A 576,035-nucleotide genomic window follows, 5' to 3' on the forward strand; every position below is an offset into this window, starting at 1 on the left:
TGTCCTTGTATAAAAAGGGAAAATTTGGACACATAGACAGACACACCCAGGAAGTGCACCCATATGAATTTGAAGGCAGAGACTGGGTGATGCATCTACAAGCCAAGGAAAGCCAAGTATTGTCAGCAAACTACACAAGCTAGGAGACATGCATGGAAAAAGTCCTCCCTCAGAGTCTTTAGAAGAAACCTATCTTGTCAACACCTAGATCTTGGACTTCTAGCCTCCAGAACTGTGAGGCAATGCATGTCTGTTATTTAAGCCTTCCGGATTATGAAATTTTGGAATGGCAGCCCTAACAAAATAATAATCTCTAGGAAGTGGATCTCTGTGATCCATCTCCAGCATAGTCAACGTTTAATGGAAATAGTTACTGAATTTCCCCAGGGCAAACAGAATGTAGGGAGGAAGGAAGAGGATATAAGAACAAAGAACTATGGATATGAGCCAGCATCATGGTGGGAACTCCCCGTTCCCAGGCGCCCACCTCAACTAATCAGGGAGAGGTGGAGACAACTAGAAAAGCTTTTTTTTTTTTTTTTTTTTTTTAGAAACCAATAAGACTTAGGCGACGTATGAGGAAACTATTAACCCCATATACTCAGGAAGGACTCGCGCACCTTAGGGGATAAATAGGCTGTGATCGCCACTCCATGTGTGCCTGTACAACTGGACACCGGCTCTCAAGAACGTATTAAAAGTCTCGTTTTCGCCATCTTTCTGTCTCTGATTCTGTTATTTGCATTTGAACAAGTGAGCATTTCTCACATAAACCAACTAGCACAGTGTAAAGACTGCATTTCTAATGTTTTTTTTTCTGAAGTTCCTAAATAATTAGTAAAAGACAGTGGGAATTAATAGGGAAGTAACAGGGTTGCACTCATACTAGTTCCCTTTCTGACATTCAGGCCTGATATGCCTCATCCCAAATTGATGAAAAGCACTACAGGTCTTACTGCTATTAAAAAATATTCCTCGTGCCAATACCGGCTTGGCTCAGTGGATAGAGCGTCAGCCTGCGGACTGAAGGGTCCCGGGTTCGATTCCGGTCAAGGGCACATAACTTGGTTGCGGGCACATCCCCAGTAGGAGGTGTGCAAGAGGCAGCTGATCGATGTTTCTCTCTCATCGATGTTTCTAGCTCTCTATCCCTCTTCCTTCCTCTCTGTAAAAAATCAATAAAATATTAAAAAAAAAAATGTAAGGACTGCGTGAAGGAAAGTCTTTTAAAAAAAAATATTCCTCGTGCTCTTGCATTCTTGTCTTTATCTTTAACCATTTCTTTCATCTAAGATGTATTTTCTATGTAATTGTGACTCATATTTCTACTCATTCTCAAATACGCAGATGAAGTTCCATCATCCATAGAGCATTTCTCTGAGCCTGGCTCTTAAATTATATTTTTCTTTATGGTGCTTTAAATATTCATATATTCTGTCTTGTTCCAGACATATAGCAAACATTCTACTTGCCTTCTGCCACTGAGGAGAATGTGAAATCTTTAGAACAGGGGTAGTAGTTACTTTACTCCTTATTTATTTATTACGTGAGTTATTATATTTGACATGTGGTAAGTGGTCATTATTTGTATATTCATGGCTCTTGAAACTATACTCAACATAATTAGTAATTAATAAAATAGTTTTAGTTCTTCGTAATTGCAATTGGACTCCAATTACACTTATGCTATTCCACTTGACATTGTTCCTCATTCTATTCCACTTAACATTGTTCCTCATTCATTGATACTTTGTTTCTTTAATTTTTTAACAACTGTTTTTACATTCTTATGTACTAACGCTATCATCTCTCATTGCTGGGTCTGTTTTTATTGATTGGTTTTTGTCTCATTATGGGTTGTGTTATTTTGCTCCTTTGACTGCTTGGTAAATTTTGATTCAATGCCAGACATTGTGAATTTTATGTTTTTCAGAGGTAGGTATCTGGTGGTCTGTGTGTGTGTGTGTGTGTGTGTGTGTATGTGTTGTATTAAATTTAACTTTTAAATAATTTTAGTCTTTGTTCTACCATACAAATAAATTTTTGGAATCCATTTTAACATTTGCTATTAAGCTTTGTTAGGGTGAATCCAGAATGGCTTTCTGTCTAGGGCTAATTTATCTTCACTACTGATGCAATATTTTCTAAGGATTCTATGTCCCATATGTGAAGTCTTTGAACTCTTGCTGAGAATACAACCTATTCCCAATCCTGTATAAGTTTTGGGGAGATTTTTCTAGATATTGCTTTCCAGTGGTTCTTCCTCTGGATTCAAGTATTTTCTTCTCATATTTCTATACTATTCAGCCAGAGATTTAAGGGAGTTCCTCTGTAAATCTCTGGCATTCTCTTTCTGTGCAGAGATATTTTCCCTGACTCTACCACTAAAATTATAGCCACCTTAGCCTCAAACACCCAACTCTGACTCTTCAACTCAACAAGATCACTGAGCTCTGTTTGGGTTCACTCTTCCTACATTGTGTCCTGGTACCCCTCTTTTAGCAGATACCTGGAGCTCACTTTATTTGTTTCCCTTATCTTGGGAATCACTGACCTGGGCTAGCTGCTGTCTAGTGCCTGAAAAAAAACATAGTTTTAGAGATTCAGTCTTATTTTCTAGCTGTTTAAGGTAGAGGAGTAAATTTAATCTTGGTTACTCTACAAAAGCCAGTAAATTACATATGTTGTTGTACTTGTGAACATTGATTAGAAAGTTCTATAGAGTATAGTGACCGAGTTAAATATATTTGCTTTGTAAATAAATATCTGACATTTTTTATTGCCTCTGAATCTTTCACTTTATGTGTGTGTGTGTTTTGTTTTTGTTTTTGTTTTTCCTCATGGAGGGACCATTTAAAATAAAGTATGGGTGAAATATCTATAAGAACTGGATAAACCCAGAGCTTTGGAGTCATGCAAATCTATGTTCCAATCCTGATTTCACCACCACAAGTGACATAACCTAAGGCTACTGACTTAAGGCTTTTGAGCCTCCATTTCTTTTTTTAATTGTAAAACCGAAGTTAACACAATAATCCCACGTGATTATTGTGGGGGTTAAATGTCCATGATTCACTGCAGCTTTTATAATGTAGCTTTATTCTGAGATCCATGCAACAGGATGGATCAAGAATTACATCTGAAGTTAATAGTGAAGTCTACCCCAAACAGGCATCCAATAAGTTTTCTTCCATATTATCTTCCCCTCCAAATAACAGGAAACATTGTAATGGGAAGGCAAGAGAAATGACGATCTAATCTCTGCTGTTCTAAAATTTGCAGTATTTTCCCAGGCATTACTTTGCTCAAATGAATAAGCAAATGAACCTGGTTCAACTATTTACCACTCTACATCTTCAATATGGGAGTCCAAAGTGTAATGATGAATTAGTTCATTTTTCATTTGGATAGACTTTCTTTATATTTTCCTAAACTCTTCTTCCAGGAACCTAGCATATGATTTTGCTTATAGTCAAGCCAATATTTCTCATACCTTTTATTCCCTGTTTCACTATTTCCTCTTGTTCTCATATCCTTCACTGGGTTTTCCCCAAGATTAATTTATTATCCTTTTGCAATATGCTAATAACTCCTAAATATTCTGCCTTTGAAATATCCACTAATATCATTTACTCTTTTAAAAAAGTTTATCTTTATTGTTGAAAGTATTACAGATGTCCTCTCTTTTCCCCATTGACCTCTTCTAGCCCGCACCTGCCCCCTGCCCCAGGCCTTCACCACACTATTGTCTGTGTCCATGGGTTATGCATATAAATTCTTTGGTTAATCTCCTCCCATCCCCATCTTTGCTCTGAGATTCATCACTCTGTTCCATGTTTCTATGTCTCTGCATCTATTTTGTTCATCAGTTTGTTTTTTTAGATTCCACATATGAGTGATATCATGTGATACTTGGTTTTCTCTGACTGGCTTATTTAGCTTAGCATAATACTCTAGTTACTCTTTATCACGGTTTTATTCCGGATGCCTCATTGCTTCCACTATTACTACACTATTATTCCAGTCACAAGGACTCATGCATCTTCCTCTATTGTTCTCTGATTTATACTCTCACACTGTCAAGTCCTGATGATTATTCTTCTATGAGATCTCAATTATAGAAAATGCTTTCTCATAAGAAGTAGTTTGTGGTGAAGTGGAAAGAGGATAGAATATGCTGACCAAAAATCCGAGTTTGAATTCATGTTTGTGGCACATTATAACGTATGGTGACCTCCTGAAGCTCTCTGAGCTTCAGTTTGCTCATCTGTAAAATAAGGATAGTAATAAACTCAGAGACTTGTTATAAAAATTAAATTAAAATGAGATAACCTATGAAGTGCTTCACAGAGTCATCAGCATATAGAAGGTACTCATGGACTGTTAGCTTGCTTCCATACTGTATATTTCTAAATCCTTAAGCTTCGTGCTTGGACTTGGGTAAAAACTTTCTGATATTTTTCTTACATTTAAGTTTTTTTATTTCTATTTTTATGAGCAGGGAATATTCATCCTGACTGAGGATAAAATAAGCTATGTAAAAATTGTTATTCATGTATATCAGTTAAGGTGTACTTTGCTGTAAGTAAAACTTAAAAAAAAAACCACAGAGATAGTACATACTTTTGGGATGGTGGAGTCAGCAGGCTCTTTTCATATCTCTTTATCTCTAACAACAATGTTCGTTTCATCCAAAGATAAAGCCTCTCATGTGAAAAAAATTGAGGTCATATGCTTTTTCTTTCTTCTTGTCCAATAGGAAAGAAAAATTGGTTCCCTGTACCTTTATTAGCCTCCAGCAAATATTTCTTATTATCTCATTATCCAGAATTAGCTACTAAGCCCCTTCCCTCAAGCGGCCATTGGCAGAGATAATAAGGTTACCTTTAATGAGATTGGCCTATCCCATGAGTGAAGGAAAATACCTCTCACTGTATTGCTGCCACTCAGTGAAGGAAGGGTGGAAAGGATGCCAGTAGTCATTCTCAATGTTTACTGTCTATCTTCTTGAGGATAAGACCTTGTTTTGTCTCTTTCCTTGACTGCTGACTTCCTGGTGCCAAAAATAATTGTTGCGTGAACATCAGTAATTGTCACTGGACAACTTCATATTTCTTGGAACTATATTGCTGCTCATTTCATATCTCATAAATTGCTGAATGGTTTACCTATCAAAATAATCTTTTTGTATGCTTCTAATCTTTGTACCAATTAAGGCTCACTTTCTTCTCCATGTTCACTGTCTCTTTTCCCATAACAGACTAAGATGGACTTTTCAGTTAATCAGGGTTCATGAATCTTCCACATACTTGGATTTTGCAAATTTCCAAAAGTTGGAATGATTTCCCTCTCCTGAAAACAAACTATCTCCATGAATGCTTCTAAGATCAAACATTTCTGGCTCTAGTCACTGAATCCCAGCAAAACTTCAGCATTTTGGCACATTTCTTTTGTCTTCTGAAATATTTATAGGTATGTTTCAGCCTTTCTTGCTTGCTCAATAACAAGCCCTGGAGAAGTATGTCTACTCTGGACAATATATGCCCTATGCAGGATACAGAATACAGTAGACACTGGCAAGATATTAATGTTTGTGTGGCATAGAGATGGTTGAGATAAAAGGTAATATTATTAATAAGAAGAATGCTGCTGCTTTTAATATCAAAGACATGGAAATTTAAACTCTAGAGTTTGCTAAATAGACATGAATACCTTGCTTACCATTCAGATTCTTATATTTTATTTCCAAAGATTCTGATTCAGGTATAAGATGGTGCTAAAAATAATCTGCTTTTTATCAAATGTTCCAAATGAGAATTAGATAAACAACATTGGGGTGTGTAGATATTATACAACCAATATCTTTTCTTTACATCCATACAAAACTAAAAAAGTAAGGCTTAATGTCTAATATTAAATAAACTAGTAATGCTGATCCCATGAGTAAGAATTACTGGCACATTTAAAAATATGCTTAAAGACACAACTAGGGAGAAAAAAAAATGGTGGAGGAATAGAGAGATGTGTCCCGAGCCTTGTCCCAGAACAGATAGAAAGAACAGCTGAGGGTTGCACGGGGAGTGTCTGTTGGTGAGTTAAGGGACAGCTATACGCCAGGAGAAGGTGGGGGACTGCTGAACGTGGCTCCTCTGACCGGGTAGGCCCCACTGCTGCTGGGTTCCCTTCCGGAGCCACCGGCTCGGAGGCGAGACCACACTATCCTGAAGGGGAAAGTGGATGTTATCAGAAGCCTGAAAATCTACAACTCTGGCACCCACCGAACAGCTGCGAACCCAGAGCACCGGTCCAATTGGCACAAACACGTGGATTCAGAGGAGCTCTACACTCCACCACGGAAAGGTCAGTTTTCGCCTGGGATAAGGAGAGAGAGAACTAAATAACCAGACACCCAGAGAAGAGAGACCATGGGGAGACAAAGAAACAGCTCGCATATGAAAGAAAAGCAGGCATCACCAGAAAAGGAAGTAAAGGAAATGGAGGCAAGCAACCTGTCAGAGAAAAAATTCAGAGAGATGGTCATAAGGTGGCTGAAAAGAATGGAAGACAAATTTGACAATATGAGTAAGAACCAAGAGGAAATGAAGAAGAACCAAGAAGAAATGAAAAATGACATCGCTGCTGTAAAGAACTCAATAGAAAGCATCAAGAGTAGACTAGAAGAAGCAGAGGGCCGCATCAGTGAGCTAGAAGACAAGGTAGGAAAAAATATCCAAGTACAGCAGCTTCTAGAAAAAAAAATTTTAAAGCAGGAGGAGAGCCAAAGGGAACTTTGGGACAACACTAAACAAAACAACATCTGCATAATGGCGGTTCCAGAAGGAGAGGAAACTGAGCAAGGAATAGAAAACATGTTTGAAGAAATAATGACAGAGAACTTCCCTGATATAGGGAAAAAAAACCTCACACAAATCCAAGAAGCTCAGAGTCCCAAGCAAAATGAACCCCAAAAGACCAATGCCAAGGCACATTATAATTAAATTGGCAAACACCAACGACAAAATAAGAATCTTAAAAGTGGCCAGAGAGAGACAGAAAGTTACCTACAAAGGAACTCCCATCAGACTAGCAACTGATTTCTCAACAGAAACTCATCAGGCCAGAAGGAAATGGAATGAAATATACAAAGTCAAGCAAAGGAAGGGTCTGAATCCAAGAATACTGTACCCAGCAAGGCTATCAATCAAAATTGAAGGTGAAATCAGGAGATTCACAGACAAAAGAGGACTAAGGGAATTTATTACCACCAAACCAGCAATGCAAGAAATGCTAAAGGGTCTGCTATAAAAAAAAAAAAAAAAAAAAAGAAATAGGAAGTGAAGAAGGAACACAGGGGTAAAGAATAAAAATGGCAACAAATAAGTACCAATCAATAATAACTTTAAAGTAAATGGATTAAATGCCCCAATCAAAAGACTTAGGGTAACGGATTGGATAAGAAAACAAGATCCATATATCTGCTGTCTACAAGAAACCCACCTCAGAAAAAAAGATGCACACAGACTGAGGGTGAAGGGATGGAAAAAGGTTTTCCAGGAGAATGAAAATGAAAAAAAAAGCTAGGGTAGCAAAACTTATATCTGACAAATTAGATCTCAAAGTGAAAGACATAACAAGAGATAAGGAAGGCCACTTCATAATACTAAAGGGAGCAATCCAACAAGAAGAAATAACTCTGGTAAACATATATGCACCCAATACAGGAACACCCAAATACATAAAAAAACTCCTGGAGGATATCAAGGGAGAGATTGACAGCAATACAATCATAGTAGGAGACTTTAATACTCTACTATCACCATTGGACAAATCCTCTAAACAAAAAATCAGCAAAGAAACATCAATCTTAAATGACTCACTAGACCAGATGGAATTAATTGACATCTTCAGAACATTTCACCCCAAAGCCACAGAATATACATTCTTCTCAAGTGCACATGGGTCATTTTCAAAGATAGACCCTATGTTGGGTCATAGGCAAAATCTCTTCAAATTCAAGAAGATAGAAATTATATCAAGCATCTTCTCAGATCACAGTGGCATAAAACTGGAAATCAACTATAATAAAAACAATCCAAAAAAATCAAACACATGGAGACTAAACAGCATGCTATTAAACAATGACTGGGTTACCAGAGAGATCAAGGAAGAAATAAAAAACATCATGGCAACAAATGACAATGAAAACACAACCATCCAAAATCTATGGGACACAGCGAAAGCAGTCTTGAGAGGGAAGTTCATAGCTCTACAAGCTTACTGCAAAAAAAAAAAAAAAACAAGAAACAATGGTAATAAATTACCTAACGCTACAATTCAAAGAGTTAGAAACAGAGCAACAAGAAAAGCCCAGTGTAAGCAGAAGGAAGGAAATAATAAAGATCAGAGTGGAGATAAACAACAGTGAGACCAAAAAAACAATACAAAAGATCAACAACACCAAGAGCTGGTTCTTTGAAAGGATAAACAAGATTGATGAACCTCTAGCCAGGCTCACCAAGAAGCAAAGAGAGAGGACCCAAATAAACAAAATCAGAAATGAAAGAGGTGAAATAACAACAGACCCCACCGAAATACAAAGGATTGTTAAAAAATACTATGAACAACTCTATTCTAACAAACTGGACAACCTGGAGGAAATGGACATATTCCTAGAAAAATATAACCTTCCAAAACTCAATCAGGAAGAATTTAAACATCTCAATAGGCCAATAACTATGGAAGAAATTGAAGCAGTCATAAAAAAGCTTCCAGCAAACAAAAGCCCAGGGCCAGACGGCTTCACAGGGGAGTTTTACCAAACATTCAAGGAAGAACTAAAACCTATCCTCCTCAGACTATTCCAAAAAATTCAAGAGGAAGGAACACTTGCAAGTTCCTTCTATGAAGTCAGCATCACCCTAATACCAAAACCAGATAAAGACAACACAATGAAAGAGAATTACAGGCCAATATCCCTCATGAACATAGATGCCAAAATCCTCAACAAAATGCTAGCAAAATTTAGCACTACATAAGAAAGATCATACACCATGACCAAGTATGATTTATCCCAGGAATGCAAGGATGGTACAATATTCGCAAATCAATAAACGTGATACATCTCATAAACAAACTGAGAGATAAAAATCACATAGTCATATCAATTGATGCAGAGAAAACATTTGACAAAATCCAACACCCTTTCTTGATAAAAACTCTCAACAAGGTGGAATAGAAGGTCACACCTCAACATAATAAAAGCTATATATGATAAACCCACAGCTAACATCATACTCAATGGGCAAATACTAAAACCATTTCCCCTAAGAACAGGAACAAGACAGCGATGCCCACTCTCACCACTCCTGTTTGACATAGTACTGGAAGTATTACCCATTGCAATTAGACAAGAAGAAGAAATAAAATGCATCCAAAGAGGAAAAGAAGAAGTAAAGCTGTCCTTATATGCAGATGACATGATATTGTACAAACCCCGAAAGACTCCATCAAAAAACGAATAGACTTAATAAATGAATTTGGCAATGTAGCAGGATACAAAATTAATGCCAAGAAATCTATGTCATTTCTACAAAACAATAATGAACTTACAGAAAGAGAGACTAAAAAAGTAATCCCATTTACCATCGCACGAAAAACATTAAGATACCTAGGTATAAACTTAACCAAGGAGGTAAAAGACCTATACAGGGAAAACTACAGGACACTGAAAAAAGAGATAGAGGAAGACATAAACAGATGGAAGAACATACCATGTTCATGGATTGGGAGAATCAACATCATTAAATTGTCCATACTACCCAAAGCAATCTATAGATTCAATGCACTCCCCATTAAAATACCAGTGGCATATTTCACAGACCTAGAAAGAACTCTCCAAAAATTCATCTGGAATAAAAAAAGACCCCAAATAGCCACAGCAATCCTCAGAAAGAAGAACAAAGTAGGTGGGATCTCAATACCATATTTCAAGCTGTATTACAAAGCCACTGTTCTCAAAACTGCCTGGTACTGGCACAAGAACAGACATATACATCAATGGAATAGAATAGAGAACACAGAAATTGACCCAAACCACTATGCTCAATTAATATTTGACAAAGGAGGCATGAACATACAATGGAGTCAAGACAGTCTCTTCAATAAATGGTGTTGGGAAAATTGGACAGATACATGCAAAAAATGAAACTAGACCACCAACTTACACCATACACAAAAATAAACTCAAAATGGATCAAGGACTTAAACATATGACGAGAAACCATAAAAGTACTAGAGGAATCCACAGGCAGAAAAATCTCTGACATATGCCGAAGCAATTTCTTCACCGATACCGCTCCTAGGGCAATGCAAACTAAAGAGAAAATAAACAAATGGGACTACATTAAAATAAAAAGCTTTTGCAAAGCAAAGGAGACCATCAATAAAACAACAAGAAAGCCCACTGTATGGGTGAACATATCTGCCAATGATATCAATGATAAGGGTTTAATCTCTAACATTTACAGGGAACTCATGCAGCTTAACAAAAAGAAGATAAACAACCCAATCAAAAAATGGGCAACTGATCTAAACAGACACTTTTCGAAAGAAGACAGAAAGAAGGCCAAGAGACATATGAAAACCTGCTCAAAGTCACTAATCATCAGAGAGATGCAAATCAAAACAACAATGTGGTACCATCTCACACCTGTCAGAATGGCTATTATCAACAAATCAACAAATGACAAGTGCTGGCTGGCGAGGATGCGCATAAAAAGGAACCCTCGTGCACTGCTGGTGGGAATGCAGACTGGTGCAGCTACTGTGGAGAACAGTATGGAGTTTCCTCAAAAAACTAAAAATGGAACTCCCATTTGACCCAGTGATCCCACTTTTAGGAATATATCCCAAGAAACTGGAAACATGAATCAGAAAGGATATATGCACCCCTATGTTCATAGCAGCACAATTCACCATAGCTAAGATTTGGAAATAGCCTAAGTGCCCATCAGTAGATGGGTGGATTAAAAAACTGTGGTACATCTACACAATGGAATACTACGCTGCGGTAAAAAAGAAGGAATTCTTACCATTTGCAACAACATGGATGGAGATGGAGAGCATTATGCTAAGTGAAATAAGCCAGGCAGAGAAAGATAAATATCACATGATCTCACTCATTTGTGGAATATAATGAACAACATAAACTGATGAACAAAAATAGTTCCAGAGACAGAGAAACATCAATCAGAACGTCAAACCTCAGGGAAGGTAGGGGAGGGTGGGGGTAAGGGGGAGAGATCAACCAAAGGACTTATATGCATGCATATAAGCCTAATCAATGGACACAGACAACAGGGGGGTGGGGTCATGAATGGGAGGTGGGGGGTAATGGGGGAATAAGGACACATATGTAATACCTTAATCAATAAAGAAATTAAAAAAATATGTTTAAAGAAGGGGCAGGAATGGACAGACAAAAGGAGGGGCAGGGAGATGGTATCAGATAGGAAGACTGAGTTCTGATTGTGAAGTGCCTTGCCTGCTATGCTATGGAGTGTGGATTCTTCTGAGACCAGTGGGGAGTCTTGGAAGGCTTCTGAGCAGGGAATAACACAATATAATATGTGTTGTAGAAAGTTGACTTTGTCTGTATGTGATGGATTGACCAGAAAGGGGAAGCTGGAGGCAAAGGAAAATCACATGTGATCAAAACCACAAATGGTTTCTTCAGGCCACAGGGACAGGTAAGGCCCCACTGTACCATGAATCAACAGAAGGCAGATATTGTGTCTATAATCTACATTTGGAGTCAAAGTGATTCATCTCCTTGAGGCATGTGACCAACCACTATTGGCTGCTCAGTCCAGAAAATAAGGTTCAAACATTCTATGCTGGGGTTCAAAACACAGGCAGCCCAAAAAAACCTCTTATTTTTCACTTATTAATAATGATGGAAAGTACAGCTTAAAGCTGGCAACTTACAAGGAGCAGCAAACATTTTTCATCAGCAATATATCATTAGCATAATTTTTTAAAGAAAAAAAAAAGTCAATTTATTGAAAGAATGCCTGAGACATATTGTTTTACATGTAGAGCTTAAAATGGAGTAGAGACTTAATCTCCCAGAGCTGGCAGTATCGGGGTCAGGTGTGAGGAAAGCCCTGATGTTCTATACTTAGAGTGGAGGAAATAGGCCATCCAGGGTGGCCAGGGAAACAGGCTTTCCCCTTATTATGGAAATGTTCTCTGCCTTTGCCACTATCTCTATTGACATTTCTCTTTTATCATCTTTCCAAGGAGTCCACTTGCTGGACAAAATGATAGATGGTAAAATTGGAGACACTGGGGTTATTTGTTTCCTTTGGAGAGGGACCAAGGAATAAGGGAAATTGAATCTGTGCCCAGAAAGAAGTCAACTTGCAGAGCCAAATGTTATCAGGAAGACAGAGAATATTAAGTGAGAAATTAGCTAATTTTTCTATCTCCTTAAATGCTAAAGACAATCTTTTAAAATCTACTAGTATATAACTCAAACTGATATCAACTATTCCCTAATCCTTTTCTTGGAGTTTCCTTCCAACCCTCCCTCCCCCATTTCAATATATGCTTGCCTCCAACCTTAGTCTTCTTCACATATGCAAATCAACTTCCATGAAAACTTTAGTAAGAAACTGGAGATTTCATCGTTAAATGAAGCAAGGAGAGGATTTTATCATAAAAACAGTTGAAATGTCCCCTTTCGGCATTTCTACAATGTCTATCTACTGAACTGCCTGGGAAGTCTCTCCTTTTCTCCTTCCTATTGAAATAGGAATTTTTAGGGGTGAAAAAGGCAGGTTTAGGGAATTTTTAAAATTAAGGGGGTCTATGGAAAAAACACAGGGCTACACAGTTGCAAAAGGTTACATTTCCATAAGACAAGGGAACTGGGAGTAGCAAAGGTCTATATTTACAAAGTAACGAGGGAGGGCCTCACTTGTTCCAAGTGAGGTTTGACCTTTGAGCTCAGGAGTTGCTATAGTGACCAAATCAAAGGGGGAATAATGGCCAATCAGAGGGGATATCGAGGCCTAAAAACTGCAGCCTTTATAAACTGGGAGAAATGAACTTGGTGAGACTCTTGCCCCCTCCCCACGTGGGAGTCTGTACTTGTTCTTCAATAAATTTCCACCTTTGCTCTACCACCTTCTGTCAGTGGTTTCATTCTTCGACTCTGACAGACAAAAAATCCGGGGAAGCCAGCCTGCCTAGGGAAACACCGCGTGTTTCACTCCAAAAATCCCATATCATTATTGCCACAGCTCAATTCTCCCTTTCCTTCTCCACCCCTCCCTCTTCTTTCCCTCTGCCATCCTCTCCCCTGCTGCCTTCACTTCAGGCAGAGCAATTCTGCTCTAGCCCCAATTTGCCAATCACTGCTGGTTCTTAGCAAGTCAAAAAATCCCAATTTAGGAACTCATTATTATATCTGCATAACTTTTTAACCTACTTTTTAACTTATTTTTACTATCAGTGAAAAAATTAGAAGATAGCTAAGTAAAGAGGGCAGTGTTTACATAGTTATACTAGCGGCCCGGTGCATGAAATTCATGCATGGGGGGGGGGTGTCCCCTCAGCTCAGTCTGCACCCTCTCCAATCCAGGACCCCTCAGGGGATGTCCGACTGCCGGTTTAGGCCCAATCCCAGGGATCGGGCCTAAACTGGCAGTCAGACATCCCTCTCACAATCCGGGACTGCTGGCTCCTAACTGCTCACCTGCCTGCCTGCCTGATCACCCCTAACCACCTCTGCCCGCTGGCCTGGTCTCCCCTCACTGCCCCCCTTCCTGGCTTGGTCACCCCCAACTGCCCCCCAGTGCCGACCTGGTCACCCCCAATAGCCCACCCTGCTGGCCTGGTCACCCCCAACTGCACCCCCGCCCCCCGCTGGCCTGGTTGCACCTCCTTGCGCCCCCCCCGCCCTGCTGGACTGGTTGCACCTCACTGCCCCCCTCTGCTGGCCTGGTCGCCCCTCACTGCCCCTCAGCTGGCCTGGTCACCCAATGCAGCCTGCTGTTCAGTCGTTTGGTTGTCCCTCACTAATGCCCCTGCCAGCCTGGTCACCCCACCCAGCCTGCTGTTCAGTCATTTGATTGTCCCTCAGTAACCCCCTGCCAGCCTTGTCGCCCCATGAAGGCTGCTGTTTGGTCATTACTGTGAGAGCGTCCTGATCAATTTGCCTATTACCCTTTTATTAGTATAGATCTGCCACAAATTGTGTGATGAATGGAAGCCTCAGGATTTCTTTCTCAAGTCTTCAAAGAGGTTACTCCATTGATGGCCATTGTGTGCTGCATTCTGGCATCTCTACACTTACGAAAATGCCTGGATGGAAATGAAGCCCAGCTCTGTATCCATACATCTCATATTCTGAACATTGATATTTCAATTGAGTATTTCATAGGCGGTCCTTAGGCAACTTTTCCCCATGGTCCTAAAAACTGTCATGCAAATATATTACCTTTACAATTGTTGAAAAGATGATAAATTAGGAGAATTATTCTCAGAGTTGGAACCACTCCTTTGGGTCCCCCAGACACGATTCTGACTACATCCAATCATGGCAGAAAGGAGCATTTAATCCACACCTCAACGGGCCAGAACTAATTTGTCAAGTCATAGGTAGAGAAAAATCTATCAAGTAGTCCTTTCCTTGAGGTTTGCAATAATAAACTCAAAATTGGAGGCAATGAAGTGGCAGGGCCAGGTGCATAATTTCTGGGGCACAGTACATAATGAAAATGCAGGGCCCCTTGCTCAAAAAGCAAGAAAAAAAAACGTTGTTAAAGGTCCTAAAGGTTCCCTTTTTCTGTGGTCTCCCTCTCTACTTACCATGATTTTTAAATTTGCTTTTCATGTTCTAAATAAAGCAAAGTTAAAATTTTAAATTAGCATGCATTTTGCCATTTCATCTTTATGTGGTACAGCTAGTTTTAAATGAAAATATAAGAGCATTTACCTCATAAGTGAAATCACCAAAATTACACAATTCACATTTTCATAGCTCATACATGCATATGTATTTCATTTTTACTAGAGCAGCAGAGGGGCTGCACAAAACACAACTATTTTTATTTCATTTGTCGATATTCACACATTTTTTACCAACAGTCTCTACCTTTGGCTTAATCATGGATAAGGGAAGACTCAAAGGAAAAGGACCTATAGTTTGCTTTATTTTTCCCTTTCCTTCTAAGACATCATTTTTAGCCTAAGTGGTTAGCTAATCCAGGAAAGTAATGTAAAAAAAAGGAAGGAAGGAAGGAAGAGAGAGAGAGAGAGAGAGAGAGAGAGAGAGAGAGAGAGAGAGAGAGAGAGAGAGAGAGAGGAAAGAAAGAGAAAGAAAGAAAGAAAGAAATAAAGAAAAAGAAAGAAAGAAAGAAAGAAAGAAAGAAAGAAAGAAAGAGAAAGAAAGAAAGAAAGAAAGAAAGAAAGAAAGAAAGAAAGAAAGAAAGAAAGAAAGAAAGAAAGAAAGAAAGAAAGAAAAGGAAAGGAAAGGAAAGGAAAGGAAAGGAAGGAAGGAAGGAAGGAAGGAAGGAAGGAAGGAAGGAAGGAAGGAAGGATATGAGAGGGTTCCTTGGGCTTAGTGTTTCTTAGAACATCATTGTGGTTTTTCTGATTTCAAAGCATGTTCTGGTTCTCAAGGAAAGCATAGCCTCTTGGAGCTGTCAGCACCCCCACACACTCAGTTGTAGACATAACAAGCTCAGCTTGTGCTCAGAGTCTCAATGAGCCCCCACACATTGCGTCCACGGGAGTTTGTGCTACTGGCAGGCAAGGAACAGTGGACACACATACTGAGCATATCTCCACTCTCAAATGCTCAGTTGTCCCACTAGACTTCAGTTGTAAATCTCAAATTCAAAAATAAAATTATGACTTTAAAGAAAGTGACAGCAGGACATTACCGTGGGGCCCTGTTCAACTGCACAGATTAGTACCCAGGAAGCAGGCCCTGTGAAGTGGCCAATCTGCTTTATCCCTCCCATCCCTGCCCCCACCTCCCCCGTATTCTACCTGATAGAATTGGTAGAAGTCTCAGAATTGGCAGAGAAACCTTGCCTTCTCTTTTCTTCTCCATTTCCATAGTTCTTCCCTTCTTAATGATTTTTGCTCTTCACCCCAGAATCAGGCTCTTCTCATATTGGTTGGCAATCTTTTAGCTCTATATCTACCTGCAGGAAAGGGGTGGGGTGGTTTGAAAGTAAGATCCTCATTCTAGCAAACCTTCTTCTGGAGGTGTTTTAGAAATAGCAAGTCTAGTATGTTGAAGGTGAAGGTATTTTATGATGTTTTTTGGACTGGATGCCGTGTTTAGAATTATTCTTACCAATATGGGTAATGAAGAGCCATAGAAGATTTAAAGTAGGAAAGAAAATTGAAACAAATAGAAAATATTTTATTTTAGGAAAATCTTTCTGTCATATAGCATGGATTTAAATTGGGGAAATATGGAATAAATCATGGAAGCTACTTAAAAGGAAACTATTCTCACAGCCCTTTGTAAAATGATAGTTGCCCAAGACTGTAGTGCTGAATGACACTATGATCTCCTGATTTTACGTATGTGGCATGGGTCAAGGAGTCAAGAATTATTTAGTGGACAGCTTCAGAACTGGGGGACAATACCTTCCCACTAGAAGTGGCTGTTGGCAGAAAGGAGACAGAAGGCAGGTGACAAGATGCAGGTAACTCTTCCAGGAGCTGCAGAGAAGACCAAGCCTGCTGGCCAAGACATCCTCTTCTCTGCCCCTCATGAGGTTGGCATTGGAGCCTGTTGTATTGAAAAACATAGGGATCCCTCAGGATATGCGTTTTGCAAGCCCAGCTCCTCTCTGCCCCACTTCAGGACTGAGCTCTTCCTATAGAGCTTTCATACTTCTCCAGAGTGGCTCACTCTGAAGATGCAGGAAAGTAGGAAGAGGAAGTCATTACCACTCCCTACAAAAGCTGCACATACTCATTGGTGCATGAGAACCTACATTTTGGCCCAGACAACTGAATTAACTGAATTCTTTGTTCCATCCTATTAGAATGGGAGGAATCCTATATGTTAGCAGAAGCTGTTCTATGTGAGCTCTGATTTTACCTGGCCCATTTGGTTTTGGTTTTGGATGTTCTGTTTTTTTTGTTTTTGTCCTATCTTCTTTCGATTATGCAGACAATTCAGTGGAATTTCTTAGGATAGTTACCTTTATTTATCATGTAAATCTGCTTCTTATTTGAAATAAAGCCACATGAGGAAAATTGAGGGCACCATTGGGTTTTGTACAAAAATTTGGATTTTAAGGAAGTTTAGGCAGTTTGTCTCAAATAATAGTGTTAGGATGAACAGAAACAAAACTGAATTCTTAATGTTTTCTTTTGTCAATCTTAGTTGTTGTTAGCATCGTGTAAAAACTGCTAGAGAAATATCATATGCTTGCTACCTCATCTGGAATTTCCCATGTGCAAATTCCAAGTTAACATTTTTAAATGAATAAATAAATCAAGCTCTGAAAGGAGGCATGGTTTTTAATTCTACTTTTAAATGTATATGAATCCAGTATCTCCTTATAGTTTGATGACCTAAAAACACTTTTAAAAATTACATTAAAGAGGTAATGCAGTTAGAAAGACCCAGAACATGCTTTCCTCCAGAGGTTGATATTCTCAAATCTAGCAATAAAATTAGTTTCAGGAAAAAAAAAAATTTATTGTATTAAGTTTGTCAATCCCATGGACTAAAACTGAAATGTTTGTAGCTTTGTGAAAGTTTTCCCAAACACTGCCCCAACTCCAGGTTTGTATTAGAGATTGGATAGAATTTACAGTTATTCCAGAGCCAATTCTATTCAAATGTTTCAAAAATCCTTTAAAATTGCTTTATAACTGTAACTTAAAGATGTTATCTTCACTATCATATATTTAAATTAATATAGTTTGAAAAGTCCTATGTATAATTATTTGACAAGAAACAGAACATTCAAAGTAGAGTAGACAATCTCACTTGTACCGCTTAGGAATTAGCTTGGGACACCAGACCCTGATATTTTTATACTTTGTTTGCCAGGCACTTCTGAAAATGTCTTATTGTTTTACAACATCAGCACAGCCCCTAGTTCCTTACAAATCTTTAAAGACCACTATGCTGATAGGCATTTACTCACCCCATTTCTTTGAGAATCACGGGGTCTGATAGAGAAGAAAAACTACCAGTCTCTCTCTCTCTCTCCCACTCTTGCTCTCGCTCTCAGTCTCATTTTCTCTCTCTCTTTCTTTAATGAAGCAGCTGGCCTCTAAACTTGATCCCATATGGTCATGTTTGAGAAAAGCAAGGGGAAAAGTTAAAATCAGTTCTCACTAATTAGAGGAAAGTTACATGTAAATGACTGAAAGGTCTTTTCATACTGATGGCTGACATGACTAGCCTTAACTGACTGTTGGGTCTAAAGGGTTATGTGCTTTTTTTAAGAGACGGTGCTCCAGTCCAAGTACTCGCTGGGACATGCTGAGAGTAGTCTTAGATCACCAGCAGCTCTTTCTATTTTAGTCTGTGTCACTACTTGAAGTTGTAATTAATTTGGATGATCCTAAAAATCATAATTGTGACAGTTCTGATATTTGATAAGAATAACTTACATTCAGTCTTGCCAAGAAAGTCATGGAGCATTTAGCATTTAGAAGAGCAAAAACATCTATACAGTGACAAGGAATATCTCACATAGAAGCAGACCGCAGAAGCCTTGTTAGGGCTTAACTTGTCCTAGTAAGTAATTTGTGGAATATTCTATGCTTGCTAATGAACTGTTCTGCATTTTAATTGTATTTTATATCAGTAATGTGTGTTGGATTTGTTTTTAATCTAAAAGTTTATTTATGGGCAGCATTTATACCCAATGCCAATTTTAAGTCATTTTTGTATTTATAAATGCTTTGTGCACCCACAGAGCACAATATTTCATTTTGTTCTCACCTTAAATCATCATGATTTAAAAAAACAAACAAACCTTAGTTTCATGTTTAGATTCATTTCTTTCTCTTTTTCTCTCATGCTCCTGATTTCTTTTCTTCTTATAATTCAGTTATACTTATAACAGCTAAATTTTCTAATAGGTTTTCTCATTCTTGAAACTATAAAAAGAAAATGTATAAAGGAAAAGGTTTAGGAATTAATAGTGAATATCTAAATTGTTGAAGCATGATATTCTTTTTCTGATTTATTGGGTCATTCAAATTATGAACATTGAAAAAATGTATTTTCATGTGCAACCAATGATCTTTAGAGCACGGATACATTTTTATAATATCTCTCTGAAAATTACTCAAAATTATACATTTATAATATGTCCCTAATGAAGTGATAACAGGTTTGTAATAAATTATTTTTTAGAAAAATATTTCTGTAAATGCTTAGAGTTATAGGTACATAATTAAAGAAAATGAAATCTAATTTAGAGTCAGAAGTTCTGTACCTAAATATTGGCTCTAGTCTGTATCAGCAGTTGATTTTTTGATAAATTATTTTTTTGAATCTGCATTCATCTATAACATGAGGCCAATATACTATACCTGTAATGAGGACTAACACAAGTGCAAAAATATTAAAGTGTACATTTACAGTTCATGTAAACAATTAGTCAAGAATTAGTACTATTCTAGTCTATAAAAATTGTTTCTTGCTTAATAGTGTTAAGTAGGAAGTGTCTAAATAAAAGGGGAGAAAGTATAAACTAATTTGTTTTTGTTTCCTTGTTTTTCACTGTGAATTATTTTCATACTAGAGGCCCGGTGCACGAAATTTGTGCACAGGGGGTGGGTGTCCCTCAGCCCAGCCTGCACCCTCTCCAATCTGGGACCCCTCGAGGGATGTCCGACTGCCCATTTAGGCCTGATCCTACTGGTAGAGATCGGGCCTAAACAGGCACTCAAACATCCCACTCACAATCCAGGACTGCTGGCTCCCAACTGCTTGCCTGCCTGCTTTCCTGATTGCCCCTAACCACTTCTGCCTGCCAGCCTGATCACCCCCTAACCACTCCCCAGCCAGCCTGATTGATGCCTAAATGCTCCTATGCCATCTTTTTTTTTTTTTTTAAATATATTTTATTGATTTTTTACAGAGAGGAAGGGAGAGGGATAGAGAGCCAGAAACATCGATGAGAGAGAAACATTGATCAGCTGCCTCCTGCACACCCCCTACTGGGGACATGCCCGCAACCAAGGTACATGCCCTTGCCCGGAATCAAACCTGGGACCTTTCAGTCCGCAGGCTGACGCTCTACCACTGAGCCAAACCGGTTTCGGCACTCCTATGCCATCTTGATTGCCCCTAACTGCCCTCCCCTGCAGGCCTGGTCACCCCTAACTGCCCTCCCCTGCAGGCCTGGTCCCTCCCAACTGCCCTCCCCTGCTGGCCATCTTGTGGTGGCCATCTTGTGTCCACATGGGGGCAGTCATCTTGTGTGTTGTAGTGATGGTCAATTTGCATATTACTCTTTTATTAGATAGGATTAGGTAGGATAGAGGCCTGGTGCATGGGTGGGGGCCAGCTGGTTTGCCCTGAAGGGTGTCCTGGATAAGGTTGGGGGTTCCCTTGGGGTGTGGGGCGGCCTGGGCGAGGGGCCTGTGGTGGTTTGCAGGCCAACCACGCCCCCCGGCGACCCAAGCAGAGGCCCTGGTATCTGGGATTTATTTATCTTCTATAATTGAAACTTTGTAGCCTTGAGCAGAGGCCTGGCTGTGGGAGCTTGGCTTCCTCCATCGCCAGAGGCAACTTAAGCCTCCTGCTTTCTCCAGCTCTGTGGGTGCAGCCATCTTGGTTGGGGTAATTTGCATACTCGCTCCTGATTGGCTGGTGGGCGTGGCTTGTGGGTATAGCAGAAGTATGGTTAATTTGCATATTACTCTTTTATTAGATAGGATTTCTTTTAGAAAAATTGATAAGCAGCAATACCACTTTATTATGCCTTTAGTCAGTTGTCGGCAAACTGCGGCTCGGGAGCCACATGCGGCTCTTTGGCCCCTTGAGTGTGGCTCTTCCACAAAATACCACGGCCTGGGCGAGTCTATTTTGAGGAAGTGGCATTAGAAGAAGTTTAAGTTTAAAAAATTTGGCTCTCAAAAGAAATTTCAATTGTTGTACTGTTGATATTTGGCTCTGTTGACTAATGAGTTTGCCCCACCACTGCCTTTAGTAATTAAGTAGCAGTTGTGAGGAGGTAATAGTGCTGATGGGAAGGACTGTGTTCCGTTTTCACCTGTTGCTCATTGGTAGAGTCAGGTGGAAGCCCTTGTGCTGCCTCAGGTAACGCTGGTCGCCATCTATAAACTGAGAGCAGTAAGCGTGGAAATTCCCATCACCCGCATAGGCTGCTCCTGGCTCTCCTGAACCACGGGTAGGCACCTCCTCTGAGGGGTCAGAACTCCTCAGGGGAATGCTGGCAGAGGTGTGAGCGACCTGCTCCCTTCCCTGATGCGCCCAGAGGAAGCTGGAGTGGGCTCTGCGGGCTCAGGGCCTAGTCTCAGGGCCTAGTCTCAGGGCCTAGTCTCAGGGCCAAGTCTCAGGCTGGGTCCTGGACACCCAGAGAGCTAGTCTCGGGGGGAGCACGATTCACTTCCTCAAGGCCGGGAGGAGAGGAAAGTTACTCCCTGGCAGTACTCCTCTCTGGCTGGAAGATCCACTCTCCTATAAGCCTTTCAAGGCGCATGGAGACCAGTACCTGTTCTTTAGACCTGGCTGGATGTCCTGAGGCTGTTTGACCCGATGGTCCCAGGGAAGTGTTTGCAGCTCCTCTTTGGAGAGAAGTCGTCATAGTGTAAGCGTTTTGTTGGGTATCTTTTCTTTTCTCTTTCTCTTTTCTTGGTCCTCTGGGAGAATTTGTTCACTTTATTCTTGTTCTATGGTGGTTGTTTTTTGCTTGTTTTTTCCCCCCAGTAATGAGTGGCTTTGTGCTTTTAGGAAGAAAGAAAGAGAGAGGGGAGTGAGGGGGGGGGGGAAGAGAGAGAGAGAGAAAGAAAGAAAGTTGCAGTAATATAATATGTACATAGTAGGCTCCAAATGAGAAGGAATTTTTGTGTTTGTTCTATGGATTCTACATGAAGCATATTTTAGAATCTGATGTTTCTTTCTCGAGTCTAAAGTAAATTTCTATGTAGTACTAATTTCAGTTTCTAAAAGCACTTTACATACCTGAAAATACATAATTTTATTTAGATGGTTCCATCACCTTTTGTTTCTCCTTTAGAAATCAATAAACCCTTTTAAATTAAAATTTGATATATACGCATCCCATAGCTATAATTAAAAAAAGAAGCTAAAATTCTATGGATTTAGGTTTTTAGTTGACATTTTGGTTCTTACTTCTCAAGCCCTGTTATTTTTTTTTCTAAATACTTAATTTAGATTTGTAATATGAGTTAGTATGAGTTGGCTAGATAGTAACCAGATATTAGTTATGGTCTATTTTGTTTTTGTGGTATGTCCCACATAAATGAATGTCTTGAATATTCTTAAGTAAAATAAAAAAAAACCCTATCATTAAAAATATATCAGCTAAATTTTTCAATAATTTCCTTTTCTTAAGAGTACAATCCATCTCCTAAGTTCAATTTTACTTTCTCTACATGTTCCATTTTTATTTCCTTTAAATCACTTTACTTTGTATGCTTTCTCTCAGGCATACCCACAATAAAGCCATCTGTTGTCCAAGGGGTCGTTCTTACATGAATCATGCTCTGTCAAAATTTTGAGGTTATAAATGTTCAGCTAATTGAGCAGTCTGACTAGCTGAATACTTGTAAGTGCTTTATAATATCTTTCAACACTTCAAAACTCTGGCCCACTTAAAACTCCAGAATCCCAGAGCAAATGGGACAAGTCATTCACATGGATTCTTGCTGATAAAACTAAAAACATGTTTGAATTTCTCAGAATTTGGAGTAAAGTGAATGTGGTTCTACTCTTATTTATTTTTGAGCTATGTCTATATTATGCCAAAGCAAGTGGTTGGAAAGTGAAAAACTTACCCAATCAGCCAATTATTTGACTACTCTGCATTGAACAACTAACTTGACTTTTTCTTTTACTTGCCAATTGGATGTTTGGGCATCATGGATGCTTATAGTTTCTAGAAAGAAATCAGTCTCAGTCTCAGTCTCTCTCTCTCTCTCTCTCCCTCTCTCTCTCTTCCCTCCTTCCCTCCCTTCCTTCCTTCCTCCAATTACTTTATTTTCCTTTAAGAGACTTTATAGTGATGAGATACTGAAAATGATTGCACAAATATGCCAACTCAAAGGTCACCCATGCCATGTTCTTTCTAAGATATCTATGCATTCCTGCCGGACACAAATTTTCATGGTCACTTCCGGCTCCAAGTTCCAGATGTCACAGGATTCTGAGGCTCACTACTATATTTGTTCAATCATTTCTGCTTTGCTCCAAACTTGGAACATAACTCTTTTCCTTGATTCCCTCTAGAAAAGGAAATCTCACAAATAAAATACTTTTCAGTGTAGATGACTTTACTGAAAGTTTGTTGAAACCAAAGCATTTTACATAGCAATTAGGTAACATTTTGAATATTTGTCATTTCTCTACATAAAAGTATGTTGGCCCTCAGCTATATATCCCCTGTTCTAAACAAACACCCTCTTCTCCTTTACAGGATAATTCTACTTTCTCTAACCAGACCTAAATTCAACTCTGAGTTTCTAAGGCACATTCAAGGACTCACTAAACATCTATTCAGCTACTACCCATTATCTGTTCTTTGCTCATGTCTACAAGGGGAAGTGAGGAGTACAGAGAAGTTTTACTCAATTTTTAAGAAATATTCATAGCCAAACCACATACTTACACTCACACCCACACACAGTCACACATACTAGTGCATATCACTCTCCCCACACTCCCACCCCATAGAAGGCAGAAGTATCTACAGTCAGTTTGAGTTTTAAGCAAAAAGTCCCCTTGAATAAATACATTTATATTAATGTTTAAAGGTTCTTAGTTGTTATAAATGTATAATATTTCACTGGAAACTCTTAACTTATTATCCAAGCTGGCCCTTGCCTATCCCTCAGACCTCTTCCCATATCATGGCACACTGGCCTTCTTTCTATTCCTTGAAGGGCAAACTCATTCCAACTATATGACTTTTGTACCTGCTTATCTCTATGCCTTTCAGCATAACTGATTTATTCTCATGATGTGTGCCTCAGCCAAGTTTCTCCCTTTTAGAAAAGACTATTCAGTCTGTAGCAACATCTTCAATATCCTATCTAATAAAAGAGTAATATGCAAATTAGCCATCACTCCAATACACCCACAAGCCACACCCATTAGCCAATCAGGAGCGAGTATGCAAATTAACCCCAACCAAGATGGCTGCGGCCATGGAGAGAGCAGGAGGAAGGCTTGGGTTTCCCCGGCGATGGAGGAAGCCAAGCTTTCTGCACCCTGGCTGGCCCAGGCCTCCACTGAAGCCTACAAAGTTTTAATGATAGAAGATAAATAAATTCCAACAAAAATTAGAGCAGCCACGGAGCTGGAAAGAGCAGGAGGCTAGGGTTGCCCCTGGTGATGGAGGAAGCCAAGCTTTCCACACACCCTGGCTGGCCCAGGCCTTCACTTAAGGCTACAAAGTTTCAATTATAGAAGATACATAAATCCCAACAGAAATGGCTGCGGCCATGGAGCGAGCAGAAGGCTTGGCTCCACTCCAGGCTACAAAGTTTCAATTGTAGAAGATAAATAAATCCCAGATCCCAGGGCCTCTGCTTGGGTTGCTGGAGGGCGTGGCCGGTCTGCAAACGACCACAGGCCTCTCGCCCAGGCCACCCCATGCCCCAAGGGAACCCCCACCCTGATCCAGGACACCCTTCAGGGAAAACCAGCTGGTCCCCACCCATGCACCAGGCCTCTATCCTATCTAATAAAAGAGTAATATGCAGATTGACCATCACTCCAACATACAAGATGGCTGCCCCCATGTGGTCAAAGATCCTGCCCCCATGTGGACACAAGATGGCCACCACAAGATGGCCAGCAAAGGAGGGCAGTTGGGAGGGACCAGGCCTGCAAGGGAGGGCAGTTGTGGGCAATCAGGCCAGCAGGGGAGGGCAGTTGGGAGGGACCGGGCCTGCAAGGGAGGGCAGTTGGGGGCAATCAAGCCTGCAGGGGAGGGCAGTTAGGGGTGACCAGGCCAGCAGAGGAGGGGAGTTGGGGGCAAACAGGCTGGCAGGGGAGCAGTTAGACATCAATCAGGCTGGCAGGAAAGTGGTTAGGGGGTGATCAGGCTGGCAGGCAGAAGCGGTTAGGGGCAATCAGGAAGGCAGGCAGGTGAGCTGTTGGGAGCCAGCAGTCCTGGATTGTGAGAGGGCCTAAATGGGCAATCGGACATCCCTTGAGGGGTCCCGGATTGGAGAGGGTGCAGGCTGGGCTGAGGGACACCCAGCCCTGTGCACGAATTTCATGCACCGGGCCTCTAGTTTTCTATAAAAATCAGTTTCATTTCTTTAAAAAAATGATCACACTCTGAATTTATTATTTTTTTAAATTTAAATCTTGTAAGCTCTTTATCCTTGAGGACAGGGTTCTTTTCTATACAACTTACTGCTGTATTTCTAGAACCCAGAAATGTGGGTGAAGTGCTTAATATATTTTTAAAATGAACAACTGTGTATATTGTTAAAAGAATGGAAAATAAAATTGTATTAATAACTTGTAAAAGTATAATTTAAACCTAATGTATTTTAAAGAGCAGACCATCTTATTAGTCCTATTGGAATTAATATTAATTGAATAATAATAATTATTATTATAACTAGGACTTCTTAATATTAACTTGGTGATAAAGATTACCATTTATTATGCTCATATTTTAGAATGTAAATTTTCAGAAAAAGTAGTATTAGCCTGGGAATTAAACCAGCCTAGTTTAAGATTAACATCATGGAATTCTAACCCACCCTTTCATTTAATATTTGTGGCAACTGAGACACAGAAAAACTATCTTGCCCAATATTAATGGCATGGTTAAGTCTGGAATTCAAGTTTCTCAAATCTCAAATGACTGATTTTCCCTCCTAAATCCTGCCCTCCTCCTAATCTAAGAGTAATCAGTTACTGCATGTTTTCATTTATAGAATAAGCAGGTGAAATTAGATGATCTCTCAGCATTTGCAGCTAAGTCACTCTTTTTCTTTCTTCCCCTGTCCATCAGTTATTTCACAACCAGACTGGAAGCAATCTCCTTAAATTCTCATTCATATTGTCAAGCTCCTATTCAATGATATCTTGAGTCTCTAACAGTTCTAAAGGTCTATTCCTCAGGGGGGTTGGTGTCATCTGACTGGTTGCTGATGATACACAGAACAGCAGGACTTAACTACTAAATCTACTAAAGCTATGACAAGTAGATAAACAGGGAAGGTTGATCATTTGCATGCCCTTCTTTGGAGGACCTCCTGAGTATTGGAAAATAAGACAGAGCCAATCAGATATAGGGTAACAAGGTCAATTATGATCAAACTAAACTTCAAGTTGCATTTCGTATAGACCAAAGTTCAAATTAAACACCTCAGGATGACATTGTTAAGACTTTTTTGGCAATCAACGTATTTGATTTAGAATTAAATTGCCTTGTTCATCACGGGGTGAGAGTTTGTCTTGTGTTTTTCCTCTGTTCTCAATGGTATTAGTTTTTGCTTTCAAATGAAATGGACTACCCTTAAACATCTGTATAAAAATATTACAGACTAGAAAGCAATCTCATTCACTTGTAAAATGAGATTGTAAAAGCCCTTGGATGAATCAAATTTCATCTACCTGAGTTAGATTGTTATCCAATTTGTCTTAATATCTCACAAAAAAATTACAAAGTCTACTAGGTTTGTTCAAAGTTTTCTGTAATTTTGTGAAAACATTTTTAAAAGGAAACTGAACTGAGGCACATTTTCTAAGCTATGACATGAATTCATAACCTTTACTTTTTCTGTTTTAGAATTTTAAAATATGCTAAGGAATTTAACATTTTCTTGAGTCTGTGTTATCTTTGTGCCTGAAGAGGAGTTTCCTAACCCTGGCTATACAAGTGCTAGGAAAGAGAGATAATGGTTTATACTATACACAGACATAATCCACTGCTGTGCTCCCTCGGTTGCTCTCTGCAGTGTATAGAGCATTTGGCTAAGTCAGTCTTGGTCTAACCACTGGAAAACAATAAGGAGTTGTAGACAGGAAAGTAGTAGAATGGGATAAAATAATGGGGCAAAAAATCTGAGATATATGTCAGAGGAAAATGGAACAATTGAGATTTATCATGTTTATATTATACAATACTCTGTTAACCTGGGATATATGGACTCGCCTGAAACATTCAGGAGAGGTCCATGCATCCCCAGAATTTTAATGTAAAATAGTGAATGTACATGTTTTGGGAGAAAAGAGACAATCCATACTTTTCATTATATTTGCAAATGGGTATGTGACCCCAAAATGGCTAAGAACATAGTACTATATCAATAAGTTATCAGAGAACAAGCATCATAAAATGGAAAACATTTCATTAATATTAAATTAGCATCTCTTCTCTTCCCATCTCTACTTGTATTTGACATTTCTCATTCTCAGACTTGGAAATCATGTCTAGTTTTGGGCTGTACAACTGAAATAGATTAGGATAATTTAGTAAAGATTTAGGGAAGAGCACTTAGAAAAAGTAAAAGAAGAAAGTAAGATGTATTAGTAAAAAAAACAAAACTTCATCTAAATGATAAAATAATAATGATTTTACATGAAGTAAACTTTAATATAAAAATATAAAGCAACTGTCTTCATTCCCTATTAAATTTTGGTTTCATTGGTAACAACAACTAATATTTATTGAGAACTTACTATGTGCTTTAGATAGTGTTAAGCAAATCTTTCTACATTGAGTTCCCACAGCAAACCAATGGAGGGAGGAAATTTTCCCTCCATTTTTTAGACAAGGGAACTGTAATCATTCTAGCATGTCAGGAAGAACTTCTAAAAAGAGATGACAACGCTAAATTTCCAAAGATCAATGTGCACGTTTTAGGAATGATGTAGAGCTCAGAATGGAAAGGAGTGGAGAGCAGGGCTGCCACAGGAGCAGAGTAGAAAGAGCAACAGCAAAGTTAGATTTCTTTTGATATAAAGAATCTTCTCTTGAGAGACACTTGTACATAGAAAGAGATTGATGAGTAAGGCTTGGAAATTTTGTCTTCTAGAGATCTGCAATAGAAGAGTGTTCAGTTGAATTATAATGAGTCTCTACATGAAGGTTAGGGAATAGGCAACATGTTTTAGATTTTATTCCAAGTTTCTTCTAGCTTTGATTCTTCAAAAGCTAAAATCTAGCCCTGGCCATGTGGTTCAGTGGATAAAGCATTGGCCTGTGCACAGAAGTGTGGTGGGTTTGGTTCTGGTCAAGGGCACATATCGGATTGCAGGATCGATCCATCCCTGACCCCAGTCGGGGCACATGCAGGAGGCAATCAATCAATGTGTTTCTCTCACATTGATGTTCCTCCCTCCCTCCCTCCCTCCCTCTCTCCCTCCCTCCCTCCCTCCCTCCCTTCCTCCCTTCCTCCCTCCCTCCTTCTCTTCCTTTCCTATCCCTCTCTCTCCTCATTCCCTTTCATCTTGCTAATAAAATCAATGGAAAAAATATCCTAGGGTGAGGATAACAAAAATAAAAAATAAAACAAAACAATAAAACGAAAGCTAAAATTTAAGTCTCCTTAAGCAAAATGAGTATTCAGAATTAATAAATAGGTCAAGAATGGTAGACCACCTTAAGAAATCTCTTTTATTGTTTTGTAAGAAATCTTTTGTTTTTAAAATATACTTTATTGATTTTTTTACAGAGAGGAAGGGAGAGGGATAGAGAGTTAGAAACATCGATGAGAGAGAAACATCCATCAGCTGCCTCCTGCACACCCCCTACTGGGGATGTGCCCGCAACCAAGGTACATGCCCTTGACTGGAATCAAACCTGGAACCCTTCAGTCGGCAGGCCGACACTCTATCCACTGAGCCGAACCGGTTAGGGCTCTAAGAAATCTTATCAATCCTTCCAGGGCAAGGAGTTATGAAAAGAAAATGTGTTGATCATAAAGATTCCAGGGGAGGATATGATAACGGTGTCCCTCAAAACATCAACAACTGACTTTAAAATATAAAATGAACCCATGGGTAAATCACTAATTTATTTAAATTACATTGCAAAGAACTCAGAAACTTCACTTATGGGTATATAGCCAAAATAATTAAATGGGACTTGAATGGATATTTGTATACCCATGTTCATAGTGGCATTATTCACAAGAGCCAAAGGATGTCCATTGATGAATAAATGAATAAACAAAATGTGGTTATAGTCATTACCCAACCTTAAAAAGAAAGAAAAGTATGGCATGCTACAAATGGATGAATCTTTAAAGTGTTATGCTAAGTGAAATAAGCCAGTCACAAAAGGAAAGGCATTGTATAATTCCACTTATATGAAGTATCTAGATTAGTCAAATTCATAGAGACAGAAAGTAGAATATACTTTCTGGTACTGTCAGGAGTAGGTAATGAGGAGTTACTGTTTAAGAGGTACAGAGTTTCAGTTTAGGAAGATAAAAAGGTTTTGGAGATGGATGGATGGTGATAATTCACAACTAAGTGTATGTACTTAATGGCACTGAACTGTACACCTAAAATTATTATAATGGTAATTTTTATATTGTGTATATTTTATCTATTTATCAAAGAGAACACAGCATGTTAATTTATTTGATATTTTTAGCATATTTCTGCTCCAAGTCTTTAAATACATATTTGCCATTGAATTCCATTCTGAATAAGACTGAGTTAAAAATTATATATTTGAGTTGATAGAGTGGCCTTGTATAGTAGGTGTCCTATAGGGCCCAGTGGCTCAGCCTCCCCAATCACCTGAGGTGGACACGCTTGGTGCACCCCTTTGTGGGCTATGTGCACAGTCTTGTTGTTGCTGAAGGATATTCTAGAAGAAGAAGAGGAAGAAGAGGAAGAAGAAGGTAAAGATAAAAAATTATGAACAACAAAGTGACAACAAATACATATCTATCAACAAGTGAATCTAAAAATCAAATGAATAAAAAATCTGATGAACAGAATAAACTGGTGAATTTAATAGAATCAGGGGCATGGAAATGGAGCGAACTGACAATTCTCGGGGGGAAGGGGATGTGGGGAGGGTGCAGGAAGAGATAGGATAAAGATCTTATATGCATGTGTGCGGTACCTATGGACGCGGACAGTGGGGTGGCGAGGGCCTGGGCTGGGGTGGGAACCAGGTGGAGGGGAGCTATGGGGGGGGTGGGGAGGAGGGACATCTGTAATAATTTGAACAATAAAGATTAAAAAATATTTATAAAACATAGTTAATACATTTATGTATGTGAGATCAGTATAAATGTTTTGTTTTAAATTCCTGTATGTAATATAACTTGATTTAAATATGCTTAAAATATTATATAGCTAAGATTATATGTCTCTTGGTTATTTATTAAGTAGAGTCAAAGTAGAATTTCATTATCCAAATTGAAAATATTGTTTGACATGGTTGATGACTAGTGGCTTATGTGATAGGAAAATATTTTACCAGGAACTCTTGGCTAGTGGGAAGGTCAATAAGATATATTATCAACATTTTAAAATGGTGGTATATTCACAGAGTTCACAGTCTAATAGATGGCTAACAATTTGACAAATATCATTTTTAAAAAATTAAATACATTGGAATGTCTCTATAATGTTTTCCAGGGATCTGGGATTTTTTTTCAGTGTTACATGATCCTCTTTGGGCCCTTAGCCAGCCCTTTAAAAAATGAACATTAACTGCAGGAAAATGTGAAATGGAGGCATATTGTGATTAATTTCACTGTCTAGTATTTATTTTAAAGGGTTTAACCTAATATACAACACAGTGAAACTTTGCTTTCTCATACATAATGTATTAAAAAATTTAGTTCTTTAGAAAACATTACAAATGAGTTACAGTGAATAACAAATCCATATATACTTAGAGCTAGAATTTTTTCAGTACAGTTTATTTTTTCATAGCTGTCTTGAATGGATATTTTAAACATATATGGGTTCCATTTCTCCTAAAATAAAGCATCTTTAGAGGAGAAATTTTAAGGGAACAGATGAAATTTCATTACCATGCATGTGGTCACACCTTGTCAGAATTTAGGTCCTGAATTTCACTGTAATATTGATATTTGCACACATTTAAAGTGACATTATTTGGCAAAAGAACAAGTATCTAGTTTGAGTTAGTGGCGCACATGGTGATGACTAACCACGTACTACAAGGCTAAAACAATTTTTAAAATCACTTGTTAATGTGATAAGACCAGGCTCATGTTTTTCCTGACCTCATTTTCAATTGACCTTTTTGTTCAGCCAATAGGTGAATAAATGTTTGGAATTGACAGATGTATTCTTTACTCAAATGGAAAGGACATGAGGGTGAGATATTAACTGCTTGATTCACACCTTCGTGGATATGAGTCCCTTATTCTAAAATTGAGTAGTGCTTTTAGCGTAACTGTGTGTAGTTTGACTCTAAACCAGATTTCACCTAGGTGAATGGATTAATAAGCTCTTGTTGGAAAAATATATTTCTGGAAGAATTCTGTTCTAGAGAATAATTTATTGAGTATTAATTATCTTAGAATTTCCTTTTCTTTCTCCATTACTCATCTTCTTTCAGCCTATCACTCCACAAAACAATAATTTGCCAAAAGAAATAAATTTCATCAAACACTTAGACTTAACCTTCCTTATTATTCTCATTCTACAGCAGTTTTCCTCACAGTTAGTGAGTCTTTGGGATATGGAATTTACTCGGTATTTAACAACTTCCATTATTATTTAATTTTTTTATGGATTGACATTGTCAATAACCCTTAATAATTATTTAAGACATTTTTGGTTTTGTTTGATCACTGGAGAAGTTAAAACTTCTCATGATGATGACCACTATTGCTAGGCAATATATCCAATTGTATATCTGTAATTCAACTCATTTTTTCTCCCTCTCTTCCTCCCACCCTCCCAACACAGAGCAAACTCTGGAATCTTCATTTACTGCTCTGCTTCTGAGCCTCATGGATTCTGACCCTGTGTGAGCAGAGTTCAGACCATGGCCAAGGAAGCAATGCAACCCCCATCCTCTGAGTAGCTTCCTCAAAACTGGGAACCTGTTTCTCAAATTTCACCTTCTGTACTTCTTCTGAAATCAAATAATTGCCTCATCAGCTAAATAAACTCACTATATTCTATTTGGCTCCATCTTTATATGCTCAAGTACAGGAAAGATGAGGCTCATCTCATACCTCTCCATTCTTTCAACAATGACAGTTCGTTACACCTGTTGCCCAGTGCTTCAAAGCCTCTATCACAACTTTTATCCATGTTTATAGTGATTAACAGTGAGAAGACAATTCTCTCAGCAATTATTGGGTCATGATCAGAATTAGAAGTCTTATAGATTCTTTAAAATGTTTTAAAGATTTAATTCACACATCATAAAATTCAGTCTTTAAAGTGTACAATTCACTGGTTTTCAGTACATTCACAAAGTTATGAAACTATCCCCACTATCTAACTCCAAAATTTTTCAGCACCTAAAAAAGAAACCCCATACACATTAGCATACATTGCCCCAAACCCTGTCCCATTAGCCCCTGAAAACCACTAATGTACTTTCTGTCTCTATCGATTTGCCTATTATAGACATTTTATATATATGGAAACATACAATCTGCAGACCTTTGTGATTGGCTTCTTTGACTTAGCAGTATGTTGTCAAGGTTCATCTATTTCACAGTTCTTCATTACTTTTTATTGGTAAATAATATTTCATTGTGTGGATATGTCACATTATCTATTCATCAGTTGACAGTCATTAGGCTGTTTCTACTTTTTGACTATTGTGAATAATGCTGCTATCAATATTCATGTAGAAGTATTGTGTGGACATATGTTTTCATTTTTCTTAAGTATCTACCTAGGAGTGAAATTGTTTGGTCTCATAGTAATGCTATGTTTAACTTTTTGAGAAAATACCATATTGTTTTCCAAAGAAACTATACCATTTTATATTCCCACCAGTGTGAAGGTTCCAATTTCTCCACAACCTTGCCAACATTTGTTATTATCTGCCTTTTTGATTATAGCTATTTCAGTGAGAATGAAGTAGAATCTCATTATGGTTTTGATTGGCATTTTTCTGATGGCATCTTTTTGTGTGCTATTGTATACATTCTTTGGAGAACTGTCCACTCAGATCCTTTGTCTGTTTTCAATTGGGTTAATTATCTCTTTTTTTTATTATTGAGTTGTAATAATTACTTACATATTCTAGATACAAGTCCTTTATCAGATATACAATTTGAAAATTTTTTGTGTAGTCTTTTCACTTTCTTTATGGTGTTCTTTGAAGCACAAAAGTTCTTAATTTTGGTGATGTCCAGTTTATCTTTTATTGTTGTTATTGCTCAGGCTTTGGGTATTATATGCAAGAAACCATTGGCAAATTCATGACTACAAAGAATTATACCTCTGTTTTCTTCTAAGAGTTCATAGTTTTATATCTTACATTTAGATCTTTCACCAATTTTGAGTTAATTTTTGTAGATGGTGTGAGTTAAGGGTACAACTTCTTTAGCATGATATATCTAGTTATCTCAGTACCACTTGTTGAAAGGTTTTTCTTCCCCCATTAAAATGTCTTGGCACCCTTTTTGAAAATCAACTGACCACAAATGTGAGGATCTATTTCTGGACTCTCAATTCCATTCCATTGGTCTTTATGTCTATATTTATGTCAACATTAAACTGTCGTAGCTCCATAGTATGTTTCAAACCATAGCAGGTTTTCAAAACTACAGCTTCATAGTAAGTCCTCCAACTTTGTTCTTATTCAAGATTGTTTTGGCTATTCTGGGTCAGATGCTTTTCATATGAACTTTAGCATCAGCTTGTCAATTTCTACAACAACAGCTTCAACAAAAACAGCTGCAATTTTCATAGGGATTATGTCAAATTGTAGATCAATGTGAGAACTATTGTATCAACATTATTATGTCTTTCAGTCTATGAATAAGAATGTCTTTTCATTTATTTAAATCTTTAATTTCTTTCAACACTGTTTTATAGCATTCAGAGTATAACTTGTGCTTTTTTTGTTAAATTTATATTTTATTTTTGCATTCTATTATAAATATAATTGTTTTATTAATTTTATTTCTGGTGTGCTTATTGCTACTGTGTAGAAATACAATTAGTTTTTATTTATTGCTCTTGTATCCTGAAGCCTTGATGAAATTGATTATTATCTTTAATAGCTTTTAGTGGAATATTTAGGAATTTCTATGTCATTTTTAAATAGAGATGGTTTTACTTCTTTTTTTTTTCTGAATGCAATTTTTGTCTTGCCTAATTGTCCTATCAAGAACCTCTGGTACAATGTTAAATAGAGGTAGTATCTTTCTTTTTTAATTTAAATTATTTATTGTTGAAAGTATTACCTAAGTCTCCTTTTTCCCCCATTGACCTCTCCCCAGCCACCCCTGCCCCCATCTGTCTCCATTGGTTATGCTCATATGCATGCATACAAGTCCTTTGGTTGATCTCTTACCCCCTCACCCTCTGCCTTCCCTAATAAATTGGACAGTCTGTTTGATGCTTCTATGTCTCTGGTTCTATTTTTGTTCATCAGTTTATGTTGTTCATTATAATCCACATATGAGTGAGATCACGTGATATTTATATTTCTCTGACTGGTTTAATTTGCTTATCATAATGCTCTCCAGTTCCATCCATGCTGTTGCAAATGGTAAGAATTCCTTCTCTTTTACAGCAGCATAGCATTCCATTGTGTAAATGTACCACAGTTTTTTAATCCCCTCATCTGCTGATGGGCACTTAGGCTGTTTCCAAATCTTGATGTCTCCCTACCTCCAGCTCTGCCTCTGGCTCCAACAAAACTAATCTCTATTCTGCACTTGATCATTCAGTAAATACAGAATTTATTCAGTAAATATTGAGTGTACACGAAATACAAGGCACCATTTTAGGGGGTGATTCTATTCTAGGTGTCAATGCTTTTTCTAAAACAGTTATCTAAACATGATATTCTAAATCTGACATTTTTTTTTCATTTAAAACTCTTTAGTGATAGTGTCTCAGAATTAGCAAAAGGACTAATTTCTTAATAGAACATATATCAGATCTTTTCCTGGCATGAGTGTAAATCTCTCTTTTATTTTCCTGTTGCTTCCCTCTTAAACACTTTTATCTAGGTAAACTGAATGTATTCTCAGTTCAGTACAGTTAATCCTCATTATTTATAGATTCCGTATTTGTGAATTCTAGATAACCTAACATTTCTTTGTAATCTCAAAAGCAATGCTCACAGGACTTTTGCAGTCATTCATAGATTGCAAAAAATTTGAGTCACCTGAAGTGCACATGCCCAGTTGAGATTGAACAAGTATCCTTTACATGGTCTGTTTAGTGTGATTTTTTCACATTTTTTGCTTTTTGTAGGTGATTTTGCTGTTTAAAATGGACTCTGAGTTTTGGGCTGCAGTAGTCTAGTGTTCCTAAGTACAGGAGGGCTATGATGTTCCCTATGGAGCAGTTATAAGCTTTATAAGTTTTATTTAGGCACAAATTGTATTGCTTTTGGTTGACTTCAATGTTAATGGTTCAACAATATATATTAAATAAGGTGTGTTTATAAAAGCAAGGTTATGTATTAAAATATAATAGATTAAAATATAGGCTTGAATGAGCCTAATCCTGTATTTCTCTTAGGGACAATGATTCAGTATTTGTTATTCAATATTTGAAGGGACTTTTCAGAACCTAACTACAGTGAATAACCAGAATATTCTGTATGTAAAATGATAATAATGACAATAAAAAATAGCTAAAATTTACTGAGTACCAATTATGTACCAGTCACTGTGCTAAATAATTTACAGGCATTAACTTATTTCATTTCCATTATCTTATTTAAATAATGAGGTAGGTATCATTATTAACCCACTTTTTAAATGCCGTAACTGAGGCTTTAAGGATATTAATAGGCCTCCCCAGGAGACTGGAATATTTTTCCCCCAGTAGACTGAATTCAGAGCTTGAGTTGTTAATAATATTTCTTAAATGATGGATTAGTTTTATTATGTTGCATTCCATTCTATTTGAATTTATGTGTTCAATCATTTTTTTAAATAAATCTTTATTGTTCTGATTATTATAGTTGTTCCTCTTCTCCCCCCCCCCCCCAATGGCTCCCCTCTACCTGGTCCCCACCCCACCCTCTGCCCTTAGGCGCCCCCCCCACTGTCCTCATCCATAGGTGTATGATTTTTGTCCAGTCTCTTCCCACACCCCTACACCCCTTTCTCCCCGAGAAATGTCAGTCCACTCCCTTTCTATGCCCCTGATTCTATTATATTCACCAGTTTATTCTGTTCATCAGATTTTTTATTCACTTGATTTTTAGATTCACTTGTTGATAGATATGTATTTGTTGTTCATAATTTTTATCTTTACCTTTTTCTTCTTCTTCTTCTTCTTAAAGAATACCTTTCAGCATTTCATATAATACTGGTTTGGCGGTGATGAACTCCTTTAGCTTTTTCTTATTTGACCTTCAATTCTAAATGATAGCTTTGCTGGGTAAAGTAATCTTGGTTGTAGGTTCTTGCTGTTCATCACTTTGAATATTCAATTCTAAATGATAGCTTTGCTGGGTAAAGTAATCTTGGTTGTAGGTTCTTGCTATTCATCACTTTGAATATTTCTTGCCACTCCCTTCTGGCCTGCATAGTTTCTGTTGAGAAATCAGCTGACAATCGTATGGGTGCTCCCTTGTAGGTAACTAACTGTTTTTCTCTTGCTGCTTTTAATATTCTCTCTTTGTCTTTTGCTCTTGGCATTTTAATTATGATGTGTCTTAGTGTGGTCCTCTCTGGATTCCTTTTGTTTGGAATTCTGTGCACTTCCTGGACTTGTAAGTCTATTTCTTTCACCAGATGGGGGAAGTTTTTGGTCATTATTTCTTCAAATAGGTTTTCAGTATCTTGCTCTCTCTCTTCTTCTGGCACCCCAATAATTCGGATGTTGGTATGCTTGAGGTTGTCCCAGAGGCTCCTTACACTATCTTCATATTTTTGGGTTCTTTTTACTTTTTGCTTTTCCGGTTGGGTGTTTTTTGCTTCTTCGTAGTTCAAATCTTTGACTTGATTCTTGGGGTCCTCTAGTCTGCTGTTGGGTTTCTATATATTATTTTTTATTTCATTCAGTGTATGCTTAATTTATAGTTGGTCCTTTTCTAGTTGGTCCTCAAGGGTCTCACTAAATTTATCGGTGGTTTCTAGAAGATTCTTGAAAAACCTTATAACCGTGGTTTTGAACTCTATATCCAGTAGTTTGCTTTCCTCCATTTCTGTCATTTGTGACCTGTTTCTTTGTCTCTGCATTTTGGCTGCTTCCCTGTGTTGATAGAGTGGCTTTGTGTGCTAGGTGTCCTATAGGGCCCAGTGGCTCAGCCTCCCCAGTTACCTGAGGTGGACACCCTTGGCGCACCCCCTTGTGGGATGTGTGCACAGTCTTGTTGTAGTTAAGCCTTGATTGTTGTTGGTATCACTGAGAGGACTTGGCCTCCAGGCCAATTGGCTTTGAGGATCAGTTGTGTCTATGATGGGAGAACTTCTGTGTTGGAGACACCCTTATGGGGCAAGACTTGCTTCAGTGGGGCTTTGGTGCTCACTGAGTCTGCCCCCTGAGTGTGTCCCTTATGGATCTGAGGAGTTGTAATATGGATGGTCCCACTCTGACCCCTGGGTACACTCGCTCTTGGATCTCTAAAGAGGTGCTAATTTAGCCTCTGCCTGAGGCCACCCAGCAGGAGCTATGGAGAGATCTGCAGATTCCTCTTCTTTGTTTGGGGTTTGGAGGTGCCCAGATGAGGCCCAGCTGTGAAGCAATGCAAGCTGCTGTGGGGCCTCGGGCCTTCTTTTGGATGTTCTGGGTCTCTGACCCAGCTGCAGTTTGTTAGGTAATTTTAGATTGCAAAGGGCCAGGCCATTCATATGCAAAAGCCTCTGAGCACAGCTTGGGTCAGGCAGGGTGTCAGGGAATTAACAGGGCGGAGCAAACAGCTATGGCTGATCCTCAGCTGCCTTAAGAGGCCCTCAGGTCTCAGTGCCCCTCGGTAATCGCTGCAAGCACCTGTGAGAGAAAGCCAACCTCGAGTTCCGCCCAATTCCAGACAGTCCAGTTTCTCCCTGTATGAGTCTGGGTCCCCAGAGTCTTGCCCGGAACTGGAGTTCAGAGCAGTCAGGAGCTTGTGTCTCCCTCCCAATTGAGAAAGACAACCGAATCCTCAGTTGCCAGCCCTTTCCGCACACTTGCCTCCATACCTCTGCACTTTACTTCCGCAGCTCCTCTGAGTCTCAGTGTGCTTTTCTCTTTCGTTCTAGTTGTAGAATTTACACTCAGCCAGCCTTCCTGTGGTTCTGGATGATGTCTGTTTTGTCTTTTAGTTGTAGTTTTTGAAGTGGTTGTATGAGGCAGCAATTTCAGGTGTTTACCTATGCTGCCATCTTGGTTTCTCCCTGTGTTCAATCTTTAACAAAGGTTATTTTCATTTTGTTCTTTAATAATAATAAGTTGTAATTTGTTATAGATCTACTTTTATTAATGTCATGTTTCACAATTTCTGTGTTTAATTTGTGCCATTTTAGAAATCTTGAATTGTTTTTCATTTCATTGTTGGTAAAGAAAAAGTTTTTGGGGGAACAATGATTATTAACTATCTGAATTCTTGGTTACATTGAAAGTGGCAGATTGACCAAAAAATGGTTCTTTCTGTAAATTAGAAGAATTTTAAAATCCTTAATGTCATGAAGAATTATTTTAATTTAGTTGATGAGGAAAACATGAAGTTTAAGTAACCTTCTCAAGGCATTGGCTATAGACATAAATGAAACTTAGTTCTCTTCATGGCTCTAGATTTAATGTAACATATCACACAAGGTATCATTAGAGATAATTACAATATTTGATTGACATTGGAATTAGTAATTATCTATAAGTCCTTTTTGATTTGTTATGAGGAAGAGGAGGGTTAGATAAGGAGGAGAATTATGACAAGCAATAAACAAAAAATACCCTGATGGCCCATGGAAAATAGAACCAAAATAATGTACAACTTTCAAAGCATGATTTTATATCTCACTTAGAATTCTGTTCCAGAGCTCTGTTTATTGCCATTGCAGATAGTTATATAAAGTTTCCTATACCAGTAGAGAGAGTGGAGTGTCTCGGAAGTATGCTTCTAAGACTCAGGGCCAGGTTAGCCCAGGAAAGGTTGGCCAGACCTTTTCTAAGAAATATGAATTCCTCAGACAAACATCAGTTGATGGGGCTCCACTTCCTAAGTTCAAAACAGCTTGTTTATTTTAAGAATATATGTTTGTATTTCAAAGAATATATGTTTCTATTTTTCCCAGGTATCTTTGTTACAAATGGGGAAATTGGCTGTAGGAAAAAGAAAGGAATCACAGGATTAAACCCTATGGAGATTAAGCAACGTTGTTAAAAGACAAAAGCAGACTTGCCAAGAGGACCTGATCACTCAGAGAGGAAAAAAGTGGAATGTTTCTAGTTAACTCAACTTTGCAGACCTTGATGTGAGGCCATCGTTGCTCTCCCTGAACAAAAGAAGGAGAGGAATTCCCTGAGATTAAAATCCATTGTGGGAACCGTGGTCTTCGTTGCAACCCAAAAGAGTAACACGTCCCATAAAAATGAAATGAAAAGCAGTGACCACTCCACTGCATGTTCTGCCAGTAGAAATAGTGCCGTTTCATCACACTGACAAAAATAAACGCCGTATGAGTTTCTTACAAGGACTCTATTCGTGTGGTAATACCAATTAAACATACAGAAAAAAGGAAACATTTTTAACTGGTATTAGAAACATATTCAACAAAACTTAGAGTTCAGGATATTTTATACTATTTTATTTCTTTCTCAATTATCTGCCATATTTTTTTTAACTCATCAGAAGGATTCTAAAGAACACATTCTATTTCAGATGCATTCCACTCTTTTATTTAAAAATTTTGTAATTTATATTGTAGTCATAATTTCAAATTCTTTGAGGCATTTTGGGACTGCTCATGATTCTTATAGTTTTGGAAAGCAGTATCTAATAGCAGCCTATGATAAGATTTCATAAAGTATTTATGAAATAAATGCATAAGTATGTAAAATTTTTCTTCTGAATAACTAATTTCTAAAAATTAACTTCTGAATAACATTATTAGTTTAAGCCCTTGTATTTAGTATTGAAACTATTTTGAACTGCATTACATTCATGTATAAAAATCACATAGTTCTGCTGGTCAACCTTCACTGTCCATACTCCTTACAGAATGAGTGTTCTATATGGATTTAATTCCACTTTCTTCCCCCCATTCTCAGCTCCTCTCCTAGTGAATTATTAATAAAGAACTAAGAAAAAGCACCATGTAAGACCACCAAGGCTTGAAGGGAGAAAGGTATACTGTTCTGAATTATTAGGGAAAGCTTAATTAAACTCTATGTCACTTGAAATTACATTAGCCTTATTTTTGAGTATGTCTAGTCCTGGGTAAATTGTGAAATAAGAGAAGTTTGTTTTGAAGTCCTATTCTCTAGCTTTCTATTTTATATCCCAGCACCTGTTTCTCTCTTCCATTGCCTGCTTACACCTGCCCTGATCAAGGCCCTTTAAGGTATCTGCCTTCCAGATGCATCCGCACACACAATAGGTCTCCATCTGGGCCTAATGTGAGCTGTCTTATACTCAGAAACTGTCAGATTCTCTGCCTTCCTCCCATCCATATCAAATCTTTCTTGTCCTATTAGGACTCCACTGTCTGCTTTTTAAGGAGCTTGCTAGCTAATCTGATAAATGCAACCTCACTGATGTGATACACAGATTAATATACACCCTCACCTTTTAAACAATGATTTTATTGAAGAAATAACATAGATTCAGAAGTGTGCTTTAGTCAGAAGTGTGCAACTCAGTAGGAGTGAACACACACATATAACCAGCACCCAGATCAAGAAAGAGAACATGGCCAACAGCCTGAAAAATCTTTCCAAGCACTACATCTCCAAGAGTCTGAACTATTCTAACTTCCAATGGCATAAATATTATCTATTTTGTACTTTATTTGAATTGAACCATTCCATATGCACTCTTTTGTGTCTAGAAACTTTCACTCAACATTCTGCCTATAAAATTCCTCTATATGGTGGCATGTCTTTGTGAATTGTTCTCATTGTATATACAATATTCCATTGTATAAATATACCACATTACTTACTCGTTTTATTGTTGATCGGCATTTGGGTAGTTTCTAGTTTAGGGTACTATGAAGAGTGTTATGAATATTCTTCACATGATTTTTGTTTATATTTTTTGTGTCAACATAACTTTGCGTTTCTGGTGGATATATATCTTAGAGTGAACTTGCTAGGTCATGGTATACACATATGTTTTCAGCTTTAGTAGAGACTCACAGAAAGTTTTCCAAGTGAGTAACCAATACAGAGTGTAAGAGTGTTTTTTTCCAATTCCTCCCAGCACTTGGCTTTGTTTGCCTGTTTGTTTTAAATATTTTTTGTGTATATAATAATGCCTCACCATAATTTAAAGTTGTATTATGTTGATGACAATGAAATTGAGCATCTTTTCATGTGTTTATTAGTTTTCTATATACTCTCTTCGACAAATTACATATTAAAGACTTTTGTCTGGTTTTCTATGTCTTTTTCTTGCTAATTTATAGACATAGTTATATTTGAAAAAGGAACTCTCATCATTGGAGCATGGTGGTAAGCAAGGTGTAGAAAGCCTGGAAAAGATGTCTAGATATATTGTTGTTTTTATTTATCTCAGCCCTCAAGTGTATTCCTAGGTAACAGAGGAACACAACACCTGTTCTTAGCCACATAGATCATTTAAACCAATAGCCTACCTTGGAAAATAGATGACATTGACTCTCCAAGTTACTCGTTTATGTTATTTTTTATCTTAAATTGGGGCTGAGAGAAATTTGGTATAAAGTCCAGATTCTGCTGAGTTGACATCAAATAATAAAACCCCAATGGAAAAAAGTGCAGAGAACAAGTGAGGGCTAAATGGAATAAACCTCCTAGCCTTAGCTGTGTGTCTCGGCCATGGATGCCACGATGGCAATGTTATCCTACACGTGTGGTCACAGTAACCAAAAGCACAGTTTCACTGAAAGGCACCAGGAATGAATTAGGCCACAGTATTTGAACCAGCCAGAGGAATTTTCCCATCATGCTCCTCCTAAAAGAACACAAGCAGAGACGCAGAGAATAACAACAATGCTGAATTAGTAATACTGTCAGCTGTAATTTCCATTTTTTCCTGAAATTTCTTACTTAGTGACAAGTGTACTCTAAGTTCCTACGTTTGGCAATGACCTCTTACTTCAATTTGTATAATGGTGAGCCCCTCAGTCAGTCTGAAAAGCTCTGCAGGAGTGCTGGTTTAGTGACAATTTTAGTTCAGCTTGATTCAATTTAACCTCAGACCCCAAGTCTATAAACCTATATATGTTTACATGACTCCATAAGTGCTGTAGCAAATAATTATCTTTAGTTTTGGTTTTTGTCTGTTTGTTTTCTTTTTCTCAATTGTATGAGCCAACCAACACCCGAAAACCATACTGAGCCATCTCCCAGAGTTGTTTAACACTTCACCTCCAAGGTCTGGGGCCTGGATTGGAATCTCTGCTGTTTCCTACATAGCAGAGTGAGCTTGACTAAGTGACTTTGCATCTCTAAGCCTTTCTTTTCTTATCTGTAAAATGGGCTACAAATAGTATCTACTTTCCAGAGTTGGCAGGGTCAAAGGAGATTATTCATGTAGTATTTTAGCATGCAATAAAGTGGGCTGATATTACTATAGACTCTATAAAGACTACTACATAGATCTTTAACATATAGCATTTATCTGTACTAGTTAAAACTTTGCTAGTATTTTGGGAATGAGTCTTCTTTACCTACTTGCCCTTTAACCATTGAGCTTTCTAGAATCAGAAATTAGGAAAAGTGGTGTTTTATCTCCACATTAGATTTAGATAAATTAATCAACCAACATATAGTTATCTTTATAAGTGAGCAGAATTAGTAAGAAAACTTTGCCTCACCTAAGTTCTCAAGTGGTAAAAATGTAAATAAAATGCTTTAAGTACTCAGATAGAAGAATTAGAATCAAAGTTTTATCAAAAAATACCCAAGATGTAAACATAAGCCAGCAACAGGCTCCAAATAGGCAGGAATTTGACTAAGTATATATTTTGTTAATTTCCTGTCTTCTCTTTTTGTTCACTTTTTACTCCTGGGGTCTGAGGCTTCCCTTCTGAACCTTTCTGATTCCCATTTATCTCCACAGTGACATTTCTCCCAGACCTATGCTTCCCCAGCCACTCAAATTCTGTATCTCCCTATCCCATGTCAAAATATATTGTGCTATACATGCTTAAAGTGTGTCTCACTTTGCTATCACACTGAAAACAGAAAAGTCCTACTGAGAGAGCTTAAAAGCATTAGGGGACTACCTCTCCAAAGATATGTCCATGTGGGATGGACCTTGAGGGTACTATGCTAAGGGAAATAAGTCAGACCGAGAAAGACAAGTAACATATGATTTCACTAACATGTGAATCTAAAAAACAAAATAAATGAATGAACAAAACAGAAACAAACTCATAAATACAGAGAACAAACTGATGGTTGCTAGACAGGAGGGGAGTTGGGAGGCTTGGTGAAAAAGGATTAAGAAGTACAAATTAGCAGTTACAAAATAGGCACAGGAATGTAAGTTAAAGCATAAGGAATATAGTCAATAATATTGTAATAACTATGTATGGTGTTAGTGGAGTACTAGACGTACAAGGGGGATCACTTTGTAAGTTATATAAATGTCTAACCACTATATTGTATGCCTAAAACTATTATAATATTGAATGTCAACTATAATTGAAAATTAAAAAAATTAAAAAGAATGCACACATAATACATATTAACATACATGTAGTTCAGAAAATAGGATCCATTGCGTTTCATAACCTGCTTTTATTAACAACAAAAAATATCTTTCACATGGGGAAAAATACACATCTGTAAAAAACAAAACAAAAAAAAACAACACAAAAAACAAAGATATGTCCATGTGAGGAAGCAGAGCTTGGTTTAACTAAAATGACTCAATTCTTGATGGTGGAATGTTGGGAATCCTTTACTGAGCTGTGGGTGAGACATGTGGGGAGAAAACACATTTTTTTAAATAGATCAAATCAGTCAACCTATTAATGACTCTCTACAGCCCTGTGGGCAATTCCAGTCCTGGTTAAACACATCTACTGTGTGTATATTTGTGGCTTTAATTGAACTTTCCCAATACTTTTTTTTTTTTACTACATGTAATTATGTCTACTCATATGACTCATATCTTCTCCTCCTCCATCACTTGAAAGTTGTTATAGGACATAATCTGAATAATGGCCATATTCGAACACCCAGGGTAAACTGGACCTGAAAAGCAATTATCCCGGATTAGCACAGCTCCTCTGATGCCAAATTAGCAGCCAGACCCATGCATACAGTTGCTCCCTGACCCTCAGTTACTCTTCACAGAAAACCTGAAGAAATCTGAGTAGAGCAATCCTCATGCTATTGGTTTAATTTACTTACCATTTATAGACCTGGCCTCAGTTAGGAAAGAGATTTATTTAGCCACTAAGAAATTCATCCCTCCTAGATACATATTAAGCAACAATTAAATGCTTATTCATTGACTGGCAAATAAGCACCTTAAAGGGGTGGGAAAGAACCGATGTTAATGCTGGTGCAGGCTTTAAGGATCATCAGCGAGCTGGATCCTCTTTTTCTGCAGATTAGGAGACATCACAGAGAGGCTAATGACAACATATTATGGCAGAAATGGACCGGTACCCAAGAATTTAGATCCCTCATATAGTGCTTCTCCCACTATGACCTCTGGTCTGTGTATCAAAGGGAAGAAACTGGTGGCCTAAAGCAGTATGATGCTGAAGCTGTAAAGTTTTATCACTGTTAGGAAAAGCTGCATATTCCATGGTAGATATACACATAAATACAGTTCACTCTTCTAACTTTGTGACTATGTAATGCTAATGATAGTTTCCACACTTACAGTTTTCATTTATATATTTATTCACTATATCTCTGTTTCTAAAAAGAAATGCAAATTCACTTGTTTGCTGCTGGTTTAATAATTGGATGGTGAGATAAACCTAAATGTTCCTGGTGGCAGCTATAACAGTCACCACCCCCAGAGCCACTCTGCTCTTTATGTCTACCAGTAACAGTACAACCCATGAAGTGTCCAGAACAAAAGTTTCTCCAGAGATTCAAGTAAAGAATAGAAGCTCTTAAGGTATTATAGGGAATGCCAAGAGTGAGAAAATTGAGGAAGTAAAGCGATTTGTCTGGTATTAAAACTAGGTTATTCATACTGAAGTTGGAATTAAACAAGAGCTAGGAAACCTGAGAGCATGGTGGAAATAACTCTGGATAAAACACTGAAGTCAACCCATTTATATACTACATATCATTTCTTTTATTTTCTGTATTTAGTTTGTTGTTTTTTTGTAAAGAGCAATTGACTCTCTAATGCAAGTACAAAGCACTTAGTTTAACACTTGTTCATTTCTGTTTGCTCACTAATTTGGAATACAGGAATACACAGATTTTAATATTTTGTTACTTTTCATTGTGACTCAAGGGTGTTAAAAATTCTGCTATAACTTGTGAATCAATTAAAAACTGATTAATGTAAACCTTCTAGCAGGAAATAGAACTGAAGCATTCTAATCCTTAAAAGAAAATATGCTTGTTGTCCTCTTGTACCCATTAAGGAGAGTAAATAGTCACTCCTAAGCCCTTCTCTGTATAAACGATACAACTCCAAGGACCAGGAGGCATTGGTCTTGCATCCTCTAGGGAGGCTCACATTTTCTAATGAAACATGAGGGATCAGTGTCAGCCAGGCACAGATGAAATTCCTCCAGTGCACCCCACTGTACCTAACCATCACGTCATTTTTCCCTTGACCTGTGTGTGTTACCATTTCTATGACAACTATTTTCAAACAACTATTTCAAAATGAAAGAGGCTCAGAGATGAAATGGAAAGAGTTAAAATGGGCTGCATGTAAATAAGAACAACCCAAAGCATGGAAATTATGGGTTTGGGAAAAAGGTTTTCTTGGTTTATCTGATTAACACTTTGCCACTGAGGCGAATTTTCCTTTGAGGTTTCTTATTCTGGATAGTTTTTAATGTAATTGGTTTAAGGGATACTTCACTTAAATATATCTTAAAAAGAAATCTGCCACTAACTATAAAATTTTCATGTTCAGTCCAATTGACTTCAAAGTAATCCAAAATGCTTTTTCCCAAGTGACACCTATCAGTCTCCAGCTGTGTTCCTGATGGAGACTGACATCTGAAACCAACAATTAAAGTTACCTAATGCCAGGACTCTTTAAAGACTAAAGGGCTTTACAGTACCCTATCAAAGCAGCTCATAACCAACTCATACTATTATTGTTTCTATAAGTGTGCTGGGAGGATTAATTTCTTGACACTCATTTAACATTACAGGGAAAATAATTTTCAGAGCCAAAAGGTCATTCTTTGCCAAATCAGCACTTTCAAAATGGTATAGTTTCATGAAAAACCAAAAATATCATTAAGGCTCTGACTATTTTGTGTGTGTCCTATAATCATTCCAGCCTTTCTCTCATTATGTATGTGACATCAATTAAGGGATATTATTTAAATTTAAAACTTGCCTTCAAGTAAGAAAAGCAAAGAGAGAAGACCCCCAAATACATCACCATTCAGACAGATATAACAGAGAACATTTCTTTCTTTTTTTAATATTAAAAATGAATTTATTTTATTATCTCACAGACATTTTCATTGACCTTAAGAGGGTGTTGTTCAAGGAAAGACTGAGCTGAACTTAAAGGGTAAAGATACAGAACAATTTTCTTGTTCTGTGATGTAGAAACCTCAAAATTCATGTAGGCATCATGACTGCCCCATATCTCAGGAAAGGTAGTTTTGGGGAAATACAATTAATATTAAATCTACTATGTGCCAGGTCCTGAGATGGTGCTAAAAGACCATGGGTTGTGAATGATATCAAAGGAATTCTTGCTGAGAGGGGGAAGTAGACATTCTTAGCTATGACTGCAACTAGGATCAACATGTAACTACTTTATCTAACCCTACTCCTTTCCCCTTCTACTTCTTACCAGTTAGGCAGCCTCTTCTCCAACTCCTTCTTCCCTGATGTTCACCCATTACCACAAATTATCAGGACCACATATAATTGATTAGAGACATTTAAAGAAACCTAATAATGAAATTGTCTAATTATTGAGAACAATTCATGATCTATCAATATAAACAATTAAGACACTGGATATCTCTGGTTGATTTTCAATAAGATATTCAATTTTTCAAGTTTCCAGAGAGAATGGTCTAATCTGTAATAAACTAATGAATCTCAATTTCATAAGCAAAATAACATATAATTAACATACAAAATTACTGATAAGATTAATAAATGTTGAAAAACAAACTATTTTTATTTGTTTTAGGAACTAAATTTTTTCTGATAAAAGATTATATCTTAAATAATAGATTTTGTTTTGGCATAGATAATAGCTGACTTTCAGCAGTAAAACAGAATAGGATAAATGGCACTTTTAAGGTTTTTATATCAAAATGGGTACTAAATAGAGAATAGACATATTTATGAAGGTGATCTAAAGGTAGAAATGTTCAGTTAAATATCTAGTCTTTTAGGTGATATTAAGCTATTTCAGTTTGTAAAATGTCAAGTAAACATGCAGAAGGATGTTTTAAGGCTATGTGTATGAAAGCTGGAGGTGAGTTTCAGGATAAGAATTGCAAGGCAATTGACTTAGCAAAAGTAGCACAAACAATACTTTGGGATGATGACTTCTAAATTATAAATAAATTAAAATCCTAAAGAGATGATTATTATAATTAGATTATTTTCTGAAGAAATTGGCCTAAGCACTGGTGAGATTATCACCAAATATTTTGTTTCATTCTTGCTATTCTTTAGAAATATATTAGAAACATAAGAGAAATAGTTGTTCTACCTTTGCCCAGAATTATGGTTCATCTGCACCTGGATTGTAGTTTTGGTGACTATATTCCATTCATAAAAATAACAGAGTTCCTGTTCAATGATTACATGGATCTAAGTGAAATTCAGATTGAAAAAAATGAAGAGACAAAACATTGTCTCTTATGTTTGATCAAGAATTGACACTCAGGTACAATTTCTAGACTCCATAACAAGCAGTGAAGTTAAACTTGGCGTCAATCTAGTTAGTTACTCATGATATACAGACCAGTGAGGCCCATACAAAGCTGTTTCATATAAGCACAAACTTCAAAGGCACAATAAAATACAAAGGAACTAAAGCAAGGTTATTTTGTTGTTGTTTTGAAATACAACCCCCCAGGAGGTATTGTTTGCATATTGAACTAAATGTATAAACAATGCCATTGTGGGTTTAGTTTGTGAAATGAGCGTAAGCCTTAATGAGCTGTGATGTTTGCTCTTTGGAAATAGAAAACTACTCTTAATTTTACATATTCATCTGAGGATTGCCACAAACATAAAATATGTAGACTCCCCAAATTAGCTTAAAGCTTGAAATTTTTCTCAGCAAGAATTTAAATGATGGCATGAAAGTGATTGTTTTAAAAGTTATGTCATAGGTTATGAAGTTTTATGATAAAATGCCCAATAAAAATATTTTAAAATTCTGTGATAGTACAAGTGCAAAGGAAATACTCTCAGTTGTTGGCAATGGGTACTTAAATCCAGGCACAATTGTGTCCTCAGCCTAAGTGGCCAGTCCTTGTGTGTTGCGTGTGCATCACACGTTGTTTTTAGTTTGACAGTCCTTTTAAGTATTACAGTAATGTGCTCAAATGTACTAGCATTGTTTTGAGAAAAGTAATCTAATATTAATATTGATAAAGCACTTACCTTATCAACACAAATATATTTAAATTATGTTTTGATTCTAAAATAAACCTAAATTCAATTGTGGCTGTACTCTAGAAATAGTTCATATACATTTTAAATTAAAAAATAATGCCTACACACACATAATACTTCTGGCTTATTCTTATTTGTCAGTTATAACTTGCCGCTGAGTTGATATCCAACTTCTAGATGTAATATTAGTAAAGGGGGTAGGTAACGTTCTCCTGATTCCTGAAATTTGATAACCATGGTAAATGGATTTAATTCATTCCATCTTTGTAATAATATTCTGAATTATAAACAACAGGAAACCTACACTAAAGAATTGTTTTATGAGTTTCCGATTTTAACCAGAAAATACAAGGTGCTGCAAAGAATAAACCTGAAAAACAGAAAAAAAGGGTAACATAAAATAAGAGTGAGTTTTGCCAATTATTTTACTGCTCAATTAGTTGCATATTTTTATAAAAATCATATTATATTTAAGAGAGTAACTGTTAAAAATTTGTCATTCACAGTAACAATATATGCTCAGTAACTTCAACCAGCATGGGAAGAGTTGAGAGACCCATATTCTACTTCCATTTCTCCAACAACTAATAAACAAATCACTAAAATTCCCTGCAGCTAGAGTATTGTAGCTACAGAATGAGAATTTTGTGCTGGATTAGAACCCAACCTATTTATCCTATATGATAAAAGGGTAATATGCAAATTGACCCTAATGGCGGACCTACCGATCGCTATGAAGTGCACTGACCACCAGGGTGCAGACACTCAATGCAGGAGCTGCCCCCTGGTGGTCAGTGTGCTGCCACAGGGGGAGCTCCACTCAGCCAGAAGCCTGCTGACACAGCGGTGGTGGCGGAGCCTCTCCTGCCTCCTCAGCAGCACTAAGGATGTCCAACTGCAGCTTAGGCTCCATCCCCTGGGGAGCGGCCTATGCTGGCAGGTGGACATCCCCCGAGGCCTCCTAAGCTGGCAGTCAGAGGGATGTCTGACTGCCAGTTTAGGCCTGACCCCCCCAGGAAGCAGGCCTAAGCCATCAGGTGGACATCCCCCAGGGGGTCCCGGACTATGAGAGGGTGCAGGCCGGGCTGAGGGACCCCCCTGAGCGGAGGCCTCTAGTAGATTTATAAAATCAATTATTTTATGACAATTATTATCTTGTTATTAAAAAAGGAAAAAAAGAAATTATCTGAAAGTTATTGGTGAATTACTGACAAGGGTGGAATAAACAAGTAAGAGAAACAGTGGAAGGAATCACTTCATAAAAACAAATGATATATTTTTTAAAATGCAAGATTCCTAAAATTCTAGCCCTGGATATACTTAGATGACCTTTGCCCTATTTTTTGTTACATAATCATTCATAAACTGTGTGAACACTTTTAAAAGCTATTTATTTATAGGCAGCTTATATGGATAAAATATGATTAGAAAACAAATTAAAAGCATATGAGAAAGAAGCAAGCTAGGATGAGACCCTAAGTGGTATAGGGTTAAGGCTAATACAAGAAGACAAACCACAGTAGCCTTGCTGTGGATGAGTCCATAATGTGGTTCTAAACTTTTGAGCAGCAAGAAAAAAAAGAAACTTGATGAGTTACACAATTCTCAGTGCCATCAAGATATAAACAACCTATTCTGATGACATTAAGCTTCTTTGTAATACCATGAATTAATTCTCAGCAACAGCCTATGAAGTAGATGCAATAACTCTTTCTACTGGCTTATTATCATTATTAGGATTTGCTGTGTCTTTTTTAAAAAAAAATTATAGTTACATCAATTAATTCAAAGGTATATTTCAATGAGGCACAGGCAATGCAAGGGGGCTCAGATAGTATGTACTAGTATATAGAGTTATTGGTTTATTCAACATGTTTATACAGAGTGCCTACTCTGTATAAAAGATTCTACATTAAGCACCAAAGAGGATTAAAAGATGAATAAAATGTGCTATCAGTGATCATCATACTAAGTAGATTTTTATCCACACCTAAAACACATACAACTGTGGAGGATGTTCATAAGAAAAACCAAAGATCCTCCAGGTGGCTGACAGTGAAGGACATAGTGTTGAAAAGAGAGGATGGGACCAGAGATCAGAGGCTCTGCAAGATTCCTTGCAACCGCCTTGCCCCCCAAATAAAGAAGTGACATGAACAGAGATGTGTTGTAAGGTGAATAATCTAATGGGAGAAGTGGGGCAAGGCATTAGACATAGGAAAACCAATTATGCAGCCACTTACATAGTCTGTGTGAGAGTAAATGAGACCCAGATTAAATTAGTGTGCTCGCGCGCACACACACCCACACCCACACCCAAAAAATACAAAGGAGGGAGAAAGCAAAGCTTACAGCAAAGTGGGAACTATAGGACTCCACAATTGATTGGATGGATAGGACTAAGGCAGTGGTCGGCAAACTCGTTAGTCAACAGAGCCAAATATCAACAGTACAAGGATTGAAATTTCTTTTGAGAGCCAAATTTTTTAAACTTAAACTTCTTCTAATGCCACTTCTTCAAAATAGACTCGCCCAGGCCGTGGTATTTTGTGGAAGAGCCACACTCAAGGGGCCAAAGAGCTGCATGTGGCTCGCGAGCCGCTGTTTGCCGACCACTGGACTAAGGAATGGAAGGACTCATTTCCACGTCCTGGGAGGGCATTGGTGCCATCCATAGGTAAGGGAACACAGGGAGAGGAGTATATACTAGTGTAAGGAAGGAGACTGAAAAAAAAAAACAATGGCTCCTGTTTTTGTTGTCTTGAATTATACCTATTCCTAGGTATAAACACTCTTCATGCTCTAAGACCATGTCCAAATGCTACTCCTTCATTCTCTTAGCTGGGAGCAAACTCTCTCTGCTCTGATCTAAAATAGCCTGTTTGTCAATGTTTCTTTTAAGGAGCTTGACACTTTCTCTCTCATGTGATAACTATTTTTAAATGCCCTATTTTCTACTCTAGACTGAAATTTTCTGGAGGAAGGGCCTGTGCCTGGTTCATCTCTGCACCTCCTTATACTGAATAAGCATGTTTGAATGAGAAGAGCATATGCTAAGGAATGTCTGCATTTAAGTGGCCAGAGGGGATTCAAGGAAAGGATAATGCAGGAGCCTTTATGGAGGTTGAGGTGACGGAGGCTGCATAGACCCACAGAAGCCAAGGGAGAAGAAAGTTCCAGTAAGGAGTTTGTCTGTGGGGCCATTCACCAAAGAACAGGTCTGCAAAGCAAGGACTAGGCAAGGGTTTGACATTGAGAGAAGAGGGTTTTAAGAATTTGATGTGAAACCCAGGATGAAAACTAGGCAATGCCACCAGGTTCTTGAGTCGCTCTGGATTGATGTCCTAGGTGGCATCAGTCCTGGCAGTTAACAAGTTTTGGCAACAGGGCCAATTTGGAGGAAAATTAAGTGTTTATAGGTTTCTATTTTTTTTTTTTCATTCAAATGAAAATAGCTTCTTTATTGGCTCCCCTGAGGACAAAGGGTCATTTCTTACAACTGAGACTTGCCTTTGATTTGAAGGGTAATGAAAAGAATGCTACAGTGTGTTTTAACCACTCAAATATTCAAATGAGGCAGAATTGGGGAGCAAAGGCCTCCCTAAGGTGTCTCACAGGTGCACTAACTCATTTCATCTTGAAATAAAGGTTTGTGGGCTCATCGCTTTGCTTCAGATGGGGTATCTATGCTCACTTTAAGTTAAAATTAAGTGAGTAGGGGTGCAACCAGATCAGTTCATTTAGCTCAGTGCAATAACAGTGCTTATTATCTCCCAGCACTATGTGAGGCAGTTCCAATAGAGAGAAGACTAAGAGCAGCCATCCCCATCATGCATTTTTCTAACCCAGCCCTTTCTCTCTTGTGGATGTAGTTTCTTGTCTCAATGGATTGCCCTCAGCCTCCCCTCCTGAGCCACATGCCTCAATCTCTGTCTGTTTGTGTGTTTTTAAACTCAAAGACCACTTTGGAAATTGTCATGAAGCTGAAATAGTTCAGCATAGATCCCAATCTAGTAGAATTCAAAGGATGGAAGCTGTTTTGGACTTAGAGGGTAAATCAAATTGTCCAAAAGTGAACCTCTGTGAGTTGGCATTCCCAACTTTAAGCAAATTAAAATCACAGGAGGAGGGTCCCCATCAGACTACTAGAGTATTTGTTAATCCTTCATTTAAGCTCCCTCACCTTTTGTAAATGTTTATGAAGTGTTGGATACAAAGTACTGTGCATGGGAGAGAAAGGAAGATGCCAGGTTTTGGTTTGTCACATCTGCTCTGGGCAGTTATCACTGCTGGGTTAAGGAATTTACACTTGATTAAATAGACATTTGGAACCTACTGGAGATTTTTAACTGAGAGAAGAATGGTACTTTAGAGAAAAAAGACCTCATATCTCTGTCTAATGGACTGGCAGAAAGAGCCTAGGGGAGGGGATGCCAGTTAAGATGTGCCTCCTGGGAGGTAGCAATGATTAAAAAAAAAAAAAAAGGAAAGATAGATGAGGTGATACTGCCAACTCAAGACAAACTTGTCCTGTTGACTTATTCTAAGTCAGGGAGAGGAAGGAGCTGGTGGGAGGGCTGAGAGAATGGGATGATGCATTCAGTTTTGAGTATGTTTAGATGCAACAGGACCAGCAGTTGAGGATGCCCAGCCCTCTGGGAAGGAGATGTATGTCCTTAAATTACCCATTTAGAGGTAACAGAAAAGATTATGGAAATGAATAAAACTGTAAAAGGAGAGCATATAGTGAAGAAAGAGAAGAGAGCCAATGTCTAATGCTCTGTTTGAGGGTAATTAAGAGAAAAGAGGAAGCTCTGTAGGAACTAGAGAAGTCCCAATCAGAAGATAAAGACCGAATCATGGAAATCCAAATCGGAGTTAGTAGAAGGCTGCTGTCAGTAACACCAAATGCTTCCTGGAAGTCAAGAATGAAGAAGACTAAGAAATGATCATTAGGAGACCATTGATGGTCTTAAAGAGAGCAGTCTCAGCCAAAGAATGAGAGCAGAAGTCAGATTTCTAGGATTTAGTAGAGTCTGGTAATAGATGCATTGAACACTGACAACTGTTTGAGAGGATTGGTAGTAGAATAAATAAATCAGGTGAACAGGAAAGCCATTATAATGCATCTTAAAGGGGGTGTTGAGAATACATCTATATATACAAAAGCTTAAGCGACCATTACTACCAGAGGACCAGAGAACTGGACGGTAGCTATGATGCACACTGACCACCAGGGGGCAGACGCTCTGGTGGTGCAGACGCTCAACGTAGGAACTGCTGAGCATAGCAACTTTGCAGAGTGCCCTCTTGCACTCCGGGACCCCTCAGGGCGATGTCGGACTGCTGGTTTTGGCCCAATCCCCTCAGGCCAGGCTGAGGGACCCCACCTACCTGAGGGACCCCACTCAATCCGCAGACGCCCTTTGAGCCCTGGCGCCACCGCAGGTGCAGCCGGCGGGGGAGGACTGGCTGGGGAGGGACTGCGGGAGGTTGGATCCAGGGTCTGTCCAGCCCATTTTGCCCAGTTCCGCCCCACCGGCCACCTTCTAATTAATTTCCTTTCAATGTGCACGAATCTGTGCACCCGGTCTCTAGTACTTTATAATTGAAAAACAATGTATAAAGAAATTGTTTCTAAATGTGCTCTAAAATACAATGGAAGAAATGGCCCAAACAAAGCTTTTGTTACAGTTTTCCATATTATAATATTTTATCTCAAAAATATTCAACCTAAATGGATTGTTGAAATTTAGCAATCTTCAAAACTTTGCAATTTTATAAAATAAATGAATACTGGAGTAAATCATGTCAAATACACTGCTTTAAAGTTGTCAGATCAATTTACTTTCCTTCCATAAAGTACAATTCCTCCTTCTACCAATCATGGAATTGTGTATTTGGGGACTTTTGAATTATAATCAGTGGACATTTTTTCATAAGCAGATAAACATCACAAGGATATACAATAAAGAGTTGTATAAAAAAGAGATTAATTGGATATTTCCTATGTTGAAATGATTTCTTTGATAAGCTAAAGAAATCAAAAGAACAACAAAGTGACATTGTGCATATTTTGACTACAATTATCATTTGAAACTGTGCATTTGAAGTACTTGAGAAATCAGGATTGTTATAGTATGCCAGAAGAAACACTACGTGAACTGAAAATAGAGAAAAAATTACATGTGTGTTTGTTAAAATATGAAAGTAATGTGAGCTAGTGGGAATTTGCAGTGAAGCCAAAACCTAATGCCACAACAGGGAAAAAGGGACTCATTCTAGCATGCTAATGAGACCACACCTGGAACAATGCATTCAATGTGGGATACCTCTAAACAAAAATGAACATCTAGGAAACTGGAAATAGTTCAGAAACAAGCAATAAGAATGATTAAGGGCTTGGAGAGACTGATCTGAAACAAGATTAAAAAGCCTTACATTTGTTTAACGTGGCTAACAGATGACTAAAAGTGAGCATGATATCTGTTTATAAACATCTGAATGTTGGGTGTAAACATGAAAGCTAGAGTAGAATTGAATAATATGGTAGGAAAAGGATTTAACTTGGGGGGGAAATTGAAGAGAGAATTTGAAAGTAAATACAATGAAGTTATCTCCCAGAGAATGTGCATTTCCTTTTCTTTAGAGACTCTGCCAAGAATGAGGAAGTGGAGCAGAGAGCCCAGCAGAAGAGAACCACCCAACAGGTCCCCTGCAGGTCTGATTTCTTCCCTTTCAGTAGAACCATTTTAAGCTTGATCTGTTTGCACAAAATTACTCAGAAAGTGTGTCTATAGATTTTAGAAAGCAAGAAGCACAGCATTTTAGATTCCTGGGCAATCATGTACCCTCATTGTTCTGTCATTGGTAGAGAAGACCAATAAAACAGTCTTAAATCTAGTTCATATTAATGCTGGCCTCTAAACGTCCATTTTCTCAAAGCTCAAAGGGTTTGGCTTAGAATTTACTAAGAAACAATTGATTGATTTTATTTTTTAAGAACTGTGTATACTTTCAACTGGAGGTCAAAGGTACAGCAACTGGGAGCAACTCAAGAGATCTATTTTTGGAAAATTTCTACAAGCATTCAGTCCTCTATTTTCTTTTCTTTTTTTTTTTTTTTTTTTTTTTGTGAATGTAGTGTCTCATTCCCTTTTCTTAAGCCTAAAGTTTTTTTCTTATTAAAGTGATGGAATTGTTTTCTGTTAAGGTTACTTTAAAATGAAATTAATATGAAAATTACGTTTTGGCTTATGAGCTCCTAGAGGGCTTTGTGTAATTTGACTTATATAAAGCCCAATGCCAAAATGGTGCCATGCACACTTGAAAAAAAAAAGTAGATGATAACTGCTCTAGAAGGGTTGGTTAAGGAAATTGCTAATAACTGGATCTTATATTTCTACTGATTTTCACTATAAAATTATATTTTCTCTCTTCCCATAACAAATGTGTTTTCTCAGATGAAGTTGAACATTTACAGATATTCTGATGGACTGATTCATGTCATGTAGGACCTGCTAATGTTTCTAAATCACTTGCAGATTTCAGACTTTGGAATTTCCCTACATGTCCTTTCAGGCTTTGAGCTTCTCCCATTGCTCTCCTCTTTTTGCCTCTCCTCTTCATTGCCTTGTAGAACTTTGTTGCAGTACCAGACTGGGCCAATAGATGCTGCCACTTCATGACGTTAACAGTTGGGTGGTTTCTTTTTCAGTGGTTAAGGCCTAAGATAAAGCATATGTTGGGAGAAAGTGGAGGGAGAGGAAAGGTGATGGGTAACTGATATAGTCTCTCAGGAGAGTAATTTGGTTTTTAATTAGGTGCTTATGAATTATTTGAATTTTACTACAGGTAAGATAGTAAGCAAAACCATAAAATATAAAAAGACACTTCAATGTCACGTGCAGGAAAATTTTAGGCAGGAAAATCAATAATTGAATAATAGAATGTAAAAAGTAGTACCTAAAAGTATCTTGGACTCAACATTTCTCTACAGTAATGGAAAGGGAAAGCTTAAAAATATGTTTGGAGAGTGTAAGGGACATAAGAAATGTAATTCTTTAAGCTAGTGTTTCTCAAACTGGTGTGTAAGATAATTTTAAGTGGTACAGGATAAATGATATTTATTTCCATAATATAGATTCATTTGCAAGGTCATCATGAACTCACGGTTAATTACATTGGTTTTCCATTGATGGTGATGATAAAAAGTTTCCTTTATCAGACAATATATTTAATAGCTTATTTAAAGAAAAATATTATTTAAAGTCAATAACATTATAGGTGATACGGCAATAATTATGAAACTGGCACTCAGTAGAAATATTGTAAATAATGCATTATTTAAATAAGCAATAACCTTACAATTCTTTGTTTACTACATTCAACTTATCTCAATGTGGACTGAAAATGTGACATTTTATATCCCTCCTAGTGGTATCCATGTAATATCCTTTATAATAAAAGGATAATATGCAAATTGTCCCCTCGACCAGGCGTTTGACCACTGGGAATTTGACCAGGGGGTGGGGTCGGCCCACAAACCTCCCGCATCCCTCCCCACAGCCAGCCTGGCCAGACCCCACCTGTGCACAAATTCGTGCACCGAGCCTCTAGTGTGTGTGTGTGTGTGTGTGTGTGTGTGTGTGTGTATATATATATATATATATATATATATATACATATACTAGAAGCCTGATGCACCGATGCACCAAGATTCATGCAAGAATGGGCCTTCCTTCCCCTGGCTGCCAGCACTGCCTTTGCTCCAGCCCGGAGCCACCTTTCTGCCTTCCCATGCTGTACAGAGGCCCAGAGCAGCTGGGGCGGTGCGGAATGCCTGCGTTGTCACCATGGCGATGACGCAAGCGTCCCAACCCCGGCTGCTTGGCGCCTGTGTATGCAAATTAACCTTCCATCTTTGTTGGGTTAATTTGCATACTCATTCCTGATTGGCTTGTGGGCATTGCTTAAGTACGGTCAATTTGCATCTTTCTCTTTTATTAGTATAGATAAGACTAGATAGATTAGAAGGTAGTAATAAGAAGTTGAATGACTAATATTGTGCTATAGTTCTGTGTTTTTTTGGATAACTTCTATAAACATATTCTTATGTAGATACAGAAAAAAACTATGTGGGAGCAAAGTAACTTGAAAATAAAGTCAATATTGCTGAGAATTTGATTGTAGTAGGGAGTAAAGAAACATGCTAAACAATTATATTTATGTGAACAATATGCTGTACCAAAGTTTGAATTTTTATTTTATCCAAATTATGCATCTCTGCACCTTTATTGAGAGGTCATTTAAGATTCTATAACAAAATGAAATTCAAAATTTTGTGGCCTTCTGAGAATATTAAATTCAGCTTTGTACTTCATTTTCACAGGATATTTGCTATAGCTACCGAGAATTTCTAGACACTGAATAAGTCACAAAACATTTAAATGGAATATTTTGCCTGTAACACATACGTATGCTGTTCTGAAAATAATTACTAATTTTCTGACTACTATTACATCACAATGGCTAAGAGTGGTCTTTGGGGTTATACACAGAGTAGTTTGGATCTTAGGTCTGTCATTTATTAGAAAGTTGCAAAAAATTATGAGCCCTTACTTTACTCTCCTGTAAAATGGGGGGAAATAATCTGCAAAGTTATTTAAATCTGCCCATTGATATTGCTGTGTTAAGTGTATATTAACCAATCTTGTTTAGGCCAGAATGTTCTCTAGTCTAGACCATGCTCCAAATCCTTTTTGCACCAAATCCACCACCAGAACCCTTTCTTCCTTGAGAACCAGGAAAGGGAACATTATACTTGGCAAGTGACTAATCCCACCCCCCCACCCCCCAATTAATCTGCAGGGAAGGACCCCCAGTGAGTGGTGAGATAAGCAATAAATACCTTTATCAGTTTAAATTTACAACCTTACCTTTGACATCACCTGTTAATAATTTTAGATAACACCCTACTAATTAAAAAATAAATTGTAACTACAAATACTCAATATTGTTTTTGCTTTTGAATTTGACAGTATCCGTTGCATAAAACCAAACTGAAGTGGAGGGGAAATCTTTTCCTGAACTTTTTACAGAATATAATTTAGTTGACCATGTATTACAACTAAATATTTTTTGAATGGGAGTAATGTATACCAATTAACTTGTAATTTTTCAGGCCACATCTAAGACAGTGTGTGTGTGTGGTGGGGGAGGCTGCTAGTTGAATTATAGCTATGTGGTTAGAGACCACTGGGTTTGTCCCTGGGAAAGTTATTTAGGTTTCTTTGGGCCTCAGTTTACTTAGCTCTTATACTGGTTTAAATAATCATTGTAGAGTAATGAAGTCACAGTACAAGTAATTAAATGAACTCACAGTACAAGTGGCCAGTATAAAGACTGATGGCCATGGCCGCTCAGTAAGTTCTCAATACCCGAAAACACATAATTGATGTGACAAAGAAGATGCTCCGGAGATAGACAATAGGTTTTAGGAAGAGGTGATTAAATGGATGCAAAATGTATGTATTGTTTATTGTCCACTTTGCTTCAGGCTCTGGCTGTGATAAACACGTGTGCAATCCTATGTGGGTGCATAATACATGCGCAGAGAAGGCTTAGGCATGAAATGTCACTTCAGCAATGTGCCTGGGGAAGCTCTGACGCTGCCTTGGAAGTCAGTCGTCGCTGCCTGACCTTTGGGCGTCTGGGAGGGATGCCTATACCTGGGCCCAGCGCTGGAAAGGGCCCAGGCCCTTCCCAGCACAGCCTATCCCCAGACTGCTCACTCGTTCCTAGCATACACCTTCACGAAAAAGGGCATTTCTTCCCTTCAGTAAAAGCTCCCCAGGCAGGCGTGGGTTCGTTTTTTATTTTACGTGGTTGCGAGTAGGCGAAGTCCCTCTGTCTCCACCCCTGGGTAAGTGGAAAGGAGTCCATCAGGACGTCCGCAGTGGCCTACACCAGGGGACAGGGCATTGGCAAAATTAGAGGCGATTCGGTGACTGCCCCGCAGAAGCAGGTGGGGACAGACAGCAGTTCCCTGGTCCGGGTAGGGGAGTGCGGTCGTGGGTCCCTCCCCTCCACCTGGAGGTCGCAGAGGCCGGCGGTGCCTGGACAGTTGGGGGCGGGGTGGGGACGGCGCTGGGAGCGTGGAGATTACCGCGGCGCCACCGGGGACGCCCAGGGTCCCGAGCGGTTCCCCACGCAGGACCGCAAACGATGACAACAGGCACTCGTCATCCGAGATCGAATAAAAAAGAGGCAGTTCTCCTCGCACCGCGGGCCCTCGCTGCCTGCCTCCAGGCCTCCTGCAGCCTCCAGTGGCCGCGGGCGCGGGCGGCGGAGTCCCCCGCCCCCAACCCCGCGCGCAAGTGCGAGGCTGCCCGCGGCACGGCGCACGCTCCGCCGCTCTCGGCTTCCGCGCAAAACTTCGAGTCTGTCCACGTGAAGTTGTCGCTCCCCTTTCAGAGGGGGACAGAGCTTTGGGAAACGCTGGGGAGTGACGACTGTGGTGGCTGGGCGCGCCTGGTCTTTTTCTTTTCTTCCACTTTTTTCCCCCCTTGTCGTCAGTCCAGAGTTTTGGCTCCTCTCCTTTCCTCCTCCCCCTCAGAGCCGGCGGGTCCCCCGCCCCGTTTCTCCCCTACTTGTGTACGCTATTTGTTGGAGGGGGGTGACCGAAGGGGATGTCCTGTTTTCACCAGAGGCACAGCGCGAAGGGGAAACTTCGACACTGGAAAGAACGACAATAAATACCTAAATACGGACCCACGGATCCGCTGCTGGGACAGACACTTGAACTTCAGGATCCCGAGGCGATCAGGGCGGCAGGAGGTGAGTGCCCCTTCTTTCGACCCCCGTCCTGGGCCTCGCCCGCTGGGGGTTCAGGTTTAAGGGGCCCGTCAACTCTACGGGGGGGAAGTGCGCGGGCCCTGGGGACAGAGGGCGCGGAGCGGGACAGTGCGGGCGCCAGGGTCCCCGCAGGCATCAGGGTCCCCGCGGGCGCTCAGAGGCTGAGTGCCGCACCCCGGAGGGCCCTGGCCGCTCGGACTTCAGCGTTGCATTCTGTGCTGGAGTCAGCCCCCGCGCCCCGAAAGGCCGGGCTGAGCCTTCCTGCCGCTTGCGGGCGCGTTGGAGCCCGTGCAGCACCCAGCGCGCCGCGCCCTACCTGCACTTCGCCCTGCCTCGCAGAGACGCGCTTCTCTGGGTCTCCCCTCCACCCTGAGACATTTATGACTTCGGGATGACCCCCTAGATCCGTGTGGCGCAAGGATGCTGACCCAGGTCCGGGGAAGGCCCCGGACGCCTGGGGTTTTCACGCTGCTGGGCGCCTCCTGTGTACGTTCAGTGCTTGTGGCTCTACTCTCCAGGCACGAACCGGGCTTGGGAAGCGCGGCCATCCCCCGTGAACAGTTTTTGTGCGGCGTGGTCACAACATCCCCCGCAGTTCGCCAGGGTCCGGGAAATTACAGGCGCCTTGTCTTGTCAGAGGAGTCGCGTTCATTGGCTCGGGACGCGGATGCCACGGAGGGATTATAACTTCTCCAAACCAAGGGACCTGGCTGGGGGAGCAGGTTTCCTCTCGTTTCCAAGCCTTGTGGTTCGGGGGGTGATTGTGAGACTGGAACCGGCTCCCGGTTTTCACATCGTTGAGCGGGATTTGGAAGTAGACCATGTGCGTGATTGTTTTATTTCATGCCCCACCGCAGCCGGAACTTTCGTTTGGTAGCACTTTAAAGATGTTTCTTTCTTTGCACACGTTATTCGCAACAGCTTGGAGCTATTAGGGAATTTTCCGACCCAGTCCCTTGGCAGAGAGAGCGGTGGCGAAATTTTTGTCATCTCTTCCCTAGTTGGGGTGGCGGTGTCTCCCCTCTCTGCCCCCTTCCCTTGAAGACTAGGGGGGCTTGTGCTTTGGGTGAGTGTGTGTGTGTGTGTGTGGGGGGGTGAGGGGGTTGTTTGGAGACGGTCTTGCCTGCCCTCTCCCCGGCACTGCGGAGCGGGCAGTCGTTCCTGAATCGTAGCCGGAGGCAGTGGAGGAAGGTGCGGGTCCTTAGGCCCTTTCTGCCCAGGTGCGGAAGAGGGAAGGGGCGTGTGTTTTGGTTTCAGAGCAGTTCCACGTGGAGCACCTCCGTGTGCGTGTGTCTTGTGTACTTGATCTGTGAGGAGGTAATAGGAGTCTCGTGTTCAAACCCAGTGGGCTGTTGGCCATTAATTTGCTTTCCTGGCTGTCATTACAGACACTTCCAAAATCTGATACCTAAGAGAACCAACAGGTTAGGTTTCACATTAAGAGCTCATACTTAACAGTTTTCTTTCTCCCTTACCCCTTTTGGCTTGGCACCCTGGGATCAACGTAACTGACGAAGCGAAATGTATCTTCTCGAATATGGCATTTTGTTCCTCTCCCCATCAGCAGCCACTTCTTGCACCCTCGGGCGCTTGTCAGCTTCAGCGCGGGCTCCTGCGGGATTTAGGTGGGGAGTCTTAGGAGCGTTTTAGCAACCACGGGCTCCCCTTCAACAGCTTCTGAAGTTTCCTTTGGGCGTAGGTGACTGACAGTACTGCAAGTTGACGACGGTTTTTTCTTTGTTGGGTTGTCTTTGTTGCGTTTTTAAAACCTCCTCAGGACAAGGATTGGACCTTTTTTTTTTTTTTTTTCCGGGTGGAGCTTCCCAAGCAGAAACATTGTTTTATTTTATTTTATTTTAAAATATTTCTGGACAGTTTATAATAAGCCGGACAACCAAAAAGTAGGAAAGGGTGTGGAGGGGAAGAATACTAAAACAAAATACTGGATACGTGGTATGGTGCATTTTAGGACTGCATTTTAGGACTGCATTTGTGTATTTAAAAAAAATCACTATCTCAAGAAATAGGTAGCAGTAGTAACAAGAGACAAACTGTTCTGTGTGGGGCTAGACTGCCAGAGTCTAATTTTTATGGCAACAATACCAAACGCAGATATAACTGCATCCAATTTTATTGTTATTATAAACCATAAAATAGCTTGTTCCACCTGATTAAAAGTTGTAAGTCATTCAAAGTTAAACCAACCTTTAGAAATGACTGCACAAGATAGTAAAAACCTTTGACAGTTACAGCTTTCAAAATAACATAATTAGATTATCTAGAAACTGTTCCCTTTTTTTTAAATTATTATTAAGGGTTGTAGCCTTGTCTTTCATAACAAGTGAGGGTCTAAAATCAATGTGCTTTTCAAAAGCCTGTTTTCCTTTGTCAAATTCCTGAAAATGATATGCTTCAACATTTTAAGGCCATCATAATTAGAGGTTATTTCTTAAACAACTGAAATAAAAAAAACCTTGATTATCTTTATTAGTAAATATTTATTTTATTGGATATTAGAAACTTAATTTCTCCTGTACAAAATGAAAAGTTTTATGTATTTGTATATATTAATAGTTAATATGTATTTTAAATAATATGTTCAATTTTAAAAATTAAAAAACTCAAGGTTTGTATAAAAATTGGTTCAAGAACAATTATTATTCTTATTAAAAATACAGATACTGAATTCTAGAGGATTTGTAGAAGCTAGTTGAAAAATTTGTCTGCATAAAAGTTTCTTTTTTGAGGGAGTCTGCAAGGTGAGTTTTCCATTTTGCTATAATTTTTTTTCTTTAAAAAAACCTCTTTGAGTTAAAGTAAAAAGAAAAACAAGTTCTCCATATCTAAGAGTTTCTTTTTTTTTATTTATATTGTGATTTGGGGTGTAAATAAATTTTATATAGCCACGAGAAATAGAGTGTCCAGTTTCATGTTTTCAATCTCTGTTGCAAGCTCTAAATGGCTGATGCCATATCTAAAAATATATTTGTGTGGCTTGGTATTTCATTTTTAAAAAATTTATGCATTGGAATTGAATTATTCAGAAGTTTTAGAAAGTTAGAATGGTAAAAAAAAAAAAAAAAACAACCCCACACACAACCACATAACTATTGTTATGAAAAGTTAGGAGGTTGGAAAGTTCACTAACCCTCAAATAATAAAATTAAACTTACTTCACCCAATAGAACTTTTTATGCAGAATTCAAGAAGAGGGGAGATAATCCTTTTTAAGACTTAGTGAAGTGTTAAGTAATTCAAGAGTGCAAGTAGTTATTATGTTTTCTCATTATCATTTTTCCCCCTTCTCGGAGGTAAATGCAGGAACACTGAACAGTCAGTAAAAACAGGCCCCCCTTTCTGAGGAGTTTATTCACCATAGTTCTGTATTGCAGCTGCTGATCATATTTCATGGAGCTGTTAAAGCACTTAAAACCTAAAATTAGGTACTGTCTGGTTGTAAATATTTCAGATCACTCATTTAAGAAACAAACAGAAAAGCGTGCTATCAAAAGTAGAAGACGTTTTGAATCCTCTCATTGAAGAGCTAAACAAACTACCAAACGCCTTATTTTTTCACTGAGAACATAATCATGACAGTTTCTTTTACAAATTGATATTATTCTTACATATTCTAAACTCTTATAATACGTCTCCCTGTAGAGTATCTTAAACTAACTGTATTCAGAAGTACAGTTGGGGATTTTATTACAATGGTTACTAGGTGAATGAAATCAACACCAAGGAGGAATGGGATGAAGTTGCAGCGTACCTGCTTCTCTCGTGAATTTTTCCCAGTGAACTAAGAAATAACACGCTCTTTCAGGCATTTGTTCTAGAAATGGGTGAGATGCGATGTGTATTTAATTACAGTATCTGCAATACTGCATTTTGCAGTTAGATGTGTTTTAATGTGGAGGGCACTGAATATTCATTAAATGGTATGTGGAGCCAAACTTGGTGTCATTGAGCTTGAACTCAAGTGGAAGAATCACATATTCAAAAGCAGAACAAGCACGTTCGTTTGCTTTTGAGTTTGAAGACTTTGTAAACATTACTGTCACCTAGCTTTACATGGGGCCCTGCACATTAATATAATAAGCCTTCATGATACACCATTTTGCTCTTGAAAGTTTGGCGGTTCTTATCATGTCCCCATCCCTGTTTTCACTAGGAGAGAAGTACTGAAAATGAATAGCACTTTTCTTATTTCCCCAACTCTTTTCCCTCTTTCAGGAAAAGAGATGAAACAGATTAATTTAAAAATAGAAACCATTTTAAGTTATCAAAACCACATTTATATGGTGTTTAAAACAGTTTCAGAGAGCGAACCTCTGAGTCTCAGGGTAACCTTTTCTGTCATTGAAAGGTGCTAATTGATCTTAGGGCACTGACATAATAGTACAGTTTGATATTTGAAACCTTTCAGCATTGGTCTGGCCCTTTCCTCACCCTGAGATTTCAGTGCATGGCTGATGAAGAATAACACCATATTAAAATGCCAGAAATTCTAAATTTTCCCCATATGAAACATTTTAATACAAAATAGTCACATTTTAAAGCTTATATTTATGTACAGTGGTGAATATATTTTAATGTATGAACAAAGGATGTATTTTCATGTTAGGATTTTTTAATATTATTTCATCACAGGTACATTTTTTTAGATTGAAATTTTTAGGTAAACTTAAACTTGAAATTGCTATGATCACATTGGAATACTAGTACTTTCAAAGTGAAGTTTTATTAAGCCAATATAAAATAGCCATCTTGAAATTTCATATCTGAAGTATATTTTCTTACATATATTTATATCTTAAAATATATTTTAAAATAAAAATTTCCAGTTTGGTTTTTGTATAGTTGCAGTTTTTCTGCTTAATCATCATTCTCATCATCAAATCATAGCTGACTTTTACTTAGGATTTACTTCATGCAAAATACTTCAGAGTGTTTATGTGGATTAGCTAATCTACTCAACTATGTAATAAATTAGGTACTTTAATTATTCCCATTTTACAGATGAGGAAACTGAGACCAAGGCATGCAGTGGAATGGAACCAGGATCCCAACTCTGTAGTCTGACCCCAGATCCCTTATCCTGAAGCAGTGTGCTAGGCAGTTGCTCCCACCAATCATATATGAGTTCATTTTAGGTGGTACTCAAACAAACATTTTATTTTTATATTATTAGTTATGTATTTATTTCTAAGCACATTAGAAAAATGTGTTAAATTTCATTTTAAGCATATACTTTCCTGGAAAATATTGTTTAAGACAAGGCCAAAAAAGTATTGAAGTAAAAATAATTTTAAAAAGCACCTATTTAAAGAAACATATTAAATAACAGTGAACAAGTGCTTGGCTGAAATAGCCAAAATCATGAAGATTGGTGGCAAATGACTTTAATTTGGGGAAACTTACTCTGGAATGCTTCCCAAACATCAAGAACTTATTACTAGAGCTTTTTAATATTTAACTCACATGTAGAATTTCCCTTTTCAAGCCTTATCTATTGGTTAGATGTAATTAGTCTTACAGGGTAGTTTTTTTTTTTTTGTTTTGTTTGTTTTTAAGCCTGAATGCTGATTACGATTCTCAAATCTACACATTTATATTGAACCAATTAATAAAGACTGCATCATGAGTTACTAGAGGCAAATTTAAATTATAATAGGGTCATTCATATTTTGGAAATATTTTCAACTTACACAGATAGCAGACTTTGCAGTTTTAAAGTTTTCTCTAGGTAAACACTTTTGTATTGTCATTATTAATCTTGTTTTAAAACGTTAATGTCTTTTTTTTTTCACTGAAGCAGTGGTTTTCATTTTTCACTTATTTATTCAACCACATACGCTTTTATTCAAGTGAAAACTGACTTGCTGCCCACTAGAGAAATACTGGTATCCACTGTTCTAGATATATTCACCGGAAATATCCATTGCTCAGGACGTGGTGGCCTTCAGATCACTCACCAACTCTGCCTTCTGATCATTGCAGCCTCCCAAAGTCTCTGTGAGGGTCTTCGGTGTGTGAACTATCACCGGAAACGTGAACAAGTCTTCTGACGCAAGTGGCCAGATCAGAGAACCTGCTCTAGTATGTTAGTGTGCCATCCACTAAAACAAAACAAAACTAAAACAAAACAAAAACAGAAATAAAACAGAACAAAAGACATCTCTCAAATACCACAAAATATCTTCAATGTAATGACATAGGCAAAAGATATGTCTGTCCATGCTAGTATAACTTGGATATTCTTATTAACCGGTCTGTAACTTTATTTCAGTTTAGTACTGAAAAATAAATAATAGTTAAAAGGTTTCCCACCTAGAGTAATAGGTCTGATGGAGGTACATAGAATTTGTACGCACAAAGATTTGTATTATTAGAGCACCTTTTTTTCCTTTAAAGAAAAACATCAGCAGTAGCATAAATTGAACTGACCTTAAATTTTAATGTGAATTATTGATCCTTTTTTCTGTTTTTCTTTCCTCATTTCTTTTTAAACTGAAAGTGATGTTTCTTGTGAAAGACCACAATGAAATGATAAAAATTTACATTTGAATGCCATTAAGTTTAATGCTACTCACAAAATCAATAGCATTAAATTTGCAATTCTATCCCTAATCAAGTAGGTGTACCACATACTAGGAGAGCTTATTCTATGCAAGGTCATATACACAATTTACAGACCTCTGCATATACCCAGAGGGACTATCTGTTCATTACATTTCACCTCTGATTCTGAACTCCCTACTGTTAAAGGATTTGAAAACACCTGAATGTTCTAAGAGACTGAATATTTCTACCTTAGTGTTGCCAGTATGTTGAAAGTGATGATGACTAGGGGAGTCAACAGGTCTCTGAATTAGCTAATTCTTTTTATTTAAAATTTTATATTTTAATGCAAATGTCTATTCATGAATATGACTCTAGTGATTCTAGCCAAATTTAATGCAAATGGGTGATAATGACTAGTAATTCTAGCTAAATTTAATCACAAGATTGGTGAGCCATGTTCAAATGTCCTTTTGGAGGTTTTCAGTAATCTCAAACTTACACAGATATCAGACTTTGCTTCTAGTAGGTCACTTAAAGAATGCAAATCTCAATAAGTCTGTGAAGAACAGCAGTACTTCCAAAATGTTTCACATGAACTTTCAGGTGTTAAGATGATGCTCCTGTTTTATTTTGCTTAGTTGACCCAAGAAGATTTTAAAATTTAGGTCTGTTTTATTTCCTGAATTGTTGCCTTTAGTTTTTGGGCTTCATTCAAGAAAATACTTAGAAAAGTTCTGGGTACACATAAATGATTTTTAAATGCCTTTTCATTATCAGTGTTGCTGAAGACATACAACAATTAAAGTGAGTTGAATAGTTTTTTCCCCCCCACTCTGCATAATTTTGAAGACATTAGGGCTTTTAGTTTCTTATTATAATAAGGTTTAGTTTTTCTTGGCATATACCGTTTGCAAGGAATGGTTAACATAGTGAATTTCTAAGACTCTCCCCTTCCTATCCCCAGGATGTTCAACCACATTTGTTCACAATTTTTACCTTGGTTTAAAATTCTTTTAAAACTTTCCTCTTGGCCCTAGCCGGTTTGGCTCGGTGGATAGAGCGTCGGCCTTCAGACTGAAGGGTCCCGGGTTCGATTCCGGTCAAGGGCATGTACCTTGGTTGCAGGCACATCCCCAGTAGGGGGTGTGCAGGAGGCGGCTGATTGATGTTTCTCTCTCATCGATGTTTCTAACTTTCTATCTCTCTCCCTTCCTCTCTGTAAAAAATCAATAAAATATATTTAAAAAAAAAAAAAAACTTTCCTCTTGTCTGTAGGACAAATTCCAAAATTCTTGTCAAAGAAAGTAAAGGGATCTTCATGCAGAGAACCTTGCTCAGGTGGCCATTCTCATCTCTCACCACCCCCTCACAGGAAATCGATTCTCTAGCTGTATGGAATATGCATTTCTCAAACACAGCCTGGCCATGTCCATTTCATTTCTTTGTGCATGTGATTCTTTCTGTCTGGAAGACATCTCTTCTCTGCCCCTGAAACTTCCTTTCCTAATTCCTTTTCATGACTCAAGATACCAAATGTTAACTTCTCTGGTAAGTTCTTCTGAACTCCAGAGGCTGAATTGGATGTTTCTGTTCTGTTTACTGCAAAGCTCACAATTTCTACCTTTAGCATAGCACTTGCCACATTGAAATGTAACAGGTTACATGAGATCAAATCTTGCTCTAGACTGAGAATTTACTGAAGTGATTACCAATATTTGTCATTTCAATATCTCCAGTAAGCAGGGGTAAGTAAATTCCTGTTGAGTGAAAGCCGTTGACCCTGGGAAAAAAAGATACCTACTAAGGAGGGCTCCTGTGGCTAACTGGGATCAGATTTAAGTGCAGAGCCTAGCAGCCCTTTCTAAATCGTTCTGCAGGGAGAAGCCTGCACTAAGCTGCCTGACTCCTCCACTGAACTGCCTGCCTGCACTGTCTTCTTGCCTTCTCGAGCCCCACAACCCTTACAAAGGCATTAGTTCTTAGAATTGCAACACAACTGAGACTTTCCCTGTCCAATCAGAGCTGTACAATTATATCTTCATTAGCTTCTTTGCCAACCAATCACAGTGCCTCATTCTAACCAATCAGGGCAGTGTTTTTTGGACAAATCAGTGAGGATTTGGAGTCCTCATTTGTATGAGGATGGGCCAATCAGGGTCCAGGGGCAGGGACTTCTATATACCTCAGTTCTGCTCTGGCTCTGAGAGCACAGTTTTCCTTCCCACCAAGTACTGAAGACTGACTTCCTATCTTCCACCCCCTTCCCAGAAACTGAAACACACCGAAGATGTCTCACTGGAGTAGAGGGAAGCTGTATACTTTAGAGAGGGGCCTTGCCCCAGAGCTGCCTCTCAGCAGTGCTGTTCCCCAGCCATGCAGTTTTATAACTGAGTGTTAGCACAACAGTTGAACTACTCCACAGCTGTACTGTATCACAATTGAGTCGTTTGCACCGAACAGAGTTTCCTTCTTCACTACACCCCAAATTGGGGATTCCTGTTGGCATTGAATTGGCACCAATGACCTTGTTTAATGATGCCTAAAGTAAATGGGGATGAGAGCAGAGATGGTGACACTGGCTATTCTTTGCCATGAGATTGGGAATAGTGGTAATAACTGTGATCATTGGAAGGCAAGACAACCTTAAGAACAACCTCAGGAATTTCTGGTATTAATTCAGTAGAACTGCAGCTCCAAATTCAGGCTCAACTTATACATACGTGTGCACTGATGTAGAAATGTATTTATATCCCACATGACCATTGGGAAGTCACTGATGTAGTAGGTAAGCCAAGGATCCTGGAAATGTCTGGAGAGATGGGTATTTTATAGCACTTGAAATCTGAATATCCCATTTATTTTTATAGCATAATGACTAAGTGCTAAGAATATGGAGCCGTGCTGCTTGGGTTGGAGCCCCCTATCTGACACTAACCACTCTGTAATGATAAGCACGTTACTTACACTGGTTTTGCTTCAGTTTTCTCATGTGTAATAGAAAATACACATGGGGTTCTTATGAGAATTCAAAATATAAATATATTTAAGCATTTAGAATTGTGTCTGATATAAGTTTTAGCTATTATGATTGTATATCCTCCACTAGATTAACCAAAATATTCTAGAGATTTTTAGAGCTGAAAGTCCTTTTGGGGACTTAGACTGGGGACCATAAGTTTAGTCCCCAGTGTTCCAAGTACAAATTTGGTATTGCAGGGGTGATCCTGGCAAATCTGAGACTGTATTTGAAGCCCTAAGAGAAGACATTAGACGTGTGTAAAACTTAGCTTTGGCCACTTACATTGCACAGTATTTCTTATACCAAATACTTCAGCACACAGTAATCTAGACTTTTTAAGATTTTGATCTATGTGGTTACTTAACTATCTAAACAATTGTAAGAACATTCTATAACGGTGCTGTTATTTTATAACCAATATTTGTTTTCTCAATTGCTTTTTTTTTTTTTTAGCCTGAAGGTACCAGTTATAGGAATTTGTATAATTTTCAGTTGACTTGGGATTGATGAACTCAGTATAAACTTTTAAAAAGATAACTTTAAATATTGCTATGATTTTTATGTTTCCAGAGGTTTTTAGCACCTCTGTTTCTAGAACTTGTCACTGGTCCTTGGATTCAGATGTAATGACTATACAGTAGAGTGGGGCTGAGGGAGGAAGGGAAGTTAAAATATCAATTATTAAGGTCCCACTTTCACTCCTTACCTGGAATTGCTGCCAGCTGCATCTGTGAAAAAAACAGGATAATAATATTGATGTTGTGCCTGGATCCTCAATATATTTTGACCAGGATTTCTCAAACTCTGATGATTAACATTTTGAGCGGGATAAGTCTTTCTTGGGTGTATATGACTGTCCTGTGATTTGTAGGATGTTTAGTAGCATTCTTAGTCTCTGCCCACTAGATGCCAGTAGCACCCTCCCCCGAGAAATGACAGTGTCTCCAGACATTGCCAGATATCCTGTGGAAACAAAATTGCCCCCAGTTCGGAACCCATAACCAAAGTAGAACTTAAAAGCACTTGATATTGTCAAAAGATTCCCAGAGATCTGCATGAGAGGATTGTTCTATTTTCAGTCAAGTGTAGATAATCATACCTTCATCCCAAGGTCAAACAACTCTCATTGTTCTGTGTTTATAGATTAACTTTATGCAAAGGGAATTTACAGATAAACTTTACACAGATGATGATCTTCAGCATACTTTTCTTTTCAGGAAATAATATATAAATGGGCAGAGCAAAGTATCTGGGAGAGTATGTAGGAAGTAGATATTTAATGAATCAATTATATGTCTATTCTTTCTATTATTTTTACTGTTACTTGTTAGTAGATACTTTTGTATCATTTTTAATAATGATAATTACTTGTCCTTTTCAGTAGACAAATATTCAATTGTAAGAAACTTGTACTTTATTCAGTCTGTAGTGTCAGAAGCAGTAAAGTTACCTATAATCACAACTGCCTAAGAGTAAAATACTTATGAATGAAGTCATTTTTTCATTTAATATAGTGATGAATTTTCAAACTGAGTATTGTTTAGCTTTCAATTAGTACCATAATTTCAGGATCTTGAGTTTAATAACATTGGTACAATCTGGAGAAAGAAAAATGAAAATATTGCATGTAAAAGCTTCTTTAGTGAATTACCACATCCAAATGTATGTTTGAAATCTATAGGTTTAATCTTGATATATACATTTATCTATGAATTGATGTGCAGTTAGTTGACTGTAAGTAAATGTGACTCTAGTCTGAGTACTACCTCTGACGTCTTCCTGGTTTAGGTATAAATGAAAGATGTTTCAAAATTACTAAAGGAGCAAAATGGGAACATATAATGTTAACATAAAATGAGAGGATAACTTTTCCTACAAGAATTTTGGGTTGAATGTGCAAACTACTTTGAAATATGAAACAATATTATAAATATATGATTAGACTAATATCCATACGAGTTCTAAACAGTAGAGCATTTCTTTTTAAATCCCACTAGTAATTGCAAAGATACTTGAAATTCCACACATATGTATTGTGTAATTTAGTGGTTTTTCTTTAATTGTATTAAGCAGGTAATCATGTTACCGTGAAGCAGTCAGATTGACTTGGGGATTTCATATCATTTACTAATTGATGCTGAAGCAAGCAGGGAAGAGGTACCTCATAACAAACTCTCTCTCTCTCTCTCTCTCTCTCTCTCTCTCTCTCTCTCTCTCTCTCTCTCTCTTTCTCTCTCTCTCTCACCCTCACCTCACCTCACCTTTGATTTATGCTTTAATTTTTGAAATGTACTCTTAAGGGGGCAAAGTGGCTACAAATACAGCATACTGTATGTGACCAAAATGTCTTTCTGTTTTCTAAGAATAGAAGAGAGAAGGACCTGACACAGCTACTTGTTAGCAGAAAGATGAAGTGGGTGCTGGGCAACCCAGTAACAGATAGGGGCCATTCCAGGAGACTTGGGAGGGGATTGTAAGTCAGGAGCTTAAATCATGAGTTTTCAGACAACGAAGGAGAGTTCTGCTCTGTGCACTGACAGGAAGTACAAGAAGGGCTAGCAAACCTCAGTTCCATCCAGGCACTTTATGCCTGACATTGATCGGGAAGCCTGGTAGCCCTTTAGCCATTGGAGAATAGGCAGCAAACCAGAGGTTCTGTTTTTCCAAAGGAACACTTCTTGGTTTCATAAATCAGAGATCTCCTCTTGCCCCCGGAGAATTCAAGTCACATATCTGCTTTCTCAGGTTGATTCTTTCTACAGTGGATCCTAATGTAAGACTTACCTATTTTTTATGAATGCTCTATGGCATAAAACTCAATTAGATACTTCCTTTCCTCTCCCTGGGAGAGTCTCATGAAGTTTTCACTGCCCCTGCCTTAACCTACTTGCCTCATATTCTTTTGCTATCTACCTGGACAGAAAAATCTACTCATCTTTCAAGGCTTAGCTCAAATGTCACCTCTTCTGGGAAGCCTTCCTGAAGGCTCAGGCAGAATTCATTCTTCCCTCTCTGTAATACCATAGCACCTTCTTCGGGCTATTAATATAACAACACATTGTTCTGGGGTTAATTATATGTGAGTCTGGCTTCTAGAGAGAGTCTGAACTCACTGAGGGGAGAGCTCATGTCTTTCTGCTCTGTAGCCCCAATGCGTGCAGATATTGAGGGAAATTCTGTAACTGCAGTGTTCTGTGCATGTCTTCAAAGGACATGCATCCACAGACAGATAACTACAAAGAAGGAATCCTGTTTACATTTGGAAACTGATTCTGTTTGCTTATGGTCATGGAAGCAGATTTATTAGTTCCTATTCTAACTTACTTAAGGCTTCATTTGGATCAATGTTACTGATTTTCTAACAGAAGTAAAGATGTGTCCAGCATAAATGGGTATTTTGAATACACCGAAATTAAGACATTCTAATTGAGGTTCCTGCTTCCAGTTTTCTCCAGAAACAAATTTTGACCCCTTTGGTCGCTTTCTGCTGAGATAAAGTTCATATTATTTTAAAGAATTTTTAACCCTCAGAATGAAAGACGTCATCTGAGAGGAAGCATATTCTGTATTTTTTTTTTATCAGTGTTTCAAAATATGGGCACCCAAAATCCCAGATGTGTATGGTAAAATTATATGTGGCCTTTTGGTGAGAGAAGTTAGGTCTTTTTTCAGGCACAACAGAGGAAGGAAAAAGTTTAGTTTCTAGTGGTTTGTTTTTAGGCATTTTCCACAAAAAAGATGAGCAAGACCCTTCAAAACCACAAACTTGCTTATTTAAGGGGGAAAGAAATCCCTCCCATGTCCAAAAATAACATTAAATTAAAATTATTGTTTCCAATAGTTTCAAAAATTGTGGTTTTATTTCCTTGTATGAGTCATTTCTGAATGCAGTACATGATTTCATACACCATGATGAAGCATATTTGCTCTGTATTGTAGTAGGTCACATTATTTATCAGAGATTCAGACCAGAAGAGGAATTGAGCCTAACTCTCCATTTTGCAGGTAAATACTGATGTAGAGACATTAAGTAATTTATTCGAAAGGAAGCCAAAAAGAGAACCGCTGCTGGAGGCAACCTAAGCTCTCTCAACTCTACATCCTGCCCTTATTTTCCTTTGTTCATGCCTGGCAGGGAGTTGCAAATTCTGGGATCAGACTACCTTTGTGGGTATCCAGGCCCTGCCGCCACTCATCACATCAGAGTGTACCCTTGGGGAAGTTATTTACTGACCTGCTTGAAAGCCATGGTTCCAGAGTGAAGTAATGGGAGTACCTGCCTTGCGGAGTTGTTATAAGGAATCCCTGCCTTCCCACAGGAAAGACATTGAAAATGCTCGGTATATATTTTGAATTGATTTCTTTGAATCAACTGCTTACTGTATTTGATATTCAAAAGAGGGATGCTTATGGTGCCGAAGCACAGTTTTTAAAAAAATCATTTTTCCAAACAAAAATAATCCAGAAATTTCATAAAATTCTAAAACAGGTGTGATAGGGATTACCAGGGGTAGAGATGGAACCAGGAAGAAAGAGGCTTCTGGGATGCTGATAATGCCCTTAATCTTGTCACCCTGATTGTGGTGACATTTAGGGGTTCATTTAATAAAAATTCATCAGATGTCTACTTGCGATTTGCATATTTTACTGTGAACATGATATACTTTACTAAAAAGTAAAAAAAAAGACACCAAATATGTGAAGTGAAAAGTGGATGTCCCCACTTTATTAATCTCTTCCACATTCCACAAATCAGGATAAATTGTTGTTTTTCAGTACGTTTCCTCTCAGACATTTATTTATTTATTTATTTATTTATTTATTTATTTACTTACTTACTTACTATCCAGGTGTAAATGAAAGCACTATAAGAGGATGTAATTTATTTTTATTTTACATTTTTAACTCCAAATGTTTCATCAGCTGTCTTGAACCTTGCTATAGTTTGCTGTATTTTGAACACTTTTCCATATTAGTACATACAGTTTTGGGTATTTCTATTTAATATGCTTATGTTTTATAATTTAACTGTCCTCTTCTTGTTATTTATTGAGGTTGCTTCCACATTTTTACTATTACAAAGAGTGTTGCAGAGATAATTTTTATATACCTCTCTGTACATCTGCCCAATATTTCTATAGATAAAACTATAGGTGTAGAATCAATAGGGGAAACAGTACGCGCATATTGCATAGATGGTACCAAAATACTTTCATAAAGGTTATAACACCTTACATCTCTATGATGATACGTGCATCTTTCTCATAAAAGCTAAGGGCAACATTTTCTGCTTAATTGAACATTGTATTTGTGCTCTGGTTCATAAGACGGTGCTATAGTGGTAAATTCCTTGAGATGCATACACTAATTGGACTAGTTCACTGATAAGCACAAATAATTCTGTTTACCATATTGATAGCAATTCTGTTATATATAGTTAATATCTTACTTAAGAATTATTACTACTCAGTTATATGAGTAATTATTATATATATTTATAATTTTTAAACTAATTGGTAGGTAGAAAAATCAGTGTATATCATATTTAAGATGTTTTCACCTAGCGCCATTAAATATTTATAAGAATTATTACGAGACATGCCTCTAACTCTGATGTTGTAGATGAGAATTTATAAGGATTGTTTATTATTATTCTATTAAGAGCTAAATGTGTTCCTGGCACAGTTCCAGCTAAGCACCTCACATATATTACCATCACTTTTAAACATATAGATGAAAGGTATAAACTTTATATTATAAATGAGATTATTCCATTCTGAATGTGTTGATAAGCATTATTATATATCAAAATATCAAATTTGGCTTATGAATGTAATAATTTGTAAATCTGTTAAGTGTTATAGTCTGTTTAATGTGAAAATTAAAGTTAACATATCAAAATTCAGAAAATTACTACTCAAGTCCTGGCTAAAGTAACGTGATGCATAAAGTTTACAATGAAGTATATTAATCAGTTGGCTTTATTATTAGAGTCTTATATGTAGAAAATTCTGTCTTCAGAATATTCAGTTTTTAAAGCTTTTAGTTAATTGAGATTCTGGTTAACTTGAATGGTTATCTAGTGCTTTAAAAGAGTAATCCAACTCAAAATAGCTAACTTATTTCTTCAACATTGGATAAATATGGCTATCAATTTTTGTGGGCTTTTTTTCCCCTGCAGAATTTCCTGTTATTCTAAGGGATTCAATAGGACTTATGCACATAAAACTGAAAATTATATTACTATGGGGAAACGGCTCTGTGCCTTTGAGAAGGAATTCTCTCGCTAACTTAAGTACTGTATGTGTGTAGAATAGCTAACATATTCCTCCCAAGAAATTTCATGTATGCAGTTAAAACACTCTTAAATTGATTAAGGATTTGTTATATATTTCCAGAAGCACTCAAGAGTACTTTTATGGTTATAAGACTAGAGTGCATTAGAATGCCAGAAACCAATGAATACGCTAGAGGCCCTCAAAACCATGCCCAACATTCCTGACCTCACCATATAAACATGTGGGGCAGCCTGGAAAAACAAAACAAGTCTCCTCCCCCAAACGTAGGTAAGCCTCTGATGATAACACTTCAGCTGGCATGAATATTAATTTACTACTTTTTCTGTTACAAGTAATTTTTATTACTTAGCGAATGGAATGGAGAAGTAATAAATATGACTGGTATTTGTTTTCTCAAGTAAAGTATTATTTTACATCAGATTTGAACAGTTACCTTTATACTTTTTGGAAAGTGTATTATTCTACAACTACCACAATATTTTGCCTATTAATCGGGGAAGCTAAAAAGCGTTTTATAAATGTTGAATCAAAACTCTTATTGCTGTGAGGGAATTAAGTTTCAAGCCATATACTCCTTTTATAGAGTGAGAAACTGAAGTATGGAGAAATTACAAGGTTTTCCCAAAGCCATACATTAAGCCGTGGCAGACATGGAAACCTACAGTTCTGTTTGCCTGATTCAGTCTGAAAGTTCATGAAATTAAAGTTATCCTGACATGTGTCTTCATAGTGTTTCCTTATTTACTTATTCCTTCCTTCCTTCATTTATTCATGCATGTAAAGGAATCAATGTTTTCGTAAGATACAGTCTTCTTGTAGGGACTGGGAATAAATTTTGAATGTATATGTGTTAGTTATTTTCCTTAAAGAAGCTCATTGTATTTTTTTTTTATGACCATGAAAAAGAAATTAAAGCATTATAAAGCAAGTTGGATTGGCCAGGTGTGGGGCAAGGCGCAGTTTATGAGAAGGATCTGAAGCTTCTTTGGGAGCTGATAAAAAGTTTGTTCAAGTTCTTGAACAAGAACTTGGCTGAAGCCATTGATAGGCCTGGAGGAGAGACTGGTGACCAGGAGAAAACACAGCACTTATCAAGAGTGTGGAGAGCACTGGTGTCCACATCTCTACAACCAATCTTTGTATTCGGTTTAATCAAGAAAGAACACATTATTCTGTTTCTCTGTCACCTTCCTGAGTTTCAATTCTCACGTTTTTAACTCCTATTCACTGTGGTCTTTTTCATACTAGTGTAACCTTTCTTTACCTTCTTCGCCTTTTCCTCCAAGATTTAAGAGTCATATTTAAAGCAAATAGTATTTTTCGAGGTCAGACCTCACTTCTTGAGTGAACAGCTGGTGCCACAAGAACTTCAAATGAGGAAAATACCTGCTGCCTTCCCCCAGCACAGCATCCTATAATAGAGAATCCAAAGACTATAGGGATGCCATCTGCCCTCAATCTCTCCTCTGGAGAATTTAGCAAGTAATTGTTGTTTGTTTGTTTGTCTTGATCTTTTCTTGCAGCCCCGAGACTTCGGACTCAGACTTAGCTCCAGCTCAACTCCCCACTAGCTCTTCCCTTGGAAGGGTTCTTCCCCAGGAAACTCCTCAGGCCCAAGAGCCCTGGGAGCCCAACCCTTAGATCCTATAAACAAACCCAGACACGCCCAAGGCCTAGCCAAACCAAACCTTCCTGTAGCTTAAACATTGGCCTTTTCTTCTTCTTTAATTTTCTTAAAGAATAATTCAGTCTTCAACAAACCAGGAAGCAAACTAAACCCTAGGGTCTTTCTCAAAGGAGCATTCTTACTGCTTTGAAAATTTATTGTCATTACTTTCCATTTCAGCTAATTGGGTTCCTTTCTTTTTTTTTTTTTTTTGGTCTGGGTAGGAATGTGATATTTGCTACATATTAATTCTGAACTATTATAATTTAATGCCCACTTATAACTGAGTGGCTTAAAAATAATGATGCACTATGACCTAGTTCATATCTACCTTCCATTTAATGCATTTCCTAGCAATTATGCTTTTGTGGCTGACTGAATTTTCCCATAATCATTGTTGGGAAACAAAGACTTTAGTTTATTAAAGATGTGGTATTATTAATCAGGGTTATTTAACTGAAGAAAAAAAGATTTAGGGATGACATGAAAGATAGCACTCTCTTAATATCTAATAGCCTGCCTTATATACAAAAACAGGGTTCAGTTTATGTTTTGTGGCTCTTGGGGGAGGCAGATCAGAGTGGAAGTTCTGAATAGTAAATGTTAAAACTAATATGTAAGGAAGAATTGAAAGAAGGAAAGGAGAGGGAGGTGGTTCTATTCACTGGAGCTAAAAGCTTCAAGTATTATATTTACAGACTCTTATGATCGGTCTGTAAATAAACCCCACTTATTTCTGTACACCTCATGATCCCAAGACAAATAAGACTTTATGGATCCCATTCATACTCTCTCTGTCTCTTTCTGTTTCTCTCAAGTTTGTCCTTAAAGTGAAAACATACAGCATGAAAGCACAATATGGAATTGAACCACACCACCAAATTCATTTGAGATATTTTCTGAATTCTTACAACTTTAGCACTTAGAAAGTTCTTTGGATTTTAGAAGTTATAATGGTAGGGTGTTTTTGTTTTTTTTTTTTGTAAATGTAACATTATTTTGAATGTAGTTACAAAATCAGTGGATTCCTTATACTCTAGTGCTACAGGGAAATTTTTAGGGAGGAAAAAATGTATTCAAACTTTACTGCATGCCTCAATTAAAATCTGGATGAATAAAATTCTCAAGTGTTCCCAAATTTTAGGAAGACAAATAGCATTATATTTAATTATATTTCAGGGCATATATTTAAAAATATTTTTATGGTTCTTTTCCAAATGTGTATCTATTTTTCAGGGTGTATGCTTTATTTCAATTTTGTTTTTATTTCTTTTGTCTCTTTAGTTGTTTTATGTTACTTATTATTTGATATTTTTCAGACTGTCCTGTAATCTCAAATTTTTGGATTTCAGTCCTGTTGTTGAAGCTGCTGTCTCTACAGTGTTTTATTTTCTTATGTGGCTCATCATTGTTGATGAATTTCTCTCTCGGAATCCTTTGGATCCTGTGGAACAATTTTGCATTTGTTTCCCCTTGAGTCTGGGGATTTCAAGCTGGATCAGTCTTGCTTTTAATTTTTTCGCTGGAGGTTTTTATTGCCACAGATACAGTAATAATTTAGAATTTACATTTGTGCAAGGCTGAGACTTTGATTTATCTCAAGTAATTATTATCTTTTTAAAAAATTCTTTTTCCCAAAGGCTCCATCAAATGACCAGCTGCTTGTTGAGTCAGATGGTGGGCTGAGTTTTTCTAGCCTTCCTTTGGTTAATGGGATAGATTTTTTAGATTCCCTTCTTTATGCTTTACCTATTCTCTTTGTTTCTTGCCCATCTTCATAAATAAAGATAATGACAGCAAAAACAACACAAACATATGTTTTCCTCTCAAGTTTTTTATATCATCAGTTTCTCAAGAATGAAGGTGTGACACCTGATATTCATATTTACCTTAGCAGTTATATTTATTTATTTTATGGCCTATTGATTTTTCTTTTACATTATCACGCTTACCTACCCCTTTTCCATGTTATTTTTAGCCACCACATCAGCCCAGGTTCTCTTGACTTCTTAACTAGATCATCACAACAGACTTTAAGTTGCTCCTTAGCTACAGCTACTATTCATCTTAAAAAATCTGTAGTATATGTGTTATGGCAGTTACATCACATGTGCCATTTTTATTTGCATTTTAAGGCTACCAAAATATTAGTAATAACCAATTCATAACTCCTCACTTCTTGATTGAACAGCTGGTGCCACAAGTAACTTCAAATGAGGAAAAGTTGCTAGTGCTTTCCCCCAGCACAGCATCCTCTATAGAGAATCCAAAGACTATAGGGATGCCATCTGTCCTCAACCTCTTCTCTGGAGAGTTTAGCGAGTAATTGTTGCCCCATGAACTCTGAATATTCATCCTCTCTCATGTTTTATTTTTTCAAAACATGTCCCTTCTCTTTCACATGCCTATCTATAATTGTGTTATTGGCAGCTTCAATCTCACAACATTGAGAAACCAGTCACAACTTTGATATTATGTAGAATGGCAAACTAAAAAGGGGTAAATGCTAATGACTTGAGATTTTGCTCATTGTTACAAACGTATGTGAGTTCAGAGAATTGGTAAAAGACTGATGAATTTTAGCTACTATCTAAATATAGTCAGTCAGTGTAGCTCCTGGAAATCACAGATGAGTGTAATATTCTTAGGTGAGCAGAGTTAAAAATCACCACAGTTTTACAAGAAATTGCATAGGTACTGCTTTACTATACAGTGAAAAATATTTTAATTCAGATATGAAAAGCCAAATATAAAAGCAGAGAGTTTCTACCTGCTTAAGCAAAAACAAACAAATAAACAAAAAACAAACAAACAAAATTCATAGACTAGACACAGACAACAGTATATTGATTACCAAATGGTAAAGGGTGTGGTGGATAAATGGTGATGGAAGGAGACTTGACTTGACTTGAGGTGGTGAACATATAATATAACATACAGATGATGTATTATAGAATTGTACACCTGAAACCTATATCATTTTATTAACCAACTAGAGGCCTGGTGCACGAAATTCATGCATGGGGAGGGGTGCATGATCCCTTTGGGATCAGGCCTAAACCGGCAGTTGGACATCCCTCTCACAATCCGGGACTGCTGGCTCCTAACCACTTGCCTGCCTGCCTGCCTAATTGCCCCTAACTGCTTCTGCCTGCCAGCCTGATCGCCCCCAACTGCCCTCCCTGCCAGCCTGGTCACCCCCAACTGCCCTCCCCTGCTGGCCTGTTCACACCCAGCTGTCCTCCCCTGCCGGCCTGGTCGCTCCCAACTGCCCTCCCCTGCAGGCCTGGTCGCCCCCAACTGCCCTTCCCTGCTGGCCTGTTCACCCCCAACTGTCCTCCCCTGCCGGCTATCTTGTGATGACATGAAAGCAGCCATCTTTGGCAGCCATCTTGTGACAACATCACGTGGGGGCATTGTGTGAGGGCATGACACCACCTAGGCTTTTATTATATAGGATGTCATCCCAATAAATTCAACAAAAAATTTTAAATAAGTCTAGCATAATGCTGATATACAACTTGAATACTTGAACAGAGATTTGGATACAAAGATGACCACCATAATGGAATATAATTAAAATACTGTATTCAAGCCAAAACTGGTTTGGCTCAGTGGATAGAGCGTCGGCCTGCAGACTGAAGGGTCCCGGGTTCGATTCCGGTCAAGGGCATGTACATTAGTTGCGGGCACATCTCCAGTTGGAGGTGTGCAGGAGGCAGCTGATCGATGTTTCTCTCTCATCGATGTTTCTAGCTCTCTATCCCTCTTCCTTCCTCTCTGTAAAATATCAATAAAATGTATTAAAAAAAATACTGTATTCAAAAGACATGTATTGTCATAACAAAATGTATAATGTTTCGTATAAAGGGAGGGCACATGACCTTATATAGGATCCATTCTTTGTGGGAAAAATATAAAAGGTAATAATGTAAATTTTAAGAATATAAAAAGAAAAAATGCTCAGCAGAGTAATTGTGAAATAGGCTGGAAGGAGTGATAGGGGCAGCAGATGTGAAGGGAAGTTGGTCTGCAGGGTAGGCCTGAGTACCTGGAGGAATAAGAAAAGTTGCAAAGCTCAGTATCGTCTCAGATGTTTCTGAGGGATCATCTGGTTATAACTGTGTTTATGTTTTCTAGGATAACTAGCCAACCATCAACAATTAGCAAACGAACACAATAGGAAACATTGGCTTGCCCTTCTTGTCAAAAACCGAGAAACATAATTTATAACTCTAGGAAGTTTGTTGCCATCAAATGAAACTATGATTAATGACCAAAATGATTATCATGAAATTGAGCTTGTTATAATTATTTAACATGAGAAATTAACCCCATTACTACTAAACATTTTGTATTAAATGCACCATTTTGCAATAGAACATGCTCTGTCTTTATAAGCAGATCAAAAATAGTTCAGCATCTAGTTTGTAGCTTGGCTCCATTTAAGGGAATTGAAGTAAAGCAAAATGCTCATTACTGTTCACCCAGATCTGTTTCTTGGACACCTTTGCTATTTTCCTTTTGTACAAGCAGGGAAGAGAGTCACATGCGTGGTCAAAGAATGCCCATGTCCACCTTTCCGAACAGTTGGCCACAGAATTGGAGCTAGGTGTTCTTTGTGCTTTTGGCTTCCCTCTCTGGCATGCTGCCTGAGCTGTTGGAAGCAGCCAGTGCCTGACCCAGCTTCTCAGACTCATTAATGAAATTTGGAGGGTGGTGTAGATAAGTTGGTGCACCGGACATGAAAGCAATGCCCTTCTTGACAGCTGATCCCAGATATAAAAAGTACTCAATAATGTAAGGAGAATATAAGTTAGACTTCCTATACAGTTACAGTTTTATGTTAGGCAATATGTCCAATAAAGGAGAGAATTAATTGAAGACTATGAGGATAGGGCATTGAATCCAAGGAAGAATGAAACAACCAACATAAGGAAGAGCATAGAAACAGTAGAGACTTCAGGAGTAACACGATCCAGGTCCTTAAATTCTGCCAGAAGTTTCTTGCCATCCTTGCTTTTGCTCTTCTTTCTGGGTCAGCTCCCTTCTGTCATCTCTCCCTAGTACACCAGCTATTTCCACGTGGCTGAAAAGAGCTCCCAAGTTTTATATCCTAGGCATTTTGCCACTGAAGGAGGACTAGCCTGATACTTTCCCAGGCCCATATCTTAAGCAATAGAAAGGGATTGTGATGAGTCATGTGATATAATTAATTTGATATAATTGGAAAAGATCTGGAGAATCTCACGGGTTGCACACTGGATATGATGTCTATTATATGTGTATAATCTACTTCCACGTGAGCAGACCTTAATTTTGTACACAATATGTTTCTGAAAATTTACTTGGCAGTTTTTAAACATGAAAGCCATACAATAGATTGATTATTCTTAATTATAGAACCCAGGAAACTTTGCATGTGTATGTAGATTGCTGAAAGCCCTCACCTAAATTAAAAGGGGGCTGTGCCAGAGGTTAAGTTAGGGTGATCCATTCACCCCTCTCCATCCCAGGGTCTGTAGAGGGGCTGGAACAGAAGTTTGGGCAGCCTGCAATCTTTACATCATTCCCTAGGTGGACACTAGACATTTGGAACATGGGTGGGGGAGTGTATTCTCCCCCCCTTTTTTTCTTTGCACTGCAGCAAGAAGTAAACATATCCTCTACTATGCATGCACCCTCACAGGAGACTCTTGTGCTGTTCCCAGGCTTTAGCTACAAGGCTCTCGGATGGTGGTGAAGGGTGGGGAATGGCAAGGACAGTGGAACAGGGACAGGGGGAGGAGGAAGGTGGAGCTCTCCTTCAGAACTCCCACTGCAGATAGTGGCTCCAGGGAGCAAAACACCCGACTGCTGGCTGCCCTTGGCAGGACATTTTGCCAGAGGGGTACCCTGCTAGACACTGCCTCAATTGCTAGTAAGACTGATTAAAAATTACTGGATGAGCCTGCTGGTGTGGTTCAGTGATTGAGCGTTGTCCAGGAGGTCATGGTTCAATTCCCAGTCAAGGACATGCCTGGGTTGTGGGCTTGATCCCCAGTGTGGAGTGTGCAGGAGGCAACCAATCAATGATTCTCTCTCATTATTGATGTTTCTCTCTCTCTCTCTCTCTCTCTCTCTCTCCTTTCCTCTCTGAATCAATAAAAATATATTTAAAAAAATTACTATTTTATCCTAAGGATGGGCTGAAGTTCTGAACTCTTTTGAGAGAATACAGTCAATCTTTATTTTTAAATTATCGCTCTGACTTCACTTTGAAAAATGAGGTCCAGGGAACAGGACTAAAGGAAAGGTGACCCTTACGAGGCTGTTGCTCCAATCCAGGCAGGGGCGATGATGGCTTGAACTACCGCAGTAGCAGTGAGGAGAGGAACATGGAATGATCTGAAGGATCTCTATGAGGTATTGATACAACTTGGTAATTCATTGAATGTGGAAAGGAGTGGGCAAGGAGTCAGTGACAAAGCCCAGATGCCTGGCTTTAATGACCAGCAGAAGGCTGTGTTGTTTGTCTACATAAGCCAGAGACAGGTGTAGTATTCCACGTGTAGCTTCTGTCCTTGTCCCTCGCCAGCCCTGGCACAGAGAGCTCCCCCTTCACATTCACATTTCTTCAGCAGAGGAAAGCATCCTGGGCATTCTTTTCATTGAAGGTTTGATGAGAATCACAGAGGATTGGGCTATATCACACAAACTCTACAAATGTTCCTTTCTTCAAGGCACAGGGGCCCTTGCTGTCTCCACCAACTGAACCAAGCCCAAGTGCCGCATTCCATTTCTGAGAATTCTTTTTGAATTTTGAAGTGTAAATCTCATTATATATTTGAATTAGAACAATTCTAATTTCCTAAGAGACAGGAGTTTACCGTTCACTTTAAAGTAGGGTTAAAAGAAAGGATTCAGTCAGTTTCTTGTATATTGAAAACCTAACTGTGGAAGAAATAATCAAACATGGAATGGGTGAAATTACTATTATTCCAGCTTTAAATTCACCTTTTCCGAAGGAATGGTCTTGAAATAGAGCTGGGAACTAGATTATTGGCCTATAAAACAGCATGAGGTTACTATTATTCCTTAATTTTATATCTTTATTATTAAGTAATACTTCTCTTACTTGATTCTGAGAGTGTTCTTGTATTTTTCTCATATATTTGTGAAAACTTAACGTTAAAGGATTTAGCATAACAACCATTGCTAAATTATGATGTAAAATAATACCGTGTCTGCAATTAGCCTAGGTAGTTTTACTTGGTTCAATCATATAAAATCACTGGGCTCATAATATTTTAGTACCTTAGTGTGTTTGGCAAAGAAAGAAATTCATGTTACCATAAAAATGTTAAACTAAGTAACAATTAATCTCAATTTTAAGGAAATATAAAGCAAAGTATTATGTTGTAACATGGAACATTGATGCAAATAGCTCCCCAACTGGAACATTAAATAGATTCTCAGCTGGTGGTTAACTAGGCTAGTGTTTTCTTAATGCTCTTATGCTCCAATATCTTTCCTAAAGTCTTAATTTCACTTGAGTGATTACCAGTGCCCTGATGGCCTTTTTAGAAAATGACTTCTTCCCTGCTCAATATTCTTATTTTAATTCTTGTTCATCCTTTCTGGTTATTACATTGAAATCTTGATCCCATCCTAAAATGATTTCAGTGTGATAATTGCATGTGTTGTGGGTTGAATTCTGTTCCCTAAACAATATGCTCCACTTTTAACCCTCTCATCTGTGAATGTGACCTTATTTTGAAATAGGGTCTTTGCAGCTATAACCAAGTTGAGATGAGTTGTTACTGGATTAGGTTGGGCCTAAACCAATGGCTGGTATACTTCTAAAAGAAGCATTCTTTTCTAGAGCCCCTGTTGTAGGCAGTGGGAATGGCACCAAGTGTCAGACCAGTGGGGTCAGACTAAACCTGTGTTCAGCAACCTTGGTACTTGGGTTCTGGCTGGGAAAGAATTCAGAACCAAGAACCAAATTGTAAGAGAACATTTATTTGTTAAATTACAGAGGTAGAAGTAATTCCTAGAAGAAATGGGCTTACCAAATGAGTTATGGAGGTAAAGGAAGGACCCTTGGAGCTTGGGAGTGAGGAAGCTAATGGTAATGTGCCTGGGCCAGGGAGGGCAAGGAGGGGGAGAAGGAAAGGAAAGGGAAAGGCTTGGGGGAAGAGCGTACTGGGTCCTTCATCCTAGGGGTTTTAAGGATGGAGATTTTAGGGGCAGTCCCAGGGGAAGATCTTAAAAGAATATTCAGCAGCTTTCCAGGTGTGTCCTTTTAGGGTTATGGTCTCCACTGATTGATTGGCTTGAGGACAAGGAGTCATTCAATGAAGCTGGTCCTGATATCAGCAATGGCTGGTTTTATTGCTTATCTGGGCCTGGAGCTGAAATACAGAGGCATAAATGTTATCTCTAGGATGGAAAGGTCAGGGGGTCCAAATCGCTTGACCATCGATATGCTAGGGGAAGAAAAATCACCCTGGGGGTGAGGCCACACCCTACAATTGATTGTCCATTGCTAGGCACCTGGGGCTTTCCACCCTGGTGACCTTCTGTACCTGACACATTGTCCTTGATCTACTTGTGTCTGTCTAACTGCCTACAACACCTCCAGAGGAAACATGGACCTGCCAACACTTTAATTTAGGACTTGCTTTCAGAACTGAGAGAATACCTTCTATTGTTCTAAGCCACCAATTTATTTCTTTTACAGCAGCCCTAGGAAACTAAATCAGCATGCTATGTTGTAAGTTAACAATTGGTTAGAATGGTTTCATTAACAATTTTATTATAAGTATTTTATTATTAGATCATTTGAGTAGGAAAATATCTGGTGGACTAACTCTCAATATTGAATTTTCTGAAAATTTAAAGTATTCTCATTTAGCAAATAAAATGTCTTCCAATTTGTTATTCTTACTGCCCTTATACAAAGTGAAAAGTAAAATGAAGTCAGTTATGTACCTGAAAAATGTAGGACGAAACAGAATTTTTCTTAAAATAAGTACATATTTAAGACAGAATTTTCAAAAGTTAAATTATCTGACTGTTAACTTTTTTTCCTTCACATCATCAGATACATTATGCATGATTTTATCCACCATTAATTGTGTAATTCATTCAATTGATATTTATTTAACTCCTAATGCTTGCTAGGCACTGAGCTAGGCACTACAGATAACACTAGTAAACACAATCAAGAGTGCCCTTTGGGGGTGGGTGGGTGATGGGAAGGGATTAATCATAGAACTTGTATGCATATATCCATAACCCTTGGACATAGTCAATAGTTTGGTCAAGGCGTAGCGCGGGGGCAGGCTGGAGGGGGTTGATGGGGAAAATAAGGGGACATCTGTAATATTTTCAACAATAAAGATTAAAAAAAAAAAAAGAGTTCCCACCCTTAGAGAAAGTACTCTGGCTGTGAGATTTAATCCACGTAGAAGAAGCCACAGAGACCACTTGGAGGTTCATCTAACTAGAAAATTCATCTTCACTATACTATTTATAGTTTTAACTGAGCTTGTTAAACCATGTTAGCATCATTTGGTTTTACTTACTATATGCCTGCTGTATTTTAATGAGAAAAAATTTATTTATTGTATAGACAACATAAAGTCAACAATAATCAAAGGACATAAAATCACACGTAGTATTCTTAATCATTTTATTTTAAAAAAATTGCCTTGTAAGAAATATTCAAATTCATGTACATTAGTGTTAGCATAGCTAACATTTTGTTCTTATTTTTCACTTTATACACAATAATTTTCACCCTTCCATTTTTAATAATTATTCTTTCGAATCATTAAATAACATTATATTAAAATGCTTGGCCATAATTTGTTTAATCAATCTAATGTAAAGACGAGGCTGTTTTCAGTTTTTATTACCATGAATAAAACTAGTGAATACCTGGTGACTTTTTGTGGGGGAATTTTACTTCTTAGGACAGTTAATTTTGGATAAAAGAGTTTAAACATATTTATAGCATTTAAAATGCAGTGACAGATTGCTTTCTAAAAGTATTAGGCAACTTGACATTATTGAAATGTGGGGTTTGGGGTGCAGACCTCTCTTCTCAGGGGTTCTTGTCCAATGAAATGAAGAATAAATTTGTGGACTAACAGATATCTTTTTGTTTGTTTGTTGCTTTTCTTTTTGCCAATAACATATTTTTTTAAAAAAAATAAATCTTTATTGTTCACATTATTACAATTGTTCCTCTTTTTTCCCCCCATAGCGGTTCCCACCCCACCCTCTGCCCTTACCCACCCCCACTGTCCTCATCCATAGGTGTACGATTTTTGTGCAGTCTCTTCCCACACCCCCCACACCCCATTCCCCCCCGAGAATTGTCAGTCCACTCCCTTTCTATGCCCCTGATTCTATTATATTCACCAGTTTATTCTGCTCATCAGATTTTTTATTCGCTTGATTTTTAGATTCACTTGTTGATAAATATGTATTTGTTGTTCATAATTTTTATCTTTACCTTTTTCTTCTTCTTCCTCTTCTTAAAGAATACCTTTCAGCATTTCATATAATACAGGTTTGGTGGTGATGAACTCCTTTAGCTTTTTCTTATCTGTGAAGTTCTTTATCTGCCCTTCAATTCTGAATGATAGCTTTGCTGGGTAGAGTAATCTTGGTTGTAGGTTCTTGCTATTCATCACTTTGAATATTTCTTGCCACTCCCTTCTGGCCTGCATAGTTTCTGTTGAGAGATCAGCTGACAATCGTATGGGTGCTCCCTTGTAGGTAACTAACTGTTTTTCTCTTGCTGCTTTTAATATTCTCTCTTTGTCTTTTGGTCTTGGCATTTTAATTATGATGTGTCTTGGTGTGGTCCTCTTTGGATTCCTTTTGTTTGGGGTTCTGTGCGCTTCCTGGACTTGTAAGTCTATTTCTTTCACCAGGTGGGGGAAGTTTCAGTCATTATTTCTTCAAATAGGTTTTCAGTATCTTGCTCTCTCTCTTCTTCTGGTACCCCCATAATTCGGATGTTGGTACACTTGAAGTTGTCCCAGAGGCTCCTTACACTATCTTCATATTTTTGGATTCTTGTTTCTTTTTGCTTTTCCAGTTGGGTGTTCTTTGCTTCTTTGTATTTCAAATCTTTGACTTGATTCTTGGGGTCCTCTAGTCTGCTGTTGGATCTCTGTATATTATTATTTTTTTTTATTTTAGTCAGTGTATGCTTAATTTCTAGTTGGTCCTTTTTCATATCCTCGAGGGTCTCACTAAATTTATTGGCTTTTTCTAGAAAATTCTTGAAAAACCTTATAACCGTGGTTTTGAACTCTATATCCAGTAGTTTGCTTTCCTCCATTTCTTTCATTTGTGACCTGTTTCTTTGTCTCTGCATTTTGGTTGTTTCCCTGAGTTGATAGAGTGGCTTTGTGTGCTAGGTGTCCTATAGGGCCCAGTGGCTCAGCCTCCCCAGTTACCTGAGGTGGACACTCTTGGTGCACCCCTTTGTGGACTGTGTGCACAGCCTTGTTGTAGTTAAGCCTTGATTGTTGTTGGTATCACTGGGAGGAATTGACCTCCAGGCCAATTGGCTGTAAGGATCAGCTGTGTCTATGCTGGGAGAACTTCTGTGCTGGAGACACCCTTATGAGATAAGACTTGCAAAAGCCTTTGTGCTCAGCTTGGATGGGGCAGAGTCTCAGGGCGGAGCAAACAGCAATGGCTTCCCGTCAGCCCTGCCCTAAGAAGCCCCTGGGTCTCAGTGTCCCATGGTAATTGCTGCAAGCACCGCTGAGAGAAAGCCGCCCTCGAGTTCCGCCTGATGCCAGACAGTCCATTTTTTCCCCGAATGAGTCTGGGTCCCCAGAGTCTTGCCCGGAACTGGAGTTCAGAGCAGTCGGGAGCTTTTGTCCCCCTCCTGATTGAGAAAGCCAGCTGTGTACTCAGTTGCCAGCCCTCTCCGCATGCGCACCTCCATACCTCTGCCTTCTGCAGCTCCTGTAAGTCTCAGTGTGCTTTTCTCTTTCCTTCTAGTTGTAGAATTTCCACTCAGCCAGCCTTCTTGTGGTTCTAGATGATGTCCATTTTGTCTTTTATTGTAGTTTTGAAATTGTTGTGCAAGGCAGCAGTTTAGGTGTTTACCTATGCCACCATCTTGGTTTCTCCTCTGCCAATAACAGATATCTTTAATAAAAATGTGGAAGTTTATTGGAAGCATATACAAACTCCATCTGGGTAGGGGTGTCCCCAAAGGGAACCCCAGGAGAAGGAACCCCAAATGGGAAAAGCCTACTCTCTCTCTCTTTCTCTAATTGGGCAAAAATCTAAATAATCTGAATTTGTAAAATCTAAAATCTGCTGAGTCTCTTTGTCTCTGTGTTTATAAAGGCTATAGCTCTTTGTCTGAACATGACCTTTTCTAATTGGACCCTTTCTAAATTTAGGACCCCCTTGCTTTCCTCACTCTTCACTCTGCAAGGCCAAAGCCTATGTGGTGCTCCCCTCTTTCTTTCCCCTTACTTTGCAACATTCCTCTATCCTCTGAAAATATGTTTCCCTTTTCCCAACCCATATCATTATCAGCAGCAATTGAGGACACCATTTTTTGTACTGTATCCTTTCTGACAATGGGTATTAATGTTTAAATGCTTTGGTATTGAATATGTATACAGTAATCCAAAATTGACATTTGTTGCTTAAGTTTACATATTTTGGAAACTGTGAAGACTTTTCCATATTTTTGTTTATTTTTTATATTTTCTTATAATGATTTGTGTTGTCATATTCTTGCTTAATTATTTAATAGGCCCTTAAACTTTTTTCTTACCAATTTCTTTGTTTCCAGCATCCATTTATAATATATATTGAAGATATTTTCTGTTATCTATTGTGTCCATTTACTTTTTAGGTTGTTTTTATGTATTCAGAAATGCAAAGTTTTTGTGTTGTTTTTATGTAGCTGAATCTATTGTCCCTTCCCTTTGTGTTTAACTATCCATCTTACCCATTTACCTGTTAGAATAAAAAGAAACATCAGAGTCTCCACTTCAAGAGAGTACTTAGCTAATTTGCTATCCAGGAAGTGAGGAGAAAATTATTTTAAAGATGATCAGCCACAATTCCATCTAGGAGGACAGGGGAAGGGCATGAGAGTCAGCCCGGTGTGGTCTTAGCAGGTCAGCAACAGTTAGACTAGTGACCTGCATCACCACCATGTGCTCCATGTCCAAGGTGAGCCTGAGCTGGAGTGGTCCTGGTCACCAGGGATATTTTCATGTACCTTAATCTTGATTATTATTTTTTGTGTGTGTTTATTCAAGGATATAGTTGTTTTTTCTTGTTTGTGTTCTATCCATTGCTTCTATTGTAAAACCCTTTTCTATCTGAGAATTAAAAAAAAAATAGATATGCCTATTTTTTAGAGTTTTTTTAAATTTTATTTTGCTGGGAAAAATTTCATTGTATGGTATAGAGCAAAGATGAACTTTTTTTGAATAGTAAATTGATTGTATTACCATAGTTAACTGACCAATTATCCTTCTCATATACAGCGTGGGACAAATGTAGGTTTACAGTTGTGAGTACATAAAACAGAGTTTTTCTTGTATTATTATTTATTATTGTATTATTTTCCATATGAAAAACTATAAACCAACTTTTGCCAAACCTGTATTTTTATGATACTGTCTTTATCATAATAATCTTATTTTATTCTCTTTTTAAAATTGAGAATGTATTTTATAACATTATATTCTTTAGAACTGAATAATGATCATCTGTTAATTCAGATACATTTTCCTCAATTAGAAAGCTGTCATATTAAAATATATACTTATTTTCTCAATTTTATATACTTTACAAATGAATGGCTAATGCAGACTTAATTTTTAATCCATCAGTTGTTCAATGACAGACTTCTCAGCAAACTAGTGGACTTAGTGTTTATTCAGACTGTGTCTCCAAAGTTGTCCTCAGATATTTTTGATTATATGTAGAATTCCTGAGTAGCTGTTTACATATCCCAATTAACCATGATGTGATTTCTAAGATCATTATTTCTTTCAAAATGAGGACAATATTAATGAATTTTGGTCTTTAAAAATAATTCTACAGATTACCAGCTATCAAGTAAATAAATTATAGTGTGTTTTGATAATTTTACAAATAAATGAAAAAGATAACTATTTCATTTTTCTCCTTTGTTTCCATCTTTTTGCTTTAGGTAGTCCATTTTTAATCGAAGGAGGCTGCTTCTACTTGGGGTGGCAGGAGACGTGAGAAAACCCCATGGAAGACTCCCAGGACTTAAATGAACAATCAGTAAGTCTTAATTCAGTCTCAAGTTTGCTGAAGAAAGTTGAAGTATGACTACTCAAAATCATACTGAAAGGAATATATTGTAAAAAGCTAGTTTTTAAAACATATTTTTAGTTGATTTTAGAATCCTCTTTTAATATTGTAAAACAGACCTTTGGAAATGTATGGTGTTCCTGCTTATGATTGTGGTCTCCCTTGACTATCTACTTACCTGTTAAACCACTGCCAGAAAGACTAGGGAACTGAAATAATGCTAAATGTTTTAGACAGTATAAACAATTTCATACATCTCTGTTATTAGTTTTATTCCAAATATGCTCAAAGAGTGCATCTGTTGTTGAATGTTAGAAGTATAAAAAAGAGAAAGTATTTGACTAGCATTCATTTCAAGGATGGCAACCACAGTCCTCAAGGGCTTTCCTATTTTGCTAAGCTCTTTGCAGAGTCAAGAATGCACAAGATTACTGGCAATCATTCTAAGATTCTGATTTTTTAGAAAAGATATATATGGCATTTTCTCCTAACTCATTAGTAGTGGCTCTATGAGACTAGTTCTTTACTGTGTGGAACTGGAGTCAATGGGAGGTCTTTCCTCATACTCTCACACTATTGCCAACCCTGGTCATTACTGTTCTGTTCACAGACAGCTAGTGATGTCACAAGTAAGGAGACGTGTATCTACCAAGTGTGTGTTATGCTGATTGATGCCTTTTTTATTGTTTATGTGATCATGGTTTGATCTGAGAGTCTAATGTTTCTATCAGGCAACAGAGGGCAGTGTGTTTGTGTATAATAATGTGGTTTTAGAAAATATTTCTTTGGTGAGTTCAGTTTTAAAATACAGAGGTATATGTGTTCTGGAGTATACATGCCATTCCAAGATAAGTTAATTTTTCCATTATTGTATTTAAAAAAATGATAATCAAGTCCTCACATACACACATGAGCATTGTTTAATTTCATCATATATTATTATTAAATTTCACATAGAATCAAAATGTAAGAAAAATTTTAAAACCATAAAACTATAAACAATCTGTCAAGTGGCAGAGATATTATTCTTCCAAATTGCCTGACCTTTTACAAATGGCAATTGGGAGGCTGGGGTTTCAAAGTAGTTATTTTTTTTTAATGCTGATTATTCATAGCATGGATGATAGCAGGATGGTATGTCATCCATGCTATCGCATGTTTATGGATCCTGTGGTGTCAGAGTCTATGTCCATGTATGTATCTGAGTGAATAATGATGTCCTCTTAATGCTGATGCTTCATGAGAGGGCTGCTGTTGATTTGTACTTTGTTCTGACTCACTGAGGATTACATAAAAGTGTGTGTGTGTGTGTGTGTGTGTGTGTATATGTGTGTGTTGTTAGATTGACCAACTGTCCCAGTTTTCCAGAGACCCAAGGGTTTCCCAGGACATGGAGCTTTCAGAGCTAAAGCAGGTGGACTCTGGGATGGTTGATCCAGCTAATTACCCTAGGATGTGTGTATACTCAAGAACGAATTTTTGTTTTTAATACAGTGAAGGTTAAAGATAATATGTTTTTATGTTTAACATTGGAGTGAGGTTATTACCCAAGGTTCTTCATACTGCCTTTTGCAAAATGAAACCCAGTACTTTAGACCAAATACTGGTTTCCTCTTAGTGATATTTTAGAGTTTTGAGCTCAGTATTTAAAAAAAAATAAATAAATGCCTGGTCGGCCATGGCTCAGTGGTTGAGCATTGACCTATGAACCAGGAGGTCATGGTTACATTACCGGTCAGGGGTCAGGGCATATGCCCAGGTTGCAGGCTCGATCCCGTGTGTGGGGCATGCAGGAAGTTGCTGATCGATGATTCTCTCTCATCATTAATGTTTCTAGCTCTCTCTCCCTCTCCCTTTCTCTTTGAAAGTAATAAAAATATATATATATATACATATATATATATATAAAATAAGTTTCTGCTATTGCTAATGTGCAGCCAGGTTTGAGAACCAGAAATTTAGGGTGACCTTATGGTCTCTCTGCATGAACCCAGCTGCTGAATTTGTGGTGAGAATGGAAGAGATATTAAGAGAAGAAAAAATGATCCTCACTGTCTGTTTCTCTTCCCCTTTCCGACAGTGAACTCTTCAGCTGAGGGTTATTGAAGCTGCTGATCTCTGCAGTGGTTTGTTAGGCCATCAAGCATTGGTGCTTCTGGTTTAAACCACAGGGAGCTTGAAGTTTTTGTCAAGTGTTAATGGATTAATGATTCAAATTTATAAACATTAAAAAATCCTTCCTCCTTCTTCAACATCGTTAGACATAGACCATATAGGCCAATGTCTTGATCTTGTACATGAGCAAAGGGATACTTGGGTCTGTTAAGTGACCTGCCCATGTTGGCATGGCTGGTGAACATCAGAGTTGGGACTTCACACAGGTCTTCTGACTCCAAGTCCAAAGCTCTCTTTATGACATCAGCACATCAGCATGACTTACCGCTTTTGAGTTTTCTTTTCTTGACTTTAATTACCCTAGAAATGTCAAAGAAGTCAGAATTAATCTCCTTTACATTCAAATGATTTCTATTTGAATGAAACATTTAAATTACTTTAAATCTTGCATTGTATATTAATGTCTCAAAACTTTTTGAAAAAAGATACTTAGCATTTATTAAGATGCAAAACAAATAGGGTAGAATTGAAAGAAAGTACATAATAAGATGAAAGGGAATTCACTTAGATCAGTGGTCGGCAAACTCATTAGTCAACAGAGCCAAATATCAACAGTCCAACCATTGAAATTTCTTTTGAGAGCCAAATTTTTTAAAGTTAAACTTCTTCTAACGCCACTTCTTCAAAATAGACTCGCCCAGGCCATGGTATTTTGTGGAAGAGCCACACTCAAGGGGCCAAAGAGCCGCATGTGGCTCGCGAGCCGCAGTTTGCCGACCACTGACTTAGATCATAGTTATTTTACTTAAAGAAGAATTCTTTCTCTAGGCATTGGCCTAATAATTGGTGTCATTTATTGTGCAAGTACACTCCATCTAGCATTTTCCATATATTCTCTCCTGTCCTTACTATGTACTTGCTATAGTCACCATTTTACAGTAAAAGAAACTGTGTGTAGAGAGTAGCCCAGGTCAAACAATAGTTAAGTGGCAGAGATTAGAAGTGAACCCACTTTTATCTGGTCCTAAAACCTATAATGGATATTTTATGATACAACATAGTGTAGTGGGTTAGAGATTTGAACTCTGAAATCAAACATCCCTGACACTTGGCAATCTTTGGGAATTAATTAAACTTTTCTTCATCTGTGGAGTGGGGAGGTTAACAAAAAGAAGTTATATGGAAAATTTAGCACATGCTTCGCTTAGAGTAGCAACTCAATAAATGTTAGCTATTATTACAATTAACCTGACAAATTCAAGCAATCTTTAATAAGTACACATTAATTCTTACATATCCAGCTACCTTCTGGCACATCCCTGCCTGCAAGTACATAAGTCTATAAGCTCAGTAGATGAAAACTGAACTCACTAGCTCTCTTCTCTTTCAATTTTTCTCCCTTTCTCCTCTGTTTTATTACTTCTGTGGATGGCATCATTAGCCACTGACTAGGTTAAGACAGAAAACAAGTAGTCATCCTTTTCTCCTTCATCCCCATCTCAAAGTCCAGCCCATTCTTATTAATAATGTTTTAATCTTTCAGAGCTATTGTTTTTGCTTCAGCTCCTTATTTTGGATCTTTATTTTACCTCCTGAATATCTTTAAGTTAGTTCTAGAGTGGTCTTTCTAAAATACATACCTGCTCATATCACTGTTCTAGTTAATATTCTACCCAGGCCCGTTCTCACCATCAAGAGAAGGTCCCGAGTGTAGTAAAGCACACAGACTTAATTGCTTACCTGAAATTCACCAGTGTTATTTCTGGCTTCTTTTGGTTCCCTGAATCTCTCAGGGTCTCTGAGGTTTTTATGCCTTTGCTCATGCCTCTTTCCAGATGGGCCTCTTCCCCACCAGGATAATTTGTAAATCTTGAAGACTCAATATGGGTTTCACTCCCACAGAGCAAGCCTCTCAGACAGCCTCCTTCTTCCCCATGCTCTTAGCCACATTGGATCGGTGCCTCTGCAATATGCTCCCATATCTTTGGGCATTTATGTCTATCCCAGGACTTACTCACAGAATTGAAGTCTTACCTGTTTATTTGCTTCTGTACTAAATTAGAAACTAAGTAAGAGTAATAGCAGGTCTTGTTCACCTTGTATACTTCTTAGCACAATTCTGGCTGATATTCAATAAATCTTTTCTTCAAAAGCTTTTATATACTGTTAGTAAGGCATGCTAATGAATAGCCTGACAAGTTTTAGAAAGCCAAAATGTTATTGTAAGTATGGATTTCTGAGTTATGAATTCCCATTTCACTTACATTTTTAAAAATTGCATAAAATCTGTAATATTAGTTTAACAGTATGTGATCAAAACAAAGTTGGGTCCTTAAACATTGTTTTCTGCATTTTATCTGTATTTTATTTTGGAGTCTAGATTAGAGATTCTAGGGAATTTTAAGAGGTGAGCAATTAACTAAGATTTAACTTTTATGTTTGCCTGAAATTCTGTATTAGGACTTCATAATTATGTAGAAGCAGTTTAAGTTATATCTGATTATAGCTTACTACAGTTTTTAACTACATGTTGCTCTTATTAATAGAAATAAATAAGAATCTAGATTATACATAGCAGTATCTATATTAATAATCAGAAGATCCTTTGATACTGTGAAATATGTATTAAAATAAGGACTGAGTAATATTTGTTGTTTTTATAGCTTCTATAAGAATACTTACACATCAAGGTATTTTAAAGTTCTATTTTGGTGGTGTTGAATATTCCTCCAAATTTTTTCAGGTCTGATTCATTCATATCTAAGTGAGAGAGGGAGTCTGGCCTCAATTTATCATCAAGGAGGAAGATTTGGAAAAAAAAGTATCTTTTGTTAATTTTAGGAACTATATATTATACCATAAAACATTAGTTGCTACTAAGTAAAATAAGGTAAAATGAATAAGTTGCAATTTACAGTAGGATTACTTTCCCTAATATTAAATACTAAAGAGCCTGATTATTCCTACATAGGTCAATATTGTTAGTGAATCAGTTAACTTATATTATTGATGACATATTTTAGTTAGTGAGGTCTAAATTCATTCACATCTATTAGATCCATGTTATATTTTTCAGAAGTACATTTAGAAATTCATGTGCATTTATAGATATTAATAGTATTTATGTTCTTGCATAAAACCTAATAACAGTAATGCATATTGAAATTCTCAAGTTAGTTTAATAAATTAATCTTTCTGCCTCTGTATTTCTCCCTTAGAATTCCAAATGGCTTCAAATTATTACTCTATACCAGTGGTCGGCAAACTCATTAGTCAACAGAGCTGCAGTTTGCCGACCACTGCTATATACCATATATAATACTATATATAGTATATATAGAGAAATTCTGTAGTATCATATTTGACTATAGCCATGAGCCCATTTTTTAAAAACCTGTGCTGCTGTCTGAGCCAGTTAGGCAGGTTTCTAGCCATTGTATGAATTGAGCACATCATCCAACTTATCATTGAGATGTAGAGCTTCAGAATCATCAGTTTCTATCAGTGTTTCAACACTACACTAGAAAACATTTTGAATAGTTTCAGTTTAAATAATTTTTTTTCATTTTTGATCAAAATCCTGAAATGCTATTCTTTATTGCTTTTTTCTTAGGTACTCTAAATAAATTTGAGCAGCATGCATACTTTTATTTTTAATTTTTTTTATTAAAATACTAGAGGCCCGTTGCACGAAGGCCTTCCTTCCCTTGGCTTCCAGCACCGGTTTTCCTCCAGCACCCGGGACCCAGGCCTTTGCTCCGGCCAGAGTCTGCCTTCTTCGTCTTTGCTGCAGGCTCTGGCCAGAGTCTGCTGCTTTCATCTTAGCTGCAGACTCTGGAGTCTGCAGTCTTTGTCTTCGCTGCAGCTGGAGTGCCGCTCCTGTAAATCCCTTCGTCCCCCGCCCTCCCTCTCATAGCAGGCATCCTGCCTCGCCAGGCCACTCCGTGCCTGGACTAGCTGGGTGGCCGCCATCTTTGCCATTCTAATTTGCATATTCCTTCCTGATTGGCTGGTGGGTGTAGCAGAGTGATGGTCAAATTGCATGTTTCTCTTTTATTAGTGTAGATAGTCAAAATCAGATTTTTTTGAGGCTAAAAATCTGTTGGAAGAACTTGTCCTTTAAACTAGTCAAAAGAATCATGTTTACAACTTGTAATTTTTACACCATGCAAATGGTCAACATACTTGAGAGTTCAATGGGATTCTGCTTAAAGCTAAAATTATTTTCAGAACTGTAACTCAATGGCCAATTACAGTTTTACTTTGCAGTTGTATAATGGAGTACCTACACTGTGAAATTACAAAGTAGATACATTAAATATATTTTAATTTTTATTGGTCATTAAGACTTATTCTTTCATTTTAAGTATTTTTTAACTCTGAATTTTTATATTTTTCATGATTTTGTAAGGATTCATAAAAAGATTCCATTAATCATTATCTCCTATGATTTTCTCAAATTACAATTCAATTTATTACAATGTTTTCAAAAAATTTGGAACACAAATATATAGAGAGGGAGAACCCCATATTGTACAGAATATGGCTTGTTATCACATACCATTTTTTAGAATGTAAATATTGGCCTTTCTTCTGCCAACTCTAATCAGTTGCTAGCAGCTGCCTATGTTGAGAAGGGACCTAAAGCTGCCTTGTAGCTTGCTGAAAAAGTAACATATCTATTTAGTGCAGTCTGCCATGGACTTGTTAAGAGGAGGGTGGCACCAGAGCCTCATACCTGCTGATCCTGGGCTTTGTTAGCAGCTTGGAGCACTTTGTTTGAATAGTATAGATGCAAATAAAAGCTGTGATATCTTTGGGTACCAAAAGTCTTTTATCTAAATTTACAACTTACATGTGGTATATTAATGTCCAATAACTCTCCCTTATACATTAAAATGAAAACAACTGTTTATGATATAAATGTAATCTATTTATTTCATGTTTTTATAATCTTTCTTGTATAATTCACTTTTTATTTCTTCACTTTTTATTTTATTTTTTCCAATTACAGTTTACATTCAATATTATTATTATTATTTTAATTAAATTTTATTAGGGTGACATAAGTCAACATGAACATATAGGTTTCATGTGTGGATTACTAACTCACAAAATCTGTATATAGGACCATGTACCCACCACCCAAAGTCAAATCTCCTCCTGTCCCCTCATATTAGGTGAGGGGAGAAAGGGGCCAATATTATTTTGTATTACTTTCAGGTGCACAGCATAGTGGTTAGGCATATACTTTACAAAGTATTCCCCTTGATATTTCCAGTACTCATCTGGCACCATACATAGTTATTACAATACAGTTGACTAAATTCCCTATGTTGTACTTAACATCCCCATGACTACTTTGTAACTACCAATCTGTATTTCTCAGTCCCTTCACATTTTTCATCCAGTCTTTCAACCCACCTTATAATCTTTGAGAAATGGGAAAAATGAAAGTAATATAATTTTTGCTATTAGCAGGGGTGTGAAATGCCTGGCCTGCAGATCATATACTAGTAAGGCTCGTGAAATCATTTGGTTTGGCCCTGCCAAGGCATTAGGGGTGAGTTAATTAAATGTTTGACCAAATATAGCAGGCTAATTTTTAAGTTGATTATTTCGTATGGCCCGCAAATGATGTTATAAATATTTGAATGGCTCTTAGCAGAAAAAAAGGTTCCCCACCCCTGCTATAAGGTATAGAGCAAGTAGAAATGTTCACTGATATAAAGAGTAACACTCATTTTACTTATTAGCAACCAATGTTTTATTATATAATGTATACTACCCGTGTTTCCCCGAAAATAAGACAGTGTCTTATATTAATTTTTGCTCCCAAAGACGCGCTAGGTCTTATTTTCAGGGGATGTCTTATTTTTCCATGAAGAAGAATACGGTACACATTTATTGTTAAATGAAAATAAAGGAAATTTATTACCTGTATATGGTACGGTAGTACGGTAGTTGTCAACACAAACCAGACAAACTGAATCCTACAGTATCAAGAATTTACTCTTTATTCAATGACAATCATGTCATCATCTTCTGGAACATCATCATAACAATCCAATTCCTGAATTTCCTGGTGAATTTCTTGTGACTCCATTTCTTTCAGAATCAGTGGACCAAAACTCTCATGTTTAGCAATAGCACTGTCTTTGAATGAGTACTTCTTGTCAAGGTAGCCTGCTCGCAGTGCATTTGCAATGCAACTGTCAGTGATTTTCTCCCATGAATTCTTCACCCAAGTCACAACTTCTTGCAGTTTAGGTTTCACAAAGTTTCCACGCTGATTTCTCTCCATTCTATTTTCAATATAGTCATTAATTTCCATGCGCAAATTGTCTTTGAATGGCTTGTTTATTGCAATATCAAGAGTCTGGAGATAGGCCGTCATTCCTGCGGGAATCATTATCTGATCTATTTTTCTTTCATGAAGAAATGTCTTCATGTCTTTAGCGTGGTGAGTGCTGGCTGCATCCCAGACTAGCAGACCTCTTTGGCTCCCTCGCATAACAAGCGGCAGCATTAAATCGACCCACTTCCTTATAACTGCTTGTGTGGCCCAGGCTTTTTCAGTTTCAAGAATAAAAAGGCCCAAAACACGTTCAATCTTTTCCTTCTTGCCCTTAGAAATGATTAAAGGTGGGATTTTAGTGCCATCCAGACGAATTGCCAAAATACAGGAAACACGTGCACTTTCGTAAGCAGTGGAGGGAATGTACGCTAAGGAGGCACCCCGCTGTTCAATTGTTGTTTGAGATGATTGGCCCATAAACACTGCAGTTTCATCCATAGCAATCATGTTGGAAAGATTGTATTTAGAGAAGTCAGCATCATCCATAAAGGACTTGAATGCAAGTGCTCCTTAATAACTTGAGTATCTTCCAACCTAAACAATGTTGTAGATCTTCTTAAAGACAGTTCACTTCGCTGAAGGAAATTATCCAGCCAGTGTTGTGATGCTTTGAAGTCTTCGGGGGCTATGTCAAACTGTGGTGCCATTGCAAGGGCAAATTCTTGAATCTGAGCCCTATTCACAACCAAAGCCTTTGCTCTCCTGTCAACAACCCATTCACAGATCAGGTCTTCCAGCTCGGAAAATAATGGTTGCCGACCTGATCCACACTTGTGCTTTTTAGCATTTCCCTTGTCCACTTGTTCAATGAGGTTACCATACTCTGCTCGCCATTTTCGGACCAATCGGATACTCAACATCTTCTCTTTGCAGAAAGCAGTAAGATTTTGGCCCCAAGAGTCTTCCACGATTCCTTTCTTGTACTCCACGGAGTAGCTTTTTCTTTTTGCGCTCATTTCTACCGTAGGGGTAAAAAAAAAGGAATTGGGGTATCAAGGTGGGGGGAGGGGGATCACTCAAAATGACACAGGGGGGATCAGAGGGGGGAATCAAAATGGCACAGGAGAATCAGAGGGGGGATTACCATTTTAGTAACCCCTTTTGATCCTCCTGTGTCATTTTGATTGCCCCCTCTGATCCTCCTGTGTCATTTTAAGTGATCCCCCCTCCCCCCACCCCTGTGCCACTGAACACCTTCACCAGACATCCCCCCTACCCCTTTATCAGACATTTACCCCCTGGGGCCTGCCTGGGGACTGTCACTGGGCTTGCTGGGGCCTGGATCTGGGCTGGAGCAGGGTCTGCCACTGACTGAGAACCTTCAGTCATCATGAAGGCGGCCGCGAGCATCAGGTAGTGTCACCAGAGACAGACCAGCACTCACCACCTTCCCCGCGTCCCATCCACTCTAATCCTCCTGTTCTTCTACACGCATCTGCAAAAGTCTCCTCCTTTCTCCCGCCCCACGCTCACTGCTCACTCCGACCTCCGCTCCGCCTCCACACAGCAGTGACGTCAGGACTCCGCGTAACGTCACTGGTTGCTAGACGCCAGTTGGGGCGGCCCTAGCGACCAGTTTCCGGTAAAGTAATTTTCATTCTGAAACAGAGCCTGGGGGCCTTATTTTCGGGGGATGCCTTATATTTCACTCAGAAGGAAACCTGTAGGTAGGTCTTTTTTTCGGGGAAACACGGTTCTTAAAGTTGCATTCATGGGTAGGCACCAATTGCCACCAACTGCCACTTTATTGGATTCATCTCATGGACCCTTACAGCAGCCCTGTGTGGCAGGCTCTGTCATAAGCCCAGTCCAAAGAGAGCATGCTGAAGTTGAGCTTAGAGATCGTATTCAAGGTTGTGATAGCTAGAAAGCTGGGCTGATGGAATGCAAGCTCATGTCATCTTATTCCAGAATCCATGCTGCTGAACACAGCATTTTACCTGCTTTGATCAACTTAAATGGTTTTCAGACCCTTCGGTACATTTGGTGTTTTAAAAGAATCCATTAAAACTGCACTTGATCTCAACTTATTTAAACAAAGAGCAAAGGTTTTAAATATCATGGGTAAGAAATGTAAGTTATTCCCCCATGAATACAAACCAACTGTACAATCATCATTAGTAAATATTTAAAACAGGCAGCTATAAGATAGCAGAATATGTGAAAGTTGAATGAAAATTCAACAAATTCAATTAAATATTTAAAGATTCCTCACTCTCTGTCAGGAACTTTGCTAAACTAACGATTAAAAGAGCAAGTACAATTCCTGTCCTCCCCAAATTTTAGTTTAGCATAAGATTGTAAGATATTATGTCAAGTTCTAAAGTTATTTTTAAATGAGATTTGGACAGTGGACATTCAGTAAATAAGGGTGGAGCACAGCTATATCTGAAGCATGGTTTTAGGTGTTGGAAATGCTTGATGGAAAAAATGGAGACATTGTTATTCTAATGGAGCTTATATGTAGTGGGGAGAGAAGAGCAGTAATAAATATAGTATGCCAGATAGTCCTAAGTGCAAGGAGAAAAATTAAATCAAGCAGGGAGCAGGATAAGAAGTTCTGGGGTCAAGCTGGGTGAGTGGGGAAAGCTACAGTTTTTGGAGAGTAATCAGGGGGATCTTACTGAGAAGATGGCACTTGTGCAAATATTTGAAGATGAAGGAGCGAGTCTGTGAATATGGAGATGGGGGGCATTTACTTTAGAATGAACAGCAAAAACTGAGGTGGCAGCATGCCAGTGGCATGTATGTTCAAGGAATAGAAAAGAGGCCAGCATTGGTGGTGGCGGTGGAGAAAACGAGACAGGGATAAGGAAGTTACCAGGATGTAGAGATGGAGCAGTATGGAGTGTGTAGGGTTTTCTAGGCGTTATAAAAGCTTAAGCTTTTCTTGGAGTGGCATGTGAAGCAATGGAAGGAGCTTAGGGATGGCATGATGTAACTTAAGTTTTTAAAAGAGCACCCATCTGCAATGAAAATAGTTGGTATGATGACCCAGGGGTAGAAACCAGGCTATTGTCAGTATCCAGATGTGCAAAGGACAAGATAGCAGTGGATGTGCTGAGGATTGTATGTGAATTGTGAAACAGGGGAGTTAAAGATGACTTCAAGGTTTGTGTCCTGAGCAATGGGAAGGAGGTGACTGACTTTGACTGAGATGGGATGACATAGAAGGAACAGATTGAGGGTGGAGATACGGAATTCAGTTTTAGACATGATGGCAGAGACATTCCTGTGTTTTCACCAATTCTGTCTCATACAACTTTTTTCTGCTGCACTAAGGAATACACTCCCTAGCCTCCTCCTTTTAGACAGGACCATTAATTAGTTCTGGCACATGAAATGCAAGGGAGAGGATGTGCACACCAGTTCCAGGCTGAGGCAGTAGGAAGAAGCCTCTCCACCATCCTTTGGGCTCTGTGTTCTCCTAGCTTGAAGAACGAGGAGGAAGCCTCAGGCTAAGATGGCAGAGACTCAAGACTGAAGAAGGCTGTATTCCTGAGGCACTGCATGGAGGACAGAGTCCCAAGAGAGTATTAAGCTACTGAGTTAACAGACACATATTAAATTTTACCTGATATGAGGCAAATGTGTGGAAATGTGGGCAGTCAGTTAGATGTAACCATTTGGAACTCAGGAGAGAAGGTTGGACTTGAAATATAAATTTGGGAGACTTCAGGGTATCAATGGTACTTAAATATTATTCGTTGAGATCACAAAGAGAGTAAGTCTAGATAGAGATCATAGTCTGTGACTTCCCCTTTGATGTGCTTTCTCCCAAATTTTCCAACAATCACATTGTTTATGGATTACTGGTTACTGGGTTCACCTCTCTCAGGGCAGCAAGAGCCAGCATACAGCTGATTAGGTATTGAGACGCCATTGATTTCTTTGCCTTTTTTGTCAAAAGTAACAAGAAGCCATGGATATTTTGAAGAAAATAGTCAACAAGTATTTATTATTTTCTCATTGTTGTGTTTGTAGAAATGATGTTCCTAGCATTCCAACTTAAGAATTGACCTACATCAGGGTTTCTCAACTTCAACATTATTGACTTTTGGGACCTGATAATTCTTTATAGTGGGGGGCTGTCCTGTGCATTATAAGATATTTAGAAGCATTTCTGGTATCTACCCACTAGATGTCAGTAGCACCTACTTACCTCCCTCACTGTCTTGTTACTGACAATCAAAAATGTCTTCTTGGGGGAGGTAAGAATCACTTATCTATATTATATCTGCTTTCAACGAGTTTTTTATTTATATATTTATTCTCAGCAAAATATCTGAGGAGGTTTACCTGAACATTTAATTAAATTATTGAGAAAATTTGGATGAATAGACAAACACATGGTAATACAGAATTTAAGCAAGAAAGCAACATAACACTGCCAAGTTAACCATATAGAATAATAAGCACTATGCTATTCATGTGGTAAGTCTGTTCAAGAAAGGTCAAGAAAGGAATTACTAGACAGGCTAGGTCATTCCTTAACTAGATCTTGAAAGAGGGGGTGACATTGTATGGACCTGACAGGACTCAACCTGGCCCGGTGAATAAATAGCAGGAATGGAGACTCATAAGTACAAAGTCAGGAAGGCCCACCCAGGAACTGTGGATGGATTAGAATTACTGAATCAGAAGCTCTGAGGGGATGAAGATGTAGAGTGAGAAATCTCGCTGGAAAGTTCTGAGATCAGACTGGAAAGAGCTTTGAAGTAGAAGGAGGAAGATGGATCAGGAGAGACAGAGAAGAGAGAGTAAGGGAAGCAAAGAGAATATCAGGATAATAACGTTCAGAGCCAATGGCCAAGATAACTTCCAGGAGGAATTAGTCATCACTGTCTGACATCTCAAGAGGACAAACAGAATGGGAACTGAGAAAAAGGCTGTTTCATTTGTTGATTAGAAGGTCATCAGTGGCACTTCAGTATATAGCCCCATTGGAGTTATGGCAAGAAGAGGCATCTCAGAGGCTCACTATAGAAAAGATGATGAGGAAGTAAGAGGCAGCTGGTGCGATTGAAGAAGATAAACAGAACAGTAATTGAAAGGAGCACCTTTTCAAACAAGAGGAGGCTTGAGTGTGGTGGATGACAGAGAAGAAGATTCATGTGGAGAATAGAGTCAAGTTGTTGCAGAAGGGATGTTGGGGCTCAGTGGAGGTCAGCATAAAGGAGATCACAAAGAGAGTAAGTCTAGATAGAGATCATAGCCTGTGACTTTCCCTTTGATGTGCTTTCTCCCAAATTTTCCAACAATCACATTGTTTATGGATTACTGGTTACTGGGTTCACCTCTCTCAGGGCAGCAAGAGTCAGCATACAGCTGATTAGGTATTGAGACGCCATTGATTTCTGACACTGAAAATGTTAGAGAATGCATGCATCCTTGCATAGTCCAGGGTGCCCTCCCCTGATGGCATTCATTTTCTTGGTAACATAGGAAGGAAAGGCATTTGTTCACACAAGGTCAGGAAGCAGGTTGACACATGGTAGGATTAAGGATCTAAGTAGTATAAAGATTAACAATGGCCATTATTTTTTCAAATGGCAGGTGAGCTCCTAGAACTCAATACAAAGATTATTAAGAGACATTTTCAGTTTTTTCTTTAGCAAAGCGGGTCGCATTGACTAGGACTTAAGACTCTCTGTTAGCATTGAAAGTTTATTTTTTTGCATTGAAACCATTAAGAAGAGACAAGAGAAAAAAAAAACACTTTGTGGTTAATGAAAATGCCTCTCATCTTTGGAAGAAATTGTTTGCTCTGTTTTCTTTAGATATCATTATATCCAACAAAAAGAACAACCTATTTATTTAGACGTGAATGGGTCAAATTTAACAACAGTGTCAGACTGAAAAAGTACTTCTCTGGAAGCATATGGGATTCTATCATTTCATATCTTCTTGGATTAAGAGTTGATTTCTCTGCTCAGATTCCTTTAGGATGCAAATACCCTTGTAAGGGTTAATATGTTAAGGAGTTCATATTAACTCTCGTGGCAGGAACCAGGATAGCAGGGTGAAGAAAGTTTGAAAAAAAACAAATGAAAGTTTAAAAAGAAAGGCAAATATTGACTGCTTACTTTGCTTAGCTTTCATTATTTTGCCCAAATTGCTGTGGATGACACATGTAAACGGAGAATTATAACTAGATTGTGAGCTCCATCTGCTCACAACTGACACTTACATAGTCCTCACTTGGGCTTTCTAAGTGCTTTATGCATGCTAACTCATTTAATTCTCACACAGTTTGATGAGGTGGGCACTATTATTATTATTCCTTAATTTATAGGCGAGGGGTCACTCAGCTAGTGGTGGGTAAACAGGATTTATATATGAATATATTGATTTTTAAAGAGAGAGGAAAGGAGAGAGTGAGAGAAACATCTATGTGAGAGCGAAACATCACGCCCCCTACCTAGGGTGGAGGCTCTAATCTGTGCATGGGCCAATGATTGGGACAATGCCCACCCAACTGAGCCACACAAATTAGGGCAGTGGGTGAGCAGGATTTTAATCCAGGTACTCTGGCTCCTGAGCCGACAATATTAATTGCCAGGGGAATCGTCTGGGAAAATACCCTATTTATTTTTTCATTCCTGACTCATGCCTGCAACCAAAATATCTTGAAATGTTTTGAATTTTCATACATATGAATAAAACAAATTGCATCTGTGTCTATTTTTTTCTAAGATCATTTTATTTAATTTGCAGATCTATCACATCAGAATGGTGTGAAAGGGGTGGACTGAGGACTATAACATAGATGGTTTTCAATTACTGATTGAAAAAGGGGCTTAGGTAGAAATCGGAGTTTGTGCTGGTTTTTCTATCCCAGGATTTTTAGGAAGAGAAGGGCACACTTACATTTCTTTGACAGTAAATGTCTTGCCAACTTTACCTCCTTTTCATGTTGTCATGCTTGATAGGAAGGCCTGGAGGACTTTTTCATAGGTGATTGGAACTTTTAGAGATGACATTATTCAAATTCTTTATTTTAGAGATGCAAAAAACCAAGGCTGAGACAGCTTATGATCCTTCTCAGGCTGAGAGAGCACAACCCAGGGTGTTTTGAAATAAGACTTTTTGCTTTGTTTCAACCTGCACACTAAAACTTGAATTTTTTTCTATGCAGGGTTTTAACATCTGAAAATTAAAATCAGCCCCTGGGAACCTGTGTTAAATTATTGCTTTATTTGAGGATTGATGAGACAAATTTATTTGAGCTTCTACTAAAGTTGTTGGTAGATCGGGGTCATTTAAGAAAAGCTAAAGCAAAGGTGTGAAACACTTTATTTTACATGTTTGTTTTTCTCTCAGTTATTATTTACTGCTCAATCAGCATTTACAGAAGAAAAATAATTTGGCTGCGAAGTTACTCTGATATAGGATTTCAAAGGGCCTTATTAGAGAGGGATGTAATTTCATCCTCTGGATCTTTTATATAACAGAGTGCATATTTGGGTTACCTTATTTTGACCCGGAATTAAACAATAGATTAGAGATGTGCACAGGAAGTTAAAGTATGCAACAAAGATTGAAAAGTATATTATGGTTGTTTTTTTTCAAACTGCTCAGGCTGTCTTTATACTTAATAACTTTATATTTTGCTAACTCTTATCTGAATAGCCCCTGCCTCAAAGTTTTCTGTTTATTTCACAAATTTTATAAAATTTAGATATTTGATAACTACTATGTATAATTAGTGGTTTTTAAATGCATAACTTTGACAAATTGATACACATTAATGGTTTTGTATACTGTTTAACGACATAGTTTAGTTATGAGGTTCAGTAATAAAAAACAGAGTAGATGTCACAGATCATAACAATACTTCACATATTAAATATTAAGGGAAGTAAGCTTGAAAGTCTGTAAGTTCAAAGTAAAAAGGCTTTACGACTTCAGCTTTGAGAGCATTTTCATAAGGTGAAAGAGACACATAATGTCAGAGTACTGCTAACTCTAGCTTCTAGCAGTGTATTGTATCCTTCATGAGACCCTTCACCCCAGGATTGACTGCTCCCCCTTCTTCAGTACCCTGTGATTTGCATGATCATATCCTCACTAATTCACATTTGGGGTGATTGTTTCCATCCTCACTCTGAGACTGTGGAATTCTTACTTTGTTTCCATGAAGTAAAGTTTGCATTGGCTGAAGTCCCAGCTAGACTGATGCTTTTTCCTCATTTTGTTTGTTTGTTTAATATCTTAGATTTGGAAAGTCATTCAAACTTAAAGGACTTGCATATTATCCTGGGAAGATAATTGTGATGGAAACCCTTTGTGAATAATCACAAGAGGCATTTAAATGATTGTTAAGTAACTTGTTATCAACTGTTGGATAAGAGGTTGTTCCGAGTGCTCTTCTGCTGAGCATTTATATGGCACTTACTGTAATGGTATCTGCTTACTTTTTGGATGATTCAGACACATTCCATTGCGCACAAGTTTCTCCACAGCAGTAAATCAGGAATCATTAATGATAATTTTAGCTTATGCATAATTATATTTTAGAATGTTGAATGAATGTGCTAATGTACAAGTGAGTAAATTTTACATTGAATGTTTCTGATTGAATAGTTTTAAGATTTTAATGCTAAAATAATTTCCCCTCTTAGTTTGTTACTATTTATTATACTATAATTGGAATTGTATGTATAGTATTTTAATATTTGAGCCTTTAATGTCAAGCTTGAGATTTGAGGGAATTAATTGAAGGCCTTCAGGATATTGGTGTTTGTTGCATGAATTGACTGTTGATGCTGAGATCTTAAGGCTCAAAGTTTCTTTGCTGTTAGATTCTATTAGGTTAAATACACAAGGAATTGGCGGGGGTTGGGGGGGGGGGAGGAGATGTACTCCCAGTGCCTGGCTTTCTCTGTCTTTGGGACAAATAACAGATTTTGGAATTGATAGAAAAGGACAAATTTTGTTTTATTATAATTTTTATCAGACTTTATTAAACAATATCCTTTGACATTTGGATGTATAGGAAAAAGCTCCCAGAAATTTATGTACGTTTATTTAAATGGTTTTGTTATTTTTCTAAATGTCCTTTTGGCAAAGTCTTTGCATGTTTAAGCTTGGAGACTGCAGATACCAGTCAGTCCATCTCTTTTTTTTTTTTTTTTTTTTTTTTAAATATATTTTATTGATATTTTACAGAGAGGAAGGAAGGAAGAGGGATAGAGAGCTAGAAACATCGATGAGAGAGAAACATCGATCAGCTGCCTCCTGCACACCTCCCACTGGGGATGTGCCCGCAACTAATGTACATGCCCTTGACCGGAATCGAACCCGGGACCCTTCAGTCCGCAGGCCGACGCTCTATCCACTGAGCCAAACCGGTTTTGGCAGTCCATCTCTTATCATTTCACAGATGTAATTAGAGTGAACTAAGGACCAGGGAGATTAAAGAGGCTGTTCAGGTGGGCAGTAGAGTCAGGATTCAAGCTTGGATTTTTAAGACCCAAACTGTATACTTTACAATCAAAGCATGCTTGGTTTTCTTCATGTCCCAGTGCTTTCAACAATGACATTTGTTGAAGTTTTGAGTCCAGGGGACCTGTCATTGTTGGATTTTTTGAAATCACACAGGGTATATACCATTACTGAAAATTTCAGAGAGATTTGAATCCCCACCATATCGAATTCCCAGTATTCCACAGCACAGTGAAAACCCTTAGCCAAGATTTCTCATCCTGGATGAAATAACCCGAGGCTTCTTACACCAAACCCAACCATAATGCCCCGGGGCACAGACATTGTCAACTAATTTTCAGTGATTGTGAGGAAAATGTCATTAGTAAAAATGATCTTAAGAAATTATATAAGCATTGCAAAGAAAGTTACTATTTCATATTCTGTATTGTCCACATCAAGAGCTGTTTTATTAGCCATGTTTTCCTTTCTGTTTTTGTTTCTTTGAGACTTGGAAGTCATCAGGAGCTCAGTGGCAGCAGTGACTTTCACACCGGTATTCTGGTACACTTCACAAATGCCCACACCTATGCCATTCTCTCTCTCTCTCTCTCTCTCTCTTTCTCTCTCTCTCTCTCTCTCTCCCGTGTCTTGACTATTTTACCCTTATTTTAAAGCAGATTGTATTATAAGCTACCAGAAATGCTTTTTAGAAATGAGGGAGACTCTATGAAAATTAAATATTAATATTCATGCTTCTTTTCTACAATATGGAAGATAGGAGATTGAGTCCATATAAAACACTGTTCAGGGTTTCTATTTAAATTACTAGCCAACAATTGTAGAAGACATTTTCAGTTGCCTGGTAGTCATCGCCCTCTTTTCTTCTTTGTTAATAGAATCCTGATTTTGTTGAGGGCCACCCAACTGTCCAAGATGTTGAATTGTTTGAAGCCAGATTTATGGTAATTTTAGTATTTTTTGAAAGTGATTGGTCTACTGTTGGGCAAATGACCCAAGGGGCTTCTGGGGAAGATCTTGTTTCATCTAAATATAGTGCTGCAGGAAGGAGGACTCCTTTCTCTCATCCCTTCATTGCTTGCTGCTGTGAAGGCTGTTGCAGGAGAATGTGATGCGTTAGCCATTCTCTGACAATGAGGTGATAAGCCTAAGAATGAAAAGCCAACATGCTAAGGATGGCCAAGCTGAAGGACAGAGAGAAGAACTTGCATCGTTGATGAAATTATTGAGATGCCAAGCCTGGCACGTCTTCCTTCCAGACTTCTTCATTGTGAGATAATTATGTTTCTGAATTGAGATATTCTGTTATATTTGTTAAGATTTTTGTGTGCATTTTCACTTCTTGATTTAAATGAAAGAAAACATAGAAGTTATTTTTCCTGTCCTTAGGATCACAAAACTGACTTTTAAAAATGAGATTATAATTCTTCCAAAACTAGGGATTGCCTTCTTTAATTTGTTTTAATTTTTAAATTTTTATTGTGGTATGATTTATATACAACAAACTGTAAGTGTGTATATGTGTGTATATTCTGGATACAAACCCTTTATCAAATATATATATTTTCTAGAATGTTTCTCACAATCTGTCTTTCTTTAGCATGGTCTTAGTAGTGTGTTAATTACAAAAAAATAGTAAAGAAAAACAAACCTACTGGGATGCTGACTGACATTGCATTGAATCTGTAGATTAAATGGGGAGAATTGACTTCTTGACAATGAACATTTATTTCATGACTCATGTCTTCTTTAACGGCTCTCAGTGGTTTTGTAATTTTCAGCACACAGGCCTTGCACAGCTTGTCGGATTCTTAGTCTTTCACATTCGTTATGCTGTTGCAAGGTTTTGTTTGTGATTATTCCTTGTATGTGGAAATAAGTTGATATTGGTGTAATGATCTTTAATTATGCAACCTTGCCAAATAATTATTAGCTCTTACTATATTAAGTTTTCTATATAGATAAACATATTGTCTGTAAATAAAGACAGTTTTAGTTTGACATTCTTCCATCTAATTGCCTTTTATTTCTCTTTATTGCTCTATCACAATGGCTAGAAATCCCAGTTCAGTGTTAAATAGAAGTTGAGAAAACATCCTCTATACCTCTTGACATCAAGTTTGGGGTAAAATCTGTAGAACTTCACAGAAAGTCTCAAATGAAACTTCTTTACATTATTTTTTTAGTTTATTTTTCCATCATCATTTATTCCCCCTATGCCCTCTTCCACCTCCACCCATCTCCCACCACCACCCCTCCTCTGCAATCACCACACTCTTGAAAAATCATGTAAAGAAAAAAAAAAAATAAGTACAAATTGTAGTTACAGAATAGTCATGGGGATGTAAAATATAGCATAGGGAATATAGTCAGTAATATTCTAATAACTACATATGGTGTTAGGTGGTTACAAAATTTATTGGGTGCTGGGACTGACCAGCAGCCCCTAAACACTGATGAACAGAGTACTCTGACACTGTTTGACTGTGGGGGCGAGGACTAAGGGACGGCCTGACCAACAGCAGGCAGGCAGCTTCCATTGCCTGCCTCGTTAGCCTTTTATTGAAATTTTTATCTTTAGATACAATCAATAGGGTGAGTAATCTTAAGAGGACACGTGTGTTTACATTGTCCTCTAGGCAAGGGCATCCAGGGATTAAGCATTAGGATTCCAGCAAACACCCGGGAGTCTGCATGTGCACAGACTTGTTTGGAAAGGTCAAGGAATAACGAGGGGCACCACGTTTGACACTCTCCTAAGTTTCCCCTAAGTCTGAATTCCGATAAACAGGGCAGGCGGCCTTCCCAACACTTCCCTTTTATCAGAATGTCCTCCTTACAAACTTTCCAACCAGGTCTCTTGTGCTCCCCAACAATTGGGGTGGTCACTTAGTAAGCTATATAATGTCTAATCAGTGTACTCCTGAAACTAATGTAATATTATATGTCAACTGTAATTGAAAAATAAAAACATAATCTAAAAAAGAGACTTCTTAGAAGGCTCATGATTGATATTGAAAACATACACATTATTCATTCTCCTCTATATCTTTATGTGTTGAAATATAAAATAAAATTTTAAAACTTAATAGTTAAATTACCTTACTCAAACCCCAAACATTGATAGAAGTGATGGTTCAGGAAGATGTGTTATATTTAATCCTGTGTTTTTTTATAGCATGTTTCTTAAAATCTAATTTGAGCCAACAAGATAAGCTAATGTATTTGATGTGGGGTAGGAGGAAAAGAGAGGTTCGATAATGACTGTAAGTTTTTGACTCTAAAATCTAAGTTAAATAATAAAATATGGGTCACATAAAATATATCTAAAAAATATAAGTCAATGTAAAACAAAAAGTGGATGGCGTAGAACACCACACTGAGTTATGTTGTAGGTCATATTATTAATTTATCTCAGGCTTCTACAACCAGATTCTAAGTAGTATATTTGCTATAGTTGTTGAATATATTGACATATCATTCTATATAATAAAAGGCTAATATGCAAATCGCCTGAACAGTGGAACGACCGGTTGCTATGACATACACTGACCACCAGGGGGCAGATGCTCAATGCAGGAACTGCCCCCTGGTGGTCAGTGAGTTTCCACAGGGGGAGCGCTGCTCAGCCAGACGCCTTGAGCTGGGCTCACGGATGGCGAGCACAGCAGCAGTGGTGGGAGCCTCTCCTGCCTCTGTGGCAGCGCTAAGGATGTCCAACTGCAGGCTTAGGCCCGCTCCCTAGGGCCAGCAGTTGGACATCCCCTGAGGGCTCCAGGACAGTGAGAGGGTGCAGGCCGGGCTGGGGGACCCCCCCTCCCCCTCCAGTGCATGAATCTCATGCTCCAGAACTCTAGTAATTATAGAAAGTCCATAGTTTTGGGTCATTATAACTCACCTTTACTGTTGGACATTCTATGAGTTTGGGTAAATGTGTAATGGCATGTATCCATCATTATAATATCAAACAGAGTATTTTTCCTGCTGTGGAAATTCTCTGTGCTCCACCAATTTGTCCATTTCCTTTCCTAACCCCTGGTAATCACTGATCTTTTTATTTATTTTATTTAAAAAAATAGTTTATTGATTTTTAGAGAGAGAGGAAGGGAAAGGGAGAGAGAGAGAGAGAGAGAAACATCAATATGAGAGCCATGCATTGATTGGCTGCCTCTTGCATGACCCCTACTCAGGATGGAGCCTGTGCAACCCAAGCATATGCCCGGGAATTGAACTGACAACCTCCTGGTTCATGGAAACGATGCCCAACCAACTGAGCCACACTGGCCAGGGCAACCACTGATCTTTTTATTGTTGCCATAGTTTTGCATTTTCCAGAATGTTATGTAGTTGGAATCATACAATTTGTAGCCTTTTCAGATTGGCTCCTTTCACTGAATAATATGTTTCTAAGGTCCCTCCATATGTTTTCATGGCTTGATAACTCTTTTTTTTTTTTTTTTAGCACTGACTAATATTTCATTGTTTGGAGATACATACTTCTATTCACCTACTGATGGACATTGTAGTTGCTTCCAAGATTTGGCTGTAAATATCTGTGTGCAGGTTTTTGTGTGGACATAATTTTCAAATCCTTTGGGAAAATACCAAGGGGTGTGATTGCTGGAATGTATGGTAAGAATATGTTTAGTTTTTTAAGAAACTGCCAAACTATTTTCCATAGTGGCTGTATCAGTGTGCATTCTTATCAACAATGAATGAAAGAGTTCCTGTTGCTCCACACCCTCCTCAGCATTTGGTGTTGTCAGTGTTTCTGATTTTGGCCATTCTAATAGACATGCAGTGGTATCTCCTTGTTTGACTTTCAGTTTCCCTGATGACATATGTATATCATCTCTGCACCTGTATATCTTTTGCCATTGGTGTATCAGATGGGATTGGACTTGATCATTATAGAGACACAGAAGGAAGGCTTCTCAAAAAATAATAACACCTGTTACTTATCAAGCTTGGCCTTCGGTAGTAGCTGTAGAAGTGATGAGATGTGAGATGTATTTCAAAGGCAGAGCCAACAAGATAAGCTAATGTATTTGATGTGGGGTGGGAGGAAAAGAGAGGGTCGATAATGACTGTAAATTTTTGACCCTAAGTCCTACAATGAGAAAATCTTTAGGAGGGAAGATTGGCAAGGAAATCAAGAGTTCAGTGTTTATATAATGTGGGGTGTTACAGAAAACCGGAGAAGAACCAAGCAATACTTAGAGAGATGGAGTTACATTTATTAGGTGTGAGTCCAGAGGAAAATGTCCCTCAAATTCTGGAGGAATTTTCCCTATTTACATGTGTTTACCTTCTTTGTATCCCAAATATGGGGTGTTTCCGGCCCCCTTTGCAAGTTCTTAAAGAGCCCCTATGTGCTGGGGCCTTGAGACCTCAACCAAAGGCCTGGCCTGTTTGCCAGCACTGATAATTTTGTCCGGGGAAGGTTTAATGGCCTCTCTGAAGTGGGAGTAGTCTTATTTTCCTTATTGTTTAAGCAAGCAAGCATTTACAGAAGCCAAATAGCAGGGTTAAAATTTCAAACAGCAGTTTTTATATAAGATGGATGCTTCAGGGTAGGTTTTTCCTCCCCTAAATGGCTTATCATTTCTAGCCATTTGTTGGTCTTTCTTCTTTTTCCTTTATCATCTATTGTTCATTGATCCATTTATGTCCATTAAGGTATACATAATTATGTTATTCAAAGCTTCAATTTTACCATTTTTTGTTACTTAGCACATCAAATTTTTGGAGGGACAGGAGTCACTGAATCTGTTAATTACTAACATAGGTGTGTTAAAATCTTTCATTGTGATGGTGGATTTATAATTTTATCTTACAATGCTATTTTGGCTTTATACATATTAAAGTGATGTTACTGGGTTTATGCACATTTAGAATTGTTAATTCTCCTGGTGAATTAACTTTTATTATGTGTTAATATTTTTGTCAAACGCCCTTTGCCTTAAGGTCGAAGTGGTTACAACCATTGTTCTTTTGGCTAGTTTTTGTGTTCCTATTTTTGAGCTCATGTTGTTTTGAACTTTAGCTGTGGGAATCCTTTGGGGTCTGGATTTAAAATATGTTCCTCCACAGAGAACTTGAATTTGCTCCTGCCAGATGCCTGGAAGCCCTATCATCTGGGGTTCATTTAAACTCAAGTTTGATTTAGGTTTTGTTGGCAACCCATATAGCATGAATGTTGAATACCAAATTGAGTGATTGTGGGCTTGTGGTTAGGAATTCTCAGGAAAGTGTTTTCTGATTTTTTTAATCCAAGCCAAGGTCAGGACAGGCATGTGGCCCCTCATCACCCTCTGCAAGATGGGGCTTTTTCTACTTTATCATTGAGGGTAAAGCCATTCAGTGATCCCACCTTGATGTGAATGTCCCACATCTAATACCATTCACTCAAAGGAGTTTGGATTCCTGATTTTGCCTCAGTAAAACCCAACTTTGTGTCCACTGGGGATTGACACCAGGCAAAACCCAGTCTGTGCTCACTAACCCTGAAGAATTTTCCAGTCTTTTAATTTTTGTCCTCTGAGGAATTTCCTTACTTTCCTACCATCTCAGATATGCTTTAAAAGGTATTTAATTTTTATACAGCATGTTTACATCTTCCTGACCAGGTAAGATCTCCCTGAACATCTAGTCCATAGCAGTTCCTAGTGACATGCAAGGTTGTAAACACATGAAGGGTTTGAAGCCAAGCCCAGCATTGTGGTTTTTGTTCATCAGTTTTATGGGTAAATACCTTCAGGCCACATGAAGATCTTCATCTCCAACAACCTTTCACTGAGTGGTTTTAACATCTATTAACAATTATTGAATGAATTGGCTGTTTCGCTGAGGGCTATGAAATGGTGACTTTCAATATCTAATATTTCAAGATGTATTATTTGCCATCTACACTAATAAAAGAGAAACATGCAAATTGACTGTACCTCCGCTATGCCCACAAGCCAATCAGGAGAGAGTATGCAAATTAACCCAACCGAGATGGTGGTTAATTTGCATATCCAGGTGCAGAGCGAAGACTGAAGACAGCATAGAAGGAAGCCAAGTGCTGCAGAAGGGAGCAAAGCTGCGGAGAAGCAAGTGGGGCTGTGGAGATGGGAGGGAAGCAGGCGGGGCGGCGGAGACGGCCACAGAAAGCCCTATTCTTGCAGGAATATTCCTGCAATGGCCTGTAGTCTATACTAATAAAAGGGTAATATGCTAATTAGACTGGGAGACCTTCCAGACATCCTTCTGGACAAAGTCATGGTGGCACAGCCGAGGCAGAGGCAGTGTGGGGCAATCAGCCCAGGAGGGGAGGGCAGTTGGGAGTGATCAGGCTGGCGGGGGGGGGGCAGTTGGGGGTGAGCAGGCTGGTAGGGAGGGCAGTTGGGGGTGGTCAGGCTGGCAGAGGGGGCAGTTGGGGGCAATCAGGCCAGCAAGGTAGCGCAGTTGGAGGTGAGAAGGTTGGTGGGGGGGCAGTTGGGGCAAGCAGGCCAGTAGGCAGAGTGGTTAAGGGTGATCATGCAGGCAGGCAGGTGAGCGGTTAGGAGCCAGCAGTCCTGGATTGTGAGACAGATGTCTGACCCTGTGGGATCAGGCCTAAACTGGCAGTCGGACATCCCCTGAGGGGTCCCATATTGGAGAGGGTGCAGGCCGGGCTGAGGGACACTCCCCCACCCCCACCCCCGTGCATGAATTTCATGCACCAGGCCACTAGTTTTTCTATAAAGAAGAGCATTCTTTTCTGACCTATAGACATTTTTTCTCTTATTATGGTCTCATGGATTATTTTTAATTAAATGACTAATCCTTTCTGTCATTATTTTTGGTACTTAAACTGTGCCGAATTTAAGTGGAAGGCGCTCAAACCAACTCCTGTGTTCTTTTGACTGCCCCACTTAAAACTGAGTTCATCTTTGCTTTTTGAAGCAAGAAGATGTTGTAGGCTTGCTTTGTACTGTCCCTTCACTAGATATGGAATTAGTCAGTTTTCCCAAGGAGCCCTGCTTCTGCTGGTGGAAAAGGACATTTGTAAGCCAAGCTCAAAGTTCTAGATGTGCTCATTGCAATTGTATTTAGGCCTTTTTAGTGGAAACAAATAGAAAGTCTAATTTTGAAATCATAAGTTTAGACTAATACTCTTAGCTTATAGAGTTTATTTTCTCTAAAACAAAATCAATGTCAGAAATGATCACACAGTGCTTAGTACCCTCCATTCTGAACTGTACTGGCTGTTTGACCTTGGACAGTTTACTTAACTGCACTGCATCTTTCTTAGTTCCCATATCTACAAAATCAGAATAATAAAGTTATCTGCATTAGCAGGTTGTTGTGAGAAGTGAGGGTGCTGATATATTTAAATTGGTTAGAACTATCTCTGGCTCAGAGTATGCACTTTAAAATCATTTGCTAAAAACATTAGGTTAGAACTTATATAACTGCTACTGTTTGACCATTTTGACATGCAAAAATGAGAATTTCATGTGGCTCAACCTAATAAATGTGTGAACTTCTTCCTTCACTGAGTGCCTGTTAGGGCCTGGGTACCATGCTTTGCAGTAGACACTTCAAGATAAGTACAGAAGTTCATGATCTGAAGGAATTGAAAGATAAGCGATAGGTCTGTTAGTAAAGTTTCCTAATAGTGCTCTTAAGTCATGGGAGAGTAAGGTAGGACTCTTGTTAGGCTATCAGAGTCAATTGGGGGAAGGGAACAAAGTCTGGAAGTCTAGAGAATGAGAAGGGTGGGATCATAGATTGGAGTCCCCTGATTTAAGGTGGGAACACCTATGGGATGTCCCCAGGGAGCAAATTAAATAAACAGACCACGTGTGTGCAGTACTGCGTATAATTTTACCAAAAAAGTTCTAATAATCATTAATCTATTTCTATAATGTGACAAAAATTAACCTATGCATATTAGAATCCTACTTATTCCTTTGTTGACTCTTCTAAAATGATTTTCTTTCTCTTTCATATGTGTCATAAACTCAATCCCATAGTTGTATTTATGCCATTGAAATGCTGCCATTAAACACTTAAAACCAAGCTAACATACTGTTATCCTTCCAACTGATCAGCATATAGAAATTTATGTGATGAATGTTAATAGTTTATTCTTTGATTCTCTCATCATATCATATTAAATGTTAATGAACGAGAATAACACAGGATTAGCACAAATATTTGGCTGAAGATAGCTGATTTTTCTTTAAATCTAGTGTCTTTTATTATCCAATGTTTAGTTAATCTCAATATTAATCACAAATATTTGTACAAAATGTATTGTAACTTTGGTTTCTTTTAAGAGTGATGCGTGCTTATACTGGCTCCTATCATTTTTAGAGGATCTTGACTTGCTGGAAGTGTCAGAATGGAGAAGTATTATGAACACCTTCTCACAAAGTTCCTTTTAAAACTTCTCATAAGACAATAGCTAGATCGTTACCACATTGCTCTACTGGCCTTCTAAGTGTTCTGTATGTCTGATTATTTTTATAGGGCTTATAAAATTAAAAGCAAAGTTTTTACAAAATTCTAAGAAACTTCATTTTGCTGAAGGCCAACTCTAGCTGGGACTTGAATTTTCATACCACATGTTTTATATTTTCTACACTTTTGACTATAATGAGACTGGCATATCCATGTGAGTCATGCTGGTGAATAGTGTGTGTGTGTGTGTGTGTGTGTGTGTGTGTGTGTGTGTGTGTGTGTGTGTTTATGCTCTGTAGCAGGGTCCTGGAACATGTGTAATTATTATAATCATAAAAATCTATTAAATGACCTCGATAAGAAACCTTAAATATGTAAGCTATTTATTAAAAACCTTTTAGAAGGAAATTCCTTAAAGAAAACATGATGAGTTAATGTTTATCTTTTAAACATTATACTATTGGATTCAAAACACATGATGAAAATGCTAACTAACCACCGTTGTCTTTGGCTGGTGAGTTTTTCCTTTGTGCACATTTTGAATTTTCACATTTTCCTTTGGTGCACCAATATGACTTTTATATTATCAAGATATTAGTGGATTCCTGGATGCATTTTGGGGTTCTTTTTTTATGGAAAAAAAAGGCACTATCCTAATACAGAGTGAATGAAAATAGTTGTGCATACTAGGAACTTTGCTAAATTCTATGTGCATTATTTTATTTAATCTTTATACAACCATATAAAGTAGATGCTATTTTTATCTCTGTGTTATATATGAGGAAAACTGAAACTTGCAGATGTTTATTAACTTGTATCATGTAAAAGCCAGTAAGTGATGGAGCTGGGATTTGGTCCTGCCTGCAAGATTGAAGTTCCTGTCTAGTATCTTATACTCTGTTTTTCGTGTGGTTATCATTGGTACATCCATTCATGCATCATCACTCTGCACTTTGCATGAGGCAATGTGCTGGACTTCAGGAGCAGAACTATGATTAGGTTAGGACATGCGCATTGCACTGAAGGAGCTCACATCTGCGGGGTCCCATAGTCATTGAGCTATGAGGACAAGGAACAGTGGAAGTACTGGGGAGCATGACTAAATCAGCCTGAGATGGAGACAGGAAAGAATCAGGTTAACTTCTTGGAGGAGTTAGGTTTAGGTTTAACTGAAATAGAAGGAGAGGAGGGGATTCCAGGAAGGGAGGACAGTGAAATGATGGTTTTTCAGGTGACTGTGACTGGGCTCTCTCCTTCCTTCCCCTTCTGCCTTTTCCCATTCCAATGTTCGTTGTAGAGATTTTAATACTTTACCAACATGCAGTAAAATTTTTGCTTAGAAACACTAAATTATTTGAATTCTTATGATTGGATGGAAATGAAGCTATTTTACTTTATTCCTTCTTTTAAGATTTGGCATAAGAGGAATATTCTTTCCCAATATAAAATATGAATGTTACAGTGCAACCAGTTCTCTTTGTTTGAACCAAATTTCACTTCCGTAATATTATCTTTTCTTATCAGCCACCATCCTGGAAGTGATATCTCATGCATCACAGTCTGACAGTACTTTGTTCATACCACTCATGTGAAATTTATGTGGCACTAAATTTAATATGAGGTTGTTCCCTCCTAGTCAGAGGTGATGATGGAGTGGGTGTAGGGCTCAGGTGGGGAACAACTTACCTCCTTCATCTTCATGGTGTTCATGGAGTCTAACACAGTAGGGTCATCCCTCGGTATCCACAGGGGTTTGGTTCCAGGATCTACTCAGATACCAAAATTCACAGATGCTCTAGTCCCTTATATAAAATAGCATGGCATTTGCATATAACTCATGCACATCCTCCCTTATACTTTAACTTATATGACATAAGTAGTCACATAAGATTGCTCATAATACCAATAGAGGGAAAGTGCTATGTAAATAGTTTTTATACTGTATTATTTAGGGTATGATTACAAGAAAAAAAAAATAGTCTGCACATGTTCAGTATAAATGCAACCATGCAGCCATCATAGCCCTCACTACAATATACCATGTTTAAGAGAAGGCTCAAATAAATGTGTTGGCTGAATGAATGAAGGTATAAGAATTGTATATATGATACAGTTTTTAACAGTCATTTTCACCCACGCCCTAAACACATAAACTTTCTAGTGGGTTTCTATAGCCATCATTCATTTCAAACTTCATTTGAGTATCAATCCTGTGCTACATCTTATTTTAGATTCTGGGATGCACATAATGTATTAGCTTATTTAGTGAATTATCTAGTGGATAGACAAGCATTAATATATTATTTTAATAAAATGTGAGATGTGCATCTCAGGGAGAATGTGCAGGATTCTCTGATAGTCCAGGGGAGGGTACCCCACTCAAATCTCCTTATAGAAGAGGGTCATTCTTTTCCTTCTCTTACATTCTCAGCCAGACCCTGAAATGTGAGTACAGAAAAACTAGGGAATAACAGGAGGAAGAAAAAGAACACTTGGACTGAAGAACTAGCTCAACGAAGGTGGAGGTGGGTGAGACGCTGTGGCATGCACTGGAAGCTACAAAAAGCTCTGTGTTGTTGGAGTGCTAGGAGATGGGTCTGGAGAAATAAGCCGGGCCAGATTATGGAGGGCTTTGTGCATCAAGGTAGGGGACCATGAACTTTACCTTGGGAGGTGGAGTAGCACGCTGATCAAGTATGCATTCTAGAGTGTGAGCTCTAATCCTGCCTCTGCATCTTACTGTGAGATCAGAGACCCTCTCCATTTTCCTTATCTGTAAAGTGGGGTTACAAATGATATTATCTTCTAGGGTATGTTCATTAATTCAAGAGTTGATTTATGAATACTTATTGTATTCCAGGACTTTCAAGGTACTTGGGAATACAGCACTAAACAAATTAAAACCAAACAAAAAAGCCAGAACAACCCTATCCTGAGGAACTTATATTCTTGATGAAGTGGAATGGGGAGATGTACAATGCACAATATAAGTAAAATGTATAATGTGCTCAATGGTGGAAGGAGGATAGGGAATCCTGGGAACAGGTTAGGAGTAGGGTAAGGGGCACGTTACATAAAGTTGTCAGGGAAGACCTCTCTGAGAACACGTTTGGGTAAAGACCTGAGGGAGGTAGCGGTCCAATCAATGAATGCATCTGGGGGAAGAGCATTTCTGTCAGAGGGAACAGCATATGAAATGTGCTTGACATGATTTCGGAACAGAAGGAGTCACTAAGGGCTGGAGAAGGGCCAGTGTGCAATAAGAAATGAAGTCAAAGTGGTAGGGGGGCAGAGTTTGCAGGTCTTTCTTTGTTGGTCATTGTTATGAAGCATTGCAGGGTTTGGGGCAAGCAGTAACATGATCTGACTGCTTTAACAAGAACACTTTGGCTGCTATTTTGAGAATAGACTAGGTAGGACAAGGTCGGAAAGGAAGACAGTTTAAGAGGCCAGTGTGATAGGAAAGGAGTGGTGAGAAGTGGTCTTTGTAAGGATTAAACAACTTGTAAATCACTTCCAATAGTGCCTGGCACTCGGTAAGCAAACAATACATGTTAGCTAGTAGTTGATTGTTAAAACTTCTAATGACATTCAGCAAAGAGAGTTCAACACAGGCTCTATTTGAACTTTTGATTGTGAGTTGATGAGCCTAATGAACATGTGTTGTTTTGAGGTTGAGTGAGAAAATGTATATCCCATTACCTGCTAAGACATGACAACCTTAACTGCAAACAGCTGCCATGAGGAGTTAAGTATAGGGATCTGGACGACCAAGAAGATCATTCCAACCACTCAGTGAGCACTCACAGTGAGCCTGGGTTGTGTGCACAGACTCCATAACATTTTTTTCCCCATAACTGGCTGAGTAATCAAACATGGTAGCTATTGTTATTCCAATATCTGGGCTTCAGATGAGTCCCCTGAGGAAGTTGAGCATCTTGTTCACGACCATAGAATTGGTCAATGGCAGACTTGTGTTTGAAAACCACATCTGTCTTTCTCAAGTAGGTTAGGTTGCCTTATGTCTATTCAAAATTTCAAGTAGACTACACATAAGAATAAAATGTGCAAATAAATATATGGAAGACATATCTATGCTATATTTTTGCCATTGTTCATAACACCTGAGTATAGTGATGACATATGTGCTTAACAAACGTTCTTTTGTGTGTGTGTGTGTATTTATTCAGATGGTATGTCCAATATAATCACAGTAAAACATTGGGTCAAATAGAGCCTCTTCCCTAGCAGTTTCGATGATGTTGCAGAATTCTGTGGTGCTTCTAGGTCCTTTGCTCTGCCAGGTAGACAGTGCATGTATATTGCATGATTACTACGAATTTCAAAAGCAGGGAGACTAGGGCAAGGAGAGGTTAAAAGCTGTGGTGAAGATCCTTGCCTAGGAAAGTGAAAGAATTTAGATTATATCTGAACAGATTGACTCTTGACCCTGTATTTTTTGTGGAATAGATATGAGAAGGCAGTCATAGGCATATGGCGTGAGAAAGGACCTCATAAGCAGATATTATTTTGCACTTAAAGAACGTGGGTTTTGGTAGTGGAATGACTTGCTGCAGCCAGTAGCTGGTAGAGCCAGTACTGGAATCTGCATCTCTCACTGCCATTACCCTGCACAGCTTGCATTGGATCAGCTGTTTTTTCAGGTGAAAAGTATATTCTCCAATGGGAAAAACAAATACTTCTTTTATTCTTTCAGCATTCCTGAACAACTTAGTTTTATTGTGGAGCTGTATTAAAAATGGGATTTATAATTTGAAAACCAGACTGGTATCCTTCAGTTATGTTGCATATTAAATAATATTGAAAAAATTATTATATCCAGAATCTCTCTTGTCTGTTGAATATTAGTTTATAATACTTAACATTTAAAAAATACTGATACTATAGCCCTGTTTCTAAGTAGTTATTTATGTAAATCAAATAGAAGGATAAAATATGTATCACTATACATCCTTAGGATCAATACAATGCAATATACAAATAGTGATAGTTACTAAGCTGTTACTATGTACCAAACATAATTCTAAGGATATATAATGATATCAAATATAAGTATAAAAAATAAGAATAACTGACATAAATTTAAATTGTAAAAGAACTGAGCTGTTCAGAGATCCTCAAGTAGGAACTTTAAAAAAAATATCACGTACTTAATCCACATCTCCAGTCACTGCAACAAAGCAGGGAATGATTTATGTACATGAAAAACATTTTTTATTATTTTTGTAGTGGGGCATTTATTGCACACACAGTAAGTGTTATAACCAAAACAGATATACAATTGGGACATTGTGTTTAAATTATCTTCTGTCATGTACGATATAAGCCAACAATAGTTTGAAATGTATTTGAACTACCATCTGGGACAAAGCAAAAGCAGTTCCAGGATCCAGCACGTGATAAATAGGAGCCGAGTTTCATCAGAGCCTTCCTAGCACGTCTCTGCATCCTGGATCATTGGTTCCATGGTTTGAAAGAATTCCAACATCCGTCTTAGCTCCCAGAGTTTTTGAGTGTTTTTAATAGATCATGACATTTTTTCTGGCTTCATAAAGAACTAAATCAATGAAGTTAAATGTTATTTGTCTAGATTTCCTTTCAGTCTTGTGAGATAAAGTTCAGGTTTGTGTCTTTTAAAAGCTTCAGCAGAAAGTCCCCTCTGATGAGACAAATTCTTTCTGGGATTTGACAGTTTGAAAGGAACAGTCTTCAGTTCAGTTAACTCACCTGAATTGAGGGCCTGCTGACATAATAACAGGTGGGTATTTAATCAAATATCCATTAAGTGCTATTCACTGGAGGCATTTTAGACCTTAATAATAATCTGGCATTCTAATCCAGCTCTGAGTGCTCTAAAGCTTGTCTGAGTGTTTTCCTTTTGGGAAACTGTCTGTTTCATTTTCCCTATGGAATGGCAACAATACAAGTAGTGATAGTTACCAAGCCCCTACTTCTTACCAAGTATGATTCTAAGCACTTTATACAAAATATCTCATTTATTCATAACAACTATCTTATGAGGTAGATACATTTATAATCACCATTATTTTACCTGTTAGGAAACTGAAGATCTGCTAAACTGTGTAACTTGCCGAAGGTTACATGGCCTTAAGTGCTAGTCTTCTAATTCAGCCCTCATTATCTCAGTTTTTATAGGTGATAAAACTTGGATCAGAGAAGTAGAACAAATCTCCTAAATCATATATCTAATAAATGGAGAAGGAAGGAGTTGAATCCAGGACTTCTGATTTTAAATTCAATAATTTTAAAGTAAAACATGTTGTCTTTTCAATAATTGTATATTTTTGTACATAAAAATGTTAATCTACCTATGTAAAATATTTAAAAATAAATTTAATATGTAGTTTTAAAATAATGTTTTATTCAGAGAGGTTTTTACATTTTTAAAAAATTTAAATTGAATTAGAGAAGACCTAAGATTGTAATTGTGGATATGATATTCTATAGCTAGTAAACTTCCCAGTTACACTGGGATATTATGATTGCCTTTTACAACGAAATATAGCAAAAAATGCCATGCACACAAAACCATTTTTAGTATTATGTTCAAAGGCACAAATGTAATATAATATACTAGAGGCCCAGTGCACGAATTCGTGCATGGGTGGGGTCCCTGGGCCTGGCTGGCAATCAGGGCCGATTGGGGCCGGCCAGGGGAAGGGACCACTGTTGGCCGAGGGAGGGACCGCGGGAGGTTGGCCAGCCATGGGAGGTTAACTGTGGGAGCACACTGACCACCAGGGGGCAGCTCGTGCATTGAACGTCTGCCTCCCAGTGGTCAGTGTGCATCATAGCTACCGGCCGGTCGTCTGGTCATAATGGTCACTTAGGATTTTATATATATAGACTAGAGGCCCGGTGCACAAAATTCGTGCACGGGGGGAGGGTCCCTCAGCCCGGCCTGCACCTTCTCCAATCTGGGACCCCTTGGGGGATGTCCAGCTGCTGGATGTCCACAGGGATGGGGCCTAAACTGGCAGTTGGACATCCTCTCGCAGTACAGGACCGCTGGCTCCTAACCACTTGCCTGCCTACCTGCTTGATCGCCACCTAACTGTTCCCCTGCTGGCCTGCTGGCCCCCAGCTGCCCTCCCCTACCAGCCTGATGGCCCCCAACTGCCCTCCCCTGCTGGCCTAATCGCCTGTAACCCGCCTCTGCCTTAGCCCTCACCACTGTTGCTTTGTCTGGAAGGAAGTCGGGATGGTAGGAAGATGTCCGGTCCCGGTATAATTAGCATATTACCCTTTTATTAGTATAGATAATATAGGTTCCTTTAGTAATTATGCCAAGTATTTTTCTTCATTAAGTATAATACTTAATATAATACTCTTTTATAAGCAATGAAAAAAATCACCAAACTGTGGAAATCAAAGACATTTAAATTAGTATTTAATAGAGATCCTACACTTAGTATCTGAGTAAAGCTATCAGTGGAGGTATATGTGGTTATGAGAAACATGACATTGTAAATATGGCCCAATCATTCATCTAATACCTATGAGTTGTACCTCTAAAATTCAAATATGAGTTGATTAAGTGTTATTCTGGGAGGAAAATATAGACGAGAACACAATAAGTAGCACAATATATGCCTGAGTGAGACTATGTTTGTTTATAGAAACTTGTATATTATACACAAAACTTGGTAACTTCTGCAAAATTTACATTACTTGACCATTTTCAGTTTCCATCATTAATTTGCATTTTCTCAATTTAGAAAGACTATTTAAATATGTACTTAAATGAAACCAAATGACAATTTAGTTTTCAGAAAAATAACCTATCATTTTTATTTTTATTATTCTATTTCATGAACTGGATTAATCTTCTCACATGATAATAAAGTAGTTTTTCTTCCAGGCACACTGATATAACGTGCCTTTTGCATGAATATATTTCTGCTTCTCAAACAAAATTTTCAAGTAGTATTTAGTTAAGAAAACAATATTACTATAATATTAATCAAAAGCTATTACACATGGTTAATTTTTATTTTGATATTACTTTCTTCATCATTCTTAACTGTGGAAATATTTTTAGCCCCATAAAACATTTTATATTGTAAAATAATCTATAGCACTCTCCTTATAGTAGTTGATTATGGGAACCCCAAATCCATTACAAACCAATGCCAGGTTTTCCCTACTCATTGAGTAGTAGGGGCTGTAATTTTTGGGGATGGCTGACATTCTAATAGAACTTTTTTTTTCTTTTTTCAGTTTTTTTTTTCTTTATTGATTAAGGTATTATATATTTGTCCTTATCCCCCCATTACTTTCCCAAACCCTCCCCCCGACTCATGCCCTCACCACCCTGGTGTCCGTATCCAGTGGTTAGGCTTATATGCATGCATACAAGTCCTTAGAACTTTGAAAGAGTATTCCATTAAAATGTAGCTTCTCCCCAGTTCCCCTCAGTGGAAAAGATGTGGGTAAGTTGAGGGGAGTCCACTGTGTGGAGATGAACCAGTCTCTTGGAACTCGGTTAGTGGAGTCCCTGGATAAGAAAGATCTGTGATTGCTTCCTTCAGGCTCAGAAATTCAGTATTTCGGCCACTAACTCACATGTGGCCTGTGCAGCTAGCTGTGTGGTCAGGGGACGCTGCAGATGTTACTCAGGACAGCAACCGCAAAGTCTGGTTCTTATAGAACATTTTCCAAGTGCTTTTGGAAAACCATCAAATGTTAAAATTTGGCGGGGGTGGGGGGGAGAAGTTGAAGATTTTTTTCTCCTTTTATGATGATTTCAACCTTAAGGTGAAATATTTCTTTAATTAGGTAAAATACAATTTTTTTAAAAAGAGAAAATTATATTAAAATATTTTTGTGGGACATGAATGAGCAAGAATGAAAAATCGATTTAAGATTTGGTTATCAAACACTCTTAAAGCTCAGAAAATTTGCTGAAAATTCCCCTCCCCCACAAAAGTAATGGTAAAAGATTTATAAAGGATAAGTACCATGGATAGAAGAGAGAAAAGATACTAAATAAATTTTAAGAACAGAAGTGACTAGCATGACTAAAGCGAATTCATAGAGCCTTTAAATAATAATAAAAATGTAAACTAGGTCAACACAAACAGAAAGCTTGTGGTATTGAATTACAGTAATGATCAGCAAATATATTGTTTCTTATATTAATTCATTTTAAAAGCATTTTCCACTGCTAAGATTTGTATTACTGAAAAGATGTTTGGCATCGTCTGATAAAAATTCATATTGGAATACAGTGGCAGCCACAGTGTGATAATTTCTGAAAAGGGGGAGATGCAAAATCAACCAAAACAAAGTATTTGAAGTGTCAGCGGGAAGATCTGGCTAATGAGCAAGACCTGAGACTATGCAGCACACACTGTGGAAAGCACTTCTGCGCTCCCAGTGGGCGTCTACAAGCCATGCAGGCTCCAGGAGGGCCTTTCCCTGGTCACTGTACAGGTGGGGGCTGGTCACTGTGCAGGTGGGGGCTGGTCACTGTGTAGGTGGGGGCTGGTCACTGTGCAGGTTAGGGCTGGTCACTGTGCAGGTTGGGGCTGGTCACTGTGCAGGTGGGGGCTGGTCACTGTGCAGGTGGGGGCTGGTCACTGCGCAGGTGAGGGCTGGTCACTGTGCAGGTGGGGGCTGGTCACTGTGCAGGTGGGGGCTGGTCACTGTGCAGGTGAGGGCTGGTCACTGTGCAGGTGGGGGCTGGTCACTGTGCAGGTGGGGACTGGTCACTGTGCAGGGGAGGGATGGTCACTGTGTAGGGGAGGGATGGTCACTGTGTAGCTGGGGGCTGATCACTGTGTAGGGAGTTACGTGATCAGTATTCCTGTTGAACAGGAATTCTCACTTGAAGAAACTGAAAACTCCTTAATTCTCTCAAAAGCCTGGCAGCTTGACTTTTTTTTCTCTCAGCAAACAGTTAACATCAATGAAGGCTTATACAGAGACTTTTTTCATTATGAAAAGATGTGTAGATGAACATATAAAAATAAATAAGCTGCATTTGTTTCTTCCCTTAAATTTTAGGTACAATGCTTTTACTGTGAATGATTACTATAGGTCTCAAGGTAAACATCATATAGCCTTAAGTACACAACCATAACCGATAGAGTTCTGTGATCAGCTACTTAAATAGGTGTTAGCCTGAGTATTAGTTAGGGTAAATGCATGCTGAAGAAGATTTTTCTGGAGAGTGAAGCTTTTTGGTAGGTTTTGGTAGATGCTCTTTTTTTTTGATAATTTGTTAATTTAGAGAATCTATACTAATAAAAGGGTAACATGCTAATTAGACTGGGTCAACAGGCCATCTTCTGGATGTCTGACTTCCTTCAGGATAAAGCCATGGTGGTGGGGGCCGAGGCAGAGGCAGTTAGGGGCGAGATCAGACTGGCAGGGGAGCGCAGTTGGGGGCATTAGGCAGGCAGGCAGGTGAGTGGTTAGGAGCCAGCGGTCCTGGGTTGCGGGAGGGATGTCCGACTGCCGGTTTAGGCCCACAGGGATTGGGCCTAAACTGGCAGTCAGACATCCCCTGAATCGTCCCAGATTGGAGAGGGTGCAGGCCAGACTGAGGGACACCACCCTCCCCATGCATGATTTCATGCACTGGGCCTCTAGTTAATATATAATTGAATATTAATTGAAATATGACTGTAGTGTACGAACTCCTCCACTGTCATCATGTGCTTTTTTTTTTTTTTTTTTTTTTTGGTATTTTCCATAGGTTTTTTTTTTATTCTACCCCTTTTTTGGTCCTTCCTTCCTTATGATATGGCTATTCATTGATACTGTGTTTTGTCTCACTCATCCCCTACCAACAGATATACAGAGTGTCTATCTCAGTATTTTCTCTCAGATCACTATTTTAATCTGGCTGGCACAACTTTTCTTTGCCGTGAACATATTAGGTACCTGCCAGCAGAGCTGGACTTTCTTACTGCCCATGATGACTTTGCTGTCCATGAACCATTCAGGCCCTCTGGTGCCTTCCCTGTGTCTGAGTAGCTCACAGCATTTCCCTCTTTTGGCCTGCCTAGAGGCCTAGACTTATTTTATTCATGTTGGATCACTGGGGCCTTGTCTATAAATTCTTTGTTAATTTTGGAACAAGACTGGATGACAAAGAGAGGCAGATTGAGGGGTTTGAAAGACTGAGTCTGCGCGAAGTGATGTTACCACTGTCAAGCATGTGCTCAAATCTGTACAGTTCAATTCATTCCTTCTGCATATCAAAAGGTCAAAAGGCTCTGGGACATTAAAAAGTAGTTACTTGCAGGCAGCTCATTTCTGTAACTCATAGTACACACCTGTAACTACCAAATAAATGACAAATGTTTGCAGATCTTCATGATGTGCCAAAGAAGCTAACTTCATTTGAGGAAGGCTGTTGTAATCTCCCACACAGGTAGAGGGCAGATTAATTTAGCTGCCAGGCAAGCAGTGTCCAAACTGAGTTTGCTGTAAACAATTCAGTCATCAGTTATCCTGGGAAAACATTAGGACTAAAGTAATTATGATTTTATTATTAACAGTTTATAGATGTTCTAGAAAGAATATATTTCTGGTCTTCCTCTGACTTTATGTTAAAATTATTCTAATTTAACAGCATTCTGAGTTTATATTTATTATTGTTATATCACTGCTTAGAATAAATGTGCTTATATTAATAAAAATAATCTATATATATAAAGAGGTAATATGCAAATTAGTCCAGGACGCCATAATGGGTCACGGCCGGACAGGAGGGGGTTGCGCGTGCAGGTGAGGTCTGGAGCCGAGATGGAGACAGAGACAGTGGCGGCTCCAGCGGCCCTGAGCGGACATAGGCAGGGGGGCCAGGGGGGCCAAGGGGGCCTGGCCTCAGGTATGAGTATTGGCCACCCTTGGCGACGGTCCTGCCTGACTCCTGCAGCAGCCTGCGGGGTGCCTCCTCACACGGCGGGAGGTGGGGTGCCTCCTTGCGTGATTTCAATCACGCGCTGGGCCTCTAGTTATAAATAATATATCTCTAATGTTCTGGAGTGAAACTGCTCTTAAGTATATGAAATGAACGCGAATAGTATCATTTCATCACATCACTCCTATTCCCTAGGTGATAACCATGTAATAGTTTGGTGTGTATCCATCTGAATATTTATATAACTATTATCAATTTTACTCTCATCTATCCATCCATCCATCCATCCATCCATCCATCCATCCATCCATCATCTATTTCTTATACCAGTGTGACCATACTATTTACCTTATAATGAAATTTGCTTTTTTCATGCAGTTTTGAAGATAAATATATGTACTTTGCAGAATGTACTTATATTTGTTTGTTGATCTACTGTTCAGAAGTTGATGTGCCAGTGCTTTAATTTTTTGAATGTGGTTATTAAATTAGAATTATTTTTCTGAAACATGACAATGTGTGAGCAATTTCAGTGTCTGATTTGTGGTAGATGTTTGTCTCTTCCATGGGTAACTGGTTATTGTTTGCTGGCTCCACTGAGGGTAGAACTGAAGGAAAACAATGTGAGAGGATTTATCACAAATTTAGATTTTTAGAGCTGAATGGACATTGGTGATTGTTTAGCATGTAATGTAAAGATTTTTCTGAGAGTGGATAAACTAAGGAAACCTGGTTTACCTGTGAAGATAAGCAAAAACTAATGGCTTCGCTTTGCTCATGGTGGTTATTTTTACACCCTAGTTGCTGTGAAGCTTATGTGTTCATCTTTATGTCTTCTCTTCTCACCTGCTGAGACTTGCACTTGGCTTATTCTGTTTCCATATGCTCTTTTTATTCTGCTGTCCATATGCTTCTTGTTCAAATAGTAAACATTTTTTTTATCACCACCCAGACTCTCTTGAACTAATTTGGTTACCTCAGCAGCTTTAACAGCTCTTTTAAACACACAGCACACCTGAACATCTTTCGTCCCGCTATAGGTACCACTTACAGATGTCCCTTGTGATTATTTTACCTAATGCTCTAATGTGTACTTGAGTGTTTCTAATTTTGGGTTTCCCTCTATGTCCTGGACTGTGCTTTCTATTTCTTTGTTCCCTTCCTTTGGCTCCATTCACTTTTTAAAATGTAATTGACATTGTATTAATGTGATAATTTGAACATAAAATACTAGATTATCTACAGCCCATATGAATCTATGGAATTGTGTCCAAGCAGTGAATCTACATATAGGAAGCCATCTTTACAGTATTTTCACTTATCACACTCGCAGCAGGCAGCTCAAAGGCTGTGCTTTCTAGTTACTCCTCCTGATGGGGTGCAATGCTAATAAAACCCTATCTCCTCTTGCCCTCTCCCACTTCCTCTACCAGATTTTAGACCCCAGGAAGCCTCTCTTCACAGATCCATGGGGGAAGAGGGGGAGGCTCTTTATCCTGGAATTGCTTAAACCTTCGTGGATAACCATGTGGTGATGTCTTTTAAGAAGTTGAAATTTCAGGACTAAACAGAAGCCTCTGTGCTTAGATTCAGCAGTCAGAATTTTGATATAATCAATTGCCATGAAACTAGATGAGAAAAAATCTCCTTGTACAATTGCTCATTTGTTATTTATTTTTACTTTGTATATTTTGCATGTTATGATTGTGTGTAAAGAAATTCATAATTTTTATATCTTCTTGGTGGATTTCTTTTTGATACTGGACAACATCTGTTTTTACTCTTATGAAAACTTTTTTGACTTAAACTAAACTATATTTGTTTTATATCAATGTTGCTGTATCAGCTTTTGTTTGATTAGTATGTGTAGAATATTCCTTTTTCTATCCCAATGATCTTATTTTAAAAGCAATTGTTTAGCATGGTTTTGTTTTAGGGGTATCTCATTCAAAGCAGAAAGAGTTTGATTTCTTTATTTTAAAAAATATCTGAAAACTCTGAATAAGGAGCTTATTGTTTACATTTATTGTGTTTACAGGTATGTTTATTTTATCCTTTTTTTTTTTAGTTTTCTTTTACCATCCTTTTGTTTTGCTACTTATTCTCTTATTGCTCTTTATTGGATTATTAAAGCTTTTTTCTTTTCTTTTCTTTTATTTATTTCAAAGATATAAATTGTAGTTCTGTTTATTTAAGGATCACTTTTACCTTTTTCTTTAATATTTTTTAAAATATATTTTTATTGATTTTAGAGAGGGAGAGAGAGATAGAAACATCAATGATGAGAGAGAATCATTGATCGGCTGCCTCTGCACACCCCCTACTGGGGATCGAGCCCGCAACCCAGGCATGTGTCCTTGACCAGAATCGAACCAGGCACCCTTCAGTCCGCAGGCCAATGCTCTATCCACTGAAACAAACCAGCTAGGGCTATTTAATATATTTTTATTGACTTCAGAAAGGAAGGAAGAGGGAGAGAGAGATAGAAACATCAATGATGAGAGAGAACCATTGATTGGCTGCCTCCTGCACGCCCCCCACTGGAGATGGAGCCGGCAACCCTGCATGTGCCCTTGACCGAAATGGAACCCAGGACCCTTCAGTCCACGGGCTGATGCTCTATCCACTGAGCTAAACTAGCTAGGGCAGGATCACTTTTACTTTTTAAATATATGTAAATTATTATATATTTTAAATTCTAAAGTTAATCTGTGTTTATATCCTCTTCCAGAACATACCTTAGCATGTTATTATACTCAGTGAATCATTCTCATTGTTAATACTGACTAAAGTTTTGGTTTTATCTATTCTTTACTGCAATATAGTTAGTTATTTTATAGTAAACAGTTTTCAATAATTTATTTTTTTATCCTGTTGCATTCATATGGAATTATTTGTCTATATACTGAAATAGATCCTTAAGTACAGGTGGGTTTAAAGTAGGTTTACAGGTGTTTTTATGGAAAATAATATAATAAATAATAATACAAGAATAAATTATGTGTTTTGCATACTACCTCCCACTTTGCTTAAATACACTCCCCTATTTTAAAAAATATCTCTTCTAGCTTTATGACTTTATATTTTGTTACTGTTTTTATCATTGCTATAGGTTTTGAGCCTGAGGAAGTATGTCAGTGATTGAATGTAAGGAAACATCTTAACTGGACGTTGAGACTTGACTTAGAAAATAATTACTGAGATAAAGTAAAAGAGCAGGCTTTGGTTATTTAAGTAGAGTGGCTATATCATTTATTATCCAAACTGAAACACTTTCGAAATTTAAAGAAGGCACTGTAAGTAGTTTTATGGGACAACTAGAGGCCTGGTGCACGAAATTCATGCACGGAGGAGTGGGGTGTCCCTCAGTCCAGCCTGCATGTTCTCCAATCTGGGACCCCTCAAGGGATGCCTGGTGGGATCGGGCCTAAACGGGCAGTCGGACATCCCTCTCACAATCCAGGACGGCTGGCTCCCAACCACTCGCCTGCCTGCCTGCCTGATTGCCCCTAACCGCTTCTGTCTGCCAGCCTGATCACCCCCTGACCACTCCCCTGCCAGCCTGATCAATGCCTAACTACTCCCCTGCCAGCCCGATTGCCCCTAAATGCCCTCTCCTGCCAGCCTGGTCACCCCTAACTGCCCTCCCCTGCTGGCCCAGTCACCCCTAACTTCCCTCCCTTGCCAGCCTGGTCACCCCTAATTGCCCTCTCCTGCCGGCCTGGTCACCCCCAACTTCCCTCCCCTGCAGGCCTGGTCACCCCCAGCTTCCTTCCCCTGCAGGCCTGGTCCCCCCCAACTTTCCTCCCTGCCGGCCTGGTTGCCCCTAACTTCCCTCCCCTGCCGACCTGGTCATCCCCAACTGCCCTCCCCTGTAGGCCTGGTCACCCCTAACTGCCCACCCCTACAGGCCTGATCGCCCACAACTGCCCCCCCCCTGCTGGCCATCTTGTGGTGGCCATATTGTGTCCACATGGGGCAGCCATCTTGTGTGTTGGAGTGACGGTCAATTTGCATATTACCTCTTTATTAGATAAGATGAGTAAACTAAGGCCACTACAGAAAAATTAAGTTGCATAATCATCATTGTACTATAAAAGACTGCTCTCTTTTAATTTATACACAGGAATATTTGTGACTCAGTATCACAATCTTTCCATTGATGTCTGTACTCCACCCAGCTATGTGATAGTTTTTCCTACGAGAAACACATGATTAGTATATAAATATAAGAGGCCAGTAGACTTTGAAAACTTGAAATACAAAGTTGTTGAGAAGAAAGTGTGGTACATGAGTAAATCTGAAGCTAATTTTATTCATTAATTTTTAAGAAACTATTTACAATTCCCTCATCAAAATATTTATAGTATTAAATGTCATGGTAGTTGAGTCTAATTTCCCTTGGAATAGACACAGGGATGTCAGTAGGAGGAGATGATGCTGAGGTAAAGTTGGTGTGCTCACTTTTGTACATGTATAAGAATATATCTTGACTATACTAACATTCTATAATTGTGATGAATCTTGTAAATAGACATATATAAGGTAAATTCAGGAGCAGTATGCTTTGGAAGTACTAAGTAGACCAATATACACAACTTTAATTAAAGTTAGTAGCATAAAGGATATTTTACAAACACATTTAGATTTTGTATGCATCACAGAATTTAAATGTGTGTACTGCACATGCCTGGTACTAGTGAGATATGACAAAATGATGTCTCATTACCCTATCTTTGAGGGCCTATGATTCTAGTCATTGTTTCTAAATATGTAAGCATTATCAGTTTCTCAGGAAAAATTTATTTTTATTCTATATATCTATATCTACACAATCAATACAAAATACAAAATAAGCGGTGTGTGTGTGTGCGCGCGCGCATGTGTACATGTGTGTAAAGATCAGAAACCTGTAATGAATACAGGCTTTACATTTTTATACTCATTTCCATATCTCCCCAGCCAACATAATTCTTGTTTTTCTCTTTTTCGGTTTAGCTCATACCATCATGTTGGTCAGATAGAAGGAGGGCCATCTCATCTTTTGTTCGTTAGAGAGTTTCAATTATTTAATAAGTGCAAGTAATTAAGACATTAAGAATTAAAGTGACTCCAAGAAGAGCTCTGAGACTCCGAACACAGAGTGTTGCCTAGGTTTCTGAGTTTGAATTTCAACAAAAGTGAAAAAGTCCTGCTACAGGTTCTTTCAGAAGTTGTCTAAGGTGCAGTGTATTGACATTTTAATATGATTTAGAGACTTTAAAATTATGTAAACTTTGGTTATAGGGACAGTTATAGAACACAAATACAATGCTTTCATCCCTTACTAATTTGGAATGATTGTATCAGCAAAAGGCTCTGTACAAATGTGTATTTTTTCTGCCTGTACATAATAACTTAACAGTTGATAATGTGGTTCTAGTGGAAGCAAGGATTATGATGTGCATGAGCACACGTGTGTGTGTGTGTGTGTGTGTGTGAGTACGTGTGTGTGTGTGTGTGTGTGTGTGTGTGTGTGTGGAGAGGAGAGCGAAAGGAATAGGAGTGAGCATATCAAGAGTCAGTACTTTCAAAGACTTGTTTTCCAGTGACTATGTTTTATGTTCTCATGTGGACAGAAATAATCAAGGCATTACCACAGTTGTTTCTGTAATCTTGCAAAGTCTGTATCGTCTCCCTGAGGTTATAAGGCGCACATCAGGAAGAGGTGGTACAGATGCAGCGTTCTCAGTACAGATCCAGCAGAAGCTGCATACAGTGGTATCTGGATATCTGGCGGCCACTTGGATTTCTCAGATAATAAAAGAACTCTTTGGGCTTAAAACTCATCCTCCTTTAATTTTTAAAAAAATTTCCACCTCCATCTGAACAAGTTCAAATATTATTGATTTCTTCTTTTTCTTTTGAAAATCAACCCCTCAAGTTTTCAAAGACAACTTGAATATTGGATACCAGTTCATATATAATGCATATAACCTCTCCACTGCTGTCAAAACAGTCTGCCTGTAGCTTCAGCTTAGAAACATAAAGTTCTTAAACTTGGAGGAGTGCCTTAATTATTTACAGTCCATCTCTTTGTATGACAGAGAATTTATAATGTATTCTGCCCCCCCAAAACAGTGTCTATAATGAGAAGATTTTTAATAATAACATTTTAGCTTCTGAAATGAAACATGTAAATTTGAAAGAAACAAAAAGTTTAAAATCTGTTTGTGTGTGTGTGTCTTTATGTGTGTGTAAGAGAGAGAGAAGTGTTATATAATACTTGATTCACCAATTTTTTCAAGTATTTAATTTTAAAAGTGTTACTATTTTATGGAATATATAATGGTAGTTTGATTTTATGAATTATTTTGTAAAATAAATGTATAAAATTATTTCACAGTGTGTCTGAAGTGTTGGAAAAATAGAGGATCCCTCTGAAAATTATAAAATAGAAAACTAATACCAGGTTATTTCTCTGGTCCAAACTGGTTCCCACCTCAGGACACATACTAGGTCCTCAGTTAATACTTCTTGAGGGAAAGGTGGCATGAACTTTCTTGACTATGGATATTAATCCTATATAATAAAAGCCTAATATGCTAAGTGTCTGGTCATTCATTCAACCAATCAAAGCATAATATGCTAATGATATGCTAAGGCCGATCAACCACTTACTATGACATGCACTGACCACCAGGGGGCAGACAGTCAACCAGTTGACCAGTTGCTATGATGTGCACTGACCACCAGCGGGCAGACACTCTGACCGGTAGGTTAGCTTGCTTAGGTTAGCTTGCTGCTGGGGTCCAGCTGATCAGGACTGAACAAGATGGGCCAGACACACCCTGGAGCCCTCCTGTAGTCCCTCCCAAGTCCCTCCCTGGCCCTGATAGTGCACTGGTGGGGTCCCTTGGCCTGGCCTGCGCCCTCTCTCAATCTGGGACCCCTCAGGAGGTGTTGGAAAGCTGGTTTCAGCCTGATCCCGCTCAATGCAGGAGCTGCCCCCTGGTGGTCAGTGCACTTCCACAAGGGGAGCGCTGCTCAGCCAGAAGCCGGACTCACAGCTGGTGAGTGCAGCAGTGGTGGCAGGAAGGATGTCCGACTGACAGCTTAGGCACAGGCACAGGCACAGGCTGGGCTGAGGGACGCCCCCCGCCCCCTCCCGTGTGCACAAATTTCATGCACCGAGCCTCTAGTAATAATAACAATAGTAATAATAATAAACTAAAGGAATGTTTTTCATTAGATAATAAGCCAATATTTCAAAATAAGCAAATTAATAAATCTAGTCCCTTCTTTCAACTTTTGTTAGTTTTTCCTAGAAACTTATAGAACTTACTTCAATAATTATTTTGACAGAGTCAGTCTTATATCTAAAAGCCAGCTAGCACATTTGAAGGATGCCAGATTAGCTCACAGGTAAACTATCCATGTGGCAACCAAGAATTCATTCATAAAACGAACAATGTGGCATGTGCATTAGGCAGGTGAGAGTGGGAGTTGTACAGGACTATGGCTGTGATTCCAAGAAGAAAGGACCCACATAATGTTATGGAAGGTAAACCTTTTAGTTAGAGTGGGGGAAAATGTGTGTGTGTGTGGGAGAGAGAGAGAGAGAGAGAGAGAGAGAGAGAGAGAGAGAGAGAGAGAGAGAGAGAGAGAGGAAAGAAAAGAAGAAAGAGCTGAAATATATCATATTGATGTGGACATTTTGTTATCATCAAAATTACTATTGTTTATACCCACATTTCTGTGATCCATCTGATTACTGTGGGTCAGCTGCAGATACTGACTTTATGCTATCTGCAGCTGAGTAGTTTCATCTAGAAAGACTGATACATCTCCAAGGCAGAGGTCAACAGACTTTATGTAGAAAGGTCAGATAGTAAATGTGTTAGGCTTTGTGGCCATATGGTCCTGCTTGCAACTACTCAGCTTTGCTATTGTCGCAGGAAAGCAGTCATAGACAATGGCTAAACAAATGGATGTGGCTGCTCACTGTTGTTAACTCAGCTGTAGGGAAAAAGGCTTTAGTTTGCTGTCCTTAACCCTGCCTCATGCCCCCACCTATTAACTTGTCACAGGTGATAAATTGAAGTTTATCATTACCCACCTGTCTTATGGTTCCTTCCTGTTTGATGGTCTGCCTCTTCATCTCTTATGCTTCATAGACCCTCTCCTAGGAAGACCCTGAGGGACAGCCATACCTCTTTGTAGGTTCTTATTTGGGAAGAGACTGCAGCCTGTGCCCTTCCTTCCTGTTCCCTCACATGTGGAGGCAGTGATGCCCAGAGCAGCCCAGTTCCAAAGACAGTCCTGACTAGAGCTTTATACGTGCTGGGGACCTCAGCTCCTTTAGCTAGCAGGTGTGGGGTGAGTACTGCTGTGGCTGGTGCCTGGTAGGGCTGGGTAAGCACTGGGCAGGGCTGTGTGGCTGTGGAACTGGACTTCTTCTCCCATGTCCACATGATTCGTTACCCTGCTGGGAAGGGGATCTACCCACTTGATTGGAGAGGCTGATTCACTCTTCTCCCAAACTCTGAATTATCTTCTTCATATCTTCCTTGTGGCTGAAGTGCTGCTGCTACAATGGGCAGCTGGCCCTCAGATGATTTCCTCTGTCCTGGTGGCATCCTGGTCTCCTGCCCAGTTCCATTACTTGACCTTTCTAGGCTCTCATTCCTGGCCTGAACCAAGCCTCTTGGGCTTGCTTGTTGGCACTCATCTTCCCTGTCCCTGCTGCTTGACCTCCTAGTGGCACCTGTTGCTGAAGACTCGTGCCTCACAGTTGGCCCAGCATGATGTATGTCAAAGCAGAGATTATCTTGCTTCTTTTCAATGTAATATATCCTATATAATAAAAGGCTAATATGCAAATTGACCTAACAGGGAGCAACTGGTCGCTATGACACTCACTGACCACCAGGGGGCAGATGCTGAATGCAGGAGCTGCCTCCTGGTGGTCAGTGCACTCCCACGGGAGGGAGGGGGGGGGGTGGGGGGGCGCCGCTCAGCCAGAAGCCAGGCTCACGGCTGGCAAGTGCAGCAGCGACAGTGGTGGGAGCCTCTCCAGCCTCCACGGCAGTCAGACATTCCCCCAAGGGCTCCAGGACGGGCTGAGGGACCTCCCCTCCAACCAAGTGCATGAATTTCATGCACTGGACCTCTAGTATATATATAATTTGATCTCTTGTTCAAATCTGAGCATTTTATAGTTATTATTAGTCAAATACAACTGAAACTTAACACTAATATTAATTTAAAGAGATATTTTTCAAGGAACGTTAAAATCAGTGCTCAAAGATATTAAACATGAATTAAAACTAGAGAAAGGATCTGTGAGATTTCATGTTGGTCATGCTACATAGGGAGCAGCATAGGGAGCAATTTAAGATTCACAGGAGATAAAAACAGGCTGAATGTATTGGTTGTCCTCAGTGATAAGAACCTACTAGAAGGTTTTCTGCTTCTAAATTATCTTTTACAATTCTAGAATCAAAATACTTGATATAATTCAGTAAGTGGATATAAGAGACTAGTGATACTTTAGCTTTCATATCAGAACATATCTTGAAATGATATTGAGTAGTAGTAATTGTTTTATTACAAAATCAGTCTATAGGAACAATTTCATATGTATATGGATTGTAGAGAGGGAAAATCAAGATGCTTCAAGTCCAGTTAGCCACTGCAATTGCCCAGATGGCAGGTTGGGTGGGGTGGGAAATGGGAAAAGGGAAAGTTTCTTAGAGACTGCAAACTGATTAGGTTACTTTCCATATAGGTCAAGATGGTAGACTTTTAAAAAGGTCAGAATTATTTATGTAACCAGCATAACCCTGTGGGATAAAGGGCCAGTAAGTTAGCAGCTTTGGGAAGGCGATATTAGAGCAGAGGTTAAGATCAATACTAAGGAGTTGCACTGCCTGATGTTATAGCCCAGTTCTACAATTTGGTAGTGGGAAGATTGTTTTACCTCTCTAAGCCTAGTTTTATTATCCTTAAAAAAAGTGATATTAAGAATAGCCAATTTCATAGGGTTGACTATGTAAGGATTTAATGGGATAATATGTGTAAGGCACTTAGAACATTAAAAATATGTTGTTATTGTATGGAGTAAGTAGACATGGATTTTAATACTTGCTCTATTATTTACTAGCAGTAAGACTGTGGGAAAGTTTATTAAATTACCTTGGTTCTTTGTTAAAGTGGAAGTAATTTACTTATTTTATAAATTGGTTGTAGGAATTTACCCATAAGTATAGGTAATTACCCATAAGTATAGGTAATTTTAAATATATAAGTGCTCAATAAATGATAGCTTCTCATTAGCTCTCTCTAAAGAGATAAAATACCTGGTTTAAATAATCTGATTGCTTTGGGGAGAAAATGATATATACATAAAAATAAAATCTACCTCCTCTTTGTCATTTGTTTAAAGTTAGTTTATAGTTTTCCTCCACTGATAAATATTTTCAAAATCTAGTCACAAATTAAATCCAGGTTAGTATTTTGTATGGACAGAAAAATATCTAAGAAATATCAGACAAGTAATATATAAGACCCAATATTGATGAATTTTAAGATCTTGAAGATGGATTGTTTTGATCAATTTGACGGTTTACAGGGGACACTGGACCATTCCAGGCAAACATTTGGCTTGTAAAAATGGAACTGGATGTTTATATAAACGACTCATATCAACTTTAAAAAGTTGGATATTTAATTCAGTTAAACAAATAGAGGACTGCTTAAATGCAAGGACATTTCTCAGTTTGCTTTTGAATTATCTTTCATTTACTTGTCTAAATCTTCTAAAAATACTTTCAGTTCTTGGAGTGTTGACAATTAATTTTAGTATCTTGTGACTTAATGATTAGGTCTGTGTTTATACCACCCAAACTTTTAAAGGTTTTAAAACTTTTTTGAATTTATTTTTCCCATGTCTATTTTACCAATATAAATAATATTTACCCTAAGTGTCTATGTGCTAGCAAGTCCATTCCCAGTCTACAGATGACACTTATTGGGTAACTACTACAAAATATTTACAGACACTAAAAAGAAATTTTTAAAAAATGGCTATTTAATCCCTCAGGAAAGAGCTAAAATTCTGGCTGGGGTATTTGAAGTCAAATAATTTTTTTCCAGATTCACAGGAGATTTTTTTTATAGTTTTGGGAAATTTTAGCCTGTCTACTGTGAAAGAACAAGTCACAAACTTCAATTAATAGAAAAATCTCAGAAATATCCAGTCATGGTTAAGTTGTTAATTACTTCTGTGAGAACTGCACATGCTCATGGCTGGATTTACATTGTATACACTGTCATAAGGTCTTTTTGTAATGTCTGTTTCTAGCTCATATTGATAGAACTGAATACTTGGTATTTCTCATAAGACCTGGAGTTTTCCCACAAATTGTGTGTCTTATTTGCTTGAGATCTGCCATTGTAATACAGACTATGCCTGCATATAAATCTGTATGGTACAAACCATGTAAGGGCTAATAACATTTCTTTGTGGAAGTGAATGGTGACATGATGTAAAAGAATTCTGAAGTGGTGTTTTGAAATCAACTCTAAAGGAGACATGATTTGGCAGAAAATGAGCCATGAATACAAAGGAATGAGCAAGTGGATCAACTTGGCCAGAGTTGGGAGCTTGCCCATTTAATAAAAAATGTACAATGGGCAAGGGGAAGAAAGAGAGAAAGAGAGTGGAACATCTCAAATGATTCATAAAAGGCCCCTAGAAGAACTTTCTAATCCTATCAGCTTACTGAAAATGAAACAAACTGTCTAGAAAAGTTATGTTTCCAACTGGTAGAGCTACTGAAATCAAGGGTCTCCTTGTTAGATGTTTAATGTTCATCAGCTAGAAGATAGACTAGATGTTGTCCAAGATACGTTCCACCTCTCAGTTACTGTGATTTTATGACTTATATTGCTGATTAGCCAATGAATATAGTATGTCAAAGATATGACAGTTTAGTTGATTTCTCTGTAATAATAAATTACCCCCTTAATTAACTACAATGAGGTAAAAAAAAATAAAACCCTACTGAAGCAATACATTTCTTTATGGAAAGATTATATTATATTTTCTAATTTGATTTACTAAATCCCATTTCAGAAAAATCTTCCCTCTTAGTCAAAAGTACACACTTACACTGAAATTGTAATACATAAATATCCTTTTTTGGATCAGAATCCTTAAAACAAACCAAGTAGAATAACTAAAACCTGTATGTTTGGCTGATAATTTTTTGATACACTGTGGCTTTCAGAAAGCTCATATTTTCCCAAGTAAATGAAGAAATGTCCCTTAAATTTTTTCACCCCTACAAGTCTGGTTTAGTGAGTTTCATTTTTTCTTATGTCAATTTATCAGTCTGTGTATCTTGTGCTAATTGCAGTGAGAGCAGTATGTTTATAGCAGTGAAGTAAGTGGTAACTGGAAGCACTTAAGAATTGTGATTTGTGTTGGTTCATGGCAAATTAAAAAAAACACACACATTGACTTTGTAAGATTATTTTTACTGGTTACTTTATATAAGGAAATCAAACAAAATTTTGAAGCTTCATTCCTAATGCTGTTATTAGTTGTACCCGAACTCTTTTTTTTGCACAAGAAGTGTAAAAATTAATGATTAATACATTTCTCTCCATTGTGAAAGTTGAAAATTCAGATGTTTAGTTGTGAGACTCTCTGTGTACTTATCCTATAAAATGAGTAGTTTCTGTGAATTAAAATTTTCACCAAATGGATACATTTTTTTATGACTGACAAAATGATGGTCCTGAATTCCCAATGGACCTTAACAACTTTGTGAACATATCAGAAATCTTGGGGAAATGTGACTTTGGACAAGGATAATGCATAGGTGTGATCAGTATCATTTATTGTCGGCAGAATGGCAGAACCCTATAAATAATTCACTTTTTTAAGGCCCGACTGATACCTCGTGAATCCCTGTGTCATCAGCAGCATTATTTAAAAGATGGCACAGAAGGTAACATCTGGGAGCCAATTCATCATTTAATTAAATTATCCTGTAATGAAATCTTCAGTAATGAGATTAATTTTAATTATTTATCAGGAGTTGACATGGGCACAAGGCCCCATAAATAATAAATGAAAGGCTTTGTCTGTTCCATTTCTAAGAAAGGACCTACTTTCCTGCAACAGTGCTTTTTTATAGAGCACTGCTGAGTCCTCGCAATGTGATCATCCAAGAGGCTGGCTTGATTTTTATTTCAGAACCTAAAGAGAGGATAATTGCTCAATACTCTCAGATTTGAATTCCAAATCTATGTATTTTTAGTGTACACATTGATTTTTTTAGTTGATGCAATTTTCGGTTTTTAAACTATTTTGCAGATGTGAAAGAAAATGCTTTTAAAAAATAACGTGAGTTAAATTTTTAACTCAGCTATGAAAACGTCACTTTTTTCAGTACTTTATTGAGATATAATTGACATGTTACTTTGTGTAAGGGTAATGTGTACAGTGTTATAATTTGCTACATATATATTGCGAAGTGATTACCATAGTAAGGTTAGTTAACTGCATGCATCACCTCACATAATTACAATTTTTTGTTGTTGTAGTGGTGAGAACATTTACGAGTTACTCTCTTAGAAACTTCCAAGTATATAATATCGTATGGTTAACTATAGTCATCATGCTGTATATCAGATTCCAGAACTTACTCATCTTATAACTGGAACTTTGTACCCTTTGGTAACGGTTACCTTTAATGGCTAAAAATAGTGATTACGGTCACACTATGGTATTAACTGTAGGTGTGCAGTTGTGCTCTCCTATGAATGGTCTGTCAGTTCTTGACAAATCTGTCCATGAGGGGTCACTGGCCCCCAACCAGGCTTACACCCATCCTTACAGGACAGTGGATAGATGAGGTGACTGAACCACCATTCAGTGGAGACTCAGCAGTGCCCAGGAGGGCATCCCCGTGGTCACCAAGCAGAAGCCTTCCCTGGCCATATTCGGTCAGGTTTTACAGCCTCACTTTCCTGTGGCTGTCTGAATGGAGGATAGTCATTAAAAAAACAAATGAGACCTATTTTTTGTAGCCATAGAAATCAGGGTGATGGTCAAATTAACAGGAAAGCAGACTGAAAGTCTTTAAAGAACGACTAATCATCCCATCTCCCTTGATTAAAGCTAATTTCATGTAGACTAAAATCTAATTTCCTTAAGGCCTACAAGGCTCCTACTACTTCTTTGGCTTTTTTTTTTCAGTCACCTATGCCCACCCCCACACTCCTTTTGCTGTAGTCTCAGTAATTTTATTTTAGGAACTGGATGGTGCCATACCTTTTTCTTCTTCAAGGCCTCATGCTGCAATTCCTGTGGCTTCTCTGGGATCTTTTCTAGATGTGCTCCTGGTCATCCTTCAGCTCTTAGCTTAAATGTTACTTCTGAAAATCCTTTTCGCATTCCTCAGTCTAAATCATTGCTCCCCATCTGTTATAGTCTGTCATCCCATCTCCATTGATTCATTCATATAGTGTTAAATTATTTTGGACTTGCCATGTGCCGGCCAGCTTTCTCAAAAGAGATAACATATCAAAATGCGTAATTATATAGTCATTTTATGTGATTATTTATATATCTCTCCTTCTAGACTGTAAGCCTCAAAAAGGCAGGGAACGTGCTGAAACCCTGACCCAGGACCTGGTACATAGTATCCCTTAATGAATACTTGATAAATGAGGACAAAAGAGATGAGAACTTAATTTAATATATCAGACACTAGAATGAGCTTCCTTAAGAGGCAATGCACTTTCCATTAATGGAAATCTTTAAAAAGAGGCTAGACAAACTCACAGTTTGCCTCCAGAAAGGAGATTTAGGCATTTGGAAGGAAATTAAAATAGATGACAATAAAATTTTACTCTAATTCTGTGTGAGGGTGGTATAGGAAATAATCAAATAGTTGCTTATTAATTGACTAAGACATTACTACTTCTTGGTGATAGTTTCAATATTTTCTTCATAGAAGAAAATTGAACACTTTTCTATTTATTCTTTAAGCATTTGTTGAGAAGACTGTGAAAATTGAGACTACGGGCTCAGTCAATATTTTACCCTTATCTGTTTCTAACACCAAATAATCCCCTGTGATTCCACTTTCCCTTTATTTTCTACCAGTTGTGCTAGAAATATCTTAATATTCTGTCTTAATATATTAGGACTAGAGGCCCGATGCACGGATTCATGCACCTGTGGGTCCCTTAGCCTGGCCTCTGCCCTCTCACAATCCGGGACACCACTAGTGCATGGTCGGGGAGGGGGAGGGACTGCGGGAGGGCTCCAGGGCGTGTCAGGCCTGTCTCACTCATCCTGATCAGCTGGACCCTAGCAGCAAGCTAACCTACCGGTCGGAGTGTCTGCCCCCTGGTGGTCAGTGCACCATCAAGCTACCGGTCATTTGGTCGGACCGGTAGCTTAGGCTTTTATATAGATAGTAATGAATGTATAGAAAGGGCAAATAGCATGATAAGTATAGTGAGAAATATCACAGTCTATAATCTGATTAGGTTGCACGTTACATTTTGACTATTACTGTGCAATGACAAAAGTTTTTCAGGTAACAAAATTATCTTGCCTTCTGAAAAGAATCCCTTCATGGTTAGGAACTTACTGGTGGGCTATATACACACTAAGGAAATCTTTCTTTTTTTTGGTAAAATTCCACTACTCTCAGCTATCTCTCAATCTGGGCCACTTAGTGTAATTAAAAAGAGCGGAGGAAGTGTCCCGCTTCCATGCAGTTCTTCAGCCCAGTTTGCTGTTTCACTCAGTAACAATGAATCAATCAGTCTTCAGGAAGGATATTCCTACCCACATCATAGCTTTCAACATGTAATACGACAGAAATTTGATTATCAGATGCATGTGCTAAAAACAAAGCATCTTTTTTAAAAAAAATTCTATCTTTACAAGCCTAAATTGTCCATGATATGCCTCAAACACACTTAGGCCAGAATTCATATAACTGGTGTCTCACACTCCTTGTGTAGAAGAGATTCAAGCCTTCAGTGTTTTGCCACCAAGGCTTTAAAATAGTCCAGTACAGAGTGGAATGTTTCTTTCAACATCATCTGTTTGTTTACAGGTTGGTAGTAATAGTAAGGCATTCAGAGCAGGTTTCTTAAAAGTGGTATCTGGAAATTGTATTAGTAATTGTGATTAGCAGGCTCTGCCTAAATATATTTTTTCTGCTACCATGTGTATAGTTGGCATGTGTCACCAGGGCTGAACATTTTAGCACCAACTAGAAGTTGTATTGTGTTTCAGTACTTTTCCTACAAGAGTGTGCACTTGCCAATCTATCTATTTGATCACTCTTAGCAAGGAAAAAACACACCCCAGTGACCTCCATCAAATTCTTTATAAAATAAAGTCTATTTTATTAAGCTCCATTTTATTAAGCCTCTGTCATGTACTTTGAAGGTTACAAGTATTAACATAAATATTAGAAATAGTACCTACAAAAGAATATTTTAGCATGTATTTATTTTTTTGTTGAGAATTTTTTTCATTGCTGAAATGTCAAAATCTATCCAGTTACTGAACTACATATATATCCAGCCAATTAATGATACTCTTCAGCTAATTTTAGGAGTAAGAATATAATCAAAGCTCTAATGGACTATTTTATGTCACTTTTTCCATGACACAATATGTGTTTTTTTTTATATAAGAAATAATTCTTCCACAAACGAAAAGGAAAGTTATTTTTAGACATGACTGATGACCTGGTAGAGGTCTTTCTGCATATCTGATTTTTACAAGGCAGCCCACTGATCCAGATCACTAAAAAAATAAGAATAAAAATAAATTTCAAAAGGAAGAACCATAGCAGTGGTTCAGCAATGTGCTTTTATATGCTTAGGGCTTCACTTTTTTGTTTGTTTTAGCTAATTTTAGATAGACTCAGTAATAAGTTCTGGAGACTTGTTTGTAAATTTTACAGGCACATCCATTCTGTCTCTAAATAGTTCTAAAGGTAAATAAAAATAATAACACCATGCACCAGGTTCATTAATTCATTTATTCAAAAGGCAGTTATTGAGTTTCTACTGTTTTAGGCACTGCACCTGCTAAAAAATAAATTTTATTTTAGTCTTCACATTGCTTGCAGTTAAGTTCGTAAAGAGAGATAAAGCAAATAAATATAAAAATCCAATTATCTTAAGTACTGCAAAGTTTGGTATATAGTTGAAAGTTTTCTCTGAGGAAAGGATTTATTGAAGACTGAAACTGATGAGTAGGAGTTAGGTAGGAAGAGGTGCTTGTGGAGAACATTCTTGGTGGGGGAATAGTAAGTACAGTCTTTAGGAGGATGGAGCATGATGCTTGGTACATGGAACTCTGGGAGCCAAGCAAGCTTTAAGTGCAGTAAAGCTGTCCAGGTGAATAGGGGCAGGACACAGGCACTTGTAGGCCAAGTTAAGGTTGTTCTTTTGTTTTTCTTTGTTTTTCTTTTTTTGTCTTTATAATAAGAATAATAGAAACCCTTAAAGTGTTAAAGTGTGTGTGTGTGTGTGTGTGTGTGTGTGTGTGTGTGTGTGTGAGAGAGAGAGAGAGAGAGAGAGAGAGAGAGAGAGAGAGAGAGAGAGAGCGCGAAATTGAGAAAAACATTTGCTTCTGGAAAAGGTGATTTAGGCTGCACTGTAGAGCATGGGTGAGATGCATTAAGAAAGGATACAAAGTAATGATTATGATTTATATAACACCAATAAATGAAGTTATAAACTATGAGTCCTTAGTTATGCTTGAAGGTAGGAGTGACTTGGGAAAAAAGCTCTTCTTTTCAGAAAATTGCGAGCTCATGTAAATAGAAGGAATGATATAAAGTCACCATTTTTGAGTTCCCAATATAGTAACTGATTGGAGTATCATAAACAGAAACTAAAATCATTAGATGAATGTCTGTGTGGGAATGGTATATTCAGATGGTATCAAAATATCACCTTAGAGAATGAGCACTAATTACAGAAGAAAACTTGTAACTTTCCAGTAGAGGATCACCACTTTAACCAGTGGTTAAACTTAGCTTCACTAATGGTGCAACAGCCTGATATTATAGGCTTTGTGATGTGATATGAAGTTCCCAGCCTCGCATATGAAGTATTTATGCAAAAGGAAAAAAAGGTTTAATCTGACTATAATCAAGCCTCTGGATCTAACTCTGAGTTTGTGGAGAATGTAAGAATGGAGGGTCAATTAATTGACACCATGTGGTAGGGTATTCTACAAGACTTCTGGCCTAGATTTTTTAGAAACTTGATATCATGAATTAAAAAATTGGTGAGGCTGTTTAATATTAAAAGAGATTAAAGAGATGTACAGCAAAACAACTTGCAAAGATCTTGACTTTATTTTGGTTTTAAAAGTTATAGAAAAAAGACTTTCTTGATACAGTTTGGGATATTAGAGTATTTTATGGTATTGATAGTTTTTATAGGTATGATAATGAACCTATTTTCAGAAAATGACATGTGTCTACCTACTTCCAAATGATTTAACAAAAATTATAAATATAATATAGATATAAATAAAGGTAAATAAATATGGAAAAATGTTAAGAATTACAGAATTCAGGAAGAGAATATCTGTGTTCATTGCACTATTTCAATTTTTTGTGTGTGAAAATTTTATAATAAAAATTTAGAGGGAGAGCATGGATGACTCAGCCTATGCTCCTGGTCACAGGCTTGTTGGTACATGAGGAGCTACAGCTGGTGGGCTGATCCTTTACTTAATTCGGAGTCAACCTGCAGTGGTCCTCAACCTTTTTAATGCTGTGACCCTTTAATACAGTTCCTCATGTTGTGGTGACCCCCAACCATAAAATTATTTTCCTTGCTACTTCATAACTGTAATTTTGCTACTGTTATGAATCGTAATGTAAGTATCTGTGTTTTCCGATGGTCTTAGGCAACCCTGCTAGCAGTTCTCAACCTGGGTCGCCTAAGACCATCGGAAAACACAGATACTTACATTACGATTCATAACAGTAGCAAAATTACAGTTATGAAGTAGCAAGGAAAATAATTTTATGGTTGGGGGTCACCACAACATGAGGAACTGTATTAAAGGGTCGCGGCATTAAAAAGGTTGAGAACCACTGAAATGTCTACAATCCAAAAGATGCTAGATCCTCCAAGTCTTGAACACCTGGAATGTAATCACATCAGCAATGTAAATATGTGTTTTGTGGTATGAATCTCAAACCCTACATACCTGCACTGAGGTCTGGGACATAGGGTTGATTATTAATGCCTGCGACAAATAGACAGTTTGTGCTTTACTTAACACAGAAGGAATGACTGTGGAATACCAATGAGGAAGCTCTTGCAGTATACCAGATAGATGGTGATATGATAGCTTTGAGCCAGGATGGTAGTGATGAGAGAGAGAAGCATAGATGTGAGAAATAAAGAAATTTTAGGAGGTAAAAAAATACCTACACTTATATTGTTAATGGGAGTAGGGTAAGACAGAGGGGAGTATAATTTATGTCTTCTAGGTGTCTGACTTGTTTAACTGGGAGAATGTTGGTGTCAGACATGGAGGGTCGGAACTCTGAAAGTGGACAGGTTTGGGAAGAAAGATCCAAGGTTTGTTTCCAGACATAATGGGTTTTAAATATTAAGAAATTAAAATGTAAATGTATCATTTGATTATATTGGGGTCATGAAGTATATAGTTTGGCTGGAAAAATACACCTTTAAAAAATGATAGTACACTTTTGGGCATAAAATAGCACTAATTTGGTATACTTCACTAATTGCTCTCATTTAAAATAGTTTGTGGACAAGTACATGATGAATTTTTTTCTAATGGGAAAATGTTTTAAAGCACTTCCCTGCACTATTTATTCTCTATGAAGTTATTTTATGGTGGTGCTTAATTTAACTATGGCATAATGATTATGGGAGAGGTAACAATTTTAGTTTTTGCTGAAACCATGCAGCATAAATAAATTTAGAAAATGATCAATTACTTCTTTTTTGTCATCTCAGAAATAGGCAGCTGTATTATGTAATAAAAATACACATTCTGAAGAATTATATTTATCCTGTGAAGAAGATGCTGTTTTCTGGGCATCCTTAGTCTGTTTTATAAAGTGATTGCCATCGTCATTTTTATCACCATCAGAAGACCTTATCAGGTGCTGAAATCAGTGATGGAAGTGCAAGATGTGCTAAGTAAGGCATTGTGCTGGGTATCAGGAGACCCGGCTTCTATGCAAACTGGTCCAGACTTGTCAAATGTCTTTGCACAAGTCATCGCTTATGAAATCATTTGGTGAATTTGGACAGTCTGTTTAGGGATCTAGCTAAATGGCCATAAAAAGGGACTGTTTTTGGACTTCTGCTGAAGCAGCACAAGGTAGTGAGGTCTATCAGGATAGACCCACTTCAATTTTCTTAGGTCTCTGCAGTAGATCTGTAGCTTCAGAGTATCTAAGCAGTTGTTCTGAACACCAGTGTGTTCAATGCCTGCAGGTGTATGATGGTTGTAGTTAGGTCAGATTGGTTCTAGTGGCCAGAGGTGGTACAGAGCCATCAGTGGAAGAATAGCAGATTTTTTTTTGTATTTTAGACTTGGGGAAATATTATTATGTGTGTCTGCAAAGCAGATGCCATCCCTGGAGAGGAAATGGAAATATGCAGGAGAAATGAAGGGGAAAAGTTATGGTTCTTAGCTGCTTAATGACACATGACAACCAGAAGCAGCCTATGGCCTGTGGTTAGGGCAGAATGTTCAGTGGACATGTGGTTTTTGAAGTAATAAGAGAAGAGCTCATATTTAGAGCAGGCCTACTAAGAGCTCGCACTTTGAAAGGTTTATTAATGTTATGACAAGGTCCAGGTAGGTGTTTATAGGTAGCTGAAGTAGAGAAGAACTGGGAAGTCACTGACTTTGAGGTAGTGAAGGACTGTGCATCCAGAGGCAGAAAAAGTTAGTAAGTGATGCTGAATCATCAGGAATGATGGCCAAGGGTGGATTACAGAGGTGTGTAAAATAATTGCTGAAAACAATAAGCAAGTTTAGAAGATTGATCATGGGATTGGAATCATTTAGCTGTAAGTTAGAGGTTAATATAAGGTGGGGGTAAAGACTTAAAAGAGAATGGGATGTTCATTCACAATATCAGAATTTGTCATACCCATTGAAGTGGGTTAAAAAATTGTCACCAACATTAAGAGTGTGCATAGACTTAATGTGTTAATGTGTGGCCTAAAGTTCATTCCACATCCCTTCTGTTTACTGGAGGGATTGTGGTTATAGATACCAACAGAATACAAAAGTAACACAGCAGTTTTTATAATCTCATGTCCCATTCTTTGCCCAATTGGTTTTGGACTACTCCTCTGGACACATGAATGGTTCTTCTTCTGCCTTTACCCCTTTGAACATATACATCTTTCTCCCAGGACTTGTGCCATTCACAAGGGCCTGGAAATATTTGACCTGGAATGTTTTCAAGGTCACTCTAATTCCTTTCTTCACGTTTCCATAATGTGGGTTCTTCAAGGCATCTAGTCATCTATTTACTGTGTTTATCCAGTGCTTCATTTAGCAAAATCTTCCTTGGAAAATGGGATAACCTTCTCTTAAAATATGTATTCAAGGTGCTAAGTCCAGAGTTCATGTCCAGGGTCTACACCACAGCAAGTATAAATGTAAGAGGAATTATATTTTTCCTATATTTTGGGCTCCATGATAAGAAGCATCCATTTAAAATCCAGTCTATTGTCAAATCATGTTGGTCAAATCTTCAGAATACATCCATACTTTGACCATTCCTCACCACTCCCTCTAATTTCATGCTGACCAGTGACACAGACTGAGAGTTATCTTCCTGTGTGTTCCCACATCGTTACTGGCATCCAGGGCTGGATACCTGTGTTTCGCCACTCCCTCTGACCTCAGCTTTGAGCCTCTCTCCTCTCTCTCACTCCTCTGCAGCCACTTGGACTCCTTGTTGTTTTCAGACCCTCAAAGCACAGTTCTGCCTTGGGACTCAGTACACATCCATTAGCTGAATATTTGTCTCCCTTTTACGCTTAGAGTTCCTTCTGTCCTGTCTATGAGGTCGCTGTACAAATCTCGCATTGGGGCTTGCTCCGCACCCTCTCCTCTCCAATCTCCTTTCTAGCTACATTTTCCATAGCCCTTATCATCTTCAGGCATGCCATATATTTCACTTGTTCATTTATTTATTGTCTGTCTGACTCCCCTAGAATGAAAGCACCCCAAAAGCAGAGATTTTTGTTTTGTTCATGCTTTGTCCCTGAGTGCCTACAAAGTGCTTGGAACATAGTAGATATTTGTTAAATGTTAGTTGAAGGAATAAGTGATTGGATGGTCACATGGATGAATTTAAATGTATGGTAATTTAAATTATAAAGGTAAGTGGTAAAGCTAAGATTGACACTCAGGCCACGTCTTGGTCAGAGCCACTTTTTCTTCTACTTTACCATGTGAACTCATCTAGATCCTTTCCTGAGATATGTAATGAAACGTTAGTAGTGGAGTCCTTTGTAGAGTCCACTGTAACATCGAAATTTATATTCAAACTGGATTTAGCTTTATGGACTTCCAAATAAAAACAATCTTAAATTCTAATTAGGAGTTTAGCATTGAACAGAATTTAGAAAATTCTTTTCTAGCCTTGAAACAAAGAACTTTTGCGATAGTTGAATTAAAAAAAAACAACACATTGACTCACAAATGACTAGCTAAGGGAGAGCAGGATTTCTAGATAAGCAGGACAAAAAATTTCCACTGTTTCTCACCAAGTATGTAGCTAATGGGGATGGTGGCTTTATGCCAACTACCACTTAAGGGAGAAAAAAAAAGCATATCATTCAACAAGTGAAATAGTTAGTGTGGAATGGATAGCGTCTATTGAAATTTGATTTCCAGCAGTCTCCCCAAGTGACTGAATAAATTTTTTAACCTGTTTACTTCTGTAACATTTCTTCTCCTAGTGAAATTGCAGATTAATTATATGACAGGATGTGGTCTAATGCTATTGAATTGTCTCCATAATATTTGGAGGGATCATTTGAAACATGCAGGACTCAAACGAGCTGACTGACACAGGATCATTAACTGACAATTATCAGGGTTTAGGGGAAGTTTACTATCATACTGAGCCCCCAAATCCAGATAATAAAATCTCAGTAAGTGAGTTGAAATTGAGACTGGTCTAGATTGGAACCAACACCTGTGGGTTTCTTCTGTGGCAGGGTGGAGTCAGGTGGGTGGTATCATAAAGCCATTTTGGATCTGGACTGATATAGATCTAAGGGTGAATTCTAGCCAGTAGGTAAATAGGGTACATAGGCAGGTAGAATCCCCAGAAGGGCTTGGAGCCTGGACACATTTTCAGGGTCCAGCCAAATGGGCTGAATTCCAAGTCTATTGTATGGGTCCGTCTGGGGAAAGGGAGACAGATACAGGTCAGAAGGCAAATCAGGGGGATGGGGAAGCTATTTTAAAGTAAACATCTAAATTTAGGTTCTATATTACCCAAGCTTACCTGATAACAAGGTATATTGCTCCTATCCAATTTAAGTCACCCACTGTAAAACATGTGGTTTGTAATATTTTTATGAACTTAACTGGATTTGGCTTAAGGCTTATGTTGAACTTATCCTGTATATTGTAAATCTTTAGCATTTTTATATCTGGCCCTGATTGACAAGAAATTTTGGGATTTCTGAAATGTTTATTCAGTATATCTATATCAAGTAGGCTTGATATAAACTAAACAGAACTGATGTGTTTTAATGGTGAAATCCCCTATATTGTGATGCTAATATTTCTTTAATATAGTACAGACTTGATTCCTAGTTTTACACTCTATTAATAGTTCTGTATTCTGAACACTGTTACTTATTTTAAGCATATTGATCTTTGTGATTTTGATAGAATGAATTTGTGTTTATTTTATAGGTTAAATATAATCACGAAAATATGCCATAAATATGAAAATTTAGAGTTTAATGACTATTCTGTGTTATTAGATTTATTAACTTTACAGGCTTTTGCTCAGGAGGTAGAGAGTAAATTGGTCTTCTTTAAACTATTTTATGGACTGTTGTAGAATATGTGTAGATATCCTAAGAAATGAAGAAGTAGACTTCTTTAAGAAGAGCTTTACCTTAGGCAAATGTAACAAAAGCTCAATTGTGAAGAGATTCATCAGAACAAAACTGTACCCATTAGCAGATATAGTTCCTACATGTGACTCCTCAGCTGAATTTCCCAGGATGGGTTTTAACCTGTTTTTTACTTTAGATCTACTATTGGTTTTCATTTCCTACTTACTTATATACTTGTTTACTCTCCCTCTATTGTGCCATCTATACTCTGTTACTCTGTCTCTACTGTGCCATCCTTGGTCTCAGCCCTCTTCTTCCCTTTTGTCTCTCTTGGCATAGACCTTGATCCTATACTTGGACTCAGTTTCAGCGGGTGTCCTAGGACAATAATGGTCTCATTCCCTAGCAACTAGCCTTACTCCCAGGGGCAGGGAACCTTTCTCTGCCACGGGCCATTTGTATATTTATAACATCATTCCCAGGCCATACAAAATTATCAACTTAAAAATTAGCCTGCTATATTTAGTCAAACACTTAGTTATTTCATCCCTAATGCCTTGACAGGACCAGACCAAATGATTTTGAGGGCCTTATAGGACCTGTGGGCTGGACGTTCCCCACCTCTACTAGCCCAAGAATCTCTCCACTTCCTCCACCATCAGCAGCACCACCCCCCACATCCACATATTCTGATGCCCTTACTTTAATAGACTTGACAAAGACTAATGATAACAAATAATATACTACTTTACCATGTACAAAGTGTTTACATATTCATTTATCTCATTTGAAATAGTGGTTGCTATTTCAAAATAAAAGATTATGAATTAAAGGAGAACTATATTTTTCATAAATATTTATATATTCACAATTAAGAATTAAATGGTTCACATATGTTATTTATAAATATTTTCTTGTTATAGGGTGAGAAATAAAATGTTATGGACTCATATGTTCAAGGTTTTATTTGCTCATTAGAAAATATTGCCATGGAAGTCTTACAATTTGCTATCCATTAATTATAAGTAAATTCTACTTATTACTTAAGAAATCATTACTTTGGCTTTGTTATACTCTTATATAAAAGTATCGTGTTGTTCTTAAAGTGAGAATAGAGAGCAGTAGATTCTTCACTCAGTATGTCTACAGATGAAAGTAGCAAAGCTTTGCATAGTTGATAGGCATAGTTATATGCCGAGGGTATTTGAGTGGAAGGAGACCCAGACCCTTGATAACCTGATGTATCTGACTTAGCTCAGGTCTTCAGTTTCCACAGATGAAATATACTGGAGTAGCTCAAGGCCCCTGTGATTTCAAGTATTTATAAAAAGTGATGTCCATGCCCCTTTTCCTTTTGAAATGATTTCTGGTGTTTTTTGATTTTTCAAAAATACAGTTTTGCAAACTGAATAGTTCAAAACTGTATTCTAGTTTTTTGAGAATTTTGCTTTTGCTTATGACTATAAGAATTTATTAAATTATTTCAATCTTATCTGATATGTTAGGTTAATAAGTTAGGTCAGTTTTACAGTCTGTTTGATTTGGTTCCATTTATACTTTGACCTTATCAATTTTAGGTCAATAAACCAATTAGGTAAGAAAACTGACTATAGACAAAGTTGGTATTTTTAAATGAAATGACATTCGAAGTGATCACTTTGATGTAAATATTATATATTTTTATATATTACACATGTATAGGTTATATAAATGAAACATATTTTAATATAATATTGCATACGATTGTGCATGTATACATAACCCAAATTGTGATTCTGATATTTCTTTAATCATATCAAAGTTGCATCTCTTTGTTTACTCAGTCCATTTTCAGTTATTTTATGACAACATGAATTATATAAAATTTTTATGGTGTCTTATAATATTACTTTATATATCAATATTATCAGAACTGAGAAACTTACTAGCTTATCTTCTAAAAATTCCATTCATGCCTTGAGTTTTTTCTCCTTTCTACTTAATCTGTAAATAGGTAGCTTTCAGTTTAGAAAGAAACAGTCTCGTTTCTGAAAAGACTGGATAATCCTTCATGTTTCTTTAATTAGGGAAAAATGTTAGCCCTTGACATGCTATTTTTATAACTGTGTGTATATGTATGAAAAAATGATCTTATCTAGTTTTTTTAAATGAATAATGGAATTAAACCATTTAAAAGAAAAAAATGTGTAAAGTTATTTTATGGAAGAAAGGAAATGACTAAGCATGCTCTTTCCATATAGTGTGCTGCTTAGATACTGCAGCTCTTACATGGGAGTGAAGTGGCCAAGGTGGTGAGATGTGGACTCTGCCATCTCTGTCTTATGAAGGGTGGTATTATGTGGCCCGGATTATTTGGCCAAACTCTCCTAACAAACTAAACTTTTCTATAATCTAGGAAGAATACAGATACTAAATATGATATATACATCTTTGCATAGACACACACACATATCTATAATTAAAGATTTATTAAAGTATTTAAAATTAAAAAGGTAAATTCAAAACCTTCATAATCAACTTTTAACTTCTAAAGATATGTTCCCAACTTTATTGATTATCACTTTTATTCTCCAATGATGTCATTTTTAGGAAATAAACTAGTTTCTTTGTTCTGATGATATTGATATAGAGAGAAATTTTGTATAAACACCATAAAAATTTTACACCATTCATCCTATCTAATAAAAGAGTAATATGCAAATTGACCGTACCTCTGCTATACCCAAAATCCACACCCACCAGCCAATCAGGAGCGAGTATGCAAATTAACCCAACCAAGATGGTTGCGGCCACTAAGTGAGCAGGAGTCTTGGGTTTCCCCGGCAATGGAGGAAGCCAAGCTTTCCGCCTCCCCTGGCCTGCCCTGCCACCTCTCAAGGCTACAAAGTTTCAATTATAGAAGATAAACAAATCCCAACAAAAATGGCTGTGGCCACAAAATGAGCAGGAGGCTTGGGTTTCCCTGGTGATGGAGGAAGACAAACTTTCTGGCATGCCCTGGCCTGCACTCAAGGCTACAAAGTTTTAATTATAGAAGATAAATAAATCCCAGATCCCAGGGCCTCCGCTTGGGTCGCCAGGGGGCGTGGCCGGCCTGCGAACCACCATAGGCCCCTCGCCCAGGCCACCTCACACCCCAAGGGAACCCCCACCCTGATCCAGGACACGCTTCAGGGCAAACCAGCTGGCCCCCACCCGTGCACCAGGCCTCTATCCTATCTAATAAAAGAGTAATATGCAAATTGACCATCACTCCAACGCACAAGATGGCTGCCCCCATGTGGTCAAAGATCCTGCCCCCAAGTGGACACAGGATGGCTGCCACAAGATGGCCAGCAGGGAAGGGCAGTTGGGAGGGACCAGGCCTACAAGGGAGGGCAGTTGTGGGCAATCAGGCCAGCAGGGGAGGGCAGTTGGGAGGGACCAGGCCTGCAAGGGAGGGCAGTTGGGGGCAATCAAGCCTGCAGGGGAGGGCAGTTAGGAGTGACTAGGCCAGCAGAGGAGGGAAGTTGGGGGCGACTAGGACTGCGGGGAAGGGCAGTTGGGGGGGGGACCCAGGCCTGCAGGGGAGAGTAGTTGGAGGGTGGGGACCAGGCCTGCAGGGGAGGGCAGTTAGGGGTGACCAAGCCTGCAGGGGAGGGCAGTTAGGGGCAATCAGGCTGGCAGGGGAGTGGTTAGAGGGTGATCAGGCTGGCAGGCAGAAGTGGTTAGGGGCAACCAGGAAGGCAGGCAGGTAAGCAGTTGGGAGCCAGCAGTCCTGGATTGTGAGAGGGATGTCTGACTGCTGGTTTATACCGGATCCTGGCAGTCGGACATCCCTCGAAAGGTCCCATATTGGAGAGGGTTCAGGCTGGGCTGAGGGACACACCACCCCGTGCATGAATTTCATTAAATTTATTATTGTTATAAAACAACTGAATATGGAATGAGAACAACATATTTAAAGAGATGGTTTGCCAAGCATTTCTCTTCATCATGTTTTAGTAATAAGTGACCATGTGTGGGCACATTTTAAAATATACTGTAGTTGTATATTAAAAAACTGAAATTGAGACTAATAGTAACTAAACTGTGAATTTGTCTGTGAACTCAGTTAACTATAAGAAAATTGATTCTGTGGAAAGGGCACAAGTAATACAAAGTCTAATCTTTGGATTCTCCCTCAATTTTCTAGACTCATGAAACGTATTTTACTATTTATTTCTGCACAATATATAAAGTGTAAGATAAGATAAGTGATTCTTTAGAGAAAGAGAGTGTTTCTAATTCAGAATTATTCCAACACTGGTTGCCTGGAATGGAAGACTAGCTATTTTAGTATACAGACATGCAATCAGAGAGCATGAAGATGTAGACTGCATGGGTGACATGCCTTGAGGCCCAGGTAGATAATGTAAACATGTGAAATGCTTTGGGATCAATCAATATAGAGGTGTGGAGGCTGTGGTCAAATCAGAGGGTTAAGTCCCCATCTGGGTCTATGCCTCATTGCTATTATGGGCAAATAGTGCATTACCATTTGACTTGGAAGAGCAGCTGGAAATCCAGGTTTTTATGTGAAATTTAACAACTTGTAACTGTTGACTTCAAATTCAAAATTTCATGCATGTGAAACAAACATCTTTTATCCAGATTCAAATTGCAGGCTGCCAATTTAGGAGCTCTGGTAAGAGAAGCATAATATCAGAGATCTACCTATTTTAGCAAATCATATCTGTATAAAAAGTTTGTAAAATAACTTGAATGGAAAATATGTAAGAATTAAATACCAATCAAATAAAAAATATTTGGTGAGCCTGGCCGGCTTGGCTCAGTGGTTGAGCGTCAACCTATGAACTAGTAGGTCATAGATGGTCAGGGTACATGCCTGGGTTGCGGGCTTGATCCCACGTGTGGGGCATGCAGGGGGCAGATGATCAGTGATTCTTTCTCAACATTGATGTTTCTATTTCTTTCTTCCTCTCCTTTCCTCTCTGAAATTTATAAAAATATATTTTATAAAAAGAATATTTGATGAAAATAATTTCTAGAATTTTTTGAAGTGTTTCTGATTCCCCTATTGATTGCTACCCAGGTAACAGGGGCCTGCTTGGTCTATGATGTTGACAGTGTATTTGAACAGAGAAACAAGCAAACAAAACTTTTTGAGAAGGTCCTGTATATGGCATATGTTTTTTTAAGTGCTATGTTACAGGGGTGAAGACAAAAAAGGTACACCTTTGGATAAAACTTCCCATCCATTTGTGGGGAAGAGTGTGGCAGACAGTCATAAGGCTATCTAATGAAAAAGCTAATTTTACAAAGATATATAACAAAATGTTCTGATAGACAGAGCTGGGGTTGGGGTGGTGGATAATTTACAGAGTAATTAAGGAAGGTTTTTTGACATGATGGCATTTGAGCAGAGACCAAACCCACAAGAAAAGCAGCCATTCAAAGATCTGGGGCAGAACTTCTGGACAATGGGAATATTAAGTGGAAAAAAAAAAAAAAAAAACACCAGAAAGAAGCTTAGTGTCTTTGGGGAAGAGCAAACAGGCCAGACAGAGGGAATGGAATACAGTGAGTGAAGGAAAGAGCTAAGCTAGGTGACAGAGAAGTAGGCAGGGACCATGTTATAACTTAATTGTAAAGATGACCTTAGAGCTCAGGAGGTCGAGCGTGGATTTTATATGAAGTACAATCAATGGGAAGGCATTGGATAGTGTTTGTTTTTATTTTTATTGATTCAGAGAGGAGGGAAGGAGGGAGGGAGGGAGGGGGGGAGAGAGAAAGAGAGAGAGAGAGAGAGAGAGAGAGAGAGAGAGAGAGAGAGAGAGAGAGAGAGGGAGAGAGAAACACCAATGATGAGAGAGAATAATCCATCGGCTGCCTCCTACATGCCCCCTACTGGGGATTGAGCCTGAAACCCAGGCATGTGCCCTTGACCAGAATTGAACCTGGGACCCTCCAGTCCACAGTGCATTGGATAGTTTTAAGGACAATCAAGTTTATGTTTGAAGCAGAGACCTTCATACTTTTTTAGTTTAGACTCAGAAATATTTTATGTAACTAACCAATATGCACTCTCTCTTTAAATTTTATGAATATATACTTAATTTTATTAGGCAGAAGATAGTCTGATATTGTTTTTATTATGTTGTGATAAAAATTCCTGGTTTCAATTTTATGACCCACTTAAGAGTCCTATTCTATAGTTTGAAAGCACTCACTGGTATATAGATGAATTGTGGTAGATTACAAATAGAAGCAGGGAGAATACCAAGAAGGCCTCTGCAACAGCAAAGGAGAGAAATAATGATGTCTTGGATAGGATTGTCTTTGTGCAGATAGATATAAGTGTAATGGAGAAGCAGGGCTAAATCTGAGGGAGATTTTGAAAAAAAAAACATATTTATTGAGATACAAGTTACCTACAATAAAATGTACCCATTTGAAATATAAGTTTGATGCATTTTCCTTAAATGTATGCATCCATGTAACTGTCACCATAATCAAGATATAGACATTTCTATTGCTCCAAAGCTTCCTCACTTCTCTTTGCAATAAATAAATCCTGTCCCTTGGTCTGGCCAACCATTGATATTTTTGTAACCATAGTTTAGTTGTGCCTTTTCTAGAATTCCATCTGAATGCATTCATATGGTGTGATATCTTTTTGTTTGACTTCCGTCTTTTAACATGATGCATTGGAGCTTCACTGAATCCCTGTGGGCCTCAGTGATAAGTACTTTTTATTGCTGCATGTTATGGCTGTGTATGCAGTATAGCTGTATTGTGACTATACCACAATTTGTTTATTCGTTCAGCAGTTGATGAACATTGGGTTGTTTGCAGGTACAGGAACTATATGGATAAGTTATGAACATTTAGATATAAGTCTCTGTATGGAATTTATGGTTTCATTTATTGGATAAATAGTAGAATTGCTGGGCTATCTGATAAATGTTTAAATTTATAAAAATGTGCCAAACTATTTTCCTAAATAGTTTTACCATTTTACATTCACATCAACAATGTCTAAGCATTCCAGATATTACACACTCTCACCAGTATTTGGCATTGTCTTTCAAATTTTAACTTTATGAGAAATGGATATTAAAACCATTATTATAAACATGTTTGATAACTTAAGTGAAAGTATTTTTTATTTGCAATTCTCTATTAATAATGATGTTGAGCATCATTTCATGTGCTATTAACCATTCTATAGCTCTTGTGTGTGTAAAATGTTTGGTTAGTTCTTTTGCTCATTTAATATTGGATTTATCTTATTATTTGGGGGTAGTAAGAGTTCCTTACACATTCTGGATGCAAGTCCTACATCAGATTTATATATTGTAGTTTTTCTCTCAGATTATGACTAAAGGCGCATTTAGACTGGTTGCTTCTAAAATTTTATTTTTACTAAATCTGGAAAAATTTTGCATATTATTATGCAAATACTTTTCTGTACCCATTATACATATGTTTGATTGCTTAATATTGTCTCACAAGTCCCTATGGATCTATCAGTTTCCTTTATCTTTTCTCTTTCTGTGCTTTAGTTCGCCATGCCCCCAAGTTTGCTGATATTTTCTATATCAATATTAAAACTTTTGTTAAATTTATTTTTGTTTCAAATATTCGATTTTTAGCTCAAGAAGTTTAATTTTATTTTTTTACACATCTCCTTATTATGTTCACATTTATATCTGTTATCAAACATGTTTATGATAATGGTTTTAATATTCATTTCTCCAAATTATCTCTGTTACTTCTGTATATATTGCTAATGACTGATATTTCTGGTTATATTTTCTTTGAATGGTTGCTGCATTTTATGGAATGCCTTGCATAAATGAATGTTGTGCTGTTGAGTGTCTGGATTTTATCACCTTCCCTTGTGGAGTGTTAAATCTTGCTTTAGCAAGCCATTAAGTAACTTTTGAATCATCTTGAATTTTAGAGGCTTGTGTTTAAGTGTAAGGGCAAGTCCAGTGTAGCCCTTAATCTAGTGTTAGTTTTGCTTTATCCTTAGTTGTGAAGTTCCAGAATGTTTCAGCTATTCAGTGAGGTCTTTCCACTCCAGCTGCATGGACACAACTGTCTTCTAGCTCTCGGTAAACTCTACACATTAAGATGGAAAGCTCATCACTTTTTGTTTTTGTTCTTTTTGACCAGCCATGTGGAATTTCAGCCTTTATGTGTACAGTTTTTTATCAGCTATGTAAAGGGACTGTAGGCAGATTTCTGGAGCTCTATGTCTGTAATGCTTTATTATCCCCGGTACCATGCCCCAGGTATTCTGGGCTTCTTAACCTTCTGGAACTCTTGACATCTGACTTCTAGTTTAAGGGTATCACAATCTTTGAAGCCTGCGTCACAATACAAAAAGTGACTCTAGACACAATCTGTTATGTTCGTAGTGCTCTCCTTTACTTACCTTCTTTCATGGAATACTCTGCTGATATAAGTTCTTAAATATGATCAGGAATGGATGTCCATGAGAGAGATTTTTTTCTATTATATTTGATTATGGAAAATCTCAAACATATACAAAAGGACCATAATGAGCTCGTGGTACATCTGTAATAGTTAACAACAAAATACCAAACTTGTTCACCTATACCTTCTTCCCACTGCCTTCAACCATTTTAGATTAGTTTTAAACATGTTTTGTGGAAGAATTTAAAGCAAGAAATGGGAAGACACTGATATGTTAAAGACAAAAATAACATAAGAGAAATAGTATTATTGAATTCTTACTTTTTAAATTTAGTACTTATTCTTTTTTTTTTAAATATATTTTATTGATTTTTTACAGAGAGGAAGGGAGAGGGATAGAGAGTTAGAAACATCGATGAGAGAGAAACATCGATCAGCTGCCTCCTGCACACCTCCTACTGGGGACGTGGCCGCAACCAAGGTACATGCCCTTGACTGGAATCGAACCTGGGACCCTTCAGTCCGCAGGTTGACGCTCTATCCACTGAGCCAAACCGGCCAGGGCAGTACTTATTCTTGAACTATAGATCTAAATTGGTGGGTTTTTTTAATCTCAGAAACCTGGAAGCTTAATTTAATCTTCTCGAAGGTTGCCAATTTTTTTTTTTTTAATTAGTGAATTTCATTTTTTCAGAGTAGTTTATTTTTTAGAGTATGTTTCCGGCAAAATTGAGTGAAAGGTACGGAGTTCCCATATTCTCCATGTCACCACACATACATAGCCTCGCGCATTGTCCACACCACAGTGGTACATTAGCTAAGCATTGATGAACCTGCATTGATTCATCATTATCACCCAAAGCCAGTTTCTATTAGATATATATTTGATTTGTGTCTATATTTTTGTTGCTAAAAATCATTACAGTTAGGCCAGTGGTTTCAGTCATGTATGTACCTTAAGCATTGTTTTGTGTACAAAGCGAAATCTAATCTGGTTAAAATTGATAAAATACAATAATCTCACAATTTAATGGCTGCCATAGAATGACTTATCTCTTGTTCAAAAGGAAGCTTGTGTTAAGATTTTTTATGATGGTAAATAGCCTGGAGTTTTAAAAGATAAAGAAACAGCATGGAAATATTTTAATATAATACTTAATATGTGAAGAAAACTATGCAACATGTACATGAACATTATAATTTGTAGTATTTATGCCACATCTTCTACATCAGTGGTTTAAAATGTCATACTAAGGTAACATGTATAACATGTTAGATATCTTAAAAGGAATATAGAAAAATAATGTGAAAAATTTTCTGACAGATTAGTGGGATTCTTTTTCTTGTAAAATTTCTTTTAGTATAGTTTCATCAATAAATACCAATTGAAATAAATGGAAAAAGGAAATATTGAAGGCTTTCATTAAGGAACATAACCAGCTGACTTAATTTACAAAACATGATGATAGTGAGTCCAGAACTATAGCTGCACTGAAAGGAGAAAGAAAGAAACACAGAGTTGAAGCCAAGTTTCATCAAAGGAAGAGTCTTGCAAGATAATGAAAGTTGGGAAATAACCACCCATAGCTAAATCAACACATTTAATACCACTAAAATATTGCGGTTGGTAATTGTGGAAAGTAATAATCTTCTTGTCCTGACACTAAAGATATTTTGGACAAGTATGTACAAGTTCAGATGATTATAAGTTCATAGCTTTTATCAATGAAAGTAAACTTATATTGAAATGAAAATTTCACTGTGGGTAGTATTTTCTCTATTGTGGTATAAATTTCACAGGCATTTTAAAAAACCGTGATTGTACATTGTGCTGAGAATGTTTATTTCTTTAATGATGTAGATAATTTTCCTGAATAATTGTTATTGAGTCATTCCTGTATTTCAAGTTCTATAAACTGTTCTCAATAACCTGTTCATCAGTATTCCATTTCTAACATCTTATCAATGAATGATGCTGATGTGTATGCCTCTTTCTCTGTGTGTGTGTATGTGTGTTATAAAATGACAGTTCTTTAATTCTGTTAGTTAACGTTGAGATGAGTGAAAGTTAGTCACCTTCACTTCTAAACCTTGCACTTAGGTAAAAATGAAACAAGTCTCATTCAAGTTCTGCCTTCTATATAAAAATTTATGAAGCATTTATTAGCAAGCAAACACACACACACAAATGCCCCTATAGTTTGTTCCATAGGCTCAAGGAAGTTCTAGCTCTATGTCCTTTTAGGTACTATGACCACCACTTTCTTAGTTAGTTAGTTAGTTAGTTTGTTTGTTTTAATATATTTTTATTGATTTTAGAGAGGAAGGGAGTGGGAGAGATAGAAATACCAATGATGAAAGAGAATCATTGATCAGTTGCCTCCTGCATGCTCCCCACTGGGGATGGAGCCCACAACCTGGGCATGTGCCCTTGACTAGAATTGAACTGGGGACCTCTCAGTCCACAGGATAACGCTCTATCCACTGAACAACTGGCTAGAGCGTGACCATCACTTTGTATAAAAGCTTCAGTTGATACAAATATCAAAACACCAAAGGTAGGATTCTCTCCTTAGAGTCTTCTATAGTTTACAACTCAGTTTAGGATTACTTAAAGAGTTAGGCAGACTTCTCAAAAGTAAAGGCTTCAGTCTCATCTGATTTTTATACTCAGTTTATGCAAAAGTGAGAAGTATTGCTAAAATAATTTAGCCACCTGCTTGTCTTGAATACTTTTAATTTTATCTGTGCGAGCTCATTTCTAACATTTATAGTGCTAGTCTAGAAGCCTGTTTTCATCAATTGAACCCCATTTTTTAAACATTAAATATTCTAATTTTCAGAACACTAGTTGCTGATGGAAATATAGACACCAGAACATTTGTATTACCCCAGGTAAAGTGAGTTTCCCGAAGAGAATGCCATTCCTCTGTTGTTGCATTTAAAAAAAAAAATAGAATGCCTACAACCCCTAAATTATAGCTTAATCTAAGTAACCCACACATAATAATACATTGTATGTGGTACAGTATTTTAAGAAAGATTGAAACAAACATTTAATAGCATTTATGTTTGTAATATTAGGGACAATGCTATATATGCTTTAAAAATCCTCGTTTACAGTTTCTGTGACAAAATGTCACCTGAGTTTGTGAATGAACCTTGTAAACTATAAATTCCAGAGAGGAATTGTAATCTTTAATTATCAGGTTGAAAACGCAGCCAGTAGTAATGATAGTTACTGTTATTGTAATGGGTAGTGGTAGTGATGGATTGAAAAGGGACTCAAACAGTTTTTGTTATTATATGTCTATTTCTAGTCTGCAGAGGCAAGATTTTTTAAAGGAAAGAAAAGGGGGAAAAATAGATACAGAAGCAAAGAAGCATTGAACAGACTGTCAAACTACAGTGGGAAGGCAGAGGAGGTTTTGGGGGGGAGGGGGGCTGTAAGAGATCAACCGAAGGACTTGTACGCATGCATATAAGCATAACCAATGGATAAAAGACACTGGGGGGGGGGGGGGCAGGTAAAGGCATGTACTGTGGGGAAGGGGAGGGTGGGGGGAGGTCAATGGGGGAAAAAAGAGACATATGTACTACTATTTTTAATACTTCAAACAATTAAAAAAATGTAAAAATAAAAAAAAAATAAAATATGAGTGCAATCAGCTTGCCTCCAACCAAGGAAAAAAAAAAAAAAGAAAAGAAAAGTCATAGCAATAATAATGGTCAATAGATTAAGAAGACAGAGGCTTGCTAATATTTCCTGAGTGTTTATTCTATGCTATCTGCTTTAGGTTCTTCAACTTATTTACTTATCACAATGACTCAGCTACTGCTATTTTACCTTATTTTTTCTGATGAAGAATTTCACATAATTGGAAAGCAGCAGAAATGGAACACAAATCCTCTACTTTCTGATTCTAAAACATGCACTCGTTTCCATGGCCTTATGCTGCTTCCTTTTCTGTCAAATATTTTATAAGGATTCCTATAAAATTTTGTAGATATATTTCTATTAAGACTTCTGGAACCAGAATAGCTTGTAGGGGAAAGAATAATTTATAGGGGGAAAATAGGATTGAGAGTTCTTCAGTTTATTAAAAGTTGTACCAATAGGAAAAAAGTGAAAAACTTCATTTTTATTTATGAAAACATTCAGTTTCTCTATAAAGATATGACTCAGATCCATTGAAAATAGGTTGAGATGTAGTTGTTTTTCTTCACATGCAGATTTATTGGAAATCACAGAAACAGGCCCTACTCATTAAAACTACTGCCAAAGCTTTTAGACAACAGAAGAACAAATCTACCGTTTGGGTCAATAGACACCATAATAAAAGTTCAAATAAATGGTTATGAAAAATAATTCTTTAATGATTGCAGCTACCTGTGGATGAACCCTAGTCCTAAGCATACTTTGGATGGCTTTTCCTCAGTGATTGTTATATATCTTTGATAATGTATCTTTATTTATGTTCAAAGATTAGGCTTCTTATATTGAAAACTTTTTAAAAAATTATCTACTTTAAGAATTCAGGATTTTGAATGTAAAAACTAAATAATAAAATTAGAAAAATAACTATCAATAGGATTACATTATACAGTTGCATATTGTCTTAAGTCAAGCTGCTATAACAAAATATCATAGACTGGGTTACTTAAACAACATACATTTATTTCTCATAATTCTAAGGGCTGGGAAGTCCAAGGTCAAGATGCCAGTATGGCTGGTTGCTGGTGAGAGCTGACTTTCCTGTGTCCTCACATGTGGAGCGGTGGAGAGACAGCAAGCCACCTGATTTTTTAAATATAAATTTTTTATTGTTTAAAGTATTACATAATTCTCCTTTTTCTCCCATTGACCTCTCCCTGGCCACCTCCAGCCCCCAGCACATGCCCTCCCCATCCCCCTCCCCATCTGTGTCCATTGGTTATGCTCATATGCACGCATACAAGTCCTTCGGTTGATCTCTTACCCCCTCACCCCCTGCCTTCCCTCATAGGTTGGACAGTCTGTTCGATGCTTCTATGACTCTATGACTCTGGTTCTATTTTTGTTCATTAGTTTATTCCACAAATGAGTGAGGTCATGTGATATTCATCTTTCTCTGATTAGCTTATTTTGCTTAGCATAATGCTCTCCAGTTCCATCCATGCTATTGTAAATGGTAAGAATTCCTTCCTTTTTTTTCAAAACAGCGTAGTATTCCATTGTGTAGATGTACCACAGTTTTCTAATCCACTCATCTGCTGATGGGCACTTTGGCTGTTTCCAAATATTAGATATTATAAATTGTGCTGCTATGAACATGGGAGGGGCATATATCCTTTCTGCTTGGTGTTTCTAGTTTCTTGGGATATATTCCTAGAAGTGGGATTACTGGGTCAAATGGAAGTTCCATTTTTAATTTTTGAGGAAACGCCATACTGTTTTCCACAGTGGCTGCACCAGTCTGCATTTCCACCAGCAGTGCATGAGGGTTCCTTTTTCTCCGCATCCTCTCCAGCACTTGTCATTAGTTGATTTGTTGATGATAGCCATTCTGACAGGTGTGAGGTGGTACCTCATTGTTGTTTTGATTTGCATCTCTTGGATGATTAGTGACTTTGAGCATGATTTCAAATGTCTCTCAGCCTTCTGTATGTCTTGTTTTGAAAAATGTCTATTTAGGTCCATTGCCCATTTTTTTGATTGTATTGTTTATCTTCCTTTTGTTAAGTTGTATGAGTTCCCTATAAATTTTGGAGATTAAACCCTTATTGGAGATAACATTGGCAAATATGTTCTCCACTATAGTGGGCTTTCTTGTTGTTTTGTTGATGGTTTCTTTCACTATGCAGAAGCTTTTTTATTGAATTGGATCCAGCATTACATTAGAGAGATCATACACGATGACCAAGTGGGATTTATTCTAGGGATGCAAGGCTGGTACAATATCCACAAATCAATAAATGTGATACACCATATAAACGAATTGAGAGACAAAAATCACATCATATCTTGATACAGAAAAAAAATTTGACAAAATCTAACACCCTTTCCTGATAAAAACTCTCAGCAAAGTGGGAATAGAGGGATCATACCTCAACATAATAAAAGCCATGTATGACAAACCTACAGTCAACATCATACTCAAGGGGCAAAAACTAAAACCATTTCCCATAAGAACGGGAATAAGACAGGGATGCCACTTTCACCAATCCTGTTCGACTTAGTACTGGAAGTGCTAGCCATAGCGATCAGACAAGAAGAAGAAATAAAAGGCATCCAAATTGGAAAAGAAGTAAAATTGTCATTATTCACAGATGATATGATATTGTACATAGAAAACCCTAAAGATTCTATCAAAAAACTACTAGAACTAATAAATGAAGTCAGCAATGTAGCAGGATACAAAATTAACACCGAGAAATCTATAGCTTTTTTATACACCAATAATGAACTCACAGAAAGAGAAACTAAAAAAAAAAAAAAACCCACAAAAAACAAGCCCATTTACCATTGCAACAACAACAAAAAAAATTAAGATACTTAGGAATAAATTTAACCAAGGAGGTAAAGGACCTGTACTCAGAAAATTACAGGACACTGAAAAAAAGATAGAGGAAGACACAAACAAATGGAAGTATATACCGTGTTCATGGATTGGTACAATCAACATTATTAAAATGTCCATACTACCCAAAGCAATCTATAGATTCAATGCAATCCCCATTAAAATACCAATGTCATACTTCAAAGACCTAGAACAAAAATTCATCTGGATTTAAAAAAGACCCAAATAGCTGCAGTAATCTTGAGAAAGAAAAAGTTGGAGGGATCACAATACCAGATATCAAGCTATACTACAAAGCCACTGTTCTCAAAACTGCCTAGCACAAGAACAGACATATAGACCAATGGAACAGAACAGAGAACCCAGAGATCGACCCAAGCCATTTTGCTCAATTAATATTTGACAAAGGAGGCAAGAGCATACAATGGAGTAAAGACAGTCTCTTTAATAAATTGTGTTGGGAAAACTGGACAAATACATGCAAAAAATTAAACTAGGCCACCAACTTACACCATACACAAAAATAAACTCAAAACTGATAAAAGACTTAAAATATAAGACAGGAAACCATAAAAATCTTAGAAGAAGCCATAGACAGCGAAATAGCAAGCAGGCATTTGTTGTAGCAATATCTTTACCGATACAGCTCCTCAGGCAATGGAAACTAAGGAGAAAATAAACAAATGAGACCACCTGATATTTTTTGTAAGGGTGTTAATCCCATCAGGAGGGCTCCACCCTCATGACCTCATCTAACCTTAATTACCTCACAAAGCCCCATCTCTAGATATCATCACACTGGAAGTTATGTCTTTAGCATATGAATTTTGGAGGGATACAAACATTCAGTCCATAACATATATCATCAACTTTAAGGGCAAGAGTTATACCACTTATTTACAGTTTTCACTCAAATGGAATAACACATGTGAATTATTTAAATTGGCATATTTTACTCACATTGATTTAATACCTATTTTGATGGTTGTGATGATGATGTTAGGGAAATCTGCTTGATCAGAACTCTCTGTGTGACTTATTCTGAAATTCTTTGATTTCTGAGGTTATTTTTTTTTTATTACTTATGGCTGTTACTATGAGAATTATGCAGAAGACAACAGAAGTTGACTGCTGTTGAGGTGATAGTGATGTCTACTCAGTTTCAGATTTGGAAATGATAGCTATTATGAAGCCAGCTACTTTGTTATTATCAGGATCAATGGTATTATGAATGTGAAAGAGTTTTAGGAATGAGCCTACTAAAAATTAGACTAGTGTCTGTTAGCATTCAGTGTCAAATTATTATTCAGTATGTTTTAAAAAGGGGGGTGAAGAAATTGGTTAATCCAGTGAGTTTTTTAAATGCAAAAGCATTTATCATATTGTGGTATTATAATAACTAATAGGAAAATATATAATAAGAATATAGTAAATACTTACATAGTAATGGCCTTAAATATCTATAGAACTAATGTGTAGTGGAGTAGTGTTTAAGAAAAATGAATTCCAAACTTTTCATTAGACTCAAGTAATTCTCCTGTCAGTCAAACTCAGTTGTTTATTTAAACCATGAGCTGAACTCAAATCCCTCTTTTCATTCATGATAAACTTGGTTAGAAATAGTTATATATTTAAAGTTAAATTGGTAATTTTTCCTCTATATTTACAATTGCAATATATTTCATAGTCTTTGTTTACTAGCTCTTAAGCTGTCTTTTATTCCTCTTTTATTTTTCTTCTTTCTTTTGGTTAAACTGAGCCTTTCTGAAATGAGGTTCATTTTCTAGCAAAGGAAAGGGAGGACCTTTGTATTCTCACAAAATCTGTCTTACAGAAATATCTGAATGTTGTTAAAAAATACCAAAATGAATTCTATAGGAGTCAGTTTTCAATCTAATTCAGTGCTGGAAGCAGATGTAGTTAGTTATAAGATGATGTTTGAACTGAAGAAATCATTTGGAAAAATTTCTAAAATATTTTCTACTCTTGCACCATACATTTCAGAATTGACATAAATCTAAACTCCCATTTCCAGGTCATGTCAAAAAATATAAACTGTTTTGCAGTAGTTTTCAAAGACATGAAGCCCATTATCCAGAGTAACTCTTTTCTTATTAACACTAAGGATGCTTTCACACAAAATGAGGCCCTTCATCAGTGGTTTGTTTGTTTTGTAATTAAGTGTGAGGATAAAGCTGTCTTTTTAATAGTGTTACCTGGGGAACAGATTTCATATTATGGTTATGCTTATTATCACTTTGGGGACAGTATTATATATATAATTATATAAATCTATTTATATGTTTGTTTATATATTTAGATATTGTATTTAGGAACATTGAATATATATATATATATATATATATATATATATATATATATATTACCTGAAGTATTAAGTCTTGTTACTGATATTTTCCTTTCAATATGGTTTGAATTAAAGCAAATATTAAAGATATTTGTGAACTCCACTGTTAAATTCATAGTTTTTGTTGACCTACTGTTAATTTTATTGAAGTTCTTGCTTTAACACAGTGAAACTCAATGGTCTGAAACTCATTTGAAAATAATAAACCAAAATGTTCTTAGTCAACCTTCTGATCAGAGCCTTCTCTTTAAAGCAGAGGTAGTATAGTATACTGGAAGCCACTGGACTTGTATCAAAAGCTGTGAATTTGAATCTTGACTATTGAGTATTATTTTTGTGACAAAAAAGTTGCTAAATATCTAAATCTTCAGTTATCTTTTGTGAAATTGAGATGACAAATCTCTCACAGGATCAAATGAGAAAATGAATAGGTGATTCAAACTATTTTTGTGCTTAAAATGCATCTATAAAGTGATCTTTCTATATGAAACTTACATATAAAAGGAGTTATGCATTTCCATTGGGTTTTTCAGGTATCATAAGTTTTACCCATTTAAAGTACCAAATATTTTCTAGTTGAACATTTTTGAGAATTTTTCAAAAAATTATTCCATATATATATAGTCACATATGTATAATAAAATGTATAGATAGTATTGATTATATTTACATATCCAACCATTAATAAAAATTTGTTGAGAGTAGTTGAGCAGTTCTGTGCCATGCTCTTTGCTAGAATCTGTATATAAACTCATAAAAAACAGATATTGGTCCAGTTTTCACAAAGTGTGCAAGAACTAGCAGGAAGACAGGCATTAGACAGGTAAAACAATCCAACAAATAAATGCATACAAGTTGTGATACGTGCTATAAGGAAAACAGAAGAGTACTACGAGAAAGAATAGGGGAGACCAAGAAAGGTCTCTCTGAGCAAGTGAAATTTAAGCTGAGATCTGAAGGATGAGAGATACCCAGTCTTACAGAACGTGAGGGAGAGCATTTCAGGCACTGGAAACATGGATGAGAGGCATTGTAGAGAAAGGGCTCTTTTTGTTTTTAAGGAAACTGACAAATGCATGGTGGCTGGAACACAGTGACACAGAGAATTGTCTGACATAGATTTAGAGTCCTATACAGATTATAAAGCACATTATCAAAAATAGCTTAAGCAACCAGTTGAAATACATAAGACACTGTATTTTTTTTTTTAAAAATATAGAAACTAAGGGCAAAGGAGGATGACTTGACCGAGGTTACCTTGTCAGTAGCTTACATTAGAGCTCCAGTGTCTGATACCTAGTCCTGAGCTCTTTCTCCTGTGAAAATCTGGCTTTTCTAATGCCCAAGGTCATTATTGTGCAATCAGTTAATGAATTAAAACCATAAGCGGGCAGTTGGAGTGTGGACATCTAGCCTTTTAGATTCTTTTATTTGAATCATAGTTTTCTATTTTCTCTGCTGTTGGGAAACTCTGTCACATGATGTCAACTATGTCCTTTTCTTTTGTTCTGAGGAGCAACAACATAGTAATTAGCATATTTAGTTTCGTAGGTATGAGTAATCATAAATAGCCTCTGAGTAAGAGTTCATTGGACTATTGTATTAATATAGTCAATGAGCTCAGGTGTGTAGGCTTTGATATGGTTTATGACTCTTCATAATAAAGTTCTTCTGGTTCTTACTTAGGTATTTTCCTGATAGATGAAGTTGTGAGGGTCCAGTAGTAGGCAGTTGAGGCGTTACTGGTGTTTGGGAGGGAAACTGTGTTTTACCCATTATTTTGTTGTCTCCATAGACCAGGCAATAATGTATAATTATTCCTACTTGTAAAATTGATTTTACATTGGAAATCTTTGCATATAAAATACAACACATTCCTCTGTAGCAAAGGGCAGCATGCTTGCTGCCCATTATGAAAGGTTTGTGTTTCCTAATCTCAGGATTGTTTTGCTGTAATGCAACCCATTACAAGTGCAGATGTCATGTCCCTGTGAGGAATGATGAAGATCTCATGGGTAATTAATGGAATATGAGAGAAATTTATGGACATCATTAATGAACATGTTGATGAACTTGTTTGGTCAATCAGGGAATAAATGGTCCATTTTTTTTTATTTTTTTTTTTGCCAGTTAATGACAATGAATTGTGGAGGTGTTCATAACCTAAGTATTCAGCAATCCATTCAAACTTCCTTCCGACTTCCTTGCCAATATCTGAGTCAACTTTAGATCTGCCCCATTGTGACAAGTAGTACATTGTGACAAGACTCATCTGGTCTGGAGGATGGTTCTGACCCTCTTCCGATAATAGTTATAATTCCATGTGCGAGGCATGAAAGGAGAGAATTTGAAACCATTTTAAGGAGTAGCCAATCAAATAACTAGAATTTTGACTGGTTCACTTGAAAGATGAAGGTTTGGGGTATATAATAAAGAAGAATGGCAATCATTGGTCCATTTTATAGTTCACTCCTGTAGTCTGGTATAGCAACCTAGATCCATTAGGAGACAGTAAAAGAGTTCTTGTGGTGAGTCTGAGCTGCTTTAAAGGAGCTTTGGCCTTCTTAGGAAAATTTCCCTGAAACAAAAAGCTCCTATGGAAACCATAGATGAGGTGTTGACTTGTATTAGTCTCTGACTGTGTTGGAATGCTGACGAAGATGATCTGTTAGAAAATGAGAAATTGACCCAGACAAATTCTAGGAGACAAATTCTAGAAGTCATCCAATTTGCCTTGGAAGATTCCAATAATTATGTTGAAATAAGGATAGAACTTTAGAGATGGTATCATAATAGTTGGGAAATAAATACTCTCAATTACAACAGACTCCTCAAAACAATTACTGCTGTGCAAATCAAGCTCGAGTCATTCAAAAGGAGTGAATACCATAGCCACAGACAGAGTGGCTAATGGTTCCTCAAGCTGAAATAGATGATGTCAGTGATGAAGATCTTGCCACCCAATAAAGAACATTCATTGCATGGGCTGAAACTTTTAGAAATTCATATGATTGATCCCTGAGCCGGCTGTCAATCAAAAGTTGAAAGTAGGTACACATTGTTTACTGACAAGGAGCTGTTCTCTCCCTCAGTGAACCTAGATTTTTCCCTTTCTCTCTACCACAACTTCAGTTTCTTTAAGGAAAACGATATAGGTTAGTAATGAGGCTGAGGTCTCCCTGTGCTGGTTGAGGGCCAAAATTCATATGGAATTTTTGTGCAATTTGGATGTGCTCATCCAAATGGTATTTAAGAAGTGTTATATACTGGGGAGATCTGGGAAGGGGAGGGACTTCTAAATTTAACAAATCACTATTCTACCCATCTCATAGAGGGAGGGCATGACTAAATTCAGTGAACATAGTTTGCAGGGTTTACAGTGAGGGGAAGAAGCTAATAGACCTTGGAGGGAGGCACATTGGGCCAATTCAATGTAGCATTGTTGTAGCTACTGAATTGTACATGATTGCACTGTAAATGTTTATAAAATCCAGCAGGGATTCTCCTGATCCAGAAGAGCTCCATGTAGATATGTTTGGGGCCCCACAACCCTAATGACCTCTTTTGAGCTTCAAGTCACTATGACTTTCCTGATTGGAGCCTCTGGCAAAAGTAGGCAGTCTCCACCTAGAGGCATCACTTGGAGTTCTGGACTCATCCCATCCATGACATGGATACCAGGTACACTCCTTTACAGTCAAACCGAAAACCTGGCCCATGGAAGTCTTGTAACTCCTCAGCCTGATATTCTCATTTTGGAATAGTTCAGCTCATACTCAATGCATAAAAGGTGGGAAGAGCCCAACAAGCCTTGATTGGCAAATGGAAATAATATGGTCAGGAATGAAGTTGGGCTGACACTAGCAACACCTTCACTTCACATGAAAAAGTGGCAGCTCTCCCTTTGGGGAAAGTTTTATCCTCATGATTCACAGGAGGTTTTGTTAAGTGCCTGGGCCTGATTCAATGATGGATTGGCTAAATTGAAACTTAATGATATCCACTGGGCTGCTGTAGCTGTTCAGCCTGACCATCAGCTATGCAGAATGGATATTGTCTCTGCTCAGTATGCAAAATTCAAGGCAGTTCTCATAGTGCTGGCCAGTACTTCCCCTAATGAATCTTGTTATATATTTATTGTCTCTGGGAATGTTGCCAGTGACCTAGTTGTTTGGTCTGCCACTTGAAAATCTACCAACTGGCAGATTAAAAACATCCCTCTAGGGGGCCACAAGCTGTGGAAATGGTTAAGCTGTCAGGGTCATTCATGAAGACATGTATGGTGAGTACCTATTCTCTTATGAGAACCAACTGGAATCAAGCTGCTGGTTCAGCTGCACCAACCAGGCTGCCGCCATTGCTGCCTAGATTCATTATTGTACTAGACTTGCAGCATACCCTTAGTCACAGGCACAAAGTAAAGCACTCTGTGTCTCAGATGTAGGGGTGACTGGCATAGAAGATTGGTAACTCCTGCTAACAGTGGACCTGTTTGTCTCAGTGAGGGAAGACGTTTTATGGGTGTTTACCCCTACCATCCTGGACAGATTGAAAGCATTGGATTTCCTCTAGGGACTGTTGGTGGTGCCTCACTGCTATTGACACTTTCTCAGGCTATGGTTTTGCTGGCCCGTTTCAATCAGCTAACTCCAGCCACACTATTGTGGCCCTTGAAATTGATCTATATAATCTGACAGTGATGTACCTTCTGTCACAGAAGCCAAGGCTGATAGGCAAGGTATTCAGTGGCCCTTCTCTGCTTCCTATCATCCATAAGCATTTCATGAAGACACTTATGGTGAGTACCTATTCTCTGATAGGTACTGGAACAGTTACCTATAGCATTGGAACAGTTCCTTAAAATCAAGTAAATGATTTATAATGCTGCCTCCCTGACCACATCCTAGTCCATATTCACTAGTAAGACAACTTTTGGTTACTGAATCCAACTAGTTTGTTAGGGACAGTTTCTCAGCCACGTCTTGGGTTATATTCAGAATGAAAGGGGTGAGAGTTTATATCAAATTTTAGGTTTTGAAAATGTGATATGTCATCCTATTTTTACACATAGATGAGTCTTTCTTTCCCCCTGTTTATAAAATCCAGCAGGGATTTGGGGCCCCTTATTGGAGCCTCTGGCAAAAGTAGTTTAAATTTAAATTACTTTCCTCTCCATTATCTAATAGCTACCCTAGATAAGCCTGTTTGTTACACCTTCTGGGTGGTGGTCTGGTAAAAAAAGGTTGGCACAGAGGATTCAAACTTATTCTAATTCAGCCACTTGAATTTTCTTGTTGGATTGAATCATCCTAAATACTAATAATATGGATTACTTGATTTAGTAAACTGCTCTCTTGAGTCCCCCCAGAGGGGATCTTGTAGGTAAAGTGGAGAATATATGGCCTTGGCCCTCTTGTTCATGACATTTCTGGATGAAAGGTCTATGTGCAAGTAGGAGATGATTGGGAAGAGAAGAAGCTGTAGCTATTGGAACATGACACATAATTTTTTAGTGATGGGGGCAGAGCAACAAGTCTGAATGTGTGGATAGAAAACCTTAGACCTCAGAGGTGTAGTGGTTGGAAAACTTTCATGGTTTTTGTCTTTCAGAGCCACTCTTAGAACCTTCCTCTTGAAGGAAAATGCCCTCCAATACTGTTAGAAGCACCTTAAATTTAACTGACTTCTGGTCTGGTGCCCCCAACAGCTCCCACATGATTTGAACAACATTTTTTTTAACCTTACTAAGTTTGTAAACCACAGCAGAAATGACCCATCTCCTTCACCTCTCATGCCAAGGGCTTGTGAACACTTTTAGATGTCTTCCCCATCTTTCTCAGAGCTATTATTCACTCATTCCATGGAGCAGATAAATACACCTGGTTAATGGTGTGGACAAGCAAAGATTGAAATGACTGGTCACCAACACAAGACTAGACAGTTATTGGAGCTAAACTGGGAATTTTAAGGCTTATCTACTGACCTAGAAGCCACGTTGGAGGCACCATCCACCCGGGCCTTCCCAACTGATGTCAATTCCACTTGTAGGGCCCCAAGAATTGTAAAAAACACTTTATTTCTGCGGGCTCTGTGCACCTTGGAGCTGTACTTGTATAGAACACTTTTATGTTAGGGATGTCATAAGATACTTCACATGTTTAAGGATGATAAATCATATACTTGTCAAATGTGGACCTCTGTCCAAAATAAAGCTACTTTTGGTCACTCAGGGGCATTTCATGGAGGGGTAAACTGACTCTTACTTGTGTGCCCTGTGGACCATGATCTCCATCTCCAGTTAGAAAAGATGATAGCAAATTTGTCCCAATTTTAGCCGAAATAACCAATAACAGCACCTTGGCCCTGGAATGCATTCAGCCAAGGCTCAACTCACTAGCCACTGTTGTTATAGATGACAGGATTGTCCTAGAGTTCCTCCTATAGGGCACATTGGTATTTGCAGACCAGGTGGAAAGGTCAATACAGAAACATAAGGATAAAGCCGTCTGACCCTCTACAGGCTGACTTCGATGGTTTATGAGATTTGTTGAGCTGATTTGGTCTAGTATCTGGAACACATGGTTGAGGTCAGTTTTTCAGATTGGTCTAACCCTGCTGCTCACATAAATTTAGATATAGAGTTGGAGGAAATGAAGGACCCAATGACTGGTTTCTAGCTTTATTTAGAAGGAAAATATTGGACAGTAAAGATAAAATTAGTGGAGAAGTAATAGAGCCTAGCACTAGACATGTTAAAGTTTGATATGGTTGTGAGACATTTATATAGAGATATAAGTTAGGAGTATCTGAGAATTTTGAACTCAGCTGATAGATCTCAGGAGGTGAAAAAAATAGGAATCTGAAGCATATAGATGGCATTTAAGACGTAAGAATACATGAGTTATCTAGGGAGGAAGTATAGAATTTGAATAGTTTGGGGCAGGTCATGAATTTTGCCAATAGCCTCACCTCCACCCAGTTGGCTTTACTGCTTCAGATTACCCACTTGGCTCTTGATGTACTTGTATTTGTCAGCCTTAACAGAAAAAGAAGGAAGAAGATTAAACAAATAGCAAATATGATTATTGCATTGATTACTATATGGTGTTTATTATACAGTGGCATAAACATAATTTGCTAAATGTTTATTGAAAAATAGGCTCTTAGGCTTTGGATTTTATATTCTAATATAGATACCACATCAATAACCTGGTTAAAGAGGCTCTTATAAATTTGTGGTGGCTGTTTAGTTTTGGTTCCATATGGTCTTTTTCAAGCCAACAATTTGAAAGCTTAGTATACATAAAAAAATTTAAATTACTTTCCTCTCCATTCTCTACGGTTTTAAGTTGTCAGAATTATATGAGTGTACTTTTGATTTTCTTTTGTTCTCCAATGTTGGCTCTGTTTTCTCTCTAGATTTCTAATATCTTTCTTTGGGATTTTTCAGAAAGCCGTCTTATAGTTATTTAGCCAATAATGAAAAGTAGCAGGGAATGCTATACATAAGAACCTGGAAGCATTCTATAACTTTGGAGAAGGAGGGTGCTTGATAGATTACTAGATAATATACGGAAAAATGATGTGGGGAAAAAGTGAAGAAGACTACAAAAGCACCAACCTTGTGCTGCTTATGGGAGTGAATAGTCAAGGCAAATATGAAGGATGCACCCCATGAAAGTGCAGTAACTGACCTGTTTTTTCAGTTTAAAAAAATGTTTATGTGATTTTTACTAAACATAAAAATTGTCATGATTGATTAAAATAATGTTGTTTTACATATTACTTTGAAGGATATTCATGCATTTAACGAATACTAGTGTAGCATCAACACTGTGCAAGTCACTGCTGTAATGTATCAGCTGTCAGCAGTTCATAGTAGCTTCGCTTTTATCAGAATGTGGGGCAGGCCTCATTGATTGCACTTAAATCACTGAAAGGTAGACTTGAGGGAACTATATAGAGTTTCTAGAGGTCAAAGTGCCACTTACAGGATTTTCAAATGCAAGAGAAAACACGCATTTACCCCAAATAAAGCTCTACTAGCTTTTAAAAACGTCCAGTTCCTTTGATTTTGGCATTTTCATTGACTCATTTGTACCTACAGGGTAATGTCATAATAATTAGCAGCATTAATTGACAGCCGTATGCCCGATTTTAAGCAGGGAAAATGAAAACAGTTAAAATTAAATGAGATACATTTGGTAGATGGAGTATTCAAAAATATGTAGTTCACATTGAAAAAATAAAGACTGTACCACTGACACTCTGAGATGGAAATCTTTATCTCACAGTTGGAGAAATGGATGCTTAGAAAGAATGGTTCATCTCTTTGTTCCAAGTCATATATTAGTTAGTGGTGGTACATTGAGACTTGAAGGGCATCCCAACCATTATCTGTTTATAGATGTTATTAAGAAAACATGGCTGCAATTTCCCCCCTTTGTTTAACAGCCTGAAGTAAAGATATACAATTTGCTTTTATGACTCCAGGAACACTTTGATGCCCTGATGTACGCTGAGGTAAAGATCATATTTCTCATCAGAAAAATTGCAGATTTTTGTACTCTTTAAAAGTTGAAACTACAGATAATATTTATTTTTGATGTTTATATTTCCCTTATTTACAAAGTTTTCACCACACATTGCTCGTTGCCCCTGCCACTACCCTCTGTCCCCACCCCCAAAGATTGGGAAACAAAATCACCCTCCAGCCAGCCCTCTTTACTTCATGAAGAATTTATTTTGTACTCTTCAGGGCATTAGGTATGGTCCGTTGGGTCTCTATTGTACAGGAACAGACATAGATGCTGCTTCAATGAATGTTTCTTGAGCTCTTGAGTTTAGAAAATATTGAATGACTTCTAATCCCTTAAGAAAGTAGCCATTTCAGAAGCACATTCTGTAGAACTTAAGAATTCAAATTTATAGCACAGTACCCAAGAAGCTCTAACTGCTGGGGATTTGACTGCAAAGGAGACATCCCTTTTAGTGATCCTAACCCTACTAGGAAAGAAGAACTGAACTGTCAGAATGGCATCTCTAAAATAATTAATCGACATGTTTTATTAACTCCGATAGAGCCAGGCAGCTGTCAAGTAAGTACTGGCATCACAACCTGGGCTGAAATGTGCTGCAGGTGGAACGTTTGAGCTAATCCAGTTTCGCAGCAGCAGCAGCAGCAGCAGCAGCAGCCTGTACTGTGGGGAGACAGCGCCGTCTTCAGTTCCTAAGGGCACTGAGCTTTCTGTAGTCCTGCCCAAACCTGAAATAGGTAATGGCTTTTCATTGAGTCCCTTTCTTGAAAATGAAATCGACTTCAGGAACCACTTGTGCTACAAGTGAGGTATTTTTTACTTCTTGGCTCTGCAGGTCTTTATTTTGAACTCTTTGCCCCACTGGCATTTTGAGCTAGACTGTAAAGATCAAGAAAAAAAAAAAAAGAGGAAAAGAAATCATCCCAGAATTATGTAGACAATTTGGAGGCAGTAATTCCCATAATGCCTGTAAATGCTAAATGGAAATGTTGTAGGAGGAACTTATGAGATGAGTTTAGTCTTTCTGTTGACATCTCTGAGACACATTTTGAAAGGGGTGAATTGGAAAAGTTGCATAGTATTGTTTTTCTTTAAAGAAAACAATTATTTTTTATAAACCATTAGATAAAAGGGAACCTCAATGCCAGAGAACAGACTTTGTTTGCATTATCCCTTTTCTTGAACTTAATTCTTGTTTACTTCTCATTTCATTAGAACCTAACATATCTCTTCTGTAAAAGGTTTTATGTTAGAAAACATTTTACATAAAATAACCACCTCTTTGTGAGCATTTCTATTGTGTGTTTCCATCCCTTCACCTACCTGAAATACAAATACATAAAAGTCTAATTAAATAAAAATGTCTAAAATTATCTTCCCACTTTGTCAGCATTGGTATGTGTGTGTGTGTGTGTGTGTATGTGCGCGCGTGCACACGTGCACATGTGCGCGTGCTTAGAGGAGGAAGAAAATTTTGTACTTAGTGGAATGATATAATAATGAAAGTGAACTCTTACAGGCCCTCTCCCTCATCCAAAAGAGAAAACCAAAAAACCAAAATGAACAAACAACATGAAATATTTGGTTGGACACCTTAACTGAGTACCAAAGCTTATTTAATCCTTATTTAAATACATCCCATTCCTTAACTTGCCAGGAGGTATTTTTTTCTACAGAAATGTTTTGCTTCAAAAGAAATAAAACCAAAATTTGCTTTTAGAAAACTTGAGGCAGGGATTTAACTCTTTGTGTAGCTGCACCAGTGGTTTGTGTGTCACCATGGCAGCAGGCTGACAGCCTAGCAATCGGGATAAATGCTGTACCTTAGATTCCACTGAAAGACAGGAGCTGCTGATGGGGGCCACCTCTAACAGCAAGTCCTCTCACTATAAGCAGAAGGTCGTGGAAAGCCATTGGTTGGAGCCAAGAGTGTTTACTCTCCAGGTCTCCTCCTCGTTAACCTAAATAACTGCACCACTCTGGAGCCCGGAGGCTCCTGCCAGAGCAAGGTGTTTTCAAGGCTACCTGCATGTTGGTTAGAGACAATAAACCTCTCAGAGTGTTCCGTAATCCTCTAACCGGGTTTCACTCTACTCACACTGGAGAGTGGAATTTATTGGCTGTTGAACTTCACACACATGCACACACACAACTTACTTCCAAACAAAACTGGAATTAGTTTCAGGTTTTTGGACTTTGCATGAGGTAAGTTGTATTTAGCTTTTGATTGAAGCATTATTATTATTATGTTACGTGGTAAGTGATACCTCTAAGTATAGGCAGTTCTAGCTCAGACAAAAGTATTAGTGAGAATAAGTCGTATGGATTTTTCTCACTTTGGGCACCAGGATGATAGAAGAAATATGTACATAAAAATTGAGCAAGTAGATTATTATAGAGAAAATCCCCACTTCTGCCCATGCTGAAACTTGTAAATACATTTGTCTTTAGTTCATAAAATTTAACTGCTAGAATTTCATTAAGTTAATGCTCAAAGCAATGCAGGTGATGCAATCATTGATAAATTACATTTTATTAAAAACTGTTAATAGTTGACTTTGAGTAGTTTTTCCTTATGGGGTCATGCTTCAGGATTTTAAAAATTAATACTAGCTATTTAAATGAAAGGTTTTTAAAAAATAATTTCTATTTAGAAATTTTGTGCTGAATTTGAATTTTTCATTAGATTGCAAATGTATTCATCTCAATGAGAAGTGTTTTATATTTTTAAGAGAGCAAATATTTCTATTTATGAAACTTTATTATTTTTTCCAAAACTATAAAAGTAAGATCAAGTTGAATTTTAAATTTTTTAAAAAACTATTTATTTCTACTTGGTTTTACCTTTGTTTGGATGTGCACTTGAGCATGAGCTTTGATTTAAAAGCTTTGTATGGAAGTCCTTGGTGACGCTGGTTTAAATGGTTTAAACACATTTTTGTACCTTTGAATCTCATGAAGAAAGAGTGTGGATTGCTGTTTGGCTGCATCAAAGGGTTAAGATGGGGAGAATTGTCACAATAATTACGGTATCGTAAAGATTTCTTTCTTCCAAGACAACTGAGGAGAGCCTTGCTCTGTTGGTACTACTGCATTATTCTTGTGAGAAAAACACAGTTCAGGAGGAGAAAATACCCTCTAGTTCTAAGTGTCTGTGAAAACTGATTTACTGCCAGCGTTGGATTGTTTAGAGAACCTGTTTGAAGAAAGGGAAGATGAATTATCACAGCCAATAAGTTTTCCAGTTTGGTTTCCAGGGTCTACTGAGCATCAGTCAGCACTATCCAGTTTCCTGCTCCTTTTCTTAGTTGCAGTTCCTGTTTTCTGAATCCTGCGTAATTGAATAATGATGTTGCACTACCTTATTTTGCTTATTGGGTGTTCATTTTTTTTTCGTCAAAAGTTTCCTAAGCTATTAAAAGATTATTTGTCAAAATGGCAACAAAAGCAAATACCAATAACCATATAATGTTTTGTGTTATAACTTCTTAAAGAGAGGAAGGGTAGAAGGGTGGGAGGGAGGGAAAGAGAGAGGCCAATTTTTTTTTTACATCTACTTTGATTTTTCTCTTTTGTTCTCCTCGTCCTTTATAAAGTACTCTTAGAGTTTTTGAAATTGTTTGATCTGACTTTTTGAGCTCACAGCCACCCGCAGAAGGAAGGTGGTTGTGTGTGTCCGGGGCAGTCTCACATTTTGCTTTGGGGAAATGGTGTAAGCCAATTTTGAAGGCAATGCAGCTGTGAAAGAAATACAAAAGCCAGATGACTTCATAAGTGTGTATTGAGGAAACCAGGATAAATTGTCCTTAGAACCCGCTCTAGCCACTTTAATTGAGGTCAAAGAGGAAAAAATCGTAAGTATATCTCAATTATTTATTAGGTTTATCTAGAATGAGACCTTCCCTGCAGACAGACCTAATCTATAATTTCTTTACTGTTTAACCCTTGCATTTAACAACTTGTGTGGATCCATTTTACATTGAGACTGCAGAGGGTACTTCATTCTTCATGATAGACAAGTATTTAGGACCACAAAAATTGTGAAATCATCTGACTAAATGTAACTTGCATCTAATGAATCAATTTTGGCACTTAAAAAGGTTTATAATAAATTGCATAATTTTTACTTGAACTTGCACAGTTAATGGGACTATTTCTTCAAACCACATATTTGTTTGTATGAAATATGCCTCACATGGAGCTGTTTTATCTTATGCTCTTAGCCTTGTAGGTGATTCAAAATGTTACTTCAGTTTCATAGAAAATCTACTCAAACAGAAATTCCATAACTTGTTTTTGTGTGTGTGTGTGTGTAATTATGCTATAATCTGTGTTTTATTAAATCTGCTCATGAAGACTTTCACTTAGGATTAAAACCTAAGGAAAGTTAAATTATTAGCTTTTCATAACAATGATTATGCAAGATGAATTTATTATAAAACTACTTTAGAATAAATTTATAAACTCAAAATGTGGCTAAAATATTGTAAAAATATCAGATGAAAAGGCAGCATGCTACAGATCCATTTTTTTTCTTATTATATGTACTTTAATTTAAAAAACATAAAACTTGCTGCCAGCACTCCAGAATTTTCTTCTTATAAAAGTTGCTGTTTTAAGGGAAGATCAAGAATCTAAAATTTATAAAATTTTAAATATAAATCTTTTTATATACTTCTTTTACCCATATGCTGTATCAGGAATATTTACATCATATAAAACCATCTTTAAATTAGTTTATAGATTATATACTGATATATACTGTTCAATTTAAAATTGCCTTTAACATTTTATTGTTTACATTTTTATCCATCAATTTGCTTTTAAAGTTAAAGAATTTCTCAATTTTCCTTAAGAGTAATTGTGATACCAGTGGTCACATGGGAAGTTTTTATATATTTGTTGAAATATATTTTAAAGTTTATAGATATGTATTCAAACCCAAGAGAGATTTTAACAGAAACTTTTACTAAAACTATTAAATATAAATTAAACAATTATATATTAATAGACCAGACTATCTCTATATTAAATATTATTGAAATTGAAAAGGTTAGTTATACCTAATAGACAATGATATTAGGTGGCCTAGAGTATGTTACACAATGATCGATATTTATGCTTTAAAACAAATGATAGCTAATCTATGCCTGTGGCCAAATTCTTTTGAAGTTTCACGACTAAGATGAGCTGAATTTGTTAAGTGGTTGAGGGCTGTGTTGTCTGGGGGCCTGTTGTGCTTGGCAGGTCATGATAAATGGGGAAGTTGTTCTTAACCTTGTGGTCAAAGCATTCCAATATCGTTAAAAAAAGGAAAGAAAACAACAGAAAGATATAGAAGACATTGCCAAAAACGTTAGCAAGAATTATCTATTTAGGGGAATAGGAACAATTCTGAAGATTATTTTTAAAGCATTATTTGTATGAATTCATATTTTCACTTGAGTGGAGAGAAATCTAAAGCTAAAGATTTTTGTATTGAATACTGGTGGGATTATTCTTTTCTGACTCAGTGAGAAAATGCACTCAGTGAGGTTAGCAATTTGAATTTAATTGCAGTGGATTATACCAAATTAGCATTTGTATTAGATCTTGGTTTAGAACTAAATATTCCACTTTGCGTTTTGTTGTCTCGATACTACTGTCTGTCTTGTGACACCCAGGTCTGCAAAGAAACATGTAAACAAAAAGTATAAAGGAGATGAAGCTATATGGGTAAATATCTCTGAGGTGTTTCTAGTACACATTGCTGAGAAAAAAAAAATTTACTTTAACCCTCATCTTTCATATATATGCAGAGTATTACAGCTGAACAGTCTAGTCCTGTTCCAGACCCGGGGGGAGTGCAGGACTTTCATATGAGCTGTAACATGATATGTTAAGGCATCTTACGGTTCCTTTTGTGGCATTTTAAGTACTGTGTTACCTTTGATATAGTCCCTTTTGGGTAATAATGAAAAACGTACCATTAGAAGGAGTTTGAAAATTTCCGGAATATTTCATACAGTATATGTGGAGTTTATGGCAGGTGACAAAGGACTATGACATAATTAAGGAGAAAATATGCTTCAGAATTTTAAAAGCTTATGTGGTTTGACTTTGATTTACTTGGTGTATATTACACATAAATAATTGTGCTTTGTTTCCGAGTCATTGTTATACTTTGCTTTTTAAATATATCCAACCTTGCAATGAACTCCTACATAATTTGAACACTGTTGTGACAGTTGTAGTTGATGAAGAGTTGTAGCCTATAGGATTTTTTTTTTTTACATTTAAAAATGTGCTTTCTCCCCGGTGTGTGATTTTGTATAACATCCCTTCCCCTAAACCTGGGTCCTGGAAATGAAGGTCTTACCCATGGCAGTCCAATACTAGAGGGGTAAAATAATTTCTACTTTAGGTTTTTGGTGGTGGATTTTTACTTATTAACTTTCTGCCCTACTATTCACAGTGTATGTGTTTATTTTATTACTCTTGCAGTTAAACACAGAGTATTCAATTGTATCTTTTTACTTTATCGGTGTATAGCAGTTAAAGAAGGGTTATGACAATTTTTCTTTGAACTGAAGTAGATGCAGACTTCCAGTTATACAGTAGCATTGTCTTACTGTTATAATAAATAGGTGGTAGCTTGGGCTTTTGAGGATTGATACTCAGTGTAGGGGATGGGGTTGGGGAAGAAGCCTGGGTGAGCAATGATAAAGAAGTTGAAAGGGGATATACTAAGAAAAGGGAGCAGTACAGAAACTTAACTCCATGAAAAGGATTTTAGAAATGTATGATTTTTAGGCTGCAAAATTTTTGTTTCTGAGAAGGAATGACACTTTATAAAAATAGTTTTTAGATTTATTTAGTAATTAGACTTTTACAAAGTCTATCTCTCACACTTTAGTTTTTTTTTTAATCACCATTTGGCTAAATGTCATTTTATTTATTTAAAGCCTCTCAAATTTGTATGGGTATATTATTAAGACTCTATCTGACAAATTTTGTGTGCTAGAGATTTTTTTTTGTGCTTTGAGTTTTTAGAACTCAGTAACTGAATTGAAACATAAAAAGGGTAAAACAGGTCTTGTTGAGAGTTGAGGAGACGTTAGTTGAAGCCAGTTTCGACAGTGTCTCCCTGAGTTTATATGTTTGGGACTACAGCACAGTGATTCTATGCTGAGCTCAACATAAATTATATGTACGTGGTGCACAAATACTTACAGGCTATCTCATTTAAGTCTGTATGTATTTTATTCTAAGTTCTGTTAACATGTAAATTTAGAAAATAAACATATTTTTGCAGCTGTTCTTAGTGAACAAACATTAGAATAAGTTTTGGCAAAAGCCTCTATTGTAAAAATTATATATTTTATTGAGTATTCCAAATAGTATTATTTTGACTCAATTTTTAAATTAATTCGTATACCTACTTTTATATTTTCTTAGTTATCTTACTATGTGCATTCTGAAGTAAAACAGAAGTGAGATTTCTTAATTTGTATTTATTTAATTCTACTGACTAGAGAACAGGATGATCTGGGGAAGACCAGTAGACTCGGAGTAGCAGTTGGTTCAATTAATTGAAAAAAAGTAAATGTGTTAGAAAGGGTCATTTAATTGAAATGTATTAAATGAGACCATAATTTACATTACTAGACTAAAACTGGAATAATTATAAGAAAATAATTTTTAATTTCATTATATAATTAAAAATTCAAATATGACCAACTTCTAAGTATTAGAAAAGATGAAAAATGCCAAATAGCAATTGATACTTCAAGAAGTCTCTCGTTTTCACGAAGCCGGAACCTAAAGATAACACATTCTGCTTTATCAGACAATTATTTACAATTGTTTTATCTAACTCAGTCATAAATACATTTTATTATATGTACATTAATACAAAAACTAGGCATTGATATGGTACAGTATTTGTATAAATATTGATTCAGTCAGATTCACATTGTAGCATATTTACATTTAGTATAATCAAAGTTGACAATCTGATTCACATTATATTTTCTACACAGTTCAGAAAAGAAAGATTTTCTAAAATATCACCTGTAAAATTATACATGATAAGTCATTCATTACATTAGCAAACTTTCATTTTTTAAACTTTTATCTTGGATGTATAGTTGCAGAATTGATCTTTTATTATCATGGAATAGTATAATTAAGACTTAATCATTAGTTCATTTCAAAACAAAATGAAATTACAAGAGAGGTCTTTTTAAAATGTCTTCTTCCATTATTCAGTCCTTTAAATTGTTTTATTGTCATTAATACTTAAGGACTTATAAACAGTGAGATTAAGTAGAAAATAATTGTGATAATTGGTTCAAGCTTTTTAAAAAGATGGAATGGTAAGATAAAAGAAATTTACTTTCTGTAGATTTCTTATGAGTTGATCATATTTTTCATTCTTACAAAAGTTAATCCATACAAAAGATCATAAGCTGCTCAAAGCACCACTTGATTAGAAAATATGAAATATTTTAAGGTGAGTGTTATACTTGAATATCATAGTTATAATGCAAAACATTCTAAAAATTACATTTTTACCTATATTTTCCAGATATTGAAAGTTTTCATTATTCCAAATACCAAACACCACATTCTTTATAATTTATTTCAAAAAGTACGTGTTTTTTTCTAATTACAGTTTACATTCAATATTATTTTGTATTAGTTTTAGGTAAAAATAATATAATTTCAGTTATTCACATATATACAGCCTAAAAAAAACTTAAAGAGTGACTGGTATTGTCAAATAAAAACAAGAATTTTTTTCTTTTTTTTTTTTTTTACCATTGTCTAACTAATGTAATAACATTGACCAGTCTTCTCTACCCATTCATTCTGATTTATTTTCTCCTGGCACTTACCACTGCTGCCATTATATTCATTTTACGTGTTTACTTATTTACTGTATGTCTCCTCCACTAGAATATATGATCCCTGCAGACAGGTTTTTGTTGGTCTAAGTTAGTGCTATACAACAGAAATATGGTGCAAGCACATATGTAGTTTAAAATTTCTAGTAACTGCATTAGAAAAGTTAAAAAGAAACAAGGGGATTTCTTTTATTTAACCTAGTAGATCTAAAATATCATTTCATTTCTCAATATAAAAATATTAAGATGTTTTACATTTTTTTCATGCTAAGTCTTTGAAATCCTGTGTGCCTTTTGCACTTACAGCACATCTCAGTTTAGACTAGTTATGTTGCAAGGACTAATAGCCATGTAATGGTTATTCTCTGGTCTGCCCAAGTTTAGTTCTTCTCCATTCCTAGAATGGTCTCTGGTATATCCAATGCATTCAGTAAAGCCCTCTTGAATGAATAGATCTTGCTATTTCAGACACGAAACAAAAAAATGGAAGTTGGTTTTCATATTAGATCTTTTTGGCAGTTGTTAGGGTGGTGGATGCAACAGGTATTTAGATATTTTCTTCAGAACATTGCTGTTACTGGTGCTTGGTAAAACTGGTTTCTTCAGTAGTCCAATTTAAAAGATTCATTTCATAAATATATTACAAGAAGTAACTGGTAGGTTCTTCTTTAAAAAGTGTTCCTTGGAACATTAGTTTCAACTCTTAGTTAAAAGAAAAAAAAAACTAACAAAAGCAATAGGCATATCTAGCATAAAAGAGAAAGAAGGGCTTGATGCATAGCATTCAGTTCAAATTCCACCCCTCTTAGTGTTAGCTATGGAACATTGGACCTTAGGTGGTTTATTTTGTTGTTGTTTTGAGCCTTAGTTTTCTCATTTGTAAATGAAGGAATTCATCCATCATACCTGTCTTCATAGATTAAATGTGATTACATATAAATAGTCCGGCACAGTGAGTGAAAAAGCATAATTGGTGATACTTATTATTACAATGTAATAAAAACTGAACTTTTAAATATTAAGACGTTTGCATCTTAATTTTAAACATTTCAGCTTATATGTTTATGAATATTGGGTTCTTAACATGTCCTGGTTATAATGCCTTCATAAATCTGGGTTTGAAATTTATTATAGAAATCACTTGCAGATTAATTTTTCTGGTTCTCAATATTATCATCTGTGAATTGGAGAAAAAATAATATCTACCTAAGCACTGTGCCTGGCATATGACAAACACTCAAAAATTTTAGGTACTATTCATTTAGGTATTATTCATTCATTTTTAAAAATTCAGTGTTTTGATACATTTATAAGTTTATTATATTAGTTAAACTTTTAATTCTTTTTCATCTTGCTTTGATGATGCATGCACTTTAATAAGATTAAGTAGAGTTAAAATTCACTTTAATGCAACCACTTAAATGTATTGAACATTGTCACGTTTTGCCCACCTCCTTGCATGTTTTATGACAACTAGGATTTGTATTTAAATTGGGATGAAATTTTGTCTCATTTCTTGGCCTGCCTGTTTCAACTGTATTCAAAACTGAATTGGTGGTCATTGAAGAAAGAAGGTTCTATATATTTTGTAATAATATTCTTTCTTCAATAGCATATATGTTTCAGCAGTCACCATTTAATGAAGTGTTGCTGATCTCTCAAATGAGAGGGTGTGTTCAAATTTAGGTAAAACTTTCCATTTGGCTTCTAATTTCATGTCCAAGACACTATAAACATATAACTTTCTTAATGATTCATTTAACTTTTCTCCATCGATTCAGAAATAAGGTAAGGTTTTAAAGTACTTTAAAGTCATAAGTTAACTTTTTTTTTCGGTTTTTGGTATTACTAAATTTTTTTTCAAGGATGGATAAAAGGTCAGATTATATTCTACTTTATACTTTGTCTCAATTAATAAAAATGTTCTGACAATTTTGTTTCAGAAATATCTGCCAAAAACAGCCTCTTAACTCCCCATGGTTCTTTACCATCTCTCACAAATGAACTGAATTATTCACTTAGTAAATTAATATTTGGGAATTCTCTTAGCCCATTCGGGTTGCTGTAACAAAATACCACAGGCTAGGTAGTTTATAAACAACAGAAATTTATTTCTCATAATTCTGGAATTTAGAAAGTCCAAGATCAAGACACCAGCCTGCTTGTGTCTGATGAGAGTCCACTTTCTGGTTCATCGCCATCTCCTTCTGGTTGTGTCCTCAGTGGTAGAAGGTCTACATGCTCTGTGGGGTCTCTTTTATAAGAGCATTAATCCCATTCATAAAGAATCCACCTTCATGATCTAAGCACCTCTAAACACCCACCTTCCTTATCGTTGAAGGTTAGAATTTCAACATATGACTTCTGGGAGGGCACAAACATTTAGACCACAGCCGGGAGCACCTACTTAAGTTTAGGGATGTAGTGACATACAAGATCAGTGCCATCTCTGCTTTCATGGAACTTACACTTTCTCTTCTGTTGCATTTAAAAGTTACTGTCTTTCAGCCCTCACCTTGTCCTCCCATACTATCTTCTTTTTTTTTTTTTTTTTAAATATATTTTATTGATTTTTTACAGAGAGGAAGGGATAGGGATAGAGAGTTAGAAACATCGATGAGAGAGAAACATTGATCAGCTGCCTCCTGCACACTCCCCACTGGGCATGTGCCCGCAACCAAGGTACATGCCCCTGACCGGAATCGAACCTGGGACCCTTCAGTCCCCAGGCTGACGCTCTATCCACTGAGCCAAACCGGTTTTGGCACTATCTTCTTTTTTAAAAATATATTTTTATTGATTTCAGAAAGGAAGGGAGGGGAAAAGAAACAACGATGAGAGAGAATCATTGATCGGCTGCCTCCTGTACATGCCCTACTGGGAGGGTCAAGCCCCCAAACCTGACCAGGAATTAAACTGTGGCCTCCTGGTTCATAGGTCAACACTCAACCACTGAGCTACTGCAGTCTGGCATCCATACTATCTTCTGTACCAGGGATGGGAGCTTTTTTTCTGCCAATGACCATTTGGATATTTATAACATCATTCATGGGCCATACAAAATTATCATCTTAAAAATTAGCCTTCTGTACTTGGTCAAACATTTAATTACTTCACTCCTAATGCCTTGGCAGTGCCAGACCTAATGATTCCGTGGCCCTTTGCAGCTCGTGGGCTTGAGGTTCTCCACCCCTGTTCTATATCATCTCACTCAGTCTGTTTCTTAAAACCCTTAAGTGGTCTTCATTGGACCAAAATTATATTCCAGATTCTTTACCATTTATAAGGTCTTCATTATATGGTTCCTCATGCACACCTCACTTGCCTTTCTTTGAGGCCTATATCCTTGTTCAGAAGTTTGTTGCCATTCCCATCTTCCTTTGGCTGGGTTAGATTATCCTTTGAACACCCACAACACTGTATAGACCTCTCCTATAGTAGTCATGGTATCCCAAATATTATTCTTCCCTCATTTGACCATGAGCAAATGAATGAAACCCCTAAAAAGAATCATTTTGAATAATGCACACTTCTTATAATATCTAAGAGAATATCTATACTTCAATCTTTTATCACATATTTATTAGCTATGGATCTAGGACTCTATGGGTACTAGGTAGTAAATAATCAATAGATGTGTCCTCTACCATTACAATTACTACTCTGAGAGAAAATTAAAATAATCAGAACTTTCTGGTAATTATTTGGACAATGATGTTTTGTGTAGCCATGGGTATTTAAAATGTGTTCTTTGTTTTTTGAGCCATAAGAAGCTTATCTAGGTTCTGACTCTTGATTGGGTGTATATTTCTAGTGTGCATATGTGGTCTGGAGCTTCTTCAGTCAGTCCCCAAATCAAGTCATCATAGTCTTGAGGAACATGACATTCACTTTGAGATGATTTCTACATATTTATTGGGCAGTTCCTGTAGTTTCTGGTGATGAATCATAGGAAAGAACCAGTGGGAAAGAAGGTTTTTATTCTGGTATCCTTTCCTTTCAGTTTTTATTTTCCTTGGACAAATTTTAATGAACATAAGACTTTTGTGGGTTTTGTAGTGACTTATATGTTGACATTTTAAGAAAAGTATTTTTTTAAAACTAATTACTCTTAGAAACATTTTTTCACCCTTTCATCTCCTGGTGCTGAATTCCATGTAATAGAAAATGTTACAAATCGGATCATCTCTTTGCTAATCAGTTTTATTTCATATTCTATAAATGTGCACATAAGATGTAAATGAGATAACAGTTAATCAAGCAAATAATTGGTTGCCCACATTATAAAAATGTCTGGGCTTAAAATTTATAGCAAAAGACAGATTTTTTTAATGTGTAGTAGGGGTTTTCTGTGTATTTGTTTTTAAGCATTCTTCTAATCAGAGGAGAAAAGAGTTAGTTGTGTGCTACAAAGACAATGCTGTATCTTTAAAATTCAAAACATACTCTTAAATGATGCCATTTGTGCTGCAGTTCATACCCATAGTGTACATTCAGTATACTTATGTACACTTCCAAGCTACACATCCGAATTTAAAATGCCTTGGATTCTGTAATTACATAAATAGACCATGGCAATATAGACCCCAGAGTATATGGCAGTGGACTTGGAAATGTATGTTGTTAATGCTTCAGATTAACTAAAGGATTTTTGAAATTGAGTCTACTTTGCATACAATATACCATTAAGACCAAAAAATAATCAAACATATGTAACTGTGATTGCAGCTAAATTGTGAAAGGCAATGGATTTGTGCTTTACCTTATTTTAGAAAATGCATTGCACTCTATTGTATAGACATGGATAGCATGTCCTCGAAGTAAAAGTTATTTTCATTCTTTAACTTTCGTGGGTTAAAAACCACAAAGTTGAAATACAGTCTGCAAAAATATACTGCAAATATATATGAGAAGCCTATGAGCAATGCAGAAACTTAATTAATATGCTGAGAAATAAAACATACAGCCACTGGATTGAGAAAATGAAAATTAATGTATGATGTTTTAGCTAACACTATACTTTGCTCCCAGAATCTACTGTTTATTATTGTGTGTTTTAGTGGGAGACAGAAACAGTATCGATTGAAAAACATTTCTTAGTGAATTGGGAACAGTATGGCTTTCTAGTTCCTAAGTGGGAAGCCTGGTTCTTTGGTTTCTTTGTTCCTCGTTGAGCTAGTCCTGGGCTATTTTAGCTGAACATTTTATATACTAATGGAGTCTAGGGAAGTGCCTTTGGCAGCTGTTCATGGGAAAATAATGAAATACACTATTTAGTACTGCATGCTGCTGCTGTAAAATGTGGGGAGTATTTTATAGAGATCTTGGTGAGCAGAGCTGTATCCACTTTAAGTTTAACAAGTGTGTGAACCTGAACAAGGAAGTTGTATTTTCATATGAGAATAACTAGAACTCTTTTCTTACAGGTAAAGAAAACCTGCACAGAATCAGATGTTTCAGAACCTCAGAACTCCAGGTACAGTAAAATGGAGGCCAAGACTTTCTAAGAAAATTGCAGTTTTCCAGATACAGCTGTGATTTGAAATACTGAGTTTCTTAAAGAACTTTTCTGTCTTGAAATTGATGGGCTAGGGTACCATCCTATATAATAAAAGCCTAATATGCAAATCGACCGAACGGCAGAACAACCGGTCGCTATAATGCGAACTGACCACCAGGGGGCAGACGCTCAACACAAGAGCTGCACCCAGTCCACAGGCCCCGACTGGTGGTGGCGGCAGGGGGGCAGGGCTGGCAAGTGGGCGGCGATAGGCCAGCCAAGGTGGGTGCTAGCGGGGGTCCCCCTGTGTGCCCCCCCCCCCCCCGGTCACTCCACAGATCAGCCCTGATCACCAGCCAGGCCTAGGGACCCTACCCATGCACAAATTTCATGCACCGGGCCTCTAGTTAATCATAATATTAATAAAAAGGACAGCAATGATTACAGTAAGCTTTAAAGAATAATAGCAGAAACATCTCCAGAAATACTTGAAAATATCTTCCCTTGGTATTTTACATTCACCTTCATTTTTCTTACCAACCTCCTTTCATGTATTCACATCTGAAATTTCACCACAAATTGAGTAAGTTTCAAATCTACTAGTATGTTTATTAAAAAAACTACAGTATTCCTTTTTCTTTTCAATCATTGCTAGATTTTGTGGATGCTGTCAAATTGGAAAATTATAACTTAACTAGAGGCCTGGTGCACAAATTTGTGCATGGGTGGGGTCCCTTGGCCTGGCTGGCAATAGAGACCTATTGGAGGGCCAGCCAGCCCCAGCCTCGCCTCCGATTGGGGGGGCAATTGGGGGGAAAAGCTGGGGGGAGGGGCCGCGGGAGGTTGGGTGGGGCCAATTGGGAATGGATCGGGCCGGTTGGCAGCCACAGTATGCATCATAGTGAATTAGAATTCTCTTTTTGGTTATTTGGAGCCTGTATAAATGATGAATGAAAGTGTTCACATCACTACATGCCCAACAGATTTTTTCAGACCTACACATTTTCATTTTGAGATCCAGGGTCTCAATTTTAAATACGTAGATAAGGGAAAGTACTGCAAATACCATTGCCACAATAAACACATATCCTTAATATGATATTAATGGTATACCATAACCCCGTGGTCAGCAAACTGCAGCTCGTGAGCCACATGCAGCTCTTTGGCCCCTTGAGGGTGGCTCTTCCACAAAATACCATGGCCTGGGCGAGTCTATTTTGAAGAAGTGGCATTAGAAGAAGTTTAAGTTTAAAAAATTTGGCTCTCAAAAGAAATTTCAATCATTGTACTGTTGATATTTGGCTCTGTTGACTAATGAGTTTGCCGACCACTGGCATAACCTATTTATTGCATTAAGAAATTTATATTTCATGGTAAGATGGGTCTGTTTATTTTATCCTACTTGTTCCAACATCTGATGTACACAGAGATTTTTTTTGGTATAATAAAACAGTATAGCTCTAGGTAAAGTGCTAATAACTGCCATATATTCTTTTTGGATGGCAAGTACATATTTTTACAGTTCATTCACAATTTGAGTAACCTTTCCTTTGCTTTATGCAGTATGACATTTCTATAATTAATTCCTATATATTTTACATTAAAATGATTATATATAGTCTTTTCTTTTGGATCATTAAGTATATAATCTGCTATAAAATTTATGACATTTGATCTTTTTTCTTTATAATTAGATATCAAAAGAGAACCAGATAGTTTTAGCTTATTGGAGCAGTAGGAAATGGATGAACCATTACATGTTTTTGTACAAAGCAGTATTTCCAGGATGCGTAGACTTTCCTTCCGAAGCATTTCACTGACTTCTATGAGTGACGTACCTATGACATGTTATTTAAGTAATTCAATAATTTTTGCAAGCAGCTGGTCTTGAGGAAAAACAGAACAATACCACCATTCTTATTAATATTTAACATCAAATAAAAATTTGATAATTTATTTGATAACTTTTTTGATAATTATTTTTTGATAATTTATTTGATAATTATTTGATAATTTCACATTTAATAAAAATTCACATCTAAGAAAAACAGAACAATACCACCATTCTTATTAATATTTCACATCAAATATTTTTTACCCTTCAAGCCACTTGGGATTTTTGGACAGATAACGCTGTGCTTCAATAAATGAAGCAAGCCACCAAACTGATTGTATTCACAATTGATGTAAATAAGTCAGAGAAGAAATAGAGTTTAAAGCTCACTAGAATTAGATCATTTTCTTTTATCTAGTAAATCTCAGGTCATATGGCCTTAAAAGTACAATTTTATTTTTAAGGCAAATAATGACTATGTTAAAAAGACTACCTAAAATGTATTTTATCATTTTATAATATATCATATATTTAATGTATTATATTAACATATCAATGTATAATATATTATCTTATATAATAAAAGGCTAATATGCAAATTGACCATCACTCCAACACACAAGATGGCCGCCCCCATGTTGTCAAAGATGGCTGCCCCCATGTGGACACAAGATGGCTGCCACAAGATGGCCGGCAGGGGAGGGCAGTTGTGCACAATCAGGCCAGCAGGGGAGGGCAGTTGGGAGTGACCAGGCCTGCAGGGGAGGGCAGTTGGGAGTAATCAGGCCCACAGGAGAGGACAGTTAGGGGTGACTGGGCCAGCAGAGGAGGGTAGTTGGGGGGGACCCAGGCCTGCAGGGGAGGGCAGTTGGGATGACCATGCCTGCAGGGGAGGGCAGTTGGGGGAGACCAGGACTGCATGGGAGGGAAATTGGGGGGGACCAAGCCTGCAGGGGAGGGCAGTGGGGGAAACCAGGCCTGCAGGGGAGGGCAGTTGTGGGGGACCGAGGCTTACAGGGGAGGGCAGTTGGGGGATACCCAGCCCTGCAGGGGAAGGCAGTGGGGGGTGACCAGGCCAGCAGGGGAGGACAGTTAAGGGCAACCAGGCCTGCAGGGGAGGGCAGTTGGGGGCAACTAGGCCTGCAGGGGAGGGCAGTTGGGGGTGACCGGGCCAGCAGGGGAGGACAGTTAAGGGCAACCAGGCCTGCAGGGGAGGGCATTTGGGAGTGACCAGGCCTGCAGGGGAGGGCAGTTGGGGGTGATCAGGCCTGTAGGGGAGGGCAGTTGTGGGGGACCCAGGCCTACAAGGGAAGGCAGTGGGGGGAACCAGGCCTACAGGGGAGGGCAGTTGGGGGGGTACCAAGCCCTGCAGGGGAAGACAGTGGGGGGAGCCAGGCTTGCAGGGGAGGGCAATTGGGGGCGACCAGGCTGGCAAAGAAAGGCAGTTAGGGGTGACCAGGCCAGCATGGGAGGGCAGCTGGGGGTAACCAGGCCTGCAGAGGTGGACAGTTAGGGGTGACCATGCCAGCAAGGGAGGGAAGTTAGGGGTGACCTGGTTATCATGGGAGGACAGTTAGGGTCAACCAGGCCTGCAGGGGCGGACAGTTAAGGACAATCGGACTGGCAGGGGATGGCAGTTGGGGGCGACCAGGCTGGCAGGGGAGGGCAGTTAGGGGTGAACAAGCTGGCAGGGGAGGGCTGTTAGGGGCAATCGGGCTGGCAGGGGAGCAGTTAGGTGTCGATCAGGCTGGCAGCAGAATGGTAAGGAGCAATCTGGCAGGCAGGCAGGCGAGCGGTTGGGAGTAAGCAGTCCTGGATTGTGAGAGGGATACCAGATTGGAGACGGTGCAGGCTGGGCTGAGGGACACACCCCACCCCCATGCATGAATTTCATACACCGGGCCTCTAGTATAATATATATTGAAAAGTAGCTTGACTTCCTGGAAACCAGTAGTCAATTACCATGGATTATCTGCTTCTAAAAGTTTTCTAATCTGTGCTATAAATGGGTAAAATTAGACAAATCAACTTTTAAAGACTCTAATACTTTGTGATATCAAAAACAAAACAAAACAACAATCCTTACTTATTGAAATCCAAGATGGAAAAACCTTCAAGATGATCTAGAATCACTTACTGGTTTGAAATTGTCCAATCATTTTGATAGTGGATGGTCTCCTCTATTAACTTCTGGTGCAGGGGACAGTCTGCACAGCCTAAAAGTGTCTGTAAAATAAAGATGTGACTATTCTTAGATTCTCTGTTAGTCATAGGTATTAGGGTGCCAAAACTAGCACTTAATTAATGCAGTGATGGAATACCAAGAAGAGAATAAACTATGCTAAAGAACATTCTGCACAAAAAGCATACAATAACTTACTGAATAGTCAATGAATCAAGAAATGTCCAGCCCAGCTGGTGTGGCTCAGTGGTTGAGTTTCGACCAGGAGGTCATGATTTGATTCCTGGTCAGGGCACATGCCCAGGTTGCAGTCTCGATCCCCAGTGTGGGGCATGCAGGAGTCAGCGGATCAATGATTCTCTCTCATCATTAAATTTCTATCTCTCTCTTCCTTGTTGAAATTAATATATATATATATATATATATATATATATATATATATATATAATGCCCCACACAATATTTATTATATTCATGTACTGAGGTTCAGTTTTTAATAACCTATCAGAAAGCACCCCACACCAAAATGCCTTTATTATAGACAACATTACTTTAGTATATACATATATGACAAGATTCTTTTATGGTCATCAAAAACCACAAACATTCGGATATTCTCTCTCTCCCCCTCTCTCTCCCTCTCCCCTCCCATGGTAGGGGGGGAAGGATGGAGAGAGAGAGGGAAGGAGGGAGGGAGAGAATGAGAGAGGGGAGGGAGGGAGAGAATGAGAGAGGGGAGGGAGGGGAGGGGAGAGAGAGAGAGAGAGAGAGAGAGAGAGAGAGAGAGAGAGAGAGAGAGAGAGAATGAGAGATTCAGATAGAATTTAAAAGCCTAGGGCTAAATAATTCTATTCTAACAAAATATGAAGTAAAGGACTGAGCTCCAAATGAAATACTGCATCAGCATAAAATGCATGCCGGCTACAGACCCACTGCCTTATAAAGTGCTGCCTCACTTGGAACCTAAAGCTCATGTCACTCATTTAGCTCACTTTATAGTATGTTGGTTTTGGATTTGAAAAGATTAGAATGAATACAGATGGAAAGTGTTTTTACAGTAGGGAAGTAATTAAATTGGGTGTGGAGACTTTGTCAGGAAAATTCTTGGAGTGACATTTGTGTATCAGCAAATTCTTTGTCTTGCTTGGCCTTAATTCTTTCTTGAGAAAGAAATGCTTGAGCTGCAGATGTGACGGTAGATGGGGAGAAAGAGAATTTACAAACCCATTCAATGTAAGTAAGGTAAAAATATCTTTTTAGGCATAACATTGTGTGGACACACTGAACGTCAGATGTTAGGGAGAGTGTTTTCTCAGGTTCCTAAAACTATTGAACTTGATGTCATATGAAAAGGCCTATAATGTGCTGCATAGAAAAGTGGCATTTCTCAATGTTTCTTTGTTTACTTTTCTCTGTGTTGTTTGCCATATGCAGAATATAGTATTGTTGGCCTTAACAGTAAAACTGTTAACCATAAAATACTTGACCATACCTTAAAATTGTTTGTTACTAGGTAGACCATCTTACAACACAGACTGAAATATCTTATGCTGATTTTGTCTATGTTCATGGTGAATTTATTGATGTAGATGTGTGCCTCCTTTGAGTCATCACTGAAAATACGTTGATCTTGTTTAATTTTACTGTAAGAGACAGCTCCTAGACAAGTGAAGTTAATAGCAGATGTCTCTTTGAGCCCCACATTTTTTGTATTCCTTTGCTTTCAGTCTTTTTTATTTCTGATAGCAGGTGAGGAAATAGTTTTTTTATTCTTTAATGACATTCTTGGCAAATAATCTTAGAGTGCTTATTTGTTAAAATAGTTTCCATAATATTAGAATGATTTCTTTGGTGATCTTCTTTGGTAAAGTTGCATTATTCTTTACTTTTTTCCTTTGGGGGCCACTAATTAGTGGAGCAATTTCCCCAAGATGAGATCAAGAATATAGAGAGAAAATAAAACTCAAGTCAGGCAATTTTTGTTTTAAACTCAGTCTGTTGCCCTAACTGGTTTGGCCCAGTGGTTAGAGCGTCGACCTGCAGACTGAAAGGTCCCAGGTTTGATTCCGGTCAAGGGCATGTACCTTGGTTATGGGCGCATCCCCAGTGGGAGGTGTGCAGGAGGCAACTGAATTGATGTTTCTCTTTCACTGATGTTTCTAACTCTCTATCCCTCTCCCTCTCCCTTCCTCTCTGTAAAAAATAAATAAAATATATTTAAAAAATTAAACTCAGTCTGTTAATAACGGAATGAATGGCAGTAATAATTTTGGCAAAACTGGGTTGATAAGTGACTTCCAGGAAATATATTAGTTCTTTTTATGTTACTGCTTCATCCCATCTTGGCCACACTATTAGCTGTAGATTATAATAAGGGGATCTAAGGGAGAGTATTAAAATATAGGAAGTACATATGGTGCATATGAGCTAAGATGATAGTTTTTCCATCTAGAGTGTAAGATGATTCTGTAGGTAATGGTGAAGGTGGACTCTTCTCCACTTTATAGGTTAAAGAAATTGGGTTTGCTCAGAACTTAGTGGTTGCCTGAAATCAGCAAAGCCATGGCCATCCAAACTTTACCCTAGTCTATCCCAGCTTTACAATTATCAAGAGAAAGGCAGGAAACTCTCCAGCATTTAGAATGAATCTCTGTTTAACATCCAAGTAGTTCCGTGAGTCTCAGGAAGATTATCTGTTCAGTGTCTATGGGTAAAAAATTTAAAAATACAATTTATTCATTTTGTGTAAATAATTATGATTTAACAGTGTTATAATTCAGACATTAAGTTATACATGTTTATTTGATAGTAATTATCACATGCTTCAAGAATTCAGAAATGTTTATCTGCATGTATTTTTTTTTTTTTGTTAAAAATTAAATGCCATGCTGAAACCGGTTTGGCTCAGTGGATAGAGCATTGGCCTGCGGACTGAAGGGTCCCGGGTTCGATTCCGATCAAGGGCACGTACCTTGGTTGCGGGCACATCCCTAGTGGGAGGTGTGCAGGAGGCAGCTGATCGATGTTTCTCTCTCATCGATGTTTCTAGCTCTCTATCCCTCTCCCTTTATCTCTGAAAAATATCAATAAAATATATTTAAAAAAATTAAATGCCATATTTTTTTTTGTACTAGTAAAAACACACATAGTATTTCACTGTGTCAAATCAGAGGTACATCTAGCCCAATATTCTATTCCTAAGAAGCCTGAGAAAGTATTACTACCAGGTTGCATATTCTTAATCTTGAAAATTTCAGGACATAATACCAATAAAATTAGGTACTCTTAGTAACACAATCTAGCAGTACAGTCCATGGGATTACATAAGCATTTTTTTGGACTTAGCCATATTACTAGCATAGACTATCTTTTGGACTAAATAACCCAGAAAATTACTAATCACAATACAAAATAATAATTCATTCCTTGTAGTTGTTTAAAACCAGCTCTTTCAACTTATAAGGTACCCTTCCTTCCCCTGAAAATGATGGATGATTAATAGATAGGTATTCTAAGAATGCAATCTAATTTTTGTGTTTCAGGATTTGAAGAGAAAGACCCTAAAAACTCAATCTCTATATAAAATGGTTTAGTTAACCTGAGTCTTGTTAGAACTTTATTTTTCTCTTCCCAATTTTGAGAGCATTTCCAGGAAAGGTAATGGTATTAGAAAGACAGATTCACAAAACAGAAACATGGCTTTCAGGAAATACCACTTAGGAGTATATGAAGCAGAGGTGAGAAGAACTTCCAAGATACTGAGCAGATAACCCAAAATGCCATCTACTTTATATTTCTGCCCAGAATATGTAACTGGTCTGTTTATATTCAAAACCCCTTCCCCAAGTCTTTCATTTTATATAATCCAGCATGCATCACTCTCCCGTTCCCTAATTAGATATACCAGTGGTTATCCATTTCACTAATATGAAGAATTGGAGCTTGATTTCTTAAGTCAGAAATCTACAAACTAAGACCTGCAAAGTAGAGATAGCTTGAGAGATCTTTAAGTGCAGTGACAGCCAAACTTAAAGGAAGAGAAGCTCCATTCACTTCTTTCTGAAAACCTACTAATTTTTGACCTTCCTGTTCCTATCGCCAGGCTGACAAGTTGATGTTCAGTGGATCCAGTCTTCTTCTGCTCCCAGTTACCAACCCAAATGTAAATTGCTTCCTCCATTTCCTGTGATTAATCCAGTTGTTAAATGATTATCTGATGAATGCACTTCATACTGCAGCTTATATTACTGACCTTTCTGAAGACAGTTTTGCCAAAATAAGCATCTAGGCATGGGCCTTCTTTTTTAAACAAACCAAACTCTCAAACATATCAAATAAATACAATAACTTGGAGTCTAAACTCTAAGTTTTGGCAACCTGTCTTTGTAAGCATTGGAAGGTCACCAGTGGATTTTTGATTAAAATTGAACTTGTGATGACAGATTAGCTGTGGCATTGGTGCCTGGAGGCAGAGAAATCAGGTATGAGATGCATTTAAAAGGCCTGAGAGACTGAGCAAAGTATGGTTATTTGGGGAGGCATTATACACGAATTTTTTTCATGCTTTAAATACATTTGCCCAATCTTCTACATCATATATTTTTAAATTTTTTTGTATTGAGAACGAATGTATATAGAGGATGAAACAATAGATTTGACTTGAAATAAGCATGGTGCAGTGGGTGGGACCTGTCCTCTTCCTACTGACAGCTTGCATTATTCTCTAAATAGGAGAAAGTGCTTGATTTCACCACATGTACTGGTGATGAATTCCAGAGAATAGCCATGTTTCTGGTCAGTCTCTTGTAAACTGAGTTTCCCTGAAATCTTTATGGGTGATAATATGAAACAGTCTTTCTGGGGACTGTTAGCTGCTTTGAGTTAATTTGGTCATAGTAACACATTACACAAAGTAGCATCTGTTTTGTGACTTTTATTCAGAGAACCTGAGGAACTAAGACATGATGCTACTTTGCATCGTAGTGATAATTAAAATTATTATGGATGGAGGGAGTGAAGGCCTCTGAGTATATCCCCTATTGGTTGATAGTCTGCTTAGGAGTTACTGAGCTGAATAAGTCGATATGGTTATTCTGGATGTGGGTATGTTTAGTGCAAAGTTCTAGACTCAGTATGAATGGAAACATAGAGGCTTTGGGAGGCCCGCTTCATGTTGTGTCAACTTAAGGTGGGAAGAAACAAGCAGATCTCACAGTTTTCTTTCCAGGAGTTTAATTACAGGAACACTATTCTTGACCTTAAAATTACTATTTATTGGACACCTATCTCTGAGTGCTTGAGATACTTCAGTGAAAAAAACAAGAGCATACATGATGATGGAGTGTTAGGAGATGGTGAGTACTAGGGAATAAAACAAGGATGCAGTGTCCTGGGGAGGAGTTAGTTGTAATTTTAAATTGGATGATATTAAAGCAAAAACTTGAAGGAAAAGAGGGAAAAAGTCAAGAAGTGGGCTGGGGAAGTGCATTCTCTCCGGAATGAGCCAGTGCCTAGGCCTTTCAGCGGAAGCCTCCCTGGTGTGTTCAAGCAGGGAGGATGGTGTGGCTAAAAGGAATGAGCCCAGAGTTTCAAATTTGAAATAGCAATATTCTAGAAAAAGCTACTATTTCAGTTGCCAATAATTTTTTGACTTATTGGTAATTCTCTGAAAGGCACCTCATCCATCACTGCTACAAGATGGGCTTGATCCAGGCAGAAACACCTTTCTTTGCCACACCACACACATCCTCCAAGACCAGGCTCTCTCCTGATCAGAAGGCTTCAGGCTTCTTCACAGGCACAGCTCAAATGCCTGAAAGCTGGGTGTTTTTTTCTTTCTTTCTTAAGTAATGCTCTTGAAGTTTTAGTTATACTAGTAAATGTAGATGAGGGCTTAGTAGGGATTCCAAAAATTTGATTTGTAAAGGTACAGAGATTCTGTTCATTATCTCACATTTAAATCATCACTTCTCAGTTGTCTTAGCAACCTACAAAATGTTCTCATTTGCTTTCCAGTAAGCCAATGGATGAATGAAGTCTTTGTTCATGTGTTTATGAATTTCTATCACCTGATACTTGATGTCTTTCTGGCATGCTTCCTGTGCCAAATAACTGTCTTTATATTTTTAAAGTTCATGTAACTAAAATTAAACTTTAATTTTCTTAAAAACTCTAAATTTTTAATAAGAAAATATCCAACTTAAGAATAGTTGGAATATGCTTGTATTGTAAAAATGCTTTTATTTGAATTATATTTCATTTCTAAGGCTCCATAAACTTGGCAAGTTGAGTTATCTATCAGTTCGTCCACATAGGTGTATTTGTGAAGAACAGAGAAAGAAAAAGGCCTGATGACAAATCTAGATGTCATGGAGTTCATTGCCTCAAACCCACATGCTTGCCTCTCTCATATTTTCTTTTACCTTACACATAATTCTAAAGGTTCATAGCTCATTAAGGTGGATGTGGGCATGCTAACACTACATAGTGTGCAAACACGGGAGACTACTGAGTTCAGTTCCCAGCTCTCTGACCTTGAGCAAACCACTCCTCTGTGCCTCAGATTTCATTGTCTGTAAAATGGGAATAATACCATATCATCCCATGGAGGTATTTTAAGGACTAAATGGAGGAATATATGGAAAACACTTTAGAGAAGTACATGCCACATATTAGGTGAACTGAAATTACTCTTATTACAAACAGGCATAGCAATAGTATTGAGAAGTGATGGTCTAAGAATAAAAAATGAAAAAGAAAAAAACAAACAAACATAAATGTAAGAATGCAAATTGCTTAATCCCGTGGTTGTTCTGGCATTAACACCAGAAGCCCTCTGTGCTTTCGTAATCCCTGAGGGAATTGGTCTGCCTAGTTCAGTGTAAAGATTCTCATTATTATTGATCACCTTGATTCTCAAAGTAAATGTTAAATTATGCTTAGCATTATAACACATGTTGGAATTATTTAATAAAAGGTGCTATTGCTGATAATGATGTATATCTCAGCCACCCAGAAAATTTGACTAAACCCTAATGATCATTTCTTGAAAGTTATGGATAACTGAAGTTTTGTAGAATTATATATTTTTCCCATTAGGAGCAACTCAATGACTAGATCATTTCAGGATTTTTTAAATCCAGTCTAGGTACCTAGTACAGTACCTGGCCCATAGTAGGAAAGCAACAAATAATTTATTATATGAATGAATGAATGAGTCTTATACTATTCTCACTGCCGTATGCCATATAATCTATACTAATAAAAGGGTAATACACTAATTAGACCAGATAGACTGAACGTCCTTCCAGACAAAGCCACAGTGGCAGGGGTCAAGGCAGAGGCGGTTAGGGGGGGATCAGGTTGGCAAGGGAGAGCAGTTAGGGGCAATCAGGCTGGCAGGAGGAAACAGTTAGGGGTGATCAGGCAGGCAGGCAGAGGTGGTTAGGGGTGATCAGGCAGGCAGGCAGAGGTGGTTAGGGGTGATCAGGCAGGCAGGGGAGCATTTAGGGGTGATCAGGCAGGCAGGCAGAGTGGTTAGGGCAATCAGGCAGGCAGACAGGTGAGTGGTTAGGAGCCAGCGGTCCTGGATTGCGAGAGGGATGTCCGACTGCCGGTTTAGGCCCAATTCCGCACCAGCAGTCAGACATCCCCCAAGGGGTCCTGGATTGGAGAGGGTGCAGGCCAGGCTGAGGGACACCCCCCCATGCACGAATTTCATGCACCAGGCCTCTAGTAAGTAATTATGCTTTAATGTCATTTATAAATTAAGTCAAATCCAAGAGAGACCTCGAAGTTCACTGTAGCAAGGAGGTGACTATACATCCCAGCTTGCCCCAAATACAGTCCCAGTTATACCTGCTGTCCCAGTGTCCTCTCTGCTTAGAGACTCTTTACTTTTAACAAAACCCCAGTAAAATTTATGGTTACTCTAATTATTATTATTATACTTTTATCAAACGTTTTGAGATAGAAACTTAATTAATCAGTCTCTCTCTATTCTTCCCTCATTCTCTTTTTCCCTTTTCCTTTTGTGTTCCTTTCTTCTTTCTTTGGATGACTTTTATGGGTGTTATACCTTTATCTTTAAGCCACACCATATGTGAAAACGCTGCTTGACACAAAAGTTCATTTAGGGAACAATTGTTCTGTTTTTGTAGGCTTGATTATTATGTTCTGTCATATGATTAATTTGTAGAAATTCTATACCTCTCTAAAATAACAGTATCTTTTCAGGAACACCCACAGTCTTATTCCATGAAGTGATGTAATCCTTTATAATTTATATCCCCATGTTACTTGTTCTCTCATTTTTTTTATTCTTCTTCAGATGGACCATCCAGAGTCTCAACTAATAGGGATGGTAGATATCATGGTAGTGCCTGGGAAAAAGATGATTAATGTGGTCTGGCAGAACACCAAGGCAGATGCACCACACCCTTCAGGCAGCAGCTGTTGTGGTGATGACTGCAGGCTTTAGGAGGGAGCATGGTGTCTGACATCACAGGGGAGAGAAAACGGGCTGCTGTAGCTCAGACGTGGTCTTTTACACGTTCTTTAACATAATGTTTCATATGTGCTCGTGGGGTAGTAATTGCCCTAGGTTTTCTTGTTATTTTTTGTTGTTTGCTTTAAAGAGAAGCAATGATGATAACCATGTGTAGAGATAAAAAGAGGTGTGTATGTACAACATGACTGGAAGTGTAGATGACCCACCAGTGTCTCCCTGGGGGGGATTTGGAAGAGTCAGTTCTTTGTTATACAGGCCCAACACATTGCATGACTGTTCAACCTTGACTTTCTCCAAATCTCAGTAGTAGCCCCAGTCACAGTGAGAAGCCCAAACTCCCTGGCACGTTTTGAGAAACTCCCCAGGTACCCAGGAGATGCCTGATTATGTATCCTAAAAGTTCATACATGCCTCGTGGACTGAAACAACTTTGATATGAGGCTAGTAAAGCCAACCTTCTCAGGGTCCAGAATGAGTCACTCAGTGTTGCTGGAAAAAGCACCAATTAATCCCAGTCATGGCTCTCACAGACACTTGACATTGGAACAAGGGCATCTGTGGGAGAGTATAGACAGCAAAGTACAATCCATCAGTACCTTAGAAAAACAACTCAGGCTCTGCATCCCAATAACAGACAGAGTCAATAAACTCCTCCACAGCTGGAATTCAAGGCCTTTGCTTGACAATGCAAGAAGAGCAGTGTGTGGGTTCAAATTATTTCCCAAATTCCTGTAAGTTTAGTGTTTTTAATTCTTTCCATTTCATTTCCAACCTATCTACCAGTATTGCATTCTGTCTAACAAATTCTTGGTAGTAGGGCATAAGAGTTTTTATAAAATTGCATTTCACTTCACAAGAAAGTCTTTTTCTTCATGCAATGGAAATTAAGGATCTCTGAGGACTATTAGGAATAGCTGGCTTTTAAATATTGACAAACTCTTCTAGATTTACCATTTATCAGTACTATAGACAGGGGTTGGAAAGTCTTTGGGACTGATTTCCTATACTTGCATATATGAAAGACTCTAAAATTTCTCACATTGAATTCTTTTGTGTGTCCTTTTCCCTATGGTCATTCATTAAGGACCCATTTAATTAAAATAGCTGAGTGGCTGCTAAAAAAATAATTGGAAAACAGAGAGGATAGTGCAAAATGTGGGGCTTGTTTTCAGGTTAACAATCAAAGGAATAGCAAAGGCATGCTTGTTTTCCATCTCTGCAATAGCTAGGGGTGACCAAACTGGTTTTACAAACCATGTGAATTGATTCTGTGTGTATGGTGAGGCTGAAGGGGTTGCCGAGACTAGCTTATTTGAAGCATTTTTTGGTATTTTCTACTTTCTAAATAATCTTATCCCTTTTCTTATGGGAAAGGAAATTTTATGTAATAGATTTTCATTAAATTGAATTTTCACATCCACATTGAAGCTCCTTTGTTTGGCTGAACTCTCTCTAACTGAGTGACTATCTTCCTATTTAGTGAGTCTGATTGATTCAGTGGCTACTTTTTTCTTCACATTTTCATGTTACTTTTACCCTGTTGGATTTTCTGTTGATATTGCCAGTCATAGGAGTTAGAACTTCCCAGTCTGACAAGTGTTTCCTAAAATTCCAATGGCCTCTTCTAAAATTACTCCTTTTGCATGCATGCTACAGATGGTTTGTTTGAAAACTTTGGGAGGATTCTAAATTATAGAGTCCAGAATTTCACTAAAAGTGTAGACATTTCTTTGGTAAATTGTGCACTGTAAAATGGGAAAGGCTAATTTCCTAAAGGAAGTCTTAATATGGCTTTTTTTAAAAAAAAGCCATTTGCAGGTTAAAATTGTATTTAATAAAATCTTGTTCCCCGTTGCAACTGGTGAAATGCGTGCATAGACTAGAAACCTGCACAGGGTTGTTATTGCTGGTGTCATTGGTATAAGGTGCAGGAGATTGCATTTGTTTAAAGAGTAATCATAAAGCACATAGGTGAAAGTTAATTAAATACCTCTCAGGTATAACATCGCTACATGGTATTTCTCTTTGGGCTGCAGTCTTTCCCTGCCCCGGTTAGAGCAGTGCCAGCTCAGGTCAGCTCTGCCCACACCAAGTCATGCTAAATCCAGGTCAGTGTCCCAGGGAATCAGCTTGCTCTGCTGGTGGATTATCTGGGTATAATTCACACATGCACAATTGTTTTCAGTGTCAAAACAAGCATATTTATGTTATAATTTGTCCTTTATGATTGTAAACCCTTTAATTTGGAGCAAATATAAATTATCCCTAATGAAGCACTAGGGACAGAAGGAAATTACTTTTGTTAAACTAGTACTTTAGTGTATTTTTCTCTTTCAAGTACTGGATTACTATGAGAAACTGATATTCAATATTATTCATTGTCTGGGTTAGTTCACTAGATCAAGATGTTGGTATGTAGTGTAGAAAGGTGGGAAAAGTTAGAGAGTTAAAAACAGGTTGATACAAGCTGCTGAGAAAAAAAAAATCAAATGAGGCCACTTATGTTTTAAATCAAGAATATGTTTTCAGTGAAAATATTTTCTAATGAGTCACAGGAGAATGTTGTCAACTTTGACTACATCTGCTGAAAATCAAAATGTAAGTAGTTATATAGCATTGGATTCTGGCAGGAACATGTGCTGTGACATGAAACTAAGTTCCCATTAAATGACGATACTTTTGTATTTTTCTAGCTTTAAAAGTAGTTTCCTGACTTTTAAAAATGTCAACAGCATTTTTTTCTCCTCCATATTACATGGATAAATTGGCAACATGCCTATATGATTTCCAGAGTAGGTTTCTTAAATAATTCTGATGGGATGATAATTGTGTAACATCAGTATACACAGCCCTGCATAGTTTAGCCAAAATTAAATAAGAGAAAATTAAAGAAAGGGTTTTGTGTAATTACTAGAAAAACATAGATGGAAGGAACTATAAGGTAGGTAGAGTTGAAAAACTTGAAACTAAGGTTTCCAAATTTTATAATATAAGGATTCCTTGCCTCATTCTCTGATGTTACTTGATTTTTATGTTTCTGAATTTACATATCAGAATAGCAGCATATTTATCTACTTATTTCTACATACTTTTGTCTGCTTATATATCCTCTACTTAAAACAGTTTTTATAAAAATGAAACCCACCTAATGCATATTATGTGCAAAACAATAGCATTACTAAAATATATACTAATCAGATGTAAGTTAGAAAATTTCATGCATGCTCCCTTGCATGAACAGTCTGCTAGTACAAGGATTTTTATTTAGCAAAATTCATGAAAATACACTTAGTATATACTTTTGCCCTGGATATCATATTGAAGGCTATCATACCTAAGTTAAGAATAATAATATGGTATACAAAATATTATTGATTACCTTCTCTTTTAACACTGTTATTTTTAAAATACCTTAGAGATGTTCTAAATTGTGATTTTGGTTCAGATCTTTCAGTTAGCACCTGCCCCTCTTATGTTCAGTTTTAAACTTTTTTACTTACTTGATTAGCCTGCATTCTAATAAATTCTCACCTCTTTGTGTAAGATTGGAGAGAGTTAAAAACGCTTCATATGGATAGCTTTCATTTGGAATTAAAGTGAGGGATACAGGTAGCATTCTTCTCCCTTGTTTTAGCACTTTCCTCTTAAGAAATAATATCAAAAACAAGCATAGAATTTAGACACAAGAAGACCTATTCAAATGTCATTCCCTTATTTACTAACATTGAAGTTTCATATCCGCTTTTACCGGAGAGAAGTGGTGCCTTTCTTTTCTATTTTCATGAAGACTAAATTAGATATTACATTTAACATTTGACACATAGTAAACACCCAAGGATAGGTAGTTATTATTTTCCCAGGTACACACAACTGACCCTGGGGACTTACGACCTGACCTAATTGAAATGTGGCAGCACCCAGGGCTCTGCTTTCCTAGGAAAACAGCCTTGGATTGACGGTCTTTTCCTGCATCTCCTCTCTATTTTAGGAAGCACAGGGGAAAGATGGCAGGTAGCAACAGTGCCACAGGTGAACTGTGCTGCTTTTTTCTATCCTTTGAGCAGTAATCACAATGAACTAGGGAAAAGAGAGGAAAGCTGGAGAGTTGTCCACTCTCTGTCTCACTGTGGCCAGACATCTTCACTGGCTATGGGGGGACTTTCTTTTACCATTTTGTTCCAAATTTTCAACCAAAACATATTAGTTTTCAAAATTATCTATATGATTCTTGGGAAGGGGGAATACATTCCTGGGAGGGGGGTTTACATACATGCATGTGTACACAAACACACATTGTGTTTATACCATTGAAGACTGTGAGCTCAGCAAGCATACCTAACACAGATTGCATAATGGCCCCAAAGGCTGTCTAATGGCAATTCTTAAAACTTCCCCTAAATACCATGTTAGGGACAAGTATTTAATGCATAAGTTAAATTATAGAGTGGCAAGCTCTTATTATCCTATCTACATTATGTAATTATTTGCTCATTATTTAGAAATTAACTCTCCAAATACACCTGCCCTTTTCTTTATTGCTTAGCAAAATGTTTTATTTTTCCCTGTCAGATTCCTAAAAAGGTAGCATTCATAAAATAACACAATATTATAAAAAGCATTTCAAAGTGAGACTCCAGTTAAGTATCTAGAATCCTAAATTCAAACAAATGTTGAAATATGTATAACCTAGTCAATATTTCCCTGAGCAAATTCATTTTGATGCAGCACTATGGGGATGTTTACTGCAAATGGGAATTGTGTGCTTGCCTCTGTCTAGTTCAGTGATTCAGGGAGCAGAGCAATGTAAAGCTGTCAGACACGGCAAGGAGATGTTCTTTATTAATCCCTTGTGGTAAAAATCCTGAGCCATCATTAAGTATGGTCTTTATATATGAGCTCGGGCAATAATAATTAGGATTATGTTAGATATGTATTTAGCTAGCAGGATTAGAATATAAACCCAAAATAATAATAGAATAAATCCTTCTGCAAGTATAATAAAATCTCATGTCTATAGAGAAATAAAACAGAGGACAAGAGGGAACAGGAAAAGTAAGAATTACTGAGGAGCATGGGTTTTAGAACTGTTAATTTACTTCCATTGATGGTGAAAATACTAGTACTACTAATATGCATCTTCTGCTGAGCGCTTGAGAAATGGCATTGCACAGCGGTGAAGGAAGGGGCCCTGCAGACAGACTGTTTAGGGTGGCATCCCAGCTCCTTGGCATTTGCTCTACCACCTGGGACCCTTCTCTTCACCTCGCAGTGCTTTCATTTCTTTACTTTTAACCATGGGATTAATAATAACAGTGCCTGCCTTCTAGAGTCATTGTGAGGATTGAATTAGGTAAGCTAATTTAGCATTTAGAATAACATCAAATGCTATTTTTATTATTTCTGTTACTACTGTTGTGTTTATGCAGTTATGTAAGAAAATCCACATTAATATTGTGCAGGTCAAATAGCAAAGAAAAAATAAAGTGCTTTGTTAAATAAAAATGCATGTGGTTTTAGTGCACCTGAAGATGAACAGGATTCTGGGATTCTAAAAACAGAAAAGCTTAAAAATATCAAGCTTCTTTCAGACCATCTTAATTTGTTTATATAGAAAAAGAGAAATTGACCTGATAGAGAATGAAAACTTTGAAATAACTATCTACCTTGCTTTATTGATATTTTTATAAGCTTTAACTCCTAGAGGCTTAATCGAAGCAGTAGTGTTTTAGAGGGTATAGCCATATAAAATAAATAATATTTCTGTTTTCCTTCGAATGCCTTTTTTTAAAAATGAAGGGAGAAAATAAGACTTTATTCTGGCATGTTTAAGTCCAGGATAACACATAGAGTGTACAGTGTTTAGTTCCATATACAATTTGATGAAATTGTTTATTAAGCAAGATTATACTTTAAGGATTTTTCTTTATCTCAAGCAATATTTATTTTTCATGATTGAGATTATTTAAAAAAATGTATTCAAATTTAAGTGAATTGTAGTCCTATATTTGCACATTCACAATTTAGACTATCTTTTATGAAAGAAATAAGCTACTTCAAAACTGAGAGATATCTTTTTCTATCTTACGTATTTTTGTTAAAATATCTAGGGAATTTAAACTCTTGTTGTCTTTGGACTGCTTCCTCGGTTCTCTTTATAAAATTCAAAGTGAATGTTGCCACTTTGAAGAGATAGATTGGATGAAAACTATAAAGCACAGTGTCTCTTTTCTAATTCTGATGTTATTTAGTGATGCAAGGAGAGCAGATAAGATCCCTAGTTACTGAAATGATGAATAACTTCATTCCATTAATTCATTCACATCCAGTCAGCCAGTATTTATTGAAGAGCTTCATTTCTCCCAGTCACTGTGCTCCTTCGGAAAAGACAGCACATGCATACCTCATTTTATTGGGCTTAGTTTTATTGTAATTTACAGATATTGTACTTCTTTACAAAGTGAAGGTTTGTGGCAACCCTGCCTCTAGCAAGTCTGTGGGCACCATTTTTCTAATAGCATTTGTTTACTTTGTGTCTGTATAACATGTTTGTACTTCTTGCAATATTTCAAACTTTTTTGTTATTATTATATTTGTTATGGTGATCTGTAATCAGTGATCTTATGTTACTATTGTAATTGTTGTGGGGTGCCAGGAACCACACTCATATAGAATAGAACATTTCATTGATAAATGTTGTGTGTGTTCTGGCTGCTCTACCAAGGTCCACTGTTCCCCCATGTTTCTTCCTTTCCTTGGGCCTCCCTATTCCCTGAAACACAACATTTTTGAAATTAGGCCAATTAATAACCCTACAAGGGCATGTAAGTGTTCAAGTGAAAGACAGAGTGGCACATCTTGCCCTAACTGGTTTGGTTCAGTGGATAGAGAGTCAGTCTGCAGACTGAAGGGTCCCAGGTTCGATTCCATTCAAGGGTATGTACCTTGGTTGTGGGCACATCCCCAGTAGGGGGTGTGCAGGAGGCGCTGATCGATGTTTCTCTCTTATCGGTGTTTCTAACTCTCTATCCCTCTCCCTTCCTCTCTTTAAAAAAAAAAAATCAATAAAATATATTTTAAAAAAAGAGTGGCACATCTCTCACTTGAAATCAAAAGCTAGAAATGATTAACTTAGTGAGGAAGGCATGAATGATAAGAAAGAGAAATGGCCTTATTGCTGATATGGAAAAAGTTGTAGTTGTCTGGATAGAAGATCGAACCAGTTACAAGATTTCCTTTAAGCCAAACCTGAATCCAGAGCAAGACCCTAACTCTTGTAAGTTCCATGAAGGCTGAATGAGGTGAAGAAGCTGCAGAGGAAAAATTTGAAGCTAACAGAGGTTGGTTCATGAAGTTTAAGGAAAACTTCATGGATGACTTTGAAAAAGGTGTCTCCATAACATAAAAGTACAAGGGGAAACAGCAACAGCAAATTATCCAAAAGATCTAGCTAACATAATTCATGAAGGTGGCAGCATTAAACAACAGATTATCAATGTAGATGAAACAGTCTTATATTGGAAGAAGATGCCATCTAGGACCTTCATAGCTAGAGAGAAATTAATACATGGCTTCAAAGCTTCAAAGGACAGGCTCTCTAGTTAGGGCCTAATAGAGCTGGTGACATTAAGTTGAAGCCAATGCTCATTCTGACAATTCTAGGGCCCTTAAGAATTCTGCTGAACCCATGATCTGTACATGGAACAACAAAGCCCAAATGACAGCACATATGTTTACAACATGGTTTACTGAATATTTGAAGCCCACTTTTGAGACCTATTGATCAGAAAAAATATTCCTTTTAAAACATTACTGCTCATTGACAATGGGCACCCAAGGGCTCTGATGGAGATAGAGAATGAGATTAATGTTGTTTTCATGTCTGCTAACACAATACCCATTCTGCAGCCCATGGATTAAGGGTAATTTCAACTGTCAAGACTTATTAAGAAATGCAACTTGTATGGCTATAGCTGCCATAGTCAGTGATTCCTCTGATGGATCTGGGCACAGCAAATGAAAAACCTTCTGGAAAGGATTCATCATTCTATTTTTGATTAAGAACATTTGTGATTCATGGGAAGAGGTTAATATACCAATATTCTGAAATTTGGAATAAGTTGATTCCAACCTTTATGGATGACTTTGAGGGGCTCAAAACTTCAGTGGAGGAAGTAATTAAAAATGTGATGGAAATATCAAGGAACTGGAATTAGAATTGGAACCTGAAGGTGTGACTGAATTGCTGAAATCTTATAAAACTTTAATGGATGAGGAGTTGTTTCTTATGGATGAGCAAAGAAAGTGGTGGAATCTACTTGTGGTGAGGATGCTGTGAAGATTATTGAAATGACAAGAAAGGATTCAGAATATTACATTAATTTAGTTGATAAAGCAGCAGCAGAGTTTGAGAGGATTGACTCCAATTTTGAAAGGAGTTTTATTGTGGGTAAATGCTGTCAAAGAGCACTACATGCTACAGTGAAACCTTTGGTGAAAGGCTAAGTCCATGGAATACCTGAGAGAAGAATTCCAGGCACAGATAAATGCATGTGCAGAGGTCCTGAGGTGAGAGTATGTTTGCTTTGTTTTAGGAATAGTATAGCCAGCCGAAGAACAGTGAGAATGGGAGAGCCTGGTAGGTGATATGGTGGGGGTTGGGGTGGGGTTGATAGGCAGTTCATTTAAGGTCATTGTAAGGGTTTACTTTTTGCTCTTGAGTGAGCTGGAAAGTTATTGGAAGGCTGTGAGCTGAGGATCACTTTGAACAATTTGCCTTTGTTTTTGATAGGATCATTTTGACTTCTCTGTAAAGCAGTGCTATGCAATGTAATTCTCTGTAATAGAAATGTTCTATGATCTGTGCTTTCCAGTGTAATGGCCAATAGTTACAAATGGTTATTGAATGCTTGAACTGTGGAGAGTGCAACTGAACAATTGAATTTCTATTTTTTTTAATTTAATAAATCTTTATTGTTCAGATTATTACAATTGTTCCTCTTTTTTCCCCCCATAGCTCCCCTCCACCTGGTTCCTACCCCACCCTCTGCCCTTACCTCCCCCCCACTGTCCTCATCCATAGGTGTACGATTTTTGTCCAGTCTTTTCCCACACCTCCCACACCCCTTTCCCCCGAGAATTGTCAGTCCACTCCCTTTCTATGCCCCTGATTCTATTACATTCACCAGTTTATTCTGTTCATCAGATTTTTTATTCACTTGATTTTTAGATTCACTTGTTGATAGACATGTATTTGTTGTTCATAATTTTAATCTTTACCTTTTCTTCTTCTTTCTCTTCTTAAAGAATACCTTTCAGCATTTCATACAATACAGGTTTGATGGTGATAAACTCCTTTAGCTTTTTCTTATCTGTGAAGCTCTTTATCTGACCTTCAATTCTGAATGATAGCTTTGCTGGGTAGAGTAATCTTGGTTGTAGGTTCTTGCTATTCATCACTTTGAATATTTCTTGCCACTCCCTTCTGGCCTGCATAGTTTCAGTTGAGAGATCAGCTGACAATCGTATGGGTGCTCCCTTGTAGGTAACTAACTGTTTTTCTCTTGCTGCTTTTAATATTCTCTCCTTGTCTTTTGCTCTTGGCATTTTAATTATGATGTGTCTTGGTGTGGTCCTCTTTGGATTCCTTTTGTTTGGGGTTCTGTGCGCTTCCTGGACTTGTAAGTCTATTTCTTTCACCAGGTGGGGGAAGTTTTCTGTCATTTCTTCAAATAGGTTTTCAGTATCTTGCTCTCTCTCTTCTTCTGGCACCCCCATAATTCGGATGTTGGTACCCTTGAGGTTGTCCCAGAGGCTCCTTACACTATCTTCAAATTTTTGGATTCCTTTTTCTTTTTGCTTTTCTGGCTGATTGTTTTTTGCTTCTTTGTATTTCAATTCTTTGACTTGATTCTTGCAATCCTCTAGTCTGCTGTTAGATGTCTGTATAATATTTTTTATTTCAGTCAGTGTATGTTTAATTTCTAGTTGGTCCTTTTTCATATCCTTGAGGGTCTCACTAAATTTATCGGCCTTTTCTAGGAAATTCTTGAAAAACCTTATAACCATGGTTTTGAACTCTATATCCAGTCATTTGCTTTCCTCAATTTCTTTCATTTGTGATCTGTTTCTTTGTATCTACATTTTCGCTGCTTCCCTGAGTTGGTAGAATACCTTTGTGTGCTAGGTGTCCTCTAGGGCACAGTGGCTCAGCCTCTCCAGTTACCTGAGGTGGACACTCTTGGTGAACCCCTTTGTGAACTGTGTGCTCAGCCTTGTTGTAGTTAAGTCTTGATTGTTGTTGGTATCACTTGGAGGAATTGACCTCCAGGCCAATTGGCTATGAGGATCAGCTGTGTCTAAGCTGGGAACACTTCTATGCTGGAGACACTCTTATGAGACAAGACTTGCAAAATTGCAAAAGCCTCTGTGCTCAGCTTGGATGGGGCGGAATTTCAGGGTGGAGCAGACAGCCTTGGTTTCCCGTCAGCCCTGCCTTATGAGGTCCCTGGGTCTCAGTGTCCCTCGGTAATCGCTGCAAGCACCTCTGAGAGAAAGCCACCCTCGAGTTTCGCCCACTGCCAGACAGTCCAGTTTCTTCCCAAATGATTCGGGGTTCCCCGATATTTGCCCGGAACTGGAGTTCAGTGCAGTCAGGAGCTTCTATCTCTCTCCCGCTTTAGAAAGCCAGCCGCACACTCAGCCTTCTGTGCATTCAGCAGTCAGTCCTCTCTGCGCGCACGTGCCGCCTGACCTCTGCCTTCCGCAGCTCCCGAGTCTCAGTGTGCTTTCTCTTTTCCTGACAGTCCAGATTTCCCCCGAATAAGCCTGGTTTCCTAGTATCTCGCCCGGGACTGGACTTCAGTGCAGTCGAGAGCTTCCTTCTCCCTCCTGCTTTGGAAAGCCAGCCGTGCACTCAGCCACCCGTGCACACAGCCGCCCATTTTCTCCGTGTGCGAGTCTCCGAACCTCAGCCTTTTGCAGCTCCTCTGAGTCTCAATGTGCTTTCCTCTTTTCTTCTAGTTGTAGAATTTCCACTCAGCCAGCTTTTCTGTGGTTCTGGATGGTGTCCGTTTTGTCTTTTAGTTGTAGTTTTGATATTGTTGTGCGAGGCAGCAGTTTAGGTGTTTACCTATACCGCCTTCTTGGTTTCTCTGAATTTCTAATTTTAATTAATTTATATTTAAACAGCCACATTGTCCAGCTGGTGTGGCTCAGTGGTTGAGTGTCAACTCATGAACCAAGAGGTCACTGGTTCAATTCCTAGTCAAGGCACATGCCCAGGTTGCAAGCTCAATACCTAGTAAGTGCAGGAGGCAGCTGATCGATGTTTCTCTCTCAACAATATTTCTTTCTATCTCTCTCCCTTCCTCTCTCTAAAATCAATAAAAACACATTTTTAAAAAATAAATAAACAGCCACATGTGGCTCATGTTTACTCTATTAAACAGCACAAACCTAATGTTGTTATATCAAATATTACCATCCTATCTAAAAAAGAGGGAATATATTAATTGACCATCACACCCTAACAAAGATGGTGGTGCCCACAGCCAATAAGGAGGGAATATGCTAATTGACTGCCATGCCCTCAAAGATGGTGGCACCCATAGCCACAAGATGGCAACTCCCAGTCCCCTCAGCCTCACTGGGGTGGCAGGCAAGTGGCACGGCTCCACGTGCCTGCCTGCAGAGTCCCCCAGTTCCATCAGCACCCCAGCCGCCCAAGGCCATCCCTAGGTTCAGGCAAGCCTCGGATGGCGGCTGCCCAGCCAATGCCCAAGGTGCAGGCAAGCCTCAGATGGCAGCTGCCCAGCCAATGCCCGAGGCGCAGGAAATCCTCAGATGGCAGCTGCCCAGCCTCCCAGGGCTGCCCAAGGCTCAGGTAACCAGGGCCGGCCAAGGCTTGGCGCTGCCAGCAGTGGCAGCAGCAGAGGTGTGATGGGGGCATCACCTTCCCCTGATTGCCAGGTCACCTTTTGCCCCTGAGGGCTCCCGGACTGTGAGTGGGGGCAAGCCAGGCTGAGAGACCCTTTCTCCAGTGCATGAATTTTCATGCACTGGGCCTTTAGTATTTATATATTAGACTGTCAAATTTCATTAACATTTTCTTTCATTGCTTTAACGGCACTTAATTACTCAATTTAGTATAGGCCAGGTTCTGTCCTAGGTATTGAAAGGAATTTGAAATCTATTAGATGGAGTTCTTGTCCTAAAGAGGCTTACAGACTAATAGGAGAGAGAACGTATACACAAGTAATGACACAAAATAGTTTGTAGACTATCTATAAAAAATGACTGCTAATTGGTCAAATAAGGAGAGAGAGAAATGTCAGGATCTCCTGGAAGAAATGATAGCTAGCTGCACTTTGAGAGGCATTCATGCAAACAGAACATCATATGCAGTGGCATAAATGTGGGCATGTCTGCTTTGTAATTCACATACTAAGATATGTGAAAGCAGGAGTGGAAGGTAAGGCTGAAAAGGAAAGCTTTGGTTAGCTTTCCTTGTGGAAAGCCTGTGAACCAGTATATGTTTATTTTATTCTTTTTAATTTTTATTTATTGATTTGAGATAGAGAGAGGAAGGGAAAAGGAGTGAGTGAGGGAGGGAGGGAGAGAGAGAGAAATTGAGATTTGTTGTTCCTCATATTTATGTATTCTTGGTTGATTCTTGACTGGATATCAAACCCACAACCTTGGTGTATCAAGATGATGTATTAACCAGCTGACTATGTGGCGAAGGCCCAGTATATGTTTTGTGAATCCTCCTTTTAAAAATGTCCTAATATTTCTCATGATGTTCATCTTCAAAATCCTCTGTAGTCTTCAATTAAATCCCAATGTATATCATATAGGTTGCATAGCTCATATACATCAGTTAAACTGTATAACCTTTATACATTCAAGTTGGAAACTGCTAACAAGTTGTATAAAACCTATTTTTATACTTTAACAACACATATAACTTCCAGATACACTGCTATGATTTTTTTAATTATAAAGAAGAGCTGACTAGAGAAATAACATTTATAGCATTGTTTTTTTCTATAAGTTGGAAGATTAATCGCTTGTTTGACTTTTAACTTTTCAGATACATTGTTGGTGTTTCCCTTTAGTGCATTTTGCCTATAGCCATTGGTATAATCTCAGTACAATACACTATGTCTTTGAATTTAGGAAGAAAGAAAAACAAACTTTGTTATCACTTTTTGTTGTTGTTGTTAGGGAAAGGAGTAATTAAAACACGTCAATTGAGCAAAATTAGTTGTTTAAATGCTAATCCAGTTTTATCAACTACATATTCTCACATGGGTTTATCAACCTACACTGCTAAGTAAGTTACAGAGTCTCCACATTTTTTCAATGAAGGAAAGGCATTCCTTACAAGAGATTTATTTAGATCATTCTATTTAGTCTTGGGAGTTCGTTAGTGTTTCTTAAATTGGAAAAAGATTGGATTCTATATTGAATGGGGGCAAGGGGTAGAAGGATACAGAACACAGGAACCCCAAACTCTTTTTTTGTTCTCGCTCACTGCCTTCATTGCTGTAAGAGCCTGCATCGCCCCCGCTACCCCTTAGGGGCATCATATTACAGAAGGTTTAACTGAAGCAGCTCACAGTGTGCCAGCTCCCCTGACTCTAGAATAATCTGAAGACCCCCGATGCCACAGATAAAATGCAATCATAAATCTTCCCAGCTCTAGTGATTTTAGTCTCTTAAATTCAATTAAGTTGAGCCTCAAAGAAATTTGTAAATTGAATAGTGAACCCTGTGTAGATTCATATCCAACGTAGGGCTCCTATGTTTGTTACTGATTTTCTTTTTCAGAAAACTGCTGCTGTTTTCCATTTTTCAGCTTTCTCATAAAGGTATTTCTTATTGAAACCAAACTCATATTTCTTAAATTCCTAGACCACTATCTGTCATGCAGTTCAAGTCAATTTTCCAAATGGTAAAATGCCAGAAAATCAAAAGCTGCTTGTTTTGGTTGCCTGATTTTCTCTAGCATTCTTTGGAGGATTTGAAGTAGGAAACACACACACCACCACCACCAGCACCACCACCACCAATCTGGCCTATATTAAGAACTGAACATGAAAAGGGGATTTAAAAAAGCTTTAATTTATCTAATTATGCAAATATTCCCAAAACTATAATGCCTTACCTTTATGGAATTTCTTTTATTGTTGGTGCTATAGTTTGGATTTTGCCAAAGAATATTTATTACTAAAAATTCAAGGGTTCTTACTGAAAATGTCATCCATTTTACATTTGAGCCCTTTGCAGACCATCCCTCCTCCTTCTTATCTTGGTGAATGCCCAGCAGAAGGTTCCAGTGAGGAGTTAGGGAAGATATTTCTCCTCAAAGGCTGCATCTAGCTCCGTGGAGATCCCACCAGGCACCTTTGTTAATGGGCTTGAATTTGCGGGGAAACCTTTTACGTGGTTACATTGCAGATGGACTGTCTGCATAGTCTTGTCCTCCTAACTGATTTGTGCAGAGTTTTAAAAAAATTCTTTGTCTGGTTTCTAGAATCTACACATAAGATTGAATTAATCTCATCAGGAAAAAAAAATTAGTTATTCCTATAAAGGCAACCTAGTGCAGGGGTGGGCAAACTTTTTGACTCGACCGGAGGGCCGGAACAAAAGCATGGATGGAGTGTTTGTGTGAACTAATATAAATTCAAAGTAAAGGAGCGGAGGGGAGAGCAAGAGAACCCTCCGCTCTTTCGGCTCCACGGGCCGGATAGAACAGCCAAATGGGCCGGATCCGGCCCGCAGGCCGTAGTTTGCCCACGGCTGATAGTGTAATGTGTGGTAGAGAGTGTAGATTCTGGAACCAATCTGATTTAATTTGAAACCTGGAAACATGCTACTTGGGGGGCACTGGGTAAGTTTCTTAACCTCTTTGTGCCTCAGTTCACCTACCCAAACATGAGGTGATCAGAACAGTACCTACCTCACATATATCTGGGAGGGTTAAGTTTATACCCCCAAAGCTTTTAGGATAGTCCTAGCATAAACTGAGCCCTCAGTGAATGTTAGTCATGATGTATTATCTACCCACGTATTCATCAAACTAGAGTATGTTCTCATTTGTATGGGATTTAGGATTAAGTTCGGCTTTAACTGTGCAGTAGCTTAAGGCTATTTTTGATGGGGCTCATGGAGCTGCATGGTCGTTTTGAATAGAGAGTAATATCAGGTCCTTTTTAAGTAGTGAAGAAAGAGCTCACCTTCCACTAACTAGACTTGGATCTTGGATAACCCTTGTTCCAGTGTGGATTTTACTATAAGTGAAAACAAGTCAGTGGGCCTTAGGTTCTGGGTTTATAACTGCCATGTCACGTGGAAAAGGCTTGGATACTGATGGCAAAGAAGATGCTCAGAGCTGGATTGGCAGGATCATTTGGAAGCATCTACTGCTCCCAACCAAAATTAAAGCATTGAAATTTACACTTACTTCTTTCCCAGTCATTTGAATGGACTAAAAAAAAAGTAGGAGGGCTGTTAGGCTTTTAAAACATCTCAAATACAACTATAGCCAGCTCATATCTATTAAACGTTTAACATAGCAAATTTGCTAATATTTGCGAAAACAAATTGGATACGGATATAAAGTTAGATCATGACGCTAGCATTCTGTGTACTACCTACATCTGTTGACCTACTTCATTAATTTAATGAGGTGATAGTAAGATATCAATTGGATAGTGGACTTGCCTAAAAGAATGGATAAGTTAGCATTCTAGAAAGCTTCCTATTGAACATAATATGAGTAAAATGAACTCATGTAAAAAATACATATTTTTAAAATAGGGATGTGTTGATGATGTTTCTTAAATATGCATTACATGCTGCTTTTTCTCCAAATTTGATTTAAACTTTAGAGTGAACAACAGGGTATGAAGACTAGGAGAGAGGGAAAAAAAAACCACATTATTCGAAACAGTATTATTTAACTTAGTGTAAATCCAGTTTAATTAAAGACATTGGGCAATTAATATTCAGTCACAAATTTTCCAAAAATGAACGCCTAACATTAAAAAAAATAACAATTTTATTCAAAAACAAAAGTTACAATTTGGCTATGAAGGAGCTCCTTCTAGGGGAAAAAATCATCCATATTTTTCCGTTGGACTAAGATATTCATTTCTTCTATCAGTCATGGTTGCCTCCTCCCCCCTTGAAGGCTCCCTACTCTCTCATGCAGCCACAGTACCTCCTGTTGCCCTGGCTTTCCTCCTCTCTGTGGGCTCCTTGCTTCCCACGTCAAACAGGGCTCTGGTTCTCCAATGGGACAGTTAAATGATTACCCCCAAGTGTTGATTCACCCGTGGCTTTGTTGGGTTTTACCTCCTTCAGCCTTGAGTCATGGGGGAAGGGAAAAGGAGGTGAGAGAAGATCAAAATAGCAGTGCTGTAGTTCCGTGGTCGGCAAACTGCGGCTCGTGAGCCACATGCGGCTCTTTGGCCCCTTGAGTGTGGCTCTCACACAAAATACCACAGCCTGGGCAAGTCTATTTTGAAGAAGTGGCGTTAGAAGAAGTTTCAGTTTAAAAAATGTGGCTCTCAAAAGAAATTTCAATCGTTGTACTGTTGATATTTGGTTCTGTGGACTAATGAGTTTGCCGACCACTGCTGTAGTTGGAGTAAAATACACCTGCCTTCAGGCCGTTCTCAGTCAAATAGTTAATATAGTTCTTATGGAGCAGAACACAGTAGTTGCTTGTGTTGAATATGAAACTCCATGAGAAAAGTCAATAAAAATGCAGCACCAGGATGATACTGTTATCTATAATCAACTAAATATCACATACTATTTTTAGAAAATCTAGAAAATACAAAACTTTTTAAAATGATTCTACCACACTTTGGTATATTTTAAATATATATATTTGGAATAATACCATATATTCACTTTTTTATCTTTCTGTTTTTTTAAATTCTACAATTCACCATATAATTGAAAATTATTTGCATAATTATCACATCACAGGATATAACCGTTTATGTAATCATTTTCCTCTTTGGGGACATTTCTGTTCCTTTCAAAGTTTCTTTTCTTATAAATAATTCATTGAATATATTTTTGCATAAGTCTCCTCATATTTCTGAGATTCTTATAGAGAACTTCTAGAAATGGAATTCTAGGTCAAAGACCATGGATATATTAAAGCTCCTGAAACATTTTGCCAGATAGTTTTCCACTAAGTTTATGCCACACTAAAGTCACACCAGCAAGGCATAGGAGTTCATGTCTTATACTTGCTAACATTGAGCATTAATGCTTTTGTTTAACTTTTGCTATTTTCATAAGTAAAAATGGTGTGTATTTTTTTCAGTTGGGCAGTTTTTAAATTTAGTTTTTGAAGTGTAAAATACATGCAAAAATGTGCACACACTATAAATGTTTAGTTTTGTGAATTTTCACAGAGCTGGACACAGCCATGCTACCAGCACCCAGAGAATGCAATGCACATTTCCTTGCTTAAACCATTGGTGGCTCCTCATTGCCTGCAATACTAATCCAGCCTTCTTCACCAGTCATGTGGGGTCCTTCATGATCTGGTGCCTACAGACTTCTCCACTACCACCACCTCTTTCTTTGTTCCTTGTTTTCTGCATGCTCTCCATGCTCACCCCCACTTTGGGCTTTTACATGTGCCCCCAACTCTGCCTGAATGGCCTTACCTTTTTTTGTTTAGCTCCTTTTTAGGTTTTAGAATGTATCTTGGGATTTTCTCTGCTAATTACTGTTAATGGACTAAGGGGGTCAACTTGCCTGTGTGTATCAAAGCCCAATAAGACACAAACAAGAGCTTGCAGCCTAGAAACTAAGGTTTTAATAATTGAGGAAGTGGTGCTATGCCAGGAGTCACACATGAGCTAGTGCTCAAAGACATGCTTCCCTGTGGCTTCCAGGGGATGGGTTATATAGGGGAAACATTAGTCATGGTGACTAATATTTGGCTTATTTGTTGCTGACCAGAACCTCATTGTACTGAGGGCTTAATGATTAAAGGAGTGAAGTGTAAGGGAGAAGGAGACAGGTGAGTCAGTGTGCTGGATGAGCCCAGTTTGAATCAGAAGGAAAGAAAAGAGAAAGCTCATATTAAAGAAATGAAGTTTCTACACTGTCAAAGAAACTTTCTCAAAACTGTACCTTCAAGAGTTGGTGAATAATCCCTCTTATATATTCCCAAATGGTTGTGTGTTTGCCCTTATTGTGGAGAACTTAAAAATCTGTTTTGTAATTTCTGTTTATCTACTGGACTTTTATTTCTCTCTTCACTTTGTTCTATAAGCTATTTGGTACCTAACAGGGGAAGAAAAACCATCTTTTAGGGAGACAGGTCTATTGGTAGGTAGGTAAGAAATGAAAGCGAAAGCAAGAAAGTCTGGACGGTATTTTAGTGATTCAGACTTGAGACAGAGAAAGGGCCTGGATTAGGATATAGTAAATGGAACTAAGAAATAACAGGTGAATATAGGCCTATTTTCAAGATAAACTCAGAGGACTTGTGATGGTTGGTTAATGAATCATATTTATACATTCTATATGTAATAGAATGTTGAATGAATAAGGACTTTATGTACATATGCATGTATATCTATACATGTCACAGATACACTCTATATTGGATATTCATAACCAGGCATATTTACTCATAAAAAAGAAAACAACAACCAGAACATTATTTGTTTTATAAATATCTAATTGTGAGATATTGTTCCCACTATACAGCCAGAAGTAAGGCTCCAAGAGGTTCAGTGTTTGTCTAAAATTACAAACTAGTGTGAGTAGTTGAAAACTGGGAGTTAAAGACAAGTTTCTGGAATTAAAGCCTGGATCTTTCTATAGATTTTAATTACCCAAAACATAGAATAAACATATTTCTTTATTTAGCCATGGTTGCTTTTTAAACCTGATATGTGTTTCTATCCCTGTATTGTATGCAATGCATGGTATTCCTGCTCAGAACACATATACCCCACACCTCTTCCCCAATCTTCCAGATGTGTTTTGGCTTTACTGTTTTTCCGGGTGTTTGATGACTATGACGGTGGCATTAGTTTTGTTTGTGGCCTTTCATTTTCTTACTGTGGCTTTGCATTATTTAGCAGTTTAGGAAAGCAATACAATTTTGAACCTATGTACTAACTAGCAAAATCTGTAAAGTTCATGTCATGATTGACTGCATTCTGGGAGTTTGGTTGCAAGTCTCTGCTTGAGTAATAGCTCACATTTTTCACACAGAAGATGTGACAGCTGTGGGCTTTGTTATGTATGTGCGAGACTCTTAGACGTCTTACAAACCTCTTCTCCCCACAATGCCCAGCAGACAGCTGGCATATACTAATTGCTTAAGAATATTTGTTAAATGCATGATTAATGAAAGTTATTATTGCCATAATACTGTGGGCTTTTTTTTCTAACTGTGGAATTTAACATTGAAATATATTCATACATACATAAATGCACATGTATTGTATATACACACAGAAATATAAACTACTCATGCTTATTTTCAATATATTTCAAATACACCTTTCAAAATTGATAAGAGTACACAGGTATGTTGTATGAAGTCTGAAAGGTTTTGTTTAACATAAGTACTTTTTATTTTAGACAGATTAGCTATATAAAGGGTAGTAACTAAGCTCTATAAGTAGATTAACCAATTTTATAATAATCAGAGGGCTAATGATAGATTACGATTTTATAAAGTTTATAATTTTGGCATTTCCAAGTTAGAATATTGTATACATTGTTCTTTGATATATGAAAACAGAGAAACTATGAGCAATAATTTCTAAACTGGTGAAGACTAACTGTCATGGCATTCTGTTCCTTGTGATGATAAATGTAAATAGAGTGATATAATTCTCTGCTTTCTCTCTCTTATCTCTGTGCTACTGTTACACTGTCTAATTATATACACTTATAGGGCATGGAATAAGCTTTCCTTTTTGTTATAGAGGGTGTATTTATGTTATAGAGGGTGGAATTATGCAGTAGTATTTCAATATTAGTTCCTCAGATTCTTTAATTCCTGATGTGACTTCAGTAGCTGTAGACTTTGCACAGCCTTACAAATGAAGGAGAAGGGATAGAGACTGGGAGAAATAAATGCCCAGTAGTATGATTTCCATTTACATAAACTCATGAACCAGTATGCCACCCTGCTTTACACTCTGTGACAGTTAGGGCATGTGCTTCCCTGAATGTTTTTGGTCCTATATCAAAATGGAAACATTTCATTTGCATTTGGTTAATTTCCCATTGCAAATCCTTTGTGATATATCAAAGTTTCTCCTTTGTGATATATCCCTAACCTTACGTCTTGGGAGCCCCAGGACAAACATTATCTGTGTCACTGCTGTGCCTTCCTTTACGATACCTTGCTGGTATTGTCTTTTCATGTGTCATTGTTATGCTTTGCCTTCCTAACTAAAGTCTAAATTCTTGAAGGAAATGAATTCTAGCTCACAAAACTTGCTACCCTCTAAATGTGCCTCAGATGAAGATTTCAGATAAGTATTTTGAGTGAATGAAATAATCTCACCCTATATGAAAATACTTATGACATGGAAAGCAACACCACAAATACTGTTTCTTCTAGGAGAACTCCTCCCTGTGGGAAGAGAAGACTCAAACATCTTACTGCCCAAAATGAGAGGATTTAGGTGCACTAAAAAGGAGCACAGTATATTCCAACAGTGTATGAGCCATGACAGTCTGAGTAGGTGGGATCTCATTAAGCAGGACAAGCACATCTTCTTCATCTTGTTTTTAGAGTGCCTAACACACAGTGGGCATCGATAAAAGACTTTGAATGAATGAGTGAATGAAATGTCTCATATCTGAGAAATCAGAAAGGATGTTTCATGTTATTATTCCCACTTGGGGTCCTGTTTAGTGTGTAAGTGGGAGAAATAGCATAAATATAAACATTAGGAATACATTTCTGAGGTGAGTTGTTATAGGAGAAAAGCTGTGGGGTTGTATCTGGGTGGGTAACTGCGAAGGAAAGCTCTGGTAAGATCTGTAGTTCTCCTGCCTGGAACTTCACCAAAAAATCACTCATAACTTAGTGTGTAGGAATTTTCCATAATTTAAGAGACATTCTTTTTTTTGGCGTGGGGGAGAATCATAAATTCATTCATGCATTCATTTTCATTATGAAGTCCATGAACATGTACTCAGAATCCCTCATGGGCACAGCTAATAATATATTTATAATCGTCCCAGTGTTAGATAAAAACTTTAGAAAGAAGGGGTACTTTGTAAACATAAGGTTTCTCTCTTCTGATGATTATTTTTGCCATTATTACAAATAATATCTTGCATTTGCATAGAACTTACAAATTTAAAAGCATCTTCCCAAACCTATGTTCTATCATCTTTACTCCACCTTCCTTGGTAGGCAGAACAAGGTTACCTTACTGATTCTACTCATGAAGAAATGGAAGTGCAGTTGAGTCTCCATCATGTCACTCCCCTGGGAAAGAGTAAGGCTAGGCCTAGAGCCCAGACCTTCCAGACATGCCATTCTTCCTGCCAGGCCACTTGGACTTTTAAAATAGAACTCTAAAAGCAGGTTCTTGAGTTGACCATTTGTTAAAACAATGTTTGAATAAGGGATGACCTTGATGACATTGAGAACTTCAGCACTTGTGTAAGCAAGAGAAAAATCAGCTCTGCCAAACTTGTGTCCCCGTAGGTGACTGTGGGCTGAGAAGCTAACCCTCCTGCGTGCTTGCATTTTGAGTTATGCATAATCTGCTAGGGTTAATGTTAGGGGTGGCATGAGCCTGTGGAATCTGACAAGCCGCTCTTTAAACTCTGACACTCAATTCAATGCAAAATGAGTAGGCTCTGCAATTCATTCAAGAAAGAGCTGCACGCTTGACACAGAATAGGCCACTATTTAATAGCCTTTTTATCTGGCTCACTTTTCTTCTCACTTACTCCTGTGACTACAGCCTGCCCTCTAAGTCAGGTTTCTCTGCAGAAAGGAGATGGAGATGCCTTTAAAAAAAACCTTGCTTCCTTTTCCCCTTCATTTGGCTACCTGTTAGACAAACCTCCTCTCCAAAGAGAGGACAAGGCTAGATACAGCCCAGTCATGCTAGAGGCAGGTCAAAGTGAGCCCCTGCTTTTCCCCCTGGGCAAATGTGCTCAGCAGAAAGAACTACTGCTGTTCCTACCACATGCTGATTATATATAATTGCACCTGGAGTCTATTCCAATATAAATGTCATTCAAATTAGCTCAGCTCTTCCATCCAAGAACTCTCAGGAAGAAGAGCTGCTCACACTGCCAATACATGAATCCAAACATGCCAAGGAATCTAAATAAATCAAGTAACATCTCATTTAGGATAAGGTTTAATACAGTGAGCTTGCGACAAGCCATAATGTTTTGAATTTATTCCACATGCCTAACATTTATTTGGTTACAATAGGTTTTATTTTGCATGGGTCCTCAAGAGTGGCCTAGAGATTCTTTAGTGTCTTTGTATTTAGGCAATCTTTCTGTGGGCGTCCCAAATCTCTACCTCACTTGGAGGTGACGGCTGAGAGGAATTGAGTCGCAGAGTCCAGAGCTTATTGAATTTGGGCATCAAATTATGGGAAGCGATTGAAACCATGTTTATTGTTTTGCTTAAAGCTGAATTCAGATAAGAGCAGCTCAGCTTTATATGTTTTCCTATAAGAACATTCACATTACTGAGAGCCAAACTCTTTACATGATCAGCTTAACCAGAATACATTCCTATTGTCCATAAAGTCGGAGATGGGCTGTGAATTTGGAAGGGAAATTTGTCAGCCTAATTACCTCTGTTGAAACTGAACAGCTCACTATTTTTCATTATAATGGCTGTTTAGAGGTGTCCTATGTCTACGTGGGTTTTGGTACTACTCCTTTTGGTTTGAAAGGAAACAAAACTATTTTATTTTTTATTTACTTGTAAACATTAGTACCCACCTTCTATCTAGATGATATCTTAACATCAGGTCATATCACTTTGGATCATAAAATAAACACTACAGACACTTCTGAAGAACCTTGTGTACTCCTCTGAGATATCTGTCTCCTCTCTACTTCAGAAAAGTAATATCCTGAATTTAGAATTTATCATTCCCATGAATGCACAATACCTTATAAATTTAGAAAACTATATATAATATCTGTTAGCCTATTTTTAAACTCCATGTGAATGAATATAAAACAATATGCATAGTTCTGTGGCTTGTTTTTTTTCTCTCTAAGGTTATATTTTTTATATTTATCTGTATTAATTCAAGTAGTTCTAGCTCATTGATTATGAAATTATATAGTATTCTATTGTATTTATATATATATATATATCAAACAATCTGTGCATTTTTTCTAGATGGACATTTACATGTGTCTAATTGTTTCCTCTTACAAACAATGATATGGAAAACTTTTTTGTAGAGTTGAAATGGAAAAAGAGGAATGTGGGGGTTAATGCCTGGTGTTAATGCATAGGTTTTATTTTGACAAATGACAACATCAGCATGCCAGCATTTACCCTGTAACACAGGTGTTAGTAATAGTGTTTTAAAATATCAGGATGTACACACTCGATAAAAACATGTTGTGACACTAAATATCTAAAACATCTCAATTAAAAATTAATAGCTACAAATTATAAAATTATAAACTATTTCCCTTACTACTGTTGGCTTTGCAGTTTTCTGGGTGCTTAGTTACCTCCAGCAAGAATGCCCTTGGGATTGCCACCTCCACCCTGGCTGGCCCTGTAAGGGCTTCAGTACCTTCCTGCTGTGTTTACTTGACACCGTGGCCTCTCCCTACCCACCTTATATATTCTCCCCTACTCCATTAGCTCCTCCAGTGCCACCTTGCCCACTGACAGTTCCCACTCAGAGAAGAGATGTGTGTTTTTCAAATGGCACTTCTGATCCCTGCTCAGCCTGTTGTTGTTTTGTTTTGTTTTTTGGGGGGGAGGGATGGGAGCATAAATATGCATGGGTGGGAGGTTGGAATGGGGAAGAGAAAGTGAGATGCTAAGAGGCAAGGGGTTTCCAAGAGTAGTGAAGTGACTGGAGGGTTTGCAGTGAGGATGCCAGAAAGGAGAAGGAGGAGGGAAAGGAGAGAGGGATGAGGAGAAATCTAGGAGTCAGAAATACCAATATTTACACAAAATATACACAAATCTATGCTAGTATTTTAAAATGGCACCAATTACTGGAATAATGGAAAATTGAAAACTGGTTCTGCAATCAGTAGTAATATAAACACATTTTCAACTTTACTATATATTGCAGTATTGCTTTCCTAATTAGCTGTACCAATTTACATTCCCAATGGAAGTGTGGGAATTACCCATCTTACCACATTTAGCTAGTACTTGACTTTATATGATTTTATAACATTTGCTAAATGGGTTTGATACAGTATTTCATTGTCCTTTAAAGTTTCAGCTCCCCGATTATTAGAAGAGTAGTTGAGTACCTGGCCAGTACACTTTTTTATAATTTTTAAAATGCATCTTATTATAAAGGCAAAATGGTTTTATAACATCATATTTAAAATGTAAAAAAATCCAAATAAATTAAAATGCATAACCTACCACATAAAGCTGCCTGTTAGTTTTATTTTTGAAAATAGCTCTATAGAGAGATTTAAGGCATTCAATTTGATGTTTTGACATATGTCTACACCATGGAAGCATCACCATAATCAATAGAGACAACATTTCCATCATCCCCAAAGTTTCTTTCTGCCTCTTAATAATTTCTGTCTTCTCTCTACTCCCCTTATCCCCATTTCCTGGTAACCATGGGTCTCACTTTCTACTGATTTTCAGAATCCTCTATGTCATAAGCATCTTTCAATGGGTCATTCCTTTACATTGCTGAGCAGTATTCTACTGGGTGGCAGTACCACAGTTTGTCCATTTACCTCTAGATGAACATGTGTATTCCAGTTACTGAATTGATTGACCATTTAAACTTTTTTAGGGTAAAATATATCTATACAGTTGGGCACAAGTAGGTTTATAGTTTTTCATGCGGTAAATTATATAAAATTAATAAATAATACAAGAATAAACTGTTTTGCATACTCACAACTGTAAATCTACTGTTGCCCAACATGTATATCCATAAATCTTCTCATATGCAAAACATTGAACATGAAATAATCCCTGCTAAAACTCAGAGCTTAGGACAGTGCCTGGCATGTATAGGTGTTCAGTGATAATTATGTGATGAAAGACTAGGTATCTGTTGGCAGATCTGAGAGATAATTAGGAAATCAAAGCAAGCGAACCTAAGACGTTAAAGAGCATGGAGCAGTTGAACTGAACTGAAGTCAGTAATAGTCTTTTACCCACATATCAGGGCATCCAGTACTGCTTCCTTGGAAGTCTGTCCTTCAAAGCAGCCCATCATTTGTCTTTAACTGAAAAGTCTCCTCCTTTGTTTCTCTTTTGTTCCTTCCTTCACCCAACCACTGAGTTCAAAACCTTAACTATCGTTGAGTCTCCCTCTCTTCATGTCTAATCAGTTTCCAGGTTCTGGTACTTCAGCTTCCTACGTGTGTTGGTCCATTGCCCCTATCATGCTTTAGTGTGGTCTCTACCCATCTCCTTCCTCAGAATGTCAGTTTCTCCCATCTTGCCTCCCAGACTCTTGTTTTCACCTTTTGAAGTTACTAATACATGGTCATCACATATTTTTCTAAAATGTAATTTTGACCATGCTGCTTCATTGCTTCCAGGTCTCCATTAGCTACTCCTGCCTGCAGATTACAATTCCGGGTCCTCAGCACAAATCAAGAAGCTCTAGGGTTTGCACCACCTGCCTCCTGACCTTTCTGATGCAAAAACATTTAACTACTTGCAGGTTCCTGAACACAATGTTCTGTCCCACTTTTGTGCCTTTGAATACACCTGTCCTTCCATCTTCTGGAATCTGTCACCAACTCTGACCAGGCACAATGATTCAACTCACTTCGGAAGCCTTCTTTGTCCCTGTGCACACCTGCACACACACTCAGACAAAACCCAGCAAAGTTAATCACTTCTCATCTGTGCTACCAATGTCTACTGTCACAGAGTGTGCAGGCCATGACCCTTTTACCTTTGAATCTAGTAACTGGTACCATGGCAGTTACCAGGAAGGTGCTCAATAAATACGTTGGATGCTCGATAAATATGAGTAACTCAAATTTTGGTGCTCAATACATAGGAATAGATGAATGTATGACTTAAATATCTCATCAAGTTATAATTTTTCAGCTAAAATATGTTTGATGTTTTTCACTTGTTTTCAATCTTCTCATCGCCACCTTAGTCAAAAACTATTCAATCTCCTGTTTGAATTGTTGCTTTAGTTTCCTAACCAGCCTATGTCACTAAATTCTCCCTCTTTTCTAAACCATACTGATGCAGATCAGCTAATCTCCTACAAGGACTGCTTTAATTGCATTACTCCCCTTTCAGATTCTACTGCCTGGCTTCCAAAAAGCTCTAGCTACTCTAGCAATCCAACTTTTTTCTATTCCTCAACACACATTCTCCATTCTCGCCAGCCTGTTCTTCCCACTTCCCCATGCCAAGCTATGTTCATTCCAGCTTGTGTTCCAGGGCTCAAGTTTATCCTCTCACCAGAATACCCTGTCCTCTCACCTTCATCCGTCTGAATTCTGCTAATAATTTATGTCTGGCTGAAGTTGCACCAGTGTGACCGAGCCACCTCTCCTATGGACTCTGTTGGTGTTTCTCATCTCTTAGCACCCAGATTCTAACTGCATTGTAGACAGTCTTATAAATAGGTGAGATAACTCATTGCAAAATATTTCAAAGTGAGTAGTAGTTAAAATACAAGGGACTGTATAGTCTTCTCCCCTACTCCACACAAGAATATAAGCTCCACAAAAGCAGAGAATTTTTGTCCATCTATAATAATAAAAGCATAATATGCTAACTAGACCAGACAGCCAAACGACTTTCCAGACGTCCTTCTGGACAACCTTCTGGATGAAGCCGGGGCTGTGAGGGCCGAGGCAAGCAGCTGCGGCTGCGATGGCTGAGCCCCTTGCACGAATTTCATGCATCGGGCCTCTAGTTTTGTTTATAAAGGAAAACTAAGGGCTTAGTAAGCACCCAAATATTTGTCAAATAAATAAATAAATAAAGGAATGAAAATTTCTACTACATGATGAAGTTTCAAATATTCTTTTCTTCAGAAAGGAACTTTGAGCCTTGGCTGGGTAGCATGGTCCTGATACACCAAAGTTGTGGGTTTGATCCCTGGTCAGGGCACATACAAGAAGCAAACAATGAATGCATGGATGAATGGCATAGCAAATTGATCTCTCTCTCAAAATCAATAAATAAAAACTGAAGGAAATATGAATAAATTTGTGTGAATTCTGAATTTTAAACAATGTGATATTTTAGAGGTAATTTCTTTTTTTAGCATATTTTTATTGATTTTAGAGAAAGGAAGGGAGAGGTAAAGAGAGATAGAAACATCAATGATGAGACAGAATCATTGATCGGCTGCCTTCTACACACCCCCTATTGGGGATCAAGCCCATAACCCGGGCATGTGCCCTGATCAGGAATCAAACTGTAACCTCCTGGTTCATAGGTGGACACTCAACCACTGAGCCACACCAGCCGGGCTTGAGGGATTTTTTTAAGTGAAATAACAAGACCAGCAAATCATGTGTTCATTTATCTAAATGTAGTATTTAAATTTTGAACTTAAATATTTAAGAAGGGAGTGACAAGGTCTCAGTTACATTTGAGAAAAATAATTCTTATTATTCTCTGGAGGAGAATTTGTAGAAAAGAAGAAAAGAAAAACCAACAACCAGAAAGTTGTTTGTTTGTTTATTGAGATACAGTTATAGAGCATCTTCTTGTTGGTGTGTACTTAAAAGAGAATTGGCTGCTAAGAATCTGAGTGATCAGCATAGCAGGTAGGAAAAGTTTAGGTGATGAATTATGAAGACTTAATTTAAATAGTGATGAGGATGAAAAGGAGTGAATATTTTGGAATTTATTTAGGCAAAAGCACTGAAAGTATTTGATAAATTCTGTTAAGATTGAGGGCTTGAGTCCTGATTTGATTGACCAGTTTAATAGTATAGTTAGAGATAAGAGTATAAGTGGGCATGAAAGGAATGATGATGAGCTTAGCTGTGGACTTACAATGTTAGAAGAGTCTGTGAAAAACATTTGTGGGTCTGAATAATATAGAATTGTAGATAAGACCTACTGCTTGAAAGATATATGAGGATGAGGATGTATTTTGAATTGATCAACAATAAACAGTTGTTGATGACATAAGCTTGTGTGGAAATTCCCCAAAAGGGCGCTTGCCTCAGTGAAATGAGATGAGGGCTGAGGCTGCAGATTACAGGCATCAAAAGGTTAAGAGGACAAGAATGACACATGAAGAAGACTGAAATTTAATGGCCAGATGTGACGTCAAGAAACCAGGAAAGAGTAGTTGTATCAGTTAAAATGGTTTCAAGTGCAAGTAATAGAGAAGCTGACTCACTTAGCTTTAAACAATAAGGTAATTTATTGGTTCACATAACTGGAATTCCAGAGGTAGAATGGCCGGGGTAGTGGTTGATCCAGGAGCTCAATAGCCTCATCAAGAAACCAGCTTCCTTTGTCTTCTTTTGCTCTGCCATCCACTGTTTGGATTTGTCCTAATTCTGTTTCTTTGGGAATAGAATAACTGGTTGTGGAAATCAGGACTACATATTCTCTCTTCACAACTGGCTGAAAAAGCAGTTTGGCTCTGGAAGCTCTCCTAAAAGAGTGGAGAAGAACTTGCCACTAGTCTCCAACAAAGTCCTTCTTGTGTTCCACTGGCACAAATATGATACCGAATGATTCCTGAAATAGTCACTAACTTGGGGAGAGGAATTAGGCCTCCATCTCCCAGAGCTGAAGGTGGATTTAACTTTTCCTGAGATGCTGAACTTTGTTGGCGAGAGATGAATACCTGAACAAAAATCAAGATTCTTTAGGTAGAAGGAAATGGAAAATGGAGAATGTATAACCAGGCAGCTAGGGCCACTATAGAAATATTAAGTACGTCTAGGAGGAAGAAAGTTTGAGAAGTCATTAACATTGTCAGGGGCTAAAGAGTCAAAGTAAGAGTTAAAGAAATAAATTAAAAAAAAGCCAATTAAATTAGTAACTAGAAGGTGACTCTAGATAGACTTCATGGATACTGATTGAAGTGGAGATAGGGTCTCTGTGAGGTAAGAAAGAGGATATGAAGCTTTAACATAAGTTTAAAGATTCTGGGTTTTGAAAGGAAGAATAATGATAATATAGCAGCTAGGAGGGAAAAGTAGTAAGAAGAAGGGTGTTTTGCAATCAGCAATTTGATGTTTTAAAGTCTAAGTGTCTCCTAATCAAGTTATGATGAAAGCTCTTCTGGTGACCAGTTCTATGAACTTAACCAACATGTCAATCTCCCTTTGAGAGCTCATCACTTAAAGGGGGAAAATATAGCATATATATAAGAAGGAAGATTTCAGAAATATTTGAAAACAGAGAATAATCTTACTTATATTTTAGTTGTTTGTGTTTAGGAGAGATCTTCAATGTTATAGTCCACCGAAGCATCAAAATCATTTATTTGGGGACTGAAAATAGAATATTTTTGTAATTTCCAGCACAGTAACTATTTGTAGAGAGATAATCCAGATAATGCTAGTTGATTATTCTGCATGCAGCCTCACTTTTGTATTGAGTGAATCTTGCTTTGTAGCAGGTAGAATATGAAGCCCACCATCCCCCTTCAGCACCAACAAATTATAACAGATTGAGATTAGTGTCTTTAAAATTAATGACAGTAGACCATTTTATTGTAAAGAAAGAACTACTCTGTATGTATTTTTGTCAAGCTTTTAGGAACTGTTCAAGTGCTTTAAATTCAGAATATTGTGTGTTCCCCTTAAATGGTAATGGTTGGAACACTTCTAATTTTTGTCATATGTAAATCAATGAGATTCATGTGACAGAGATCTCAAAACTTCTATCCTACATCGTATAGGTTAAATGGCCACTTATTTCAGAACTTATGGGCAGCTGTACATATTTTGCATGCAGAAGTTACAGAATGATTTTACTTGGGAAAACAAGAGAAAACTAAAGAATGCATGTAGACCTAACAAATTATTCAGTTTGCTTGATACTTTTCACCAAGAGTTTTGTCATGAGGGCTGACCGTAGTGCTTTATTCCACATCCCCAGCCAGCATTTGCAAACCACCAGTCATTTCCTAAGGGACCTTAACAGACGGAAGCATTGAATTCTCTACAGTCAGTGTTGCCTCCCACCTGGGAAAAAGACAGTCCTGTAATTGAATCTGAGCATATGCATTGTCATCCCTCCTGCCTGCCCCTCTGGTGCGACAGCAAATTAAAAGACTTAAGGCTCAGCCTGCCTTCCAGCTGCCAGCCCCTGGTAGACATGAGGGAGCCAGAAGGGACCAGGTGGAGCAGTTTTGAGTTGCACTAAACACACAGCGCAAGGAGGTTGGCCGTAACTTCCCAATGAATATTTATACCAGCCCCAATTCTCATGTTGCACTTTGGCACGAACCAGAGTGCTGAGCTCCTGCTGATTTCAAGGGCCCTGCATTGTTTGGACCTGCTCCGTGAAGTATTACGCCAGATGAGAAGTGGGGCCCAGGTTCCTATCACTAAGATGGCTGGTTGACTTTTTTTAAATGGGGACTATCATGTTATAGTGTCATAAGGATGGGGCAATGGGGGAGTTCCCTGACGTCTTCTGGCATTGCTGTTCATGAATCGCACGCAGCCTCAGCCGCAGCTTCCTGTGGAGTGGAACTTTAATTGCTTATATTAAGAGCCACACAATACTGTATGTTGTATATCATGGCATTTTCTTCATCTTTTTCTTGGAGGGTTTATTTTTGTTTGCTAAGGTCAGGCACTTATCACAGGGCTCTCTCATCACATTTCACATTCTGATCCCTCGTGGCAGGTGCTAACTTCCTTGCACTCAAAGTGAATGGGTTGAGTAACCTCATAAAGATACAGAATGTCTTGGCATAGAAAAGAAGGGAGTAAAGAATGCCGGTCTATGGGAGACTCTCAGTGTTATTTAGTGAGCACTGTAAACTGAGAAGATATTTGGAAAACCATCTACACACAAACCCATTAACTTTTTCTAGGTAGTAGATCATAGACTTATATTTATGTCCGTGATTTCCAATCCATATAGTTACCTAATAAAGCACACACCTTATCAGGAGGTTTGTTTAAAAGAAATTTTTATTGTTCTTTTTAATTTTTTTAAATTAAAGCATAATTGGCATACAATATTGTATTAGTTTCAGGTGTACAACATAGTGATTTGACATTTATATACCTTATGATGTGAACACCACAATAAGTCTATTGATCAAAGTTACTGTTATATTATTGACTATATTCTCTCTGTTGTACACTATACCCCTTTGGCTTATTTATTTTATACCTAGAATTTTGTCTCTCTTATTCAACCCTTTATGTTTTTTACTCCTCTTCTCCCACCCTGCATCCCTATGGCAACCATCAGTTCATTTTCTGCATCACTGAGACTGTTTCTGTTTTGTTTTCTTTTTCAGATTACATATATAAGTGAAATTATATGGTGTTTGTCTTTTTCTGTCTGACTTATTTCACTCTGGACAGTACCCTCTAGGCCTGTCTATGTTGTTGTTGCAGATGATAAAATTTCATACATTTTTATGGCTGAGTCATATTCCATTGTATATATGTACCACTTTTTTATCCATTAATCTATGGTTGGACATCTAGGTTGCTTTCATTTCTTGCCTATTGTAAGTAATGCTGCAGTGAACTAGGGGTGCATTTATATGTTTGAATTGGTGGGGGGTTTTGTTTGTTTGTTTGTTTGTTTGTTTGTTTGTTTTAATCCTCATCCAAGGATATTTTTCCACTGATTTTTAGAGAGAGTAGAAGAGAGAGGGAAAGACAGAAAGAAACATCGATGTGAAAGAAACACATCGATTGGCTGCCTCCTGTATGAGCCCGAACCAGGGCCCAGGCCAGGGAAGAGCCTGCAATCCAGTACATGCCCTTGACCAGAATCCAACCCGGGACCCTTTGGTCCGCAGGCCAGTGCTCTGTCCATTGAGCCAAATCGGCTAGGGCTGAATTAGCATTTTTGTTAATGCTGGTAAAAAGTCAGAGGTGGCATTTCTGGATTGTACAGTAGTCTTATTTTTTAATTGCTTGATGAACCTTTCTACTGCCTTCCAGAGTGGCTGCAGCAATTTTACGATCACACCAGCAGTGCACAAGAGTTCCCTTTTCTCCACATTATCACAAACACTTATTTGTTGACTTTTTTACAATAGCCATTCTGACATAACTCATTGTACTTTTGATTTGCATTTTCCTGATGATTAATAATGTTGAGCATCTTCTCATATAATGTTTAAGGTCATTGTTTCCATATTGAATTTTTGTCTGGATTTTCTATTTCTTATTTTACTAGAGGCCCAGTGCACGAAATCATGCACACGTAGCTTGCCTCTGCTTGCCACCACTCACCGCCCGCCTGCCACCCACCACCGCGAGCTGCGAGCCTCCCTGCCAGCCTCTACTCACGGGGGGAGGGACCGAGAGGTGGTCAATGCACCTCATGGAGACTGGTCGAGCGGTTGTTCCAGTCATTACGCTTATGGTCCTTGGCCTTTTATTATATAGGATGTGGGTGTTAAAGTCTCCTACTGTTATTGTAAAAATTTCAATTTCTCTCTTTATGTCTGTTAATATTTGCCTTGTATATTTAGTCCTCCTATATTGGGTGCATATTTATGAATATTATATCTTTTGACCCTTTGATTATTATGTAATGGTCTTTTTTTGTATATTTTTATAATCTTTGTTTTAATGTCCAATTTGTCTGATATGAGTATTGCTATCCCAGCTTTCTTTTCATTTGTATTTATGTGGAATATATTTTCCATACCTTCATTTTCAGTATGTGTCTATCTTTTGATCTGAAGTGAGTCTTGTGTATGCAGCATATGGGTGGGTCTTGCTTGTTTTTTGTTGTTGTTGTTTTTTGTTTTGTTTTGTTTTGTTTTGTTTTGTTTTTATCCATTAATTTACCATATGTCTTTTGGTTGGAGCATTTTAGTCCATTTGTTTTTAAACTAATTACAGATAGGTATGGTCTTTTTGCCATTTTATTAATTCTTTTTTTATTGCTTATATAGTTGTTTTCTTTGTATTCATTTCTCTTTAATTTTTGTGTATCTTTTGTAGGTTTTGGTTTATAGTTCCTATATATATGAACTATATATATAGTCCATTGAGCCAAATCAGCTAGGGCTGAATTAGCATTTTTTGGTTTATAGTTACTATATATATGAACTATAGTTACTATAGTTCATATATATTGATTTATATATTTTGCTGTATATTTTAAGCTGATATTTTAAGTTCAAACACATTCTAAAGCGCTACAGTTTGGTTCATCATGTTTTAGAAGTTTTTGTTTTGTGAATTCCCTAATTACTTATTGTAGTTATAGTTGGTTTTGCTACTTTTGTCTTTTAACCTTCATATTACCTTTTAAAAAATATGTTTTTATTGATTTTTAGAGAGAGAGGAAGTGAAAGGAATAGAGAGATAGAAACATCAGTGAGAGGGAAATAGCATCAATCAGCTGCCTCTTGCACTGCCCTTACTGGGGTTCGAGCCCACAACCCAGGCATGTGCCCTGACTGGAAATCAAACTAGTGACCTCCTGGTTCATGGGTCAGTTCTCAACCACTGAGCCACACCAGCCAGACCATATTAGCTTTTTAAGTGTCTGATTTATTGTTTATTATATGTTTACCTTTTCTAGTGAGATTTTTTCTTTCATATATTTTATTATTTCTACTTATGGCCTTTTATTTTCTGCCTGAAGAAGATACTTCAATATTTCTTGTAAAGTCAGTTTAATAGTGATGAACTCGTTTAGTGTTCACTTGTCTGGGTAGAGTATTCTAGGTTGTAGGTTTCTTTTTTTAGTATTTGAAATATATCCTGCCACTCCCTTAGGCCTGTAAATTTTCTGCTGAGAAATGAGCTGATCTATGATTAGCTCTCATCATTCATGTTTCTCTCTCTCCCCCTCCCTCTCCCTTCTTCTCTGAAATCAATAGAAACATATTTTTTAAAAGTAAGTAATTGTTGAGATTTCAACTTTTGCTCTCTTACTTCCTGCTCTAATAGGTCTATGGAAATGCAGGACCTAGCGAGTCCTCATCCTCTTGTTGGAGGTGGTGATGCCCCTGGTAGCTCCAAACTGGAGAAAGCAAATCTCAGTAGTACATCAGTCACCACAAATGGGACAGGAGGTAAGTTACAACCTTAAAGACACCCAGAATCACATTTTCACATTTTAATGTTTGCTGCAATTTCATATGTTAGATTCTACTAATAAAGAAATATCTCACTGGCAATAACACAATCAGCATTATATGCAAGGAATATATAGTTAATGGATTATTTATTGTTCTGATCATTTTCTTGAAATTTTTGTTCCTCCTCTAAAACTGGAAACATTCAGAAACATCCAGACAGCCTTGGGCAACATTGAAGGCCTTTAGTGAAGCTTCTTTTTTGCATTTTCCCTTGTAAATATTTTCTAAAATGTGGCCAAAAGGTTCTTACGAAAAAAGAAGATGAAGAAGAAAAGAAATTATATTATTTTATCATTTTATTTTGAATTATAAGAGAGAGAAAGTCTACCAAAATTTTTTTCTTAAAATGTAGTTTTCCTTAAAAGTAAATTTGGAAATAGAAAAAAAAATATGCTGAAATTTCTTTACAAAGAATAATACCTAACATGTATTTAAAAATAGGAATTTAATTTAATATTTTTTCCCGATATGTTCTCATTTGATTAACCCATAATTAATACACAACATATGGCAACAATAAGTTATTTCAAATATCCTGCCATATTGTTTTTATAAAATGCATTCAACTTGCCAGAAAATATAATCTTATTTTTACATCACAATATATAGACTACATCTATATACACATAAGTTGCATTTAAATTATTCAATTATTTTCAAGTTTTATAGATCTAGTTATTTTATTAAGTATGTATGAAATTTGTTTTTACTTATAAACTTCAAATTATTAGATATCAGCATTTGCCACATCATATTTTCTTTAAATTTTTCAATAAATATTTATGAAATTGATACACCTCTTTTCACTTATTTTAGAAGAACTGTGCAACCTAAAATTTTCTTTGTAAAGTTGTGTGCATTGCAATTTGCCTGTATTTAATAATGTTTTACACCAAACCCTTTGTAAATTAACATTTTTCTTGTTTATAATGTTTATTTGTCCCTAAACATGCATCTATAGTTTTGGCTAATTAATTATAGGATTGCAAATTTATAAGATTATTTAGTGATGACTTCTGGAGTAAAAACATTAATATTTAAACCTTAGCTTGGTCCAAATAATAATATTTTTTAAAAACCATGCATTCTGGAAGCAGACCTTGGAATTCACTAATCATCATGTGTATATATTTAATGGAACTAAAACAGACCTGATCAACTAAAATGTAAAAGTCATACCATGCAGTTATAATTTTTGGCGAAAAGGTCAGAAACCAGTGCAAGCATTGAAAACTATTCGTGTACACTGAGCAGGCACTCAGACAATGAACCCTTATACTGTTCCTGTTCTCAGGGGACAACATGACTGTTTTAAACACTGCAGACTGGTTGCTGAGTTGCAACACCCCCTCTTCCGCAACAAGTATGAGAGATGATGGTACACTGCATGTGTTTGGGTGTGTGGATTTGCCCTTCTGGTTTGCTTTCTGTTGCTATTTCTGTGTTTGCACCTTTTTTCTGTGTCCAATACTTGTAAAGGAAAAGAGAAATGATCATGCCTTTTAGTTGTTTATTGATAACAGTTGGCTATATTTTTCATATCAACTACTATTCTCATCTCAAATTCTTATTATCAGCAGTATTCTTAGATTTTTTCATAATTTTACAAAACCGGTGCATCTATTGTTTTTCTAACTACACATCAATTTATTAAGTGGTTAATTGAACACCACATTCATGTCAATCAGAGAATTTGAAACAGATTGTGTGTACATACAAACTCATTTATCTTTTTAACCTATATATTTTTATAATTTATATTGACTTTTTAGCATGGCAGAAGATATTTGCTATTTTAGAGACTTTATTAAATATTCCAATTAAAGTAACATTAACAAACAGTTAAAATCCCATCATTTAAAAAACCATCAGTGCTTAAAGCTATGTATTTAAAATTGTAAATTAATATTGTCAGAAAATATTTTGAACTATAGACATTTACTACATTCATATATGTAATGTGTATTAAAGTATAAACAGACCTTTTTCCTAAATCAAAAGTTAATATACTATCAAAATTTAAAAATAAATATAATACCGTAGCACTATGATAGAACCACCCAACTCAAGATTAAACAGAACTCACTACCTATCACAAATGTGCATTACAAGCAAGCAGTTAGACTAAGCACAGTTTGCTGGACCTTGCCATACCTCGATTATATTAGATTATATGACCAGTGAATGAAGAATACTCCATTATGCCCATTACTTTTATATTTATAATTTTCATTTCAATTTTTTTTCAATTTCACACTTAAAATATACTTTTCATAGTTAAACATATATTGCCAGAACTAGTTTCTCTTCATGGGTCTTTATTCAGAAAGAGCAAGATAGTAAATATTTTATGCTTTGTAGGTCATACTGCCTCTGTCTCCACTACTTAGTAATGCCATCATAGTCCCAAAACAGCCATAGATAATATATAGATGAATTAGTGTGACTAGGTTCCAATAAAACTTTATTTATGGACTCTAAAATTTAATTTTATATTAATTTCATGTCACAAATCATTCCAAATTTGATCACTATTAAAACATTTAAGATTTAAAATATTTCTAGCTCATTGGCTAATGTTCTGTTCTAAAGTAGTATTAATATAACACAGGCAACTTTTATAATAGTAAATATATATATATATTTATATATAATATAAAATATATAATATTTAGTAATTCATGGCTAATCTTAACTGGAAACATTTTTCTGAGTGTTACACTTCAAGTTTTCTGGTTCTTATTATTAATGTTAAGTGTCATGTGGCCATTTTTGAAGAACAAGGTCTTGTGTGTCAGAAGGATGTGATTTGAATCTTGTCACTACGCTTATGAGCTGTGTCATCTTGGACAAGTTACTGAACCTTTCTGAGCTTTAATTCTTTTCTATAAAAGAAGGTTAATAACACTTCCCTGGCAAGGCTTTTCATCCTAAACTAGATAATGTATGTAAGTTGCTTGGTAATAAATGTCAGAATATTTCCTTCTTTCATTAATAATTTAATAATAATTGGCCAGCAAATTCTTTTTTTTTTAAATATATTTTTATTGACTTCAAAGAGGAAGGGAGAGGGAGATGGAGAGAGAGAGATAGAAACATCAGTGATGAGAGAGAATCATTGATCGGCTGCCTCCTGCACTCCCCACACTGGGGATCAAGCCCACAACTGGGGCATGTGCCCTGACCGGGTATTGAACCGAGACCTTCTGGTTTATAGGTCGATGCTCAACCACTGAGCCATGCCAGCTAGGCTGGCAACAAATTCTGAAGGAAAATAAAACATGCATTATGTTAAAATATCCTCCAATGTTTGGTCAGATAATAAATGCTTCTAAATTTACAATATGTAAATTGACCACAGAAGGCAAATCTTTAGTGAGATCATACTTTGATTATTAATGACATAGTCTTGGTGGCATATTGATACGAAATTTTTGATGAAGTTTAATGACTTTTTATGTTGGGTGTTTATAATACAAACTAAGCATTTGGTGCATAATCTTTCCCATTGACAGTAAATTATTTTATTTTTAATCCTGGGTTTTATTGTTGGTATTGGATCATTGCATAAAATTATTATAATAAAAAAGAAAAAAGCTAATTTAGGGTGTTTTCAAGAACTTTCCATTAATTTTGAGAATTTTCAAAAAGATCAATTTAATTATATATTTTATACTAATATGAATGAGTTGACAGTATTACCTTAACCTACCATATTACATTGGTGCTGTTTCAATTATTACACTATTACTTTAAAATGTTTTATCACCTTAATCCTAATTACATCTGCAGATTTATATCAGTACCTAGATTTTCCTTTCAAATGTTTGTCACTTATAAAATTGTTAAAATATAGAACTAGAAATAAAAATAGAATAAATGCAATCATACCTTATATAGATCAGGGATCAGCAAACTTTCTGTAAAGGGTCAGATAGTAAATATTTTAGGCTTTGAGGCCATATGGTCTCTGTTGCAACTACTCAATTTAACTTTTGTTGCACAAAAGAAGCCATAGATAATATGTAAGTGATTGAGCTTGGCTGTGTTCATCTATTTAAAAATGTAAAAGTCATTCTTAGCTCATGGACCATTTAAAAATAGGCACCAGAGCAGATTGGTAACATGGGTTATAGTTTGCCCATCCCTGACATAGATATATATGCTATAAGTGTAGTCTACATACTTCATGTACATACACATTCATGCATGTAAATGCATGCCAAGTATATTAAAGTTACTTCCAGATACAGGAAAGATCCTAATTTACAAGATTCAGATTTATGATAAGCCAAACAGTGTATACAAAAATACTTAGATCTATTGGGAGTACTTAGGATAGGGTCTAAAAGTGAATTTTTACTTTCTTAACTACTAGTAAAATGTGGCAAGTTTCTATTATATGCCAGGATCTGTGCTAGAAAATGGGAATCCATAGGACCTATAGAACATGATACTGGCCATCAAGGGACCAAAATCTAGCAGAGGAAAAGAGACAAGAAAGTAATGAGTGAATAATGTGTTCAAGGTGGGTGCACAGTAGAGGGAGGGAATATTTTATGCTACATGGAGATTTAGAAAATACTTCAAAGCAATTTGGGGGAACCAAAATCAGACATGTGATCAGATTTACGACATTTTCTATAAAGGGGTGGGCAAAAGTAGGTTTACAGTTGTGAGTTCGTGAAACAGAGTTTATTTTTGTATTATTATTTATTAATTAATGATTGTATTATTTATTATTATTATTATTATCAACCTACTTTTGCCCACCCCTGTATTTAGAATCTGCATAGCATGGAAAAGAATCTTCCAAAATATTTAATATATCAATGAGTGAATCACATGTAATTAATTTATTTCTGAATGTTATATACATGTGAGGTAGAGCCCTTTTTACATTTGCTTTTTGGAATGAGAACCCTAAATTACTTCATCAAATTATTTTACAAAATTTAATACTTTAAGGATACTTAGGAACGAAAGATACTTGGAGCTCATAGGTTTTGAATGAATATATAAACCATAGGCTGTAGCAATAATTAAAATTGGCAGGCAATACTTATTGTTCCCCTGCAGTGGTATGAATTGTATCCCTCCTGATCTAAATCCTCCTGAAATTCTTTGTAGAACCTAAAGGGTCAAAGTTGCTATGTTTAATTTTGTGATTCAGCAAGAAGTGTATTTGGAATTATATATGTAGATATACACTCTTTTAAGTGGACACTTAAATATAAAATGTAAATTACTGGGTCAGCTCTTTTAAGGATTAAGTGCGCTATTGCAACAAATGAACATGAATGATATTATGATAATAAATCAGACTTTCTCCAAAATAATATACACATTAATGCTGTACTTGAGTTCTCAAGATAAACTGCAGGGACAAGATTTAATTTGAAAATATGTGTATGAGGATATGGATGAAGGTTGGGATGTGAAGGGAGGAAATCAATGGTTTAGTAGACATAGCTAACACCTTGCAATAATCACATACAATTTTTATTAAATCTGTAGATTATTTTAAAGGTGAAAATTCAGTAATTTCAATACATTAAAATTAACTTGACCCTTTCAAAAAACGATTTGGCTCTATTAAAAACAAATCACAAGTGGATAATTAGTGGGAGGGGGACCAGACAATTAAAGTATTTCTTCTGTGCAAAGTACCATATATAGTTTTTTTCATTTTACTTTTATGGAAATAGACCCTTATTTTGAGTATGTAGAAAACTGCAGGACTCATTAACCTAAGACATCAAAATATAATTGCTGTTTTTGAAATCAAAATAATAATTTACTATTAAGCATTTATAAGTGCGTTTACAAATAGTGTTCATAGATTTAGATATGTTTAAGTAGGAATTTGGCCACACTTCGAATTTGGAAGTTCCAAGAAATTTTCTCTTGTTTTAGTTTTGAAGTCTTTGGACTGTGTTTTTGTCATAAATATCAGGAGTGAAATGTGGACATTGCATCACAGAGAGCCTTTACTCCCATCTAGATCACACTCTGGATCATCTTTATACCGATACAGATTAAAGAATTCTTGGTTAGTTAGTGCAGCCTGCAAAGGCAGTATGGTTAAGAGTTTGGATTCTGAAACTGTACCACCCTGGTCTCAAATTCTAGCACTCACTAGCTCTGTGACCATAGACAAGTTATTTAACCTCTTTGTGCCTCTTTGTTCCCTCATCTGGGAAATGAAGATGATAGTGTCACCTACCTCATATGATTGTCATGGAGAGTAAATGAGTTAATATCTATAAAGCACAGCAAGAGCACCTGGAATGTATTAAGTACCTTTTAAGTGTGTGTTATCTGCTTTCAAACTTGCTACTTCTTGTTGTCGTTTAAAATATTTCATGAGGAAGGAATGGAAAACATACTGTATTAGCCTATTCCCACACTTTGGAGCTTTCATTATTATCAAAGTGTGCCTAATTGCACCATCTAAAAAAAATAGCCCATTCTTACCACTTTCTGAGCCATCATGAAGAATCACTGTCATGAATGTAAACCATTTTCATACCTGAAGACAGCGTGTTATGGTGGAAAGGTCATGGATTTGGCGCTAAAGACCTGCGTATGGATCTTAGCTTGATATCACCTGCAATGGAACAGGCCCATCAGCTCACCCAAACATTAGTTTCCTCCTGTGTAAATTGGATATAGTGGTTTGCATTGATCAAGTTTGTTTTTAAGGAATAGCTAAATATAAGTAATCTAACACATAATAAGCTCTCAATAAATAATTATGTAGTAGCAAATAATTTTGTGGTGGTAAATTTAATTAGTGATCAGCTGTAAGCATAATAGGGACTACCATCCAAGTTACTACTAAAAAGTAGTAACCACAATATATTACTTATCATTATACAGATAATGAGATACTACTCCTCAAATGATGTTGCTATTGAAAAAGAGGTGGACCTTAAATTTCCCTTTTGCTAGGAGAAGTAGGACAAGTTTCTTTACTCCCGCTTTCCAACCTCTTAGAATCATCCAGCAAATCTTCAGGACGTTATTGAATCATGGATAGTAAATTAACCTCAGAGCTCGCTAAGGGAGGGTCCAGTTAGTTCTGTTCCTGTGGGAAGAGAGCATAATCATGACTGCATGTTTCTCCACTAATTAATTGCTTTTCTAACAGCATAACCGAACTGACTTCTTTGGTTGGTGGGTATGTTCTGACCCATCATTCCTTTTGTCATATTTGTTCATGGTTGGCTAGTCTTCAGCTTTCTTCTTTATAGTTTTCTGCTTGCTTCTAAGTTATTTAACTGTATCATTCCAGGAAACATAAGAGGTGTTAAGTAGAAAATAATTTAGTTTATTCCCTTGCTGCTGTGGTATATGTAGCAGAGCTCCGCCCACAAAGGGAAAATATGGTGTGACAAAATAAGTAGAGGCTTTTCCACTGCCTCCCTCCCCCGACTCACATCTAATAATGACAATTATGTCTGCTAGGCTACATCATTGCCAAGTGAGGATTTTGCCAAAATATACCACCTCAAAGAAGAAATAACATATTAAAGAGTTTTCAAAAGATACACTTATTGCTGTAGAAATCATCTCATATTCTATGCTTCTCTCTATAATTCATTAAAAATCATGCCATTAAAATAAAAAGCCCAACACCTTATGTATAGCTCTTTAGTCTTTTCTAAGAGCAAAAAAATTATTGAGTGCCTCATTTTTCACCTATCACATGAATATGCCCACGGTTTCTGTATTTTAGTATGCCTCCATTGTACTCTTATGCAATCTTCTTTTTTTTAAATATCTTCTTGAGGAGAATAAAATATAAGCTAGTACATCTCATTGTTATGTTTTGTATTAAATGTCCTGAAGACTGAACAATGGTTCCTTTTTTCTGTCTTTTGACTATAATGTCAGAGTGTGCTTTAGGTGAGTTAAAAATGCAAATATATATACTGCTGTTTCAACTTCATAAGGTGGACTGCCCTGAAAAGCCAGATTCAAGAGAACTGGCTTGGCCAGAGGAATTTTCGATTAAGTTCTCTACAAATGCATGTCCATTTAGAAGCTAAATTAACAAAACTCTCATCGACTTCTCAAGTTCTCTCTTGCATGCCCATGATAGCTAGAAAAACCACTAGTAGAACAGTCAGCATCTTTGATATCAATTTAGAAATAAAACTCACATGTACTTATTCTTCTACATAGTGTCTCTCCTTGCAGTCAAAACAGAGCCTTTGAACAGCAGTGAAACCACAACCACGACTGGAGATGGAGCGCTTGACACTTTTACTGGGTCAGGTAAAGCCTTAAGCTCGTGTGTTGTTACGTACACATCGGGGTACACACAATTCTCCTAGTGGATGAGCAGCGTAAACACCAAAGCTGTTAGAACGTAGGTTTTTTTATACATTTAGCAATAAATTAACTTTTTTGAGAACTGATTGTCATAAAACTATGCATTTTTCGAAATTGTATTTGGAATCATCTTGCTAGTTTTTTTTTTTTTAGTTGACAGCAAAACAATCCCCCTTGACTTTCTTATCAGAAATAAGCAGAGCTGGCTTCCTTCATAATTATTTTATACAGTGTTTAATTTAATAATTAGGTTGTAATAGTTGACTTTATCCCATCAACTTGCCCATTCAAATGACATAAAAACTGCCTTTTCTCCAACATTTGAGATGTAAAACTATCCATTTGATTCCTTCTAAATAACCTTGTTTCCTCTCTGGGTTTAAAAAAAATCCTCCCATGCAAGCAGCTGAGTGACAAGTATTAAAGGTTAATGGGCTGCAGGAGAGCACATGCGGGTTGCATTAGAACCAGCCTCTGAGAGCACTACTTTCATTCAAATGCTTCAAAGAGAACAATGGTGTGTCTTTAAACATCAATCCTTTTAAATACCAATACCTGATAACTCCCAGGTGGGCACAGAGGACACGCATTAAGTTGACTTAGTTAAAGTTACAATATTTTGTTTGGGTTATTATCTGGTGAAAGGATTCTTTTTTTTTTTTTAATGTGAGGAGGAATGTGTATAGCAGAAAGATGAACATTAAACCTGGAAAAGTATTTGTGGTAATTAAATCTTGGTTCTGTTATTCTGTTTTATTTTACATTTTTCCATGTTCTCATGGACAAAGGTTTCATGTGGGTAAGCTTCATGTAAAGCGTTGAGGTATACCCTTGAGGATAATGTCATTATAGCATATATTTTATTTTTAAAGATAAAGATGATCCCATTTCCTGAGTTCACACTGATTGGGAGTGCTTGTCATATATATTCACATAAATATTAGTACTCCAAACAGAAAGAAATAATACATAAAGATTCATATGTGTTAATCTATATTTTTTTCTAGCAATTCACTTGCCTCCCAGGAGCTAAATAGGTACCAACTAACTCTAGCATTCTTTATTACTCATTATAACCCTTGTAAACTTTCTACAAAGTAAATGCATATGAACATATTTTTAAGGAAAGGAATGGAATTATAAGTAACTGATGGCATAGTTAAATAGCATATCACAAGTTAACTGAAAGCTAAATTACAAACTTATAGAATGTTAGCTCCAGAAGGAATTTTAGAGATCTATGATTCATTTTATTGATAAGAATACTAAGGCACTGAGAAGTTAACAGTGGTTAAGGCCAGACAATCAAAACTACACAGTTGGTCTCTGCTATAAATAGTCTAGAACAGTATTCTGGGCTATTCAGGAGTCTTTCTGTGATACCCATAGGAAAAAATAAACATGGGGGAGGGGGGGAAATAATATACACACACACACACACACACACACACACACACACACACACACACTTTTTTTTTTTTACAAAGTTTCTCCGTTTTCTTTTAAGAGTTATCTAGGATTGTGCTGTCCAATAAAGTGGCCACTAAACATATGTGTCTATTTAAATCTAAATTGACGAATATTTGGTACAAATTAAAAAAAAACATGTAGTTACACTAGTCACATTTCAAGTGTTTAATAGCTGCATGTGGTTTTTCTAGTGGCTTTCATATTGGATAACTCAGGTATAGAACAATTCTAACACCATGGACCAAGTTCTTTACAACAATGACTTAGGTCAGCAATCTTCAAAAGCGGCACTATCTAAAATGGACTTATTTCCTACTGTGAGGTAGTTGTCCTCTGCATTGCAAGATGTTTAGCAGCATCTCTATCATCTATACAAGGTAACAGTAGCACCCTCCACTTATGACAACCCAAAATGGCTCCAACCATTTTTAATGTCCTCTGGTAAGCAAAATTTCTACTCAGCCCCCAACCTCATCCCCTACCTCCCACCCTATTGACAGTCACTGAGCTAAGGTTCCATGATCATAAGAATAAAACATTAAAATTGCTTTATATCATACTCTGAGAACCTGATAATATTCTTTATAATTTTGTTTTAATTAGTTTTGAGGAAATTTTTAAAGCAAGCAGTTTTGCTTACTATTATAGGCAGAAATTATGGAGTATAATGAGTATGGTGCTTTGGGTAATATCTCTATATTAGTTACATGGCAATGGGGAAGGTCTTCATGGTTCTCCAGAAATCATACTGAAGATTGGCTGCCTGTGTAGCAACTGTCTTTACTTTGTTCAGCATAAGCTCAACTTCACTTTAAATTTTATTGTTGTTATCAGTTATGTGGAGATTTTATGTTAGAATGAAATGTAGAAATTTTAGTTAAGAAGCATAAACTCCCCAAGTTTTATGCAAACATCCTAGTTTTCTGAAACAAAGATCTTACGTTATATTTAGAAAATGAACATATAGACATTAATATGAAATTTTAATTGACCCTTTATACTGTTATGAGTGCATTATTCTAACGATTTCTAGATTCATTTGTTAGAGGGAGAAAGGATCCTATATATTCAGACTTGTGTTCACCCATGTGGATTTTTCTGAAATAATTCTGCTCCTTGGCTTATTTAATAAAAGCTGCTTCAGAGAATGTTTCTTTTCAGTATTTGATGTCTCTTTGGAAAAGCCTTGTGTCTCACAATCATGAAAACAAAAGATTAGTATAGTCTATGTTTTGAGTGTGCCCAAGTGAAATTTTATAAATAAGAGACAAAGAAACATGGAATTAAACCTCATTCAACTATATTTTTGATAAACAGTATTCACTATTATGAATTAATGAGTCAGACTGAATTTCCTGTGGTGTAACACTATTAATATTACATAATGAACAGTTAGTGCCCGTAGTGTAGTAAAAAATGTCTGTTCTCATTGAGCTGATTTGAAATTTTTAAACATTCTTTAAGTTTTTAGTAAATAAGTACAAAATTAATGGTTCACTAGTCAATGTATTTTCAAGTATACATAGTAAGCACTCTTAAATAATGGTTGCTGAAAATATTTACAACATAACACCCTAGTCATAATTAATGTTTTTCAAAATTAATGCATAATATTCTTGAAAACATACTTTCTGTACTGTTGCTATGAAAACTATAATAGACTTTCATCCTCAGGGTTCACAGGCCAAATAGCATTTTAAATACATTAAATTCTACCTGTTTATGAACTAGCAGATCACAAGGGCACTTAATAGCATTTTGATATAGAAAAATCTCATGTTTCATGAAATAGTTAGCAACCTAAACCTATTTGTCACTTTTACAATTCTAAAAGTTTAGCTCTAGAATTATTATGAACAACTTAGAAAGGACATAGTACTTTGAAGTGTAACTATGATTGATTAGACTAAACTAATTCCAGCGCTGCATTGTGTACTACTTTAATCTTTTTGAAAGGTGAATGAACAGCAGATGGCCTAATAAAGACACTCTGTGTGCTTGCCCAGTATGGATTGGCTCTGAAGGGACTTCCTCAACACGGTAGAGCCCATATATTTGCAATACATCCGTCTTAGTCAAGCAGATGGTTGAAGGAAAGAGAAACTTCCAAACTTTTGGACATATTCCAGTTTGGGGCTGCATGTTTAGATGAAATATTAACAGGAACTGGCTTTCACCTTTATGTTCTTCTCAAAAAAGTTCTCTCTCTAATAGGTCAAAATATTTTTGTAAATAAGGTTGCTACTGCATTTTGCAATTATGGTGTGTGTGTTTTTTTAAGTGTTGCATCATCACCCATGCATTCTGTGATATTGCAATTATTACTACAATAGTTTGGGCTGTATTTTTAAATTACTCATCTGATTGGTAAAAGAAAGAAAATAGAATATGATATCATTTGACAATTTGAAAATCAAGGGTGGACTGTCACATTTTTCTTAATTTTTATTTTAATTTTATTAAAATAAATATGGAGGAAGGGTAATGTATTGGCATCATATTTGGAATTTAAAACATAAAGTTTGCAAATGAAAAATATTTACCTTTATATTATGAAAGAATAATCACCTGTAATTAAATATATTTATCCATAGCATATTAATACATAAAAGCATGCTACTGATTTGAGAAAATGAAAGAATGATGGAGGTGAATGATTTTTAAGAATTCATTTCATGCTCTTAGAACAAAGTTGAAGCAGTTCAGTTAGAATAAAATGGGCATCTGTTTCTGTTTAGAAAATGAATTCATATTTTTTGAAAATCAGTGAATTTTTAGATACATATCTTTAATTTGATAATGTTTTTAAATTGGTTTTGCATTCTCTAGTGAAATATACTTATGAAGCAACCTTTTTGCACTTTTGTGTGTGTCTTACAGTAATAACAAGTAGTGGCTACAGTCCCAGATCAGCACATCAATATTCCCCACAGCTCTATCCTTCCAAGTAAGTGGTAGTAGATTCTTTCAGATTTGTTAGAATAATTTTTCAGGATTACCTTTATTAATATGTAGTCCCACAACATAACTTTAAATTGGGGTACATTTATGTATATAAATGTGTTATAGATAGATACTCTGATAGATTAGTTGGACAGATACATACCCTGTATAAATCTAGAAATAGAGATATACTCACTTTTATCTGGACAATACTCTTAATCCTAGATATTGGTATACCTTGAGGAAAGCATCAAGTTCAAAACATAACACACTGATTTTTTTTAAAGAAAACCCTAAAATGCTAATGAGTTTAAAGCAAATATAAAACATTACATTTTATTTAAACATCACGTTATAATCTGTTCCATCATTACAGAATTTTTATTGGATTTCAAGTCTTAATAAATATATTTTTGAAGAATATGCTGTGCTGTTTTTATAAATAATGTAGTCAACTTATTGAGAGCAGTGGTAGAAATTTCAAGTTTAACTGTATTGATTGTATATCTAAATTTGGTTGCAGTCGCCAGATGTGTCAAGATTTGGAATCCCTGATTCATACACATTTAAACGTTCTTTTCTGCAGCAGCTAGAGTGCCTGTCTTTAAGAATAGGTGGGGGATTGGATATCCAGTTGGTAACATTCTGTAAAATGTGGCATGCTGAGGGGAATGGCATTCTATTTATTTTCAAGAAGCTAGCTGCCTACCTTTTTTGTTTGTTAGATTTTAGTTCTTGGTAGAGAGTTCTTGGTAGCACTTTTAATGACTTTTGTAGTCATTGCATAGCATTAGGCAACTCACAGTAACTGGAAATATACTCACAAGCATATTAATTAACTTGCCTGTGTTCCATTTTCCTAATATATGTATATTAATTAGACTGCTATGTTTGATATAAACAAGAATTATAGACCTAAAAGAGATTTTAGATATAATATCTAAACCAAAATTTCTCATTTTTTCAGGAAGGTATAGACTTAGAGAGTTTAAAGCATTTGTCCAAGGTCACTAGCCTGGTTTGTAGCAGAACCTGAGCTCCTGACATTCAGACTCATGTCCTTTCCTATACTGTGAAAATTATATTGTGGATAAAGAAGAGGATTACTTCCTGGCTATTATGAGGTTTCACTGAATCTAAGCTGTCTGAATTAATATGCAGTCTTTGTTGCCACAGTAATGCTATTTTTCTGATATTTAGGCCCTATCCACACATTCTTTCTACACCAGCAGCTCAAACAATGTCTGCCTATGCAGGCCAGACTCAGTATTCGGGAATGCAGCAGCCAGCGGTCTACACAGCCTACTCACAGACAGGACAGCCCTACAGCCTGCCCACTTACGGTATTTCACGTCTTCTCTCTTCTCCTTTGGTTATAATCTGGTAATCCTGCTGGTAGTTGCATATTCTAATATAAGATAGCACATGAAAGTAAGATAATTTTAATAAGTAAATGGTTTGCACATGCATTTTCCAAACAGATTTGGGTGTGATGTTGCCAGGCATCAAGACAGAGAGTGGACTTCCACAAACTCAGTCTCCGTTACAGAGTGGGTGCCTCAGTTACAGCCCAGGCTTCTCTACCCCACAACCAGGCCAGACACCTTATTCTTACCAGATGCCAGGTAAGTAGACACACAGGAGATGTGTTATGTGAGAACAAATTCTTCGAATGAGACTCCTTGGCTTCAGACTAGAATTATACAGTCATGAAGATAGTTTTAAACATTAAACCTCTACTCACACAATTTCATCAGAAAAGAAACATGATGAAAAAAGTTGAATATACATCAAGATTATATGACTCATACTCAATTTAAATACTTAAATTTAAGTTGTGTCAAATTGACAGTAAACTTGGTCCAAGCAAAGCAACCTCTGAGCCAGTCACCATGCCAGCAGTCACATGTTTAGCATCTACTTAAGTGATTTCAAAGATTCATGACAAAAACCACCATTTTCCTGTTAGTATTTTTTAAGTGTGTAATGCTTTTTTCTTTCTATTTAAAATTGAGTTAGTACTTTCTAAGTCCCATTTATCATTGAATGAGGATTTTTTTGTTCATTCCTAAAATACCTCTCCCATATTGATACTACATTTCTTAATAGGAATATTTATATAATTTAAATATACCACCCCCCCAAATCCTCCCTATATGGTCATTATTTAATTTTTCCCCTTGTTTTTTACTCCAATTAAAAATTCTTTTTAATCACTGTGTAGTTATTGCAGAAAAAAATTAGTGACATAATAAAAACATTAAAAGCTTATTCCTAGCTGTCATTTTGTCTATGTTATTAGAGTCAAAAATTTGGGGCTATATTAATATATTTGAAGCAACTAGAATAGACATTTGAGTCAATTGACTAAAATGAAATGATTACTTAACTTTTTTAGCTGAAATGGCAGGTCTTTCTTTATCTAGAATGTAGAAAGAAATATCTTTGTTCACATGCTACAGGCTCAGTAAGTATGTGACAGAGACCATAGAGACATTTTCATTTATTTCCCCAGGTACGTTCATATTGTACATTCCAGGTCAGGACAATTTGTGTTAATTACATACTATTCAACCCCATTGGTAAAATAATAAGCTGCCTCAATAGTCTTTCCCTTTACCTCTTAACAAACATATCTTTAAAAAACATATTTAAAAAATAATAATCTGCAAATTGATAGTTCACGTGTTTGCCTTAATTTAAAAAAATCATTAAATTTCTGACCTAATAGTAAATTTTAGAAGGCCCTTAAACCTTAGATTACTTTAGTATTACAATATAAACCCAATTGAGTCTGAGCCCTAGTTCCTAGCTCTTTTTGTTCTAAGGAAAGAACACAAGAATGAAAAGACAGGGGTGGCAAGCATCAATTAAGTCTAAGTGGGTTCTCTTTTTAATCTCTTAAACACTGTCCAGATATTTAACTCAGGTGATTTTTGTATGCAAATGCAGTTGATATGACCATTTGAAAATTCAGTAGAATGGAGTTCCACTAGTGTGGAAGTAGTCTTTAGTCTGTCTAATATTTTATTCTTTGAATATTATGTACTTCTAGACATTTAACCCTTGAAGTTTAGCTGCAGTCCTTCTTAAGACTATTCTAGATGTTACCTGTTATCACAAGAAGTATAGAGTCAAGCACATTTTCCTTATAAATCTCGCAACTTCAAATTTCACTGTATTAATAACAAAATTATATATATATATATATATATATATATATATATCATTGAGTCTGCAAAGTGAAATATTTTTTATTATTTTACAGTAAATACTTTAAAATTCATTTTTTATTTACTTGTAGGTTCTGGTTTTGCACCATCATCTACTATTTATGCAAATAATTCAGTTTCCAATTCAACGAATTTCAGCGGATCACAACAGGTATATTAGTTTTTGTATTTTTGCTTCTTTATGTCTATTTCAGATTTGGGAAGAATAATAGTTTCATATTGCCACATAAGTGCATATTCTCCCAGAATAATGTTTTTAAATTTAAAATTAAGATAGCATTTTGAGAAATAAAAATTAGCTATCCAGAATTTTTATGATATGGGTAATTCTATATATTTTAGATTTCCTGTTTGCTAAAGGTTTGCCCTTTAAACTTTAAGCTGTAATTGTTTTAATTATTTGGCATGGAATTACAAAATGTATTGCATACTTTCCTGTCGTCGTAAACTAAACGTAATTTAGTTTAAGACTAAACAAAATTATACTAAATATAACTTTATTTTTTTGATAAAACAGTTTATGACCATTAATTGATTGAACTGCAATCAATATTTGGATTATGTTGTCATTTTTCATCCAAAATGATATTTATTACTAAACAAAATCCCTTTTGTACTACTTTTGGCTTTTATTTTTTACTTATTTATTATTAACATATTTTTATTGATTTCAGAGAGTAAGGAAGAGGGAGAGAGAGGAGAAAGAATCATTGATCAGTTGCCTCCTGCATGCCCCCTACTTGGGATTGAGCCCGCAACCCGAGCACCTGCCCTAATGGAGAATTAGACCTGGGACCCTTCAGTCCACAGGCCAATACTCTATCCACTGAGCCAAACCAGCTAGGGCAACTTTTGACTTTTATTTTTATTTTTTAGTTTACTAGGTAGAGTGAAAACATAAGGGAAAGAATTAGTCTGTTCCAGTTGAGAGAACTAAAGATTCATAAAGGAGAGGAAAGATTTATATCATAAAACAGATCCAATGCTACCTGAATATTTAAATACAGTGGCTCCAATATAAAATGTGGCCTGTATTTTGGACCATGGACCAAGTACCAATTTATTATTTTAGCAAATACTTATTGCGTACTTATTCTGTATTAGGAATGGGAAGTATTCTAGGGAAAGGAAGGTGGGGATGGGTTGGATCAGACCTGATCCTATCTCATGAAGCTTACAGCCTACTGAGAGAAGTTGACAATAAACCAGTAAACAGACAGGTAAATATACAATTAGCATGAGGGGAGAGAACAGGGTCCTATTAAAAATATCATTAGAAATCTAACTGGAGTAGGGGAGATTTTGTGGAAGGCCTGTCTATGGAACTAACATTTAGGCCAAGTCTTCTAAGGGCTGGGTGAAGAATGAGGGCAAGGGTGTTTCAGGCATAGAAAGCAGCATGTACTAGATCGCCCAGGGCTGATAAACTTGGTGTGTCAGTCTGGAGTTTAGTTTGTACCTGAGGGTCCGGTGGGGAAACACATCTGCACAGATGGGCAGGGGACTGCACAAGTAGGGCCCTGTGATGTATAGGAAGACATTTAGATTGTATTCCAATCCCCATGGGAAGCTGTTAAAGGATTTTGAACTGGAGAATAGCATCATGTAATTTATGTTTTGAAAAGATTACTCTGGCTTCAAGGACTTTGGAAAAACCAAAAGTAGAAAAGAGGAGACAAATTAGAAAACCTGTCCATTGGCTCCAACAGCAAGTAAAGGTGGCTTGGACCAGGATGGCAGTAGTGGAAATAAAGAGAAGCAGAGATCTTTGAGATATGTTTGAGAACAAAAAGACATTGTCTTCTCCAGAAGCTAGTAGTCTGGACCTTTTCAATAAGTAAATTCATCTTCCTTTAAGGCACAGGTGCAGGTCAGGCTCTCTGGCCTCCAGTTGCAGCTCTGAGACTTGCTAGCTGTCTGACCTCAGGCAAATCCTTAAGCACTCTGTGCCTCCATCCCCTTCAGGGTAAAATGTGAATAATGATAATACTGCATAGGGGGTTCTGAGGGTTAAATGACTAAGTCCATTTAAGGCTTTAGAACAGTACTCGACACAAAGTAATCACTATGTAAATGTTTGTTTTTACTGCTTTACTCTGAAAAATATGTGTTGCTAGGGACTTTGTCCAAATATTGCAAGTTTTTTTTTGTTTGTTTGTTTATGGGCTCACAAGTGGTAAAGGGGACCATGAAATCTAGAAATTAACAGATAGATAGAATTTTAGTTTTCTGCCATACTACTTAATCTTTTCTGATATTTGTTTGTACACATATGTACTTACACAGAGAATTACCTTTTTTAGGAATCACATCAAACATGGATCTTCTTTCCCTTAGGACCATGTATTAGGGAACCTTAATCCTGACCAAGGCTTTGTCATCATTAATAACAATTTGAGCTAAAACACACTAGACATATTAAATATCAGTTATCACAACAAATCCTTGTTCATGATCTTAATATGTAAAAAAAAAAATTGAAGGATTATAAGATCACTTTAAGGTTCTTAAAATCTTTAAATAAAAAGCAGGTCAGAGAATTTGATCCAATGTTTCCTTTTATTTTCCGTAACAAATGAGGCAAATAAATGTTTGAAGACCTCATTAAAATCTCCAAGTCAAGGCCTCAGATGACATGTGTCCTGTGAGAGACTGAGAAAGAGACTATTTTACTCATCTTCTTTTACTTACTCTTTATCTCCTGACAAGAAAACAAAATTTTAAAGGGTAGCCAAGAAGGGGAATAAAAATCACAATAATGCAGACTGAGTTGTGCATGGAAGCTGGGAGGGGCAGCCACACCTCCCCCTTGCAGGTGATGTTAGATGTATGAGAACAGATGCTATGAATATGAACTGATTCCATCTCCTTCTTGCCTCTTCAGGTGCATAAGACATGTTGATGTATATCCTTGGATAAGTAATTTTGGGGCCAAAGTGAAGCATATGTACCCTTTAGACAGATTAAAATGTGTGTATTGGATCTGGTTTGCAAAACCAGCAGGGTCATTCATGACAATGTGTATACAGAAGGTGCCCACAAAATTGTTTCTGCCCATTGGAATCAACTCAAAGCTGTGGACTCTAAAACAAATGGAGCCAAATACTAATTTTACATTTTACCATAGCAATTGCTTCCTTTTCAAACCTGCCAGAGAATAATTTCTATTTCAAACACACACATCTCAATTACTGTTTCAGGATTATCCATCCTACACAGCCTTTGGCCAAAACCAGTATGCACAGTATTACTCCGCATCAACGTATGGAGCATATATGACATCAAATAACACAGCTGATGGCACATCGTCCTCAACCTCAACCTATCAGTTGCAGGAATCTCTCCCAGGACTGACTAGCCAACCAGGTACAGATCTTCATCCAGGTGAAATACTTTCATATGTTTTGCTGTGTCTAATAATAGGGAGAAAATGGACATTTCAGAAATAAGGCTTGAAAGCTCCCAGACGATTATGCTTATGTTAATCTGTGCTAGTATCACTGTGTAAGATGACCTTCTGGCATCTGGAAAACACTTCTTTTAGATGTGGAGCAGTTATGAGATTTAGATTTTTAATCTTAAATGGCAGTGTATATGTGAATATAAGTGGATATAAAAAGGTGAGTGGGCCTTTTGCCAGACTCTTTTGTGACGGTCTTGACAACATAGAAAAGTTGTGGTATTATCTTCGTTGGATATAACTGACCATATTTCCTTTATGCTTGAGAGACTGCATAGTTCCTTCGCCTTCGTGAGTCATCAGTGCCTCCAATCAGTGAATGTTCCCTACCCCTCTAGGGTTTTTAGGATCATTGCTAAGTAGTCTAATATCTTTGCCTAGTCAGCACATATTTAAAATCCATTGTATTTTTTGTTGTCTGAAGCTTATCTGTTTTCTTATTGGAATTGTATTTGCTGACACATATTTAACCCAGTTGAAACATTTAAAGTTAAAAGCAAATTTAATAGAAATTCATCATAATCCCAATAAAAATTCCAGCAAGAGGTTTTGGAGAAATGATCAAGGTGACTCTAAAATTACAAGGAAAGGCAAAGGAACTAGAATAGCCAAAATAATTTTGCAAAATAAGAACAAAGTTTGAGGGCTCACATTGCCTAATTTCAAGACTTATTATAAAGTACAGTAATCAAGAATGTGTGGCATTGGCAAAAGGACACATACTTGGAACAATGGAATAGAACAGAGGGTCCAGATATAGACTTACATATACTGGAAAATGGGTTTTGACAAAAGTGCAAAGGCAATTGGAGAATGTTTAGGTATTTTTTTGTTTGTTTGTTTTAGACTTTTAAATTTTTTATATTATTTTTCCCATCACAATCTCCTCTATGCACTCTTCCACCTCTAGCCAACCCCTGCTTCCGCAATCATGACACTGTTGTCCATGTCCATGAATTATTTTTTTATTTTTTGCTCCGTCTCCCACCCCTCCCCCCCCACTCTCCTTGGACATGCATAAGCAAAATTTAAACACACACACACACACACACAAAACTAATAAACAATAAAATCCGCCAGGAATCTTGACTCTTAATTCATAACATTACAATAAATACATGTCAAAACTAAAACTATATAACTTCTAGAAGAAGACTTGGGGGAAATTTTGAGGCCTTGTCTTATGTAAAGATTTTATAGATATGATATATAATATTCAGATCTTATCAGATTTTTTGTTTAATTTAAAGAAGAAATTATTTCTACTTGTAACTATATTATTATCTCAACCAAAATCATAACAATATACAAGTCTGGATTTTTAAGGTATTCTGTGATCTCAGAACTTTAGTCAAGATACTTTAAGTTTGATTTTGTCTTTCAGATCTTGCATGCATACAAAAAATAAACTAGTTTGTAACTATGAGATTTTTCTTTATTATTATTGATGAACTCTGAGGTATTTAGTTTAACAGTATGAAAATTATTTTCTATTAACCAACTCTGCATTTTGGAATTAAATCAGAGACCTAACAATTTAATCCAAAATTTTTCATAAATCATTTTCTGTTGACTTCTCTCATTTTTAAAAGAGAAACATACTTCATGTTCTATAAGAGACAGCTGGTTGTTTTGATTTAGTGATAAACCCTAATGAAATAAAGTTGGATTTAAAAATCCAAAGCATGGAAGGTACAGTTATTCATTACTGTACTGATTAAAGGATAATTATTCAATCATGTATGGTGTTGGCCCAAGAAAATGCCTAAGGTAGTTGGTAATGACTGATGTTATTTGGAAACTGCAAATAGCATTCAGTTATTATTTTACCTTATTGGGTATTTTGACAGTGTATTTAAAAGAAACATTACCATTCTGATTAAGAACAGATATTTTAGTTCATTATCTTTATAAAGACCTCTCTTTGCTTTTAACATAAAGATTATCTTAGGTATATTATAATTTTGATTTATATTCAGAAAGTGATGACTGATTAGTACATTAAAACTTGAGATATTTTTATAGCTCCTTTTTAAAATGTTTTAAATATCTTTAACATTATATATAATTAGTCATTTATAATAATATTATCCTTTACTATGAGCCCTTGGCAGGCATTACAATACATTAGCTGATTAAATTTTACAAGTGCTTCAGAAAAGTAAGGGATATAGTAAGATCACTTCGCTCTTTGAAAAGAAGCCAGTTTCTTAGGCAGAACTCAGTAGACTTTCCATAGCTTCATGGCATTTCACTTAAGGACAGGAAGGAAACAAAGTGCTAATTCAATTTGTGGAAGCTAACCAGAGGATTTAGATAGAAAGAACTGCCCACATTTAACTTCTCCACCAATCTGCATTTTCCATACCTGCAGCATCAATGTACCCTCGTACAATTACCTGAGTGAAATTATTTGACAAAGACCCTGGAATTGACAGCTTTCTCCTTAAAAAAAAAAAGTGTCAATAAATGTTTAATGACCAGTTGAGCTCAAGTTCCTGGTTTTACCCTTTATCAGAAAAAAAGGATAACATCTTCAAAAGCTATGGAGGTCAGAATAATTCCACCTGGACGGTTGCTGTAGGAGCCCAGATACTGCTGTGGCCTCTTTAGGACCTGCTCTTTCACTATAAAGTTCTTTGATGAATTTCTTGGCTTTCGCTCTCACAAATTGTATAAAGTCTGTATAATTATTGATTAGTAAAAACAGATATAGGTGTGTAATCAAGAGTGTCTGTTGCAGTTTGGAGGAGGCAGTATAAGCCTAGTGGTTAAGGCAGCAGTCTGGAATCATATCAGAATTCCACACACAAACTATTTCATCTTGGTAAGTTAAGTCCCACATGTCTCCATTTTTCCCATTATTAAAAGAGGATAATGAAAGACAAGATTCATGGAGTCAAAGTGAGGTTTATATCATATAGCCATAGACATAGATGCAGATATAGATAAAGAATGTTTCACAATAAAGAGTGCTGACAAATCAATAAGGAAAAGATAACCCAATTTTAAAAATGGGCAAAAGATGTAAACACTTATATCAAAAAAAGAAGATACCAAATGGGGAATTAACATACAAAAAAGTGTTTCATATCATTACTCATCAAGAAAATGCTAATTAAATCTACATTAAGATACCACCATACCCCCACAATGACTAATATAACAAAGACTAGCAATATCAAGTATTGGCAAGAATGTCAAGCAACTGGAATTCTCATTGGTAGTAGGAGAGTGAATTAATCCAACCACTTTGGAAAAAGGTGATCAGAGTCTGTTAAATATGGCATGGACATATGCCTTTCCTCTGACCCAGCAGTCCCACTGATAGGGATATATACCTTAGAGGAATGGGAGCTAAGTCCACAAAGACAAGAACAAGAATGTTTATAGCAGCTTTATTCATAGTTGCCTAAAATTGTGAATAATCCAAATGTATATCAACAGAATAATAAATAAAGCATATATAAATACATATTGATATTCTAGCCACATTAAGGAAAGAACAGATGACTGCCCCAAGCTACAAATGTGAATCAATCACACAGACATAATGAACAGTGAATAGTCAAACATATTTCAATTATAATTTTAAAAAGAAAGATAGTACATGAAAAAAAAATAAGGTTTAATAAATATGGAGCTGCTCCTCTTAGTTCTTTAAAAAGCTACCAAAACACTTCTGTCCATATTGTGTCCAAATTTTTAGAGCCCTTTTAAGATCTTTCAGTAACTTGGAAAGAATCAGTGGTATCAAGTCCCATATTTATTGAAACCTAAACACTTCTTATAAATACTCCTTTCCCTGCCCCTCCTGCTCTTTTCATTCCCTTACTGTTGGCTCCCAATTTATTGGAATAGCTGAGTTCTTTCTGCCAAACTCCTTCTTTATAGATCCAGTCAACCATCAACCACCCATAACATCACAGTGACTTGGGGATTTTGCAAGTTTTTGTCCTTTCAGCTCTTATACTGTTGTAAGAACAAAGCTGCCTTGTGATAGTTAACACCTGAAAAATGATCTATAGTGAAGAGAAAGACAGGTTGTATGGAATGTAATCCCAAAAATATTATTATAAGCTTATTTAATAAATTAGAGTTAATTTGAATCTACATTTTATTTGAAAGAGAACATTTGATTTGCAGGACATAGTAGCCTTAGAAAAATTCTGTTAAAAAAACAACTACTAAACATAGAAAAAAATGTTGCGATATGCTGTATTTTGGAAGTTGGTGTGTGTTTAAATACCTAAAGCCTAATTAATGCCTATGCAAGTAAGCTGAAACATGATTTACTGTAAGATAGAGCTATATTTAACCTCATTACTAAATTTTTTTATTATGCTGTCTCATCTCACACAGTTGATAGCAGAGACCCACACAATGAACTGTGCTAGCAATGTTTTAAGAGCAAAGGATATTTGGAGCACAGACATATTTTTTGATGCTGTCCTGACATGCACAATGTTTCCCAAAGATGTTATAAATGTTATAAATGATTACAAGCTAGTTATGTAGAATTTACTATTATTTAGAACATCTCAGAAAAAATATTACCTACATGTTATGTAGTTTGTTCAAATTTGATTATTTATTTTAAAAACTGCTCGGCTGTTCTCAAAATTATTTTACTTTAATTTCATGATAAAGCATGGTAGTCATAGCATCTTTATGTTTAAAATTGCATAACCTAAATTCAATATAGTTTGCCATCAGACTTTCCTAGAAGTTTTTACTTTGTGCATATTATTTAAATCCAATTAAATGTAAATCAGATCTATCTCAATAATTCAAAAAGGTAGCAGCTATTACTCATGCTTTAATATCACACATACACACACACACACACACACACACACACACACACACACACACACACACCACCTGATATTCAGAGAGATTGAGTAAAATGCTTGCAGTCTTAGGACAAATCTGACTCTGGTTACTTGTGAGGTTTTACTGCACCTCACTAATGCCTCCATTTGTTTATCTTAGCACACCCCAACCCCACATATACACACAGATTTGCCACTGCTTAGTACTTCCTACCTCATAAGATGCTTCACCTTTAGCTTTAGACAGGCCAGACTTTAAGGTATCTATGGGACATGAAGAAATCAATTAGATACAAAGTCTGAAACTTAGGATGCAGCCTGGTTGGGGATATAGTTTAATTTAACAGTCATCACACAGAGGGTGATTAACATTGATCACCCAGATGGTGTGGCATGAGAAGGACAGTGATCAAAGCATGGAACTTGTAAATACCAACATATAAGGAATGGGAGAAGAAAAAGGAGTCCAGGTCTCCTGGAAGAAAAGGTGAGAGAGATGCTAGACTTAGGAGAGTGCAGGGTATCAGCTGCCAAATAATGGTCTGAGGGGTGCTGTTTAAGAGGATCAAACCCAGCATGGAGACCCAGGAATATAAGGTCTGAGTCTCTCTATTGCAGTGGTCGGCAAACTGCGGCTCGCGAGCAGCGGTTTGCTGCTCTGTTGACTAATGAGTTTGCCGACCACTGCTCTATTGCATTTGTCAGTGAGGTAATTATTGGGGACTTTGAATAAGAGTAGTTTTACAGTTTTGGTGAACTGAAGCTAATTGATGACAAATCGACTGTCAGGAAGTGGAGAGAGATGTGCTGTCCAGTACTGTAGCTGCTGGCCACATGCAGCTATTGAGCACATGCAATGTGGCCAGTACAGATTGAGGTCCGCTGTAAGTGTAAACACACACAGGACTTTAGTTCAAAAAAGAGATTATGTAAATCATGCCATTGATAATTTTATATGGATTACATGTTGAAATGGATATTTTGGCTAAATTAGGTCAAATAACATATATAAATAAAAATTTTACATGTTTCTTTTTATGTTTTTTAATAAGGCTTCCAGAAAATGTTAAATTATTTTTGTGGTTACATTTGTTGTTCGCATTATATTTCTGTCAGACAGCACTGGTATGCACTATTCTTTTAAGAAGTGTCTTTTTAAAAAAATAAGATTGCAAGCAGATAGCTTCTAGATGGAAATGTAAGGTCAAAGGGAAGGACTTTTAAACTTGCCTATGACCCCAGAAGAGGAAAAGTTTGGACTGAAGATGAGAGAGGGTTTGACTAATGGAGCAAGATTCCTTAAGAGGTGGGGTAGGAGAGTCAAGTTTGCATGGAATTGATCCACAAGACATTTCATCCTCTGAACTCTGATCTAAGGAAGTGAGAACAGATTTAAATTTAGATAAATATATAGGTGGGGGTAGAAACAGGAAGTCGAAGGCATATGGAGTATAAAAGGTGTTCAGGTGTAATAGATCACAGAGACTGAAACTTGGGAGGGATTTGTCTGACAGATTTTTTTGTCCCTTTAGGATTATGGGTATTTGGGAGTATAAATCAATCTCTCTCGCTCTCATCCTAAGATTTCTGTTAAATAAGAATTTGTTAAGATGATTAATAATGAAGACTCATGCCTAATCTAAAAATGAAGTGCTATTCTTGTTGTGACTTATGTATTTATAGGAGAGTTCGATACTGTGCAGAGCCCCTCCACACCCATTAAAGATCTTGATGAGAGAACATGTAGGAGTTCTGGGTCAAAGTCCCGAGGAAGAGGCCGGAAAAATAATCCCTCCCCACCTCCGGACAGTGACCTGGAGGTATGCTGACTCATCCTCAAAGAGTGTAATATGATGTTTTATTTTTATTGAATACATATTCTATACTTACAGTTTCATAAAGTTTCAAACTTTAAATATATATGTGTGTGTGTGTGTGTGTGTGTGTGTATCATGATGAAGGGAGTAGATCTATTCTGTAGTGGGCATTTCAGAGCTGAAAGTTTGAGATTTCATCCATCGTAATGGCCAAATTAAAAAAAAAAAACTGAAAGTGATAATGAGTTAAAAATTCTAGGTCTGAGATAATTGTATCTTTTGGTCCACATTGGTACAAACAAATTTTAAAAATAATTGTTTCCGGGGTAATTTTCTGAGAAACACTCCATTTGGTAGTACTAATGTAATGAAAGATACTTATATGGGTCAATTAATTTTAAAAGGTAAAATTAGTCTCTATGAAAATGAAAAGTTATCTTCTGAAAACAGAAAAAAATTCCAATCATCTGATACAGGTTAAAATTTTTAGATCTGTAAAAATTTTTATGAGCCATTTTTTTTTTTTCTGGTTGAAAGCTCTTTTGAGATATATCCATATGAAACAGGTTAACTTTTATTATAAAACATCGGGAGAAACTATTCTTAACCATAATCTGTTACTTCTTAAACAACTGCATACTTCAATTAAGAAAAAACATTAAATTTCCAGATTTGGTCAATTTAAGTAATAGTCATTACACCTTCTTCATAAGAGATCATTTCCTTTACCTGAGCAACAGTAGCAGATTCAAATGCATTCAGGAACTCAGCAGGTGACAATCGATGGGTGAACCGGGCTAAAAAGCCAGCCTACTGTGAGAGCAGAGAGCACTGGCCCAATCAAAAGGGGCCCACCCTTCCCTGTGGCACCTCAGCCAGCATTGCTACAGCTTCCACTTTCTCTGCTACAGTGAGAACCCTGAAGTTTGTTTGAAATCTCCTAATCTTAAAAAGTTGATCAATAATTTGAAATATTTCACTGTGCAGACCAAACAACCCACTTGATGCTCTAAGCTGACTCAAGAGCTCACACTTGGTACTATCTATTTAGGGATTATTATTGAATCTTTTAAATATTTCTAAATTTTTAATTCTTTGAATGTATTGCAAAATATCACAAATCTATGAGGCATAAAACTTTAAGATAGAGTTTCAAGTTCACTTCTATCATAAAGTCCAAATACATCTTTTGGGGTATTAACTGCAAATAAATATTTGGGTGAATTTCTTCAAATCAGGATATCTGATTTTTAAGCTTATTGTTTGTATAACTCTGCTCCTCAGGTTTTACAGGGGTTAGATCTGGAAAATTTGGGGGAAAAAATTAATGGAGTAACATAGGTTTCTCTAAAATGGTATCAAGAGTATATCCAACAACAAAATGAGATGCTTTTTACTTGTAAAGAGATTTCTGCTTCCTTATAATCTAATAATTCTTTAATATTTATCTTTTTCTTTAGCGTGTGTTTGTCTGGGACTTGGATGAAACCATCATTGTTTTTCATTCATTGCTCACAGGTTCTTATGCCCAGAAGTATGGCAAGGTAAGTAATCAAGACATTTTATCCCAAGAAACCTTGCTAGAATTTTATTTTGTTCAAAAATCAAGAGCCATTTAAAAATACATTTAGTCATCTGGGTGGCTCTATTGATAGAGCATTTCCTATGCATGAAAGGTTGCTGGTTCAATTCCTGATCTGGGCACATACCTGGGTTGCAGGTTTGATCCCCAATTGGAGCACGAACCGAAGGCATCCGATATTTCTATTTCACATATGTGTTTCTCTCTCTCTCTCTCTCCCTCCCTCCCTCTCTAAAAAATCTATAAAAACATATTTTGGGGTGAGAATTAAAAGAATAATTAGAAAAAATACATTTATGTGGTTTTATTGTAGTCGATCAAATCTGCTCTTAATTATTTCTTTCTACTAGCCCATTATTTTTTTATGCGAATTGGCAAATTTTACAAAACTAATAAGAAAATTGCATTCTTTTTTCTTCTTCATGATTGAGTTTTCTACATCAAAATGAAGCTTATTACTTTGATATAATTATTTTATAAAATTTGTGTAAATCGAAATGGACTTTAAGCATACAAAATTACAAAATTACATATACACACACACACACACACACACACACACACACACACACTACCAAACAACCGGTCAACCAGTCACTATGATGCTCACTGACCACCAGGGGGCAGATGCTCAATGCAGGAGCTGCCCCCTGATGGGCTGTGCGCTCCCACAGCCAACCTCCTGTGCTGGGCCAACCTCTTGCGGTCCCTCCCCACTCCGCTCCCCCCTGACTGGCCAGCCCTGATTGCCCCGATAGGAACTGGGCAAGATGGCCCCAATCAGCCTTGATCACCAGCCAGGCAGAGGGACCCCACCAGTGCATGATTTTGTGCACCGGGCCTTTAGTCCTTAATAAGGGAACTTTAAGAAATTGCTTGATTTGTTGCACCAAATGTTGCTATAGAATGCTATTTGGAATAAGGAAGTAATCTTTTGTTGCTCAACCACTGAGCCCCATGGGCTGGGCGCTGTCATTGTTATAGTGGGCTAGCTTCTTATAACCGTGAGAACTTTGCTTTTGGAATTATTCTTAGAGCCCATGTATGAGTCACTCAAGAAAAGCAGCTTCATTTCTTTTTTATGGTTCACCCTCCTCGCCTCTTTATGGGCACCCCTTCTTATTCCAAATGGAAGTCCATGCTCAGTTCTGGGATGGAAACAACTTTATGGTATTTTTGACAAAAAGAAAAACAATGATATTTTGACGATGCTCCTTATTCATTGCCTTGGGTTCAAATGATCTTATTTCTAAAGATCAAAATTACCATGGAAGAATGAAGGTTTGAAGTCAGGAAATATTTTATAGGACTTTATTTGAGTCAGACTGATGATAGTTGCCAGGAGCAAGATTTCAAATGCTCCAGAGAATAACAGTGTACAGTTTCTTTTATGTATGCATTTGAGATTAAGGATGGAATTTAAGGAATTTTACAAAAAGGTAGAAGAAAACAAGGCAAGGATTGGATTATAGAATAGTTAAGATTATGTGCTCTCCTGAGGGTGGTCTGCTTTAGAAGGAGCGATCTGCAAAGGGATATTTCAAAGGTGAAAACCCAGATGCACAGAAACAATGAAGCTAAATAGATTGTGCTTTAAGGATTTGACTTTTTTGGTAGCATTAATATGTCATGTGTTATGAAGCCATGATCCTCTAAAGTTATTTCACAGTAAGGATGCAAAGGAAGCAGCCTAAGTCAGTGGAAAGACTGAAGGAGAAGTGAATCATTACCTTATAGCAGGGGTGGGGAACCTTTTTTCTACCAAGGATCATTTGGATAGTTATAACATTATTCACAAGCCATACAGAATTATCAATGTAAAAATTACCCTGCCATATTTGGTCAAACCTTTAATCAGCTCACCCCTAATGCCTTGGCAGGGCCAGACCAAATGATTTCATGGGCCTTATAAGGCCCTCGGACTGGACATTCCCCATCCCTGCCTTATAGTGTCAAATTAAAATTCAAGCTCCCAACACTACTTACTCATTTTAGAGAACATCCTATATAAAAGCAGCAGTGGGTTCCCTGACCGGTTTGGCTCAGTAGATAGAGCGTCTGCCTGCGGACTGAAGGGTCCCGGGTTCGATTCCGGTTAAGAGCATGTACCTAGGTTGCAGGCACATCCCCAGTGGGAGGTGTGCAGGAGGCAGCTGATCGATGTTTCTCTCTCATCGATGTTTCTAACTATCTATCCTCTCCCTTTCCACTCTGTAAGAAATCAATAAAATATATTTAAAAAAAAATAAAAGCAGCAGTGGGGAAATAATATGTTCCTCAGACTAATTCAATTGGTTACTTTTATATTAAACAATCTGTACAGAGTTTTATAGAAAGGATTCTGAAAGCACCAGCTAAGGAAAGCAACATGATTTAATGGGGAGTGATTAGAATTAATCAAGTGTTTGGAGCCATGGATTGGAGGCCTCCCTAATGGCTAACACCATGCAGATTACCATCTCTCTGGGCATGATGGTTAGAGCCTTCTAGCTTGGAGGAAGAATGGACCTGAATTCAAAATTTAGCACCACCTCTTTCTACACTTGTGCCTTTGGGTAGTTTCTTTAGTGATTGTGAGACTTAGTAATCTTTTTTCTAAAGTGAGAAGAAGAATAAAAGGACTAAGTTGATTAGCAGGGTTAAATGATTAATGCATTAAAACTCAAAACATGGCCTACCACATAATAAACCTTCAAAAGTGTAACCTATTTTATTTGGTTTCAAGGAAATCTGAATCTTGGGAGAACTGGATGCTTTCTGAGGATATTTGCATGGATTTGTATCTGTTGTTTTATCTGAGAATGAAAGATATTCACTGAGCTCAATGTTTAGAGAAGCAGAGGGTGACTAGAGAGTGAGTGTGGTACGTATGAAATGATGAATGCAGAGTTTGAAAGCATCTAACGTTTTGACAGTGTGTTTCACGGTTGTCCTTTCTGCCTGCTCCCCAACAGCTGAGTGTGATCACACATCTCAAGTGGGTCTCAGCACCCCCGGGTGAATCAATTCTTCCAGCTGACTATTTCAAACCACTCCCCTCACATCTTCAGCTCCCCTCTCAATTTCGCACGAAACTTCTCCTCTATCACTAAAAAAAAGCAACTGAAATAATTACTTCATCTTCGCACCATACCACATGCTCTGCCTTTTCTTTACACTTTTATGCGTATCCTGGATCCAGACCCTCTCACTTACTCATGGAATCTACTCCTGAAATGATCTCTTTTGCTCCTGAGTCCCCAGTTTCCCACGCTTTTGAATTATCTTATCATCACAGACCATGCTGTAATAGTACCATCACCAGAAATCATCTTGAGCCCATTTTCCAGTTGCTGCCCCTTCTCTCTGCTCTTCCCTAGCCTTCCAGTCATATGACGCTCTTCAAGTCCAAGGAATGACCTTCTCTTGCCAAATTCCTGGTTTATCTTGCTGGGGCTCTCAGCATTTGGCCCAGTTAAGCACTCTTCTTTTGCATACTTGCTTTACTTTTCTTCCCTGACCTGGATCTCTGCCTTACACTGTTTCACATGCACTAGACTCAGTCTCACCTCTGCATATGTTCCCTGCCACCACTGGAGTCTGTGCACGGCTAGTTCCCTCACCCTTTTTAGGTCTCTTCTCTCCAGCTGCCATCTCCTAAGAAAGGCCTTACCTGTGCTTTCTTTGAATGAGCCATCACCATCTATCCCTATAGCCTTTTGTATCTGCTAACTCTGTTTATTTTTCACCAGCTGAAATACTATATATTTCTTTGGGGTTTTTTCTTTGTTTATATATCTGATAGGTCATCCAGTGACAATATAAACCCCTTAAGGACAGGGACTTTGTCTATTTGATTCTGTGCTCTCAACCCAGAATTTGAATATTCTTAACACATAGTAGACATTCAGTAAATATGTGCTAAATAAATGAATGTTCCTGAAACCATTCTCCAATTCCCCCTGAGAACTCCAGCCCACTGCCTATCCATCATTGACAAACATCTCAATGGTTAAATTTTCCTTCTGATTCATGACTGAACTTCATCTCTTGTCACTGATTAAAAGAGTTTATTTCTAATAGACCCACTCACTATTTCCACTTTAGTCCGTGAGCAAGCTTGTCTTCCTTCTTCCGTAATGAACTAACACATCTCTGCCTTTGTCACTAGTCTACATGTGCTTCAGGTCCCAAATGAGTTCCAAGGACTTTAGTTCTTTAAAAAGAAAAGTCCCCTATTAAAACAACAACAACACATAATTGCCTTTTCTCCTAAGATATTTTTATATTGTGTCCCTAGAGAAGTATTCCAGCTGATGACCCAGTACAGGGCAGAGGCCCATAGACAGACAGTCTGGCTCCAAATTTTGCTCTGTGTTAACATAGTATTTAGATATAGAGATCTGCTGTACTTGAACCTGACTTAGTCATATGATGGCCCTTATGTGTGACATCCGGTTTAGAATCACACATTTAAGGGCCAAAAGTTATTCATTATTTTCTCTGTCTTTCTCTGTCTCTGTCTCTCCCCCTCCCTTCTCTCTCTCTCTCTCAAACCAAATGTCTTGGGAGTAGTTTCAGTATTTTAATAGGGCAGAGCACAGAATAAGTTGGCAGAAGTTCAGTTTGCCCCATATTAAACTCCGCTGTAGACACTTTGAACCTATTGGAACTGTTGTATATGTAAAATATGCATCAGAGCTTCCTGTTGGCCTTTATTATCCCACTTTTTTCCTCTGTCCAAGTTTTCACTTAATTTCAGACCCTAAACTCAACACTCCCTACAGGTAAACTGAAAAAAAGGCAGTAATTCTTGATTCATAAGGTGCCCATATTTCTACAAACATCTAATGAAAATGAGCAAACATCTCTGTATTAAACTTGGGTTCAATCCAGAAGTATATTTAACTCTCAAATGCCTGATAAAACCATGGAATTGCAGGCGCCGGCAGCTCTTTCACAGTAGTCTGGCAAGGCCCAGTGAGCCCAACACTTCAGAGACCTTTCTAAGGCGACCCCCACCAAATCCCTGCTCATCTTTCTTGGATTCTTACATCTGTGGGTCTTTTAGCTAGAAAAATGTGATACTGTAATCCACTTACTTAGAATCAACTCTCCCAAGGACTTAGTAAGATGGGGTAAAAGAAAGTAAAATTAGATATTTGAAAGTCAGCCCTCACTAGACATTTTCTTAGAAACTAGATTATCACCTCTTATAGGCATGGTTTTCCTAGGCTTGTGGCATAACTATCCTTAGCCTGTCTGTGCCAAGCCTTTGGCATAGCAGATGAAAACCCTCCCTTTAGATAAGCCTTGCTCTTTGGAAACCTTGGTAAAATACAGCTAGTTTACGCTACAGCAAACCTCAAACCTAAACTTTCCTGGTTCACAAATGATATTTTGCCAAAGTGCTTACGGAGTCCTAGCTCTCCCAGAGTGTGTGATGTGGAATTGCCATAGCATGATAAACAAATGAGCAACCCCTTCAATTGCCATGGAGTTGCATTCCCACTGGAGTGGGAATGCTCAAACACAGTTTTCATCACACCATGCGCTGTGCTTACTTGTTAGAGAATTATTGTCCGTTTTCTAAAAGTTATATTTGTTTGCATGCTTATCAGATGCACAAAATGCATTTTTTGTGGACTTTCCTATCACTGCTGGGGTAGCATAGAGAGTTATGTACTTCAGAAGTGTGGAATTGATGAAAGTAACAATCAAAGAGGAACAGTATATTTTCTTCCATCCCCATAAATCTGATTTGTCAATGCAAAGAATGTGAGGTCGGAACATAAGAAAGTCAATAGTTTTATTTAAAACTTAAAGAAGAAAAACTGGCAAATTGTAGGATAACAATTTAACCGACCCAATCTTGAGAATGAAAACCTTTTAAAGAAGACATTCTGAACGCCCATGTGAAATATATATCTTTAGGGCAGTAATCATCAGAAACATACAGAGGAGTATGGAGCTCAGTTTTATTGTCCTGCATCAGTGAACATTCCTGAAAAGCACAGAGCGTCACTAATGGAATTATATGTTTTCATGCTATAATTACATTTGATTTTTCCTGATATTTTTGTAGACATATTGTTCATGGTCCCATGACTATACAGAATATTTACAAGTTTTTTATGTCTTCAGCCTATGCAAACCCCATCCCAAAGAGAAAGAGGAATTTTTTTTACACACAAAAAAAAGACAAATGTATATTTTTAAAACTTTTATTCAACCTTTAGAGATTTTTCTTTCAAAGACAACAACAAAAACATGAACAACATAAAGAAATCAGAAAAAATAAGAATTCTATACTTGAAGGAAGCAGAGCAAGAGAAATCCCTCTGAATTCTGAAAGACTTTGAGACCAAAAAAGTAAAAATAAAATAAATAAAAAAGCTTCATATTTTTGTTCTTGAATAACTCTTTGTTGTATAAAATGGAATTGATTTGATCTTTGGATATGTTTCTCCAAATGATCCTGACACTGGAAGACAGATGAACCTAGCAGTAGCGTCAAAGTAGAGGCCTCCTTCCTGAAGGACACAAGACCAGGATACCGTCAGGGATGTGAACAATGCATATCTCTTTTCGAGAAGAGAGAATCTTGAGCTATGAATTCCACAGAAGTCTATGAGGAAGGGATGTAGACAATTAGAAAATTATGCTGACATTTAACATATTCTTATTGTCCTTTCTTTCTCTAATATCAAGTCTTGGCTTCAACACACCTCAGTGACCTTTTTCTTTCTTAGCTTAGCAATCAATTCCTATTCTCTAGCTCTTAATCACTACAGAACATGAGGTGGCACTCACTTCAAATATATTTATACTCTAGTGTGTCCCCCTCAAAGCATTATGGAAGGAAGAAAGGGAAAAAAATTGGTTGTTGCAGCATAGGTGTAGAATGAGGAGGGGCTTCTACTTGCTAAGTGAGATAATTTCAGGGGTGTATATGAATACTACTGGGCCTGACCTGGATTGCGTATTTTACCATAAATTAATATCAAGTTAGCATTGCATTTTCCCAAGTTAAAATACATTTCTTGAAATGTCATTTATTAGACCATTGAAAACACACGTTTGGTACTCTCTCCTTAAATTCTTACAGTCTGGCTCCTGGCCCAGCCACTCAACCCAAATCACCCTCTGAGGTCTTCCAAAAAGAATTCTCAGCCAAACGAATAGTGTTCTTCTAGACTTGTCAGCTTTATTCAAACCCATAGTCTCCCCACTAACATTAGGCTCATTCTGGTCTCAAATTCTGAGGGTTTATTCCATCTAGGTTTTCTATTTTCTGTATCTTCAGGGTCATCACTATAGTAGTTTTCTTTAGAGATCTTTCCAACTTTGATCATTTAAGCACCATGTTTGAACATGAATTACTCTCCTAGCCCAGTCCCTAAACCCTCCTTACTTTTTAGTCTTTCGCCTCTTGATGCCAGGCTTTCAACTGTAGTTGGTCATGGTAAAGTACGAACTCTGGTCTTGATTCTCAACCACTTGCTGCTGTGTAACATCTTGGTTTCTATAAACAAAAAATAAGTCACTTGACTTCTTAATAATCCCTATACTTTCATTAAACTTCTAAATGTATATATTTTCTACACAGATTACATCTACTGAATTAATAATTCCTTGTGTTATCCTCAACTCTTCTCTCTTTATTCCTAGTCAAATGCAGGTTAGACCAAACTATACACTCATGCAGATAAATATTTCCTGTTGATCAAAATGAAGTTCATAATTAAGTGGTGGTTTCACCATGCCTCACCAGCTCTTCGTATCCTGCCTCCAGGTGACATTGTCTGCTCAAGTCCTGCAAACATCCAGTAGACCTACTTTTCTCCCAATCCTAATTCTTATGTATCATTCTTTAAAGGAAATCCTTTCTTATTTTTAACAAGTCGTTAGCATTGTTCAGTATTCCATCCAAATACATTTCTCCAAAGGACTGTTCATGGGGTATATGTAGACTGGATCCTCTCATGAACATACAGATTTATGTCAAAACATTCCCTAGTCATTTTTATGTGCATATAAATTTCTATAACTTCATAGATGCATCTGTACACTTATTATGTCTTAAATGAACCCTTTGGAAAGGTACCTTTTCAGGTAGTTGGGAAATCTTTTGAATCTTAAGTAAAAATCTATGGTCACCACCCCCACAACAATATGCACTTAAAGTATGTTTAATAATAACTGTAGTTACTGAAATTTTACCTCATTGTGTGTGTACTTTCTTCTCAGGATCCTCCCATGGCTGTAACCCTTGGACTCCGAATGGAGGAAATGATTTTTAATCTTGCTGATACACATTTATTTTTTAATGATTTAGAGGTAAGAATTTTAAAAGGTAAGAATAGTTGTATCCAACTATTAAAACGTTTAAATGGTTTCTATAACACCAGATAACCTCAAGAAAACTTAAAGATAGAAATTTAGCATAAGAGAACAGTAAAGTTCCTGCCAAGGGGAAAATTGTATATATAAATGCAAACAAAAGCTAAATTTAGTTAACGAATTATACCTATATACTGGCACATAATTAGAATGAAAATATCTCAGAAGATCTGCGTGCACCCCTGTACACTACACTGCTCCTCATCCTGTTAGTGTCTCAAATACAATCCACGTGCACTTTTGGAATAAGCATTAGCTTTTTCGGGATATAAACCAGGATACTCTTTAGGTTAATCACTGGACAGTAGTCTCAGATGCTATTCATGGTGCTAACATGGGTCATTACATTTTGTAGATAACCTGACACCTAATTTTAGACAACATTATCATTCCTCATTTCCTCCCCTTTCAGATGAAACACTGCTAGAGCTGTTTAACATCACACATCTGACTGGTTTGATTGCACTTGTTTTCTATTGTTTTCTTCTAATTTATCTTTCCATTTCCAAACTCAAATGAAGAGAAAGTGAAACAACAACAAAATGAAAGGACCCAAGAAAAAAATAGCCTCAGAATAGCTGAATAGGTCCTATAATAGGTATATAATCTGGGTGTTAATGATCTGAGTCATTAGGCATTCAGACAATAAAATTTGAAATAACTGAGTAGCTTGGGCACTGGACCAGGAATACTTCCCAGTCAAGCACCACAATGTTGGAAGAGATTTCTCTTTCTTTTTTTAAATGTCATATTTAAGTTTAGTTTTTTATCTCATGGTTTCACAGTAGAGTAAAAATGTTTGTCTATATTATAAATGAAGAGGGAGATTTTTGATTGCTGAATCCTCCCCACTTTGTGTTCAACATTTTTTATTGGGCTTTCCATTAAATAATTAACAACCTCTAGAAATTAATATGATTACCACATTATTTTTGTAGAGGTGGAATTGTAGGGTTACAAGCATAAAAAATTATGTCTATGGTAACTGCTAGCTAAGTGGTAGAACTGGGATTTGAAACTCTGGAGTCTGGCACCAGAGAACATACTTCCGCCCTCATACCCTGCTGAACTATGCTGCTGTAAAAAGGAAGGAACTCCTACCATTTGCAACAGCTTGGATGGCACTGGAGAGCATTATGCTAAGCAAAATAAGTCAGTCAGAGAAAGATAAATATCACATGATCTCACTCATTTGTGGATTTTAATGAACAACATAAACTGATGAACAAAAACAGATCCAGAGACAGAGAAGCACCGATCAGATGCTCAAACCTCAGAGGGAAGGTAGGGGAGTGAGGGGATAAGGGGGAGAGATCAACCAAAGGACTTGTATGCATGCATATAAGCATAACCAATGGACGCAGACACCAGGGGGGTGAGGGCATGAATGGGAGTGGGGTTGGGTGTTTATGGGGGGATAAGGACACATATGTAATACTTTAATCAATAAAGAAAAAAAAAGTGTGTGAGAAAGAAAAGCCAAGATAATCAGTGTCTTCAATGAGATTTTTTTTTAATTGCAAGGTCTTAAAATCCAGTTTTACTCACAGTTGAGACATAAGAGCAAAAATTGTGTTGTTCAGAATATCCTATAAACGTATAAGCTGGAAACCTGTGTAATAGCATTTTGTTGTATTCTCTTCACTGAGTCACTGTTTTTACTGGATAATAAAATTATTGTCTGTTTAAAGCAATTTCTTTTTTTTTTTTTCTTTAATGGACAATAGGAATGATTAGTATTTCTAGACATGTGTTTCAGTTTTATTATAAGAAATAATAATCACCTCTCTAAAACCTGATTTAAAGTAATCTTACTACTGATCCCTGTCTAGTATACAGAATGATTTTATATATACATGATAATAGGAAACACATTTTAACCTTTTTGGAACTTGAATTTTTATATAGACTCGTAACTTCTTAGGTTGGTTTTTCTGTTGGTTGAAATAGATTGGCCTCATTATAAAGAGAATTCTAAGATTATTAGTCCTTCCAAACCTGTAAAAAAACAAAAAAGGAAGTTTTATGTGGTTTTATCCAAATTTCATTGTTTTTATTTTATTTTATTAATTATTTTTTACTAGAAATAAATGTACTAAATGACCTATTAGCTATTTTACTGGCACGTTAGAAGACAGATGGAATAAATTTGCCATCCAACTTTTAACAGAACACAAAAGAAAGTGAAAGTAGCATATAAGGAATTTTCAGATATTTTTGACATGAATATTTGCATATCACAAACATGTGCTCAGCTATGATGCTTTAAGCATTTTTATTTTGGATTAGATACTATATAAAATATTTTTTAAATGCCTGGCAGGATCTCTGGTAGAAAAATTAACTGAGAAAACATTGGAATTGACTTTCTTTCTATGATTACAGCTTTTTAGTTGTGTTTAGAATGTAATAAAAATTGTATTTGACTCAAACACTAAAACTTAGTATCCAACAATCCTGTACTTAATAAAAAAAAGTGATTGGGTCTCTTGCATATGAATTGATTGAATATTCATACATGCACACACACACACATACACACCACACACATGCCCCATGTACACATGCACATTCAGACAAAGTGCCAAAGGAAACTCAAAAGCTTTTCCTGACTTAAGTAAGATAAATACTAAAACTAACAAAATCTGAACAATGGGTTTCAAGATCGTTCAGTAACATACATTTCCACTATCCTTCCGCATCTGATTTTGAAAGTCAACTTTACTTTCACCCAATTTTTTATTTCAGTAAGTCTCTTCTAAGCAAAGATGGTTATGGGCTTCATCACTGATATTAAGCTATTTTTGTTTCTGACAAATAGGAGAATTCCTCAAGAGAGTAACTCTATCATTAGCCTGTTATGGTGCCTCCCTCCACCCTTGTGTATTTAATCTCTCAAGGTTTCTTTTCTTAACCTAAAAATCTAATTTGAGACTGAAATCCTTCAATAGATACTGTACCATATGTAGTAAGTAGCAGCTGCTTTCACATAATTCTTTAGTAGACACACATTTAAATCCCCCTAATAGACACTTCAGGACATCCTGCCCAACTGCAGAGAAGGCAAATGTTCACACTACTCCCCCGAAGAAGAGAATGTTCTGTTTAAACACAGTGTTATTTCAGTTAGAATAACTTCCAGAAAAAAAAGGCACCAGGGAGTTCTGGCTCATAAAAGTGAGAGAAGACTGCTGTGGATTACAACTGATAAAGATCAGCGACAACATTGCGGTCACCTTATAAAACAAAATTAAAGAATTTAAGATTAGTTCCAGAATTATCCCAAATGTTTGAGTTCTTATACTGAAATTTGTTAAAACCAAACATTACATTGTTTTTAGTATTTCATGTTTTGGCCAAGATGATTCCTGCAAAGTTCTCCTGAGTGAAAACTAATTGAAGAACAATTACTTTGATTTTTCTAAAAATGTACTTGATTGAAATTCAGGTTGCTTTCACTGCAGTGTAATTCTCAGGCAAGAGTCCAAAGTCAACAAGCATAGCTAACTAGGCATAAATTTAAAGAGAAGTTCCATTTGGAAAAATCTCAAATATAACTTCTAATATGGAGCTCATGGTCCAATAAGTTTGATATACTGATGTCCTCAGGAGTAAAAAAAATGAGATTTGGGGCAAAATGTATAAATTAATCATGTGAGTTAATACTTTAAATGTCAGAGGAATTTCTCTAAAAATTAGGATAAGAGGATATTAAATATAGAAATAACATCTAATTGCCAGGGTAACTAAAAAAATTCCCTCCAAACTTCTTTTGGATATTATTAGTTTATTGTAAAAGAGAGACATGAAAATTATTTACCTCATGAAAGATTTTAGAACTTAGGTGGAAATGAGCAGCTTCATGTGATGCCACTTCAGTGGTGTTTTAATTCAGGCTTCATACTTACCAAGAATGTCACCATCTTTAAATAAGAAGCAATCCTTGTCATCTAGAATTACTTTGCTCCTTCCATATTCTGGGAGAAGAAATTTATTTCCAACTTTCATGCTAACTTGTTAAATCTTTCCACTCTTTGTTTTAGAATTCAAAGAGCTACTACTGTTTCTTGCAGTACTTTTCCCTGAGATTTTTCTGGAAGCCAGATGCCCCTTTTGGTTAAAGTTTAGGCTGTACTCCTTGCAAAGAATACTCAGTCAAAATGAGGAAGAACCATTCTAAGTGTCTGTCCTGCCATGCCTCTCATGGCCTCAGTTCTTAGCTCGTTCTCTCACCCTCCCCTCCACTCTTTTTTATTTATTTTTATTATTTTTATTTAATATATTTTTTATTTATTGTCTAAAGTTTTACATATGTCTCCTTTCTTCTCCCCCCCCCCACTTAACACTCCCCTTACCACCAGCCCCCCCTGTGCCCCCCAACCATTCCCACCCCGGGCAACCCCGCACCTCCCCAGTGTTTGTGTCCATTGGTTATGCAAATATGCATGCATACAAGTCCTTTGGTTGCTCTCTACGACCCCCTCCCCTGCCATTTGTTTCTGGATCTATTCTTGTTTATCAAATTATGTTGATCATTATATCCCACATATGAATGAGATCATGTGATATTTATCTTTCTCCAACTGTCTTATTTCGCTTAGTTAGCATAACGTTCTCCAGTTCCATCCATGCTGTTGCAAATGGTAAAAGTTCCTTCTTTCTTATAGCAGCATAGTATTCCACTGTGTAGATGTACCACAGTTTTCTAATCCACTGATCGGCTGATGGGCACTTAGGTTGTTTCCAAATCTTAGCTATTGTAAATTGTGCTGCTATGAAAATAGGGGTGCATATATCCTTTCTGACTGGTGTTTCTGGTTTCTTGGGATATAGTCCTAGAAGTGGGATTACTGGGTCAAATGGGAGTACCATTTTTAACTTTTTGAGGAAACGCCATAGTGTTCTCCACAGTGGCTGCACAAGTCTGCATTCCCACCAGCAGTGCACGAGGTTTCCTTTTTCTCTACATCCTTGCCAGCACTTGTGGTTTGTTGATTTGTTGATGATAGCCATTCTGACAGGTGTGAGATGGTATCTCATTGTTGTTTTGATTTTCATCTCTCAAATGATTAGTGACTTTGAGCATGTTTTCATATGTCTCTCGGTCTTCTGTATGTCCTCTTTCAAAAGGTATCTATTTAGGTCCTTTGCCCATTTTTTGATTGGATCATTTATCTTTCTTTTGTTAAGTTGCATGAGTTCTCTGTAAATTTTGGAGATTAAACACTTATCGTTGATATCATTGGCAAATATGTTCTCCCATGCAGTGGGCTTTCTTGTTGTTTTGTTGATGGTTTCTTTTGCTGTGCAGAAGCTTTTTATTTTGATGTAGTCCCATTTGTTTATTTTCTCCTTAGTCTCCACTGCCCTAGGAGCTGTGTCTATAAAGATATTGCTACAACATATGTCTGCTATTTTGCTATCTATGGAGTCTTGTAGGAATTTTATGGTATCTTGTCTTACATTTAAGTCCTTTAGCCATTTTGAGTTTGTTTTTGTGTATGGTGTAAGTTGGTGATCTAGTTTCATTTTATTTGCATGTATTTGACCAAATTTCCCAACACCATTTATTGAAGAGACTGTCTTGACTCCATTGTATGCTCTTGCCTCTGTTGTCAAATATTAATTGAGCATAATGACTTGGGTCGATTTCTGGGTTCTCTCTTCTGTTCCATTGGTCTATATGTCTGTTCTTGTGCCAGTACCAGGCAGTTTTGAGAACAGTGACTTGGTAATATAGCTTGGTATCTGGTATTGTGATCCCTCCAACTTCGTTCTTCTTTCTCAGGATTGCTGTGGCTATTCAGGGTCTATTTTTATTCCAGATGAATTTTTGGAGAGTTTGTATTAGATCTTTGAAGTATGCCATTGGTATATTAATGGGGATTGCATTGAATCTGTAGATTGCTCTGGATAGTATGGACATTTTAATGATGTTGATTCTACCAATTCATGAAAATGGTATGTTCTTCCATTTGTTTATGTCTTCCTCTATCTCTTTTTTCAATGTCCTGTAGTTTTCTGAGTACAGGTCTTTTACCTCCTTAGTTAAGTTTATTCCTAGGTATCTTAATTTTTTTGGTACAATGGCTCCCCTCCACTCTTGATATATCTTCTTACAGTTCTTACCATCTAGAATATTATTTCATATCACCATAACGTTATGTTCAAAAATTTAAATATCTGCCCGACCAGGGTGGCTAAGTGGTTGGGTGACGACCTATTAACCAGGAGGTCAGGGTTTGATTCCCGGTCAGGGCATATGCCCGGGTGGTGGGCTCAAACACCAGTTGGGGGTGTGCAGGAGGAAGCGGGTCAGTGATTCTCTTTCATCATTGATGTTTCTATCTCTCTCTCCCTCTCCCTTCTCTGAAATCAATAAAGTTATATATATTTTTAAAAATTAAATAACTGTGGTACTTCTGTCAATAATGATAATATGTCTAGAGTTCTGCCATTTATTCAACAAAGAATCATTGAGTGATTACTTTATACCAGATTGTGCCTTTGGTGGGGGTATATCAAAGTGAACCTAACATCCCCTCCGGGAGCTTTCAGTCAGATTAGCTTTACTGAGCCTTCTCTTACCAGTGACTATAGGTAGAGATTTATTCAAAATTTACTAAACCCATAATTTATGTAAATCCTATGAACCTTTAAAATTAATTCACATGTGTTTTCAACTTATGTACTAAAATTGTATTGATTGGGCTAGTCATTAAGGTTTTATATATTTTTTTAAAAGCCAGTGTGGAAAGCTAGAGATCAAATAGCAAAATTTCACTACCAGGTATTTTCAGGTCCTATAATAAATAAAAATAATAGCTGGAAAGCTTTTTCTTTTTACTATGGCATCCTATTTTCAAAGATTATACTTTTTAATTGTTTTGAATGGTAAGCATTATACATACAGTCATAATCTGTATGACAAGTAATTTGAGTGGGAAAGAAGCCCAAGAGGCTAAGCGTATTTATTCTGAGATTAGTATCGTAGCCACATTTCACCCTTTGGTCAGATACCATTTCACTGGAACTTTGCAGATTATTTTAAGATAGAGCAGTAAAGAACAGTGAAGAAGAACTGAATTCTTATCCAGAAAAGTTACCATTTGTTCTGAGCACACTACAATTTAAATCAGGCCAATTGTTGAGTGTACATATCTACACTTTATTTTCCTCTGAGTTTGTACACATTGGATGTGGTAGTTCTTCATTATTTCCCTTTCACTTTTTAAGTATTTTTTTAGTTTAAAGATTTTAAAACTTGAGCAAAAGAAAAAAAGAAAATGTCATCTTCCATGGTTATTAGCTTTTTTCCTGTGTTAAAAGACCAGGCCTTTTACAATCACACCAGCGTGAATTCTTTCATGGCATCCATGGCCCAGCACAATGTAGGAAGTCATGGAAATCTCACAGAGCACCTTAATCACTGAGACCCTCTGTTTCCGCTCAACAAATAATAAATAGCCCTAACCGGTTTGGCTCAGGGGATAGAGTGTTGGCCTGCAGACTCAGGATCCCAGGTTCGATTCCGGTCAAGGGCATGTACCTTGGTTGCGGGCACATCCCCAGTAGGGAGTGTGCAGGAGGCAGTTGATCGATGTTTCTAACTCTCTATCCCTCTCCCTTCCTCTCTGTAAAAAAATCAATAAACTATATTTTAAAAATAATAAATAATAGTAACCACCCGAGGTGCTCAGACTAAACAATTTTGTGTATCTTCAGGTTTAGCTTGGCTTCAGTACTTAAGTATGCACAGCAGAAATGGAGAAATGGCTGAAAGGAAACACCAGTAATTATTATGAAGACTCAAAAGAGAGTTTCTTATCAATAATATTAACACTAACATTATTTTTTAAATTGCCCACATGTCATATGTTCTCGGACTCCTTTTTATGGCATTCTTCTGGATTTAGATTTTAGAGAGTAGAAATGGTGCCATTTCTCAGCAGGAGAGAATGGGATAATGCTGCCATCTTCTGGCCATGGCCTGATCAAAATGGGAAGACGGAAAAAACATTTGAGTATGGTGAAAAGCATCATTGGAAAAACAAATAACTTTTCCAATGTTTTTAACAGGAGTGTGATCAAGTTCATATAGATGATGTCTCCTCTGATGATAATGGGCAGGACCTAAGGTAAGCCATGCCTTTTAGCACGCTTTTCCTACAGAAATTCAGCTATGGAGTTTTGCACATGTAATTATTTCTTTTATCTCTTTTTAATATATTTTGGGTGTTGCAGTACCTACAGTTTTGCAACTGATGGCTTCCATGCAGCTGCAAGTAGTGCAAACCTTTGTTTGCCAACAGGTGTGAGAGGAGGGGTTGACTGGATGAGGAAGTTGGCTTTTCGTTACAGAAGAGTAAAAGAATTATACAACACCTACAAGAACAATGTTGGAGGTATGTGTGGCTTTTTAATTCTAATAAAGGCACTCTAGGTAGAGGTAGAATTTGAACTGTAGTTCTATGTTCCATATTAGAGATTGGCCTACTATGAAATAAGTTATCAAGAGCTCATGCTGACCTACATTGAGCCAAAATATTAAGTTTCTTAGAGTGGGTAGTGGGGTGGAGACCTGACAGCAAAATAAAACGTGCAGCTCTGTCAAGGTCATTGAGAATTCATTATTCCCAGGTGCTTAGTCAAGATTGACAGCAGGACATTCAGTTTACCTTCTTCAGCTAGGACGCTACCAGTGAAAACCAGGCAGAGGGACTGATGGAAGCAGAGGAAAGACCTGTTTAAAGACGAGAGCTCCAGTCATGGAAACAGAGTTGTTAGCAAGCATTACCTTGCTGGAATCCTACCAGAAATAAACATAAACAAGTGCTTTTTTTCATTTTGAAAACTTTAAGAAGTCTATTTTATCCTTTTAAAAATTGTATGTTATCTGACTATGTCTTTCCCATGTATAGTGTGAACTATGATTATCATGGTTTTTAAAAGTTCAAATACTTTGAAGGTAATATCTAAATCATTTTATATTCACCCACATATTACAGATGATATCAAAGCCTGTGACATCAGCCTGGCTGGTGTGGCTCCCTGGTTGAGCATTGACCTATGAACTAGGAGGTTACGGTTCAATTCCCTGTAAGGGAACATGTCCGGGTTGTGGGCTCAGTTCCCAGTAGGGGGCGTGCAAGAAGCAGCCAATCAATGATTTCCTCTCCCGTCATTGATATTTCTATCTCTTCTCCCTCTCCCTTCCTCTCTGAGATCAATTTAAAAAATATATTTTAAAACCTGTGACTTTAAAACTAAGATCTTGAATGCGCTTCTTGATATCATAAACCTTGATGATCTCTACTATGAGGATCAATTTTAGGTCAAGATCTTAAGATTAGCCATGAGGTCACATAAAAGGTTTCTCTCAGGGCTTTGTTTTTCTTTTTTAAAAATGAAAAAAAGAATGATGAATAAACGAGAATTAAAATGGGATGATACAACCAAATATACTTGTACATACTATACATATGTATCTGTATATCCACATACATGTCATTGAATACGATATAGTAAATAAAATGTTTATCCGTACTAAACACACCTATACTCATCATGAGGGTAGAAGTGTATGTCCATTCACCTATATCCCCAGTGCCTTGCTAGCCTTAAGATACATAACAGTTGCTCAGTACATACTCAGTAACTAAAAGAAGAAAAAATACAGACCCTAAACAATAATGTTAGAACCAAAAGGAAGCTTACATATGGATGACCTTCATTTCCAAATGAGCAATAGGCCCTTGCAGGCTACTGACTTGCCTGGGATTTAAGGAGGGCAACTCAGGTTTCCTAATTCATTCTAATGCTCTATATAAGACACTTTGTAAAATCAAGTAAATAGGTATTCTATTTAAAATCAATTGTGGGTGATACGTTTAACTTTAAAATAAATATCCTTTTGGAAAATCTGAATTTTTATCACCCATGTATGTTACTATTTCCTTCTTGAAGAGTATTATTAAAATTATTTCAAAGTTAACAAGATTACTAATAAATAATCATATATCTTAAAAAGTTTAAACAATGACATGAAAGTCCATTTCTTTATTTTTTCTTTTTTTTTACAATTTGAAATCTTGCCTTTATTTTTCATGGTTGTAAACACTTTGCCACCATCACAACGTTTTGCAAATATCATAGTTAGTGGCTGCATATTGTCCCATCATAAGGCCATGACACAACATATTAATTTTTTCCTTTCTTTATTAAGGTATTACATATGTGTCCTTATCCCCCCATTGCTGTGATATGTTAGCATCTCTATATTGGGATAAGGACTAAATATGTGTTCCCAGTATCCTGAAATACAATTAAAATAAGAAATTTTTCTTTATAATAGATTTACATGATCTTGTTTTGCCATAAAAGGAAGGACTTAAGCAAAAAAAAAAAAATTAGCATGCTTTTTTTCTTATCATAACATCAACACAGTTTCAACCATTGTCTGTAACTGTGTCATAGATTCAGGATTTTCAACACAATTTTTAACTTGTCATAAAACAAAATATTTCTGACAGCTTTAGTACAAATATTAGAAACATTCTATAAGCTACATGTGGTAATGGCATTATTACTGTTTCAGAGTGGTAATGATTATGGTTATTAAGAAGCTACACATTTTCAGACAGCCAAAACATTTGAGGTATGGTAACCCTTACATGAGGCTGGTAGACCCTGACCTCTCCTCCACACCTCTTGCATCACAGCCTTGGAGTGGGACCCAGGTAGGGGAGTGGTCAAAGCTCCTCAGGTGATTAGCATCCACTGTGCCAGATTCTAGGTTCAGTGAGGGAAGAAACTGGAACCCATTGCCCACTGTTTCACTGTTACATCCCAGTTTTCAGCCCAGCACCTGATATCTAGAAGTTGTTCAATAGTGCTCGCTTCGGCAGCACATATACTAGAAGTTGTTCAATAAATACTTATGGAATGAATGAATGGATAATCAATTCTGAAATGAAGGATAATACTACTAGAAATCAGTCTCTCTCTCAATTTCTGATAGAGGCTGGAATAAAAATGATCTAACCTAGACAGAAGGGAGACCAAACTAGTTATACCTGGATAACGTTCATCTCTTGACCCTGCCTTGCTTTCGGTGTTGCAGGACTGCTTGGCCCTGCCAAGAGAGATGCATGGCTGCAGCTAAGGGCCGAGATTGAAGGTTTGACAGACTCCTGGCTAACAAATGCACTTAAGTCTTTATCAATTATTAGTACTAGGTAAGTGGTATTGTTGCAGTTTCTATATATATTGTATTAAAGGTATAGTCTTACTGGCACAACATACATAAATATGTTTTACTTTCTAGACTATTTTGGTATTTGAAGGGACCTAACAATTCACTGTGTCCAATGATTTTCATTGTGTATGTGTTTTGGGGTAAAGGATGAGGGTTGCTGCCTCTCAGAATTACCAGGAGATCCCATCTCTCTACCCTTCTCTCCTCATAACCACTTATCCCCACAGAAGATCATGGGATTTCTAATTTTTAAAAATGGTATCACTGTTGGTGACGAAGTATAGGAGATGATGGCAAAAATAAAACAGCACTGTCTATACACAGTGGGTGTTTTAAGTCTTTATGTCATTGTAGATAATATACATGACTTAAATGCATCAAAAAAGTAAAGAGAAAAACCTAGCCAGCGTAGCTCAGTAGTTGAGTGTCAACCTATGAACCAGGAAGTCACGGTTCGATTCCCATTCAAAGCATATGCCCAGGTTGCAAGCTCAATTCCCAGTGTGGGGAGTGCAGGAAGCAGTCAATCAATGATTCTCTCTCATTATTGATGTTTCTCTCTCTCTCTCTCCTCTCCCTTCCTCTCTGAAATCAATAAAAATATATTTTTTTTAAAAAAAAAAAGAAAACTCTTGAAAAAATTGTAACCTTTGTGCTGTTTGAACTAAGCAGTGAAGTACTGACTTGTTAATGTCGATAATGGTATTGAATAGACTTATAACTAGTTGAACAACGTGTGCCATAAATGCTAATGAATAAAATAATGTAAATCTGGAAGTCATAGCTAGCAAGGTGAGGGATGAGTCTTTGTACTATCCTATTCCTTAGTTTCAATTCTGAGTAAGATGAGTAAATAAATGCATGCTTAGCAAATTGTGGATAACCTACAATTCAGGGAGAAAGGGGATATTTGGGCTGGTTGAGTCAGCATACAGGAAAACCTTGGCAGGGTAGAAGGGGAGTCCCATATTCGGAACATGGAAGCGAAGGAGTGTGTCAAATCCTGCGCCCAGTTTCTAGGCATGGGCCATGACCAGCAGCTGCACTGATGCCAGAAAGACTAAGTGGGAAGGGGAAGGGCAGTGGCCCCCTGGGTCAGGCTGGGGAAGCCAGGACAGAGTACTCTGCTCAGTTCTGGGCACCACATTCCAACAGGCTGTGACATATTTGAAGCCTCTTGTTTCCAATGGCCAGAGGGTTTAGGCTGTGGAAACCACATAAAAGGAACAGTTGGAGGGAGGAACCACAAGGTTTAGTCTGAAGAAGAGTCATGTGTGGAACAATGATACCAATTCAACTACTTGAGATGTTAGGCTGAAAACAAATTACATTTCTCTGTGTCTGTGAAGGAGAGAATTAGGACTGCGGAGTAGGAATCCTAAGAAAGGGTGTCTTGCTCCATGAGAGGAAGAATTGTTTAACAATTGGAGGTTGCTTTTATGATGAGACTTGCTGCCCTGAGATCTCTGTAACTGGTGACACAGAGACCAAAGATCAAGAAAGCTGTGGGGGTGAGGATTCCTGAGGCCCTGAAATTCTGTATAAAACATTGTGGAATGTGTATGTCTCTGGGGAAGAGTTCAATAGCTTTTATTATTTCTAAAAAGAGGTCTCATAGCCCTGACCAGTTTGGCTCAGTGGATAGAGCATCAGCCTGCGGACTGAAGGGTCCCAGGTTCGATTCTGGTCAAGGGCATGTACCTTGGTTGCAGGCACATCCCCAGTGGGAGGTGTGCAGGAGGCAGCTGATCGATGTTTCTCTTGCATCTATGTTTCTAACTCTCTATCCCTCTTCCTTCCTCTCCATAAAAAAATCAATAAAATATATTTTAAAAAATAAAAAATAAAAAGAGGTCTCATAGATAGTTAAAAACCGAAGGTTATGACATTATTATATAGATTCTATGTGTGTTATACATAATCCAATCATATGGAGATTATTATTGAGGCCAGGTTTCTGAAAATTAATATAGAGAATGTTTTACAGCCCTCACCAATATGTAGTAAAAACTCATGATACAGACTATCTAACAGAGAAAGGTCCGTAGCTATGTGCCATCTGATTCCCGATTTCACAGGCATGGCTGTGAGCCCCTCCAAGTAGGATGGCTCAATTTCCCATAGTCGAGAAGGAGGACTACTGTCCCTTCTTTCTGGGTCTCTGCTTCACAGCAGTCTCTACTCTCTTGGCGTTTCCTTTTTCTCCCCACCCCAGTACTACCATGAAAGAAATAGCTGTGAGAGTCTCTCACTCTGCAATTTACAGCTATTACTACCAGTACTACAATGAGAGACTCTCACTCTCAAAGGGAGGACCTTTGAAGAGGACTAAAACTTTGGCCATTAATGCAATTGCCCTTTATTGTCGCTGAAGAGGAGTTTCAGGGATTCAGCCCCTTTTATACTAAATAAGGATCCTCTCCAGGTTTCCTTCTTCAGGATCCATCATCTGTGCTATTTCTTGTACAAAATCCCCAAACTCCTGTCACACATCCTATCACCCTCTTTCTGCCTATGTCCTCTACTTTCCCAGGGTCTGAACACATGGGGACTCAGAGTCTTGTCACCCTAACCAACACCTGCTCTGGATACATTTAAAACTTAGAGTTAGGCCATCCTCCCTCTCATAACCTTGCCATGGTTGCTAAAGGCTGAGGTAGGTATTCTCTGAGGTTCCACAGGGACCTGACGAGACAGCTATTACAGAACACATTTAATATTGCTGGTGTCTTATTTACTTGTCTGTATCTATCTTGTGATCCAGAAGGGGAGAAAAACACCCCATACATCCATGACTTTTTGCCCATTTTCTTCTATTTCCTCATTTGGGGATATATTTCTAGCATTTGCCATGGCACCTGCCATGTAATAGGCACTTCATAAATAACTGTTGAATAAATGGTTAGATTATCAGGTGCTTTTTACTATGGAATTGAGACGACAGTGATAGTTTAAAATCTGTATTCATAGAGACTATTTATTATTAGAAAACAAATATGTGTATTTCCTCCCTGTCTTAGGAGTAACTGCGTAAATGTCTTGGTAACGACAACGCAACTGATACCAGCACTTGCGAAGGTTCTACTCTATAGTTTAGGAGGTGCTTTCCCCATTGAGAATATTTACAGTGCAACTAAAATAGGTAAGAAAATTACCTCTAAATCTGTATGAAATGTGTTCATTTCTGTGTTTGGGGGATTTTCTTAATGCGAGTCTCTGCATGATTCTCTGGGTCATCAATTTTGCTGTTAGAATATCAAGCACATTTGGATAGCACTCAAATAACAAAGTCCCCTCCAACTCATCTTACAAATGCAAATTTTATAAAACCTGTTGTCTGAACCCAGCAACTGGGTAGTTCTGACTCATTTTATTATACACATACCAGAGGCCTTATGCACGACATTCATGCAAGAGTAGGCCTTCCTTCCCCTGGCTGCCGGCACCAGCTTCCCTCTGGCACCCAGGACCTCGGCTTCCCTGCAGCACCTGGGACCAGGGCTTCCCTTGCAACCCCGGCTTCATTTGGAAGGTCGTCTGGAAGGACGTCTGGTCTAATTAGCATATTATGCTTTTATTGTTATAGATATATTTCATCATGGCACATATTTTCCAAATAATACACAGTATCTCTATCCGTGGCATTTAATATTTTATTTAGCATGGTACATAGTATTTTATCCTTGCACATGTAATCTATATCTAACATAAAAATACTATTTTGGTAGGGGAGTGTCAGATGGCTTGAACTAGTGTCCTTAATTCCAGAAAAAAAAATAATTTCATGAATTAGAAAACGTAATTGGAACATTCATAACACATGAATGGCTAGAAACCCACATTTCCAAAAATGTTCAGTAGCAATCCAAGGATGACAACCTTGCTTATTTGGTTAATATCAATTGGTGGAGTCATCTTTTACTCGAAGTGCCCTTCACAGACTAAGACTTCTAGTAAACTTTCAAAAACAAAACTTCATCAACTTCTGCCATCCTGAAAGAGTTAAAGAAAACGGTGCATGTATTCTCTGTCTGTCAAGGAAATGCCTAGGGAAATAGATGGGTTGGGTAATGTGCCCTGAAGGTCAACAAACTTAGGCTCTGGCACCTCGACAAGAGAAGTTCAAAATCCTAAAATCCCTTCCCAAAAATAACCCGCCTGGGCCTTGCAGAGTTTTGATATTGACACAGGCCAAAGGAGCCCTCGTTGCAGCTGTTTCAGGAGTGCAGTTAAAGAGAGCCAGTCTTTGAAAAAGTAAATTTTACATTGTCTTAAGCACTACAGTTCAGAGCCCTGATCTCAACCCCATTCATTTTTGCATAAATGTATGTATTTATGCTAGCAACATTAATATATAGAATTTTGCTTTATGAAAAATCAAATAATTTTATACCAGGATAAGCATTTCTTCTAGTAAGGATAATATTTATTTATTGGCCAAACTATTTCTAATTTTTAATCTGAAAAAAAATCATTTTTATATTTTCCTTTAAGTTAGTATTTTTTGGAACTACCAGATTAAGAAAAAGTACAGAAGTAACCATGACTACATGAATATTCTGGGAATAAAAATCAGAGAATAATGCCAAAGTTATAGAACTGAAGAACGAGTAGAAATCCTGCATGTTATTCCCATAGTGCAGTCAGTGAATATGGAGTCACCAGTGCTGTCACCCAAACAGCACTCTTACTATACTTAATCTGAGCAGACTAGCTTCCAGCCACTTGAATAAAAAGTTATATGTTAAGGTAAATCCACATCTTAGTATTCCCTCTTTCCTTATAGGTGAACCTTCAATAGTTCACAATAATGTTTTCAGCTCAACTGTCTATACTATTTAAAATTAACTGGCAAAAGTGATACATCAAATGAAAAGATAAATGTTAAAACTTACAGTTGCTTGCAAGGATGTTCTATATCCTTTTGGTGGAGTGAACGATACTAACATTTTCTCTGGGTCAAATGCTTGACCCTACAGCTTTCTTTGAAGCTTGGAACACATTTGTTTGATAATCTGTCCCCAAGTAAAGACTTAAATTGTTCAAATATATTTGTTGATTTTATTAACCCAGAGGCTGCAAGCTAGTTTTATGTGATTGATGTTCAAGAGAAATTAACTTGCCACTTTATATGAATCTTTAGGTTAATGAATGCAATGGCTGGAAGAATAAGCAGTGCATTGTTTTTCAGGCAAGGAAAGCTGTTTTGAGCGTATAGTGTCCAGATTTGGCACTAACATAACTTATGTTGTGATTGGAGATGGCCGAGATGAGGAGCATGCCGCTAACCAGGTAACTTCACTCTGAACTTTATCTCATTTATCTTCCAGGAAAAGAAAGTTGCTTTGAACGAATAATGCAAAGGTTTGGCAGAAAAGTAGTATATGTTGTAATTGGGGATGGTGTAGAAGAAGAACAGGCAGCAAAAAAGGTAACCTGTCTCAAACAATGTTGGTGTGATACTTCTAATGCAAGCTTTTTCGTTTGCATTCCTGTAGTTTGGCCCAATGGCAGCTTGATAAGTGATTTCAATTTATAGATGCAAAGCAGTAAGAGCATGAGAAGGTCAATACTTACATTCAAATAAACCATTTGGAGTCTAGCATTTTTTGCCTGAAATTTGACAGGAAATGCAGGAAAATTTAGTTATATTTATTTGACAGAAAGAGAGAGAGAGAGAGAGAGAGAGAGAGAGAGAGAGAGAGAGAGAGAGAGAGACTGATATAATGGTCTATAAGAAAGATGGGGGAAATAACCAATTTTAAGCACATGAAATTTCACAATATAAAGAAGTTTAATGAGCTTCATAGAAAATCATGGGATTCAGATCTTACCCTTTTCCCCATCCTCTTCTATGCCATATGTTCCCTGTGAGTGCCTGGTAGCAAGTATGCTCCCTGATGACAGATGCTGAGGGTAGATTTAATAGCCGAAGGAGAAACTGTTGTGAGAAAATTTAATAAGCGCCACTGGAATGGGATGTACTATTCAGATCCTTTTGTGCCAACAACTTGTTGTAGAGACTTAGAGGCAACATGCCTCACATCTTCTAGAAGCGTGTTGTCTATTTTGGTGAGCCACGGGTACATGATTGGAGCCAAGCAGCTGGCTTTGAACATATTCAGAAGTTCTCCTAGGTCCTAGGTATTTAAATAAGCCTTTTCATCTGGCCCATATTTCTGAAGAAGATATCAAGGCAGTTAAAAACCATTAAATGGTTGGTCCAAGATCAAAAGAGGAATGATATCAGGATTGGCCCAGACACCAGACTGTCGGTCAACACAACAGAGACATACTGCTTCCTTCTCTGAATGATAGCAAAACTATCATCCAGCCAAGACAACAGTGATATAATTTATAAACAAAGAAAAATGATGAATTAATATTTGGAAACAATGACCCATCAGCTTATATTGTTTCAATAGAAAGAATGCTATCCTTTTTATCCTGAGGATATTTCAAATCATCATCAATAAAGCCTTCACTAAACACTCGCATGTGCTGAAATGTTTACCTGATCCCCCCCCAAATCAACATAAACAATTTCCTAGAAAAGTTTAGAGCTTTCCTAAAAAGAGAAAGGAAATGATTTGTGTGTGTAGTCAATTCAAATCACGCAAAATGGAGAAAGAGTACGAGTTCCCACTTTAGAAGGTGTTCTGACGTGTTGGCAGCCATTAACACTCAGAGAGCCTGTGCAGGCTCAGCCTCCCACAGAGGGCCTGGGTCTTAATTAGCAGGCAGTGACCCTAGAGAGCAACTGGCCTATGGACATTCTGTGTGATGCGTCAGGGATGCAGCCTCCAGAAATGCAACCTTCATTGCGGACTGCTATTTGAAATCCTTCCAGTCACACACAGTAGGAATATCTTCTGGAGTCTGTCTGTGTCCTGAGTCCATGTTGTTTTAATTTTCATGTTGATACCATAATAACACACAACAAATAGCAGTCAGTGCAAGCCACTACAAGTGAACATTTTACATGTCTTTTAGCCTATGTGACATTCACATATATTTGGGTCAGGGCAATAAAATTTACTTTTCCAAACCAGAAACAGCATATGCCTTTGAAAATGAAAACTTACACCCTAGTTGTTTATAGCATGAAAAGTAGATTTGGTGTACCCATTTGTTGTGACTTCTGCTTTACACCTAAAACTTCAAGAGAAAAAGGATGACTCCAGGAGGATGAGAACCTCGGTCAGAATGCTATTTCCAAATGGTTGTTTATGTAGGTACAGTTTTGGTGATGGTGAAGGCTTATAATTCTATTTTGAAACACAGGTGGTTGGTTTCTCTAGTGACCATAATGCATGCTTTTCTTTGAATGTAGCTGTAATCGCATGTGCAGAAATATTAAGTACTGTTTATTATTACAAATAGATCTGAGCTGAATGGAAAAAAATGTAATTCGAGGTGAATTTATGTGTTTAATTTGACCTAAAAATATAGAGTTTTTTTGTAAAATGAAAAAGAAATTTCAAAGTTTAGGAATAGTAATGTGGTTGCATTCCCCCTTAGAAATATATAATATTAACCATATTTGTAATTTTAAATTTTCTAGAAGCTGTGTTTTTTTAAAAAAGTAAAAAAACAACAATATTAATTTTAGTAATATATTTTAATCCAATGTATATAAAATATTATGTCTCAACTCATTACAAATATGAAAATTATTAATAAGATGTTTACATTCTCTTTTTTTTAAATTCAATATATATTTTGAACTGGACAAGCCACATTTCACGTGCTCAATAACCACATGGGACTACTGGCTATCCTTTTAGACAGCAAAGAATTATGTAACAATAGTGATTATTATTTTAATGATTAATTTTATAATAAAATGTATTCTTCATTTTTTATACAACTGTATTTCCATTATACAAATTAATACATAAATATATATTCTATAAGATGCCATCATCCAAAAATTACAAGTAATGCTTTGATTTTAATTGCTCTAGTACAGTGTTCCTTTTTTTTCATTATCCACAATGGAGTTATTTTATACATGTTTTTTCTGAGCACATCCCACTATGAAATTTTAAGCCATCACAGATACCAGATACTGGTATATTTTTGTAGGGCCACAAACCATTATAATGCCTAAGAATTTTTGCCCCAGAAGAACCCTTTTTTGTCCCTTTACCTGTTTCTCCCCCAGTGAAAATGATTGCAAGAGTGCTTTCTCTCAATCCCACACCAGTGAAATAAATTGGTCAACTCTACGGACTTAAACCAGTTACTCCAGAAAAGTAAGAGAGTTGATCATTTCCACATTATTTTCGACTTTATATAGATCAGCTTCGAATTATTTTTTACATAGAAAGGGACTCACTCTTTTCCTCTCAGAAAGACAAAAGACCTTGGGCTTAGGGAGTTTATCATGTTTAAATTTTGTTTTTAACTGAGAGATGGAACTTCAGGAGTGAGGTAGTGATTAAAACTTGCTTTCCATAAGCCACATAGGATTTTGATGCCCAAATTGCTTTCCCAGATGCTGCTGTTGGTAATGATACTTTCTACAATAAATAGTAAACTACCTAAGAAACCTCTACATGTACTTTTCCTATCATCAATATCCAGTTCAGATCTATTTCTCTATTATTTTGACAATGTCATATTGATGCTACCAAGCCTTAGAATATGATCATCCCTCTCCTAGACTCCCTTCCTTGAACCTGGGTGGACTACACATCCTTGTGTGTATGGCTGCTTCACTGAGACCATAGTTATGATCTCTCTCCATCCCTTCCCCTTCTTTTTCCCATCCCCCCTCTCTTAACCACACAGCACAACATGCCCTTTTGGAGGATATCAAGTCACTCAGACCTCTTGGCTCTACATCAAGCACTGGAATTAGAGTATTTGTAACTGTGTTCTCTAGCTGGAGATCCGTTTTTTTATATATTTCAAGTACACTGAATTTTATGTGTGATTCAATGCCTCTGGCTTTACACATATAAATTGTCTTAAAGGATGAAATCTATTTGGAATGAAAATTCCAGAATGAAGAATTCAGATTGCTGAACGGGATTAAACTTTAGTGCTACAGAAAGGAAGCTCTATGGTCTTATATTTACAACACTTTAATGGTTTAACAAAACAAAACAAAAAAATCTGTGGAGGTTGCTGGTACACACCGAATGAGTCCTAACTGGAATTAACAGTTTTAGCAAAGAACTCTTACCCCGGCAAAGCATCGACTCGTGCTCCGTCTGACAAGGTGGTGTTCAACAACATTCCTCACAACTGGAGATCTTCTCAGCCCTGAGGTTTGAATCTGACTTTAGCCTACCTAGCCCAGAAAATCTGAATTGGAATGCACTCAGACTGTATAAGGACAATCCTATCTAGACCTGTAATTTGTGTAAATTATTGATGAAGATAATTTACTGTGACTTTATTAGCAGCTGACTTTGAAAGTGGATGCAATTTTTCTTTCATTTGTGGGGAGGGAAGCGGGAGGGGAAATGGGAACCTAATATTGTCTCTTTTTTAAGTTTGGCAAACAGAATGTTCATACTGATGTGTTGTGCCTTAAAGATAAGACAGCATTTGTGTGTTACAATGTAACTTTGGTTAAAAAAAATCTCTGTAGATACTGAAAAACCAAACCTTTGTGATCATTCTTAACATGACCAAATTTAAAATTCAAGCTATCAAAGCTTAATACTGCATCAGCAAGAAACTGAATATCCGTTGCAATAAGAAAACAATACTAATAAAACAAAGCTTGTGTTTTATTTGGGTTCTTAATAATTCCAGTAATTATATGAGGCAACTATTTGTGCATCCAACCATAAGCAGAAGGTGGGAGAGACTGTGGGACCTTTACTTAGAACAGTGGTCGGCAAACTCATTCGTCAACAGAGTGGCAAACCGCGGTTTGCGAGCTGCAGTGTGCCGACCACTGACTTAGAAAGTGAAGTGTACATTGAAGTCCTGAGTACCCTTTCTACAGTTTTATTGGGGAAAATTAAGAGCCATATTCATGATGACTTGCACTGTTTTGATTGTGACTTTTTTATAAGTGTAAGTTGTGTAGAAGAAAATATTCTCGTAAAAATTATAAGCAAGTATCACATAAACTTTCTTAGAATATGCCATGAACATGGCTTAAAATTCACATTGAGTAAACAAAGCTTAAAATAAAGCTAAGTGTATTTATTCCCAATGCCATTGAAAAAATGAAATGTCACTAGTAGTGGAAGGTGGATGCCCCTTTTTCTAAAGGAAAAAGTGAATCAATGAAAATTTTACCTAGAATATCATCATAAAATAAATTAGCAAGTGAGCTGGATCTTGGCAGCATTACTAAAATTACAACAGTGAAATAGTACCTGGTTCTCTGTCTTTACACATCAATCAAGTTTCTCTCCATTACAGACCTACATACCTTAGTTTCTGCCTGCACTGTTACTGCAAAATGGACTACATTCATTGCACAGAGAACCTGTCATTGTTGTGTTTGCATGTGTTTTTTTTTCTTGGTGTGTAGCCCACGTTAGGAACACAGTACAGGTTCTCTTGTCATTTTGTGTGACATGATTTCCCTTGTGGAAATTTAAGACTTCAAGATCTAGGTGTGTTTTCATGACGTCTGCACCTGCAGTTCTGTGTTTAAATGTCATACTGTGGAACTGGGGTCAGCTACCAGGCAGCGCCCTAGCCAGATGCTGGTTGGAATAGTTCACCATCAGAGGCTCCAGTGGCTCCCATAAGGTCAGCGCTTTGCACGCTGGTCGCAACACTCACTGTGGAAATGTGATTTTATTTTCCAGGCTACGAACCTGTATTTCTTTACTGAATGCAAAGGCCATGTTTATGTTGGGCAGAAAGAAATTGAGTTCCAATTTTATATAAGCTTGTGATTTCATCATGCAGAACTTATACTTACTCTTTTAATTGTTTAGCTTTTGGCTACCTCTGCCCTAAGTACAGTTGAAGACAAATTAAGGTTGGAATGCTTTTAATAATGATAATAATAATAATAATTCTTAATTTTTGTTAGCCTGTAGCTTGAAAATAACAGTTTAACAAATTAAAGAGCTGCATTGATTATCAATAATTATATTTTGTGCACTAAAACCATAAATATTTATTACTGTGAATAAAACAAAAGTATCTTAATGGTATAGCCAGTTACTTTAAATGACAGAATGGTGGCATTACATCTAAATTTTAAATTCTTTTTCATATCAAACAAGCAAGGCTTCTTATGCTGCTAAACCTGCAGGTGCAGAGAGAAACACCCTTCCCAGGGCAAAGAAAGGGGTCGCTGCTTGCACCACCAGTGCTATTTCCCACACACATCTTCTCTGACCATGTGCTCAGAGAGGCTGCCAGCATAAAACCTAAATGCTGGGTTGAAAGAGAAGAGCCTGTCTGGCACCATGGAGCAGTCCACTGAGCCGACGTCACAACCTGTCATGCGACTTTGAGCATGCTCAGACTAGAACCCTTCCCTTCCCGCTTTAGTAACAGAAGATCCTCATCCTTTCTGATCTGAAAAAATAAAAAATAAAAATTAACCAAACAACAAAAACCAGCCTCTTTGGCAATATCCACATTCTATTTACCTATAGAATATTGTGCCTTATTGTAAGCCAGTTTGAAAAATATTCTGCCACTAAAATGAATTTTTGGCTAACTTTATGTATAAATGTGGTATATGACTAGGAAAGGTAACCATCTTGTGTTACACCTGAAATATCAAGATAGATGGCCTGGGTATAATATTACCACATACAAGATTAAGTCACTATACCCCTCAAAGTTTTGTACATCAAAATCAGAGGCAAAAAAAAAAGAATCATACAGTTTGTGCACAGTAGATAACTCTCTAAATTTTTTTTCTTCATTCTCTGATGAGCTAAGATGCAAAATAGTGTCAATAGCATGCTCCAGTATGATTTATTTTAAAGCTCATTTGTTTTTGACAAGCCTATATTCTCAGTGAATATGGCATTTAATATTTCTTTTAAAAACACACTTAAGCATCATGAGCCAAAGTTGCATTTTGACTCCCTACTATGGTAGCATTATGGAGATCTCACAGTCAAAGGCAAGGGTTTCTGTTATGTATTAGTAAAGTATTGATTATGGGGGCCTACATAATTTAAAGAAATGTAAATTAATATTAAAAGCTTGTAAAAATATGTACATCTTTACTATTTCTCAATAAATACCTTTGAAAATGTTTTCATTTTCTTCACCTTCCCATGTTGTAGAGTTTTTGTTGTGTGTGTTTAGCTCGATTCTAAATAATGTGAAATTTGTATTTAGGTTTCTTGATGTATTCTTACTTTCTCTTTTTTTGTGTGTGCCTAAATTGCATAATTTTCAGTTAAGACAAGCTAGGATATAACACAGTAAAATGTAACTAAAAGTGGGCTGGTGTACTGAAAAGATGAGAGTTGCATAGTGTTTTGCACAGAGGTACTACATTCAGGTATAATGCATAATGTAGTCATAGTTTATTGGTGATAAAGTAATACCTTTTAAAATATTTAAAGCAAGTTCCCTTGAGATGAATATGGATAGAGTTTATAAGTAGCTTCCAAGAGTGATAAGGAGCATTTTTCTGAAAGAAATTTGACAGCTTCTTTATTATCCTGTGTGTAGTATTCGCAAATCTGTTGCATATGTAAACCAAAGGCAAATTTCAGACCGACCTCCTTCACAACTTTTAAAATGTTAGCCTCTGAATTGAATAGGTCCTTCTCTCTAAAATTGTACCCTAATACTCCTACTATTTCTCTGCTTTGCTGTTAAATAATACTTAATCCTTAGATTTATAAGTATCCAACATGACACCTATTTTAACTTAACTTTTTATTGGATGACTTACCCACTAGGATGTATGCTCTGTGAAGGAAGGGATATCTGTTTTGTTTTGTTCACTTCTGTATAACCAATTTCTAGGAAAGTGTCTGGCATATGGTATGTACTCAGAAAATATTTGTTTTATGGAATTAAAGAGATTTACAATGGTAGAGCTAGATTTAAAAAATAAAAGGAGAGAACACACAGGTAAGTTTGGATGGAACCAATGTAAATTTTTACAAGTTGGCTGGAGTATTTGCTGGCCTAATAATTTTAAAAATAAAGAGCAAGGATTACTGTAAGCAAATATGTATTTGGAAAAAAATTATACATGAGCTAAGAATGATCTGATGGGGAAAATAATAAGTTTACAATGAATCAGTAATTGCTGCCTTTGCCCCTCTTTTATATTTTTATGTAAAAAAAAAAAGCATGGAATAGACTGAGGAATCTCAGAGGGAAAGGGGAGAGGGGTTGGTAAGAGATTAACCAAAGAACTTATATGCATATATACATAATGCATGAACCCAGATAATAGTGCTGGGAAGCCCTGGGAGACAGGGGGGCAGGAGTTTGTTGGAGGGGGTCAATATGGGGAGGGGAAATCTGTAATACTTTCAACAATAAAGATAAATGGAAAAAGTAGTATGCAACATCAGTAGGTTTAGTTGCTTTAAATTACTTAAAGCCACAAAATATCACAAAAAACAGATTTGCTTGCCAACTGTGGTTCACGATTCTGAGTCTTAGAAACAAAACAGAAAAGAAGGAAGAGAGGTGTATGATTTCCCTTAGCTAGCCAAAGCTAACCCATATATGCATGATTTGTATTTTTTAAAACTCAGTTACAGGATGTAATGGTATAAAAGTACATATATTCTCATTCACAGATCACTACTCAAAGCAGTCTCAACTCTGACCAGGCCAAAGTCAATTCCAGGGATGTATTGTGGTCCACAAAGATGCTCCCTCGGAGCATCAAGGGGGAAAATGTTCCAACTTCTGACTTTCAAGGCCTTTCCCTCATCCAGAGAAACTTCTAGGACTGTGTCAGCACACCATTTGAAAAATATCCAAACATAATATGAGAGGGAATCTCTGATATAGCAGATAACTCTATACAAGCCAGATGATTATTTTCCCTCCCCATGAAATATTTTAATCGGGGCTTGTGGGGACACTCTGTGGCTAAAGGGCACTTTTATTGTCCTTTGTAGTAATGAAATCTTAGATTAATGCTTAATCTAAGGCTGTTAAAAAAAATGTCAGTCTAACTCTCTGGTGAACCTTCAGTGAAAATACATGGAATTGAGTAAGGAAATGAAGGAGCCACCCAGAAAGTACATCAGTCTCCACAGAACCACAGCAGGTAGGGCTGACCCTGAACTTATTACATTCCTGACACTGAACTGCAGGTGGATGGCTTGCAGAGTCATCTAACCAGCCCTCAAAGGGAAGATTCCAAGCTGGAGTTCCCAGACAAAGTGGAGAAGGCCAGGGAAAGGTGGATTGGAAGCACTTTAACAAGTGGAAAATAGATGAGAGAATTGATAAGCAACAGAAAGTGGAATGGTGTGGTCAGGGAACTGCAAATAATTTTTGTGTCTGGAGCACAAAATAAAGACAGGGACTAGCGAAGAAGTAAGACTAGAATGAAAACAAGGGCCAGATCATAAGGATTTTTCAATAAAATTAATGAGGTGGTTTTTTTTTTAACATAGTTGTATTGATTTCAGAGAGGAAGGGAGAGTGAGAGAGAGAGATAGAAACATCAATGATGAGAGAGAATCATTGATGAGCTGCCTCCAGCATGCCCCACACTAGGTATCCAGCCTGAAACTCTGGCATGTGCCATGACCGGGAATTAAACCGTGACCTTCTGGTTCATAGGTCGACGCTCAACCACTGAATCACACTAGCCAGACTACAATTAATGAGTTTTTATTTTGTCCTGGGATCAGTAGGTGTCAAAGGAAAGGTTTGAGAGGTAAACATGGGATTTATGTGTCCGTATTTGCACTTTAATAACAGTTACTCTGGTAGAGATCGAGGAATCTAAGAGGTTGGCTCAGGATCCCAGAGAGTTAGTGATTGATTCCTGATGGGATGGCCATAAGCCTGGAGAGAAGTGTACAAAGAGATGAAGATGCTAATAATTACAATTTAACATATGCTGCTGCTTCTCATGTCCTCAGGCAAATCCAGCCTGACCTCTAGGTTTCTGGTTTGGAAAATTTGGTACATGAAGTAGAGTTCACAGAGATAACTAAATAAGAAAAAAACTGATTCTAGTTGTTATTTTTATTGCTGTTGGTGGTGCTTGTTATTGGGAGGAGGTATAGAGAGTCCAGTGGTTAGAAGTATTCATTTGCAGATGGTGGACGACCTCAGAATTGTCCAGTGGGAAGATGAATTTGTACGACTCCCTCATTCTTTGTTAAACACCTTGCCATGTCATAACTGAATTATTCTAAAAAGGGTCAATAAAATTTGAAATAAACGTCTCAAAAATATCAGTCATCTAAAAAGCATTTGCCATTTGTGCAGCCTTATGACAGTATGGATGAAAGCAAGGAATGATGGCAGTAATGTAGAGTGTGTATATACAATGAACACCACAAAAAATTATTTGGGGTTACCAGTTAATTTAACATCTTTCTTCCCCACCTCCTGCTCACCCCAATTTCCAGTAAAAATAACATATCTGGATTTACATCCCTGAAGAAATTAAAGTGCTTCTATGAACTTCTTGTTGGTGACTTGTGTACAAGACATCGCCAGCTTATGTCTTCTTGGAAACAAATATGACATTTTGAATTTATTTGCCAAAAAAGAAAGCAATTAGAGAAAGAGTTTTACAACAGAATGACAGGTGAATTTTTCATTTATTCTTAGACAGATTAATGTCTTCCAAAAAGTATGACCTTCATTAAAATATATGTTTTGGTGGAATAAACTTTCAGGAGAGTGGGCAGTAACAAATTGTACATGAATAGAAATTAAAATGAATGCTAAACACACACCTATGAGACAGTTCTATTTGGCTCATAAATTAAATTACTTTACATTAGTTATGGGAACAGTGGGGGAATGTTGGGTAGGAGAGACACTAGGGAGGTCTTGGAAAAAAAAGTGGTATAACACATCATTTTTTAACTTTCATTTAAAGTTTTACAAATGGCAAGTACATTTTCCAAACTTTGAGGACCCACTGCTTTCCTAAATAAGACCTACTACCGTAAATAGGTACCACTTCTGGCAATATATATTATTACCATGCTCGATTCAGGAATTGGTTTAAAAGAAAAAAAAAGGGACTATTCCTGTACCTCCTTCCATATCTATGAAGCCTTTATTATTATTGTCATTTACTCATCCAACCTAAGCAGTATCTACTAGGCAGAAACAGAGAGTACCTTTGAAGCAAGGTGGAGGATGGGGGAGTGCAGGAGGTGGTCAGGCTTTGATTAATCAGTAGCTTTGGAGCCAGCTCTAGAGTGAGCATGCCGAAAGAGGAAGAGGAAGGAAGCTAACATTTGAAGACACTCATAATGAGCCAAGACCTGACATATGTTACCACTTTTAATTATCACATCCCTCAGAGTTGGTATCATTTATTCTGTTGTACAGTTTAAGTGACCTCCCAAGAAGAGTTGGAACTTAGGTCTATTAGGTGGACTCTCTAGAATGCAAAGTTGTGCTCCTTGCACTGTACATGTCTGTCCACTTATTGTAATGGAGTTGCTTGGAACTTGTAGAGATGATCTAAGGAGAAGTGAAATCAGGAGCATGTGAGCATGGAGTTATCTGTAACTCTTTTCTAACCCATGGACATAAATATTATCCAAATAACATCTTCTGTTGTCTATTTGACAAATGACCCTTATGCAGAAGAAATGTCACTTTTGCAGATAAATAGTTAAGGGGCCCTGAATTGAAGTTTGGCTTAGCAATCACAATCACATGCAGTTATATACCTGTATGGAAGCCTAAGAGATAACTAGCAAGTAAAATCTACTGAGATGATTTATAATTAGGTAAAACAGATTTTCCAGGTGCCCTCTTTTCAAAACATATCTCAGTAGCTCTTGGCACATCTGACTTCTAGGTCCTGAAGAGGGCTCTGGACACACATGTGACCATAGCGAGGAATTGGGAAGTTTCTATAGCTACCTAGTATGGGGACAGCAAACAAATCAGGGTAGAACATTGAGGAATCTGCATGATTTCAGGAGTACCTGGATGGAAGATGTTCAGAAGAAAGATCCTAAAGGGTAAGTGGAGAAAGTTTTTGGAAACAACTTGGCCAGCATTATATATTTTCTAAAATTCTATAGTGGACATGACTTTTTAAAAATTGTGGTAAAGGACACATAAAATGTACCATCTTAACCATTTTTAAGTATACAGTCTATTGTATTTAGTATATCCACATTGTTGTGTAGCTATTAACCACCATCCATCCACAGATTCTTTACACTTTTGCAAAACTGAAATTGTGCAATAACTCTCCATCCTCCTCTCTCCAACCCCTGGCCACCATTATTCCACTTTTTGTCCCTATGAATGTGACTATCTTATATAACTGTATAGTAGTCATCCTTTTGTAACTGGCTTATTTCACTTAGCATAATGTATTCAAGGTTCACCCACATCATAGTGTGTGTAAGAATTTTGTTTCTTTTTAAGGCAAATAATATTCCATCGTATGTATATACCACATTTTGTTTATTCACTCATTCATTGATGAACACTTGGGTTGCTTCCATCTTTTAGCTACTGCAAACAATGGTGCTATAAACATGGGGTACACATATCTAAGTCCCTACTTTTATTTTTTTAATATATTTTATTGATTTCAGAGAGGAAGGAAGAGGGGGAGAGAGAGAGAGAGAAACATCAATGATGAGAAAGAATCATTGATTGGCTGCCTCCTGCATGCTCCCCACTGGGGATCAAGCCCACAACCGGGGCATATGCCCTTGACTGGAATCCAACCTGAGACCCTTCAGTCTGCCGGCTGACGCTCTGTCCACTGATCCAAACTGGCTAGGGCTAAGTCCCTACTTTTAGTTATTATATGTATTCATCCAGAAATGGGTCATATGACAATTCTATTTTTCAGTTTTTGAGGAACCACACACTTTTCCATAGTAGCTGCACCATTTTACTTTGCACAAAGATTCCAATTTTTCCCCATCCTCATCATGGTTATTTTGTGTGTTTTTTTATTGTAGCCATTCTAATGTGTGTAGTGTGTCTCATTGTGGTTTTGATTTGCATTTCCTTAATGATTAATGATGTTGAACATTTTTTTCATGTGCTCATTGGCCATTCATATATCTTCTGTGCAGAAATGTCTATTCATTCCTTTGCTCATTTTTTAAATTTGGTGTTTGCTTTCTATCTTGTTGAATTGTAATAATTCTTTATACAGGGTGGGACAAAAGTAGGTTTATAGTTGTGAGTACATGAAACACCTCTTTCACTCTTGTACTATTATTTATTATTTTATTATTTTCCATATGAACAACTGTAAATCTACTTTTGCCCCACCCTATATAATCTGAATATTAACCTCTCATCAGATATATAATTTGCACATGTTGTCTGCAATTCCACGGGTTGCCTTTCCTATAGTAAACATATCATTTTCTATGTACTCAGTATCCTCCTTAACCTCCCCCTTGGGAAATATGCACAGCCCTAGCCAATTAGCATATTCCATTCTAATTGCTAGAATAATTTATTTGCCCAAAGATGGGTGTAGGAACCAAACTGGGCCTGTGAGGTTTCATCCTAAGACTTTTCTTCAAAGCTGTTGTGAGAGATGCAGTGTCTTTCTGGGATCATAGCTCTTCTGGCTATGTCAGCCCAACACACCAGAACCATCATTCCTGTCACACGGAGAGAGAACCTGAATACGAAGCCAGAGCAGGGGAAACAGAGCTGAGAGATCAAGAGCTGGTGATATTGTTGGAGCATTTCATTTCAGCATGTCAGGAGCCAGAGCTTCAACTCAACAACCACGTCTGCATTTTTAGTTTCATCAGCCAAAAGATTTTTTTCTGTTTGTTTTTTTTTCTTAAATTTGTTTGACTTCGGTTCCTATCCTTTGCAGTCAAGAGAGTGTGCACTAATAACCACTTGGAAGTGTGATTCCTGGAGAAACACTTCAAAGCATGCCCTCCAATAAATGCTTGGGAGAATAAAGGAGGTTAGAATTGGTCACTCATATGTTGAGTTGTTTGGGGACTCCTGATTCTCTCTCTAGGTCTTCTGCTCTTTCCAGCTACACAGGCCAAGAGATCTAGGGACAGCAGGAGGATGGAAGGTAAGAAAGGGGACTGTTAACAGTTTATCTTATGATAGTTTAAAGTTGTTACTTTCCAATATAGTCGGCTCACCATATCCACTGGTTCTATATCTACATATTCAACTAATGGCAGATCAGAAATATTCAGCGGGGAAATGTTAAATTGTTGCTGACATGTACTATGTAGTTAGGCCTACTATGTACCTACACTGAAATGTATTTTTTTCTTGTCACTATTCCCTAAACAATACAGTAAAACAATGATGTACATAGCTTTTACATTGTATTAGATATTGTAAGTAAGCTAGAGATTATTTAAAATATATAGGAAGATGTTCAGGTTATATGCAAATATTATGCCATTTTTTATAAGGGACTTGAGCATCTGCAGATTTGGGTATCCATGAGGGGTCCTTGAACCAGCTGCCTACAGATACCAAAGGACAGCTGTAGTAGCCCCTCTAAATTACAGTGCTCTGGATAAATCCTGCCACCTCACTTGTATTCACTCTACAAGTTGGTTACACGTGCTGAGAACACAGCTCTCCAGGACTGGCATCTTGGGGCTAGATCCTGCTCTAGCCATCCCCACTTCCTGACCACATCACTTAATCATGAAATGCAGTTTAGAACTAACTTAGTCAATTAGATGTCAGATCCTGTGGCCACTCGATTTTTTTTCCTTGGGAAAAATTATTGGCCTATCACCTTGATTCATTTCAGTCCCACCTTTAGGCATGCAAAGTATTCAGAAAAGAGGACCCTGCTAAATCACATAGAATCTCCAACATTTTGTGTGATTAGAACTAGCCTGGTAGCTAGGGGCACATAGGTTTTCTCTTTTTTCCCATTTCTCAAAACACCACACTGAGAGCTTATTTACTTTGCTTTTGGATGACCAGAATGTGTTTGTTTTTTTTTTGTTTTTTTAACAGTTGAATAATAAGCCCTAAAAATAGGAGTTTCTGTTATAACAACTGATAGAACTTTAGTGCTACAAAACACGTTATGCTAATGAAACAACAAATCATGAGCTTGACAGTAGTGAGGATGCTGCTAACGCATTTGCCTGTCTTTTTTCAGGGCAGTAACTTAAGGTATTTATTTCTTTAACGTTATGTCTAGGAACAAGTTGCCTTCCCTGAAATTCTCCTCTTGAATGACAAAATTTTACATAATGCATATTTGTGTGTTTTGTTAAAGACAAAATGGGTTATCAGAGTTTCCTTCTGAACACAGTTTTAATCATGTTTATTAACTACAAAACATAAGATGTTTGCGAACTGTGACCATAAAGAGTTGTATCCTGAGGCTGCCTCTGTTCTCAGGAGAATAAGAAGTGTAATGTTTTTGAAATAACCAATCCCATCTTCAGCAAACTTTCCGGTTGCTTTCTCTTCTTGGGATTTTTTTAAAACTTAGACCAAAACAAAATAAAACAAAAATAAGATTATCTGTATTAGTGTAGGCAAGTGGAGTTAAAGTACATTTTCCATTCAAAACAATGTCTAAATGAATGTCTAAATTCATCAGCCTTTCACTGCCTAATAATGTGACATGTTTACAGTGTTGAAGGAAATCAGGTGTTTTCATGCTAAATGAAAATAAAATTTATGTACTGTTATTACCATATTCTTTGCCTGGTGTTTCTCACTCTATTCATCATTAAAGGCTGCTCAATAAATACTGTGCAAACTGCATGTGGGAATGTTATGCAGTAATAACTCAGGATCAGCTATAAATAACCACCTACCAGAGCTTTGGGAAGATTCAGGGGCTTAAGAGGGAATGTTTGCTCCCCAATTGCTAAATTGAGAAAAAGAGAAATATTGGCCTATTTTTTCTTTATATTTGAGACACTAGAAACGGGGCTTGAACACTAACACTCCAGCCTAAAGAAGGTCTTTATCTATCATCATGTGCACTGAGGCAGGCAGTAGGCTAGATGGTATAATTTCAGAGACTAAAGTTTCCTCTACTCAACTATGTTAGAAAAGCTAATGGAGAAAAACTTACTTGTGTACCCTGTGTATTAGTTATCTATTGCTATATAACAAATTATTCCAAAACTTAGCATCTTAAAACATCAACCATTTATTGCCTTACATAGTGTCTGAGGGTCAGGAATCTAGTAGCAACTTAACTGGCTGGTTCTGGTTCGGGGGTCTCACAAGATCATAGTCAAGCTGTAAGCCAGGACTGTAATGATCTGAAGGCTGGACCAACCGGAGCATCTTCTTTCTTTCAAGCTCCCTTAAATGATCATTGACAAGAATCAGCTCTTCCTTGCCTCTTGGCTGTGCTTAAGTTCTTTGTCACATGTACCTTATCATAAGCCCAGTCACAATATAGCAGTTGGCTTGCCTCATAATGAAAAACCAAGATAAAAAGATAGAGTAAGCTAACAAGAGAGTGCCCCACATGGAAGCTGCAGTGTTTTATAGCTAATCTTAGAAGTAGCATACCTTTGGCCAGGTCCCACACATTATCCCTGAGAAAATATGGGAGAGGACCACACAGGCTGTCAATACCTGGAAGTGGGAGTCACTTGAGTCCAGCTTGGAGGCTGGCTACGTTACTCTTAAGCAATGCTTTAGAACAGATTAAAACGTGAAATGAATCAGCAGAGTCCATTTGAAAGAACACAGTTTAGAGCTGGACATGGGCCTAAATCCTAGAGTGATTCTTGATATCTTCTAATAATTACTTACACCCCTGAGCCTTCAACTTCCCATCTCAAGCCTTTAACAATGCTTCTCATGGGGTTGTTGTGAGTGTTAAGTGAATAATATTTATAAAGCTTTCCTTCTGTGGAGGTTCTTTTAAAGGAAGTTAGCAACAAAAATAAAAACGTGTTGTTTTTTGTTTTTTTTTTTGGTAAGGTAGCAAAAGGAATCCAAAAATAGTATGCCACAGTATACTTTGGAAGGTACAATGGCCTCAAGCATGAACTGCCACAGGTGATTTGAGGGTGCTGATAATGCTCCAGAAAGAGTAATGTTTCTATTAGTGAAAACTAAGGTAATGCTCCTACATCGCTATATTGGCCAGAGTTTCCTGGGAGTGCTGTTGATTCACTTCCCAAGCATTTATTAAGCACCCCGGTGCCAGGCACTGGAAGGACTAGGGTTACAAAACCAAGGAAAACTCAGTTCCTGAAGTGAAATTGCTCCTAGTCTCACCTGAGGGTGGAGAGCAGCATGAGGAGACAGGCACAAGAAGTCTAACCTTAGGTGGAAGTTTGAACGAGGAAGTGTGCTTGCTCAGAGGAAGGAGGGCCCGACTGCCTGGAAGAGCAGACAAGGATCCTCACCCAGCTCTTGGCATTCAAGCAAAGAAGTGCCAGCTAGAGGGGGCAAGAGCAGTGTGTGCGGCATGGGCAGAGAAGGGGGGATTCTAATGTCTACAAGTAAGTACCACTGCCTAATTTCAATTATTTAGATTGTTTAGGCAATGGAAAAAGGATGTACTTTAGATCTTTCAAGTCAAGTTGGTGGTCCATTTTAAGGCAAAAATGGAGCCCATAAGTCTATTACTATTGGTTTCATAGCAGTAGCCAAGTGTCTGCTTTAGACAGAGAGAGAGAGATGTTATGGACATTTTTATATTTGTGTGTTAGTGTCTTTGTTTTTTTTCACTTACACAATATTTATCCCAAAATTCTTTAGCAGCAGAAATTCAACTTCTATAAAGTATGATTCCTTTCACACCTTGTAAAATGCCCAAAATATATACTCCATTATATTCTTGCTTATTTCCTTCATACTAAAGGCATTCTCCTTTTTTTTCTGCCCCCCAACAAGAGCATCTCTGAGGTCTAGGGTTGTAAAGTTTGCTCCTGACTGAAAAAGGAAGGAATTAATTGAATATGTGATATTGTTAACTAGTCAAAGAAAAACAAGAGGTTGCTTGTTTAATATATCTGACCATGGGTTAACAAGATATTTTGAGATTTGATCAAGCCTAAAATCTACTTTAAGTTACATGTTTAACTTTCATCCCCTTTTTATCATTAGAGTTCCTTTTTTTTAGAGACATTCTTTTGTGTGCTATCTATAAGAAAAGAAGCTGAGAGTAGTAGCTGGAAGTAGTTAGTGAAATCATTAGGAAAATATTTTATTATTTTAGTATCAGCAAAGACCTAATCACAAGGGCTCTGTTCTCCAAGTTTGATTTTAATGAAAATATGGAGATTAAATTTTAAATAGTCCAATAAAGTTGATACAAAAGTGAAGTTTAGAAACTCTTATGGACTGATAGAAAAAAATAAAAATAACTATAAAAAGACCAGCATGGGATGATAGGAAAAGCAATGGATTAGGAATGAAGAGAACTATTTCCTGATTTTAGTTTCAAGTGGTGGGTGTTTCTTTTTTTAATCAAGATATGATTGACATATAACATTATATTAGTTTCAGGTGAGCAATATAACAATTTGATATTTGTATATCTTGTGAAATGATCATCAAAATGAGTCCAATTGACATCCATCACCACAAGTAGTTACAAATTTTTTTCTGTGATGAGGACTTTTAAGATCTACTCTCTTAGCAACTTTCTAATATACAGTTCAGTGTTATTAACTACTAGAAGCCCGGTGCACAAAATTCGTGCACAGGGGTGGGTGTGTGTCCCTCAGCCCAGCCTGCACCCTCTCCAATCTGGGACACCTCAAGGGATGTCTGACTGCCTGTTTAGGCCCGATCCCACTGGGATCGGGCCTAAACTGGCTGTCGGACATCCCTCTCACAATCCAGGACTGCTGGCTCCCAACTGCTAGCCTCTCGCCTGCTTGCCTTCCTGATTTTCCCTAACCGCTTCTGCCTGCCAACCTGATCACCCCCTAACAACTCCCCTGCCAGCCTGATTGATGCCTAACTGCTCCCCGGCCAGCCTGTTTTCCCCTAACTGCCCTCCCCTGCAGGCCTGGTCACCCCTAACTGCCCTCCCCTGCAGGCCTGGTCACCCATAACTGCCCTTCCCTGCAGGCCTGGGTCCCCCCCAACTGCCCTTCCCTGCAGACCCAGTCACCCATAACTGCCCTTCCCTGCAGGCCTGGGTCCCCCCCAACTGCCCTTCCCTGCAGACCCAGTCACCCCCAACTTCCGTCCTCTGCCGGCTGGGTCACCCCTAACTGCCCTACCTTGCAGGCCTGGTTCCTCCCAACTGCCCTCCCCTGCTGGCCATCTTGCGGTGGCCATCTTGTGTCCACATGGGGGCAGGATCTTTGACCACATGGGGGCAGCCATCTTGTGTGTTGGAGTGATGGTCAATCTGCATATTACTCTTTTATTAGATAGGATAGTCACTATGCTGTACATTACATCTCCATGACTTATTTATTTTGAACTGAAGTTTGTACCTTTAACCACTTTTACCAATTTCACCCACCTGCACCCCCCCACCTTTCTCAACCACCAGTCTGTTCACTGTATGTATGAGTTCAATTTGTGTTTGTTTTATTTTATTTAGTTTCCACGTGTCAGTGAAATCAGACAGTATTTGTCTTTCTTTGTCTGACTTATTTGAGTTAGCACAATACCCTCAAGTCCATAAAAAATTATTTTTCTCTCCACTCTGTTTTTTAGGAACCCTTAAAAAGTAAAATAAGGGGATTACAATTGAATCGAAAAACAAAATGAACAAGTAGAACAGAAACAGACTCGTAAATAGAGAACTTTTTGTTGGTTGCCAGATGGGAGGGGGGTTGGGAGAAAGGGATTAAGAAGTACAAACTGGTTGTTACAGAATAGTCATGGGGATGTAAAGTACAACATAGGGAATACAGTTAATATTCTAATAACTAGGCATGATGTTGAATGGGTGAGAAATTTATTGGGGTGATCACTTATTAGGTTATGTAATGTCTGGTCACTGGGGGGTATACCTGAAACTAATGTAATGATGTATGTCAACTGTTATTGAAAATAAAAAATGATTAAATACTTTTTTTAAAAAAGAAAGAAATGATTTTTCCAATGTTTCTTCCTGTTTGGAAGTATTTATAGTTTATTGGAACTTGGACATGAGCATAATAAAAGGAATATGTGAGTTCTGTTTGCATTTGAGAAACACTTTGGCATATGGCATTAAAAATCTACTGATTCATTTTTCAACAAAAATCATTGAGCACCTATGACCAGTCAAGCCCTCTACCAGGCCACGGACCAACAGCAAAGGAAGGAGGCCTGGTCCCCTAGGGGTGTTTGGGGGAGGAGATATTTAGGAGCACAGACAAATGCAATGCCTGTGAGAAGGGTTGTAATAAGAGCTATATGGCATGGTATTTGGAATTGAATGCTATTTCCCGTTTAATAATTTTTGAAGTGGAATCCCTTTCAGCCACATTAAAATAATAACTAAAACAGCTTCCAAATCTTACATCACAATATAAACAGTGTGGTGGATTCCAAAAAATTCAGGCCTTCTGTTAATCCGGTGCAGAGAAGGCATATGTGCTCAGACATCTGTTTAGACATCCACTTAGCAAGCATTCTGTCAGCCTGTCGGGACCAGAATCACAGCTGAAACACATATAGCTCCAGACATCAGCTGTAAGGGAACCAAATGGTGTCTTACCAAAAATTACCTGAGAATTCAAAGTATCCAAATAGTTTGACAGGCACAACCAATAATTTACAAAGGAAAACCCACAACACAGAGACATGCACAGCCCCTAAATTTAGTAAGGAACCATTCTGAATTTCAGTTGTCTCACTTCACAACTGAGTTTGAAATCCTCTCCATAGAGCCAGACAATGCATAGCACCACGAAAATAAGCCAAATACAAAGATACGTTAGGTGCTGGCCAGATGACGGTAGAGTAATTGGTAAGATCACACCCATTCAAAACACTTGGCAATACTGGAAATCGTTGCTTGTCTGATATTCTGTTATTCTTATGAGAAGGCAAAAATGGAAATGCTTCCTATTTTGAGATTTTCCAGAGTAGTAATGCAATCAAACGGACTATTCGGTCATTACTCAATTGATCTCAAGTCTAAGCACAATTAAAGAAAAACATAAACTCCCCATGATCCAAGAAAAAGAGAGTTCTAGAGCTTTGCTAACCAGTAAAGAGAGAAACTAGTTTCAAACCCATTTAATCAGTAAACTTACGTTAAAGGGCTGTGATAACAAGCAAACACCATAGCTAATTTTATACTTGCCTCATCAATAAATGAGGACTTGCTGCAGAGAACCCAACTCTGAAGCCAACCAATCAGTGGCAGCCTTTCATTCTCAAAGCCAGCCATTGGGTGGCACAAACACTAGTGAACATGCTTCTAAAATCAACTCACTCTTGCCTCTGTCACCGATGCAACACCCTGCTTCCAAGACTATAGCAACCTTCTCTTGCCTCTGTAACCAACCCCACCCAAAACAGTTCTTCCCCAAGCCCTTTGTAGGATCTTTCTTTGCTCAGTTCTCCCTTACTTAAGGAATAAATTCAACTTTGTATTTTGGAGATCAATAAATTGTTTGAAATTATAAGATGAATCATTAATTTTGTATTCCTCCATGCAGACTTGTTTTTCTACATAATGACCCATTATATTACAGTGTTTTATTTACGAAACATTCTTTATCAGACTCCTATGTAAAATCACTCGCTTTTTACAAGTTTATTTTTACAAATTCTGAACTTAATTTGTCCAAAATTCAGCTGGGATTTTCCATTTTTGTTTATGCCATAACCATCTTGTTCTTCAAACTGAAAAGCTTGGACTCAGTATTGACCCTTCCTTCGCTCTTCCTTCTCCCAGGCTTATCAATGCTATTTCTGAAATGTTCTTTAAATCTCTGTCCTCACGTCATTCCTTTGGCACTATTCCTGATTAAAGATTTCAACTCCTTTGTGCCAAGATGATTAACAGTATGAAATTGTTACCTGAAGTTCCTCTCACCCTCTAATGCATACCATGTGAGCCAGCCCATTGAAAATCTGTTTACAAGTCCCCAGGATCTCTTGGGAGACCAGTAGAAACCCTTTAGTATGACAATGTGGCACCAATGATATTGGATTCACCCTCCTCTTCCCCATTTGGATGCTGGCTTTCACATGGGCCTCATTTGGACTTGTGTAAAACCTTGTACTCCCCACTGCTCTTCCTAAAACTTCCTTTTGTTTTCTGAACATGATTATATCCCTATCTCAGGTTGGAAAAATCCCACTCTTACTGAGACCATCTCCCTACACTTTGCAATCCATTCTGCTAGTAAAGCATAGAATTCCATGAATTAATGCCGATTGTACAGTGCTTTACTCCCCTACTGGAAGCAAATTAGGCAAGGGCAAATCTTATTCCTCTTTGGGCTCTATTGGTCAAAATAAAAGGTAATATAGAGTAAGATTCCAGAAAATGTTAGATTAAAAGTATTTCGTTGGTATAGGGACTAGTTTCCAAGCAGACTTTAATGTATTCATGGGACTTGTACAAGTCCTTTACTGATAACTCTTCATCCTATTAATCCACCTGACCTTGAACTCTCAGCACTGCCTATATTAAGGCCTGTAAGTTTCTATGAGCAAATGTTAGTCTCTGGTTTCATATTCCTTCTGCTGGGCTCTCTCTGAGCTATTCTTATGAGAGAATGCCAAGGCATTCTGGAATGAATGTTTGCATGTGTTTCTGGAGGAATGTTTCTTGGACTTTCCTGTCTTCACTGGCATTTTAAAGGAATGACTTCTTAGATGGCAGCAGAACTGCACGGCTGCATTATGTTTGCCTTGGCAGTTGTTAGCAGTGCTTTGGCAGACAGATTACAAACCTCCTTGTTTGAGAGGTGAGAGTTTAAAGAAACAGTGATTGAACATATTATATGGCAGGTACTAGGTGAGAAGATAAGGATATAAGACAATTAAAGCACACATTCTTGCTTAGCCGGCATGGTTGAGTGTCAACCTATAAACCAGGAGGTCATGGTTCAATTCCTGGTCAGGCACATCCCAAGTTGTGGGCTCTATCCCCAGTGTGGGGTGTACGGGAGGCAGCTGGTGGGTGTTTCTCTCTTATCACTGATGTTTCTAGCTCTCTCTTTCTCTCTGAAATCAAGATATAGATTAGGTATAGATATAGATAGATATAGATATAGATATAGATATAGATATAGATATAGATATAGATATAGATGTAGATGTAGATGTAGATGTAGATGTAGATGTAGATGTAGATGTAGATATAGATAGATAGATAGATAGATAGATAGATAGATAGATAGATATAGATATAAACTTCTTTAAAAACAAACACACACACTTTCACCCTCAGAAAGTCTGCACTCTGATAATGAATGAGCCAGGTATACAAGCAAATAATAAAGGCACTCAAAGAAGAGCTGGTGTGCAGCAGGAAGAAAGTACTCTTGAAGCACAGAGAAGGAGTGAGCAGGGAGGACTCCTGGGAGGTGATGTCTGAGCATAAACGAGTATGCACATGAGCATACATCTGCATGCATGCTGCCTAGAAAGCACAGCACAGACGGGTCCCGGGGAATCTCACAAGGCTCCAAGGCTCTGCAGCTAAAAAATCTTAGTCAGCAAGTTAATAATTTTCATTTCTTTTTAAACTTTCTGTCTTCACAGGCTCTTCAAATGCATAGATTTTTGTGTTTGTTTTGCTTTACCAATTCCATTCCCATAGTGCACTATAGGACCATCTCTCTTTTGGGTTTTGGTCTCTTCAAATTAGGCGTATGTACTGTCAGTCAGTTTACAAAAGCAACCGTCACTAACCATTTTGAGGCTACACTTCTAAGAACCTCCAGGTTCTCAGCCTGGATGAGGGGTGGAGGCCTGACAACAGGCCAGTAAAAACAGTAAGATTGAATAACTCCCAGAGCATCGTGTAAACATGCTGCTCATGTTCTGTCGTGTGGCAACACTTCCAAGTGATGCACGGATAGTGCCTTTGCGTCTGCTTAACTTTTACATGCTCGGCCCCAGTATCAGTACAGGGCACTCTAATCCCTCCTGCTGAGCTCAGGTCATTAAATAATCGCCCTACATTTTACAGCGTCAACCCTGTGACAGGGGAGCTGACCCCAGCTCGGTGCCAGGCACCCAGCAAAACAGGGATTAGTAAACCCCGCCTCCATGTAGCCAAGGGCTCTACAGCTGCTTCTTGCAATTAGACTTGTCATCATTCTCTCAAGAAGCCCCTGTTGATTTTTAAATCCTAATTGGCAGGAGGCACCTGTTTCCCATGGGAAGGATGGGAAGGGGTCATTCTCTTGCAGCGGGCACAGGAGAAATGGAGGAGCTGGTTGAATATATGCAATTACCTTTGCCTCAAATCCATTTGCTTCCAATTGGAGTTTCTGTTTTTTTTTCCCTTTTTAATTTTTTTTTCTTTCCAAATGCAGCATGTCCAAAGTCAGCCTCGTCCTTTCTGGATTTTTTTTTTTTTTTTGAGCAATAACGTAAGGTACCACTGATTCCTCCCTAAGGTGTCTACCTAATCATCCAGGAGGCCCCTCTTGGTATGAGTATTTTTTTTTTTTTTGCCATAATCAAGGCTGTCATTTGTGTCAGTATTTAATGTTTATTAACTGTCTGTGAGCTGCTTAAACCCTATAACCTATTTGTGCCTATGAAGAGTATTAAGTATAATTTTAGTTCCTGTCTTCACTGAGTTTGCATTCTACATAGAGGGAGACATTGGAAACTGCATGTAATAATACATGTGAAATATGTTTTCTCAACAAACAGACTTGAGGCAGCGTCCATAAGTACCAAAGAGAAGAAATTGTAAAGGCTCTCAGACAGTCTTCCTAGAGGTTTGGGCATTTTGATTTTCTCTAAAACTTAACCACCCTTGAGATTTCTGCTGAGAGCTAATGCTTTAAGTTGTCTAAATGGTAGCAAGTAATGTTTGATAGAATTCACTATGACTGTATCTCTTAATTAATATCTCTGCACATGTTCAATAAGTATTACTATGATTTATTGGGCTCTTATCATTAGGGCAAATATGTAGGGTAGTAAGACTGAAATAACTGGATAGAGATGTGGAGGAAGCTATGTGTCAGTGAAAGGGGAGAAGCAATGGAATCACAATTCTCAGTTCTATACAAGCATTTCTTGAACACCTAGTACATGCCAAGATCTTTTCTAACATTTGTACCTCTTTTGGATCACCCCAGGTTTCAACTCAATGTGTAAGCTCCGTCCTTTTACCAGAACTTGCCAATAGCCAGGTAAGCCTGCTCATCAACCTTGCCATGTCCTTGGGCTTCAGCAAAGTTAGGCAATCAGGGAGACTTATTCTGGAGCCCAGCTGAATACCAGTGGGACAAGGCCTTCAGATACAATACAAAAAATTCAAATAATTTGTTCTGCCTTATTATACTTACTCTGTGTCTTGTTTTATGTCTAGTTGGCAAGACTACATAGCCTGTTTGTTTACAGTAGCATTGTCACTGTTACTGCTGAAAATGGAAAGAGAGTAAAAGACCTGATTATTGGCCTTGAGAGATTTGTATGTTGGTAAACAATATACACATAGTAAAATCAACCACCTGCATTTGTATAATTCTGTATGAGGATTTGATTAAAGACATTGGAGCCCACTGCACTCCATGATAACTCTCCAGGGAATCCCATTGTTGTTAATAATCTGAAAGACTCCTAGATAAACAGTTTGCAAAATGTAGTGTCCAAAAAAATTACCCACGAATCTCCTAAAAATGCAGATTCTGGGGGTCCCAAACTCTAGTGACACTGATTCAGTAGATCTGCGGTAGGGGCTAAGAATAAACCTTTAATAAGCATTCCAGATTATTTTGATGGAGAAAGTCTGAACCCTATACTTTAAGAAAGTAGGAGACCCCTCCTTGCTTTCTAAGAGCGATTGCCAATGGAAGGATAAAATTACAAAAGAACCATTCCTGACTCCTTGATTGTTCACTTCAGACCAAGTGAATCTTAATCATGAATGTTGACGTGCTCCTGGTGGTTCCATACACGTAACTCCGTTTGAAAAGTGGTTGACGGTATACTTGCCTTAAATATATTTTTATCGGGTACATAAAAAGTTTCTCTAGGTCTTTGACTAGTGATATTGCCTTTGGCTCCACAGTCCTTTCAAAGATAGGGCTCGATACAGGTTCAGAGCTCTATTATTACCATATAAGGAGGGAGATACTTAAGCTAAAAGCTCCTTTGAGATGTTTGGAACAAAGTGTACAGGCTTTACAGCCTGCCTCTGTGTATTTATGATGTCAGCAACACTGAGCAACACAAAAACTCAGAGGAGAATCAAATCGGTGATTCATTCAGGAAGAAATAGCTTGCACCTGTGAGAAGGCCGAAGGCGCCACTTGGCATTATTGGGGTGCTGCATCAGCTGGAAGGCAGCCTCTGTCCCCAAACGAACTGACAGCTTGTAGATCTTGAGCAGAACTGGGCTTCTCTCACTGTTGTGTTTTGATTTTGGAGTGAAAGCAAACTTGTGACTCACATGGGAGCTGAGGGGAGGTATGCACTTAGTAGCACTCAGTCTTGGCAGGAGGCGGCCGCTGCAGACATGGGATGCAATTGAATAAGCACTTGTGTTCTTACAGTACGCCTCATGGCCAGGCCACTTTATCTGCAGTAATCCCAATCCATGTACCAGAATCACATTATTTGGCCGTGGATCAGACCCCATGCACGCTTGGCTTGGGGAATAATGAAACGTGATCTCGAGACAAGATACAATCCTAATCTGAAGAGGCACTGATGTATTACTCCTCCCCAGCAGCTCAACATTGTATGTAACCGGCATCAGGAAAAATATATTTAACATGCTGCCAGGGGAGAAGTCTAAACATTGCCATCCACACATGGAATGTGCCCCCATCGCTTCTGATGGTTGACAGGAACAAGTTGATGTTAAAGATAAAAGAACATCAGAAAACAGAGCTTCAGTAATAGGCAGCAGTAACCCTGTCTTTGCTGTCACTGGCAGTAGTCATTCGTCTTTGAGAAGGCACTGAATGCTAATATACATGCCAGCCAAAGGGCTATTTATCAAGAAAAAGCCCTTCAGGGTACAATAATAAAAGAAAACAAATCCCCAGTGCTTAAAGAGTGTGGTGAAGGAGACAAGGACATGGCCAGCGCGCAGTATGGTCTCTCTTGCTGCTCCTCTGAGCAAGCGCAGTGCTGTGGCCGAAGTCTGTGATCAGGAAGGGTCAGGAAGGCAGGGTTCGAGAAGGCTCCAGGTAGATCTCAACAGAATCTGTAGCCACTGATGATCAGGAAGCAGCTGAGGTTGGAGTCAGTGGTGGGAAAAGGCATCATTGGCTCTGGAAAACATGACTCTCTTACTGTAAAATCATAGAACTGTCATGAAATCTCTTAGAGCGGTGACAGTTCTTTTCCAACTCCATCCCATTTGCTATGATTAAAACTCTGGCTTGTACCACAGTGAGGCCTTTTCAAAGTTTAAACTCTTCTTAAGCTCACAATATGCCCATTGGACAGGTCAAGGTCAAGGCTGCATTGAATAGAAAAGGAAAAAGTACAGGTAACCTGGGGATGGGGAGGAGGAATGAAAACTCTCTTGACTCTATGTGAATATATTTCAGAGGTTCCAGTACAGGCATTATTATTATTTCAATGTAATGCAATTTTAAAAATACCTCCAAGTTAAATGTCCCAAAAGTTCATTTTTAAAAATGTATATTTTATTTTTTAGACTTGGTTCTATCTTTTCATAGAGAAAAAAGTTTTGTCATCACCTTTGGAAACAACAAAAAAAAGCAATGAAGTGTAGTTTTTACTAAATGACCTGTGATAAATGATCATTGTGGCAATTTGATCTGCTCTATGGGGAAGACAGAAGTAGCCAAACACTGCCACCTGCTGTCGCTCTTTCCACATCTACTTTTAAAAGAGGTTCTGTTTGGCCTTTGTGGCATAGGGGTAAAGGATCTAGAGCAGTGGCTCCCAAATTTCAGCTGGCAGCAGAATCACCTGGAAGGTTGTAGAAATTCAGATCCCAGGGCCCCTTCTGGGCTTCTGATTCCCTAGATCTGGGGGTGGGGCTGGATAATTTGCATTTTTAACAAGCTTTCAGGTCCTGCTGCTGCTACTGGTGCAGCTTTGTTCTGTGTTAAAATGTCAAGGATGTCTTTGGTTCCTGGCCGAAAGGCTTCTGGACAAAAGAACTCAACTTCTGTGGTTCAAAAAAGATTTACATTTTATTGCTTTTTCTAATCTACTCTACACCTCACACAGGAAGAATGAGGTGGGTATGAAAGCCAAATCTGAAAGCAGTGTGATCCAAGGTAGTCAAGGAAGCATGCAGGTTGCAGTGCTTGAGGCTGAATGATGGTAACAGGAACATGGGATGAATTGGACTCCAGGAGACTGTTTATATAAAGAAATAGCTTGGCCTGGAATGTGATGGACCTGCCCATATGTAAGAAAACTGCTTTCAAATGGAGTGGATAGTGCTAGTCTTTGAAGGTCTGGGCAGAGTCCCAATTTTTCTGCCTTTCTTTCATATGCCACATGTTAATTTGTCTTCAAGATTCACTTACTCTGAAAAGCAGATGGCCAGAAGTGTGAAATTTTGGTGGTATTAAGTGCTATCATTTTTGTCATCACCAATGTTTTCAGTAAAACCGGAGACTTCATTGATTAAATAACTCAATGTGCTAGGCTGTGCTTTTGAACTTTGGAAACTAATGAGAAGAGAAGGAATGTGCTTCAACCACTTTTTTTTAAAGTGGTAAAACACACACACACACACACACACACACAAAAAAAAAAAAACACAAAAAACACCACAGCATGAAATTTACCAACTTAATCATTTTTTTAGTGTATGTTTCAATAATGTTAAGTATATTCACATTGTTGTGCAACAGATCTCTAAAGCTTGTGCATCTCGTAAATCTGAAACTAACCCATTAAACACTAATTCTACTGCCTCCTTCCCTCTAACCCTTAGTAACTGCTTTCCTTTCTGCTTTCTATTTCTATGGTTTTGACTATTTCAGATACTTTATGTGAGTGAAATCACACACTATTTGTCCTTATGTTCCAGGATTTTTTTTCATTTAGCATAATGTTGTAGCATGTGACAAATTTCCCTTTTTTAAGGCTGCACGATATTCCATTGTATGTACAAACCACATTTTCTTTATCCATTGGCTGATTGATGAATTGCTTGCTATTGTGAATAATACTGCAATGAGCGTGGATGTGCAAATGCCTCTTCAAGACTCTGCTTTGAATTCTTTCAGAAATATACATAAAAATAGGATTAGCTGAATTATAGGGTGATTCTGTTTTTAACTTTTCGAGGAACCTCCATACTCTTTTTCCATAATGGCTGCACCATTTTGCATTCCCACTAACAATACACAAGGATTACTATTTCGCCACATCTCCATCAATACTTTATAAAAAATATATTTTTAATTGATTTCAGAGAGGAAGGGAGAGAGAGAAACATCACTGCATACCTCCTGCACACCTCCTGCATGCCCCCTACTGGGGATTGAACCTGAAACCTGAGCATGTTCCCCAACCAGGAATCAAATCATGAATCAAATCATGGACTCCTGGTTCAACCACTTAGCCACATTGGCCAGTCCCCATCAACACTTTTTTATTTGCCAATAACTTTTGTTATTTTATTGTTTGTTTGATAATAGCCATGCTAATGGGCCTGCTTAGCTAACTCAATATGGTTTTGGCTTGTATTTCTCAAATGATAGGTGATGATGAGCATCTTTTCATCTGCTTGTTGGCCATTTGTATATTTGTATCTCTGGAGAAATGTTAGTATTCAAGTGCTTTCCCATTTTTAAATCGGGTCACAGTCATGTGCCACACAACAGCGTTCTGCTAAATGATGGACTGTATACTAACATGGACCCATAAGATTATAATGGAGGTGAGAAATTTCTATTGCCTAGTGACATCATAGCCTGCATAAAGTCCAGTGCAACACATGGCTGTTTTGCCCCTGTTTCAGCCTGTGGATAGTAATGCTATAGGTTAGAAATGCCTAGAGGGAACTCACCTGGCCCTCAGATATCTCCCCTTTCTAAATCAGTGTTATGACTGGACCTTTGTGGTTCTCCTTATTTATGATTTCAAGGCTCTCTTGAGCAATAACCATTAAGAAGCTTTGGAAAAAAACAAAGTTTATTACTTACAAGCCCTGGATTATACAATGCATGCCAGGGGCCACACAGTGAGATTGAGTGCAGGGGAGGGAGGGGGATAGAGAAGGGGCCTGGGCTTTTGCTTTTATTGGGATTGATCATGGGACCTGTGGTTTTTTTACTGGTAAATTTAAAACATAAGAGTGGGAATTTAAAGTGTAGAAAGGGGAAAAAACAAGTGGCCCAAATGTGCAGTTATTAAAATCAAGCTCTCCAAAACAAAAGAAACCTTAGTGCGGGTGTTAGTGTAGGTAGCTAGCTAGTTGTTAATAAAGGAAGGGAGCAAACGGAATCAGACATTAAGACTAATAAACCAGGGAGCTGAAACAGACATTGGGCCTAATTTACTAGAAAGTTATAGCATCACAGGCTTCCCAGAGAAATGCTACATCCTTCACCGCAGGGGCTTAAACCCTGAGCAATCCCCAAGCAGAGAGGAAGAATTTCTCCCGGGACAACCTGCCTAGTAGTGAGATTATCAGGGGCAGGAATAAAACAGCGGGGAAAATTTCTTTGCTAGGTGTGCGTGAAGTAGAAACAAAGATGGCACAATGGGAGGTAAGTGCATGTGCAGTAGAAACCAGATGATAAAGCAGAACTTTGAGTCATGTACAGTAGAAACCAAAATAGTCACATAAAGTGGTGGAGTCTAGCCTGGAAAACCTGGAGGAAAGTCCGGATTGGATAGGGTAGGACCCCGCACAAGCCTGCAGAGGATTAGGAAATAGCTGGTTAGTTTGAAAGAAAGCCTGCTCTCTCCCAAACCTGAAATAATCTAACTAAAGCTTACCAAAGGCCCTTCTGGGTAGCAAGCATTCTTCCATTAGTTTGCATGCATTCTCTCTCTGTAGCAGCTGCACAGCTCCAAGCACTTCTCCAAGTCTTCAGGGTACAGACTTCTTCTCATAGGTTCTTGTCCAACAAAGATGAAGAATAAGTCCGTGGACTAACATATTTCTTTAATAAAAATGTAGAAGTTTATTGGAAGCATATACAAACTCCATCTGGGCAAGGGTGTCCCCAAAGGGGACCCCCTGGGGAGGGCCCCCCCAAGTGGGAAAAGCCTGCTCTCTCTCTCTCTCTCTCTCTCTCTCTCTCTCTCTCTCTCTCTCTCTCTCGTGAAAAATAAAAATATCCTGCCTCATGTCCCTTTGTCTCAGGTTTATATATGCTGCAGTTCTTTGTTTGAACCTGACCCTTTCTAATTGGACTTTTCATTAATTTAGGACCCCCGTGCTTTCCTCATTGGTTATTTTGTTACATAGTATCAGTTTCAAAGGCCCACGTGGTGCCTCTGGCTTTCTCCCCCCACCCCCAATCTTGTAACATTCCTCTATTCTCTGTGAAAATATGTTTCCTTCTTTCCATTAACCTGTGATTTTTCTTTATCCTCTATGAATGTACTAGTATGTCTTCCCCCTTATCCTGTGGCCTTTTTCTATCCTTTGTACAGTAAGATAAGCACTTTGGCATATCCAAGCTGCTCAGGTCAGGGCTGCTTTTGATCTACCTGATACTTGCTTTAATTGCTCAGGCTACAGATACCTCTGTCCTTCACATATGCATTCCTCCCCCATGGATACTCTTTATTCCCTAAACCTGCCTATTTTGTCCCTAAAATTCCTTTCACAAGTGTGGTCCCAATAATGGGCTAAGTGTGGGCCTGAGTGAGGCAGTGCAGTGCCAGCCTGAGTGCAGCCAAGATCAGAGACCATGCTGGACTACAGGAGCCCAGGATGATGGCATTATAGTCCTGGATCCTGACCCTCCTTGTGGGCACTTATGCTCACCAGGCCCAGGACTTAATTCCACAACAAGAAGGAATTAAGCCACCTGGTCATGGATGAGACACTGGGCACCTGGGGACAGTCCTTGGTTTCTACTCCAACAAATCTTACCGCTACACCTCATCCTCCTATGTGTGGGTCCCTGAAATGCTTTTCTCTTGACTCCGTGAAACAGCCTTACTTCCACCAGCAAGTGGCCTGGCTCTTTATCTAGTCTGTGCTTGGCAGTGTATTTATTGCCTTCCATGAAGTGGATGCCTCTTTGAAATCAATGCCTAAACAATCAAGCTTAAGTCAGGCACTTGCATTACAAAAAGAAAAGCCACTGTCAGGATTTATAGTACAATTACTCATATGTTTGTGATGATGCTGGTGTAAATCTGTGCTACCAGTCCTATAAAAGTATAGCACATACAATTATAGTAGTGGGCTATACCATCTAGGTGTATAAGTGCATTCTATGATGTTCACACAAGGACAAGTCCCCTAACAATGCATTTCTCAGAATGTAACCTTGTTGTTAAGTGGCATATGACTGTATTTGATTTTTGTTGTTGAGTTGTAGTTCTTTATACATTCTGGATATGAACCTATATCAGGACATGATTTACAAATATTTTCTCTCATTTCATAGGTTGCCTTTTGACTCGGTTGGTTGTGTTCTTTGATGCAAAAAGTACTAAAGTTTGATATAATCTCATTTGTATTTTTATTGTTTGTGCTTTTGGTGTCATATCCAAGAAATCATTGCCAGATACAATGTCATGAAACTTTTCCCTATGTTTTCTTCTAAGAGTTTTATCATTTAAGTCTTTAATCCATTGTGATTTATTTTTTGTACAAAGTGTAAGATACGGGTTGGAGGGAACCAAAGTTTTGCCACTCTGAAGCTGCCTTTTTGGGATACTGATCAGAAAGAATGCTTGACTCTCCTGCTTTTCCTGCCCAAGAGATTCAGACAAAAAATAAAATAAAATAAAAACCTACTCAGGAAGGAAATCTTACAATGTCCATCTCAGCCTGAATAGCCTAATTTGAATTAAATATGGTAAATAAGAGGGCTTCATGCTGGGGCCTATTAGTTAGATACCCTTATTTCCCATTGTTTCTGAGTTGCTGAGCAAGAATTTTCTTGTCATATATGTTCTGCTCTTCCTCATCTACCTATAAATTGCCCATTCTCACTTCTGAAATCTAATACTCTGTCACCCACCCTTTCTCCATTGTCCAAAAATGTCTTATATACCCAATGTTACCTCACTATCTTTGGAATTTTCATGCCTTTGTGAATTCCCTATGCACATGTATTAAAATTTTATTTTCTCCTGTCAACCTGCCTCTGTTCATTAGATTACTAGCTCAACTAGAACTTAGAAGGTGGGAAGAAAAATCTTAATTTTTTTTAGCCTACACAGGGTCCAATTTCTTCCTTTCATATGTGGATATCCAGTTTTCCCAATACCATTTGTCAAAGAAACTGTCCTTTTCCTATTGAATGGGTTTGGCTCCCTTGCAAAAAATCACTTGTGATGTCATATGAATTTTATTTCTGTGGAAAAAAAAATACCATTGGTATTTTGATAAGGACTACATTAAATCTATGTATTACTTTGGGTAGTATTGACATCTTAACAATAATAAGTCTTCCAATCCATTAATATGAGATATCTTTCTACTCTTTGATATCTTTTAAATTTTCTTACAGCAATGTTTTATAGTCCTCAGTGTACAATCTTTCACCTCCTTTGTTAGGTTAGTATCCTACAACTTATCTGAATTTGCTTATTAGTTTTTAACCAGATTTTTGTGTTGTGCAATATTTAAGGTTTTCTACAAATAAGGTCATGTCATCTGCAAAAAGAGATAATTTTACTTCTCCCTTTCCAATTTGGATACCTTTTATTTCTTTTTCTTGCCTACTTGCCCTGGCTGGGATTTACATTACTATTCTGAATGGAGACTGGGCATCCTCTTCTTGTTCTTGAACTTAGATAAAAAGCTTCTAGTCTTTCACCATTGAATTTTATGTTAGCTCTGGTCTTTTTATATAGAGTCTTTATTATGTTGAAGTTCATGACTTCTATTCCTAATATATTATGTTGAACTCTGTGCCTTCTATTCTGAGAGAGTGCATGGCATTCCTGCAGTTTGTGTACAGTGAATATCCAGAAACAAGCATTTCAAAATAGCAATAAAAGAAGCAATCTTGGGTGGTTTCTCATTCTTCCCAAAGATTAGAGATGATGAAATGAGAATTTATTTTATTCCTCAGATAAAATGTTAGTCCCAGAAGCCCAGGATTACAATTTTTTTCAAGAAAGAAACCAATTTAAAATAATAACAAATCACAATTAAAAAATGGTTAATAATTTTTGGAGGTAAAACATTGCCCATTTAAAAAAAAAAACTGTCATTGGTTCTTTTTAGATAACCTTAGCCATAGGGTGAGCAGGGTCAACAGGTTTACCAGGTCAGAGGTCATCATTCAGACAAGCAATGAAAACATTGCTTGAGGAAAAAGAGAAAAAGAAAACAACCACGCATCTCTTTTTTTAAATATGTGTTTTACTAGATTGCAATTTATACTTGTGCCCAATCAGAAAGATGTCCTGAGAATGACAAATTTCAGAGCAATTATGATTTTTGAAATAAAGAGGAGAAATATTGGTCTCTTAAAAAGACATCAAGTGGGATCTATTATTCTCAGTTTCACTCGCCTTATTAATAACCTAGGTAACCAACCATCAGAAATTGGTCATATTCTGATTTGGCTGACCCCCAAATCTACATCCTCCTCAAAATATGTTTACACTTGAGATTTAAAGAGAAAATAGATTCGTAGTCTGATTTAAATTTTATGAGATGCCAGGGAGTCTCTTTTGAATTCTATTTTATATGCTAAACTAAATAGTATGGAACATTTTGTTATGCTTACTTGGTTTTTATTTCTTATTTTTTATTTGTTCAAGCTCCTGACAGACAGCCCACATCAAACAGAATCTAAAGGCCCTGCACATGGTTATCCAAATGTAAATGGTTGAACTGGCCTCAGTTTACCCACACGCCATTCATTAGAATGTACCTCTATAACTTATTCATTCATTTCCTCAGCAAAGTATTTGTCACCTTTTTTAAACAAGGACATCCTGTGCTAGGTGCTAAGAATACAAAATGAATCAGCATAGCCTTTGCTTTTAAGGGACTCTAATGCAAATGGGAAAACTCCAACAGCTAAGTGCTACAGTAGAGATAGGAAAAGATACGGTTTCAGAGAACATGAGAATGCATTATGACCCACTTCACCTTAAATTTTTGAAATAATAAATCCAGAATTCTGAAATTGTATATGTCCTGTTTATCAACAAAGAGGAAGAGGATGTGTAGGTGGAATAAAACACACTAATTTTCAAAAGATTTGACTTCTTCATTCAACCCAAAGTTCTGGCAATTTCTGGCTTTAAACCAGCTTGCACTGGGGACATGATTTCTCTTCGCAGCATGTCAGTCCTTTATATTGCATCATAAGCCATAAGGATTCCAAAGAAGACAAACCAAAAATAACATCAAACACGAGGGACGTGGAACCCTGGACCCACAGATTCTTCTATAGTTTCTCAGACATTTCTCAGCAGCTTCTCTTTCAGTACCTGACCTGCTTTGTTTCAGATTTCAACCCTTTTTGTTTTTTTTTCTATTTGAATTTTATAAAGCAGTCCTAGACATTTCCCTTGAATGCTAGCTAACCACCACCACCCAGCCCCCCAGGGTTTATTTCTGGTAATTACTTCTAGAATCACAGATTCCAACCATGCCCTAGCACCAAGCCCAGGCCTGGAGATACTGCTGGTCAAATTCCCTGGACGCTTATCCTTTGGGAAGGGTCAGGGGAGATGCTTCCTGGTGGAAGTGGCACCACCTTCTATGTCTAGATCAACCTCCAGATGGAATTATAATGTGCACAGAGCTCACCTTTGGCCTTATTGCAGCTTTTCCTTTGCATCTCTCCTATATTTGCATGTCCTCATTCCTATTGCAAGTGCCCAGTGTTGTCATGGCTCTTTGCTCCCTGCTTCCCACACAATCATTCTCCCAACAACAGTGCCCAAGAGCCAGACTTTTCCAGCCTTCTTTTCCAGTTTTTGATCCCCATATAAACGAATGCCTCATGCTTCCAGGATTCAATTTCTGCTGAGGAATGTTGGTGAATCTATGAGGATAAGAGAATAATTAATTCTCAAGCACATATGATACAACTATTAGGATTCCAAGAAATCTGGGGGAAGAATTTAAGGGTGGTCAGAATTCCCAAAGAGCAGAATCTGTTTACCTGCCAGTTGGCATTGCTGGTGAAAGCTGGGTTTCAATAAACAATTAGCAAAACCTGGATAGTCAGAAAAGATTTGAGAACAAATAAAAAAAATTAAATATCTCCTCCATCTTTTTGTTTTTAACAATTAGCACAGTTACCTGACACTGGGAACTAAATAACTATTTGTTCACTGACTAACTGCTTAGAGTTACTGCTCTCAGAGGCCAAAAGAGATAGAGTCAAAGCTTTGAGGGGGAAAGAACTGGCTCTAGGCTGAAGAAAAACAAGTCACATAAACTCTACAAAGCCTAAGGAGTGAGATAAGAATGAAGAGGTTCCTTTAGTGGGTTCTCAATAATAACTCATGAGGTATTTCCTTAGAAGTACCTCAATTATTGTTAAAATGTATTTAGTTTAAGAAAAAAAAATCCATAAACCCTTTACTTTCCTCTTTTCCTTCAAAACTACTCAAGTTGAAGTCTTCTTAGTGGCAATACTACAAAGAAACACCAGAGGGCGTGCCATTTTAACTGTTTGGAATCGCTTTCAAATCCAGTCTGATTTTACCAAATCTCAACAAACTGGATGAAATCATCTAAGAACTATTTCACAAAATAAAGTTAGAAGTAGCATGCAATGTAATTTATTATCCTTCCTTGCAAATATTTTATTTTTCACAGAATTTGTGCAGACTTCATATATGCTGAGGATTATTAGTGTTGAAAGTTTTAGAAAACTGCACTTACTTTGTAATGTGGCAACTTTCCTGCTGGAAATAGGCTTCTCTGCTGCAACTATCTACTAGATAAGTGTGATGTTGTTACAAAGATCTAGGAGGAGCAATAGTTGTCAGGAAAAGAATTACAAGAAATATGTACATTGCTATATAAAATCAAGTATATATATATATATATATATATATATATATGTACATGTATGTGTATGCATATTCTGTATATATGTATATGTGTATGCATGTGCAGATTTGTATAAATTATGTGCTCTGAAAACAAGGATGACCATTCTCTCAAACATTAAAGTTACATATATTATTTTATCATTCTCTGACTACTGATTGACCACAGTTTCACTGGGAAGTGGGGATGAGAGCTTTGGTGACTAAAAGCTTAGCTCCCTTTAGCTGCACCTGTAGGGTGTGTCACACATGGGGTGTGGGTCACCAGCTGTCCTGAAGAAGGTATTTCAAGCCAGCTCCCATCCAGTGGCCATCTCAGCTCTCCCTCCAGCTAAGCCTGGCAGTATGGCCCTTACCCTAGCACACTTGATTTAATTATGCTTCACATTTAAAAAGACTTTGTCCAAAAGTACCAGAAATTAAGCATTAAAATAAATCGTCCAGTTACTTAAAGTATAATTTTCTCCTGATAAAGAAAACTGAGTGGAATAGCAAAGTATTATTTTCTTCTTTTTTTTTTTCTTTTCCCAACTGTGAGACTCTTGTAACTGCCTTACAGAAGGGAATGGCCATGATATCCTTAAAAACCTCTCTGAAAGGTAAGTGAAGGTGCTATGTTCTTTCCAAGACCCTGAAGTTTTATTTTCTGTGAAGCTACATTTAATATTCAGAAATTATCCTGTGACTTGTCATGTTATGGCAGTTAAGAGAATATGCAAAATACAATTGACTTGAAACATACAGGTAGTGGAGAAATTTTAATCTATAAAGTCCTCTCAAAACCCCAAAATTTTAAGTAATGTTAAGACATTTAAAAGTTCAGAAAATAATTTATTGAATTCAAAAAGTCAGTGATTATTAGTTATTACTAATGTTAGCAAAGTTGTAAGAGGTCCAGTAAATTAAATCTATAATATTTTAGGATTTGAGAACAGTATATTCATTATTTCTATAGATGCCAAAGAACAAATACCATACTTATGAAGTCTTACATCAACATATAAAATTATACAAGATGAATTTAATAAAAAATGCTGCTTCAATGAGGTGTCTTTGAGAGACAACATTTTAATGTATCAGAAGGTGAGTGATTTGTTACTTATCTAATCTCTACTCAAGTTCATAGTCCTTATTTATCCAATTTCCCTGAACCTCATTTTCCAAATGTGAACCAACAATTAGAAAAATTAAATATAATTAAATAACAAACGTAAAAACGTATTCAACTTTATTGCCAAAGAGATGTGCTTTATAACATGTTTTATATATGAAAAAATAATGAATGTTTAAATTAATGAAATATCTAGTTTTAATGAGGACGGGATGAAACTAGTATATTCACACATTGCTAGTTTTAATATATATTCATTCCTGCACTCATTTTGAAAAGCAATTTTAAAGTTCAGTTCAAAAGGCAAAATGCTATTCATTCAGAGAGTCAAAAAGTACTTACTGAGTACTCCAACACTGATTTCCAGGCTGGCTGGAATTCAATGGCTAGCCTAAAGCAACACAGTGGCCCTGTCCTCATGTTCTTGTGATTTGGCATTATTTTAAATGGAAAGGAAACAGCTGTGTACACATGCATATTCTCTGATATTCTCTGAATATATCCTAAATGCCCAACAATTGGAAAGACAATAATTATATTTTAGCTTATTGATATCCTGTAAAACTATATAACCATTAAAATGAGAATTATTAATCAGGAATAAAAACAAATATGTATGGATAAAGTCTGACATAGAACATAGAATTTAAAAAGTAAATTAATTCAATATTTTATACTGTGTTCCCCATTATTTTTGTCACAGTAGTAATTTGAAAGTACTAATAACAGAAAAATAACATTTTTCATAACTGACAGTGTAGAACTAGCATTCCTTTCTCACACGAGTCTTCTAAAAATCTTCTGAAACAAAGTTTCATAAGAATTCTGTATATATTTTTTAAATTTGAATTTTTATTATTTTTTGGAAATAATTTTACATATGAAATCATTTTTTGCTACTTATGTTCATCTAAGCACACTTTATATCTCATATGTTTTCCACTATACTTCTATTTAATATTATTAATATTCTGGGGTCAAATAAATGTGGAAATGCCAAGCTAATAGATGTGAAAAGTACTTTAAAACCTGTAAAATGCCTTGTAAATATAAGATTTTATTACTGTAATGAACGGTTTCTTGAATCATTTTTGTTGTTGTTGTTTATACCAAGAGGATTGGTTTAACAAGATTTTTAGCTTGGACAATCTTTCTTCTTTTCCTTTTCTTTATGAGTAAGAGAGATTGACTTCTCCAAAGGGATGTGAAGACACAGTTGGTTTATTGTGTCTAAACAGATTTTGGGGATAACTGATAAAGCAAGCCCTTATATCATGAGAACTATAAGCAGTGGGAAATTGTGCCCAGGATGGTCCACACTCATCACACAGTGTGGCATTGCCTGAACCTAGACACACAGGAAGAGCCATTTTGATACAATTCTCCTGCAAAGAAAGAACATCAGAAATTAGAAAGATGTGTGCAAGGAGGGCAGTCCTTATCTCCCTTTGAGAAAGGGAGATAGGAATTTTAGTTTAAGGGATGGTAAAATTTTTCCTGACCAGGAATTGAGCTATGACCTCCTGGTTCATAGGTTGATACTTAACCACTGAGCCATGCCAGCTGGGCTGTTTTTATGCTTTATAGAAGTAATGTCATGCTGTGTGGATTCCTCTGCAACTTACTAGTTTCACTCAACATTATATTTGCCAAGTTTAATTATTCGTTTTTTACTGATATATAGTAAGCCATTAAATACATGTATTATTACAATTTTTATTCATTCTTATGCTGTTAAACATTAAGGTGTTCCCTGTGTTCCTTTACTGTAAACATTGTTTTTTCAAACAAGTTGGTATAATTTCTTTATATACATGACTCAGAGTTTCTATAGGTAATATGGAATTTCTAAATCCTAAAGTATGTATCTTTAACAAATCTCTCCAAGATTGTTTTAACAAGTCACACTTCAACTGGAAGCATATATGTTGTTCTACATATTCCACGTAATAATATGTTAACCAAAGAAGAGGTTCAGGCTGTAATAAAGAACAAAAGTCATTTAATTGAGCAAAAGGATTGCAATATGGTAGACCGATTCAGGTAGCAATTCAAGAGGGGATAGACCAAATAAAAGCAGGGCTTATAAAGGCACACCCACAAAATGTAATTCTTTCATACAAATGAAAGATTGATGGCTAGGTTTACAGGGATTGGTTAGTTCCAAGTATGCAAATGAGGGAGGTGAAAACTACAAGGAAAGAAGTAAAGTTCTTATTTGTCCGTGGAACGTTTGTTCCATGGCTCAGCCCTGAGCTGAGTTTAGCAACAGCTTGGCAACGTAATAGCAGCTCTGAGAACTGAGGCCCGGGATGTGCACGGGGGCCCCCTTTCTCAGTAACTTCCTGACTCTATTTTAACTAACACCTTTAGCAACGCTTATTTCCTTGACAAAGTCAAGTATCCAAGTTTCCCCCACCCCAACCAGGTGACTAAGCAATTGCATATCTTTTTTATTTTCTTTGGCATATCTCAGCTTTCCAGCAAATGTCTTTTCCTTTGTTTTTTAGTCATTTAATAAACACTCTTCTTTTAATTGACCTGTTCATATTTATGTCCATTTGTCTATTAATTGTTTGCCCTTGATTGGTTGATGTTTAAGAATTATTTATGTGTTCTGTATACAAATCCTTGTTATATATGTATGCATTAAAGGTATTTCATGTATTTTTTAAAGTTTCAGTGTTTTCTTTTTACATTAGACCTTCAATAAACCTTTGATTGTGTGTGTGTGTGTGTGTGTGTGTGTGTGTGTGTGTGTGTGTGTGAAAGAGAGACAGAGAGAGAGATCCAGTTTTAATTTTTTTCCTTCTGCAACAATTATTGTCAGTACCATTTCCTGAATAGTTATCCTTTTTCTACTCAGCTGCAAACCTTTCCACAATGAAAACTCTACAACCAGGTGGATTCTTTGATTAGTTCAATGAAGCATTTGAGGAATAATACTAATGTTATACAAAACTTTTTCAGAAAGTAGCATAGAAACCCTTTCTAACTCAGTTTATAACGTCAGCATAATTCTGGTGTCAAAACCAAACAAAAACATAAGACACCAAATATTAGCAAATTGAATCAAGTTACATCTAAAAGAATAATGCATACTGACCAAGTGGAATTTATCCTAGGAGTGTAAGATTGTTATACTGTCCCTCCCATAACTTAAACTCAGACACCTCTGGTTGAAGCCTGATTCTGTGTATGCCTCCAAGGGGGCTGGAAACTGGGATTGAAGATTTACTAGATCAGGATTTGCATCCAGATGTCTTTGACTGAAGCAGGGATGGGAGGAAGCTAGAGTCCTTTTAAGGAAAGACAAATGCTCGGGGGCAGCTGTGGGGAAAAATCCGTTTACGGAGTCATTTACCCTGATTTTTGAGAGTGCTAAAATGAAGTTTTCCAATACATAATGTTCTGAATGTTGCCAACTTCTACTCTTTGTAGATATAGGTTAGTCCAGTTCATTATTTATAGCAATGTGACCATTCCATTTATCAAATTGTTTCTAGTTCCTTCCAGTGGTGATTTCTCCCATCACCTTGACCTGTGCTCCACTTTCCCAGGGGCTGAAGCCAACTGCTACATAGAGCGCTACAAATAGCAGGGAAGCCAGCCTTTTACAAGAATTGCTAAGGCTTTATGGTTGCAATTCCAGCTTCTCTGCCTCTGCTGTTTTACCCCAGGATTCAGATATATCTGAGGGAGTTTGGGGTCTGAGGAATGAGGAAACCGTATGGAAAAGAACCAATTTCAGGGAAAGAAAAGTTGAGAAGAGTGGGGGCAGGAGTGTTTTTCATATCAGTCCCTAGGATGGTCCTTCTGTCTAGTTTCCACGACCTAGTACTAGAATTAAACACACACACACACACACACACACACACACACACACACACACACAGAGAGAGAGAGAGAGAGAGAGAGAGAGAGAGAGAGAGAGAGAGAGAGAGAGAAAGAGAGAGATCTAATTTCTATTTCATTCAAATTAGACCATCTATGAGATCCCCTAGCAGCTCTGTTTTGTAGTCTGTGCAGTGGAAGTCTAGTGAAGAGGGCCTGAGGGAGCCTGGTGACGTGTAGATGAACACACTGTCCTGGGAATGGATGCTGATCAGCCTATACCTAGGAGCAGAGGAGGAGAAGGCACCCAATTACTGCAGGGTGCCAGGCATCACTCAGCAACCAGGCTGTAGAACTGGAGAGTAGAAATGCTTGCAGAACAGGAAGGGAACACAGTAATGAGAAGCACCAGCAAGATACATGCATGAGCCTCCTTCTAGGAGGCCCAGGCTACTCCAGAGCAATTTTAAATGGACCAGAGCTCCTGGAACTTTCTTGCTGGAGAGAATTGGGCGGGGGGGCGGGGGAGATCTTTAAGAAAAAAACACGTCTGAAACTAAGGTTCACCAGTCAGTGAACAGGGGTTCCATTTGTATTCCCAACTGTGCCTAGCCCACCGCCTTGCCCTTGACAGTAAGATAGTAGCTATTTATTGATTAACTATATACTTTTCTGCTCTACAAACTAGGGTAGTAGACTGTGATTCTGGCATTGGGGAGAAACTACAAAGATGTCTTCTAAACCACTGAGCCTCTAGTCTGGGAATGAAAATAGCAACAAAACTAGAAGGGCTATTTGGAAACAATAAATTATTTCAGCTAAGCATCAGCTCGGTCAGTGCCAAATGAACTGCAGTTCTGGTTATCATGAATAGAACTATGGGCTGGATTGCAGCATGAGAAGAAATGAGGTTGTTTAAAAATAAAAAACCATGAAAAACTAAACAACTTGATAGCTAAAAAAAAAAAAAAAAAAAAAATGCTGTTTTTGTACATAAGAGGTCTTGCCGAGAATTCTTGTTTTGTTTTTAATTCCTATTTACATAATAGGCATTGATATTTATTTTGAATGTATAGATAGCATAATGAGTGTTCATTTAGTAGTCAATTTGTGTAGCTAATACAAGATGTCTCAATAAAATTCAAATGCCTTGATTAGCAGTTTCCGTAGACAGTTGCATTTTTAATTGTGAAATATTTAAGTTTCACAAGAGCCCAAATTGTAAGTTTCCTTATGGGTGGGCGAACCCAATTGCATAGTGGGCATTCTAGATCTCTGATGGGCGATTTTTTTTCTCTCTTTGAAGTTTCCAAAAACTCCTTAATCAATGGGTGTGAATTCCATGTACTTGCTTGTAAGACTTTCTCAGTAGTGGGATTAAGTCTTCAGAACACAAAATGCCAAAACAAAAGCTGCAGGATGAGCATGCCAAAAATCAAACGGAAAAATAGAGATAAGAAAAATATTAAAACTTGTACTTTAAAAGCAAAAAAAAAAAATGATTGTACTTAATTGGAATGCTATAACTTTCAGGTCATTATTTTTTCCCTGTACGATTGCAATAGTCTTTTTTACTGTTCTCTCTGTTTCCAGTTTTCACTCACTCCAATCCCTCATACACTCTACCCACCAATTATCTTTCTGAAATTCAGCTCTAATTGTGTCATTCCTCAGCTCATAAAGCTTCAGTGACTCCTCATTATCTGAACAATGAAGTCCAAACTTGAGCCGGGCATTCAATCTCCCGACTAGTTTTCCAATTCTGTCTTCCATTTTATGGTTCTTATAGTTCAATTCCCTTTATGGCCCTTAGAGTCCGATAAACTAGAACCGATCTTGTCTTACATGTACACCCTGGATAACCCTATCTCTGATTATTTGATTCCCTTGTTTCCAACACTGGCAATTTTTGTGTACGTAATTTCTACCCAACTTTATAAGCCTAGTTCACGTAGTGTTTTATAAATGGTCCCACACCTATATGGATTGGATTGTGTCCCATCCAAAACTGATACTTGAAGACCTAACCCATAATGTGACTATATTTGGAAGTAGGGCCTTTAGGGAGGTAAGGGTTAGGCCCTAATCCTACAGGACTGGTGGCCTTATAAGAAGAAGAGGAAAGAATACCAGAGGTCTCTCTCCCTCACACACACAGAGGAAAGGCTTTGTGAGGACAGGGCAAGAAGACAATCCTCTACAAGCAGGAAGAGAGCTCCCCGCACCCCCCCCAAAAAAAAAAAAAAACAACACTCTAACAGCACCTTGATCTTGGACTTGTACCCTCCAGAACTGTAAGAAAATAAATTTCTATTGTTTAAGCCACCAACCTATGCTATTTGGTTATGGCAGCTCTAGCTGGCTAATCCATCACCTCCTCGGCAAATCCTCTCTGGTCATCACCATTTCCCGGCCTCTATTCTCATGGCATTGTATTTGTCTCTATATAATATTATGCATCACTTCCCAGCATTGACTATGGTAATTTAATGTATCAGTTAATATTAGGCCTGACCTGAATAAGACAGAGCTGCCATAACCAAATAGCATAGGCTGGTGGCTTAAACAACAGAAATTTATTTTCTCACAGTTTTGGAGGATACAAGTCCAAGATCAAGGTGCTGTTAGAGTGTTTTTTGGGGGAAGCTCTCTTCCTGGCTAGTATAGGATTGTCTTCTTGCCCTGTCCTCACATAGCCTTTCCTCTGTGTGTGTGAGGGAGAGAGATCTCTGGTGTCCCTTCCTCTTCTTCTTATAAGGCCACCAGTCCTGTAGGATTAGGGCCCAACCATTGTGACTTCATTTAACCTTAAATACCTCCCTATAGGCCCTATTTCATCATTCTCTAATGTAAAAGCCATGGGAAGTATGCTGTTTAGATCTGGTAAGTAGACTCCTTGCTCTTAAGGACTTAGTCTTGTTCAATTTTTTATTTGTCCAGTCTGACATTTCCATCCTGAAGGTCACCTGATTGTTCAAGATAGCGGTTAAACTCAAACCATATGTGTCCCAGGAAACGTAGGAGGAATAAAGAAGAGAAGAGGCAAAGGGCCCACCTCTCAATTGACTCAGTTTCCTGTAGAAAGCCTTCCCAGAAATCTCCAAGAGCACTCTGCTTACATTTCATTAACCAAGATCTAAAAATTATATGCAACACCTAACCGCAAGGGGTGTGTCACCATCGAGTTGAATGCTAAAAATAGATACTAATGGTAAATAGCAGTCTCTGCCATCTTTAAATTTATGTTTATCACCGCTAGAAGACTTTAAGTTCCTTAAGAGCATTTTAATTATATCTGTTCATCTCAAACATTTGACAGCACTAAGATTTTCATATAAACTAGTAGAACACTCAAAAATATTTGTTGGGTGGATGAACTAATTGATAATTAATTTACTTGAACTGTGCATAAAGGCTTAGGTAGAGCTTAACCTTGTCCTGCTACCTGCTCAGGCTACCTACTACCTGCTCAGACTTATGGGGCATCCTAAGTGTTTTGTATGGTAACACTTCATTATGCATGTTGCATTTTATGCTGAATTTTCTTAAGATCCAGGTTTTTCACTCACTTTTTATAAGGGTCAGATGGTATATTTTTTCAAACTTCTCTATAGGCAGCAAATTTTTGGTGTGATAATACTTCCATTTTCTTTTATCTCCCTAAAGATTATAGGGACAAAATTTTTCTTTTTAAACAAAGGAAATGGTTTTCATACAGTTCCAAGGAGGAAAATGTGTCTCTATACCTTCTAAATTTTGATGATTTTTGTACCATCATACAATCAGCTTTCATTTTTTCCCATGGATGGTGGTAAAATGGAGTGTATAAAATGCTACATTAGTTTTTGTTTTGTTTAAAAAACCTACCCTCTTTTGGGATGATTCCAAGTGCAAAGTGCTTACACTGCTCTTTAAATTTTCTATCTCTTACTTTTTCTTTTTCTTTTTCTTCATCCTATTCTTTCATACTCTAAACCAGCATTAAAAATCACAAAGGATGTGAAAGATATATGAGATTAGCATAGGTGATGGGGTAGAGATATGGAGGGGTAAATCCCCACTCTCTCTATTCTTACTTGTATGTCCTAACTTGTGGACGTACAAGGGACATCCAACCGAGGCAATTTCAGAAATGGAATTAGGTGGCGATGGCTTGCTACCCCTTTTCATCAATTTCACAGTTGGACTGAACCAGTGAAAGTTTGGTTAAATTGTTACCCTAATGGAAAACAATAGGCTTCTTTTAGATTCTTCAAACCCACAATTCTACTCACAAGGGTCCAAGTTTCTATTGAATGTTTCTCTACTAAAGGCATTCCTGAAACAGAACACAATCTCTGGCCTTACTCCACTGTGCTATTTTCCTGTGAGCACAATTAACGCAGTAATATTCATACCTAGCAAGGGATCTTTGCCAGATCTAGCAAAAGCACCTAAAGAAAGAGAAGCAGCTCGGATTGTTTATCCTAGTTCCTCCTTTCTCCAATGTATCCAATCAGATCTATGGTAAATAACAGATGTTGTTAATAACATAGTAAGAGTCACTAATATGCCCATTTTTCCAGGAGTGCAACTGAAGGATCTTCTGTGAATGTGGTAACAAGTGACAAATTGTTCACGTGTATTTTCATGAAATGTTTTGACTGCTGAAGTTGTTCTATAGCAGTTCATTAAAAGACCCATAAAATATGTAAGTTTACATTCTATAAAAAGATCATCAAGAATTTCTTGGCTGATAGTATTCCTTCTATTAAGCATCTGTTTTCTATTTTCTAAAGCACTGTGGCAGTGGTTGTCCAATTGTATATTAAAAATAGTTGATTTAAACTGGATGAATATGTTGTAATTTCTTATTAAAGATTAGTAACCCACCAATGAAGCTTCCTTAGAAGGCAACCAGCAATGTGTATGTAACACATCTGGTTTCAAAATACTAAAAATTGATAAACACTCACAGATCCAATCCATCTGTTCTCTCCATCTGCATAATTGTCGTATTTTTAAAACTAGGACATTCACTGAGCTTGACATAACACAAAGCTGAAGAATTTTGCTCCTCGATTTCTAGGCAGTAATGAATGATTGAGGTCAATTTTAGAGAAATGTCATGTTTATCAATACATATGTAGGCATTCTGGAAAACTGGTTAAAACTCAATTCCAATATAAGTAGACTGTCTTTGACTGGAAGTTATGAGTGACATCAACTGGGTAGAAGGTTAAAAATCACAGGCTAATGATAATGATTAATGAGTGTCAAGAGCCCAATAAAGCCCTGGCTGGTTTGGCTTAGTAGATGGAGAGTCAGCCTGCAGACTGAAGGATCCTGGGTTCGATTCAGTCAAGGGCATGTACCTAGGTTGCAGGCTCAATCCCTGGCCCTGGTCAGGGTGTGTGCAGAAGGCAACACATGGATGTGTTTCTCTCACATCAATGTATCTTTCTCTGTCTCTCCTCCTCCCTTCCACTCTGTCTAAAAATAAATTGAAAAATATTCTCGTTTGAGGATTAACAACAACAGCAACAAAGAACTCAATAAAGACTATCTAATTTATTACTATTACCAATAGCTAACTTATTATTGAGTGCTTAATTTGTCCCAGGCTATGGTAAGCACTTTATAGGAGTTATTTCTTATAGTTCTCATCACAACTCTTACTAACCATTTTAGAAAAGAACATTGAGGCTCAGACAAGTTAGTTTAGCCAAGGCCACACAGTTAGTGCATGATGAGGCCATGATTCATCTTTGGGCAATACAACTTTAGTGCCCATTTGCTTGCACTCTCTGTGACATGGCACACAAAATATCTTTTTAAATAATATCAGTCTTCTTAGCCTTAACAGTTCTTTCCTAAAAGCTGTATCTCTCTAATGTTAAGAACTCCTTCCCCAACCTGCACTTCATCCATAAATTCATTAAATGATAACATAGATAATAATAATGATAATAATTAACACTTGTTAGTGTTACTGCGGTTCAGGTATGGTTCTAAGCTCCTTACAAATTAAATCATTAATCCTCATAACAACTCTACAAGATAGGCAAAATTACTACTCCCACTTTTTAAGTCAGAAAAATAGGGCATAAGAGGTTAAATAACTCACCCAGGTCAAAGAAATCTACATTAATAATAGAAGAATATACAAGTTGTCCAGGACGCCATCACAGTAACGAACAAACAGCAGGCTGTGTGGGGCAACAAGGCCAGCAGGGGGGTTAGTGAGGGATGACCAAATGACTGAACAGCAGGCTGTGTGGGGTGACCAGGCCGGCAGGGGGTTAGTGAGGGATGACCAAACAACTGAACAGCAGGCTGCGTGGGGAGACCAAGCTGGCAGAGGGGGCAGTTGGGGGCGACCAGGCCAGTGGAGGGGGGGCAGTTGGAGGGCAACCAGGCCAGCACGGGGGGCAGTTGGGGGTGACTGGGCCGGCAGGGGGGGACAGTTAGGGGCAACCAGGCTGGCAGAGGGGACAGTTGGGGGAGACCAGGCCAGCAGTAGGGGGCAGTAAGGGGCGATGAGGCTGGCAGGCAGAGGTGATTAGGGGTGATCAGGCAGGCAGGTAAGCAGTTAGGAGCCAGTGGTCCCAGATTGTGAGAGGAATGTCCAACTGCCGGTTTAGGCCTGATCCCCGGGATCGAGCCTAAACTGGCAGTTGGACATCCCCTGAGGAGTCCCAGATTGGAGAGGATACAGAATGGGCTGAGGGGAATCCACGAATTTTGTTCACCAGGCCTCTAGTAGAAAATAAAGGTTCCAAAATTTTAACTCTGGAATTCTGGCTCTAAGCCTATACTTATATACTATGCTAGGCATGTGCTAGGTGCCATGTTTGGTGATGCATGAATAATGATAAATAAAATATGGTTAGCTTATTTTAGTTAGCATAATATTTCTAAGGTTCATTCATGTTGTAGCATGGATGTATAAGAACTTCAGCTGCTTTTATGACTGAATAATATGCCATTGTATCAATATACCACATTTTGTTTATCCATTTATCTTTTGATAAGCACTTGGGTTCTTTTCAACTTTAGGCTATTGTGAATAATGCTGCCATGAACATTGGTACATGAGGATCTATGTAGATCGTGTTTTCCATTATTTGGGGTATATACCCAGGAGTAGAATTGCTATACCATATAGTTAAAATGGCAAATTTTTATGCTTACAGATATTTTTAACACAAGAAAATAATAGAGAAAGAAAAAAAAAACACCATCATCTGTGTCTTTGGGGGAACTCATGTTAATATGACAGAAATTTGAGCTAATAATTCAAGTAATATGCTATGTGCTCTATTGGTAGCATTGCAAAAGGCTATATGAACTAGAGAATACCTAATATTGATTAGTGTGGGGTATAGGGCTTCAGGGAAGACCTCAATAATAACATTTGGAAAAATTATTAAAGGATGAGAAAATATTCTCCAGGATGATAGTGATGGCTGATAGGAGTGGGGGTGAAGTGGGTCAGGAGAGAGGAGAAAGCATTTCAAACAGAGGAATTCTTTTGAACAAAGGCTCAAAATGTGTCAAGTCCAACTGTCATACTTAATTTTATGTGTCAGTTTGAATGGGCCACGAGGTGCCCAGAGATTTGCTCATACATTATCCTATATGTGTCTGTGAGTTTTTAGGTTCGGATAACATTTGATCTGTAGACTGAATAAGGCATATTCCATTTCCTAAAGGGTGGACATCATGCAAACAGTTGAAGGCCTGTGTAGAGCAAAAAGACCGACATTCCCACCTGACTACTGAGTGGCAACAACAGTGCTTTCCTACCGTCAGGCTCAAACTGAGACACAGGATCTCCCTGGGCCTTGAGCCTGCACACCTATCAACTGGAATTTATACCTTTGGCTCTCCTGGGTGTCTATATTGCTGACTACAGATCTTGGGACTTCATAGCCTCCATAATCCCATAAGCTAATTCCTTATAATAAATCTCTTTTTATATGACTACTAGGGGCCCAGAGCATGAATTCGTGCACCTTGAAAGGAACTGTGGGCGGCGAGGTGGTGGGCACAAGGGCAGGTCCCAGTCCATCCTCTGCACCCCGCCCAGCCCCTCCACCATGGCCCCCGGTCCCCTGTCTGCCAGCATCCCCTGCAGCCACGGCTCCCACGTGCTGACAGCACTGGCCCCAATCGCATCTGCTGACAGCGTGGAGCGATTGGGGCTGGTGCCAGCAGCTGGTGCAAGTGGGATCGGCACTATCAATGGGTGCGAGCTGCAACTGCTGCCCCGATTGCCCCTCAGGAGCAGGGGAAGGTGGAAAAGCCCTCAGGGGAAATCGGGGCCAGCAGCCACCACTTGCACCCACTGACGGAGCCAACCAATCAGGACCAGCCCTGGGTGCCGGCAGCAGGTGCACACGGGAGCAAAGAATTTTCAGTAACCACCAGAGGCTCTCCCCAATGACAACGACTGGTGCCCCGCCGTGGTCTGGCACCCCGCTCACCTGCTCCACCATCCCACTGTGGCCATGCCTGCCATGTTCCACACACACCCCCTGGTGATCAGCGCACATCATAGCGACAGGTTGTTTGGTTGTTCGGTTGTCCCGGTTGTTCCGCCATTCAGTCTATTTGCATATTAGCCTTTTGTTATATAGGATACATCTTGTTGGTTCTGTTTCTCTGGATTACCCTGACCAATACATCAACACATTTAGGTCACTTGCAAGTGAAAAACGCCTGGCCAGTCGAGTGTCTGTAGAGGTTTGGTCATTAAAAGTATGAAAAGATATTTCTTGCAAAATATTGGTCACAAGGGTGAGGGTGTAGCATTCTCTACTGCCTCATGCTCTTCCTATCCTTTAAGACGAGTACAACTTTGAGCCATGGAGGATATCTTATGTCCAGATAATTAAAAAATAAAAGGAATATTCACTAAAAGCCAAAAGAAACACCTTGTAATTTATGAACTATTCTTAAGATGGCTAGCTACTCAAGGACTCTTTCCTGTTCCTATTGTGTCTAAAATAATGTTTCATTATTAGCTTAATAATAATGACATGTTTACCATTACTTTAAGACAAGTCTCATTTTTTGCACTGCTTATTAATTTTATTATAATTGATTCCTTTGTACTATTAAGAAGAAATAATAATTAGTCTTATTGCTTAGGACTTTTGCAATTATTTTTTTTCTTTACAGAGTGTATTGAAAAGTTTTCACATATTTTACATATTCTAAGTGGCAAGCATCCTTATTAAGTGAGAAAAGCACTTCAATCTTCAAAGAGAAGAACAAAAGTAGAAAGAATAAGTCACCCCCTAGACCTTGACCATGCTGAGGTCTTAAACACAGGCAGCCTGGTTTTCAGCTCTTATTTCCTGGTAGTTTTTATTCCCTTCTGTACTATTGCCTTCCTCCTTTTAAAGAACACTTTTACATGAATATAAAAGCTTCCCAAAGTTTGTTTCAAAGCATATTCCTTCAGCCCTAGCTGGTTTGGCTCAGTGGATAAAGCTTTGACCTGCAGACTGAAGGGTCCTGGGTTTGATTCTGGTCAAGGGCAAGTACCTTGGTTGCAGGCTCCTGCCCGGCCCTGGCCCTGGTTGGGGCTTGTGCAAGAGGCAACCAATAGATGTGTTCTCTCACAGCGATGTTTCTCTGTCTTTCCCTCTCACTTCTCTCCCTAAAAAGAAAAAAAAAATCAATGGAAAAATATCCTCAGATGAAAACAACAACAAAGCATATCTCTTCAGCTAGGTGAATGAAGCAACCAATTGTCATTAACAATTCTAGGAATGGCGATACGCTTGGGCATTTTTTAGTAGAAGTAAATTGGAGGATTTCTAATACAATGCAATAGGTCACTAGGAGAACCCTTAATGTTTTAATGGCTCTATAGCAGTTAGTATTATAGGGATTTTTCAGGAAAATAGTACTTTTATGTTTTCCTCAACCAAAGAATTTCTTTGGCGCTTTAATAAAATCCTTGCATACATTTCTTTCAATGTGATGTGATATATGCAGTGAAAAGGGAATAATAAAATGATGTATGTAAGATTTTAGTATTCCAGAATTCAGGGTTCAATATTTACTGATTTCTTTAAGAGTTCCCATTTCCCCCCATGCACCTTTTTTATTCTTTAATGGAAAAGGAATGCTTTTAGGTATTGATTAAAAAGTTTGATTACTAAGATATTTTCTTTTCCAAAACTCCAATAAGGTTTTGTTCACATAAAAGTAGATAAAAACATCAGGAATCTCATTTTTTATTATTTATATATCACCATTATTCTCCTCATTCTCTTCAGAGAGATAAACTTATCATAATGAGTGGTATCTGAAATAGTTCTCAGTCTTGTGATATCAAATGTCAGTCTAGCCATACTTTTGTTTATGATACAGTGACATTTCAAGATGTAGATAGTTAGCCCTGGCTGGTTTGGCTCAGTGGATGGAGTGTTGGCCTATGGACTGAAGGGTCCTGGGTTCAATTCCGGTCAAGGGCACATGCCTAGGTTGTGGGCTCTATCCCCGGTGTGGAGTGTGCAGGAGGCAGCCAATCAATGATTTTCTCTCACCAATGTTTCTGTCTCTCTCTCTCTCCTTCTCCCTTCCTCTCTGAAATCAATAAAAATATATTTTTTAAAAATTTAGATAGTTGATCTATGAAATGCCACTTTTCTCAAATAGTTTTATAACAGGAAATTTTAAGGCTTCTTGATAGGGAAAAACACAGTTTCCCATCATAAGTTTGCTTATGGAGCATTTTTCACAAACATCTCTATAACTCCTTGTTCGGGTATTGGATCTTGAAGCCAGTGAAAATACAAATAATTTGGGATAATTGTTAAGAATATTCATTTTCCCCAAACTCTGAGAGAAACAGCATCTTTGTTGTTACTGTTTCCTTCCTGTTACTGTTTTAGAAAATTCTGCAGCCCTGCTACTTTTTACGTGTCATTTGCAAAATTTATGGCTCTAGTTGGTATATAAACATAGTGTGAAGTATAACATGGTGTCCTTGGTCATTCCACAGAAGATTCAGAGGACAATTTGTTCTAAGAGATTCTGAATGAATTTTACACACAGAGAAAATTGTACTAGTTCTAGCAGGAATAGAAATATGGCAGACCAGCAATTTCATCAAGGAAAGGATAGGGTTTCTTCATTTGTAGCATACTAGATGTTTAACTAATAACTGTTGCATGAAATATTGAGTGAATTAATAAACAATTGAATCATAGATATACTATAAAAACACAGACTCCCAAGAGTTTCATTTAGAAAACTTTATTACTTAGAGCAATACAGGTACCCCAGCTCCCCAAAAGCGTAGGGTATCCTGAATATAATGCAGGGTGCACAGTTAGAATGAAGTGAGATGGGATGCAATGTACCAAATGTAATTTTAGATATCTATTTAATAGAAGCCTAAGCGACCGTTATGGCAGAACGACCAGAACAACCTGTCGCTATGAAGCAAACTGACCACCAGGGGCAGACGCTCAACACAGGAACTGCCCCTTGGTGGTCAGTGCGCCCCCACTGAGGGAGCACCACTCAGCTAGAAGCTAGGCTCACAGCGGTGGCAGCTCTAAGGAGCAGCAAGCCGAGTAGTAAGGAGCAAGCAGGCAGGCAATAAGGAGTGAGGGATCCCGGATGCGAGAGGGATCTCAGACTGCAAGAGGGTGCAGGCTGGGCTGAGGGAACCCCCTACCAGTGCACGAATTTTGTGCACTGGGCCTCTAGTTCTTTACATAAAAAGTATACAATACCAATGGATAGCCAGTTGGTGTATGTTGTTTGGATGTTCTCCTCCCTAATGGAACCAGAAAGTACCTGATAAATCAACATTTTGGGCTTATGAGACTCTAGAATCTAAGAGTAGCTAAACAACTGTCTTTACTTAAATTGGAAGAGAAGAAAATTCATGGAAAAATACAAGTATAATCACTACAGAGCTTTTCACTGATGTTTTAGCTACAGATTAAAGAAACAAAACCAAATGCTGAGGTTAGTTCCTGGATAAATTGAATCATGTTTTAATGACTAAACAGGATCTTCAGATTATGGAAACACAAATGCATTTATGTCAAGATATGTGGACTGGGGTAAACCACACTAGATGATCACTGTCTTGACAGGCCATTTTTTACAGACCAATTTTGGTTTTCCTTTTACTACAAGTGTTATTCTTGCAAAATGATCTTTGAAAGGTAGCATTTTCCCTGTCTTTATAACCTCACGTTAAGAAAACATCCATATTTCTACTTTAATTGTCACAGAGGAAAGCTGACTTCCGAACTTTAGAGAGAACAAAGTTATAGCTTTCTGAATACATGGGTAGTAGTTTGAACTTGACCTAACAAAATCAAGTTTACAAGTTGCCTAACTTCCAGAGATAGAATACAGAAACAAACCAAAAATAGAAATGCTATTTTTTTCTGTAACTTTGAGAATGGCAAATATTTTAAAAATATGTCTCTGAAAGGTGAATCAAAGATGGTCATAAGGGCCAGTCTCTACTACAGCTTTCTATCCATTACACAAGAGTTAAACAAAATGTTTGAATGGAACATTTAATAACAAAAGACATTTATGATGTTTACTTAATGTTTTGGACCATTAAGCATCAATGACATGAGTTATTGTACATAATATCTGGCCAAAAATCTTTTGACCAGGCTGCGTTTTACTACTCTTGGAGCTGCCAGCATCCCAATTTGAAAAAAAAATCTGTGGTCAAATCTTAGTTTTCTCAGAGGACTTTGGATTTGAAAATATCTCCTGTTGCCAGAAAGTACCTTTTGAAGTTTACATTAAGATGGATATTTATTTATTTTTTCCCTATAACAATGACAGTGGTTGAGATAAACTGTTTAATTCTAAATAGAAAACACATCTGCTGTGTCTGCATTGTTTGTGGTTGCTGGAGGGGTGACAATTTAAACCAACTAGCACACATGACATTTTAAGTGAGATGTTGTGTGAGGGCTCCCAGCTGCTGACGGTGTCCTCTCCTACTCAGCTGGGGCCAGTGGGCCTGCTGAGCCAAAGCCCCCATTAGCGAGCCCATGCGGATGGACATCCAGGGATGTCTCCTACTTTCCTTCCTTCTGAAAAAGTGGGCGAATGGCAAGAAGGACTCAAAATCAACATTTTCCCTAGTTATACTTACTTGTTGATTTATTTTTTAAAAAAATAGCATTAGCATATTTTTCAAACATATTCTTCACCCCTAATCATGCTAGCTTTTGTTTGGTTTGAATGGAATACATAAATTAATTTAGAGAATGAATACACTTGTAATATCAATTTCATCTATGTACATTTTGTGTGTTTTATAAAAGTTTCAAAAATTTCTTCATATAGTCTTATACTCCTTGTCACATACATGCTTAATATATTTTGCATTTCTGTTGTTATCTTTTAAAAATTGATTTTAAAGAGGAAGGGAGAGGGAGAGAGAGATAGAAACATCAATGATGAGAAAGAATCATCTGATCAGCTGCCTCCTGCACGCCCCCTACTGGAGATTGAGCCTGCAAGCCAGGCAAATGTCCTGACCAGGAATTGAGCTGGTGACCTCTTGGTTCCTGGATTGACACTCAACCACTAAACCACATCCAGTTGGGTTCTGCTGTCATTTTGAATGAGATCTTACCTATCATTATATATCATAGTTTTCTGCTGTTTGTATGAGGTAAAGTTAAAACTTTTTACATTTGTATTATAATCAGTATCCTTACTGATGGTTAAAATTTTTTCTAATAGTTGTCAGTTATGTTCTATAAATGTTTTTGTACTTTATAATAACGTTATATTCATTTAGTTCTCTTGCCTAAGTGAATTATATAACACTTCCAAAATAATATTAAATGATAAAGCAATAGTAGGCGTCTTTCTCTTTTTCTCGATTTAGTAGAGATTTTCTCCATTAAGCCTGATGCTAGTTGATTTATTTATCAGTTTATGTATTTCTCTTATTCAAGCTATAAAAATATTAGAATGTATCTATAAAAAATAAAGATATTTTTTAAAATCTAATCACAATAACACTAATCACTTTTAATAATAAAATAGTTCCTTAACTTTATCAGCTATCCAGTAAATAATCAGATTCCAATTATCTTATGTCATAAAGAATTTTCAAAATCAGTATTTAAAAAGATCCAAACATTGCAATTAGTTAATAATTCTCTCTTTTAATTCCCTGACCTTTATTTCTCACTTTCTTTTTTTATTACAAAAATTAGATAATTCATTCTATAGAATCTTTGAAAGCTTGAGTTTTGCTGATTGCATCTCCACAGTATCATTTAACATCTTTCCCTGTCATTTGTGGTTCTGTATGTTGGTTTTTGTTTCAGAAGCTTGATTAGATTAGGGATTATATTAGTTTACTTTATTTTATTTTATTTTATTTTATTTTATTTTATTTTATTTTTGGCAAGACTGCCTTCTAGCTTGTGGTGTGTTCTGCAGGATGCACATAATATCTGGTTGTATTTCTCTTTTATACATTAGTAGCTGATAATGATCAATGCCTATGTCTATCAGCTTATTAGTAATGAAAAATAGTGATTTTAAAAATTTTATCATTACTGCTTTACTTAATAGCTACAGTTTTTCTATAAGAATATATCTCTTTATTTTTAAATACATTTTTATTGATTTCATCAAGGCAAGGCAAGAATATATCTCTTTAAATTATAAGGTCAGTTAGGGGCTTTGCCTCAAGACAATTATCTGGTATGCAGCAGAAGTGAATTATGTACATTTCCCATTTCATCACACATAATATTTAAAAATCTGTGTGCTCTAGGGGTGAGATATATAATAGTAAGCATTGTGTTGCTTTAACAAAAAGATGGTTAAGTGAAATTACCATTTAAGTTAAGTGTGCTTAATGTTTAGTTGTTACCATTGACTGGGTTTCTTCTAAGGCTTCACAGTTTTGCCCACCTTTGCTTTTGCAACAACAGTGCCATTGTCAACACACTGAAAAAGTTAAATAACATCTTAGTGTTGTTATGATAATAGTTTTGACCTTGTGGACCCCTGAAATGTCCTGGAAGTCTCAGGACCACACTGTGAAAACCACTGCACTACACTAGGCCTGGGGTCCCCGCTACCAGGAAGATTCTCTTCCACCACCTCTATCCCATCTATACCAGCTGAGCTAGATCTTAGCTGAAAAATGAACTTTTCAGAACAACCTACCCTCACCACCCAATGCAAAACAGTTATCACATCAATATCATATAATCCTATTTTAATTCTCTGCAGAGTGCTTACCACTATCTCATGATTTTCTTGATTATTTTCTGTGGTTTATTTTCTTTCTCCTTTCATTAAGATATAAATTATTTAAGAAATGGGCTTTTTCTTACTTGTTCATATTTTAGCACATAGTAGATATTTTTAAATATTTAATGAGTGAATAAAAGTGTATTGACATAGAAATTTTATATTTTTCTTTTTTATTAAATTTATTAGGGAGACATTGGTTAATAAAATTATATAGATTTCAAGTATACTATTCTATGACACATCAACTGCATACTGCATTGTGTGCCCACCATCCAAATCTTCATCTGTCACCATATATTTGACCCACCGCACCTCCCTTTATTACCGCCCACCCCTCTTCCTTCTGGTAACCACCATACTGTTGTTTGTGTCTATGAGTTTTTGTTCGTCTGGTTTTTTTCTTGTTTGTTGATTTGTTGCTTTCAGTTTTATATACCACATATAAGTGAAATTATATGGTTCTAGATGATACCCAAAGTAGGGATCACGTATGGGAAATGAAACTAGGGAGGAAGGATAAGAGAGCAGTTGACTTGGAAAAGCTGGAGACTAGATTTTATGTTCTAAAGATGGTTATCATTTAGCCAATCATCTCTTTTTCTCTTTCCAGATTTTCTTGGCTTTACATCTCATGTTTTATCTAATCATTTTTAACATACTGTATTATTTATGGCCTTTCCTATACTAGTGTTGACATAGTAACATGACCCTGAAAACCAGAATGGCAGTAGGCTGTCCTCTCTGTCATTTTCTGCTCCTCCCTGAACATCTCTCTTTGTACTGGGGATATCTCAGAGGACAATCCATAGCTGAGGAGGAGTTCTATTGTTAACCCTGGGGTGAGCAACAATTAATCAATAAAGACAAAGCATAACAGAAGTTCATTTAGAAAAACCAAAAGTATTTTTTAGATTTTATTTTGGCAAAACCTTATGTCATAAAATATTGCTTTGACATGATGCCACAAACAGAAACAATAAAGGAAAACATTGATAGATCTGACCATGGACAGATCTAACCATTTAAAATATCTAAAGGTTAAAAGCTATGCATAACAGAATTGTCATGAAAGGACAAGCCAGGAAAATATAACAACATATAAAATAATTATTAATATATAAAATGTATGCTTTCAAAATAAAAAATAAGTCAAAATGAACAAAAATAATATTGAGCCAGGCCGGATTGCTCAGTGGTTGAGCATCAATCTATGAACCAAGAGGTCAGTGTTCGATTCTGGGTCAGGGCATATGCCAGGGTTTGCAGGCTCAATCCCCAGTGTGGGGCATGCAGGAGGCAGCCGATCAATGATTCTCTCTTATCATTGATGTTTCTATCTCTCACTCTCCCTTGCTCTCTGAAGTCAATAAAAATATATTTTAAAAAAATAATAATATTGAGAAATTGCAAAAGAAAAAATATGGGTGACTAATAAATAGTAGGTGAAAAAATCTGTTGGTTCACTAAGAAGGAGATGGAAATGAGAACAATAATGTTTAGAATATTGATAATACCTACAGTTTACAAAACATCAGAGAAATGGGCAGTCCCATTACTATAGGAAACAAAAATTATATAAGATTCCTGGAAAGCCATTTGATAATATACATTAATACCTTTAAAATGACAGTTTTGATATTTATCTTAAAGCAGTTACTAAATATGAACTTAATAACTTAGTTACAACATGGTTAAAACTAAGAAATCAGGGTGAAATGTTCAGCAATAGAGGAATTAATTAAGTAATAAGTAAACTATGGTACAATCAGATAAAATAATACTTAAGCAGCAATTTAAAATGAGGTTGTTTTATTTTAAATGTGTAAAACTGTTCACAATAAATTAAATAAAAAATTTAAAAACATGTCACAAAAAATCATGAACAGTTTTATCACAGATATGTGTATTTGTGCATATGTGTGTGAGTGCATGGTGTGTGCCTATATTAGAACAGTTATTGCCTAAACCACAGCTGAGTCTATTTATGGGTTGATGGTATACAGGTACTTTAACTTTTGCCTTTTTGCTTTGATAAGTACAATGAATACATATTATCTTTTAGAATTTTGTCATGTAATAGACTTATAAAATAAGCAACCTTATAATTTGGTCTACATTAGAGATGCTTAATGTTGTCTATGAAACAGGCTACCTTGCTCAGTTCCTACTTTTTATGTAGACATTACAAAACATCCCTATTTGTGTTACTGCAGACATTGGTCAAGTGATTAGTCAACATTTATTATGTGAGAACTCTATCCTTAACTCTAAACAAAACGTAGATGCAGAGGGAGCTGAAATTAAAGGAGCGGCCTGAGGAGCCGCAGTGCTGATGGCCCTTTGGCAGAAGCTCTCTAATGGGCTGGGATCGGTGGCATATTTACTGCATGGACTCCTGACAAATGGATTGGACAGCCCCGAGAGACCGCTTAGGCCTCTGCTGGCAAGCAGGAGCAAGGAGAGAAGAGTAGGTGGTGAGGGAATTTAAGGCCACAGTCTGCCTTCCCGTAAGGAATTGGGGTCATGTGCAAGGTGGCAGCTGGTGTGAGCTGCTAAAGCGATGACTCTTTTCTCTATCACTACAGGATTTTCCATTTTAGTCTGTACATTCACGAATGCTAGAAACTACCTTGGAAATAGCAAGAAAAAGGCTCTTGGTATCAATGAGAGTTTAGTGTTGTCTAACAGAATGAAATTCCGTCTTGCCTCTAGGGTCTACTCTAATTAGAGATTTCTTCTTTTGGGTAACAATAGAAAGTGCAGTGGCTCAAGAATAAAGCAAAAAATGAGGATTGAAGAGCATTCAAAATCTGGGTCCCCATAAAGGTAATAACAAGTATGTTCTTTTCTCTCTTGTTTCCTGTTTAGGTTTATCCACCTTCTTTGTCTCTTTTTCAGGTTCCTTTTTCTTTCTAAATACCAAAAAACAAAAATCAAAAGCCCCATGACTCTAAATCAGCAGTTCACAAGGTGTGGTCCCTGGTCCAGCAGCATTAGTGTCACCTGGGAACTTATTAAAAATGAAGATTCTCAGGCCCAACCCCAGCTGTACTAAGTGGGGATTCTGGGAATGCAGTCCAGCAATCTGTGTTCTGGCAAGTGCTCCAAGTAATTCTGATACATGCTCAAGTTTTAGAACCACTGGTCTGGATGGTATAACAAAAAAGTCAATTATAAAAATCTAAAAACCTATGCATAAAGAGATCATGCACCAGTAAAAATTTAATTAGTGTTCAAATTTTTTGAGTAGTACTTTATTTCTGAGCTTGACCTGTTTTCAATTAATGAGTGTCATATTTAATAGAATCAAATTACAGCATACAGTATATGCATGTATGTATATGTACACACTATAATTGAATTATATATCTATACTAATAAAAGGGTAATATGCTAATTAGACCAGATATCTTCCGGATATCTTCCAGACGTCCTTCTGGACAAAGCCACGGTGGTAGGGGCTGAGGCAGAGGCAGTTAGGGGCAATCAGGCCAACAGGGGGGAGCAGTTAGGGGGCAATCAGGCTGGCAGGGGGGAGCAGTTAGTGGGCAATCAGGCTGGTGGCAGGGAGCAGTTAGGGGGCGATCAGGCTGGCAGGGGGGAGCAATTAGGGAGCAATCAGGCCAGCAGGCAGAGGTGGTTAGGTGTGATCAGGCAGGCAGGCAGACAAGCGGTTAGGAGCCACTGGTTCCAGATTGCGAGAGGGGTCCTGGATTGGAGAGGGTGCAGGCTGGGCTGAGGGACGCTGCCCCGCCCCCATGCACGAATTTTGTGCACAAGGCCTCTAGTCCTATATAATAAAAGCTTAATATGCTAAGTGTCCGGTTGGCCCACCAACCAATCTAAGTGTAATATGTTAATGATATGCTAAGGCCATTCAACTGCTTTTTATGACGTGCACTGACCACCAGGGGGCAGACAATTGACCGGTCGACCAGTTACTATGACGTGCACTGACCACCAGGGGGCAGACGTTCCAACCGGTAGGTTAGTTTGTTGCGGGGGTCCAGCTGATCTGGACTGAACGAGATGGCCAGACACGCCCTGGAGCCCTGTGGTCCCTCCCTGGCTGGCCAATTTCCTGCGTCCCTCCCCCACCCCAATCATGCACCAGTGGGGTCCCTCGGCCTGGCCTGCGCTCTCTCGCAATCCGGGACCCCTCAGGGGGTATCCAAGAGCAGTTTTGGCCCGATCCCAAAGGTCAGGCTGAGGGATCCCACTGGTGCACAAATTCGTGCACCGGGCCTCTAATCTATAATAATAAAAGCATAATATGCTAATTAGACCAGACGGCCAAATGATTTTCCAGACGTCCTTCTGGACAAACTTCCAGATGAAGCTGGGACTGTGAGTGCTGAGGCAAAGCACCGTGGCTGTGAGGGCAAAGGCAAGCCATCACGGCTGTGAGGGCTGAGCCCCTTGCATGAATTGCGTGCATTGGGCCTCTAATATATATATATATGGAACTTTATAATATTATCATCTATGTCTATTACAATGTTCCTTTTTGTTAAGATGGGGACATCAAGAGGAGGAAGATCAGTGGGAAGACACTTTCACTTTCCAGTATATTTTACAACTTTTTCTTCCTTCTCAGACTTCTAATACTCTCCCTTTCTCATTTAGCTGATGAACTCCTTTATTTTTCTTGGAAAATTTCACAGAAACTGTGAGAGGGTGAGAAGTAAACACCCCTATGCTCAGACCAGCACATTTATCAGCCACCTTGGCTGTTCCTCACACTCTGTTTTCCCTTCCTGTGATGAATGAACAGGCACCTGACTCTCACCCCTCTGGCTCACACAAGTGTAATTTCTCCTGCATCATTAATTAACCACCATCTGGCAGATCTCTGTTGAGATGACCAAAAGCAAAGATGTATCATTAGAGACCAAGGCTAAGATCATCCTTACCCTCATATTCCCAATTACTATGTACAGAAGCAAAAGTTAGACAGTGAAGAAGGCTAATAGAAAAAAAAATTGATTCATTTGAAATATGATATTGGAAGAGAGCTCTGAGAATATCTTGGATCACCAGATAGACAAACAAGTGGGTCCTAGAGCAAATTAAGCCTGAAACATCACTGGAGGCAAAAATGACAAAATGGAATCTGTCTTCCTTAGTGCACATCAAGAGAATCCAGGACTCTTTGGAAAAGATAATAATGTTAGAAGAAATAAAAGGCAGCAGGAAAAGAGTGAGGTCAAGTATGAGATGAATTGACTCCATAAAAGAAGCCATAGGCAGGAGTCTACAAGGAACTGAGCAGGGCTGTTAAGGACAGGACATTGTGGACATCACTTTTTCATAAGGTTTCCAGGAACCTGAGCTGATTCATTGCAATGGCTCAATGCAATTCAAAGACAACATGTTTGTGTGCTAATGGAAGTGACTCAATGCTATTAGCATACAAACATGCTATATGTACATGGCATAGAGTAGATTCTGAAAGAATATTTTAAATATTGCTTGTTCTTAAAGCGATCCTTTCTTTGATGCACTAGAGAAATAAAATGCAAAGTTTGTAGGGGGAAGAACCTTATGAATAAAGAGCGTGAGGCGTTTTGCCAGTGTAAGTGGTTAGAGCTTCGGACTATGCACATAAGGGTTGAGTGTTCAAATCCCAGTCAAGGACATGTACTTGTGTTGCAGGTTTGATCCCCCATCCTAGTCAGGAGGCAGCCTAAATCAATGTGTCTCCCTCACATCAATGTTTCTCTCTCTCTCTCTCTCTCTCTCTCTCTCTCTCCCTCCCTCCCTTCCATTCTCTCTACAAATCAATGGGAAAAATATCCTTGGATGAGGATTAACAAAACAAACTAACAAACAAAAAAGAGGGTAAAGAAAGGATGTGTGAGGTAGGGGATGGAGCCAAGAGCTCTCTAGTGCTGCAGAGTGCAAGGCTCCGAATGGACAGAGTCAGGACATCGGATTCTGTGCCCTTTCTCCAGTGATCAGTAGGACAGCCTTTGGCAAAGGAGCCATACTCTCCCTGGCTCTGTTTTCTCATCAGCAAGATAAGGTATAAATGATTAAGACACTGAATATTATGGTTAAAATATATTGTACTTAACTTTTTTGTTTATAGGATAATTAGTCGAACTATGTCTTCATCTTCATTTTCCATTACAGATGTAGCCTCCTCACCACCTCTTGTCACCCTCTCTCCCTCCCCATCTTTTGCAAATGTTCTGTTACCTTCCATGGCATTAAGATTACCTCAGGCACCAGACACCTAGTCGTTGAGTCATTTTAAAGCCTTTCCTTCTCTTTTGCCAACATCCCCAATCCATTAGTGCAGGCAGAAATTCTGTCTGTGAAACCTCACTCCGCTTGCCATGACCTGACGCTCCTCACATAACACCTGAATCTCTGTGGTTATCTCCTCCTTGGAACCATCTCCACCCTTCTCCCTTGAAGTCATCCAAATGCAACAGGTATGGTCCTTGAGTAGGAAGAGTTTTCATTACCTCAGTCCTTGCTTAATCACTAGGTAATGTCCAGTCTTTCAACCTAATTAATGGCTAGCTCCTCTTTTTCATGCTAATTTCTTTGCTCAGCATTCCTCATTCTATCTTCTCTCCAATGAGTTTTCAGATATTTTGCCATTTCCAACGAGATTCCCTTGCTCTCAACTTTGTGCCTTTGTGCATACTATTTTTCATCTTCTTTTATTTTTTTTTAAATAAAGAAATGTTTTTAGAAAGCTGTAGATTGTTTTCACTTACCTCTGACCATAGGTGAGCAGAACATTTAATCTATGGGCATACTCTTCTATGCCATGTTTCCATGGAGATGGCTTCATTTTTGGCCTTTCATTTTTGAAACATATTTATACATTATTTATATTTTAAGCTGCTAAGTAGAAGGGGCTCTGTTCTCTTTTTACTTTTGATTCTTCCCCCAGGGATCCATAATCAGGTCCTGCACACATAGTGAGAGCTCAGTAAATATCATTGGTTTACTGAAGTCCCAAGTACCCTTTCCAAGTTATTGGAGATCTATAACCAGAACCTTCCTGATCAAAAGAACTATAAAGGAGTGACAGTTCAGAGCTATGCCAAACTAGCATAGACCTTGGCTCCTATTCTTGTCCAGACTTGCCACAGGCTTTGTTTAGGTTAGTTAGCTTCTCTGTGCCTTATTTCATCATCATTTAGATGCAAATGATTATGATGATGCATCTACCTTATAGAATTGTTGTTGTTTTGAGAATAAAATGTAGATACAGGTATAAATATGTGCTATCAATAAAAATAATATTTCTAGACTATTATAATTCAGAATCCTACAAGGACTGACCAGGATCAGGACAGAAAACAAAGCTAAGAAATGCAGTGGACATTTCAATAGTATCAAGATTAAGTCTCACCGGCTACTAGATAGAAGAGGTGAAGACACGAGGTTTATGTATATTTGAAAGTTCAAACAAAAATAATAAAACACTCGGGACTTGGAGAAGACAGAGTCTCAGTACAGACTTACCCAGGAAATACCAGTTCATTTGCACAGTAACTCCTCATCCTCAACTTTAAAATCTTGGGAGCAGCTGTGCATTTTCTCTTTGTTTCCAAAACTCGGTCCAACTCCCGCTTGACCCATTGTGCAGTCTGGCAGTTGGCTGCACATTCTGCTCCTACCCTTTGTGCAGAGAGAGAACCTGCCTGTGGAGACATCAGGCCCCTCCCACTCCATGGCCACAGCTGAAAATGCCTGCAGGGACATCACTAGCCACTCTGCCCATCTACTATTCATCAGTTTTCCCTTTTTGGCATCCTCCTGACTCTCTGAGATTCTTCATCTCTCATTGTCTCATTTGAGATGGAAGCAGTTACAGAGAAACTATCTTTTTCTTTCTGTTTCTGTTCCTATACACTTAATTAGTAAGAGTAGTGTTTTGGGCTCTGCATTTAAACTCATCTATGCTTTTCCATATTTTAGAAAGTGGAATGAGTGTTTTCACTTCAGAGGTAAAATCTGAGAAACGGCTACTTTTAAAAATGGGAATGTTCTGAGAAATGAAGTTTTCTTTTCAGATTTTATGCAAGAATCCTTTTTAGTTCTTATAATTTCCTCACTGGTCATGGGATGACGAAAAACCATTCATTCAGGCCCCTATGTTATTGTTATGAATATTTCTATTCAGTTATAAACACATTAATGGAACAAAACAATGATTGACTTCTACTATCGAACCAGGCAGCTAAGAAAGTTTTGAGTCTTAATTTTTAAGAGTTAATTTGCAAAACAATGTAATAATCAAAGACTTCTTCCAAAGGATCATAATAAAAATGGAATCATTCACTGGAAAATGTGTTTGCCCACTAGGAAATTGATCCTCTCAAAATTTTTCATTGGAACTCAGACCACATAAGGTAAAATTAAAACTTCTTACCTGTTATTAAAATAAAACAAAACACCTTTATACAATAGAGTTAGCTTCTTTCTCAAAGTTCATTATAGCAGACACAGTTGTTAGCTAATCTAATACTATTAATTCCCAAATGCTCTTTCCCTTAGTGCTTTGCATAGAACCTAAAAAGCTAAACTGTCACGTTCCCAACCTCCCTTTGGTTGCCATGTGTCACAGACTGCCATGTGACACATTGTTTGCCAAAAGAAAGAGTTGTCGATAGGGTCAGTGAAAGAACTTCTGAAACAGTTTTTTTTTTCCTTAGGAAACTGGAACAAATACACTAGTGCCTTCTACTTCCCCTCTTCCTTCATTTTCCTGCCCTTAATAATGACAAGATGCTAGCTAATGCTATAGCAGCCATCCCATGACCATAAGGAAAAGGACATTAGAATTGCAGAGACACTGGTCCTGACAAAGCAAAATTTCAAGACTTATAGGAGAAAAATTAACCCCTCTTTATTTAATTAATTTGGGTTCTCTATTATTGTTGTCAAATGGTAACCTGACTTACTCATTTTCTACCTTTCTCCTTCCTACAAAAATGTATGCTTCAACAATGCTAAAGTACTTATATTTTGCCAAATATACTATGGTTTTTCATGGCCTTCATGCATTTGTACATCCGGTACATCTTATCCATATTTCCTTCTCCCCTAGCTGTGTCTAGTATCATTGGTGAAACCAACTTCCATATCACTTCTTCCAGGAAGTCTTCCTTGAGACATTTCAACTCAAAAGCAATCAGTTCCCCTCCTCTGGACTTTCTCTTTATTTTGAAGATATTTTCCCTGTTGAACTTCTCACATAATCTTGTCATTTATTTATTTATATGCCTACTATCCTAAATAGACATGAAATTTAGTGTTATGGCATGACATACAAAGCATTACCTATGGACAGTGTTGGAGAACATAGAGATAAGGCTTCCAGTAAAATAACAGAGAAGGTCGGGCTTACCAATGACTAACTACACTCTAAGACACAATAAAGTAAAGGCTGTCATAAAGTAAAAATGAACAGTCTGTGAATTCAGTAAAACAGAGAAATTCATTCCAGCTGTGGCAGGTCCTACTTCTTTTGGATTTTCTTGAAACAGGAAAAATAAAGAGAAGAAAATCAGCAGGTTATTAGAATTTGATGACTGGCTAGATGGGGGAAGACTGAAAAGGCACAGTTGCTCTTGAAAAGCAAGTAGCCTAATTTATAAAATGAGGAAAAAGTACTAAAAGATGACTAATGTTCCTATGGTTTTATTTTTTTGTAAATCTAATGTTCTTTAATTAAGTCATTCAATTAATATGTCCAAGTTGCACTGAAATTAGAGTGGGGGAGGGGGAAAGTGAAGAGGGAGAGCACTACATCTGAGACAAGTCTTAATGGAGGCCCAGTATTCCACTCTTGTAATCGTCTTCACAGCCATTCAAAGAATCCATTCAGAAACATGATCACCTGTAAACTCTTGAAGCGGGCTAGAGTTCAAGTCTTTTTCCATTCATGCCAGATAGTGTAGCTAGACTGTGATGATGGTGTGGTGTGAAAATGCTGTGATTTGACGAAGAAGAGGAGGAGTAGGTGGAGGGGAAGAGAAAGAGTGTGTGAGTACTTCACATTCAAATAGAACTATAGGTCATCTATTACCCACTCAGGTAGTCACAAACAGGCTCATACTGCTGAAGTGCATACTGTAGAAATTCAACTGTTCTATCATCTTTTATGATTTTCCTTTTCTTTGCATTAGGCAGGATTTGTATTTGAAACTTGGGTATTATCTCTATTTGATCAGTCTTAAATACCACCCACAAATTGTTTAGGCAGCATATCCTTTTGTATGGAAAACATCAAAACACAGAACACATACCTCATAAAGTTTCTATAGAACATAACTGTGCAACTGTCATGAGCTTTTTTAAAGTTAGATATTATTAATTGTTAAAATTATTGTTATTGAAATAGTCCCAAAAGATTGCAGTATGATTAGGACCAAAAGAACTAACATTTTAGCAAATATATTGGCTGCTTATGGAATGAACTGCTATTCCACAGCCAACTTTTGTTGTAAACCATGGTATGCAATAAAAAACAAGCTCCCCCAAAATGGACAGAGTCCTTTACTATCTTTTTGGATTAAATTATAGCATTTTTCAAATGATTTTTGGTATGTGTGCTACTTTATCTTCATTATGAAGAAAAAACTTTGGATATGGGCTTTGGAGAAAATTATGGCTTCATCAGGACAAAAATAAATTACATATGGCTCATTAAAAACTGTCAGTTCAATTCAGATAACATTTATTTATTATTAGTTGTTTTAAAGGTTTATAGTTATTTTCCAGTTATTTCATTGCACTTTACTTACCCTCCTTTAAAATTCTTTTTCTATGGTAAACTGTCTAGTTTAATTTTCCTTTCCATTACTTTCCTACTGAAAGTTAAATAAAAATATGCTGTAATTTTCCTCTTGCCTCCTAGATTATTATCACATGCTGGGCAATATTATTCTCAGAATTACCAATGGGCTCTATGCCACTTACTTGCATGTACTGTGTTGATATATGAATGTTGAGAGAAATAAATTTACTTTATCAAGATGTTTTTATTACGTGACACTGTGTCCTATGCCAAAGCAAATCAGGCAAGGGACAAACAAGACACTGTGCCATCCAACTATTCTAATAGTTTAAAAAACATCTTAAAGTTTTTGTGCACTAAAACCAGTACTTTTGAGCTTATCTCACATAATTTAGCTGTAGAGATGAGTTTATCAAATATATAAATTTTCCATTTGTTTCAATAGATTACAGAGATATAAAAATCATTTATTGTTCAAAAGTTGTTAAAAGTAAGGCGTATTTCCCAATTTAACACCGTGGTATAAGGAAAGAAGCACAGGATTTACAAAGAGGCTGATGTTAATTGGGATACTGGATCTGCTACTTACCAGCTATGTAAGCCACCATTTTCTCATCTACTATATGGAGGTAATAATAAATATCATGGAAGATTGTTGCAAGAATTAAATTAAGTAATATATTAATGAAAAACTGAGAGTCTATAGTAGTTCCGTATATTGTTAGGACTAATGGGAATGACAAAAGCCATTACATAGAAAATTTGGAGTTGATTTTTTACTTTTCATCCAGAATTATATTGTTTTAGGTCTAATGTGCTTTTCACATTAATCTATTTTGATAGCAAAAAAAAAATGATCATGATGCTGATGATGCTGTGCTGATAAATATGGTGTACTGTGAGGATGATGTGGGGAGAAGATGCTGTGGTGTGAACTTTTGTTTGTTTTGATGATGGTTTGGTGTGATGACAATGTCATGCAATAATGGAGTCACATGTGTCAGGAACCCTGACTGAAACAAATTTTACTGCACAGAGTGGCTTTAGAATACCAGGATCTTAATAATGAGTTTTCTGAATTGGTTGTGGGTTTTCTGGAATTGTTCTCTAATGTGAGTAGATTTAAAGGCACTAATGATTCTATTTCCAGTGGTAAAGAGGGCACTGGTAGCCCAAGGCATGGTATGGCAATTGAGATGCACAAAACATTGTCATTGGATGCTCCTAACCAAATATCTATAGAAGGTGAGGCTCTGGGTGACCATGCATTTAATATTTTAGAACATTCTAGTCAAGTTAAGGAGTGTAATTGGGATTGGCTCGTTGCTCCTTTAAGTATACTGGCAAAAGAGGGGAAACAAGAGGATGAAGATGGAGCTTCAATTCCCAACAGCTAGCTCTGTGTCACTTACCTGAAAGCCTTTACATCTGCCCTGAAATCAACCCCTATCTCCTGCTGTTGTAGAGCCAACGTTTCTGAAAACCAAACCCAGAGTGCCATCTTGTGAGTGGCTGAATTACAACACCAATCAAATTCCCAAAGTTTCAGAATGTCTTCAAGTGTCTTTTGTGATGTTAAAGTGAGGGTATTGATTGGGAAGAAGTGGGATCCTGTAAATTGGAGTAAAATCACTGGACAGATCCCAGTGAAGCTGGGACACTGAACCCCTAAATTCTGCCAATATTTCTTTATCAGTAGAAGCCCTTCTACACCTGACTAAGGAAGTCAGCCCTGCTTTACCTGCAGAATTTGTGATGGCCTCACTAAGATAGTTGCCTTGAAAGATAGTGCTGATTGTCATGACCACACCTCTTATACACCCTTGCTTCTACACACATAATCAACCTCAAGATCCATCATATCTGACAGGTGTGGTACAAAGTGTGACCCATGACAAGGTGTGCAATACTCCAAAAGAACTACATGATTTTTCCAATTTAAACCAACAAAAATCCAAGGGATATGTGTGGGAATGGATTTTAGGCTTGTAAGATAATGGTGGCAGGAACATAAAATTGGATCAGGCCAAGTTATTGACATGGGTCCACTAAGCAAAGATCCTGGATTTATTAGTTTTCATGAGAAATATTTCTGACACAAATGTAGGGGCCTTCTACCTCAGTGAGATGTCTAAGGTACACACAGTGTGTGGGATAGGTTGAGATATCCCTTCTAGAGAAAAAATAAGTTGAATCTCTGCTCCTCCTCCAAAAGAGAGGTACAACCCTGAGTGGTCCTCTGGATTTTAGAGGGAATATATCCTTCCTTTGGGTGTGCTACTTGGGCCCATTTACTGAGTGACTCCACAACTGTAGTTTTGAGTGTAGCCCAGAAAAAGAGAATTCCTCAATGAGTTCAGATTGCAAGCTGTTCTGCCCCTTGGGCCATATGACCCAGGACATCCAATGGGGCTTAAAGTGTCAGTAGCAGAGAGATATACTTTTTGGAGTGATAACATGAATCATGTGTTAGGATTTTGGAGCAAAGCCTTGCCATACTCTACAAATAACTACTCTCTTTAACTTGCTACTAAACATTAGTAAAGACTGAACACTTGACCATAAGTCACCTGAGCTGCCTGACATGAAATGAGTGCTGTCTGACCCACCCATCCATAAAAACTGGGCCCACACTGAAACACCCTATCACCAAATGGGAAGGATATATACATAACTGGACCCAAGCAGGTCCTGAAGATACAAGTACATTACATGAAGAAGTGCCCCCAATGTCCATGGCTTCTGTTGCTGCTCTTGTTCCCTCCCTGCATGAGCCCATCCTGCATGGAAGTTCCCTATGATCCAGCTGATGTGGAATCAAAATAGATAAGAAAAAAATCTTATTTTTTCAATTTTCTCTTGTTTTTCTGATTTTAGATGGAGATGAAGAACTTAATCTTGGGGAGAATGTGGCCGTGGAAGACAAACATGCATTTCAAGTTTATAATTATACTAAATTCATAACATGCTTTCATTTGTAAGTTATTCTTTGTTCCCAGCAATTGCCATCAAAAAGTAGTCTTGCAAATGGTTTTCAAGTATCACTAGGCCAATAGTAACTAAACTAAAATATCTAAATTTATAACCACAACTTATTTCTCCCTTTAAATATTTTTATCCTAGGCTTTCCCATTTTTTACTTTCTCATTCCTGTTCCCTTGGCTGATACTCACAAATATGTTCCTCTAGAAAATATGCAGGCAATTCTATATATACAATACATCATTCAGATTCATGAAGTCATTTGTTCACTTATTTATTCATCCCTCAAGTAGTTACCAAGTACATATTGTGCAAAGGATTATGCTACATTATTCAGTATGTCCAGGCCTCATAATGACCAAATCTAATTCAAAGCTTTGGCAAAAATTAATAATAAAAACAAAAATAAAAGCCTTTGCCCTAATTTACCTAATTAAGTGTTTGCATGCAGATAAACGTTTGATATTTCTTCTCCTCTAAATTAAAGTTAATAGGCTAAGCAGATTTTCAAGCTGTCCTTGGGGTTTCTTCCTACTGTAAATACACACACACACACACACACACACACACACACACACTCTACACGCTCTTAACTCACTTTTTCTTAGAAAGTCATATGCTTGAAATGAACTCAGACACTCAGTGACAGACCATTTTGAATGCATATATTATAATGTTGGCTGTCAGTAACCAATCATTTGCATAAAAACCAGTGATGAATCCTTCCCATTTTTATTCTTTAAAAAATATTGGAAGGAGGGGTAGCAGTCAAATTTCCAGAGAAGTCTAACTTTGCTACCAAAAGTCATATGCTACCAAATCCAGTCTTGAATACTTTTTTCTCTGGCAGAAAAGACTAGCCCAAAGCAAGGCTCTGAAAAGGGTCTCTGTCAGATGATATTGACCATGAAGAAGCTACCCTGAAGCCTACAATAGTGCCATGCTCACAGTCAAAACACAAATGCTATCCTAGAAATACTCTACCCTCCCTACCCCCCGGGTGGGATTCTAGAGATTGTTATCCTGCAATATTCTGCATTCCATGCTATAGAGGGCTGTGTTGCAGCCAAATTCCAGAGCATGACCACTGCCACAACGCAAATGTTTACTCCACCTCAAAATGTCATATCAACATGACCTTAGAGAGGAGGTATTTGTTTGTGTGACTCCTCAGAGCAGGACCATCTTTGTGGCCAGGACGTTATGAGTTTTTACTAAATATGAAACCAATAGAAGAGGAAAGGAGAAAACTGGATCCCAAACAAACAAAAAGAATAAAAACTAAAAGAATGGAAGAAAGAGAAGGAAAGAAAAAGATGACAATAATCAGACTAACACACCTATTCAGTGCTTAATGTGTATTAAGCAATAGCCTAGATTCTAGATGCTTGTGAATTAATTCATTTAGTCTTCGTGTTATCCTACAAATAGGTACTGTCATTATCACCTTCACTTTTAAATCATGAATCTGGACACAGAAAAGTAGCCTGCACCGTTAGAAAATGTTCTTCATGAGATTTTAACTCAGGAAGTCTCTGTTCAGAACCTGCAGTTTCAAATGCCGCCATACTCTACAACCTCTCAATGAAAACCAATAACAACAAAATGAAGTGAAAGGGTAAAGAATTAGAAGAATTTATTCAATAAACTTTTTATTCTATAAATATTTATTGAGCTGGAAAGACAATGTTTATTGAGCTGTTGGAAATGACATAGCTCTTCTTTTCAAAGACCTCACAATTGTCTGAGAGTAAAAGGAAAGAAACAGAACATGAATGAATGCAATAGAGTCTAAGAACTATAGGAGGATTTATGCTGTGCACAGCTTCAGGTGTACACGTGAGAAGGCACTCTCTCTGCCCAGGGAGGAGGTGATGGTGTTGATGGTTCTCCAGGAAATAATACCTGGATTGGCTCAGTGAACCAACTCTGGCAGAGGTGAGAAGTGTTGGTTAGGAGATGAGGCTTACGAGGGGCAAAGTTAGATCCTGTTATGACACAACATGTATGTTCTGATGAAGACTGGAAGAGCAATGGCAATTAAGGTAGAGAGAATGGGACAAACTGAGTTTACGTTTGGAGGGAGAATTGCTAAGAGCTGTTCAACAATTAGTTGCCGTTAGGGAGACGTGACATCAGAGTTGACTCCCAGTTTTCTTACTTGGGCAGAGATAGCTGCCTCTCATCTGCCACCAATAAATGCAGAGAGAAAACACAGGAAGAAGAACAACTCATGGGGCTTAGAGGAGAGGAGATAATATAAAAATAGACGGTTCTTGAGTTTGAAATTGCCACAAGACTTCTAGGTTAACATGTCTTGGGAGCCTCATGATTGGAGTATACAGATTAGACAAACCTGAATACATTGGCAGGTTTGTCCAATCCTCAGGGTGGAGGGATTGCTGAGGGAATGCAATTAATGGTAGAAGAATAAAGGAGGAAGAAACCCTAGAAGACATCAACAGTGGGATGAGGTCCCTGAAGAAGAAAGAGCCTGAAAAGTAGTCAGAATTTGAAGAAAGAGAGAATCAACCACTCAAAGCAAGGGAAAGCATTTCCAATGAAGAGATCAGTAATTATGTCAAATTTCACAAAGTCACCCCATAGAATACATAATGAAAAGCATAGCATTGGACTGGTAGGAGATCATTAGGACCTAGTGCCTGGGTGGAGGGCTCTTAAAGAGAAAGGGTCTATTTATCTGTCAGAGCGGAGAGAGGAAGATAGAAGAATAAAGAGAATAAAGATGAATTTGCCAGTGTTTTCTACAGAAGGCAGAAGTTGAATGCTAATCTATGAATTAGGAAGTGAGATTGGATTCTGAAATGACAATAAAATCTATAATAGTGGGCAATAGTTGAAACATCCACTGATGGAAAAGGAGAAATTACAAGGGTGCTGAATGACAAAGATGTTCCTGCTGAGACTGAGAAAGACCAATTTTCAGTAACAAATCTGCATTCTGACTGCCTCGGTAACTCCCCTCCCCACCCAGGAGGAATGCAGGAAGGTGTGATTAGAGGGTGGAGTATTGGATTTTAAGTATTCAAAAGATATGAATGCTCAAATTAAGGAAAAGAATTAGTGAAAAATGTCTATTTCCTGATTATCATTTGTTACATTAAACATTTATTGATTACCTATGCAGTGTTCTTTGGAGGATAATTAACTAATTCTAAGTATTTATTGAGTACCTACTATGTGCTCAGCACTCTGTGAGGCACCGAACATTCAAAGCGATTATGTCCCCTACTCTCAAGGTGCTTATAATCTGATGGAGGAATCACATATGAAAACTACACAGGCAAAACAGCTGGGTAAAGAGGCTCTGATAGAAGTATTACCAGAGGAAATAGGTTTTTATGGTTTCACAAGAAAAGCATTTCAGGGAAGCTAACGAAGGAGGATTTGAGAGATAGCGGCAAGATTTATAAGAGCACCCTTGCAAAAGCTGCTGCAATCCAGGAGCTTCCCCTGTGGGTTCAGCAGCAGAAGCTCATTGACGTTGTCAATCTGCCTGAAGATACACCACACCCAGTGTCTCATCCACAACTAGGTGTTTCAGCTACAGCTAGCTGTGGAAGAAGTCTAGCTTCCAGGGCTGAAGACCCGCACATATGGTCCAGGAGGGCAAGGGCCCAGAGCTGCAATGCCATCACCCCTGGCACCTGAGGCTCCACTAGTCCAGCTCAATTCCTGTTCCCAACTGGCATCAAAATTCTTAGCTGTGTGACATTAGGCAAGTTACTTAACTTCTCTGTGCCCTTGGGATGATCAATATAGAAGAACTCCGGAGATGTGAAGACAATGCAAGGAGTAAGTGAAATTCCTCAGCAGATGCTATGAGCATTGAGGTGATGCTATTCCTTGTATTATCAGTTTGGTCCTGCTGAGCTGTGGCAGCTGGGAAGCATCTAAAGCAGCTGGGGAGAGCTCCTCTGCTTGAAGACCAGGTGCATGCGCACCTATATAACAGGTCAATGACACTTCCCAACCCGAAAATGGGGAAGAGAAGCCTTGAAGATATAGTGTGGATGTAATATATCTTAATTTCTAGGACATTTTTGTAGCTTCTAGGGGCAACAAGTTACAACATATAAAATTAGGCCTGCCCTGCCCTTTTATTTATATGGGACTTTCCCAAGTTTTTCCCAAGTACTCCAGAGGAGGAGAGAGGGTGGGAAGTTGGTCAAAAGTGGTCCCTGCCCTCTACTCTCCTTCCATCCTCTCAGCTGTGAGGCCCCAAGGAACCCGTGTTTGCTTTTGCGCACAGATGAGGTGATGTGAAACTCTGTGTCAGTGTGGGAGGATGTGGAGAGCTGAACCTTAGGAGGAAATGTAAGTCGTGGTCTCCTGGAGCTCTCATTTTAATGTTCTTTAAAATGATTAAACACTTTGGATTGTGTTGGTTGGTGGAGCTTTTAAAATAACTAGGTTCAAAATGAAATGTTTTAAAAATGAAATACCAATGAATTATTCTTGCAGAGAAAAATTATAGATATAAATAAAATCCTAAATTGTCTCAGTCACCTCTGACCTGGCAGTCCTGAATACTACTTATGGTGTCCATTTTAAATGTTTTAAAATAAATATTTTTAAAATTTTCTACATTGAATATGTCTTTCCCTTATAATCATAAAAAATAATGTGTTAAAAATAATACTGTATTTCCTACCAAATTTTCCTCTCCGTGTTTTATTACCAAGTCTCTATTCCCTATAATGGATGTCAGAGGTAGACTCTCATGATCTTAGCAAACATTGTCTCCTGAATGGCCCAAATCAGACCTGCTCTGTCCGGTCACCTGTGAGGTCTCTGTGACTCCAGTTTCCATAGAGTCTGACTCTTGGAACTTCTGCAGGCCAAGATTTATGTGGCCATAAGTGAAACAGTTCTTCTGGAATGAATAAGATCTAAAAGTTTAGAAATCCTCAGGCTATTCTCTAAACAAAGATGTGGGAAACTATTAATGTTTATATTGAAGATTCCCAAGTGGTGGTTTTCTTTCTTTCTTTCTTTCTTTTTTTTTTTTTTTTTTTTTTTTTTTGTCATTAGGCTATGAATGGTTATGTCCTCTGCAATCCCTATGCAGTGGCCTCTAGGCAGGGTGGCTCTAGCTTGGAATGTGAACGTGGAGAGGATGGGGAGGTAGCTTACCTAGTTTAATCATAAAAAAATTAAAAAGCCAAATGTTCTCTCTCTCTCTCTCTCTCTCTCTCACACACACACACACACACACACACCTCTTCTCAATACTGGTTATAAAATAGAAGTTGTGAGAACCAGAGGGAAGAAGAAAGTAAGTAAGTTTATCCTTTATCTGGGCTGACTTGTTCATTAGGCATGATGAGAACAATGCCCAGGGCCCACAATACTTTTATGAGAGCTTGAAAATGTTTTCGTTTCTGTTAAAATCAGAAGAAAAAATGAAACTTTAAATTGGAGGAAATATTTTAATATACTGTCTTCATCTTGATACCAAGGAAGTCATAAACTATAATTATCAATGTTTGTTGTTGTTGTTGTCTGGTGGAAGCAGCTCAGAAAGGCAAAGGGGCAGGACTCTCAAAGTCATGGTGTGGCCCTCATGTCTGTATCCATTCAGTGGGCTGTTGAGACACTTTTGAAGACAGTATCTCAGCTAAGACAGTTTCAGAAACAGGATGCTCATAAAACCAGGATCCTGAGTTTCTTGCCTAAAGAATTCAGTTTAGCTTTTTTCAAAGAGAAATATTCCATAGCACCCAAGCATCTACCAAATGCATTACTTGATCCCAAAGTCAGAACGGACATGGAAAAAAACGGAATGGTTCGATGCAAACTCATTGTCACTACTGAGGAAAATGCCTAGGAACTCCATGTACTTTTTAAAATTAACTTACAGTAGCATTTACTATGTAAACAAACAACATGAATCTCTGTGGTTTGAAAAAACAACAACATTTATTAGCTCACAATTTTGTGGGTGAGAAATTTGGAGAGCACCTCAGTGGGGCAGGTCTTCTGCTGGTATCACCTGGGCTCATTGCAGTCAGTTGGCACCTTGGCGGGGGCAGGAGGCTTCACTCGCAGCTGGCAATCAATCCTCAGGCTGCTAGCTGGGGCACTTGGATCCTCTCCAATGTGGCCTCTCCTGCCACCTAAACTGAGCTTCCGTGATGGAATCACTCTCTGCTTCTGTCACATTTACCAAATCCAATGGGCAAAGCAAATCACATGTTCAAGAACAGATTCAAAGGATGGAAAGTAAACGTTATTTCTTTTTTTTAATTATTATTCTTTATTGTTTAAAGTATTACGTAAGTCTCTTTTGTCCCCCATTGACCTCTCCCCGGCTGTTCCCATTCCCTGGCACATGCCCTCACCCCCCTACTGTCTGTGTCCATGGGTTATGCTTATATACATGTATACAAGTCCTTTGCTTGCTCTCTTACCACCCCCTCCCCTGCATTCCCTCTGAGATTGGATGATCTGTTCAATGATTCTCTGTCTCTGGATCTATTTTTGTTCATCAGTTTATGATGTTCATTATATTTCACAAATGAGTGAGATCATGTGATATTTATCTTTCACTGACTGGCTTATTTCACTTAGCATAATGCTCTCCAGGTCCATCTGTGCTGTTGCAAATGGTAAGAGTTCCTTCTTTTTTACAGCAGCGTAGTATTCCATTGTGTAGATGTACCACTGTTTTTTTAAGCCACTCATCTGCAGATGGGCACTTAGGTTGTTTCTAAATCTTAGCTATTGTAAATTGTGCTGCTATGAACATAGGAGTACATATGTCCTTTCTGATTGGTGTTTCTGATTTCTTGGGATATATTCCTATAAGTGGGATTACTGGGTCTAATGGGAGTTCCATTTTTAATTTTATGAGGCCCCTCCATACAGTTTTCCACAGTGGCTACACCACTCTGCATTCCCACCAGCAGTGCACAAGGGTTCCGTTTTCTCCACATCCTCGCCAGCACTTGTCATTTGTCAATTTGTTAATGATAGCCATTCTGACAGATGTGAGATGACATCTCATTGTCATTTTGATTTGCATCTCTCAGATGGTTAGTGACCTTGAGCATGTTTTCATATGTCTCTTGGCCTTTTGTATATCCTCTTCCAAAAAGTGTCTATTTAGGTCCTTTGCCCATTTTTTGATTGGATTGTTTATCTTTCTTTTGTTAAGTTGTATGAGTTCCCTATAAATTTTGGAGATTAAACCCTTGTCGGATATAACATTGGCAGTTATGTTCTCCCAGGCAGTGGGCTTCCTTATTGTTTTATTGATGGTTTCTTTTGCTGTGCAGAAACTTTTTATTTTGATGTAGTCCCATTTGTTTATTTTCTCCTTAGTCTCCATTGCCCTAGGAACTATATCGGTAAAGATATTGCTGTGACATCTGTCTGATATTTTTTTTCCTATGGATTCTTCTAAGATTTTTATGGTTTCCTGTCTTACATTTAAGTCCTTTACCCATTTTGAATTTGTTTTTGTGTATGGTGTAAGTTAGTGGTTCATTTTTTGCATGTATCTGTCCAATTTTCCCAGCACCATTTATTGAAGAGACTGTCTTGACTCCATTGTATGCTCTTGCCTCCTTTGTCAAATATTAATTGAGCATAATGGCTTGGGTCGATTTCTGGGTTCTCTGTTCTGTTCTATTGGTCTATATATCCATTTTTGTGTTAGTGCCAGGCAGTTTTGAGAACAGTGGCTTTGTAATATAGCTCGATATCTGGCATTGTGATCCCTCCAACTTTGTTCTTCTTTCTCAGGATTGCTGTGGCTATTTGGTTTTTGTTTTTGTCTTGTTTTTTTCCAGATGAATTTTGGGGGAGTTTGTTCAAGGTCTGTGAAATATACTGTTGGTATTTTAATGGGGATTACATTGAATCTATAGATTGCTTTAGGTAGTATGGACATTTTAATGATGTTGATTCTTCCAATCCATAGACTTTACTTCTTGATGGGAATAGCTGCAGTCACTTTGCAAGGGGCATGCGTATGAAAATGGGAAGAGTCTGCGCCTTCTTTTGGCACCTCTTCCTTCAAAATCCTCATATTAGTATTTCCACCATTTTACCTCCTCTTGAACTTTTATGTTCAGATTATTGGTTTTACAGTTTATGCTAAAACTTAGTTTGGTGTCTGGAAAGGGACAAATGGAGATGCAATTGAAATAAACCCAATATTTTATTTAAAACCACATTTTATGATATATATTTTTGGTGTTTACAGCATAGTGTGATTGAATAAGCATGAATAGATATATCAGAGCAGTCTGAATTCATAGCAAAGCTTTGCTACATCCTGTGTGACCAGGGAAAGTTGCTCAATCACTCTGGGCACCACTTTCCTCCTCTGTGAAATAGACAATAAGCTTCACACTCAGGGTTGTTGGAGAAGGAGGCACAAGTGCATGGTTAGCCAAGCATTGGTAGGAACCTAACAATTGTTAGTGTTGAGATGATAATGATTAAAAGACAAAGTTTCCAACTTCATGTTGTCAACTTGCATCCTACTAAAAACATTTGCTTGATTTATATTTAAACAATATGTAACCTTAGGACATCACCAAACATTCAATATGCCACCTAGAAGAAGGCCTTGAACTCTGATATCACCTAGGGTATGAGTTTATTAAGAGCAAAATTAAATAGTGGTTATATACTAAATGTGAAAGCAATGCCAAAACACAAGTTAAAAGTATTTTACCCAGAAAAGATAGTGGCTTTCCACTGATATTTACATTTTAATAAGATATAAATTCTTCATTTATAGTTTGGATGGAAATATATGAAATGAATAATGTCTATACTACTCTAGAGTAAGCTATTAAGCCACTAAATTTGTGATGTCGATCAAAAGACATTCATATTTATATTAATCTTCAGACTCTTCCTTGGACTTTCTTTGTGAGGTGTTCCAATTAAAGGAAAGAAAGGTAGTCTCTTATATTCTCATTCATACCACCCTATCTAAAACAAAAACCCCATCGTTGATTAGAATTTATAAGCTTGGGAAGTCAATAATATTTCTGGATTGATTAGCTTTTATGAATTTAATTTTATTCACTTTTTTGTCATCAGATGCAATAATGCCAAAAGACATGGAATGAGATGTGTTTGTGTAGATGTAAATATATATGTAACTCATAAAACATAATTAGTATAAATCTTATATTAAAACCAAATGTGTGCATATATAGGGTGTCCTCCAAAAAATTTATCCATACACTCTGAATAGTTATAAAGGCTGTGTCTATTAAAATACATTTCATTTTCAAAATTGAGCTTTTAGCTGTTAAAGTATGTATACATTTTTGGGGGACACCCTGTATATTTAAACACACACACATACATTTAAAAAAAATATGTGTGTGTGCATGTATGCACTTATAATCACAAGCACCACAAGGAATCCAAAGGAACTTTTCATTCCAGGTTGAAGGTAGAGAAAGCCTACTTTTCATTGCATCTCATTGTCTGCACTAAAAGTAGTCAACAACATAGAAAAGGTACTCAACAAATTCATGCATTAATAAATGTTCTGGAAAACAAATAGCTAAAGCTTAAGAGCCTATGTCTTCACTAACTTGTTCTGTTCTAAAAGCCTTTCCTTCCACATGGGCATTCTGCTTGCTGAAGAGTTCCCTTGAAAACAGCCCAAGATTTACTAGCAGTGAGCTATGTCTAGCGGGTCTCATCTGGCCCTACCTTTAGCACTCCAGTCCTACTGCACAGTGTATAGTAACTCAGGGAAGGGAAACATTTAGACAAAATAAATGGTTTGGAAATACTAGCCGCACATGTGCTTACCCTGAGAGGGAATTGATGAAATTAACTTACACCACAGTGTGCCTTCTGCATCACCAACTTATGAGCATCAGAAATTGCACTCCTGAAGGCTAGTTGGATGAAGGTAGGTGTGATTTACAAAAAGGTTTTCTTAGCAAACAGCACACTCGGAAAAATGCAGGATTTTGTGGATGTCATTTAATATATATATAGTTTGATCATCTATGTATTGAAAATACTAAATATATGCAAATTTACCTTATCTGAGTTTATTTCTTTCACACACCTCTAAGAAAATAATAAATAGTAACAATTTCCTCAGTCTGGATATATGTAAGTTTGTTTTTACATGTATATTACTCAAAGTCAGTAGGAAATTTAAAATAATTGTAGAATGTGCAAGCTAATAAAGAACTCTTAATCATTAGGAAAAATCAGTGAAATAATTTTTTATATGAGCTAACACCATATCATGATCAGGTGAGTAGGAGTTATGCTTTTCCATTTTTGAATTTTAAGTAGATGTTTTTATAGAACCATTAGATATTGAAGCTGATCAGTTCCACTAGGGTTATTATTTGCATGCAGATTTTCACAAAATTGACTGCTTTTGGCGCAATTAATCAGAAGTTCTGTTTTAGTGTAAAAGTATAATTTCATTTTCATTTCTTTTCCCTTTAATCACATGTTTACTTCATGAAACAGAGGTGAGATTTAGAAAAATATGATATATTCAGGTGGAAAATAAAATAATTTCATTGTGACAAAGAGGACTATGTAGAAATATAGAGAGAAAATTACCTCTATCCGAACATCTACATAAGAATGATGTACAGACTTGAGAAAAACTGAAAATTAAAAGGGTAGAGACTTTGTAGGCAGTAATCTAGATCCTTGAAATGACCTTAGTTTTGCATTGTTATCGTAGGTTTTTTCCCTTTAATCTTCTTTGAGGAATTGCTTAAAATATACATATGTAACTGAATCTTTGCTTATTTCTTAATTCATTAGCTGTATGACTAATCATCACATTTAAATATGCTATTATGGTGATGTAAAGAGACTTTTTTTCAGAAGAAAAAAATAAAATGAATTTTGTTTTGTTTGTCAAATTTTAGTCATGTTTAAATTTTTTTTTCAGTTCATTATAACTTCAAACTCTAGTCCAATTGATAATAAACCATTTTGATAGCATGTATTTTTTTATTTAATAAATATTTTTATTCCAGGAAAAAGTATATTTAGATTTTTTTTCTATCTACAAAAGATTTGGGTTTGTCCAAAAATAAATGTGAGTCCCAAGAGAAAGAAGTGACATCATTCTCAGCCATATCAGGAACTTAATTATTTGGAAAGACAATTTGCCCTTAATATGTAGCTTCTAAAATGTGGACATGAAACCAATGATAACTCATACCATTGATGGAGCATTTACTGTGTATATGCAGGTTGCACTTGACAAATAGTATCTTTAATCCTCACAGTAGCTGCATTTTTTGTTAATCCACAACCTGAAGATATTTTTTTCCATTGATTCTTAGAGAGAATGCAAGAGAGGGACAGAAAAGGGAAAGAAAGGAAGAAGGGAGGGAGGGAGAGGAGGAGAGAGAGAGAGAGAGAGAGAGAGAGAGAGAGAGAGAGAGAGAGAGGAACATTGATGTGAGAAAGACACATTGATTGGTTGCCTCCCACACGTGCCCCAATCTGGGCGGGGATTGAACCTGCAACCCAGGCACATGCTCTTGATCGGGAATCAAACCCAAAACCCTTCGGTGTGCAGGCCAATGCTCTAACCACTGAGAACACCAGCCAGGGCAGTAGCTGCATTTTATACATGATGAAATAAAAGCTCGGTGATTAGTATCAAATCACCTCATTTCTGAAATATGCAACCCAAGAACCATTGAAGGTGTTACTAAATCTTCATCTCAAACACTGAACACTGAAAGATGTGTGTTCTAGTTAGCTATGTGAACTGGGATGATTAACTTCTCTCACCTTTGATTTTCTTCTCACAAAACATTAGGGTTGGAGAAGAATGCTAAAGGTTGATTACAATACTAAACATTTTCTTACAGGCTCAAATAGTTCTTTGGACAGAGATTGTGTGTGTGTAGGCAGAAATAGAGCTCTTACTGTCACTATTGAGGGAGCTTTAGCTTTAAAAAGAAAATCTGAGCAACAACTGTGCTTTGACTCTTTGCAGTAAGGAATTCGCTAAGCAGTCTCTCTGTCCTTCACTTGCTTATTCTCCTTAAATACTATACCTATCAAACATGAGAGAATGGATGATTAGCAAGTTCCATATTTAATATTAAGGAAGAAAATCAGGTGTCCTAGAGCACTAATCTATGGGGGAGGGAGGAGTTACGTTTATTTAAATGGTTTACCTTTTAAGAAAAATTATTCAAGAAGCTAACAAGCCAACATAAACTGAATTTGAACCACTTACTTTCTTTATTGTGCTTATTATCATTATAAGAACTAAAAAATAAAATGAAAGATTTTTATTACATGCATTCTTCTCCTTTGCTTCCTACTTTGTGCTCCTATGCAAGTATGTCATCTTCCTACAGTCCAACTGATAAAACCTTAAAGTATTTTCAAAGTTGTCTCCACAGGATATCGACTCAGTGTCTAGCTAACTGGCTAGTTTTTTAAACAAAAGCAAAATTGGAAAGGTTGCATTACCCCCACCTCAGAAATATTCCTCCAGTCCTAAGTGTAGAGCCCTTGACTTTAACCTGGCTGTGTTTTTTTGGTCTGGGTAGGAGGGGCTATTTATTAGGAGTCATACAAAATAAACACGAAAAGTTTGCCATAAAATATGACAACCACTTTAAATAATGTTGACTTAATTAAACTTTAAACTTTATTTATATATTTTATGGCTTTAGTGTGAGCTCTTCTCGGATGTTTACTTCAGTGGGAAATCCATCATGTGAGGACCTTGAAAGGAATTAATCCCCCTACCCCTGGCACAGAACTCAGTTCCAACAATTCAGATCTAAATATTTAGTGATGGATGATACATGTTTATGGAACAGAGGGCAGCATGACATTTAAATGTGAACGGCGGTTTCCATCTTGAGCATATGGTTGAAAAGACGAGAGAAGCTAAAGTTATGCCAACTAACGGAAGTTGATAAGTTTTTTTATGGTTGTCTTTTTTCCCCCCTTCGCCTATTCCATCTGTTTCTTAAAGCCTCTTTTACAAAACTATTCTTAGAATCTACTTTTCAGAAAAGAGGTTCTGCTGACTCTCGTGCATTTGGTAGTGCATCCCATGGTTAAACTAATAGCCTTGCTGGGTGTCAGCCAAAGGTTACAGGCCTCTCAAAATATTCCTGGAAAAAAAAGTTTATCACTAAACTGAAGTTTTTCATTAGTAACCCTGCGGTGTCTAATCTGTGAAATTACATGATTAACTCCTTTGCAGAATCGGCTTCGGTTGGGGTTTGCAATCCCACAGGAAGTTATTAAAAGTATCACCAAGATAATTCCCTAGCTTTGTACTTGGCCTCTGGGGTAAAGGAAATAGATCATTAGATGAGAACTTTATTATAAAGTCATAGATCACGCACAATTATTAAATGACTGTCAAGGAAGATCATTATTTCAAAAGTTGAGGACAATGTGATTTGAAAGCAAATAAAAACCATGAAAGAATTTCTTACTTCCTTTGTTTTGGAAAAGAAATGAAAACATGCTGTTTTCTCTCTCATGCTTTTTGAAGTTGATGTTTTAATGTCTTTTTTCAAATACAGATATCTTACCTTATGCTTTTTGTTCCTGAAGTTGTTTAAATGTTCCTTGAATAAAAGAGATGATTATTCTAAGTAAGGATACTAAAAAATGTCAAAGAAAATAGAATGGAGAAATACCTCATAAATATGTGTAAATAGTATGAGAAGACTTTTCCTGTAGTAGAAGATATGTGGCCACGTGCATGGTCAGTAGCCCACCAGAGATTCATAGAGTTATTCTAGTCATTCACTCAATTCTCAAAACAATCTTTATTAGCCTGGATCCTTTGCCTTTGGAAAGAGTATAATTCAAAAATACCAATCACATAAGGAAAAGCAATGCCAGATAGCTCTCCCTATTAGTCCAAATCTACTATACATCACAACTGTTTTTGGTCATTTCAACTGGATATTTGGCTTTTTATGCTCTGCTCTTGGTTCTGACAGAAATGTTTCATATGTCCACCTATTTTGATTTCCAAAATATTTACCAGAACCTTTTTATTTAAAAAATCCTAACCAACAAAGTGCATTGATTTTTAAACCAATCCCTCAGCAGTCTGGGTTTTATAATAAAAAGCCCTATTGGTTATTCAGAAGCCTAAGTTTACCTAATCACACCAGCACTTGGCACTCACTGGGTAGTAATGCTTAAGGATGCCAAGTGGATGTGGTAGAAAATGCCTGTATCATGTTGAAATATTCTCATACATATAATGGCAAACTTTTCACAAATTTCAGAATGTCAAACTCAATTAATAAAGCAAAGCAGGGAGATTGAGAGGCATAGCAGATCTACCTAATACATAGTCACAAACCCAAACAAGCAGCCAAAATGAAGAGACAAAGAAACAACCCCCAAATGAAATAACAAGAGAATTCTCCAGAAGAAGAGATAAGTGAAATGGAGATAACAAATTTATCTGAAATAGAGTTCAGAATAATGATGATAAAGATGCTCAACAGCATGAGAAAAGATATAGTAACTATGAAAACAAATAAGAATGACATAGTACAAATAAAGAACACATTGGAAGGAATACCCATCAGATTAGGGGAAGACAGGGTTGAAAAAAATCCCTCAATCAGAGAACCAAAAAGAAAAAAAAAACAATTAAAAAACAGGACAGCTTAAGGGAGCTGTGGGACAATGTAAAATGTAACTATTCGAATAGCAGGTGTGACAAAAGAGGCAGAAAGGGATAGAGAACATGTTTGAAGACATAATGGCAGAAAATGTTTCTAACCTGGTAAAGGAAAAAGTCACACAAGTTCAGGAGGCACAGAGAAAAAGCAAAGCATGACATTGGTAAAGGATTTATTTCTTTTTATTTATTTTTTTTCTGTTTAGTCCCTTTGTTTGCATTCGCTATGATTTTCTCATCCTAACCAGAAAAACGAATTCCTGAAATTTCATTTAAAAAAAGGAAGTGTATAGCAATTGAAAGAGAAATCCAGGTTTTCTTCCGATCCTTTGGTAGCAATTCCATTGAATAATTATATAATAAACTTCTGAAATATAGTATATTATTTGAAAGCAATCTATGATCTTTTATGCTCCATAGCAAGTTAATAGAAACATAAAGTACAGTGTAGTATCCAACAGATAAATACTGAAGAGGGAAATATTTGCATTATAGGTGCCCTCCCTCTGATGCTTTCATAGTTCTTCGGACAGCAGCCTAGTAAGGACTCTAGTAGTGTGTGTGTGTGTGTGTGTGTGTGTGTGTGTGTGTGTGTGTGTGTGTGAAAACATCTAGTTGCCACTCCAACACCATTTACAGAGAGCGATAAAAATGTGGCTCTGCTGGATCTTGCAGTAATACTCGATCACTCTTGTCAGGAGTGCTGGCAAGCATGGGCAGCCTTCTGCCCAGTACTGTCAACTGAACACTCAGAAAGCCAGCTCCGTGATTCAGAGGGAGCTTATGGGGTGTGATTTGAGGACTGCTGAAAGGGCACTTACCCAAAACATCTGCCTCAGTAGTAAGCCACAGTGTTAGGAATTCCCATGATGCCATTCATTTCATTAACATGCAAAAATAAGAAAATGCACATTTGTGGTCAGGGATAGGTAAAAGGTATTAGTCATATCCATCTATGAGTACATTAGTACTCATTAATAGGTTATATTAGTCACCCAATCCTATCTTTTATATAATATATATTGTCCATTTACTCTATGCCAAGCACTGTGCTAAACTTTTCTACATTAATGCATTTAATGCATGCAACATGCTAATGAGATAAGCACCATCATCTCCCCTATATTACAGATAAGAAAACTGGAGCTCATAAATGTGAAATAATTTTCCCAGTGTCACAGAGCTAAGAGATGATCAGGTCAAAATAAAAACCCAGATAGTCTTACCCCAGGTCTGGAACCACTGTGCATACTACCTCTGTGTGAGACCCAGGATGAAGCCCAGAACAGATGGATTTGGAGGGAGCCTAAGGCTTGGGGAAGAAGGAAGCCAGAGGTAGACCACACTTCAAGACCTCTTAGCATCTTTTTAAAGACAGCCTGCTAAGTGTATTTCCCAGACCACACAAATTATCTGGATTTATTTATGACAAGAGCTGTGATGCTTTTTGGATCTGCCACAAACATGAAAGTTTTTGAATGGTTTGATCAGCCCCATTGACTGTTAATTTTCATGGGCTATGGAGTCAGACCTACCTAAGTTTGTATCCTATCTATCCCCCTATTTCCTAACTGGGTAAACTCAGACAAGCTAACCAACCTCCATGGAGAACCACTGTGAAATGGGACACACGTGGACTTCGGAGCCATAAGGCCTCATTTGAATTCTTCCTCCACCACACATTAGCTATTTGTTCTTGGACAAGTTTCCTAACTTTTCTGAGCTTGTGTCTTGATCTGCAAATGTGTGTTTATAACTCACACATCTTTTAATATCTAATTCTTAGGTATCTGGTGAGAATTAAATGAGACAAGGTTTGTAAATGCTTGACTCAGTGCTAGGCACAAAGCAAATGCTCAGTAAATGTTAGTTTCTTTGTCTTCTCCTTTCTGATTTTCAGTCCCCTTACCTGTAATCTGTAATAATATACTCTACCTTGGGAGGTTTTGTGTCATTTCATAATGGATGTGAAGCCATGAAGAACTGTCACTCACACAGTGGGTGTTGAAGATAAATCAGCTGCAGGGCACTTAGTACAGAGCTTAGGTGCCTGTAATTTCTCTACTGCAGGGGTGGGCAAACTTTTTGACTCGAGGGCCACAATGGGTTCTTAAACTGGACCGGAGGGCCGGAATAAAAGCATGGATGGAGTGTTTGTGTGAACTAATATAAATTCAAAGTAAAGGAGCGGAGGGGAGAGCAAGAGAACCCTCCGCTCTTTCGGCTCCGCGGGCCGGACAGAAGAGCCGAACGGGCCGGATCCGGCCCGCGGGCCGTAGTTTGCCCATGGCTGGTAGAGTCAGGGCAAAGCTCTTGGGCCCCATAGGGAAAGGGGAGCATTGAGGAGTAGAGGTGGTGCATATAGTTACTATGTGACTCATCTGTGAAGAAGAGGGGGCTACAGAGACCAGGTAGGACCCTGTAACAGAGAAAACCTCCAATAAAGACTATTAGATCTAAAGTCATAGAGATGCCACCTCAATAGGCTGATCCATCGAGTACGAGGAAGATGAATGCCACTAGGAACGTCTTTGTAAACACACAAAACACAGTCCAAAGGACCACTGTATTTAGCATCCACTACCCACATGATAAGAGTGCTAAAAACTAGCCCCAGAAAATATCCCGGTCCACTAGGCCCATGACAGCCACATTCTCTGAGCAGAGACGGAGAGTGTCCTGTGAAAGGACCAGAACCACTGCCACAAAGCAAAGTGAAGGCTTCTGTTGTGTCTGAACTCATAACTTTGGACTGTTTTAATATTTTTAAAAATATGATCTAAGCAAATGATTCTTTAGCTTAAAATAAGTGAAGAAGTGCATGAAAACATTAATTATATAAGCTGCTATTAAAAAACAAATTCTTCTACTTCAGATTAAAACTTGAAAACCTTCATTAAAAATATGAAGTCATCTCCATATGTATAAGTTCCATTTCCTTTTATAATGATAATGATTAGGAAAACATACAGTGATAAGATTTCCCATGGCTTACTCTGAGCTACTCTTTTAAAAAATTAAGTATGAAGGAATATCTCATCAGCTCATATCCCTGACACCTGCTCACATATGCACACACCAGTTAAATTTGAATGTCAGAAAATAACAAAACAAAGTTCATATAAGGATGTCCTGTGAAATAAGCTCAATTGCATGGGATGTATTTATACTAAAAACAATTAATCTTTGTTTTCTGAAACTTAAATTTAGCTGGGTGGTCTGTAATTTATTTTATAAATCTGGCAACCCCAACACACCTAGACACACACACACACACGCACACACACACACACACACACACGCACACGATAAGTAAAAGAATCTTTTAACCCACTATGCCTTCTGCTAGAATAAGGTTGTGGAAAGTCACCCAGGAAGCTCTAATTGAGTCTTTGGGGCTGGATGTTCTACACAGTACTCAATTGATAAGGTATAGCATAATCACAAACTCTCTCAGCTATAAATAACATGTGACTCCAAACTAACTTTCTTTGGATTTTATTTTTCAATTACAGTTTACATTCAGTATTACTTTGTATTAGTTTCAGCTGTACAGCATAACTTGTGATTGTCTGCTTCCCGTTTTTTCTTATCCTCCCTTGCCTCACCCATCTGCAGTGTCCTCCTGAACACTCTCTTATTTAGGGACACTCTACTACGTACCTCTGCCTTTAGTAGCCCCTTGGATTCTCACTCTAATTGCCCAGTAACCCCAAAGTGTTCCATCCTCCCTACCCTCTTAGCCAAGGTAATTAATGGCATTGACTTAAAGTTATCAACTGACATTACTACCTGTGACCATGTTCATCACTGCCATCTTCAGCTCTCAGCTTCCTCAGCAACTCAGTGCCCTTGTACAAAAGATCCCAGAGGTTCCTGGACTCTTCTACTAGGTGAGGTTACATAAGGAAGTCCACCAGCAGTGAACCAGACAGTGGGTCCTCACCAGACACAAAACCTGCTGGCCTTGATCTTGGACTTCCCAGCCTGTTGTTAATAAAGTGCTCAGTTAATAGTATTTTGTTACAGCAGCCAGAAAAGACTAAGACATTTGGGAAAATATCTTCAAGTAAAACATAATATTTAAAATGCAATTCTTCCCCAATTAATTTGTGAATTTGACGCAATTCCAGAAATCATTTGCTGCATCTATGCTTTATTTTAGAATTGGATAAAACTAGTTTAAAATTTGTATTAAAACTAAATCACTGAAAGGAGCCACGAATATTTTGAAAAACAGGAAAATTTATAGGAAAACATATTTTAAAATATTATAATGCAAACACATTCCAAACAATATATACATTTACCGGTAGAATAAAACAGAATCCAGCCCTGGCCACGTTAAGAGTGTTAATCAGGGTTCTCCCAAAAGAAAGCCTCGAGACAAGAACTTGGCTGCTGTTAAAAACTCTTGAGAGTTAGTCCCTGGAAGTGAAGGAGGGAAAATTAAGGCCAGAAAGGAGGAAAATCCACTTACAGGTACCCCACTAAAGCTGCTGCTTTAGCCCAGGGGTTCATTTTCTCTGGGATTACCTGAGAAATGTGCAGAATGACTTATAGAATTGGGACATTCTGAAAGATGGAAGGAAGTTTGGGCATTTACCCACCAGTTTCTTCCCTCCTTGGTTGAGCATTGCCTCCAGGCATTAAAACTCCTCCACATGTGTGATCATTGCTTGAGTACAGGAAGGCCATAAGCAGAGAGCATGTGCCTAGAGGTAGGACACGATCAGCTGAGGTGAGCCTGGAACTGTGTAGCATAGCTGTGGCTAAAAGCAGAGGTCAGCCATGGGGATGCTGATGTGGGAAACCAGAGGGCCATGGTATTCTGGGAAATACTGAGCATATCAGTCAACTGGTCCAACTGCTCAGCCTGAAGAAACCATAGGTAGAGTTTGGATGGTAGGCTTCTTAGTGTTAATGCTGTGTGTTCATTATCACCCTTTCTGGTGTATTTTGATTTTATGCAATGAGTCTCACTGGGTCATATTAGTCAATAAAAATCCATGATACATATTAATACAACTGATATAATATTCTTCTGACTCCCAAAGCTGATTTTGCAAGGCAATTTCCGTGTTCTTGGTTTTTGGTGTGTGTGTTTTAAACTTGTTGATGGGAGAAATTTGGGGTCAAATATCTTCCAGATTCATGAAAAAATCATTGATGTTCAGCATTGGGTTCTTGACTTTCAGCTAAAACATAAACATTCCTTATTCCTCTAGTGCAAGTGAATCATTGTTACAGTCTCAGGTAATTACGTGACTAGTGAGCCTGTTCTTTGTTCAGCAGCCAAATGCGTGTCCGATTAGAAAAATCTCAGAATGATTTAAATGCAACCTGAAGAAAGGAGAAAACCACTTCCCATGAGCTTTTCAAAGATCAGCAATAGCAGTCTCTCTGGAGAAAATATATATTTTAAGAAAATAAAGTTGACTAAAGAAGCATACCAGAAAGCATTAGTATATGAATACTCTCTAGAAAATAGTCATTATTCTTTTGGTGGGTCATATATTAATCATCATTTTTTATTTATCTATCATAACTGACTTTTCTACACTGATTCTATTTCCCAGGCTCAGCTGCTAATGTCTTTACCTGAAGTGTTCTCCTTATTTGCCTATCTATATCTTTGACTTTATTTCTTCACTGATTGCTGCTGACTAATAGGAAATTTTTTTCTTTGATGTCACACATATTGATTTATTTAATCAGTTGTGTCAAATGCAGTAATTTTTACATTCGTATCTATGATAATCTATAATAATAAAAGCATAACATGCTAATTAGACCGGACGTCTTTCCGGACAACCTTCCAGACGAAGCCACAGTGGCGGGGGCCGAGGCAGAGGCAGCCACCGTGGCAGCAGGGGCCGAGCCCCTTGCACGAATTTCGTGCATTGGGCCTCTAGTGTTTCTATAATTATTTATGCCACATATATTACCGCACGGAGGTAAGTTCCTTTAGTGACTGTGTGTCATGATTTCTGTTTGATAGTCCACAAAATCAACTTATGCCTCTGTTTCATGTTGGCCTTCTTGTTTACACTGCTTACATACTATTTGACTTCTAATATATGTTATCTTAATACAAATATAACTAGAAATTGTATATTCTTTCTTTTAACTAGTCACCCAGTATTGTACTTTAATTTCATAAAAGTAGAAACTTGTTCATTGAAGGCTCAGAAGTATTGGATTAATAATACAAGTAAAATGAGGCTGTTTCTCAAAGATTTAAGACTCATTTTTTAAATAAATACATGGCACATCAGATTAAAAATAAAACCTTTTCTCACAAAAGCTATCTAAAGTTGCCTAGAAAATAGGCTACCCATATTTTATGCTAGAGTAATAAGAGAACATTTGCAGTAATTAGAATTCATAAAACACAGAATCAAAGATACATTTCTAAAGAATATTTGGGAAATAGTATAAAACAAACTGAAACTACCTTCTGACATAAAAGAACTACTATATCCCGTGCATACCAGAATTTTTTTCAGAATTTAAAACCCAACAAGACAACATACTATAATTTGATGTAGAATACATCAATATGCCGAAGCAAATAATGTTTTTCTTAAATTAGGTGGGGTTGGAAATTAGATCTCTCTTGGGGATTCTTCAATGTTGTGGCTGTGGAGGTCTGTTGAATGCTGTGGTTTGCCAGCCAGATTCCCCTTAAGAGCAAAGGCACTCATTCTTCCATTCATCGTGCCGGGGTGTTGATTGCTGACAGTGCATATATGATTTCCTCTCTTGATACTGCCCTTTGTAGAAGGGAGTGGCCTTGCCCAAGGTGACTCCTGTTCCTTAGGTGCATGCAGCCCACATCCAGCAAGGTCAAGGCAGCTATGCAATGGGTCATCCTCATTCCTTTGACACAGGACAATTCAGCTCCTACCCCTGCCCAGTCGTGTAGCCTGCAACCCTCATAGGTATTTCTCTCAAAGAACTCATCAATTAACTGCCCTCAGGAAAAGTTCTGCCTCAGAGCCCGTTTCTTGGGGGAGCTGGAGACCACAAAATTTTTTTTAAAAATCCTGTTGCAGTGTATGAGAATTATTATGGCTTCAAAATCAAGAGTTTTCTAAGCAAATACAACCAAAACCAAAATATCCAGTTCTATCCTCTGAGATAAGAATCCTGTGATCCTACACCTGTGACTCTGCCCCCAGGACTGCCCTGTCCCTTGGAGGAGGCCTTTATGGCTCAGATAGAAACTGGCATAAACAGGTCCCAACTGGACCCTCCATACTGAAGTTTCTCCCCAGAGAATGGGAGTTACTCCAGGGCTCTGCAATGAGAGACAAGCCAAATGGGTTCTAGCCAACCTGGCCCCTTAAGCTGCCAGAGATAGAAGAAGGTTGCCAGACTGCCAAATAGCTCTGTAGTTTGGAAATGAAGAGCCCTTATCTGGGGCCAGACATGCCCTTTCCTCTGTGTCCCATGCCTGACCCACTAGGCAGAGCATAGTATAGACCTATGGCTTAGCAAATGGCTTAACAAATAGGAAATCACTGGTGTCTAACAAAAATGTAAAACTTGCAATAGTGATAATTAAGCCAGTGATGTTTTTTGAAAGATTTATCTGAAATTAAAGAAATTAGAGGAGATTCTTGATTGTTCCTATAACATTCACTTTCTCCTAGGGGCATTTTCCTAAGGTTGAATGAGAGAGAAAAACTAAAATCTGTTTAATCAGTGATACAGCCCAGCCTTTGAGAGAATATTATATACTGGATCCAAAATATGATGTGTATAACAGGGAGAAAAGTTTAAAATTGTTAGTACTGTATAGAAAGAGATTTGAGTCACAGGGCCTGAGTTTGAATTCCTCTAAGTCTACTGTTTATAAGCTACATGTTTTGGGGTATGTTACTTAAAAACTCTGAGCCCTGCTTTCACCACCTATAACATAAAGAAAATGTTGGGATCAAATGTGGTCTCCAAAAGGGGCAAGGATTATTTCTGATTTATTCTCAGCTATATACTCATAATTAAGCATTTAATCCAGCACATAATAGGTTCTTTACTAATAGTTACTGAGTATGAATGCATATATACCTAGCATGGTTCTCAATGTTTATTGAGAATGAATGTATATTCACCTAGTATAAAACATAGAAAACCTTCAACTGATAACTATTACTAATACAATATTAGAGGTCCTTAGCCTTAAGTCTTCTTTCTTTCCTTAATTCTGGATTATTCTTAAAGCCTAAACAGAATCTAATGAATTCTTATCATCCAATGATGCCATGATTGTCTCATCCCCAGCCATCTTCATCCTAAGCTTGATCCACCGTAATAAAGCAATACTTACTCTTAATACCAGTTCCTCCTTCTAGGTAATCTGAAACCTGTCTCTTCCTATATTGGTGCCCATTTGACATAGCAAATATATTTGAGCTCAGATCATTCCCAGGAAATGGGGTTGGCTAGGATATTGCCAGCTTGTGGTTCATCTGTTTTGAGGTTTAGGGCAGCACAGATGGAAGTAGCAGGAGTGGGAGTTGCTTCCATGACTCTATAAAGGCAAACTAGACTGACTACATGGTAGAGAATACTGTGGCTTAGGCTCAACTGAAGAGTCCAAGGCCTGGATGCTGCTGTCCCTGCCTCCTTAGGCTAGTCCTAATTCTAGGCAGCAACAGAGGTGAAGCACATTGACCCTTGTTGCCAGGGGTTGCCTTTTAAGAATCCCATGGTGAGACATAGAAGCATGGAACAGAGTGTTGAATCTCAAACAGGAGGTGGGAGTGGGGGCGTGGGAAGAGACCAACCAAAGAAATTGTGTGCATATATGTATAACCCATGGACACAGACAATAGGATGATAGAGGCCTGGGCGGGGGGCAGGAGGGAGGACTATAAGGGGTCAATGGGAGAAAAAGGGGACATATGTAATACTTTCAACAATAAATCTATACTAATAAAAAGGTGATATGCTAATTAGACCAGGAGACCTTCTGGGAGACCTTCCAGATGTCCTTCCAGACAAAGCAATGGTGGTGGGGCCAAGGCAGAGGCAGTTAGGGACAATCAGGCTGGCAGAGGAGGGCAGTTGGGGGCAATCAGGCCAGCATGGGAGGGCAGTTGGAGGCAGGCAGGCCAACAGGGGGGGCAGGTTGGGGCAATCAGGCCGGTAGAGGGGGCAGGTGGGGTGAGCAGGCTGGCAGGGGGGGCAATTGGGGACGATTAGGCCAGCAGGGGGGCAGTTTGGGGTGATCAGGCCAGCAGGGGGGCAGGGGAGGCAGTTGGGGATGAGCAGGCTAGCAGGGATTTGGGCAGTTGGGGGCAGGCAGGCCGGCGGTGGGGGGAAGTTGGGAGCGAGCAGGCTGATGGGGGGTGGGCGGCATTTGGGGGCAATCAGGCCAGCAGGCAGAGTGGTTAGGGGTGATCAGGCAGGCAGGCAGGTGAGCTGTTGGGGGTCAGCAGTCCTGGATTGTGAGAGGGATGTCGGACTGCCAGTGGGATTGGGCCTAAACCAGCAGTTGGACATCCCCCAAGAGGTCCCAGATTGGAGAGAGTGCAGGCTGGGCTGACGGACACCCCCTCCCCACCTCCATGCACGAATTTCATGCACTGGGCCACTAGTATTTAATAATTTTTTTAAAAAGAATACCATGGAAGGCTGCAGCTCCAGGTCCCCTTCCCAGATAGGCATGTGGAATTAGTCTCATTTGGTTATCCAGCAAGTACTGAAGATGAAGCCTGCTATGCCTGCTGGCTGTTCCTTTCTGAGCAGAGTGTGTGTTTGCTACAGTATGGAAACCACCAACGCCAACATCTGTTCTAACTTGAGCTGCTCTTGTGATTTTTCCTTGTCCCACTGGTGGCTAGGTCTTATTCCAAACTTGCTATAACATTTTATCAGCCACTTGGCCTGTCGATAGAGAAGTATTAATTGCTTAAATATCATTGTTTTCTCATGTGGACAGGAAAGTCCATGGGTTAGAGCGGAAATGCAGGTGAGAGCTCCGTGTAAATGGTGGACTATTGTTAAAGAGCCTTGCCTCTCATTGTCACCAAGAGGCTGTTTTATATCCGCAGAGGTCAGTGGGAATGTGGCTGAACTCTCCTTCTGGAAATACTCCCATCTTTAAATCTTGCTGCTGCAGGTGGGTGTAATTCTGGAAATTTTATAACTGTTCTTTATCAGGAAGTCACAGAGTAAGAGCAGAGTTGGAAAGAGATGATGATACAATAAAGGAACTGCAAAAGAAGTTCTCTCCAACTTGTATTTCAGATGAACTTCCCCTGTCTTGTACTGTTTATTTTTTTGTGATTAAAATAATAAAATGTAATATGGAATCAGAGCCACAGGATTCCAAAGAGTGGTTTTTTCCTAAACTGCTTGCAGAATTGATTGAATCCATTTAGAATCTTTTTGGTTTAAGTTTCCAAAGTTCTTTTATAATCTTTCTCTTGTTTGCCTTGCTCTATAATTATTTCATATTGCATTTTAATTGTTAATAAAGTCCATTAATTCATGACTTCATGTTTTATTTGGTAGAACACCAGACTCATAGATGATTAGTGATAGTTTATGAAGTAAACTTTCTTAGTTCAGGGGGCTCCTATTGTGTGAAACTGAGAATATACAATGTCTTTGATTTTCTCTCAGTGCAAATGGTGTAGTCACATTGACCTCTAATCAAAAAATGAGAAAAGTAGCCAAAGACAATATAAGAAAACTGATGTTTCTCATTTATTGCTACTAATTTTATAATCAAAATGAGTTTTGCCAAGGCATTTTTGGAAGATTACAAAAATTGTTAAATGTAACATTTTTTTAAATGCACATACTTTGTTTTATTTTCATAATATTTTATTAGCAATCAAAATAGGCCAAAAAAAAAACTTCAAGAGAAAAATATAAAATACTATCATACACTGTCAACTCTATGGTAATGCACTTTTTGACACCACCTACAAATAAGCCTTTGAACGATAATAATTCACTAAATTGTTACTTTATAATAGCATTATAGCTGACAAGAAGGGGGAAGGGGAGAGCAGGGTCACTAGCCCAGGAAAAAGCTAATTGTAGGCCATATAAGTAAAAAGCATAAAGCAACTAGATTTTGTTTCATTGTGATTGGAGTGGTTTTTGAAAGGAGTAAAATATGTCATCCATTTGCTTTTAAGGAAGGCAATTCAAACATTTCATTCAATAAATAGAATAATAAAAAACAACTTATAACTTCATGATATAGTTACAAGAGTTAAAGAAGAGGGAGGAGATATTAACAGACATGCAAGGAGACCACACACAGTCACACAGAAAGAGATAAAGAAAGGGGCCCCATGAAGGAAGAAACATGCAGCCATTAACACAGAAACAGAAGCAGGGCAGATTTTCACAGAGAAGGACCTTCATCTGTGGACTTTTAATTTTTGGTCCTTGTAGCCCATGAAACTAGTGAATGCTTCACACAGAAAAAGCAACCAGCCTTGTCCCTTGGGGCTTCTTGACTGAGGGCTGAGCTTTAGTTAAGAATCGGGATCCATCAGCTAGCCCTCCCACCTTCTAATTTTCTTGGCCAAAGTAATAAAGTCTATCTACTTGTACCAAGTTGCATTAGAAAGAATGCTAACTTATTCTCTCACTTGTAAAATATGAAACAAAGCTAAAGTTAATACTTTGTTTGACGTTCCCCCCAAAAAACAATCCAAAAACAAAATAAAAAACAATGTTATTTAATTTAAGAACTGGTGTGTGTGTGTGTGTGTGTGTGTGTGTGTGTGTGTGTGTGTTTCTTTTCTTTATGGTATGTGTTTTTTTAAGGAAGAAATAGAAGAGTGTTTACCAGTTTTTCACATATCTTTTCTTAAAGGATCTCCTTGAGAATCTAAGCCTTGAGAACAATATCTCAGGCAGATAAGATGAGCAGTAAAAGCCAGCCAATAGCAGTAGCAACCCTGCACAACCTAGAAAGAGCAGCAAGACACCCAAGGGAAACTGGCTAGAAGGGGCAAATGGGGGTAGCAGTCACTGCTGCTTCCAGTGTTCCCACCCCTGTGCTAGGACTAACACTTTAAAGCCTCATTGAAAAGATGTATTTAAAGATAAACCTGTACTACATTTATGCTAGTCAGAAATATTTTGTAGAGTTATTGAGGTACTAGAGGCCCGGTGCATGAAATTTGTGCACAGGGGAGGGTGTGTCCCTCAGCCCAGCCTGCACCCTCTCCAATCTGGGATCCCTCTCACAATCCAAGACTGCTGGCTCCCAACCGCTCACCTGCCTGACTGCCTAATTGCTCCTAACCGCTTCTGCCTGCCAGCCTAACCACTCCCCTGCCAGCCTGATCAACACCTAACTGCCCCCCTGCCAACTCGATTGCCCCTAAATGCCCTCCCCTGCAGGCCTGATCACCTCCAACTGCCTTCCCTTGCAGGCCTGGTCCCTCCCAACTGCCCTCCCCTGCTGGCCATCTTGTGGTGGCCATCTTGTGTCCACATGGGGGTGGCCATCTTGTGTGTTGGAGTGATGGTCAATTTGCATATTACCTCTATTATATAGGATAGTTGACATACCTAAACTTCACATGCAGGGTGTCCCAAAAAAATGTATACATACTTTAACAGCTGATAGCTCAATTTTGAAAATAAAATGTATTTTAAAAAACACTGCCTTTATAACTATTCAAAGTGTGTATATACATTTTGGGGGGATGCCCTATATTTAAAGTATAGCATTTGAATAACTCCTATAAGATAATGGACATATTCATCACCATCGCCAAATTGATCTGACGTTTGATGGTGAACTCTGAGTCCTTGTGTAGATCTGTACACCTGCATGAGGTGCTGGTCATCATAGCAGGCAGCAGGAGCCCAGGGATGGCCTGAGGGGTCATGTATCTTTTTAGGTGAAGTGTCTGTCCAATTTCTTAATTTTTTGTGGATTGCGCTTTTAGTATTGTATCTAAAAAATTTTTGGCTAATCCAAGATTATGAATGATTTCTCTCATTTTCTTTGAGACATTGCATAATTTTAGGTTTTGCACTTAGATATATAAGCGATTTTGAGTTAATTTTTGCATGAAGTGTGTAGTATGGATCAAGTTTTGTTTATTTATTCACTGTTTTGCATATGGTTATCCAATTGTTTAAGCACCTTTTGAAAAGACTGTCCTTTCACCACTGAATTAACTTTGCACCTTATTAAAAATAAGTTGTCCATTAAATTTGGGTCATTTTCTAAACTATTTTGTTCTATTTTTATATTTTTCCAACTTAGTAGCAATATCACATTGTCTTAATTTCTAGAGCTTTATAATTTTAGTCCTCTAACTTTCCTTTTTGTTTTCAACATTGTTTTAAATATCCTAGTAGACTCAGAGATCTTAAAACCTACAAAAGTCAAAACCTAACATAACGTAATTATTAAATTATAATGCTAGCATCCTTAATCAACAATCAAATTTAGAAAGAACTAAGAAGCATTCAAATGGATGTTATCCATACATTAATGTCTGGCTATCCCATATCCAGAAAATGTATTCATTAGAAGAATCCTGTCAAGGAGAACAGTCTTTCAACTGAAACAACCAACTTGCATAAGAGGGAATGAAAGCTTGAGATGGCAAAGAAAATAAGAGAACATTTTAATTTCTTTAACTTTATTTTCCAAGTCCAAACATATTCTATTCAGGAATAACTCAGAGATGTTATCTTTAAAGCACTCCCCTTCACTCAGAACAACAAAGGCTCAGGCACTGAGCAAGATGACACAGGCTGAAAATACAATTTATATATGTGCATATATAATTCTACTCTGTCACCAAAAGAAATTCCAAGAACGACAGTGGGAACTTATAAAATGAGCAAGCTGTTTATGGTGGCCATTTTCATTTAAGTGGCATGCTTACATAAATTAAGTATACATGGGAAGGGAACTGTCTTATAAAGAATTTCCTTACCAGTAAAGCTAGACAAATTTTAAGGTCATGAGCTTCCCAACACTGAGTTCAGAAATAGACTGGAAGCCCTTCATCAGAAGTGTTGGGGGGTGAATTTCTACACTCAGTGACAGGCAAATGTCACTGACTTCAAGAGTGGCATCCAACTCCAAACATTGATGAGTTTTGAACCATTCATCATATGACATCAATAACTACAGTAAGGGTGTACTTTTCAAGCTCTATTCCACAGGGTTCTAGCATCCCTACGTATAAAAAGAGGTAGCATTGTTTTGGTCTCTGCCTTGGCTACTGCCCTAGGAGTGTAACCAAAGCCTGGGTTGAGCAAAATTTATTAGATTCCTACCAGTTCAGAAACTAAAGTATTTCCTCCGCCATTGTTTTACCCTCTCACTTATATAAACACATACCGGATTTTTTGGTTATTCAAGCAGCATTTCACACTCAACTGGCCCATTCTTCTGTGGGAATTTTTCCTTTGCTCACATCGATGGCCACATGAACCTTTTCAGAATCCGGCAAGATGCAGCAATAAAAATGACTTTGGCCCACATGTTTGACTGTAGAGCTGCTATCTACCCCAGATCAAATAGTTTTTACTCTATAAATAAAGCGTTTGACCTGTTCGTTTTAGCCAGCTTGTCTAAACATAGAAGTTTAGCTGAGAAGTGATCCAGATTTCAAGTGTCCAGACCTTAACATATGTAACACACATGCACATGTTCTCACACACATGCAGACTCGTGTACACATGCATGCTGGAATTCTCCCCTCTTTGACCAGTTTCAGAGCATCTGTCCTACTTCTTCAGAAGAGTCACCCAGTAAATAAACCTAGGGTTTTTCCAGAGCACCTCTTGTTCAGTAGGCACTAGAATAAAAAATAGGGCAAATACCAATCATAAAGGACATTGCTGTTTAGTTTTCAGCCACGAAAGCAACAAAGATGGAAAAGGGGGAGTACCTGTGGTCTGTGATTACTGGGGTGGCAGACTTCCAGAGACACCAAACCTGGACTTCGTTTCATTAGGATTCTTTCTAAGTTGCTATTAAGAAGTATTTTCAACAATCTCTTTTTTATTAGCCGTTTGTGCCCATTATAGTTTTCTAGTTGCTAGCTTGTTATGGATTTAATATAAATAAAGTTCTAAAAATGTCTCACATGAGGAGTTGCAGGGCTGGGTATGCCATTTAGAATGTATAAAAAGCCTATGTAAAGGACTTCCCTTGCAATGAGACTCTTTTATATTTAATAGAACTGTCCTATAAACATATACTAGCATTTAAAATTCAGTTTCTAGGCTATAAAATAAACACTATTTCTAATATTGCCATTGGCTTTCACATGCATAGAGCTTAGTTCATTAAATGCCCTTTACTCCATTTATGTGAAATGTGTTTTTAACCACCAGAGCAGCACATAAAATGCATTATCCCTTGAAATGCAGCTATTATCAAGGAAATAGTAGTGAAAGTCAAACATACCAAATGTTCAAGCAAATTATAGTTCATTTTAACACCCTGTATAGTGCCACAAATCTGGTAAAATTCTATTAAATTATTATTGATGACTATGATAATGGCATTCATATTCATAATTTGAAATATAAATGTGGACATAGATCACAGTAAAGATTATAGATTTATATAGATATAAATTTATAACTCAATGTTCACCTGAAAGTTATGTAGTAGCAATAGTTTACTTATTTTACAAGTTAAAATAAAGTTGTACTCCATTGCTTATCTTTATAAACATCATTAAAAATTCACTATAATGTACCTCACTTTTCTCATATGAAAAATGTTTATAATGGTAGTAACCTGACTCATAGTTTCTTATAAATAAGTAAACACATATAAAGTTCTTAGAATATTGCTAAGCACATAATCAGTACTCAGTAAATATTTTCTACCACTAATATTATTTTTCTAGAGCTTTGATTTAAAGTCACCAAAAATGAATACTTTGTTACACATTTTGGAATTTTTTCATGAGACAAAACAAAAATCATGAGTGTAAATTTTGTGCCAAATAGAAAGTGGTATGTTGTTTGTCAATATATAGCAGCAATCAATCTAGATCAATATATTTACAAACAAATATTTTCTTGTGTATAATTTTTATTTGAAAGTTGACAACTTGGAAGCATGACCACTGTCATTAAAAGGTTATGTGAACAGACATAAATAATATGAATACATAAAATATACTAAAATTAATTTTTAAAAAGAAAAGATTGATGGTGGAATCACCAAATGGTTGCAAAATAACTGACATTCTGATAAATGATACTAAAACATTGGGCTATTCTTATATAGCACAACACACACAAAAAAAGTAAATGGCTGGTAAATTAAAGTCCACAATATGAAAATAAAAACTGCAAATTTTGGGGAGACAACCTGAGAGAATATCTCTATAACATCAGGATACAAAAGAATTTATTAAACTGAATACAAAACCCACAAACTATAAAGAAAAAAATGTTTAAAATCTATCTATTAAAATTTAAAATTTCTGTGTGCCAAAAGGTAACATAAAAAAAGTAAGACAAGTCACAGACTAGAGGGAGATATTTGCAGACATATTAAAACCTCTTTTCCCCCAAATAGTATCTGGAATTCTTCATGTGTTATAAACCAAAAGACAACCCAATAAAAAGTGGGCAAAGAATTCACAGAAAAGAAAATACAATGATCAGTAAATATGTAAAAGTATCCTTAACCTCACTACAATAAATGGGTTTACAAATTAAAATAGTCAGAGAGTGTGTGCATCTGGCTACATCTGACTACATTGAAAAAGACTAAATCATTTAATATAAAACAAAAAATCTGAAAAATTAAAAATCTGTTTTAAGACTTCAGGAAACAATCAAAATAGCTAGGACTTGTGGAAACAAGATTCTAAAGAAAAAAGAAAACAGAGGAGAAACCAAGATGGCGGCATAGGTAAGCACCTAAACTGCTGCCTCGCACAACAATTTCAAAACTACAACTAAAAGACAGAACGGACACCATCCAGAACCACAGGAAAACTGGCTGAGTGAAAATTCTACAACTAGAAGGAAAGAGAAAAGCTCACAGAGAATTGGAGGTACGGCAAAGGGTCTTTGTGCGCACAGAGAGGAAGGGCAGCTGAGAGCCTGGTTGACTTTCTCTGGCGGAAGGGGGAAGGAAGCCCCCGACCGCACTGAACCCCAGTTCTGACTGCACTGAACCCCAGTCCCGGGCGAAACCCCGTGGACCCAGGCTCATACAGGGGAAGTTTGGACTGTCAGGTAGAGAGAAAGGCACCTGGAGACTTGGAGACCCGGGGGAGACCCGGGGGAGCCCCGGCAGGCAGGGTTCTGGAGGCGCGCACGCCAGTGTGCACAAAGGCTGCGGAGGTTGCCACAGGCGTTCCCTAGCAGAAGGGAGTCCGAAGCTCCTGACTGCACTGAACCCCAATTCTGACTGTACTGAACCCCAGTTCCAGGCGAGACCCTAGGGATCCACGCTCTTGTGGGGGGAATCTGGACTCTCGGGCAGAGACTTGGTAGCCGGGGAAGGCAGAGGTCTGCAGGTGCGCACGCGCGCAAGGGCAAGGCTGACTGGAAGCCAAGACTGTCTGCTCCGCCCTGAGACTCCACCCCATCCAAGCTGAGCACAGAGGCTATTGCAATTTGGCAAGTCTAGTCCTATAAGGCTGTCTCCAGCACCGAACTTCTCCCAGCGTAGACACAGCTGATCCTTACAGCCAACTGGCCTGGAGGTCAATTCCTCCCAGTGATACCAACAATAATCAAGACTTAACTACAACAAGGATGTACACACAGTCCACAAAGGGGTGCACCAAGAGTGTCCACCTCAGGTTAACTGGGGAGGCCGACCCACTGGGCCATATAGGAAACCTAGCACACAAATCTACCCTACCAACTCAGGGAAGCAATGAAAATGCAATGTCAAAGAAACAGATCACAAACGAAAGAAATGGAGGAAAACAAACGACTGGATATAGAATTCAAAACCATGGTTATAAGACTTTTCAAGAATATCCTAGAAAAGGCCGATGAATATAACAAGACCCTTGAAGATATGAAAAAGGACCAACTAGAAATTAAACATACACTGACTGAAATAAAAAATATTATATAGAGACCCAACAACAGACTAGAGGAACACAAGAATCAAGTCAAAGAATTGAAATACAAAGAAGCAAAAAACACTCAACCGAAAAAGCAAAAAGCAAAAAAAATCCAAAAAGTTGAAGATAGTGTAAGAAGACTCTGGGACAACTTCAAGCTTACCAACATCAGAATTATGGGGGTACCAGAAGAAGAGAGAGAGCAAGATACTGAAAACCTATTTGAAGAAATAATGACCGAAAACTTCCCCCACCTGGTGAAAGAAATAGACTTACAAGTCCAGGAAGCGCACAGAACCCCAAACAAAAGGAATCCAAAGAGGACCACACCAAGACACATCATAATTAAAATGCCAAGAGCAAAAGACAAAGAGAGAATATTAAAAGCAGCAAGAGAAAAACAGTTAATTACCTACAAGGGAGCACCCATACGACTGTCAGCTGATTTCTCAACAGAAACTATGCAGGCCAGACGTGAGTGGCAAGAAATATTCAAAGTGATGAATAGCAAGAAGCTACAACCAAGATTACTCTACCCAGCAAAGCTATCATTCAGAATTGAAGGGCAGATAAAGAGCTTCACAGATAAGAAAAAGCTGAAGGAGTTCATCACCACCAAACCAGTATTATATGAAATGCTGAAAGGTATTCTTAAAGAAGAGGAAGAAGAAAAAAGTAAAGATAAAAATTATGAACAACAAATACATATCTATCAACAAGTGAACCTAAAAAATCAAGTGAATATAAAATCTGAGGAACAGAATAAACTGGTGAATATAATAGAATCAGGGGCATAGAAAGGGAGTAGACTGATAATTCTCAGGGGTAAAGGTGTATGGGGGGGTTCAGGAAGAGACTGGGCAAAAATCATACACCCATGGATGAGGACAGTGAGAGGGAGGTAAGGGCAGAAGGTGGGGTGGGAACCGGGTGGAGGGGAGCTATGGGGGAAGAAAAGGAGAAATAATTGTAATAATCTGAATAAAGATTTATTAAAAAAAAAAAAAAGAAAGAAAACAGAGACATAAACTCAACATTCACTGTTGCCTACTTTTTTGAAATATTTGCCAATCTGTAATTTTTTAGCCAAGAGGCTAAAAGCTAAACAAAAAGAGGTAACTAAGGAATTTGGATCTTCAAAGTTTCCAACAGTTGCAAGGGCTGAGGAAACAAAACTAGAGATCAGGCTTCATCATAGAAGATCCTGATAAAATGCCCCAGGTGTTTAGTTGAGACCCCGGGAAAGTATCAAAATAGACTGCCTCTCACTATTACTGAAAAATACCTGGTTTAGTTCAACCCATCATATATTAAGATGATCTATTTCTTTTCTTTTTAATAAATCTTTATTGTTCAGATTATTACAATTGTTCCTCTTTTTTCCCCCCATAGCTCCCCTCCACCCGGTTCCCACCCCACTCTCTGCCCTTACCTCCTCCACACTGTCCTCATCCATAGGTGTACAATTTTTGTCCAGTCTCTTCCTGCACCCCCCACACCCCTTTCTCCCTGAGAATTGTCAGTCCACTCCCTTTCTATGCCCCTGATTCTATTATATTCACCAGTTTATTCTGTTCATCAGATTTTTTATTCACTTGATTTTTAGTTTCACTTGTTGATAGATATGTATTTGTTGTTCATAATTTTTTTTTAAATATATTTTATTGATATTTTACAGAGAGAGGAAGGGAGAGGGATAGAGAGCTAGAAACATCGATGAGAGAGAAACATCGATCAGCTGCCTCCTGCACACCTCCCACTGGGGATGTGCCTGCAACCAAGGTACATGCCCTTGACCGGAATCGAACCTGGGACCCTTGAGTCCGCAGGCCGACGCTCTATCCACTGAGCCAAACCGGTTTTGGCCATAATTTTTATCTTTACCTTTTTCTTCTTCTTCCTCTTCTTAAAGAATACCTTTCAGCATTTCATATAATACTGGTTTGGTGGTGATGAACTCCTTCAGCTTTTTCTTATCTGTGAAGCTCTTTATCTGCCCTTCAATTCTGAATGATAGTTTTGCTGGGTAGTGTAATCTTGGTTGTAGGTTCTTGCTATTCATCACTTTGAATATTTCTTGCCACTCCCGTCTGGCCTGCATAGTTTCTGTTGAGAAATCAGCTGACAGTTGTATGGGTGCTCCCTTGTAGGTAACTAACTGTTTTTCTCTTGCTGCTTTTAAGATTCTCTCTTTGTCTTTTGCTCTTGGCATTTTAATTATGTTGTGTCTTGGTGTGGTCCTCTTTGGATTCCTTTGGTTTGGGGTTCTGTGAGCTTCCTGGACTTGTAAGTCTATTTCCTTCACCAGGTGGGGGAAGTTTTTGGTCATTATTTCTTCAAATAGGTTTTCAGTATCTTGCTCTCTCTCTCTCATCTTCTGGCACCCCCATAATTCGGATGTTGGTACACTTGAAGTTGTCCCAGAGGCTCCTTACACTATCTTCATATTTTTGGATTCTTTTTTCTTTTTGCTTTTCTGGTTGGGTGTTTTTTACCTCTTTGTATTTCAAATCTTTGACTTGATTCTTGCGATCCTCTAGTCTGCTGTTGGATCTCTGTATATTATTTTTTATTTCAGTCAGTGTATGCTTAATTTCTAGTTGGTCCTTTTTCATATCCTCGAGGGTCTCACTAAATTTATTGGCCTTTTCTAGGAAATTCTTGAAAAACCTTATAACCGTGGTTTTGAACTCTATATCCAGTCATTTGCTTTCCTCCATTTCTTTCATTTGTTATCTGTTTCTTCGTCTCCACATTTTTGCTGCTTCCCTGAGTTGATAGAGTAGCTTTGTGTGCTAGGTGTCCTCTAGGGCCCAGTGGCTCAGCCTCCCCAGTTACCTGAGGTGGACACTTTTGGTACACACCTTTGTGGACTGTGTGCACAGCCTTGTTGTAGTTAAGTCTTGATTGTTGTTGGTATCACTGGGAGGAATTAACCTCCAGGCCAGCTGGCTGTGAGGGTCAGCTGTGTCTACGCTGGGAGAACTTCTGTGCTGGAGACACCCTTATGAGACAAGACTTGCAAAATTGCAAAAGCCTCTGTGCTCACCTTGGATGGGGTGGAGTCTCAGGGCGGAGCAGATAGCCTTGGCTTCCTGTCAGCCCTTTTCTATGAGGCCCCTGTGTCTCAGTGTCCCTCGGTAATCACTGCAAACACCCCTGGGAGAAAGCCGCCCTCGCGTTTTGCCCACTGCCAGACAGTCCAGTTTCTCCCCGAATGAGTCTGGGTTCCCAGAGTCTCACCCGGAACTGGAGTTCAGCACAGTCGGGGGCTTCCGTCTCCCTCCCACTTGAGAAAGCCAGCCACGCACTCGCGCTTGTGTCTCCCTACCTCAGATTTTTGCAGCTCCTCTGAGTCTCAATGTGCTTTTCTCTTTCCTTCTAGTTGTAGAATTTCCATTCAGCCAGCTTTCTTGTGGTTCTGGATAATGTCCGTTTTGTCTTTTAGTTGTAGTTTTGAAATTGTTGTGTGAGGCAGCAGTTTAGGTGTTTACCTATGCTGCCATCTTGGTTTCTCCCCAAGATGACCTATTTCTATTCTAATTGTCAGAAGCAAAGTTAGTCTTCTTTGTAGAAAATTAACATTATCATGAGCCTCAAATTATCCTTAAACTTTTTCATATACAATGACTGACCTCCATTAAAAATGACCAGTTATACCAGAAACAGAATCAAACACTTAAAATAAAAATAAAAGTGGAAAAAGTAGAAACATATCCAAAGGAGAGCCAAATAGTAGAATTATCAGACACTGATTTTAAAAGAATAGTGGTTAATATGTTCAAGAAAAATACACAAGATGGGAGGTCTTTAGTGAAGAACTAGAGTTAAGAGGAAAGAATCAAATAAATTCTAGTTTGGAAAAATATAATTACCAAAATTAGGAACTCAATGGATTGGTTTAACAGAAGGCTAGACATTACTAATGAGAGAATTAGAGAACTGAAAGACAGGTTGGCATAAAAATAGCTTGAGTGAAGCACAGTAAGAAAAAAGGGAAAGTACAGAATATATTACAAGAAACATATTGAACATGATGAAAAGATCTAGCATGGCCCTAACTGGATAGAACATTGGCCTGTGGACTGAAGGGTTCGATTCCAATCAAGGGCATATGCCTGGGTTGCGGGCTTGATCCCCACTAGGGGGAGTGCATGAGGCAGCCAATCAATGATTCTCTCTCATCATTGATGTTTCAATCTCTCTCTCCCTTCCTCTCTCTGAAATTATAAAAATATATTTTTTAAAAGAGATCTAGCATGTAAAAAGGTCTAGTATGTGTGAAAGGAGAGAAGGTTCAAAGTAGGACAGAAACAATATTTGAAGAAATATGATTAAGAAATTTTATAAATTTGTAATAAATATCAAGCCACATACTCAAGCAGTTTTATGAACCACAAAAGAGATAAATATAAAATAAATCCACATAAATACACATCACAGTAAAACTATTAACATCAAAGATTCAGTAATACAGAGATACAGAGAAAATACCAAATGTTTTTTCTTTCATCTAAAATGTTTCATACTAATTTTAGTTGATCTACCATTTTTAATTATCAGTTGCATCTCCATGTAAAAAAAATCTGATTAACACTTTTGTGACTGAAAGAAAATAACAACAGACCTCATCACATTAGACTAGGATGAATTTTTAAGTGGAAACATTCCTTGGAATTGAGTAGTTATGCTAAATCTGAGATCTTGCACAGATCTTCAAATATTTTCCAGGTGGACCTGGGGTGGATGGAAAGGGAACCAGAGACACGCCTTTATAATTTTGCTTTGAAGGGCTGGCCCAAGTGGTGTAGGAGATTATAGAGTCAAGTGGGTTTCCTAATTACTCTTACTGCACTATCTTTCTCTCAGACTGATTTAAATTAAATCCAGACATACTGCCTTGGTTTAAAACAAATTTTAAACAGTAAAGCAGAATTATTAATGGCTTCATTTTCCTTCTTATCAAATGCTGACATATCCAAGATAGATTTGGGAATTATTGGTACCTAAGCACTCATCTCCTTTATCATTTAAAGTTGATGATTTCCTAAATTAATACTTAGACCCTTCTTTAATTAGACATACAGAAATAAAAGGAGAGTATAAAGTTTTCTTGTACATTTGGACCAAAATTACTTTTTTACTTAGTATAGTTAAAATCATCAAAGACAGTTTCTATGTTTTACCAATGGATTATCTGCAGTTTATAGGGATATTGTTCTACAGAGGAAAAACAAACTGAGGACTTTTATAAGAGGGCATTCTTGGTTCAGGGTGCATTATAAATGATGTGCTATCACTTTTAGAGCCAACAAAAAAAAGAGACAAGGTTTTAATGTTAAAACACTAAAATTGATTTATTGCTATTATGCTTGTCTAATACAGGAGAAGCTGTTTTATAATGTTGATAAGGTGAGCATAGAATTTAGTTTGGCTGCAGATACAGTTTTTTGTGTAATGTAACTACAGAAACAATGTCTTGAGGGTTCTCTGAGCAGTGGACTGAGTTGATATAGACCACTAGAAACTCACTGCGTTCTCAGTAATCTGGAGGGTAATAATGAGCCCGTCTCCTTCAAGCAGCTAAATTTCTCTGTCTTCATACCTATGAGTTTGCATAAGAAGTGAAATTTCTCCTCAAACCTGTCAGAATGGCTATTGTAAAACCAAAAAGAAGAAGGAGAAAGAGAAGGAAGAGGAGGAGGAGGAGGAAGAGGAGAAGAAGAAAGTGTTGGTGAGGTTATGAAGGAAAAGGAACCCTGTGTATTTTTGGTAGGAATGAAAAGTGGTGCAGCCACTATGGAAAGCAGTATGGAGGTTTCTCAAAAATTTTAAAACATAACTGCATATGATCTAGCAATTCCACTTCTGGGTATTTAGCCAAAGGAAACAAAAATACTAACTCAAACAGAAATATGCACTTCTATATTCATTGAAGCATTATTTACAATAACCAAGACATGGCTATTGTATCCAGAGCATTAACCAAGGTCTGTTCACCTGAAGCAGAAGTCACTGGAGCTACGAAAGGTAGGAACACATTTTTTTAAATATGTTTTTATTGATTTCAGAGAGGAAAGGAGAAGGAGAGAGAAAAGAAACATGAATGATGGGAGAGAATGATTGATTGGCTGCCTTCTGCACGCCTCACACTAGGGATTGAGCCCACAACCTGGGCATATGCCCTGACCGGGAATTGAAACGTGACCTCCTGGTGCATACATTGATGCTCAACCACTGAACCACACTGGCTAGGTGGAACAAATTTCTAAATGGTAAATTTGACAGAGCCCTGGAGCCTGAGTGTGGACTAGCTTGAGACTGATAAACTCTTGGGAGCCACAATCTTATGAAGACCCCACACTCTCATGGATCTTACCTTCGGAAACCCTACTATGTTCTAATGATGAAGATGTGAGAGAGACTCCTCCTCCCCCAGACTCTGGCAGGCAGAGAGAAAAACTGATCTCCTCCCTAAAACATAACCTGTCTCATCATGACAAATACTTTGATCCAACCTTATTCAGAGACATTCTACCAAATACCTGACCAGTGCGCCTCAAAACTGTCAAGGTCACCAAAACAAAGAGAGTGCGAAATTGTCACAGCCAAGAGGAGTTTAAGGAGACATGAAAACTGAATGTACCATGGACACAGACAATAAATAGTGTGGTGAAGGCCTGGGGCAGGGGGCAGGGTGGGGGGACAGGGGAACCTAGAAGGGATCAATGGAGGGAAGAGGGGGAAATCTGTAATACTTTCAACATAAAAATAATTTTTTAAAAAAGACTCAATGTAATATAGTATCCTAGATAGGATCCTGGAACAGGACATCCTATATAATGAAAGGCTAATATGCAAATCAACCAAACAGCAGAATGACCGGTCTCTCTGATGCACACTGACCACCAGGGGGTAGACTTTCAATGCAGGAGCTTCCCCCAGTAGTCAGTGTGCTCCCACAGGGGGAGCGCCACTCAACCAGAAGCTGGGCTCACAGCTAGCAAGCACAGTGGCGGTGGTGAGAGCCTCTCCTGCCTCTTTGGCAGTACTAAGGATGTCCAACTGCACTAAGGATGTCTGGGGAGCAGGCCTAAGCCAGCAGTTGACATCCCTCAAGGGCTCCCAGACTGCAAGAGGGCACAGGCCGGGCTGAGGGACCCCTTGAGTGCACAATTTCATGCACCGGGCCTCTAGTTAGGTATAAACTCAGAAAATCTGAATAACATATGGACTATAATAATAATGTATCCATATTAGTTCATTAATCATATTAATGTACCATACTTACTAATTGTAAATGTACAATTACATTCCAGTGTAACATAATTAGAAGGGAAACTGGGGGAGATATGTGAACACTTTGTGATGTTCAATTTTTCTATAAACCTAGAACTATTCTAAAACATAAAGTTTACTAAAAACTAAGCTAAAATTAATATATAGAAATGGATTTTAGAAATTTAAAAATCATCATTTTCCAAAACAAATGAATTAACTGAGCTAGGCAATTAGCATCAATAACAGCCAATATCTCCTAAAAGAGATAACCAGACATCATGTGCTTACTGATGAAAACACCTCCAGGAAATGCAGAGGGCAGAGACACGTGTTAAACAGCAGCAAGAGTGTGCAGGGAGTAAAATCCAACTGTTCGGAACTATAGGACAAATGGCCCATGATATGGGTCACATATTCTGCTTACCAGCCCTGTTTATGAATAGGGTTAGGCCCCTGACCTAAGTGTAGCTGGTCAGATGACTTTACAAGGTCATCTAGACTTTCTTCCCCCTCATCACGAGTCAAAACAAAATTCACACACTGGAAGTAACCACCAGCTTCTCCAAAAATCTCAATTCCCCTCTTAGTCTGTACAGGGTGCTATAACAAAATATGTACTATAAACTTGGTGGCTTACAAACAACAAACTTTTATTTCTTACGGTTCTGGAAGTTGTGAAGTCCAAGATCAAGGCACCTATAGAGTCAGTGTCTGATGAGAGCTCACTTCTTGGTCCAAAGACAGCCATCTCTCTGGGGTCTCTTTTATAAGGGAACTAATCCCATTCAGAGAGCTCCACCCTCATAACCTAGTCACTTCCCAAAGGCCTCACCTCCAAATACTGTTGCATTGGGCATTAGGATTTAACACATGTATATTGGGGAGAGGGAACACAAACATTCAGTCGATAACAACCCCATTAACAAGTATCAAGGCAGAGCCCAAACATCTAGTATAACCTTCCATTTCCTCCAATTAGGGAGTTCATAACCACCTCTCCCTCCAGGCCTTCTACCAGCAGATTCAAGGACCTACAACCTGAGACTTAGACCAACTACCCCAAATTTCCCTGCCTCTGCTGATAAGGAGCTGCAAGTTACTCCCACCCCCACCCACCCAATCCCATAACGCACACTCTTCCTTGAATTCACCCAGGAAATACTTTCATTTAGCACTGTATTCCTGTTTATATCAATACCACAAAATGCCCTTGGGCCCCTAGTTAACCCCTTATCTCCTGCTTTTATTCCCCATAAGTCTCAGCACACCTCTATCCTGTGCCCCTCTCCCACCCTCTCCAATCTTGCAAACCATTTCATTGTGCTTGTGCCCTCTGAAATTCATGGTCCATATGCCTGATTATATGCTCCACAATGGCCACAACATCTCCCATTCTTATGTTTCTACCATCTTTGCTGGAATGTTACTCTTCCCCAACCTACTCCGTTTAAAAAATGCTACCTGCAAGCCACCCTTCTGCCCCACCCTCCTTCTCCCCCTTACTCAGCTCTTCTTTTTACCTAAAGCATTTATCACCTACCATGATTTTACACAATTTACTCCTTTACTTTACATATTGTTTATGATCTGTCTCCTGGTGCCACACTCTCCCCCAACACTGATAGAACATAAGTTCTAAGAGGATGGAGGCATTTGTTTGTTCTTTCTGTGCTATATCCCAGACACCTAGAGTGGCAGCAGGCACATTTTAGGTGCTCAGTATATATTAACTGAGTAACGATCTTCGGAGCTTGAATCAGAAGTTGATGTCTCAAAGTGGAGTCAAACAATTTCTCTTTCTGGCTGTGGTGGTGGTGGCCCATCCTCAGCTTTCTGGGAGGAGGCAGGCAGGGCAGCAGTAAAGCCAGTGTGTCCACCACCCTGTGATCTTGTGGTCACCATCCGTGTCAGCATTGACCTCTGTACCACTGCTGTGGCTGCAGTTTGGCTATGGTTTTGCTCAATCTTTTCCTTAGTGCCTGCCTGTTTCTTGGAACTCATTCTGCAGCCATCGCTGATCTTGTTGGTAACACAAAATCTTTTTGAATAATTATTTTTCTACCTAAATCAGCAAGAGAGAGCTTGTTTCTTTGCTAAGAATGAAGAAATAAAAAACACCTGAAATTGGTCTTTTAAAAATGGTTGAGAAAATTTCTGAAATACCCTTAGGTTAGAACACCATCACTAAATGTAAAAGAGAAAATATTATAAGAGAAGGTGGTCCACTTAATTAATTGTGAACATATACAGCTGAGACAACTTACCCAAAAACTTGGAGCGGAAAATGCCACAAAATATCGAGACTGAAGTGTTTGTCACATTTCATCCGACATAACATGTTTCTTTATAGTATATATATCTATAATAATAAAAGCATAATATGCTAATTTGACTGGATGTCCTTCCAGACGAAGCTGGGGCTGCAAGGGAAGCCCGGGTCCCAGGTGCCAGAGGGAAGCCGGTGCTGGCAGCAGGGGGAAGGAAGGCCTATTCTTGCATCAATTTTGTGCATCAGGCCTCGTGTGTGTGTGTGTGTGTGTGTGTGTGTGTGTGTGTGTGTGTTTATTGATTTTTTAGAGAAAAGAAGGGAGAGGGATAGAGACATAGAAACATTGATGAAAGAGTAACTTCATGATTGGCTGCCTCCTATATGCCCCTACTGGGGATCGAGCCCATAACCTGGCATGTGCCCTGACCTGGAATCAAATTGGTGACCTCTTGGTTCCTGGGTCGTTGCTCAACCACTGAGCCACACCAGCCAGGAGGTCAGCCTATTTCTTTACTTCCCTTGGTAGGGCTTGCTGGAAAGACACAGCAGTGAAAAGATATCTTTTTTTAAAAGCTATCACTTGGCCTACTGTAACATAAAAGGCCATCCCTGGGAGAGCCCTGGTGTGGATCCATATGGTTTGTTAGTCTTTTTCCCTGTGACATTTTTATGAAGGTTATGTATATGTCCCATTCTTCTTCATTCTCCTGGTGCTAATTGCTGTCTATTGGGCCTGGCTACTGTGTACAGAGACCACAGTGCTTCCCCTCACCCCCCCCCCACACCCAGCCCAGGCTGCGGTATGCCCCATGGCCCTGCTGTCCTCAGATAAGAACCTGCTGCTGCCTGACCACAACAGCTGGAAATGTTCTGCCTTGAAGAGCTTATCTTGCTGAGACTCGAGCTGAGCTATGACACAGTCGACAAGCACACAGAATGAGTGGATTCTCTGGAGGCAACTCATGGTGGGCTTGGATGCAAGCTTCATGTTTGGAGTCGATAGTGAGCTTGACTGTGAACACTTTTTGTGAGGGAAGCATTGTGTTGAGGAAAGCAAGAGGTTCAAGAGCGACACAACCACAGTTCTTCTGACAATCAGAATTGCTCTGGGCCTCTCGGTTATTTATTTATTTATTTATTTATTTATTTATTTATTTATCCTAGGTTAGAGGCAGAAAAAAATGAAAGAAAATATCCCTTATGTTTCTTCTTTCTCCTTTACCTCTTTGCAATTTATGAAGCCCCTAGAATCCAAGAATTACAACAGTACCAATAATTGGCCTCTACTGTGGGCTCTTTCTAGGCCTCCACCTCTGTCTGCCTCCTCCACCATGCCCCAAGTTAACCAGTATCCAGAATTTTATGTTTAACATTCCCTTGCTTTTTAAAATGATTCCATCATATATATATATCCTTAAACAATATAGCATGTAGTTTCTGAGTTTTATAAAAATGATATCTTACTACATACGGATTTTTGGAACTTGCCCTTTTTATCATTTAACATTGTATTTCTATTTTTGGAATTGTATTTCTCTATTTTTAACATTATAGTCCTAAGGTTCATCCATGCTGTTCTGTGGAGTACAGATCACTGATTTTTCCTGCTGTATACCAGGTCTTTGTGTGACTGGACCAGAGTGCCTTTATTTGTATTCCTGTTAACATTATGTTGCTTTGGCTTTCCAGAAGTCTAAATGGAGCTGCTCTGCACAGCCTCCCCTGTGGCTTCTGGAGCATCATTGCTGCACTTCGTCTCATAAAACTGCCTTAGAATGGCATTACTGGTTGTTTGCATGCTTCACCTCACATGGCAGCACCAAATTGTTCTTCCAAAACCGTTCTTCTCCTTTATAACAGTCTATGAGTTTCCATTGATCCCCATTCTCTCAACATTTCATCTATTTGATTTCTCAGAAGACTTATTTTGTGAGAGAGGAATCTTCTGTAATTTGAGAGGATGAGCTAATTAATGCCAATCAGGTTGAGAAAGATGCTCAAGCTACCAGGATCCCACTTGTGAGTGCAATCGCTCCTGTGTCTTTTAATATGCTTTATTCATATCTGTCAATTCAACCATTACTTAGGAATGGGGTCAGCATCACCCTTCAGTGAAGAAAGTACAAATGACTTGGTCAAAGAGAACATGGGCCTGCCTTTCTCATGTACCAAACTAAGGTTCCATATCTGTAAAAGACAGACAGTAACCCTCACCTTTACACTGGCGGTAGAAAAGACATCAGGTAGGTAATGTCTGTCCTAGACATCGCTACTGCTCAGGTATTGATGGTAGGCTTGTGCCGGATACTCCTAAGCATATTCCTGCCACTTGAAGCACTCAGGCTTGCTTTTTGGGGAAAGGAGGTTTGGGGGGGTGTGTAAGGGGAGATTTAAGGATAGAGGTAGTCTCTCTCTCTTCTTAACGACATTTAAGTATGTGTGTTACCCTCAGAAATAAGAGTTTGATTCACTAAAGCCCTGATCTACCCTCATTAATGAGAAAGGGCTAGCATTCCAGTCTCGGGTACAAAGGAGTATTTCACCAGGAATTTTACATAGTGAGAACTTTAAGCTAGGTAGGAAGGAGGATACAACAGAAGACAATTCTAAGGATAATAGCATGACAATTAGCTGACTTCAGTTTGGAGTTAAAGTAAATTAAATTTGGGAAAGTTTAGGCAGAGAATCAGGCTTGTTATTCATTTATATAAATTTCATTTTCTTCCCACCAAACCTACAAATTCTACATTTTACTATCCTCAGAGATTTGGATTCTGTCTCAATAATAAACCCTGCAATTTAAAAATAAGGCCTGAACTTTTTCTTTTCCAATTTCAAACATTTCTATATTTGGAAAATCCACACTTAGGACTGCATTTCCTAATGATCAGCTGGATGTTTTGTGTTACATAAACACTAATTTGAAGTTTGGTGAGTTATCTGCCTCCAAATTTTTTCTAAAGTCCTGAAGAATGCATGATGTATTCAAGGTCACAATTCGTTCTTGGTATTCCTGCAATCATGTGTGCATGCTGATTCATGGCACGGTATCCCTTCCCAAGCAGAGAAGACCTTGCTCAATTGGTATGTACCCTTGGATAAAGATTTGTTTAAATGGAAACCTTTTTCTATTAGAAAAGTGATGTAAGAAAAAGTAATGGAATTTACTAGCTAACAACGATTTTGAATTGTAAAAATGCAATACTTTAGCCAAAACACACTTCCGCTCTTGTTCCTTGTCATAGAAGGATGTATGTGTATAATAAATAAGCTATTTGCCATTGCTTTTTATTCCCTGGAAATTGACTTTTTGATTCACTAGACATTTTCCAAATTAACCAAAGAAAATTGGAAGATAAATTTATGACTAGTTTCTGGGGAATAAACATGAGGCCAATTGGACATAATTCTAGTGAAGTAAGGGTGGTGCAACATAGAAATGAAATCAGGACAGTCTAACTAGCCAATAAGGATGAATCATAGAATAAAATGATCTTGGGTTTGAAGGGATTTTAAAGGTCATCTAGTGCAGTGACATGATTTAAACAAAAAAGTTTCTTGGTTTGACAACATCAAACCAAAGTGTGTAGTTCGTTTTTCAGAACCTATCCAAATTATCCTGGCAAAAACAGATTTGCTTTGCACATTTATTCTAACCTCAGATTTTAGAGGTTCTCAACATGTAATCTATGGGTAAGCCACAAGAGGTGCCCAAGGGCCTATGACATGGAATGCAAAATTGTGTGGGATTGTGCACATTTGTGCTTTATTCTAAAACAGTAAGCATTGATCAATATAAACCCAATTTTAAAAAGCTCTTTGGGATTTTAAATAATTAAAAACTGCCGGAAACCAATCATTCTACCACTAATAGAAAGATGTGGCCAGGAAACTGGGAAGGCTGGTCAACAACCTTAAATGTTTTAATCACTCACTCTTTAGTTAAAACATTGTTAGCTGAAGCAGTCTCCACCTCTGTTTCTCTTATGTAAATTTCTGTTATTGGAATTTCCTGCCTAAAAGTTATGGGCGTATCCCATAGTCTCAATAAAAGGGATTGCAAGGCCAGAGCAAGGGGTAGTCCTTCCACTAGAGTTGGGCTCCTGCCTGGCCCCCAATATTTCCAAATTAATACTTTTCCAAGTCTCTTTTCATTTGTGTGTGGCCTTCTCCAGAACCCGAACCCTGAACCGGAACCCTGAACCACGCGGGACGTGAAAGGGGTTCCCACAAAAAACAAGTGTTTTAAAGGAATCTTGAGACCAGTGAGTTTGAGAATCTTTTTCTTATTATTGCTATCTTTCATTTCTTCCTCAAAATAAATACTTAGTATTTTCCATTAGGCCTCTAAAACAGATAATTATAATGACTCTAAATTAGACTGCCTGCTTGTATCTATCCCAATCCCACTGCCATAGAATAATCATCCTGGAACTCTAATTTTATCGTAGAATCAGAAGATAAAGATAATTGTTTTTACAGTTATGAAATTGAAGTCCAAGAGGATAAGTGATCTATCTAAGGTCACATAGGTGGAGTCAGTTACTTTTCATCTAAGTTCAATACCTCCAGACTTCTAAGTCCAAACCACCCTGGCATTCAAGGTTGACCCAATCACTTGTTCTACTGTTCCTGGACCATAGGTCCCTTCTAGACAGCTCATTTCCTTCATTGTCCCCTGGACCTACCAGACCCACCATTACCACCAACTTAAGAACTCTAATTAGATAGAGCTGGTCTTTGTTCTTCCTGTTTTCGTAGCTAAAACTAGTTCCCACCCTCTAAAATCCCACTTATTTTATATTAAGTATTAGAGAATAATTACATATAACTATACCCTAACTCATACATGCCATACATTATCAAACGGCAATTCTTGCTTGTCTCCCTACCCCAGAATACCACCGCACAGAAACAACCACTTTCCACTCTCAACCATTTTTTGTTATATACATACTAGAGGCCTGGTGCATGAAATTTGTGCAGGGGAGGGGGTCCCTCAGCCCAACCTGCACCCTCTCCAATCTGGGACCCCCTCAGGGTATGTTCAACTGCCTCTCGCAATCTGGGACCACTGGCTCCTAACCGCTTGCCCGCCTGCCTACCTGCCTGATTGCCCCTAACCACCTCTGCTTGCCTGCCTGATCGCCCCTAACTGCTCCCCTACTGGCCTGATCTCCCCTAACTGCCTCTGCCTCGCCCCGCACCTGGGACCCAGGATTCCCTCATCTGGCCGGTAACAGGCACCCAGGACCTGGGCCGGTTTCCCCCTGGGCCGGCCACAGCCACAGAGGACTATGGGCAGGTGGCTTCACCTGGGACCGTGGGGCAGGTTACTTGTCCCTCTCCCGGGCTGCAGGTGCAGATGCAGCCACTGGCACCCTGGACTTCAGGGCGGGTGGCTTTTCCCTCTCCCAGGCCACAGGCACAGCTGCTGGCACCTGGGACCGCAGGGACTGCAGGGCAGGTGGCTTGTCCCTCTCCCAGGCTGCAGCCTGGCTGGTCCCCATTCTTCTCTCCCCAGTGTTGAGTGTGTGAGCTATTACTGCATGATGGCATGAGGGCGTGATGACCATTTGCATATTAGCTCTTTATTATTTAGGATATATATATCCACATTTTTTAAATAACATGCTTTAAAATGATTATTTGTAATGCTTTAATATTGGAAATTATCTATTAACTACCTACAACAGAAGATCAAGATTTAACTCTTTAGCTTCACCACCTACCACACAGACATTTTTCCTCCCCTCATTCTTCCAATACAGTGATATAAAACTGATGCTATAAACATTTTGTAACTTTTGATTTTATAATTTATTTTTAATTTACATAGAGTAAAAATATGTATGTGGGTTATTGCTAGACTGTTTATTCTGCTCCACTGAGTGATGTATATATCCTTCCATAAATACCACACTCTCTCATTTATTGTTGCTTAACATTAAATTTTAAAATTGGGAATTCTTAGTTATCTCATTTTTTTTCCTTCTTCTTCAAATTGTTTTGGGTATTCTAGTTCCTTTCCTTTTCCAATTTTTGAATCACAACAGGGGACTCTTTCCTCAGTTTCTTTACCTAGAGAAGAATTTTCTGTTGGGGATTCACATACCTGAAGCTATTGCTATATACTTCCACACCTGGAACTGTCCTGGGGGCAGGGCCAAAAGAGAAAAGAGAGACAAATGGAGATTCCTTTTACACGCTCCAGCAGACAAATAGACTGTGGACTAATGAACCAGTTCAGCTGGATAACTGATTTGATATAAATCTTTTAAGCAATTAGTCATAATGATAATTTTTTAACATTTGACCAGTATGGCTGATTTAAATTACCACTAAAAATTAAAAATCTTACTCCTATTATTTGCATAATACCAATTATTATTCTTCAATAAAATATATTATTATTTATAATAGTAATGTTATTTTAAAAATACAATTGCAAGAATTGTTTTTTGGGGAAGAAAAACTGAAGGAGCACTACAGTTGGACTTCTCCATATTTAAGCCACAGCGATTTGGTCTTACCTTAAATGCAGCATTGAATAAGCTATCTCATATAATACAAAAGTTTTTTTTCCAACAAGAATCTCAGGAAGAATAGCCAAAAGCATTAACTTAAATCTGGTTTCATCATTTATTTCCCCTCTCCCATTGAACATTAAATTGAATGCATTAATCTTTTCTGCTTCTAATGTACATGTTACATTTTTTTCTTTGATTCTTGTTATCCTGAAGAAGCAACATTAAATTCTTTTTCTTTTTTTTTTTTTTTTTTTTTTTGCAAATTACAGCTTTAGATGACCATTTATCAGGTCTATATTAGAGGACAGTGTGGTTTCCAGAAATTCCATTTGCTATATGCTGTCTGTGATCTTTGCACAAAACTTTCATTTGTCATGGGATTAAGCTCTCTGCTGTGTTTAGTTTTTAGGTCTTGAGAACAAGTCAATCCATATTAAGACACCTAATGATATAATTTATGCAGTGCAAAAGACTTGACTGCCCTCTATCAACCTCTCTGTAGACAAGTCCTTTGATTATAGTAATGTGTAACAATATTTTTTTAAAAAAAGGTTCTCTTGGCAAATCTGAAAGTTTCATTAAAAACATGACTCTATAACTATAACTTAGACTTAAAGACATTTGGCACAATGTCAGAATCTCCTGGAATATTCATTTACCCAACATTAGCCCAAAATAACCAATGTCCCCATGTGTCTATTGATTTGTTTTGAAATCTGTTCAAAACGGAAAAGTTGAAGACTAAAAACACTAAATCCCACGAAATGAGAAAAATCTCACATCATATATGACCAAGAATTCATCCACTATCTTCCATAGGAAAATTCTCCCTAGTTATAAGGGGAGAGATAATTTATAAAGTAACAAATTGTCTCCTGCATTCTATTTAGGAATAGGAATATAAAATAAATAAAAATTGATGAGGAAGTCACCTAGCGTTGTTTTACTGTCAGGATTGTGTGTAGCCCAGGCAGTGTGCTCAGTGGTTGAGTGCCAACCTATGAACCAGGAAATCATGGTTTGATTCCCATTCAGGGCACATGCCCATGTTGTGGGCTCAGTCCCAAGTAGGGGGCATTCAGGAGGCAGTCAATCGATGATTCTCTCTTATCGTTGGTGTTTCTATCTCGCTCTCTCCCTTTCTCTCTGAAATCAATAAAAAATATTTTTATAAGATTGCTTGTAGTTAGTTTGAATAAGTAGTGACTCATTTTAAATTTGAGATTTTGTTTTATCTTATTAAAACTTACCCTGCTGCTTTAGAAATGAAACTTAACACTTCATCAATCATTTTGTTTGTGAGAGTCCCCAAAGTGCTCCAATCCTTATTCAAATAGCATTTTATCAACTACTCGTTTTAATTTTATATTATAAAGAAGTCTTTAAGCTATCATTAATTTCTCAAGTGATTGCAACTAGTATCCAAGTGTTTTTTATTTCAAATAACTTTCTATCTTTCCATAAAGTGAATCATGATCTATAAAAAGATATTAGGCACTCTGAAGTTTAGATCACAACTACTTTATACCTCCAAATGCTAACTTTGGGGTTTAACTTTTAATGACCTATAGAAAGTGTCTACCCTTTGATGAATTAGGTAAAATTTTTGTGAAATTTTGGCTACTGGAATTTCAACAAAGTTCATCATAAATGAAGTCTAGCCTGCCTATCACAAAACTATGTCTGAAGTTTGGATACTGGTAGAATTGGTTAATTTTGGAATTATAGTGACTTAAAGATGTACAAAGAAAGCCTTGGAACACCATAATGATGAATTAACCAAATTATCCATAGTAGTATGCATCTCTCAAGTGAATATTAAATAAATGGTTATTTATAAAGTGATTAGCAGGTTATCTGAATGCATACTCATAAACCCATATCTTAGTGGATTTGCCTTATAAAAGTCAATTAATAGCAAATTAAAATGGTTATTACTCTTCTTCTAGCCTGAGATCAAACTCTGGCCGTGAAGAATGAAAGAAACTTGTGATCACAATTGCCCTGGAGTCTGACCTCTCTGACTTGAAAAGAGTATGAATAGATTGATGCCTCTAACATTAGGTTTTTCAAACATGTTTGACAGTGACCCACAAGAAAGTCATTTTGAATTGCAATCCAACACACACACACACACACACACACACACACACACACACACACACACACTAAAAAGAAAATAATCTACTACTACATGTCACATACACATATTTTCTCTATTCTTCTATCCTGTTCTATTACATTTAAAAAAATGATACGTTCATACCACCAAGTTTATTTCATGACACCTAATAGGTCATGGACTACAGTTTGGAAAATACTGTCCAAGAACATATCTAATATTCATTGACATAGCCAAGAGTTTATCAGAGAAAAACTCTTGAGAGAATGGTATTCCAGAGCACTAGCAATAGAGACTTCACACATTTGCTCAGAATCAGAGGTGACAATGGGCTTATCTAGTGATAATCTTCCTAGATCCTAAAGACTTAATGAGTGTTTTTAAATTTAATCCCAGCAGGGACATATTTGCTAGGGGTTATTTTTGGCTCTTGCCACTCCTTTGTACTCTACAAACAATATTTCACCAGCTTCTCTGAAATATCTCTTGGACTTTTCTTTCCTTTCTATTCCCATTGTTACCCGTTAGTCCAGGATCTCATACCCAGATCATTACAGCAGCCCCTGATTACTCAGCCTCTGTGGCCTGGTATAAGGTTTATCATTGCAAAGTATTGTTCAGTTATATATTCACCCTGATTAGAACCCCATGATGATGCTGTGTTTCAACATGTGAGGAGAGCAAAGGAGACCTATATTTTCAGAACACTTACATGTAGCAGAAATTGGGCTGTGTTTTTGTTCCATTTATAATTTCCCTTAATTCTCAAAACTATCCTATGAGATAGAACATTATTAACCTCTCTTTGGTAATTTAGAGGAGACAGTGGGAATTATAACTTACTAAAGACAATCACATAGTTATTTGTATTAAGTTCCTATTGCTGCTGTAATAAATAACCACAAACTTAGATAATAAATGCCACACATCAAAATATAAATACAAATTTATCATCTGACATTTCTGGAGGTCATGATTCTCACTGACCAACATTAAGCTGTTGACAGGCCTTCATTCCTTCTGGAGGCTCTAGGGACGAATCAGTTCCTTGCCTTTTCTAGCTTCCAGAGGCTGCCTACATTTCTCTACTCATGGCCCTCTTTCATCTTTAAAAGCCAACAATTACATCCCTCCAAACTCTGCTTCTGTAGGCAGATCTCCTTCTCTGAGCCTCTTGCCTTCTATCTTTCCTTTATAAGGACCCTTGTGATTATATTAGGTCTACTAGGATAATCCAGGGTAATCTCCCCATCTCAAAATCCTTAATTTAATCACATCTACAAAACCCTTAGCTAAATAAAGTAACATTTACAGGTATCAAGAATTAAGACTATTTGGGCCATTTATTCAGACTATTACAAGTAGAAGAAACATTTTTTAAGCACACATGGAACATTCATCTGGATAGGCCACATTATAGTCCATAAAACTAGTCTCAATAAATTTAATTGAGATTATATAAAATATCTGAGATTATACAAATTTGACAAGGGAATTAAACAAAAAATCATAAGAGAAAAATATTGTGAAAAATCTCCAAATAGAAAATTAAAAGATGCTAAATCATCCAGAGATTAAAAAATATCATAAGGTACATTAGAAATTTTATTTAACTGAATAAAGATAAAAACACAACATATCAAAAATAATGGGATAATAGCTAAAGTGGTTCTTTATATTACATAATTACAAAAATAAGTATGCTTATTAAATTACATTAAAAGAAAAGTGTAAGAAGCAATAATATACATTTCCACCTCAAGAAACAAATAAAAAATGATAAGAAAATTATACTCAAAGCGAGTAGTAGAAAGGAAATGTTAAAGATAAGATCAGTAATCAAAAAAACAAACAAGAATAGAGCGGTTCAGTGAAATCAAACCTGGCTCTCTGATGAAAATCATTAAATTGTAAAATCTCTAGCTAACCTAGAAAAATAAAATAAAAACACAATATGTGGAATGAAAGAAAGATTTTTACCCTAAAGATATTAAAACAATAATAAGGTATTTTTACAAGCAAATTTATGTCCATAAATTTGTCAACTTCAATAAGACAAACAAATTTCTTGAAAGATACAAATTATCTGATTATTTCTCTACTGTTAAAAAAATTGATTTCATAAAAAAAAAAAACTTTCCACAAAGCAAATGATGGACACAAATGGCTTCATTCACTAATTTTTTCAAATAGTTAAGAAAGAAATAATACAAACCTTTTAACCTTTTTAAAAAATAGAAGAGAGCCATAGTTTCAAACTCATTTTATGAGGCCATTAATACTCTGATATTAAAACCAGACTATACATTAAAATAAAACTACAAATTAGATAGTTGTGAGGAAAATAAATAAACCTATATTCTTACTAAACACTCTTTAAGAAATTAACTCAAAATGAATCATAGACTTATATTTAAAAATCAAAACTGTAAAACTTTAGAAGAAAACATAAGTGGAAAATCTTTATGACATTGGAATAGGAAAAAAAGCAAGAAATGCAAAAGAAAAACCAAGAAATGATATAAATTGACAATTCACAGAAGGTAAACCATAAACATTCAATATATCGAGATTTTTAGCCTCACTAGATATCAGAGAAAAATAAATTAAGATAAGAATGAGATACCACTTTATGCTAACACATTATAGCAATATATCAATTTGGAAACAGGAAATTTTATGAACTGCTTTCTAATGAGACCCCACCTGAGAACAATTTCTGTTGATTTCATGATCCAAGAATTCCACTCTGGGGTATACACATAAAAGAATTGAACAAAAGTATTTATCAGGTGTTGTTCAGGGACATCCCAAGTGTTCATAACAAGAAAATTGGAAGTAAATATGGTACATGCATACATACTGTGTGATTTATGCAGCATTTAGAAACATTACTGAATGCATACATCAAATATGGATATATCTTCAAAAACACTGCATTAAAACTATTCTGAAAAAAAAAGTTCTACAACACAATGACATTATAAAATAAAAGACACCCATATAAAAATAATATGTATTTTATAAGAATATACATATATATCCAAGGATATTTTTCATACATAAAATACTGGTCTGTGGAAAAAGGATAAATAAAATAACATAGAAACCCATAGGATGAGAGTCTGCCATGAACTGAGAAATATTTAATGCAATTATATACTCCCTGAGAACCAAAAGAAAAAAAATTAAGTGTTTCTAATGAATGTACTTTTGCTCTTTTCCAAGGATACAAAGATGAATGAGTGAAGGTGGCTCTGCTAAGTTGGAGTAGATTTAAGAAGATGAGGAGTCTCCCTCATGAGAAAGGAATTCAAGGAATGTGTGAAAACAATATTTTCTTCTACTTAAAGATACACACAATTATTCTGGGGCTGAGATATACCATGTGACTGTAACAGACCTATGTGTCCATACCAGGTATTTGACAAAGGAGAAACATGTAGAATAAAGACCACAATCCCTGTGTGTGGCAGCATGGGCTGGGCAGTGAAAATGGCCAGTAGACTGTACTCAGAGAAAAGTTCAATATTGTAAAATGACAAATATAATCAGAGCAACACAGATTGCAGCCCTAGCTTTATACAGAAAAATAACTTGTTTGCCCTGAGAGGCCCAACAGTTTTGCCAAGGCATTAACCATGTGCCTGAGCCTATTGGAGAGTCACCCCGTGGTAGGTGTAGCTAAATAACTTATGTAACTCTGTATATGAACAAGTTTATTAAAATGAGTGTGCTGCACAGTGAAAATACACAGTATGACTTTGTGAGTGTGAAAAATGTACATTTTTTCTATGTATAACAAGACTGTGGACTCCAAGAATTTTTGAATTTTTGAAGAGGAGAGACTGAAAAGGGATGAGGCTGAAGATCGAACAGCCTCATTGTGGCTGAAAGTTGATAAACCAGTGTAGTGTTTGCAAGCTCAAATGCACCTGACTGAGGTAACTACTCCATCAGGCCCATGCACGTTCCAGGTGGAGAGATGAGATTCCCCTCAAGGGAAAGGAAATTCTTGTTTACATCAACCAAAGAATAGGTCAATACAGGAATATGAGATAAGTGTGTGGCAGGTGGACTTCAGTTTAAAGTGAGAATAAGCCCAGCCAGCGTGGCTCAGTGGTTGAGCATCAACCTATGAACCAGGTGGTCACAGTTGGATTCCCTGGATTCCCAGTCAGGGCACATGCCGGGTTGTGGGCTCAATCCCCAGTAGGGGGCATGCAGGAGGCAGCCAGTCAATGATTCTCTATCATCATTGATGTTTCTATCTCTCTCTCCCTTTCCCTTCCTCCTTGAAATCAATAAAAATATATTAAAGTGAGCCGAAACCAGTTTGGCTCAGTGGATAGAGCGTCGGCCTGCGGACTGAAAGGTCCCGGGTTCGATTCCGGTCAAGGGCATGTACCTTGGTTGTGGGCACATCCTCAGTGGGAGGTGTGCAGGAGGCAGCTGATTGATGTTTCTCTCTCATCGATGTTTCTAGCTCTCTATCCCTCTCCCTTCCTCTCTGTGAAATATCAATAAAATATATTAAAAAATATATATATATTAAAGTGAGAATAAAACTCTTCTCTGGGTCTAGTGTCATTTGGCCCAGAGTTAATGATGATACCCAGTGGCTCACACTGGTGTGAAGCAGACTAGGAAGTCAGTTGGGTCAAGGACTCTAGAACAAAGGTTAGAGAAATTTTCTGCAAAGAACTAAAAAGTAAATATTTTGTTTTGATGGCAGTATGGTCTCTATCTTAACTAATCAACTTTGCCATTACATAGACAATCCTATATAATAAAAGGGTAATATACAAATTGACCAAACGGCAGAATGACCAGAATGCCTGCAGCCCCTCCCCCTGGCCAGCCCTGCCCCTGAGCAGGAGCCCCTACCCTGATCGGGGGCAGGGTTGGCTGGAAAACCGCCTACAGCCCCTCGCCCCAGCCATCCCCCCCCCACTAGTGGGTGCCCCCACCCTGGTCGGGGGCAAGTCCAGCCGGCAAACTGCCCGTGGACCCTCTCCCCAGCCAGCCCCAGCCATGGCCAGTTGCCCCAGCCAGTCCGCCCCCAATGGCCCCACTGGGGGCGGGCTGACTGGACCTCACCAGTGCATGAATTCGTGCACCAGGCCTCTAGTATGTAAATAAATAGGCATGGCTTTGTTACAATAAAACTTTATTTACAAAAGCAAGCTATGGGCCAGATTTGGCCCACAGGCCATATTTAATCAACCCTTGCCCTAGAACAAGTCTGGAACTTTGAAATAGTGTAAATTATTTTAGTTTTAATTTCCTTCCACTATCATTAATATTTGGTAAATGTTCAGTACAAGTCACAGCATCATCTTACTTGCACTGTATAAGTACAAGTATTTCATTTAGTGCAAGTCTGCTGGGGGGGGGGGGATTAACCTTAGTTAACTTTACCATCTGGAAACATCTTTATTTTGCTTTCATTTATAGAGGATAGTTTACTAGATATGGCATTCTGAGGTTGTCCATTTCTCTTTCATCACTTTAAAGATGTTTCTCCACTGTCTTCTGAATCATCCTCCATAGTTTCTGATAATTGAATCATTGTTCTCCTGTGTAAAGTGTATCATTTTCCCCCCTAGATAGTTTTGTTTTCTACTTATCTTCAATTTTAAGCAGAATAATAATGCTTTGAAACATTACAGACCTCTAGCAGTTAATATTTACCTGGTTAATATTTACCTGGCTTATAAACTGAAGCTGACATCTCCTTATTATTGTTGGAAAGGTTTTTATTACAAAAATATCAGGATTACAATCACTATTTGACCCACAGTCTTGAAATATTGACATGTTCTATTAAGAAGGATGAATTTTGATGTGCCAAAACTAATTAAACATATGAAGATGTCATAAAAATATGAGAGGAAGTAAGTGCCATCTTCAGATGTGCAGATGTGGCATTCCTTGTCATTAAAACGTTGTAAAAATGTAGAAGTATAAAATGTATAATATTCTAGACGTGTTTAGTATAAAGTATAAACACTGAGGCAGAGTGGTTTGAGTAGAAAGACCTCAGATAAGGTTTCCTTGAACTTATTACCTTACAAATCTAAACATGAGTCTAGGACCCTCACACGGGCTGAGGCAGTTTATTATTATAAAGTGGCATAAAGATGTAATAGTCAGGGCAAGTGACTAAATCCTCGACTAACCTCACAAATTAAAAAAAAAAAAACTCAGTCTCCTGGTTTAGTAGCCAAATAATAATTCTGAATTATAAAAATACTAATACATAGTGATGTGTAATCTGTCGTTTTTATGCAAATGCTTTGGAAAGTGAGAAGGCAAGTGAAATTAGTCTGGAGACAATGTATGAGAAGCAGAAACCCCCACTTCATCTTCTCCTCTTTCACAAATAACTTGAAAAAAGGCTTAGTTGAGAGTAAATATATGGCAAGATGGTGGAGAAAGATGGGGTCTCAAAGAAGTTGGGGAATCCATCAGTATTTGAAAGTATTAAGAGAACTAGATTTTCATCCCTTAGCAAATACATGTCCTGGTGTCTCCTGAGAACAATTCTGAAAATAGAGGAGAGGGTCAGTGAGAAAAACCTGCAGGAGATTTAAGAAAGAATTAGGCAATAAAGTATGTGCATGCCTGATAGCCACTGCCTTTTTGAACAAAGCATTCTTTAACCTAGCTAATAGAAATAAGTTGGATGAAAAAAGTCAAGAACCATATTTCACTCACATGTGGGATATAAAACAAAGCAACAAATGAACAAACAAGACAAACAGCAAACAACAACTCATAGTCACAGACAACACTATGTTGGTTACCAGGGGGAAGAGGGTGAGACGAGGTAGAAATGGTAAAAGGGGTCAAATATATGGTGATGAAAGCGACTTGGGTGGAGTCAGCAGAGGAGGCAAGGTGGTAAACGAGGAGGAAAAAATAAGCCACAAAAAGTGTATCCATTAGAAAGCACAATTCAATCAAATTAATGACATTTGCAAAATAAAAAGCTATAGTTAATTCCAAGTGACTGAAAAATAATTCAAGCAACTGTGGGGCACAAGAGCAGATACCTAGATGATGTAGAGCCTAACATATTGTGTAAAAGGAACAATGATATACTTGTTCCCATTAATTTGCTTATTTAGGAAGGAGGATTAGAAAAACTAGAAATATAAAAATTGGTAAAAACAAGCATGTAGTATATATTTACAAAAAGGAATTCTGTTCTTATTACAGTTAACATCCTTAGAATTTAAGAAAATAATTTAATATATTAAAGATCTTGGCTAACAAGCATTCATATGTATTCAGATTATTCACAGCCTTACCAAGTGTTGCCCATCCTAACATGTAATAGAGGGCTTGTTACCAGATCAGATGGATGCCTAACAGAGTTGATTAGGTAACCACAATAAGCTTACTTTTTCTGATTTCTTGAATCAGGCCCATAACATAGAAAATTTACCTTAGAAATTGAATATATAATATGTATATATTATATATTCAAGTGCATAATTCTATATCATCTGTATATTGCATTGTGTGGTCACCAACCAAAGTCAAGTCACTTTTCATCACCATATATTTGACTGCCTTTTCCCTTTGCACCTCCCCCTACCCCCTTGACTGTCTTTCACAAATCTTAGGATGTGAATGCACCCTGCATCTGGCTAGCCTTATTTTTCTTACACTATATCACTACCCGGCTTCCTCCCTTTTCCTCCTTGTCCAGAACACTTTCTTTTGATTCTGTTCCTCATGAAGATGTTAGATAATTATTAATGTTTGCATTCTCCCTTTCCAAGGAAGTTGACATTCTTATACTTTACTGTGACTGAACTAAAAATATTCTATAATTTTTGATGTTTTAACCTCGTGTAGATATTTATGCCTCTGCCTAAATGTCACTGAGGAGCTAAATTCTGCTTCGTAAACATATAACACTACTGCAGATAGTTCTACCTTTAATAAAAATGGCTTCACATGAAGATTAAGAATTTTTCAATTTTTAGTGAAAATATTCATCAATTTCATGTTAAAAATAACTAATTTATTTGTGAGACCATTCTTAAGGAGAAAATATTTTCTGATACCCAAATATTCAGTCTATAGCACTTTTATTAAACTAAGTTATTGTTCAATTTGCCTGAATATGTGTGTTATGACTTAATCAACAGATACTAAAATGTTTAGGTGTTTGTGTTAGGTATTATGAAATATGAAAATGATAAATTACAGAAGGAAGAGTGCATAGAAATGAAAGCAGAAATGCAAAGAAATGATGCTTTCCCACTAGCATTTGCAAAACTACTGAGGTTTTCCATTTATGGCAATAGGCCTGATTAACTTATATTCTTGCTCTATAAGAAAATAAAGTATTTATTTTTGTCTTCTCAAAAGGACTCTACTTCTCTGTTATGGAAATGCAGTTTAAGGACATCTGTAAAACTTACTAAAATAAAAAATTTTTAATCTAATATTTTATGCTTTTAGGTTGGGGTCCCGTGACTCCCTTTTTTCAAAGTCACTATTTAAGTTGTTCCTGAAATCTTTCTTGACTGATGCTTCTTAAGGAGTTGGAGATATGTGAGCATGAGCAGGTGTGAGGGTGGGTGTGTGTGCAGACTAGCTCATGTCTACCAGCAGTTCTTGGAGCTTTTCACATGGGATCTGATTCCCATGCTCAGCTTCAGAGTCAAGTATGCCTATTACAATCAAAACTCAGTAACAGGAGAAACCAAGATGGTGGCATAGGTAAACACCTAAACTGCTGCCTCACACAACAATTTCAAAACTACAACTAAAAACAAAACCGACATCATCCAGAACCACAGGAAGGCTGGCTGGGTGGAAATTCTACAACTGGAAGGAAAGAAAAAAGCACACTGAGACTCAGGAGCTGTAGGTGGCAGGGTACTGAGATGTGCGCATGGAGAGGGCTGGCAACTGAGTGCCCGGCTGGCTTTCTCAAGCGGGAGGGAGACAAAAGCTCCCAACTGCACTGAACTCCAGTTCCGGGCGAGACTCTGGGGACCCAGACTCATACGGGGTGAAACTGGACTATCTGGCAGCAGGCAAAACTCGAGGGCGGCTTTCTCTCAGAGGTGCTTGCAGCGATTACAACGGGTCACTGAGACACAGGAGCCTATTAGGGCAGGGCTGATGGGAAACCAATGCTGTCTGCTCCACCCTGAGACTCCACCCCATTCAAGCTGAGCACAGAGGCTTTTGCAAGTCTTGTCCCATAAGGGTGTCTCCAGCACAGAAGTTCTCCCAGTGTAGACACAGCTGATCCTCACAGCCAATTGGCCTGGAGGTCAATTCCTCCCAGTGATACCAACAACAATCAAGACTTAACTACAACAAGACTGTGCACACAGCCCAAAAAGGGGTGCACCAAGAGTGTCCACCTCAGGTAACTGGGGAGGCTGAGCCACTGGGCCCTATAGGACACCTAGCACACAAAGCCACTCTATCAATTCAAGGAAGCAGCGAAAATGTGGAGACAAAGAATCAGATCACAAATGAAAGAAATGGAGGAAAGCAAATGACTGGATATAGAGCTCAAAACCACAGTTATAAGGTTTTTCAAGAATTTCCTAGAAAAGGCCAATAAATTTAGCAAGACCCTCGAGGATATGAAAAAGGACCAACTAGAAATTAAACATACACTCACTGAAATAAAAAATATTATACAGAGTTCTAACAGCAGACTAGAGGATCACAAGAATCAAGTCAAAGATCTGAAAAACAAAGAAGCAAAAAACACTCAACCAGAAAAGCAAAAAGAAAAAAGAATCCAAAAATATGAAGATAGTGTAAGGAGCCTCTGGGACAACCTCAAGCGTACCAAAATCCGAATTATGGGGGTGCCAGAAGAAGAGAGAGAGCAAGATACTGAAAACCTATTTGGAGAAATAATGACTGAAAACTTCCCCCACCTGGTGAAGGAAATAGACTTACAAGTCCAGGAAGCTCACAGAACCCCAAACAAAAGGAATCCAAAGAGGACCACACCAAGACACATCATAATTAAAATGCCAAGAGCAAAAGACAAAGAGAGAATCTTAAAAACAGCAAGAGAAAAACAGTTACTTACCTACAAGGGAGCACTATACAACTGTCAGCTGATTTCTCAACAGAAACTATGCAGGCCAGACGGGAGTGGCAAGAAATATTCAAAATGATGAAGAGCAAGAACCTACAACAAAGATTACTCTACCCAGCAAAGCTATCATTCAGAATTGAAGGGCAAATAAAGAGCTTCACAGATAAGAAAAAGCTAAAGAAGTTCATCACCACCAAATCGGTATTATATGAAATGCTGAAAGGTATTCTTTAAGAAGAGGAAGAAGAAAAAAAAGATAAAGATAAAAATTATGAACAACAAATACATATCTATCAACAAGTGAATCTAAAAATCAAGTGAATAAAAAAATCTGATGAACAGAATAAACTGGTGAATATAATAGAATCAGGGGCATTGAAAGGGAGTGGACTGACAATTCTCGGGGGGAAAGGGGTGTGGGGGTTGCGGGAAGAGACTGGACAAAAATCGTACACCTTGGATGAGGACAGTGGGGGTGGGGGGTAAGGGCAGAGGGTGGGGTGGGAACCGGGTGGAGGGGAGCAATGGGGGAAAAAAGAGGAACAATTGTAATAATCTGAACAATAAAGATTTATTAAATTTAAAAAAAAAAAACACAGTAACAGCAACATGACTTCTGTACTACATCAAAAGTCAAACTCAATGAGAATTTTGTGCTATAATTATGGGAAAAGATCAATCTCTTACTTCTTATTTCAATACAGTAGTCCCCCTCCCTTTATCCATGGTTGAAGACCTCCAGTGGGTGACTAAAACTTTGAATAGTACCAAACCTTATACTGTATCTATACTAGAGGTCTGGTGCATAAATTTGAGCATGGGTAGGGTCTAGCTAGCCTGCCCTGATTAGGGCCAGTTGGGGCTGGGCTGGCAGGGGGCCGGGGGGTGGGGGGGGAGTAGGGGATGGATGCAGGAGGTTGGCCGCCAGCCTTGCCCCCTGATCAGGGTGGGGGGCCAACTGGGGACAGGGACACCTGGGGGAGGGGCTTCGACAGGTTGGCCTGCTGTCCACCCCTGATCGGGCTTGTTGGCAGGCCACAGTGCGCATCATAGTGACCAGTCTTTCCAGTCATTCCGGTCACTTAGTTTTTTTATATATAGATATTTGTTCTATATATACAGACCTATGATAAAGTTTAACTTATAAATTAGGCAATTTCATGGATAGAAGATTTGTTCTTACTGTAGATCTTAGCAACCTCAGCATACAATTTTTCTTCCTTTCTTAAGTCAAGAACTTTCACCTTTTCACTCAAAGGAAGCACTTTATGGTTTCTCTTTGGCATGGCCATCGTCACTACTCTTGCATTTTGGAGCCATTGTTAAGTAAAATAAGGGCTATGTGAACACAAGCACTGCAAGGCTGTGACTGTTGATTTGAAAGGCAAGATGGCTAAGTGACTAACAGACGTGGAATGTCTACAGTGTGGATACATTGGACAGAGGGGTAATTCATGTCCCAACAGGATGACGTGAGAAGGTGAGAGATTTCATCATGTTACTAAAAATGTTAAACAATTTAAAACATAAATTGTTTATTTCTGCATTTTTCCATTTAATATTTTTCAGGACACTTTTGACCACAGGTAGCAAACCAGACAAAGCAAAACCACAGAAAATGGGAGAGACTACTGTACTCAAAGCAGGCCCTACATGCAGGCAGAAACCCACAAGGTAAGGTTTAGAGCACTGAGAAAGCCCCTTTCTTGAACCTGTCTCAGACTGAACTCTCCCTAACATCCGAACATCAACATTTTTCAGTCAATCATTCCCATGGGCTAGTAGCATTCTCCCCACTTTTTCCTTTTATTTTTTCTTTTATGGATAACAAGAAGCCAAGGGTCCCTGTAAAAATCCTGGAGGTGAGAAAAAAAAAAAAACAGGTGAAGAAATATAACTCTAACTTTGGTGTTATAAGAATTTAATTATATGCCATATGAATATTTGGACTGGTTGCTGCCAATAAACTCTTGGGTAGTTCCAAAAAATCTTTGGACATAGCCATTCACAATTTATATAAAATAAACCTGCAGGAGAATTTTCTTGGACAATTAACCAATTCACTTTTAAATGTATTATTTAAACAAATTCTACCTATATTTTTCACAAATCAAATGCAAAGTACTTATAGGAATTTAATCACCTTACAAGTATTTTTCTAACACATTTATTTTTAAGACATTTCGTCCAGTGAATGCAAAGAAAACAGATCCTGCTCCTTTCCAAATCATCTGAGGCTGAGAGAGGATGAGAGTGAAAAGACTGGCTGTGACTTGGCACAGATCAATGGCTTTGTTGGGGATTCGGGGGATAAGAATGAGTGCTTTGATGAAAAATTGTCATGCTTTTTCTTAAAAAAGACCTAGCCCAATGAGCTATGGCTGAAGATACAGAGGTCATTTGAGTAAGAATCATTTTGTGAGGGCAAAATAAAAACCACTTCTCATACTGTAGTAATGGCAAGAAAAAGGACTCTTCCCAAGAGAGTTTATTATGTGTCCATTAGAAGGCTTAGCATCAAATCCCACACTGGGGAGATCTAAACAAGGGTTATATGATAGCTAGGTCCCCTGCAGCAGTTATTAATGTGGGCAGAGACAGCCTAATTACCACCCAAGCTGCTCCTACACTGGCTGCCATGTACATGGAAAGAGCAAAAGGAAAGGGAAGGAGAGACAAGTAATATGATCTATTATTTTGCAATTAACTGGAGACTAGCCCCTGTCCACTGTCAACACACACACCACACACACACACCCACACCCACACACACACACACACACACACACACCACACACACACACACACACCCACACACACCACACACACACACACACACACACACACACACACACACACACATGACTAAATCTCCGGACACCCTGAATTAGTTCTCTGCCTCTCACACTCAAGAGGCTCACTCAGCCTCACCTCTTCCTGCATGAAAACTTGGCTCCCAAGACCAGGTCCCTCACTCACCTGGGAGAATGTTAGTTCGAGATTTCATTTATGTTCACAGGGTTGTAAAGTACAGCATTTACCCTTATTTCTTTTCCATCACTGTTTCATAATTCCCGTTTCATTACATGAGTTTAATCATGAAAATTAAATGCAAATGATTAGAAAATCCAAGTTTTCCTAACTCATTATATTTGTCTTTAATTACAACTACTAATTGGTTCAGACTCCTAAAAAAAGACAGGTTGGCATCAATTATATAATTTTACCAGAAAAGCAGACCAGATGCTTATTAGTTTTCCATGCCAGCTAATTAAATAAAATTCATTGCTAAATCTTAAGCAGATTAGCATTGTTTGTATATAAAAATAAAAACATTTGCAAATATTATAAAATAGAATATAAGGTATTAGTGTTCAGACTTATCAGTTTAAAAAACAACAACAAAATCCAATTGTAAGTAGAGTTTTAAAAAAGGTAAGAAACATTTAGGGAAATATTTGCCATATTTTATAATGGTAAATAAATGGTCAGTCTGTTTAATATTCAAAAAAGCTTTCCAAATCAATAAAAATAAGACTAACACTTGCTATTTCAAATGTACAAAGAATAATAGCTGTTAATTTACAAAATAAGAAAAAAATGAATAAAATACTCAAACACATTTTTAAATGTATAATCACATTGGAAATCAAATAAATGCATAATGGTATTCCCCAACCTGATGGCAAAGGTGTAAAAAAGTGTATATCCTAATTTGAAGAGGATATTGGGCCCCGGCCAGTGTGGCTCAGTTGGGCATCATCCTGTAACCTCAAAGATCACCGGTTTTATTCCTGGTCAGGGTACATACCCAGTGGGGGGCCTGCAGGAGGCAGGCTGACCAATACTTCCCTTTCACATTCATGTTTCCATCTCTTTCTCCCTCTTCCTTCCTCTCTCTCTAAAAAAATCAACACAGACATAATTTTTTAAACATGGAACTATGTATAGTGTATATCAGTACACCAAAAATAAACATTTTAAAAACAGTTTTATCATGTGGTCTCATTTGTGTAAAAAATGTCATATATCTAAATATGTATGCACACACATAGATAAATATAATGGGAGGATATATAGCTGATTAGTAGAAATACCATTCTTTTCATTTTTAAAGAATATTTATTATTAGTATAAGAAGCAATAAAAGTTATTTTTAAGTACTGTTAAAAATCTTGAATACGTGATAAAACTTTATTTTTATCTTCCTCCTTCCCTGAAATGTTTGCACACTAATTGAATGTGTCAAGCATAAAGATATTGAAAGAACAATTTAAAGAGATAAATTTAGTTCGAAGTTTGGAGGAACCCTTCCTGAAAAGGGTGATATTTGAGATGTCTAAAAGGATAAGTAGAATTTTGAGTGAAAGAGTTAGGCAGGCAAGAAATGCCAGAGGGTGAGTAGGGAAAGAAATAAGCTCATTTTGAGGAGGGACAGATGTGGAATTGTGTGTTAGAAGGAAGCTGAAGGGTAGGTTGGGGGAAAAAAGCAATACGTAGCCCTCTCTAGACTAATGAGGAGTCTGATTGTATTAATAAGGATACTTTGCACATTGCTGTTTCACCTAGAACAAGGCCTGGGAAATGTCTTTGACCTCAGTTATGGGTTATGTGCCTGGAGCATTGTGAAGAACTCTGAGCCTGGTACAGTCCCATGCATTAGATAGTCACAGAGATTGACCCAGGTGATTTGTTTATGAGTACAAAAGAATTGTCACTAATCCTTCTTAGTATGCTTTCTGCTCACAGAAATCATTTTTTAGTTGATTAACAGAGAGAGAGAGAGAGAGAGAGAGAGAGAGAGAGAGAGAGAGAGAGAGAGAAACATTAATGTGAGAGAGAAACATCAATCAGTTACCTCCCATAAGCGCCAGACCTGGGATGGAACCCGTAGCCTGACCAAAATTGAATCCACAACCTTCTTGGTGTATGGGACAAGGTTCCAACCATTGAGCAAGCTGGCCAGTGCTGCCCATAGAAATCATTTTGAAAATCTATATTGAAAAGTTAGGTCAAAGGAGTATGAAGTACCAAATTCCTTTGCTCTGGCTAACATTATTGGTAAATGAGAATTGACATTTGGTTTTCTTTTCAGCCCACATAATATTCTTGTAAGTTATTTTTCTCTGGAATGTGTACTTGTCACTCTTGAAAGTAAGCCCAGGCCTTGAGACAGATCTTGCAGCTTAAGATCTGTGGGAATCCATCTCGACTGATTTCTATATGTGCTCCCTTCAGAACCTACCTCCTGGTTCTATGAATCTTTGTCTAAATATACACATGGTTTGCCTACATTGATTGAAATGACCAGTTGTTTCGGGTCAAAAGGAATTTATGTTGCTTTAAAAAAAAATACACTGTCTGTCCATTTTCATGGAGTCAATCGATTCGATCAAAATTGTTCAACAAGTTTGTACCTGCCTCTGAAGAGGATTCTTTTCATTCATCAGGAGAAATCATTCATCAGGAGAAATCACTGTGTGCGTCCCCCTTCACAGGCAGCTCTGTGTGACAAGACAGGCCCTGTGGTTTGTTATTACTTCACAGAATTGCCATTGAAGGCTAGTGTGCATCACTTTAGCTATAGACAATTAAGAGTGGGAATGAGACACCCCCCAAAAAAATAATGACTGTATGTTCACTGATAGAATAGAAAACATCATTGACAATCATGTTTAACCTTTGTCTTCTAATTAAAAACAACACAAAACAATAGTTTTTTATTATGTTTAGAGAACACCATCCATACTCCTGAAATAATGTTCCCTCTTCCCACCCTCTCCATTCTAAGTTTATCCATCCTCTGTATCATTTTCTCTAGTGTTTTAGATGTTTATTCAGTTAATGCAAAATGCTACTAAAGCTATGCAACAGCCAAATATAATTATTTTAAATATTTATCTTCTAAATTAAAAGTATCTCTTCCAAATAGAATTTGCTATTTAACCAAACCACACAAAGCAGTAATAATGAAAGCGTTATGACCTTGACTAGTCCAGAGATGGTCACTTCTGCCGGGTCAATCATTGTCCAGGCTGATGACAGACAAGCTCTGCTTTTATTTATGTATATTGAGGCAAATTCTAGGAAGAGTAAAAAAAAATGTCAAAAATTAAACTTTGGAAATCCAGTATCATGAACTATGAATCACAAACCCAAGAAGCCAGAAATATGATGAATGGTGTCTTTAACATTTAAGAAAGCATTGACTTGACATCACCTCTGTCCAGAAGCACAGCTACTTGTCAAAATGATTATCAAAATTATGTACAAGTGTGAAAAATGCATTTCAGATGTATAAGTCTATGAAGATGTTAGAGGGAGAGAAATTGTGAAAATTATGTGAAATTGCTTTGCTGGGTTGTGAATCAATTTTCTTAGTGTTTTTGCTTTGCTGTCTTACTGCTTTCCAAAGTTTGATATTACTCATTTGCAAGAAATTGGGATATAATTCATTTTTTAAAAAAAGTTGGATTTAATTCTATAATTTGTAAATATTTATGCATATTTCCAAAAATACATGGGTTTAACTACATTTCCCCCTGATCACTTATATGCCTAATACATCATGTGAGATCTCATATTTTGCACTTTCACAATAAAATGTTCAGATGAGAAGGGGATAACCCAAACAACCTGACAACAAATCAGCAGACACTTGAAAAAAATAAAGCCTGAAATTAGATATAATATAAAATTGGTGACAATTTCATTTGAGGGCTACTTTCTACTTAAACTTAAAATTTTGTTTTGTTCGAGGATGAAATCTCGGTTCAGATTTTGCTGAGGGTTCATAAACAGCCTAACAAATGACCAGCCGGTGTCAGTGACCCTACCCCATTTCTCTTCCACCTTCACTCACATGGCGAGTGGGATATGAATGCGTTGTCCTGCTTCGTATTCAAAGATGACACTACTGACAGTGATTGCTCCATTCCCCGTGTGTGACTGAGAAGCCCAATATGGTACCCGGACTCCTTCCTGTACTTTGCACATATGAAGCTTGTTGGGAGACTTGTGACTGCAGCTGCTTTTAACAGAGCCTGCCATTGTTTATATCTCTGCCTCCAAAATACAAAATGGGCCGTTGCTAGGAATGAACCACTTCATTTCCTGACCACTGCAAGCCAGATTGATGTCTCTGTTGTTTCTTCCCAGATGTTCCCCAGCACAGCCATGTTGCCTAACATTGTGCTTCAGGGATGAACAAGTCGAGTTCACTTCGATGATACACATTCCTTTGGTTGAGGACTAAGTACACTGCAGTGATTCCACAATAAAAACGAAGAACTGATTCCAAGTACCTACTCGGTGTTCGCTCATTGTGATACATGGTGGGAAAAACACAGGCAAAGCAGGAGGCCGGGACACTGTGTTGACTAGGTAATCACACTCTGGAAACAGTGCAAGTCAATGAACTGACAAGCAAGGAATTTTATAAAAGTTAACCATTTCAGGTTTGGGTGCAAGGGAAGTCTTCATGGAACAGAATATATTTGAAAAATAAAAACATGACCAGAGAAGACACTTTGATCATGGGAAATGTGAAAAACAATACCAAAGTGGCAAATTGACAATGTGTTTGGGAGATAGTATGGCTACAGGGTGGGCCCAAGGAAATGACTACGCGATAGAAGAAGACAAAGCAGATGTAAGGGTTCAAACCACTATATAAATTTCATAGAAACTTTGAAATTGATTAGCTCAAGGACCAATCAACCCATGAGCATAAGAAGTAATCCTGATTCTGGCACAAACTCATTGTGTGATACTGAACAAAGAATTTAACCTCTCAGGTGCCTCAATTATGAATCTGTAGATTGAGAAGACTAAACTAAAATTGTAGCTCTCAAAACCTGGGTACAGAAATATTCAGAAAATTAAAGGAACAATTATGACTCCCACAAAGATCTGAGATAAGAGAATGAGTCTGGCATGTAATAGACCTGGCCCAAGGTGCCTGATGTTCTGTTACACATAGGACTGTCTCACCGGGAAATGTCTCCACATGTAGGGGAAAACCCTATATATTAGCATCTAAGTCTAGAAGCCAATTCTGTTTTGTATGAAAATATAAATCATGTTAATCAAATTTTAATATAATTGCTTTCCCCAAAAGTGTAAAGTTCTTGTGGTGTTTGAGTTGCTAATAAAATACAACTATATTACTACACTAGAGGCCCAGTGCACGAAATTCGTGTGTGTGGGGGGGGGGGGTTGTCCCTCAGCCCAGCCTGCACCCTCTCCAATCTGGGACCCCTCGAGGGCAGTCAGAACATCCCTCTCACAATCCAGGACTGCTGGCTCCCAAGTGCTCGCCTGCCTGCCTTCCTGATTGCCCCTAACCGCTTCTGCCTGCCAGCCTGATCACCCCCTAACCACTCCCCTGCCAGCCTGATTGATGTCTAACTGCTCCCCTGCCAGCCTGTTTACCCCCAACTTCCCTCCTCTACTGGCCTGGTCACCTCTAACTGCCCTCCCCTGCAGGCTTAATCACCCCCAACTGCCCTCCCTTGCAGGCCTGGTCCCTCCCAACTGCCCTCCCCTGCTGGCCATCTTGTGGTGGCCATTTGTGTACACATGGGGGCAGGATCTTTGACCACATGGGGACAGCCATCTTGTGGTTTGGAGTGATGGTCAATCTGCATATTACTCTTTTATTAGGTAGGATAGAGGCCTGGTGCATGGGTGGGGGCCAGCTGGTTTGCCCTGAAGGGTGTCCTGGATCAGGGTGGAGGTTCCCTTGGGGCATGGGACAGCCTGGGCAAGGGGCCTGTGGTGGTTTGCAGGCTGGCCACGCCCCCCGGTGACCCAAGCGGAGGCCCTGGGATCTGGGATTTATTTATCTTCTACAATTGAAATGTTGTAGCCTGGAGCGGAGCCAAGCCTTCTGTTTGCTCCATGGTGGCAGCCATTTCTGTTGGGATTTATGTATCTTCTATAATTAAAACTTTGTAGCCTTAAGTGGAGGCCAAAGCAGGCCAGGGCTGCAGAAGCTTGGCTTCCTCCATCAGCGCAGGCAACCCTAGCCTCCTGCTCTCTCCAGCTCCAAGGCGGATTTATTTATCTTCTATCACTGAAACTTTGTAGCATTGAGTGGAGGCCTGGGCCAGCAAGGGCAGGCGGAAAGCTTGGCTTCCTCCATTGCCAGGGAAACCCAAGCCTCCCTCCTGCTCTCTGTGGCTGCAGCCATCTTGGTTGGGTTTATTTGCATATTCCTTCCTGATTAGCTGGTGGGTGTGGATGGTGGGCGTGGCTTGTGGGTGTGGCTGAGTGGTGGTTAATTTGCATATTACTCTTTTATTAGATAGGATTTTACATTGTCACCTTCATGGTAAATCTAAATATTCATGAGAATATAATTGTTTAGCTCATATTTCAAAATGCCAATATAAGAGAAGGCATTGACAATATACACTTGAATATTATCTTCATTTACATCCACACTCTTTCATCCTAGGTGTAAGCAAGCTTCAGACTACTTCATAGTATCTTCTAAAGCAGTTGTGCCTAAATTGTCACATTTTGAAAAGCATGTTTTTTTATAATGAATTACTATTTCTTTTATTTCCCATTTTTATGATAAGTAGGGTGTTCATTAAAAATTTTTAAATGATGTGTGCAGGTGGAAACTATCTGTGAATTTATTTCAGCTAATAAAGAGGAAGGTACAAAATATGTAATTCTCAGGGGCACTGTGTCTGCTGGGATTGAGCACCACTAGATGAGATGATCTCGAAGGCCCTTCCTGATCACGCCTACTGTTATCCTGCTGATGTCAGAGAGTCTGAGGCTCTGAAGCGTCCAGTGAACTCTCAGAAGTTTAGTGTAGTATTTTAACAAATACAGCCAGAGATTAGTAAATTATTCCTTAACAGACTGAAAAAGCAATGTCAAAACAAATTCATCTTTCACCAACAAAATTATATTCATCTTTAGGATATTTACCTTTGGGGTAAATATAAGCATGAAATCCTTAGGCTTTTTCAGTAAGTTCTCACTAAAAGCAAAGACCTTTTCCCTCTACTGTCCTGAAGCGTGCCCCTGGCACCCTACGCCTGCTAAGCAATCCCTTATTCATCTGATCAATTTTCAATGACATTTGAAATGTCACGATACACATTTTCTTGTCCCTTCCCATTCTCACACTGACTCTTGTGTGAAACAGTCATGGCAATGGTATTTTTCACCAAGTATTCAGTTCAGCAAATGTTGATGTAAGGCTTTTACACTTTCAGCATGTCCTGGACTCTCTCCAACACACCTTGAGCAACACCCTGGCTGGCAGTGGGTGCAGGCATGATGCAAGCCTCGACTGTCAGGATTTCTGCTGTCTTTGCTGCTGTAGGATGTTTGCAGGGGCCCCTGGGAGATGCTCTGCTAATGAATTACAGGCTGCCTCATCTATGCAGGGCTTTGACTATCTGCCCAATCTTTCTAAGTTCCTAACCTCATGTTTCCTCTTTCCTCCTACTAAATGTCCTTCTGGGAGACATTGGATATGGGGATGAAACATTCTAATCCCGGGGTCTGCAATCTTGTCAGTGTGGACAACCCAGGGGTCTGTTGCTTTGTTTGTCTTTCCTACTTGTCTAGTGGGAGGTTTGACGAAATGAGAAGGATTCAGATTGTGAGTCTTGGAAAAATATCTGAGTAGTTTGTTGTTGTTGTTGTTGTTGTTTTAAGTCCAGTCATTAATTACAGAGAGTTCAAATTATCTTAATTGAAAATGAAATTCTGTACATTGTTACAGGGATCTTTTCACTCTGACGAAAGGAAGATCTTTGACATTCTGATATGTTATTTTAAAACTAACATCAGGGGTCAGTTAGAGACTACTTCATGCAAATTGAGGGTAGCAGCCAACAACATAAGATATCCTTGTGCTAAAGAAATGAAGATGGTATTTCTAAAACAGAATCCTATTGACCCTCCGTTAAGCCATGCTTCAGTTTTGATAGAAGGATGAGTTTGGGGATAGAAATTTTAAGGATACTTTCTGTTTTTCTAACAATAGAAATTTTTATTTCATGTGAGAATCTATGATACAGAACTCTAACCAAGTCAGACGATGTTCTCATATGCATATGAAATAAAGAAAAGGACGCCCCTTAAATGAGAGCAAATGTTATAAAAACTGATCTTTGTGTCCGGATGAGCTTAGAAGGACTTGCAAGTCTCAGTTCCTAGTCAATAATAACGTGGCTAATCAGAATGATTCCTGACCCTCGGTGTGGCCACACCTCTTCCCCGTTCACGGAGGCAGTTTTTGGTGAGGGGGAAGATGAGTGAGGGCTGGGACACTGGTTGAGTAATTTCAGTCTCAGTGGAGCTTTTCATCACAGCTATGCTTTGTGAGTGTTGGAATGATGTGTGTGTTATATGTGGGGAGGGTCCGAGCTTCAAAGACTGTAAAACACAGTATGTGGTATCTTACATCACTTCTCAAATCTGTGCAAATTCCGATTTCTCTCTGACAAGGCCTTCCCGTTAGAATGGGAAGTTCAAAAGTACAGTGCGGTTTAGATCGACTGTTCAACAATAAACATCCCTGTGAATGAAAAAGTCAAAAGCAATTAATAAATATGCTAGTCTTTGGGGTCGGATACAAACCTCTGTCATTTATAAGATAGCATTTATCCATCAACTATAATGTACCTTCTTCCTTCAACTCATTTCCTCTTATCATGTATGATAGCTGATTATTATCATTATATCTTTGTTAACCTGAACTCCAGGATCTGCAATAAAGGTCTTGTGAACTGAAATAGCACAATTTGTCATGCACTGGAATTTTCCTGTCTCACAAAGTTTTGAATTAAACACATAATTTCAGAGCTCCCTTATCTAAACTTTATCCACAGCCATAAATAGGGAACAGAAAGGGCTTCAATGATGGTGTTCACTTGAAATGAAAACACTGAAAGTATTCTCTAGTTCAAAAGACTTCTTGAGTAGATAGCCTATCACATGTATGCTAAGCCATAGTTATGGTTAAATAACTAGTTCTCACTGCTAATCTATAGGGTAGTTTATTAATCACAGAAAGTGTAATCAGTTAACCCAACCAAGAAGTTGGTGTTGGATATCATTCTTCTGCTGTATTATAATCATTTAGTGTTTTCAACAGCTCTGCGGACACTCAGTTCATGATAAGGTCTTTTCTCATAAGATAAGCATTCTTGAAAGAGCAGACTGAGAGAAAATAAAAAGCATTTAGAAAAAGGTTTCTGCCAACATGACTTTCCATTTGGATAAAGAGTTTTTTTCATTTAAAAAATTAAAAGCAAAGAAGAAGTAGAAAAAGAACTAATAATAACAACAAGAAAAATCAACCATGGTTGTGGGGTTCTAAAAGCAAAAGAAAAAAATATAAGCCATTGAATCAGGAGACCTGGGATGGTAGATTAGGCAAGTCATTGAGCCACGCACTCACTGGTGGGATAAGAGAAGTAGGAAGGTGTCTAGATTATTAAGGCCACTGAAAACTAGAAAATTCTATGACTTAAACATCTCAGGTTAACTTGAGCCCCTTCATTTGGGGCCAGGTTGTCATTGGTTGTCCTTGCAGCTCAGCCTGGTTGAGGAAGGGCCATGTTTTTTAGAGAACAGTTGTGTAGTGAATTGAGCCAGAGCTGGGCATGTTATAATTAAAACAGCTGCACTCTAGCCTCATCTTTAGAAGTAACAAATAACATATACAATGAATCCTGGTGCTTCAGTATGTCCACTAGCAAACATGGATTCTGAGTAATTTATTTTGTTGACTTAATATGAGTTCTTACATTTTAATATGAGCGTAACATTGAAAGCCCTTGAAGGTCTAAAATATGGCTCTAATGACAGTTTGGGGATTCCATTTGGTGGTGATTTTGATATGCTACCTCTTTAATTATTCATACTTTCAAATGAGCTTTTTTTTTAAAAGAACATACTTTAGAATTTTAACAACTAGAAAATAGAAGTCTCTTCAGTTCTCTTGTATCTATTTACTCTTTAAGGCAAGAGGAGAGATTACTGACCCACCTTCTACTCTTAACATTCTCTGATTTTAGTAGCTTCTGATTTCACCAAAAGCTGGAGAAGACAAGCACCTTGGTGATTGGTTCTACTGGGAAAATAACCTTGTAAAACAAGACTTTATGCCAACTGATTGTCAAATTGCTAGTTTCAGTGGGTTATTACATTTACGGTCTTCCATAACTCTATTAAGGAAAATTATATTCTGTAGAGTAAAATACTTTTTGAAAGCAGAATGCAACAAGAAGGAAAAGAGCCAGCAGTCATTTCATTCCCCCACATTGTTGGTGGCCGAATGCTATGAGGAGGAAATAGCTGAAATCCATGTCTTCCTAGCTCTGAGAGGTGATTCACGTGCTCAGCATGGTATGGAAGTCCAGAGAGGCCAGCGACTCAAGTTCGGGAAGGTCTTGCCTCATGAGAAAACTTGGACCAGGAAATATTACTTGACTTTAAGCTACATTCAAAGGGATGGTTTTCAAATTATTGAGATGAAATCTGATTGAGAGTAACAATTCTTTATGGTTCAAGAACACAAGTCTTAACCTCCTTGATGATTTCTTTACTCTTTTATTCCATCTGCGTCACCTGAGTGTCTCTTCTTTCGAGAGAAAAAAAAAGCAGTAAAGACAGGGAAAAAGATTTTAAAAACCAAACCCAAATTGACCAATTGCATATTTTTTGATGTTGAAATGCTTAGAAACTACACTTTTTTTTTGTCTCAAAATGTTTTCAAGGCCCAGGGGTCAAAGGACTTTGAGTGAGCTCACAATTTAGAGAGTACAACTAAATAAACTCCTTCTTTGCATGTCTATTATAGTCTTTGAGTATTTAGTATAATTTGAAGCAATTGTCCCCATAGTGGGGGTCTAATATTTTGCACAGTTTCATTGAAATAGTTGTCCTGCCTGAGGAAACTAAAAGAATTTCAGGGGTACATTTCAGGACCTTATTTCTGTTGATAATAGTCTTCCAGAATTTATATTTATTAATATTGCTTTATTTTGGTCAGACTCCTACAGGAAATCCTGAGGAGTGTGTGTTTCTGGCATATTTTTTCTTAGCTAGTTCCATCCCTTTGGTCTTGCATCCTGATTGCTAGACTGAAGAGTACCTTTGAAAGCCTCTGCTCTTTAAAAGAGCTGAGGATGACAACAAGCAGGAACTTCAACACTCTAGGAAGACAATCTATCTACTCTCTCTAGTTATCATTAAAATGTCTTTTAGACGTAGGTCATAACTGGAAACCTATAAATGATGTCTGTGTAGTAAGCACTTCCCACAGAGCTGGAGTCCCAAGTGATTAAAATTTATCACATTGTTCTTATGGTTACAAATACTGCTGATATGTGTCATTACTTAGAAAGTACTATTCATAACATTTTGAGTTTAGTCCAAATAGTTTTCTTTCTGAATTTCCCATAAAATGCTCTTGATCTTTTTTTTTTTTTTTTAAAAAAGGTCTAATCCACTTCTCCTTTGAAGGAACAAAGAAAAGGAGTTGATTGTTTTCTAGTTTAAACTTTGTTTGGTTTGATATATTTATTGCCTGGTGGGGTGCATCTAATTTTCCACTGGCTTTTCTGACAAAGTAATTAGGATGGAACTATTCAACATGCAGGCTCTAAGCTCTTTGTCATGAATTAAAAGTTATCGTGCTTAGCAGTGGTGGCTCTATTAAAATGATATGTAACCATGAGACCTCATATTTAGCAGTGCTTTGTTTTGCAAAACTGCATGCTCCAAATGTACGCATGTGCTCTCTGATTAACCAACACAGTACGCACTGAGATGCTTTCAAGTGCACCCCTAATATGGTAGGAGTTAGTCAGAACACAGGAAAACAGGCAGCCTCTTTTTGTCTCCTGGAGAACTAAAGATCTAAAGTTCTTTCAACATGATTTTTCAACCCTCTTGAATTTGTCAAGTCCCTGAGTTCATATCTCAAGGGATAGATTACTGCAGAGTATCCTATACATTCAACTCTTACACGGTATTTTATTTGGAAGGCAGTGGATTGAACTGGCTTGTATTTATTGAGAAAATAAGCCCTTGAAGACAATATGCCACCTGCTTTTCTGCCTAAAAGTGCCTGGCTGGACAAATTGAGTTTTGTAAATTGATGTCTAAATTCTGGAACTAAGTGTACCTTGTAATAATATTAAGATATCAAGAAAGGAACAAAAGCAAGATATTAATGGAATTAAATGCCAAGAGGTTTTAACTAAGGAATACATCCAAACTCTTGTCATGATTTTGACTCCTACTTACTAAAAGTTCAACATCATCTAACCATTTAATTTAGGTGACCAAATATATACACTATCCTATCTAATAAAGAGGGAATATGCTAATTTACTGTCATGCCCTCACAAAGGTGTCGGCGCCTACAGCCAATAAGGAGGGAATATGCTAATTGACTTCCATGCCCTCAAAGATGGCGGCGCCCACAGCCACAAGATGGCGGCACCCAGTCCCCTCAGCCCTGCTGGGGCAGCAGGCGTGTGGCATGGCCGTGCCCGCCCCCAGGCAGGTCCGGCCACTCTGCGTACCTCCCTCCGGAGTCCCCCAGTCCCCTAGCCCCCCAGCCACCCAGGGCCAGCCTAAGGCACAGGCAAGCCTCAGATGGCAGCTTCCCAGCCACCCAAGGTGGGACCAAGGTGCAGGCTAGCCTCAGATGGCGGCTGCCCAGACAATGCCCAAGGTTCAGGCTAGCCTCAGATGGTGGCTGCCCAGCCACCCAGGGCCACCCAAGGCTCAGTTAACCAGGGCCGGCTGAGGCTTGCACTGCTGGCAGTGGCAGCAGCAGAGGTGTGATGGGGGCATCACCTTTCCCTGGTCGCTGGGTTGCCTTCTGCCCCTGAGGGCTCCAGACTGTGAAAGGGGGCAGACCGAGCTGAATCTTCATGCACCAGGCCTCTAGTTGTACTATAATTTAGCATTCTATATTTTACATTTTCATGTAATTTATCACTGGAAGGCATGCTTTATAAAGATGTCCATAATTTTTATCTCATAGTTTTAGAAATAAATGAAAAAAGAAAAGGTAAGCTTCTTCACTTAGAATTCTGGAGTAAGAGTATTTAGGATTTAAGTAGGCCAATTGCCGGATCTAGATTTTTTTATTTTCAAAACAAAATGTACTAGTTCTTTCCATTGCTGACATAGTTGGCTCCGTGTAACATTTGGAGAGAATCTCTTTTTGTAGAATTATCTTGCAGTTTGAAGTCATTTGTGGTGGGGAAAAAAAGCCAGCTGGTGGCTAACAAATATAAACTAGAGGGATTGTTGATAGAAAGGGGGGAAAAGATCATAGAATTGATTTTATGAATCTTATTAAAACAAACTCTAAACTGAGTTATTTTGTCATATGGGTATTTTATATCAAATATTCTTGGAAGCCAGTAAACCATTGGCTCAAACAACACAAGCGTTTGTCATCTAGAGATTTTTCACTGAATGTTAAAAATCTAGAAAGAAACAATGGTACATAAATGCAACCAACACAAAATTTCTAATAGTAATGGAATTTTATAGCTAATATACTTTACAAACTGTTTTGATCAGAGTTTTTTATATTTGTAGTGATTCATTTTGCCTGTTTATATTGAGAATTATATTCAAAGTCATGTATGTAGGCAAAATGACCTAATAACCAGAAAAATAAGTCATATCTTTTAGATACCTGAGCATCAAAATTAAATTGTCTGGTCAATCAGCCAGTTGCTTTATCTACATAATAGCAAAGTCTAGCCCTGGCCGGATAACTCAGTTGGTTAGAGCATCATCCTCATACACTAAGATTGCATCCCCAGTCAGGACACATACAAGAATTAATCAATGAATGCTTTCATAAGTGGAACAACAAACCTCTCTCTCTTTCTCTCTCTCTCTCTCTAAGAAAATCAATAAAAAATAACAAAGTCTAGTTTAGTTTTGGGGAGTTTTTTGGTAATGTCACTAAGTTTCCTAAAATACCTGATTGCTGATTGTTGTAGAAGATAGTCATACCCAGAAAAACGTCCTTAGAATTGTAAAATACCAGATTAAAAAGGGACTAACTACAAAAGTCTAGATCTAGATCCAATGTATGACTCATGTCTCCCCAGCTTCTCCAGCAGGTAAGAGGTTCTGGCCTCCTAAGACAGCGCATTCTATCTATACAAGATGGGCTATAAGTAATTCCATCTCTATATGGAAACTTCTATTTATTGGTCCTTGTATACACTTGACAAAAGGGAAAATAAAGTTTTTCCTCTTTAACAGTAAAGCTTTTTTCCCTTTATATAAAATACCTTGTGTTCCTGTAGTTTTTCTTCTTTTGACATACCTTTATATCTATCTTCTCACCAAATACATCTTTTGTTTTTAAAAGCATGCTCTTTCTCTTGCCAGAGGGCAGGAGTGTATTGGGATGTTGAGTGAAAGAGATGAAGGGACTAAGAAGTACAAATTACTAGTTATAGAATAGTCATGGGGATGTAAAGTACAGCACAAGAAATATAGTCAATAATACTGTGATAATTATGTATGGTGCCAATTAGGGTACTGGAAATATTGAGTACTATGTAAAGTATATGATTATCTAACCACTAAGCTGTATGCTTGAAACCAATACATAATTAAAATTTAGCCCAGCCAGGGTGGCTCAGTGGTTGAGCATCAGCCTATGAACCAGGAGATTGCAGTTCGATTCCTGGTAGGGGAACATGCCCGGGTTGCGGGCTCAATCCCCAGTGTGGGGAGTGCAGGAGGCAGCCTGATCAATGATTCTCTCTCATCTTTGATGTTTCTATCTCTCCCTCTCCCTTCCCCTCTGAAATCAATAAAAATATATTTAGAAATTAAAAATAAATAAATAAAAGCATGTTCTCTTAAAATGTGGTTCCTAGATATAAATTTGGGATTTAAAAAATGTTTTGACAACTGTGGAATGTTGAGTGGGTTTATCACATCCTCCTTAGCCTAGAAAGGTTTCTTCAGAAGTGACCTATGTAAGTCCTATGAGACTTATGGCAGCCTCTCCACTCTGCTGACATTTTTGAACTCACTATTACCTAAAAGCCCTAGGCCACTTTTACCCAAAATTTTTAATATGAACTATCTTTCCAGTCAGTTTTCTGAACCCATATACAAAGTTATGTATTTATTGTTTATTCTTATTAAACTTTATTCTGTGAGATTCAGCTATTTGTCCAGTTAGTCAAGTTCATTTGAAGCTTAGTGTTGTCACCATCATATTCAGTAAAACCCCAGCTCACTTGCCAAGAAGCCTATCAAACTATTGAAAACAGTATCAGGAAGATATTCCATTCCAGTATGGTAAACTCTTGCTCCTAAACCATTCTTGATGAAGTTTAAATCCTTTCCCAGGTAAGGCAAGATCTCAAATACACCAAGATTTAAAAACAGACTAACTTCTTATCAATTCACATTCATGATAACTAAGAGCACTTTATTTTAAAGTAAGAATAACATGCCTAACAGAAAAATTACCCAGGAAACACAGTGAATTAAAGTCATTCATTATGACCAACATCTACTTTTGGTTATTTACCTGGTCTTTATATGAAAGTGTTAATGATGAAACTCATATCGTATTTACTCAGTTAGATTTCTGTCTTTTCTTTACCTCACTTAAAGTGAAGACAGGCTTAAGCAAGGACAATGGAATTTCTATTAAGTAAAAGTGAAACCAACACAAATTCTCCATATCAAATAGAATCTTTATATTTAAAGTTTTCAAAATATGTTTGTTTTTGGTTCTCATGGGATTTATGCCATTGTTCAATAGACACTATGAAATAATAAAAATAAAATAATATTGTTGGTAAAATGTAATGATTAGCATAACTTTCCCCAGAAGCACACACACACTAGTCATAGAGAAAGAAGTATTTGCATTTAACTTTGAAATGTACAATCACCAAAATGCTTGAGCAGCCACATGTGTAGGAGTGATAGGTCTCGCACATATTTATGAGCTGCCTTAAATCCTTTCTAGAGCAAGGAGAAACGTAAATAAAAGACACAGTCACATATTTAATGAGGGGGGAGAGGAAAATCTAAATTGGTATGCAGTCACTGCTCTCAGCAACCATTTTATTTTCGAAATGTTATTTTGAAATGTCTAGATGCCTCTTTTCCGTGAACACGATGAATATAGAAGACATGCTACATTATCCAATGTCATAGATACACTAGACATTGTTCAACAAAAACACAGTAACAAAATAGCTTTTTAAATGATCTATTACCATTAAAAATTTAAATAAATGTACAATTCCACCTGCCTTCTACAGAGTGATTCCCAATTGTCTTCAGGGAATATACCTCCTTGTGTGACTCTGGGAAGAATTCCATGCTACTGAATCAGATAATAATATCTTTGATTTGGTTTAGATAAGATTTACATGGTGATAATACAATTTCATCTGTCTTTTTCCCCACTTAAAAATTAAACCAAAAACCCATATGTACCATATATGTGATATAAATGTACCCTGGTGGTTTTATTTCATTCTCTCCTCTCTAACCCAAATATTTCCTCATTTTCTCTTTCAATTTTTTTGCAGAAAAGAATAATCAGGTAGTCATAGTTTACTTGAAACTTTTTGGAAGTCACTTTATTATATAACTCCTTGAACATAAAAATCCTTTTACTAGAGATAATGCTTTGTCCAGTTGTTTGTTGTTTTTAACTAAGTGGCATAAATCATCCCAGGCACAGGATAAATAGATATTCATTAGTAGGGGAATCCTGGTTTTAATCCTGTTTGTTCCATGGATGGCAAAGACCACCTTTAAGCCTCAACTTAACTCTCTTAGCACCTTTCCTGATGATCCCAGCCTTGCACACTATACTCCAATAAGGTCCAAGAGCGTGGCATAGCCAAATTCAGCAAACTTACAGAATGCCTGGTCAAATTTGATTTTCAGATAAGTAACAAAGAATGTGTTAGTATAAATATATTCCAAAGATTGCATAGGATATATTCATATTAACACATTTTTGTTGTTTATCTGAACTTCTAATTGAATTATGTGTCCTGTGTTTCATTTTGCAATCCTAAAACACATCTTCTATGCCACTGTTTCAAAAAAAATTTGTGTAGATTTCCCCTCCATCTCAGATGACCTCCTGTGCCTTGTCAACATGGAAGACCCAGCTCAATGGACTTTTGCTCCTTCTCCATAAAATCGTGGCTGACCTGCTCCACTTCAACCCCAGCAGAACCCATCATTTTCTTCCTTGTCCTGAGACTGTGCCTCATATATACTCGATATAACTGAGTCACAAGCTGTAGCTCACCATCTGCGTGTGTCTCTGGTTGTGAGGTCTCTGAGACACAAGGTGCCTTACTCATGTGTGTGCCCAGTACTTGAAGAGAGAGGATACCACATCGGGTATCTTTCATCAGGTCAGGGTAAGAGCAGAGGGCTGGAGCCAGAGAAAACTCAATTTGAATCCTGACATCTACCTCTCTGTAACTGAGACTGGATGATATTCTTAGACGCTCGGGGCTTAAAGATCCTCATCTACATTGTTTTTCATTATAGAAGTGGCCTTTGTTGCTGGGGTGGCGGGTGGCAAGCATAGAGACTGCTATATTAACTGTGCAGGTAAGGAATAGCTGAGAGGGGTCTCCTGGCTGGCCTCAGGCTTTCACTCCAATTGGATGGTGGCAGCATCTCCCCTGAGGGAGATACTACAAGGAAACATGGTCAAGCAACTGGGAATTAGTCATCTGGAGGCATCACAGCAATCCTCTTCATCTGCCCTCCTCAGGAGTTCAAGGTTTGGCTACTGGCCAAGCAGAAGGTCCAAGTAGTGGAAAAATGGGTGAAAAATGCCCTTTCTAATATCCTTTCCCTTAAGGACAAGGCTTTGAGGTTGAAAATCAGTAATTCCCACATCCTGGATGTCAAAGCTGAACTGACTTCTGATGGCAAAGGCCTTAACCTGAAGCTCCTGTCACCACTAACATCACCCTGATCCTGCCTCTCATTGGCAAGGTGGTCAACCTGAAGGCTTCCTTGGACCTCCTGACTTGTGTCAAAATTGAAACCAATGTCCAGGCTGACATTCCCACAGTGATCCAGGGAGAAAGCACCAGTGACCCAGCCAACACCTCGCTCACCTTGTTGGGCAGCCACAATGTACTGATCAACAACCTCACACACACTTTGACCAGCTTCCTGAGCAAGACTGTGTCCTTCCTGGTGCAGAAGCAGATATGCCATCGATCTGCATTTTCATCTCCACCCTGGCTGTGGATTTTATTCAGAACACCATCAATAAACTTCAACAAAGAATCATCTACATGTTTTTTAAACAAAACATTCCTGGACAAGTAATTGTTGAAAATTGAATGAAGTTGTTTATGTATAAGGGACCTGTCACTAAGAGCAGAGTCACCAAAATAGTTACTTCTAATCCCACTCTCCTTATTAAACTAGGATAGCCTTTCAGAGTTACAATGTCTTTCCTTTTCTTTCTTGATTATCTGGAGAGAACTTCAATTTTCAAATTAAGTTTTAAGTTGCGTATAATTATGGCCTAATAAACTCAATTTTTAATAAGAAATTTTAGTTTTTTCCCCTAATTCTGATGTAATATCAGCTTCTACATGTTCTTCCTTCGCAATCAACTAGCACTTCCAATAAGACCATAAAGAAAGAAAAACCCTGTTCCCAAAAGCTTCTAAAAAATTATTCTTGTCTCATATGTCTGACTCACATTTATCTAAAAATAAAAGGAAAACTAGGAGAAAAAAATAAACGAACAGAGGATAACGTGCAGCCTCATGTCTCTAAGTCAGATAACAAGATAATTTTTCTGCATGCTCTATATTTCACTTTACTTTCCAAATGACCTTTCCACCCCTAGTCCTATCACTAGAATATAAATCCATTAATGAGGAATCTTTTCTTCCCCTGTCCTTTTTCATATCAATCTCAGCAGGACCCCAGACTGTTCTTTGAGTTCATTCACTTTATAGCCATTAAAAAAGAAAATATAGTCTGCAGACGGCCTGTCTCCAATTGGTTAAGCACATGATGAAGAAGTAAATTCCTGAGTTTCGAGCTTTCATCTACCACTAATTTTCTATGCAAAACCTGGGGAAGTTTCCAAACCTCTTTTGTTTTTAAATCTGTGAAAAACAAGTTAATTATTTTAAAATTTTGCCATTTTTAGCATAAAATAAAAAGCTCTTAAAATATTAGTATTTATGGTTGATAGTTTTCAAAATATGTTTGCTTGATGTTGGGTCTCATAGGTTTTAATGCCATTGCTCATGAGATGCTGCAACATACTTCTAATAATAATAATAATGTAATAGTTAGTATAACTTTCTCCAGAAGCACACACATTTTAATCTAAATGTTAAAACTAAAGGAATCACAGAAAAATATGTATAAAATCTTGTAATAAGTTGAAATTATCTTAAGAGATACGGGTGGTTCCAATACATCCAACCACTTACTTATCAAATTAGTCAGTTTATACCATAAACCAAGTTCTGTGACAGACTTATTATAAGTTTAATTTCCTAATAACAATGGGACTGTATCAATAAAATGTATAAAATGAATATCTGAGAGTTTAATAACTTAATACCCCTAAATTAATCCCATAATAATTTTATTAATATTAATATTCACTGAACATTCAAGCCTTTACAATAATATCTGTACTTTTAGAGCAGCATGGCCTTTTCCTGAAAACTCAAGTAACTGTCATCCTACACTGCACATGCCCAATAATACTTCTCTGCAAACTACAGGTCTCCTCCGCTATCTGAAAGAGGTTTCTATGATACTTTTTGTGAACAAACATGGCAACATAATCCATACTAAGAAAAGATAAACAATACTTTGAGATCCAAATTCTAAGGGTCACGTGGGTATCTTGTTTAATTACATTTAAGAGAGCTGTTTCTTTAAATCAGGGTATGTATGTAGATTTTGAAAGAAAATGAGAAACAATTTATGCAGGTATATAAAACCCTTTGTGTTTTCCTAGAAGTAGCTCTTACACTGCATCCACGCATGTAATCTGGAATAATGACTTTTGCTTTTCTAAGAATGTCTCACTGTCACACAGCCTCAGGGACACACATGGAGCTGAGAGGGAAAAAGAATGAGACCAACAGATCAATAAATGTCATAGTTCCATCATCTCACATAGGGGTGAATTTCTTTCAATAAAGGGAGGGAAAGATCTTGAGATAAAATCTTAACATGAAGATCTCCACAGGGTACCTTGAAGATCCTACACAAGTAACCTGTGGCATGGAGAGGCCTCTAAAACCAGCCCAAACCACCATCTGTTGAAAGTGCTATCACTGATTTTGCATGCAGGAACCATAAATATAAGGTATCACATCTAGTCCTGAAAGCGTGATCCTAATGAAATTCAGGAAAACAATCTAAAAGAAATGAAATATACTTTTACTACACTGCTTAAAATTTTTGTAATAAGCATGAATCATTTAAAAAAAAACAGTAAAAACATTCCTTAAAAGAAAAAATGGAAAGAAGGAAGGAAGGAAGGAAGGAAGGAAGGAAGGAAGGAAGGAAGGAAGGAAGGAAGGAAGGAAGGAAGGAATAGGAGGAAGGGAACATCCTTTGCCCTTTTAGAATTTGTACTCATAGGAGGCTGTGGATTGTACGATAGGGAACAGACCCAAGTGCCTTTAACCATTTGGTTCTTAAAGCACTTTGTGATTTCTGAACCCACATGCTTAATCTCAGAATCTGTAGCCATAAACGTTATAGGAGATCAGCTTCAATTCCCTTAGTTCCTCAAGAACCCACTTTAGGTGCTGCACAGAGAGCACTAAGAAGGAAAAAGAACTTCCTTCAACTTCAGGGAAATAGCCGAGAGAATTCTCAAAGCTTTCTGTGCTGATGGGAAATGATCATTCTTGACCTCTTTCTCTCTCCCTCCAGAGGCTATGGCTCTTTGAGCACAACTAAAGAAATTGAACCGTTTCTCTCATATTTCCAGGTCAAGGGAGCAAGGCTATAGTTGTTCTGTTATTTACTGAAGCACAAAACATAGTACTTGGCACTTAAAGATCCAAAGAAATAGAAGATATGATTCCCACTGGACCAAGAAGAAATACATAATGCAAAAAGTAGGTAACAAATTAGCTGCCAAACAAGAGATTTCACAAGGTTATTGCTAAAGGCAAGTGTATAGACCATGAGCACTCTCTTGACAAATGTAATGTGTTTAATAGGCACTGCTTTTTTAAAAAATGGATTTATCAACATCTATTAAATACACACATGCACACACATGCATGCACACACATGTCCACAAATACAATCACCAGTTTGTTAGAATAAAAGTTTTAAAAATAATCAGAAGTTATATAAATATACAAAGTTTAAATAGTTATAGAGCGAGCAGAGATTAAAAATAGACGGCATTTACTGAGCATTTTTACTGCTCCAGGTACTATGCTAAGTGCTCTAAATGCATTTTCTCAATTAATTCTTGTAAAAAATTAATAAGATAAGTATTTTTACCATTTTATATTTGAAGAAACCAAAACTTAGATAGGTTTGATTTGTATGAGATGTCACAACTAACTCCATGTTACTAAGCCTTTGGTGATAGAGAATTGTGATCACCATTATACACATACTACACTAGTCTGTTTGTAGAGAACTTAGTGTTTCAAACTTAAGAGTACCATAAAGTCAACTTAATTATCCATTAAAAAATACAATTATTACCAGAAGAACTAAAGTATGTATTGGCAAGTTGACTAATGAATAGGATTAGATTAGAATGTTTTTTAAGGCAATGGACCTCGGAAGCAATTTACAAAGAAAAGCGTATCATATTTCATCGTTAAATTCTTGTTGAACACTAATATTGCAATTACCTTCATTTGATGATAATAATAGAAATACGAATAAGAGATACAATTAGCTACCTTCTGGGAGCCAACAATACACCTGTGTGAGATGATGGGATGATTGGAAGAAGAGGTTGGAAACAGACAACACACTGGGGAGTAAGTCCTATTATGGACATATGAGCAGAGATGTGGAAGAACAGGGTGCAACCATATAGTCCACCTGTAGGAGCTCTGGATGGCTTCACTGAGGTTGTCATAGTTGATCTGGGCCTAAACAGATTGGCCAATTTTGTCTAAAAAGTGAAGGGTGGAGGACATTTCTGACAGAGAAGAAAGTAGGTATAAATGCATGAACTTTATGAGGCCAGGTTGTCCATATGAGAAAAAATAAGCACCTTTAAAATGGAACAAAGCCAGGAGCTATTTAAGGTAAGGTTGACCACAGCCCACAGAAACATAAAGAAATGGGGAAAAGGTACGACCAGTTCAGGCAAGAAGAGGAATTAGAATTTATTGCTGATCATAGGGAACTAGGAGAACCAAATGCTCCTCCTTTTCTTGCTCAGGAAACGGCATCATAGTTCACTTAGTTGTTCCATCCAGAAACTGAGGTATCCTCTATGCCTTCTTCCACCCCCTCACTCCTTATATCTCCTCAGTCACCAAGTCCATCAATTCTGCCTCTTAAACCTCTTTCCTATCTGCTCACTTCTCTGCACCCTCAACACAGCTAAACCAGGACAAGTCTCTGCATCCTCTTGCCCAACCTAGTGCAAGTCTCCTAACTGTGTCCCACCAGTCCATTCACCTTCTGCTAGCCAGCACGACCTTTTTAAAAACACAATTTCAACCATGGCACTCTTCCAGGGCCTTCTCAATACCCTGAAGGTAAAATTCATACTAATTGTGCTTCACAAAGCCCGCTCCAGCCTCTATTGTTTCCCACCCTGCCACCCAACTCCACTATGCGCTACAAAACAGACTATGATTCACTAATGGGGACTTACTTTTCTTCCCTGAGATATATCAGGCCCTCTCTTCTCTAGACTTTTACTCCTACTGTTTTCTCTGCCTGGTGCACTTTCTCCAGGTTTTGCTTGGCTTAATCCAACTCATCCTATAGTTCTCTACTTACATGCTGCATTTTCTGGGAAGCATTCCTGATCATCACCGCAGGATTAAGCATCCTCTCCTGGTGACTACCTAGCACATTGTTCTTGTTCTTTCCCAGCACTGAGAGAGATGTAATTGCTTGTTTACTTATCTGCATTCCCAAATAGACCTTAAGTTCCAAAGGACAGGAGAACATTCATTTTATATCCCTTAGCAGCTAGTGTATATTAGACCAGTAAATTAATGACTAAATGAGTCTTACTGACTCTGGACCAATACTTAAGAGGGACAAAAAGGCTGATACAAAACAAGGAGGTTCAGCTACCAACCCCATAAGCAAACCACTGGAGTAGCTGAGGTTTTGTCAGCATTGATCAGTTAAATTCCAAGCAAGCTCGGGCTTGGGACTGCCCAGGTGTTTCGTCTACCTGAATATGGCTGAGTAGTTTACTGGATCCAGGAAACTGAGTATCCACATAGAACTGACGAAGGTTCTGTCATAACTGGGGTCCAGAACGTGAGAGTCCTACAAAGAACAAAGCTTTAATATGAAGGTTGAACCAAGTTGGGGACAAGAGATTCAGGAAAGCTGTAAGAAAGTGATCTGATTTGGCAGATTGGAGTAATATAAGGAAATAGTTTTTAGTTCTTTACTGTACAAAAATACCTAAAATATGGGACCTCTTGTTATAACAGATAGAAACTTATAACTTACTCCATAAAGTAATATATACAGTACTATATACGTCAAGAAATGGAAGAACCTACTTTTATCATCTCCTAAATTGAAACAGTCTCTTTTTCCCTATCCTCTACTTTGCACCTGAACTTTTTAATGCTGTGCTAACTTTTTCTGGTGTTTAGCAGAGTGCTTGTCTTGTTTTGAATAAAGTGGACAGCAAAACCAACTACACTATAGCTACCTGCCTTTCCTAAGGAAAGTTAAAGCCCAGGTTTGGCTTATTGAAAATTCAAGTAAGTATCTGGATCTTTGGAAAGGTCAGAGGCAAGGGCAGGAAATGGCACTAAATAAAGGAGTGCAATGTACCTGGTGAAGGCTTCAGCACTGCATGTTGCACTTCTGTTTTAGATCTGTATCTCTTCCGTGCACTTGGCGATTGGTCTCTTTGTAGAGGCGTCTGTCTAGAGGTAGGAAAAGCTGGTCATTATCTGAGCTTTCAATTGTATATAAAGTCTGATAACACTTTCTGTTTTTCAAGAATAATTTAAGAGTTTCAGAACTTTTTTGGGTAAAAGCACACTTAATCATCATGCAGCAAAGCTGGAAGCTGGCCAAATGCAGGACAATCAAAGGGCTTTCTCTCAAAAAGCCCTGAGCCGGATACCTCAACTTTGGATAAGTACTAGTGGGAGAAAGGCAAGGACCCTGGTTCTGGAAATCTTCAAAAACCTTCTGAGTTAAAGCAGAGCCTTCTATCCTTTGGAGTAAAACTTAAAACTGGAGCATGAAAAGGAAGGACTAGTCCATGAATAATAATTTTTATTTAATAAATAGAAAATAGAGAACAGTTTACAATTCCGAGTCATAAAGATAATTCTTAAGCAGGAATTTCTTCCTTAATTGACTTGCCTGAATGTTGGCCCTCCCTACCCCCCAAAAATAAACCAAACTATTACTGGCTTTGGCAGTTTTATACTAGAATGCAAGGTTATATATAATCTGGGAAAACCTAAGATAAGCACATCCTTCCTAATTGCCTCTAAGTTATGTTTCTTGTAACTCCTCATGTTAGAGGCCCAAACTATACTTTCAGGGTATTTATCACATTTTATGCCTCTAACTCTACAGTGTTAGACCTTAGGGGGCCCAATCTAGGGAAAGTGATACAGACACAATTTAAGTGAACCCCTCCTTCATTAACAAAGCACACTAGCTGTTCCTTCACTGATAATTGAGCACTCATTTTATTTTATAGGTAATAGTAAAAAACAAAAAGAAATCAAGGACTTGGAAATGTGTGGGGCAATGGTCAGTGGCTCTAATTCTGCTTTGTCTTACTTGCTCATTTTACAACTAGGAGTTAGGCCTAGAATGTTCTCAACACTCTTTTCTAAAATTCTGGGAGTTCTTGACCTATTTTGGAGGTATCCTATAAAAAAATATAGTCTGTCCTACATAACAAATATTACTGCTTTGCCTTCAAGTTTCATGTTTACTTTGCATATATTTTTTTAAATTTTCACCAATGTTTTAATGCTTTTGTAGTCTAAATTTTTTCATTTAGTTGACCCACTTGGAACTTTGCAAATGTTACAATTTAATACAAGGCAGTATCACATAAATCTCAAATTTAGTTGAGTAAACATTAATACAAACTATCCCAAAACTTTAAAGCTTTAGAGAGTTTTGAAAGTTCTTTTAAGTTTTTAATGTCCAAAAATACATCAGAATAAATACAGGGTATGGCAAAAGTAGGCTTACAGTTGTGAAAACTCAAAGCAGAGTTTATTCTTGTATTATTATTTATTAATTATTGTATTATTTTCCATACTAACAACCATAAACCTACTTTTGCCCCACCCTGCATTCCTACTTATAAGACTTTAAAGGGCTTAACTGAGTTGTGAATAATGTGGTAAGACAGACTAAAGAGGTAAAAAACAAAATCATATAATTTTCTTTTTTAACATGTTGAGAAATAACGCCAGCTTGGAAAAATATGTTATTGAGTATCTTATTGTATTCACTTTTATCTAGTTCTCATTTGGTACAATATCAGATGTCACATTCCACAAATTATTATATGCAGAGTGCAATCCTTTTCTAATCTTTATGTGCATATATCCCAATGGATATCAACATTAAAGTGCTCCTGCCTTGAGTTCAATCTGAATATTGCATTTCCTTTGGGAGGAGGGGAATTTCTTCTCTGGTCTGCCTCTATTCCTATTTCCTATCCCATGTGGGTACTAGAGTAGAAAAAGCTCAACCAAAAAGTTAATGTTTGAACCATATGCTCAAAAAGATTGTTCCTCAGGAGAAGAAAGATGGGAAATATTCTGGATATTATGAACACAGAGTCTGCACATAGGCAGTGTGAAGGTGCATGCCATGTTCTATTTTAAAGTTGTAGAGAGCTGGCTCATTAAGCTAGGAAGAAAAAACAGGATACGAAACTAGAAAACAAGGCTAGTTTGATGGAATTAATCCTGCAGAAAACAGATAACTGACAGGGACTTTGAAAAAGAAAATAGCACAGTCCCACCTGGGTAGTAGAAAACTCAGTCTGGCTTCAATATGGAGAATGGATTGATGGTATAAGAGCCTGAAGGGGGTGAAATCAAGATTGAGATCAGATTAGAGAAGCTGATGTCTCAATAACAATAATGGAAGTCATTGGGTAATAAAATTGGATCATGAAATATTTAGAGGTAACATCTACCTAACTAAATCTTGGGGTGAAGTTTGGCCCTGAGGTTTTCAGTTTTGTGGCCAAATGGAATGCTATACCAGTAACTAAACTAAGGATAACAGATAAAAAATAAGTGTAGGGGAACTGCAGGGGGTGAAGAGTTGTAGAAAGTTGGAGGTTATGGACATGATTTTAGACAAGGAAAAATTCAGGAGAATACCAAACACCCCCAACAGGGTAGGGCAATGGGAAGGAACCAACAGAGAAAGCCTGTGAAGAAATAATAATGCATTGAGAGCCAAGACAACAGAGACTTGCAATAAGGAGGAATAAAATATGTATGCCAATAGCATAGAAAAATCAAGTAAGAGGGCTAGGAGAAACTGGGTCAATCTTCTAACCCCAGGAGTGGGGAAGAGGGAAATGTACAGCCTCCCCTCATGGTGGGTTTGAGGAAGGGAGAATCAGCAGAGCAAGTTAATGTTTCGGTTAAGCTGAGAAGGCAGAGAAAGCACACTATAGAAAGCTCAGCAATGTGGGGAAGAATTAGGAGATCCAGTATTTCAATGAAGATAAATGGGAGGAGAGCCAGCAAGCAGAGGAGGGGTAAGTCACCAGACCACCAGGAAAGGACAAGACTGACCTGCATAGAGATAAGAGGATGGGAGGATTAATGATGAGGGGACTCTGATTTCTTTTAATCTTTATCTTAAGTGAAATAATGTTCAGCACTTCAAATTCCTTTCTGATATCACATGAGCTTAATAATTTAATACTCTGGATGTTCTGCAATTCTACCCTGTGCGAGGAGGCACTATGCCAATCTAAGCAACAGTGGTGCCAACCACCCTAAGGAGAAAGCACAGGAACGTGGCTGCGAAATTGCAAAACCTTTTTCTTTCAGGTTGAAAGCCACTATTTCCCATGTAAGCTTCTCAAGTGTCACCCCTGGATTCAGTAACATGCTTAATATGTTTTGTTACACAGATAACTGTTTATGGTGGACTCCTGTCATTTTTCCCAACAAAAACTCAAATCTGCATTCTTCTGATTTAGCTGCTTATGTTTGTAAAACACATATAGGACTGTTACTGACTAGGCAAGCCAAGACATTATCCTGCAAGAGCCGCCTGAAACCCCATCATCGCTGCATGAGAAAAGCTGGTGGCATCTAGGTGTAGCCCTTGCGGTTGTTCAATAAACTAAGAAAAAAAGATTGGGTAAACCACATGTCTAAATTGGAAGATAAAGCTCTGAAAATTGTTTTTGTCACTAGATATGTCTTGCTGAGAGCCCTGTTTTCTTCTGCCAAGCTGTTAAGTCTAATGTTTTGCAGCCAGCTTTGTCAGCAGCCCCATGGTTAGAAGAAAAGATGGACTGCTATCCTGACCACATTTGAAACAGCTGCAGAAATAATTTAATCAACCTAGCATGAAGGGCCTTGTTCAAGTGAGCAGTTTATTCTGCTGTCAAATCCTATATAATAAAAGCCTAATATGCTAAGTGTCCGACCGTTAGACCGTTTGACCAGTCGCTATGATGCACACTGACCACCAGGGGGTAGACACTCCAACCGGTAGGTTAGCTTGCTGCTGGGGTCTGGCTGATCAGGACTGGGCAAGATAGGCCGGACACACCCTGCAGCCCTCCTGTGGCTCCTCCCTGGCCCCATTTGTGCACTGGTGGGGTCCCTCAGCCTGGCCTGCACCCTCTCGCAATCCAGAACCCCTTGGGGGAGGTTGGAGAGCTGGTTTTGGCCCGATCCCTGCAGGCCAGGCCAAGGGACCCCACCAGTGCACAAATCCATGCACCAGGCCTCTAGTTAGTAAATAAATAGACTGCCAAGGTAATTTGTTGATATGTTTACCCTAGTGTTGTAGATTTAATACATAGTCCCCAAATGCCTTGTCAATTCTTTTATCAAAAGGTGGGGTCTATGTCCCATCCTCCTGAAACCAGAAAGAATTATGGCTGCTGCAGCCAATAGACTAAGGTATAAGGATGTCGCCTTCATGGTTAAGTCAGAAAAGGCCATATAGCTTCTGTATGGTCCTCTTGGGACACTACAATATAAGTCTGACTACTCTACAACCACCATGCTGGAAAGGCCACACATAGGCACTCAGTCAAAAGCCCCAGATACCCTCCCAGTGAATAGATGACATAGGTTGCCAGCTATGTGAGTGAGGCATCTTGGACATCCAGCCCAACTGAGCTTTCAGACAACTATGCCCCCAGCTGATATCTGGCAGTAACTGCATGACAGACCCTACACACAATTTATCCCTCCAAACCCTTTCAGAATTACTGATCCACAAAAATTTTAAAATTGTTTGCAGTGAAATTGCATTAATAAGATATTAAAAACCTTTACTGTTCAGGCAGAATTCAATGATGTATCCATTGCCCACAACTTGATTTTTTACTTTGCAATAAGGGGTCTTGCTATTAAGGCATACCATTCATCAAAATGATGGCTCTTCATATGTCTTTAAAATGTGTTGAAATCAACTGTCACAGGTCTTTTTTCTTATTATCTAAGGGTAATGTTCTCTTCACTCTCTCAGAATGTGTATTTGATGACAATTTTTTGGTCATTTTTTTCTCTTGAAATGTTTTTTAACATTTATCATGGGGTTTTCTTTCTTTTTTATTATGGATTTTTCATGAAAGAAAATGGAGACTATATATAGTTCACGTATAAAATGTGGGTGTTTGTGCCTCACCAGCACAGCCAAGGGTTCAGCGAGCCTGAGGGAGGGCCAGTGAAGGATGAAGAAAAGACAGACAAAGAGAATAAGCTGGGTCTAGGTGGATCTTCTCTGCGTGACTGAGACCACAGAACAGATCCAGACTGCAAGCTGATGCTTTATTTTATAGTCAGAGGTAAACAAGGTAATTTACAATGTTCTTGTAAGTTTCACTTGTTTTGGCAGCACTTGCTACCCCTCCCACAGCCCATTAGCTACCCAGGAAAGATCTAGGGAGCAGTCACAAGATCAAGCTTAATTATGCTAAGAGGGCTGTGCCCCCTAAGCTGGGACTTGTTTTCGGCTTTGCCAGCAGGTCAGTCTGAGGCTTAACCCTATAACTGCTCCCTACAGGTGTCTACACCCAAAATTCAAAAAAATAGTCAAACCTCAAACTTTAAATTCCAGCTGCTTAAGAAAAAATATTGAAGGTGAACAATATTTATCTCTGTAGAGTTTATTTTTAAGCCTATTTTTCAGCTGCACCAAGTTGTATTCAAGCCAATTTGGACTAAACTAAAACCTGAGAGTGGGGAAAAAATCAGTAATTCAAAGTCATTTTAGACTTAGACATGTGAACTAGCATGACTCAGATATGGCGAGAAAAACATCCAAATGTCTAGGACTTACAAGACTGAATTTGTAATTTTGGCAAATTTTAATGTTTTACACTGAATTTAAAAATACAAGCACATTGAAGATTTCTAGGCCTATACCTGATATAAAACTACTTTTTAAGCTATTAAATTAGCTCATATACCAGTTACATTTTTCACTTGTTTAAAACTAAAATAGATATGTATATATTAAATCCGGAGTTTCTTCATAATTCACCTTCTACTAATATGGAGGAAATGTAGCAAGATAAAGAACATTATTCAAGTGAAGTGCCTAAAAAAGTATCTATATTAGCTCTGACTGCATAGTTATACAGTTAAGTGTTTAAACAATAGCACATATTTATACAGTTAAGTGTTTAAACAATAGCCTTTAAACTGAGTAATAAAAAGCATTATTTAGATTTTTGACACTGCTTCTCTACTTCAAATTCAGGGCCAGAGTATAATATAACATTATTTATTGTACTTTTTACCTGTAGTATAGTGTCCTAAAGCCTGCACCCAGGATAATGAAAGCCAGTTAGACATAAAAATATGAGTTTAAACCCTAGGAGAAAAAAATACTAAAGTAATGCCTGATACTTTTTATTAAGTATCATTCAGGCAAATATTAATTTAAGACCCTTGTTTTATTACTAAAGCAATTAAATAGAATTTTTTGTGGTTGCTGAATGTCAGCATTTGTAATGTAGCATTTGTAATGTATCAAACTACTATGTACACTGTGGGAAATTGTAAGATGTCAAAGATACGATTCTTTCCTCAAAAAAATCTACATCTATTGGAAAAGGAGCACATATATTCATGATAAATTGAATGACTTAATTTGCTCATACTCTTTCTTCACAGGGGATCTAAGACAGGGAAATTTAATTATTACTAAATAAAAATTAAAATTGTATTTATATCTCCCAAAGGACCTGAGAATGGGGAAGAAGGAAAAAGAGAGGAAAGGGAGAGAAAAAGGAAGGGAGAAGAGTATTGTGGGGGTGGCAGAAAAAAAAGCTGAAGAGAATAGAAAGAGATAATGTTGGAGAATTATAGATAAAATTAAAGGCCCTTTGGCCATAATCACCATCCCACCTTCCAATCTTCTCTGCCAGAAAGTGTTCAGGATCATGAGTTTCACTGCATTCTAGAATTTTATGCTTGTGATTTATTTCATCAGACTGATAACATACCTACTATTATTTAGCTAATTGCTTTGTAATTTAACGTTAGATTTGAGTTCCAGTCATTTCAGTATGTATAGATCAATGCCATGTATTTTAATTGCTAAATAAATTGTCTGAATTCAACACATGTTAATTACTCACATCCCTATTTGATGTTTCCTGTTTTTCCTTATTATAACCAAGGCTGCACTGTACATATTTCTTCATAGTCTTGCACACAGATATAAATGTTTTTTTAGGGAATAAACAGCTGGTTCGTGTGTTATGAATATTTTCAATTGTACCATAAACTGCCAAATTGTTCTCCAAAGTGGCTTCATAAATATATACTACCACCACAGCACATGACAATACTGTTTCTCTATATCTTTACCCACCCTAAAACTGCAAAAATTCTAGAAATTTAGTCAGTGTGATAACTGGAAAATGATAGTTCATTGTTTATTTGCATTTTCCTGAATACAAGTGAGGTTGATGTTTTATATGTTAACTAGAGGCCCGGTGCACGAAATTCGTGCACGGGGGAGGAGGGTGTCCCTCAGCCCAGCCTGCACCCTCTCCAATCTGGGACATCCCTCTCACAATCCAGGACTGCTGGCTCCCAACTGCTCACCTGCCTGCCTTCCTGATTGCCCCTAACTGCTTCTGCCTGCCAGCCTGATCACCCCCTAACCACTCCCCTGTCAGCCTGATTGATGCCTAACTGCTCCCCTGCCAGCCTGTTTGCCCCTAACTGCCCTCCCCTGCTGGCCTGGTCACCCCTAACTGCCCTCCCCTGCAGGCCTGGTCACCCCCAACTGCCCTCCTCTGCAGGCCTGGTCACCCCTAAATGCCCTCCCCTGCAGACCTGGTCCCTCCCAACTTCTCTCCTCTGCAGGCCTGGGTCCCTCCCAATTGCCTTTCCCTGCAGGCCTGGTTGCCCCCAACTGCTCTCCCCTGCAGGCCTGGTCCCCCCTAACTGCCCTCCCCTGCAAGCCTGGTCACCCCTAAATGCCCTCCCCTGCAGACCTGGTCCCTCCCAACTTCTCTCCTCTGCAGGCCTGGGTCCCTCCCAATTGCCTTTCCCTGCAGGCCTGGTTGCCCCCAACTGCTCTCCCCTGCAGGCCTGGTCCCCCCTAACTGCCCTCCCCTGCAAGCCTGGTCACCCCTAAATGCCCTCCCCTGCAGACCTGGTCCCTCCCAACTTCTCTCCTCTGCAGGCCTGGGTCCCTCCCAACTGCCTTTCCCTGCAGGCCTGGTTGCCCCCAACTGCTCTCCCCTGCAGGCCTGGTCCCCCCTAACTGCCCTCCCCTGCTGGCCTGGTCACCCCTAACTGCCCTCCCCTGCAAGCCTGGTCACCCCTAAATGCCCTCCCCTGCAGGCCTGGTCCCCCCCAACAGCTCTCCCCTGCAGGCCTGGGTCCCCCCCAACTGCCCTCCCCTGCAGGCCTGGTCCCCCCCAACTGCTCTCCCCTGCAGGCCTGGGTCCCTCCCAACTGCCTTTCCCTGCAGGCCTGGTCGCCTCCAAGTTCCCTCCTCTGCCAGCCTGGTCACCCCCAACTGCCCTCCCCTGCAGGCTTGATCGCCCTCAACTGCCCTCCCTTGCAGGCCTGGTCCCTCCCAACTGCCCTCCCCTGCTGGCCATCTTGTGGTGGCCATCTTGTGTCCACATGGGGGCAAGATCTTTGACCACATGGGGGCAGCCATCTTGTGTGTTGGAGTGATGGTCAATCTGCATATTACTCTTTTATTAGATAGGATAGAGGCCTGTTGCATGGGTGGGGGCCAGCTGGTTTGCCCTGAAGGGTGTCCTGGATCAGGGTGGGGGTTCCCTTGGGGTGTGGGGGGGCCTGGGTGAGGGGCCTGTGGTGGTTTGCAGGCTGGCCATGACCCCTGGTGACCCAAGTGGAGGCCCTGGTATCTGGGGTTTATTTATCTTCTACAATTGAAACTTTGTAGCCTGGAGCGGAGCCAAGCCTTCTGCTTGCTCCGTGGCGGCAGCCATTTTGGGGGGGATTTATGTATCTTCTATAATTGAAACTTTGTAGACTTAAGCAGAGGCCTGGCTGGCCAGGGTGTGTGGAAAGCTTGGCTTCCTCCATCACCGGGGGCAACCCTAGCCTCCTGCTCTTTCCAGCTCTGTGGCTGCTGCCTTTTCTGTTTGGTTTTATGTATCTTCTGTCATTGAAACTTTGTAGCCTTGAGTGGAGGCCTAGGCCGGCAAGGGCAGGCGGAAAGCTTGGCTTCCTCCATTGCCGGGGAAACCCAAGCCTCCCTCCTGCTCTCTGTGGCCGTAGCCATCTTGGTTGGGTTTATTTGCATATTTGCTCCTGATTGGCTTGTGGGCGTGGCTTGTGGGTGTAGCGGAGTGATGGTTAATTTGCATATTACTCTTTTATTAGATAGGATTAGTCATTCACAAATGCTATTCTGTGATTTGCTGGTACATATTAGTATTTACTGTTTTTCTATTTCAGTATTTTTCCTTAGTCTTTATAATTGTCTGGATAATACACATTATAAATATCTTCTCCATTGTGACTCCCTATCTTTTAACACAAAGCAATTTTTAATTTGATGTAATCAAATGATGAATGAGCAAATTATAGATTTGCTGGTATTAAATTCTTCTTGCATTCCAATGACAACTCCCACTCCATTATAATGTATTGTTTTTAAAACTTTCATGGATTTGGTTACCTAGTATTTTAATCAGCAGGTTTATATCTATGTTCTAAAGTTTATAGGCCCATAATTTACCTTTTATTACATTATCTCACTAATTCAATTTTTAAACCAGCTTATATTAATCTCATTTCAAAAGGCAAAACAACTATTTTTCTACTTTCTGGAACAACTTGTTAAGTTTAGTAAATCTCACCTAGAAATTTTCTGGGCCTAGGCCTTATAATTTGGATGTGCAGAATATTTTTCCACTACTTTAGCTCTTTCATGGTTATTAATGTAGTCAAGTTTTTAAAATGTCTTCCAGTGTCAACTTTGACATTTTATATTTCTACAACTTTTCAAATTTATTAGTGTATGATCTTTATAAATTCTCAATTATATTTTCATGTTTATTTTATCTATAGTTATTTGTTCTGTATTTAATTGCATATCCAAATTTTTCCCACTCTTGCCTATTTTAGTATTATTTTGGTCATATTTGGTATATTACTCTATTGTTTATTGATAGTTTTGTTCTCTATTTCCTTGATATTGAAAGGCATCTTTAGTATATCTTTCTTTCTTATTTACTTTTTAAAGCCATTATTTTGGAAAGCATAAGGAATAATATGAACACATGTATATCACCACCCAGCTTAGGAAAGTAAACTTCACAGGAAGAGTTCAGAGACTGATTTGTTCCTTCTTAAGAATATCTCCTAGGCACCCACACCAGCGCTAAATACTATTTTAAACTTCATGTGCATGGTTCCCTTTCATTACTTTATACTATTATTACCGTACTAGAGGCCTGGTGCATGAAATTCGTGCACAGGGCGGGGGTGTCCCTTAGCCAGGCCTGCACCCTCTCCAATCTGGGACCCCTCGAGGGATGTCCGACTGCCCGTTTAAGCCTGATCCTGGTGGGATTGGGCCTAAATGGGCAGTTGGACATCCCTCTCACAATCCAGGACTGCTGGCTCCCAACTGCTCGCCTGCCTGCCTTCCTAATTGCCCCTAACCGCTTCTGCCTGCCAGCCTGATCACCCCCTAACCACTCCCCTGCCAGCCTGGTTGATGCCTAACTGCTCCCCTGCCAGCCTGTTTGCCCCTAACTGCCCTCCCCTGCAGGCCTGGTCACCCCCAACTGCCCTCCACTGCAGGCCTGGGTCCCTCCCAACTGCCTTTCCCTGCAGGCCTGGTTGCCCCCAACTTCCCTCCTCTGCTGGCTTGGTCACCCCTAACTGTCCTCCCCTGCAGGCTTGATCGCCCCCAACTGCCCTCCCTTGCAGGCCTGGTCCCTCCCAACTGCCCTCCCTTGCTGGCCATCTTGTGGTGGCCATCTTGTGTCCACATGGGGGCAGCCATCTTGTGTGTTGGAGTGATGGTCAATCTGCATATTACTCTTTTATTAGATAGGATAGAGGCCTGGTGCATGGGTGGGGGCCAGCTGGTTTGCCCTGAAGGGTGTCCTGGATCAGGGTGGGTGTTCCCTTGAGGTGTGGGGCAGCCTGGGCAAGAGGCCTGTAGTAGTTTGCAGGCCGGCCACGCCCCCTGGCGATCCAAGCGGAGGCCCTGGTATCTGGGGTTTATTTATCTTCTACAATTGAAACTTTGTAGCCTGGAGCAGAGGCCTGCGCCGGCCAGGGTGTGTGGAAAGCTTGGCTTCCTCCATCGCCGGGGGCAACCCTAGCCTCCTGCTTTTCCAGCTCCGTGGCTGCCGCCATTTCTGTTGGGCTATATTTATCTTGTATCATTGAAACTTTGTAGCCTTGAGTGGAGGCCTAGGCCCATAAGGGCAGGTGGAAAATCTAGCTTCCTCCATTGCCGGGGAAACCCAAGCCTCCCTCCTGCTCTCTGTGGCTGTAGCCATCTTGGTTGGGTTTATTTACATATTTGCTCCTGATTGGCTGGTGGGCGTGGCTGTACCGGGGTGATGGTTAATTTGCATATTACTCTTTTATTAGATAGGATATACATGGATATCCCTAAGCAATGTGTAGTGCTGTTTGCCTACTTGCAAAGTTTGTATAAATGGTTAACGTATGTAAAACAAGCAGATAGATGATGATGATAGATAGATAGATAGATAGATAGATAGATAGATAGATAGATAGATAGATGATAGACAGATAATGTTTGTTTTGCTAAACTTTTGTCTATGGGATTCATCCATGTTTCCTGGATCACCTCCCAAATACACTTTTACTGGAATCTCTGTCTCAGTCTCTGCTAGGACACCTTCTATTGCCAGTGTATTCAAAAGTTTTTTTAGCCCAGCTGGCATGATTCAGTGGTTGAGCATTGACCTATGAACCAGAAGATCATGGTTCAATTCCTGGTCAGGGCACATGCCCAGGTTGCAGACTGGATCCCTAGTTTGGGATGTGCAAAAAACAGCTCTCAATGATTCTCTCTCATCATAGATGTTTCTATCTCTCTCTCCCTCTCCCTTCCTTTCTGAAATCAACTTTTTAAAAAATTTTTAAAAAGGTTTTTTACATTGTTATTTTTAATATTTTAATACTTTTGCTTCTTTTGAAAGGAGAATTTATTCATATATTAATATGAGGAATTAAATTAAGGGATTTTTTTGATGTTCAATAATCTTTTATTTCTGCAAAAACCCAGTTTAAACTTGATCTTTTATTTAGTAATTTGCATGCATAAGTAAAATTATCTCATAATCTTTATTTCTTTTTTAAATGTATTTATATGTACTGTTGAGGGTATTATAGATGTCCCCATCATTTCCATTTCTAATATATTCCTTATCTGATTTAGGTAGCAAGGTTAAACTAGTTTCATTAAAAAAAAAAAAAAAAAAAGCAGTTGGAGGGTGTTCTTTTTGATCCTCCAGAAAAATTGGAATAAAAATGAAATAATGTTTCTTGACTCTGAATTAAATTACCTCTAAAACCATCTGAAACTGGACGTTTCTGTGAGTAAATTTCTAACCTTGATTAATTTATTTAATGGATAGAAAGAAAATTCAGACATTCTATTTTTTTCTTAAATAAGTTAAGTTGAAGTTTGTCTAAGAAATTTTCATTTTATCTAAGTTTTTGTGTGTTTTGAAAATATGTATTTCATCATTTTATTGTTTTAGTATCAGCAGCATCTATAGTTGTCTTCTTTTCCATTTCTGATATTATTTGTACTGTTTCATCTTTTCTTAGTACCTAAAAAAATGTCATTTTATTCATTTTTTCAAAAAATGAACTTTTGCCTTAGTTGATTCTCTCTACTGTATATTTGTTTTCCATTTGATTAATTTCCACTCTTATCTTTATAGTTTCCTTCCTTCAACTTTCTTTGTGTTTATTTTGTTGTTCTTCTAACTTCTAAAGTTGCTTAGCTCATTTATTTTCAGCTTTCTTCTTTTCTAGTATAAGCATTTAAAGCTATAAATTCACTATAAAGTAAGTGTGCTTCAGTTATACTTCACAATGTGGACATATAACATATTTGTCATTATTCATCTTTAACTGAGTTATTTATAAAGCCATTTAAAAATTAAATTTCAATGGTATGGATTTTTCTACATATATTTTGGTATTAATTTCTAACTTAATGGAAAATGGTTTAAATTGCAAACATTTTATGAAATTATGTCATAGGATGTGGTCAGTTTTGACAACTGTTCCTTGTGTGGTTGAGAATAAGATGCAATCTCTCATTTGGGGTTATTTATGTTTAATGTAAAACCTGTTAACAATGTTATATAAATTTTACATATACTTACAAAAAAATTTGTTGCTTGATTTATCGGTTACTAAAAGAACTTTGCAAATTCTTATGCTCTTATTGTCAATTTTTCCATTATGACCTTAGACATTTTGAGGCTATGCTACAAAATGATTGTATCTGATGAATTAAATTTTTTATCACCATGTTGCAATCTCCTTTATGCCTGATAACTTTTTTGCCTCAAAGACTACTTGACGGGCAAGTAGTCTATCTTTCTATTATCATTTTGGTAGATATTGGCTTAGTGTATCTTTTCCCTTTTTTTTTTTTTTTTTTTTTTTTACTTTTACCTTTTTTATGCACCTTTATATTTCCTGTATTTTTCTCTTGTTTACATTCAGTGTGATTTCTTCAGATCCTTCTTCCATTTTCTTGATTCTTTCTTCAATATTCAAAAGAAGAAAAGGACTCAAGAGTGGAGTCCAGTACGTAAGTGCTCCTCTAAGGACATCAGGAAACTCTGAAGTGAAACAGCCAGAAAAGTCTGAGAAGCTGAACAGAGGTCTTTACAAAACCATAGAGTGTGGGACAAAAAATGAAGTTCAAGGCTATCAAATGGGAAGGGCAATGATAAACTCCTGAGGTTTGGCATTAGACCCATGAAGGTTCCACCCATGGCTTAGGAGGAAAGCTGAACTGCCAGTTGACTTGCGATGGCAGCTTAAAATGATCAAACCCATAAACTTAGACTGAGGTGTTTTGAGACTGTAAGTGCCTGGCCTCGCTAACCTGGAGAAATAAATGTAAATCTCTGAGGAAGGAAACGTTGTTGTCCTGAAACGTTCTACTTTCTTACTGTGGGAGAGCAAGTCCATCATCCCCAGCTTTCATGAGTACAGGCTCTGGGCTCATGTTCTCACAGTCGTGGGGCTATAATGAGAAAAGTCATAAAACAGAAAAGGGATCAATTGAGACATGCGTTTAGATTTTGTTAGGCATTTTTAAAAACAACACTGTCTCCCACAGCTTTTTTGTATTAAAAGAAAAATCACTACTCTCAAACTGACTGATTTGCACAGCCACCATTAATTATACTGTGACAGATTTAAGTGATTCTATGGAAGAAACAAGGATGCTTCTTGTTCGATATTAAGTGTTAGGGACCTGTGATGACATCTGTGGTCTGTCACAGACTGGGATTTAAGTATGTGGTTTTTCAGGTCATGTTTCTGTCATACACTACAATCTTGCTTGGGCCCCTAATATACTTTCTTGGTGCCCGTGAAATGTGCCATCGCTGTGTTTGGAAGATTCATAGACTTGCAGATTCTTAACTAAGAGATGAGATGGAAAAATCTCTAGGGGAAATTTATAATATGGAAAAATATATTTATTATTATTCATCATTGTAATAGTATTTCATCTTGATTTCATAATACAAACTATGGAAGATGAATTTGCCAAGTTCCTCTAACATGGTGAGGATAGGCAGCAGTTAGTTTTTAGTGAAATTCAAACTGATTAATAATCAGAATTACCTGAGGAGGTTCTTAGAAATAAATATTCTGGAATAAATCCAATTCCAGGCTTTAAATTTCATCTATCCTTCACTCCAGGCTGATCCCTCCCCAGCGATTCTTTCACCTTAGTTTATTCCCTTCGCCACCCTTCCCATGATCTGTAGTTAACATGTTTACATGGTACTTCTTTTTTGTTGTCACCCGAGGATATTTTCCATTGATTTTTAGAGAGAGTGGAAGGGAGGGGGAGAGACACAGAGAGAGAAGCATCAATGTGAGAGGGACTCATTGACTGGTTGCCTCCCACACGCACCCAGCCGGGGCCGGGGATGGAGCCTGCAACTGAGGTACATGATCTTGACTAAAATCAAACCCTGAACCCTTCAGTTCTGGGGCTGACACTCTAGCCACTGAGCCAAACCAGCTGGGGCACATGTTATTTCTTTCAGTTCAGTCTCCCCCATGGACTCTGAGGCCCATGAGGACAGAGATGTTGACTGTTATCTTCTCCATCCTGTTCATAACACCTACCCCAAGCCTAGAACCTAGCAGGTATTCAATAAATATGTGAAAGAATGAATAAATAGACTAGCAGAAGTCTCTATACACTGACCCAGGAATCTTTATTTGTAAAGAGGCCCAGAGATGGTTTTGATGAGTGACACACTGAAGTTCTACATAAACCCACACTGATTTATGACAAATTGATTTTTAACTAAAGGGAATATATAAGAATTTTCAATGGTGTGAGAGGCAGGGCAGGCTGCAGTTCCACGGGACATGCTCAGAAGGTCCCCTCCCGCCCCTCATACACTTAGGACTCAAGGATCTGCGGTAACCATCTTAATAGTTTTATCTTTGAATTTGTGTTTGGAAGTCTGGTGAGACAATGGAGGACGAGAGAGGTTTGGAGTCTCTGCCTGTGAGTGATGCTGTGTCCCCCACCTCTGCCTCCTGGGAAGGGGGGTGTCAGCTCCTGTGCCCCACTCTAGACCAGCAGTTGTAGCCACAGGAGAAGCTGGGCAGGCAGAGCCTTAGATGCCCTGCATGTGAGGGTCTGCATTTGCCCACCTAGTATTCCTGTGCAGGGGAAGGTTTACATTAAATAACAAAGACAGGAAAACACTTTTGTTTTCCCTCTTTGAACAAGGGGCCTGGCATTTTCGTTTTGCACTGGGAACCTGCAAATTATATAGCCAGCCCTGGGGGCAGAAGATACTCATTTAACAAAAGGGGTGGGAGTATATTGAAAGTTGAGAAAAACAATTCCCAGGTTTACTTTCTTAAAAAGGTAGGTTTTTTTATGAAATTAAGGCACATTGCCTCCAGTGGTGCCTTGGTGTCTTTTGCTCCAAACAAATAAAATTTTCCAAAGCTGACACAGATTATGACCTCTTTTCCCCTAAATTATGTTTTGTTGATGGAAATATAATTTTACTAAAAACATAAAGCTTAAAAAACAAGTTAAACTATTTTTATTGAAAAATGGATTTTGTATCTCACAATTTGAAGACTATAAGCACCTTACGCACTAACCCTTAGTATTACAAATGTTTGGTTTTTTAGTCTTTTCACTTTAAACTTACATTCTTCTCCCCCTCCTCTTCCTTCCTTCAATAACTAAAGCCTGTTAACTTACTTTAGATGAAGTTCCAGTAGCTTCTAGTTTGCTTTCTCACCTCTCTGTTGCTTAACTCCTTAAGTATATGTCCAAGGGCATTTCTTCCTAGGGGGCTGCAATCTTCCCTCCATGTCAATTTGCACAGCTCTCCAGTGCTGAGGTGTCAATGGAGCTCCTTGAGTCCTCCAAGAAATGGCCCATTTAAAACCAAGTGTAGAAGTAGCTAAGAGGCTGCCTGGGAAATCCTGAGCCATTTGGTTAAACAAAGAAATCTGATTCTCAAGCAGGCTGTGCTGAGGCACCTTGCCTACCAAGAAACACCACTAACTTTCTTCACCGTGCCTCAGCCCTTGCTTCACTGCTCACGTAACTTCATAATATTGTACCATGGTTCCATGTTGTGGGAGTCTTTTCCCTGTCTACTTGCCATACCATTCATGTCCCAGTTTCTCCATAAGGATTTATTTATCCAGAGAAGGAGCAACTTTATTCCTCTTATTAGCTTTTTATTAGCAACAACTTCTCTGTCTCTTTCTTCCACTCCAAATCTAGAATTGTTGTTCTTTAATCTAGTTGCCAACCCCCAGCTAAATCACCTGATCCAACCTTCTTCCATCTGCATATATACCTGTGTGCCCTGCACCAGCAGTACCCATCAGCCAACTACAGTCCAATGCAGGCTGCTTGCCCAACATTAGTGTTACTGGATGGAGCAGTTCATGTCTCCTCACTGGGCCCCATATGAGGGCATGATTTCCCCCCACCAAAAAGAATCAGAGCTCAGAAGCACAGATTTTCAATTCTGGTTTTAAATTTTGTGACCTTTCTATTACGTTGCATAGCCATTCTTTTTTTTTTATATATTTCCATAACTCTATTTCAGTTTACAATTATGTGTGTGTGTGCATGTGTGCCCACGCATGGGTGCATGCGTGATTATGGGCTCATATGTGATTGAATTCTGTCTCTCCCATTAGTCTGTCCCATTTGAGAACTGCAGAAACATCTATATTTGCTCATCCTTTTATTCTGGGGTTCCTGAGTACAAAGCCTGTCACACTTATTCTGTCCTATGATGCATTGCTGCTACTATGTACTAAAATTAAACCTTACAAAGTGAAAGAACAGACAACAGAAGGGGAGGAAATGACAAATGAGACAGGTACATAAAAGGAATGGGCTTCATCTGAGAACCTCGTTTACCCTTAAAGCATGTTGCTTTTAAGGTCAGGAAGGATTGCTCCAGAGCACAGCTGGGAAAGTTTGACCCACTTAACTTTAAAATCAGCACTGAACGTCCAGTTTCGTTGTTTCTCCTAGCAGAACTCTCAACTGCAATTCTTACCTAAGGTTGGCCCGAGACTAGACATCCATAACGTAAACTTTCCAGACTTCTCCTGAGCAGCCTAGCATCTCCCTATTCTTTGGCCCAGTGCCATTGTCTTGGAGTTAATCAGTGCAAAGTCTGAATAAGGTTGGGGAAAATGTAAGAAATATTTTTTTTTAAAAAAAGTTTTATCCCAGGTGCCAAAAGAAGAATGTTTTTAAGAAGGAGAGAGTTCTAAAAATCATAACAATGAATGGACCTTTTATTGAGAGAGACAAGAAATAAACAACCAAAATTAAATAAATAACGTAAGTTCAAATGATGATAAGGACTATGAAGAATATAAAACTGGTATGGGAAAAGATAATGACAGAAGCATGGGGATATTTGTAATCATGCCATCAGAGAAGTTTTCTTTGAAGGGGTGATATCTGAGCAGAGACCTGGATTATGTGAAGGAGTGACAGAAGAGCATTCCACACGGAGGGATTAGCTGCATGAAGGCTCAGATGGTTTAAAGAACGTCAAGAAGGCAAGCATGGCTCCAGTGGAAGGAGTCAGGGAGAAAGTCGTAGAAGAATTTTACAAGGACCAAATAATATAGAATAATGGATTTTATTCCAAATGAGGACCAATGGGAAATTGATTGTAGGAATAGCACAGAGGAAGCAGGAAGCCCAGTTAAGAGGCTATTAATGAGAGTCCAGACATGGCATGACAGTCAATTGTTCCAGAAAGGATAAGAGCAGTGACAATGGAGAGAAGTGGTCAAGTTCAAGTTATATTAAGAAGGCAGACCTAACGGCACTTGCTTGCTAATGGATTGTGAGTTGAGTGGGAAAAAGGTAGGAATCTATTATTTTTCCTATTTTGAGCACCTGAGCAAAATGTAATGCCCCTTATTCAGTTGGGGAAACCGGAGATGGGATTTGTTTCTGGTGGAAATACAAAGAATTCTATTTTGGATATGTTACATTTGAAATGCCTATTAAACATCCAAGTGGCAACTTAAAATAACTAGTTACATATACAAGTCTCGACCTCAGGAGGAACGTTGTAGGTGAAGGATGCAAACTTGTGCATACTGAAGGTGTTTTAAGTGGTTACACAAAATGAGGTTAGCTAGGAGAAGTGTTTCAATAGAAGAAAAAAGAGGGCAGAGGCCTGAAACCTAAGAGGGGCAAGCATGTAGAGGTCAGGTTGGAGAAGAAGAGCCAGTAGAGGAAAAATAGCACTGAGGTTACAAGCACTCAGGTGCTGAAAGAAATAAAGTATTTCAATGAGAGAGCCATCAACAGTGCCAAATGATGCTGAGAGCACAAGCAAGAGTTTGGGGGAACGGTGCAGAGAATTGACCATTGGGTTGGCAAATTGGAAACCAGTTGTCCCATTGACAAAAGCATTTTCTGTGGTGAAGTGAAAATCGTATTGAAGTAGATTAGAAATATTAAGGATATATTGAGTATACACAAATCAACCAGAAAGATTTTACTAAAGAAGAAAAAAAATATGGGCTAGAGGTAGGTGTGGAGACAAGGGAAGGTTTGTTTTTATTTAAGACAGGGGCTATTATACTTGAAGTCTGTAGGGATAATCTAGTTGAGAGAGATAAAATATTGATGCAGGAGAGAAGAGATGATAGTTGCTAGAGAAGGGACGGGACCAAGGCCTTGTAGGAGCACAGAGCTCATCTTTGTAACAGGAGGGAAGTTGACGTACACACATATGTAAAAGTTGGTCAATTTAGTTATGGGAAGATGAGGTCATTCTCTCCTGAATGCTTCTATTTTTTCAGTGAAATAATAAGTGAGGTCACCAGTTGATAATGCAGAAGGGGTAGGTGGAGTTGAAATTTTGATGACAGAAGAAATGATATAAACTTGCTTTCTCAGAGATGAGGAGAGCCAATACACCAGGGAAATGCAGGAGGCCTCATTAAGATCGCTTTTCCTATATCCTTCTATTGCTTGGAGCCAATCCTAGACACAGACTGCCCATTTCTCCCCAAAACATGATTGTTAAAGAAAATATTTGACTATTGTTCAAATATGATATGTGCTTTGTTGTAACCAAGGGACTCAAATTCACTCGCTTGTATCATGTGCATAGAAAATTTGCTTCTTCCTTATGAAAAAAGTAGACTAATAACATAAATAACAAATGTGAAATTCTTTTAGAGCAGAATTCTGTTCTATATGTCCTATGCAGAGGTGAGATAAATCAACTACCTTCTCTACAGGAGAAATATCCTTTTCTTTCTGCATGAAATTGAGTAGAGAGATAACATGGATCAAAATGAAAGGATTCCTTTGATATTAACATCAGTGACTTAAATTTTTATTTCTCATATTTTCAACTTCTAGTCTGGGAAGTTTCACTAATGAGGCACGCCACAACTCAATTCCCAGCTGTTGACATATTGTTAAAAAGAAGATGCAGGGGACCCTTTCCCCTGCCCGATGTGGGAGTCCATTCTGTGGGACTCTTTCCCTCTCCCCACGTGGGAGTCTGTACTTATTCTTCAATAAATCTCCACCTTTGCTATAAAAAAAAAAAGAAGAAGATGCACTTGAAACAATTTAAAGAACTCCAGAAAGCAGATTAAACCTTAATACCATGTTTTATCAGACTATGGGGACTCCCAAAGAGTTGTAATGCAACAGTAACTGCATCAAATTTAGTTAGAATCAAAATAAGTTTTTACACAGAGAACTATTCAGGCAAATGAGTCTAAAATAAGGGGTGATGTGATTAATATCTTTTACATTCTTTACTTGTGCTTAGCTTGGGCAGTTTTGAAATAAACCAGTATATCCATTATATCAATGAAGATACATAAGAATGTAGTATTTAGAGAAAATCTGCCTGGTTTAAATAATAAACAGACATAATATTCTCTGTTAGGAAATAAAAAACAAATTGAGGTAAGAAGCAATCATGAAGATGGTGGATAAAGCTAAAGGTCCATCAATGTGTTCTGTGTTATTTGTAAATGTTTTGTTTATTTGTCTGATCCCTCTATAACTTAGCAGTGTTATATGAGGAAATGACCAAAATTCCTAGAAGCTATTTTATACACTCACATAGCCTGAAGTCAGTAAATCCTACAATCCCCTTGGCAAACTCCTCATGTTTTTCCTTTGGAAATATGATAAACTTGTTTATTCTATTTGTCAGTTTTCCGTTTCTGAGTTTCTTCATGGAATTTGTTATCTTCTTTGTGCAACCAAGCTGTCTCAAATTGTGTGGTCACAGTTGCAAAGAGAAAGTAAGGATATGAGTAGTAATAAAGAACAATAGTTTGTACAATAGTTTGTAGAGCACAGGATTTTGTTCATTGTGAGCAAGATAGGACAGTTATTTTAGCTTAAAATATACCACAAAATATTAAACATATGCCTTCCAAGCTGCCTTTAAGAAATAAAGTGTCTTCTCCATCTCTGTGGGACAAGATGGAGTTTTTCCTCTGTATTGAATGTCACACATTCTGGTGCTGGGATGTGAATGTTTGAGGAAGGACTGACAGAGCATGTCACTGAGGCTGACAAGCCCTGCAGACCCAGCATTCTTGGTCTTCTAGGTCTTCCCGGGAGACAATGACTATGTACTAGTAAGCATGCAGTTAGGGCAGGTGAGAGTAGCACAGGGGAGCCAGACTCCCTTGATTTTCCTTGAACCTGAAGACACTATGAGTGGACTAGCCATGGTATTGGTGACTATCAGTCATTGAAGGGTTTTTCTTCAGCAAGCAATGAGGATACCACTGGAAAAAAAAAAAAAATCTGGGTGTCAGTGGAAGTCATAGGAATGGGGCTCCTAAGCTCTCCTGTTCTCTCATTGGGACAACAGCAAGTAGCCCAGGCCCACTGGACTATGTCAAACTCCCAAGGAGGATCTCAGGGTTAGCACTGATGGAAGAATCTTGGGAAAGACATAGGACATCCCCTTATGTGTAGACTCAGTGTCCATGGTCATCTAGTTTAAATGCTATATATTTCAAGGTGTGATAAGATAAGTCAATTACATTTGTTACCCTAAATAAATTCTGCCTAAATTTTGTAATACATCAGAAAACAGTATTAAAGATGTAGCTCAACCTCCTGAATTACAGTATCAGATTACTTTGCTTTTCCTCTTAAGAAATAACAATTCTTAGTACATGATGACCACACAATTTTTTAAATTAAATTTTAAAATTCTGTGATTTTAAAGAATTGTTTAAATATGTTGCATTATTCCTAAGTAACTGTCTATTCAATATTTAAAACTATCTGTCATCTGGTTTGATGAGGACATTGTTAGATAAGTCTTATAGTCCCCTAAGAAACACTTTTGTTGGTGTTAAAATTAGTCTGTACACTTTGAACTGAATATAATTCTGAGTTCAAAATACTCAATAGATTCATTAAATATATACATTTTCTCAATTATTCAAACTTAAAAATTTTTGGATTATCTCCAAAAGATAATAATTAATGTGTGCTCATTTTAGGAAGTGTTTTCACATACATGATCTCATTTGTTAATCATTATAACTTCATGAGTGGGGAATTTCCCTATTTGATAAATAAGTTAACAAAGGCTCCAAGAAGATAATTAACTTCAACATCAGTAAGAGGCTAAGACATAGTTCCTCTGTATCCAAATGCCATGTCTTTCTCACTCTAATGCATAGTCTGACATAATATAATACTGCAAATGTGTCATTAAACAGAACATAAACAACCTTTATGAAATCCCATGATTTATTCATTAGTCTTATCCACTACCTTGCTTTTATTTTATTTTTTTATTTTTATTGTTGAGAGAATTACAGATGTCTCCCCTCTTTTTCCCCCCATTGCCCTCCTCTACCCAGATCCCACCCTGCCCCAGGCCTTCACCACCCTATTGTCTGTGTCCATGGGTAATGCATATATGCATATAAATTCTTTGGTTAATCTCTTTCCACTCCCTGCCTCCTTCTTCTTTCTGAGATTCATCAGTGTGTTCCATGTGTCCATGCTTCTGGTTCTATTTTATTCATCAGTTTATTTTGTTCATTAGATTATTGTTCATTTATTTTGATTTTTAGATTCAGTTGTTGATAGATATGTATTCATTGCCATTTTATTGTTCATTTTTTAAGCTTTTTTTCTTCTTCTTAAAGAAGACCCTTCAACATTTCAATACTAGCTTGCTTTTAAGTTTAGCATAAACCCTCTTTTTACTTTACATTCAATAAGTGATCTTCCCTTGCAGTCTATATGGATCTCTATAGCCAATAGCTAGTAGGATATTTCCCCTGCTATATTCCTCTGGGCTCCTAGCCACATGTTTGTACCTTGTGGCCCCACTCCACTGGTTAAAGCAGCTAATTGGTCAAGGATAAGTAGTTCCTCCAAGTTGAGCATTTCAGATTTGTTCTGGCAGAATTTGAAATCAGGACTACAAAAGAAATATTCAGTGGCTGCTTTTCTTGCATTAAATCATGTATATCCTGATCCACTGAGTGACCAATTTCCTCCTTCTGGACTAGAGGAACAAAGAAGCACATACATAAAGAGGGGAAGAAAAGATAAATCTTGACCTTGAATTTCATGAACTATCCATTATCCTCAAAATAAACACCTCCCTTTTTTTTTCTTAAGTCAGAGCCAGTATGTTTTTATTATACACAACTAACATCCCAAATAATAGATCTGATAATCTACTAAACTTATCTTAACCACTTTCTTCCCAACCTTTAAACAGAACTTCAAAAACTCATTTAGATAGATGGTTGGGGTAGACAATAAAAATTAAAAGTTACTATAAATTATAAGATTTTTTAATTAAAAATACTGTAAATGGATTTATAGTAAAGAATTTAACCTTGTCCAAAGAGAGGTCTGGCCTTTGCCTTTGGCTGCTCAAAGGGAATCTCTAGGATCATGGAATGTCATCCCTGATATGAGTGTATTTGTTTGCCTTGGGTCTTGAGCCACACTGAATAGTCTAACAATGTGACTTCGAATGGGGGCTGGACACATCATACAGTAATAATATATTTAAAGTGTGGGCTTTGGGTCATGTGATATCAGTTGATGTTTGGAGATACTGGAAACTGAGATTAGCCATGTGGACAATCAATCATGCTTACATGATGGAGCCCCCAATAACAACTCTGGACACCAATATCAGGGGAGCTTCACTGGTTAGCAGTACTCAGTGCTGACTATCACATATCAATACTGAGGGCATAATTCTGTCCTGATTCTATGGAGAGGGTAATTTGGGGAACCCTCTAAACTTGCAGTTGGTGTCAGAAATGAAGTTTGCCTTGTGTGGACTATTTTTTCTTATTTCACCATGAGCTTAGCTTTCACAATAGGTTGTCCTGCTTTGCTTTTATTTTACTAAAGAAAGAAAGCTCAGTGTGGAGGGAATAATGGCGGCGGAATAGACAGACGTGTTCCGAGCCTTGTCCCGGAGCAGAAAGAAAGAACAGCTGAGGGACGCACAAGGAGTGTTTGTTGGCTGGTTGGGAGACAGCTGAATTCCAGAAGGAGGTGGGGGACTGCTGAACGGGGTTCCCCTGACCTGGCAGCACCAACTGCGGCTGGGTCCCCTCCCGGAGCTGCGGGCTTGGACGCGGAGTCTGCGCCATCTTGATCCGGAAAGTGGAGCTTATCTGAAGCCTGAGAATCCACAACTGCGGCACCCCAGGAACAGCTGCGAGCCCCAGAACAACGCTCCCCAACTGGCGCAAGCACACGGGTTCAGAGGAGCTCTACACTCCACCACGGAAAGGTCAGATTTCGCCTGGGATAAGGTGAGGTCTCTGGTCCCGGCGGGAGAGAGGAACGCGCGTTTTGCGGGAGCTGGAGGACCAGGGAAGTCTGTGCCTAGAAAAATCCGTGGCTGTAGGGGCTGGCATGATCTGTGATTGTGGAAAGGGGTTCTCAGAGCTGCTAAGAGAAGGGCACTCTAAAAAGCAACCCATTTTGATCTGAAGTGCAGGGACACCCTAAGAATTTCAGGCTGTCCAGACTTACGCGCAGCCCGTGCGCTCCCTTTGTGCCTGGGTTTACTCGCAGTCCTGGAGTTCGCACACTTGGGCTTTTTCCTCTTCAAATCCTTGCTTCTGATTACTAAGCCCAATACATAGGATCACCCAGTTGGGGACACCCTGGGAGACTGCAGGGGAAAGTTGTTTTTCTGGAACCTGGGGATCGGAGCGGGGAGTGACCATCAGAGAGTCAGCTCTGAGGCAGACCACGCCCACAGGCCGGTGGCAGTGCCACAGGGAAAGAAGGCTCTAACACTGCCTAGAGAGGCCATAGATAGACCCGGAAGTCAATCCAGAAACACTGCCACCCAGGGGCTGAATCACAAATTGACTCTTGCGTAATCAAAAATAAAGGAATACGAGAAATTAAGACACACCGCCTGCTTAAAATCAGGACTGGCTTACAACACCGAAGAGCAGTGGATCGCAGGGAACTGCAATACTGTCTGGACTGAGAAACAGGCGTGCCAAACAGAAAAACAGAGGAAGTGAATGACCTTCACTACTTCACATTTTATTTTTACCTTTTATTTTTTTATTTTTTTATTTTCTTTTATTTTCATTTTTTGCATCTTTTAATCAAGAAACTTTTTTTTCTTTTTTCATCACTTGATTTTACCTTTTTAATGATTACATTTTTATTTTCAATCCGTATTATTACTACTGCTATTTTATCTTTTTTTTTTTTTTAAAGTGTCATTTTATTTTCTCTTCATTTTATTTTGGGATTAGGGTTCTACATTCTATTTTTTATCTTTCCTTTAGCATCGTTTTACTCTATCTCAACTCTACCTTTAGGCCATCACTCTCTTCCTAACCTCCCCCTTTTCAGTGTCCTGTTTGTCTTACCCTTTTACTGCTTTAGATTTTCCCTATTCTTTCTGTTTACCCCTTGTTAAAATTTCACCCTACTTACATATCTAATCTCTAATCCCCTGCTCCAAGTCCACATACACATCTCCCTTCGCTGTCTGAGCTATCCATAAACTTGTCCTTCTCTCTGTCCTTTTGTTGTTGTTTGCTTGAATGTAGATTATATCCAATTTTTATGCTGTTTTTGTGAGATTGTTTTGCTTATTCTTCTTTTGTTTATTTTTTTGTTTGTTTTGTGCTTCAGCTTTCCCTTGCCTCAATCCATATTAGTTGGTGTTGTAGTTTGTATTAATCCCCAGGCACTTGTTGCTGGCATTTGCTGGGATTAGTGATTGTTCTATTGGAGTTTTATCCCCAATATATATAGTCTGTTCCCCTTTCTCTCTTAGTCACTTTCTTGTCTCTCTTACTTTTTTTTTTCTCTTTACTTTCCCTTTTCCCAATTTCATTTTCACACTTCTTTTTTCTTTTTTTTCTTTCTTTCTTTCTTTTTTCCTCTTCTTCTTTCTCTCCTATCACCTAATTTGCCTTTCTCTGGTGGTCACCTTTATTGGAGGTTATTAATATCGTGAATACATTCCTGTTCAGTGCCTTGTGAGTTGTACCTGGTAGTGCTGTATTTTGTGCCTTTAAATCAACCCAGGAGAGAGAGAACTACATAACCAGACACCCAGAGAAGAGAGACCATGGGGAGACAAAGAAGCAGCCCGCATATGAAAGAAAAGCAGGCATCACCAGAAAAGGAAGTAAACGAAATGGAGGCAAGCAACCTTCCAGAAAAAGAATTCAGAGAAATGGTCATAAGGTGGCTGAAAAGAATGGAAGACAAATTCGACAATATGAGCAAGAACCAAGAGGAAATGAAGAAGAACCAAGAAGAAATGAAAAATGACATCGCTGCTGTAAAGAACTCAATAGAAAGCATCAAGAGTAGACTAGAAGAAGCAGAGGACCGCATCAGTGAGCTAGAAGACAAGATGGAAAAAAATACCCAAGAAAAGCAACTTCTAGAAAAAAAAATTAAAAGGCAGGAGGAGAGTCTAAGGGAACTTTGGGACAACACGAAACAAAACAACATCCGCATAATAGGGGTTCCAGAAGGAAAGGAAGCTGAGCAAGGAATAGAAAACCTCTTTGAAGAAATAATGACAGAAAATTTCCCAGATATAGGGAAGAAAAAACCCACACAAATCCAAGAAGCTCACAGAGTCCCAAGCAAAATGAACCCCAAAAGACCGACGCCAAGGCACATTATAATTAAATTGGCAAACACCAACGACAAAGTAAGAATCTTAAAAGCAGCAAGAGAGAGACAGAAAGTTACATACAAAGGAACCCCCATCAGACTAGCAACTGATTTCTCAACAGAAACTCATCAGGCCAGAAGGGAATGGAATGAAATATACAAAGTCATGCAAAGGAAGGGGCTGAATCCAAGAATACTGTACCCAGCAAGGCTGTCAATCAAAATTGAAGGTGAAATCAGGAGCTTCACAGACAAAAAAGGACTAAGGGAATTTATTACCACCAAACCAGCAATGCAAGAAATGCTAAAGGGTCTACTGTAAAAAAAAAAAAAAAGAAAGAAAGAAACAGGAAGCGAAGAAGTAACACAGGGGTAAAGAATAGGAATGGCGACAAATAAGTACCTATCAATAATAACTTTAAATGTAAATGGATTAAATGCCCCAATCAAAAGACATAGGGTAACAGATTGGATAAGAAAACACGACCCATATATCTGCTGTCTACAAGAAACCCACCTCAGAAAAAAAGACGCACACAGACTGAGGGTGAAGGGATGGAAAAAGGTTTTCCAGGCAAATGGAACTGAAAAAAAAGCTGGGGTAGCAATACTTATTTCTGACAAATTAGATCTCAAACTGAAGGACATAACAAGAGATAAGGAAGGCCATTTCATAATACTAAAGGGAGCAATCCAACAAGAAGAAATAACTCTGGTAAACATATATGCACCCAATACAGGAGCACCCAAATACATAAAAAAACTCCTGGAGGATATTAAGGGAGACATTGACAGCAATACAATCATAGTAGGAGACTTTAATACCCCACTATCACCATTGGACAAATCCTCTAAACAAAACATCAGCAAAGAAACATCAATCCTAAATGACTCACTAGACCAGATGGAATTAATTGACATCTTCAGAACATTTCACCCCAAAGCCACAGAATATACATTCTTCTCAAGCGCACATGGGTCATTTTCAAAGATAGACCATATGTTGGGACATAGACAAAGTCTCTTCAAATTCAAGAAGATAGAAATCATATCAAGCATCTTCTCAGACCACAGTGGCATAAAACTGGAAATCAACTACAATAAAAACAACCCAAAGAAATCAAACACATGGAGACTAAACAGCATGCTATTAAACCATGACTGGGTTACCAGAGAGATCAAAGAAGAAATAAAAAACATCATGACAACAAATGACAATGAAAACACTACAATCCAAAATCTATGGGACACAGCGAAAGCAGTCTTGAGAGGGAAGTTCATAGCTCTACAAGCCTACTGCAAAAAACAAGAAACAGGGGTAATAAATTACCTAACCCAACAACTCAAAGAGTTAGAAAAAGAGCAACAAGAAAAGCCCAGTGTAAGCAGAAGGAAGGAAATAATAAAGATCAGAGCACAGATAAACGACATAGAGACCAAAGAAACAATACAAAAGATCAACAAAACCAAGAGCTGGTTCTTTGAAAGGATAAACAAGATTGATGAACCTCTAGCCAGGCTCACCAAGAAGCAAAGGGAGAGGACCCAAATAAACAAGATCAGAAATGAAAGAGGTGAAATAACAACAGATCCCGCCGAAATACAAAGGATTGTTAAAAAATACTACGAACAACTCTATTCCAACAAATTGGACAACCTGGAGGAAATGGACATATTCCTAGAAAAATATAACCTTCCAAAACTCAATCAGGAAGAATCTAAACAGCTCAACATGCCAGTAACTATGGAAGAAATTGAAGCAGTCATCAAAGAGCTTCCGGCAAACAAAAGCCCGGGGCCAGACGGCTTCACAGGAGAGTTCTACCAAACATTCAAGGAAGAACTAAAACCTATCCTCCTCAGACTATTCCAAAAAATTCAAGAGGAAGGAACACTTCCCAGCTCCTTCTATGAAGCCAGCATCACCCTAATACAAAAACCAGATAAAGACAACACAATGAAGGAGAATTACAGGCCAATATCCCTCATGAATGTAGATGCCAAAATCCTCAATAAAATTCTAGCAAATAGGATCCAGCAGTACATCAGAAAGATCATACACCATGACCAAGTAGGATTTATCCCAGGAATGCAAGGATGGTTCAATATCCGCAAATCAATAAATGTGATACATCACATAAACAAATTGAGAGATAAAAATCACATAGTCATATCAATTGATGCAGAAAAAGCATTTGACAAAATCCAACACCCTTTCTTGATAAAAACTCTCAACAAGGTGGGAATAGAAGGATCATACCTCAACATCATAAAAGCTATATATGATAAACCCACAGCTAACATCATACTCAATGGGCAAAAACTAAAACCATTTCCCCTAAGAACAGGAACAAGACAGGGATGCCCACTCTCACCACTCCTGTTTGACATAGTACTGGAAGTATTAGCCACTGCAATTAGACAAGAAGAAGAAATAAAAGGCATCCAAATTGGAAAAGAAGAAGTAAAGCTGTCCTTATTTGCAGATGACATGATATTGTACATAAAAAACCCGAAAGACTCCATCAAAAAACTAACAGACTTAATAAATGAATTCGGCAATGTAGCAGGATACAAAATTAACACCAAGAAATCTATGGCATTTCTATACACCAACAATGAACTTACAGAAAGAGAGACTAAAAAAGCAATCCCATTTACCATCGCACCAAAAAAATTAAGATACTTAGGAATAAACCTAACCAAGGAGGTAAAAGACCTATATGCGGAAAACTACAGGACACTGAAAAAAGAGATAGAGGAAGATGTAAACAGATGGAAGAACATACCATGTTCATGGATTGGTAGAATCAACATCATTAAAATGTCCATACTACCCAAAGCAATCTATAGATTCAATGCACTCCCCATTAAAATACCAACGGCGTATTTCACAGACCTAGAAAGAACTCTCCAAAAATTCATCTGGAATAAAAAAAGACCCCGAATAGCCACAGCAATCCTGAGAAAGAAGAATAAAGTAGGAGGGATCTCAATACCAGATTTCAAGCTGTATTACAAAGCCACTGTCCTCAAAACAGCCTGGTACTGGCACAAGAACAGACATATAGATCAATGGAACAGAATAGAGAATCCAGATATCGACCCTAACCAATATGCACATTTAATATTTGACAAAGGAGGCATGAGCATACAATGGAGTCAAGACAGTCTCTTTAATAAATGGTGTTGGGAAAATTGGACAGATACATGCAAAAAAATGAAACTAGATCACCAACTTACACCATACACAAAAATAAACTCAAAATGGGTACAGGACTTAAATATAAGACGGGAAACCATAAAAATACTAGAGGAATCCACAGGCAGCAAAATCTCAGACATATGCCAAAAGAACTTTTTCAGTGATACTGCCCCTAGGGTAATGAAAGCCAAACAGAAAATAAACAAATGGGACTACATCAAAATAAAAAGCTTTTGCACAGCAAAAGAAACCATCAACAAAACAACAAGAAACCCCACTGTATGGGAGAACATATTTGCAAATGGTATCACTGATAAAGGTTTAATTTCCAACATCTACAGGCAGCTTATACAACTTAATAAAAGGAAGATAAATGATCCAATAAAAAAATGGGCAACGGACCTAAATAGAAGCTTTTCGAAAGAAGACAGAAGGAAGGCCAAGAGACACATGAAAACATGCTCAAAGTCACTAATTATCCGAGAGATGCAAATCAAAACAACAATGCGATACCATCTCACACCTGTCAGAATGGCTATCATCAACAAATCAACAAACGACAAGTGTTGGCGAGGATGCGGAGAAAAAGGAACCCTCGTGCACTGCTGGTGGGAATGCAGACTGGTGCAGCCACTGTGGAGAACAGTATGGAGTTTTCTCAAAAAACTGAAAATGGAACTCCCATTTGACCCAGTAATCCCACTCCTAGGAATATATCCTAAGAAACCAGAAACACCAATCAGAAAGGATATATGCACCCCTATGTTCATAGCAGCACAATTTACAATAGCTAAGATTTGGAAACAGCCTAAATGCCCATCAGCAGATGACTGGATCAGAAAACTATGGTACATCTACACAATGGAATACTATGCTGCCGTAAAAAAGAAGGAATTACTACCATTTGTAGGCACTTGGATGGAATTAGAGAACATTATGCTAAGTGAAATAAGCCAGTCAATGAAAGAAAAATACCACATGATCCCACTCATTTGGGGATAATGAAAAACATTATAAACTGATGAACAAAAAGATAGTTACAGAGGCAGTAAAGCATCAAACAGACTGTCAAATTACAGTGGTAAGGTTAGGGAGAGGTGGGGGAAATAAGAGATCAACTGAAGGACTTATATGCATGTATATAAGAGTAACCAACGGATGCAAAACATTGGGGGGTGAGGGCATATATGGGAGTGGGGTGGGGGTCGGGGGCAATGATAAGATATGTACACATATAATACCTTAATAAAAATTTGAAAAAAAAAAAAAAAAAAAAGAAAGAAAGCTCTTTTTATCCATTTTTAATGACTTTAAGTATTACTCAACTCCATCAGAAGGATCAAGATCCAAGAAGAGTTTGAATTTTATATATGCTTCTTCAATTAACTTGATAACTGTGTTCATTTTGTTACATCTCTCTCTCTGACCTCTTTTATTGTGATGTTGTTGAGGTGATGAACTATGCCTTTTTCTTTATTATATCTCCAGTTCTTAGCATAACACAGATATACTAGTAGCACTTAAAAATGTCCAATGGTGGGTGGATGGATGGATGGATGGATGGATGGATGGATGGCTAAAGATTGGAGAAGTGGATATATGGGTGTATAAATGGATGGTTGGTTGGATTAATATCACAGTTTTTCATAGTTACAGTGAGATGTGCAATGGCCTAATGAGATAGATTCCTGTGACTGAGGATCTGAATGAGCACACCCTTCTTCTCCCCCAACTTTCCCTGTGTCTAGATAACCAGGCTTATACAAAAGTTTAATGAGGAGTATTAGGGAAAGGCTTCTCTATATCTCTAAGCTTTCCTAGGCTTAGAACCAACATTAACAATATTAGAAAAGGGAGAGTTCCAACCAAAACCATTTAATAAACACCAGCCCCAGGCATGGTCACAAATAGATAATGCAATCTTGGACTTCCAGGCAAATGTCTAGGTCAACATTGAAAAATGTTTTTGTTGATTGTTTTAAAGGCCTTTTATATAACTGTTTTCATTATTACTTCTACTAATAACTCTCATTAATTGTCCTATAATGTGTTCAGTATTTTATGCGTTCTTGTTTGCTCCTTATTTCAAGCCACTAGGTTCAATATTATTAGCACATTTTACAGATAAATAAACTGAAACTCGGGCAAATATATTACATGTGCAAGTCCAACAGCCACAAGTGGCATAGCCTGGACTTAAAAATAACTCTAAACCTCATGTTATTTCCACTATGTTTGGGCCTTTATTCTTCCTTTTCAAGTATGTTTAGCACATGTAACCACATGCTAGGAACTGTGCTAGAAATTATAAGCAACAGTAAAATATAGCTCTGTCTTTAGGGAGCATATGGTCCAGAATGAGAGAGAAGGAGCATGCACATAGGACAGCTCAAAGCAGACTGTGAAACAGGCTGACCAGCAGGAGAAAGCCCCACAGGGATCCAGGAAGAGTTAGAGTTCCTGAGGGAAACAGTATCTCGTCATGCTTGAAGAAAAGAATTTTATGAAAGAAATGTGGGGTGTTCTAGGCAGAATACACAGCATGAGGAAAATCAAGATAGAGCAAAGCATACACCAAGTAGCCCAGTTTGGATGAAGTATACAAGTGTACATTTTGAGTGAACTCTCTTTCACTCAATAGCTATGTACTCTTGGTTACGTAATTTTACTTCCCAGAGCCAAAGTTTTCTCATTTATAAAACCAGGAAAATAACACTTTCCTAAGAGTGAATAAGGAAAAAACAGGTTGAATGAGGGAAAAGTAGAGTGGTGCAGACACTCAATAAATACATGATTTTTTTAATTATATATTTTTATTGATTTCAGAGGGAAGGGAAAGCGATAGCGAGACAGGCACATCAATGATGAGAGAATCATTGTTCGTCTGCCTCCTGCATTCTTCACACTGGGCAATGAGCCTGCAACCCGGGCATGTGCACCTGACTGGGAATTAAATGGTGACCTCCTGGTTCATAGATTGGCATTCAACCACTGAGCAACACTGGCCAGGCAATACATGATGTTTTTTATTGGTGATACAGATTTAGAAGTTATCAACCAGCTGCAGTCTCACCCACATCTCCAAAATTTATGAACATGTTTGTTGTCACAATGCTTGGAAGGTTTTCCTGGCATTAGTAGATGAGCTCAGTGTAGCTAAGTGGTCTGTAATTCTTGGGACATTATGGTACAACAAAGAATGTTCCTCCCCAAAGGACTAATATTGTGTGCATTGAAAAAATATGGGAAAGAAAAATAGAACAAAAAGTTTGAGAAGTGAGATGATTCTAGACTAGAGCCCAGTTAGCTTTGAATATGAGATGATAGAGTTCACTCTGATAGACCAAGAGGAACCACTAAACTTAAGCAGGAAGTAACAACATCAATATTTTTGGAAGACTAATATAGCAGGGGATCTCAGGATAGACTGGAAGTGGAGGAGACTGGTGAAAATGTTATGAATTAGTAGACACTCACCATTGCCTCCACATGAAAAACTACAGGCTCAATAAATGTGTCAACTCCAGGGCCTTCTCTAACCCTCAAAAAGATTGTGGAAGATTAGGGGAAAGCACTACTTTTGGCATCTTATGCAAATTACAAAAAAGCTCCCCTTCCTCCAGTAAACACAGCCTGTGTCAGGGTGCAGGACTTGAATTTTAGCCTATTTACCTGTACACAGAGATACCTTTGCTTAGTGATGTTGATGGTATAAGAAGGGATGGAAAGGAAGGGCCAGATTCCAGAAGCATCACAAAGGAAAAGGTATAGAAATAGGTCATTGAATCTGGGAAAAAGAAAGAGTCAAAGCTAATGCCTCTGTTTGAAGCCTGGATAGCTTGTACAATGGTGGTGCCATTATTAGAAAGAGTTAAGTAAAAAAAAAATACTTTTGGAGATTATAAATTCCGTTTTAGACATTTTGAGATTAAAATGCCTTCTGGATAACAATAAAGAAATGTCTTAAGGACATTAATTACAATAGAGCAAGAAGATTGTGACTGAAGAGGAACATATCAGAATAGCTTTTTGCTGTAACAAGCATAAAACATTTTAATGGCTCAAACACAATGAAAGGTACTTTTTTTATTGTTGTTCATCAATCAGTCCAAGGTCAATTTTCCTGGGAAGAAAAAGACTCTCTTCCACAGGGTAAATCAGGAATCCAGGTACCCTGGGTCTTTTGACTTTGCCTTTCTCCTGTGATCCTTTATTATTATCTGCATCCATCCAGAAAAGGAGAGTGGAGAAAGCACACCCACTTCATAAAAACCTGGGTCCAGAAGTGACACACATATTACTTCTGCTTATATTGAATTATTGAGTCACACAGCCACATCCAACTGCAAGGGAGTCTGAGAAATGTAATCTACCATGTGTTCAGAAAAAGGGATGTGGATTTTTGGTGGATAGCCAGCTGTCTCTGCCACAGGGTAGACCCAGCCTTTCTCTCGCTAAGTATAAGATCTGTAAGGACAGAGATAACGTTGGTCTTTTCCATGCATTTCCATTACCTTGTATGGTGTCTGACAACTATCAAACGTACAGTATTTGTCAGATAAATAAATAGCTGAAGCAATGGTTGTGAAAAAAATCTCAAAAAGAGAAAGTATATAAAAGAAGGGAGAGAAAAGGATATTTAACAATAAAAAATATTATTTTGTTATTATTGTTGTTTCTACCATTTGTGGAGTGTCTATTACATACCTAACCTTCACAACAACCCTGCAAGGTTGTAGTTTTATTAACCACATTTTAATTATGATGGAACCTGTGCCTCTAAAATGTATACCACTAGAAAAGTTCAGACCCAGCATTTAGCCCTAGGTCTTCTGACTCCTCATTCCAAAACCTTTCTAGAACACCAACTTCTATTTAGTGGAGGCAAGACAAGGAACCTTGACTATTGTGTTGTAAAGGAGACAAATGTTTTGAGCACACATGGATGTGCCCTAACGGTAAGCCAGGTGACTTGCAGATTTAGCTTTCTTGGGTTACTTTGGGGCATAAGCAAAGCTGCCTGGGAAATCATGAGCCACTCCATATATAACCAGTATTGAATGTCATGCTTTGTTGCTTCATTCAGCAAGCCTTCCCAAGAGAACTCCCAGCTGTTGCTGCCGACCTTAGCTTGGCCGCTACCTTGCAGAAACTTTGGCTTTCCTGTTTCTGACTGAAACATTTACCATGTGATGGCCTATTACTTGTCTACCTTCTTCAGCAGTCACCTCTGCTGATGTCACATAAATGCCACTACCCCTCAACAGTGAGGAAGATGGGTTCCTCATCAACTTGGGCTTTTGCCCATACTTCTAAGGTTCACTAGATGATAATTCTAGGAACTTGCCTATTGATTTTATCTTCTAGAAGGCCCTTGAACCTCTCTACTTTCCTCTCTTTCCACCACAACTGCTCTAAATTCCCCTGGAACCATTTTAATAGGTTCTGATCTTTCCACATCCATTCTTATTCCCCTCTAATTTCTTATTCCCCTCTCTAATTTATCCTCCACAATATAGCAGGAGTGACTTTTTTAAATGTTCATATATGGTCTTGCCACCCCTTTGCTTAAAACACTTAGCAAGATTTTAGACCACGAAAGATCCAGACCCAGGCTATCTTGTGGGACACTTCTTTCCTCAACTTCTGTGTCCTGGACACACTGACCTTCTTTCAGGTTCTCACACATGCTGTCCTGGTTGTTCTTCACAAGGTTCTCCCCTATTGCTCAGGCTAAATGAAGTCTCTCAAAGCTCCCTATGTTTTTCTCACATAACACAGATCACACTCTGTGATTACATAGTTATGTGTGTGATTATTGGATTCATGTCTGTTTCCTCCCCTATTGTATCACCAGTAATAACACAATGCCAGTTGGCGCTCAAGAGGTATTTGTTGAATGAGGAAATAAATGAGTTGCCATTTCAGAAGACAGAATATGATTCCTTGGGAGAACAATCCATACCCTTTAGAACCCTTGGAAAAGGTTTTTCAAATTTGAATCACTTCATAGTATTGCTTCTTATTTGTTACTCAATGAGTAATTTTATTTTCAATAAAAATATTCTGTGGTTTAAAAGTTAATAAATTACTATTAATCACAGCAGGAACAAAAAATATTAAACTTCCTAGTATTTGTGATATTCTCTTCTGAGAATTTATACAACTTTGTATTTATTGGAAGAAGATGATCTTTTAATGTCCTTTGCTGCTCATCTAGATTTACAATATTTAAAAGTCTTTGTTCTTCAAGTTTTATTTTTCCTGTAAGGATTTTAAATCCAAAAGCTTAGTAAATGAAGTATATATACAGTTCATGAACATATTTTAAGACTTTTGGGAAACACTCAAAACAAAAGCTATTTTGAGGATTAGGAAATAGCTTGTCTGAATATTGCCAAGTGAATTTGGAATAACCTTTCTGTGGGATGCAATGAAAAAGAAAGGCAAGAACCTCAATATTCTCAGTTCAAGGTTACAAAGGAGTGTGAACAAAAAGTGTTTCTCATCCTGTTAACACTTGGACACACAAAACATAAAAACAGTGTCTTCTTTCATTTAAAAAATATTTTAAACACACACAGGAGAACCTTGACCTTTAGTTTCCCTGGAAGAACCCACATAAATTTTGACTTTTTTTTCTCCTTCCCAACTTCTTACTGTATATTTAATGAGCCTTGGATACATGGGCATTCCACTGTATACATACTAAGTGAGTTGACAGTGGGAGAGGAGGAAAGGGCCACCAGATGCTGTGTGTATAATGAGTAACGTCATTGTAATGGCAATGCTTCCATCAGCTACAAGCTAAAGAAGAAAGGAAAATGCTTCATTCATAACACATTAAATATAAATACCCTTTTTAAAAATGGGCAAAGATAGATGTGTGCTGGCAGAGTCAGATCAAACAGGGCAACAACAAATTTTTATGCAAAGATGACTACAGCTCTTAAGAATTAGTAACCTTATTCTAAAGGGCCTGTGTCTTGAATCATATGTTAAGAATTTCACAGTGGGAGGGGGTGGGGAAAAAACCTTCAGAGCCTCAAGAACAACTTTGTTTATGTGAAAACTGATAACTATTGTGAGGGTGTTGTATATAAAATAAGTGTATTGCATAAATAAAATAAGAATTTAATATAAAATAAAAATGTATTTGAGGAGTGATTGCATGCAGAAATAACTTATATCACAAACTGAACCCTAGAAACAAAGGAAATTTCAGTTTAAACCATTCATAGTGTGGCCAGTGCCCCTACTGGAGAAGTGAGGTATTGCATTTTCAGCCTGTTGGGCCTGGTCAATGCTTACCTACATGGAGAAGTAAAGATTTACCAGGCACTGGGCACTAGAGTCAAGGTATTTCCTAAAAATCAGTGCCTATATGGTGTAGTTGCAAATAGAAAAACTGACAGTGAAGACGAAATCCAAATAGTGTTTCTACTGGGTAAAAAGGAATTATTCTGTGAAAACAAGAGTCCTGTCTATGGCTGTCTTAGAGCTGACCAATCCATTCAGCTCTTTTTCCCCCAAAGATTGTCAAAGCCATTACTTAAAGCTTACCTCTTAACTAATAGGAAAGAACAGCCTAACAAGTGTAGTATTTGCACCCAAACCTCAAAGAGTCTCCTCTCTAGTTGGAGAGGAAATATAACTAATAATACAGGGTAGTATATAACTTCTTCATTGGTTTTAAAATCTGCAATTCTGCTGCTGCATGTATGAGCTAAAGTCATTTCCTTATTACATATAACCCCGATCTCTTTCTTTTTGTTTTGTTTTCTATTGAACAGTTTTTATTCCAAAGGACAAGTCCCTGTCCCCAACATATTACTTCATCAAATATTTCAGATATACATGACCAATTCTTTGTCTTCCCTATCACCAAGACTTATTGTAGACAAAGCAAGAAATAACACAGACTTGTTCTAATTACAGCTTAGCCAAATGAGTACATACTGTGTGGTGTCAGTACAAATCAACAGGCCACCCACCAAGAGAGTGAAAAAGAAGACACTGGTTCCTCCCACAGAGAACTGGACGAGCTTTCGATGGAAACCAGAGATAATTGTGTTTTGCCATTGGCAAGTGCAAATATTGCCTAGCACAGCAACACATGCCATAATATTTGGTAAGTATTACTGAAAGCATGATAGTAAAAAGAAAAATAGTGCTTTGACAGATGTATGCACAGTACCTCCCTCTATACTCCCTCCCCATATTCCTAAAGAAGTGATTCTGGGAAGAACTTAGTGGAGAGAAAAATACAGTTGCTTATGGATAAATGACTGAGCTTCTTGAACAAAGATTCAAAATACTTTCAAGTAAAAGGGTTGTGAAACTCTAAATGGATTTTAAAATATGAAAAACATAATACCTCTTTTCTACAACATACTAACACTCTAGATAGTTTTTCACTTAGCAAAATTCCTAGTTTTTAAGTATTTGTTTAAATTTTGCCAATTGGAAGCAAATAAAAACTTGCGGATGTGCAATAGATAAGTGATTCTCAAATGGGAGTTGGTTGGAAAATATCAGCATCTCAGATAATGGAGCTAGGAATGCGTGGCTTGGAAAACCTCCCCAAACTGACTCTACAACTCCCCCACCCTCATCCTCATTTAGAACTACTGTTTGAGCTGTTACTTAATCACATAAGATTGAATTGCTGTCAGAGATGTGGAAGACCAAGGCTAGAAACCTTGTGAATAAAAACAATGCCCCATGGAATGCAAGCTGGTACAGCCACTGGGAAAACATTAAATATTAAAAGAGAGGTTCCTCAAAATTTTAAAAATAGAACTACCATATGACCCAGCAATTTCATCCTCATTCTCAGTGAGTGCATGCCCTTGCTTCCTAGTTTAATGAGAAAAACAGAAGCAATCAGAAGTTCCACAAGTTCTCACTCCACCCACATCTACCCATATACCTCCTTCTGTATCCATGTATTTTTTTCCATCCTGTTCCTATAAATGAACTAACTATATGTGATCCTATGAAAGATCAATATCTCCATTTGTGTACCACATCCCATCCCTTCTCACTTTCTCTTCTGCCTCATCAAGAGTTTCCCTCCTTTTTAGATCATTCCCATCAGCTTACCAATAAGCTATTATTTCACCCATCTTATAATAGAAAAACCACAAAAACCCTTTGACTCCATTTCCCTCTTCAGTTATCATGTCTCTGCTACCTATTATAGGAAAATTGCTAGAAAGAGTTATCTATTCTTGCTGTCTTATTCTTTTCCTACCATTTTCTCATTTAAGAGACTCAAGCTTTTCTCCAGACCACTTCACCTTAGCTGCTCCTATCCAGGTCATCAATGACCTCCACATTGCTGTATCCCAAGGTCAATTCTCCGTCCTGATTGCACTTGACTTATCAACACCATAGGACACAGATATCCTTGAAATATTTTGTTCACTGTGCTTCCATGATACCAAGCCTCCTGGACTTCCTCTTACCTTAATGACTGCTTTCATTTGTTAGTTGTTGGAGTACTCCAGAGCTCAGTTCCTGGACTTCTTATCTATGTACTCACTCCCTTGGTAATTGTGTTCAGTCTCAGCTGATGATTCCCAAATGTATATCATTAGCCTGTCCCTCTTCCTTGAACTCCAGCCCTTTATATCCAACTAACTATTCGACAGCTCCACTTGGATGTCTAATAGTCATCTCAAAGTTCATTTAGAAAAATTGAACTCCTGGCTGCTCCATACACACCCTAAACCCGTGCTTCTGCAGATGGAGAATGACAGTTAATGCTAACTACATTTATATTAGTCAGGCTGAGCTGGCGGGTATGCTGCAGATGCTAAATAACGTGAGTTTTTACCAACTTCTAAAAACAAAAGCCTATTTCTTGCTGCATACCCTCTGTGTGTCTCCTGCAGTAATAATCCACACTGGCCTTGCTCTAGGAGCCAAACTGACAGAGAAGCCTTTAGCTAGAGCATTGCTGGTGTTGTGATGGAATAAAAAAATGACAGAGTGAACCAAATGCTGGCTCTTAAATCTTCTGCCTATATATTATTGATCAAGCAAGTCTCATGGCCTCCCACTCTCAGTAAAACAGAGGTGTGTTATATTCTCACAGGAAGAGACTCTTCATTGAAGAAAACTAGAGTATTTGATAAATAGTAAAACAATCTAGCCCACCAGTCTTCCAGTTACTCCAGCTAAAACTCTTGGCTCCTCTCTTTTCCTCAAATCAAATCCATCAATAATCAATAAACCACTTCTCAGTGCTATCACCCTGGCCCAAACCACCAGATTCCTGACTGGTCTCCCTGCTTCTACTCTTGCCCTCCTAGTCTATTCTCCATGTAGAATCCAAAAGTGATCATTTTAAAGTACAAGTCAGAGTCTGCCATGCTTCTGTTCAAAACTCTCAAATACCTCCCCAACTCACGAGTAAAAATCATGTAAAATCTAACTTGATCTCCATCCATCACCTCCCAGATTCCATAGCCTTTTTTTCCATCTATAGCTCATTCTCCTCCACAGAGATGAACTCTCTGCTATCTTCAAATTTACCAAGTACATTCCAACCTTAGAACCTTTGCACTTATAGTTTCCTCTTCCTGGGATGCAGTTTTCCCAGATATGTACATGGCTCCCTCCCTTATCTTCTTCAGGTGCTTACTCAAAAGTCACCTTCTCACTGAATCTTTACCTGGCCAATCTATTTAAAATTTCAACCATAACCCCTCACCATAGACAGCACTCCTTCTCTCCTTTACTTGTGTCAATAACATTCATACCTATGTAATTTTCTAATATATTTTTGTTTATTATCTCTCTCACTACACTAGAATATACACTTCTTGACTGAACAAATTTTTGTCTATTTTATTTATTACTGTAGGACAAAAACCATAGAAAACTTTGAGGAACTCAAACATTAGAAAGATTGTTACTTAAAGATGTGGAGAAAAATAGGGTAAACTTAAACAAATATTGTACATTCACACAAGCTCAAGAGGCCTGCTGAGTTATTTGTCTCAAATTAGAGGAAATAAAAAGAATCTGAGAGGGAAATAACACTAAAAATAAAACCATGAAAAGTGTTATTTGTAAAGCTACTAGTCTATACTTATAATAGGGTGATATGCAAATTGGTCGGGATGCCATCATGTAACAACTGAACAGCAGGAGGGTGGGGCAGTGAGCTCTGAATGGCAGAGAGCTACAGGAGGGCAGGGCAGTGGGTGGAGAGCTACAGGAGAATAGTAAGCTACGTGCGGCGGAGAGCTACGAGCAGTGGTGGGTGGGGTGGCCAGCTTAGGCAAGCAGCAGCAAGCTACTCACACACAGATTTGTGCACAGGGCCACTAGTATAGTATTAATAATCAAGGCAAAACTGTGAAGTTGCCTACTGATTTATTACAGACTGGTTAACTTAAATACAAATTTGAAAGTGTATATATTTTAATTTTTTATCTCCACCTAAGCAAAAAAGTAGTAGACCATTTCATAAATAGCTGATAGAAAATCAAAATTCACTTCACCTCTGACTCCATATTAAAAGGAAAGCCTTTCAGCTGGATTAATTACCATATCCCAGACATTGCCCTAATGTAGTTTCTCAGACTTGACATTTGGAGCTGAGTAATTCTTTGTTGTAGGAGACTGCCCTTTGCATTACAGGACATGGAGCAGCATCCCTGGCTTCTACTCATCAGATGCCAGTAGCACCTCCTCAGTTGTGACCATAAAAAATGTCTCTAGACACGGCCAGATAGCCCCAGGGCAGGAGGGAGTGGTGGAACTGGAGAGGCATATTGCTCCCAATTAGAACACTGTCCTACAGTATGAAAATGTCTGTAAGGTTAGCACTCTTGTGTGGCTTCAAGCTGTGACCATAAATACATTGTGGGATTATTGTAGAAATACAATATTGAAGTAGGACGCAGACCCTACATGTATGATTTAGACTTAGAGGAACACTGGAAAGGCTCCCTTTGAAAAAAAGCATCTCTGATTTTTTTCCCCTAGCATTACTTTGGTTTGGCATTCTAGAAAGATGTTACCTGCAAGGTAGATTTCAGTATCAAGCTCTTTTGGTCATTAATGCCTTAATGATAGTCTAGAAACAGAATTCAGAACCAGGAGAAAGACAAAGAAAAAAAGTTTTAACAGGGAGAAAGAAAGAAAAGTCCAGAAAAGACTTTGCAGTGGGGATCCCTGTTTATTTAAGGAACTACATGAAGTCTTTGCCATGATGCAACATGGAAATGGACCACTGAGGGAAAATTCCACTTGTCTACAATTTAGTTAGAATTGGTTGTGCACAGTAATATCAACTGATGAAATAATCAACTAAAAATAATGACAGTTTTTATCCAATATTAAATAATTAACTTTACCAGTAACCATAGTTTATGTTAATATGGTTTAAATTTAAAATAATTAAAAATGAAATTATTAAAACTAACAGGAACTAGGACATATGAGCTTTAGTCAAGTCTAAAATCCTTTATAAATCTATTTTTATTTTTTTATTTTTTTTTTTAAATATATTTTATTGGTATTTCACAGAGAGGAAGGGAGAGGGATAGAGAGCTAGAAACATCGATGAGAGAGAAACATCGATCAGCTGCCTCCTGCACACCTCCCACTGAGGATGTGCCCGCAACCAAGATACATGCCCTTGACCGGAATCGAACCCGGGACCTTCCAGTCCGCAGGCCGACGCTCTATCCACTGAGCCAAACCGGTTTCGGCATAAATCTATTTTTAAAAGAATTCAAGTATTAAAACTTTTTAAATAATAAAAAAAGCCTTTTATGATTGAAAAATTTTTTTTCTGGCAATTGTTAAATTTGCTAATTTAATGTTTAAAAAAAAAGGTAGGAAATAGCATTATGGAAGAGAGAAACCCTTACTATGTGAGCAAAACAATCAGCAATGCTGGCTTAATTCTTTTGAGCCAAAAAAGATTTTGTTATACAGATAATTTAAAACATTTTATGATTATAAATAAATATGCTTTCAACTACTTATAAAAAAGGTATATTATCAAATCACTTATACTCTATATTTCTTTATCTCCAATCAAGACATTCCAGCATTGAAATATTGATGGTTCTCATTTAATCCATTTTTTAATTATACATAGTAATTAGGGAAGCTAGCATAAATAGGTATAAGTTTACATATCATTAGAAGCTTTATTCCAGTTTGTGGAGTAATTTAAATCTTGTCAACTTCATCTGTCTTTGTAGTGAAGCTATATTCAAGGAACAAAATAGATTGACTTGAGTTTCATTTTCTATCCTTATCCTGAAAAATAAAAATACACAAATAAATTACATGACCAAAAGTAAGAAGTTAGTGGAAATATTTTAAAATACATTGATCTCTTATGTCCACAAATTGGGTAACTATTCTCTAATATTATGTACTAGTAACAATTATATGTATTTTAAATATTCTGTCTGACATAAATATAAATTAACAAACCCAAAATGATGTACTTTCATTTGCTTCAAAAACTCTTGAAATATGCTTTTGTTTCATATGTGGCACTTTTACATGTTAACATTTTATACTGTGATTTAAAAAATGATTTTTCACCAGAAAAAAAAATAACCTATCCGTCCGTAGTATGAATGGAAGTTTTGAGTTTAAGAAGCAAACTCTGAACACAGCCCAATAGAGGATCCTTATTTGTCTGCCAAAGCTGATTTTTAAAGAAACTGTGTTAAGAAATAGAGCAGAGAGAAACATGCAGGCACTTCTTGCCAAATTGCTTGCAAATGTGCATATTCTTGAGTGATTTTTAAAGCCTCGGCTTTTATTTAGTTGTATTTCCAACTGTTTAGTTTAATCTTTATTGACTTGTGTATAATTCTCAGGAGCAGGACTGTATCTGTGACTTGAGAGAAGTTTCCTGGTGTGCTAAAATGGACGGTTTAATTTCCTTTGCTGATTCTTGTGTCTGGTTCGGGGCCTGGAAGTTTGCAAGGCCCCAAATAGTCATCTGGAATACTGTACCAAGAGGAATGAGTTACATTTCCTAGATATGTGTCCAATTTGAATCATAGAAAGAGCTGTTTTTGTTGTATTTGAGGTAGCACTAGTTAATTCTATTGTTTGTCACTAGAGTTAAAAACCAAGAGCTCTGCCCAGCTGGTGTGGCTCAGTTGATTCAGTGTTGGCCCATGCACCAGGAGTTTGTCAGTTCCATTCAGGTTGCAGGCTTGATCCCCAGTAGGGAGTGTGCAAGAGGCAGCCAATCAATGTCTCTCTCATCAATGTTTCTATCTCTCTCTGCCTCTCCCTTCCCCTCTCTGAAGTCAATTACAAAAACACACACATTTAAAATAAAAAATAAACTAAGAGCTTTGTGAAAGAAACGTGGGCCAAAGAAACCACGAGGTACCTGGCTCCGTGCAAATAAAGTTAAGAGGATACTGTGATTAGCTGAGATCGCAGGGCTAAGGTAGTTTTTATGGCCCAGTGACAAAATGTTCAAGATCAAAATATCTCAATTTGAATGATCAATACATACATTCATGCCCAACAAAACAAATAATCTTATGCTGTGTTCCTTACCTCAGTTAATATCACAAACCCAAGCCACATCATCTTCAGTTCTAGCCCCTACACCGCTGCAGTCACTAGTTACAAAGTCTTGTAGATCATGCCTCAAAATGTTTGTCAAGTAAACCCTCCCCTCTCCATTTTTCCAACCACCAGTCATGAGTTCCAGCCTACACTCTTGTTTCAATAGCCCATTTACTGCTCCTTGAGTAGAGACTTTGTTACTTTTATTCCTCCTTCAGGGCTGTCGCACCCTTTACTTCCAGCAAAATAATCCCTCTCTTTTTAACATCCCCCCAGTATTATGTTGGTATTGATACCACAGTATTACTACATGCATTATAATTAGAGGAATTTGTTTCTCTCCTATTAGACAATGCTTCTTATCTCATTCAGCTTTTGATATCCAGCCCTTGTATCAGTGTCCAGCATCTGGTTAATGCTCAATAACTTATTTTAGTTTAAATAAAGTGACCATAGAGCAACTAAAAAATACTCAAATTTTGAGGTAAATTTACTCATTGATAGCTTACATAGGATTTCGTTTGGTTTCAGCATTTTTTTTTTTACAACCCTTATACATGCTTTTCAATATCCTCAGAGACTAGGGATCAATTCATGTTTGAAGAAATTTATGGAAGAAAATGAGTCAAACTCTCATGTTAGCAGGTGTACTGAATAAACCATCAGCTCCCTGATCCTAAACAGTGTGTAGTTCTTGGGATCCCTGTTCCTTATGCCTGTATTGTCTGAGAATCCGAATGAGTGCTGGTCACAGGAAACACAGCACTCAGTGTCTGAGCAGAGTCAAAAAGAAAATTTGAAAAGAGGAAAAATTAATATCTTTCACTTCCTGAATGCTAAACCTGCTCTTATTTTATAGACTTTTATTTCCCTAAATAGAAAAGCTTCCATATTCCATATACATTAACATATTTTAAGAAATATCAATTGGTGAGAACTATATTTATATTTTTCTTTCCCTCAACATGATAAAGAGTATTTAAGTACCTCTCTATGGATTCTTTTCTAAGTGCTACACATAAAAGATTAAGAAACAAAAAAATCCCCCTGGCCGGTATGGCTCAGTTGGTTGGGCATCATCCTGTGCACTTGAAGTTTTCAGGTTTGATTCCTGGTCAGGACACATGCTCTCTCACATAGATCTCTCTCTCTCTGTCTCTCTCTCTTTCTCTCCTTCTTCTTTCCTCTCTCTCTAAAAATCAATTTAAAAACTTTAAAAAAAGAAACCACAAAAATCATTTAAGTATTTATAGTTTCTATAAATAATAGTAATATATAAGTTCTAATACTGTTTATTATATATTTACTCAATTAAACATTAATTACTAAAGCCCTTTTAGTTAAGAATTCTTTTTAGGCTCATTTTAAAAATGAAGAAAATTAAGAAACATAAAAGGTGGATAATTTGAGCATAGTTACCTAGCTAGGAAGTGGCAGAGCCTGGAATCAAATATACAAAATGTACAAATACATTTTGAATAGGGAGTAAAAAAATACTTGTAAATATTTTAGAAGTCTTAGAAATTACAAGTTTAGATACCATGAGATTTAAAAAACAAAAATAACCACAAGCTTTTTAATTAACACAGGAAAGAAAGAGGTGGGTCTTCAATACATTAACATTTAAATCTCAGTTTGGGGAGACACTGCGTTTTCATCCATGCTGGGGTCCCTTTCCCATTAGCCATGAAGCCTGAGCATCCCCTTGCTTTCTCTTAGGCCCTCAAGTGAGAACTGAGTTATGACTGGTTGTCTTAGGAAGAAAATGACTCTTACAGGACGTAAGATGGGGTGGGGTGGGGGTGGCTAAGGAGAGGCCTGACATGTAGCTTGTAAAGAGCAGCAGCTGTGGCCTGTTTTTACTAATATCTGACATGTTTCTTTGGCCACTCGCCAAATTGAGCTGTACCCAGCACTTCTCCCATCCTTCCTGTGCCTCCAGGATCCTTTGTAACTGCTACTTGAGACTCCAGTCCACTCCAAATCAATCCCCTTGGTTCCTTCCTCCCCTTAATGTGCAGGCATCCCACCCTAATTAATTAACCCAACACCAACTTCACCCAGGACCTTCCCACACTTTGCCCCTCATGCAGCCCAGAAACATCAGCACATTCCTTACTTCATCACTTGTCAACTCCCTTTCTGTTAAAGACCAGTGTCCCCTTTCCCTGACCTGGCCTCTGATTTGATCTCACTTTAAAGTATCCCACTTTAAAAGACAGTAACAAATGCTGCCTTTTTCCTGTTTGCTTTGTTTATTCACATTCACCCTTCCTATTGTAATTAAAGACCAACCGACTGAAAGAAGGAGCCCAGGAAGATACTATGTGCATGTGATATGTGGATAAACTCAGCCCTGGATTTGTAATGAAGCCTCACTTTGCCTATTACTAAATGTGTGAACTTGGGTGAGTTTCTTCAGCTCTTGTCATTCATTCAGCTATTTATAGAGCACCCATTACTATGCGAGGGTTCTGTTCTAAATGCTAGTGCTGCAATTTAAAATAAAAATAGCTGCCTTTGGTGATGCTTATATTTTAGGGCGGGGTGATGGTCATTAACAAATAGATAAATTTTAAAATATGCATAGATATCCAAGAAAAATATAAATGATAAAGTAAGAAGGATAGGAAGTGTTGAAATTGGGGTGGGAGGAAAGGTGGCAACTTGGAATTGGATAATCAGAAGCACCAGATGTGATGACTGACTACACCTAAGAAGGTGAGAGAGTGAACCATGTGATATCCGAGACAGGGCCTTTGCCTGGAGTGATGAAGGACCAGCAGAGAGACAGCTAAAGCTGGAGGAGAACTGGCAAGTGGTAGGAGGTAATGTCAGAGTGACAGGGATACCAGAACATCAGGGGCCTAGTATGTGAGAACAGGGACTTTGGATTTTTCTATGACTGAAATGGGAAGTCACTACAGAGTATTGACTAAAAGAGTGACATGATTTGACTTACCTCTAAAAAAAACTGGTGTCAGATGGGTACTAGATTTATCGGGGTGATCACTTAGTAAGTTATATAACTGTCTAATCACTGTATTGTACAGCTGAAACTAATATAATATTGTACATCAACTGTAATTGAAAACTTAAAAAAAAACTCTCAACCAATTTCTCTGTAAAATGAGAAAATTAAGAACAGTTAAGACCAGATTGCCAGCTCAAACCCCAGTGTCACCACTTACTAACGGTGTGACTTTAAGCTCATTACTTAACCTTTCTAAGCTTCAGTTTTCTCAGTTTAATTGATGGTAGATTCTATTTTGTGAGGTTATTATGAAAAATTGATAGGAGTTTCTATTTTGTAAGGTTATTATGAAAAATAAATTAAATGTCGTTAAGGTGCTTACCACAGAGCCTAACTCATGGGAAGATCCAGTACTTGCTAATATTCTAGTAAGAATCAGTGACAATGAGATGCGCTGCTCAGTGCAGTGAGCACTCACATGTTATCTTAGCATTATCAACCACTTACCCATGGCTGTTTTGAAATAACTTCATACATTTTCAAATTTTAGAGTATCACCTTAAATAAGAGCGTGCCAAAAGTTCATGGATAATTTTCAGATGGTTCAGAGGACTGACGGAACTGATTGAGTGTGCCCGGGCAGGTGTGGCTCAGTTGGTTGGACATCCTCTGGAGCAGGGGTCCTCACACTTTTTAAACAGGGGGCCAGTTCACGGTCCCTCAGACCGTTGGAGGGCCGGGCTATAGTTTTTAAAAAAAACTATGAACAAATTCCTATGCGCACTGCGGGCCCGGGACGAGTCGGCTGCTAAGCAGGACAGGCAGCGGCACCCGGCGGGCCGGATAAATGTCCTCGGCGGGCCGCATGTGGCCCGCGGGCCGTAGTTTGAGCGCCCCTCCACTGGAGCATAAAAAGGTGGCGGTTCCATTCCCAGTCAGGACACATGCCTGGGTTTCAGGCTCAATCTCTCACATCAATGTTTCTCTCTCACACACACATTTTCTCTACCTCTCTCTCTCATAAATAAATAAATAAAATTTTAATAAAGAATTAATTGAGTGCAACTTTGTGCAAAGCACTCTCCGAGGCACTAGAAAGCCATATGTACTCAGGTGAAAAAGAATATAGAGAGATAGAGAGACCTTTGTCTTATCTTACATATATATCGTAAATATATATATACAATTTTTAAAGAAGGAGAGTTAGTTGAGACACAAGTTTCTATGTTTGCTGACCCCTGCTATATGGAAAAATAAGAACTGGTCTCCCGAAAGAAAAAAATTGTGCATTGTCAACTCCCTGATCACGTTACCACATCTGGAACCTACTCATCCATTTTAGTGATTCCACACCTTTGGCTACGTTGGGGTTTTGGAGACCTAGTGGTTCTTCACAGTCCTGCTTCATTACCCAAAAGTTATGTAGCTCATGCCTCATTTCTTTCCTGGAACCTGGGCCACCTCATTCTGAGGGGGTGGATCTTGTCTTCCCCTCCCTTGCCCACCACACACACACACACACACACACACACACACACACATACACATCCCATACTCCTCAACAAACACATATACTCAAAGCATAGGTCTCTTTGGAAGCTCAACCATATCTCCTAATGTGGTTTTATGTGGTTTTAACTGATAAGAAAGATTAATGTAGAAGTCTGCAGTAGAGTGAGTCCTGGTTCTTTCCTGCCTTTCACAGATCACTTTCTCAAAGGGCAGGCAAAATTTCATGTTTTTATTCTTATTTTACCTAATAAAATAAACAAGGATCTCTTCATAAAATGAGGTAGGAAATTAGCCTTGTCTATTGTTGCTCTTTTTTTAAATATTCAGCACTGAGCCAGGTATACTTTTAAAGGAGATAAAAAAAAAAAATTAGGATGTCTTTTACATATAATTTAGAATAAAAATAAGGTTAAACTCTAAATATGGTTTTATTTTTCAAGCAATACAAAAGTTGCAGTATGATGACATTAAAACAGCATCTTGTTAGACTTCTGATTCTCTATTATTCATTTTCTCCCTTCTTAGCCTACTTATTGTGGTGCCCTGCTCAGCTGGTACCCTGAGGAGGAAGCCAGCCCCAATGCTAAGCAAAGCCAGCGCTCTAGAATGCTCCCTTGCTGACTTTTCCCCTAGTAGTCATCAGCTATGCTAAAGCTCAGTTATACTTTGTTGCTTTATTTTAATGGTAGCCATCAAACCATCAAAAGAGGTAGTAAAGGCAGGATGAAGTCACATTCAATCCTTTATGAAACAGAGATGCATGATTAGAATAATAAAATGCAAAACACCAAGAAATTGGGTGTGCCTTTTTTTGGGAAGGGCAGATAGAAATCTTAATTTTAGGGGCACTTTACTCCTAGATATGTTGTCTTTTGTTTACGCAGAGGCTTGACCTTGCTTGCAGGGACAAGTAATGGGGGTGGTGGGGTGGGGGGCGGGGGGGGAGGGACGATGAAAACATGTAAGACAAGCATCTCAGCCATCTTTATCCGCCCAGCTGATTTAAGAACAGTTGAGGAGAAAATGTGGCCTCTTTAGGTCTCATGTAAGGATGAGTTGGCTTCATTTTCCCTAGTACCCTCCCAGCCTGTGAGGTGCCAGGAGGAAGAATAAAGTGATGGCTTAAAGTGATGGCTTTCACGTGACAATTTATGGCTTCTCCTTGCCTTCTGGCTTAATATCTCTTTTTCACAAGTATTCAGGAGTACTTGCTTTCTTTTTAATTTATCGGATGACATTAGTTAATAACATTATGCAGGTTTCAGGTGTACACTTCTCTATGTGTGGAATCTAATGAGCAAAATAAGCGAACACAGGAAGTGCGAGTTCTTGTTTTAATTTCCTCTCTTGCAGGCAAGCTGTCTCTTGGAGTTCGCCCTCTCGCTCTTCTCCTACAGATGGCGCCATGTCCACGGTTCTCACCGTGAGCACCTGGGCTAGGGGTGGGGTGTAGGCAGGGAAGGGGCTGTCTTGTATCTGTGCCAGGCGCCTTTGTGCTGCCTCTGGCCCCTTGTGCCCTGACATCACTGGCCCATCCTCTGTCAAGTCGGGGCTCAGTGGGGGCTCCCTGCCTCTGCCCTCCTGGTGCCCCGTGAAGGTCCCACACGCTCCATAAGAGCGCCTCTCACTGCGTGGAAACCCTCAGTCCACACCTCCCTGACCTGATTTGCTGCCCCGGAGAAAGGTAGGGACACAGGTCTCCTATTCCCTTGCTCCCTTTATACTCTTTCCTCCCAGGATGGAAGGGACCAGTTTTCCCCTTCTTGCCACAATCTGACCTTTCCCCCTTCTGAGTGGGGTTAGCCAGCCTCTTTCTTGGATCTGTTAAGCAGGGAGAGAAATGTGACTGGGCAATAAAGAAACATTAACTGGGAAGTATTTCCAAAACACTGCCGTTGTTTGCGTACGTAGAGTACTGATTACCTGCATATGTGGGCGGTTATGGGCCTTTCTCCTGCACTCAGCTCGGGAGCACCTTCAGAACAGGGATTCTTGTAGTCTGTCTTTGGATCCTCAAAAGGTACAGCACAGCCCGGAACTTGGCACAGTCATTTTATGATGGATAAACAAGGATCTAGGTCAAGATTTGGGTGAGAGTTTTCATCTTTGTGTTCTTACTTTTGTTTGAATTTGACCCTATAATAGAAAAGTGCAGCAAAGTTATTCTGCTGACAGTCTATAATATAAGCCCATACCTACATACATTAGTAATAGCAGGCTAGATCACCTATGTCTTGATTTATCAGCAACATGGGGAGCATTTTTGCTTTTTAAAAGCTAAAGCATTCCAGAGAAATTTGTCAAAATTATTATTATAGCACCCTAATATCTTTTTTTTCTTCTTAATGCAGTGGACATTCATTGTCTTAACATTCTGAAAGCTGGATGTGTGAAATCAAGGTACTGGCAGGGCTTAGGTCAGAATCAAGGTCCGAAGGCCTAGGGAAGGATTCTTCCTTGCCACCTCAAGCTTCTGGTAATTGCCAGCAATCCTTACCATTCCTAGGCTTGTGACTTCATAACTCCAATCTGACTCCATGGTCACATGGCCATCTTCCCTTTTTGTCTCTGTCTAACTTTCTTTAGTTTTATGAAGACATCAGTCTTTGGATTAGGCCCACCCTTATCCAGTACAACCTTATCTGAAACTTGAGTACACCTACTAAGAACCTATTTTCAAATAAGGTAACATTTACAGATTCTGGATAGACATGAATTTGGGGAAACATGATTCAACTCAGTTTGACAATTGTATTTGGGGATTTTGACACTCCAGTCTCGGTAACTGACAGGATGACTAGACTAAAATAGTAAGTATGTATCAACCAACTTGACATACATAGAACACTATAACTAACAATGGCAGAATGCACAATCTTTCAAGTGCGACTAAAACATTCATCAAAGTAGGCTATCTAAAAACCAAGTGATGATCAATCCCAAAGGACTGAAATTTTTCACAGTATGATTTTTAACAAAACAAAAAAAATGGAATTAAAAATAAAACAATAACAAAGACAAATATAACCTCCAAATATCTGAAAGTTATAACCTACTCTAAATAAAACATTTCTAAGTAATTTTGGAATTATACAACAGGCTTCTAAATTTCTTTTGTGTTTAAAGAAGGAATTATAAGGAAAATTCGAAATGTTTTAAACTGAATGCTACGAAAAACATAAAAGATATAACATCCATTTTTTTATAAACTTCTATAGAAATTTGGCATCTCATGAACATTTAAAATACACGACTAGGGATGAGGAATGTGAAAGGGATGAAGGTAAGATGCTTTCACCAGCAGCAGTTAGGTAAACTGCCTTTATGTCAATATTTGTTTTTACATATGCTTTTATTTTATTAAAATATTGATTCCTAAAAGTAAACACATCTACCTGCATCCTATGGTCTTAAACACCCCCTTAGACAGAAACAACCAAGATTTTTGTGCTCTTAACTATTGGGGAGATTTTAAAATAAGTTTTTAAAAAAACTAAATATCTATCTATCTATATAAAAGCCTAAATGACCATTACGACCGAATGACCAGCCAGTAGCTACGACACGCACTGACCACCAGGGGGCAGACGCTCAACACAGGAGCTGCCCCCTGGTGGTCAATGCACTCCCACAGCCAACCTCCTGCAGCTGGCCAACCTCCCACAGTCCCTGGCTGGCCCCGATCGGCCCCGATCAGGACTGGGCAAGACAGCCCCAATCAGCCTGGAGGGACCCCACCCATGCACGAATTCATGCACCGGGCCTCTAGTATATGATATATATATTATATAGCATATATGTGCATACATACATATTCTACATCATATATAAAATACACCCATTTGTTGCAGGGGTTTCTAGCCTGTGATCTCTAAGCCTAGATGTATGTTGAGCCTTGCTGAATATTCAAATTTTGCAAATGTTTCTCTTTGGAGAGGGATCTACAGCTTTCATTGGCTTCTTAGAGAAATTCATGAACCTAAAATTCTAAAACACAATTTTAGAGATTAAAATGTATTTCAATGCTATTCTTTACTCTCCATATTCTCTTCCTTCTAGTGACCTGTTAGGGTTTTATTCTGTTATTGATGTTTTGGATGTTCAAGTAGGGAACATTGCAAAACACTGAGATTAATCCTTATAATGCAAAGAATGACCAGATGTGATAACATAACACAGTCCTGTTTAAGACTCTTGACTTGTTTAAAATTTAAGTAGCATTACATCTCTTTACAGAACTTAGAATAAGCATGGAAACAGCTTTTATGGTGTCTATGAGGCCAAAAAATAAATGCAACTCTGCACATTTTTTATTTGAAAGCATTCATAAATGACATGCAAGGCATAAACTTTGGCCAAAAGCCACAGCTAAGCATTGTGTTAAATACTCACATGCACAAAGCCACTGTATTTTTCAATCCAAAACGATTTAGGAATCAGTTCTTCATTTCCTAATTATTAAATTAGGAATAAAACAATATATATAAAGTAATGTGTTTAACTATTGCCTTTCAGTTAAATAGGCATGACAACTTTTGAAAATCCAGACAAGATTGATCTGGACTGAAGAGGATTCTCCTACTTAGATTAACAAGAAAAGTGTGCTAGAAGGAAGCTTGGTGAGATGCTGAGAAGTGAAATTAATGAAATAGATGTGGACTAGGAGAAATGATTCTACACACATGTTCTGATTGCTTCTGCTCAGATTAATGTTTTCCTGCAAATAAAACTGGTTATCATCGAGTTCAGGTCAAAGAAAGCAGCTATCAGGATGAATCTACCATAAGCGAGGCATTTTGTCATTCAGAACCAAGATATGAGAGTTATTACAGAAAAAAAAACAATGAGCAAAGACACTGGAATCTCTAACTACAGCACATGTCAAAGTTTCAACCTGTGTGACAATGGATAATGAAACCTCGAAACAAATTCAAATTTTAATGTACTTAAGATGTAAGTGTCAGCATTATAGAGCACAGAAAAAAACATGTACTTTATTTAACATCTCATCCTATATAATAAAAAGCTAATATGCAAATAGACCAAACAGCAGAACAACTGAACAACTGGTCGCTATGACGTGCACTGACCACAGGGGGTGTATGCAGAACATGGCAGGCGTTGGCCACTGCAGGATGGTGGATCAGGTGAGCAGGGGCGCAAGACCAAGGTGGGGCACCAGTCACTGTCATCAGGGCAAGCTTCTGGTGGTTACTGAGAATTCTTTGCTCCATACTGCAGTCCTGCCCAGCACTCACACCTGCTGTAGGCACCAGCCCCACTCGCACTCGCAGCCAGCACCAGAGCTGCCACTTGCACCCACTGCTGGTGCCCGGCGCCAGTCCCAATCACTCGGCGCCATCAGTGGGTGCGAGTGGCGGCTGCCGGCCCTGATCACCCCTGAGGGTTTTTCCACCTTCCCCTGCTCCTGAGGGATGATTGGGGCAGCAGCCGCTGCTCACACCTGCTGACAGCACTGGCCCCACTTGCACCCTCTGCTGGCACTGGCCCTAATCGCTCCACACTGTCAGTGGGTGCGAGCGGGGGCCAATGCCATCAGTGCGTGGGAGTGGTGATGGTGGAAGCAGGGCTGCCGACAGACAGGGGACCAGGGGCCATGGCGGGGGTGTGGAGGATGGGCTAAGACCTGCCTCTGCCTACTGGAGCCTCACAGCCCAGAGTTCCTTTCAAGGTGCACAAATTCGTGCACTGAGCCCCTAGTTTAATTATATATGGCCTCCTCTGTCTTTGAATAAAATGTTCTGCCACTCACCCTTAATTAGGATGCTAACATTTGTCTTGGATCCACTTCCATCTTGAAAAGATTTAATGAGATGTACATGAGTAGGTTTCTCTAACAAATCTTGATAATTTGCTTTCAGAAGAACCACTAGTAGTTAATTTATTAATAACTGTAAAAATGAGCATAATTGGAAGATTTATGAATCTGGGAAATAAGACCCTTAAAAGGCAGTGTCACTATCTCCTGCTGCCTAAAATTTGTCTCTAATTTTAGGAACACCCAATGGGCAATATCACCACCTCTGATGCTTTCTCTTCCCTGACCATCCATTCATCATAGAATTAAATCCACACTCTAAATACCACCGCACTCACCCACAAAAAGCCACACTCTTAAGCTGTGTTTTCTAACTTAGTTTGATTCTAAGTACTTCAAACTGTAGTTTGTGTCTATTTGCTTTTTTTTTTACTCCCCAGTAGTGATTCCCAGATGACAGAAGTACGAGGAGGAAAACAGGCATTCTGAGAAATAGTGGTTGGCAATCCTAATTATTACCCATGAGGAATCACACACTCACACTATCACTATTTCTGACCAGTACACAGAAGTTGTAAACTCATAGGTCTACAGGGCCAGGTGGTTTCTATGGAGAATAAAAAGTGTGTGGCCCTCATAAAATGGGCAATCGCTATTCCAATTCATCAACTTATGAAAAGAACACTAAGTGTAGCTTTTCAAAGTTATTTTCAAGACAACCTAGATATCTGACTTTTATGTGAATACTCCTGATTGATCATGCGTACACTAACTCCAAATTTTTAAACTATTGTGTAAGCCTGCAGGCCTGACATGGCAGCAAACATTTCACAAATATGTGACCTCTGGAATAAGACTTCTCCAAACCATCAGCGGCCATGTGGCCATGTGAACTTGGAAGAGTGACTTCATCTGCAGGATGGATAAGAAGGCTGCCTTAGCAACGAACTCTGGGGTCCTTTGTAGGGTGCACACTCATGGATTCTGAATTATAATCACCTTCTCCACAACCAGTACCAGCACTCAGACAAGACGAGGGCTCCTGACACAACTAATGAATAAATAATCAAGTTTACCTTAATATATCATCCAATGCACTAGTTTTCTGTACAACACTGGTTTTTTAAATTTAATGTAAAAAAATTTTGCCCTTCTAACTATAAAATAAACTAAAATTTACTTTAGAAAAATTATTAAATACAGATAAACAAAGGGAAATCTCTTTAAACCATTCACAGTCTCACTACTACCTTGATATAGATCTTTTGAGAATCTATGTGTATATATTTTTGAGAAAAATGACATCATACCAAATGCATTTTTGTAGCTTTCCTTTTTTACTTAATATATTTATTCAAAAAATACTGATTTTTTAAAGAAGTATAATAAGATTAATTGTAATTCACTTTATATAACACTAGAGGCCTGGTGCATGGATTCATGCACCTGTGGGGTCCCTCAGCCTGGCCTGCACCCTCTCGAGATCCGGGACCCCTCGGGGGATGTCGGACTGCCAAGGGATGAAGTAGTGCGAGAAGCCGCAGCTGACCGGGGAGGAGCCAAAGCCCGGGCGGGCTCTGCGCATGGCTCCTGCTCATCCCAGCCCCGGCCCGAGGCACCTGCTCCACCACCACTCAGTAGCGCTGCTGCAGAGTCAGGAGAGGCTCACGCTGCCACAGCTGCACTTGCCAGCCGTGAGCCTGGTGTCTGGTGCCCATCGGTCAGCTGAGCAGTGCTCCTTCTATGGGAGCGTACTGACCACCAGGGGTCAGCTCCTGCATTTAGCATCTGCCCCCTGGTGGTCAGTGTGCATCTTAGCAACTGGTCAAATGGTCAACTGGTCAAGAGGTCAACTGGTCGCTTAGGGTTTTATATATATATATATATAGATAAGCATGAATACATATCCAATTTGTCAGGAGTACAGTGTTGAGCATCAAAGAAACAAAATAAAACAAATGTAAAAACCTTTTCTTCTCAAAACACAGCTTTTCTCAAATCACCCACTAATTTAAATATAAAATTTTCAAAATGTTAAGAAATTTATGAGTGTAATTCTCTAATAATAAAGGCTTAGAAATCTAAAGTGAAAATAGAACAAAATACATTCATTATATCATAAGGGATATTGTTTAGATATAATAACAAAATATTAGAGAATATAAGTTGCTACTCTGAATAATGAATCTGGAGAGAATGAGGATGAAAAGTCAGGAGGGTCACCACACCAACTCTGAAAAGTCTATAACGCATTTGTGATGAGAACAAGAAAAAATAAATATTGTTCATATGCATTAGTATACAATAAGTGTATTTATCGTATTTTAATATAGTAAAATATGTTAATAATATAAATAAAATGACATTTTGAAGTCTCTTCTTTATTAATTAGCTTAGTAATTAAAATTAATATAACATTTTTAAAAATTAATTTGGGATTCAGCAGTGATACAAATTTCTGTTCACATTTTCCTAGAATATGTAATTAGCAAAATAAATGGCCAACAGACTAAGTCAGAGCTGAGAAATCAACATTTTAGAAAGTTATATCTTTGTTGAGTCGCCCTCTATTTCTTCCCCTTCTCTTGACCAAAATAATCACTGTTACAAAAGCACATAACTAAGAGTGAATGAGTTGCAAAGAAAATGTTAAATAATTTACATAATACAGCAAGACAGGGAAATGGTTCTCATAGAAAAAACATTCTTCCTTGTCAGTAGCTCAAATACTAACACAGACTTTATTTCCAAATAAGTTTTCTTCGTAGATCTAAATGCTTCAAAAGCAAAACTTAGCAGAAAAACATATATTAGTAGATTTAATATGTTCAATAGTCTCATAGTTTCCTCTCAAAGTTGGGTGCACCAGTATTGGGTTTTATTAATATATCTAGACCCATAAAAATCTATTAAAGATGCTGTGTCACTTGTCTTATACTAATATTCAGAAATTATTAGGCCCACCTAAGGTTGATCTCACTTTTCATATTTTCATTTGCTTCCTGTATACAAGCCACTGATAAACCTCTTCCTCGGTAAGCATCCTGTTCCCCATTTCTGAGATTAAATAAATCAGTTTTATGAAGTCATCTTGCAATACAGATGCTCCCTTTTCCCTACCCACATATTCTAATAAAAATTTTACAAGAAAATTTTAAAACATCTCATCAACATTGCTTCTACAAAGCAACTGTTAGTTATAAACAGTCTTTTATGTTTCAAGGAGGTTTAAGATACTTCAAAGACTTGATCTAAACCCCCTAAATCCAGGTTGTTCTCATGTATTTTCTTAAACATGGTATGTTCAGTTTAATGGTTTAAAAAATTTTTGAAGTGTTTTGTGATGCACTGGAAAATTTAAACTGATCTCATTCTAAAAAAACAAATATTTCTGGAATTTCCATTTTTACTAGGTCTTTTGAAAAGATAAAGAAAGCAGTGCCTTTGTTCACTGTTTTTACATAAATGTCGAGAAGCTTAGAGAAGTAACACATCTCAACTGCCCAAGGCAATGTATATTAACATATTTTGATGCATGTTAAAAAAACAAATTCCTCACAAGCTAGTTCTTATAGATGGTCTTGGTTACGTTTCTTATCAGGAAAGAGGCTGATCTGTTTTCTTTTCGTATATCCTATGGGTCAGTGGCAAGAAAAAACAAATAAGGGCCACCTTGATAATTATTGGAAGTTTGTGCAAATATTAAATACAAGATCATACTGATCTGAATTGTTCAGTTAATATTCCGTGATATATAGTGAGATTTTAAAAGTTCTGACTTGAATTAATAACAGTGTGCACAATAATAAGTATTTTAAACTAAAAATCATGGTTCATGTTTTCCCCCCGAAGCTTTAGGTGACCATGTTAAATGGGGTTTACCCTAGCTGGTTTGGGTTATCTGAAATTTTAAAAAATTACCATTTTTGAGGACAGTATTTTTTATTTCACAAGAAAGCTTCAGTTGGACCAAATAAATATTTGCTCAGCTTTCCACTCTTCTTTCCACTAGTAAGAACCATAAAGAAAAAAAATGTATTATTTATTATTTTAGCACATATTTTGAAATTTTTACAACCAAGAGGAACACAGATAGTACTTTAAAGCTTCATTTCCTCTAAAATAAAACAACATGTAGCTCTTACCCCTGGCTGGATATACTCCCCTCGGTTTTGAAATCGGGGGATAAAAGAATCCAACATTTATCTGTTTGTTCTGTTTGTTATAATGCCAACTCTATTAATGCAAAGTAACAGAAGCTTGAAGAGACATTCATTTACATGCCTATTTTGCCCACTGAGATGCCTAACCTTCCCCTAATATGTGTAATACACAAGAAGTGGTAAGTGCCCAACTGGACATTAAAAGATCATCTATAAAAAGTAGCATTATCATGAGATTTATTCAGAATTGAATCATAGCTGTAATTATTCTTTGCTTTGTGCTTTTTTCATTTTAAAATATTTCCAAAATGAATAAAATGTAGCTATTTAAAAAAGGGGGAAAATTCAAATCATGGTTTCTAAAGTTTAAAGAATTTGTGGCAAATGAAACAGCATCCATTTCCAGGTCCAGCTCTCAAACATACAGAGACATTAATAAAAACAAAATGTAAGATCTCCCCTCAGAGGAAAAACAAGGATTCAGTTGATATTTTCTAATGTTTGTTGCTAAAACAACACTATACTTATAGTGAAAACTGAGTTTATTCTGTCTCCCATTACCAAATTAACATCTTAACAATGTTCTCTTTATTTCATACTAATGATGCTAAGCAACAAAATTTCTTTTGAACACTTGTGGGTCTAGTTACTAGAGTAACAAGTTAAAATTATTTCATATCCCATCTTTCCCTACCCACCTTTCAAAGGCACACACACACACAAGCTGAAGCACACGGTAATTATTCAAGCATGTTGACATTTACTGGACAGTCATAGTGTTAGTTAGGCAAGGACACTCTCCCTGTGACATTTCGACTCATAACGTTGCAAGAAGGATACTTTTTATAGTTCAGGGGCTGCCGCTGAACACTCAGAGCCCAGGTTCCTACGCTTGAAGATCAGTTTACCCTAGTTGTTTTGTTGTTTTCTCCGTACTTTATTCATGTTCCAGCCTTTGCTTCATCAATAGAGAATCTCCAAAAGACTTATGTAAACATTTTTAAATTCCTAATAAGATACACATTCATTTTCCAAGTACTATTTATTCTCTTTTTGCCAGAATCTGAGCCTTGACCACCTATATAATAAAGTAGCCCAAACTGTTTAATTGCCCCGATAATAATATAGTAACTAATATTCTTGTAGTGCAGGGAGATAAATAAAAAGATGACAAGTATCCTTAGAATAAAATACAAATTACGTAGCTAAATTGCCAAAGACAATGTTAAATTTCTTCTTCCCTCTTACATAGATAATGTGTGTCTAGATTTCATGATATATTCCTTCCATCATTCATTCTCTCATTTATTCACTTAGCTCTGTGTCCTTTAAGTTTAATTGGAAGCCAGTAGACAAGTTTATATGAAGGTTTAAGGAAATGATTTGTGTGTGACTACTGTCAATATAGCTATAATAAGATTAATTACTGTATCCTATTTTGAGGATGGGTTTTCAGGAGGCCACTTATCCTGTAATATGGAAAAAAATATGGAGTTATATATTTATGTATAGCTAAGAAGATAAACATGCACAGCTACTAGGACTGAGTTTATTTATATCCATGAAAGGAAGTCAGAGAATCATTCTGCAATGAAGAATCCTATGCCTAAGATACCCAAGCACATCAAATAGTTTTAACACTCTGTGTTGCACCAGAACACCTTCCTACAGTATTTAGCACCAAAATATGTTTTGTCCTGTGCAGGAGCACACTTGTATGCAGGTTATCCAAAGTTCAGGGGGCTCTATGCTGTGCAAGATCTCTGTGCAGGACATGCTAGAGCAGGAAAGGGGTTCAAAAACTTTGGCCAATTAGATGTCAACAGAGTGGAGTGTCTTCATCTGAGCTTCATACCCCAAGATGAATGCTGCCTTGTCTAAAACCCATTCTCATACCATTCACCTCACCCAATTCCAAAGTCACTTCCTGCCTATACAACTTTATTTATTTTTTACATCCTCACCTAAGGATATTTTTCCATTGATTTTTAGAGATAGTGGAAGAGAGAGGGAAAGACAGAGAGAAATATCGATGTGAGAAACACATCGATTGGTTGCCTCCTGCACAAGTCCCAACTAGGGCCCTGGCCAGAGGAGTCTGCAATCCAGGTCCAGACCCTTGACCAGAATCGAACCTGGGACCCTTCGGTGTGCAGGCTGACTCTGTCCACTGAGCCAAACGGGCTAGGGCTAAAGGGACTTTAGGACTATAGCTTGAGTCTGGGTTTAAAACATGGATGCATTTAATCAAAGTGACATGGGAGATAAAGGGAATTGGAAAGCCCTGAATTCCTGCTGACTCTCTTTGCATTAACTCTACACCTCACATAGTTCAGGCAAGTCCGTGGTTCTTTTTTTTTTTCAAATGAAATATAATCCTGACTCAAGAGTCAATGGCATTATGGGAGGATTATGATTTTTAACCCTTCTACCATAGCTGAGCCTAAATAATTAGAATTTATCTCTTGAATATTTTCCTTGCAAATTGCATGAGATCTACATCAAATACATTGAGATTTTTGCAAAGGTGTTGCTGATGCTACCAAAGTGGCTTTTCTTTTCCTGAATTATCTACAATTACTGATTATTATTAACTATGTTATAACAACCACCAGCTCTAGAATCCACTCTGTATAATTTAAACCTTAACTCAGTTGGATTAGATGAATTATATGGTCTCTCAAAACAATCAAAGAGAATAAATTGTTGTATGTTACAGATTATGTTCCATACAATTTTTTAGTTCCAAAAAGGTCTCAGGTATTCTAGGTGGTTCTAGATGAATCTGTAATAAATGTATGTGATAAATAATATACTAAAGCAAAAAGATTATAGTGCTAATGTTTGGAAGTTATATTTAAGTATATTATGCAATTTTAATATCAAAGGATGCCACAATTCAAAGTGACCCACTCTTGAGCAGTATTTATCCATTTTAATGGGGATAATGTAAATCCTTAGCTACATAAAAAACAAATAGAAGAAACTCATCAACATCAACAATACCAGCACTGTGTTGACAGACAATCAATAAATATCTATTAAATGAAGTATGACCCTTTCTACAGAGAACATATACAAGTGCTAACAGCTGTCCAGTCCATCTAATATCATACCATCTGTTTTTCTTGGAGTTCTGCTTTGGGAACAAGAAATGTTTAAAAATATGTGTTGAAGCCAGATTCATCACACTCGATAGGCAGAACACCAAGAGTGTTCTACCTACCCTCTCTTAAAAATGCAAACAAATCTGCAATGTGAAAGTCAAAAGCTTATTGATAAAGAAAAAAAAAGGAAAGGCTAAAGACTTTCTGCTTACCAAATGAAAAGGAACACTAACTAAAGTGTAAAATTAATATTCTGTGGGAAGATAGGGATTACAATAGCAAGCAAGTATCCAAGAATTTAGGGTTAGCAGAGTCAACAACAACACCAAAATATCATCCAAATTGTGCCAGATGGAAAGTCCATAAGTAAAGATAGCTAATTCTTAATACTTGAATATAGCTTAATTTGATTAACTTTATTAATTTGCCTATGTGGGAACGAAAACAATTGTTTTCTCTTTTCCAGGTTCCTTTCTTTTAACTGGCTCAAATGAATAGACAAATTAAATAATTATTTACCACTTAGAGATAAATTGTATGCATATAACAGGGAAAACAATCCATAACCTAGTAAATGGTCAGAAAAACATAGGTTACAAATCCAGTCTTTCCAGGTAGAGAGCAAATGTTCATATTATCACATGGACATATAGATCAAGCAGTACTTGGCACTAAATACAATCAAAGCAGAGTAGAATGCAAACACTTGTACACAAGTGTTCTTAGCAGCATTATTCATAATAGTCCAAAAATGGAAAGAACTCACTGTCCTTCACCTGCTAAGGGAATAAATGAAATGTGGTTTATTTATGCAATGGCATCCTATCCAATAAAAGAGTGATATGCAAATTAACCATCACTCTGCTACACCCACAAGCCATGCCCACCAGCCAATCAGGAGCGAGTATGCAAATTAACCCAACCAAGATGGTTGCAGCCACGGAGCAAGCAGGAGGCTTGGGTTTCCCCCACAATGGAGGAAGCCAAGCTTTCCACACACCCTGGCCTGCCTTGGCCTCTGCTCAAGGCTACAAAGTTTCAATTATAGAAGATAAATAAATCCCAGATCCCAGGGCCTCCGCTTGGGTCATCGGGGGGGGGGGGGTGTGGCTGGCCTGCAAACCACCACAGGCTCCTCACCCAGGCCACCCCACGCCCCAAGGGAACCCCCACCCTGATCCGGGACACCCTTCAGGGCAAACCAGCTGGCCCCCACCCATGCACCAGGCCTCTATCCTATCTAATAAAAGAGTAATATGCAAATTGACCATCACTCCAACACACAAGATGGCTGCCCCTATGTGGTCAAAGATTCTGCCCCCATGTGGACACAAGATGGCCAATAGGGGAGGGCAGTTGGGAGGGACCAGGCCTGCAAGGGAGGGAAATTGTGGGAGATCAGGCCAGCAGGGGAGGGCTGTTGGGAGGGACCAGGCCTGCAAGGGAGGGCAGTTGGGGGTGATCAAGCCTGCAGGGGAGGGCAGTTAGGGGTGACCAGGCTGGCAGAGGAGGGAAGTTGGGGGCAACCGGGCCTGCAGGGAAGGGCAGCTGGGGGGGGGGGACCCAGGCCTGCAAGGGAGAGCAGTTGGGGGTGACCAGGCCTGCAGGGGAAGGCAGTTAGGGGCAATCAGACTGTCAGGGAAGCAGTTAGGCATCAATCAGGCTGGCAGGGGAGTGGTTGGGGGGATCAGGCTGGCAGGCAGAAGCGGTTAGGGGCAATCAGGAAGGCAGGCAGGTGAATAGTTGGGAACCAGCAGTCCTGGATTGTGAGATCAGGCCTAAACAGGCAGTCGGACATCCCTTGAGGGGTCCCAGATTGGAGAGGGTGCAGGCTGGGCTGAGGGACACACACCCCTGTGCACGAATTTCATGCACCAGGACTCTAGTGTTATCTATATATATAAAAGCCTAAGTGACCATTACAGTGGAATGACCAAAACGACCAGAACGACCGTTTGCTCTGATGCACACTGACCACCAGGGGGCAGACACTCAACACAGGATCTGCCCCCTGGTGGTCAGTGCACTCCCACAGGGGGAGTGCCGCTCAGCCAGAAGCCAGGTTCACGGCTGGCTAGCACAGCTGCCATGGCGGAGCCTCACCTGCCTCCACGGCAGCAATACCAAGCAGCGGCAGCAGGCGCAGCAGGCCAGGATGAGTGCGAGTGGCACGGCACCTGGCCCCAGTTTGGGCTCCTCCCTGGCCGCCTACCACTTGGCGCACTGCTACATCCCTCGGGGGATGTCTGACGGCTGGTTTAGGTCCGATGCTGGTGGCATTCTCTGTAGAAGGCAGTCAGTCTGAACAACTCAGTGACTCAGGGAAGCACAGGGAACTCAGGGTGAGCCTGCCTCCATGCTTGACTAACCACCTTGATGGTGTTTACAGGACAGGTCGTGGTGGCCCAGCCCGTGTACATGCAGCAGCTGCTGAAGCTCAAGCAGCAGGCTGTGTAGCAGCAGAAGGCCATCCAGCCACAAGCCGGCAGACAGACATCCCATGAGGGGTTCCGGACTGTGAAAGGGCACAGGATGGGCCTCTAGTTCAACCATAAAAAGAAATAAAATACTGATACATGCTGCAACATGGATGAACTTCAAAGACATTATGCTAAGTAAAAAAGCTAGACACCAAAATACACATACTAGTATTATATGATTCCATTTATATGAAATGACCAGAATCGGCAAATCTATAAGAAAAAGTACACTAATGGTTGCTAGAGCAGGGTGGTGGAATGAGAAAAGGGGAATGACTGCTAATGGGCAGGGGTTTCTCTGTAGTGAAAGGGATAAAAATATTTTAAATTGGGAGAAATCAAGATGGCGGCATAGGTAAACACCTAAACTGCTGCCTCACACAAAAATTTCAAAACTAAAACTAAAAGAAAAAACAGACATCATCCAGAACCACAGGAAGGCTGGCTGAGTGGAAATTCTACAACTAGAAGGAAAGAGAAAAGCACACTGAGACTCAGAGGAGCTGCAGGAGGCAGAGGTACCGAGGCGCATGCTCAGAGAGGGCTGGCAACTGAGTGCACGGCTGGCTTTCTCAAGTGGGAGGGAGACAAAAGCTCCCGACTGCGCTGAACTCCAGTTCCGGGCAAGACTCTGGGGACCCAGACTCATTCAGGGAGAAACTGGACTGTCAGGAAAGAGAAAAGCACACTGAGACTCAGAGGAACTGTGGAAGGCAGAGGTACCAAGGCGTGTACACGGAGAGGGCAGGCAACTGAGTATGCGGCTGGCTTTCTCAATCGGGAGGGAGACAAAAGCTCCCAACTGCACTGAACTCCAGTTCCTGGAGAGACTCTGGGGACCCAGACTCATTCTGGGAGAAACTGGACTGTCTGGCAGCAGGCGAAACTCAAGGGCGGCTTTCTCTCAGAGGTGCTTGCAGCGATTACCACAGGACACTGACACACAGAGGCCTATTAGGGTAGGGCTGATGGGAAACCAATGCTCTCTGCTCCGCCCTGAGACTCTGCCCCTACCAAGCTGAGCACAGAGGCTTTTGCAAGTCTTATCTCATAAGGGTGTCTCCAGCACAAAAGTTCTCTCAGCATAGACACTGCTGATCCTCACAGTCAATTGGCCTGGAGGTCAATTCCTCCAAGTGATACCAACAACAATCAAGGCTTAACTACAACAAAACTTTGCACACAGCCCAAAAGGGGTGCACCAAGAGTATTCACCTCAGGTAACTGGGGAGGCTGAGCCACTTGGCCCTAGAGGACACGTAGCACACAAAGCCACTCTATCAACTCAGGGAAGCAGCCAAAATGTGGAGACAAAGAAACAGATCACAAATGAAAGAAATGGAGGAAAGCAAATGACTGGATATAGAGTTCAAAACCACAGTTATAAGGTTTTTCAAGAATTTCCTAGAAAAGGCCAATAAATATAGCCTTCAAGGATATGAAAAAGGACCAACTAGAAATTAAACATACACTGACTGAAATAAAAAATATTATATAGAGTTCTAACAGCAGACTAGAGGATCGCAAGAATCAAGTCAAAGAATTGAAATACTAAGAAGCAAAAAACACTCAACTGGAAAAGAAAAACGAATCCAAAAATATGAAGATAGTGTAAGGAGCCTCTGGGACAACTTCAAGCATACCAACATCAGAATTATGGGGGTGCCAGAAGATGAGAGAGAGAGAGCAAGATACTGAAAACCTATTTGAAGAAATAATGACCAAAAACTTCCCCCACCTGGTGAAAGAAATAGGTTTACAAGTCCAGGAAGCACAGAGAACCCCAGACAAAAGGAATCCAAAGAGGACCACACCAAGACACATCATAATTAAAATGCCAAGAGCAAAAGACAAAAAGAGAATATTAAAAGCAGCAAGAGAAAAACAGTTAGTTACCTACAAGGGAGCACCCATACGACTGTCAGCTGATTTCTCAACAGAAACTTTGCAGGCCAGACGGGAGTGGCAAGAAATATTCAAAGTGCTGAATAGCAAGAACCTACAACCAAGATTACTCTACCCAGCAAAGCTATCATTCAGAATTGAAGGGCAGATAAAGAGCTTCACAGATAAGAAAAAGCTAAAGGAGTTCATCACCACCAAACCAGTATTATATGAAATGCTGAAAGGTATTCTTTAAGAAGAGGAAGAGGAAGAAAACGGTAAAGATAAAAATTATGAACAACAAATACATGTCTATCAACAAGTGAATCTAAAAATCAAGTGAATAAAAAATCTGATGAACAGAATAAACTGGTGAATATAATAGAATCAGGGGCATAGAAAGGGAGTGGACTGACAATTCTCGGGGGGAAAGAGGTGTGGGGGGTGCAGGAAGAGACTGGACAAAAATTGTACACCTATGGATGAGGACAGTAGGGGGCGGTAAGGGCAGAGGGTGGGGTGGGAATCGGGTGAAGGGGAGCTATGGGGGGGAAAAAGAGGAACAATTGTAATAATCTGAACAATAAAGATTTATTAAATTTTAAAAAATGTTTTAAATTGGATTGTAGTAATGTTTGCACATTTCTGTGTATGTACTAAAAAAAATTAAATTTTATACTCTAAATTGCATGGTAAATGAATTATACCTCAATAAAGTTGTTTTTTCAAAAAGCATAAGGGAGATTCAAATAATGATCTGTTATTTGGAGGCATAATTATTTACTAACTACACAAATCAGATTCACTTGAAAATTACTGGCCACTCAATTTTTTTAATAATGTAACTACAGGTCCGGTGCATGAAATTTGTGCACTGGGGTGGGGGGGAGCCCTCAGCCCAGCCTGCACCCTCTCATAGTCCAGGACCACCCATGGGAGCAGGCCTAAGCTGGCTGTCGGACATCCCTCTCACAGTCTGGGACCCTTTGCTCCTTACCACCCGCCTTCTCATTGCTCCTTAGTGCTGCCGCGGAAGCGGGAAAGGCTCCCGCCACCACCACTGTGCTCGCCAGCCATGAGCCCAGCTTCTGGACACCAGGGGGCATCTTCTGCATTGAATGTCTGTCCCCTGGTGGTCAGTGCACATCATAGTGGCCAGTCGTTCTGGTCATTCTGCCATAACAGTCACTTAGGCTTTTATTATATAGATTCCTCTATTTCAAAACTATTTTAAGAAGCTTTTTTTTTTATCTCCCCATTAAAAGAATCTGAAGATTTACATAATTTTTAAAAATTATGTCAACAGAGGATAATCCAAAGTGATACAACCATTACAAATGGCATTAATTAAATCATTAATTAATGTTTTTATCTTAATTTTTTTTATTGTCCATTTCTTTCTTGTTGCTGTTGTTCTGTTCTAATGCTACAATAATTTGCCTCAACTGTACCAAAATGAAGCTTTGTTTTTGTGTTTTTTCAGGATTAACCTGAAGCTAATCATTTACTTTGAGTGATGGCAAACAATGATATAATTTCAGATTAAGTTAATAATATCAAAAACAACTTTGTTATCCTCTGTCACACACCAACATACTTTGAAGTGAGAAAAAAAATTCAATTGGCTAAATGATCTTGTACAGTTTAACTGTCAAATAAATCCTCTGATGAACAACTCAGAAATCTAATTTGGTAATCCTGAGAAACTCTCTCCTACTCCTAGTCCCTCCCTCTCTAAAAGGTTCAAAAACGCCGCAATTATAGCATTGACATCTAGCTCTAATTTGTATAGTATCTATACCTTCCCCTTGGTATTCTTAAAATCACCCTAGCTTTCCTAGAACCTAGAAGATGCTGTCTTTCAGTTACAATTTTCATATGCTGATATTTGCTAGCATTTCTTTTTGGAAGAGAAACAAACTGGAAAACCTTATAAACAAGAAATACCTCAAGTAACAAAAATTACATGTCACCCTTGTATACACAAAGAGATCCAAATCTCTGAAATGTGGCATATTCATATTTTTCCCTATAGGAAGATATTACTAACTCCCAGAGTTTATCTGTACCTTACCTTTAGCTAGTATTTAAATGCCATCTCCAATTAACACATCAGGCAAGATCTTCCAAAACTGATTACCAAAGCTGAGTTCATGAGCATAAGAGTGATGCCTCAGTAGAAAGTAAAACGGGAAGTATCAGGGATCTTGGCTGAAAATTGTGCCTCGAGCCAGCTGAGCTCATTTCAAGTCCTTCTAAGTGACAAGGAAGTTTGTGTAAAGGCTTTCTTTTGCACAGGCTTCCTCTCTGGCCATCAACCAAAATGAATTCTGTGAGCATGTACTGAGAACCCAGAGTTCTGCGCAGCAGCACCAAGGCAGGGCAAGCAGAAAATAAGTGCATAACCACCCTTCTCCTTTGAAAGACAGCAGTTTTCAAGTGAATTTTCAACTAAAATCACCTAGAAGTACCCATCATCTCTCCAACAAACTTAAATATTTAGAAATATCAACACAGCACATCCTTTCTTTTCCATGTTTTATAAACCTCAAGAGCTTTGCATAATAATCATATGCATGCCAAATGATTTGTAAGCAGTAAAACTTAAAAAGGATGAAATATTAGATAGGAAAATAAGTAACAGTCCAAAACATTCTATTACTGGAGTATTAGGTTTTGCTTTTGTGAAAAGAAATGTTCTAATAATGTTTTCATTTGCTCAAATAAAACCCACTTGACGCTCTTACAAATGTTTGGAAAAGAAAGTTCATCTCCCCTTATACTGATCATTTCTCTCAAATGTAACCTGGATTCTTCCCTCATGAGTGATTCATCTTTCACAGAAAAAGTAAATAATATCTGTGAATAAATCAATTGCAAAATTATGTTAAATATTTCTGATGGTGTATTTGATTCTCACCAGAATGAAATGAGTGAGATTTAAGCTTTCCTTGGATTTTTTTTTTTACTTCAATAATTTTTTTTAGAAGCAAATAGAATACTTCGGTTTTTCTTTAGTTATTTAGACCTGCTGGATCCTCTTACAAAAGCTACCTGTGCACCCATCCTGGGGCTCACATGAATTTCGCAGACGCGCGGAGCAGAGGCGGGCAGGGCCCGGGAAGCCACGTGTAAGATAGCAATCATCGGGTCTATTAACGCGGTTCCAAACCGTCCAGGCCGGCACTCAGGATTCACAGTAATTCCTGGTGTTAGCCTCGCTAAGCGACAAGTTGATGGGGCAGAAGGTGGGGAGGAAAATGACCCTGGAAGCGGAGTGTTGGTTTTACACCCGCTGGGTATCTGTTACAAGTGAATTTCCTCTGGCGCCAGCAGGTATTTTGAGCAGGCATCCAGAGGGATCCCAGAGGGGAAGGATGGGCGTGGGGGAGATGGAGCCATAAGTTTGGGGATCAAAGCTTTAAAGATCTCGGAGGAAATCGGTAAGATCCGGGTGGATTGGCCCCAAGGCTTCAAGTGGGATGCGGAAAACATTTCCCACGTCGGAGGTTCAGCGCCGTGGGGTTAGCGGGTGGGAAGGCAGGGAGCAAGCAGGGTCTGGAGGAGGGATCGTCACACCAGGGCAAGGAGGAAAGCCCCACATAAGACCTAGGAGACAATGAGGGTTCTGCCCTCCTTTGTTAACCCGAGGACCCCAGCGGGCAATTCCTGCCCGCAGACCGTGCCAGCGTGCTGCGGCTGGGCTGTCACCGCTCGCAGTGGCCCCACGTCGCGGAAAGGCAGGCTGAGGCCCCCGGGCGGCCAGGGGCGCGGACGTGCGCGCAGAGGCCACGGCCAGTCTTCCCTGGAGGTCTGGGAGGAGAGCCATTAAAGCCCGGCTGCCCGCCGAAGCGCTCCGTAAAAGTGACTGCGATTTATTTGGATTAGTCACTATAAAGGTCTGGGAAGACAGCTATTTATCCGATGCGGGGCTTTGACAAATTGACTGGGCAAAACGAGAGAGGACAGTCGCTCTGACCCGGGCGGTGCTAGGGCGGAAATCAGGATCCTCCCACCTGCTCCCGACTGGATTCCAAGGGCCGCGCACCCAGTGCAGGCGCGCGTCTCCACCTGTGGCCGGAGGCTGCCCCTGCCCCCCAAGGTGCCCTCTCCGGGCTGAAGGGATTGGGCTGCTGCCTTCAGGCCCTTCAGGGATTTCCGCTCCCTCTCTGGCGGCACCTTACCACCAAATTTCAGGAAGGTGACCCAGCCTGCGATCTGGCCTGGTTGCCCTGCAGGTGACCAGTTCTGAGCCCTCCCTGGCGGGTCCACCTTGGTAAAAATCGTTTGGTCTGGCAGGATACGGGTCATATAAGAGAGGTCCTTTGGAAGTCTTTTTTTTTTTTTTCAAATTATTATTTTATTTTTTTTAAGCACTGACAAATGATTTAACCTGAAATTTAATTCCACTACTTAATATGGAATGTGACCATAATGTACTTACTGGCTCTTAATTGAAGATAACTTAGACCTTGGTGTCACCGAGTCTGCAATAGATCCACTCCAAAGCCTACAACCCTAATACCTCTAACAAGAAAAGAACAAACCACCACCAAATTCATGTTTTTCGATAATTTTGAACTTAATTTTTTCTCAATTTCTTTGTCATTAATAGATAAAAATTAAAGCTCTTTAGAAACAAGACATTTGTACTAAAGATCAACCAACAAAGATAAATACGGAAAATTCTAACTTGAAATGCAATCAAAAGGAATTCTTTTTCCAACAGTACATCGCTTTTAAAGTAAGTTTTTGTCACCTAGGGTTTCAGGCCAACACTGTATTATCAGGTTATGCAAAAATTTAAAGCTAGATACCTAATGCATAATTCTGAACAAGAACTCAGACTATTGGTAACAAGTAAACCTGATCACTTTGCTTTCTGGATCTGAAACAGTCCTTTTTGAACAGTCGCTAAAAAAACAAAAACAAACAAAAAATAATCTCTGCATTTTGCAATGATGTTAATTTCTTTGTTTGCCTTTATTTTGGTTAAAGAGCTAAGACTAGGCTCTTTAGTAATTTGAATAATTTTTTTTCTTATTCAGTAAAAGAAATTGGATCCCTTCAGTTAAAAGATGAAAGTTCAGTGTGGCCAGAAGATGAGGGTTTTATCCCTTTTGATGGAGACTATTTGAACCCGAAAATTTTGCGTGGCTATCTATCTTGCTAAAAGTCAGGATGAGATAAAGTGTAATCTGGCTCTGATTTCTGCTGGAAAGAAAACATTGAAATGACTGCTCATTTATCACCGTGCCCACCCTCCCCCTCTTCCACCTTGGTTTAATTGACAATGTAACACCGAGCTGTTTGTGTCTTCCCTTGACTGTTGGAAATGAAATCTACCCGTTGAAGGGAGAGTTCTAAATTATCTAGGTTAGCATGTAAAGAAATCATAAGAAAAAAAAAGTATAGGAAACAGTTGTAAAAAGTCTACCAACAGCAAGAACACTGGAGGACCATCCAAATTCTGTAATGATTCATCAGGTTTTTCTTCTTGTCTGCCTGTTGGGTGAATTTGCATAGTATAGGTCCCTTTACTAATAGTAGCTACTTAAAAGTTTACTTAAGATACTATTTGTGACACTATTCCTAAAACTGATTGGATGAATACCTACGGTAGTGATTGTGGAAATGAAAATGATCAGATCATTTGTTTCTAGTCCAGATAATTATTTTAACCAAATAGAGCATTTATTTCCTCTAAATAGATGCCTAAAATCTCAAAACTCGGTATGCATGTATAATAAAATTCAATCTCAACATTAACCATTTATGTAATACTAAATCAATAATAGGGTATTTTTCCAATGATCTAATTAATCAGTATTTCTTAAAATGTTAATATCCAATTTTGACAAGAATCCAGTGAGTGAAACAGTGACTACCAAATACTGCCTGAGAATGTGTAAATTACATCAACTGAAGATGTCCAAAAGGCTTTAAAATGCATGTACCTCTTATGCTAGCAGTTCTATCTTGGTGAATTTATTCAATAAAAAGAATTAATAATATGGACAAAGATTTTTACATAAGGAACATCACAATAACAAAAAAAACTAGGAACAAATATATGCAACATGAAAACTGGTTTTGCCATTCAATTCTATCATAGAAGAATTTTTAATGACATACAAGGATATAAGATAACAAAATAGATTATTATAAAATACAATAATTTTTTGTGAAAAATATATTCATAGAAAAGATTTGGGAAGATATATATATAATGGTGGTTTATCACAGGGTAGTGGTATTCTCCTTTGGTTCAAAAGTTTGATTACATACATATATATAAATTTTAAAATACAAAAACATTACACAATCAAAAGTCTTCTCTTTTACATCTTCTATTCATGTTGCTATTTGAGTTATCTGCTTTTTCACATTGGTTTGTGCAATTCTTAATCAAGTAAGAAAATGAGTCCTTTTTCTGTTATGTGTCTTCAAATCCTCTTCCTATTCAAAGTTTGTCTTTTGATTTTGTTTATATTTAAAATGTATATGTAAGCACATTGATCAGTCTTTTCTGTCATGCCTTCAGGTTTTATGTTTGCTTACAAAGTCCTCTTTCCTATGCATACACACACACACACTACTTTTTTTTAACTTTCTCACTTTTCTTCTAGTAGTTTTTCAGTTTTGATTTTTAAATTTATCTTTATTGTTGAAAGTTTTATAGAATTCCCCCTTTTTTTCCCATTGACCCCCGCCACCCCATACCCGACGCTCCCAGGCCTTCACCACACAGTTTTAATTTTTTTATTTTTAAATCTTTGGTCCATGGGTTCAACAGTGAAGTAAAGAATAGCTTTTTTATCCTAACACAATTTATTACAAAATATATTTTTCTGTGGATCTAAAATTACAGGTTTTCCAAAAATTAAATTTTATTTGTATCTGGCTCCAAAACAAACTTTGCCCTCACAGGTACCCATTTCTTTCCAGCAATCAGTTCACTGAAAGAAGACAAGGGTTGCAATGAACTTAAGGAACTCTTTCTGCTTAAAACCTATTTTGCAGTCAACAAACTCAATTTTATTTGGAGCACAAATTTAAACCTATAAAATAGCTTAAGTCAGAGAAATGCCTATGTTAAAAAATGTGTGTGAAATTAAAGAAAAAATAAATCCCATCCAACATTGCACCTGATGATTTATAGTTTGCAAGTACAGTCCGCTGCCCTAAACAATGTGCTGTGGCTAACTAAGCACCTTACCTTCCAACCTAATGAGTGAAATGGAGATGAGATGAGCAAGAGGCATGTGAATAATAAAGTCCACAGGGTCTTGTACATGACTTGACACATGGAAAGTTCTAATAAACGTTTGCCAAATGAAAAAGCGAGCCTGAAGAATGGACAGTAGGCATGGGGTTGTTATAGGCATTGATAGCATTATTTTATACTAGAGGCCCGGTGCACAGATTTGTGCACTGGTGGAGTCCCTCAGCCTGGCCTGCAGGAATTGGGCTGAAACCACCTGGTGCACAGATTCGTCCAGGTCATGTCCGGCCCGTCTCACCCAGTCCCGATCGGGGGCCAGCTGGCTGGGGAGGGACCACAGGAGGTTGGCCAGCTGAGGAGGGACCACAGGAGGGCTCCAGTGCGTGTCTGGCCTTTCCACCCAGTTCCAATCGGATGGACCCCAGCAGCAAGCTAACCTACCAGTGGGAGCGTCTGCCCCCTGGTGGCCAGTGTGCGTCATAGTGACTGGTCAAACAGTCGAATGAATGGTCAGACACTTAGCATATTAGGCTTTTATTATATAGGATATTTAAGGAGAGTCCTGCTTGGATGGGAATAATTCCTGTTGTACTTTGTATATTGATCAGTTTATTGATTTTATAGTTTTATTAAAAGCAAACACTATTATACAGCTCATAATCAAAATCTATAATTTAACAAAAATGTTTAACCATTTCAATAATGATTTCAAATTTACTTAATCAAAATTCTCACATTTAATTGCAATCACAGCCCTAGCTGGTTTGGCCTAGTGGATGGGTTGTCGGCCTGCAGATTGGAGGGTCCTGGGTTTGATTCCAGTCAAGGGCACATGCCCAGGTTGTGGGTTCGATCCCCAGTAGGGGGCGTGCAGGAGGCAGCAGATCAATGATTCTCTCTCATCATTGATGTTTCTATCTCTCCCTCTCCCTTCCTCTCTGAAATCAATAAAAATATATATTTAAAAAGTAATAATTGAAATCACACATCTTACACATTATATATATTTAAACACTTCAAACAATTCACACAAATGATCACAATAGTTATAAAACTTCTTACTGCACTAAAATGCATTAAAATGTATTAATACCTTGAATTTAAATTTGCCCCTTCATCATTCCTATACTTATTTTCATTTTAAAAGTAATTGTCCATGTACTAGACAGACAATATTCAAAATATTTAACAACTAGTACTGCTGACCATGCAGAACTGGATGCCTACAGTACTGAAACAAGCTCCTAAGCTCCCCCACCTCCCTGTCCCTTCATTTGTCCCAGGTATAAACCTTTAGTAACTAAGTCAGGGGAGATCTGTAGAAGTGCAAGGGAGAATTGAGGAGGCACACAGCAAAGTTGGAGTATTTACCAACTTGAATTGAATTATTTCCATTTTATCCACTGGTATAGCCATTGCTGTACTTACCAGCTGAATTTCAGCCCTTCTCAATAATTTACAAGACTCAGAGAAGAAAGTCTCTTTTCTCAGACCAGCCAAGGTTAACTTGGGTTATTGACCAACTGACTAATTATATGAGGCCAGTGTCTGTTCACACTATCCAAGATGACTTGAACCCTAATCAAAGATGATCTGATTGGGCCTCTTAATGGTTGGATTTTGGCCACCATAATTTTTCAAAATATACAAGGCTCTGACAGATAATTATTGATATCTCACAATCTTATTTTCTCTATTTGAAGCTTGCTTGTTAGTGGGGTTTTTTAAGGTTTTACTTTATTATTATTATAAAACTTTATTTTGATCCTCTTGAATAACTTGGGCCTAGACTGGTTTGATCAGACTGGAAGCCTCTGAAAAGTCTGTTTCACTGTAATCCTAATTCTTCCTTCTCATCAATCATCAATGTTGACACAGAGAAATTAGTTTGAAGGAGAAAGTAAAAAGCTTAGTTATGGACAGGCTGCCTGTAAGATATATTCATATGAAAATGCCAGGAGGCATAAAAATCCATCTCTAGCCTTTAGGAATTAAATCCAAAGTAAAGACCTAATTGGAGAACAATATGTTTAGGAATGATAATAAAGACTTGACAATAGATGTAATCATTAAATCTAAAGGGAAGAAATGAGAAAACCAGCAACAAAATCTTGGGAAATGTCCTCATTTAGGTGATTTGTATAAGAAGACACAGTGAAAACAAAACAAATGATAAAAGATAGTGTGAAGAAAACGAAAACTATGTAATGTCACAGGATCCAAGCAAAGAGAAAAAACTAAAGAAATATATAGAGAAAATGATGTATTGTTATTTGAAATAACAATAAAAAAAGTGTTAACAACCTAAATGTCCATCAATCAGTAAGTGATGAAATTATGGTCCAGTAATACCATAGACTACTACATAACCATTAAAATGAGGTGGATCTATGCTTATTACCATGAAAAGACTTCCAAGCCATATTGTTAAATTTACAAGTAAATCATGGAAATATATATAGTGTGTGATTCCAAATATGTAAGATGAAAATACAAAGCATTGGGTAATATATATAAGATATACACTGAGTGGCCAGATTATTATGACCACCTGACGTTTGTAGGCAAATTAGCCATACACTGCATCGTATGGGATATGGAAGCCGAAGGCCTGTTCGAACACCTTTGCTGTCTGCAGTTACCAACATAAAATGTCTCCAATTCGCACAGGAACACAAGGATTGGACAGTCAAGAATTGGAAAAAAGTCATGTGGTTTGATGAATCACGTTTCCAGTTGCAGCATGCAGATGGCAGAGTGAGAATTTCACAGAAACAGCATGAAAGCATGCACCCCACATGCATGAGTACAACCCTTCAAGTTGGTGGGGGCAGTGTTATGGTTTGGGGCATGTTTTCCTGGCATGATTTGGGCCCTTTAATTCATGTGGAACAACGTCAGAATAGACAACATACCTCCTGTATCATTGCCGATCAAGTTCATCCTATCATGTTGATGGCGTATCCCAATGGAGATGGCTTCTTCCAACAAGACAATCCCCCATGCCACAGTGCTCGTATTGTGCAGGAGTGTTTTCAAGAACATGAGGGAGACTTTACCTTGCTTAGGTGGCCCCCACAATCACCAGATCTCAATCCAGTTGAGCATTTGTGGGACGAAGTTAAAAGAGCCATCAGGCAGCTGGTTCCACAACCATCAAACCTCACAGAACTGGACAGTGCTATTCATCAGGCATGGTGTCAGATTCCTCGCATCACCTTTCAACATCTCTAGGAGTCAATGCCAAGAAGAATCACCACAGTATTGAAAGCAAAAGGTGCCCCAACGAAGTACTGATGGGGTGGTCATAATAATCTGGCCACTCAGTGTATAATCATGTACACATCTACATATCTAGATTGATTGATTGATATACATACAATATAGTATTTAGTGGACTTTCAGGTTGACCACTACACTGGAGAAGAGAGAAAAATATGAAGTGTCATATCTTGATTAGGGTACTTCTGCTTTGTTTGAAGCTTTGCAATATAACTATGCTTATGAACTACTTGGGTACAATGGTAATAAACTGTACATAATTTTTATAATCTCTATATATAAAAGGCTAATATGCAAAGTGTCCCCTTGGGAATTTGACCTGGAGACCGGGAATTCGATCACTCGCTATGATGTATGCTGACAACCAGGGGGCAGTGTGGAACAAAAGAAGGCCCCAGCCAGAAGCTGGGGAAGGAAGGCCCTGATCAGCTCTGATCTCCGGCCAGGCTTAGGGACCCTATCCGTGCATGCATTTCATGCACCAGGCCTCTAGTAAACCAATAATAAGCCAGCAACTAGTGCTCTAGGAAGAAACAAAAAAAGGATTTTTTTTAAAAGGCCACTATTTTTATCCTTAGAAATTTAATGATGGCCCTTAAAGAGCAAGTTTAGAATACTGGTAAAGACATAAGGATGAGAATAGGTGGAAGTGGAGGTCACAGATATGACCTACTCAAAACATTTATCTGTGCCTTGGAGAAAAATTAAGGAGAACAGGTACCCACAGATATTCTTAAATATTATTTTGTATTAGTTTCAGGTGCCCATTTTGTAATTGGAGTATAGAGATTAGAAAATAATATACTTTACAAAGTGTTCTCCCCTGATATTTCCAGAACCTACTTGGCACCATACATAGTTATTAAAATATTATTAAATACATTCCTTATACTGTACTTTACCTCCCATGACTAGTTTTGTAACTAACAATTTGTACTTATTAATCCCCTTACCTTTTGCACCCAAATCCCTTCCCCTCTGGCAACCATCAATCTGTTCTCTGTTTTTATGAGTCTGTTTCAATTGTAATTATTCATTAATTTTGTTCTTTAGATTCCAAGTAAAATCATATGGGATTTGTCTTTCTCTGACTGATTTATTTCTCTTAGCAGAATACCCTCTAGGTCCATCCATGTTGTAGCAGATGTTAAGATTCCATTCTTCTTTATGGCCAAGTAATATTCTGTTGTATATATGTACCACACCTTCTTTATCCACTCATCTATTGGTGGGCACATGGGTTGCTTCCATATCTTGGCTATTATAAATAACACTTCAATGAACATAAGAGTGCGTATATATTCTTTGACATTAGTGTTTTGGTTTTCTTCAGATATATAACCAGAAGTATAATTGCTGAGTCATAAGGCAGTTCCTTTTTTAATATTTTAAGAAAACTCCATACTGTTTTCCATAGTGACTTCGCTAATCTGCATTCCCACCAACAGTGCAAAAGGGTTCCCTTTTTTCCACATCCTTCTTAACACTTGTTACTTGTTGATTCATTGATAATAACCATTCTGACAGGTATAAGGTGATACCTCATTGTGGTTTTAATTTGCATTTCTCTGATGATTAGTGATGTTGAGCATCTTTTCATATGTCCATTGGCTATCTGTATGTCCTCTTTGGAGAAATGTCTATTCAGATCCTCTGCCCATTTTGTAATTGGATTGTTTGTTTTTTAGGTGTTGAGTTGTATGAGTTCTTTATAAATTTTGGATATCATTCCCTTATCAGACATATCATTGACGAATACTTCTCCAATTCAGTAGGTTGTCTTTTTGTTTTGTTTATGGTTTCTTGTGGTGTGCAAAACCTTTTTAAAATGATGTAGACCCATTTTTTTACTTTTCTTTGTTTCCCTCGCCTGCAGAGAAATATCAGAAAGAACATTACTAAGAGCAATTTCAGAGTTAACGCCCTGTTTTCTTCTAGGAGTTTTATTGTTTTGAGTTTTACATTTATGACTTTAATCCATTTTCAGTTTATTCTTGAATACGGTGTAAGAAGATGGTCCCATTTCATTCTTTTTTTGCATGTATCAGGGTTAATCTGTGCAGTATCCAGTGAGCCTGTCAAAAGCATGAGCCCTAGCTGGTTTGGCTCGGTGGATAGAGCATCACCTTTGGACTGAAGGGTCCCGGGTTTGATTCTGGTCAAGGGTACATGCCCAGATTGTGGGCTCGATTCCCAGTAGGGGGTGTGAAGAAGGCAGCCAATCAATGATTATATCTCATCATTGATGTTTCTATCTTTCTCTTCCTTTCCTCTTTGAAATCAATAAAAATATACTTATAAAAAAGAATCACTGACTTCAGAACTTTTGCTGGAGTTATTGGAAAACATTCCCTTTTCCACCAAGGTTATACATGGGGGGCAGTATGACTAGACCTCCAGGCAGTGATGCTGATTCCATTTGGAGCCTGATACAGACATCAACACAGCAGACAGTAGAGGATAAATGTGGGCTGAGACCTAACGCTGAATTTAAGTGCTAAGCCCTGATGTGTTGAACCAACTACTACTGTATATCCTTGGACAGTGCACCTGTAAGGGCCAATAAATCCCCTTCTTTGATTAAATAATGATGGGTTTTCTGTCACTTGATGCAGATCCCATCCAAAAGCTCTATTTTATTTCAAACTCTACCTAAATAATGTAAGAAAGGACACATTAAAGTGAATTTCAAGATAACCAAAATAATTTAGTATGGCCATTAATTTCAGTATCTGTCCCAAGCTCTGACCAGCACAGCTTGCTAATCAACCCTGAAATAACATTGGGCGTTTTGAATTTCACCTCCTCTCCTTTCCCTCCCTCCTTCTAATGGAGGTGCTTAATGAGTAGTGAAAAGTCTCAAAAGGTGAATGAGAAAGACAGTGTGATTCTGATTCCAAAAAGCTAGAGCAGTGAACCCCAAAGGTATTCAGTCCAGTAGGTAAAAACTTGTTTGGCCTCACTGACGTTATCACAGGTAGTTCTTCCTAGTATACTGATGGAGAGTGGATAGTAGATTTTCTTCTTTTGAGTGTTAGCATTTGAAATATTCAATGCCATCAAAGACTGGCTTTATTAGTTTTCACATTATTTGAGAGGACATAATAAGTTAATGACCTTCTAAAACTCATGTGGTTATATTGAGCTTGATTTATTATTTATGTCATGATATAAGTATATAATATATGATCCATACAAGAGAAATGTTCGTAATACATATGTGTGAAATACAGCTAAAGACTATTTCCCCTCCCAATATTTATTAAAAGCTAATCCCCAATCTGATGCTATTTGGAGGTGGGGCTTTGGAGAGGTGATTAGGACATAAGGGCAGAACCCTCATAAATGGAATTAGTGCCCTTATAAAAAAGACTTACAGAGCTCCTTGGACCATTCCACTATGTGAGGACACAGTGAAAAGACAGTCTTTTATGGACCAGGAAGCAGATCCTCACCAGATTTGGAATCTGCTAATGCCTTGATCTTAGACTTCCCAGCCTCTAGGACTGTACAAAATAAATTTTCATTTTTTATAAGCCACTCCGTCTATGGTAGTCTGTTATAACAGCCCAGATGGACTAAGACAAACACCCAGAACCAGAATTCAATATAAAACTAAAACATTGCCAACACCAGTGAACCTATTTTTGTGTTCCCTCAGTCACGTTCCCCTACTACCCTAACATAAAGTCACTGGCCTGAATTTTGTGTTCAACATTCCCTATGTTTCTATATAGTTTCATCATATATATACATACCCTTAAATAATCATACTGTATGTAGTCCATTATGGCTTGATTTTTTTCATTCAACATATTCCTACGATTCCATCTATAATGTTAAGTGTAGTTGCAGTTCACATACTTTTTCTGTTGTATAGTATTAAGCCCTTATTTGCTATCTTGTATTATTATGTATCTTTTTCTCTTTCTGCATACCTCATGTAATCTGGGGGACTAGTCGTGGAAAGAATATATGCTTGCCTGTGTCTGTATGAAACATTCATGGTGGGAACATAGTTTCTCTCTCAGGAGTTATTGTTATAAAGAAAAAGCTGCTAACTCTATTACAGCCCTCCCAGAACAAACCACAGTGATGTCTTCGTTAGAAATTAAATAGAAACGGGAAAAATTCTCCAAAAACTATGAGGAAAAATTCTCTATTTTAATCATCATACTCCATTATGGTTTCAGAAGTGAAAGGAAAAGCATTTTGTTTTTCTTTAAAACACTTAACATATAGCTGTTAATACTAAAGTCAAAGTTCTGTTTGTTAGTTGGATCTGTATTTCTGTATTATGCCAAATACCTGGTTAAAAATTAAAATTAAAAATTCCTGTCCACTGGCATGGCTCAGTGGTTGACCTATGAACCAGGAGATCACGGTTTGATTTCCAGTCAGGGCACATGCTTGGGTTGCGGGCTTGATCCCCAATGTGGGGAGAGCAGGAGGCAGCCGATCAATGATTCCTCTCATCATTGATGTTTCTAACTCTCTCTCCCGCTCCCTTCCTCTTTGAAATCAATAAAAATATACTTAAACATATATATATGTGTGTGTGTATATATATACATATATCATTCATCAATTAAAAGGAACAAGTTACTAATATGTGCAATAATATGGATGAAACTAAAAAACATGCTAAGTTTAAGAAGGAAGATGCAAAAGATCACATGTTCTATGATTTATATAATAGGTCTAGAAAAGACAATTTATAGACACAGAAAACACATTGTAATCACCTGGGGCTGCACACAGGCGTAAGCATTAACTACAAATGGGCAAGAGGGAATTTTTTGGAGAGATAGAAATGGTCTAAAATTAGATTGTAGTGATGGCTGCACAGCTCTATAAATTTACTAAAAATCTTTTAAGTGTACAGATGAATTATGTGATATGTGAATTATACTTCAATAAAGTTATTTAAAAAATGGAAATGATGTCTGTCCTAATGTCCCTAACATACTCAATCTGATTCTTTTTGTTTGTTTGTTTGTTTGTTTGTTTGTTTGTTTTGATTTCACTTAATTAATCCACTCTATTAGTTGTTTGGGCTTTTGAAGAAAAAGCTTTGGTCTGCTAAATTTTAACATTCACATGAACAGTTTAATGTGCCAATTTAAAAGTAAAACTGCACTGAGAGAGAAAGGGCAACAAGAGGTGACCCACTCATGAAGACAGCATCTGAGTGATTTGGATTACTTGCTAAGGGGCCTAGAATATGGCATTGGGAAGATCACCACCGCTCCACAGAGAAGGGATATCCTAAAAGAGCAGCAGATTTCCCAAGGGATCCTATGTCATGAGGAGGAAAGATTACAGGAAACTTCTACTAACACTTTATTTTCCTTCCTGGAGCTCCAAGAGAGGTTTCAGTAACTCTGTAGACAGGTCAATTGCTACTTACACTATAGGGTTTCCCACAGCCCGCATTATAACTTATGTCTTGCCTGCTGTTTTTAAAACCCTCATTCCTTTGCTCAGAAGCATTTAAGTGTTTTGTTTCCACAGGTTTGTAACTCTCAGTTGAGTTTGGTTTGGGAAGTGGTAGTTGTTAATTGAAGTAGAACATCATGCACCGAAGTCTCCAAAGGAAACCAATGATAGAAAGCCAGGGATAATGGGATGATTTGGCCAAATCAATCCCATTATTTTGGATATAATTTTAAACAAAAATTAACCCTTTTACCTCAATATGAACCAGATCCAGAGCTAAAATATAACAAAATAAAGCTAAAATTTTTAAAAAAGATTTTAAATTTATCATAATGAGTGCAGAACAATTTAGATCATTTAAACTCATTTCTAAAATAACCAGTTTTGTCTCTGTTATCTTTATATTTAAGAAGAAAAAAATTGGCATGAGTTGTCCTAATGATGAAAAGTCCTATAATGGTTTTATATATACAGAAATAGTGTAAGTACAGTGTATTAGTATAGAGTTTAATGTTCCAGAAACACCCAGTCAAAAAAAAATATTACCATTCTCAGCATTTTACCTGCAGAGAATGTGTAAGATGACAGAGTGTGTTGAAATAGCATCACCCACAGTTTGCAATTCATTTTTCTTTCGTTATGAAAAAAAGAATCTTATTCTAGATATTTGGTTTCCCAACAGGTCTAACTTTCTATGGCACTCTAAATATTTTTTTAAAAAATAGATATCAGCCCTGCTAGTGTGGCTCAGAGGTTGAGTATCAACCACAGGGTCATGGTTCGATTCCTAGTCAGGGCACTTGCCTAGGTTGCAGGCTCGATCCCCAGTGTGGAGCATTCAGGAGGCAGCCAATCAATGATTCTCTCTCATCATTGATGTTTCTATCTCTCTCTCCCTCTCCCTTCCTCTCTGAAATCAATAAGAAAATATTTTTTAAAAATAGATATCAATCACTTGATTTAAAAATTCAAGAGTATTCTAGGATGTAAGAGAGAATATTTTATTCCAATATGTCATTTTTTGATAGGTGAAGGATTTTAAAAATCAACAGAGATTTTTAAGATAATATTATTCTTTTAACTAGTTTCATATGTTATATATCAATAACCTTTCTGGTATCAAAGATGGAAGTCTAATATAACATGAGTTGTTTTTATATGTCAGTTTTATTTTTAAAAAGAACACATCTGAACCAAACATCACTAAAGAATTTAGTGATGATAGCTCACCTAGAGAATTTCTCATTAAAGTCACTCTTTAGCATTTCTCGGATGATTTAGTAGATTTCTGTTAGTATAAGTTGCTGTTCAAGACCTAAGTTAGTTCTCATATCTCACCAAAGACCCATAATAAAAAAAGAACTGTGGAAGAAAGAGGTTTGCTTGCTATCCCTACCCTATCTTTAACCCATCAAGGTCATGTGCCAAAATTATATTTTTCAAAAGAGTGTAAAGCATTAAACTATAAATTTGTAGAACCAGATAGCTCGTTATGCTATGGGCCTATGACCTTCTAGACCATTTAAGGCATTTCATAATTCTTACAAACCTGCTGTGAAACAAAAGACCTTTGCCTTGATAATACCCTGCAAGGAGAGAACAGAAATACACTTTTATTTCCATGTTGTAGGAATCAACCCCAAAGGTTGCTGAGACTAGAATCTGACCAAATCACTGTATTAAAAAATAATTTTAACAGTTTATCATAATGCCAAAATTTAAAGTAAATATCCAAATAAATATCTGTTATCTTACTTTCAGAAGACTCTTAAATTATTGTTCTACTTTTAACAATGGAATCCTTGATTCATACATAACTTTCATTTGTAGCTGTGTTTGTAATTATTTGATTTACTTATTTTCAATTTTACAATTAATGGCTCTTTATAAGAAATGGATATTCATTTCTTTCTTAATTTATATTTGTCAATGTTGGAAGAAGGAGTTGTGCATGCCAAGGGTTCACTACATCTTGACAAAGAGAAGAAATCAGAGCTAACTCTCTCCCATTGAGTGGTGAACTGGTTGTGTGAGCACAGACAGAATAGCACTGAGCCTGGCTGAGTAGCTGGCTGGAGTGGCCCAGGTCCTCCCTGGTTTCCACTTCCACCAACTAAATGGTCAAACAATATGGATGTTTGCCTGTGCCCAGAACAAATTTCCATTGGTTGTATCATATTCATGTCATCTTTTAATTAAAGATTTGTTTAAAAATCTTAAAAGGAGAGTATATTCTGACCTTTCAAGGTATGTGTAGAAGTAATACCACCAACTGAAAGAACAAAAAAAAATTGTTTAAAGCTATGTTTGACCAAGCATTTCTTTCTTCAACAGCAAGAAAATAATTTAATAGAATTCCATAACTTTTTAAAATCACGAAACATTCAGAAGAGATACTAACCCAGCATCAATTTAAAATAAACATAAAAATAGTTGTATCTGCATTTTAATCTTTGGTGATAGTTTTGTTTTTGTGTGTGTGGTTTTTTTTTTAAGCATAGTTACTAGCATGGCAAAGAAACTTTTGATTTTTACCTTCCAGGATCAAATCTAGGTGATATCACTCACCTACTGAGGCCCTTCTGAAACATGCTATATCTTTATTCTGCCATGGTCAGGAGTTCATAAATTTAATTTGGATCAAAAAAGAATGATCGTTAATGAAACGATCATTTAAATCACCAGAAAGTGAAAGGAAAGACTAAAATAATTAGAGTTTAATACTGAATAGATTCTTAATTTGGTGATTGAGAACATAATTTGCTTCTCATCCAAAATAATAGGATTGAAATTGCTTCTCTTCCCCCCCCCCACATATTTTAATTTTTAGAAAAGGGGTTTCTTTTGTTATTGTTGAAAGTCTTATATCCTTTATAATCTTACGCCAGCCCCAAGTACAAATGGGGAAAAACTGGAAGTCTATTGTTAAAAAGGGCCATAGAGATAATAGTCAAAACAATGATCACCATAACAACAACCAATATTTAAAAGTGTTTACTATATGGTAAGCACCAAACTAAATCACTTACATATATCATCTCAATTAACACACCCAAAACACTATTGAATGCATCCCTGCTGTTACCATGTTAAGTGATAGGACACCCACGAAGACCTAACAAAGTTAAGGGGCTTGTCTAAATTCACACAACTAGTTAGTTGTATAAGCAGAACTTGGACCCAGTCCCTTGGTGTTCTACTATGTCATAATATCTTAAGAGAAAAAACATTAGAAAAATTAAAATTCTATTAAGAATGTTTATGTTGTATAATTTAATGGGATGTGAGCATGACATTTTCCATTCAATATTTACTCTCCTGTCCAAATTCATTTGAGAAGTGTTATCCTGGAAAGGTTGTTCTCATTGTGGTCAGTCTTGCAATTGGGTTAAAAGAAAAAAAAAACAAAACACGTATTTATTCATGTGAAAGGCAGGTTAATATCTCCCTAACATTCTAGTTAAAAATAATACTGGCTTCATCTAAAATATGTCAGAGTGACCAGTTAAAAAGATCCCAGTACAGTCAATCAACTGTTCGTTTTGTTTATAGACTAACCCAAGAAATGTTTGCCAAATTTTATTACTGAATGGATCTAACCCATGTCTATTTCTGTGTGGGAGCTGTGTGGTATACTCAAATGACTGGATGAAGAATTCCTAAATTCTTCTACTAATGGGTTCTTTAGAATTGATTTAGAGCTTCTAACTATAAAATGACCCTCCTCTCTCTCTTTCAGAGAACTGTCCTTTGCAAATTTTAGGAATGAGTATCAGATGACCTTCCTCGTCATAGACCATGAATGTGGATTTAAAGCTCTTCATCCTAATGATTCCTCAAAAAAGAAAACCAAGACAAAGAAAGCGAGGTTTGTTCTCATTAATATCGTTGTCATTGGTATAATGACATTAGAATATAGTAAACCCTCGAATGACAGAAGACCCCTGTGTTGTTTGAAATAGAAAATAATAAACCACCTTTTTTCAGTTATAATTTCTAAAAATAAATGCTATGGAATAATTTGTGTCTTCTACCCTCAATTTATGTTGAATCCCTAACCTCCAATGTAGCTGTACTTGGAGATAGAACTTTTATGAAGTGATTAAGTTTAAATGAAGTCATAGAGTTGGGCACAATAGGATTCCTAAGTGTCCTTAAATAAGAAGAGAAAGAGATCTCTCTCTCTTGAAAGTAAAGGGAAAATCATGTAAGGACACAGCAAATAGGCAGCTATATGCAAGCCAGGAATCGAGTTCTTACCAAAAACTAACTATGCTAGTACTATAATCTCTGACTCCAATCTCCAAAACTGTGAGAAAACAAGCATCTATTGTTTAAGACACCCAGTCAATGGTATTTGTTATAGCAACTGGAGTTAAGAAAGTAAACTATTATCAAACCTTGAAAGTACATTAGAAAAATTAAGATTTAAAAAGAAACTTTCTACTTGTTTTAAGCCCTTATAAATATACCTGCTGCATGATCAGATTAATAGCACTTAAACAAGCAACTTAGAGGACTTTAGTGAGGGCCAATGCTGGTTGGTAAACAACCTGCACATTTTTACTGGTAATTCCTCATAAACAGTGATTTTATAAACCCGTAAAGCCATTTTATTGAGTATAAGTTAGTGACAACATTAGTTGAAATGGATCACATTGATGAGTGTTCTCAGATATGTAGTCAGAAAAAGGTTGTTCAATATTTTTTCAATGAATTCTGAATTCCAAATAAGAAGTGAAGCCCATGGATACTTGATTTGAACTAATTATAAACTTCATAGAGAATTTGTGCTATGCATTTTCTATCAAACAAAATATCCTCCTCTGTATACAGTTAACTTTTATCCTTTGTGCTTACAAATACACTGGCAGAAACTGAATTGGTTCCATTTCTTTTTCCTAATGATCCATAATCCTGAGTTTCAGCAGAGTATATTTAGAGACTGTGTTTCCAAACTTTTATTGCAACTAAAGAGGGCAGCCAATAGGATGGGAGAGGAAGTGATCTGTAACTTCCACATCCATTAGTATCAGGAATCTGCTTGCCCTCCAGCCTCCTTCCTCCCCTTCCTGAGGGCTGGTGAGGGTAAGCTGACTTCACCTATACATGTGAAGGCACCTCCCAAAGGATGACAGAGTACCAGGATAGAAGAAATCTGGGTCCTTGGTGTCCTTGTAGAGGAGAATCATCCATCCACCTGGGACCACCTGCCTTTAAGAAAGAGAGAAATAAATGTACGGTTTATCTGGGCCACTGTATTTTAGAGTTGTATTAGTACTTTAAATAATGTGCAGATCTCACAGTGGGCACTGTACTTCCCATATGCTATGGTCTAGAACATTCATCCAATCGCTCAACTATTTATTAAGTACATATTATGTACCAGCCCTGCTCTAGGCTCTGGCCATACAACTAAACCAGGCATGCAAAGCCCGTGGTTCTAGTGCCCATCTCCTAGCCTAGCCAGATAGGAAGGAAGCTAATAGCAAGTTGGCCTGTATCTGTATTCTAGCCATCAAGAAGCAATATTTAACTTATAAGTGGTTTACAGGTATCTTTCATATCATCCACTGGATTTATTCTATTTAGGAAAACTTGGGAGGCTTTGCTCTCAGGCTTTACATTAAAATACAGAAAAATCATCTCTCAAGCAAATCTTTCTAAAGCTTCATTGTTATGGCAGAAGTCTGTGGCGGACATTTCTATTACGATTTTCATTTCATGTGGCAGCTCTTTCTGCAGTAGTGACAACAGAAAGGAGAGATTCTACATTAAATGAGAGAATGCAGGATTGTTCAATATTTCCTCCTCTCTTTCCTAATATTAAATAGATCTAATTTTAAAATATCTTAGAATTAGAAGACTTAGGAGAACATTAAACTGGATTTGTAAAGTTTTTACCTCTCACTATATGCCTGAGTTTTTTTTAGCCCACTTGCTCATTAAGGCAAACTCTATCCTTCATGTGCACAGACTTGCCTGCTTTCAAAGTTGTGTTATGGAGCATGTGATTCAAGATTACCTCTTGGGTCTAAAGAACCATGGTGAGTCTTTCTTTAGAGCTGTATGTTGTTTGCCAGCTTTAAATCTTAGTGTTGTGGCATCTGACCTACAGTTCATTGAATTATATGTGAAAAGAGGGGGTTAGAGTATGATGAACACCAAGAGGAATTCTGATAATTGAATGCATTTATGAACCATTGATCATAAATGATATCAGGCAAAGATAACAGCAACACTTCACATTACCATTATTGATCTCCTTAGCTAGCCACCAATCTCACTCACTAGTACTACAATCACTTCGGAGGCCATAATAATAGGCCAGCACAGTTATAATTTAGTACAAGTAGTGGGACATAATGGTCACTTTACAGTAATTTAAAATTTAATAAAATAACCCTGGGCATTGTGACTCAGTAGTTAAGATCATGGGCCCATGTCAAAGGGCTGGGTTGCAGGTTTGTTCTCCAGGGGGCACATGTGGGAGGCAATCAGTTGATATATATCTCTCACATCGATGTAGCTCTCTCTCTCTCTCTCTGGATGTTCTCTCTCTCTCTCTCTCTCTCCATTCCTCCCTTCCAATCTCTCTAAAAAACAATTGAAAAGATATTCTCTGGTGAGAATTAACAAAAACAAAATTTTTAATAAAATAGAGTCAGATTTCAGGGGGCTTTTGAGCAGAAGATGAAAATCAATTGGTCAGCAACACACAAGGGTACAGTGACAATTAAGTGGAATAGACAAAAAGGTGCAGATTTGCATACAAAGTCAGCACATTGTTGCAGCTCGGTGGTTGCCATCAAATAAAGAGAATGACACATCAGGAAGTGTTCATTAGGAGTGGAGGAAAAAAAAGAGAGAATTGGCAGTTTGGCCAATTGGCAAACCTATGTGCCTCCTGGACAGATAATGGGCAGTATGAAAAAAATAATTAAAATTTGAATTTAGAGCATATTTTTCTTCCCTGGGAAAGAGAATGTGAAGTCCGTTCAAAAGAAGCCTGTGATGTTTTCCTTCTCATAAAAAATAAAGCAAATTATTCCATCCAATGCAACTGAGTCAAATTTGAACTTCCTGAAAATTTACCAGTAGATAAACCAGGATTTAAGTTCAAGGACACATTCCATGCCTAATCTCCATTTTACAACTTTTGAAGATAAATTTTCCTCTGCACTGAAATCTTTCAGAGATAGCCCTTTTTTGAAAAACAAATTGTTAGAAGTGTGCAACAAATTGGCCAGATGTCTCTGGGGCATGAACACTCTCTTAAAAGAAAGGTAAGAACTTCTAATAATGACCTCATGCTTTCAAACCACACATTTTCTATCTAGTGCTTTGAAACAGTAATGTTCAAAGTATTTTTCTTGTTATTGAAAGAGTTGATACAGTTTCCCCAACGTGCTTCTCTTCTCACAGAATGTAGTTTATATTTTGGGAGAATTTGGCACAGCTTTAGTTACAGCTTCACTGATTTCCTTAGTAGAATCCAACAATAAGTCATTTCCCTCACCCATTTGTTCCTTAGTGTTTATTAGCAGGAGTAGACACAAAATGTCAAAAGAAAAAAGTATTATTCATATTAATCTACTTTCTTCACGACTTCACATCAAGATACCTAAATAACAGCCTTCTTCACAACTTGCTCCCAAACTGGCATCCATCCCTTAGGAAGTTTTTGCAAACACCCCCAAGTTCATTATCAACTAACTTACCCTTCCCAGCCAAAATGTATCACTGCAGGACAAGTGTATTTAATTCTTGCTTATCTAAAAAAATAATAATTGCTAGGCACAAAAATCAGCATGTGGCATGAAGCTAGTTTTGTTCCCTTCTAGAAATTGTTTTTAAGTTGCAGACCTTGAAAAATAGACAGCAGAAATTTATTCAGTGGTATGTATTACTGTGATTGCTACTATCCCCCAAACAGCCTGTCTGGCCTATAAACTCAGGTGTAGCAGAAAATCACACCTTTGCCTTTTCCCCCAAAAAGAATGATTCCAAGAAGCAAAATCTTTACAGCTTCATAGCCTGGTATATAGTAAGGCCATCATTCTGATTCTTAATCATTATCCCATTCCAGAGCCTAAATAAGTACATTTTCTGGATTATTTTGCATATATCTCATGAGCTACACACACACACACACACACACACACACACACACACACACACACACACGTTTCATAAAGTATTGGCCAATGCCCATTTCACATAGTTCTTTTAGCCTAAAAATAACTTTAACTTTCATGTCTTACCAAGACTGAGAAAAGGGAGGGCAAATCAAAGAAAACTAATTTGGGAATCAGTGGGGGAAAATTTAACAGGCCTGCTGGGTGTTCTCTTAATACTGTCTTGGCTCTCAGATTAAATTATTATACTTTCTGCATTCTAGGACTGGGTCATTTGTGCATGAGGACAAAGGCAACTTCAACTTGATATTTCTGTCATCCCTGCTGTGGGAAGCGTCTTTTTCCTGGTTTATAACATCAATCACCCTCGCAATAAATCTTGGTGGTGGATATGGTCATTTAAATCTCCACCTGCACAAACAACAGGAAATAAGAGAGCTCATAAATCTCTACACTGGTGATTAACAAATTTTGAATCCTAGGCAAAGATATTATGGTGGTATGGGGAGGTCTCACTAATTCATTAATAAAAACTGATTTGCTGACAATCTGTTTAGTTTACAGCATAGGGGGAAAGCAAACAAGACCCTGCTAACAAAACAAAACGTTAGAGGTTAGCGAATTCCCAGCTGAGCCCAGAATTAGAGATATGATATCTTAATGTAGGAGAGGGGTACAGGCTCCCAGCCAAAAGCTCAGATGCCACGCGTATGCGCTGCTTCAGCCCCCCATCTTCAGTGCCTAACTGCAGGGAAACAAAACCCAGGGAAGTACTAGTAAGAGGGACTCATGCATTCAGTCTATCCAGTTTCATCTCATCAGTTTCATTCCATCGCTTGGTTTCTGGTTCCCTTTGCTTTCCTACTCCCCAGATTTTCTTATTATCTAGTAAAGATGGTCCTGGCTGGGGTCAGGAATGGAAAAGAACCTTTCCCAAAGGGATAATACTGTTTAGTGGTTTGGAATGTCAGCTTCACATGAGGAACCCTGGTAGTGTAGAGGATGTCAAGAGAGGCAAAGGCAGCAGCATTGGGAGGGAGAAAACAAGAGGTCTCGCACAAGGTGATGTCTGAGAGCAACTGATTCTTAAGACAATATTAAATAATTTTTAGAGAGAAATCTAGGGGAAAGTTTTAATTCAGTTAAGAAAAGGTTATCACCACACACTCATGTTACCCCACCTCATTCGCCTCACTCCCACTATGTGTGTGGCTGCCTGTGGGTGTGCAATGGTGGTGTGTTTGTGCACACACAGGCAGTTCCTTGATATCTTTAAAGTGACCAGGTGCAGGTGAATTTTTTGGTACTTTTTCTGACATCCCCCTAAAGATTCTACGAAGAACTTGTTTCTTCATTCACCCCAGTTAAGGCTGGAAGATATCTTGATAAGACTGTAGTCTCATAGGGTGTTGGCAAGAGGTAGCTGATCTCTGCCTGGATTCTAAGTGGCGTTTTCTTTCCAGGGGGAGGCAAGAGGGATGCTTGCGAGATTCATGGGTGGAAGGCCCAGAAAAAAAACAAAGGATCTGGTCATTTTTCTAAAGTTCGCCACGTACAAGCAGCTATGACCTCTTAGGGGGGAACGCAGGCCTTAGGAGATGGGCGATAGGCGATGAGCGCGGGAGAGGGGCTGTGGGTGCGCCCCGCTCCTCCTAGGCCCAGCTCCAAGGGGAAGAAGGTGTTGGTATTTGGTGTTGCTGTTGAGTAGATTTACATTACAAGTTGGAAATCAGGGCCTGTGAGTGAGAGTTTCCCTCCGGTTGGGAAAGGGGTCTAAGAGCGTCGCTGGGGCCTGGGAGGCCCCTCCCCTGGGCTGCAAGGATCCGCCTCTCTATTCCCCAGATAAATTCCTAGTGTCCACCAAATTCCTCAGCGCTCTCTCACACTCCTCTAGGCCACGGCTCCGGGGGTGGGGAGGCAGAGCGTCGGTTTCCTTCCCTAAGAAGCCCTGGCCCTGGCGGTTCCTTCTGCGAAGGGGAAAGGGGTGCGAGATCCAACCAAAACCCCATCTCCAGCTCCCAACACGCGGTGGCTGCTCCACACTGCACACTAGGGGGGCCCCCTGGTTTCCGGGTCTCTCTGTCCTCTCTCCCTTCCCTCTCTCCCTCTCATCCTCTCCCGCAAACATGTCCACCGGCTCCCTCAGCGACGTGGAGGACCTCCAAGAAGTGGAGATGCTGGACTGCGACGGGCTGAAAATGGACTCGAACAAGGAGTTTGTGACTTCCAACGAGAGCACCGAGGAGAGCTCCAACTGCGAGACGGGGTCTCCGCAGAAGGGCCGCGGCGGCCTGGGCAAGAGGAGGAAGGCGCCCACCAAGAAGAGCCCCTTGAGCGGGGTCAGCCAGGAGGGGAAGCAGGTCCAGCGCAACGCGGCCAACGCGCGCGAGCGGGCCCGCATGCGGGTGCTGAGCAAGGCCTTCTCCAGGCTCAAGACCACGCTGCCCTGGGTGCCCCCGGACACCAAGCTCTCCAAGCTGGACACGCTCAGGCTGGCGTCCAGCTACATCGCCCACTTGAGGCAGATCCTGGCTAACGACAAATACGAGAACGGGTACATCCACCCGGTCAACCTGGTAAGTCCCCCGGTGCGGCTGTGGCGGGGCGGGTATCCCCGCCCATGCGCCCGCGGTGCTGTCTGCGCCGAGTGTGAGCGCGGGGCTGGGATTCCCGCACCTCCGCTACCTCCCGCCCAGCGCCTCCAGGGACCGTGGCAGGAGATCCCCCCACGGCCCTCGCTCTCTGCCCTGCAAGCCGCCGGAGCAGGGATGATTTATGCAAGTGTTTGACGTGGCAGCCCCATTAGGAGTGTGCAAGTGGACTGAGCTGGCAAAGAGGAGCATCCCCTTGAACCCGCGCCATGAGGGCTCGAGTGGAGGGACTGGTGCGGGACGGGACGGGGAACACTCACCAGAGGCTGCGCTCCAAGGGGCATTTTATGAATCCCTTTATTCTTCCTTTAGCTAAAGAGTAGAACTCGATTTTCCCCCTCCAGTTCTTGTAAATAAAACCACCCAACTCTGTTTCTTTCTCAAGCACGTATAGGACCGTTAGACATGGACACATCATGTCCCCCATAATTGTCATGTAAGTCCTCAACCACTTCAATATTCTGCGCTTCGCCTATAGGTGGGTTGACATTTTTAAATCCCAAACGTCCTAGCAAATACCAGCATAATTAGTACATTCTCGCCAGTATTGGTGTAATAAATAATATTAAAAAGGTCACTTTCATCCAAGATTTAAGAACATTTTAATTTTTTATTTTTAAAAGTAATGCTCATTGAGCCTAATGTTTTTCTCAAATGCATTTTACTGTGAAAGAAATATATTTGGTTCTTTTTTCATTTGATTTGATTTTCAAACGTACAGGCACCAAAGAAAAACAACACTTCCTAGCACCTCTGTTTGTGTCTGATAAGAAGGAGAGGTTTTCCTTCTTACAAGCCGTCTTATCTGCCAGCGCTAGTGAGAGAGGTTTAAAGATCTGAATTGTCTTCTCACCCAGTTAGTTTCAGAATTTGGGGGAGGGGTGCAAAACCACATTTTGCCTCGAAAAATATTTTCCCCTCCAATTAAAAGTTTGTTTTTCGAATGAGACGAGTCAATAGCTTTTTAAACTCTGGAAGTCAAATGAAAGTAGTGCCTTCATTGACATTTTACTGCTGCCTTTATCTTTGAACAAGAAACTTAGGTGAGCTTTATGATATAACGCCGAGAAGAGAAGAGAAGGCTGTCCTTGCTCAGCCCAGTAGGAAGATGACCTTAAATAAAATACGAGTGTATATTCTTTCATTAGTATTTTTTTCCCCCTTAAGTGGTAGCGACTAATTCGGAATCTGTGGTCAAAGCCCGCATTTGTGATGGAGGACAGGAAAGTCGGCAGGGGGAAGACAGATGGGGCTAAAAGCAGGAGGTCCGAGAAACCGGACCACGACCTCAGAAGAGGGGCGAGGCGGGCGCTTCGCCTCCAACCCGGTGCCTCCCCGGCGAGAAGCCTTCTGGGCTCCGGGTCGGCCTCCGCACTGTGCTGTGCACCGGCCTCTTGGGGCTTCACCAGGGGCCTCCTCTCTTGGGTTTCACTTTGCCCCCAAGAAGTGGAATCTCCTCTTCGCTCGGCCTCCCCGAGCTGTGCCTGGAGCCAGTGCTGCTGTTTGCTTTATGCAGCCACGAGGCTCACTGGGACTCCGAGTGAACTGCAGAGATAACGGGTCTGGGACACTCGCTGCCGGCCCCCACCGCGCCCTCTCCTTCCCTCTGCGTCTGGGAACCCACCCTATCCCTCCTCCATGGCCACTTACCTCCTCCACTCTCTTCTCTCCTGCAGACGTGGCCCTTTATGGTGGCGGGGAAACCAGAGAGTGACCTGAAAGAAGTGGTGACCGCGAGCCGCTTGTGTGGAACCACGGCGTCCTGACCTTGGAGGTGCGAGTCTGGGAAAGGCGCGCTCCCCTCCCGGGGGAAGAGCCCCGCGAAGGCGACCCCTGCCCTCCCTGCTCTCTGCCTCTGCTCCCCCCGCCCCCCGCAAAGCTCCTCTCCCTGGCCCACCCTGCGAGAACACTTTACAGAGACGAGGAGATTCGTTTCCAAACCAGAGGAGATCGGTTGTGCTTACAACGATTCCCACCTATTTAACGTTATTCCTGGTACCGTGAATGACTCTGCGAGCCTTGCTGGTCCAAGTGCAATATGTAATTATAAATATATGAATAGCTAATGAGAGCCTATCGATGTGTATCTTTTGTACAATGTGTTGTAAAGTGTAGATCATAGAATAGCTGACTTTGACAGTCACATTTATAAAGTAATTCACTCAAAGATATATATATATTTTTCAAACAAGTTTTTCTACTTTTGAAAATAAATCTCTCTTTATATTGCTAAAAGCCCTGACATTGGTGTGATTTAAAAAAAATGTTATTTGGAATAGAAAAGTGAAGAACTATGGCCAAGCTTGATAATAAAAATGGTTCTTTGGCGCCTCAATCCAAACTTCCAGAGATAGAAGAGGATTAAATCCGATTTCCACTCTGATGGTCCAGATCAGGTTTTTCACTGAAACTTCAAAAACATCTCTGAGCTCCAGGTTTCCAGGTTATTTTTAGTACAATTAGAAATAATGTAACGGTAAACAAAGAAAGAGCAGGGTTAAAGCTGTTGTTACACAGAAAAGGAAACTCTGATGTTCATGTATTCCACAAGATCATTGCTGACATGAGCAGGAAGGTAAACTCCGAGTTTTATAACTTTCCAGGCGAGGACCTGTAACCCACGGTTAGAAACCAATGAAGACATGCTGGGAGCTCATGAAAAGTGTCGATTCCATAATCCTTAGGAGGTATTTTCCGATTTTCAAAGCGCTACAACATACATTACATATTTCTTATTAATAATTAATTCATTTTAACAACCAGCCTGCCTGCCTTTCGGTTAAGGTTAGCCAGTGCGCACAGCTCCCCGCCACGACTTCCGGCGGCCTGGGTTTTACTTTAAACATCTTCCAGGCTGCGGAACAGCTCGTTGGGGAAGATTAAGTTGAGATAAACAGAGAGGCAAGGCCCGGGAGCCTGGGACCCGGTTCCCTCGCTGCCCCAGCGCAGCCCGCGGCAGCCCCCGAGCCAGATGCCACCGAGGCTGTTTAATGTTCGGGGTTATGACCGCAGTGTTTACAAGACGTCTTCGGTTATTTATACTGTTATTCCTCGCAGAGGGCCTTGAAACTTCCGCTTCATTTGCTCTTTCTTTTCGATTTTTTTTTCCTTTCTTTTTCTTGCTTCAGTTTGGTACCTGGAGGAAGAGCTCCCCTGTTTCCCTCGCCGCACTCACCTCCTACTCACCCCAAAGGCGGATGAGGGGTGGAGTCCTCAGCTTGGCCCTCAAAGAAGGGGCTTGTCCAGAGAGGGAACCATCCCCTGCCGGTGACCAGTTAGCACCTTACCAAGTGCAATTCATTCTCCGAGGGCTGGGAACTGCGGTGATTCCGCATCCACCTGCTTATCATAGGCCTCTCAGAGGGCTTTTCAGGGTGCCCTTCTACCCCTCCCCCCACATTGGACCTTGAAGAGCGCATTTCAAGATCTTGACACCTCCCTAATCCCCAAATTCTCCTACCAGGGGACACTGCCCTCACCTCCACGGGCCAGAGTTCAAGTCCGAGATGAGTCCCAGCGTGATTCAATTTTTTGGCTTTCAATTCAGCACATTGTCTAAGCTCCCACTCGGGTTTTCTACAAACCAAAAGCTCAACATTCTGAGCACTCTCTGCAGGCGGCCCCATAGAGGAAAAACGTAGTGCTCATTCTCTGAGGACCCCAAAATGCAAAGGAATTTTTATAAAAGGCCCCGGTGCTTCCTGCCTATCATTTGAAACCTTGGCTTCAAACTTGAGACAGGAGGCTATGATTTTGAAACAAGTGGGATAAGCTCTAGTTCTGGGTCCAGTTTTCCTAAAAGGGAACCTGGTCATCAGTTTTCTCATCTCTGCAGATGGGGATCAAGGCGATAATAATAATAATACTTTCCCTCTTTTGCCTCACAAAGCGTTCGTGGGCTCAAATGAGATGATATTTGTGCAACTGATTTCTAAAAGAAAGGATCCATGCAAATATCTGTTACTTTTATTAAGTGGCAGTGAGCTGTCTATACTAGACCCAACCTGAACGTGTGTCAGGCAGGAAGCTCCAAAGAGTGTATGTTTATAATGTACAGATGATTGTAAGAATCAAAACACCTCCCTTGGATGCTATGTTTAACCTCACCCCCCCCCTCTCCTCTCTCTCTCTCACCTTTACCCTTCTCCAATGTCCTCCGAATTTGTCCAGAGCACTTTACAAACGTGACTACTTCCTACAAATATTGAATCCAGAAAAATTTAGAGAGCAAAGATCGGGAGTGGGACCAGCAATAAGAAGGGCTACACCCATGGATGTGCTAGAATGGCTGCTGGGAAGCCCCACCCATCTGGGCCTCGGTCCTGGGACCTGGGTGCACTGGAGATGACACAGTTGCCCACTGAAAGGAACAAGCAATACGGTGGCGATTACTGTGCTGTGGCCACCAGTAGCCCAAAGAAAGTGAAAACCTGATTGCCCCACGCTGCCCCCACACAGGCATCCCCAGTCTAAACATCTCTCCTTCCCCATGTGCCCTCCTCTTAAAGCAGATCATCAGCACCCCACACCCACCACACCCTTTCTCCCTGTGCCCATCATTTTCCTGGAGTCTGTCCCCACAGGGCTCCACCACACCCTTTCTCCCTGTGCCCATCATTTTCCTGGAGTCTGTCCCCACAGGGCTCCACCACCAGGCTACCTGCCCAGAGCCCAGGAACTTGGAGTGTCTTGCTTTGAATAGGAGGCTAGGCTGCCTGAGAAGGAAAGGGGTCCCCCCTTTGCCACAAGCCAGTATATTTAGGGGTAAGGAGTGGGGAGTGTTCTCTCTGTGACCTCTTGGTTATGCAAATTATCTTAGAAGGTGCTTTTAGGAAGAACCAGGAGAGCATCTGAAACAGGCTGTAGAAGCCTGGAGGGAGAAGGAAGTGCTTCAAGTTAGCATGTGTCTGGGAGTTCTCAGGAGGAGGGGACAGATATTGAAAATGGACTGTAGCTGGGGAAGTCCCATCTCTCTCTCTCTCTCTCTCTCTCTCTCTCTCTCTCTCTCTCTCATTGCTTATGTGACTTTTTACAAGTAACTAGTGCATCTAGCAGGGTTTCCCACTGTCAGATTGGAGACGTCTTTCTAAAAAGAGATGTACTTGATAAACAAGGTGGACCCAGCCGGTTACACCCAGAGACCAGTGGGAAACACTGCCTGAGCAGACTTTGAAGCCAGTGGCTTTTCTGTGGGTAGCAGAATCGCCTGCACAGCTGGAGGCAATAAATTGCTGGGCTCCATCCACCCGAGTTCCAGATTCAAGAGATCTGGGGAGGAGCCCCGTAATTTGTATTTCTACCCAGTTCCCAAGCCATGCTGCTGCTGCTGCTGGTGGTCCTGGGACCACACTTGGAGAATACTGTTTTGGGATCTGTCTCATTAGAGAAAGAAAAGAATGCAGAGGGAAAGAAAATATTTGGGAGACTTTCTTAAGAGGCTGCACGTTCTGGGCTCCGGTCTCAATTACTTCTCTATTCACTCCACGACGGCATGCAGTGTGTTCTTCACGCTCAAATGATAATCGGGAAGTCCATTGTGCGATCCCGGTGTGTGGACGCGCGTGCGCTCATCTTCGGCCCTCAAGGACAGATTTCAGTCCTCAGGTGATGAATTAAGACCTGACTGCATTTGGGCCGGGCTGCTGTGGCCTCGCAGGCGACCTCTAAAAGGGAGAGAAATCTGGGAACCCGGGACCCAAGCCTCTTGCGACTCTTCTGTTGCAAAGAGGGTCCCTGGGTCCAGGTCAGCAAAGACCTTCCCTTCGCCCCAGTGGGAGTAGGTTTTATTTGTCTTCGGTTTTTTGTTTTGTTTTGTTTTGTTTTTCTGGTTTGGGGCCCTAGCCGTCCAGCTCTTTGGAAGCCGGTCTGCAGTTGACGCGCAGAGGTGCAGGAGTGAGGCGAATGCGGGGTGAGCGCAGGGCGGAGGGGGTGTGCAGGGGAGAGCCCCGAGCCCCGAGGCAGAGGGGGAAGGACTCCTCTGCGGCTCTTCTGCTCACCCTTTCCCGTCCCCCCTCCACACACCCCTAAAGAGTTTGTGGAAGTAGGAGGGAGGAAAAGGAAGGAGGCTCCCAGTTCCGAGCCCGAGCGCACACAGCCCGCAGGGTCGCCGGCCCTTTCCGGGTGCGTGTGCAGCTTGGGACCCAGGCAAGGATCTGGGGTTACGACCCCACACCGCCCGGGAGGGGGTTCGCAGATCCCACGCAGTTGGCGAGTCAAACTTCCTTTCTTAGCTTTTCATCCTTCCCTCCAAACGCTGGCTCTGCCCTTGGAACCTCGGGTGGTGCTGGCGGCGTTTCTGAGGGCCCAACCGGCTTCCTCAGGTTCTTCCTGCACGTGCCTTTGATCCTTAGATCTGGCCGGCTCCGCTGTGCACCCTCCTGCCCGTTCACCGAAGGATGAACTACCCCTGGGATTAGGCTTGAGATCCCCTCCCAGGACAGAAGGAGGAGAAAGGGGTGGAGAGGCGGAGAGAACCACATTTTAGAATGTTCCAAGAGTTGTGAGAACAGACTCCTGGAGAGCAACATCACATCATTTCTGTACCCATCACCCATCACAGTGCCTGGCACCTCAGTCAGTGCTGAATCATTAACTCGGACTCTGGTGAAGAGAGTAGATGTGACAGAGGGCAGCTGGAGCTAAGAATTGACCATGAGGCTACTGCTATGCTGGAAGTGAAACGGAACCTCTCACTTTGAGGTCTAATGCCTATTTGATTAAAGCAAGCATTCAATAAAAATAAATTTAAAAAAGAAGAAAGCAAACAGACATGATGGGACTAGAGGGCATCCACTGGAGGTGGGATGTTTGCCCTGCCCTCCCTGATACTCAGATGAAATCTGTTCTTTCCCTTTACTGTTGAAAATGACATTATCAGTTTTGAATTTATATGGCCCTTAGATCAGAATCATTCACCTAAAAGTTGCTTTGAAGAGTGAAAATAATGTGAAACGCTAAGAATAAAAGTTCACAGAATTTATTTCAAAATTAATCCAGTGGGTGATAAGGAAGTCATTTGTTGCCTTTTACAGATGTAATGTATACCTACATCTAGTGAATATACAGTGGAGAGAGCTTTTGACTGAGTCTTTGGACAAAGTATTTGCCCTTTCAGGACCTTGGTTCTTCCATCTATAAAATGGGTATAATAATGACTACTTCAATATTATAATGTATGTGGGCATTGTCTGGTACACAATAGGCTTTAATTAATTTTGGTTTTCTTCCTCTCTTCTCCTCTTCTTCAAGTCATTAGATTACCAAAGTGCCTGAAAAAAATAATATGCATTTTTCCTAGATATTTAGTTATCTAGTCAATAGCAAGCAATTATTAAATTCTTGTGATAATCCAGTAGCTTCAGGTCATCTTGAGTGTGATTAAAACAGGTTATCATACAGGTCTTGTCTTTCTTCAGTGAGACCTTATCACATTATCTGCAGTGGATCCTGCTCCTAATTCTGTGTTTCAGCACTTATCACCTTATCAATAACAGGTAATTATTACTTTCTTTACTGAGTTTGTATCTTTTTCTCCTCGATCCATGTGGGCAGGGACCATGTCTGGCTGTTTAACCTTGCTTTCCCTCGCACCTAGCGCAGTGACAGTTACATGGTAAGTGCTTGAAGAAAAATGAATGCATAAAGCTTAATCATAAGCTTTTTAGAGATACTCCTGTCTGCCAGATAAGCTCATGCTGCACACTTCAGGTCAGTTGTATGTATGCCTCTTGTTCTGTCAGCTATAGTTGGCTGGGATGGGTGAACAGGTTGGCTGTTGGCTGAGGCAGAATATTTTTGAGATAGAGACTCTGGGTGCAACAAGAATTCCAAATCTGTTTGCAACAAATGTAATCTATTGCAATCAGGGCTGGGCTGTCTGCCTATGGCCACCTGGTTTTATTCTGCTACACCAATGGTGAGCAACATGCATTTGGGGAACGGTCATGTTCACAGGTGTTATTGTGTCTTTGATGGGGGAAAGGGTAGGAATAACAGCATGAAAGCATATATTCATAAAAGTTAAATGTTCTACTTTATGAAAAAGAACAATTTCACTGAGAAAGTCACCACTACTTTTTAGCCAATAAAATGCAGTTATTGGGCATATTTAAGAAATAACAGCATAGATACAGCTCATTTAATTTTCTATTCCATTTGCATCACACAGAGCACATTCATATTTTATCTTCAAAACAACCCTAACAAGGAGATATAATCATCTTCATTTTTCATATAGGGCAACTGAAACTCAGAGAGGGGAAGTAAATCTTGAAAAGTTATATAGTGAATAAGTAACAGAAATCTGAGTACAGGATTTTTGTATTTCATTAAAACTGAAATGGATTCCAGTCTTGAACATAGGAGAATCCTCAGGTAAAAGTAAGGATGATCATAACCCTAAAAAGGAAAGAAATGCCTCCAAAAAAAAGAACATAACATGATGTTTTTTCCCCCAAATAGAATTATTTATACTTGTTTAAAGACCTATTTTAGACTTACTTTATCTTCTATCACCTTTAAGGATACAAAAAGGGAAATTATAAGCAAAATAAGTTCACTAAAGTACTACAAAAACTGTTTTATATTAAGAGTGCATTTTAGCCCTGACTGGTTTGGCTCTGTGGATAGAGCATCGGCCTGCGGACTCAAGGGTCCCAGGTTCGATTCTGGTCAAGGGCATGTACCTTGGTTGCGGGCACATCCCCAGTGGGGGGTGTGCAGGAGGCAGCTGATCAATGTTTCTCTCTCATCGATGTTTCTGACTCTCTATCCCTCTCCCTTCCTCTCTGTAAAAAATCAATAAAATATAGTTTAAAAAAAAAAAGAGTGCATTTTATTCCTAGTTATTCACTCTGTAATTAAAATCTAGTGATTTTCCACCATCACGTATCAGTTTTTTACTTACAATAAACAACCCCTGAATCTAATGGCTTAAAACAATAAACATTTGTTATTATTCATGAGTCTGAGGTCAGTTGGGCAGTTCTGCTGATCGGAGATGGACTCTGCTGTTCTCACTGAACTTGGTTATATCTGTGGGCTGGTGATTTGAGAATTAACTAGTTAAGGATGACCTCACTCACATGTCTGGTGGCTGGATGGGTATTGACTGGAGTGATGAGGGTGACAGATCCCCATCCAGTCGACTAGCCTGTATTTGTTCTTAGAGAGACCAAAGAAAGAACAGAAGTTCCCAAGGCCTCTTAGACCTAGGTTCAGAACTGGCATAGCATCACTTTGCCTGGGTTCTATTAGCTAATGCCAGTCACAAGAGCTTCCTATATCCAAGAAATGGGGAAATTAATTAATTTTGGTTTTCTTCCTCTCTTCTCCTCTTCTTCAAGTCATTAGATTACCAAAATGCCTGAAAGAATGATATGCATTTTTCCTAGATAGTTATCTAGTCAACAGCAAACAATTATTAAATTCTTGTGATAATCCAGTAACTTCAGGTCATCTTGAGTGTAATTAAAACAGGTACCCATTTTGGAGAAGCTGCACAGTAACATTGAATAAAGCATGGACATAGAAAAGGGTGGAGATTCCAGGTTATTTTTAGAATTAATTTATACTATTAAGGTTTACCTAAAACTTGTTCATATTCAGAGTCTGGCCCTTTTGAGTCATTTCTTACTTTGAATTATCAATATCTAGTGATTTCCTACCCAGTTTTGTCCTCTGGGTTATTAAGAATATCTCTTAGAAGAGTTCTCCTTTATTGTCACTGGGATTTTTTTTTTCCAAGTCACTGATACCTGTTCTACAAATTTCAAAGCTTCACTTTCTTGATTTTGTTAGAAGGGAACATAAATTAATCACTCCAACCTTTCCTTCACCTATTCTTAGAAATGTGGAGACTTTTCTGACTCTAGATCTGTTGCTTGGCATGGGTAGGAGGCTGAATAGTGGACCCAAAGATATCAGATCTTAATCCCTGAAAACTATAAATGTTAGCTTATTTGTAAAAAGGGTCCCTGCAGGTGTGTTAAGTTAAGGATGTTGAGATGGAGAGGTTATCCTTTATTATATGTGTGGGTCCGAAATACCATTACAAGTGTCCTTATAAGAGAAACTGTGAGGGGGGATTCAATACACAGGAGAGGAAAAAGTGCTGTGAAGACAGAGCTGGAGATTAGAATGTTGCAGCCACCAGAGGCTGGAAGAGGTGAGTAATAGATTCTCCTCAAGAACCTCCAAAAGGAGTGGGGCTGTATTTACACCTTGGTTTTGATCCTGTGCAACTGATACTGAACTTCTGGCCAACTAAGACAAAATAAATTTCTGTTTTGCTAAGGCAATGTTTGTGGTCACTTGTTATGGTAGTCACAGGAAACTAATACAGCATGTGGTGGGCAATCCTTTGCACATATCTCAATAACAAAATTTAATGGGATCATCTATTTATAGTTTACTTCCTTTCCTACATTCTGTAAAGTACTTGGATGTTACTTGGTAAGAAAATACAGAATTATAGATATTCCTTCAGTGACAAGGGCCTTTGTTCCTACACACTACTTTTCTTTTCTTTTTTTTTTTTTAAATATATTTTATTCGTAAGGGCCTTTGTTCCTACACACTACTTTTCTTTTCTTTTTTTTTTTTAAATATATTTTATTCGTTTTTTACAGAGAGGAAGGGAGAGGGATAGAAAGTTAGAAACATCGATGAGAGAGAGACATCGATCAGCTGCCTCCTGCACACCCCCTACTTGGGATGTGCCCGCAGCCAAGGTACATGCCCTTGACTGGAATCGAACCTGGGACCCTTCAGTCCACAGGCTGGCGCTCTATCCACTGAGCCAAACCAGTCAGGGCCCTACACACTACTTTTCTATCTCCATGCTTTCCTGTGCATAACATAATATTTTATATTTATTATCTATATAACAAAATAACATTTTTTCAATACTGAATCAGAGTATAATATTTTTAAAGACATTTTTAATGTCAGTTAAACCCAGCATGGGTTATACCAACAATGCAGATAATTCAAACAAAGAGACCAATGTTGGGATGCATCCCAATTTTTGAAATGTGTGAATATGAAAAATAATTCATCTGAGAATGATGATATACAATAGCTCATTTCATTCCATGCATCATCACTGAGTATACACTGTATGCAGGACCCTGTGCACTGGAAATAGATGAATAAGGTAATACCCTCATGGCCTCCAGATTTGCTCTTTCTCTCCAGTAGTTGCAGAATCTTTTCTATGTAAGGACCTGGAAGGGTATGGCAAACTTATATTCTGAAAAACACCAAGTGTACCAGTTTCCAGAAAGATGGGTTACATCTGCCTACTCTTGCATCTAGGCTATAGGCAACTCAGACTGCCATTCATGAAACTAGTCCAACATGGAGTGTTCCCAGCTGCCTCTACCCCAGACTAATTCATCTCCCAGTGCTGGGGAAATATCTGGGGAAGTGATTTCAAAGGTTTCTTTCTGCCTCTAAGGTGGTTGCCCTAGAGATTTTTATTTTCCTAAGGCTGAAATTGAATCTCAAGCCATTTGGAGATGGACTAAATATGATGGGCCATCATTTTGCTAGACTGATATAACCAGCCATTTTACAAATACTAGTATGTGCTCTCAGTCCTAAGGTGAGGGGAGGGATAGGTGCATTAGCAAAAATGTGCCTTTATTACTGGACTAGGGGCCCTGTGCACGAATTGGTGCACATTGAAAGGAAATTAATTAGAAAGTGGCCAGTGGAGCGAGACTGGGTGAGATGGGCTGGACACTCCCTGGAGCCAACCTCCTGTGGTCCCACCAGTAGGTGGGGTCCCTCGGCCTGGCCTGCAGGGATCGGGACAAAAGGGCAGTCTGACACCCCCCCCCCTCCCCACCAAGGGTACCATGAGTATGAGAGGGCATTTTGCAAAGTTGCAGTCGCTCGGCAGCTCCTGCATTGAGCATCTGCACCCTGGTGGTCAGTGCACATCATATCTACTGCCGGTTGACTGGTTGGCCAGTTGGCCTGTTGCTTAGCCTTTTATTTTATTTATTTTTTTTGTTTTGTTTTTTAATAAATCTTTATTGTTCAGATTATTACAATTGTTCCTCTTTTTCCCCCCATAGCTCCCCTCCACCCAGTTCCCACCCCACCCTCTGCCCTTACTGCCCCCCACTGTCCTCATCCATAGGTGTACGATTTTTGTCCAGTCTCTTCCTGCACCCCCCACAACCCTTTCCCCACAAGAATTGTCAGTCCACTCCCTTTCTATGCCCATGATTCTATTATATTCACCAGTTTATTCTGTTCATCAGATTTTTTATTCACTTGATTTTTAGATTCACTTCTTGATAGATATGTATTTGTTGTTCATAATTTTTAGCTTTACCTTTTTCTTCCTCTTCCTCTTCTTAAAGAATACCTTTCAGCATTTCATATAATACTGGTTTGGTGGTGATGAACTCCTTTAGCTTTTTCTTATCTGTGAAGCTCTTTATCTGCCCTTCAATTCTGAATGATAGTTTTGCTGGGTAGTGTAATCTTGGTTGTAGGTTCTTGCTATTCATCACTTTGAATATTTCTTGCCACTCCCGTCTGGCCTGCATAGTTTCTGTTGAGAAATCAGCTGAGAGTTGTATGGGTGCTCCCTTGTAGGTAACTAACTGTTTTTCTCTTGCTGCTTTTAATATTCTCTTTTTGTCTTTTGCTCTTGGCATTTTAATTATGATGTGTCTTGGTGTGGTCCTCTTTGGATTCCTTTGGTTTGGGGTTCTGTGAGCTTCCTGGACTTGTAAGTCTATTTCCTTCACCAGGTGGGGGAAGTTTTTGGTCATTATTTCTTCAAATAGGTTTGCAGTATCTTGCTCTCTCTCTTCTTCTGGCACCCCCATAATTTGGATGTTGGTACACTTGAAGTTGTCCCAGAGGCTCCTTACACTATCTTCATATTTTTGGATTCTTTTTGCTTTTTGCTTTTCTGGTTGGGTGTTTTTTACCTCTTTGTATTTCAAATCTTTGACTTGATTCTTGTGATCCTCTAGTCTGCTGTTGGATCTCTGTATATTATTTTTTATTTCAGTCAGTGTATGCTTAATTTCTAGTTGGTCCTTTTTCATATCCTCGAGGGTCTCACTAAATTTATCGACCTTTTCTAGAAAATTTTTGAAAAACCTTATAACCGTGGTTTTGAACTCTATATCCAGTCATTTGCTTTCCTCCATTTCTTTCATTTGTAATCTGTTTCTTTGTCTCCACATTTTGGCTGCTTCTCTGAGTTGATAGAGTGGCTTTATGTGCTAGATGTCCTCTAGGGCCAAGTGGCTCAGCCTCCCCAGTTACCTGAGGTGGACACTCTTGGTGCACCCCTTTGTGGGCTGTGTGCACAGTCTTGTTGTAGTTAAGCCTTGATTGTTGTTGGTATCACTGGGAGGAATTGACCTCCAGGCCAATTGGCTCTGAGGATCAGCTGTGTCTACGCTGGGAGAACTTCTGTGCTGGAGACACCCTTATGAGACAAGACTTGCAAAAGCCTTTGTGCTCAGCTTGGATGGGGTGGAGTCTCAGGGCAGAGCAGACAGCAATGGCTTCCCATTGAGGCTCTAAGAGGCTCCTGGGTCTCAGTGTCCTGTGGTAATCGCTGCAAGCACCTCTGAGAGAAAGCCGCCCTTGAGTTTCGCCTGCTGCCAGATAGTTCATTTTCTCCCCGAATGAGTCTGGGTCCCCAGAGTCTTGCCAGGAACTGGAGTTCAGAGCCGTCGGGAGCTTTTGTCTCCCTCCTGGTTGAGAAAGCCAGCCGAGTATTCAGTTGCCAACCCTCATTGCGCACGCGCCTCGGTACCTCTGCCCTCCGCAGTTCCTCTGAGTCTCAGTGTGCTTTTCTCTTTCCTGACAGTCCAGTTTCTCCCCTAATGAGTCTGGGTCCCCAGAGTCTCACCTGGAACTGGAGTTCAGAGCCATTGGGAGCTTCTGTCTCCCTCCCGGTTGAGAAAGCCAGTTGTGAACTCAGTTGCCAGCCCTCTCCGCTCGCGCGCCTTGGTACCTCTGCCTTCCACAGCTCCTCTGAGTCTTTGTGTGCTTTTCTCTTTCCTTCTAGTTGTAGAATTTCCACTCAGCCAGCCTTCCTGTGGTTCTGGATGATGTCCATTTTGTCTTTTAGTTGTAGTTTTGAAATCGTTGTGCGAGGCAGCAGTTTAGGTGTTTACCTATGCCGCCATCTTGGTTTCTCCCCAGCCTTTTATATATATTGATAATTAACACCAAAACTATAAATGATAGGTCTTGCCTGGCTGGAGTGGCTCAGTGGTTGAGCATTGACCTATGAACTAGGAGGTCACGTTTGATTCCTGGTCAGGGCACATTCCTGGGTTGCAGGTTCAATCCCCAGTGTGGGGCATGCAGAAGGCAGCCAATCAATGATGCTCTCTCATCATTGATGTTTCTATCTCTCTCTCTCTCTCCCTCCCTCTCCTTTCCTCTCTAAAATATAAAAATATATTTAATAAATAAATAAATAATAGATCTTTAGAGTTAGTCATGCACTGTGATAACTGAGCTTAACTTTTCATTTCTCACCTGCCAAGCCTTCTGCATCATTTCAGAGGCCTTCCCTTCAAACAATTTATAAGCTTTCCAGATCTTTTGTCTGAAAAATCTATCTTTTTCTTTTTTTGACCCTTATAAATCAAATTATGTGCTACTGAATTTCAATATCTTTCTCAATATATTATATCAGGTACATTCTAATTTATTAGAATAAGGGTTTTAAAAAGTGATGTTTTCAAAAGCTCATAGACAGGCCTGGGTTTGGGGGCTCTGGCACAAGTTGCTCTGACCTGGATCATTTAATCTCTTTGTGTCTTGGGTTCTTCACCAGTAAGAAGATTTCTAATATTCCTTCTGGCATTAAAAAAAAGTCATGACTCTAGAGAAAGCTTCCTATTTATAGGACTACAGGGAGCACTGTGGTGATGGTGATGCTAGAGGAAGGCAGGATTCACTGGCATAATGATTAGAGACAGCAAAGCTAATCTACCCAGTTGTTCATAAGCCCTAATAGAAATGTCAGTCCACAAATGCTTAAGTTTCCTTGGAGGATGTCACTACAGTGGTTACTCTATTGGCAGGAGTGATTTGCCCTGATGAACAAGGAAATTGGGTTCCTACTACACAATGGAATTTAGAAAAGAATATACAGGAGATTCTAGGGCATCTGTTAGTACAGTCAAGTCTCTTTATTTGTTATAAAATAGTAAACCACTGCTCCTGGGGGAAGAAGATATTGTATGTGATTTGGGGCTAAGGTGTGAGCGCCATCCTACCCCAATGCCAAGGGGGAAAGAAGGAGTCTGCTATTTCATGGGGTTGTAGAGATTCTCTAGGGCTACTCAGAGAGTTTTGTGTATTTTTTGGGGATAGAGGAGTGGCTCCCTCCTGAAGTCATAGAAGTTAACTTTGCGGGGGAGGGGCAGAACCAGGTCTGAGATACTGTGCTGGGATCCATTTACCCAGAGCTTGTCCCCCATAGGAAAGAAAGAGCAGACACAAGGTCATCATAGGCCCAATCCAAGCAGAAAGGCAGAGGGATACAAGCAGGAAGTTAAAATCCTCAAGTCACCTCCAGAAGTGGAGATGCATCTGCCTGCGCCAAGGGGAGTGCCCATAAGAGGAAGCTTGGCTCTGGATATCTGCCAGGTCCAGAGCACATTAGAATGGTGCTCTGTTCTTTTAAGTCTCTGGACCCACTGCTTCCTATTTCAACTTTTGGGAGTCAGAAACTAAAGGAAGAGAAAACACAGGGAGGAGAGACTGAGATGAGGCCAACTATATTTTCCTTCTCCACTTCTAGCCTCAGGTAGGCCTGTTCTGAGGAGTTAAGGTTTAAATCATAAAATGGTTCCACATTGCTATTAATACTTGTGTTGGACATCCAAATTACTGAATTGTGATTCCATGACATTTTATTTATTTATTATTATTTTTTTATTTTGTGACATTTTAAACTGTGTTCTAAGAATTAGCATAAAAGTTATAGGACTTGCCAAATTTTCATTCAGGAGTATAAAAAAAGACTTTTCCCACTGAACACATTTTTAAAGAGGCAATAGGAGAATGGGTAAATAAACAAATAAATAAATGTTTGGAAAGCATCAGCAAACCAGTTATATTTATTATATGGAGTTTCTTTTCCAAATAAGTTGAAAGATTAACACTAATTCTTTCTCCCCATGATCCCATTTTCTGTGCCACACATAAACTGAGCATCAAGATTTCCTCTCTTATGTATACCAAACAATGTATTCTTTCTTTACATAGTTTTTATACATCTACTAGAGGCCTGGTGCACAAAATTCATGCACGGGGGAGGGAGGTGTCCCTCAGCCCAGCCTGCACCCTCGCCAATCTGGGACCCCTTGAGGGATGTCCAACTGTCCTGGTGAGATCGGGCCTAAACGGGCAGTCGGACATCCCTCTCACAATCCAGGACTGCTGGTTCCCAACTGCTCGCCTGCCTGCCTTCCTGATTGCCCCTAACTGCTTCTGCCTGCCAGCCTGATCACCCCCTAACCACTCCCCTGCCAGCCTGATTGATGCCTAACTGCTCCCCTGCCAGCCTGTTTGCCCCTAACTGCCCTCCCCTGCAGGCCTGGTCCCCCCCAACTGCTCTCCCCTGCAGGCCTGGGTCCCTCCCAACTGCCTTTCCCTACAGGCCTGGTCGCCCCCAACTTCCCTCCTCTGCCAGCTTGGTCACCCCTAACTGCCCTCCCCTGCAGGCTTGATAGCCCCCAACTGCCCTCCCTTGCAGGCCTGGTCCCTCCCAACTGCCCTCCCCTGCTGGCCATCTTGTGGTGGCCATCTTGTGTCCACATGGGGGCAGGATCTTTGACCACATGGGGGCAGCTATCTTGTGTGTTGGAGTGATGGTCAATCTGCATATTAATCTTTTATTAGATAGGATTATTAGATAGGATAGAGGCCTGGTGCATGGGTAGGGGCCAGCTGGTTTGCCCTGAAGGGTGTCCCAGATCAGGGTGGGGGTTCCCTTGGGCGAGGGGCCTGTGGTGGTTTGCAGGCCAGCCATGCCCCCTGGTGACCCAAGCAGAGGCCCTGGTATCTGGGGTTTATTTATCTTCTACAACTGAAACTTTGTAGCCTAGAGCAGAGCCAAGCCTTCTGCTTGCTCCATGGCGGCAGCCATTTTTTTTTGGATTTATGTATCTTCTATAATTGAAACTTTGTAGCCTTGAGTGGAGGCCTAGGCCAGCAAGGGCAGGCGGAAAGCTTGGCTTCCTCCATCGCCGGGGAAACCCAAGCCTCCCTCCTGCTCTCTGTGGCTGTAGCCATCTTGGTTGGGTTTATTTGCATATTCGCTCTGATTGGCTGGTGGGCATGGCTGGTGGGCGTGGCTGGTGGGTGTAGCGGAGTGATGGTTAATTTGCATATTAATCTTTTATTAGATAGGATTCTTTCCTTTATATTTCCCCTACCTTCCATTGTTCTATTATAAGTCCAGACTGCCTCAGATCTTGGTTAGTATAACAGTTTCTTATTAGTGCCTTTGATTCAGTCTTAGGATCACTTTCCATTGAATCTATAAGACATTGACACAAACTCTGCCTGAAAACATAGTATCTATGTTTCCCTGCCTAGGATCCAAGGCCTTTCATGATCTGACTCTACTTTCCCAACTCTAATCCTACATCTTTCCTATTCGATGTGTTTGTTCCAGGTAAACAAGCATGCCTCTGCATCTTTTCCTTATGTCTAAAATAGCCCATGATCATGGCTGTATTTCAGTTTTGTGAAATCCTCTCCTGCCTTCAAAATCCAACTCTAATGTCCCCTCCTCCAGAAAGCCTTTTCCAAATACCTTGGCTTGAAGGTATTAGCTGCAGTGTGAGTAAGGTGGGTTCTAGAATGGTTTTAATTGATCTAATCAAATCAACTACTAACTGGAAAAGGCACAACGTTTGGAGGTTCCCATCAATATAGATTTGACTGTTTAGTAAAATTTATACATCTGGATCAAGGGTAGATTGACAAAAGGGCCATGATTGACATAATGAAATGAAATCTCCATTCTATATTCAGAACTTCCGAGGAATATATGAGCGCCAGAAGAAATTTTGTCACCAGAAAAGTATTTTTTTTGGTAAAATCAAGTTTATTGGTTTTTAAGGAGATTGGATGAAGGACCCACCTTGATAGTCCATGTCCAACTAGAGGGCAGAAAGCATGTGGTCATCAGAACAGGTAAAGTTTAATTTAAAAAGTTATTAACTAAAGCAGAGCATTAACTAGAAAGGGAGAACCCCGGGGCTGAGGAGGTACACCCACGGATGGAACACACTTAGAGGAGAAGCCCCCTTCACAGGCTATGATCCACTGGAAAGAAAAGATTCCTGGATTGTTCTGGGCCAGAGCTGGTCCACAGCTGGTCTGAGCAGAGGCTGGCAAGCAAGGGACTTGAGGAGGGACTAGCATACAGGGAACATTCTCCTGGGATCCAGGCAAGCGGCAACTGGCAAATTGGGAACTCTAAGAGGGAATGTTGCAAGTGACAGTCATCCAGAGAGATGTCACCAAAGGAGATCTTGGGCAGAGGTCCTCATAGGGAAGTGCTATGCTCCACTGGCCACTAGATGCTGCTGGCCACTGCACGTGCTGTAGGATCCTAGCCTACAGAGGCTGGGCCGCAGAAGGAGACGCTGGAAGGAGCACAATGGGTGAACCAGAAAGAGTGCGCTTTCCTCTTGCAGTGTCCCTCCAGCGCCCTCTACTGACAAATCTTAACACTGTACCAGCTGCAAAGGAGGGATGCTTGGAAGATAGAGCTCCAGAACAGTGGATTGGGAGCTGAGAGGCAATACATTGATAAATGGAACACTGCCAAACCCGTTATCTTCTTGTGACTTTATTTTTCTATTTATCAGAAAAAATAAATTTGTAAATCAACTTCCCAAGGATTTCTCTAGATACCACAGTCATCAAAGAATCCCAAGGGAACAAAGAAGATGATTGGCTCTTGATTTAGAGTAGATGCTTGCATACATTACCTCCCTGATGTAGGAGGTAATTATATAGTAAGCAACATGTAAGTGCATGCTACCATTCTTTTTACTTTAACATATGATGAAATTGACGCTTAAGAACACACAGTAAGTGATGTGTATAAATATATGAAACTGGGGAAATATGTGATCAGTTCACTAACTCAGCCTAATTTCTTGCCAACAGACTAATTTTGTGTGTGTGATGTGCCAAGAAATTTCAGGTTCTAAGCTGAAAACATGGTGCCTCACTAACACCTTTAAGAAATTATTCTCGCAATCGGTTTTTACTTTTTGGATGACACATTTGGATGAATGCCTAAAAAAGGCAATAGAAGTTATGATTTTTCGCTATGAAATTTGATATTTCATAGTGATCACACAAAGTCTAGTTGTACACACATCTCCACTGCTGGGGGATTCTCTCCAGCCTACCATTTATGGAGCACTGAGTACTTGCTAGGCATTGTGCTAAGTGCAATGCATACTTTTTCCTGTGTAATCCTGCCCACCACCTAGTGGGTAGATAATACTACCCAATTTTTCGGATGAGGAAACTGAAGACTGAAGAGGCTAAATACCTTCACCAAAGTCATCACCTAAGTGGTGTCACTGGAATTTTAATCTAAATAGGTCTAGCTCAGGTCTGACTCCATAAGGCCATCCGGTCACCTTCTGTTGTACATCTTTATTTTAAATTATCTAGATTTCTAAAAATATAGAAGGAGGTTAATATACTTCTCAGCTTCTTTTAAATAATAAAGGAGATTGCTCTGTTAAGATAATTTGGCTCCTTTAAGAATATTAAGCTGTTTTACAGGGTGCAGCCCATTACTAACCCTGTTAGATTAGCAGGGGAAGAGTTACTGATATAGTGCCCCTTCCCCAGTCTCATTAATTCTAGGTGAGGTACTGCAGATCCCGGGAACTTGATGTGAGTAATTTGCAATTGTCTAGGATGGGAATAGTAGCTGATATAGTGAACGTTTTGGAGGGCTTAGTTTTCATGGTCTTGCTTCTTACTTTGAGTGTGCTGTTGGAAGCATCATATCCACGGGGGGAAGAAGGGGGGCGGCCTCCACACAACCCTTGGGCCTCCTCTTAAGTTTAACCAAAAATAGATCTCAGTGCACACTTCCGTGATACTCAAACTAGCAGAACTTACATAATTGCTGAAAGAAAATCTACTTAATCCTGTACAGTAAAGATCTAATATGCAAATGGTCATCATGCCCTCACGTCCTCGAACCAGGGCTGGGGGACCTGAGGCTGCACCCCCCGCCTGGCGGGGCTTGAAGCGGGTGGGGCCAGCCAGGTCTGGGTCTCAGGTGATTTCGAAGCGCATGGGGGTGGGTGGGGAATTGACTCTGGGTCCCGTGGCGCACCCCTGACTCTGACAGGAGGGAGATTTTCATATATATTTTACTAATTTTCTTTCATCTCTGACACTTCTATTATGGAGAAAGGGCAAATAGCAATATTAAAATATTTCCTCTAATTAATTCCCTTTTAATATGCACAAATATCATGCACCGGGCCACTAGTATTTAAATATTTGCTTCACTTACCATTCATTAAATTCTATTTAATATTATTTATATAACATGAGTATCACACCCAAGGTATCTGATTGTGAAAAAAAGTAGGAAGAGAATTTTAAGAATTTAATATCTTATAATGGATTTTATTTAATTCTGTTTTATAAAATAAAATTGTGCATATCTAGACCTATTTCTTAAGATAAAAAAATATATTCTGAGGGGCCTTTTGTAGATGACTCAACCCTGCCAATTATGTCTTCCCGGGAGGTCAGGCAGCTGCAGGGCTAGGTCTAATGCTGTGCCCGGAGTCATGATGTAGCCTGAAGAGGGCATCACCTTATTGTAAATCTCACTAAATGAGTCATAATAACAATTACAAAAGACAGCAACTGCTGTTGTAATTAACGGAAATTCACCTTGCATGCTTTCCTCAATTCTCACACTTCTCTGTGCAATCCGCTCCTTTCAGTTCTATTATCACGCCACATGGTGGCAGCCTTGTTTCTCGTTTCCTCTTCTGTACGTTCAGGGCAGAGACTCCCATAGTCACTGAATCCATGTTGGGTTCCGAAGAAACCTACGGATGCAGAACCACGTTCTGGAGGAAACTAGTAGGAAAAGTAGTATGGCCTTTGTTTCCTTATTTATAAAACGGAATTGATTTACAAATCCCTTCTAGCTATAGCTTAGGATTCTGAAACCAACTTGATACTGAACCTGAATCTACTAAAACGGTGGCAAGAAGATGGTGGGACAAAGCCTTCAGGAGCAAGCTGAACAAGCACCCGCAGAGAAGAGGGAAGTAGTGAGGGAGGGCATGAACTGAGAATGTTCCCAGCATTTTCTAAATGGAGGCAAAACAAAAAAACAAAAAACAAAAAACAAAAAAACAAAAACAAAAAAAAACCCAAGCCCAGCAAACCTCTTGAACAGTTGAGGATCTCCAGGACAAAATAAATGAAGGAAGATTGTGATGGAAGTTATAAATGAACCAGAAAACACTTGTGATAAGGGTTTAATTTCCATACCCTAGAAAATGTGCCAAAATCAATTCTTATGTATAAAATTACCATCTCTGAGGAACACTAAAAAAAATCAATTTCTAATGAAAATAATTCTAACAGCTTCTTGGAGGAGAAATACAAAACCACGCAATCCAATCAAGGCATAGTTTCAGGAGGAAAAAAAACAAATACCTGATGAATAATAATGTAACTTCTTTCTCTGAAAATAATTTAACAGTAAGACAGCAGTTGCTACCTGCTTTTATCTATGGTGTCTGAAAAGGGGATACACAGAATTTAAAGTCTTCTCCAGCATTGTTCAGGAGAGAAAGTCTTGATCACATTGCATATCTATTTTGTCTATTTGAGGTGAATATACTTTTAAATAAGAGATGCTATCCTAGTTTGATAATGCTTGTCACTTTAAGTAATAAGTGGATAGCATCCAAGTGGTTGAGTGTCAATCTATATGGTGTGGATCTATGAACCAGGAGGTCTCAATTGGATTCCCGGTCAGGGCACATGCCCAGGTTGTGGGTTCAATCCCCAGTAGGGGGCATGCAGGAGGCAGCTAATCAATGATTCTCTCTCATGATTGATGTTTCTAACGCTCCCTCTCCATTCCTCTCTGAAATCAATAAAAATATATTTAAAAAAATAAAGACAGAGGAAATCTTTAATCCATGTGGAATTTATTTTTGTTATTAAGTAAAGATCTGACTATATATGTTTTTCTCAATACCATGTCTTGATTGTGTACCCTCTATCAACAGAGTTGAAGTGCCACCTTTATCATTTACTAGTTTCCTTTAAATCATGATCTATATTTTCTATTCTTTTAAACTCATATTTTTGTCCATCCCTGCCTACATTTATACTGCATTACTGATTTTTAATGTTTTTATATCTGGCAGTTTAATACTTTCCTTTTGCAAAATTGTCTGTTATACGCTGGCATTTTCTTTTTCAAATAAAATTTAGAATCTGATTGTGTTAAAATTATAATTAACTATTGATTGGGTAACATTCAGTTTATAGATACATTTGAGGAGAACTGACTTTATACCATTGATCCTTTCCATCCAAGCCGTTTTACACTTGCTTCTCTTTTCTCTCCGTCTCCTCTCTCTCTCTCTCTCTCTCTCGTCAGCTTTATCTCCTCATAAGTATTGTTCTTTTCCTTACAGAAGAGGATATGTCAGCCTATTGCCCTCAATAACAAAAAAGGAAATTGTTTTTTTCCCAGATCCAATTCAATAAATCCTGGGGTAGAACACTCTTTGACCTGGCTTGGTCGCATACCCTGTTCCCAATCAATCATAGGAGCCGGGGGTGGGGGGGGGGGGGGGGAGAGGATGGGGAGGGGTAATGAGTCCAATCAAAGGAGATAAACCATAGAGTAATTTCAGCAGAGATAGTACAATCTCAAAAAATTTAACCATAACAGGGGATTGGCGTGTTGAGGAATTGGCTAGAAAGAAAGAAAGCTCTATAGGAATAGCACCTATAAGGAATAGCCACTACCCCCAGAGTTGAGATGGAGCACCCAAGGAAGACTCCACCCCTCTAACATGGCTGAGCTCCAGACCTTGTTGGAGAGGTCATGGCCATGGCTCACTGAGTAACAGAATTTGCTATGATGCTTGACAGACAGAATTCTTTGGAACCCACCCTCTAGGTGTAGGGAAAGCGGTTCAAAGATGGTGTCTCACTGAAGGCATGCTCCTACCAAACCACATAAGGAAAGTTTTGGGGGATGAGCTGCAGGAGTGGGGCACTGGAGAGCTGCCATGTGCTGCAGGAGGTGGAAGAGAAGCTGCATGCATTACAGGAGCTCCATGCATTACAGGAGCTGCTTGACTATTGAGCTTCCTACAGCACCTTTCTACAATGAAACAATGCTGCATTTATACGTAATGAGATACTGTTATCACTGACAAGTGAATTGCTCACCTTTTCCCCGAAATAAAGAGACACGGAGTACTAGGAGCCCATTGTTGGCTATATTGATCCTCAAGTTCAGTCACAGTTCTAAATATTCTGTTACCTAAACATTAGCTGTAAAGTTAATTTCCATAGTGAGCTGCATTGTGACCTCAGAAATATATGTCTAAGTCCTAGCCCCTAGTACCTTGAAAGTGAACTTATTTGGAAACAGGGTCTTAGGGATCTTGAGATGAGATCTCTGGATTTAGAGTAAGCCCTAAATCAACGACTTGTGTCCTTCTAATAGGAAAAAGAGGTGGATTTGAGACAGAGAGATGCACAGAAAAGACAACATGAAGATGGAGGCAGAGGTTGGAAAGATGCGTCATAAGCCAAGGAATGCCAAGGATTACCAGGCAGCCACCAGAAACCAGTCGAAACACATGGAACACATTCTTTCTCAGAGACTCCAAAGGCAGTCGATGCTGCCAACACCTTGATTTCCGTGTTCTGGGGTGCTCCCAGAACTATGAGAGAATAAATTTCTGTTGTTGTAAGCCACCAAGTTGTGGTGTTTTGTTATAGCAGCCCTAACAAACTAATAGAATTGTTGACAACTTGCATGTAAACGGGAGGAAAGGAATAAAATGATACAATAGGCCAACAGAAAATATGCAAAGATGCTAAAGTCCCCATTTCTGTAATTAATGATTAAGACCATGATTAATATCTGTGGCTTTCATGTTCCTCTAATCAATCTGTATTTCCCCTACCCTCAGCCAGAACCTCAGCTTGCTCCTTTGCTTAGTGGAGTGACCTGAACCTTCATTTGCAAAGGGTCTGAGTCCTCAAGCACCCTACCTTTTATTTTTGGTTGCTATAATTTTTCATTAACTCTAATATTAGACACAGAAGTACCAAGAGGATCCCCAGAGAATCTCCTGGGTTCCAGGCTATCCTTCTTTGCCTTTATTGTGTACAAGCAAACCAATTTCCCTATTAGTGCCACCATTTGAATGTAGCAGTTCACTAAAAGTTTATACTTTGGGGTGAGGATTTTATTATTAATTTAGTAAGTATAAGAGAGAGTCCAAAATTGCTATAATTTGTCCCAGCAGGTTTGGCTCAATGGATAGAGCATTGGCTTGTGGACTGAAGGGTACTAGGTTTGATTCTGGTCAAGGGCACATGCCTGGGTTGCAGGCTCAATCCCCAGGAGGCAGCCAATCAATGATTCTCCATCATCATTGATGTTTCTATCTAGCTCTCCCTCTCCCTTCCTCTCTGAAATCAATAAATATATATTTTTTAAATTGCTATAATTCGCTTCAATGTGACTTTGCTGTATACTTTCATTGATATAAATGTATTGTTTCTTCATTAATTTACATGAGTTATTTATGCAGTAAATACTTGTAGAAGGAAAAAAAATCACTCCAGCCAATAGATCACCCCTTGTTTTGAATTTTTGTTTCAGGGAGATAAGAAACCCAAAATGGGCAGGTGGTAGTCTCATCTTCCCATTCAGTGAAGCCATTGTACCTCCTGAGAAAGCAGCAATCTCTTCATGGGGACTAAAGTTTCCACATTAGCAGCAGTCCAAGTTTCCAGGTAAGGGAGGAAAAATTCTAAAAGTGGGTTACTAGGTGAAATTGTGAGAAGAGCCACTCCCACTGACATACCTTGATTCAAATGCATCCTGGCTATGGAAGAGAGTACCATATAATGGTCACTGATCAAAATACATCCTGTAAGAAAGAATCCCATTTTTCCAGGGTGTTGCCTCCCCAGTGGGCCAGAACTAAGTCTTTAGCAAGTCATTTCACTGTTCAGTTAAGCCAGATGCTTCCAAGTGATGGTGTATGTGGTAAGATCAGTTAATTCCACAGACAGACTCATTGCTGCACTTCTTTTGCTGTGAAATGAGTTCCCTGATCAGATGCAGTGTTGTGTGGAATGCACTTCTGGTAGATTAACCATTTTGTGAGTTCACAGATAGTGGTGCTGGCAGAAACACGAGCATTAAAGGCCAATCCATTTCCAGAATGTGTGATCATTTTAATGAGGATGAATCTTTGCTCCCTCAATGATGAAAGTGGTCCTGCCACAAGATGACGTGTTCATCACCTTGGGGAATAGGGCTATACCAAAGATTCAATGTTGTTCTTTGCTCTTGACAAGTTAGGCACTTGGCAGTAAAGTGAGCCCTGGTAAGGGGAAATCCAGGTTGTTGAGTCAATGATTAGCATGCGTCCCTACCACCATGGCCACTTCGTTCATGGGACAACTGAATAAGCACTAAGGTGGCTGGGGAAAGAGGCTAGCTGACATCCACAAAGTGTGCCATTTTGTCTACCGGATTAACAGCCTCCTCTGCATTTGAATATCTTTAGTGTACCTTCACATTCAGAGAAATCCATCTGTCCATATACTTCTTTCCCATACTTCCTTGTGACTAATCTTCCAATCCCATTCCTTCCAAGTCCCTGTCCATCTAGATAAAGCATAACTGTCCATTCTGGTCATCCCTCACTCCAGACATGGTAGCTAAAAAAAATTATACTGTTTGCATTATGCCCATTTAGAAGATTTTCCTTCACCCCTAAATGGGGCTGAGGAAGCCACCAGTGATGCAGGAGGTAGATTCTAAAGAAGCCTTCTATGCTTCAGGAGCCTGACACCAAGGCATAAAACCCTTTCCCACTTCAGTGTCTCTCCAGCACTTTTAGTTGACAAAGTTTAACACTGTGATAGCCAGCAAAAGAAGCATATTTAAAGGGTCAGGATTCATCTTCACACAGCAGGTATAAAGAGTGAATTGGAACTGAGAGCAATAACTCAGTCACAGTACAGGGACTATATAATTGCCCCAACTTACGTCAGAAACAAACCTATCAATCACTGTGGCTACTGCACCTCCCATTTGGACCCACAGGAGATTGGAGGTAGGCAAAAAGTAGAAGTAGTTCCCCCATATAAGAGAGAAGAGTACTCTTCCAAAAAGAAAAGTTCTGGGCTGACAAAACAATAAATGTTCCCTACACACCATTCTTTGGCTGCTCAGTGTACACACACACACACACACACACACACACACACACACACAGTTTTCCATTATCTATAGTTTCTCTTAACATAAAGCAACTATCACATGTACAACTGAAAATGCACTCAATCCCTACACTGTAGGAGAAGAAACTTGATGTCACTACCAGCCCAAATTCAGGATCTTTGAGTATAGTCAATCTTGATCAGGTCCAGTCATAGCTAAATGGTGAATAATAATTTTTCCCCAATGTACAAATATATAATAAAGGGGGGATGAGATAATAAAAATGAATGAGAAGGGGCAAAAAGGAGGTTCAATATGCAGTGGTTGTAAGCATATACCATAAACTGCTGGACAATAATAATAAGGGTAAGAAAGACATCACTTCTCCAGCAGAGGCATGAGACCTTTGGTCAGTTAATGTGGCAAGACTTCCTTTGTCTATTATCCTCAAAGACCCTGCCTTAGAGGAGTAGTGAGAAGAAATCTCCGGGGACTGCCTTGACAACTGAATTCATCTTTCTACAGATTCAGAGACTGGGACATTATCTTTGAGGCAGCATAATCAGTAGATGCCTTTTGCCAGGCTGAGGTCTTCTGGCAATACCTTAAATCTTACTTGGCTTTCAATCAATGTCATTTGGGGAAAATCCATTAGCTTGTTATCAGAAACCTCACTGAGACATGAGCTTTGAATATGGACTCTGCCCTTCTGGCTTCTATCTCTTGGAAACTGGCCTGGCAACTCTGTCAATCTCCTCAGATCTTAGTTCACTATCTTTGCCATAGACTTT

The 576,035-nt window shown here is 38.2% G+C and overlaps 2 protein-coding genes and 1 pseudogene across 5 annotated transcripts; 2 read left to right on the forward strand and 1 right to left on the reverse strand.

The window, feature by feature from the left end:
* Positions 1 to 60,757: 60,757 nt before the first annotated feature.
* Positions 60,758 to 300,170, forward strand: EYA4 (EYA transcriptional coactivator and phosphatase 4). Of its 3 annotated transcripts, none has more exons than XM_080664649.1 (19): positions 60,758 to 61,129; positions 92,902 to 92,999; positions 196,649 to 196,698; positions 243,559 to 243,683; positions 251,940 to 252,032; positions 256,440 to 256,506; positions 257,703 to 257,845; positions 257,984 to 258,127; positions 259,807 to 259,886; positions 262,936 to 263,119; positions 269,714 to 269,850; positions 271,308 to 271,391; positions 279,659 to 279,748; positions 287,891 to 287,949; positions 288,056 to 288,216; positions 290,934 to 291,048; positions 294,089 to 294,210; positions 296,399 to 296,499; positions 299,865 to 300,170. In XM_080664649.1, the coding sequence occupies exons 2-19, from the start codon at positions 92,967 to 92,969 to the stop codon at positions 299,943 to 299,945; spliced, it is 1,869 nt and encodes a 622-aa protein (XP_080520775.1). In that variant the 5' UTR covers positions 60,758 to 61,129; positions 92,902 to 92,966; the 3' UTR covers positions 299,946 to 300,170. The 3 variants fall into 3 exon arrangements, with proteins under 3 accessions (XP_080520775.1, XP_080520776.1, XP_080520777.1); XM_080664650.1 differs by lacking the exon at positions 296,399 to 296,499 and adding an exon at positions 296,260 to 296,360 and having other exon boundaries at positions 60,765 to 61,129; XM_080664651.1 differs by having other exon boundaries at positions 60,765 to 61,129; positions 262,936 to 263,101.
* On the reverse strand, positions 283,703 to 284,007 carry LOC308245906 (10 kDa heat shock protein, mitochondrial-like; annotated as a pseudogene). Its single transcript has one exon. The product of its transcript is annotated as a 10 kDa heat shock protein, mitochondrial-like (transcript).
* Positions 300,171 to 547,943: 247,773 nt separating the features above from the next.
* TCF21 (transcription factor 21) lies at positions 547,944 to 550,948 on the forward strand. The gene is made up of 2 exons (XM_080664671.1): positions 547,944 to 548,642; positions 550,394 to 550,948. Exons 1-2 carry the CDS (start codon positions 548,193 to 548,195, stop codon positions 550,481 to 550,483), a joined length of 540 nt encoding a protein of 179 aa, XP_080520797.1. The 5' UTR covers positions 547,944 to 548,192; the 3' UTR covers positions 550,484 to 550,948.
* The last annotated feature ends 25,087 nt before the right edge of the window (positions 550,949 to 576,035 follow it).

This window comes from Plecotus auritus, assembly GCF_963455305.1.
Source record: "Plecotus auritus genome assembly, chromosome: 4".
In the NCBI taxonomy this organism is placed as follows: Eukaryota; Metazoa; Chordata; class Mammalia; order Chiroptera; family Vespertilionidae; genus Plecotus; species Plecotus auritus.

Excerpts from the sequence above, each read along its gene's own strand:
- TCF21 (XM_080664671.1), top strand. The coding sequence starts at position 548,193 with ATGTCCACCGGCTCCCTCAGCGACGTGGAGGACCTCCAAGAAGTGGAG. Across the intron at positions 548,643-550,393 it reads ACATCCACCCGGTCAACCTG|ACGTGGCCCTTTATGGTGGC; the intron begins GTAAGTCCCCCG and ends TCTCTCCTGCAG.
- EYA4 (XM_080664649.1), top strand. The coding sequence starts at position 92,967 with ATGGAAGACTCCCAGGACTTAAATGAACAATCA. Across the intron at positions 259,887-262,935 it reads ATTTCAGCGGATCACAACAG|GATTATCCATCCTACACAGC; the intron begins GTATATTAGTTT and ends TTACTGTTTCAG. Across the intron at positions 287,950-288,055 it reads GATAATGGGCAGGACCTAAG|TACCTACAGTTTTGCAACTG; the intron begins GTAAGCCATGCC and ends TGGGTGTTGCAG.